We start from the raw sequence: 576716 nt of genomic DNA on the forward strand, positions 1-576716 counted from the left end.
CATCAGAAGCTACTCACTGAGTTTGCAAAGTTTACAGCAGCTCTTCTGGAAATGCACACTGCAGATTGCAAATATCAAGACATACAGAAGATAACTTTGTGTAAGTTGCCTAGCTAGGGACATGGATCTGCAAGGCTGCCCTTTTAAAACTATACTAGCATTTTATAAAAGACTAGTAAAAAAGGCCCGTTTCTCCCTGTGATGAAACGGGAGTCCCTTCCCCTCCCCTTTCGCTAGTCTCCCTGGTGGTCTAGAGGTACCTGTTCGGTCGGGGCAGGAAAGAAAGAGCCCCCTCTTTCCTGCCCGTAGCGGTGCTGCTAGCTGCCTTGTGTGGGAGTCCGGCTCTCGGCGTTTCAAAATGGCCGCCAAGAGTTGAAGTCTCACGAGGCAGCTTCAACTCTCGGCGGCCATTTTGAATCGCCGACAGCCGGACTCAGACACGATGCAGCCGGGTAGCTAGCAGCAGCGCTCCGGCCAGGAAAGCGGGGGTTCCTTTGTTCCTGCCCGAGCGAACAGGTACCGCTAGACCACCAGGGATAGTGGCGTAAGGGTAGGGGAGGTGACAGGGGGGAGGGAAGGTGATGAGGGGAACAGTGTGCTACTGGGGGCGGGGCGGTACCTTGAAAGGGGCGGGGCGATGGTGTTTAAGGGGCTGGGATGATGGGCACGTCGTCGTCGGCTGGGATTTCTTGGAAGGGGAGGAGTAGGACTGCTCCCCGTGCGTTCATGTGCCTTGTTTTCTTGTCCCGCCCTCGACGTCATCACGTGTGACGCGAGGGCAGGGCATGAAGACATGGTGAGTGTTGTGGCTTCACCACCATGAACTTACGAACCGGTGTGTGAGTGCCTGCAGTGACGTCAGTGTCCTCCGAATGTTAAGGGTGTGTTTTATTATAGTAGATGTATTGTGCGCTGAAGCCTTTTGTAAAATATATAGTGCTACCAAAAAAACATGCATATTCGGTGCCACGCAGCAGAAAAGCTCACTTTATGAAAAAGGCATTAAAAAAATGATCATTATTAAGGGGTTTATAAGTACAGACAGCACTATGTTTAATTATAAAACCATGATTTTGTAATTTATATGTGTTAAGTGGTATATTTTGTAAAAATGCACATTCACGAGGAGCTGATTATACAGCCTCCATCTGAAAAGAACTAGTCCAGACCTGTGGGTATATGCCTTCTGTCCAGCAGATGGAGTCTGAGAACTACTGGTTCAATATCTTTGCCCCAACAAGGGGTCCTGTGCGGTCCACAACCAGTTACTATTTCTCCATCTCTAGGACACGGTAGGTGAGGCTCCTGTGCAGTCCAGACTTTCATTCCGTTTCTTTTTTTTTTTTCTTAAGGTGTGCTATGTTTGTTCCCGCACATAAAGAGAAAGAGGTATCTCCTATGAGAATGGCTAGGGTTGGTCTGCAGAGTATGAGGATACAGAAATTGGTGGTCTGGGTCCCCCCACCCCCCTCACCTCAGTTGGGATTTGTGCGCTTTCCTTGTGTGCCTCAGCCTCCTCCCCTCTGTATCTACCAACCTCAGGACTGCAATGAAACACTGGATCCAGCAGGTTTCCTACCATGTCAATTTTGCAAGCTCGTTAAATGCACTTTCGTTCTAATTATTAGAAATCAGCAATGAGGGATTTAAATTTGCTTATAAAGAAGTGTCACAGTAAAACACACAAGGGAAAGTGGACCTCTTTAAATGAAAACATAAAAAAGATAAAAATCAAAACTTTTACATTCTAGCGATAGCCTTGATGGAGACTCAATAGGACATGCTCCAAACAGACTTGGGTTGTCATGCAGGCTCTTGAATGTCTACCAGAGGTCCCAGACTGCATGGGAAATTGCGGTTTGGTTCAGGAAGGAATTATTTCTGGTACTTTGAGGGCTATTCTACCTGGACTATCATGGCAAATGGGCTGTACTAATGCTATTTAAACTTGTTAAAATATAAATGTAATTTTAGAAAGCGAACGTGAAATTTAAAAAGGCAGAGGGAGACCAGGCTGACCTATCATAGTACCACAATGTGGCAAACCTGGATCCCCCAAGGAGGGAGAATCCCGTTTACATGTTTCCACATTCTTCACACCAATTAAACTTTCACCATATATATATATATATATATATGTGTGTGTGTGTGTGTGTATACACACACACACATACAGCAATCTTAACTGAATTGGAGTTGGTCCATAGTCTTCCATGCAGGTGCACAGCTAGACAGAGTCCACATTAGCTCCTGGGGACGATCTGCCTTTAGGAGCAGCAGCACCACCACCAACTTTCCAGATCGCTTACATGCCTTAAGCATAGCATACAATGGAAAAAAAAACCTTTTATGGCTCAAAGGAAAAGTACCTTACCACAAAAAAGCTAAGGAACAATTAAAGATATTTGTTAGTTCACAGGTGCATTAAAAGGCAGATTCTATGATAGAAGAGTTGGAAGTCACCAGTTCTAATGTAGACAATAAATAAAAGAATACAGCAGCTTTAAATACAACTAAACTTTTTTTTTTTTTCTTTAATCCCTCCCCACCCCTAAACCCTGGGTTTCCCAAAGTCTAATTAAAGCTCTCAGCCAAAATCTGCAGTTGGTAACAGTCGTATGGAAAAAAAAAAAGGCAAGGCTAGTCTTATGAAATAGGGAAGAACAGCAAAGGGAGACCATAAAGTCTGCTGTCAGAATTTGCTCTTCAGATGTTTTAACAGTAACAGTCTCAGTAAAGCAGGCTGCCCTTGAGACCTCAAGAGTAACAGCTAAAGGCTCTGTCAGTGCAGTAGCTAAAAACAAAATGCTGGTGATGGAGGTTCTCTACGGTGTATCATGAAGAGACATCACCAGTCATTCCGGATCTTTTGCTGGCTCAGAAAAGCTTTGCATAATATTGCGTTTGTATGCAACGTATTTCTCCAGTTTATTACCAAGATTAGTATGAGAAAACAGGATTCCTATCCTGCAGGAATGATCTGCTCTCTATGTTACATCCTAATCCTTTACAGTGGAGACTGAGGCTTCCAAGTAGAGTTCTACCTAAAGTTAAAGAATTATGTCAATCATTTTTATGCAAATACATCCTCCATCTAACATCTTCCTGTCTAGATGGTATGACAGAGTGACACAACTGAATGGCAGTGCAATCCCCTGAGACTAACCCTCAGTGCTGCAGTACTGGCTGTTGCCTGAATATGTCCACAAGCCCCACTGATTCCATCGGAAGCTGAACCAGGCCTCCTGTGCTGGCCAACACTCAGGGCTACAGTCATGCAATGAAGCGAGTCGCAAATATTTTTCTAAAGTGGAGGACAGAGAAGAAATTCATCTACTAGAAGTTGAACTAAGAAAATTACCAGATGTGAGCATCCCTCAAGAAAGCATTCTCATTGTCAACGTGACTGCAACTTTGCCAGCCTAAAATATCCAAAATGGCCCAAACTGGAAGTATCCGATTTATGTTTCCCTGTAAATTACAAATATTTGGCTTCTTAGAGTCCAGCGAAGCTCGAGTCTCTTAATAAGTAAATGATATGTGAATGGTGCACAGTTGATAGGAAGGCTCTAGCTGGAAAGCTGCAGTGAATGACTGTGGCCAAACCCTGCATCCATGGAAGACAGGGGGAGTTTCCAGCAACCCCCAAAACTTGTGCATTAACAGTTCCTGACTCACTAAGTACCACTAAGAACAGATATGCCAAGGAGCAGCTTTCCCACGCCACTATGGCAGTATTTACAGTTGTCGTACCTCAGCCAAAGAATATTACTCGTACTAAAATCATCGCTTACAAGTTCCCCTTAACCCACTCCCCTTCCAGCCCCATTATTTGTTTAGTCATTATTACTGAAGTCATTTCATGTTGGTCAGTCACCCACACTTCATAGCAGAGATACAATTAAAATTCATTTACATACAGCAGTGATTGACATTAAAAGAAAATAAATTTATGAAAATGTGTAGGTTAAAAACCATCAGGTCTTCAGCCAGGAGACTAGACGTTCACTGAATCGCCTTTCCTGCCATACCCTTTTTTACATTCCTAGCACACAGGTGCAAATCTGAATTCTCTATAGGTGAAGGATCCGTGTCAGCAAAATATTACAATCTACTACACAAATCCCATTATAGTCATAGCTCACACATCTCTGACAATACTGATAACACAGACTTAAGTACACAGCTAATATCCAGAAAGTGCTACTAAATCCCACTGGTAGAGAAGTCATTATTTGCATGAGCACTGACCCCTATAGGACATTCATTTGAACACGGTGGAGGAGGTGAGTAGTGGAATACCAAACATTCATCATTTCATGTAAATCACCCAGCAGATATCCAATTTGCTCTTCCTGATAAGAGAGCGTCAAGGATACAAATACAATGTTATTCTAGGAAGGAAACACACAGCTCTCTCGCTTGGTGTCTAATCTGTGTCTCGAGGGTTCTGATGTCCTTTATACAGTTTACCTTGCGCCTCATTCCCCAAACTCACTCCCATGCTGAAAAGGCTTTTAAAGCAATATGAAAGAAGGGGGGGGGGGGGGGGGGGAGGGCGGATAAAAACCTGAAGGGAGTTTTGAAATGTGGAATAAATGCAAACACAAATCTCAGTGGGTTTTATATTGCTCATCAAAATATAACGTACCGTTTGGTCAAGCTGTAGGCTATTTACCTACCTGTTTCTCACAAGCCAAACAGCCTATTTTTTTTGTCCTTTTTTCAAATCATTTTTATGAATTAGTTTCTTGTTGCACCTCTGAATGTAAAAGTCCACTTTCTGTTTAAAACTGTTCTTTATCCTTGCCTTCTTCTCTCTCTTTGGCTGGGTCCTCAGGGGAGCAGCAGGAGGTGTTTCCAGGGGCCTACTCCTCAAGTCTTGGTCAGGGCCCTTTTTTTCCTACTGTTTGACGGTACAGGACACTGCTGCCGTTCCACCACTTGTCAGATACTCAGCTTCGTGGAGGGAAAACAGAAGGGGGAGGAAAGAAGGGAGGGAGGGGAAAATTATAAACCAAAATATGAGATGAATGTTTTGTATGAATGAATGGAACATAGTTGAGCTAATGAAGGTAAAGGAGAGCAGAGATGAAATGAGGTGAGGTACTGCTGTGTATATAAACTGAGCAGGATTTACCATCCTTTCTGAAGAAAGCAATCGGATTTTACCACAGCATTTCAAGAGAAGCCCTCCCTCCAAAGCACCTGTCCATATGCCAACTTATGGCTAAAATGCCTCTTTTGCACCCCGAGTGTAGTTTTGCCACCCACCTCTCCCACATTAGACCATGTATCATTCCCTGGAGCTCTGGCTAGCAAAACTCACCCTTCTCTTCCCTGGGATTAGCTGGCTGGATAAAGTATCCTGATGTTCACTACACTGTATATGTATCGGATAGCTTTCAATTAGTTTTGTTGTTGTTAATATATGTACATAAAGTGCACAAAGATAAGGTGTCATGTGTCAGTTGGTGATAAGAAATATGGACAAGATTAAAATTTGTCTTCTTGGAAGAAAGGCAGACAGGCTAATAGTCTCACATATAATCAAGAACTTAGCAGCTGAACAGCTAAAGTTTCAGTAAAGTTCTCAGTGACCTATCAGAGACATAGCAGGAATGCTTAACCCCCTCCCCCAAAGTACTAGAGACATCACAAGCTGTTGTCATGCAAACAGTGGCCTGCTGGTGGTCACATGGCCCCAAGTGGTGAAGTGAAGTGAAGTGAGGTGAGACCGTAGGCACAAAAGGAAGGGATTAGGATATCTGGGCATTCAAATCTGGGGGGGGGGGGGGGGGGGGGGTTAATGGCAGATGTAGTCAGAAGTCAAATAAATTGTGGTTTTAGAGAGTATGGCAATAATTAAGAAGGAAACTTGGGAAGATTAGAAAGAAGTGACTTGGCTGAAGATAGATTCAGGAACCTCTTGCAGGATCATTTGGGGGAGGGGAAGTCATCTCACAACCCCCAAAAATGGCACAGCAGGAAAATTCTTGAAGTACACAAAATGACAGGCACATAGCACAATGGAAACAAACTCTGATTCACTTCAGATTTACTCAGTCATACCCTGCAGCACCCCCAGCAAAGCCATCACAATACACCACAATATTGATTTACAACCCCCCCCCCCCCCCCCCCCCCCCCCCCACACACACACTTCTGTTCTATGGCTAGAAATATGAAGCACTGGTATTAAATCTTAGACTGGCCTTACTATTCCAGTAGTGAGATCCTCACACAGCTATAACTGGCCCTCATTGGAGCCTTAAACTTCAGCTTCTTATACCAGCACAGCGAATTCACACGCCGCTCTACCAATGTACCTCAGGCCTGCTGTGAGACCTTCGCACAGCTCTGCCCATGCACCTCATTTCTGCCCCATGGCATTCTTTTCTCACCCTCATACACTGCCAACTTCAAGACTTGAAGTCTTTAAATAGTCCCAGCACATTTAGAAAGGTCAAACTCTTCCAAAAGTGAACAGTACTAACAAATGGCTGAAGAAATTTAGACCATACAAGAGCCCCCCCCCCCCATTCCTCTCTATTTCAGTATTATGGCCTGTGCTCCCTCCCCACACAGCAGTCTCTCCTTCACTTGCAGTTCTCTGTCCTCTTCTCCCAGGTCACTGCAGCACCTTTCAAATTATTATTTCACTGTATAACATGTCAGTAAGAGGTGAGTGACTAATGCAAAATACAGGAACACCCACACTGAAAGTATCATGACTATCGCAATCGTTGCGGTTTTGATAAAAGTTCTCTGACAATACTGTCTAAGTGTTAATTTAACGCTAGAGGACGCACCTTAATCAAGCTGAAGGAGTGTCAAAGAGAACCAAGAACCACATTATGTAAACTCCACTCCCAAACTAGCTTAAAGTGCAACACCCATCTTTGCTGTGCCTCCATGCTCAAGGAAAAGAACAAGCAGAGCTGCTCCTTGGACTTAGTTTATGAAGGATGCAGATTCCAATAATCTAGCAATAGTGAGGAAAAGAACAGGGAGAGTGCTGAAAGTGATCCATGAGTGGAGGAGCGGGGACATCTTATTTAGAGACTATTTCACAGTGGTTAGTATTGAGGTCACCACACGTGTGTCCTTGGAACAGTATAAAGCCGAAGTGCCATATGGAAGCAAGACAGACCCCCAAATGGGGCCAACTTGAAGACATGACATCTTAATAGTCCCAGTAAATTTAAAAAGGTCACAGTCTTCCAAAAGTGAACAGTACTGACGCAAATGACTAAAGAAACAGGGGACCACATCAGAGCCCCCCCCCCCCCCAGTATGTGCCATCTCTTACACCATATTTCAACTAGCCTGCACTCACACTCTCTCGCTGCCACTTTACGCATACCTAATGGGCATTGTCGTCCTGTCTCCCTGGGTTACACACATTTCACAGCGTTGAGTGAAGACCAGGTACAGAGTCAGAGAGGCTGGGATGGTAACAAGCCTTATGGCAGGTTCTGACGCCAGCTGGAGACAGACAGCACGCTGAGAGTGAGGAAGGAGGAAGATGACAGAGAGAAGTCTGACAGGATGGGCACACAGAACGCTAGAAGATAGTGGTCTCATACTTCGTACTTAGGCTCCTTTTAGAATCCTGCTTGGGGTCCACAATCCAGGAAACACTGGCATGCGAGTGAGGGTCCTGCTCCACTTCAGAGGGCTCAGTCTACGAGAAACCAAAATGAACACAGAAGCAGAGAAAGAGGTAGAGAAATGAATGCTCAGCACAGCGCCTTAAGAAAATTTACAACATGATACGTTATTGTGAGGTACTAGTCACAGATTATAGAACCTGGATCTCGGCAGTGAAATTCTACCTATAATCATGAGCATCCACGATTTTCACACATTCCCAGCAAATACTTATTACTGCACTGGGAAATCTTACAATTGTCTATTAACACAATGTGCCAGTAAAGACTGCAGTACACCTGGCTACTATCCAGGGGCAACTCCAGGAATTCAACTGCCTACTGCTGATGTAACACTGCTGCTACCGGGACAGTTCAAAATTTTCAAAACCACAAATTCAGGTCAAACACAAATATCTACTACTGAAAGGCCCGAACACTTTAGTTTGAACCAATTATATTAATACATGAAAATATAAATATATAAAAAATATTTTAAAAAGAGGAAAAAAACCATCTGCTCAAATATCTGCCACTCTAGTCATGTGGCCGTCATTTGCACACGGAAAACACTTCTATAAGTCCTTGCAAATATATCATTTTTAAACGTCTTGATCACAAAAAGTCTAAACTCATCTTCATACTGTAGTGGTACTCCAAACATCAAATTTGCCTCAAGAAATGTCAGCCCAGTAAACAGAAACTACCTACTCCTACATCTATCCAACTGCAAAAACACCATCTACAAAACTATCTACATAGCAGGATTTAGCTATCTGGAGGAGTGGCCTAGTGGTTAGGGTGGTGGACTTTGGTCCTGGGGAACTGAGGAACTGAGTTCAATTCCCACTTCAGGCACAGGCAGCTCCTTGTGACTCTGGGCAAGTCACTTAACCCTCCATTGCCCCATGTAAGCCGCATTGAGCCTGCCATGAGTGGGAAAGCGCAGGGTACAAATGTAACAAAAATAAAATAGATACTATTGGAGATTCTACATGGAATGTTGCTACTATTGGAGATTCTACATGGAATGTTGCTACTATTGGAGATTCTACATGGAATGTTGCTATTCCACTAGCAACATTCCATGTAGAAGCCTGCGCGGCCACATTGGTGATCTGCAAGGGCCGACTTCTACATGGAATGTTGCTAGTGGAATACCTCTTAAAAAAACTATATGAATAAACATCACCAAAAAAGTCTATAACCCAAAAGCTACCACTACTTTCTCCTCTTCAAAAACTCTATGAATAACCACATGAATTATAGATGCCCTCTTCACATTGCAAAACACTATTGTAACTCCACCAAAAAGTAAATTGTAAGCCACTTTGAACCGAAATTTATTTTTGGATACAAGAATGCATAAATAAATGAAATATAAGACATAGTCCAATGCAGCCCTGCTTCTTCAGCAAGTTTTGACCAACTTTAGGCTGAAGAAGCTGGAGCACAGTGCTGGATTGGAGTATGGGGTGTTTGGAGTACCACTACAGTATGAAGACATGTTTTAAAAACTACATATTTGCAAGGACTTATTGATGTGAGAAGTCTTTGTAGGGGAGTTCCCCCCCCCCCCAATATGCAATGATGAAGGTAACATGACTAAGAGTGGTGGATATTTCAGCACTTGATTTTTCTCCTCTTGTTTTATATTTTTATATATTTATATTTTCATGTATTAATAAATTTGGTGCAAACTAAAATGTTCAGGTCTTTGGGTAGTAGACTGAATGTTGGTTTACATCAGCAGCAATCCACTAAGGAAGGAGATACCTGGAACATACCGCAGCGGGACATGTTTATCCACTCCTACCCTAGCTGAGATAATATTTAACCCTCTCTCTGATCTCACATGCAACTTTCTTCAAATCAATCACCTTACTTTCTTACTCATCTATATGTTACAACTTTGCCTTACCCTTCACTACCATTTATAATGTTCTAGTACATATTGAGGCTCATTTTCAAAGCACTTAGCCTCCCAAAGTTCCATAGAAACCTATGGAACTTAGCCTCCCAAAGTGCTTTGAAAATATGCCTGATTGTGTTGTCATTGCAAGTAGTATACCATGACATACATTGTATTGTTGTTCGAATATTTTTACTGCTCTAATTGCCTATTGCTCATGTTTGATCTATTCTTACTGTACACCGCCTTGAGTGAATCCCTTCAAAAAGGCGGTAAATAAATCCTAATAAATAAATAAATAAATAAATAAACAAACAAACATTCATGATATCACCAAAGGTGTCATAGGAAAGGTAAACCCATAGTTGCAAAGCCTGTTTTTTTTTTCCATCAGGGGCTGTAATGTTTATTTTATCACAAAATAGGGTCATTAACAAAGCACACTTGCACTTTTTCTTGTGAGCCCATTGTGCTTTTTTTCTGGATCACAAAATATTCCCCCATTGTACTCCAACTGACAAGATTGAAAATGTTTTCTCTTTTCTGGGTACCCTCATTACTACCAATTCTGAATACTTAATGTCAAGATTAAATTTAGTCGTTAACAGTTCTTTTAGTTTAATTGTAAGGAGTGTGTACCTTTCCTTCATAATAGATGCTGTGAATAAAATGTATAATCCCAGACACATATCTCTCATCTCAAATATCATTCAAAGTAGTGATAACAAACATTATACTCTGAATATTTTCTCGGGGATCTTCAGATATCCAATTCATTTATACCTTATGGGGAATTGTACCCCATTCTTAATGGTATTTTACAGATCTTCATAGATCTACCCGATCTTGTAATATCTTCTAAAAATATCTATTCTATCTTATCCATTAATTAGCATTACTTAACTTCAAATGGCAGCCATTTTCTGGGAACACGGAAGTGAACGTACGATGCAAACCTCTCCCCTGATGAAGTACATACGAAACCTGGCCAAGTCGGCGGAGGTTTGAATAGAAAGAAAATTTGCTGCTCCACTACTACCTATTTGAAGTTAAGTAATGCTAATTAATGGATAAGATAGAATAGATATTTTTAGAAGATATTACAAGATCGGGTAGATCTATGAAGATCTGTAAAATACCATTAAGAATGGGGTACAATTCCCCATAAGGTATAAATGAATTGGATATCTGAAGATCCCCGAGAAAATATTCAGAGTATAATGTTTGTTATCACTACTTTGAATGATATTTGAGATGAGAGATATGTGTCTGGGATTATATATGTATTAATTGATTAGAATCCCCACACTTGTAATTAGGTCTACTTAATAAGAAGTGAATAAAATGTATACATCAGCACGGGACATGTCCAGGCTAAAATCACACTGTCATTGTGGCATCAGGTCATTCAATTTACTAAGTGCATTATTTATGTGGCAGATTAAAAAAAATACATAAAGTAAGAAAAACCTCTCAAATAACCCCAGAAATGTAGAATAATCTTCAGCCAGGAGTGCTGAAGAGCGAGGTGTGGATAAAAATCAAATATAGAACACATCTGTGGATGGAAAGATCCACCAACTGGCATGAAGCTCTTTGTGGCTTTGTAAAACTCTGTTATTCTCCAATACGCTCTTTTAAACAGAAAAGAGCCCCAGCAGCACCAGTGTTCAAACTGAGGCCAGGCACACTGTCCCAGTGGAAGGAAAGAGACAGCGGCAAACAGGAGTAAAACCAAGGGAAATGAATCACAAAAGCAGCAACCAGAAGCCAGGATAGGTGCATGCAGAAGAAAACCAAGAGCATTTAAAAGTATGAAATAGGGTTTCCTACAAATACTTTTAAATGCAAAGGATGGAACACAACTTACTGAAAATGAAGATATGGCAGTGAGGGTAGGAAGGGAAGAGGATGGGGTAAGTGGAATAGCACAATAGGCTCAATTGTGTCAGAAAAGACTGGCAAGAGAGAAACAGTAAAGACCTTGGTTCCTTGACTAAAAGACTGCAGCGGCAGGTAGGAAGGTCGATGGGTGGTGCAGGTATGACAATAACAGCGATTGTCAGGTGGGAGCTACAGTAGGTAAACACAGAAAAAAAAGGATAAATTACAGACAAGAAACAAGAAAACTACAGCTGCCCCACTAACTGAACCTAAAGCATAGCAGATGTTTCACATCCATTTTTTTGTGCAACTTCTTGTGAGTTACTCTCTCTCATAACTTAATACATAGGTGTGGCTAAAGTGGGAGTGAAAATGTGCGCTAAAATTAGCCCTCCGTCCTGCAAATCCCATTTTAATGAAACAATCAGTTATTTCTATGTGATAAGAGAAAATGGTGCACTATAAAAACAAACAACAGGAGGTGTTAAAGTCTGCTGTTATTTTCAATGCTGGAAATTTAATTCTGCGGTCAGAGGCGCAATAAAATTAACTCCTATTCCTGGGATTTGTTTTAGTTTATTGCATCATACCAGTGTGACGTTTAAGATTTGCATGCAACTCCTGGGTGCAGGGGGTGGTGGGCTTAGCACACCTTTTTGTTTCCAGTTTTAATACCATTTATTTATTCAATTTAAAACAACAAAATATCCCCAACTTGCTCTAACTCATGCTCTATTACCTTGGCGCCTTAGGGAAGTAACTACTGGCAGGCCAAAGCTGGAGAGTCCAGCTTTATTATAGCACAGCTACAGAACTGATTATTATGCTAAAACAGTGGATGACCCAGACACCAACAATCAATTACAATCAAACAAGAGGTGTAGTATTTGCTCTACGGAGCTCCTGATGCCCACATCACCATTCCACGCCTTATTCACCCCAACCCTATCCTTTGGGTGCACACAGCCGAACTGTCTTTCACGAATGCTGCAATGAATATGCATGAGAGATTTCCGTGCAGTGGCGTAGCCAAGGGTGGGCATGGGTGGGCCCAGGTCCACCCACTTTGGGCTCAGGCCCACCCAGAAGCAGCATACCTATGATATGGCTGGCAGGGATTCCCAAGCCCCACCAGCTGAAAGCTCCCAACAACTGTCCCTCCTGCATACCTTGTAAATAGCAGATCTTCGCCTGTGCAAGCAGCGACTAATACACATTACTTGCACCAGCCCCACAGCCTTCCCTCTGACCTATTCCCACCTATGCAGAAACAGGAAGTTGCGTTAGTGGGAAGGCTGTGAGGCTAACATGAGCAGTGTTTATTAGTTGCTGCTTGCTGCTGGTGAAAATCTGCTATTTAAAAGGTATACGGGAGAGGGGGATGTTTGAGAGACCATATGGCATGCAGGTGAGAGGAGAGACGAAATCACCTGTGGGACGGGGCGGGGTTCTTTTGCCCACCCAAAATTGGATGTCTGGCTACACCCCTGTTTCCGTGTATGGCCTAATTCTTACGGAAATATTGCGCGCTGATTCATTGCAGCTATTCTGAAAATCCGACTGGGCGTGTCCTGAAGACTGGGTCGAGAACTCCTGTTCCACACTGAAATAAGTACTTGAATGGCTCAAAATTCAACATAGTCTCCTTAGGCTGTTTCCACATGGACCACAGAGTGACAATTTGAATTTCACGATGTGCAATCACTGGCATGGAAAGGGTCGCTCCTACAGGTCTTGCCTGCCTATTGTCCCTATACAGCATACATACTGCAGATTTCCGGACGCTGGCTCGAGGCTTTGGTACTGGTTTGGAAGATTTTGTTTCTGCTGGTTCTGCTGGTCTTGATTTCTGGGCCTGAAGGGCCAACTGATACGCCACTTCGAATGCTTGCCCTAGTGTTAGAATAATCTCGTAGGTCAAGCTCTATAAAAGAAAATCAGATTAAAAATACAGACATCAGTAATAAGTCCAAGATGTCATACCCTCTATTAAATATTTCTGTGTTGTTACAAAAGGCAGCACCAGTGAATAATTTACTAAAGAGCAACTCCTTGTGATCCTGGGCAAGTCACAATCCTCCACTGCCTCAGGTATGAACCTAGATTGTGAACCCTCCAGGGATAGAAAAATATCTGTTCTTGAATGTACACCACTTCAACAACTTTCAAGCTTTCAGGCAATATATAAGAAATTAAAATAAAATACAGAACAAAAAGGGTAATTTTATAAAGGGGACATCTATGTTTTGCCTGTTTTATAAAGTCAAGTACATACCTACTTGACTTTACAAAATACTAGTGTAAGCTCAAAGAAAAGTGCAAACATGTACCAGCTTGAGGGCTGGTATAAATGTTACCATGTACTTTCAGCATGTATACATATAAATTAGGGATTTTATAATTTTTTTTCTTTAACTGGAATAATTACGTTACCGCTTTAAAATTATGTTGTACTAAGTGGTATATCAAGTCAATAAATCAAATCAAATAATCTACACGCATAAGTGCAGGCTCCACCCAAAAATCACTAACCCCACCCCTGTGTAAGCCCACTGTGAAAGAATGTGCCATGAAACACGTGTGCACTTTTACATAGTTGGTGTTCTGCTACAGGTCACATATGTATATAAAACAAAAGTTACTTACCCATAGCAGTTGTTCTGAGGACACAAGGATAATCTTCACATCTGGGTGACATAACTGGAGGAGCATTAATCCAGCAAATATTCCAGAAGCCTTTGGATCATCTCACTGCACATGCATGCCTGTTCCTGCCTGCTGCTGTCACATGGAACCTCCTTAGTCCATCACAAGCGAAACGAATACAACCCCTTGGACAGGCAAGAGAGTTGCGATGATATCCTGCTGTCCTTGGAGAGCACCTGCTACAGGTAAGTAACTTTGTTCTCTCCAAGGACAAGCAGGTCTATAAAACCCTCACATCTGAGACTCCCCAGCTACAGGCTGCCTTCAACAGAAACATGGGACAACCACCACAAGTGGTACCAAAACAGACAACAATATTTTTTGGTGGCAATAGACTATTTTTCATTTTTTTTTTAAAGAGGCAGCCTGAAACTGAAAAAGAAGGCTCGAGGACGAATGGAGTTGGATTATAAACCCCAAATATAAATCCCAAATAGATTCTGGAGCACCTTCTGGCCAAATCTATCGTCACACTGGGAATCTGGTTCTAGACAATAGCGGGATGTGAACATAGCCAGACGTCCAGGTCACAAGCCCAGCAAATCTCTTCTGTGGAGGTTGATCTTAAGTGGGCTGTGGACTCAGCCATGGCTCTGACATTACGAGCTATGACAGGACCTTCCACAGTCAGCCACGCCTGGGCATAAGCAAAGAAAATGAAGTCTGCTAGCCAATTGGAAAGTATGAGTTTGCCTGTGGCAGCCCATATCCCGTTTCGGGTCAAAAGAAACAAAAAGCTGGGTGGACTTTCTAGGGCTTTTGTGCACTCCAGATAGAAAACCAAGGCTCTCTTGCAGTCCCAGGTGTATGATGTGCCTCCAGTTTTGTGGTCAAGAGGATCTGGAAAATCGTTTGGAAGGACTTTTGACGGATGACAGTGGAATTCTGACACAACTTTAGCAAGGCACATTGGACGGGTGTGCAAAACCACTCTATTATTGAAAAACAGTGCAAGGAGGATCAGTTAACTAGGGACTGGAGCTCACTAACCGCCACCTAAAATGAGACCTTCCACGTCAGGCCTTCAAATGGCAGGTTCTAGTGGTTAAAAGGAGCTTCATTAACTGTGTAAGAATGATGTTGAGGTCCCATGACCCTGTGGAAAACCTGATGGGAGGTTTCATATGTAGCAAGCCCCCCCCCCTTAATAAAGTGAACTAAAAGCTGCGTAGAGATGGGTTTATCTTTTATGCAATGATAAACTCTACCTGCACTAAGGTGAACCCTTACAGAGTTGGTCCTGAGCACTGCCTCTGACAAATATAGAAGTTATTCAAGCAGTTTTTGTGTAGGGCGAGTGAATGTATCAACAGCCTTGCCCTTTCGCCAGACGGCAAACCTCTTCCATTTAAAAGTATATGTTCTCTTAGTGGAATCCTTCCTGGAAGCTAGCAAGATCTACGACACATTATCAAGCAAGTTCAAGGAAAACAAAATGTCAATTTCTCAAGGGTTATTAGCTTTATGTTGGGATGCAATGGTGTGCCCTGTTCTTACTGGAAAAGAACAGGGCACACAACAGAAGAGGGACCATACTTGCCTCAGCCAATAAGGGGTTATGAGAATCATGGTATAATGATCTTGCTTGAAATTCAGAACAGTCTTCATTGTGAGGGATCCTGGAAAATACACGTACAGAAAGTTCTCTCTGCAATGCAGAAGGAAGGCATACAAGACTAGTTTGCCATGTGATCGTATCCTGGAGCAAAACTGAGGTAGTGAAGGCCTCTCTGGCCTCAGCTAAGGTCAGTGTTCATGACTCCACAATAAGAAAGACTGGGTAAAAAATGGGATTCACGGGAGAGTAGAAGGTGGAAGCTGCTGTTATCCAAGAATAACATCAATATTCATCTTACATTTGCAAGAACACAACTGGATGATCCCCGAGCCTTATGGGATAACATTCTATGGACAGACATGTCAAAAGTAGAACTTTTTGGACAAAACAGGCCCCATTATGTCTAGCATAAAGCAAATACAGCTTTCTACAATAAGATCATCATGCTAACAGTCAAATATGGCTGTGGCAGAGTGATTGTGTGGGGATGGTTTCCTGCCTCAGGACCTGGAAAACTTGCCATTATTGAGGAAATCAGACTCTTCCAGATATGGTGACCTGGATACTGGGTGCTGGGCTACATGGACCAAAGTACAGCAACTCCTGTGTTATGTTATAATCTTATGCACATGGGAACCAGGGTCTCAGATCTGTGAAGGCTGTCACCTCCTCTCCAAAAACACGAAGGATGAGTGGTCCTCATGTCTAGGTCACTTCAAGGACGCCTGCAATCTTGGTGCCACGCTTCAATGGAGAGCAATAGAGAGTTGTCCTGCATCACATTCCCTTGAGACCAATGAAGACTTTGTTGAATCCTCCCTTTTCTTTGGGTGGGAATCAGACAATAACCACTCCCGTTGGACTCTACTAGTGCTTGATGTCAAAGGCAGCCAAGATACTCTCGATACCAATGTTTTTCATTAGCCTTTATAATCACCCCTACTTCTGGATGCACTGGACACAGGTCTTCACCACAGTTTCCCCTCTTCCCTCTCTTCACTTTAGTTTGTAAGCCACTCAGAAGGGCAGGAAAGAACGTTGAGAATAAACTTGGAAACCTGTGGTTACAATCAAAGTGGTTTACATACTATATACAGATATTTATTTTTTTTATCTGGGGCAATGGAGGGCTAATTGATTTGCCCAGAACCCACAAAGAACTGCAGTGGGAATCAAATCCAGTTCCCCTGGTTCTCAGGCCACTGCATTAACCATTAGGCTACTCCTCCACTCCATCCCCAGCATTCGATATAGCGCCTGGACCCAAGGAAATGGATGTATCTATGTTGATGACTTTTCTCTGCTTTTTTTTTTTTTACCACAAATTCCTTTTTTGACATCTGTGAACAGAGAATAATACATTGAAAGAGATAATGATCAGGTCTCAGGCACTATGGGCACCAGGAATGGTTATAAATAATGGACATGGTCCTTTGAACTGGGAGCATCTCTTGAAGCTGCTGTTGGTCTTCTTTTGGGAAAAAAAACAGCCAAGTAAAATGAAACGACTCGATGTCAAAAATACCCTGGCCAGTAGCTTGAGGCATAAAATGGTCGAAACCGAACAACGTGAAAAAAGATAGGAAACCTGAAAAATTACAAACAACTTGACAAAGTAACCTACACCAAGTGGAAACTCACGCGACAGCAACATGATTTACAGAAAGAACTGAAAAACTTTAGTTCAGGCATTGAGTTGACCATGACAAGAGAGAGGTTCAATCGGTTTCGTGAAAAAGATTAGACAGAAGAGGTCCCGCACAGCAGCAGCAACAACAGGGACACACACACACTGAGGCTACTCAAACACTTCTAGAAAAGTTGCTGGGGTACTGCTTCCCATGCCAGGCTCTGTCACCCAGAAGTGAGGGCTTTATGGCCCTGCTTTTCCCCCTTGGAGAAATGATTAAACAACCTGCATTTATGCACATTCACAATGCCTCAAATTGGGCACTCTCTTTAAATTTACCCTCTTAAGTATCAAATCTGTATTTGGGGAGTCTGAAAACAAATGTTAATGCTTTTTATCTGCTATACAACTTTTATATTTCCCTCTCCTGTTTATGACATTAATGGAATAAAACCACTCTCTCCTAATAAGTGCTCCTAAGATAACTTCTTTTTATGGGAAAGAATTTCAATGTAAGAGTTTAGCTCAAAATATTCTGAAGCAGAAATAACAAACTTGAAAATGCAGACTTATTTTTCCAGACGACCTATCCAAATCGCTACTGCTTCATCGTACTGTCAAGGCTCTAGTTTTTTTTTTTTTTTGTTTAGTTTTGCTATATTACCTCTGTAAGACACCATAAATTGTGCTAAACAGTGTATGAATATATCTAATTGTCATTCCCTCTGTGTGCTGCCAAGCTCATCACATATGGTTCTAGCACATAGCAGATCTGGGATTTAGGGGCACAGAACCTGCAGTTACGCACAGGTCCAGGAACAGAGAATGTAAGAGGTAAGGATTGACACCAGCAGTAGATACAAAACAGAGGATCCACAAATTGTCAACACCAAGGTCAAGGATGAACAGTTGTATTGGTTCACAAAATCACATCACCCCACATGGCAATGTCTTGAAAGAATTGTCAGGGGTAACTATAAAAATCAAAATACAGATATAACAACAAATATACATATATAATCATAAAAGACAAACATCCATAAAAATTAAAAAAAAAAAAAAAAAAAAAAAAAAGCAACAACAACAAATACTGAATAGTAAATAATTACGATTTAAAACTGTAGATCAAATAAAGTCCTAAAATAAGCATATAATCACATTACATAAAATATTTACTACATACAATTTAAAGTGCATGATCACCCACAAGATAAAGCAGCGGTCAGTTTTGAAAAGGCTATGACATCCATCTTGTATAAACCTATAAATTGATAATTCTATTAATAGTGAATATATCATTTAAAGCAGGATTTATCAACCCAATCCTTGGGACACACCTAGCCAGTAAGGTTCTCAGGATACCCATAATGAATATGAAATAAATTTGCATGTATTATCTCCATTCTATGCAAATATAGCTCATGCATATTACTTGTGGGTATCCTGAAAACTCGACTGGCTAGATGTGTCCCGAGAACTGGGCTGAAAACCCCTGGTATACAGATCAATCCAAAATTTATCTATACAGTCCCTACCAACAAAATAAGAGCTGCTTGATTCATACAATCATAAAAATTCTTCCATATGATAAGCTACATACTTTTCATTAAAAAAGTATATTGCATATTAAATGGAAAAAATAAAGAGTGAAAAATGAACAATGTGTAACCACAACCAATGGGATCACTATTGAAGGAATGTGAAACAATACAGTGATGCCAGGAATATTCTGCTTCTTTATTGCTCTTTCCTGTTTATTATTTTATTTATTTAGATTTTTATTTAAATTTTGCTCACACCTTTTTCAGTAGTAGCTTAAGGTGAGTTACATTCAAGTACTCTGGATATTTCTCTGTCCCAGGAGGGCTCACAATCTAAGTTTGTACCTGAGGCAATGGAGGGTTAAGTGACTTGCCCAAGATCACAAGGAGCAGCAGTGGGATTTCAATCGGCCACCTCTGGATTGCAAGACCGGTGCTCTAACCTTCCTGTTCTCCCTTGTTGTCTGACGTTCTGCAGTTCTGTAAACTGCTTTGCTTACCCTGACAAATGAGGCCTTATCTTGACAAATGCGGCATAACAAGTGCCAAGCAAACTTAGGGATCCTTTTACTAAAGCACAGTAACAGATTTAGCGTGAACTAAATAAGACACCCAATGGAATTGTTAGCAGGCTTTAGTAAAAGGACCCCATATTTTGTTAAAAAAAAAAAAAAGCCAGCATTGTTATAATTACTGTGTAAATCCCCAATTTTATTCATAAAAACTTTGGTTTTCATCTATTTATAATAAAATTGGGGATTTACACAGTAGTTATAACAATGTTGCCATTTTGCTTTAAAAAATTATTATAATTAATCAATATGAATATTATTGTATTACTATTTTGCAAATTTTTATTTCACATTCCTTCAAAAGTGATCCCATTGGTTGTGGTTACACAGTACTCATGTTTCATTAATGTTTTAAATTTTATATGCAATATATATATTTTTTAACAAAGTTTTAGCTTATCTTATGCAACAATTTTTCCAATTGTATAAATCAAGCAGCCCTCATTTGTTGGTAGGTATACAGGCTCATTTTCAAAGCACATAGACTTACAAAGTTACGGAGGTTACTATGGGTCTTATTTTCAAAAGAGAAAAACATCCAAAAAGTCATTAAGCAGCATTTGGACAGATTTCTTTACAAAACGTCCAAACCGGTATTTTTGAAACCTGTTTTGCAGATGTTTATTTATGCACTTTGTCTACAATGCATACAAATCACAAGGGGGTGTGTCGGGGCCATTTCAAAGGTGGGATTAGGGCAGGGTAGGGCGTGCCTAACACTTTCATGTTTTACAGCCATAATGGAACAAAAACGAAAATGTCTAGGGGAAAAACTTCAATGTTGTGGTCTAGACCTGTTTTCAGAATGAAAATAAGGCACAAAAGGTTCCCTAAATAACCAGATGACCACTGGAGGGAATCAGGGATGACCCCCCCTCTCTCCCCCAATGATGACTGACCCTCTTCCACCTCCAAAAAATATGAATAAAACTAATAGTCACCAGCCACTATGACAGTCTCAGATGTTATAGCCAGGTCCATTGGAGCAGTATGCAGGTCCCTGGAGAAGTGTAGTGGTAGGTGTAGTGCACTGCAGACAGGTGGACCAAGGGCCATCCCTGCCCCTATCCGTTACACTTGAAGTGGAAACTCACTAAAAAGCCACTGTACCCAGATATACAGGCCCCCTTCACCCATAAGGGCTATTATAGTGGTGTACAATTGCGGTAGTGGGTTCTGGATGGCTTAGCTGACAAGAGAAGGGAGTCCCACTGCTCTCCTGGGATGTCTGGGGGACCAGTCTGCACAAAATGCTGGCCCCTCCTACATCCCAATGGCTCAATTTTCAACATTTTTCACTTGTACTGTTTTTGCTCCTGAAAATGGCCTGAAAAGATAAATACACAGAGCACAAAACTTTGTTACAAATGGTATTTTTGGAAATAATAAAAAAAAAAAAAAAAGGAGAGACATTTTGCTTTTTCAAAAATGGTTACATTTCCTATTCAGATTTTGGAAATTTAGCACAAAATGTCAAAAGTCTGACTTAGACGTCATATCGAAAACACTCCTCCACGTAACTATGTAAGTCTATCTGCTTCCAAAATGAGCACCATAATGTAGTATTATGAACTTTGGATTAATGTCTGTTCTTTAGATAACAGATTCACTACAAACAATTATCAATTTATAGGCCACAGGAGTCAAATCCTTTGCAAAACTATCCACTCCGCTGCTTTATGTCGTGGGTGATCATGCACTTGAAGTTACTGTAGTTATGTTTTATGAAATATGACTTTTGCTTATATGCTTATTTTAAGACCAATTTACATTTGTCATTCATAATTATTTATGGATCAATATTTATTTTGCTTTAAATTTATGGATATTTAAGTATGTTTTTTTTTTTTCTTTACAATTACATATGTATATTTTGTTGATATATTGGTATTTTGATTTTTAGAGTTACTCCAACAAAGATTCTTTCAAAACATGGCCAGACTGAATTATGTGATTGTGTGAATCAATAACATTGTTTTTCTATCCTTGGCTTCAGTGTTGATACCTTTGTTTTATATCCACATAGGTCCAGGAAACAGTTTTCAAGCACTCAGAAAATATTGCTTGGTGTCCATCCCATGCCACATTCTGCAATCTGCCATCTATTACTGATATCAGGGTTCTAAAAGAACAATGCACGAAGCTTCCACAGACACGCACCACATCCACAGTGCTGAAAACATGGCAGTAGTGGTGGCTGGTCTGCAGGTCCTTAGTGATATAGGCAAAGGTGCACAGATCCTCTGGGTCCTGAGCTGCACAAGAGATGTTCCGAATTTCATGCTCGGCGATAATGTTCTGTTTAAACAAAAATAAATAAATAAAATAAGTGTGAGCAGAGGGACATATGGGCCTCATCTCTTTCTTACCAGAGGAGTTGAGGCACATGTCCACGAGTTAGCCATTTTATTACTCTTATCAAGTGAGACAGAAGACGTATCTTTTTATACTTATTGTTTTCTTTAAATTAAATTTGAGAAAACCTTTTTCAGGCAGTTTAACAATGCTGAATGGATATTTCTAAGCAGCTTGTGTTTTGATTTGTCTTTTTATGCTTGCTTTCTTAGACTAAGTTCCTCCTGTGCAATCGAGTAAATAAGGCTAAGGCTCTCCAATGGGTACTGTTGAGTTGCTGTAGATTTCGCCCTCTCCCAGCCTATACAATAATATGGAGGTCAACACCCTGCTTCCTGCTTCTCTTCGGGACACAATCATTGCCAAAGTAGGGGGGGATTAAAAATCACCTGTTATGAAAAGACAGGAGCTGGCAATGTTTTAGTATCACTTGCCTTCTTAGTCACCCCACTTTGGCAATGACTATTATCATTGCGTCTCCAACAGAATCAGGAAGTAGGGTGCTGACCTCAATATTGTACAGGTTCTGAGCGTCAGTGAAAAAAGATGGAGATACTACCATATTAATAACATATGAGCAGTACAAACCTTCAGTGAAAAGCAAACTCTAGAACAGTGCTATCTCTAGAGAGCTGCAACATAATGTAACGTCACAACCAGAAATGCAGAGAATTCCACAGATATTCTATAATAACTAAAAAGAGGGGAAAAAACTGCTAGAGTAGCTATTCTGAAAATATTTGCAAAATACGGTATTTAGAATCACCAAACATCTGGTTAAATGTTGTTTTCTGTATATACTTCCCATGGTGTCGTGGGCTGCAGGTTGCCTACCTCCTCTTTAGAGCAAAGGGTCATGAGACGAAACTCTGAGGGAGCGGACTCAGGAATAATATCTGGAAATTTGATTTTTTTTTTTTTTTGGTGGAAAGAGTGAGAACTATGTAAAATGTCCTTCTGGAGCAGATTAATAAATATTAATAAATGTTAAAATGGCATGGGACAAGCACAGACAATAAGTTTCACAAAGCGAACAGATAGCAGAAACATGACCTAATGACCCAAGTTTAAAGCGCTATACCTGAATGATTAATCAAGCTTTGGGAGCTGTCAGAATAAATGGCAAAGTGGGTAAAATGACTTTACGTAACTGTTCTGAAGACTGCAGGAATTAAATCCTCATATCCAGGTGGTGCCACTGATTGAGCGCCTAAGGCAGGAAACAGACTTCGGCAACTCTTTTCAGAAACACTGTGTAGTCCCCACTATATATATATGGAGCATGCACTCCTCTTTCTGCTTGCTGCTGTAGCACTGGAGTTTCTCATTCCATTATATGTTAAGGAATATAATTCCTTGAGAAGGTGGAAGCATTTCGAGAATTTAATTTCTGCTGTCCTCAGAGGACTATACAATTTTCAAGTATGGGACTCCTGAGCTATAGGCTGCCTTTTGTGTGGTGGCAACAGGCCATATTTATCATTTTTATAGAAGGAAACCTGGAACTAAAAGAGAAGAGCCTTTGGGGGGGGGGGGAGGAGAGCTGATTCTACACCCCAAATACATTCTGGAGGACTGTCTGGCTAAAATTTACTGTCGCACTGTAGTCCTGTTCTAGTAGTGAGATGTGAAGAAGTGGATTACCAATCTAGCCATAGCTGTGACATGACCCTCTAGTCAGCCCAGACTGAGCATAAGTGAAGGAAAATATAGTCAACTAGACAACTGCAAAGTGTGCATATGATGATAAAGCCCCTATTTTGTCTGGGTCACAAGAAACAAAAAGCTGAGTGGACTTTAGTTTGCTCCAGACAGAAGACCAAGGCTCTCTTGCAGCCCAAAGTGTGCCATGCTCCTAGATTTCTATGGGCATACGGTTTAGGAAAAAAGGTTGGAAAGACTACTGACTGGTTAAGGTGGAATTCCAACACAATCTCTGAATGCATGCATAAAGCCAATTTATTACTTAAAAAAAAACTTAGTTACAAGGCAAATCAGTTACTAGGCCCAGGGGCATATTAACCTTGTATGCTGAAGTAACCAGTACCAAAGATACAAACGTTATATCGAGGATTCATTTATTTATCAAGCTCCTCATTTTTGGTGAGCTCTTCCATCAGTTCTGCGTTCTCTGGGTTCTTTTCGTAAAAATTTGAAAACTTATCTGTTTAAGACATTTTTAGGTTAATTCTGCTATATCACATCTTTGAATTGTTCCCCGCTTTGGGAAGGGAAACCAACAATGGGAAAGCTAATTGTCAACTAGAAGTTGGTTACATATTTTTGTTCATGCTGCAACTGGCAATGTGACTATGTGATTCCACTGTATTTTCTTATGTTGACAATAACATATATTTGATATAAATGATATAACAGCATATATTTTCCTTTTTAATTGGAACTTGTTTGCCATTTAAGCTCCACAGACTTGGTGTTCTACATGTTATACAAATGGACACCACACAGACACAGCACTAAAATTTCTCCACCTTACACTTCTCCACCTTACCTTGTTGGAAGCATCTATGAATTTCACTCCTTTGTAGGTGATGGATAATATTATAGTTGGAATTTTCTTCATTTGCTCTGTGGATTTCTTTAAACAAAATAAAAAACCGTCATATATAATTGTGATCAACTCCCCAGGACAACCGAGATCTAAAATATTATGCATTTCCAAGGATCAGAACATCACATAGCTGATCTCATTATCTCATGACTGTCATTTTCACACAAAGGAAAAATTAGGGCTTATTTGTTAATGTTCTTTCCTCGAGTCCCTTCCAGACCAATCCAGATCCTTGGTTTTGCCTTCCCCTGCCAGCACTCCATGTGACTGAGAATCACTGAACCAATGACATTTTAAATATCCTGTGCAGTCAACCCAGCCAGTATTTCGATAACAAAATCAGAAAAGATCAGTAATTCCTCATAAATCCAGAAACAAGAAAACAACCACGTTATAACCAGAACATCCAAAAACAATCAAAACTATAATACCAACAACTAAAACCGAACTTCACGTCAGGACACCCAGCAAAGTACACAGAATATTCTGAAAACCACTTTTCACCAAAACATAAGCAGTTCCTGGACTAATTTGGAGGGACTTAAGGACATTTCTTCTTCCTTATCACCCACCTCAGATCAATCCAGATGGCTTTGACAGTACCAAAGCAGTGCACATCATGGGCAAAAACCAGACAGTCCTGATTTCAAGATCTTTGCTCCAAAGGCTACATCCAGTTTGTAATGAAATGAACTGAGTGGGTGCCTTGCAAATTCCCTGTGGTGGAACGAGGCTACGTTATGTCCAAGAAGATGCTTGCTCCCTGGTAAAGTGCGCCTTCAGCACTGGGGGAGGGGGGGAAGAGACCAGATGTCCTCGCGCTATAGTCAGAAACAACTGCCTCTTTAATCCATCGGGCCACATATGTATTAGACACTGCCTCTCCTTTTCTGGGCTCCCCCAAGCACCATAAACATTCCACTAAAATTCTTCGACATCCCTTCAAATAATATTGCAAAGTCCTTCTGACATCTAATTGATGAAGCTGGTGTCCCTCACCTCCATCACTGTCTTTATCAAAAACTTGGAGAGAAACAGACTTGATTCATGTGAAATGATGATACAACCTTAGGTACAAAGCAAAAACTGCCCTCTGTGCTACTTTCTTTTCTAGACATCACCAGGAAAAGCTTTCAAAAATATAAGGCCTGCTGTTCCAAAATCCTTCTTGCTGAGCAGACAGGCACTGAGAACATTGTCTTCAGCGTGATATTCTTCAACGAGTCTTCCTAACGAGTTTAAAGATGCCTACATTACCACTGATAGCACCAGATTTAGATACCAGGAAGGCACCACTGGGCAGTGAGGATGTGGCAACACTTTAATGCCTTTGAGAAATCTCATTACATTGGAATGAGCCACTAAAGACCGACCACGAACTAAGCTCCTATAGCAAGAAATGAACTCTTAAGAAGGCTAGGGCCAATCCTCTGTCCAAGTTGTCATGCAAATATTCCAAAATCTCAAACAGAAAACTTCAAGGGCACCACCCACCAGTCACTGCATCACTGTTCAAGAATTATCCACACTGTAATATAAGCCAGGGAAGTAGATGTCTCATTGAATGCATCATAGCTATAACCCAGGTGAAATAACTTCTATTTCACAGCCTTGCCCTCTCAAAGACCAAGATATAAGACAGAACTAAGATGCATCCAACATTTGTATCGGCTGCTACACAAACAGGCCCTCCATTGTTGGCAACACTAGAAGATCCCCTATTCAAAAGCCACATGGGATCTCCATACCAGGGCATCCTGGACCAATCTGGTATCACCAATACAATGGGCCCCAAATGGCTCTCTATTACCTGAATGATTTACCCCAGCAGTGGCCATAAGAGGAAAACATGTACAATAACTTCCCTGGAGGCCCCAGCTGAACCAAGTTATCTATTCCAGCTGATTGACATTCTTTTCTTCAACTGAAAAACTTGGGAACCCTTGTATTCTCACTCAATGCTATGAGTTCCATCACCAGTAGCTCACAAAGCTGGTGTATGCTTTATCCACTAGACTCAACTCTCCTAGACCCAGAGTGTCTGCTCAAATAGTCAGCCTGAACATTTCCCACTCTGGCTACATGAGCTGCTAACAAAAGAATTAGGTTCTGCTCCACCCAGGCCATTAGCCACTTTTATCTCCCCTGCTGCTCTTTGGTTCTTGGATCCTCCCTGCCAATTCACATAAGCCACTGCTGTGGCATTACTAATAACAGGCAGATCGCTCTGTCACAATATCAGTAGGAAGGCCCACAGATCTAGCCACTTACCTTTGCCTCCAGATGGTTGACGGATCACAAGACTTCCAACTCCAACCACTGTCCCTGGGCTACTGGACCCCGACAATAGGTCCCCAGCTTTCAAAGGCTAGCATCTGTTATCAGTCAGCATCAGATTAATCACTAGATCCACTCCTTGCCTCAGCTTTGAATCTTGAAGCCACAACAGACTGTCTTTTTCACCTCACAGAAGTAACACTGATTCCCACTCAAGACCACTGGAGGACCAACGGGAAAGCAAGGCTCTCTGCAACAAGCTCATATGAGCCCAGCCCACAGTACTATTGCTACTGATCCCAAGACCTGGAGTAATCCCAGACCTTCAGTCTGTACTTCTTGAGAAGGCTCCTGATCTGCCCTTGTAATATGAGTTCTCATTCCATGGTTAAACACACTTTTTTCTGATGGGTACTGAAAAGGGCCCCCAAATATTCCATTGTTTCTGATGGAACCAATTTAATTTTGGCTTTGTTGATGAACCAACCCAGATTCTTCAGAAATTGAATTACTAAAGCATCAGCCTCCCCTTGCTCTCCATACAATTTTACTCTAATTGGTCAATTACCCAAACAGAGATGCACTAAACACTCCTTGTCACTTCAAGGCCACCACCATGACAACCATCACCTTTGAGATGGTTCTTGGTGCTGTAGCCAGATCAAATACAAGCACACAAAACTAGACAAGTTTACGCTTTGCAATTCTGGGTCACCATCACTAGTGTCCCATCTTAATGGCAATGTGCAAGTAAGCTTCTGTTAAGTCCAACAACATCAGAAACCCCTCATGCCAAACAGCCACAACCATGGCCCTAAGAGTCTACATCTGGAACCTTGGGTTTCTCAATGTCATGTTCTCCCATTTGAGGTGCAAGATGGGTTGAAACACACCTCCTTTTTAGGTACGACAGAGTAAATCGAATAGTGTTCCATACCTTGCTCTTCCAGGGGAACCTCCACCATGGCCTGCAATGGCAGGGCAGATATATGAAAGGCCTATTTTAACAAGGTCACCCTACATTGACTGTACAGGATGCCTCACCTACCAACTACTGGAAACTGAGAAATACTGACTGGTGAGCAATTGCACAGGATACTTAAAGGATGATGTTCAGTGGCTCTCAATATCCATATACTGGAAGAAGGATAAGGAGAAGGCAAACCCAAGTGTCTGGACATCTGGTAGGATGATAAGTAAGTTACATCACTAGAGTGTGTGCAAGAATTCCATTCCTCTTTTAGTCTTGGGTCCTGCATCCTTCCTCAATCACTGGAAGAAGGGGTGGATTGCATTTTGTGGGATAGGTTATTTATTGTTTTTATTTGGTAACGAGTTATGTGTAATGGTATTTTTTATAAAACAGATGTCATATTTTATATTGTAACTCACCTTGAGTTGTTATAAAAGTATGTAATAAATGTAAATAAATGAATCACTCAATTGCTTAAACTACTGCATTAGCAACCTCCTATAGCTATACAGTAAGATTTGCTTATTTAAAACTAGGAAAAAATGCCCATTTCTGAGCGGAATGAAACGGGTGCTAGCAAGGGGCCCCCTCCCTCCGTCCCTCGAAGCTACTTGCCTTGTTTGCCCTCCCTCCGTCCGTCGAAGCTACTTGCCTTGTTCGCTGTGGGCCGTTTCGGCCGTGGAGTGTCAATAGCTCCGCCCTCGACGTCATGACGTTTTGACGTGTCATGACGTTTTGACGCGAGAGCGGTGCAGACACTCCAGGGCACACCGGATATCTCGGGCGCCTCAACTTCCGTGGAGGCTTCAGAACGTTGGGGTTGCCTTTTATATATATAGATATTACTAATTTTCAAGGGAACCAAGCAAGATTCAACAAAATACTTAAGATCAAACAGTAACAGGATAAATAAAATACAATAAAGTGGCCATTTTAGAAGATTTACATGTTATTTACAAGTGTAAATGCTCTTAACATGTAAAAGCAATTTTAGAAAGCCTCTATTCACATGTTTTGATCTGAAGCATACACAGTTTGGAAGGGGAGGTGGTGGTTCAAGGCATGGTTTGGGTATGCTAGCATGTATGAATATCAATTTTACAATGGCAATACATATCTGGACTTCAGCATTTACACTTGCTCTTAGGCAGGTGTGTCAAGAAAGTATGGGAGAAGCACAGAGGATCTCTAAGGGAGAGGAAGGAATTGCCGATCTTGTTCATGGGTAGATGGGCAGACTGCATAGGCTCTATGGTCTTTACTTGCTATAATTTTCTCTGTTTCTATTTCCCTTTACTTGTTTGGACCTGGGTTTATACCGGAGATTGAGCGAGCACTGGTGTTCGGGTATTAAAAAGACTTTAAAATTTCATAAAAGACTTATGCTCTACCTTTCACTTGGCTCTTCCTGGACATCCAGTTTATGAAATTTGCCACTTACACGTGGAGATTGCAAAATTGCCAACATTTATATATACAGAACTCAAGTGATGCCACTTTTTCTTGATAGTGTCTCTTTGTAAAATAACTACTCCCTCTATATGCACTGGCAAATACATGTGTATTTTCCACACCTTACAGGTTTATAAACTGGATCTGTGTTCAGCAAGCTTTCTGTAAAACACATTGCTAACTGTAAATGTTCTGACCTGGACATCGCCCTTTCCTACCTAGATGCCCTATGCAAAATCAGGCTTTAAAATTATTATGTACAGAATACAATAAAAATATATAAAATATAAGAAAATAAAAAAAGCTCTCTCAAAAATAACTATATAAATAAAAACAGCAGCTAAGATAAAATTAATCTGCTCATTTATCTTCCTCTCTAGTTCTTTACGAGTTTGGATGGATGAGCATATAAATCATCATATTTAAACCAGTACCAGCCACTCATATTTCTTTACCTGACCGCTCAACCTCACTCTTACCACTTTTCTCCCTATTTGAATTCCACATGCTTGAATCCATTTTGGCTTCCACTACCTATACTATGCTATCCCACCAAATCCCTTAAAAAAAAAAAAAAAAGTTTGCAAGGTGGGTCACAAAAAGACCTAAGCATAACAATCATACAGGTACCAAAAGAAAAACGTGTAACGTATGTATAACTATACAAATCCATCGCCTAAATTCACAAAACATACTTTGCAAAAAGATAAGTTTTCAGTTTTTTCTGAAACAGATAAGAGGAGGAAGAACAACAAATATCCTCTGGAAGACAGTTCCAAATTGTAATGGCACGGAAAACTAAAGATCGACCATATAGTGATCTGTATTTTACAGCTTTCTTAGATGATAGCTGCAAAATAAGACAATCCACACTTCGACTTTTAAAAGAAATATACGACACAGAAAATCGTCCTGAGCATCACCATATTATGTTTTAAAAACTAAACAACAAAGTTTAAAAACAATTCTTGCTTCTATAGGAAGCCAATGGAGACCACCAAATAACGGAGTCACATGATCAAGTCTACTTTTCCTACAAATCAACCTAGCAGCTGTTTTCTTAGTCAACCTTAGCTGCTTCAGTAATTTCTGTGAAATACCTAGATATAGTGAATTACAATAGTTCAGAGATGACAAAATAACAGCATGAATCAATACTCTGAAATGTTGTGAAAAGCTCTTTCTGACCTACTCAGGTTCTCTCCCAAGTTTTGTGCTTATGCACTATGACAGTGTAAGTGAGGATTGAGTGTGGAACCTTCAAGGACACAGCAACACAAAGGTTTAAAAGTAAAATAAAAATGAAAATGTACTTACATTCTGCAAATTACCATAAGGTTTAGCGCAGATTACGAAAAGAAATCATGTCACAAATTTTGGTTGAAACTGAAAACCCCCTGTTTTTCTCACCCTTTACCTACAACTGACACTACCTCTTCAGCCGTTCTGTACCTGCACTTCCATCCCCTCCCCCTTTCTCATGTCTAATCCTACCCACTCTTCCAGAACAGAGCTGGTAACACTTGGCGCTTACCCTCATCTTTGCGCAGGCATCCTGTGTGGAGTCAGTGCCTCGGAGGTCTTTGATCAGCATGGAGCCTAAATACTGCCAGGGGAAAGAAGGAGATCAGATCCTAAATGCTTGGCCAGTAACACAAGTCCTTTTGTTCTAAACTATGCATCAAAGACAATTCTAGAAATGACAGGATGGAACTGTGCACAAGTTCATCTTGGAGACTGAGAAATCCGGCACTGTTTGGTCAGGCAGTTAATCAGCAGAAATAAATGCGAGCAGGTAACATGAATACCTTCTTTGCTATGGCAGTGTGAGGTGATAAAACAGATTTTTTTTTTGAGTAGCACACACCTAAGGAAAGCAGAATTTGTACTGCTACTACTAATCATTTCTATAGCGCTACTAGACATACGCAGCGCTGTACATTGGACATAAAGAGACAGTTCCTGATCGACAGAGCTTACAATCTAATTAGGACAGACAAGCAGGACACATAAGAGATAAGGGAATTACTAAGGTGGGAATGATAAAACATGGGTACTGAACAAGTGAGTACGAGTTAGGAGTTAAAAGCAACATCAAAACTTTTCTGCAGGGGGCTCAAGCCTCCTCATGCTGGTTTGTGCCAGACTTTTGCAGGGCTCTCTGCAGCACTGGACAAACTATATCAGTCATCTCTGCCAAGAATGTCAGAATGAAACCTGCAACCTCAAAACTCTGTCAATGGAAAAAAAAAAACCATTTGCTATATATGTGTTACCAGTAACATTCATCACTGATGAAAGCCAGCATAACCACAAAAGAGCTTCCCTTCATCTCAGACTGGCTTCCAGGTCCTCCCCTCGTCCATTCACAAATTACGAATATGTGATTGTCTCTGGGAAAAGGTGACTAACGTCTCAGATGCAAAAATATTAGGAGTTATTTACCGCCTTTTTGAAGGAATTCACTCAAGGCGGTGTACAGTAAGAATAGATCAGGCAATTAGAGCTGGTCATCGGAAACACTCGGCATTGAATACCCAGGCTCAGCTAACTCCCACAGTCTGAATATTGGGTTGAGAATGGCCAATTTTTCATGTTGTAGGGTCCATAAGCAGTCTGAAAAATTACACGCTTGAACTTCCGTAACATTTTAATTTTTTCGTGTAAAAGGATGGGGTTTGGACTGTTGTATTACAAATTGTTTGCTATAATAGAATTCATCAAAACCTCATTTTTTTTTTTGTTTCTGTTAACTTCAGTCATTTTCCCAGAGATGATCACACATTTCATGCATATGCTTAATACTCAGTGAGAGAATGAAAGTGATACTCAGGATATTCTTTCATTTTCACTACTACACAACTAACAAGGGTTTTATTTTAACACCTCCATTGGTAACCAATAACCAACTAGGTTTTAAGATGTCCACAATGCATCTGCATAAATAGATCTGCATACACTAGAAGCAACATACACAAATTCATCACCTGTTTTTAGTAGCACATCCTGGCTGTGGAGTCACCTGGACACATTTGGAAAAGCATCCACTTACATATAAACTCCACTGGGAGAAAACTTGCACCTGCAAGATTTGTTCTGGTTTGGTGTGCACTATAAATGCTGACCAGAATAAAGAGCTATCTGTCAACATCAGCTCCAAACAGAACAGACTTGAGCTGTGTGTTTTATTCTCTCTTAGTAACTAAGGGGTCCTTTTACAAAAGGGCAGCAGCAGGGGTGTAACCAGACACCCAATTTTGGGTGGGCCTGGGCCCAAGATGGGTGGGCAGAAGAACCTCGCCCCGTCCCACAGGTGATTTGGTCTCTCCTTCTCTCGCCTGCATGCCATATGGTCTCTCAAACATCCCCCCTCTCCTGTATACCTTTTAAATAGCAGATTTTCACCAGCAGCAACTAATACACACTGCTCATGTTGGCCCCACACCCTTCCCTCTGATGCAACTTCCTGTTTCCGCCTAGGCAGAAATACATCAGAGGGAAGGCTGTGGGGCCGGTGCGAGCAGTATGTATGTCACTGCTCACTGCAGGCAAAGATCTGCTACTTACAAGGTATGCAGGAGGGACACTTGTTGGGAGTTTTCGGCTGGTGGGGCTTGGGGATCCCTGCCAGCTACATCATAGGTATGCTGCTACTGGGTGGGCCTGGGCCCACCCATGGCTACGCCACTGGGCAGCAGGGGTAGCGCTTGCTTGGCACACGGCGATTCACACCAACTGAAGTTCTGACTCCTGCTGTGAACCAATTCTGGTGCTAGAAAATATATTTTTTTAAATTTTCTGCTGCCAGGGGCATGCCTGGTTGGGAACTGGGCAGAACTATGTGCTAACTGGTTATCGCCAGAGCCCCTACTGCCTCCTTAAGGGCTCCCCCAGGAAATGGCTGCAGGGCAAGTGTTTAACTTACTGGTCATTTCCTTATTTAAAAGAAAAAAGGTCTTTTACTGGCAGTGGTAGCAGGGGGCCTTGGCACATGGCAAACCTGCGCACCAACATCACCGCAGGACCCCTCTTACTGCCATTTGGTAAAAGAGGCCCTAATTGTAAAACAGATTTAAGCTGAGAAGATATGTGCTGGGAATTACCGAAGAGTCACCAACGGTTTCACCTCTACCAATGATTTAGTGGAACGAGAGAGTAATTCCTGATAAGGACTTGTTCTTAATTTAGTTAGCATATAGCAAGCTATTTGCATCACAGCCTCTCTGCAGATTTTATAATTTTATAGACCATTAACCAAAGGAAGACAATAAAGAACTTCATTAACGTTGCTTGGTTTTCCTTCTACTTATTCCAAGTTTGTTGCATGCTGATGTGTCTCTGTGCAAACCCCAGTTTCCAAAGATCTGTGCCTCTTCAGCCAGACCACTCACATTTGCTTCATAACCACATGACTCGAAGATGAGTTTCTCAGGTTGGTGCTGCCAGTTCTGGACCGGGGCGTATGGTGCAGCAAGACTTGGGGGTCTCAGAGTCAGTTTTGGCTCCCTGTGATCATCCTGCAAAACAGAGAGGGGAAACTCATAAGCAAGGACCATTCCACAGTATGTCAACATATTAATTGGTTATTTTCCATAGTACGTCAACATATTAATTGGTTATTTTCCATAGTACCATATATATGTGAATAATTGCATATAAATATAATCACACACAGTGTATATAATATATTGCTAAAAAAAGGAAAACTGTACTCATACAGCATATCTATCAAATCACAGACCATTCAGGTTATTATACAAAACATACATAAGAACGATGGCCACAGTGGTATAACACAAGCACTAAACAGCAAACAAGAAATAGGTGAGAGGCAATATACATCCATTAGTAGGTTAACAGTGGGTGTTGACAAGTTGCCTTTTCTGATTATCAAGAATTCTTGGATTCTATAGACTGACTTCTCAAGAAGAACAGCTGAACCAAACTGGTCTTCTACTGGAGTTGCTGCTGGGATTCAGATTAGACTCAAAAAGCAATGTCATCAGTGGTAGAAGGGTCAAGCATCAGCAGAAAGAACGCAGAAGCTTGTTTATGGTTAACAAGACCATTTACATTCCTGACCTTCAAAAGCTGGATAAATTGCCATCTCTACATCACCCTTCTAGAACAGATGTCAGATACTTCTTTGTATCCTAACACTTCAGAAACATGTAGTTGCCTTTTGGGGGGGAGGGGGGAGCAGGGGCAGGCAGTTGCCTCCTGTTCCTTTGGGCTTTCAAGTCCATCAGAACCGATCTCGAGCTATGGCACCATAAGGGAATTCTATATACTAAGTGTAAACATTTACATGCCCGTTGCTCATGTAAAATTTTAGAATACTAGTATATATATGTGTATGTGCACTTCCATATATATATCCCAGCATGCAGCCTAAGTGCTATCTGCAAACATTTGCAAGGTGGTGTATACAGGGTCAGAGCATGGGCAGGACACACTTACACACATAACTTATAGAATACTGTAAGTTACACACATCCCTGCCATATCTCGATACCCCAACTTGTCAGTTCTATGGCTGCTGTAAGTACAGGCACCTAAATATTAGATGTACCAATACCGGATTATAAGTATCCCATAACGGAACCTAATGTTCCATTATAGAACAGACTCCTTACCCCTCTCTTCACTGCCAACACTTGGAGTTGATTCCCCTGCCCCCCACTACTAACCCAGCTATTGGAACAATTCCCGGCTAGGGGCAACAGACCTCATTTACTTCTGAAGCTTGGCACATATATGCCCTGAATTTACCCACTTAAGGTATCACTGTTGTGCAATGCCTGACACTCCCTCTTCCTGCTCCCAGAGGCTATGAATATTGACTTTGCAGCATCTCCAGCCCTGGCCTATCTGCTGCTTACAGGGTGCGAATTCTTGCTTAGAGTTTTGATGCCTGACCCAAATCGCAGCTGTCGAGATGTTGTCACATTATTATGCTTATTGCTTTATGTAGGAGAGCAGAATTTGATTTTACAAGGTCCAGGATTTTCCCCCCTCCAATCTAAATTCAGGTTCAATTAGCTTTACTAATAATCAAAACTCCAGGGTCTCTGCTCAGTTTCTTTCATGCTTTCTCCTGTTCGGTGCTTATGATAATGTAGCTCCAAAATGTGTATAAAGACCCATGAGGATTCACAGATTTATATACTTAGTGCCACTGAAGAGCAATGGTCCCCCATTAAGAAATTAATCCCCCCTCCATGAGGTGTCAGTGGCTTTACAACTGCAGAATACTGAGGACTGAATCGAACCCAGATATTTAGGGCCATGCCTGGGCATTGGCACTGAATATCCAGGTAAGTCGCAGACTTGTAAATTATGTGGGTCATGGCTAATATTCACCAACAAGCAGCCACCTAGCCAATCAGAAGAACAGGACTGCACAAAGAGCTAAGCAGTCGGACAGAACTGCCATGTAGGGACTGGCACTGAATACCACTGGTGATCATATAACGGCCAGCTCCTCTGCGACTGTCCACAGACTGCTCCAAGACTAATTACACAGAACTGCAGTGCTTGGATGGGATATTCAGAAACACAAAGGCAGGGCAGAACCTCAACGTCAGGAGGTGCAAGCAAGCAAGAGTAGAGGCTGACCGAAAGATGAATCCAATGCTAGAGATAATGTGAGAAAATACTTTATTGTTGCTGATACAAAAGGGCCCGACACGGTCCGTGTTTTGGTGTTACAAAACGTCTACATCAGGGGTCTTGTTTGTATTCCTCAGAATGTATTGTGTACTCTTTCACATAATGAGCAGAACCCACTGGGGAAAGCTGTGTTTGTTTTCCATTCGGCAGTTTTGGTTATACTACAGTTCTTTGAGCTCACACCATTGATTAGTTTGGAGTACACAGTACGTTCTGAGCAATACAAACAAGACCCCTGATGTAGGCGTCCTGTAATGATGAAACAGGAACCTTGCCGGGTCCCTTTGTATCAGCGACAATAAAGTATCTCCTCACATTATCCCCAGCGCTGGATGGGATATTCAGCAGCTATGTGTGCTTAAGTGCTGTTGAACATCCAGGGGTGGCCTGCTGAGCAGAGTCTCTCCTGCCTGCTTAACCCCTTGTCAATATCTACCTTAAGATTATTATTTGGGGGCATCTAGAAAAAAAAACAACAAAATCTACAACACTGCAAATCATTATATTCTGTGCACAAAACCAAATTCTTAATGAGAACAAGAGAATGACTGCAGCTGCTATTGGCTCCAATCCTACATCTGAATACCCAACATTTGCTTCTATTATGCATCCAATGCCGTTCTGAAAATGTTATGCACATGACCTACAGGGAACAGTAACCATTTCCTGACTAGACAGTGTATTCAAATTATGCTTCTCACAGACAAAAGGCTACACTGCCTTGACAGGGAGCCCCAGATGGCCTGGAGAATAACTCAGTGAGTACTGCCTAGTTAGCAAGTTGTTTTGTTGTGGAAGATAAATGTCCCACTACAAAAACATGCTTTGCCTTTATTAATCACCATCCACTGTAAAACGGCTCTAACCTGCACTTTATATCTGTCTCCCCTCTGATGCAATGCCAGCTCATGACCACTGTCATGCCGCCTCCTCCCAACATCCTCTGAAGGTAAGAGCATCTCTGTGGACCGGCCTGTGCAGGAGTCGTTCTGGCTGATGGAAGACGAAGTCTGGGATAGCAAATCCTGGCACTGCAGTCAAAGGGAAAGAGAAAGCAAGCTAGCTAATAAATGCCTCAAACCAGTAATAAGCTGGTACCCTGGTAATGTACCCTGTCAGAAAATTGCCTTCTTTTAATCCAGCCACACAGTCTTACATACCACATAGTCTTGTAAATGGGCTGTGAGGAGGCATTCCTAAAGGCATGTTTATTTTATTTTTGTTACATTTGTACCCCGCGCTTTCCCACTCATGGCAGGCTCAATGCGGCTTACATGGGGCAATGCAGGTTTAAGTGACTTGCCCAGAGTCACAAGGAGCTGCTTGTGCCTGAAGTGGGAATCGAACTCAGTTCCTCAGGACCAAAGTCCACCACCCTAACCACTAGGCCACTCCTCCAAGTTGGAGGGAAGAAAAAACAACAATTATCAAATCTATGTGCATTATTTTCCAGTCAAATTTCACTCACACTAAAAGCAGGTGCAAAGACCCTGGCTCTTTTGTACTCCTGGAAATTTTTCAAAAGGGAAGCACTCATACTTTCCTTCTGAAAGCATGTACAAGGTCTATAGGTACAAAGAATCCATGGACTTTGTACATAGGTGGTGACTTTGAAACTTTTCTTAGGTTACAAGACAGAGCTGCAAAACCTGGTGATTCAAGTTCCAATTCCAACTTTACTGCTCACTCCAGAAGTCACAAACTATTTGCACACTGTAAGCTCTCTGGCAATAAGGCTCTCATACCCATTCAATTACCACTGTAGAACACTATGAATTCTGAGTGCACTATATAAAGAACTGTCTGAACTATTTTCCAGATTTTCAGCCTCACAGTTCCTGGATATATAGTGCTACAGAGCACATCTATGCAATGTTAAATTCTCCTCTTGGTGGTTGGCATCTGGCCACCCCTCACTTGCTTGCTGAGTCTATCAGAGAGCTGCAGTAGGCACATGCTGCTTTCAGACCCTGAAGTCCTGCCAAGGACAGAGTCTGACTTCTATTGGCATGCATCAAAGCACAAATCATGGAGAACATAACTTCTAAAATAAAATTCTCTTTTTATAATGGGAGATATTTCAACTTTACTGACATTTGAGTTAGTCACATTAAAATGCCTCTTTAATGGCATACAGTTAAGATTTTCAGCATGCTTCTATGCTTGGCTGATCCAGAGGTTAGGTTAGGTTATCTTTATTTAACATACCGCTCTTCACTGACTCGCAGACCAAAGCGGTTTACAACAATCATGAAATGTTTAACAGAAAAGATGTACAGTATTCCATAGGATACAGAACAAATCACTCAGGCAGAAATGAAAAGAAAAAGAATTCAGTGGTATAATACATTTAACAATAAATAATACGAAATACGAAAGCACCAAACCCCTAAGAGAAAAACTACACTGGCTCCCACTAAAAGTATGAACTGCGTTCAAAGTTTGCACCCTGGTCCACAAAATCGTTCATGGGGAAGCACCGATCTATGTGTCAGACCTCATAGACCTGCCAACTAGGAACACAAAAAGATCAGCACGCACATTCCTCAATCTCCACTACCCCAGCTGTAAAGGACTTAAATATAAATCCACATATGCATGCAACTATGGAACGCCCTACCGAAGGCCATAAAAACAATTCACGACCTAACAATCTTCTAAAAGCTACTGAAAACTGACCTATTCAAGAAGGTATACCATAACGATCCATCCTAAATACTAAACAATTAGACTTTACATGAATTAGACAAAACCGAACTCTCTACACTTGACCGTTAACCTCATTGCTACTAATGAAAGTTACGCAATACGCACTACCACTTTATTTCTCATGTAGGAAATGAACTCTCTATAGTTGATTATCTAATTTATCACTCAGGAACCTCTATGCAATACTATATTGTATTCTACTGGGGAACTGAGTTCGATTCCCACTGCAGCTCCTTGTGACTCTGGGCAAGTCATTTAACCCTCCATTGCCCCTGGTACAAAAATAAGTACCTGAATATATGTAAACCGCTTTGAATGTAGTTGCAAAAAAACCTCAGAAAGGCGGTATATCAAGTCCAATTTCCCTTCCCTTCCCCTTTACCATGTATGCGCCTTAATGCAATACCATTTGTAATTCTCTACCTGGCAATGGCAATCGCCATTACGGCATAATGTAAGCCACATTGAGCCTGCAAATTGGTGGGAAAATGTGGGATACAAATGCTACAAATAAATAAATAATATAGACAGACCTCAGACTCTGCTCAAACCCCCCAAACAGCCACTGAAATTCCATTCTAAAAAAAATGGGCTTTCAAGAGTGATTTGAATCTTGATATGGATTCTTTTGCATGGAGATCCTTGGGAAATGGGTCTAGAAAGAAAAAAGTGATCTGTCTAGTAGTGTCTAGGTGTGCTACAGCTGGAGAAGGAAGTACAAGACAATGTATGCAAAGGTTGATATGGGATAATTAGTGAAGACGACAAATAGCTTGGGGGCCCTTTTACAAAGGTGCGCTGAAAAATGGGCCTGTGGTAATGTAGACGTCCATTTTGGGTCTAAGACCTTAATGCCAGCCATTGACCTAGCGGTAAAGTCTCCCACTGTAACTGGGCGGCAATGACCTATGCGCGTCAAATGTCACGCGCCCAATACGCGTGTCCAAAAATAAAACTTATTTATCGGACGTTACAAGACGTATGAGGAGAGACTTGATGACCTGAACATGTATACTCTAGAAGAAAGGAGAAACAGGGGTGATATGATACAGACGTTCAAATATTTGAAAAGTATTAATCCGCAAACGAACCTTTTCCGGAGGTGCGAAGGCAGTAGAACGAGAGGACATGAAATGAGATTGAAGGGGGGCAGACTCAAGAAAAATGTCAGGAAGTATTTTTTCACGGAGAGAGTAGTGGATGCTTGGAATGCCCTCCCGCGGGAGGTGGTGGAAATGAAAACGGTAACAGAATTCAAACACGCGTGGGATAAACATAAAGGAATCCTATTCAGAAGGAATGGATCCTAAGGAGCTTAGCCGAGATTGGGTGGCAGAGCCAGCTGGTGGTGGGAGGCGAGGATAGTGCTGGGCAGACTTATACGGTCTGTGCCAGAGCCAGTGGTGGGAGGCGGGGCTGGTGGTTGGGAGGCGGGGATAGTGCTGGACAGACTTATACGGTCTGTGCCCTAAAGAGGACAGGTACAAATCAAAGTAGGGTATACACAAAAAGTAGCACATATGAGTTTGTCTTGTTGGGCAGACTGGATGGACCATGCAGGTCTTTTTCTGCCGTCATTTACTATGTTACTATGACGCGTGCCAAAAATGAAATTACCACAAGAGCCACGCGTAGATGCTTAGTAAAAGGGCCCCTTGAAGTATGATGGCATAATGCTCTGAAAGCCACTAATAGGATTTTGGATTGAAATCGATTTAGTACTGGTAACCAGTGTAAAGAAATTGCCTGATCAAAACAGCAAGCTTGGCAAAGGAAGCAGGCTGCTGTATTCTGTGGAGTCTGGAAGCATTTAACCTATAATTTGGGATGCCTGCATAAACTGTATTACAATTGTCTAGTTTTGAGAACAGGAATGCATAGAGCAACATATGCATGGTACCAAAAGTAGCTTTGCCGCACTGCACGTAATTACTGCAGGTAAAATACTGAGCTGTGATAACATTAGAAATATGAGAGACAAACGATAATTCAGAGTCTATGATCATGCCCAAATATTTAAAGGAGTCAACATGAGTCATAATTGAATAAACAGGGTGGCACCTGTCAGCCAACATAAGTACATAAGTAATGCCACACTGGGAAAAGACCAAGGGTCCATCGAGCCCAGCATCCTGTCCATGACAGCGGCCAATCCAGGCCAAGGGCACCGGGCGAGCTTCCCAAACGTACAAACATTCTATACATGTTGTTCCCGGAATTGTGGATTGTTCCCAAGTCCATTTAGTAGCGGTTTATGGACTTGTCCTTTAGGAAACTGTCTAACCCCCTTTAAAACTCTGCCAAGCTAACCGCCTTCACCACGTTCTCCGGCAACGAATTCCAGAGGTTAATTACGCGTTGCGTGAAGAAAAACTTTCTCCGATTTGTTTTAAATTTACTACACTGTAGTTTCATCGCGTGCCCCCAAGTCCTAGTATTTTTGGAAAGAGTGAACAGACGCTTCACATCCACCTATTCCACTCCACTCATTATTTTATATACCTCTATCATGTCTCCCCTCAGCCATCTCTTCTCCAAGCTGAAAAGCCCTAGCCTCCTTAGTCTTTCTTCATAGGGAAGTCGTCCCATCCCCGCTATCATTTTAGTCGCCCTTCGCTGTACCTTACAATTGTCTTAGGATAGTTAAGTTTAAGACAGTGATGTTGAAGCAAGTCTGCAACTGACTTCAAAAAGTGTTAGTTTGGTGTGAGATCAGGAGACATCAAAGCAGGATAGCATACCAATAAAATGTCATCTGCATAAAAATAAAAGCGGATGCCATAATCTTGAATAAGTGTTCCCCGGAGACTCAAAGAGGTTAAACAAAACAGGGGAGAGAATTGATCCCTAAGATACGCCACAAAGTAGTGAAAAGATAAAATATTCATTCCAGATTTTACGCAAAGAAGTGTGATTGTTTAAAAATGAGCAGAATCATTTTTAAATGGTGTCCGATAACGCTATTTCAGACAGATGAAATAGCAATATGGAATGGCCCACTAAATCAAAAGCACATGACATCTAGTGAAATTGCTAGTGCTATGCATCCTCAATCCAACATAACGTGAATCTCATTAAGCAATGATGTTACCACTTTTCACAACTATGATTGTTGCCTTGGATGGAGAGCAGAAACTTTTTTCAATATGATCCATTAATTAGTATAGATGATCTGTACAGTCAGTTTAGAATAAAAAAAATTGATACTGGCCTATAGTTAAGCTGGATCTAATGGATCCAGAGTATCTTTTTCAGGATCAGATGGATTACAGCTGTTTTCCAAGAGGATGAACTTCTCCTGGTGTTAATATTTTACAGTTAAGTATGAGAGCTAAGTCTGAGAGCTAAGGGAAGAAGTTCAGGTCTAGGAATAGCGATCCATGTAGAAGGAATAGGATCCAGTAAACAAGTCATTTTATTAACTGATGTAAGCACCTGAGTCAACTTAGTAAGAGAAGGTAATTGAAAGGATGTCCAGAGCTGTGAAGTTGAAGTAGAAAATGACAAATCAGAGTCTAATGAAGCAGAAGGCTGCAACACCATGAGTGTTTCTGTACTGGGAGATGGAAAAAAAAGACAATCAGTTCTTGCATTGTTGCGCCTCCAATACGTCCAGGCTCAAGTTAATCATCGTCTCAGCCACCTCATGCATTAATCTGCTTCTTACCTTTCTGCCCTATACCTGGCTTCCCCAGCAAGTTTCCTTGAAAAGGGTCACTAAACTTTAGCATTGTTTTTCCACAGGCATTTCCTCCAAGTACTTAATTTACTTGACCTATTGCACTCTTATGCTATCGCAAGGCCTGATGCTTCCCTGGCACAGCACACTCTGAGGTTGATGCAGGAAAGCATGCGGTAGAGCTGCGCACAGATATCTAAGCGTGTGGCTTCTACTGCGAGCCTAATACTGCGGAATGCAGTAAGTTAATTATAGGCAAATTTTATGCATGGAAATCTAGGCCACCTCTTTTGCTTCCCTCTTAAACCCCCAGAGTTCTTTTAATTTTTTTTAATTTTATTGTGAATCATCTAGTTACTTTGTTATAAATGGTACATTAAATAAAACTAAAATGTAAAAAGACGTGAAGCTCACAGATAGCGTTCATCTTCTAGTATGCAGAGACTGAATGAAAAGACACCTGTGTAACTTGGGCAAAAATGTGTATTGTATAGAGGTAAGGTGTGCATGCCTCCTGGTGCTCTCAAAGGCTACGTACTAATGTGCACAATGTGTTTCTGTGGTTTCATTCTCTTCTGACTGGGAACTGTTTGAATTTTTTTCACCTATGTCATGCTGCAAGGAGTTTGGGGTTCCTAAACAGTAAAAGCTAAGCCAGTGATTCTCAAATCTGGTCCTGGAGGCACCCCAGCCAGTCAGGTTTTCAGGATATCCACAATGAATATTCATGAGAGAGATTTGCATGCAGTGGAGGCAGTGTATGCAAATCTCTCTCATGAATATTCATTATGGGCATCCTGAAAACCTGACTGGCTGGGGTGCCTCCAGGACCAGATTTGAGAACCACTGAGCTAAGCAAACAAAACTATAGTACTTGCCATATAAATATATAGCTAGCTAGATTTTATATTTTAAAGAGGAAAAACACAGCATAAAATTTGACACAAGGAGCAGCAGTTGCGGGCTGTGGTCTCACCCTGAGCTGAGAAAAGCGTGGTGGTTTCTGTGGTGGCTCCTCATATGGTCGCTCTGCAAGAGAAGCTATGATTCGCTTCCGGTGGCCAAGCAGATTTACCTTCAGAACCTGCAAAAAGAAATCAAAGACTTGTAGGTGGGTAACAGAAATGGAATCCCAGGTAGACACACCTCTGCTTACACTTACAGATAAGGCAGGTCTTCCTTTCTTATTCTAGAGGTTCTGCAGCCAAGAACTACAGCTGCCAGAGAAACATTACCCAAAGCTTCTTTTCCTTTCAGGCAGCCAAACTTCTATTACAGTGAATTAATACTTACTGGTGCTTCCTCCTCTGAAAACCATAAGCTATATTAAAAGCACCAGGAAGTGCTATCAGAGTTCAAGCACTGCTTCTTCATAGACTGCAATTGGGAGTTGGTTTGTGGGTTGTTTTTTTTCTGTTATTCTGTTTTCCCTTGGTTTATTATTTGCAGTCTGTGTATTTCTGCTAGGGTTGGGTAAGTTTTGAGCGAGGGGGGGGATTTTACTTCCAACGTTATATATTAGTGTTATCTTCAATAACTGCTACTTTGTCAAAGATTGGAGGTACGCATGGGAAAGGAGGGTACTTCACTTGGAAACCGTATGGTGGTTATCATATGTTTTGATGTGGGTTGTTGTTCTAACTCTTTTTCATTATTGCAGTTAGCTCCTGTGATTATGAATATTTGTAATGTTGTTATCACAATAAAAACACCAGGAAGACTCTTTCTTGCTTTGCCCCTTGATTATGGACCACCATTGTACAAATCTTGTCCACTTTAGAAAGTTGTTGAAAGCCAAAGCCATGCTTTTTAGTTGATTGTTATTTTTGATTTTCTTCGCTACGCCTCCGATACGCCCCCTTGAACTTTGGCCGTCCCTGCGACAGAAAGCAGTTGGGGACGTCCAAAATCAGCTTTTGATTATACCGATTTGGACGGCCCTGGGAGAAGGAGGCTCATCTTCCAATTTGTGTCAAAAGATGGGCGCCCTTCTCTTTTGAAAACGAGCCAGATAATGTCCTAGTATGATCTTTATTCCATGATAGATGAACCTAGTCTAATTACTTATTTTGGCATAGACTAGACAGCAAACTGCTTGCATTCAGTACACCTCATGATACAGTATGGCCACTATTCTCTGGTGAATGTGCTCACAGTACAACCAATGACTGCACCTATTATATTCTGCCTAGATAATTTCAAATACAAATAAATAAATTATCAGCTTTGCAGTTATGAAAATACAATGATCAGCGGTTTTTTTAAATAATGGCTCTTGCTGGCACTGAATATCTGGGTCTGAGACAGCCGCTAGGAATTATGTAGGAACCACTGATATACAAAGGCAATACCGAGATAGCTAGCCAGTTAACGTAGGACATCCTTTTTTCTGTCCTAGGTTAACCTGATAGCTATGTGAGTAATGCTGCTGAATACTGGTGGTACCCAGGTAACTCCCGGCTCCATTCTGACACCAACTGGATAGAGTCGTAGCACTCTGCCCAAAGTTTCAGTGGCATTACCCGGGTAAGTGCCGCTGAAAATCTAGGTTGGACCAGGTGAAGTTGGAGTTATCCAATTAGGCATCACTCCTACCTGGATAACTGCTTATGAACATACAGCCCATATGTTTCTCCTGTGCACCTCTAAAGCACAGATGGAGCTCTGCCACCTCCCAGGAATGTTCTGTGCTCAGTTGGTTCTGTCTAATGTTATTTAATAAGCAGGGAGGAGCTGTAAGGGAATTAACAGTTAATGACCATCAGCTCCTCTTCAGTGCATTAGCTTTCTTTTTTTGTTTTATAATCCTCTCATGCCATTCTCCACTCCTGTTTTAAGTGTCACACCACCAAATCTCAGGCTGCAAGTGTGCTGGTTGGGCTCTCAAAGCCAGTCAGCAAAGGGGCAGACAAGGGAGATGCCATCCAGAGCCTGCCCTGAGAGTCTCAACCACAATGCCTCGGCTGTCCCGAGATGCCATCTCTCAAGGCTCCAAACCATACTTTCGGAATAGGACTTCTGCTCACTTAATTGATGGACCGTGGAACTGGACAGCCCTGAAAGTGGATGACTGGCAGGAAAATATTCTGCCTCCCACTGCCGAGAACAACAATCACTCACATTGACTATTTCCAGCTCCCAGAGGTTCTTCACAGTGTCAATTGAGTTGTAGCCGCTAGACAGGAAGGAATGAATATAATGCTGCAGACCCAAGGACTCGAGCCAGGAGGAGACAGAGGGCTGACTGTTGCCATCACAGCCCAAGGGCTTGACCTGCATGACAGAAGAGAAAAAGAATGGTGACAGTTCTCAGAAACACCCACATGTCGATTCTTCTCCTAAATCCGTTTCCTGGATTTATCCAAGACCAAAGCTAGTTCCTTTCCAGTCTATTTTGATTAATTCATGCTACAATTCAAAAAGTATCATATGAATGTGAAATAAAGGGCATTCATATAATCGCATAATATTAAGGCTTGCCTTGCTAGACACATAAAAAAGGACCACTTGGTTCATTCAGTCTGCCCAACTGTACCTGCTCACTGAGCTGCCACAGGTCTCCCTCCCTTTGTGTTTCTCATGCATGTCTGAATTCCACCATTGTTCTGGCTCCTATAACCTCTGCTACGTCTGTTCCAGAAGTCCAGTGTTCTCCATGAAAAGCACTTTCATTATTACATTCTTTTTTTAGTTAACAATTTTACATTCTGTCCTTCAGTAACAGCCAAAGAAGTGATCGTTACCAAAATAAAACACACTGCAGTCAATATTCAAAATATTTATCCGGGCAATTTAGGAAGGAACTTGGACAAACTTTGCCTTTTCAAAATTCCACCTCACAGACTGCATAAATTCTGCTCAGCCAATTTAACAAAAGGCAGACCATACTAGGATGGAAGCACTATCCAGTTAAACTTGACTGGTTAAGTCAGGACACACAAATAACTTTTGGTGCCCGATTATGTTTATCTGTATAGCTTTAACCAGATATTCAATGGGCTGGGTAATGGGCCTCCTTATCTTAAACGTTCAACTGAAAAGAAGATGCTAACAGCTTCATATTATGACTACTTGTCCTTGAGCTTTCATTCTACGGTAAACGTCTTTGCTACTTTCTGGAAGCCTACTAGGTATTTGAAATGCTTATATCATAACACACAACAAAAGAGCAGAAGTATCTCCCCTCATAGCAAACTCCACCACAACAAAAACAAAAGAAGGGGGTAGACCAATGTGGTTCCAAAGCACGTGGCCCACTCAGTGACCAAAATGACTCGACGCAGTCCTGACTTTCAGGCACCAGATTTGTGGCTGAAGTTACTGACTCCTGAGGCAGGTGCATCTGGCGCCGAAACGCAGTCCTGAGTCGACTCATTTTAACCATTGAATAAACCACGTGCTTTGGAACCACACTGGTCTATCCCCTTATTTTGATCCTGTTATATCATAATATACCCCTCCTCATTCTTTCTTCTAGACAGTAGTGGTCCAATATTCAGTGGCTCTTATCCGGAAATGGTAAGTAGTAGTAGTAGGATAACAGCCGCTGACTGTGGTATCCCAGCATTATCCAGGTAATTCCAGGGCAATCAATGGAGTTGGAGCAGAGTTGGACATTATCTAGATAACTCAGGGGAGCAAAAAGGGTGTCTTAAGTTATCCAAACTGTGGTACTGAGTATCCAAATTTTATTTAAACACCAGAGCCAGCTTTAAAAAAAAAAAAAAATCATCAACTGGAGTTTAATCTGGTACAGTCAATGGTATTAAGCCATGCAGATTACTGTAATGGAATCTATGTGGGATGCAAGGATTAAATCATAAAGGAACTTCAGACCACCCAAACGCGTTTTGACAGTGCCAAACCACTCCGAGAAAAATTGCATTGGCTACCAATCAAAGAACGTATCAAAATCTGCATGACTGTCCATAAAATTATTTACGGCGAGGCACTGGGATACATGACAGACCTCATCGACCTGCCAACCAGAAACACCACAAAATCTGCACGATCATACCTAAACCTCCACTACCCAAGAAGCAAAGGACTCAAATACAAATCCACCTATGCATCCAGCTTTTCCTACCTAAGCGCACAACTAAATCTTCACTTCCCAAGCTGTAAAGGTCTAAAATATAGGTTAACACATGCGTCCAGCTTTTCCTTCATGGGTACGCAGTTGTGGAATGCATAGCCACTTGACCTGAAAACTACACACGACCTAATCAAATTCCGAAAATTACTAAAGACTTTTCTATTTAACAAGGCATACCACAATGATCAATAATAGGAATTCTAGCACATCACTTTGTACCTGATATTCTGAATGTTTTCTTATATACCCAATTGCTTATATCTGATTTGTTACACTTGTTCTTTATGTAATACCATTTGTTTCTTTACTCCTGAATGGCGATAGCTATGATGGAATATTGTAAGCCACATTGAGCCTGAAAATAGACAAAATGTGGGCTATAAAAGCAACAAATAAATAAATAAATATGGAACGCATTGCCAAAAGCAGTAAAAACTACGCTTGACCACCTAAATTTTCGGAAAGCACTAAAGACAGACCTGTTCAGAAGAGCATACCCCACTGACCCAACATAAAAATACCTGGACACTTGCGACACAATGTAACCAAAGATCGTAACGGACATTACCTGACTCTTCTTCCCCCCCTTCCCTCTCTAAGTTCCCCCCAATTGTACCTATCATACAGGTACTTCATTCTACCACAATATCACTTTGTATTCATTCATACCATGTATTTGTTCAGACCGGAATCGGCTAACGCCATTAACGGTTATATGTAAGCCACATTGAGCCTGCAAAAAGGTGGGAAAATGTGGGATACAAATGTAACAAATAATAAATAAATTAATAATAATAAATACTGACCAGTAAATCCTTAATCCCTTCATTCGGTGTATGGCTTCTGTTCTTGATGGCCCTACTTTAAACTACCTCTATTTTGTCAATGTCGTTTTGTAGATAAATGGCTTCTCTCTTTCTCCACATTACACTGGGTCTCATGAATACTATTAGGAATGCAAATGACTGTGTTCTGCTGTCCACTGCAAAATTTCAGCAGTGAGCAGTACACTATTTGCTGTAGGGCTCCCTATGAGAAAGACTATATTATTGCAGTAACCCCCTGCCATAGGGATCCCTGAGACACTATTAAAGCAGTGCTGAGTCTCGGAGATGTTATACTAATCGAGATGAAACGGCAGAAAGGTTTCTTATTCCGTTCCAAAGTGAATCCCTTTACCAAAAGGTAAGGCGGGCAGATTTTTAATACAAAGATTTGTACCTTGGGCAACGATCGTGCTGCCTGTAACAGTTTCCTGCGGTGTTGGTAATCAATGATCCCAATCTCCTGAAGGTCCTGATCTTCCATGACATTACTGGCCTGGGAAAACAGCAAGAGACAAGAACAAGGATATGCTGAATGCACATAACATGCAGCTTTTCTTAAAGCTTGTGAGGTTTATGCAGGGATCTCTCTCTAACAATGTCATTAGTCTGCAAAGTTCAACACAGCTGGCTTCCCCTTTCTGTTCATGTTTCTCTTTTAAACTCCCAATATTTCCTGCTGGCTTAGTAGGAAAGAGAACCTACAACAAGGTTTCTAGTACTTCAGTGTCTTTACTTGGCAGTAGGAGCCACCTTCCCCTGTGCAGCATGCAGGTGCTCTTAATATAGCTTTGCACATATTACTTCCATGACATACCCAAATCCTACCAGCCCTGACAGAGCAGAATGCTAGTGCAATCTTGTAAACTATTAGCAGGCCATGGATTAACTTGGCTTCTCCTTCTCTGTTGAAACTGATCCCATTAACAACCACCTAACAGCATATAACATCTGACATCACTGTGTTTAACCTCCAGATTCAATCTTTTCCTTGTGGAGAGGAGTCAGGAAGGAATATCACTATCTTGGAACGAAGTTCTTGAACGATTTTTAATATCACAAATCACTCATATTTTATTCTTCACTTAGATTTATAGGTCTCTGTGTTGATACAGTCAGCAGAAAAATATATGTGAATAATTTTGATTAAGCAGATTTGAGTCACTTATGCTGTTTTATATTTGATTTTGTTACTGTTATACTGATTATTTGACATTATATAACCTGTTCAATCTTTTGGAATGTGAGAATAGAAGAGAACATATTCCTAACATAAGCAGACCTTTAATCCCCTTCTGTGTGTAATATGCACTTACAGCATTTTCTCAGTTCAAACCATAGCAGAGTCACCGAGTACAAACGATTTTAGAGAGCAGAAAAAAAAAAGAAAAGTTACAAGTAAAATAAAGCAAGCAACCTGGATATACACCTTACTAAATACAGAAAACAAATATAAAATGATAGCAAATAAAGACCATCCACATTTACTGCTTAGCTCTTCAATTTCTTTCTTTCTCCTCAAAGATATCTGTGCTTGTCCCAAGCATTCTTGAGAATTCAAACAGTAAGCTCCCAACACAGACTCAAAAAGAAAAGAATGGCACACATCCTTGCAATATATCCAGCTGCAAACTACGCCAAAATATCTCGCAGGACCCCACGGTCATTCACAAAGGAAAAATATTCAACATTAAGGAATTTTTCACATGCACATCTTCCAATGTGGTATATATCATTCAGTGTAAAAAATGCGATGAAGGCTGCTACATTGGAGAAACAAGTCAGATGCTAAAGAAGAGATTTAATTTACATAGACATCATATGAAAAATGCCAGTACCAACAAGGATGTCACGCCTGTGGGACCGCACTTTACAAAGCCAGAACACTGTACCAGTGATTGTATGGTAAGGATCCTGAAAGGGAACTTTAAAACAATACAGGAACGTAAGACCTTTGAAGTCGGAATGATCAAATATTTTGACACCCACCAGACAGGACTTAAAGATCTGGGTTTTCCAGCCCGTTATAAAGCATAAAATTGTATTGCTTTGTAAATTGTATTGCTCTGTCACCTTCCTGTCTCCCTGACTCTCACCTATCCACCCCCATCCTGTTAGACTGTCACTGAAATGCTTTGATGTTTCACTCATATATACTGTCACCTACCAACATTTGCTTATTTCCGATCTGACGAAGAAGGGCAACCTTCGAAAGTGAATCAAGGAATGTATTAAGTTATGTCCAATAAAAAGGTATCATCTTATTTTCTTTCCCAGGTTTTATTTCTATTGAATTCAAACACAATCCTCATCTCCCCATAACATCCACTAGGAGGTTGTTGCACACAGCTATCACCCTTTCTATGTTTATATTTATATACATATGATATGATGCTTAATCTGATATACAAGCAAAAACGATGTACAATTCATAATAAAAAAAAAAGACAAAAAGGAAAAAGAAAGGAACACCAATGTTATGACAGGACAGAAAATATACTCCACAGAAGAAAAACTATACAAATAACCATGACTGTTTTAAGAGGTATTTCCTTAATAACTTCAGTCTATCCCCTTTCACCCTTATTCTATGACCCCTTCTGTTTCATTGCAGTGCTATTCACACCCAGTCATCAAGGGCAGATTTTCAGGATATTCGTAAAATGTTTGACATGGTACACATGCAAATCAATTGTCACTGTATAAAAGTTGCAGGGTGGATAGCTAATTCTTAATAGCCATTTCTGGATGGGTAGTTTGGGGCTGGGAAGATGTTAGTTATGTATCGGGGGAGGGGTGGGAATTGATGAAGGAGGGGCTGGGGTTTAAAAGAAAATTGGTCATTGCTTGTTAATATGATTGATTACATGCGCTTTAGTTGAAATGTTATTGAAGCTGTTTATTTTCAATGACAAAAATATTTAAACATGAAAAGGCCCAGACCCTGTGCATTTATGACTTGGAGGTATTTAAATCTTTGAATATTTTTACTGCTGTAATTGTCTATTTTTCATGTTTGATTTATTCTTACTGTACACCACCTTGAGTGAATTCTTTCAAAAAAGTGGTAAATCCTAATAAAAATAATAAATAAATGTCTCTCTCATATCTTCTCTATCCTGATTCTCTTCCAGTGTATAAGTATTTAGATCTTTAAGTCTGCCATATAAGCTTTATTGTATTCCATTTGTTTTTTTTTTTATATACCACTTCTACCCTAAGAAAGGTCCAGACATGGTTTACATGACCAATAAGAACATATCAAAAATTTATCTAAAGTTCAAGAAAAAAACCCCCCAAAAAACTATTCACTAGAATTAGTGAAAAACGAAGCATCCCTCAAAAGCTTTTCAAAATAAAACGTCTTCAAACGTCTACAAAAAAGAGTAAGAGCCAATATTTCTGATGACATCTGGAAGAACATTCCATGTCAATGACACCATATAAGAAAAAGATAGTCAATTCATTTTAAAAAGATTCTTGAACAAAGATGATTCACATAGCAACTACCAGAATCGACTCTTCCAGTTCATGACATTTTGAAAATGTATTTTTCAGAATTGCACACTGTACTCCAAATGAGGTCTCGATGGAGGCAATATTGCCTCATTTTTCCTGCAACCATTAATTCCCTTATTTACTCAAGCATCTTTCTGTTACCTTATTTAAGATCCTCAGATAAGATCATTCCCCCAGATACGACCCTTCTTTTGTGTACAGAATATCATCCCATGGTACTATACCACTTCCCTTGGGTTTTTACAGCTCAAATACATAACCCTTCTTTTTTTCATCATATAATTTTAGCTACCAAACCCTAGACCAGTCTTCAAGCTTTGCTAGAATCTTCCTTTATTTTCCACAAATTCTAGGGTGTCTACCTTGTTTTAAATTTTTGTTTGGCAAATATTTCCCCAACGGCCCTTTCACATTATTATTTATTTAAAAAACTGAAAAGAATAACACCAAGGGATAACCCCCGTTAAAACCCTTTTCGTCAACATGAAATCCATTTACCACTACTTGGACGCCTCTCATTCAACCAGTTTCTAACCACTCAGTCCCTTTAGGGCCCATACCAAGGATACCCAATTATAAGTCACCTATACAATGGTAGGTCAAAAGCCTTTCTGAAATACTAGTACACCACATCAAGTGCTCTCCTCCAATGTAACATGACCACAGTCTCTCAAATTTATTGCTAATACTCACCACAGTACTTGTATCGTGCCAAGGAGAGCTTCCTTCTTGAGTTCATAACATGTAGTGTATAGCCAGTTTATTAAAGTGTGCTTGAATTTTTTTTAAAAATCAAGTCTGTGGCTTCAATGAGAAGCCTCCATTTTACATTCAAATGTTTTCCATTTCAATTCAGTCTGCTCTTTATTTTATCACTAACTGATGGTGGGAGGTTGGAGAAGAAGTTAACAGGTGGTAATCCTCAAACTCACTTAAAAAAAAAATTGTAATGTCTGTCTTAGCCCAGAGGTTATGGGGAGTGCATTCCACAAAGCTGGGGCTAAATGGAAGGATGCAGATCAGCGAGTGCTCTTCCATCTAGCACTGGGTGGGGCAGAGCACAAGACACCGCTGTACCCCAGCCTTGGGTGAATTTATTCAAAAAGGTGGTAAATAAATCCTACAAAATTAAATAGATACAATTTTGTTCCTGTGATTGCAAAGGTAACATAGAAAGCCACTATGGAATGCTTTATGGACCAAAATAAGTATAGAAAAAACTGGCAGAGCCCAGAGCTCCAGAACTGATGGGGTGGGCAGTGCTTCCAGTATGATCAGGTCAGGAGGTAGAAACAGTGGGCAAAGCCCAATGCTCCAGTGTATTTTACATGTGTATTGTATCAAATTTCTATTTACTATGCACCAGCGGATAAAGATCAAGTTAGCCCAGTGTGTCCATGTTGAGACTCTCTGTCAATATTGTCCCACCTATACTAGCTCTGCTTTGCTTTTCCTTTATTTCACTTTACTATTGCTAGAGGTGTGAAACACATTGGTTGTCATGAAAAGTGGTATAGAAATTTTCTGAACAATTATATGTTTAAAATTTATTTCACTTCTCAAAAATCCTTCTGAAGACTACTAGAAAAGAAACAGCACAGCGTCCAATATTATTCCTAGGCCCACAGTGGCTGCATCTTTCATTCAGCTGAGGCTGAATTTGATGGCAGACTCTCTCTCCGTGTACCTTTGATTTCATATGCTAAGCACAGCCAGCCACTTGGCTCATCTGTGCCCTGTGTGTCTGTCTTCAGTCTGCTTAGTCAGTATGTTAAGATGTTTGTAGACCGCTTAGAACTGAACAGCTGTTAGCGGAATATAAGCCCTAATATAATGTAATGTTTGCTCCAACCTAAAGATCACATTGTATCTCTCCAAAAGGAGACAAGGTGAACAGAAAGCTAAAAGCTTCCTCCTTATATGAGGCCGATAGCATCAAAAGATGCAGCTGTGGCTTTGGACACAGACTGCTACAGCACGTATGATGGGTGTTAGAGTCCCTGTCCTGCAGCATATTCTCATACAGATGCTACTGAAATCCATATACTAGTAGATGCTGTGCATACAGATCTGCCAGAAAAGCTGAAGAAAACAGACACACTTGTCCTTCTCCCTTCCAATAAGGTGCACATACCACCTTAGGTGTCCTGTTATAAAATCAGACCCACAAGTGAGGAGTCCAGCTGCATGGTTATGATCATCCACCTGCTAGATAGAGAGAACACTAAGGGAAGATGTATAACACACCTCAGATGTTCTCTCTATCTCCACCTGCTGGTAGGGGACATAACCCACAAGTCTCTGGATTGATCTGTGAGACGCTATGGAAACACCTTTAAGACTAATTTATAAAGCAACACAAGCTCCCAGAATCAGTCCCAGTAGTATACATGCTCCAAAGCTAGTGTGTGTACTTTACATATGTATATTTAGCTGCATGTGCTTAGAACATGCCATCTTGTCAACATGGGTACTTATACCCATATATACCTCATATAATTTTATACAATGACTTTTCCAAGTGTAAAACAGCCTTTACACACAGAAAAACTCCTTTATAAAAATTACCTCATGTATGCTGCTCTGTCTCTTGTATCTGTCCTACCCTGCCTTCCATATGGATTCCTTTCACTCTTACTTTGATCAGGAAAATGAAGGCTAGGGAAAAAGGGGGGGGGGGGGGGGGGGGGGGGGGGGGGGGGGGGGGCAGACAGTGAGAAGGTGAAATTAGATCTTACCTGCTAATTTTCTTTCCTCTAGACCCTCCAGACCGGTCAAGACGCGTGGGTTATGTCCTCCTACCAGCAGAGGGAGACTGAGAAAACACTAAGCTTTTGAAGCCTGTATATATAACCTGTGCAGAACCTCCACTAGCCAGTATACCCCTGACAAAGCAGAGAAACAAAAAACACTAACAACAACTAGCAACCCTGTACGTGGTCACAGTAAACTGCAAAAACAAGAAACATCTTCCGCTTGCTCTTACGGAAACATGTTCCTTTGCCTTTGATAAAACAGTTGGGCTTCTACAGGTGGACTATCAAAGAAGAGCCCCACCTGTCCCGGACTCCTATCACAAAACAGAAATAAACAGTCTGCAATTAGAGAAACAACAATTTACAGCAGCCAAGAATTATCCAACAAACACACCTCCTGGCCTCCAATACAGACAGGGCGGGCTCTTGACCGGTCTGGAGGGTCTAGAGGAAAGAAAATTAGCAGGTAAGATCTAATTTCACCTTCCTCAGCGACCCTCCAGACCGGTCAAGACGCGTGGGACGTACCAGAGCAGTAACTAACTTATGGGAGGGACCTACTAAGGCCAGAGGTCAAAATTGCTGCCCCAAAGCGCACCTCGTCCTTTGCATGCACAGGAATCCTATAATGCTTCACAAAGGAATGCAACGAAAACCAAACCGCAGCCCGACAAATATCTAACAGAGAAATCATACTATTCTCCGCCACGAGGCTGCCATTCCCCTAGTGGAATGAGCAGACCAGCCCCTAGGCACCACAGGACCCTTCACCAAGTAAGCAGATGCAACCGCCTCCTTCAACCACCGTGCTATGGTCACCTTAGGAGCCGCTGCACCCTTCTTTGGGCCACCATGAAGAACGAACAAACGGTCAGAGGCTCTGAAGTCCTGAGTTCCAGAGAGATAACAACTCAAAACTCTCCTGACATCCAGCTTGGCAATACCACGCTGCTCCGAATCTCCAGCCATATCACCCAACACTGGCAGAGAGATGACCTGATTAACATGGAACTCGGAAACCACCTTGGGCAAAAAAGGAAAGCACCGTCCGCAACGAAACCTTTCCCTCAGAAAGGACAAAAATGGTTCCCTAAAAGACAAAGCCTGAAGCTCTGAAACACTCCGTGCTGAAGTAATCGCCACCAACAAGACCGCCTTTAAAGATAAATCCTTACAAGATGCCGATACCAGAGGCACAAACGGAGGCCTGATCAAAGCATCCAAAACTAGCTTCAAATCCCACGGAGGCACCATCCGTCACTGAGGCGGACGCAGCAACTTAACACCCTTCAAAAAACGCACTACCTCAGGCACAGACGCGAAGGACTTTCACTGAAGCTTCCCACGAAAACATGACAAAGCTGCCACCTGAACCTTCAGTGTAGACAAGGCCAGACCTCTATCAACACCATCGTGCAAAAATTCCAAAACTTCCGCCACCGAAGAGTGAAACGGCCGAACTCGATGGTCTTCACACCAGTGCTCAAAGATTCTCCAAACCCGGACATACGCCAAGGAAGTGGATCGTCTACGGCAACTCAACATCGTAGCAAAGCCACTGGACGAAAGCCCCTTCTTCTTCAACTTGTGCAGCTCAAGAGCCAAGCCATAAGCGAAAACCGAGCCGGATCCGGCATGATTATCGGGCCTTGACACAGAACTGATCCCAACAAAGGCAGGGCCGCCGCCCCTGCCAACCGCACCAAGTCTCCATACCATAGTCGACGCTGCCAATCCGAAGCTACCAGAATCACCCGACCGGAGTGATGTTCGATGCGCTATATTACTCGACCGACTAACAGCCACAGAGGAAACACATACAGTCACTCCCGAAGCCAAGGCAACAGAAGAGTGTCGATTTCCTCCGCTCAAGGGTCTCTTCAGCGACTGAAAAAAAAAATCTCTGAACTTGCGCATAGCGAGCCGTTGCCCTAAGATCACCGAAAGTCCCCAGACCGACACAACTCACTGGAACACTGACCGAAGAAAAGACCACTCTCTGGGATCTAGAGTGTGCCTGCTGAGATAATCTGCATCTATGTGACCTACCCCGGCCACATGCGCTGCCAAGAGAGCCTGAAGATGAGTTCAACTGCGCCGCCAAGGCTCTTTGTTCCCCCCTTGACGGTTGACATATGCTACTGCCATGGCATTGTCACAAAGCACTCGGACTGCCTTGTGGCGAACCACCGACGTCAAGGCCTGGAGCGCCACCCGAATGGCCCGAGTTTCCAGCCGGTTGATGGACCACTCTGCTTCTGCCCGAGACCACCGGCCTTGAGCTACCTGACTGAGACAATGTGCCCCCCAACCTTGCAGACTGGCATCCGTGACCATTACCAGCCCCTGTGGGGACTCCAACGGCATTCCTTTCCCAAATTGCGCGGACTGAGCCACCAGCGGAGACTGAGACGAGGGGCCACCGACAGCGGACAACACATTTCCAAGTCCTGCGACAGAGGGGACCAATGACTGAGCAGAGCTGACTGTACCTGACGCATGTGCGCCCTGGCCCACGGAACTACCTCTATGGTCGCCGCCATCAGGCCCAGGACCTGACGATAAGTACGGGCCGTCGGCGCCTTCTCTGCAAGGAACCGACGAATCGGACCCTGTAACTTGGAACCAAAAGGCTGCACAAAGGAAAGTGAAGATAAGCTTCCGTCAAATCCAGGGAAGTGAGAAACTCTCCTTTCCTGACCGCACCAGTGACCGACCGCAACGTCTCCATCCGGAAAGAGGGCACCTTGAGTGCCGCATTGACCCTTTTGAGATCTAAAATGTGACGAAAAGTGTCCTCTTTCTTGTGGACCACAAAATAGATCAAATAGCACCCTGAGCGTTGCTGATCTGAAGGAACAGGAACCACGGCTCCCAACGCGAGCAGCCACCGCAGAGTGTCCCTCACTGCTGCCCTCTTGCTCCAAGACCGACAGAGGGATTCCAGAAACACTTCGGGAGAACAGCTTTCGAATTCCAGCGCACATCCGCCTCGAAACACCTTGAGAACCCACTGATCTGACCTGATTTGGGCCCAACTCTGGTAAAACAGACTCAGCCGAGCCCCAACATGCACCAGAGCCTGAGCCCGCACACCTTCATTGGGAATTGTGGCCTGAATACTAACCTCCCGCGGAAAAGCCACGCCCTCCGCGACGACTCTCACGAAAGAACTGTGTGCGCTGGAAAAACCGACCCCTAGAGGTCCTACTACTATTAAACATTTCTATAGCACTACTAGACTTATGCAGCGCTGTACAAATTAACATGAAAAGACAGTCCCTGCTCAACAGAGCTTACAATCTAAATTGGACAAACAGACAGCTAGGGGTAGGTCCCACTCGATCTGCCCGGCCTATACCGCTGAGCCTCCCTAAACCGTCCCCGAGAGGAACTAGTTCTGGCCCCTGCCTTGAACCGAAAATCTGGAAGCCATAGAACCTTGGTATCACTAAGACCTCACACTAACTTGTCCAAATCTTCTCCAAAGAGCATAGCTCCCTTAAGTGGCAGAGACCCACAACCATAGCCATATTTTTTGTCTGAAGTAGGCAACAAATCATAAAAGCCTCAGACAAAAAGGATGAACCCATGTCCAAGTCGGCTAACTCCTGACCCCCAGAAGAACCAACATCTACCGAATCATCCAGGAGCTTCTCGGCCCAACGAAAACATGCCCGAGCTACCAGACCCCCACAAACCGAGGCCTGCAGGGCTAGAGCCGACAAAACAAAACTACGCTTGAGAAAAGATCCCAACTTCCTATCCTGAGGATCACGGAGAGCCGTTCCTCCATCAACCGGGATAGCCGTAGCTATAATTACTGCCGTCACTACTGCATCTACCGTGGGAGCCTTAAAGGAATCCCTATCGTCCTGAGGGAGGGGATAAAGCCTCGCCATTGCCTTTGCCACCTTACACGGCAAATCCCATTCCTGACAAATCATCTCCCGGAGATCCTTGTTCATAGGGAAGGATCACGCCTGACGCTGAATGCCCTTCACCAACGGATCCTGGACAGTTTCCCCCAACGCCACCTCAGGACCAAACTGAAGGGTGGACGACACCTGATCTATGAGTTCTGACAGCTCATCTCTATGGAAAATCCGCACTACTGAAGGATCCTCTCCAGGAATCCAACAATCCTGCTCCTGAGAGCCGTCAATTCCATCTGACTCCCCCAGATCACTAAGCGCAGCTTCTGCAGCTACAGGAGAAAAACATTGCCTGTCTTCTGACCACTCTAACCGTGGTCTCTCAGCCAAGATGGAAATAGCCCCCTCTTCCAATTGGGGGGGGGAGGGGGGGTCCCGATCTCCAGGCCTGATACCGCGTCCAGACAAAATCTGGAGGAAAACCCACCATTCCTGGACCGTCATTAGGCCCTTTTGTGCCAAAAACGGAGGCCGCAGGCCCAAAACCAGCCGGCTCCATGGGCCGCGTCAGACTCAAGATGGCGGCTGTTCCCGCCGAAACTGTTCCCGCTGACAGCGGCCCTGCCTACGCTCCCGCTGACCCGGAGACTCCCGACACCATCGATCCCTCCGCGGTCAAGTCGGGGGGTGCCGCAGCCACCTTTATAGGTGCACCGCAAAGCTACACTGAGCGCCCGGCGCCTCTACCCCTCGCCACGAGCATGCGCGACATCGGAGGAGCTGGGCCGCCATAAACCACGAAAGAAGGGAAAAGCTGTTCCGCAAACGCGCCAAACCAAAAACTCACTCACACTGCAAAAGCACTGGAGAAAGCGCTGCTCTCTCGTTCCAGCAAGGAATCAAAACCCCCGTTCGGTCCGCTGAAAATAAAGAAATAAATGCCCTTAAAGGCACAGTACTCCAACTCTGGCAGCTGGAAATTGTAAGGCACTCAAGGCTACAATACTGAGAAAGCAGCCGAGGCACAAAGCTGCCAAGCAAAACGAAATAGAATAACTGACCTTAAAGGCACAGTACTCTAATTCTGGCATCTGGAAATTGTAAGGCACTCAAGGCTACAATACTGAGAAAGCAGCCGAGGCACAAAGCTGGCAAGCAAAATGACATAGAATAACTGACCTTAAAGGCATTGTACTCTAACTCTGGCATCTGGAAATTGTAAGGCACTCAAGGCTACAATACTGAGAAAGCAGCCGAGGCACAAAGCTGCCAAGCCAACAGGGGGAGGGACCCAAACATAGGTGTAACACCCCAGGGGGAAAAACTGGGCCCCACCAGACCCAGGGCCCCAAAGCACTTTTTTTTTTTTTTTTTTTTTTTACACACACGTACAGGGTACTGCAACAGAATAAAGTTTGGAAGGAAAAAATCCTACGACCCAATGACAAACTACCTCACCAGATTATTGGAGACTGCACAGGCTGTCAACTGCTACCTCTGCTGAGACTGAGAAAATACTGGCTAGTGGAGGTTCTGCACAGGTTATATATACAGGCTTCAAAAGCTTAGTGTTTTCTCAGTCTCCCTCTGCTGGTAGGAGGACATAACCCACGCGTCTTGACCGGTCTGGAGGGTCGCTGAGGAATACAGAGTTATGTGCCGAAACAATGTGAATGAAAGTTGGGGGGGGGGGGGGGGTGGAGCAAGGCAGAACGATTAGAGATTAAGCCGTAAGGATAAAAAAATGAAAGGAAGAAAAGATAGAAACAGATACAGGGATCAGAAACATGGAGAAAGGGAGAGTAAGAGAATAGTTGGGAAAAACAAGATGGAAATGGAGAATGAAGAAATATAAGGAGGAAATGGCTGACAAATAAGGAAGAACAGTGACAGAAATGGAGCAAGAGGAGAGAGAGAAAAATACAGAAGTGGCCAATACAACCAGAAATGTGACAAAGGTTATTTTTTTTAAATTCATCTGCATTGCATATTGAGATCTGTGCAGGCTAGTGTGAGATTGGCAGCTGAAGAATACTTCATTTTCAATCATCTACTGTTCAGAGGACTGAAGGATATTAAAAATACCATAAAAGCAGCAGTTAATTTTTTTTTCTCCCCCAGTGAAATTGCCAAGCCTGAATACCAGCCTGCCTTCATTCTGCAATTGCTGGCACGCATTAAGAAAAACTCATTAAGTCAGGAGGAGACCGATGCATGTTAATTTCAGATTTCATGGAGCTGGGGGAGTAATTTTAGAAAGCTATATATCAACCTTGATTTCCTGAGCATACATGCCTACTGTGCTACTCTGGCATTTATAAACATGCTCTTTTTTCTAATTATCAATAAAGTGAAAGTAGGCCAGTAATAACTTTCCTGGAATAAGCAATCCAACCCACTATGTAGAACAAGAGGATAGGGACGGAGTGCTTTCCATGAGCCCCTCTTTCATCTGCCAGTTTTGGCACAGCTTGCAAAGAAGACACTTTATTCAAACTCTTGTGATCAAACTCAGCTGAGGCTAAATCTAGTTTATCTGAGATAGTGTGATGGTAAGATAAGGCAATATAGTGCACTACAGGTATATAAAATCCAGAGCTATGAGGACGTACAAAATCATTTGATACACAGGTCATAAAAAAAAAGAAGAAGAAAAGTCTGGTTCTAATGCCCGAAAGAAATCAGGTGGGCTGAACATTTTGCCCTTCTGACTTATTCAAGTTGCCCGTTCATCTTAATGGTTATATTAAATAAAACACATTGTGCTATGCTGTATTTAAAACAACTATAGATTTGTTCATCTACATCAAAAGCATAAAGAGCATCGAAGCGATATCCTAGAAGATTTATGATCAATTTATTGTGAGTAAGCTTTCAGTAACACATCCTTCTGCAGAGCTCAAAGCAATATGTATCTGTCAGTTCTCATAGCCATTAAACCTTATAAACCTCTTTCATTATTTCTCTGTATGCTGACTGTGCTGCTTTAAAAGTCTGAATCCTGCCATTGTTAAGGGACTGTTATGAAGAAACCAGGATACATCCACCAGCCAATGCTTTCAGACACTGCAACCTAGGACAGGTCATGGCAGGGGCTAGTGAAACAGTGGAGTCCTCCGGTAAAAATCAACATAAATAAGCTGATATGACAGATCTCTCATATGCATCTTTCTCAGCTACTACACAGATGACTTTTTGTGTTTATCCATCTCCATCACCACATATTACCTTGTAATGGCGATGCCATAACAGATCTTTGTAAGCCACATTGAGCCTGCAAATAGTTGGGAAAATGTGGAATACAAGTGCAATAAATAAATAAATAAATATTAGTAAGTGTGAAACTGAAGTTTTCCTTCCCCTCTTTTTGAAGATGAAAGAATGCAGCTGAATTGTTTCTGCAGTACACGGTTGAGCATAAAAGGGTTGTAGGTTCCTCAAGATCGGTTTTTGTATTTAATTCAAACTCCTATTAACCTATAAGTGCATTCTCTGCCGCTCCCCAGTACCTCTCCACTCTTGTCTGCCCCTACGTTCCCCCGAGTACTCCGTTCTGTAGATAAATCTCTCTTATCTGTCCCTTTCTCCTCTACTGCTAATTCAAGACTCCGTTCCTTTTATCTCGCTGCACCTCACGCCTGGAATAGTCTTCCCGAGCCTGTACGTCTAGCCCCGTTCTTTAGCCGTTTTCAAGTCCAAACTCAAAACCCACCTGTTTACCACTGCTTTTGACTCCTAACTCACTTACCCTGTCCTTTATCCTCACCTCTTTATTCCCTTACCCTTAATTGTTCTGTTTACCTATCTTATTTAGATTGAAAGCTCTTTGAGCAGGGACTGTCTTCTGTGTATGGTGTACAGTGCTGCGTATGCCTTGTAGCGCTATAGAAATGATAAGTAGATAGATAGATAGATCACAAACAGGCATATGCAAGAAATAGGCCAATGGCTCCATTTCATCTAATGAATTTGGACAGTTGCCCATGAGAATCTGGAGCCCTTAATGTATGCGGTGTATCAGAGATCATATTGTGATTAGCAAACTGAGCAAGCATGACACAAGACACATGGGAGAATAGATTTCTAAGGTATCATGGTCTCATTTTAGCACTGAGCCAGCCTCAAATACTTTGGGAAGGCTCCACAGAAAAAGCACTCTGGCACAGAGAGTAAGTGGGAACTGCTATGAATAGAGGCCTGTCTCATGTCAGTGTCCACTACAAAGAATGCTCCCTGTAGAAGCAGTTGCTGGAAAGAACAGGAAAGGTGCCCTTAGTAACATATAGCTACAATTATTTAACTAATAATCCACATAGCAGCATTGACTATGACATCAGTGAACATCATCACAGAATCTTGTAATGCACAGAGTTTCGTACCTTCAAACAAAGCACCCTGGAGAGAAAGGTAGATGGACAAACATATTTAGCAAAGAAAACAAGACAGTTCTTTTAGGTTACAGGTCTCCAAGTTCAAATACATTACCACTTTGGGTGAATCTTGTCATAAAGGCAGTTAATAAATCCCAATGAACAAAAACAAAACAACAAAAAAAAAAAAAACCCCACTAAAACATACTTCTAATCCCTTTTCATGAGCAGTATTTTCATCCTCGAGGCACAAGTTGTGGGAGGACTCCAGCAGTATATGCTGCATCCTTCCATGGTCACGGCACATCTGTGATTCATTCAGAGAGGTCACAGTGCAGACAGCTAATTGGACACGACACCACCCTGTGTTTCTCATCAGATTAACGTCAATGGCACGTCTGCAGCTCCAGGCAAATCTCCTGCAATCTACTTCAATTATGTGAAAAAGGGCTGAAAATAAAGCAGAAGAGGAGAAACCTGCCTTGCTATCCATTGACAAGATTCAGCACTCACCCCAGATGCCTGTATGGACTATTTTTTTTTTTTTTTTGAACTGGGAAAGTGGTAGATACTTCAGACTGCACAGAATACAGCAGCCAGACTGATCTTCGGAAAATCAAAATATGAAAGTGCCAAACCCCTTCGTGAAAAAGTGTATTGGCTTCCCACCAAGGAAAGTATTTGCCTTCAAGGTTTGCACCCTGGTCCACAGGATAATTTACGGCAAAGTTCCTGGATACATGTTGAACCTTATAAACCTACCACCCAGAAACAGCACCAGTCTATCCAGAACTTACTTAAATTTGCATTATCCAGACTGCAATGGACTTAGATACAAATCAATTTATGCATCCAGCTTTTCTTGAATAAGTACACAACTATGGAACGCTTTGCCCAAAACCGTGAAATCTATCCACAACCATCTTAACTTCAGGAAGTCACTGATAACCAACTTGTTTAAGAAGGCCTACCCCCCCTCCCCCGACCCAAATTAACTTTCTACTTCCTGCGACACAGCAAAACTATGGACCGTATTGGACTTTTATCACCACCCCCTCTTTATTCTTTGTTGCTTTTATTTATGTTTCTTATATGCCTACTACTATATTGTGTATTTGTATTTTACCGAACCGGAGCCTGCCTCTACGTTATTGTGTAAGCCACATTGAGCCTGCAACTAAGTGGGAAAATGTGGGGTATAAATAAATAAATAAAATACCTGGAATAACCTACTAGAAGTAGAGGTGGAAATACCTATTGTACCCGAATGCAACTTGCCATGAGTTACCAAAAGGTGTTAGCTAAATCCAAATATATATACACAAAGTATAATGGCAGAGCCTGAGACATACGTGGAGGTGCATAATCGAACGGAAACGCCTATCTCCATGGGCGTTTATCTCCGAGAATGGGTCCTTGAAGGGAAGGGAAGGGAAATGAGACTTGATATGCCGCTTTTCTGAGGTTTTTGCAACTACATTTAAAGCGGTTTACATATATTCAGGTACTTATTTTGTACCAGGGGCAATGGAGGGTTAAGTGACTTGCCCAGAGTCACAAGGAGCTGCAGTGGGAATCGAACTCAGTTCCCCAGGATCAAAGTCCACTGCACTAACCACTAGGCTACTCCTCCAAACCGTATTTTCGAAAAAATGGACATTTTTGAGCTGGGCGTTTGTTTTTTTAGCGATAATGGAAACTAAAAACGTCCTAATCTGAGCCATTTGGTTGTGGGAGGGGCCACGATTCGTAGTACACTCGCCCCCCTGATATGCCAGGACACCAACTGGGCACCCTAGGTCAGTGCGGTGGACTTCAGAAAAAGCTCCCACATGCATAGCTCCCTTACCACGGGTGCTGAGCTCCCAACCCCCCTCCCCCAAAACCCACTACCCACAAATGTACAACACTATCATAGCTCTTAGGGGTGAAGGGGCACCTACATGTGGGTACAGTGGGTTTTGGAGGCCTCCCATTTACCAGCACAAGTGTTACAGGTGGGGGGGGGGGATGGGCCTGGGTCCACCTGGCTGAAGTGCACTGCGGTACCCACTAAAAGTGCTTCAGGGACCTGCATACACACAGGCCTCTAGGACTTGTTACTGCTGTATAACATTGGCACATCAGTTGACACCTGAAGACTAATCTCTCCGAAAACGTCCTTTATTGGAATAACCGCGTTTACTCACAGTTAACTGCAGATCAGAGGTTGTGCCCTACCACTGGCAACAAGTCTCCCTGGTAGTGAGATTAGCAGGTCAGAGCTGGCAGATGCCCTCTTTCAGCCACATTCAAGGTAAGAACTAAGTTCTCTAACGTGGCTAACATATGGAAGGGATCTAAAACTGGCTTACAAAAATGGCCACTACCTCATAGACTACCGGAAACACAACAGGTCACACTCTGACCCAGTAGGCAGGGGGAATAGCACCATGGGAGAAGAGCCTACCAACTACCAACATCATGAGACTGTAACAGAAGCTAATGAAATCACGGAGCCCAATACCCTACACCCACCACAATGCAATGCTGATGTGACCCTGTAGTGCACCCGAGAGCCACATCTGACCCAGGGAAAGGCTGTGACAGGATTGAACATATTCTGCTGTCATGGAGGTGGGTATGGCATTTGAGGCTGGCATAGAGGCTGGAAAAAAAGATTTTAAAGAGGGGTTTTTTTTTTTTGGTGTGAGGGGGTTAGTGATCACTGGGGGAGTCCGGGGAGGTCATCCTCGATTCCCTCCAGTGGTCATCTGGGCAGTTCGGGCACATTTTTGGGACTTGTTCGTGAAAAAAAAGGATAAAAAAAAAGTGACCCAAAATCGCGGTAAAAACGCCTTTTTTTTTCCGATCATCAGCTAAAGACGCCCATCTCTCCTTGGCTGATAACCACGCCCCAGTTCCGCCTCCACCACGCCTCTGACACGCCCCCGTCAACTTTATTCGTTTCCGTGACGGAGTGCAGGTGGAAACGCCCAAAATCGGCTTTCGATTATACTGATTTGGGCGCCTTTGCGAGAAAAACGCCCATCTCCCGATTTGGGTCGAAATATAGGCGTTTTTCTCTTTCGAAAATAAGCTGGATAGCGAACAGTATTAGAACAGGACTGGATAAAAAAACATTCACAAAAAGAGAGCTGTGTCTCGGTATTTACCAGAATAGTAGATGATTACAGAAGGAAGACAACAAATCTAGGCATGATATCCTGCAGACGTGCAAGTTGTACTACTTCTGGCAGCTGGAAGATATCCTTAGCTAAAACAACCTAGCCAGGAAAAATTTGATGGGTTTGAAAATCTGGCATACTGATTAGTCCTTTGGTAGCTGAACATTCCAGGTAACACTTGCAGTTCTGTTTCTCTTAATACTTTTCCTTTGTTTTGATATTAGAATTGTAAACTAGTTCTTCTCGACAGTGCACTTACCTTTACTCCTCAGGTATCTTCAGTGATGAGTCATGCTTTCTTTCAACTCAGGCGTTATCAGATCCATTAAACCATTACTTTTTCCTGCTGCCGTGAACACTCGTTTGCTCTTTCATTGTGTCACAACTTGATTACTGTAACTCTCTCTATACGAGTCTTCCATAACATGAACTGTACAGACTGCAACTTATTCAAAACGTTGCTATTAAGCTTATAACAGAACACAGGAAGTGTGACCATGTTACGCCACTTTTGAAAGATGTCCACCTGCTGCGGCTAGGAAAGCGAATAGAATGTTGGGTATTATTAGGAAAGGTATGGAAAACAGGTGTGAGGATGTTATAATGCCGTTGTATCGCTCCATGGTGCGACCGCACCTTGAGTATTGTGTTCAATTCTGGTCGCCGCATCTCAAGAAAGATATAGTAGAATTGGAAAAGGTGCAGCAAAGGGCGACTAAAATGATAGCGGGGATGGGACGACTTCCCTATGAAGAAAGACTAAGGAGGCTAGGGCTATTCAGCTTGGAGAAGAGACGGCTGAGGGGAGACATGATAGAGGTATATAAAATAATGAGTGGAGTGGAACAGGTGGATGTGAAGTGTCTGTTCACGCTTTCCAAAAATACTAGGACTAGGGGGCATGCGATTAAACTATAGTGTAGTAAATTTAAAACAAATCGGAGAAAATTTTTCTTCACCCAACGTGTAATTAAACTCTGGAATTCATTGCCGGAAAATGTGGTTAAGGCGGTTAGCTTAGCAGAGTTTAAAAAGGGGTTGGACGGTTTCCTAAAGGACAAGTCCATAAACCGCTACTAAACGGACTTGGAAAAATCCAAAATCCCAGGAATAACATGTATAGAATGTTTGTACGTTTGGGAAGCTTGCCAGGTGCCCTTGGCCTGGATTAGCCGCTGTCGTGGACAAGATGCTGGGCTCGATGGACCCTTGGTCTTTTCCCAGTATGGCATTACTTATGTACTTATCCCCTATCGTATTATGTATAAACTTCTTTTTCTGGTTTAAAAAATTCGCGCTGAGCCTTCTTTTCTCTCTGCACTCCTTCTTCCTTACAAATCACCCCATCTTCTGTAATCCTCTCAACAGCATCTTCTAGTAGTTCCATCAATTCATGATATCTCTTCGACTGTTACGCACCGCTTTCACTTCTCCGTGCAAGCTCCCCAACTATGGAATCATTTGTCTGAGGACCTGAAAGCCCTGCCATCTCTACCTCAATTTAAAGACTCGTTTCTTCTTTGAGGCTTATGTGCCCTAACCAGGGTCTGCGTGAAACACCTGCAATTATGCTTTCTTAATGTTTTTTTCCTTTTCCCTCTCTCTCTTTCCTATAAGATACTGTAGTTCCTCCCTTGTCCCTTTTGTGTTGATGTCTGCTCTGCGTATTGTGTGTACTTTTTTGGTGCTGTTTAATCTTTTTGGTTTTTTTCTCTCTTTTACTTTTTTCCTATTAGATTGTAAGCTGCCTAGACAAACGTTTGATGGGTGGGATAGAAAGCCTTTAATAAACCTGAAACAAACTTAATACTACACTGCTTTTTGAGGTAAACTAATCCAGACTTGGATAAACAGGATGGGCCAACTGGTCCTTATGTGCCATCATTTACTATGACAACAGATGAACGCTCCAGATTTCATTCAAATTTACATAAATATGCAGAAAAATAGAAACCATCATATTAGAAGAAATTCATATAAACCCAATGACCACACCGGCATCTAATTAATGACTTTCTTTTATGGAATACAGTCTGCATGACTAATCCACATGTGCTCATTTCTAGAATGATCGTTCTCTAATGTAAACCAGCCATAGAGCAGACAATGTTGTAGTGATGACTAGCTACCACTCTATGTGATATCCAGACTTGCCTTTATGTATTTTCTCATTTACAAAAAAAAAAATGTACATACTTCATCCCTAGAAAAGATCCGCCTCTAAGTAATATTTGCCCAACTGTGGCAGAAATCCCTTCTTAAAAAAAAAAATAAAACTCCAAAAGCAAGCAGTTATTTCCCAGTCCCAAAAGGGCTTAAACTTTAAGGGCTAGACTTACTCATATGTGTTAACATGCACTATTGAGATTTAAATTATGTCCATAATTTGTGTTAATATGTTAATAAATCTAGCCCTAATATTGTACCTGAGGCAATGGAGGGAGATGTGACGTGCCCAAAGGTCACAAAGACTGTCACTGGAGAAGTGTCATATTCACTATCCACAGGCCCCAACATGGACCATGTTTCATAATAAGCTTCTTTAGAGAAGCATAATCTGCAGCAATAAAGAGAGAGCCAACTTAAAAAAAAAAAAAAAAAAAACAACCCCTCAGCCTTTCTAAGTACCAGCAAACATGTCATTAAATGTTTCCGAAGTTGGATCTCCTTTTATTGTTGTGGATTAAGCCTCACTGAAAACGTTTATTGTGAAACGTGGCCCATGTTGGAGGCCATCGACAGTAAATATGATTAAGATAGGTAACACAATGTTTGGCGACATTTAAAAGTTTTGTAAAGGCATTTTGGGTTTCTGTTTATGATTGTTTACACACATCAAGTGCGATTACTAAACTTTCCAAGACATCATGGGGTCCCTTTTATTTTTATTTATTTTTTTATTTTAGTTACATTTGTACCCCGCGCTTTTCCCACTCATAGCAGGCTCAATGCGGCTTACATGGGGCAATGGAGGGTTAAGTGACTTGCCCAGAGTCACAAGGAGCTGCCCCAGGTTCTGCTCTTCCTTTGTACATAGAACTTCTTCATCGCCTATACCTTGGGTTTTTGTATGACGTTGCATTTTTTGACATTAAATCTTATGTGCCAAATTCCAGATCTTTCTTCAAGTTTTCACTAGATCCCTTCTTATGTTCTCCACACCTTCAGAGTGTCAACCCTATTGTAGATTTTGAATCATCTGCAAAGGGGCAAACCTGACTGCCAACCCTTCCACAAAATTGCTCACAAAAACACTGAACTGGACCAAGGAAAGATCCCTGCAGCACACCACTGGCACTGCCCTTATCCTCAGAATGAACTCCATTTACAACTACTCTTTGTTGCTTTCCACTTAACCAGTTTCTAAACCAGTCAGTCACTTTAGGGCCCATAGAGAGAGTGCTCAGTTTGTTTATAAGTTGCCTATGTAGAACCATGTCAAATACTTTGCTGAAATCTAAGTACTCCACATCTACAGCTCTCCCTTGGTCCATCTGTCAGGTCACCCAGTCAAAGAAATTAATCAGAATCATCTGACAAGCTCTACCTCTAGTAAAACCATATTGCCTTGTAATCCATTGGATTTCCAGAAACCACACTCTTTTCTGTTTTAGTAGTGTTTAGTATTGATTTATTTACCATAGAGGTCAGACTAACCAGCCTGTAGTTCCCAACCTCCTCCTTCCTTCCTGCTTTTGTGAAGAGGAACTACATCTGCCCTTCTCGTCCTCTGGGACCACTCTTAACTCTAAAGAAGCACTGAAAAGGTCAGACAGTGGCTTTGTTCCAAAGACTGATGGTATAACCTTGGCGATGTTTGATACGATAGTGTGCTGAGAGCTATGTTTCTTTATGTACTGCTCAACATTGTTATTATTTTTTCTTTTCTATAAAATAAAATAATTTAAATAAATGTCAGACTGAGAAGTCACAGGAATTTCTCTAGGCTCATTTAGATGTTTCCCATCCAACCTTACTGCTTTTTCTACTTTTTTTTATCTAGCTCTTCACACACACACAGTCTTCTGAAAATCATTTGAGGTCTACCTCACTTCCATACCTGTATATTTGCTTTCTGAAGTCTTACTCTTTAGGCTTTCATCTGTGTACCCAGAACAGAAATATTTGTTAAGCGAGTCTGCTTTATCCTCAACTTCTACATATTCCTCCTCCCTTTCACCCTTGAATCTGACATCTATCACTACATAACTAAAGTTTTGTCTCTCCACTTTACTGTCTTGGCTAATTTTTCTTCTACTTGCATCTTTGCTTTCCTGACTGCTTTACCAGCTTCCCTTAGCTTTTGCAGATATAGTTGCTTTTCTTCTTTCCGTGATCTCTTGCAGTTTATGAAGGTTAATCTCTGTTTCCCTTCCATTTCAGCTACTTCTTTTGAGAGCCATAGAAGCTTCTTTTATTTTAGTTGATTTTTCTTGCCCTTAAATACCTTCTTCCAGTTTTGCCACTGCTTTTCTGCTTCCTCCTCCTTGGGGTAGTCCCCTACCTTGGCCGTTAGTTTTCTGAAGTCTAGAAACCTCACTTTTGAATGAACATTCTCCATTATGTTCCAATATTGAACCACACCATACAGTGATCGCTGGATACCAGGTGATCACCCACTATACTATATTTAAATGTTTTATCCATTTTTGTGCTATCTTGTAAATTTTGTTTTATTGTAAGCCGCATTGAGCCTGCTAACAAGTGTGAAAGCGCCGGTTATAAATGTTACAATACTATAACATAAGAAACACTCTCTCCATTCATTAATACTAGCTCCAGTATTGCCCCTTCTTGTGTGGATTCCACTACCAGGGGTCAAACAGCTCCCCTGTAGAGAATCCGAGATCTTCCTACTTCTAGACATCAAAACAGGGATGTTTCAATCGACATCTGGCAGACTGAAATCACCTTTCACAGCAATATAGTTAATGGTTTCAATTAAATCTCTTGTCAACAATTTCTGCCTCTGAAGTCTGTTTATAACACCCATGTAAACAGATGCTCCATTCCCTCTTTCCTGATTAACCTACAATGCTTCCTCCTCATCTCGCAAGCCCTAAAATCACATTAATGAGCATTAATGTGCTAACTAGTTAGTAAATGTGGGCCTAAGTCTGTATCTGAGGTAATGGAAGGTGAAATGATTTACCCAGTGTCAGAAGGAGTGTCTTCAGGATTTGAACCTTAGCTTCCCTAGTCAGCTTGCTGCTTTAACTACTAGGCTACTTCTACAGGTCAGAGAAGACTAAGAACCTATTCTGTGCCATCAGGGTATGCTGAAAATGAGGAAGCTGATCTTCAACTGCATGAAACCAAACAGCAGCAGACTATTCTGTCTAATTTTCCACCAATTGTAATTGAGGTAATGAAGGAAGAGCTCAGCATTAGCCATTATGTCAGTGTTAGAGGCCTTTTTTCTTAGCTTTTGGTTTATTTTGCTATATAAAAATGTAATTAGTCTCACACCCCATCTGTCAGTATGCACTTCCTCAAATGCCTTGCCTTATGGTCCAGTGAAATTCCAGCTACTCAGCCTTAGAAAGGCAGTAAAGCAGATATCACAATATTTGAAAAGTCATAGGAAAGGAATGCTTAACACTGTGATCTCTATCAGAGAGTCTGAAAATTAAGAGGAGACCGATAGATTTTAGATGTGACTTCAAAATCTGGAAAGCTTTTGCAGAACATCTCTGGACAATGTACCACTACCTCGTCTCCTTCCATTTAACCAGTTTTTAACCAAGTCAGTCACTTTAGGCCCCATACCGAGGGAACTCAGTTTATCAGTCGTCTGTGCGGAACTGCGTCAAAGACTTTCCTAAATTCCAAGTACACCACATCTAGCACCCCTCCCATGACCAACTGTTTGGTCATCCAGTCAAAGAAATCAATCAGATTTGTCTGACAAGACCTGCCTCTAGCGCAACTATGCTACCTCGGGTCCTGCAGTCCCTTCGATTCGAGAAAACTCACACTCCTCTGCTTTAGAAGGGTTTCCATTAGTTTACTCACCAGTGATGTCATACTAACAGGTCTGTAATGCCTAATCTCCTTTTTACTTCTGCTCTTGTGCAGAGGGACCTCCAGATTCTAAAGAAGCATTGAAGAGGTCAGACAATGGAGCCATCAGAACTTCTCCAATATGGGGCCTAAAGTGACTGACTGGGTTAAAAACTGGTTAAGAGGAAGGAGACAGAGGGTAGTGGTAAACAGAGTTTGCTCCGAGGAAAAGGATGTTATCAGTGGTGTACCACAGGGATTGGTCCCTGGGCCGGCTCTTTTTAACATCTTTGTGAGTGATATAGCGGAAGAACTGTCTGGTAAGGTTTGTATCTTTGTGAATGATACCAAACTCTGTAATAGGGTGGACACCCTGGAAGGTGTGGATAGCATGAGGAGAGATCTAGCGAAGCCTGAAGAATGGTCCAGTAATTGGCAACTAAGATTTAATGCTAAAAAATGCAGGATCATGAACTTGAGTTACAAAAATCCCAAGGGAAGGGTATAGTATAGGGGTGAAGTACTTCTGTGTATGAAAGAAGAGCGGGACTTGGGGTGATCATATCTGATGATCTTAAGGTGGTCAAACAGGTAGAAAAGGCAACGGTCAAAGCCAGAAGGATGCTCAAGTGCACAGGGAGAGGAATGACTATCAGGAAAAAAAAAAAAGGTGATCATGCCCTTGTATAATCTCTGATGAGGCCCCATTTAGAATACTGTGTGCAACTCTGGAGACCGCACCTACAAAAAGATATAAACAGGATGGAGTCCAGTCCAGAGGGCGGCTACAAAATTGGTCAGTGGTCTCTGTCATAAAGGGTATGGGGACAGACTTATAGACCTCAATATATATACTCTGAAAGAAAGGCAGGAGAAAGAGGATAAGATAGAGACGTTTAAATACCTCCGAGGCATTAATGTACAGGAGGTGAGCCTTTTTCAAATGAAGGAAAATGCTGTCATGAAGGCATAGGATGAAGTTAAGCATGAATAGCCTCCCGGTAAAGATTGTGGAGACAAGAACTGTGTGAATTTAAGAAAGCATGGGACAGGCACGTGGGATCTCTTTTAGGGAAAGGAGAAGATAGTGGTTACTGAGGGTGGGCAGACTGGATGGGCCAGTTGGCCCTTATCTGCCATCCCGTTTCCATGTTTCTAATGTGTGTCTTTAAGTCTAAATGCACATTTCTGTTACAGAAATAGTTTGATCTAGGTGTTAGAAAGCCAACTTCTGATTTAGGAGATCTTCTAGGATATTAATTTAATACCTGGTTTTGCAACTTGCACTTTAGGTGGCCTTGGTAAATGTGTTTTGTTTCCTTGCAAACTGAAATGTCAAGAAAGTGAAAGGCAGAGGTAGCTTGTGGGGATACAGAGGGATACAAGGCCATGAGCAGAGACTCACAGTGGGGCCTCATCTGCATAAGTCAGTGAGGGCTGAAACGTAGGGCCACGTGCAAGAAACACAATTACTCAATAGCAGAGCCAGCCCTGGCAGAGAGAGAAACACAAATGACAAACAGGGGGAGGGGAGAGAAGAGAAGATGAAATGAACAGAAAAACTGACTGGTACAGAATGCTCAAAAAAGCTTTCACTTATTTTTTTTCTTTGGAAGGTTACAGGGATCAGAATAACAGCTTATCCTCCAGCTCTCTTTTAATAAGATGTAAGAGATGCTCAAAGGATCAGAGCATAAAACCTCCTGTCCTAAAATGGGAAAGGGTAATTCCTTAGGTGTAAGGACAACTTCTCAAACCCTTCCACCTCATCCAATTCACAGCACTCTCACTTCCTCATTTCATGCACAAGAGATGAATTTTCACACGTGCTGCTGCTAAAGTATTCCTCAAAAACAATATAATAAGATACTGGAGTATGCCAAATAAAGTGACTGTGTCAGGAGTAAAACAGTGGCCCAACAGAAAAAAGGGGTGAGGTATAAACTAGACTGCAGTTCTTGTATCTACAATCTCTTCCTTAGTTCACAACTACCAGTCATTAGACAAACAGGATAAAAACAAAACAAAACAAACCCTGTGTCACTCACCAGAAAACGCACATCATCAAAGCCATTCAGAAGTAATTTTCTCTCGTACTGCTGCAGGCCCAAGGACTCCAACCACTCCCCAACGCTCTGGTCCAACATCCGCGAACCTGATGAGAGAGGAATCGGCAGACGCTTGAAAAGGGAAAAACCGTTAAGGCGGTAGCAGCGGCACTCAGAGGATGACAGGTGGCATTGCCACATCATAGCTATTACCATAAAACACGTTACAATGTCAATGGGGGACAAGGAAGCATTAAGCACAGATCCCTTAAATCATGAATGGGAATTGAAGAGAAGATTTCAAACACAATCCACAACTTGTCTTTATGAATTCATGGCTTAGTAATACTCAAACTTAAGGCAGAAATGTTTTTTTCACTTCTATTTAAGGGACCAAAGTCAAGGGCGCTTATATTCATTAAGCTTCTGGTAAAGGACTCAAATAAGCCCAACCCCCACTAGAAGCCTCCTGACAGATTCATGGTCTCAGAGGAGGGGGGGGGGGGGGGGTAATAACTTTCCACAACCAAGGCATTCAAATCAGCAAGGACAGCAATATGGAAGAGACGCAAAAGGACTGCAGTACAAAAGGGTGAGTACAATCAGCTGATTCCTTTGTCCATGCAAACTCAAGAATGCAGCTCTGACAATGGCTGTGGCGGCAGGAATCCTTCAGAGAGGAAGCAAATCTTCATGCACAGCTTGCAACATTCAAACACAGATAGCAAAATGTTCAGAATGAGACAAGGGTAAAACACAGTCAGGATGAAACAGAGGCCATCCACGGAAAATCCATCATCATCTTACAGGAGAACATGCAAGACACAGTCAACAGTGAACACTAACTTGGCAGAAGAATTAGCTAAAATGTAATTTTCAATAGATTTTTCTCATCTGGTGCTGGAATCCATCACTGTTCTGTTGCTAGTTTGTAAAAGGTTAGCGGATACATTCAAAAAGTACACCAGAGTTCATACATTCCGAGCTGTGTCACGTTTGGAAATAGGACACAGTGCAGTGCCAGTCCAACCCACAGGATGCAAGAAAAGAATTCAGTACCTCCACTGTACTGGGAAAGCTACTTAAAATATGGCATGTTTTCCTCCATCCCCCCTCCACCCCATCTCAGTTCGCACATCCTCTTGTGGGTTTTTTTTTTCTGTGTTCTCTGTTAAAATTCGGGCACTGCTCTATGGCTTTCTAAGTTTGACTGAAAGTGCTCAGTTTCTTGCCATCGCAGCCCACCCCTTTCCCCAAACAACTTCTCAGTTCTTCATGTTGCTACAAGTAGTATACTGTCCTCATGTGCTCTGCAGATTCCAGGTGCAAATTCTCTCTTGTGCATCAGCCACCTCTCCTATACAGCAAGGTTGACAAAACCTATCTGCTACACTCCTTTTACATTTCCAGGACTCAAAACATATGCTATAACAAAAAAAAAAAAATTCTGCTCTTTTTATTCAGTGCACAAAGACTTTCAGCTGGATATATGCAGAGTAAGTCTCATTAGACTCGCAGACATGCTAGTCAGTCTTTCACGGACAGACAAAAGATGATCACACAAGCGTCGTCGCCTTCTTTAAACAATCTGGACACAGGCAGCCCATTTGAGACATATGTTCTTCTCAGAGCTGAGCAGTACACATCCCCAGATAAAGTAACAGAGAAAAGGGTATCCAGTCCTGCCCTCCCTTCTTCTCTCTTCCATTCTGGTCACACAGCGCTGGAGAAGTAATCGGTGTCTGAGAATCTTAGGGGATCTTCTGTGCATTCCTTTCCTGTCAAAAACAGCAGCTAAAAATCAATCTATAGCTAAACAGAGACACACTGTGCTCAGATCAAGGCAGCTGTATGCTTAGAGCACTGCTGGTCCGTCCTAGCACAGAGCTGCAGCAGGGGTGCATTGTCTGTGGCCAGTAACCTCCACGCTTGCTTCTCAGTCTTCGTGGTTTCTCTCATTGCCATAGTCCCTCCCCTCCCAGCAATACAGCAGTGCTCAGACCTCAGCATTGCATGATCAAATGAAAAAAAAAAAAAGAAAAAGCCTGTCAAGGCTGAAATTATAAAACCTCTCTGATAAACTGGAGGACTCAGTTAAGAGGCGGAACTAAGGACAGAAGGTGCTGCAGGTTTCCCTGTTTTGTTTGCACAAGACTTTTAAGGAACACAGTGAGGAAAGTATCATGAACAGTTACAGTGGAAGTGGGGTGATAGGGTTAGCTTAAAAAAAAAAGGAGGTACAGATAAACAGGTATACTGAGGTGAGCACCCAATTTCTCAATGTTAGTGTACCAAACCACAGAAGGGGGATATGCATTGTCATTTTGATTAGGACAAACTGAATATGTGCCGAAATGAAAATAAGTAAATAAATAAATAAAAATGAACGTAAATAACCTCTCTCCCCAGGATACCCCTACGCCATAGCAGAAAAAAAGGGACTATGAATACTAATATCATAGTAAGAAATGATGAATATTTGAAGTAGGTAGAAGGGGGTGCCAAGACAGGTATGTACTTTGGAGCCTATGGGTCTACTGCTATTCTCCAGAAAAATAAAAAAATCAGATACCAAAGGCAACAGTTATTGCAGGGGATGGAATGGTCTGGTCTGACACTCGAAAACAGCAATACATGAGAGCCAGATCTCCTATGAACCAAAACAAGCTGGGGAAATAAGTCCCATGTGCACAATCCAGATTGTCCCATGAACAGCGGTACTACCCAGGATGCCCTGCTTGTCTGGATATCTTTGCTTACGGTTCAACTATCTTACACGTCTATATTTATATACAGTCTGGAATAAATGTGTGTTTTTAGGTGCATTTCGTGGAGTGTCTTATCCATCTGCATCTATATACATATGAAGTTTTAGTCTGAGATGCGTATGTGCTTCTTAAATTAAAGATTCACTCTACTGAGATGAAGCTTGGTGGCAGCGGCTACAAAGAAATGGAGCTGGCAAAGGCAGCTAATCACCATAACACACATCAGGCACAGTGGTGACAGCAAAGGAAGGCAGATATCCTGATCAGGCCACAATGGTGGAGACTGCTACAATGAAAGGCACAACCAATAATGTGTAGGAGTACATGGAGGTGCATTCAGGGTCGGCCACTTTTCTTATTGATCGGTCAACATGCCACTCAAGCAACAAATGACATTACTGAGTGGTAGTCCATGGAGATACAGCTGTTGGATGGTCAATCTGAAATCTCCTCAGCGAGTCTCTCAGTAATAGATAACATGCTCTGTATGGGACAGTAAGGCCATGTAGCCAGTGGGTGTCTTCCACTCCATTTTTGTTTTCTTAAGACTCATACAAATTATACTTTTTGATACCACCATATATTCAGCATCTGCTCATTAGCAATGTATTCAAACGTTAGAAAGACAGGACAGAATTAGATAAAGCAAGGAATCGGTACCTCATGAACATTTAAGCGCTTTAATGTTTCACACAGAGAATTAGTAGCTATACGGGGGGCATACCTGTTTTTCTCAACTATCACATAACCGCTGTTTGGTTAGCTGCATTTTGCCCATGCTACAACACCTATTTTTGAGGGTTTGTCCATCCATCCGAACAAATGAACTTATCTTCTGCAGCATACACACTTTGCATTAGTGCTTCTGAAATGAAAACTTCACTCCACTGAGATGAGCTAGCTGAGGTTACCAGTCCCCTCCAGTAGAAAATTAGGCCTAGTGGTAGCAACTGTGAAGAGACAGAGCCAGTGGAGCTTTTCAAGCCCCTTCTGCAGATACAGTTGACAGGCTACAATGGTCAAAGTTTCTAATCTACAACAGGAGATGATCAGATTTAGCAGCAATGACAGCAAAAAAAGTGAGGTGGAGCCAACAGAGATGCTGAGAACAAAGGGGAGTCATGACATTTTAGCAGCAAGAAAGCCTTCAATGAGACATTCATGTGTTTTTAAATGGAAAAGCTTTCAATAACAGTCCAAGTTCCCTTTCACAGTGTCCTATAAAAACCAATCTGCCTTGGACTACAAACATCTTATCTCAGAGCACACTCAGTCTATCCTCACAGAAAGTCCTGGCCTCCCAGTTGTTTCCATATTCATGAAGGGGCTTCTTTATGAAACTACTATCTGAGTCAATGGGATCATTGTCTCTCACGAATATGACATGGAAGCTATTCTTTTTTGTAGTGGCTACTTTGGCTACAAGAATTATGGAACTTCAAGCCTTAGTAACGTACAAATCTTAACCTGCATTTCATCATAAGAAAGTAGTATTCTGTATTCATCCTAAACATCAGCTGAAGGTGGTCACACCCTTTCAGCTGAAGAAATAATGCTGCCTATATTTTATCAAAACCTAAACACCCACATGAGATCCTTCCAAATGGGCTCTTGCTTAACCCCCCCTAGAATCTATCAGTAATTCTACAGCTGCTTATCTCCTTCAATCCCAGCAAAGCAGGCCCTAACTTATTTTAGTTAACATCTTATGTTGAGTTCTGTTATGATTTGACTGGTACCCCTCTAACCAGTACGTATAAGAATAGCCATACTGGGTCAGACCAATGGTCAATCTAGCCCTGTATCCTGTTTCCAACAGTGGCCAATCCAGGTCACAAGAACCTGGCAGAAACCCAATAAGTAGCAACATTCCATGCTACCAATCCCTGAGCAAGCAGAGGCTTCCCCCATGTCCATTTCAATAAAAGACTATGGAACTGATTGTAAGCTCTTTGAGCAGGGACTGTCTTTCTTCTATGTTTGTGCAGTGCTGCGTAAGCCTTGTAGCGCTACAGAAATGCTAAATAGTAGTAGTAAACCTTTTTTAAACCCAGATACGCTAATCGCTATTACCACATCCTCTGGCAGTGAGTTCCACAGCTTAACTATTTTTTTTTTGAGTGAACAAATATTTCCTCCTATTGGTTTTAAAAGCATTTCCATGTAATTTCATTGAGTGTCTCCTGGTCTTTGTACTTTTTGAAAGAGTGAAAAATCGATTCACTTCTACCCATTCTACACCACTTGGGATATTATAGACTTCAATCATATCCCCCCCCCCCCCCTCAGTCGTCTCTCTTCCATGTTGAAGAACCATAACCTCTTTAGCCTTTCCTCATATAGGAGGCGTTCTATCCCCTTTATCACTTTGGTCATTCTTCTTTGAACCTTTTCTAATCCCGCTATATCTTTTTTAAGATACATCCAGCAGAATTAAAAGAGGTCGCACCATGGAGCAATACAGGCATTATAATATTCTTGGTATTATTTTGCATCCCTTTCCTAATAATTCCTAGCATCCTGTTTGCTTTTTGTGGCCGTCGCTGCACACTGGGCGGAAGATTTCAGCGTATTATCTACAATGGAAAATGTAGGAGGGGAGGGAGGTTCTGGAAGCCAAATTTAGGCTCTTAGGTAGAAAGCAGAAGTCCAGACCCTCCAAGGTAGCAGTTTCAGAAATGCTCCCCATTCCATGAGCAGGACCCAAGAGGCAGGCTCCAAATGCGTGGTTGAGATGATGGTGCAAGGATGAGGGATTATAGTATTTTCGGTCTTATTCACCATCCCTTTCCTAATAATTCCTAGCATCCTGTTTGCTTTTTTGGCCGCCGACACACACTGAGCAGAAGATTTCAGTGTATTATCTACGACACCTAGATCTTTTTCTAGGGTGCTGACCCCCAAGGTGGAACCTAGCATCAGGTAACTATGATTCGGATTATTCTTTCCAATGTGCATCACCTTGCATTTGTCCACATTAAATTTCATCTGCCATCTGGATGCCCATTCTTCCAGTTTCCTAAGGTCTTTCGACAATTTTTCACAATCCACATGTGTTTTGACAACTTTGAATAGTTTTGTGTCATCTGCACATTTAATCACCTCACTCACCATTCTGTTTTCCAGATCATTTATAAATATGTTAAATAGCACTGGTCCTAGTCCACATCCCTGCAGCACTCCACTATTCACCCTCTTCCATTGAGAAAAATGGCCATTTAACCATACTCTCTGTTTTCTGTCCAATAACCAATTCCTAATCCATAGAAGGACATTGCCTGTTATCCCATGACTTTTTAATTTTCTTAGGAGTCTCTCATGAGGAACACTGTCAAAAGCTTTCTGAAAATCCAAACACACTATATCAACCAACTCACCTTTATCAACATGTTTATTTACGTCTTCAAAGAAATGAAGCAAATTGGTGAGGCAAGACTTCCCATGGCTGAATCCATGCTGACTCTTGTCATTAAACCATGTTTGTCTACGTGTTCAGTAATTTTATTCTTTATAATAGTTTCCACTATTTTCCCTGGCACTGAAGTCAGGCTTACCGGTCTGTAATTTCCCAGATCACCCCTGGAACCCTTTTTAAAAATTGGCGTTTCAATCCCTCCAATCTTCAGGTACTATAGATGATTTTAACAGGTTACAAATCACCAACATCAGATCAGCAATTTCATGGTTGAGTTCTTTCAGTACCCTGGTGTGTATGCCATCTGGTCCAGGTGATTAAACTTGTCAATTTGGCTCAGCACATCTTCCAGGTTCACCAAGATTTCTTTCAGTTCCTCTGCATAGTCACCCCTTGAAAACCATTTCCAGTACAAGCAGATCTCTTACATCTTCCTCCATAAAGACTGAAGCAAATAACTCATTCAATCTCTCTGCTATGGCCTTGTTCTCTCTGAGTGACCCTTTTGCTTCTTCATGACCTAATGGTCCCATGGATTCCCTTCATAGGCTTTCTGCTTCTGATGTACCTGGAAAAGGTGTTACTATGAGTTTTTGCCTCCACAGCAAGTTTTTCTTCATATTCTCTCTTAGCCTTCTTTATCAGTGCTTTGCATCTATCTTGACACTGATTATGTTGCTTCTTATTTTCATCATTTGGATCCTTATCCCATTCTTTGAAGGATGCTCTTTTGTTTCTAACAGTCTTTTTCACTTCACCTTTTAACCATGCTGGTTGTTTGCTCTTCTTCCCACCTTTGTTCATACATGGAATATATCTGATTTGGGATTCCACAATGGTATTTTTAACAATGGCCACGTCTGATTTAAAGCCCTAACTTTTGCGGCCGACCCTTTCAGCTTCTTTTTAGGATAGCCAATCCTCATCAAATAAGAGTCAATGCAGCTACCATAACTCTTTTGAAATCTGTGTTGCTGGAAAGCATCCACAAAGCAGCTACTTAGTCCTCATTTGATACCTTCACTTTGCTATATTGCTTGGACCAATCCTCAATCAAAGACAATGCTTCAGTCAATTAGTACTGATCAACCTGTCTTTGTAATCCATGCTACTCCACAACAATGAAGAACCTATTTGTAAAATGGAGCAGTCCTCAGCTTGGGCACCATCCATTTATGTGGCTGATTATATCCTGCTTGTCATGACGTAAACAGTAGGCAGCAGAATTTCAGGCACACAATCCCTTTCACCTCCTGAGAGCTACATTACGTCTTGAGACATGTAACTGAGGAGACTGTGTGCAGGAAGGGCCAAGCTTGCTCAGAAGTCTGCACTAGTTTCAGCTCTGTCCTGGCACTGTATAATGATACCACCCACTTACGTGTCCGATTAATCTTGTTGTCTACAGAGACCACAGTGACAGGTAAACAATTGCTATGTGAGGGAATATAGGGAGGAGTGTGGTCTCCCATGCTAATACTTCTGAAGTAACTTGTACTGTAAGCATAAGATGTGTCAGTTCCACATTCCTCTGTTTCACACACCTAACTAATAGGTGACAGTACTTCAGATCTCACACAAAGTTTCTTGTCTAAAGATAAACTGTAGAGATACTGTGGCCTGGTTTCTGAAGGCAGTATAGTGATCATCCAGCCTAGACAACTTTCCACCTTTACTGCAGGAAATAACATGTAAACGTGCCAACGGAAGAGATACCTTGTCAGTCCTCTTCCAGATAGAGGCCTAACAGACTTGTGCTCATCAGGGTAGAAATAGACAAGAGACTAACAAGAAGAAAATTCATTAAGGGAGACAGGTGCAGAAATAATCCAATAGTAGACTCTCTTAAGATGTGTTCCAGCTCCCTTGCCCTGTACAAACCACAATGATGGCAGGAGGCCAAAAAAAAACGATGTCTCCCTGCAGAACCCTGTATGTGTTTGTGCTGAAATGGCAGGGACAGATGCTGCTGTTTTATGATAATTGGAACTCTGTCCCTCCACAACCCCTGCCAACCTGAGGTGGATTTTGGAACTGAATCTTGGCATCCTATATTGCACTGACCAGATCAGCAGATTGCTCCTTAAGTTTTAAGCGTCAGGCAATGTTATATCTCGATCTCTTAATAGGAGTGGCTCCAAAACACTCTCATAAAACTGAATAGGAGTTGTTTCAAAGCAGAGAGCTACAGCCTAAAGACAAACTGCAGATTCAGCATCATTTCTGTCATGGAACTGTATTCTAGTGTTATGCAAATATATCTCACAGAGTGAATTAGCAGACAAAATGGAAATTTTAATTTGTGATCTAGGTTAGATCCAGCACTGAGTATTGCTCTAGTGACTAATCACAATGTCACCTGAACTCCTTGACGTGATTGCATCCTAGGCAGGTGAGTTTCTGCACTGCCCAGAGTACTGAAACTCTGACCGCTCACCATTACGAGATTCACATTTCCCTGGACCAAAAATCTTCCATTGTCATTGTATCACTCGACCTTTTGTCTGCATTTGACATGATTGATCATGATCACCTTCTACAGACTAGCTGCTATGGGTATCTCTGGTTCCGTTCTATCTTGGTTTACCTTTTTTCTCCATCAATGTTTTTACCGACTTTGATCATTTCTCATCTGCCACATATCCTTGCACTTTGGGTGTCACTCAAGGCTCAATTCTTGTCCCTATTCTATTTGACCTTTTCATTGCTCCACTGATTTTACTTATTCAATCTACTGGATTCATCCCTTACTGATACATAGACGATATTCAAGTTCTTCACTTCTACACCTCTGTTATCACAGATTCTTCAAGGCAGAAGAACTCCCGTTTAAGTAAGGCTGCCACTTGGCTCAGTGAGCACAGACTTTCCATACATGTTTCCAAAATGGAAGCGATTTCCTTCCCATTGTTGTATTCCATCTGCTCCTACTCTTCAGGGTCATACACTCTCTTTCGCTGACAAAGTTTGGATTCTAGGTGTCATTTTTTTTATTCTAAACTCACCTTCAAACATCATATCAACTATTCAGTCTGCCTTTTTCGCCTTACATCAAATTTAATCAGTTAAACCTTATCTGTCATCTTCCATTATTCAGTATTTGTATACTCCTCCTTGCCCTTATTACTACTCATCTGGACTACTGTAACTCCCTCTTCTAAAGCGCTTGCAACTCATACAGTCCACTGCAGTCAAACTTTTATACAATGTTCGAAAATTTGACTATCACTCCTCATTTGCAACAAGAACACTGGCTACCTATATCATTTTGGATTACTACTACTACTACTTAACATTTCTAGAGCGCTACTAGGGTTACGCAGCGCTGTACAAATTAATAACTAAGGACGGTCCCTGCTCAGAAGAGCTTACAATCTAAAGGACGAAATGTCAAGTTGGGGTAGTCTAGATTTCCTGAGTAGAGGTGTTGTGATTAGGTGCCGAAAGCGACATTGAAGAGGTGGGCTTTGAACAATGATTTGAAGATGGGTAGGGAGGGGGCCTGGCGTATGGGCTCAGGGAGTTATTTGTCTTGAGAGCGGAGGTTACGGGTAGGGACATAAGGGGAGATGAGGGTAGAGAGGTAAGGAGGGGCTGCAGATCGAGTGCATTTGTAGGATTACTGGTATATAAAAGTCTTCCCTCTGCCCCGGAATACATCTCAAGACTCCTCATACCTTATCACTCCCCTTCGTATGCTGCACTCCTCCCAATAGCATCTATTACACCTTCCCTTCCCCTCTGTCATACGTCTGGATGTCACATATGCCACCCCTCAACATTGGAATACCCTGCATATCCCACATTTAAGAAACTTCTGAAAACATGGATCTTTTCTCAAACCTTTCCAACATAGTCTTTCCTTTAATCTTTCTTCCTTCCTTCTGCTCCGTCTCCTTACACCCTTTTTAGTTCTCTTTTACTGTTTTTGTGCTCTTAGAACTTTTATTGTATACTGTCCAGATGACACTTGGTGATACGCAGTATATCAAATATGAATAAGTAAATAATTAGATGTTGGACCTTAAAATAGACTGCATTGTATTATAAAGTCCTGAACAAACCCTGCCCACCCCCTCCCAAAAAAAACAAACAAAAAAAAAAACCCACCTCTGAGCAGTGCAAGCCCACCTTAAAATTATATTTGTACAGAATGTTGATGGAAGAAGCAATTGTTTAAACAGATTAATGCTGATCTCCCTAAGATGTCTGTCTCGGTCTCTATCCTTTAATCACCTCCTTCCCCCTCCCCCTACTGTGATCTGCCACTTCATTAATGTTATAATCAATCAAACGCACTGCCATGGTTACACTGCACTTTGCAAAAAAGAAGGGGGGAGCTGGGCACCACTGGTCTTAAGTAAAATGGATACAGCTCAGGCAGCAGAGATTCTTCACCATGATAAGCAGTGCAAGGTGTGCCCTGCAGCCCTGTTACCCTGCAAAGTGCTGCCAGATCAGGGTTATTAATGTTAGTATGTCTAGTACATGTGGTTAATTTTTTGCTGCTTACAGGACTGCAAATGTGGCTCCATCAGAAATAACAGACAAGCATTTACAGTACAATAATTGGGGGAAAAAAGTGATTTAATGGGGGTGCCTGCTTTAGAAAAGCTGCTCCATTCATGCTAAACATAGGATACTGTAACCTTCATCCTTAATCCCATCAACCCCCCCCCCCCCCACCCCTCAAAAGGAAAAATACAATTAGGGCACAAATGAAAGAAGCCTGTAGATATAACAGGTCCATATAGTTTATTCAAGCACAATCTATAAAAGATTAAAGATAGTGTTGTTCTGTGCTCCTCATAAGAGCTGTTGTTTTTGTCCTTACTGCAAAAGGGAAAGGGGGTGTGGGGGGGTACTATTCTCCCGTCTCTATGGACAGGGCTGCATGTAGAAAGGAGTCAAAGCAGAAAATCAGAAAACTCAGAGACAAATAGCAAAAAGGAATTATGGGTGGGAAGCCATTTCTTTTTAGCAAACCCAAACTGTTCTCCAGCACACAATTGGAGCAAAGCAAGTGATCAGTAAACAATCCAGGGACTGGAAATAGTCCCTCAGGTTGGTGGTCCAGATGGACAAGAGATGACATCCAAAAAAAATGCAACCCCAATCTCAAGTCCTTATGTTTCACTAGAGGGGGAGGCCTAGCACTAAATCCAAAGTCAACTTGATTTTCCTAAAAAGCGCCTTATTCCTCCTGTTATACTATTACAGAATTACCTCTACAATGTCCTGCAGCTTTCTAATGTGGAAAATATTTTTGTTTTTAAATTGTATTAAGTAACTGCAGGTGTAAGTGACCACACTAAAGTCTCCCCAGTTGGAAAAGATCCTTCTATTACAAATTTAACAGATTTCCTAGAATGTTTTCAGAATGCGATCTCTACAAGGGCGACCTTGGTTTTCACTTTTACAAAAGAGATAGATAAGGTGACAGTTTCTTAAGGCTTTTTTTTTTTTTTAAGATGCTCTTTATTGTGGTAATAAGACAATGATTTTTCCCAATGTCTCTAACTTGACTCAGCAGAGAACACAATAGTTCCTACAAATGAAACCAAGGGTTTTAGCTGTAGGAACTTCTTTTTTCTACGTTTCCTGTGCACATGTTGTATTTCCTAACAACATTATATTTATGTATTATATTTTCCTTGAATCTACTCACTCAGAAGCTTCTTTTTGTTAGATAAACAAGTAGTTGAGCATTAGATGATTAAGTTAACCTGATGATTTATTTCCCCCCCCCCCCCTTTTTTCTTTTTAATTTAATAGTGATATGTATCTGGATTGATTTGAATATTGTGCCTGGTTCATGTGTGAGTCAGCAATTGTCCATAATTAATTTTGTATAATATCTTATGGAAGACTTCACATATATTCTTTATTTCTTTTTATTACCTTCTTTATTTTAAAAGTTATAATTTAAAAATAAAATAAAAAAAAAGGCAAAATGGCAGAATTGAACAACAAACTCCTGGACGACCAGGCAGCCACATGGTCTGAGGAGGCTTCTAAGGGGAACCAGGACCTACAATCACAAGCTCAAACGGAGCTCAAGAACTGGTTCAGCAAGCTAAATGAGGAGATGGGGAAAATGCAAGGTGAGCTCCAGATAGGGTTTGATGAGATGAAAACAGATATTAAGGAAACTGGAAATAGGCAATGTGAATTAATGCATGGAAGAATTTGGGACTGTGCAGAAGAGGTGGCTGGGTCTAGGGTGTATGGGATTATTGTATATACTCTCATGAAGAGGCAACTGTGGTTTGCGCTTGAAGAGCCATATTGGGTTTGTCTAAGAATCACATCTGCTGCCCAAACACGAGAAACTACTTAGAGGCATATTTTCAAAGCACTTAGCCTTCCAAAGTTCCATAGAAACGTATGGAACTTTGGAAGGCTAAGTGCTTTGAAAATATGCCTCTTAGTATCCCAAATTTCTTCCACCTCTATGTGCTTCTAACTGAACAGAAAAACTTGTGGGGTGGGAATAGCTTCCCCTCCCCCCCAAGACCTGGTGCCAAGTTCGGCGAGTGGTTAAAGATGTAGGAGGAAGGTACGTAATATATACTGAAGGTATGCATATGGGATCAGGTATATATACTCATCAACTGTGTACCCCAAATAAGGAGCAAGGGAAATTCATAGAAGTATTGGCACAGGTGATGAGGGGCAATGTTGAGGTCCAGTTATTAACTGGGCAGGGGGCGGGGGAATTTTAATATGTTCGTTGATCAACTTCTGGATAATAGCATTGGGACTGGGAGGCAATGGAGGGAAAGATAGGTAGGCATGAAGGGAAAGAAGGTGAGCACTTAAAGATTTTGAGTCAGTTTAGGTTGATTGACCTATGGCACCATAGATACAGGGATGTTGGGGATTAGACCTACTTCTCATGTGCATATTGCACCTACTCTAGGATCAATCTTTGACTGAGAGAAGTAGCACTTGAATCAATTACATGGTCTAAACATGCAACCCACTGGGTGAATTTAATAAGCAGGACATGGGAACCCAGTATTGGAGGGTTAATGAAAGCATCATAGCAGACCTACAGGTCCAGCACATCATTGAAGCCGAAACTGATTACTTACATATTAATGAGCATCAAGTTCAAGCCCTGGAGACTGTATGGGATTTTTTAAAAGGTTGCACACAGAGGCAAGTTTATGGCAATTTGCACTGCTAAAGTGAGAGAAAATGGCTAGGTAGCAAGAACTGTGAAAGACCAATATCAGGTCAAAAAAAGGAGCACAAGGCAGCCCTGGGAAAGGGACAAAGCCTAGACAGCAGTTGAATAAGGCAAGGCAGGAACTTGGGACTTGGAATTAGATAAGATTCAATATCAAATGTTGAGATTAAAACAAACTTATTTTGAGTTTGGCAACAAAGCCAGTAGGGACATGGCTAATGGATTAAATGGGTTACAAACTCCAAATGATATATTAAGTGTTAAGACTAACTGGGGGCAAATCGTCTGTAAAAATCAAAGAAATTCAAAAGTGTTTTGTGGAATATTTAACCCATACCATAACACCAATGTATCACAAATATACTTGGATGCAATACCATTACTGTCCCTAACTAACAAATTATTTCTTGACTAAAGCAGATTGCAATTAAAGCTTTGCAGGCAGGTAAACCATTTACAAACTATTTGCTGCACACTACCCCCAATAACCACTATGTTCAACTCTGTAGGGGACAATAAGAGGCTACCACCGTCTCTGTAGATTACAGGAGTCAATCTTACATAAGGCAGGAAAAGGACCCTGTGGAATACAGCTCACATCACCCCATTTCCCCGCTAGGTGTGGATTATACATTTTTTGCCAAAATATCTAGCAGACAGTTATCAGGCAGTTGATTGCTGATGACCAATCAGGCTTTATAATGGGGCAGCTGATATTAGTTCTGGCATGTGGAACAGCAACCACCATCTATGGTAACATCAGCCATCGATTAAAAGAAGGCCTTTGATTGATTATCATCATCGGGCTTTACACCACTTTTATGGAAATTCCATCCAAAGTAGTTTACATTGTAAATAAAATAAGATTGAAAACAAAGGGAAAAAAACAGCCAAAAACAAGTATAATGCATGAATTCACAAAGAATATTACATATTTAAAAAGGAACGTTTTGAAGCCTTTTCTTTGATAGGGTCTATTAGCTGTTTTGTTTTTTTATTTTAAGTGCTGGAGAATGGATTTTACAATTAACCACAAGCTTGTCTTAAAATTAGTGGGAGGTTTTTTGTCTTGAAAGGGGTACGAGACAGCGACACTTCCTCGCTCCACTCATATGCTCTAGTGATGGAGCCTTTAGCCCCAAAAATAAGACATGACAATATACTAGGCTTGACAGTGGGGCTGGGAAGGGAGGGGGAATATAACATTTTGATATTTGCTGATATTTTACTTGCTATTACCCAGCCAAAGAAATCAATTCCAGTGCTTCTTTCAGAGCTTCAGATGTATGGTGGTGTGCCTGGATTTAAGATAAATTGTAATAAATCAGAATGCTTGAGATTTTGGTTCTGCCCGCTGAGGTGTAGGAGCTGCAACAAGTGTTCCCCTTTAAACAGGCTAAGCCTTATATTAAGGATTCGGATGTCAACCTATTTCCCAACTTTCATAAGCTGAATGACTATAATTATACCCCACAACTTCAGGGAATGTTAAAGATATGAGCAGGAGGAAGGGGTTACATTTATCTTGGGTAAGAAGGGTGCAATAAAAATGACCAGTCCTCTGAGTTTCTTATATCTATTTCATACTTTTCCCCACAGAGATTTCAGCATCTTTCCTTAAACATTTCTTAAGCCTTTCCTCATATAAGAAGGATTCCATCCCCTTAATTATTTTGGTCACCTTTCTTTGAACCTTTTCTAATTCCACTATATCTTTTTTGAGATATGGCAATCAGAATTGCACACAATACTCAAGGTAAGGCCACACCATGCAGCGATACAGAAGAGAAATACTTTCTCAACAGCTTTCCATGTTCTGAAGTATGTTAAAATACATTCATGGATGACCATTGTCAAGCGACAGAAACAGACTGAAGTCCAGTTCAACAATTTGAGTGAACTCTGGACAATATATATGTGTTATGAAGGCTAACAGCCAAACTGCATCAACGATTTCATCATTTTGAGAAAGAAAGACTGGAAATCATCACAGAAAAGGACAGGGGCTCGATCCCAAAACTTTATAAAACCTCCTGAGAAGTTAAAATTAGAAACTTAGTTGAGTTTTGTGATAATTAATTCATCACAGAGTTATGGTTTGTGCTTATGGAAAAGAGGGTTGAGGTGAGTGGAGGATTAAGGGAGACTTGGAAATTGAAAATTGGAAAGTACTTTGTTGATATTTGTTACTATCACACTATGTTATGCTTTGTGCCATCTATAAAGATAAGTATTAAAAAAAAAAAAAAGTTTGGCTGATAACATCTTGCCTAGATGTTGACAACAACCAACTATAGAAGCAGAAGACTCCTGTGACTGCATCCTGAGGATGACATGCAAAAGAAAACCCAATTCCTTTTTTTTCTCTCTGTACAATGAAATAAAAGCTGAAATATATTTGCTGGAAATCAGATATATGAATCAGAATCTTTTGAAGCCTGCATTCCATTTCAATGAAACAGAATTTCATATTCTCTCAATTGTAAGAAATGTATCCCATGAAATAACAGAACTAAACACAAAGAGGGCAATAATGAAAGATATTTTCACAGAAATGGGCTTTCTGAAATACACGAGTATATTAACAAGCATAGTTTTAAGGCATTCCCATGAGTGGAGTTAGGTCATACCAACTGAATATGCCTTCAATCCAGCAGGTGGAGAGAGCAAAACTCCTCACCATCCTATACATACTGGTGCAGTGGGAAAGCTAATCAGAATCCATGTCACACCTTCCCGTTTCTGTACCTCAATGATTATAGATCTCTTTTTTTTATTGGCCTAAGTGTGCCACCCTCAGTCCTTTGTGGTTTCTCCTTCACATGGACTCTCTAGGGTGGATTTGGATTTACATATTTCATTTATTACTCGTCTTTCCCAAATTCAAGCTCAAGGCAAGTTATATTTGGGTATATAAGTTAGTTTCCTAAGTGGGCTTACGAGCTAAGTAGTGCATGAAGCAATGGAAGGGTGAAGTGATTTGCCCATGTCCACAATGAATGCTAGTGGGAAAAGCAGGATTTGAACCCTGGCTTCTCTGGTTCTCATCCTGCCGCTCCTATCACTAGGCTACTCTTCCATTCCAGTCTAGTCTAGCATAATTTATTTATTTTCTGCATTTATATCCCACATTTTCCCACCTCTTTGAACTTCAAATCCTTGCCAAACCACTCCAGTTCAATAGGATGTACCAAACTACCCCCTACACTGGGCAGTCAGTCCACTGCAGTTCACAATACTTCTGCTCTAATGGCTGCTTGCTGTCTGGCCAGGAGATCCAATCTAGAGGAGTGCAAAGATGTCCACACAGCTACTCTATCGATATCCTCTCGTAAAATTGAACTTTACACTACCTTTGTTCCTTCGAAAGCAGATAGTCCTCAACTCTACATGCAGCCATCGTTGTTTTCTTAATCCATTTTGCTATTGACACCTTTGTGGTTGCTTCTGCTTTTTTTTGATCCTCCAAAGAAGAACCTATTTGTTCTCCAAAATATTTGTCAGCTTCAATTACCTTCACAATCCTTCTGAAATCAAACAGATGCAAGAATTTGTCCATTCCTTCACAATTATTTTCTGAGAACTTGGCAATTTTAATATGAAATAATCTACTTAAAGAAGCAATGAGGGTATAATGTGTAAGGACACTGTCTCTTTAGACCTGCCTGGCCAAACAAATGGCTACTAGAAACCTGCCTTCTGTGAAACAGCTGAGAGAGATTGATTTGAGGGGTTCAGACAGACTTTCGACCAAGGCATTAACCAGTAGGCAGAGGTTTTACACAGGCACTATTTGTCTTAACGGAGGGCCTAATCTGTGTTGCCATACTGGGACAGATCGAAGGGCCATCAAGTCCAGCATTCTGTTTCCAACAGTGGCCAATCCAGGTTACAAGTACCAGGCAAGAGCTCAAAATAATACAATATATTTTATGTTGCTTACCCTAGAAATAAGCAGTGGATTTTCATCAAGTCCATCTTAATAATAGCTTATGGACTTCTTTTTTTAGGAAAACCTTTTTTAAACCTGCTGTTTTTACTACATTCTCTGGCAACATATTTCAGAGTTTAATTACACGTTGAGTGAAGAAATATTTTCTCCAACTTGTTTTAAATGTACTATTTTATAGCTTTACTGTATGCCCCCTAGTCCTAGTATTTTTGGAAAGAGTAAAAAAAGTGATTCATGTCTACCCATTCCACTCTACTCATTTTATAGACCTCTATCATATCTCCCCTCAGCCGTCTTTTCTCCAAGCTGTAGAGCCGAAGCCATTTTAGCCTTTCCTCATAGCAAAGTCGTCCCATCCCCTTTATCATTATAATGTGCTCATTTTTGTTTTCCATTCTTTTCCTAATGATACCCAACATTTTATTTGCTTTCTTAGCCACTGACGCACACTGAGCAGAGGGTTTTAACGTACCAACGATGACACCCAGATCCCTTTCCAGGTCGGTGACTCCTAATGTGGAACCTTGCATCACGTAAGTATAGTTTGGGTACCTCTTTCCCACATGCATCACTTTGCAGTTGCTCACATTAAACGTCATCTATCATTTGGATGCCCAGCCTCGTAAGGTCCTCTCGTAATTTTTCACAATCCTCTTGTGATTTAACAACTTTGAATAACTTTGTGTCATCAGCAAATTTAAATTACCTCACTAGTTACTCCCATCCCTAGATCATTTATAAATATTTAAAAAGCAGAGGTCCCAGCACAGACCCATGGTGAACCCCACCCCACTATCTACGCTTCTCCATGGAGAATACTGAGCATTTAACCCTACTCTCTGTTTTCTATCATTTAACCAGTTTTTAATCCACAATAGGACTCTACCTCCTATCCCATGACTTTCTGATTTCCTCTGGAGTCTTTCATGAGGTACTTTGTCAAACATCTTTCGAAAATCCAGATACACAATATTGACCGGTTCATCTTTATCCACATGTTTGTTCACTCCGTCAAAGAAACGTAATAGATTCACTAAATCCATGTTGGCTTTGTCTCATTAATCCATGCTTCTGAATATACTCTGTAATTTTTTTCTTTATAATAGTCTCTACCATTTTGCCCGGCACCAACACCAGGCTTGCTGGTGTATTATTTCCTGGATCACCTCTGGAATCTTTTTTAAAAAATAGGCGTTACTTTAGCCAAACTCCAATCTTCCGGTACCCTGCTTCATTTTAAAGATAAATTACATATTACTAACAATAGTTCTGAAAGTTCATTTTTCAATTCTATCAGTATTCTGGGATGAATACCATCCTGTACAGGCAATTTACTGCTCTTCAATTTGTCAAATTGTGCTATTACATCTTCCAAGTTTATAGAGATTTCATTTAGTTTCTCTGACTCTTCAGCTTTAAATACCATTTCTGGCCCTGGTATCTCTCCCAAATCTTCCTCGGTGAACACCGAGGCAAAGAAATAATTTAATCTCTCCCCTATGGCTTTGTGTTCTTGAGTGCCCCTTTTATCCCTCGGTCATCCAGAGGTCCAACTGATTCTTTTGCCGACTTCTTAGTTTTCACTACTTGTTCTTGCCTCTAATGCAATCTTTTTTTCAAAGTCCCTCTTGGCTTTCCTTATCAGCGCTTTGCATTTGACTTGCCATTCCTTATGCTGTTTCTTATTATTTTCAGTTGGACCCTGCTTCCATTTTCTGAAGGATTTTCTTTTAGCTCTAATATGGACTGAAGTCTTCCATTTCTATTAACCCTTGCTGCAATAATCCTTTAAGATGAAGTAGCCTGAAGGGTTACTCCACTACTAGTCTCCTCAGGTTCCTGTACCTTGGATAGACCAGGGCTATTAGGATTACTAAACTGAATGCTTGGCAACATTCTATATTTCCCTGCCTTTCAGTAGCCAGGGTGACTTCTCTTAGGGCTATGTAAGAATCAGCTCATCTATTCCACTCACCCTAAGATAGATCAATACTGATTGGTTTTCCCACTGCAGCAGCATATATATATAGAAGACAAGGAGTTTTGTTCTGTCTACCTGCTGGAGCAAGGCAAAATCCACTGGCCCAGCAAAGATGAGAAGAAAAGCACACACAAATAGGTGGTTACTTCTGAAGGATATGATAATGAAAGCAATGTTACCCACTCAGGATGGGCAACAATCATTAAATCAATCCATAAATAAAAACTACCCACATAATTTTGCTTACATTATTGTAGCAATCCTGCTGTAATACTTCCTATGTGGTTTGTAAAGCCAATAGTACACCTCAAAAGGGCTCGTTTCTGCTCACCAGAACTAAAAGGAAGAGGACACCAGTACCAATCTGATTCATTAATACTCTAAGATCTAACTGTACAGTCATCCCTTATTCATGAAAGCCCAGTTGAACAGTGAGTGGTATTTCCTGGAGTACACGTCTCACATAATGCTTCTATGAGTTAAAAAAAAAAAAAAAGAAGAAAAAAAGATATATTTTGGTCTGACTTCTTGACCCTTGTCAATTCCTCTTTGATAACTGTTACATAACCTTCTTTTTTTTTAAGGAAAGAGGAGAATTAAACTTTGAACAAGAGATTATAGTATCTCACACACAAAAAAAATAAAACAAGTCAACTTTCTGCTTTTAGTCATAAAACTTTGGCTTTCTACAAATCAAAATAATAATATCACAGTGAATCTTTAGTCAACCAAGACAGGGATTCTCTTATGCCCTTCACAAATTAAGGCATCCATCTCCATTTGTACAATCATTCACCTGGCAGAGTCTGAAGCTAAGGAGGTGGAATCTAAGCCAATACATAAGAAGAGAATGTCATTTACACATTTCACCTCCATACATTCATTCCAAGTTAGCTCCATTTGTGCTATCACATAATAACTCTTCCCAGCCTGGAAATCAGTTCTGCATATCTAACAGGAGCAGAAGCGTGAGCAGGGAGGAGAAAGGGGGAGTCCTGTAATCAGTCTGGGAGTTATTTATGTAAAGGGCACACTGTGGAATATTGCCTGCCATAGTTTTTAGCTCTGGAACTCCTAGCAGACAGATTTACTAGGGAGTCTTAGACCAATGAAAAAAACTTCCCTCAACCTTTCACACTTTCATTGTTACCTGAGATTTTTTGCTGTTCCTGAGAAAAGTCAATTCCTTCTCCAATGGAGCTCATAATCTTCTCAATCTAGAAAATAGCAAAAAAGAAAACAAAAAGGAGCAGATGAACAATCACGTCCCTAAAATATGTTCAGAAATTAACATGCAAAGCTTCCTCCACCAGTAGCAATGACCCACCCCTTTCTTCAACTGAAATACAACCTTGTAAGCTCCCTCCTTGCATGCAAGGTCGCAAGCTCACATTTAGTGTTTACGCTCACCATTTAAGTTCACTTCCCTTCTACTGTATTGTGAGAAGCAAATGTTGAGGTGTTTTGTCTCAGTTGCCACAAAGGGATCCCCCACCTCGGCTTAGTTACCTCAAACTCAAGCTCACAGAATGGATAGAGATGCAGAGTCACAAAATGGGTGTGTTTGATGCAGCACGTAAGAAGCCCGAGAAAAACTCAACCAGTTCACATATCTACCCAACAACAGCCAACATCTTCCTCAGAACATAGGGAAACCTGAGTTCAATCAATCACCACTAAGCTCCACAAAAGGAAAGAGAAGAAGCTTTCCGATCAAACATCTGCAATTGGAAAAACACTCATGGAAGTTTGGGAGAAGCAATTTGGAGCCTGTCTGGAGAATAGTCAAATACACAGAAAAGCAAGACTTCTCCGTGCTAAAGGTTTTTTTTTGTTTGTTTGTTTTAACCCCTCAATTTGTCTATCTGGAAAAAGGCTTACTGCATCTTGCCCTAATTGGATAGCTGGATGTCCTTCATTGGAATGGAACTATAATACAAAGGAGTATGAAATGGAATTCACACGGCTGAGTTCAACTCCTTTACCGTGCACAAAGCCAATGAGGGATACACAGGTTATCAATTGCAGTGCATAAGGCCAATGAGTTCAAGAACATGGTCTTGGTTGTGGGTGTATGAGACCAATAATGTGGGGAATGAATGCAACTTATTGTCAAACCACAATCAATCACTACATAAGGTTCGCCAAGAATGCCATATTATACATCTCATATACTGTAGGGATTAACTGGTTCCCAGTAGTATATCTGAGTGGGCATGCAGTATTCTGGCCATTGCAGAATCTCCTAGAAAAACTAGTCACAAAATTTCAAAAAGAAAAGTTACACAATGTAAGTAGTGTGTCACTCTATCAACTTTTTAAATGCTGCCTGCTGCTTGCTAAAATGTTTCTTAAAATCAGTGAAGTCCCAATGAACAGATTCAAAATTCAATCATATAAATGGGGAATTAGCAAAAAGCAGGTGTTTAACCAACTCAGCAGGAAAACACAAGCAGGCAACAGACCTCCACGTTCATGCCATGGCAATAGGGGATCCACATGGAGTGTCTTCGCCTTAGGCTAAAAAATGAGCCCCTCCCCTTAACGATTTGGGAAGAGGTTTGAAGAATTTCTTTAGGCTTATCAGTGCTGCACTTACTGACATCCCACATCATCCATTTGAGTCTGCTACTAGACTCCCCGTCTAAGTTCCATAGCAAGTCCTTTTCTGAACTTGCTAAGACAATGGTTTTGGAACATGGGCTCAGTGAAAATAATAGTCCAGACAATCAAACTATCACCAAAACTGGTTTTCTTTTAACAATTTCAGGTCTAGCAACTTCTGTGTGCAAGTTTCACAACACCTCAAACTTTGCCAATGCATCCCGAGCCAGACCAACAGCACCGTCGTAAAGTCCACTACTATCCTAAAGACCAACGCAGCAGAGGAGGATTAGCAGTCTGAGCTTTTTCATGCAATAGTGCTGCCATGCAGCAAGGAAATTTCTTAATTGCATTTATCCAGCTGTGGACCTCCAGCACAATTAAAGCTCAAGGGCCACTATCAGCAAAAAATGTTATTAGTTTTAAATACTTCTAATTCATTCTTGAGACATCACTAAGCAAGTGAAAATGTTCCAAGTCATCGTGCTCAGATATCTATAACACAATTTCTTCAGTACAGATGATAAAGGAGTATTTAAACATGTTGGGTATAGGAAAGTAATTTTACTCTTAGAAGCAACATTAGTCATTACAAACAACGTAGGAGTACTGTCCTCTATGCAGAGACTGTTATTGCACCAGCCCATGATCCAAACCATGTTTTCTAAAACACAAAGAAATTAAAAAGCCAAATTCATTCAAGCTCCCATAGCAACTCCGCACAGGCCCCCTGACACCACTCTAGAGACAAAGCATAGCGCAGGAGTCTTACGCTGCAAGTTCTGAGGGCAGCAGGTGACAGTGGCGGATTCCATCGCTGCTGGGAAAGGTAAAATTATCAGTACATCATCTTGCCAGTAAGCTCTTGGGCAAGAGACAATAGTAAGCAGTAGTCCAAGTCCACTGACCACACTGTATTCGACACACACCACCATCTTACTCCATGGTCTTTGCTTCTTTTGTCTCATCTCCAACTTACACCCAACTTCACATCCATCTTATGTCTTTCAGTGGCCTCCTCACCACTCACTTTATACTTAAGTGTGTAAAATGAAGGTTTTCTTTTGCTGGCTGTGTGTTTGTGGGATTACTGCACAGGGATATCATAGTAGGTTCAGACAATAGAATGACATAGTACTATAAAAAAAACACCTCAAGCGTAGGTCATACTAACCTAATATATTTTTTTTTTTTGGGGGGGGGGGGGGGGGGTACAGACTTCTGCCTAGTAACCAGGCCCTCTGCCAACTTAACAAATTTACCACTTACGATCTAACAGTTTTGGTAACCCAAACATATTCATAGTGCCTATACTTTTCCCACCCTCCACTTGAGTCTTGCACATCTGTCACTAAAAAGGACCCCAAAAACAACATAGAAGATGATGAAAGATGAAGACCAATTAACTCACCCTCGCTGTACCTTCCAGCATCATTCCCATACTAACATTTTTTTCAACTATGACTTATTTATTTTTCTGATTCTGAAGAAATGTGTATCACAAAAGCACACAAAATAAGCTATAAACTTTAAAAAAATGTAAATTAGGCTAGGCAATCAGCTACAAAAGAAACTGGAGATGTCTCTGGCAAGACACCATTTTTGTTTAATTTTTAAAAAATTAACTATAAATCTTTATAAATAAAATAATTACAAATATAAAAAAATAAGCAATATCTTTTGCCTCCAGAAACAATACTAAGATCTCAGTCCTGGGGCTTGGAAATGGTCTCTTTCCAAAAGGAAAAATGATGAACCAAATTGGGTTTGGATTTAAAGTGAGAATTTCTCTGCTCACAGTTTTTGTCCTTCGTAAGTATGTTGCAGTTAACTGGAGTTTTATTCTATTCCTAATCTATGCTGCTGAAGTCTTCAAGAAGAATAAACCACAACAGCTAAAACCATTCATTCCCATCTAGCTGTCAAGCAGTTATGCTTCATCAGGTGGTCTCCACTCTTGACAAGCCCTTCTTGTATCATGGTGCTCAACAGAAAATGTGGTTAACAGGCAGGATTTCCACAGAACAGAGCTTAGGATGACTGCACAGTGCTGTCTGTGGCATTTTTAATAGCCCTGAACCCTGGGTCAGAGATAGGCGCTTCATTTACTTTGGATTCCTTCATACCTATAAGCCGCAATCTCAGAAATGCTAAAGAGCTCTTCAATCAGAGCTACAAGAAAATAGGCTGAAGCAAACTGAGCTGCCAGGTCAGATTCATTTGTATGCAGCAGAAAATAACAGGACGCTTCATTCTAACAGCAGCTCAGACGTCACCATATAGGATGGAAAATTTAAGCAAGACTATGGAGGGGCCACCTCCCTGCACCCCACTAGGTTAGCTTTAACTACTGTCATTGGCTGATGAGGGATGAAAAAATGATAGTACTTGAAAGTACTCCAGCATGTTAAATATAGACCATGTCTGAGTTTCCTGTCTGTCCTTCACAATACCAGCAATTTGCCCAAGGGTACCTCACAGTTGCTCCTAGAAAAGCTGTACATAGCTGTGATTTGGTTCTTTAAGTAATAAGTAGAAAGCCTGTGAGGGAATTCGTGAGACCATTAGATCATAAAGGAGTAAAAGGGGCACTCAGGGAGGACAAGGCAGCAGAGAGGCAGTATGAATTCTTTGCCCCGGTCTTTACAAAAGATGTAAGGGATCTATCTGGTTTTCAAGGGTGATGATGCAGAAGACCTGAAAAGTCTCAGTGAACCTGGAAGGTGTACCGAGCCAAATCGACTAATTAAAGAGTAGTAAATCACCTGGACTGAATGGTATACACCCCAGGGTACTAAAAGAAGTAAAATATGAAATTGCAGATCTGCTCTTAGTAATCTATAACCTGTCGTTAAAATCATCCATAGTACCTGAAGATTGGAAGGTAGCCAATGTAATGCCTATTTTTAAAAAGGGATTCAGGGGTGATCCTGAAAATTACAAACCGCTTAAAAGTTCTCTTTCCCATGCAATTGTAAACCACTATATGCTGCACCACCCCTTACTGTAGGAATGTGGGCAGAGGACTACCATGCACCTCAGAGGTAGGTGCTGGGGAGGTTTGAAGCCCATCAGCAAATTCCTCCCAGTATCCTCCAGGGTGACTCGCTGGTCTAACCCAACCCACTAAAGCTTCCACTCCTGCTACTCCATGCTTCATCTAGCCACTTGCCAGATGAAAGGGAGGTTTGCAGCCTATCTGCATATTTCTCTCAAACACTGCCAATTCTCTACTTTCATCACTACTCTTGTCATTTCTTGCACTTCAACATTTCCTTCCTTTCATTCGGTCATCTCCATTCACTCTGAGCGTTACTTCAACTTCATCACATCTCCTTTACTCTTCTCTGTACTCTCCTGCTCTTCCTCTTAGCTAGAGAAGTCAATCTAATCTTGGTCCTTCAAGGCAACTCACCCTACCCTCTGCAGATCCAACAACTCGTGCAATCTTAATCCTATTTATCTCCTTTCTCTCTTCTCTCCCATTCTCATATGCCCTGTGGAATATCTGCTTTGTCTCCAACAAGTCTGTCTACATTCACCACTTCTCTCTCTCTCTCTCTCTCTCTCATATTCTGCATCTTCTTACTCTGACATATAGCTTTTCCTGGAGACTGCTTCAGTTGCTGCCTTCTACCATGAAGGTTACCTTTTCTCCCATACACCTCACTGGTTGGCCATGGCAGTGGCATTGGGCTGCTACTCTCCCCTTCTTGTAGTTTCAATCCCTTCTTTCATTGCTGTCAAATTTCTTTTCTTCCTTTGAAGTCTACTATATCCACCTAATCAATCCACACCTCTCTATATAGCTTATTGACCCCGTCTCTTCCTTTACCTCTGACTCCGGGCTTTCCTACTTTCTTGAACCATCTTCTCTTTACTTCAATTTTGGAGGCTTTGACATTCGTATACTAATGACTCCTCTAACTTTTACAACTCAGAGTTTCTTGCTTTAATTTCCTCATTCATTCTTCAGTTATGCTCTACTACCTCTACTCACTTGCAAGGCACCTGCCTCAATATTGTCTTTTTCTTCCACTGCTCACTCTCATACTTCTCCCTTTGACCATATCCACTAACTTTCACACTTAACCTCCCACCACCCCCAGGAATTTTCAAGCTATTGATCCTTGCACTGCCTCATCTCTCCCTTGGTCACTATGTTTTCTTGGATCAAGGTGACTGTGTGGCAGGAACAGGGCCAGGGGCTGATTGGGGCGGCGTAGCATTTTTTTTGTGTGTGTCCTCTTTTTTGTCTCTGCAAATATGGTAACCCTACTTAAAGACAATCATACTAAAGACACTATTATTGAATACAGGACTTATTTTGGGGTGGGGATGAAGTACATTTGTGTTATGTAGAGGAGTTTGAATATAAATGCAAAGGATGGGGAGAGGAATGGAAAGTGAAAATAGTGAGCAACAGAACATATTTCTGCAATACTGAGGAATAAGTTTCTGAATTTAAATTGATCTTACATTGATTTTTTTTAAAATGTACTTTTAGATCTACTGAGGAAACTATTGAAGGAAGAGTCTTATGATGACAGAAGGCTGCAAGAGAGACCATTTAGGAATATTTTAATGAAGTTCCAGAACCTATGGATAAGAAAGGGATGTTTAACAAATGCAAACAGTACAACAAAACAGAAAGAGAGTGGGAAATGGACCAATGACTCCAGGAGAACGGGAGATAAGATTTCAAAGAACCACTTTATTCAATGACTCGACACAGAAAACTGTGTTTCGGCCAAAAGGCCTGCCTCAGGAGTCTTGGTGATTCTTGTATTCCCAAATAAAAAACTTGAGGTCGACTCAAGATGGCGACCAAGCAGGATGTGCGATGAGGACGCTCCTAGAAAAACTTTCTAATAGTGCTATTTCTTATAATAATTATGCCGAAAAGGAAAGGAAAGCCGAGGGGACCACCTCTCCCGAAGCAAATTCCTTCCCTACCTGGGCAGCAGTCCATGTCTGCATATCTGGTTTCAACTCCTATTGCGGACGTATCCGCTAGCGGGGCAGGGAAGAGCCCCGCTCAGGAGAGCGACGTATCACTCAGTCCGCTGGGACCTTTGACCCCTACGCCGCCGCGGACGCCCGGAGGAGCTGTGCCGAGCTCTAAAGGAAACGAGAGCTCGAAGGAGTGGCGCTCTCCGGAGACGCCCGTGCTGCCCGTGGAGACGTTTGGGATGGCGCAGGGAGACCAACGAACACCAGAAGATCTAGTTGGGGCAATTGGCGGGAACTCGCCTGAAACAACTGCGCAGGCAACGGCTTGCGCCTTTGCGATTGAACCGCTGATTAAGCCTCAAGTGGTGTCGCTGGATTCTATCTGGGCAGCCCTGGAATTGCTTCACAAGGTCTGTACCTCATTTATTACGTTATCATTGAATAATTCCTCTCAGATAAACTCTTTAAAAGTTCAAATGGAGGGAATATCACTAAAGCAGACCAGTCTAGAAACACAAGTTGAAAAATTGAATCGGCAACAAGCTCAGATCTCCGGGGATCGTCTATTAATCCATAGAAAAATTGAAAATATGGAAAATTACTCAAGAAATCTGAACTTGCGACTATTAAACTTTCCAAGATCTCAATTTGTGTCTCCTAAAGACATGTTTGCTAAATTCTTGAAGGAAATATATAAATATTCTGAACAAACAATTCCCCCAATTCAAAAAATCTACTACTTGGATGTGAAGACTCCTCCATTACAGGAAAATTCTGCACAGGATATACCATCTGAAACGCTAGACTTGACAAACTTTCTAGAACAATCGAAGGATAATACAGAGACTAGAGCTACCCTGATTGTATCTTTTGTTTTTCTACAAGATAAAGAATCTTTATTGAGACTTTATTTTAAAAACTTGTGTCCTGAATTTAAAGGAAGCAAGGTTTCTGTATTTCCAGACATTGCTCGATGGACTCAACAAAGACGGAAAAAATTCCTGCTTATGAAACAAGAATCATTAAATATTGGAGCAATCTTCCAATTACGTTTTCCATGTAAATGTATATTGATACTTAAAGAGAAGAAATATGTGTTTTTCGAACCAGATCAATTGAGGTCATTCCTTGACATGAAGCGAGACTAGGTCTAAATCCAGATAAATGTGTCCTATATAATTATGGATAACCACTGCTTGTTTTCTTTTAATTTGATAGTTTTTTAGCACCAACTTCCTTTGGTATTATTATATCTTGAATCCCTCAATTTGTGGACTATAATAACCAACTGAATATATATTTCTGTTTGTAAAAATTTATCTATTAAGTTAGAATATTTTTTCCCAGATTGGTTTATCTTATCAAAGAGTTATTCTTTGTGTATTTCATATTAAAATGATAAATAAAGATTTTAAAAAAAACAAAAAAAACTTGAGGTCGCGTGGTCTCTGTCTCCTGAAATCCAAGCGGTGCAAATTTGCACCGCTTGGATTTCAGGAGACAGAGACCACTCAACCTCAAGTTTTTTATTTGGGAATACAAGAATCACCAAGACTCCTGAGGCAGGCCTTTTGGCCAAAACACAGTTTTCTGTGTCGAGTCATTGAATAAAGTGGTTCTTTGAAATCTTATCTCCCGTTCTCCTGGAGTCATTGGTCCATTTCCCACTCTCTTTCTGTGCTGTTATTTTTTACGTGGGAGTTTGTGTTCATCCACTTAGGTGGATTACTCTCTCCAACAGTACAACAAAGAAATACAAAATCTGGTTGCCTGAAGGAAAAGATAAAAACTGCTATATGTTCAAGGGAACTTGTCCAAACATGAAGTATCCTAAGTTTGATAAATATTGCAAGTTATACTAGTTCTATTTTCTTAAGGATATCTGGTCTTTCCTTCCATAGCTTCTGGATGGCTTCTGAAGTTATTACTTGAAGCCTCATGTTACTTTGGAGCTCATTTTCAATACACTTCTTTATATACTATCATTTTTAAAGCTGCTAAAATTGAACAGGAAATACTTATTTTCCAGTTTCAGTTGTAAACTGTGCAGAATCTTCCTAGCTAAGGGCTTAAATCACAAGGAGGGGCATAATCGAACGGGGACGACCATCTCTAAGGGCGTCCATCTCTAAGAACGTTTCCGGTGAAGGGGCGGGAAAAGCTGTATTATCGAAACAAGATGAACGTCAATTTTTCGTTTTGATAATACGGTCGGGGATGCCCAAATCTCAACATTTAGGTCGACCTTAGAGATGGTTGTCCTTAGGTCGTCCTTAGAGATGGTCGTCCCCAGTTTTTGGCGATAATGGAAACCGAGGACGACCATCTCAAAAATGACCAAATCCAAGCCCTTTGGTCGTGGGAGGAGCCAGCATTCGTAGTGCACTGGTCCTCCTCACATGCCGGGACACCAACCGGGCACCCTAGGGGGCACTGCAGTGACTTCACAAATTGCTCCCAGGTGCTGAGCCCCCTAACCCCCCCACCCTAAAACCCACTCCCTACAACTGTATACCACTACCACAGCCCTTAGGGATGAAGGGGGCACCTACATGTGGGTACAGTGGGTTTCAGGTGGGTTTTGGAGGGCTCACATTTACCACCACAAGTGTAACAGGTGGGGGGGAGGATGGGCCTGGATCCGCCTGCCTGAAGTGCACCGCACCCACTAAAAACTGCTCCAGGGACCTGCATACTGCTGTGATGAAGCTGGGTATGACATTTGAGGCTGGCATAGAAGCTGGAAAAATGTTTTTTGATTTTTTTTTTTGAGTGGGAGGGGGTTGGTGACCACTGGGGGAGTAAGGGTAGGTCATCCCTGATTCCCTCCTGTGGTCATCTGGTCAGTTTGGGCACCTTTTTGAGGCTTGGTCATGAAAAAAAAGGGACCAAGTAAAGTCGACCAAATGCTCGTGAGGGACGCCCTTCTTTTTTCCATTATCGTCCGAGGACGCCAATCTCTTAACCACGCCCCGTCCTCGGTACACTGATACGCCCCCGTGAACTTTGGTCATCCCCGCAACAGAAAGCAGTTGAGGACGCAAAAAATTGGCTTTTGATTATGCCAATTTGTGCGACCTCTGGAGAAGGACGCCCATCTCCGGATTTGTGTCGGAAGATGGGAGTCCTTCCCTTTCGAAAATAAGCTAGAAGGCAAGTCAAATCTGACCTGTTTGTAATTTTTACATACAAAACCTTACATTTTCTTGACCATTTCAAAGGGCAAGATAACCACATCAAGGATGGGGGGGTGGGGGGAAGTCACTGAAGGACAAGATGTTTAAAGCTCATATTAAGCAATGGATGACAGTGGCCTTTTTCAAGTTGCTGCTCTAAAGGTGATTACATTCATTCCTTACAGCAGATATTTGTACAGTATTATACCTTTTAACTTTGTCATCAGTTCATTACAATAACACTTTGCGAAACTGTTTCAATGATTATTTTACAACTATTACAAAATTCAGCCTCTCGGCTGACTTTAGGAACTCCACATGGAGAACACATTACACTGATGCTGGTTTTGTTACACTGGGTACCAATGTTAGACCATGTTAAATGTAAGTGCTTTTTTTGTAATTTAAGAAAGAACTTTATTGAATTCAACAAACAAGATAATAAACATATCTCCCCAATACACCTACAAATGGAGTGGCTGCAAGAGATTGCTACAACTGTTACTTAAGAAAACTAGAACTTCAAGATATTTGGGGGAGGGACAGGAGTATACTGACACCTTAACTACATATTTGGACAAGAGGGTCTTCACTGGAAACATATTAGTGATGTCTGTTTCATCTGGTTTCTCATTTTTTTTAATGCCAATTCAAACATTTCAGAAAAATCTGACTATTAAAAAAAACACTTTGTGCTGCTGATTAATAAATATAACCATAGCACTCATGGTATCTATACAATGCTGAAATACAGAAAGTTTAAGACTACCCTGAGGTGTGGTATGCACTGTAATAGCAGTGCCTCCTAGGCAGTTGAAGGAATGAGGTATCTCACAGACCCAAGGTTAAGATATGGAAACGCGACAAGACCAATGTTGAGAGTAAGAACCTTTTTCTTTGCAGTAAAGAGGCTCATTCACAGAACAGATAGCTGTCTGAAAAACAACATGAATCAAATGCCACTACTGATGAAAAAAGCCTCTGTTCAGTATTATATGGTAAACGCCCATTACATCCCCCTTTCTTCATATAGTTACTGCAGGCTCAGCACATCTAGGCACACACAATCTACTGTAGGAACTAGATTATATGTTTCCCTGGATATTCAGTATATCGGCTTCCTCGATGGTCAGTGTTATGTGGTTCAGGCTTTGTTTGTTCATATTGGAAAATTTCTAGGTGTGGATACTGTTTTCCCTGTTTAGTAAAATTGGGTTACTCTTTTACTCTACTTAATCTTTGCTTTCATTGTTATATATTGTTCTTTCATTCTCTGTTTACTGAAATGTATTATGTATTCTGTATGATCTGATTTCACTGTATTGTTAGCCACATTGAACCCAGGAATTCTTCGCCAGTAGAGACTGTTTTCATCAGCATTGAAAATGTCACGAGGTGCAGACTCGTTCAAGATGGTAGGAAGAACTGAAACAACCCAATTTTCAGCACCAAAGTCATCAGCATCTTGTTTTTCACCTTGCTGTTTCTTGAATTTTATGTTGTTCCTCTCCTTCCATCTTTCCAACCATCCAACAGTGGCTTTGAATTCAGTTAGTCCAAGACTTTCAGCTAGCTGTTCTCCATAAGCAGTGGACCACTGACAGGAAACTGTCTGCTCCTGACTTGAGAAAACCACCGAAGAAGAGCATCTTCTACCTCCTCAGCTTTTCCCGCCCGTTTACGTTTCCGGTGTGGATTTGTATTGTTTTGCCAGTCTTCCAGAAGCTGGTTTTTCTGCTTCAAGATACGTGAAATTTGACTGGGATTGACACCATATTCTTTAGCAATAGATGCTTGACTTTGTTTGTTTTCTAATTTTTTAAGAACTTCTATTCGTTCAGCCAGTGTTAAAGTCTTACAGTTGCACGATGACGACAACGACTCCAGTGTACACTCTAACAACTTTCTTTCGCTTATTCTGCCTGTGGCAATTAACCAATGAGATTTCAAATTTATCGCCCCTTTGTCACGGGCCAATCGGCTTCCATATTCCGTGCATGCGCTTATGCGGAGTCTTTCCTGCAGAGGAGCGATTTTAAACCATGCATATAAGTGAATCTTGCACTTATCAGTGGTGCGCTAAACTGGTATGTCCCCATAGAAATTGATGGCACCAAAAACGGGACGAAGTACGGCATGCAGTTAAACAGAGCATGCGCTTATCTGACATGCATTTAAATGGAGTGCACTGTATTGATATTTGCATTTCAGAGTTCATAAAAGTTACTACTAATCTGTACCCAACCCTCTGAAATCAGTTAATATTTCTTAGAATATTTGAGAACCAACCCAATTACATTTCAGTGAAGATCTTTGCTTAATTAATTTATAGCAGCATTTACATTCCATATTTTTCAAACGTGTTTGGGTCAATGTGGCTTACAATGGAAGCTAACAGACGTAGCGAGTTACATAATATAAGCAGTGGTGATAAAGTCACCTTTAAGATGAAACATTATAACACAAGCATTTATAAAAATATAGGGCTTGGAGAGGGAAGTATCTGTTAGACTGAGGATCTGGAGATGATGTATGTGAGATGGACTGCTTGATTCAGGTTGCATGAGCTGCCCTCCCATGGACATCATTCACTGTGCCAGCATCTCTGCATAGGAGCAAGTTCCCACTGTCACTGTTGATGCATAGCCGAAAAGGCAATGTTTACGGGGAATAGCTTGCCCCTTTGCTACCACTAAGTGCCTTTAGGTTTCAGTGGGTGCTACTCTGTCCTTTGTCTGTGCTTGGAGATAGAACTTGAGGAAGGAGAAGATGAAAATCAAGAATGGCCTGTAGCACAAAAACAGACTTATAGACAAGCTCTTGCAGCCACTCTCAGGTACTTCCCCTGCAAGTTGTCATTTTTGACACTTCAGCCCTCCCAACTATCATGGGCATCTTTGACCCATTGCTCAAACTCTACCTCTTCCTTTGAAAAAGACCTGCTTCCTGGAGGAATTAAAATGTTTCAATTGTATCTCTCCTCTGGCACCTTTCTTGTAAAGTACACATATTGAGATCTTAACTCTTTGCCCATATGCTTTTTGACAAAGGCCATCGGCCATTTTAGTAGCTGCCCTCTGAACCAACTCCATCCTGTTTGTATCTTTTTGAACTTGTTATATCCAGAACTGTACACAGTACTCTAAATGGTGCCTCACCAGAGACTTATACATTATCACCATCTTTTTCCTGCTGCCCATTCCTCTCCCTGTACACCCAAACATCCCTCTAGCTTTTGCCGCCAACTTTCCTACCTGTTTGGCCACCTTAACATCAACAGATATGATCACTCTCAAGTCCTGCTATTTTTTTGTGCACAGAAATAATTTACCCCAATACTATACTGCTCCCTCAGGTTTTTGCATGACCCTGCATTTTTTAGCATTAAATATTTGCTGCCAATTTCTAGATCATTTTTCAAACTTCGCTATATCTTTCTTCATGCTATCCACACCATCAGGAGTGTCTACTCTATTGCACATTTTGGTATCATCTATAAAAGAGGTAAACCTTGCCACACAGACCTAGGACTGATTCCTGTGGAACAGAACTGGTAGCATCCCTTTTCTCAGCGTGAACTCCATTTACCACTACCTTTTGTCGACTTTCACTGAACCATTTTGTAACCTAGCCAGTCACTTTAAGACCCACAAAAAGAATGCTCAAATTGTTTATAAGTTGCCTATACAGAACCATATCAAAGACTTTGCTGAAACCTTAATATACCTGTAGTTCCCAAACTCCTCCTAGTTCTGTGGCGAGGGTCCATATCTCCTCTTCTCCAGTCTTCCAGGACAGTTCCCGACTCTAATGAGAAATTAGGTCTACTTGATAAATTTCTTTCCATTAGTCCTTCCCACTATTCCAGAACTTGTGGGATAGTTGTGTTCATGAACCAGCAAGTGGCGATAGAGAACTGAAAACTGAGCTGAGACATCTCTTGGCATCCAGTCCAGCTCCTCCGTATTTATGTAAACAAGCAGTAAGGAGAAACTCAGAATAAACACAACAACCTTAAATGACTTGCTAACCTAACACTAACCTGACGAGCAAACATGTGTGGACCTCTCTCATCTCTGGACAACTTGTAGAAAACAAGAGATATGCAGAAAGCACCATGCAAGCTGAAAATCAATATCTGACTCATTACTTTGCACCAACTAACATCTCAGAAGCCTTAGGTGGGCCTTTGAATTAGTGGGAAGGACTAATGCAAAGAAAATGACAAGTTGACCTAATTTCTACTTCCATTACTTAGCTTCCCACTATTCCAGAACCTGTGGCATGTTCAAAAACAATCCATAGAGTGGGTGGGATCCTGGTGCCACCATCCTGAGGACTGAAGCCCCACAACTGGCTTCTAAGAACTCTGCAACATCCATCCTGGAGTGCTTGGCAAAGGTATGCAACGTTACCAATGTCACCGCCTTGCAAATATATGCTGGAGACAGTAAGATAGCCTCCATCCAAGATGTTACCACTGTTCCCTCCAAGCTAAGCGGGAGTCCTCCAACTGTGTTGCTGCCACTGGGGGGGGGGGGGGGGGGGGGGAGAGGGGAGGGCGTTGCTTCAATACTGTGTTTTCAAGCACTAGGGTAAGGCATATTCCCCGAATCCTACAGAGCATGCCTATCCATCGCTACTGAAAATGTGATAGTGAAGAAACACCCCCACACACACACTGGCAGGACTATAGGTGAAAGACTCCTGCCTCCTAATCAGCTTAGATGGAACAGTGGATGTCACTGTATGCCTCATAGAATGAGCCCACAAGGCCTGAGGAGACTGCTGCCCTGAAAGCAAATAAGCTGATGTGATAGTCTCCTTCAGCTACCTAGTAATCGTGGGCTCGGAAGCCATGAGGACAAGCCTCTGCTTACCAAAAAACACAGTCTGATTTGTGAAACTCATTCGTAACTTCCAGATAAGAGGCCACTACACACACTGAGAAGCTTCAAGGAAGAATACTGAGCCTTGTTGTCCTCTCTGCAAAAGGATGGACACAAATTGGTTGAGATGAAATGCTGATACCACTTTCAAAAGAGAGGAAGGAACCATGCACACAGATAACCCTGCCTTCAACAAGCAAAGAAAGGGATCCCGACAAGAGAGAGCCTGAAGCACTGAAACCCTACATGCCAATACAATAGCCACCAAGAACGCTGTCTTCATAACATCTTTCAAGAAGGCATTCTAGAATGGCTCAAAAGGAGGCTTCTGAAGAGTCCAAAGGATTAAATTAAGGTTCCATTTTAGACATGGCATATGAAAAGAAGGCCACAAGCAGCCCACCCCCTGCAAGAATCGAATGATATCCAAGTGAGTCGCAAGAAGCGTCTTCTATAGTCAGCCCCTGAAACAGGCAAAAGCTGCAACTTGAACTTTTAGAGCAGTGCTTTCCAAGTCCAGTCCTGGAGTATCCCTTACCAGTCAGGTTTTCAGGATAGCTACAATGAATATGCATGAATTTGATTTGCTTACACTGCCTCCACTATATGCAAATCTCTTTCATGCATATTCATGCTGATTTACCAATGTATCTCAGTCTGGGTCCATTTGATGGTGAAGTTTGTTGTTTCACACCAGCTGGTTTTAGTTGCTCCTGATGCAGCCTGTATTGTTGGCAAAACATGGTCATGTTGGGCATTGGATTGTAAACCCTGGGAGCTTTGAAACACCAATAAAGGAACTGTTTTTATTCATACAGTCTGCTTCTTCCTTCTGTTCCATGATGCACGAATTAGCCAGTCGTTGAGATACAGGTGAACTCTGATTCCCGGCACAGAATGAAGGATGCCACCGCCACCATCACCATAACTTTGGTAAATGTTCTTGGAGCCAAGGCAAGACCGAAGAGCAAAGCAATAAACTGGAAGTGACTGCCTAGCGCCGCAAAATGTAGAAAGTGAATGATACATACCTGTAGCAGGTGTTCTCCGAGGACAGCAGGCTGATTGTTCTCACGACTGGGTGACGTCCGCGGCAGCCCCCACCAACCGGAAAGAAGCTTCGCGGGACGGTCGGCACGCAGGGCACGCCCACCGCGCATGCGTGGCCGTCTTCCCGCCCGTGCGCGACCGCTCCCGCCAGTTGAATGACTAGCAAAAGATGAAACACACAACTCCAAAGGGGAGGAGGGAGGGTAGGTGAGAACAATCAGCCTGCTGTCCTCGGAGAACACCTGCTACAGGTATGTATCATTCACTTTCTCCGAGGACAAGCAGGCTGCTTGTTCTCACGACTGGGGTATCCCTAGCTCTCAGGCTCACTCAAAACAAGAACCCAGGTCAATTGAACCTCGCAACGGCGAGGGTACAACAGAAATTGACCTACGAAGAACAACTAACAGAGTGCAGCCTGACCAGAATAAATTCGGGTCCTGGAGGGTGGAGTTGGATTTACACCCCAAACAGATTCTGCAGCACCGACTGCCCGAACCGACTGTCGCGTCGGGTATCCTGCTGGAGGCAGTAATGAGATGTGAATGTGTGGACAGATGACCACGTCGCAGCCTTGCAGATCTCTTCAATAGTGGCTGACTTCAAGTGGGCCACCGACGCTGCCATGGCTCTGACACTATGAGCCGTGACATGACCCTCAAGAGTCAGCCCAGCCTGGGCGTAAGTGAAGGAAATGCAATCTGCTAGCCAATTGGAGATGGTGCGTTTCCCGACAGCGACCCCTAGCCTGTTAGGGTCGAAAGAAATAAACAATTGGGCGGACTGTCTGTTGGGCTGTGTCCGCTCCAAGTAGAAGGCCAATGCTCTCTTGCAGTCCAATGTGTGCAACTGACGTTCAGCAGGGCGGGTATGCGGCCTGGGAAAGAATGTTGGCAAGACAATTGACTGGTTAAGATGGAACTCCGACACCACCTTCGGCAGGAACTTTGGGTGGGTACGGAGCACTACTCTGTTGTGATGAAATTTGGTATATGGAGCATGAGCTACTAGGGCTTGAAGCTCACTGACCCTACGAGCGGAAGTAACTGCCACCAAGAAAATGACCTTCCAGGTCAAGTACTTCAGATGGCAGGTATTCAGTGGCTCAAAAGGAGGTTTCATCAGCTGGGTGAGGACGACGTTGAGATCCCATGACACAGTAGGAGGCTTGATAGGGGGCTTTGACAAAAGCAAGCCTCTCATGAATCGAACGACTAAAGGCTCTCCAGAGATGGCTTTACCTTCCACACGATAATGGTAAGCACTAATCGCACTAAGGTGATTCCTTACTGAGTTGGTCTTGAGGCCAGACTCTGATAAGTGCAGAAGGTATTCAAGCAGGTTCTGTGCAGGGCAAGAACGAGGTTCTAGGGCCTTGCTCTCACACCACACGACAAACCTCCTCCACTTGAAAAAGTAACTCTTTTTAGTGGAATCCTTCCTAGAGGCAAGCAAGACCCGGGAGACACCCTCAGGCAGACCCAACGCAGCGAAGTCTACGCCCTCAACATCCAGGCCGTGAGAGCCAGGGATGGAAGGTTGGGGTGCAGCAACGCTCCGTCGTTCTGCGAGATGAGAGTCGGAAAACACTCCAATCTCCACGGTTCCTCGGAGGACAACTCCAGAAGAAGAGGGAACCAGATCTGACGGGGCCAAAAGGGCGCTATCAGAATCATGGTGCCGCGGTCTTGCTTGAGCTTCAGTAAGGTCTTCCCCACCAAAGGTATGGGAGGATAAGCATACAGGAGGCCGGTCCCCCAATGGAGGAGAAAGGCATCCGACGCTAGTCTGCCGTGTGCCTGAAGTCTGGAACAGAACAGAGGCAGCTTGTGATTGGTCTGAGAGGCGAAAAGGTCCACCGAGGGAGTGCCCCACTCTCGGAAGATCTTGCGTACCACTCTGGCATGGAGCGACCACTCGTGCGGTTGCATGACTCTGCTCAGTCTGTCGGCCAGACTGTTGTTTACGCCTGCCAGGTACGTGGCTTGGAGGAGCATGCCAAACCGGCACGCCCAACGCCACAGCCCGACGGCTTCCTGACACAGGGGGCGAGATCCGGTGCCCCCCTGCTTGTTGACGTAATACATTGCAACCTGATTGTCTGTCCGAATTTGGATAATTTGGCAGGACAGCCGATCTCTGAAAGCCTTCAGTGCGTTCCAGATCGCTCGGAGCTCCAGGAGGTTGATCTGCAGATCCTTTTCCTGGAGGGACCACAGACCCTGGGTGTGAAGCCCATCGACATGAGCTCCCCACCCCAGGCGAGATGCATCCGTCGTCAGCACTTTCGTGGGCTGTGGAATTTGGAATGGACGTCCCAGGGTCAAATTGGTCCGGATGGTCCACCAGAGCAGTGAAGTGCGGCAACTGGTGGAGAGGCGGATGACATCTTCTAGATTCCCGGTGGCTTGGAACCACTGGGAAGCTAGGGTCCATTGAGCAGATCTCATGTGAAGACGAGCCATGGGAGTCACATGAACTGTGGAGGCCATATGACCCAGAAGTCTCAACATCTGCCGAGCTGTGATCCGCTGAGACGCTCTGGTCTGCGAAGCCAGGGCCAGGAGATTGGTGGCCCTCGCTTCGGGAAGGTAGGCCTGAGCCGTCTGGGTATTCAGCAGAGCTCCTATGAATTCCAGAGACTGGGTTGGCTGGAGATGGGACTTTGGGTAATTTATCACAAACCCCAGCAGCTCCAGAAGTTGAATAGTGCACTGCATGGACCGGAGGGCTCCTGCCTCCGAGGTGTTCTTGACCAGCCAATCGTCGAGATATGGGAACACGTGCACTCCCAGCTTGCGTAGGTAGGCCGCTACCACCACGAGGCACTTGGTAAACACTCGTGGGGCAGAGGCGAGCCCAAAGGGCAGCACACAATACTGAAAGTGCCGTGCGCCCAGGCGGAATCGGAGATACTGTCTGTGAGCTGGCAGTATCGGTATGTGAGTATATGCGTCCTTTAAATCCAGGGAACATAGCCAATCGTTTTTCTGAATCATTGGCAGAAGGGTGCCCAAGGAAAGCATCCTGAACTTTTCTTTGACCAGGAATTTGTTCAGGCCTCTCAGGTCTAGGATGGGACGCATCCCCCCTGTTTTCTTTTCCACAAGGAAGTACCTGGAATAGAATCCCTGCCCTTCCTGCCCGGGTGGGACGGGCTCGACCGCATTGGCGCTGAGAAGGGCGGAGAGTTCCTCTGCAAGTACCTGCTTGTGGCGGGAGCTGAAAGACTGAGCTCCCGGAGGGCAATTTGGAGGCAGGGAGGCCAAAATTCAGGGCGTATCCGCACCGCACTATTTGGAGAACCCACTGGTCGGAGGTTATGAGAGGCCACCTTTGGTGAAAGTTTTTTAACCTCCCTCCGACCAGCAGATCGTCCGGTACGGACACTTGTAGGGCGGCTATGTTCCCATGGATCCAGTCAAAAGCCCGTCCCCGGCTTTTGCTGTGGAGGCGCAGGGGGCTGCTTAGGCGCACGCTGTTGACGAGAACGAGCGCGCTGGGGCTGTCCCTGTGCCTGACGAGGCCTTCGGGCCGGCTGGTTGTACCTACGCTTCGCAAAAGAATAGGGTGCAGCCTGCCGGGCCCGGGAAAAACGTCCACCTGTGGAGGTGGATGCTGAAGGCGCCCGGTGGGAGAGCTTGTCGAGAGCGGTTTCCCGCTGATGCAGTTGGTCCACCATCTGCTCGACCTTCTCACCAAAAATGTTATCCCCCCGGCAAGGGACGTCGGCCAGTCTCTGCTGGGTGCGGTTGTCCAGGTCAGAGGCGCGCAGCCATGAGAGCCTGCGCATCACTATACCTTGGGCCGCAGCACGAGATGCCACGTCACAGGTGTCATAAATACCCCTGGACAGGAACTTTCTGCACGCCTTCAGCTGCCTGACCACCTCCTGATAAGGCCTGGACTGCTCCGGCGGGAGCTTCTCGACCAGGTCCGCCAGTTGTTGCACATAGGTCCGCATGTGAATGCTCATATAGAGCAGGTATGATTGGATGCGGGTCACGAGCATGGAGGATTGGTAGGCCTTCCTCCCAAACGAGTCCAGAGTGCGAGACTCCCGCCCCGGGGGCGCCGAGGCGGTATCCCTCGAACTCCGTGCCCTCTTGAGAGCAGAATCCACGACCGCCGAGTCATGGGGCAATTGTGGCCGCATTAGCTCTGGGTCAGAGTGGATCCTGTACTGGGACTCTGCTTTCTTGGGAATGGTGGGGTTAGTTAATGGTCGCACCCAGTTCCGAAGCAGCGTCTCCTTTAGGACATTGTGCAGCGGCACCGTGGAGGACTCTCTAGGTGGTGATGGATAGTCGAGGACCTCGAGCATCTCGGCCCTCGGCTCTTCCACAGAGACCACGGGGAAGGGAATGCTGATAGACATATCCCGCACAAAGGAGGCAAAAGAGAGACTCTCGGGAGGTGAGAGTTTCCTCTCCGGTGAAGGCGTGGGGTCCGAGGGAAGGCCCGTAGACTCCTCTGAGGAGAAATATCTAGGGTCCTCCTCTTCCCCCCACGAGTCCTCATCCTCGGTGTCGGACATAAGCTCATGTAGCTGAGTCCTGAACCGGGCCCGGCTCGACGTCGAGGCACCAGGGTCTCGGTGTCGTCGAGCGGTGGACTCCCGCGCCGGCGGGGACGGAGCTCCCTCCATCGACGTCGACGGGGACTCCACCTGCGTGGCGGTCGAGACCGGCACCGCAAGCGGCGGCGGTGTCGACGGCCCCGGCGCCGGGCTAGAGCTCGCCGGCGCCACAGTCATCGGCGCCGAGGGCGCAAGCACCCCCGGCGCCGGCACAGCCTGGCGCATCAGCCCTTCCAGGATCCCCGGAAGGATGGCTCTGAGGCACTCGTCCAGGCCCGCTGCCGGGAAAGGCGGTGGGGCCGGTAGGGGTGTCGGTGCCAGAAGCTGCTGGGAGCCAGGAGACGGCACCGAGGTGCCGGAACCCCGACGCGTCGGTACCTCCACAACCGACGGAGACCGCTCCTCTCGACGGTGACGCTTTGGCGTCGCCTCCTCTCCGACATCGGGCTGCACCGAGGGCGACCGGTGACGACGCTTCTTGTCTTTTTTCCGATGCCCGTCACCGGCGCCGGAGGGCATGGAGGAGGAGGAGGTCGATCCCCCTCGGTCTCGAGGTACCGGGTCAGACAGGGTTCGGTCCCGTGGCCCACGAGCTGAGGGAGTGACCGGGGCCGACTGCCCACGCGGCCTCTCACCCCCACTCTCACCGGAGGACCGGCGGGCCGACGGGACCTGTTCTCCTGGGGTCGCTGCCATCGGTGCCGATGTCTCGGGCATCGATACCGGTACCGAAGGACCGGGCGTCGATACCGATGCCTTCGAGGTCGACGTCGAGGGGCCGGCGCAAGTTCCAAAAAGACGGTCCCGTAGAACTTGCCTCGCAACCTGAGTCCGTTTCCGGAGACCGAGACACAAAGCACACGACTTGAGATTGTGCTCCGGCCCGAGGCACTGGAGGCACCAAGCGTGGGTGTCGGTCTGCGAGATCGGCCGGCCGCAGCGACCACACTTTTTAAATCCACTCGGGACCTTCGAGGACATCGACGGAAAAATCGCGTCGGCGAAGTCAAAGTCGTCAATGGTGGCTGAAATCACACCACGAAAAAGCAAAACGACCATGCGGCCACTAGGCCGCAACGCGGCGGCCCCGCTGGAAGCGAGGGAAAAAAGGGGAGCGCGTGCCCCACACGCGCAGGGTTTCTTTTTTTTTTTTTTTTTGTAAAAAGAAACCGGGCGGTAACGAAAACCGTTAGAAAAAAGCACGATCAGCGTACACGCGATCGAACAATCCGGCGGCTGAACAGAGAGAGCGGCAAGGCACGACTCTCTCCAGGCGCGGAAAAAAAGGAACTGGCGGGAGCGGTCGCGCACGGGCGGGAAGACGGCCGCGCATGCGCGGTGGGCGTGCCCTGCGTGCCGACCGTCCCGCGAAGCTTCTTTCCGGTTGGTGGGGGCTGCCGCGGACGTCACCCAGTCGTGAGAACAAGCAGCCTGCTTGTCCTCGGAGAAACTCTGATACGGCAGCCATATGGGTATATGCAAATATGCCTCCTTGAGATAGAGGGTGGTGAGAAAATTTCCCTCTTGAACCAAGGCTATGATTGCTCTTAGTGTATCCATGCAAAAACAGGACACTTGGAGGCAGTGGTTTAGCTTTTGAGATCTAAGACTGGAAGAAAGGTGTGTTCCTTCTTTGGGACAATAAAGTAGACAGAGTATCTACCTTGTTCCTTCTTCGGCCTGGAGAACTGAAACAATGGCCCGGAGTGCCAGCAAGGAATCTATGTGGCCTGAACCTCGAACACCTTCGTTCATATATAGCAAGTAGAGAGGAGCTCCTCATAGTCTTCTGAAAATCATTCAAGGTCTACCCCTCACTTCCATTCTTGTTTGTATTTGTCTTCTATGGTCTCACTCCCATCCCTTGCTCTATGAACATGCATATGTGGTTCAAGGCTTTATGAACATATTTCTTCTCTCCTCAAAAGGGGCTGTTGCAAAATTGAGAGAACATATTAGAATTAGTCAAGTGGAAGTTACAATCTCCAAGTTAGAGACCTGACTAGAGTAGCCCGTATAAAGGATACTCTAGCATGTCAACGATAAGCACAGTATATGGAAAATTTGATAAGAGCTAGAAACCTTGTTTCTTAATTTTTCAAAAACTTGCCTTTTGAGACATGAATAGATTTAACATTGGAAAGATTTAATATTTCCAAGTCACATTAATTTATCTTCAAGAAGTGTGTGAGGAATGTGACAGAGAAGAGGCCAGATGGCTTATCAACATTGGACACATTAGATGTATTTGCTTTTTTAGAGTCTTCCTCTGATAATATATCCAATATGGCTATTCTCCTTGTCACATTACTTGCCAAGTCAGATAAAAATGATATGCTTAAGGCTTATTTTCAAAAGAAAAAATGTTTTTTTTTTGTGGACAAAGTATTTATTCCGCGATATATGTAGAGGCACTCAAGTTCAAATGAAAACCTTCTTGCATCAGAGACCTTTCTTGCTAAAACTTAGCAACCTTTCAAGGAATTACGTAAGTTTTTGGACGTGCTAGAATTAGAAGTTTTTCTTAAGAATAAGAATGTTTAAAGTTTTTCAGAAATACCATCTTTGTGTTAGGGCAATAAATGAGTTTTGATATAAAGGTATGAGAAATGCAATTCTCTTTTTTTCTTTTTATGATATTGACCTCCTCTCTCCTTGTTACTTCAGTTGCAGGAAATGTTAATTTTTCTTTCAAGAGTTTCTACTTTTGTGGTGACTGCTCATTTTTGTTGTTTCTCAATTGCTTTACATTTATTTTATGTAAATATTTTTTAAATGTTAAATAAAAAAATTATAGGGCTTATCTGAACCTTTTTACACTAAGCCACTTCCTAGAAAAGCTCAAATACCTTCTACCTGAGCAGAAAGACAGAAATTATTGGCAGTAAAGATGTTGCTCTTAAGCTTTTGATTTTCAGAAAGTACACTTGGCTCTTAATTTACATCATTAGAAGGATAACACAAGGTTACTCTCTATGGAATTGGTAAAAGCCACATGAAAATCTTAGAGAAAGGACACTCAAGTGAGTTACCTACTCTTCCTATATTAAAGATCAACACACTTTTTCCAAAAGTCATAAAGTCAAGAACTATTTATTTTACAACCTATATAATCTAGCCTTCCAAGCCTCCTCTGTAGAAACAACCCATTTTGGTGGCGAAAAACATGTGTTAAATTCAACTAATCAACAACATCATTATGGTTTCTTCCTTCCTCTAGGTAAAAGAAACCATGCTGGCCAAGTGCATCAACAAAGAATTATGACACAAACCCAGTGAAAGTTTGCAGTGATGGCGCCTCTATTCTCAATTTTCTTTACTCCAGGATCAATAGTATGGATGAGTATTGGGTTGTATGCACCCAACATGCACATCATGGTTTATTCACAGCCGTGATATATTTCCTATTTCATGATAATGTCAGTGTGGTGACCCATCTACACGTTGCTAAATATTTATGAGGGGATGTAAAGAGGAGTAAATTACCACAAGCTCAATTTCTAAATGGCTCCTAATAATAAAAGTGTGAATCTTAGGTTGAAACTGTATTTTTTTAGTGAAAAAGAAAATATAGTTTTCCAGTCTGTCCATTTCCTCATTTAAAAAATATATTGTTTTTCCTAATACCATCTTCAATCCTCCTGCACCCTCTGTTTACTTCTTATGTATACCATTTTCACATATTTCCTTCTCCCTTTTTATCATTTTCTACCTGTATCATCTCTTCTACATTTTACACTTTCTACTTTTTTATTTCTTTCTCCATTATCCCTGCCTCTTCACCTCCATACCCTCTTTCCCTATCCTCTCCAGAATTGCAGAATGCAGGACTTCTCAGAAATGCCTTACAGAACTCACAGCCAACTGTTTTTCCTGGATACCTGCAATGAATATACAAGTACTAAATCTGTGGATATCCTAGAAACCTGTTTGGCCGCGAGGACGCAAGGACAAGATAAGGAAATCCTGGAACTGATGTTTCTCAACCTCTTTGTGAAGTTCATACCTGCTAAGAATAATCATGGTATGGATGAATGAGAAGCACAACTAAGAGTCAGTAAGGAAAGTGATGCACATTTTGTTTTTCTGCTCCAAGATCTGTAAAAGGCTTGCAAAACAGTGTAACATGAATCATTCCATGCCTATCCTAATATAGTTGGGAAACCTTCTGCTGTAGATAGCAGGCAAAACTATTTTGATGGAAGAGAGCCTAGGAATTCAAAATTCAGTATGCCTTTTACAAGTCAAAGACAGTGCATGCTAGCACCCACCTCAGCTGATAACTTCTACAGACAGGTTAGGACAAACTATAGCCCCAAGACCTTCAAGGCTGTCACCTCTCTACAATCCTGCCTTTTCTTTTGATTTTGCTGCACTATTGATAATCTCCTTTAGGCTGTGTGAGGAGGACGCAGCATCATTTTCTGTCTGCTTCCTTGTCTTGATGGCTAGTTTAATCTAAACTTTATGTGATAAAAAGCAAAATACCCTTCGAAAAACTGTAAGCAAAGGGAAAACCAAGTTAAACAGAACAGGAAATTGTTTTAACACACTACAATGAGGGCTTTTCAACCCAGTCCTCGGAACACACTGAGCCAGTCAGGTTTTTCAGTATACCCCCAATGAATAAGCATGAGATACATTTGAGTGCGCAAATTCATTTCATGCATATGAACTGTGGGTATCCTGAAAATCTGACTGGCTACGTGTATCCCAAGGGCTGGGTTGAGAACACCTGCACTATATACAGTACTGACCTAAAAATTGATGCTGAAGTAACCAGAAAGTAACAGAAGATGGTAAGCAGGAATTTGACTGCACCATAACCAGCCACACAGACACATGGATATATAGCTACAACAGACTCTCTTAAACAGTAATGACAAATATATTATAATGTATAGTAAAAGTCTTCACACACTTGCACATTTTCACATTTTGCTGGCTTTCATGTTGAAAGGGTTGTATTTGTTGTATAGATCCGTGAAGCAAACTCCTATTTTAATGCATTTTGAATTGTATTTTGTAGACAGCAGGATGCGGAAATTATACAAGGGTGTGAAGACTTTCCCAAGGTAATGCACATATTTTTAAATGTATATATATATGAGACATAATATGTATACATGCGTATGGGGGGGTTATATCTGCACATATATACACCCCCCCTATATGCATGTATATGTACATCAGTTTTTAGAAAAGTAACATTCATATCAAGCATATAAAGAGCATAACCAGCATAACAGTCCTGGATCTTACTCTCTAAGAGGGCAGTTTACATGAGAGCAGCCACATCCTCTGCCTGAAAAAACAGTCACAGCCCCTAACTATGAAGTAAACACAGTGGGGACAGGAGAGCAGCAATTATAGCCTCAGCCTGAGAAAAAAAGTGCAAGGGGTGGGTAGTTCCATGCCTGCTTTTATACATCGCAAACAATTCAAACCCAATGCATATCCTGTAAATAAGACAATTTTCAAGGACCCTTAAAACATAATTCACCTAATATTTAAAAAATCTAATTAATTCAGCCTCTTTATAGATTAGATGGAAGTAACTTTGCATTCATCATGCTCCAAAAGGAATCACCAAATGCACACAAAGTTTAGGCCAACTTCAAGTCTTAATGAATAATCAGCCCTGGGACACACCTAGAACTTTTCTAGTCACATACTTTACTTAGAAGTTTCAAATTGAATCTTACCTCATCCCACTCAGATGTGAAAGAGGGAGATTTCTCGAGTCGCTTCTTGCTAGCACTGCAGTTTGACAGAGACTCGCTCCGACTGCCCATAGCATCATCCTCTGTCGGCGAACAGGTCAGAAGGTCCGAGTCTGATTTTGACAAGCTCCGGCTGAGTTTAAGCTCCATATTGAGCATGCTGCCCTGCCACCCTCTCTCTGAAACGCTGTTCTTGTCCCCATCATCCTCCTCCTCATCCCCTTCATCATGCTGCTGAAGCATCTCGTGTGGTATGTATGTTTCTGGGTCCGACTGGTTGATGGTGGGGTGAAATATGCTTGCGTAGATGTCTCTCTCTTTTTGGTCAGCGGGGCTGGTGGACCTCAAGGCATGTATATCCATATCAGCTGGGTGCCCCGTATTCACTTCTGTACTGCCTTTATTGACAGCGGACAGCAATCGGAAAGGATCTTCCTTTATTTCACACACTGGGGAAGAACCATGAAGGAGTCCTGAAAATTCATCTGGCACCTGGATGTCAGGGCTTTCTGGGGACTCCTGGCTGCGAGTACTGCTGCTTCTCCTCCGCCTCTGGGCTTGAAAAGTGGACGCACACCAAATTAGAGACAGAAATAAACAGAGCTGGATAAAATTGATATACTGTACAGAGGAAAAGAAAGTCTCAGCATGCAGACCGCAAGAGGAGGAGAGAGACACAGCATCACATTGTATTGCTGTGGATGCTCAACTTGCCCCCTCCAAGTAGTGGCATTTATGACATGCTTAGCCCTGACCTGATTTATGTAGTCTGGCGGCTCTTGTTGTTTTACTTCTGTTAACACTAACAATCAGGCCTTGCTATATAAGGCAGAGAGATCTGCTATCTATAACTACTGAGAGAGAGGATGGGGAGGGCAGGCGAGCAGGCTTCTGGAACGCCCATTACAGCCCTGCAAAGGCCAAACAGTTATTTAGAGACATATACTATACACTCCCTTCCTACTCTTGGCAAACATAAAGGAAAAAAAAAAAAGGACTGGGAGCCAAATCCACCTGCAAATTCTGGAACTAGCTATGAGAAAAGAAACATTAATATTCTGCAGGCAGGAGTCTTTCTGAGAAGTTCCTGTCCTGAATGGAGAGGTCACTGTCATATCCCAAGTGCCACTGAAATATGCAACATTACAGTCACATTTTAAACGCGAGGTGTCCTTGCAGTATATAATGATATTTGTCATATCCGGCAGTGACAAGTCTCATGAGCCACTTCATATAACTTTTTTTTTTTTTTTTTAATATATCACCATTAGGGGTTAAACACTAATTATTGAAAGCAGTATACAACTGGCCTAAAATACTCAATATTAAAATCATCACTAAATTTCATACAAAAAAATATTTAATCATACAGTTTCAATGCAATCTGATTGATATTCAGCCTGTGGCACTCTGCACCTTTTTAAAATGCTGACTGCTGTGGGCAGAATTAGCCACAGATATTCAGTGTCAGACCAAGTCCAGATACCAGCACTGAATATCTGGCGATATTTGCAACTGCACTGGTCATTGCACCTTATGCAGGTCTCAGCCGATATTCAGCTGAATATCAGCCAGGAGCCACATAAGTGCTCTGTCCCTCAAATTGCCCCTACCTGGGCCCAATCCCCCTCCTACCCCCCCACCGCTAAAGGGAAAAAAAAATCCAGCCCACAGATCCCTAGGCATTGTTCCCTTTAAGCAGAGCTGGAGTCCTCTACCTACAGTCCTACCAACAGGTGATGCTGTTTCACCATCACATTTTCAATAGTGAAGGACAGGCAAGCTATGCAGGACTCCAGGGAACCTGCCTGTCTCTAAAGACTGACAACATAATATTGAAACACTACCCCCCACTGGCAGCAATTCGTTTCACACCCACCCCACTGTCAAGCCTCCAAAACTCCAAACTGGCCCCCAGGAAGGTATCCAATGGATTGTCTCATTTTAGACAACGAATTCACTGGTTAGAGCAGAAGGCAAATACCATACCAGGTCAGACAAAAGATGCATATAGCTCAGCATCCTATTTCCAACATTGACCAATCCTCTTTTACAAGTACCTGGCAGAATCCCCCCCCCCCCCCCCCCCAAAAAAAAAAAAATAGCAAGATTCCATGGTACTTACCTTGAAGGATAAGTAGTGGTTTTCCCCAGGTCTATCTTAACAGTCTATTTTGACTTTTTCCCCAGGAACTTGTCCAAACCTTTTTTTAAACTTAGCTTCGCTAACTACTTTTACCACATCCTATGGCAACAATTTCCAGAACTTAACACTGAATAAAAAAATCTTCTCTCCGATTTGTTTTTAAACATACTACTTAGTAATTTCATGGAATATCCTCTAGTTTTGTTCTTTTTTAAAAGAAGTAAACAATTGATTCGAATTTACCCCCTTTCCACTCCACTCAGAATTTTATAGACCTCCATCATATATCCCTTCAGCAGACCCAACCTCCCTAACCAATATCTAATCTTCTAGAAATAACCATGTTTTTAGCATAAATGCCCAGTAGCCATGGATGCTGCAACTTAAAATGCTCTACGTCTACAAGGGATTCTATATACTTCCGATATAAAACGCACATTCCCAGGCACCTCCTGACTAATCTTAATGTGCGTAATACCAATTAAGTTTATCTGTCAGGTGGTCTGGCTTCCCATCTGTCACAGGACAACATTTTTGTATTATAACTTTAAATTTAAACTGGAAGCCAATACAGGTTCTTCAAGCAATGGGATGACTCTCTTTTGTGTGACTTACCAGTGATCACCTTGCTGCAGTGTTCTGCACTAGCTGTAGTTTGTCCAATAATATCAAACCAGCAAACAAGGCACCACAGTAATTTGAGATATCCTTGAACCAAATCTCAATTTCAAAAAGCTCTTTACTGTAGCCATAATATGGGATAACAAGCTCAAGTGTCCATCATGATCCTCCATTGGCATTATAGTCACAATGACACGGAGAATGCCCTGTGCTGTGTGATATCAAAGTCACATCCAGCATTAAGAAGCCCTCTAAGTCATATTTTTATTTTATTTTTGTTACATTTGTACCCCGCGCTTTCCCACTCATGGCAGGCTCAATGCGGCTTACATGGGGCAATCCATTTTGATACAGAAAGTGAAAGTGCCTTGGTGCTTTGTAGCTCTTACTACATGAGACGTGGGGTAAGGAATAATATATTGTAGAGGAATATATTCGAGTTATTCCCCAAGTTTTCCACGTCATCACTGTGACCCCTTACGCAGGTGCTAGTCACCGAAACACGGCCCGTGTCGGGTCTTTTTGTCAAGGCTCATTAAAGAACTGTGTTCCATTTTTAAAGGCCCGTGGTGCTGTTTTTTTTGTTTGGACTAGTGGAATAGCAACATTCCATGTAGAATCTCCAATAGTAGCAACATTCCATGTAGAATCTCCAATACTATCTATTTTATTTTTGTTACATTTGTACCCCGCGCTTTCCCACTCATTGCAGGCTCAATGCGGCTTACATGGGGCAATGGAGGGTTAAGTGACTTGCCCAGAGTCACAAGGAGCTGCCTTTGCCTGAAGTGGGAATCAAACTCAGTTCCTCAGTTCCCCAGGACCAAAGTCCACCACCCTAACCACTAGGCCACTCCTCCACTCCATATGATCCTTTTGCCTTATCTGGCACAGAGAAGTCCCTCCCACCTTAATGTGAGATGTTGCATTACGCTACACTTCTGATTTATATCCCGCTAACACCTCACAGTTCTATGCAGATTACAAAGATCAAGAGGCCAGGACAGTCCTTGGGAATTACATAAACCCAATATAAAATACATCAAACCTAAAATAACTAAACTTCCCATAAGACATATTTCTTAAATAAACATGTTTTAAATGTCCCTTCTAAACGTAAGATACTGTTGAGGGAATACATAAAATCTACCAAAATCCCTTCAAAGTCTTGCTGCTTGAAAAGCCATTGATTTCTCAAAAACTGTTAAATTGTTTTTTTCCTTTAACCGAAGGAAAGGGAAACAGCTTAGTTTTTGCTTGCTCTTCTAAGTCTCGAAGTAGCACCAAACCAAAACTGGGACAAAACTACAGAGGGAGTTGAGATTAACAAAATATCTTATCTTCCTTCAAACTGCTAAAGACTTGGCTCTTTGCTCAGACCTTTTCCACGTGATGTCCTTTGATTCTATACAGTGCTTATCTTAGTAAAAGTTTGTTACTCAAAGATCATTGGTTAAATGGAATGTCCATCTGTATCTGGTCTGCCCTTTATTCCAACGCTTGCCATATGCAATTATTTTTGGCTTTATTTCTCTTTTAATTTCTTTGACAATCTCTATACTATTGTTTATGATTTCCTTGGTTTGTTTACGCTTTTCCCATTGACATCGGTCTTTGATGTACAACGTTAATACTTGTGTTATTAAAGTTTATGTGCCGGACTGATGCCTATTTGTACTTGCACCTTACCTTGAGTACTTTTTGCTGATAAGGCACATCTCCCCTGATATTCAGCGCTATTTAACAGGCCAAATATTCAGTGCATTGCCGGTTAAGGTAGGTGGCCATTGAAATAGCAGGGCATATATTTGGCCGGTTTAAACAACTGGTCAGTGCTGAATATCGACTTGACCGGTTATGTTTAAACTGACCAAAAATTAAACCGAATATTCAACGCTGGTCAGCGGAAAAACTCGGCATTGAATACCCAGGCTCAGCGCTGACGTGGGAGGCAGCCCAGCTAACTTCCCCAGTCTGAATATTAGGCCCACAATAAATATTTTCAATGTCACTGCTGTCATATCTTGCACAGGAGTTCACGTTACGCAATATTAGAGTTGCAGCTTATATATAATAATTTTTTCCCAGAAGACCCATACTTTTATGACATGTCATGTATCATGTTCAAACACCCTACTAATTCTGACGACTGCTCCGTATTGCCAATCCCAAAACCAAAAGCCTAGTGCTGCGAAAAGTCATCTTATTGCATGAGAAATAAAATTAAATGCCAGTTACCTTAAACAGTTCATGGAGTGAAACGAACTGTGCTTTTATAATTCTCTGACCCAGCTTAAAAGTCATGTGTGGGTCAGGAGTGCTGTGCTCAACAGGGTATAAAAAATGTCTCCCCCTCACTAGAGAGAATATTTGCTGACTGTCACAGATCAGGAGACAATCTGAAACAAATTACAGAACATCTAGAGTCTGAAAGGACAAGCCTTTGCTACCTATAACAGGAGTTGTATGAACACAGCAGTTCACCAGTAGCACAAACAGGCCATGTGACTATACATGATGCCAAGGGGAGTAACATTTCCAGAGCATATGCTTAAGGACAGATAAATATTGGCCGACTGAAAGGATTTTTTAAGGGCTTGATTACGGAGTGTTGTATATGCTTTTTAAGTATTATTCTTGGTTATGCTGAACTATGATTTAGAAAGAATTGTCATGGTTTAAATAATGAGTTTTTATTTAAGGGCTGCATGTTAATTGCAATTAACACTGCAAATAATGCGTTATTAGTCAGGATTTTAAAAAATTAATTGCGGCTAATAAAATTATCACCCTACCCTGAAATTCCCTCCCTCGCTGGCTCCCCTGTACCTTCCAAGTTGCTTAGAGAACAGCAGCAGCTACACGCTCGTCTCTATGCTGCCTGCTTCGGAGGCTCCCTCTGACCCATCCTGCACCTAGGAAAACAGGAAATTGTGTCAGAGTCTCTGGCGTAGGCAGCATACAGACGCTGCTGTGCTGCCGCTGCTAACAAACTTGGAAGGTCCGGGGGGGGGGGGGGGGGGGGAGGCAAGGGAGCATAATACCCAGGTGTATCTTGTATCTAAAAACGAGTGCTCAGGATTGTGCTTAACTCCAGAAGATCTGTGTAGAGATTTTCCTGGAGGGACTAGGGACTTGAGTGTTAAGCCCTTCTAAGCAAGCTTCGCGCTCCAGGTCTGATGCATCTATAGCAAGAACTGTTTCATGAGGCAAAATTTAGAAGGGAATCCCTTTGTCAAACAGGAGAAGAGAAATAACCAAAAGGCTCCGTAACACAGTCATCCAATTATTCTATGGATGAATCCAACAGCAATGATGCCATCAGAAGAACCCTGAGGTGGCCTCATTTCATAAACAAGATGTTCACCAAAGTTGGGGAGGGGGAAGAGGGAGTAAGGAGGGTTACATCTCTGTCTTTTTCCCCTAACCTTCTCAGAATGATCGCCCATTCAAACCTAATCCTTCTTGATTGTAAGACTGCACTGCAACATCATCTTCAGCGCTACCTAAGCACCCAAACCGATCCTCCACTCTGTCTGAGGTTTGAGCAAAGTATCTCCACAATAAACTTCTCTGGCCCATGGGTAATAAACAGGATAAGGACAATTCAGTTGGCATTTTAGACTCCCATTCTAAAGAATTATGGTGGTTGTGATCCTATTTTCTTAATAGGAAATACAGGACATGCTTGTTAAATGGGTTAACAATGAAAACAAAGCCAAGGTCTAAGACTTACAGTATTATCCACAATGACTGTAGTTTAACTGAAACAGTTGCCAGCTTGGTTATATCCTTACCGTTTGTCTTCTCTGCTATATGGTGCTCAAGCTCTGATTGGCCACTAAAGATATTGGATGAACCACAGCAATCCACTGGGACATCCTGTAAAGGCACTGCTTTTCGTGGTCTGGCCTGTAAATATAATCCTTATTAGATATGCATCGCTGTATTATAGATGTAGTCTTTTCCACTACTAAATCATATTCACATGAATATTTCCCCACAGGGGTTTGATTAAAAACAATCCTTCTCTCTCACCTTTGTTGTGCTCAGGGATGTAGTGTAAATATCTCCTGCCTATATAAAGTACCAGCAATGTTCAGGGTGTGGTATAAATGCAATTATGGTAGGTCCTCTTAAAAATCTGTTTTATACCATGTAATCACAAGGAAACTGTAGTTAAACAGTACAAACTATTACCTATCCCAAAACAGCAAGGAATACCAGGCTCTTACCTGAGGCTGGCCACTGCTTACAGAAATGGAAGCCCCCGCCTCACCTGCAGAAAAACACAAATTATAGAAAAGGTATGAGAAGCTGGATCATACTATTAATTCCACTGACACTGTCAGAGACAGACTGATCAGCCTTAGCAAAAGAAACAGACAACTGGTTTCATTGTACTTACATTTTCATAGCTTCATTCCAGGTTTTGTCATTTGTGGTCTACACAGCTCTCATCAAGAACAAAGTTCAACAAAGGACATTTTAGATTTTGGAAGCCACTGTTGCAGAGGCAGGCAGCTTTGCTAGTGGCACGTGAAAGTGAGACACAGTGTGAGTGTGAAAGAAGGAGAATGCTTGTGCGCAATGTGTGAAAGTCATTTTCAATCTACAAAATTTTCCAAGTATTGTAATGTAGGATGCAACAAGCATCCCATAGGATCTGTATCAGCACACCACATCCTGAGCTTTGGGATGTGTTTTTCCTTTTAGCAGGACTGATTTACATCACTTAGGAAGGAAGATGACCTGCCCTGTAATTACAACTCTATCATCAGTCATTTAAGAACATATTTGAAGCTGTCAGTGGTATATTAAGATACAACATGTTTTCTGTAAAATACACAACAGCCAGCCATTATTCATGGACACAGACATTGGGGAGCAAAACGGGAGCGTCACAAAATAGGAGGTACCAAGGAACAGTAGGAACAATGCAGTAAATATCCCTCTCTCTCACAATGGCTTGTGTCTGATTTGACCCACCATATGACCTTCAACATAATCCTAGGATTTTACTGAGACACAGTAGATTCTATCAGATGCTGCAGCACAGAGCAGGTTTCCTTTCCCCTGCAATGTAGCAGCACGGTCAGAGCTCATTATTTTTCACAGACAGCCCAGCTGCAGAAAGGCTCACACGTTTTCAACTTGTTAATACTGTGTAGCAGGAGAGAATGGATAAACAAACCGCAGGGCAGTTCTCCAAGCATGCCATAGGTATTTCAACTGGAATTATCATACAGATATAAATACATAAGGGACAGCAGGTTATTGCCCTGTGTGTGTGTGGGGGGGGGGGGGGGGGGGGGGGGGGGATTGGTTCTTGAACTAAAGACCCTCAGATCTTGAAATAATTAATTGTAAATGGGACCAAATCAGTGATTTCCCAATATTTCTGTGTATTTAGTCATGACTATCGTCTCACTGCTATTCAACTGATGTGAGTGGTAAAGCAGTGACAAGTCTACCGGCAGTAAGGTTTGGGCAGCTACCATTGTCCATTACTAACTATCCCTTAAGCTTAAAGAACAGTGATTTTAAATGCCCCTGAAAAGATGATATATTATGCTGAAGGAGCAATCACATTAGTATGGGTAGCTATTTAGCTTCGGATGTAGTAAAAATTAAACTAGCAAGGAGAGCCAATGGCTTCTATGCAGAAGGTCCTTAGTTTGACCCGGGACTAGGATCGTCCATCCTCAGGGACTCATGGGCCGATGCTCAGAACCTAACACCTGCGCTAGAGCTGATTAGCGCTACAATAGTGCCAGCATTAATCTGCACAGAATGTTCAGAGGGCTGCAGCTCAGGAAAACAGCCAGCCCAAATAATAGAGCAAATTGTATTTAAAAGCAGTCAAATGGATGTAAATGAGGTCACTTGCAATTCCCTCCCAATGTTCGCAAGACAGCGCACAAACAAAACCTGCCCTTACTGTTGGAAATCTAACACCAGCTCAGAGCTGGAGAGAATTTCTAATTTTTTTCTGCTTAAAATCTGCCGGTTTTGATTTATTTCAAAAGTGGAAGGAAGCCCATGTAAAAGGCTATCTTTGGCCACTTTGGGCAAGGGGGGCGGGGGGGGGGAAGGTGGCGGTAAGGGCTATCGTGCTAACCCAGCCGTAACCTGGCAGCACACTGCGCTGCTCGATTACCGCCGGGTAAGCACTGGCACTACAAAAATACAAATTTTTTGTACTGCCGGAAATGGCGTGCACTGGGGGTGGGAACTACCTCTGGGCTCCTGCGGTACACATAAAGGTATTCTCATTATCCAAGATGCAAAACATGATATGAAAAGAAATTTCAAGTAAGAGACATCTGAAACCAATCCTTCAATTGGAAGCCTACCCGATGCCTCAAGTCCCACACACATACACACGCAAGAAAAATAGTGAGTGGGGTGTGGCAATAACTCACTAGAACATTAAGAAAACAATAATCCCGCTACTGCTCCTTGTGACCTTTGGCAAGTCACTTAATCCTCCATTGCCTCAGGTACAAAGTTAGATTGTGAGTCCTCCTGGGACAGAGAAATATCCAGAGTATCTGAATGTAACTCACCTTGAGCTACTACTGAAAAAGGTGTGAGCAAAATCTAACTAAATAAATAAATAAAACCTAATAAAGAGCTGAAAACCCTGAAAAGAAAAAAATGATTTTTTTTTTTAGCCATGGCTACAAGGAAAACAAATAGCATGAATATAGCAGAAAATCCTGGAGCTTGCTGAAAATATATATAACAAATTTCTTACCCAACTAACTCCACACTCTAAGCAGGATACATTAAAACATCAGAAATCAATCATAAAGATGACACTCTTAACAAACATCACTGGACACAGATAACTGAGCCAGCAAAATAAAATACAAGGAAAACAAAGCAGCTCTGAGGCCACAGCAGTACATGAAGTTTCATACATGTACAATAATGGTTTAAAGGGAGAGCTTACATTTAATATGCATGGTTAGTAACTAGCTCCCTTTGCACGAAATTGGACCTGCAATAAACTGACAGGATCTTAGCATTACAGCACATGTTAGTAACTCTAGCTGTTAGGCTTAACTCGAAATTTCTGGAAAGCTCAAACTGCCTGGTGTTATGTGACTCACTCAAGCACTGATAAAATGTATTCATCTTAACAAAACAATAATATATGCTGAAAGACATGCCAGGAATTCTCTACTTTGGATCATAACATGATCATTAATGAATCTTGGTACTGCAGGTGCTAAAGCTGGAAACTGTGGAATGAACCAGCTTGCTCCGCAGGGCTCTATGCCGCCTTAGTGTTTGATTTGCTGCTTCTCAAAACATTAACAGTCTTCAGCTCTATGAAGTGGCTCTCGGTAAAAACCTTGTCATAACAGAAGGTGGCAAATATGTATTGATTCTGCTACCTTCCTGAGAGAATTACAAACGTATGCTGAGTGGACCATAGCCAAACACATCCTGTACCCCCAAAAAACCCAACATACTGAGTTAAAGCACAGCAAGCGGAAATAGGTTGGTAATTAAACACACAACAAGGGAGAACATGCAACAGCTGGGGCACCTACTATTAATTAAGCCAGTGGTTTCATGCACACCCAGATAAATAGTTTGCCGTGGGATTTGCCACACAAAATTAGTATGTTTCAAAGATTTTAAAATTGGCCACAATCTGCTGCTGGCTAGAAATTAGGGTCACACCTCATTCTTGATCCATCTACTTAAGACTCAGGTCTTTGTTTAATTTCAGTGCATGCTGGCCCTGAAAAAAGATCACAAGCAGAAATGCACTGCTGAAAATACTATACTAGATACTGCGTCTGCGATGGGTGCATATTCACATATCTCATGGTTTTCTCTCAGGCTCAAAACGCAGACCCATTTTTTTTTTCTGGTAAACTGTTCCCAAGTCATTTTTGGAAGATGTATGTATTTATTGTGTGTTTTCCCACTGCACAATAGGTAGATTGAAGCCATTACTTTCCACCGATGACTTATGACACGTGTGCTGCTGATAAAGTGATGGAGTTGGACAGAGAATGAAGAAGGCGGTTGGGATTGTTGACTGGGGAGCTGTTTTAGATATTGGTGACAGCAGATGGGATTTGTAGTTTTGTCTACTGTCCGTGTTGATTGTAAACTACCTAGAACGTGCAGGTAGGCAGAAAAGAAATGAAATATCATCTGTGGTGCTCTTCTGTGTTAATTTCTGTAATCCTTTCTGGGCCTTCCATCATTCTTGTTAAGAGTGCTACAGCTTATTCAAAATGCTGCTGAACCATTGCTCAAGAGGTGTGAACCATATGAGTTTGTTACCCCAAGTCTCTATAATTTGCACTGGCTTCCTATAGTGAAGGGTGCAAAATTTAAGATCGCTCTCCTAGTTTTAGATTTCCGAAGGATACTGTTCAACCCATAAAGCATATTCTTCCAATGGAAAGGGATACCTTTCCTAAAACCTGGGGTGGAGGAGTGGCCTAGTGGTTAGGGTGGCGGACTTTGGTCCTGGGGAACTGAGGAACTGAGTTTGATTCCCACTTCAGGCACAGGCAGCTCCTTGTGACTCTGGGCAAGTCACTTAACCCTCCATTGCCCCATGGAAGCCGCATTGAGCCTGCCATGAGTGGGAAAGCGCGGGGTACAAATGTAACAAAAATAAAATAGATACTATTGGAGATTCTACATGGAATGTTGCTACTATTGGAGATTCTACATGGAATGTTGCTACTATATGAGATTCTGTTGCTACTATTGTAGATTCTACATGGAATGTTGCTACTATTGGAGATTCTGTTGCTACTATTGGAGATTCTACATGGAATGTTGCTATTCCACTAGCAACATTCCATGTAGAAGACTGCGCAGGCTTCTGTTTCTGTGAGTCTGACGTCCTGCACGTACGTGCAGGACGTCAGACTCACAGAAGCAGAAGCCTGCGCAGCCACATTGGTGATCTGCAAGGGCCGACTTCTACATGGAATGTTGCTAGTGGAATAGCAACATTCCATGTAGAATCTCAAATAGTAGCAACAGTGGAGGAGTGGCCTAGTGGTTAGGGTGGTGGACTTTGGTCCTGAGGAACTGAGTTGGATTCCCACTTCAGGCACAGGCAGTTCCTTGTGACTCTGGGCAAGTCACTTAACCCTCCATTGCCCCATGTAAGCCACATTGAGCCTGCCATGAGTGGGAAAGCACGAGGTACAAATGTAACAAAAAATAAAATAGATACTATTGGAGATTCTACATGGAATGTTGCTACTATTGGAGATTCTACATGGAATGTTGCTACTATTGGAGATTCTACATGGAATGTTGCTACTATATGAGATTCTGTTGCTACTATTGTAGATTCTACATGGAATGTTGCTACTATTGGAGATTCTGTTGCTACTATTGGAGATTCTACATGGAATGTTGCTATTCCACTAGCAACATTCCATGTAGAAGACTGCGCAGGCTTCTGTTTCTGTGAGTCTGACGTCCTGCACGTACGTGCAGGACGTCAGACTCACAGAAGCAGAAGCCTGCGCAGCCACATTGGTGATCTGCAAGGGCCGACTTCTACATGGAATTTTGCTAGTGGAATAGCAACATTCCATGTAGAATCTCAAATAGTAGCAACAGTGGAGGAGTGGCCTAGTGGTTAGGGTGGTGGACTTTGGTCCTGGGGAACTGAGTTCGATTCCCACTTCAGGCACAGGCAGCTCCTTGTGACTCTGGGCAAGTCACTTAACCCTCCATTGCCCCATGTAAGCCACATTGAGCCTGCCATGAGTGGGAAAGCACGGGGTACAAATGTAACAAAAAAAAAAAAAAAACATCTGTGAAACTGTTAAAATCTCACTGAAACTTGGGCCTGTGATTTGGAACTCTCTACCAGTGAACAGAAAAACTTAATTCTTATTTTTTATTTCACAGACTTTTGGACAAATTGGAGCTGTGATTAATTGTGCTTTCAGCAATTATTATTGTAACTGACTCATGCCCCTGTAATTTTTATTCCTGTTTCATACACTTGACTGTAAACTGGTAAGTAAAAGTATGTGGCTCAGTGGATTATAATTATTTTAAAATAATAACATTTCAGGTACAGTAGGTATCCCTTGCAACAGAGAGCTTCCCATCTAAGTTTTTAACAGAGATAACGAAGGCTGAAGTGATTTGACCAAGGTCACAATATAGATCCATAGGGAAGCAGGATTAAACCCTGGCTTCCCTCTGTTAGCCTACTGTTCTAACCACTAGGCTACATCAACTAACTATGACTTGGGAGAGGGACTTGCGATAGCATAGTAATCCCTGTGCAGGCTCTGAGAAGTCTAAATAGGGCTCCTCTGGGCTGTATGAGAGCTCTGGCACAACTTCCTCTGTTGGTGACATCACAACACCACGTGCACCTTCAACCCCCTGCAGAGAATGGTGTTTTTTTTCCCCCCAAATGTGCACAAGCCGTGTTTAAAATAGGGGGTAATGTTCAGACAGCAGCAGTCAGCTTTTTAAAATGCTGATCGCCACTGTCAAAATTATGCCCAGATATTCAAAGGAAATATAAATACGTAATAAGACAAGCCAAAAGGTCCTACTATAAAACCAAAATAGGACCAGATCACAAAGACACAAAGAAAATATACCAAATAGTACATAAACTTCTGGACACTACTTCGGTCACCACAACCAATTCTGACATCCCATCTGCAGACAAACTCACCAAATACTTCAATGAAAAAAGTGCAAAATTACGAAAACAACCTTCCTCAGAACACCACCGATTTTGAAAACTTCATTAATGGCCTAGAGCCAATCTCAGGAGGATACCCAGCGGACCGAGTCTGGTCAAAATTTGCCCTCCTCATTACCGAATCAATTACCAATGTGGTTAATAGAGCCTCCAATACTCACTGCAAATTGGACTCCTGTCCCAGCTACCTATTAAAATCCGCCCCTGATTGCTTCATAGCAGATCTCACTTCCCACCTGAACTTTATGCTCCAACAAGGTCTCTTCCCAAAAGAAAATGGCAGCATCCTGCTCACCCCAATACCCAAAGGGTAAAGATACCAAAAAAAACGCAAATGAACTCACCAATTACCACCCAGTAGCATCTATTCCACTAATAGTCAAGCTGATGGAAAGTATGGTAGCCAAACAGCTTAATGATTACATATACAAATTCTCTATACTACATGAATCACAATCAGGATTTCGCCCCCCCCCCCCCCCCCCCCCCCCATAGCACAGAAACAGTGTTAACAACCCTCCAGGCCAGATTCAGGCAGGAAATAGCAATTGGCAACAACATACTTCTTCTCCAATTTGATATGTCTAGTGCATTTGACATGGTTAATCATAATATACTCCTAGATTACTTCGGGATTGGTGGAAATATACTCAATTGGATCACGGGTTTTCTAACCACCAGAACATATCCAGTGAAATCAAATTCAAATTTATCATCCCTCAAGGATCACCATTATCACCAATCCTATTCAACCTAATGACGACTCCATTAGCCAAGGGCTTATCCATTCAGGGCCTCAACCCATTCATCTATGCTGATGACGTTACAATATATACATCTCCTTCAAACATGATTTGTCAGAAATCACCAACGAAATCAACCTCAGCTTGCATACCATGAACTCATGGGCAAATGCATTCCAACTCAATACAGAAAAAACACACTGCCTCATTCCCTCATTCCGCTACAATTCAAACATACCCATAAACTTAATCACTCCAGACTATACCCTTCCTATTTCAGATAATCTGAAAATCGTCAGTGTCACAATTGACAGGAACCTTACACTTGAGAGCCAAGTTAACTCTACAATTAAGAAAATGTTTCACTCAATATGGAAACTTAAACGAGTGAAACCGTTCTTCCCGAGGGCAATATTTTGCAATCTGGTACAATCAATGGTCCTAAGCCATGCCGACTACTGCAACGGAATTTATGCCGAATGCAAAGAGAATCTTATAAAGAAGCTTCAGACCACTCAAAACACGGCAGCCAGGCTTGTATTTGGAAGACCGTGATTCAAAAGCGCCAAACCCCTTCGTGAAAAATTACATTGGCTTCCAATCAAAGAACGTATTACTTTTAAAATCTGCACCTTGGTCCACAAAATTATCTATGGAGATGCCCCTGGATATATGTCTGACCTCATAGACCTGCCAACTAGAAACTCAACCAGATCATCACGTACTTACTTAAATCTTCGCCACCCTAGTTGCAAAGGACTCAAGTACAAATCAATTTATGGATCCAGCTTCTCATATATAAGCACGTCAACTCTGGAATGCACTCCCAAAAGCCATAAAAACTACGTACGACCACCTCAACTTCCGGAAATCACTAAAGATCAACCTGTTCGAAAAGGCATATCCCACTGACCCAACTTAAGTACCTGAACCCAGCAACACAAAGAAACCTAAACTTGTAACTGAACACCATGAACTTTATTTAACTTCCCTCTTTATGATTCCCTAATGTGTTTGTACATATCTATTTCATTGACAATAACATTACTCTGTATTTGTTTCTTCACCGTAGGTGGCTATCGCTTCACGGTACTATGTAAGCCACATTGAGCCTGCAAATAGGTGGGAAAATGTGGGGCACAAATGTAACCAATAAATAAATAAATAAATGCCAGATCATGTCTGGGTACCGGCATTAAATATCCAGATATGTACAGATAAACAGCACTAAACCAGATAAGTGCTGATATTCAGATCTTAACCACATAAGATTAGATTGTCAGCACATTAGGGACAGAAAATACCCGCAAAAACAGTATATTTGTAAAACGCTTTGACTATATCTATAAAAAAGTGTAAAATCAAGTCTGGAATAAACAAATATAAGTTAATCTATCTGTGGCCAGTTTAATTTATCTGGTTAAGTGCTGACTCCCCCTAAACTCTTCCCACCGTTTTGGCTTTAGCTGGTGGAAGGAATATTCAGTGGCGCTATGTGGGTAAGCTCCCTTGGGGCCTGGTCAGCATGAGGTAACCAGACAAAAGCCTCTCTTAACTGGTTAACTCATTGGAATATTGAGCCCATATCTGTTCAGTTCCCAAAAATCAAGAGAGCAAATTTCCCATGTTGTTTCCATCCAAGCCTTCACCCATTCCACAGGATAGCATGGGTTTCTATGCTCTGATCCTCTATGTGGGGGTTCCTGGGGTCCCACCAGCTAGGAAACACTGAACTAAGCTAGACTTAGACAACTAAGTGAAAACAAAACAGCAGTTCTATATTAGGAGCTATCCAAGATCAATAAATGAAAAAGAAAAATGTAAGTGTGCTTGATTGGTCAATAACAACCTAAGAAATATCCACTGGTGTAAACAAATGAGGCTTTCCTTGAAGATCCAACCACATCTCATGATCGTCCATCAAGTAATGCAGAAAAGAGCATGATCAAGACCAAAACCATTCTAATGAATGTTATCTCCAGGTTAACAGTTTCCCTTCAACAGTCCTTTTTGAAACCTCTTCCCTCATGACCTAATCAGACATCATCTTCCTACAGATCTATTTTACAAAAATGTCTTAGCCTGACTTCCTCTCTGCATCTAACCCAGTGTTTTGCTAACCTTCTGCTCCTGGTACCTCTCACATATTTTAATATACAATGCAATTACATGGTTCAAACAGCTCAGTTCAGACTATAAATCACAGAAGTGGTGAAAGAGGCAGGTTAGCCAAGTGCTAGGTTTTCCAGCTGGGGGGGGGGGGGGGGGGGGGGGCAGATTAAGCCATAGGATAGTTAGGTCAGGCTATAGAGCATGTCCATTTTGGATATGCAAAGTTTTTTTCCCCACATAGAGGATCAGAGCATAGAAACCAATTTTTTTCTAGATAATGGGAGTTTTTGATGAATCTTCAGATAAGGTTTAACCATTTACTGAGTACCATTCTTATTTCAGATGCGTTACATGTACATTGAATCTGACGTAATATGCTTTTCTCACCCTTACTTTTGTTTGCATTTTCTCTGCAAGAAAGACTTACCTTTTGTTTTCAACTCCAGTGCCACTGGCTTCTTTGTTTCAGCTGCCTGCAGCAATTCATAAGGATGCTCCTCTTCCTCCTCAGTTACACTGCCCCTGCTCTTCCTCCCCACACCCGGGGTCTAATACAGGATGAAAAAAATTGAAGGATAAAAGACAGACCAGGTAGTTTGCCTAAAAGCTAACTGGTGAGGAGTAACTGACACACTACCTTGCACATACTACTACTACTTATTTCTATAGCGCTACTAGACGTACACAGCGCTGTACACTGAACACATAACAGACAGTCCCTGCTCAACAGAGCTTACAATCTAATCAAGACAGACAAACAGGACAAATAAGGGATAAGGGAATTACTTAAGGTGGGAATTATAAAATAGTCATGGATAGCGAACAAGTGAATAGGAGTTTGCAGTTAAAAGCAGCCTCAAAAAGGTGGGCATTTAGCCTAGATTTGAAGATGGTCAGAGCTGGGGCTTGACATACTGATTCAGGAAGTCTATTCCAGGTGTATGGTGCAGCAAGATAAAAGAAACAGAGTCTGGATTTCGCACTGGAGGAGAAGGGTACAGATAAGAGATTTACCCGATGAAAGGAGTTCATGGGGAGGAGTGTAGGGAGAGATAAGAGTGGAGAGGTACTGAAGAGCTGCAGAGTGAATGCACTTGTAAGTCAATAAGATGAGTTTGAATTGTATGCGGAAACAGATAGGGAGCTAATGAGGTGACTTTAGGAGAGGGCTAACATAAGCATAGTGACACTGGCGGAATATAAGTCGTGCAGCAGAGTTTTGAACAGATTGAAGAGGCGAGAGATGGTTTAGTGGAGACCTGTGAGAATCAAGCAGCATTTTCCAAAGGATTTTCTTTTCACTGTAATAGCTTCCTTCACCTCATTTTTTAACCATACTGGCTGTCATTTGGTCTTCCTTTCTCAATACACCGAATATATTTGGCCTGGGCTTCCAGGATAGTATTTTTGAACAGCATCCACGCCTGATGTAAATTTTTGACCTTTGCAGCTGCTCTAAGTTTTTTTTTCCCACCGTTCTTCTCATTTTATCAGTCTCCTGTTTGAAAGTTAAATGATTACGTATATGTATTTATTCCAAAGCCAGTATCAAATCTGATCATATTATGATCACGGTTATCAAGCGGCACCATCACCATTCACTGAAAGAGGATGCTAAAGAAAAAAACTGAGAGGCATACGAGTCAGAGGGATCATTAACATGAATGTTAAAAACCTCAAGTATGAGGGAAGGAAATGAGAGTTTGAGAAAGAAGGAAAGCCAGGAGTCAAAGTCAGTGAGGAAGGAAGAAAGGGACTTATCAGGGTGTTGATAAATGACTGCTATTCAAAGAGTTAGAAGAGTGAATAGATGGATAAAGTGCACTTCGAAAGAAGGAAAGCAGTGAGACTGAGGGAGGACAAAGAGGTTGAAATCTACAAGAGGGTAAGATTAGTAGCCCAACACCACCTCCAAGGCCAACCTGGTGAGGTGTATAGGAGAAAAGGTGACCTCCATGACACAGGGTAGCAGTTGAAGTAGAGTCTTCAGGGTAAAGCCAAATCTCAGTTAGTGCAAGCAGATGGAGATAGAGAGGTCATGGATGTAGGAAAGTTTGTTGGAGAAAGAATGGGCATTTCACAGGGCACATGAAAGGCAGAGAATGGGAGAAGAAAGGAACAGAAATTAGACTGGAGACATTGTGGCGTGATCTGCACAAGTAAGGTGAGAGATGATTTGGAGGACCAGGATTGGGATTGATATCCCCACCAGAGAGCAGGAGAAGGAGCAAGAGAGTATTGAGTAGGAGAGACACGATGACAGTGATGAAGATGAGATGCACTCAGACAGAATGGAGATGGTTGAATGAAAGGAAAAAAAATGTTGAAGCTTGAGAGCTGAGAAGAAGGGAGAAGACAAAAGAGATGGTGAGGTGATGAAAGCAGAAGGTGGGCAATCTTCAACAATGCCTTAAGTGAATGACTGTCGTGACCGTACAAATTAGTGCTTTTCACCCTTCAGGGCTGCCACAGTGACTATGCAAGAGATATATTTAAATACAATGGCTCGCCAATATTTGCAAATTTACTCCAAGCATATTCATTCCAGTAACCAAAGTGTATGCCTCCAAGAGAGGGTTGAGAAGCACTGGTATAAATTACATAAACTCTTCCAGATCATAATATACCTAAAACCAGCAGTGTGTTTACTTTTTACGCATGCATGGCCATTTTTTATAAAACTGCTCCCATATTGTGTTATGATGCAGGACATAGTTCAATATTAAGAACAAAACGTTGTGGCTTCATTACCTCAGAGGATGCGCTATGGCTGTATTTCTTCTCTAAGAGGTCTTCCTCATCATCAGGTGGTGGTTTTGCAGGGGGTGGTGGACGATCTCGCTACAATTTAAAACACAAGACGTCTGGGTGATGTTTAACTACATAAGAACCTGCTTCTGGGGTAATATAAAGAGTACCGTTCAGCTCACTGTGGATTCTAAGACAGTGTAATACTATTCTACATTTTAAAACTTATCACTTTAAAATTCTATCTTCACTACACTATAAACATTTGGCAGCCATGACAAGCACCTTTCTAACAGTACAAACCATATCATAATTGTGACACAGTGTGGTGAAAAATCTAGGACCGGTAAAAGGAAAGCTAAGAGTATCTTATTTTCTTTTGTCAGCTGGCAACATTGAAGGTAGACATCAGCAAAGGCTAGGGGAGCTTGGACAGGCATATCCTGCGAAGGAGCATGTACTGAACTGGAAACGGGAACCTGGCTGCCCGAAGACTGGCACACCAATATCTCCACCAAGGAGGGGGAGCACTCCTCCCAGTGCCGACACTTCTTGGGTGTAAGTGATGTCGATGCTCCAGCGCACCTGGTAGCGTGCTTCAGAGGACCGATGCTTGTGCTACTTAGGCTTTCCCTGATGCTGGGCATCACGGTCCTTCGGTGCCAACAAGGACTTCGAACCCATATGCATCCTTGGTATCTGGTGTGATGCTGACTGGACCCAGGGCCCGATGTTGACGGGATTTGGAGATCTCGATGTTGGTGCACTCCCAGTGGTAGCTGATGTCTGGCCAGCCATCAAGGTCTATGTTTTGGTGCCAATGTCAGTGGATCTGTAGGAGCAAAAGCCCTACATAGCGCTATATAGCACTACACGGCATAACAATATAACATTATAACAATAAACACAACAAGTCAGAACCTGGCCCATTAAAACTTTATTGCAAAAGACTTGGAGATCAGTATAACTGTGCCAAGGTCTGCAGGAAATTCCCCTGCCCTTGGCTACTGCCATGTCTGGGCAGCTTTGATAATATCTGTATATTGTTTACTGGAACAGTGGCTCATGGTCAAGGTGACCCTCCAGCACGACTTATATGGGACAATGCTGTGATTCCTCAAGTCATAATGTCTGAAACTGGCAAGACTGTTGTGATAAACATTCAGGGCCTGTGATCAACATCAAGGTCAGGTTTCATGTCACTAGACATCTGGTGCCTGCGACCCCTGTATAAAGAGATGCTGGAAGCCGAAACAACGGGCTGCTGGTTTTCCATCTAACCTGAACTGTCATCATTCAGATTCTATGCCAGTCTCTCATCCTGCACTGCTCTGCTGATTCATTTGAGGAACTTCTGCCTACTACTGATCAACTGGTTCCCCATTTATATTCAGGATGTATAACTGCTATGTTGTTGCTAAGGGGTTAAAATAAGAGGCCGTACTAGTAGCCTACCTTAGGGCTAATGTGCATTTGCTCTGAACTACCTTTTGATAGGAACATCTTTTTCATTAGTCTTGTATTTATATTATTTTTCCTGCTGCAATATAAATAAGCTATTTTATAAATACTTGAGCCTCAAGTCAGTTCTGTCAGTATATTTAGGGCTTTGGATTAGAGTCTGTAGATACTACTACTACTACTACTACTACTTAACATTTCTAAAGCGCTACTAGGGTTACGCAGCGCTGTACAGTTTAACATGGAAGGACGGTCCCTGCTCGAAGAGCTTACAATCTAAAAGACAAATGTACAGTTAATCTGAAAGGTCAGACAGATTGGGGCAACCTATATGTTCGAAAGGTTAGGTTCCGAATGCGGCATTGAAGAGGTGAGCTTTAAGCAAGGATTTGAAGATGGGTAGGGAGGGGGCTTGGCGTAGGGATTCAGGAAGACTGTTCCAGGCATAGGGTGAAGCAAGAGAAAATGATAAAGGAATGTCTTATGATATATATATCTGAACGCCAGAATGCTACTTTCTAATCAGTGTTTACGTTCCCTAACTGCACCCTCTGCTGGGGGCGAGTAAATCTGCATTAGGCCTACAGATCAGCCTTTGAGGAGTTAAAAAGTCTCTCCTGCTGGACCTGAAATGCTCTCTGTGTCCTCAACTGCATTTTCAAACAGAGGTTAACGTCATGGTTAGGCCCAAGGTACCTGATACACCAAGTGCAGATCTGTCACCGAAATCACCTGATTACATTGGGCACACCTCTTGAATCCACTGGGAGTCTTCTTTGACATCGCAAAAAGAATCACAACCAAAATAAAATTCCTCAATTTTGGACTACAAAAAAGGGGCAGAGCCCAAATCGAAGTCGGTGCTCAGGCCTATGAGGGCCTACCAAGCTGTGAAAAAGAAAGACAACCTGAAGGGCCTAAAACACTAAGAGCTAAAACAACAAAAAATGTAATTAAAGACAAAAAAGATGAAATGAGAGAAAAATATCCACAAGGGAGAACACTGCAAAAGGAGAAAAAAAGCACTGAGACCCCGCAAAAACGTGTCCTCCTTGCTCTGAGGAAAAATGAAGGATATGGGCTCCAGCATTAAGTGGGACAGCACCTGCTCATGTGTGGTGGGAAACTACTAGAATTTTCTTGAAACATCTGTACACTAGTCAGCGCCTGCACCGGGCTCCATCGGATAATGTCACCCACATGTGAGAATATAACTGGGCCTGCTTGTCCTCAGAGAAGAACTGATGCTGAAGGGAAAAGGGAAAGAGCAAATACAGAGAGGAAAGATACAGGTAAAAGAAAGGAATAGCCTTTCTTTGACCAACTTACTCTGATAGGTTCTTGTTACTAGCAAATCAGTTTAATATGAAGAGGGTTAAATAAGCTGTTTACTGTAACTAAGGGGATGGGGAAGGGACCTGATATACTGCCTTTCTGTGGTACAATCAAAGCAGTTTACAATTATAATACAGGCACTTTTTCTGTTCCTAGTAAGCTCATAATCTAAGATTTTTTGTTTTGTTTTTTTACATTTCCTAAAACCACCTGTCATCTTGACTGGACTGTAAACTACAGAGAGAAACGATGCTCGTTTACATGCCTGCTCAGTGCTGTGTACGTTCAATAGCTCTAAAAAAATTTTAGTTGAAATAGTAGTTTTCCTGGGTCAGTAGAATAACCTTTCTGCCCCTCTCTTTCACAGCATACAGGTTGAGAGAAAGGGGGGGGGGGGGGGGGGGGGGGGGGGGATGGGCAAACTTGTTAACTCAATATGGCAGGAAAACAGGAGACGGTTAAGCTACAGGGAATCACTTCCCCAAATCTGTAGCAGACAAGGAGAGGGCTGAACTTCAGGCACAGTAATCAGCTATTATGTGATGCAGTTAAATACACCCCAAGGAATTAAAAAATGATGTGTGTTGAAAACAAAAATCAAAATTATGCAAAACTGCTTGCATTTTTACACATTAAATAGAATAGTATTTAAACACTGTTAGAACTATATGCAAGTATTTTAGCATATTACAGCAAAGTAAGAATGCCAATATTTCAATAAATGAAGAGTGCTTCTGGAAGTAAACATTTCAGGCCACTTAATTCCTGTTCATCTCACACATATACAAAACATGAGCTTGCTTGCAGATGCTAAGAAAATTCCATCTCTAACATAAATCATAGTAACATATAGTAACATAGCAGATGACGGCAGAAAAAGACCTGCACGGTCCATCCAGTCTGCCCAAGAAATGTGCCACTTTTTTTGTGTATACCTTACCTTGATTTGTACCTGTCTTTTTGGAATAAACATTTTGTCTATACTCTCTCTAGTGCTTTCCTCTATTCTCTGCAGCTGTCACCCCCCCCCCCCCTCCTCATACCTAGTAGTCCCCTTTAAACAACTCCTTTCATGCTCAACTTACCATATAAGATCTCTCACTCCCCAAATGCATCCACAGTATGCCTTCAGCTATGAACCTCTCCCCCCCCTTTCTCACAAAAGGAATCCTATAGAACTCGATTCCTGATGTTTAGAGATGTGGGGCTTTTGCAACCATAAGAATTAGGGATGAGTGACTAACTGGGGTCTACATCTGCAAGTGAACATATTCCATTCGTGGTGTGTGTGAGTGGGTGAGGTTGGTGCCTACAGGAGGATAGGGGGAGTGTGTGGCTCACCTCTCTCCCCTTGCATACTCCACTATCTGATAGTCCCCTCCTCCTACTCTGCCTCACACCTTTCCCTCATCCCTCTCCCCTTCGCTTCTCTTCTTTTCTTCCTCCCTCCCTCCACATCCTACCTTTACTACAAGTCTTCAGCACCACCTCTACTTCAGCTAGCAAGGGACTCAGCTTCCCGCCAACCCACCAGCCATGTTGCACAGGTTCTCCCAGTCACCCTATGAAAGGGTTTTTTTGTTGTTGTTTTTTTGTTTGTTAAAGGGCTGAAAGGGAGAAATCTTTTCAACACAATTTAATTAACCATTAATGGGGTCCAGATTACGAGAAATAGCTGGTGAGTGCCGACAGTCCAGGCCTGAACCCAGAAATGGCAATGTGAGGGGGAGTTAAGAGGGGGAAGGGATGGCCCAAAGGAGCCACACCATCTGAGAATCCAAAAGTGAAGACCAGGCTTTCAGCGGCAGGTGGCAACAGTTCTCTCCTCTCTTCTGTTTGTGGCTACTGCTTTTTTTCTGCACTCAGCCCCTGCTGTTCTCTAGGAATTCTGATTTTTTTTCACAATTACATGCACGCTCATTAATTATATAAAATATTCTGCACATAATACACTAGGGTATAGGTTAGCTGTCTTAAAGAGAAGTTGCTTGATTTTGAATTCATCCCCTATCGACTCCACTCCTCCTTACCAATATTCTGGTCCCGCAAACAGACACTGTCTGCATTTAAGAGTTCTACTTGATTCAACCCTTTCCTTAAAACCCAAATTTCTAAAGTGGTTGCAGCTGCTTTTCAAACTTCAGATGATACGCTTGGTCCGTTTCCTTGATCTTTCCTTCTGCACTTAACATTCTAGTTCACTCGCTTATCATTTCAGTTAGACTACTGCAATCCCTTACACCAGGGTCCAAGAGTTAAAGATCTTTGACGTTTACAACTTATCCAAAATGCTGCTATCCATTTAATTTGCAATGCCAGGAAGTATGATCACATCACTCCCCATCTAAAAGAAGCACACTGGTTACCAATAACCCATGGTATAACATTTAAGCTCTTGCTACTTGTGACACATCTGGTGAACCAGTTTCTCTCTACTGTCTTCTGATTCCTTATAGCTCAGCTCGTGCGCTTAGATCCTGTTCCCAAAATTTGCTTACTACTTATTTATTTTATTTATTTGTTGCATTTGTATCCCACATTATCCCACCTCTTTGCAGGCTCAATGTGGCTTACAATACATCATGAATAGTAGGAATACATGAGGAAGTGTACATTTAGTAATGGCAGAAGTGTTTAGGTACATGATAATGTAGGAGTGGAGGAGTGGCCTAGTGGTTAGGGTGATGGACTTTGGTTCTGGGGAACTGAGGAACTGAGTTCGATTCCCACCTCAGGCACAGGCAGCTCCTTGTGACTCTGGGCAAGTCACTTAACCCTCCATTGCCCCATGTAAGCTGCATTGAGCCTGCCATGAGTGGCAAAGCACAAGGTACAAATGTAACAAAAATAAAATAGATACTATTGGAGATTCTACACGGAATGTTGCTATTCCACTAGCAACATTCCATGTAGAAGCCTGCGTGGCCACATTGGTGATCTGCAAGGGCCGACTTCTACATGGAATGTTGCTAGTGGAATAGCAACATTCCATGTAGAATCTCAAATAGTAGCAACAGTGGAGGAGTGGCCTAGTGGTTAGGGTGGTGGACTTTGGTCCTGAGGAACTGAGTTGGATTCCCACTTCAGGCACAGGCAGCTCCTTGTGACTCTGGGCAAGTCACTTAACCCTCCATTGCCCCATGTAAGCTGCATTGAGCCTGCCATGAGTGGGAAAGTGCAGAGTAGAAATGTAACAAAAATAAATATAACATGGTAGTATCTTAACAAACAACCATAATAAGAGATATATAGGAGAAGTATAAGAATTAAGGAGAATGTACATTTAGTAATAACAAAAGATTTTTTTTTTTTTGGGGTGACATGATACTGAGAAAAAAAAAAAAGATGATAGTAGTTTGACAAGCAAATATGATTGGGGCATTTCTGGATATTTGTATAGAATTCATGTTTGTTGATCATTGTTGTATGACTTGTTGAAGAGGTGGGTCTTCAGTAGACTTCGAAAGTTAACTTGTTCATAGGTCGTTTTTAGGTTTCGCGGCAATGCATTCCAGAATTGTGTGCTCAGGTAGGAAAAGGTTGACGCATGCATTAGTCTGTATTTAAGACCTTTACAATTTGGGAAGTGAAGATTAAGGAATGTACGGGATGATGTTTTAGCATTCCTTCCTACCATCTAATTACCCACGAACATACAAGACATTCACTCTTTTCAGTACAAGGTCCCCATCTTTGGAAAGCCCTGCCTCATTGTCATATGTTCCCAAACCTCTCTTAATACCTTTAAATCTGAGATCAAAACATGGCTTTTTATAGATGCCTACAATAAAGCTCAGTGAGTCCTGATTGCCTTCCGTTCCACTCCACTCATTATTGTATAGACCTCTATCATATCTCCCCTCAGCCGTCTTTTCTCCAAGCTGAAGAGCCCTAGCCGTTTTAGCCTTTCCTCATAGGAAAGTCGTCCCATTCCCTTTATCATTTTCATTGCCCTTCTCTATAACTTTTCTTCCACTATATTTTTGAGATGAGGTGACCAGAATTGCACAGTATTCAAGGTGTGGTTGCACCATGGAACGATACAAAGGCATTATAACGTGCTCATTCTTGTTTTCCATTCCTTTCCTAATAATACCTAATATTCTATTTGCTTTCTCAGCCGCCGCCGCATACTGAGCAAAGGGTTTGAACAAATTATCAACGATGACACCTAGATCCTTTTCCTGGGTGTAAATGTCCAGAATACCAGCATTTAATGCATGTAAGTGTGCACTTAGCCACCAAAGCACCAGTAGGGTTCCCAAGCGCTATTCTGTAATGGAACTCCTAACTTCCACAGAACGTAAATGCAACTGGGGTGTACACATGGAGTTACGCAGGTTTCTGCTGCATTTCAGCACCTGCGGCTTATGCAAGCTCTATGGCTGGTGTAACTGTGGGCGCGTAAACGTTAGGTGCACCAATACTGATTTACACTATATTCTATAATGGTACCTAAGTGAAGGTGTCCAGTTGTAGAATTGCTCCTAAGGCAGCTGATTCATGCCTTGGAATATGAATGAGCTGTGTGCCTGAAGAAGGGCAGTCTTGTGAGTTTTATAAAATAAACTAGTGGAACCAATCCCGTTTTGTCAACAATGAAACGGGCCCTAGGAAGCTCTTGTGTGAGCGTTTTTTTCTCTCTCCCCCTGCCCTCCCCCTCCATGTCCAGCAATTCTTCCCTCCCCTCCCATGCCTTCCATGTCCAGCGATTCTCCTCTTCCCTGCCCTCCCATCCATGTCCACAGATTCTCCTCTGCCCTGCCCTCCCCTCCATGTCCCGCGATTCTCTTCTCCCCTCCATGTCCAGCAATTTGTACCTGAACGTTCTCTGGCTGGCTGGCTTCCGTTCGTAACATCCTGACGTTAGCTCGCCTCTAGCGTTCCCTTCCCTCTCACTGTTCTGCCCTCCTCTGACATAATTACGTCATTACACGAGGGCGGGACAGTGAGAGGAAAGGGAACGCTGGAGGCTTGCTGACGTCAGGAGAGGTTACGAACCCAGACAGCCAGCCAGCCAGCCATCAAATGTTGGAGGTACAAATTATTATATAGAATAATAAATGTCTCTGAGCACTAGCTTTATAGTTGTAAGTATCCATGAAGCTCTGAAGCGGAATTTGAGAGCCACCTTTCTGAATAATCCAAGCCTTGCTTTGTATGAAGTTAAAAAAACCCAGATGATAGATACTGTGAATGAAAGTGAGATGTTAACATCACATGAGTAATACTCTGAGCTATTACTAGCTACATCAGTCAGTAGTCCTGGTCAGAACATACGCTGCAATTGTATTAAACTTACAAATACAGTGAAGACCAAAGTAGAGTGAGTTTCCAATAGAAATCTTAAAAGAAACAGGCCCCAAGAACATGAAGCACATGGTAAATTACTTTCACTTTCTCTTCTCTTCCCATCCTACAGTAAGGAACATTATACTTGGTTAAACTCTTATATCCAGTAAGCCCCCTTATGTGCCGAGCTCAAGTTATAGTAGTACATTATGGCCATTCTGCTTTTCAGGTTCACTAGAAGCAAGCCTGCTAGTGCTAAGCATGCAAGACAACCTTGTTTGCCTGCGAAGGGAACCCATCCACAGTCTGACCCTGGATGTTTAAACAGAAGCGTGTACTTTAGTCATAAAAAATACAACTGGTTAGTTTACAGTGCTCTCCCCGATTATGGATGGGTGAGCATTTTATTCATTTATCAAGCCTCTAGCCTCCCCTACAGGTTTCCACTCTGAATAATCTCACACAAAGGGAGCCAGCTTGCTGTCAATACCAACACTGATCTAAGACAGAAAAGTATTCAGAAATGGACCTGCTATATTATACCCAAAATGATCCGAGCAACCTAATTACCAGAAACCTAATTATCAAGGAAGCTTTTTAAGATAACTTTTATATATAACATTTTATAATATACAGGAAGGGGTAGGTACAGAACACTACAGTTCAAGAGAAAGGCTAAAATCTGATTCTTCCCATAATGATTCTGGGTATCCAATGTTAACATCTGTTATTGCTGTATGGTTAATTGTAATTTTAGTATGCGTTTTATAATCCACTCAAAACCATGAATGGGCAGAATAAAAAAGTGCTTTTAAATCAGGCTTGTCCAACCTTTTTCTATGAGGGCCATATTTTATATTTTGTAACATTTGGAGGGCCAACATTCACACTCTTTTTGAGAATCACATATTCCCATCTCTCTCTCTTTCTCTTTCATGTATCTCCAGTCTGTCTGTCTCTCATGTAACACACACCCCCCCAGCACGTAATTTGCTCAGCTTTGCTTTAGTCTTTGATAGCAGTAAAAAAATAAAAACAAAAAGTAAATTGAGTCAGGGAACCTCAAGCTGTTCTATCACAGGTAGTTGGGCTGTATTACTGAAGAAATCAGTTTAGTCTAGGGTTGGCCATCCTTGTTTTCTCCCAATTTCTCTCTCGCTCTCTCATATATCCCCACTCCAGCCTTCACCCAGCCTCCTTCCCCTCACCTGGCTCCATCAGAAGAAAGAAAGCTAGATTCCTGCTTTCCCCCAACTGCAATGTAGCTGTCTGCAAGTTTAAAGACTTGAAACCACAAGACCAATCCGAACTTCTGGCATCACGTGGCTCAAGGTTGCACATAACCAACCAAGTCACAGTGGGGGAAGCAGGAATCTCAATGAGCTTCTGACAGTTTTGGCCCAGGGGCCGTAGGTTGAACAAACCTTTTTAAACAGTTTTTTGGTTTTTTTTCAAACAGTGGAATAGAAGGATATTGAAAGCCCTCTGGGGACAGAAAAATACCTACTGTACCTTGGCATAACTTGCCTTGAGCTACTACTGAAAAAAGTGTGAGCAAAATCCCTCCCCCCTTCCCCAACAGTTATATTTCTCTTCTGGTTTGCTATTTGGTTTATCTTTGTTTTTATGGTTACTTTTAAATTGTACTTATTGTGTTCCTATTCTTTGCATGATGTACTTTTGCTGTTATTTATATTCTCTTATTCATTAATTTATTTTCAACTAATTCAAAATAATCTGTGCTAGTGCTTCCTGAGATCCCAGCATCATCCTAAAACGTTCTCACCTGAAAATATTCGTAAAATCATACTTCAACGGAAGGCTCTAGGCTATTTGTATAAAGAGTGGAACAGTGGGAAAACAAAATCACTTCAACTCTATGCCTGACACCCAACCACTCAAAACAAATGAAAGGAAAAAAAATTTCCTACACACAGGCTTTACTCCTGCAGACATCTCGGTCTCCTTGCTTATTGATTCTCGGTCTGAGGACCTCCCACTGGTCAGGCTATCCAGAGAGTGGCAGGATGTAGCATTGTACAAAGCTTCATAGGGACATTCCTCCTCTGAATTCTTTTCAAATTCAAGCTGAAGTTCCGTCAAAGCCTTTTCCACTTCCCCTGAAGGAAAACAAAATGTTATCAATTTGCATTAGCAGCAAACTAATATATATGTAGAATAGGAGGAGCATCAATCACTCTATTATCCTTGAACTGACACAGTGACTACATCAAAGGAGACCTGTGGCTGACTCCCCAGTTCAAGTGGGACCAATGAGGTGCTGGTGGAAGATGTTCAATGTACATAAACTCACCTTGGAAGAAACTGAGGTGGTTTAAAGCTTATGTACATTGTTATCTTTGTATAATATTTAGGTTGGTCCAAAGGTATCACAGCCTACAAAGCAGCACAGAAACATAGATCACAGCAGATAAATATGATAAGGTCTACCTTAGTCTGCCTAATTTCAGACCAGGTGAAGTACCATAGACCTCCGATGACCTCTGGCTTTCTTCATTTATTCATCTTGAGTAGAGAGTTGTGGTAGCCGTGTTAGTCCACTTTTAAAGGTAATCAATAGAAATAAAACAAAATAAAACATAGAAAAGAAAATATGATACCTTTTTTATTGGACATAACTTAATACATTTCTTGATTAGCTTTCGAAGGTTGCCCTTCTTCGTCGATGAAGGGCAACCTTCGAAAGCTAATCAAGAAATGTATTAAGTTATGTCCAATAAAAAAGGTATCTTATTTTCTTTTCCATGTTTTATTTTGTTTTATTTCTATTGATTTCATTTATTCACAATTAAAGATCCTCAGTAGTTATCCAAAGCTTTCTTCAATTGCTATAAGTTTCTGTTTTCTTCCACTTCTAATGGGCTTCTAATCTTTCCCCAAGACCAACAGCACTTCTTGAACTCTGTACTACAGTTACTTTTGGAATGAGTAAAAAAAAAAAAATTTAATTCACTTCTACTCGTTCTACACCACTCAAGATTTTGTAGACCTTAATCATATCTCCCCTCATCCGTCTCTCTTCCAAGCTGAAGAGACCTAACCTCTTTAGCCTTTCCTCATATGAGAGGAGTTCCATCCCTTTTATCATTTTAGTAGCTCTTCTTTAAACCTTTTCTAATTCTGCTATATCTTTTTTGAGATATGGTGACCAGAACTGAACGCAATACTCAAGGTGAGGTTGCACCATGGAGCGATACAGAGGCATTATAGTATTTTCGGTCTTATTCACCATTCCTTTCCTAATATAATTCCTAGCATCCTGTTTGCTTTTTTGGCCACCGCACACACTGAGCAGAAGACTTCAGTGTATTATCTACAACACCATCTAGATCTTTTCTTGGGTACTGACCCCCCCCCCCCCCCCAGGTGGACCCTAGCATCAGGTAACTATGATTCGGATTATTCTTTCCAATGTGCATCATCTGTGGCCCAATGACAAAGCCAGAGCCATCTGCTTGCCGTCATGGCAAGCGACATCTCTTCGCCGAAACGTGGAGGTGGTCATACAGCAAGTCAGCAGATAAGCCAAGCTGCACCCCAGTGAGGGTAAGGACTGCACCAGATTCTTGTCCACCAAGGTCTCTTGCACCTAGCTCAAACAAGTGCATGCGACATAAGTGCATGCGCCTGCAAGGAGAGGGCATCATCTCAAAGGACTACTTAAGAGAGGACCCCAGCCTCCTATCCTGTACATCCTTGAGGGCCGTACCACTCTCAACCAAAAAGGTGGTCTTCTTAGACACCACTGTAATTAGGGAATACAACAGGCAACCTCAAGGAATCCAATTCCTCCGCGGGCAGTGGTTACAGCTGAGCCATAGCCCATGCCACTAACAACTCCACCTCAGGGGTATCCCACTGAGCAGAGATGAGAACTCACATAGCCAGATGGATGTGAAACATCTTAGGAGGCCTCTTAACCCCTGACATCCTACGGAGTGCAGTTGCCTCTGATACCAGGGGTTCCGGGAAAGAAATTTTCAGTGCTTCCAGCGCTTTGACAAACAATGTGGAAAGCTCAACTTTCCTGAACAAGCATGCTGCCATGGCATCATCCCCATCCTCAGGGGGCAACTCCCACCTCCTCAAGGGAGCCCTCCGCAAAGCGCACCGAAGCAAGATCGTCCGAGCCATACCCCAAGCCCAGAGAAAGCTCATCCAGCTCCCTAGGGGACTCCAAGCATGTCCCTCTTGGGCCCCAAAGGCCACCGGGATCTCCCCCAAGGGGGAGTCTCCCGGAGGGGTGTGACCAGACTGTGATCTCTTCAACAAAAATGCTTTATGAATAAGGAGAACAAACTCGGGGTGGAAGGCATGGAAGCCTCATCCCCCATACTAGCATGTCCCACAGCACATCCCGAAGCGGTCTCCTCCTCCTCCTCCCACAATAAACACAGATTCAGGCCCAGGAAGGAAGCATATGATGGCACTTCCAAGATGGCAACTACCTAATCACGGGAAACTACCAGTTCAGAGAAGCCTGCCAAACATCCCCCAGCGCCAACTCTGACAGGCGCAAGCAGTCCACTGGAGAAGAAAGAGGGGAGTCATGCTGACAAACACCACAAAACCCTGTACACTGCTCTACAGCTGCCACACAAGGAGCAGCGCTATATAGATTCCGCCAGGGCAAACATGGCAGGCTTTTTTTTTTTTTCAAACACAGAGACAGAAGATCTCCACTAAAACAGAAGAAGGGAGTCACCAGAAGGTGAGAAGGGAAGGGACCTGGAACTACCAGGTGTATCCCTAAATCTGCCTTCACTCAATGTGTAATTAAACTCTGGAATTCATTGCCAGAGAATGTGGTAAAGGCAGTTAGCTTAACAGAGTTTTAAAAATGTTTGGACGGCTTCCTAAAGGAAAAGTCCATAGACCGTTATTGAATGGGCTTGGGGAAAATCCACTATTTCTGGGATAAGCAGTATAAAATGTTTTGTACTTTTTTGGGATCTTGCCAGGTATATTGTGACCTGGATTGGCCACTGTTGGAAACAGGATGCTAGGCTTGATGGACCTTTGGTCTTTCCCAGTATGGCAATACTTATGTACTTATGTAGGTCCACTCAGCCCCAGAGCTCAACTGACCACCAATCTAGAGACGCACAGGGTATGTCTGTCCACCTGCTAGATAAAGAGAATGCTGGAAGTGAGGCTGCTGCACAAAGTACTATACGGCAGAGCTCTGGCGTACTCTTTATTTCCACCTGCTGGTAGACAGACATAACCCATGTCTCTGGATTGATCTATAGAACGCTATGGAATAACAACTGTCAGTCATTGTGGGGCGGTACAGCAAAGTCCTAATATGTTTACATTTATAACATGAATGAATGAATGAAGCACATAAAAAGGATAAAATGTTATTTTTTAGCCCATGTAATAATCCTTATTTTCAAAGATTTCTCTTTGCCAATAAGAACAATGTTTCTCCATTTTTGTAATTTTTTTTCTCAAGTTCATGTATGTTAGAGAGTCACATCTAGAACCCAGCAGACTGAAATAAGCCTCCTCACTATCAGGCCAAGTCCCAGAGGGTTTTGGGCACAGAGGACATTCCAATACAAGTTTAAACAAATCTGAGGCTCCAAACCCAATTCCCAAGATGCTGTGGCACTGTTCCTACCCTGAGGTTTCCGCACCGCTGGTTCCACATTTGGCAGGATGGGGGCTGGAGGAGATGTTACTTTGTCTGCTTCTTTGGCACTTGTTTTCCTTACCGTATGATCTATACAGGGATAGAAGACAGTGAGTCACACAAAACGAACCCCAGGACAATTCAAACACACTAGTGCAGAATACACAACTGGTACAATGCACTAGCCACAGCAGTCTGTTACTAACATGCATATTAATGGCATCCCATCCTAAAAAGGACGCTCTCACTACCCCAGGACTGCTTGGGCTAGCTGTACTACAGATCAATATATCACTGCAATAGTAATATTTATAGAGAGATCACAGTTGGCCACCAGGCCTTTATAGAACCTCATCTGATTCTCCTGAATATGGGAACAGCATCACTTTCATATCAACAGGTTGGGCACATCAGGATAAGGGAAGAAAAGCTGCTCCACTAGACAAAAGTTTCTGAAAATCAAGTACTATTAGATGGTCATTAACAATCATGTTAGCATTTCATCTTCCTCCCATCTTACCAGAAGAAAGAAAATATTCTACTAAAGAAGGCTGGCACAGGATGGGGACAATTAATTCTCTTTTTATACCATATTTTTTCAATAGTAGTAGAACATAAACAATTTATTAATTTACAATGCGAGTCCATAAAGTTGTACAATAAACTTTTAAACATCTAGCATTGTCAAGATAGTTTGAGTTATTTTCGCTGTTTCCCGAGTAGGTGTTCTGTAATATACATTCAGGTCAATATTCAATGGGATTTAACTGGCCAGAAACAGCTCCTGGCTACTTAAATCACTTGTTCGTGGCTAACCGCTAATTTTCAGTGGCACTTAACTGGTTAGTGCCACTGATTATAACCAGTTAGCGCCAAACTAAAAAAATAGCTATTATGGGGACATTCCGGGGGGGGGGGGGGGGGGGGGGGGGGGGGGGGGGGGGGGGGGGGGGGGGGGGGGGGTTTGAGTCGACACTTGGCCAGTTAAGTACTGATATGCAAGATTTAACCGGCCAGGTTAACTGCATAAATAGGATCGCATAAAAGTCAGTCCTTTCTTAATGCAGTAACCCATAGCTGGTTAAGTGCTGAACAATGCACTTAACTGTCTATGTGTCGGCCGGCTTGGCAAATGCAGAAATTCAATGCCGGTGCCCAGACATGGCTCGGAACTGAATTTTCAGATTTAGCGATGCTGGGGGGACAGGAGAACACTGATCGTAGCTGGCTGAATATCGACCCCAGTGATTATACTTCCTCTTTAAAAGTTTAGTGCACAAAGGGATATTCTAAGTTCCTTTTTTAAAGTATGAACGGAGTAACACAAAGGGGCTTCAGAAAACAGAAATGATTCATAAACTTGGTGGCCATTTAGTTGGCTATTGAAAACTGGTGCCCATATCGATTTCATGGTTGCCATTAGCCATAGGATTTCTGTCACTGGTATGTCTGTCTACGAGGCACTGTGTAAAGATGTTTGTAAATGGAGGGGAAATTGACAGTAACTTTCCCAGATAAACTGTTTCTGAGGATGCGCAAGTAGCAATTTATGTAGCTAAGAGACATTCAAGAATGCCCCTATTTCCACACAGCCATTTCCTTTGACTTCACCTCTGGTGTGCAAGGAGGAAAAAAAAAACCTAATCTAGACTCCACTGAACTTGTGTTATGTTCTTACCCTGGATAAGAGCTTCTATTTGCTGGCTTTTCTGTGAGGGCACCTCCTTGACAATCTCCAGGGCAATCCGACCTCGATTATCCTTTATATTCACATCAATCCCTGTTATAAAGAGAGAGAAATAGAGAAGTAGGAGGTAAAGAGCTTGTGAAATCAAGTCACCTGATAATTAAAGCCTTTAGTGAATTATAAGAACTGAACTAACAAACATCCCTATGAAGAGAACCTGCTTGAGTCATCCAGGGGACTTCACATCTCCTGGCTTCACTATAAAACAGCATTTACCCCACTACTCTCCCCCATCACCAAAATCCAGTTCTCAGGCACTCTTCTCACCTGCAGCTAACAGTATCTGAACTACATCCGTCTTGCCAAATAAAGCTGCCTCGTGCAAAGCACTGCCCTTTTCAGTCTGTGAAAGCAAAAGAAGAAAGTAGGTATATAAATGTGTTTGAGATTTTGTACTCATTATGGAAGATCAGAAATTACATTTAAGTATTTGATGATCTCTCTATATATACACTTATAAGTGCACACACATATTAGTTCTTTAATACAAAGAAAAAAAATGATGATTAACCATGTGATGCAATTAATTTTCTTATTATTTTCCATAGTGATCGTTTCACTTCAGTGCTTCAAAGCCTATAGCTGAAACCAGTTATTTCAGAAAAGACGTATTTAGGCATACCTTAAACAAACTATCATCCTGCAATTGTCAAAATGAAATTCAGTTCTTTTGATCTCTCATTTATTCAAATATATGGCCAAATTTAAGGTACTTACTCTCCAGTTATTTTGGTTGGTTGGCGTTTTCCTATAGCTCTGTGGTCTCAGTACCCCACCTACGGCATTTGGCTTTCTTCTTACATGACCTTACATGGTGTTTCTTTTCTTGTACAGTAGATGAAATGAGGAGAGAAAGACCTACTCTCTTAAGGTGGTGATGTCCTTTCCTTGAGTCCTGCTAGACTTGTCCAGACAAGTAGGTTGCACCATCAAACCAGCAGATGGAGGCAGAGAAAACTGACTTCCAGTGATATCACTTGTATAAGGATTGGTGCAGCACTGAACTTGCCAATACACCATGCCAAAGCTGAAGGTAAACATATTAGAAGAACACTCATAACTAACCATCTGAACAAACCAAAACATCCATCCATCCAGGGACCCTGTCTTAACCTCTGTCAAAACAATTATACAACAGTCTCTGAAACGTATGATACTGAAGAAAATAATCAGGAGCCCTACACTTCCTGGGTGGGTCCTGGACTGGTCTAACAAGACTCAAGGAAAGGAAATTAACATGTAGGAACAAATTTCACGATATCATTTTACTAAACCAGAAATGTGAGGTGTACCCAGGTTTCAAGGACCCAGGTGGGTGGAAGACAATGCTCTTCTATGAACAGCCTTCCAAAAGGCATCATCCTCTCTAGCCAGGACACCTACCACAAGAGTGTCTTTTTGACCAATGCCTGAAGAGACAATAGAGTGTTGAACTCCTGAAACCGAGAGGACAACATGGGTAGTAGGACCCTCTAAAGAGAGGTCTCATCTGGGCTCTCACCCAGTGAACCAACTCTCGAGTCACCACCACAGACCCTAGTAACTACAGGTAGTCCCAGGCCCAAAGTGCAGCCTGGGAACAAAAGGAATTGAGCTGCAACTGTAGCCTGTTCATCCTGTCCTGGATCAGGAAAGCCTTTCAAATTGCTGTTTCAAAGCATGCTTGCAGAAACTACAGTGACCTGAAGGGAACTAGATTAATTACTCTTCATGCAGTTCATCATCCAACTGAGGCCTTCCATGACCTGAACCATTCTGCACGTTGTCTCTTTCGCATCCTCCTCTGAATCAGCTTAGATTAACTTACATCCTGGTAGGGATGCAACCCGTTTACTTTCCTATGTAGGAATGCCATCACCATCACCACAATCTTCAAGGTCAAAGCGAATGTCACTGTCCTATTACTTGCTGGAGTTCCTTTCTGCTTTCCTAAGTTTGGTCTATAAATTGCTTGGCAGTATAACAACCTCTGATGTTGCTGAACTGGTATGTGGCGAAAGGACTTGGAAAGGTCCAGAGACAGAAGGTACTTAACCTTCCTGACTACTGCAATTATAAAAGAGATTTCAATATGTCAGATATTGACTGGAGCATTCTGTTGTGAGCTCAACTTGAAGTAGGGAGAGCCTGGATTCTCTACAGGAAGAACTGTTCCAGAAGTTGTCTCTCATTACTGCAAGAGACTGCAGAAAGGAGGAAGATAAGTAACAATATCTATAAAAGCTAAAAACCATTTAGAACCAATGTCTGTGTTCTTCTTTTTTTTTTTTTTAATGGACGTATTTAGAGAAATACAGGAATTTAGGCAAAAAGGGAGTCTGCACAGGCACCTACTCACCCTCTGCTGAGGAGATGGAGAAATATTGAGAAGGTTCAAGGTTGCATGGGGCTATATACAGTGATCTCTCAAGTAAGCTTTCAGACAAGGAAAAAGAGGTTAGATTCATTACTGCAAGAGATTGCAGAAAGAGGAAGCCAAGCAACAATATCTGGAAAAGCTAAGAGAAGCTGGTAAATTAGTCAGGAAAACAAAGATGCATATGGTAAAAAAAAAAAAAAAAAGTCAATATGGTAAAACTGGGCGATATGACTTTTTTTTTTTTTTTTTTTTAGATATGTTAGTGATAGGAGAAAGTGTAAAAGAAGCATTGTGAGATTCAAAGGGTGAAGGGGAGGAATATGTAGAAGCTGATAAGGATAAGGCAAATTTGCTTAATATTTCTGTTCTGTGTTCAGGATTACATTGCTTCAACCAAACTCCCAGATGCCACTAGGGGTGATGTTGCTTCAGGAAAAAAAACCTCCCTCTGAGGCTGACCATGCAAGAAACAGACAGCAGCCAATGTAGCCACAGTTCCCACCAGTGGGAAAACTAAGGAGGCTGTAGGAGCCATAGTACCACCAACATCCAACTGCTACCTAGAGCCTTGTAATGCCAAATTTACTCCCTCAGTCTTCCCCCACCATGGACCCATTACAGGCGGAGCAGAATGCCTCACAAACAGTGCACCTCCTTTCCCCAGCATGAAAATCATGCCTCCTCCCCACGTCCACTCACCCACAGGCCTGCCCAAAACCACCTCCTGCACTTCAAAAAATTCCCCTTCAGGCTGCCAGAGATCAGAGTAATCGTTGCAGCCCTGTTGTCTTTTTTTCCCCCTTTAAACAACTTTATTAAGGCATAGACTATGAGGGCAGCTGGTGCAAAAGGACCATAGACCAGAAGGGAAAAGGGAAGGGCACAAAAAGGGCTGCCACTGGGCCTGACCCCCACCCAGCTTAACTAGGGTAACAGTTCAAAGAAAAACCCTTAAGAGCAGGCTTTACTGTCCTCACACAACTTCCACCCAAGGAGCCAGATCCAAGAAGATCCTTTTGCACCAATTCAGTCTGCAACCATCTAGTTCTTATTCTGAAGAAGACACTGCTGCAAATCAGTTCTCAGCCTCCATCTGCTGGTTTACATTCTCTTGGCTTTAAGGATTCCACTGTGTATATCCCCCCTCTTTTTTGAATTCCAGCACCATATCTTTCAGAAGAGCATTTCAGGTATCCACTACCCTTTCTGTGAAATATATTTCCTGATTATATTGCTTTTGATACTATTTCTTTGTAGGTTCAAATCATATCCTCTAGTTCTCATCATTTGGAAAAGGCAGTAATTGCTTTCAAGTGTTTAAAGGTCGGCTTCATATTTCCTGTATCCCTCCCTATCTTCTTACCATTTTGGTTGTTTTCCTCAGTACCGATTCCAGTCTTTATATCACTGGTTGAGAGATACAACCCAGTTGTGTGGGCTAGTCTAGCAGGATAAGGAATTACTCTGTATTCTCTTATACAAGGAGGAACACTTTACAGTGTAATGTTTCAATAATAGCCACTGTTAAAGTATATTGTGTAGCACTTACTAAGAAATAGTGGAGTGGTGGCCTAATGGTTAGTGCAGTGGGTTGCAGACATGGGGAACTGGGTTCGATTCCTGCTGCTAAAGGTCAATAGTGGTTAAGATCCTGGAGAACCAGGTTCAATTCCCTCTGCAGCTCCATGTGACCCTGGACAAGTCATTTAGCCCCTCATTAACCCAGGTACAATATATAACTTAGATTGTAGCCTATTAGAGACACTGCACAGTACCTGTAATAGAAATTGTAAACCACATAGCCACCTCAGGGATCACTTGCGGTATATGAAGTGCTGAAATAAATATATAGTATTTGTGAAGCATTTAATTCTGCTTCATCTCATCTGCTCACCTACCCTTGGTTAAAACAAAAATCTCTAATGCAGAACTGAATAGCTGTAACCAACTAATCAAACTGGGATTAATGGTGCCTTCCCAGTCCTCCACTGGTTTCTTGCTATGTAGCACTAGGAACTTAGTTCCTTTTCTCTCGCTGCACCTTATGCCTGGAATCGACTTGAACCTATACGTCTAGCTCCATCTCTACCTGTTTTCAAATCCATGCTGAAAACCCACCTTTTCACTGCTGCTTTTGGCTCCTAGCCCTCATTTGTCCTCCCTTGTTCCTTCCTTCCTTCTCACCCAGTACTTCCCTCATCCATAACTGTCTTGTCTGTCTGTGTTATTTAGATTGTAAGCTCTTTTGAGCAGGGACTGTCTCTTTGTGTCAGGTGTTCAGCGCTGCGTGCATCTGGTAGCGCTACACAAATGCTAATAATAATAATAACTTGTTACACACAACATATTACCTCTAGTCCTTTACTACCTGGTAGTTTATGTCCATTCCTGCATCCAACAAAACACGAACCACAGCCTTGTGACCATTGCGTGCTGCCAAGTGTAGAGGGGTGTGTTTCTTAGTGTTGCAACTCAACAAGTTTGGATGGGCATTGAGCAGCATCTTGACCACCTCCAGCCTCCCATAAAGTGCAGCCAGGTCCAGCGGAGTCTCAAATTTGTTATTTCTCATGGTGGGATCAGTCAACTCCTCCAGCAAAACTTTCACCACATCAGTATGGCCGTACTGGGCTGCACAGTGTAATGCTGTCTCATTGTCATTGTTCTAGAGTGAAAAAAAACAAACATCAAAACATTCTTCATACAAGAAAAGTCTTTTTAAAACCAAATGTTTTCTGCTGACCACCAAATGAATGTTCTTTAAAATATACGTCAAAACGTCTAAATTAAGCACAGTAGCTCCATCATAGGCACTGCTCTCTGATAACTCAAATGAAGTTAGTGTAAAAGGTACTAGAATATTTGTAGCACAAGAGGGAACTACTTAAGAGGCACCAATGTACTGATAACACCTTATTATTATTATTATTTCTGACATTTATATCCCGCATTAACCCAGTTTACATAACAATTAGAAAAGCATGAACATGTTCAAAATATACTAACGCAAAGTAATATACATCATATAACGTTAGTCCAGTAAAATGGGAGTTAGAAACAGATGTAATTAAATACTTAGGGCCCTGTTTACTAAGCTGTGCGTTTTTAGTGTGCGCTAAAATTCATCCATATATTCCTAGTGCACCTTAGTAAGCAGGGACCTTAGTGATTTAAGCTAGATAATTGAAATATGGAGGAAAAAGATAAAGGGCTAGGATTAGCTGGGATAGACAGGAGTAGTAGGAGGTGGGATGAGGAATAAATTAACATGAGTTTATTTGAGAAGACTGCTTATTTCCTTAAAGGCTAGACTGAAAAAGTGAATTTTCAATAGACTGTGGAACAACAAATAATCATCGGTGCACTTGATGGTTTTAGGTAAAGAGTTTCAAATTTTAGTGCCTTGATAAGAAAAGTTAGCAGTATGATTTGTTTTGTAGGTAACTTTCTTACAATTCGGGAAATGTAGGATAAGATATTCTCTAGATGATGTAGAGGAATTGCGTGAGGGTAATTCAATAAGCTTGTCCATGTATACTGGAGCAGAACCATACAAAACTTTGTGAATGAAGGTACGTAGCTTCTATCTTTTACTGGCAGCCAATGCAAATCGTACAGAAGAGGGGTTGCTTTGGCGAAGTGTGGTAGTTGGAATATGAGACGTGCAGCAGTGTTTTGAGTGGTCTGTAGTTTTTTTTTTTTTAGGAGATCCCTTTTAAGTCTTGCGTAAATAGAACTGCAGTAATCAAATTTTGTTAGGCTTAGGGATTGAACTAGGGTACAGAAGACTGGTTTTGCGAAGAATGGTCTTAGTCGCCTTAATTTCCGTTATGAATTGAAGACACTTGAGACCATTTGGGAAATTCGGTTATCTAGAGTGAGGAATTCGTCATTTGTGACTCCTAAGATTTTCAAAGTTGAGTCAAGATGTGCGATGTTCTCAATGGTAAATGATTTAAGATTTATAGAGTGATGAGGATTAGTAACTATTAAGAATTTAGTTTTATCGGTGTTGAGTTTTAATTTGAAATTGGATGCCCAAGATTCCATTAGAGAGATACCTAATCTTATATGAGTAATTTCATTTATTTCTTTAGTGAATAAAATATAGAGGGTAACATTGTCTACATAAATGACTGCTGCTGGTGGGGAAAGGTTCCTAGTGGCAGTCCCACAACTATCATTATCAAAGATTCTCCAATGAAGCCAGTTTGGCAAAACAGGTGCCTGTCAGGGTCTTTTGTTTCAGATAAGTGATAAGTTAACTCTATCCTCACAATACTTTTATGATTATATAAAAAAAGAGAGAGAAAAAATAATCTGACAAAGAAGAACTGAACAAGTGAAATTGAAGCTAAAAATAAAGTTGTTTTCTTTTTGTTTTGGGAGTTTTTGGACCAATGATTGAGTTGGCGCTTAAGATGGTGAAAGTAGCCACTAAATGAAGTGTCAGCTATAACATCTAGCGAAATCTGAGGTCCTTTCCCCTCCTCCCGACTATAAAGAGTACAGTGAAGCTCTTTATAAGTTGGGCCTTACCTATATGCCATTAAGAAATAGGAGATAGCAAATTCCATACGTTTTCATAACTTCCCCCATATCCAAAAAGCCTGGCTCCCTTTAGACAATTTCTGCAATACTACAAAGCTGATGAATACTGGTTTGCACATTTGAACTTAATTCCAAGGTTACTATTTGTGTACACAGGGATAACAGTTAAAATTTTATATTACCTTTTTTAATGTTTCTATAACCACAAGTAATTTTTTGTAAGATTAAATATGTTTGAAAAGTCCGAATAAAAATATTCGTGAAAAAAAAAAAAAGGATGATGTGTCCTTTTTGGGTTTCCAGAGACCCATAAAATAAAGAAGAGGTTTTTGCTGCTTAAGCCAGATGTTCTTCAGATGGAAGCCCTCTTCTTTTTAAAATATTCATGCAAATGTATTATAAAGTGGAAGTCAGCTAAATATATCTTTTTTTTCACCCTTTTCAATTGTCTGCTGTTTTGAGCAGTAAGAAAATGAACTCTAGCTCTCCATTTAGAGTAACCACAAACGAACTGAATTGACTGTAGTTTTCTGGAGTGTCCTATGATGTTAGCTAATTTCAAGTATTATATTTTGATAGTTCTAGCTGAAATTTCCTGAGGGTTTTTTTTTTTTAACTTGTTCTCCTTTCCACTGTCGTGGACTTGGATAGATAATCTGTTTCTATAATGATTTATAATGGCTGTTTTTTGGCCTTTATTTTTTTTCCTGATGATTATTTCCGTATTTTGAACACGTGTTTATTATTCCTTGGTTAAATTTTGAAACTGCAAATAAAAAATAATTTTGTTTAAAAAAAAAAAAGGCATCAATGTAACTAAACGATGCAATGTTTCCACTACTGTTGAATAATTTGCTATGTTTGTATGATCAAGTAATGTCCCTAGTTCCCAGACAACCCTTACACATCAAATACAAGCAACCTTCACATAATACTGTCACAACATTTGGCCTCCAGGAACATCCTCCTTCAGATGTTGGGTACTAACAATCTTACAAACTATTCTGTCTTCCAACCATTAAAATACATAATCACCATTAATGCAGGCAAAACATTCTTACTTCCCAATACACTTCCTCCATTACCTTGCACACATTAAATTTCACTGAAGCAGATACACCAAACTTGTTAAACTTTCCCTTTCATCATAAAATTATTTATTTATTGCATTTTTATCCCACATTTTCCCACCTCTTTGCAGGCTCAATGTGGCTTACAATACATAATGATCAGTGGAAAAGTAATAGAGAATAGATATTTAGTGCTATAGAAGGATCTTGGGCAATATGATAAACGGAGAAAAAAACGTAATCGTAGTGTATCAAGAAGGATTTTGGGTAACATGATAATGATGAAACATGATATTAGTATAACAAGCAGATATTATAAGACAGTTCTTCTGTATGTGTGTGGAGGAGCTGTGTATATTCATATTGTTTGATCTTTGTGGTATGCCTTGTTGAAGAGATGGGTCTTCAGTAGTTTGCGGAAGTTCGTTAATTCGTAGATCATTTTTAAGTTGCGCGGCAGTGCATTCCAAAATTGTGTGCTCAGGTAAATAAAGTTTGACGCGTGTATTAATTTGTATTTTAGACCTTTGCAGTTCGGGAAGTGCAGATCAAGGAATTTGCGGGATGATCTTTTGGCATTTCTGGGTGGCAGGTCTATCAGGTCTGACATGTAGGCTGGTGCATCTCCGTGAATGATTTTGTGAACTAGGGAGCAAATTTTGAATGTGATGCGTTCTTTTAGTGGGAGCCAGTGTAGTTTTTCTCGTAGGGGCTTAGCACTTTCATATTTTGTTTTGCCGAATATGAGTCTAGCTGCTGTGTTTTGGGCTGTCTGAAGTTTTTTGATTATCTGCTCTTTACAGCCGGCGTAAAGTGCGTTGCAGTAATCCAGATGACTGAGCACCATTGACTGTACCAGGTTGCGGAAAACAGTTCTTGGAAGAAAGGTCTTACTCTTTTTAATTTCCACATTGAGTGGAACATCTTCTTGGTTGTGTTTTTCGCATGGCTCTCGAGTGTTAGGTTTCGATCGATGGTAACTCCAAGAATTTTCAGGGTGTCTGAAATTGGAAGGTTCAGATTTGGTGTATTAATGGCTGTGAATTTGTTCTTGTTATGTTGAGAGGTAAGTATTAGGCATTGGGTTTTTTCTGCATTAAGTTTCAGCCCAAATGCATCCGCCCATGAATGCATGATGTGGAGACTTTGGTTAATGTCATTGGAAATTTCCTTTAGATCTTGTTTAAATGGGATGTAAATCGTTACGTCGTCTGCATATATGTATGGGTTGAGATTTTGGTTTGATAGTAGTTTGGCCAAGGGTATCATCATTAAATTGAATAAAGTCGGCGAAACAACTTTACGAACATCTAATGTCCGTAACCCATAATATAATCCATATACAATCTAGTCTGCTCATTGTCTGCCAGCTAGATAATGCTCACAAGGATCACCATTACTGTTTGAATCAACTTTCCATTTCCCTTCCCATTTGTCAAGTGAGTCTTGAACCTGTGACCCTAGCCATTCAGGGACCCTGTATGGACAATTCTATAACTGGGTGACTATATTTATGGGCCCCTTGTGCACATACGTGTACAGAGTACTGTCACATGTGCAAGTGCCACCAGGGTGCTTAAGTGCTGTTCTGTAACAGTGCATGTAAGTGGAATAGCATGTAAATGTAAAGGGGCATACAGATAGGTGGGTCATGGACAGAGCTTCCACTTCTGCATATAAAACTTACAGAAAACTGCTGCCATTATGTAACTGCAGTGATCTGGTGTAATTTTGCATTATTTTGATTGGTTATAAGTGTGTTTTGTAATCTCGTTGACCGTTCGGCTTCTTATATTGTTATTGCAGTATATGTGGCTTACAAGACTATATTGTATTCTATTGTGTGTCAATGAAAGGTGCACTGATGGTGCGTTACACTAATATTCTATAGAATAGGCTCCTATCATATTATCGATGCGCCTAAATGGAGGTGTCCTGTTTGCAGAATTATTCCATGTCTGCTGTACTCTGTACAATGTATTTTGAGACACAAGGAGGCATATTTTCAAAGCACTTAGCCTTCCAAAGTTCCAAAGAAACCAATGGAACTTTGGAAGGCTAAGTGCTTTGAAAATGAGCCCCAAGGACTTCCAACTGCCCCAAGAATGAATGATCTGTAACTTCTACACAATCTATTACCATCTTCTACTCATAACTGTCAAAATTCAGCTAAAGGAGGAAGTTTGCAGCCCAACAAGAAACTTCCATAAACTGTCTGGAAAATTAACACAAAGTAGTGGGGTTGCCACTGGGATGCACAGAAACAAAAATCAATGGGGATTTCAGCTTGGAGAAGAGACGGCTGAGGGGAGACATGATAGAGGTATATAAAATAATGAGTGGAGTGGAACAGGTGGATGTGAAGCGTCTGTTCACGCTTTCCAAAAATACTAGGACTAGGGGGCATGCGATGAAACTACAGTGTAGTAAATTTAAAACAAATCAGAGAAAATTTTTCTTCACCCAACGTGTAATTAAACTCTGGAATTCATTGCCGGAGAAAGTGGTGAAGGCAGTTAGCTTAGCAGAGTTTAAAAAGGGGTTGGACGGTTTCCTAAAGGACAAGTCCATAAACCGCTACTAAACGGACTTGGAAAACTCCAAAATTCCAGGAATAACATGTATAGAATATTTGTACGTTTGGGAAGCTTGCCAGGTGCCCTTGGCCTGGATTGGCCGCTGTCATGGACAGGATGCTGGGCTCGATGGACCCTTGGTCTTTTCCCAGTATGGCATTACTTATGTACTTATGTATAGTATAGTTTAAAAAGCCCATACTAGATATAGTCATTGCATCGCTAAAATTTATTTATTTAAAATGCAGTATGAAGGTCTAGTAGCTTTCTTTTGTATGACATCAGCTGTCTCATAACATTTCAGTACATAAGTCATTCTGTTTCCTATTCTGTTTTCACTATTCAGGAACTGAGAGCATAAAGCATATAACCTCATCAAGATAACACAGGTAACTGAAAAGTAAAAACTGACAGAGGATCCCTTTAAAATTTCTCCACCTCACCATCTTAATTTACTACCCTTCAAACTACCAGGTGGTAAAGGGGCGAGATGGAGATTAACTTTACACTGTCAGGCCTTCTCATTCCTTTTGAAGCTCACAGCAAACTTTTGTTTTGTGAAAGGTCATTTTAATGGCTAAAGGGAAAGAGGATACACCAGGGCAGAAGAAACAAGGAAGAACATGCATAAACGTTGTATTTATGGCAGCTAGCGGGGCAAGTTTAACCTATGGACCAGGTGAGACTCTGACCCAGGGTGCTGGAGATAAAGGGCACCAAACGCCTGACCCTGTGATGTCACTGGCCCTATAGGTTAAGCTGGCCCAGAGCTTACCTGGCAGCGTTGCGTGTGCAGGAAAAAATAAGAGCTGGCCACACCCTTCCTCTTTCTGTCTCAGGCCACCTTCCTCCGTCTACCTTTAAGGGCAGCTTTCCCCGCCCAAACACAGACAACATTTCATCTAACAGTTTTCCCCTCCTGAATACTGACAGTGTTTCACCTAATACTATCCACATCACCACTCCAGCATCTTCCTTCTGCCGCAACCTGGCCCCTCCTCTGATATAACTTCCTGTTTTCACTGGGGCGAGGCAGAGGGACCGGTGCAGATAGCATTAGGTGAAACACTGTCAGTATTCAGGAGGGGGGAACTGCCTTTAAAAGGTAGACCATAGGCGTGTCAATGGCGGTGGGTGAACCAAACCACAAGCTGGCTCAGGGCGCCAAGGTCCCTTGAGTTGGCCCTGGCAGCTAGGTATAGAAAATTTCATCAACTTGCATTTTTCAGCTAAACACCTTGCATTAGCAGGAAAAAAAAAGCTGAATAAGATTCAAAATATTCATACTGTGATCAGAATTAAAGCACACAACAAACTGTAAACCGCTATGGCATGTGCTTATTAACAGCAAGTATTTTAATAAACATAAACATGGCGACTAGAAATGCTTTGTTCAGGGGCTTCCCATAGCTGTCCTAGGGATCCCACAACTAGTCAGGTTACAAGATATTCACAATGAATATGGATGAGATTAATATTCAAATTTATCTTATGATATATATTGTGAATAGTTTGAATATCCAACTGGTTATTAGTGTCCCCTGCTTTAGAGAGACTATCTGACCAACTACAGCCTTTGTCTTAGTGCCCTGGCAGTTGTCTTGTACCAAATGCACAGGAAATTAAAAAGAAATAGTGATTGCTATCAGGAAAGTGTACCCTGGACCAATTAAACTCTACAGATGAAGACCGAGACAGACAATATCCTAGAATATAGTAATCTAATCAATCAACTGTAAAGGGGAAGAAAGAAAGAGTGATATAACAATCTCTCAGTGGGACAGATTTGACAGGTCATTTTACATATGTATGTATGGGTAGACAACTATAAATATGTGTTCTTAAAATAAAACAATAGTTTTAAAAATATTTAAAGTTTTGTTAAAATTTGAACCATTGCTAACATTAGCACACAGCCAAAAAAAATAACAGAAAAAGGCCAATTTTACTGCCACAAGAGAAATGGGGTTAAGCGCATGGGAAAGATTCTCATAAGAGCACACTAAGCCCATTTCTCAGCACAGCTTAGTAAAAGGGCCCCCCAAAAAACCAGAAGCAGACTATTTACTTCTCCAAATGACACACAAAAAAAAACATTCAATGTATTAGAATAAAATATGAAACCTAGTTAAGAACCAAAAATATAAAATACAATTAAAACCCCACATTTCAGAATCAACCTGAATTTTTCAATGTTTTTTTCAGTATGAGGAACTGCCTGAAAATTTTGCCTCCTCAACAGGCAATAAAATGCTTTCGGCAATAGTATTCAAGCTTAAGTACAGGCATAGAGTTCTTTCTAACTGAAAAAGTTTGTATAGCCTGAATAATTCATCACTTTTTAGTCATACCTCCTAATGCAGACACATGCCAAAACATAGCCATGTTTGGTTTTTGTGTTTTATACTTTTTGTTAATTATGTTTCATATCTTAACTTAAATAAATTGGATTTTCTCTGTGTAATTTGGAGAAATAGTTTTTATATTTCTAGTTTACTTGTCCTGTATCTAGCTTTGGTTGTTCTTGCACTGAATTGATGCACCGCCAGCCCACTGCACCAAAGTGCATCCACGATACTGCACTTTGCTTTAGAATACTGTGAAAAATTCTAAACACAATAATGTTCTAGGAACTCTGGAAAGCATTCTTAACATAAGAACAGCCATACTGGGTTAGACCAATGATCCATCTAGCCCAGTATCCTGCTTCCAGCAGAGGTTAATCCAGTTCCTTGCAGAAACCCAAATAGTAGCAACATTTCATGCTACCGATCCCAGGACAAGAAGTGATTTCCGCCATGTCTCTATCTCAATAGCAGACTATGGACTTTTCCTCCAGGAACCTGTCCAATTTTTTTTTTTAATCCAGATACACTAACTGCCATTATCACATCCTCTGGCAACGAGTTCCAGAGCTTAACTATTCTTTTCATTCAGTATCACTGAACTCTCATCATTTCTTACACAAAGAAATGCTGTTATTGAAGAATAATCATGGCACAATCTGGCAGAAAGAATGGTTAGGCAATTACCCAGCATGCAATTAAAAAATATTTTTGATCCACTGGACTACAAATTTTCAAATGGGGCTGTACCAAACAAAAGTAATTGTAATATAGCATACCATGCCATACTTTGCATTATTTGAATATTTTACAGCTGCAGTTGCCTATTGCTCATGTTTGACTTATACTTGCTGTACCCTGCATTGATTGAATTCCTTCAAAAAGGGATAAATAAATACTAATAAATAAAAGAACTTTCAACCATTTAGATATTCAGCACACCATGTCTGAGTTTTTCAACCAACAAAGATGAAATGAACCTCCCCAAGGTGGAGACAGCAAGTAGCTTATACCAATAATTCAAGAGAAGGGGAGATATTTTAAAATCTGAAAGCATTTACTGGATACAGAAAAGCTTAAGATCTTGTTCAGCTAAATAAACTGCTCCCTGCATGTCCAAAGTGCCAAAATCATTTTACAAACACACTTACAAGAATTTTATCATCAATACTAAACTCTCTGATCTGAAATTACTTGACTGGATTATGAACCCAAATATCTTATCCCTATTTAAATTACCCTTTTATGATGTGAATAGCAAGCAAAGACCATAATTTTATTAGCACGAAGACCAGAACACATTATGAGATTAAATAATAACAAGTTATGTCTTACCTGATAATTTTCTTTTCTTTAGTCAGCATCACTGTTCTGAACCAGCGGGTGTTATCCCTTCCCACCAGCAGATGGCTGTATAGAAAACTGAATTCTGCCAGTGACATCACCAGTTACAATCTGTGGTCTCTTTGGGACAATCTGCCCAAGCAGCAGAAGGTCCTTTCTTGTAACACACCCAACCCCATCAACCACTGCAGCTGCAATGATAAGCGAGCAAAACACCACACTGGCACTCGCTACCCTGCACATACCAGGGAACAGCCATATCATGGGAACCCCATATGGCTGCCAATTAAAATCAGATCATTTTCTGCTTCAATTACTTCTAGTAAGACAGACAGAGCATAACCAGAACCCTGGGCCAAGGTTTTCCAAGGACAGGATTTCAGAACAGTGATACTGAATAAGGAAAAGAAAATTATCAGGTAAGACAATTTCTTCTTTCTTGGCATCAGCTTTCACTGTTCTGAACCAGCGGGATGTACTCAAGCAGATCTAATGGACGGGGGAAGACAAGGCCCCCAAATGACCGCTCTGCCAAAATCCAAACGAACCCTGGTCAGAACATCTAACCAATACTGTTGAACAAAGAAGTGAAGTGAGGACCATGTTGCCGCCCTGCAAATCTCCTCAGGTGAACAGCCTGGGTCTCTGCCCAGGATGCTGCCTGAGCCCTGGTTGAATGGGCCTTCAGTCCTTGAGGCACCAGATGACCCATACTGATGTAGATGGACTCAATAGCCTCCTACAGAAAAGTGATCAAAGAGACAAAACTTACTCATCTCCTTCAGGTACCGGAGAAGCGCCCTCCAAACATCCAGTTTGTGGAACCTCGGGTCTGCAGGAGAAGAACCTCACACCACGAAGAAGGGTGAACACACCTCCTGATTCACATGAAATGGAGACACCACCTTCGGCAGAAAGGATGGGACCATACACAAGGACAGATACAGTTCCTGGCATGATAGGGCCTGGCTTTCCAAGATCCTCTGAGCAGAGGTGATCATTAACAGAAATACAGTCTTAAAGGTGAGGTCCTTGATGGAAGCCAAGCGCAAGGGCTCGAATGCAGCAGCAGCCCCCCCCCCCCCCCCCCGAAGAAACATGGTGAACAAAACTGAGGTCTCATGAGGGGGGAGGGCATAAGTGTGCTACTCCCTTCAAGAATCGAGCCATCTCCCTGTGCACAGCTAGAGAGGTGCCCTTCACCTTCCCCTAAAAGCTGGAAAGTGCCGCCACCTGGACCGTCAGGGAGCTCAAAGAGAGCCCTTGCTTCTGACCCTGCTGCAGAATCCTTAAGATATCAAGAACCTGAGTGGGATAGGGCCCATTCCCCGAAAAACCCTAATATAAACCAGGAACTTGGAGGTCCTCCTGAACCACAGCAGGGTAGAAATCACTTGGGGGGGAGGGGACCCACACTTCTCTAAGCACCGCCTTTCAATGGCCACACCATAAGGCACCATAATCTACAAACCCACGAACTGCCCTTAACTTTCAAAGCAATATATATGCTCAATGAACCATAGCATTCACCTGGTCTGTAAAGGGTAACTGGGCATCAATCAATACCCCCAGATGTTTAAATGATGGAGCCACAGGTAACATCTGTCCAAATAATTTTCAAAATCATACGATGCTCTAATAACCAATTACCAGTTATATTCAGACTTCCCTGCAAATCAGACAAATCATATTGGTGTGCCCTGATCCCAGTAACAAATACAAAAATCTACGTAAACATAGGGGCTAATTTGACAATCCTGAATCAGTCCTACCAATGGACTCAAAAAACTATTAAACAGAATCAGAAATAATGCTGATCCTTGTGGCACCCCACAGAGAAGCAGTCTTGAAAAAGATCTATTCAGGCCATCAACTACCAAGAACTTCAATCAGCTTAGAAACTCTGAAATCAAACAAGGACCATACCTCTTAAACCAACAGCCTGCAATCTAATAAAAGACTATGGTCTATCACATCAAAAAGCGGATGCCAAGTCTAGAGAGACCAACAACGCTAGATTTCCATGGGTAAGGGGGGGGGGGGGGGGAAGAACACATCAACTTCGGAAGTCGCCCTACACCCAGGCCGCTTCCAACTTCCACTGCACTGAACTGGTAGCGGTACTTAGCTGCCGGCTCCTGCAAACAGAGCAGCGCTTCCCAGAGAACATCCCTGGCCATGTGTCAGGCAGGCACAGGCCTGACATGCTGCCCGAACCTGCCCTGACCTGGGAATCCAGATCCGGCTCCTGCACTGTCCCGGGCTCTCTAGGGGTACAAATTAAAGGAAATCTGTTTAATTACAAGGAAATTCCAAAACACCAGGCAAGTGATTTCCTTGTTCAGGACAACTCACTTTTTTTCTCTTTTCTTTAAGCTACAGGATCAGCAAAAGGCCGTCCAGAGCAATTTGTGAGGAATTTTGGCACCTAGGAGCTGCAGAGGGAGTCCAGGCAAGAGGGTGAATGGGCATCTGTGGGGGCTGTGGAGCCAAGCTCCTAGTTCAACTAGATACCGTTCTGAGATGGTGACCTAGGAACAGCCATTAGGCAGCCAGACGAACGAGGAGGTAGGCTGGGGACAGAGCACCACAGTGCAACCTACCACCTGCTGGAAGGTACAGAAAAATACTGGATTGTTCCAGAGAGCACCAGTATAACCAGTGATGTAACTGGTAGAATTCAGTTTTCTCTACCTCCATCTGGCTAGTGGGAAGGGATAACACTCACTGGCTCAGAACAGTATACGCTGATGCTAAGAAACTAGATTTCAGAAAGATTACAAAATTCTCCAATGGTGTTTGACTGGGGGGCAGTAAGGCTTTCACAATATATCAAAGAACCTACTATAGTGTTACATGTCTGAGGTTTTTCTATAAATAAAAAAAATGTTAACGTGTCTGATGGTTCATAAACTTCCACTCTTCATATATTTGCTTTCCATTCTCCATGATGAGGACAGCTCCAGCTACAGTTTCGCTCAAAACGCTCAGCTCATAGTTTAACACCTGTTTGGCTAATGAAGGTAAAGCAGAAATAAGGGTAGAACACAAAAGGACTAAGCCCAAAAGAGGGTAACAAAGAGATTTGGGCAATGAGACAAAGCAACGTTGACAACATGAAGAAGCAGAAAGTAATTTCCTGGCTTGACCCACCACCACAAGCTTTGGGGGATAAGTTCCAAAAACACAGTCCACGGCCTCCTCTCCCTTCAACAGCTGGGGTGTAAAACAACATGTGAAAAGTGCAATTAACCCTCCTGTTGCACTAGCAGAAATGTCAATTTTTGCTCACACTGAGTGTCAGACCTATTAGCTTTTTAACCGTAGAAAACATAAAACTTGTGAAATATGAATCATTTTATCTTGGCAAAAAGTAACTAGATTCCCTCTTTCAAAATGCAGATCTAAAGATGAGACTGTTTTACAGTAAAATAGTTAACTTTGTATTTAAAAACTTTACAATTGCAGGATGGTGCTGGCAACCTCTGGTTCAAAGTTCCTCTTTTATGAATACGCAAAGAAAACTAAAAAGCTGACATGACGACTGCTAAAATGTGATGGTGAATAGTGAAAACTCTTAATGGATTCCTCAGGTCTACCAACAAAATTATTAGCAAAGGAATACTAAATAAGACCAATCCAAACAAATCAAAGCTTAAAAATGTGGTTTAAAGCAAATAAATGAAAAAAAAATGAATTGAGAATGAATAAATGTACTGCTTCATCAGTGGTCAATATTTCCTCTAATTTTTGATGGGCTGTGTGTGGAACATTTTTCTTTTCTGCAATTTATTTTATAAGCTGAGCTCAAATTTACAAACTATGAGCCAAGTGTCCATAGGCAGGTATAATGCAAATCATAATCAGAACAAAACGGTTAAGTAATTGCTATAATGAGAGTAATTCCACATTAAATTATTTTAGGATGCCATTATTAAAATACTGATAAGAAGTCATCAAATCAGATTTCATATTTTTATAGATAAGCATAAACAACTATATAGAAAAGAAGCAATGCACATTTTATGTGGCTAACCCCAAATACCACAAATAAATGAAAAAACCAAGATAAAATCAAGTAGGTGCAAAAGCTTAGTTTCTCTGTGCTGCTTTATAACACAATTAAAATTTGCTGCAATATTATATTTCATGTGCATAAGATTCACCATCTGGGTGCACACGCACAGCTTACAGGAAATACTGTCTGTGGTACCTTCGCAGTATTCTTCTGCACAGAAACCATATCCAATAAGCCCAAGTGTAGGCACACACAAAGACAGAGAGGTTAGAAAATATTAACAAACGTCACAAAGCATAAAACAGAGGGTTAAAATGTCAAATTCTTACATTTAAGGGCTGAAAGTCAATAGGTTCTGTGATTTTTCTGGAAACTTGAATTTGGTACATACTGTAAAACAGTGTCTGCACATTCTCTATACTATCTGCATATGTGGATTTTTGGTTTTAAGGTTTTGCACTTTTCCCACTTTTCTCAGTGGGCCACAGCTGCCTGTTGAAGATGTGAGAGAGAGGAGAGCGTGGTAGGAAGGGTCAATGCAGTGAAATCCTGAGCAATGAAGTACACACCTTGGCATTCATATAAGGGTCAAAAGGGCCGTACTTTTTGAGTTCTCTGATCTCAAGAGCATTCTACAAAAAGGAGAGGAAAGAAAAACGTGGTGATGAAATGGATGAAATATGGCAACATAAACAATAAGCGGATCAGTTATTATCCAAGACATTGTCCTGCCCACCTCTGAAAAAAAAATAATAAAAACCTTGTCACCTTCTTGTTTACAATTGTACGTATCTATGATGTGCATATAGTTCAAAGGAAAGAACATGAGCAAAGTAGGAAGTAAACATTTCTACTTAGTTACCTACAAGGAAAAAAGGTGATGATGGGCAATTAAGAAGGCTGCACTTGACGGAGCTTTGATTTCTCTAAACGTATCAATGAAGCTACACGAAAACAAACAACAGACATGACTAGCAAGCAGTTCTAGCTACCTTACCTGGACTGCCTTTTTAATAGTACAGGAAATCTAAAATAATTGAAAACACTGTTAGCTTCCCTGCATGGTTAGCCTAGTTAAATCACCATCGTCTTTGACAACCTTCCCAATGAATGTCTAAAAGGACAGAAATGCCTTCTTTAAGCAGCTTTCATAAATGTGGCAACATTAGAAAGAATGTCACAAACCATCACTCACACTGCAGGTACCATCCATCTAGTGAGATTATTTGAGACATTCTTGTTGACATGAACCTTACACACCAAAGGAGCTCTTACCTATATTGCTATAGGCCCTTTGCGAAAGCCAAATTATGCAACAAATGTTTAGTTCTTCCTCGCATGTTTTCAGGTTTACCTGATCTACCTGCTCTTGGAATTCTGCAGGGTCCAATCAGAAAGTATACCTCAGCTGTGTGGCTTGCTAATTGATCCCACAGTGAAACACTGGGTACCTATAAAAGTTTCCTAACCTAGGCAAAAATCCTCCAAATATGACATGTTATTAACATCCTGTTACAAATTATCTACCAATAAATGTATTACTTTGGCAACACATATAAAGTGGTCATGCTAATAAAGTTATCTGAATCATATGCCAAGTGTACTACAGAGATATGCTGTAATATAAATATTTAAGACCTTTAATAAAATCTTCATGTGGTCAAATCTAGAAAGACTCTCCCCATTTAAATGGCTACAACCACCACCACAGCACCTAGAGAGAGATTTCCATTTCTACGATGCTTTCCGAGTCTTACACTGAACCCTTCAGGAGACTGGAAGCAGCTGGGATAAAGATAATCTCAGCAACATGTCACCACCACTCATCTCAAACCTCGCTCCCAGCCGCTGTCAAAGTTCTGAACCATCTGAAAGTACTTTCAAAACTTGTGGGCATGCACACTCTGGGAATGGACGTAAGGGTCAAAGCCTACTGTGACTGTATTGAGACAAATGAGCAAGGCTTCCCGCCCACCTCACCCACCTCCCTCCCCAATTTTCAACCTGGGAGAGAGCACGGTAATATAAGAGAATTCATATAGCCAAAAATCATCATAAGTGTAGTTATTTTAATTCCGTTGGGTTGTTTCCTTGAAAAAAAGGGTGCATGCAACAAAAAAAGTAAGTGAAAACTGTCCAGATCAGCAAAATCTGTTTATCAATTATACCAGTGCTACCCAAGTCAGTCCTGGAGCACCCCCCTTGCCAGTCAGGTTTTCAGGATATCCACAATGAATACACATGAAAGAGATTCGATACAATGGAAGCAGTGTAAGCAAATTTCTTCCAAGCATATTCATTGTGGATATCCTGAAAACTGGCAAGGGGGTACCTTAAGACTGACTTGGGAAATGCTGATTTATACTGTTTAAAACAGGATAATTTTAAAGAAATATATATAAGATTTGGCCAGGAACTTCTGAAGGGATGATGTCCAGCTTAGCATAGTAAATGACGGCAGATAAAGACCTGTACGGTCCATCCAGTCTGCCCAACAAGATAAACTCATTTTACATGATATGCGATACTTTATATGTATATCTGAGTTTGATTTGAACTTGCCATTCTCAGGGCACAGACCGTAAAAGTCTGCCCAACACTGTTCTTGTACTAAAAGTTCTGAAGCCAACATTGAAGCCCCTTAAAAATTACACTTTTAAGGGGCTTCGACGTTAGCTTCAGAACTTAAAAACACACACACAAAGTGCATTAGGAAACCCTGTGCTGAGCTCTAATACCCAGCCCTAGATGCATAGCTTTCCACATCTGCCCCTTTCATAAAGTTTTTTGCCCTCATTTACGCAGATTTAGTGCACTTGGCAACATACAAATGAACTCCTCCAGAAATATGAAATTTTCAATTTGTCATTATTTCTATAGTTTTGAGTCTATGTTTCTTAAACACGGGGTGCATCATTACAAATTATGCAGGTGATTATGAGGCACTTACTTTATATACATTTTCCAAGAGACAAGATCTACTTCCAATGTGAAAAGTAGGTACTAAAAGCATTCACGTACTTTGCATCAGCTATTTTTGTGCGTGAACACATTGTGCATACATCTGAAAACTGAATTCATATATGCTGCTTTCATGCATCAATCTAACCACCTTTTTACTCACAGCTAAAGTATGTTCATAATGGAACTTACGTGCACTTTTAGCTGCATTTGAGGAGGCAATTTTCAATCAGGCCGTCTAGATGAGGGCTTTTGAAAATTACCCACATATAATGGTATTTTCACAAAGGTTTGCTTTCCACTCTCAATAACCCAGCACAGTCCTATCAAGGGACCATATAAATTGTACTACTGCTTTCTGAAATCAATAATATATTTATTCAGATTCATTATTCATCTAATTTTAAAAAAAATCTCCAGGCAGCATATAATAGAATTTATTTTTAAGATAATATAGATCTCATCACACAAACAATCTTTAAGATTCCTCTTTCTGGAGCTCAAAGTTGTTTGCTCTTTATTCAAAGCATTGCTACGCTGATCATCATCAGAAGAAATACCTGTTCATTCACTTTGGTCAGTGATGGTCCCTGGTGAATAAGGAGTTTCACTATGTGGGCATCCCCCTTCCATGCTGCTAGGTGAAGTGGGTAACAGCCTTTACAGTCTGCTACATTGGTTACTGCATCATTCCGTAGCAAGACTTCCACCACATCTCTGTAACACAAAATAACTGCCTTATAAAATCTATCATTCAATTAGCCTCCAAAATCAGAAAGGAGAAAAGCAATGGACATACATCATAATTAGAGTAACTGCAGTATTTTTGCATATATAACCTGCACACATGTACATCCTGCACCCGTGTATACTCTGCAGAAAAAAAAGCCAATTTTGTAAGTAAAATTGTAAATACTCTGCACCCGTGTATACCTGCATCTATTATAAAAAAAAAAAAATTGTACATTACTCTTATTGAAAAGCACTGATTTTGTAAATAAATTCATGTATAACCCACACTTGTGTATACCCTGCACATCTTTAAAAAAAAAAAAAGAAAAGTAAAATCGTGTATAACCCTTTGGATTATATATGTGAAAATACAATAGGTAGTCTCAGATATCTCTGAAACCACTATAAATCAACCACTCTAAGAATTGTGGTATATAGTATTTCATTATTAACTAGTAAAACAGGTCCATTTCTGACACAACTGAAATGGGCACTAGCAAGGTTTTCCTCGGAGTGTTTATGTTTGAGAGAGTATGTGTGAGATTGACTGTGTGTGTGACAGAGAGAGTGAATGTGTGAGTGTGTGTGTGTGACAGAGAGTGAGACTGCTGGGTGCGAGTGTGTCTCCTCTGTCCCCTCCCTCCAGCCACCCAGCGATTCTCCTCTCTCCCCTGCTCCCCCTCCAGCCACCCAGCGATTCTACTTTTTCCCTTGCCCTCCTCCAGCCACCCACCGATGCTCTTCTCTCACCTGCCCCCCTTCTAGTCACCCAGCGAGTCTCCTCTCTCCCCTGCCCCCCTCCAGCCACCCAGTGAGTCTCCTCTGTCCCCTGCTCCCCCTCCAGCCACCCAGCTAGCCTCCTCTGTTCCCTGCCCCCCCTCCAGCCACCCAGTGATTCTCCTTTTTCCCTTGCCCCCCTCCAGCCACCCAGCAATTCTTTTTCCCTTGCCCCCCCCCTCCAGCCACCCAGCGAACCTCCTCTGTCCCCTGCCCCCCCTCCAGCCACCCAGCAATTCTCCTGTGTCCCCTGCCCCCCCTCCAGCCACCCAGCGATTCTCCTATGTCCCCTGTGCCCCCTCCAGCCACCCAGCAATTGTCCTATCTCCCCTGGCCCCCCTCCAGCCACTCCTCCACTTTAATCAGCATATATTAAATTCCCCCCATGTGCTACAGAAAAGCACTGAGCACATCCTATATAATAAAATGCACCTCCAACGTTCTGAAGCCGTAGTTCCGGAACGTTGCAGGAATGCTTCAAGGCTTAAAGGCTTCATTTTCTTGGCTTCAGAACGTTGGAGGTGCGTTTTATGATATAGGATAGTCAATGGTTTGCTTCCAGAAAAAAACACTTTCAGGTAACAACATTAAAATCAATATATATATATATTCACATTATGATCACATTTTTCCTGTCATGAAGTCCCTACAATGGCTTCCTATGAAATACTGTAATGAGTTTAAATTTAAAATTTTGGTCCTGGTGTTGAATAGTTGTGTCTCCCCAATACTCAGCTCCATTCAAAGCTTCTATCAACCCTCACATTCTCCGCGATCTTCACAAAAACAGTTACTTGAGGTGTCATCATTTCGGCAGGTGCACCTAGAAGGAATAGAGGATCTTCCATTTTTTATATTAAAGGCCCAAAGTTGTGGAATGCATTGCCTGCCAAGCTTCGCTCTGCACAGAATGCCGACCTGAAAACCCATATGTTTATTCAAGCATATGGGTCATAAGAATAATGATTGTATGTACTTTTTGTTCCTCGCCTAGAATGTTTAGATAATGTGGGTTAGAAATTATTACTGATCACCCCCATGTATGTTCTCAGTTTCAAATAACCTTACTGGATTCTACTCTTCTCTAAAATCTAATTGGTTCTCAAGGACCACAGACTGGCCTGGTTTTCAGGATACCCTTAATGACTATATAAGATATTTACATGCATTGCTCCAATGTATACAAGTATCTTCCATGCACAATCAACAGCTTCCCCTCTTGTTGGTTTCTGGACCAGTTTTTTCAAGAAGCAGTCATTTATTTCATCCAGGAATTTTACCTCCCTAGTATTTCCTGACATGACATTTATCCAGTCAATACTGGGGTAGTTGAAATCAATCAAAAAGGAAGAAGGTAGCATAAATAGACTATTATAAAAATAATAAATTTTATTCTCAACAATTGGTAGTGGAAACAGTATTTTTCTATTATAACCAAGAAAAACTAAGAAAACCTCAGATGGTGCCTTTTGTCCTTCATGTAACGAGAAATGGCTACCAATATCAATTACTGTTCTAAGTTCCTAGACTTTTTTCCTCCCACTCCATGTAGTGCTATATTCTCTAACTCTCCCATCTTATTTTTTAGGCTTCCAGCATTTGTATGCAGACATTTCAAACTGAGTTTCTGTGTTTGATTCTACAAGCTGCTTACAAGTTGACAGGGATAATCTGAAGTCTTTACTCTGCTCTCCCCTTAAAGGCTCCTGGCTTTCTTTTGTCTTTGTTGCCACCTCTCTATTGGGATGGCCGAACTTCCCTGTTTTGATAGTATTCTTTAAAGATGTCTCACTCTGAACCGTGTGCTCCAGAGCACAGAGCAGCAAAACTAAAATGTCTTCAAGTTTTCTTCATACAAGGTTTATAATACTGCCTTCCCATAAAGCTATTGAAAATCCTGATTTAACTCATTAAGAGGTAAGAAAATTTATTAAGGCACTCTTTTTCAAAAAACAAAAGAAAAGAACCACAAAAGTAGGAAATTGAGAAAAATGCATCTGTTGCTCTTGGTGAAAAATGAATTGAAGCACATCACTCAGCCATGGGAAGGACCTGTGTGTGTTTCTTGGAAAGCTCCAAAGGTGGATTCAGTGTCTGTGCCATCAGATGATATAATCTATCAAAGTATCTAGGCAAGTCACCTTTCTGTCTACTCAGTTCAATCTGATTCAGAACAGTGGTTCCATATTCACTTTCTCATTCTCAGGCAGTCATTTTCTCGTAGTCCTCTTTCGACAAACAGGAAACAGTTACATCTCCTTGGTAGCCCTATCTGTATTGTCAAATCTATTAAAATTTTGCGTGTCACTTTTGATAATTAATGCCACTAAAGCACTTTACAGTTGTCAACACAGTCTTTTAAATCGATCTAATCATCTAGACCTCAGATTTCCGGTGTGTTTATTATACTTCATAAACTACACCTCTCCGCTGTATCGTTATACTAACAGCGGGAATCCTCATTAGTCTTGATTACTGAATTTTTTTACTTTTTTACTTTTTTCACTTAGCACTTATCTTATTTTCCCGGCTTTTTCACTGGTTAGCTGTACAGTGCGCTTCTGTTTCGTAACTTCTTCATCTGGAGCTATAACTTTAATATGCCAGTTCTTGTGCCAGTTATGTCTTTTAGCTACTTAGCTTCTCCGTTTACATGCAAGTAAAAAGACGGAGAAGCTAAGTAGCTAAAAGACATAACTGGCACAAGAACTGGCATATTAAAGTTATAGCTCCAGATGAAGAAGTTACGAAACAGAAGCGCACTGTACAGCTAACCAGTGAAAAAGCCGGGAAAATAAGATAAGTGCTAAGTGAAAAAAGTAAAAAAGTAAAAAATTCAGTAATCAAGACTAATGAGGATTCCCGCTGTTAGTATAACGATACAGCGGAGAGGTGTAGTTTATGAAGTATAATAAACACACCGGAAATCTGAGGTCTAGATGATTAGATCGATTTAAAAGACTGTGTTGACAACTGTAAAGTGCTTTAGTGGCATTAATTGTTATAATTCTAGTGAGCACGAGAGTTGTAGTGTCACTTTTGATGCAGAACTTACATTTGGAACTCCTATTTCTACTGTAGTTTCAAGATCTATGGCACCAGACTATATGACGACCCTAACTGTCCTGTCAGCTAGAAATGCAAAGCCAATGTCAAGAGAATATATACTATTACATCTATCTAGTTATAAAAATGTAACATACAAGACTGTTCATATAGCTGGATTTAGTTATCTAGGACCTAAATAATGGAATCTCATTCCAAAAGAAATCAGAACTATAAAACCCTATCTTCTATTCCAAAAAAGCTTTCAAAACTTACCTGTTTGAAAAATATTTCTATATATAATCATTAATGTAGAAATCTCATTCCAATATTATATGTATACTGTTATATGTTTTATTACAAACTACATTGAACCAAAATTTGCTTTTTGGATAATGTGGGATATAAGAATAAACTAACTAACTAAATAAATAAATCTTTCTATAGACTTGTAATTGCATTGTAATGGGAGATGGTTTCCCTAAGCAGTTAATCATATAAGATAACCTGAATATGAACCTAAACACAAGAAAACTTAGGATAAGGCATAGTGGAAACCCTCTTTATAGTATTATAGCAAACTTAAGAACTATGTCTGCTTTTTAATTCGAAGAAGCTCGTAATAAAGCTTGCTTAGAATCTAAAAAGACTCAACTGCTCAGGAGCAAAAAAACAAATATTTAGACCCAAAATAATAAACACAAGTTGATACTTGTCTACCTAAGTTAATTGCAAACCACATTAAACTTACCACTAGGTTGGAAAACGTGGGGTACAAATGCAGAAAATAAATGAATAAATCAGATAAGATTGCTTTTGACACAAGCATTGGTACTTACGAATACTGACTATTGCAATGCTTTGTTTAATGGGTTACATCAACAGGATCTTTGTCACCTTCAAATACAATACTGATGTTGATTTATGGTAGTCGGAAATATGATTGTCACCCCTCCCCCCCCCCCCATTTACGGCAAAAATATTGGCTTCTAGTAAGCACGAGTATCTGGTATAAAATCTTAGTCTTGATTCATAAAACTCTTACTTTTGGCAAACTACCCATTATGTGCCAATACATACTTTCCTTTTCTCCTTCATGGCCACTACACTCTGCAGATCAGCTTCTCCTTATTGTACCTACCCTTCAAACTGTACCCTTTGCTACCCTTTGGAAAACTATGTTTTCAGTTGCTGGACCAGTCCTCTGGAATGCCCTCCCCATTGAGTTGCAGCAGCTCCAGTCCCATGGGGAATTCAACACTGCCCTCAAAACATTTTTTAGGCAATTGCATGGTTCAATTTTTATTTTTTTTTTATTTTTTTGCCGAATGTCCCCTTTGTTTCCCCTCTGGAACTGTCCTTCTATGCTCCCTTTTGCCCCTTCCCTCGTTTAATTTTTACTCTCCTTTTTTCTTACTTTGGGCTCTTTTGTTTAAGATTATTGTGAACCTCTGATGGCATATGCCCTACTCAGCACCCCAGGGACCTGGATCTGGAAGTATATAATTAAGAAGAAACTATTTATATTGGCTACATTAAGACTTAGGGAATTTTGTTGAAATATTCTCTAGTATATCAAAGGAATATTATAGCAGAGAATGAACCCTATATGACTCTAAACACTCAATGTCATCCTAGTTAAAGATAGCACACTTTCATCCTTCAGTTTCTTAATTGTCTTCCTCCCACTGACAGCAGTTTTCTAGTGTTGAACAGGATGTTGGAAAGGATTCATGACAGTTACTCACTTCAGAATTAAACAGAAAGGAGAATCGATTCACCAAAGGGCATGGGTCACTAGAGGGCCTTATCTCATGGGTAATATTCCTGCAGTGTTGCTAGACAGTTCAGCACTTTTTCACTCAATTGGATTTTTTTGTAATACTCCCTTTACAAAATTGCCATCACTAAGAAAACATTTAGGAAGCCTATAGCAGTAAACTCCTTTTTACCAAGTTTTCTGTCAAATATCTAACAGGATTTGGACTATTCACTTGCCATTTTCCTTAACTTTCTAACCTTTCTTTGATGGCAATATTAATAAAGCATGATTGCTTTATCTTATTCTACTGCCTCAAAGACATTGGGGCTATGATAAGGGCAGAAACCCCAGATCACATTTCAAACATTCAATTTCAAAACACAAACTAGTGAAAAGCAAGCTTCCGATAGAAACTGAAAAACAAGAGAGTGGCACACATCCTTAAAATATATCTAGCTGCAAACTGTGCCAACACATTTCACAGGATCCCACAGTCATTCACAAAGGAAAATCATTCAACATAAAAGAATCCTTCACATGCTCATCTTCAAATGTGGTATATATCATTCAATGTAAAAAGTGTGAAGAAGGGTACTATATTGGAGAAACAAGCCAGATGCTAAAGACAAGATTTAATCTACATAGACATCATATGAAAAATACCAGTGCCAACCAGGATGTCACCTCTGTGGGACAGCACTTTACAAAACCAGAACACTGCATCAATGATTTTATGGTGAGAATACTAAAAGGAAACTTTAAGACAATCCAAGACCTTTGAAGTCAAAATGATTAAATATTTTGACACCCACCAGACAAGACTTAACAAAGATCTGGGTTTTCTAGCCCATAATAAACCATAAAATTCTACTGCTTTGTCACCCTCTTATCTACCATCCATCTCTCACTGTCTCTCCATCAACCCAACTCCCCCTGTTTCTCACCTAACCCACCCCACCCTCTTCTTGTGAGACTGTCATTGAAATGCTTTTGTTTCACTTATATATACACACCAATATTTGCCAACATTTGCTTATTTCTGATCTGAAGAAGGGTTAGCTTAGAAAGCTAATCAAAAATGTACTAATTTGTCTAATAAAAAAAGGCATAGTCATATTTTCTTTTCTCAGTTTTATTTCTATTTATAAACTTTCTTCAGAATTTAATCATTTTTAAAAATTTTGGCCCAGCAGTTATCACCACTAGTTCAACCAGAACCACCATAAACTTCCTTTACAACTATGCAGAGATTATTCCCCGTTCATCTCTTTCCAGTTAAGCTTGGTTATTGCAGCAACAGCCCTCCAGTGGGGCTGTGCACAATGGCTGTGTAACTGTGGGCTGCCAGGTGCAGTAAACGTTGTTTCTACACAGCATCCCCAGCCACAGGAGGGCAAGTCTTGACCTGGTGATCAGGTCCCAGTCCTTCAGGTGACCGTGCACGTTGCTTGCCAGGAAGCAACCAAGACAACTCTAGCACAGTTCTTCGAGATTATGAGCATATTACACAACAAAGCCAAGAACAGTTTCATTCTGCTCTTACTCATGTTTTTAGTGTATAATTCTTCCCCGGTGTGTTTGACAGTTCAGAATAAAAATAAAAGTGAACAAAAAAACAAACAAACTAAGAATATAAAGGTGATACATTTTTGTCTAGCTTTTAAGAGCTAAAAACCCCTTCCTCAAGTTAGGACAAAATGAGCAAAAAATATCAGGTCGACTGAATTTCAGTTTCAGCACAGACACCAGCCTGATATCCAGATTAGCCATGTTTCAGTTTTGGGCAAAAATGCCAGTATATTTTTAGCTGAAACTCCTCCCCCCCCCTCCCCCCAAAAAAAAAAAAAAAACCAAAAGCAAGCTGCACCTCCCCCCAACAGAAAGCCTGCCCCCTCCCCTATGAAAAGCTGTGGGAGTCTCGCAGCCATTTTGACTGAGGAGCTGGCATGGGTAGGAGCGACTGGGGATCGCTCCTGCCCTAATGAGGCCATTAGACCACCAGGGCGTCTAAGGTAGGTTTGGGGAGGGCCTACAGCTTTTGGTGGGGGGAGGGGGCCGTGCCATCCAGTTTCATCTTTGGCCAAAGCCATGTGGCGAATGTCAGCCGCAGATTCCGGCTTTGGTTGCCTTCTATTCTCAAGACAAGGTCCTTTATGACAAGAGAAGAAAATAAGTAACCACAAAATGAAATGACTTACTTGTGGCCGTTTAAAGAAGCATGGTGTAAAGGTGTGTACCCAGTGCTGTCCACACAGTTAACATTTGGTCCCCTCCAGATGCTGGAAAATAAATACATGGAATTAAAAATCCAGGTTCAGGTTAACATTCGATCTCGTTAAAATTCACATACATTTGGGGAGGACAGACAGAAGGTGAGTATTCTTCATTCTGAAAGTCTTACTCCGGTGTCTGCTGTCGTCGGCCCACAGAGCTATTTTTATTTCTTGGGTAAAGCCATGAATAAAGGAAGGCAAAAAATTTCTGTGAACTTCTTTGTGACCAACATGTTGCTTTGCATAAATCAAACTAGGAGAACAAGTGAAGCACAACTTTGATGTGCGATATGGCAGGAAACAAGGTCACAAATGATGACAAGAACACAGTTCACCAGCCCCTTCTCTATCTAATCATTTCACGGTTTTTCATATTATTAATCTGCATGACATTTGTTTTCTACTTTAAAGGCTCAATTATCCTTCTTTTTACTATGCAGGCAAGGGTGTGAGGAGTAAACAGGAGTGGAGGGTCTGAATTAGGAACAGAATAGCTTCCCCTGTTGCTGCATGGAAAGAAACTGAGTGCTCTCAAATTACTAACATGTTTGATTAACTTGTACCCCCTTTAACCCATGGGTGCCAGATAGAGCTCTTACTGAAATTAGTTCTAAAAAATTTAGAGATCCTATTTTTCAACTTCTAAAATTGCAGTATCATTTAAAATTTGGAAAAAAAAAAAGCTTTATAGAGATAGTATGGTCAATTTAAAAGCATCCAGAGAATGCTATAAAGCTGTCCATGGCAATCATAAAAACACAGAGTTCCCATTAAGGCTGAGATTTACTAGCCTGTGTTTAATGCATTAAACTGTGTTGTGCTATTTAATGCAATAGCAAATAGGCCCCACTGACAATAATGGGAAGTGCATTAAAGTGTAACGCATACTAATTCATTCATGCAGGTTAAGTTGGTTTGGGGAACAAATTTAGCACTACATTTACTAACACACACATTATTTCAAGAGTCTAAGATCTTCTTTAAATTCTCTCTTCTCAAATACATACACAACTACAGTCTAAGGTCCTAAGGAGCTTTGCCGAGATTGGGTGGCAGAGCCGGTGGCGGGAGGCGGGGATGGTGCTGGGCAGACTTATACAGTCTGTGCCAGAGCCGGTGGTGGGAGGCGGGACTGGTGGTTGGGAGGCGGGGATAGTGCTGGGCAGACTTATACGGTCTGTGCCAGAGCCGGTGGTGGGAGGCGGGACTGGTTGTTGGGAGGCGGGGATAGTGCTGGGCAGACTTATACGGTCTGTGCCAGAGCCGACGGTGGGAGGAGGGGCTGGTGGTTGGGAGGCGGGGATAGTGCTGGGCAGACTTACGCGGTCTGTGCCCTGAAAAGGACAGGTACAAATCAAGGTAAGGTATACACAAAAAGTAGCACATATAAGTTTATCTTGTTGGGCAGACTGGATGGACCGTGCAGGTCTTTTTCTGCCGTCATCTACTATGTTACTATGTCTTATACTATCTAGGTACGCAAACCCTGTTGTCATCTAAACATCCGAAGATTATACAAGAAAAATACTGTATCTGTGTAACTTCTAAAATTCAAATTACTACCACCAGTGCTTTCTGACCTCAAACTCCCCATTTACTATTTGACATTCTAAGCCCCCTTATTACCCTCAAGATCTTTACACAGCCTCATAATTTCAATAAAAGACCTTATATAAACTCAAACAGGATTGCAGTTCATTCTAAGATAAAAATATTTAGAAGTATGTTCAGAGGCACCTGTGGAGTTACTCAGCACAATGCTCAAACTATAGAAAGCATTCAAAAGGACAGAAGAAAAGGAGCAAGATGAACAACAAGGTAAACAGACAAAAAGGATATAAAATGACAGGTCCTAGATCAATTTTTCAAGCAGAGGCCATGTTGGCAAAGAAATTCTCAATGTGAGAGCCAGAATTATCACCAGACAAGGCAGCTGGAGCCCTAAGCAAGGGAGAGGGATCCTGCTTTAATAACACAGCCAGCCAAAATATACAGGTCAGAACAATTGGGTCCCCACATTCACTCTTCCTTAGCCAGTATACCCCCACTCGCAGCTCATCTCCCTCAGCTCACGTCCCATGATACACACTCACTGCAAATCCTGTTTCCCCCCATGCACATTCAAATCCCCATCTGCCTCTCCTACTGGACAGCCCTCCACCATACTGTCTTCATCCCCATCAAGAAGGGCTCTCCTCCCATTTACAGTAACCCCCTCATTTTCACTGAAAATTTTCTGTCTGTTCAACTTCCAGAAAAAAAAAAAAATCAGTTCTGTTTTCTTGCAACATTGTGCAGTGCCCAAATGCCTACACCATGTTCACAGGATCACGAAAATAAACAAAAGTCAGTCACCAAATGGTCCAAATTTTGCAGTGAGAGAATTTATTTGTGAAAGACAGGAGGGAGCTGCAACTGGCTCCTAGGCTTTAAGCAAAGAACACTGTGCTACGTTTTAAAGTAGGGTTGTCCAACCTCGGTCCTAAATCCAGTCGGGTTTTCAGGATTTCCCCAATGACTATGCATGAAATCTATATACACAAAATGGAGACCATACATAGTAACATAGTAGATGACGGCAGAAAAAGACCTGCATGGTCCATCCAGTCTGCCCAACAAGATAAACTCATGTGTGCTACTTTTTGTGTATACCTTACCTTGATTTGTACCTGTCCTTTTCAGGGCACAGATCGTGTAAGTCTGCCCAGCACTATCCCCGCCTCCCAACCACCAGCCCCTCCTCCCACCACCGGCTCTGGCACAGACCATATAAGTCTGCCCAGCACTATCCCCACCTCCCGCCACCGGCAGATCACAGGCATATTCAGTGGGGAAATTCTGAAAACCCAATGGGCTGTAGCGATTGAGGACACAGCCTGGATACCCCTGGAATACACAGTTACCAAACACCTTTGCTAATGAAAGCAATTCCATACACATCATAAGCAGGAATCCATACCAATTGGGTTAGACATCACTGTGTACTTTGCAGGTTGTGATACCTTCTTATTGGGCCAATGCAAGAATTATCCAAAGCTGACAGTCTGTCCCAGTCCCCATGGGTTCTGTCTCCATCCCCTTCCGTCCCCGCTCCATCCCCATGGGCTCTGTCCTTAAATGTTTTTATTAAAGTATAAAAAGGAACAATATACTGTGCAACTGTTGTTTATAAATCACAAATAGAAAATAACAACAATGAGCAACTATAATAACCCAACCACCACCACCATTATCTACTCTTCCAACCTCAACAATAGCTAACTTCTAATACCCCAAAGAATCCTAATGTAGAAATGTGCATGTACAAAATACAACCCATTCTGTATGCTCTAGCCGGGGAGAAATATGCCCTATGAGGCAGTGTTATGATTTTTTAATCTGTGGATGAATAATCAACAATTTCAGGATTCAGTCTAGCTCTCCTGTCTTCCACAGTCCTTCCCGCAATAGAAAATGTGCTTGTAGCAGGATGTACTGGATCCCCCATGCAAAGCACGTTTGCTTGTTTTTCCAAAAAAAAAAAAAAAAAAAAATCAAAATATCGTCGTCTGCATCATTCAAACAGCCCAGTTCATTAACAGGCTTCAAAATGGAAAATGACACAGGGACAAAGTCATTCTCTATCATGGGCCTGCAAAAAAAAAAAAAACAGCATTTCCAGGATATAAAAACTGAGAAATCCTCAACCCAGTCTTTAGGATGCACTAAGCCAGTTTGATTTTCAAGATATCCACAATGAACTGGCATGCACTGCCTCTATTGTATGTAAATCTCGTACATCTTCATTGTGGGTATCCTGAAAAGCCTGACTGGCTGGGTGTATCCCAAGGGCTTGGTTGAGAACTGCTCTGATTTGTTCCTTTTAAGCTCTTCAAAACCCAGGCACAGTGAATAACAGACCCAAGGACAAGGGAATACATACTATCCACTCTAACGTATTAATATGCAACAGCCCTTTATATTCAGAACGTTCAAACTAAGTTGCTACATTGTTTAAAACCATATGTGACCATCTCTGGGAAAAACTAAAGTTGCAGATCCAAAAAGTCATGAATGGCCAATTTTCACATCATGAGTCCAAAAGCAGTCACATGTTTGAATTTCTGCAACTTGTATTTATTGTTACATTTGTATCCCATATTTCCATACTTATTTGCAGGCTCAATGTGGCTTACATAGTACCGTAAAGACGTTCGCCAAGTCCGGTAGAGAAACAAATACAAGATGAGGGTGTGGTCGAAGAAGGTTCATGAGTTTCAGGAACAATGGGGATAGAAGACAGGAAGGGTTTATTTGGTGTCCATTACGAGCTGTGGTTTTGCTGTGCTGCAGAGTTCAGGCACTTATGTTGGGTCGGTAGGATATGCCTTTTTAAACAGGTAGGTTTTTAGTGTTTTTCAGAAGTTCAGATGGTCGTAGGTTGTTTTCACGGCTTTTGGCAGTGCGTTCCATAGTTGTGTGCTTACATAGGAGAAGCTGGATGCATAAGTTGATTTGTATTTAAAAAAAATTTCACATAAACAGATGGGTTCTGCACTGTTGTATTACAAATTGCATGCTCTAATAGCATTCATTAACATCTCATTTGTGCTCTCAAGTGCGTAACCTGACTGCCCTGCCCATATGCATGTCCCCTTGCACTTACATGCTAAAACACTGAAACACTAGCTTATAGAATAATGCCTAAGTGCAATTATATCCTTAACTGCACTTTACCCACGTTGTGGCGATTAAATTCTGTTTTAGTGACGAAACTTATGTGCCAAATTGACACTTAACTTGTGGTGCACTGTATGGAATTGGAGGAAGGGTGTCTGCAGGTATGGGTAAATTAGACCTTACCTGCTAATTTTCTTTCCTTTAGTCCCTCCGGACCGGCCCAGACTGTAGACTGTAATCTCAGTCTCCACCTGCTGGAAGGCGTACACAACCCATCAGTCACATTCTGGGCCGGTCCGGAGGGATGCTAAGGAAGGCTTCATTACTGAAGGTATAGTATGTAGACCACCTCGGCTCTTGAGTCATTTTTTCTAGCAACAAAGGTGTCGGTACTCAAATGTCAGGCTATCCTTTATGGATGGAGAGATCTCTTGAAGGATTCACCCCAAAATAGCCAGACTTCCTGCAACCAGCCACAGAATCTATGAAAACACAGCATTGGTGTGCAGAGCCTGGGCTCTTTCATTAATACTTGGGGACCATGGATCAATTTTAGCAGGAAATGGAAAAGGTGCCAGTACTCAGTACCCCCGAGTTCCCCTTGAAAAAAAAAGCCCTTAGATGTATCAGCATGCTCGATTGTGCGAGACCCATGAACAGACTAATTTTTTTAGTGGCTACTCCAATTCTATGGAATGTTACCATTAAATTTGCATCAGGTAACTAATTTATTCAAGTTTAGGCAACGCCTCAAAATACATTTGTTCCAGCTTGCCTATAATAAGAAAAATTAGTCGATAATAAAAGTCTGTGATTGTGAGAAAGTTGGATGCTCAATTTTAAAATGTATTGATGTTTTTTTTTATTATGTAGGATTTTGTCTTAATTTTATGTATTATGTCAATTTGTATTTTTTAAATCAATAATGAATGTTACGCTGTAATGTGCCGTGCTAATTAAGATAACAACATACCTTAGCCAAAGGGCTGTAACAACTATACTACTTTGAAGATGAGAAGATACAAGGCTGCTACTGCACTATAGGCGGAAATCAGCTACTTCATTAATTTATCCAAAGTCATAACAAGCATTACTGATTGATCTGGGTCAAAAACCAAGTACCCTGACCAAGGGTATTCAATTTCTGGGGGAATGGCCTGGAATATAGTTCTACCACTGCTTTTCAGATTCCAGAACAGAAGGGACCAGGACACTCTGTTTTAGTGCATCCGTTCCAGGCAACCTGCACAGAAGAGGGTAAGACTAGAGCGGAGAACAGTCTCCCTACTCCAATGGTTCTTAATCGAGTCCTTGTGACACAACAAACACCCATTGGGTTTTCATGATATTCACAATGAATATGCATATTCATTGTGGATATCCTAAAAAACTGACTGGCTAGGTGTGATCTGAGGGCTGGGTTGAGAACCCCGTACTCCCTAATGCAGCCCCACTTCCTGTTGCTTCTTCCCCTGACCTCTCCCCTATCCTCTTCTCCTGCTTCACTTCCTTTTTCTCTACAAATTATGCCCTGCTTATTACTAAATGAGAACCCCCCCCCAAAAAAAACAGTAGGTTCAATCCCTGCTTAATATACATCAAACGCCTGATTATTCTTAGAGAACAGACCATCTGTGTCAAATTTTCAGCTATTCCAAATCATGGAATTATCCAGATGTTTATTTCCTCATCTCTTGGTACAAAGTAGACAACATGTTGTTGGTTTGATTCTAATCTCAACTATTTATTTATTTAGATTTGCTATAACAATAACAGCAGCACTGTGCCCCTGAAAATGCCAAGGCATCAACACTGTTCAAAACCAACAAAAAACCCCTCCTTTGGCACTCTTTGTTCCTTGGGAGTCCAAGTCTGTTGAGCTTCTGAGGTCTCAGAGGTTAGAACAACAAAGAACTGAATGTGTTTGTTTCATGAGTACTGGTCTTTCTGCAGGTCTTTTCTTTGTGATAAGAGCCAGCTGCCATTTGTTTCTGACCCAAGTCTTTTTTTTTTTTTTTTGGCTCAGTAGCACCAATAAGATTTCATTTCCTGTACCAGAAGATATAATTACAGTCACTAACACTTGGTGAAGGCTATCACAACAGCTGGAACTGCTATCTGCATTTTACTAAAATTACAGTCATTACTGCGAATCTCCCTGCCAAAAGCAAACATTATGCAGATTAAAATCAGAAAGACTGTAGAGATGGAAACTATTTGTGACCATCCACAAGAACCAAAACATGAAAGCATGTTCTCTTTGGGTCAGGGAACTCACTCACACCCACTATATGGCATCAAATGTTTGGCCAAGCTGAAGGAGTATGATCAGTCAGTGTCCCAGGACTGATCATAATCTCCCCTTGTGTAAGATGTGCTTTGCAATTCTCTCTTATAGTACCAATTATTTTCCCATTATGCATCAGGCCAGAAAGTTAATGGTTATTCTATTATTTTTCTGGGCTTTTTTTTCTCTCTCTCTCTCTCTGAGACAACTGCACTAACCATCAATCTGCAACTCTTCTCAGAAAATATCTGAAAATTGAACTTAACGTCATCATAAACAGATTTTGAGCAGTTTGAAAGTGAAAAATGTGAGAATTTAAAAGAATAATCATCACTTCTTAAAATCATAAAACTTGCAATTACAGTGCTATTAGCATAACTCGGAACCACTGAGCTGAAAAAAAAAAAAAAAAAAGATGCCAAAATATGCTTGCTTACAGAGAATGGCTAAAACTTGTGCCCAACAAATAAACTTCAGAAGCACAGTGAAACAAATTACAGACCAGCTCATCAGATATCTGTCAAGTAATCATTATGTTGGGATGTAAAAGCTATGTATACACGGTCACCTCTTTGCAACACCTGTCTCCATAGCCGAGACACACATCGTCCTATGTAGGATACCATGTCCCAACATTACTGCGTTTTATAAACAATCCCCTGAGCCTGCCCTCCTCTTCACAACCTGAGTGTCGATTACGATGCCCTCTAACATTCTACACTGTATCTTGGAGCATCAATTCACTTCTCCGTTTTCATGCTTCTGTGAGCAAAGAAAGAAAAACCTCTCTAATGAGCTTCTACCAGTGATGCCAGGAGAAAAGGATGAAAAGGGGGGGGGGGGGGGGTGGTACAGAATATGTTGCTAAAATACCCAAGTACAGGCATAGAGGACTAAAAACACCCAAACATAAGAAAAGGGATATAGAGTTGACCACCTATTTCACATAGCCAATTCAGTCTCCAAGGGTCACAAAAAGGTCAGATTTTTTTTTTTTATTCTAGTTTCCTCCTGCTGCTATGAGCTTCCAACTCAATTGGAACTGGCCATTGCAAAGTCTTCATTTGCAACCATCTGGGATTTTCCCATGTTCTACATTTAGAAACACATCAGGGCAAGTTACATATTCAAGTACATGAGTTATTTCCCAGCCTAAACTGGACTACAATCTGGTTGTATGATGTAATGAGTGAAGTGACTTGACAAAAGTCACAAAGTGTCAGAAGCAGAAGAGAGATCGCCTTGCAACAAACTTAATCCAGCAGAACACTGCATCATGGTTCATTCCAGAAACCTGTCATTATGACTCTAGGTCTCACCAATGCATGATGATTGGTCTCTTTCCCACCAGAGGCTCTGAACACTAAGGATGTGGATTCATTTTGAAATTACACGGGGATAGGTCTACGTAGTGCATCTTTTCTAGCAAAAAAGGTGCCAGTACTCAATTGCTAGGCCACCCTTCAAGGGTGGGGTGATCACTGAGGGATCCACCCCACAATAGTCAGGCCCCCTGCAACCAGTCACAGAATCTATGACAAGGTGTTATGATTCTGCCGGTTTGGCTGAGGGGGAGGGGGGACGTCTCTTCTGATTGGCTGCCAGGGGTTGTGCTGACGTCAGGGGATAGTACTTTAGCCTGCAGCTGAAGAGTTTCTCTGCTTTTGCGTTACTTATCTGGTGGTAACAGGAAAGCCTGATAGGTTTCTCTCAGAACGTGCTCTAGGTTCTGACAGGGATCTGTGTTGATTTAGAGTATTCTTTTCCTTCCCTCTGGGTTAGCTGCTGCTGTGTGTGTGTGTGTGTGTGTGCACAGCTGCTCGTTTGTTTAGTGGGGGCTGGGCATTGCTCAGCCTCCAGGGCTCTGGGCTGAGTGAGAGCGTTCTCCTTTGTTTGTTTGTTTTAAGGATTTCTCTTCCCAGTGTCCTGGCCTGCTGGCTCAGTGAGTTTAACCCTTTGTGTACTGTGTGTATTGTATTCCTGCCTCTGCCAGTGTGTTTGTTTGGATGGGCCCCACTCCCTCTCGGGAGGGGAAGCATTCTCTCTGATTGTTTGTTGATTTATGGCACTCTCTCTCTGCTGGCTCTACAAGCTTAACCCTTTATGTTCTGTGTGCCTCTGTCTACAGTGGGTTTGAGGCAAAGGCTTTCTGCCTTCCTTTGTGTTTGGTTCCTCTGGCTTCTGCCTGGGGCTCCTACCCTGGTGGGGAGGGGGTTGCTGTGTTAGTTCCCCTGTCCTGCGCTAGTCCCCTGCGTGGGCGTGGCCCGCTCTGGTCCTTTGTTTCCCCCTCTGCCCTATTGCTGGTGTTCAGCGCGTGTCTGGCATCTTGGGGCCCTCTGGGTTCTTTCACCCCTCCCTGTGTGTGATTGGGTTCCAGTTCAGCCGTGAGGCTCGCACGAGTGGTTCTGTCTGCGTGGGTTCCGGTTCGGCCGCGAGGCCCGCCTGTATGCCTATTTCCCTTCTTCCTGAGGGACTGGGGGGAGGGGTAGCTTAGGGGGTATTGTGTAGCTGGGGTGTGCGGTGGTGGGTCGGTCTCCCCTTGGCCTCGGCCAGGGCCCAAGGGCTCACGACCAACCCAACGGATTACAGAACGCAAAAGCCATGAGCTCGACCGATCCATCCCCCATGCAGCTGCTCCAGCAATTGCATGCTCAGCTACAACAGGTATCGGGAGTCGTGAACGCACTGTCTCAACGGGTAGACTCGCTGACTGTCACGGGGGCTGCGGAGGTCCCGCCAGCAGCTACTCCGCCTAGTTCCCACGCATGTGGCCGAGGGATTCGGGTAGCTACGCCCCCGAGGTACGAGGGCGACAGTAAGACCTGCCGGGGGTTCCTCAATCAATGCCAAATTGTCTTCGAGTTGCAGGCCCGGGATTTTCCTTCGGATCGGGCGAAGGTGGCTTATATTATCTCTCTACTGGCAGGCCCCGCTCTGGCCTGGGCCTCGCCCTTATGGGAAAAGAAGGATCCCCTCCTGGATAATTTGGCAGAGTTTTTGAAACAATTTCGGCTCATCTTTGAGGAACCCGGGAAGCCCTCCTCGGCGGCGACTCAGCTGTTGAACCTACATCAGGGGCGACTCTCTCTGGGTGAGTACGCCATCCAGTTTCGGACTTTGGCCGCAGAGCTAGGTTGGGATAACCCAAGCCTGACTGCGGTATTTTGGCATGGTGTCTTGGCCAACATTAAGGACGAACTCACAGGCCGGGAGCTGCCCTCAGATCTGAATGACCTCATCCGTCTCTGTACCCAGGTGGACATCCGGTTCAGGGAGCGGGCCTGTGAACGTCGCGCTGGTCAGCAGGTTGCAGGGGCTAACTCGAGGAGCTCGCACAAGAGCCCTGCTTCCCCGTCGCTGGGTGTGCCCGATGGGTCTGAACCTATGCAGGTTGACCGGGCGGCCCAGGAGAGACAGCGGAGACGCTCTAAGGGGCTGTGCCTGCATTGTGGAGTGAAAGGGCACTTTGTCCGTGAGTGCCCGAAGAGAAAGAAGTCGGGAAACCAGCAGCCCTGATACCGGCTAGGGAGACCGGGTCAGGGCCAAAGTCCTTCTCCCCTTGGATGCAAGTTTTGGTGCCAGTTCTACTGGCGATTAAGGATACCCCTTGTTTTGAGGCGCTAGTTGACTCGGGGGCGGGAGGCAACTTTATCAGCGCGGACCTGGTGCGGGTTCATCAAATTCCTACGATGGAGTTACCTCAGCCCATCACCGTCTCAGCGGCTTGGGGACTGGTTCGGGGAGTTCTCCGCTCCAGAACCGTGCCTATGACCATACGGGTAGGAGTCTTACACAAAGAAGTTATCTCCTTCTACGTCCTTCCGTCGGCCACTGAGGCCATAATCCTGGGATTACCCTGGCTTCGCCTGCATAACCCTTGCATTGATTGGGCCCGGGGTGAATTGACGGCGTGGGGCCCGGGCTGCCAGAAGGTCTGTTTGGATAAGGTCTCGCCAGCCCCAGTGACGCTTCCTTTGGATCGAGCCAATGTTATGTTACCGGGGCCCTACAGATCCTTTGGAGATGTTTTTTCCAAACAGCAAGCAGAGATTCTGCCTCCTCATCGCTCCTATGACTGTGCCATAGAGCTACTACCTGGCACTGAACCTCCCCGTGGCCGCGTATACCCCCTATCCCGGCCAGAGACGGAAGCCATGTCCCAGTATATTCGAGAGAACCTAGCTCGAGGCTTCATCCGGCCCTCTAAATCACCCGCGGGGGCTGGATTCTTCTTCGTGGAGAAGGATGGGGGGTTGCGCCCCTGTATTGACTACAGGGGACTCAATGCCATCACGCGGAAGGACAAATACCCCCTTCCCTTGATTTCTGAGATGCTTGACCGCCTCCAGGGGGCCCAGATCTTCTCCAAGCTCGATCTCAGGGGGGCCTACAACCTTGTGCGGATCAAGGAGGGGGATGAGTGGAAGACGGCGTTTAACACCCGCGACGGGCATTACGAATATCTGGTAATGCCCTTTGGACTTGCTAATGCTCCAGCTGTCTTCCAAGCCTTCATGAATGACATCTTCAGGGATCTCCTGTATAAGTTTGTGATGGTCTACTTGGACGATATTTTGATTTTTTCAAGGGCTGAGGAAGAGCACCAGGAGCACCTGAAGACCGTATTGCAGCGGTTGAGGGAGAACCACCTCTATGTGAAATTGGAAAAATGTGAATTCCATCGCTCCGAACTGCTCTTCCTGGGGTACATCATTTCTAACCACGGGCTGCGTATGGACCCCAGTAAGCTGACAGCCATCCTGCACTGGCAGCAACCTACGGGGCGTAAGGCTCTACAGCGCTTCTTAGGTTTTGCCAACTACTATAGGCAGTTTATTTGGAATTACTCGTCCCTGACTGCCCCTCTTACTGCCTTGACTAAGAAGAACGCTGACGCTCGCAACTGGTCGCCTGAGGCGTGTCAGGCCTTTGAGAATCTGAAACAGGCATTTGTTGGAGCTCCAGTGTTGCGCCATCCCAACCCGACAAATAAATTTTTCGTGGAAGTGGATGCATCATCGGTTGGCGTAGGAGCAGTGCTGTCCCAGGCCCACCCCAGTGGGAAACTTCTCCCATGTGCATTCTTCTCTAAAAAGTATACCCCTGCCGAGAAGAATTATGCCATCGGGGATCAGGAGCTATTAGCCATTAAATTGGCCCTGGAAGAATGGCGTCATCTGCTGGAAGGGGCGCAGGAGCCCTTCACGGTGTTCACGGACCATAAAAACCTGACTTATTTACGAGAAGCGAGAAGGCTGAATCCTCGCCAGGCCCGGTGGGCACTATTCTTCTCCCGCTTTGATTTCATTCTGACCTATCGTCCAGCGGAGAAGAACATCAAGGCAGATGCCCTCTCCAGGTCCATGGAGGCTGACCTGGAGGAAGAACCCCTGCAGTATGTAATTAAACCTGATGTCATTGTGCCCGCGATGACGCTAGCAGTACCTGCAGGTATGACCTTTGTGCCACCCTGGCTGAGAGAAAAGACACTCCAATGGGGGCATGCCTCTCGAATGGCAGGACATCCCGGGATCCTGGGAACCAAGCGGTTCATCTCCCAGCAGTATTGGTGGCCTTCACTTGATCGGGATGTGCAGGAGTTTGTGGCTGCGTGTCCTGAGTGCGCCCAGCATAAGGCTGACCGTCGGAGACCCCAGGGGTTGCTGATGCCTTTACCGGTACCTGAGAGACCGTGGACCCACATTGCCATGGACTTTGTTACGGATCTGCCTAACTCTGAAGGGCACACAGTTGTCTTGGTAGTGGTGGACCGGTTTTCTAAAATGGCCCACTTCATACCCATGCCTACCCTTCCTTCGGCGGTGAAGCTGGCACAGTATTTCATCAGCTCTATTTTTCGTCTCCATGGTCTGCCAGAATCTATTACCTCTGATCGAGGAGTACAGTTTGTCTCAAAGTTCTGGAGAGCCCTGAATCGGGCCCTTGAAGTAAAGCTGAACTTTTCGTCGGGATATCACCCACAATCCAATGGCCAAACAGAACGAGTGAACCAATGCTTGAAGCAGTTCCTACGGATGTATGTCAATGAGCACCACAACAACTGGAGTCAGCTGCTGCCTTGGGCAGAATTCGCTCATAACAACCGAGTGAGCTCGGCCACGGGCGCGTCGCCCTTTTACATCGTATATGGACGACACCCGCGGATACCAGCCCCCTTGAAAACCAACTTGGATGTCCCGGCAGCGGTTGATGCGGTGACCTCGCTCCAAGCAATTTGGTCATCAGTTCAGAAAGCGCTGCGAGTGACCTCCACTCGTATGAAACGCCAAGCGGATCGGTCTCGCAGAGTGGAACCGCACTTCCAGCCTGGCGACTTGGTGTGGTTGTCCACGCGTAATCTTCGTCTGAAGATTCCCTCCTCCCTCTTTGCACCTCGATTTGTGGGCCCGTATCCCATTGTGAGGCAAGTGAATCGGGTCTGTTATCAGCTAAAGTTACCACCTACATTACGGGTACATAACACCTTTCATGTGTCCTTGCTGAAGCCTGTGATTCTGAGAAAAGGGGCTTTGCCCGCGTTGCCTGCTAGTCCAGCCATCTCAGCCTCCCAGGGGGAATACGAAGTCCGGGATGTCTTGGATGCAAGGCGCTTCCGGGGACATCTCCAGTATCTCATTGCGTGGATGGGATATGGACCGGCAGACAATTCCTGGGAGGACGCTACTCATGTCCACGCGCCAATCCTAGTCAGACGGTTCCATCGCCTTTTCCCTCACAAACCTAAACCTCGTGGACGGGGTAGGGGGGGCCCTTGAAGGGGGGGTGATGTTATGATTCTGCCGGTTTGGCTGAGGGGGAGGGGGGACGTCTCTTCTGATTGGCTGCCAGGGGTTGTGCTGACATCAGGGGATAGTACTTTAGCCTGCAGCTGAAGAGTTTCTCTGCTTTTGCGTTACTTATCTGGTGGTAACAGGAAAGCCTGATAGGTTTCTCTCAGAACGTGCTCTAGGTTCTGACAGGGATCTGTGTTGATTTAGAGTATTCTTTTCCTTCCCTCTGGGTTAGCTGCTGCTGTGTGTGTGTGCGTAGCTCTGTAATCAGGGTCAGCTGCTCGTTTGTTTAGTGGGGGCTGGGCATTGCTCAGCCTCCAGGGCTCTGGGCTGAGTGAGAGCGTTCTCCTTTGTTTGTTTGTTTTAAGGATTTCTCTTCCCAGTGTCCTGGCCTGCTGGCTCAGTGAGTTTAACCCTTTGTGTACTGTGTGTATTGTATTCCTGCCTCTGCCAGTGTGTTTGTTTGGATGGGCCCCACTCCCTCTCGGGAGGGGAAGCATTCTCTCTGATTGTTTGTTGATTTATGGCACTCTCTCTCTGCTGGCTCTACAAGCTTAACCCTTTATGTTCTGTGTGCCTCTGTCTACAGTGGGTTTGAGGCAAAGGCTTTCTGCCTTCCTTTGTGTTTGGTTCCTCTGGCTTCTGCCTGGGGCTCCTACCCTGGTGGGGAGGGGGTTGCTGTGTTAGTTCCCCTGTCCTGCGCTAGTCCCCTGCGTGGGCGTGGCCCGCTCTGGTCCTTTGTTTCCCCCTCTGCCCTATTGCTGGTGTTCAGCGCGTGTCTGGCATCTTGGGGCCCTCTGGGTTCTTTCACCCCTCCCTGTGTGTGATTGGGTTCCAGTTCAGCCGTGAGGCTCGCACGAGTGGTTCTGTCTGCGTGGGTTCCGGTTCGGCCGCGAGGCCCGCCTGTATGCCTATTTCCCTTCTTCCTGAGGGACTGGGGGGAGGGGTAGCTTAGGGGGTATTGTGTAGCTGGGGTGTGCGGTGGTGGGTCGGTCTCCCCTTGGCCTCGGCCAGGGCCCAAGGGCTCACGACCAACCCAACGGATTACACAAGGCAGAATTGGTGTGTAGAGCCTGAGCTCTTTCATTAAAACTTGGGGTCCTTACCTCAGAGAAATTCTAGAGATAGAAGATAAAGATATGCCACCCTTTTCACAGGTTTTTTTTATATATCTGTGAAGGGTTTGGATCCTTTACAAAGGAATAATATTCAGAATGTGCAGCCATTGGATGTTTCTGTCCTTGAAATGTCGGATTCAGAACAGATAACACCAACTACTATGTTGGCCACAGTAGCGTTACCTTCGGACAAGATCTGGATTTTAAAGAAGTTTTTTCAGAATAAAGAAAAAACCTTTCGTGGTTTGCAAACTCGTGTTTTTCCAGATCTAGCGAGGGAAACGCAAAGGCGACGACAAAAGTTTTTACAGATGAGACAGGAGACACTTCAACTTGGCGCAACTTTTTACCTTAAATATCCTTGCAAATGTTTAATCTCCTATCAAGCCGTGAAATATGTTTATTTTGATCTTGACCAATTGTCATCTTTTTTAACATCTAAGAGAGCTCCTAGTTAAGTAAAGTTGAATAGAAACTCGTCTGTATCTCAAAATTTGATTTATAAAGTTTATTACCTGTTTTCTCCTATTTAGAAATCTTGGACTCCTGTTGTGGACTTTAAATGAAGCTATAATATTTAATTTGTGTTATGAATAATATCTTTAGATTTAATTGTAATAGTGGATTTTTCTTTACAAGTTTATACTTGTTTACTATGTATAAAAACGATAAATAAAATATTTAAAAAAAAAAAAAAAAACTTGGGGTCCTTGGGTCAATTTTAGCAGATAATGGAAAAGGTGCCGGTACTCAGTACCCCTAACAAAAAAAGCCCTGGGTCTACGACATGTTTTCTGCCTGAAAGGACATTAAAAAAAATCCCACAATTTTGGGTTTTATTGTGTATTGCTAATAATGCGCACGCTACCAAAAGAGTACAACTATCAACAATATTGCTCCCATAATGAAATATTTGAAGAAAAACCTAAACAAAACAAACCGTTCCTCTAAATGACATGGAAAACATGAAGAGAGAGTGTGTGTGTATATTATGGCATTTTGCAGGCAGAGAGAGAAAAAACAATCCAACCATTCAACTGAACAACTTTTAAGGTGTGTGAATTCCCCACAGCTTCAAAAACAGCAATACCAAAAGCAAACAGCTGGCAGGATTTCTGTCAATCAGTAACCTTTTCTAGGGTGTAGAAGGAACAAGACGGAAGAAAAGCCTCTTTGAAACAGGCACTAAATTTAGAAATTTAGCTGGTGGGAAGAACTTGGAACACCTTTGAAACCATCACAAGTAATTCTCACATCATAGCAAAAAAAAAGTTGAGTGACCCTAGCTATCTTGCTTGTAAAACTGCCTATGGAATCAAAGACGTGTTTCATTAGCTGTATTTCACCAGGCCTGGATGGGAGGGGAAAAAATAGCAGGGAGTGTGCTGATAAAAATAAACTGGACTGAAGATATAATACATCTTGCAATGAGAAGGCCAAGAGAGGAGTGGAGTCAACGAGTAGTCTAATGGTTACTGTAGCAGGCTCAGATCCTGGGGAACTGGTTGAATTCCTACTGCAGCTACTTGTGACCCTGGGCAAGTCATTTCACCCTCCACTGCCCAGGTACCAAAAAAAAAAAAACCAAAAAAACCCTTAGATTGTGAGCCCACTAGGGATAGAGAAAGTACATGCATATAATATGTACAGCGCTGTGTACATCTAGTACTGTTATAGAAATAAGTACTAGTGGCAGTAGTAGAAATAAGTTTCACAGATGCAACTAAAAAGGCAAAACTTATTCCGGTGCCACTGCCATCAAGGAGCCCACTCTTCTTCCTTTCCAAGCAAAGTGGGCTTTAATGTGCTCCTCTGCCTGATTACAGCCACTTTCAAGATGTATGGGCGCGCTTGCACCAGCACTTGGAGGTCATGTTAAGCATCACAAAGTTAGAATTCTTGCCTGTCCCCTCTTAGTTACAGATCAGTGACTGTTTGGCAAACTTTTCAGCCACATGGTGATGCCATAAGCAAGAAAGGAAAAAGGCAAATGGGACTTGATATACTGCCTTTCTATGGTTTTTGCAACTACATTCAAAGCGGTTTATGTAGTATATACAGGTACTCATTTGTACCTGGGGCAATGGAAGGTTAAGTGACTTGTTCAGAGTCCCAAGGAGCTGCAGCGGAAAAAGCAGCTTGGAGAATGTGAAGGGCACCTCTCTGGCTTTGCACAGGGAGACGGCTTGTGTCCTGAAGGGAGTGGCGCACTTACATCCTCTGCTACGTCCTTCCTTCCCTTCGAAGGGACTGAAATTTGGATCTCTAGGCACTATTGTGGGAGTTGTCTAGCCCTTGCGCTCAGCTTCCATCAAGGACCTCACACTTAAGACAATGCTTCTAGTAGTGATCACCTGTGTTCGGAGAATCTTGGAAATTCAGGCCCTATAGAACCGAGACCGTATCTGTCCTTTGCAGATGATTCAGTGTTCTTGCATACAGTCCCAATCTTTCTGCCAAAGGTGTTGTTTCCATTCTACATGAATCAGGAGTTTCGTATGCTCTCCTTCAAAGTAGGAGGTTCTTCTCCTGCAGACCGGAAGCTCCAAAAACTGGATGTCCGGAAGGCGCTTCTCCAATACCTGGAGGACATGAATGAGTTTCATCTCTTTGATCATCTATGTGTGATTTTTCATGGCCCTCGGAAGTGTCAGGCAGCCTCCAAGGCATCTACTCTTAAGGCAGATTAAGATGGCTATTGAGTCCGGTGCCTCAAGGGCTGAAAGTCCACTCGACCAGGGCTCAAGCAGCATCTTGGGTGGAGCCTCGGCCTGTTTTATTTGGCCACTGCTAGAAATAAGATATTGGGCTAGATGGACCATTGGTCTTACCCAGTATGGCTATTCTTATGTTCTTATGACTTCAGTCCCTAGCTGCTGAGAATTAACTGGGATCTGAGAAAGCACAGCCACTGAGCAGCAGGTTCAGCAGGAACAGTGATGAGAGAATAAAAAAGGGGCAGAGAGCCATGAGGGGTTTGGCAGGAACGTTGAGCTTGAACAACTGGTCCCACAACAATGTTTAAACATAGATGAAGTGGCAACAAGAGACTAGCAGGATCTGCATTGGGGTGGGGTGGAGGAAGGGAAAGGGAAATGGGACTTGATATACCACCTTTCTGTGGTATTTCGCAACTACATTCAAAGCGGTTTACAAATATACAGGTACTTATTTTGTACTTGGGCAATGGAGGGTTAAGTGACTTGCCCATAGTCACAAGGAGCTGCAGTGGGAATCGAACCAGTGGCAGAGGTTAGGAACAAAGGAGCTAAGTATGGAGGAATGGCTGCTTTGGTACCTTTCTCAGTAATGAGCACTCTCCCTTCCACCCCACCCCCTTTCAATATTGTTACTATGTTTCATTGAAAAGTTTTGTTTCATTGTGAATTGATCATTGTTGGTCAATAGCTACCCAAGCCAATTCAGAATGATACAATTTCTGGTGTGAAAACGTGACCTGTAGGACTCTCATCTGGCTGATGGAATTGTAGGCGCTTGTGTGACTGACCACTCTGTTCAGCCGGAGTGGCTGGCCGAGAGGATGGTATACCAACTAGTCATATGGCAGGGCACCTACAAGGTCTTGATGGAGGTTTCCAGCTAAAATCAAGTGGTTTATAGAAAAGGACCATTCAACTAGGAGCTTATTCAATATTATGATATTCCCCTTAGGAAAGGTGGTGGATGACCATGGTTATAAATTTTATTTATGCGGATGACGTAACCATCTACATCCCTTTCAAAGATTATATTTAAGAAGTGGCTATCTATCATCAAATCTGACCTGATGGATTATTGGGCCTCCACCTTTAAACTAAAACTGAAGCGAGAAAACAAAATGTATGTTATTATCTAAGCCTCGTAGTGTCAAACTGTCAAAACTTCACAACTGATAATGTACTACTTAATATTTCTATAATGTAACTTATCCATTGGCGTCCCAACAACAATAGTTGGTATAATCATAACAATTAGAATGGAACTGAGAAACTGGAATAACTGTACAAATAGGGGTTTAAATTATTATTCTTTTTAAATATCTTTATTGAGTCAGAGGTGTAATACCAAAACACCAGCAAACAACCTTCAAACTGCTTATTACAACACTTTTCTTACATCATTATGGTGCAGCCATGCTGCCTCCCTTATGCAACAAGTATGCAGAACCAACATCATCCGTGAGAAATTACTTCAACAGATATTTCCGGAATATTAAATTAGGTTCACATCTGATAAATTTCAGGAGGAATTCCACCATTTGGTAAAGAGGTAAGGGAATCCTGACATGTAGAACGACTTGTAGATCGCATTTTTGCAAATGGGATAGTAGAGGGTTAGATAATCTATTGAATCAGGGAGAACAATGCGAAGGGGTAGATCAATTAAAGATTGCATGCGTTGCGAAGAGGGAGATCAATTAAAGGTTGCATACAATCAGGGGTTAAGCCATATAATCCTTTAGCTTGTAAGCTCCTTTGAGCAGGGACTGTCCCTTCTTCGTTAAATTGTACAGCGCTGCGTAACCCTAGCAGCGCTTTAGAAATGTTAAATAGTAGTAGTAGTATAAGAGTTTTGAAAACAAATGTACATAGTTTGAATGTTATTCTGGCTTTGATTGGGAGCCAGTGTAACTTTATAAGCAAAGAGGCTGCACTTTCCAATCTCGCTTTACAGACTAATCTGACTGCTGCATTTTGTGCTGTCTGCAGTTTTTTCAAGGAAGATTCCTTACAGCCAGCATAAATGGCATTACAATAATCGAAGTGTAATAATATTAATGTTTGTACTAAGGTTCTAAACATATCTTCAGCACGCAATCTCGGAGTCATCTTTGATTCCTCCCTCTCCTTCTCTGCCCATATCCAGCAGACAGCTAAGACCTGTCGCTTCTTCCTCTATAATATTAGCAAACTTCGCCCATTCCTCTCTGAACAGACCACCCGACCCCTCGTCCACTCGCTCGTTGCCTCTCGTCTTGACTATTGCAACCTTCTCCTCGCTGGCCTCCCGCTTAGCCACCTATCCCCCCCTCCAATCTGTCCAAAATTCCGCCGCACGTCTTATCTACCGCGTGAACCGATACTCTCATATCACCCCTCTCCTCAAGTCGCTTCACTGGCTCCCAATCCACTACCGTATACAGTTCAAGCTTCTCCTATTGACCTTCAAGTGCACTCAATCTGCTGCCCCCCATTACCTCTCTACCCTCCTCTCCGCGTATGTTCCCACCCGTAACCTCCGCTCTCAGGACAAATCACTCCTATCTGTACCCTTCTCCATCACCGCTAACTCCAGACTCCGCCCCTTCTGCCTCGCTTCACCTTATGCCTGGAACAGACTTCCTGAGCCCATACGCCGTGCACCCTCCCTGCCCATTTTCAAGTCCTTACTCAAGGCCCATCTCTTCTCCCTTGCTTTCGGCGCCTAACCACCTTCCCCATTCCTGTTACCTACACTGACTACGTAGTCTGTTACCGTTAGATTGTAAGCTCTCTTGAGCAGGGACTGTCCCTCCCCGTGTTTAAACTTGTACAGCGCTGCGTAACCCTGGCAGCGCTATAGAAATGCTAAGTAGTAGTAGATGCCGGATTCTATTTAGTTTCCACATTGCTTTAAAGGTTTTTGTGACGACTTCTTGGACATGGATGCTGAATAACATGTAGGAATCAATTATACATAGATGACTATAAATTGTTACCTTTATGCATCTAGCATTCATTTCCAATATTATATATTGTAATACTCAATCCTCATTTACTTTATTACTATCACACATCACTTTTTGTACTGTTCATTTCAATAAGTTGTTAGCCATATTGAACCTGATCTATTGTGATAATCTGAGATATAAATGAAATAAATATTTGAATGTCAGAGACTTGGATACGTTTGTGGGAATACATCCCACTAAGTTATGTTAATGAAGCTGCAGCCTGCTTAAAATACCATTTTGTGGTGTGACTTAATTCTTTGGGGGGAAGGGGTGGGGGTGGTAATAGGGAACCTTGTATAGTGGGAATGGTATTTTCCCGGTTACAGCCTGATCAGGTTTGACAAAACAGAGTTCTGTTTACCTTTAACAAGTAAATTTGCACATTCATCTAAAATATTCAGGCCCAACATGTTCTATTTCAGCACACATCTTTGTAAAAGCACTAACTGCTGGCCACAATCTATTATGGGGCGCAACAAAAATTGAAGAGGTTTCATCTTTCTGATCCTACTGGAAGAACACGGCCTGTGTAAACCTAACAAGCCTCAGAGAAACAGTTTTCTGCATGCTTACCTCATGGCCCATCCAGTTCTCAGTCAAAACATGCAAAATTCTATTTAGATTTTTAAGCAGAACAGTGCTTCTGATTGTCTAAGCACTTTTTTTTAGTCTATTTGGAGCAACAGCTAATTAACATTTCTCAAAGCTTCAGCAAGTTAGACTCAACAGGACAGATGAAAGTAATGCAAGTTTAGCAACCCTGCAAAAACATCTCTATGTATTGCAATTTAGATGCAAGAAAGGGTTTTCCCCATTTTAAGTCTTTATGATTTTAAAAAAGATACAACAGGCCCTCAAACTAGGTCTTCAAACTTAGACTCCTTGTAAAGAACCCATTTGGGAAAACTGGCTAAAATTGATGGCAATTAGCTGTGTGACGCACAGAGTTAATGTACATTTCCTATCCACAAATTAATCAAAATAGAAAAATGTAAGCACCCAGCATAATAAAAAGCAGACTCATTTCATACTCTCTGTATTCAATATTTCTGCTGATCCCAAGGAGGTTTAATGACAGGAGACAGCCTGAGCCTACCTGGCCCACCATCTGCGCTGAAGCCAGTGGGCTGAGCTTGCCGCCATACTGAGCTATCCAAAACATCAGCAAACTTTATTGAAAATAATAGCAAACTTTTTGGGGTTATAATGTTTTTGAATTTTCTTTCTTTTAAGAGGGGATCAGGGGAGGGGTTGGAACTAGTCTAGCAGGAATCAAGGAAAGAAAATTAACCGGTAAGAATAATTTCAGCATACTAACAGCAAGACAAATCCCCTGTCATGGTTGCTGTGAAGATCATCTAACATGGATACCTATTCCATAAATGGGTCTGAATCCAGATTCAGTTGGCTGTGTTAAAATGATACGTAAAGAGAGAGGCAAAGAAATCTAAACCAGTGATTCTCCACCTAGTCTTTGGGACATACCCAGCCAGTGCAGCTACTCACATCCATTTTGCCAGACTTACCTACAGTCCTGAATAAACTGACTGCCTAACAGCAAATTCAAGAGTGAGCTAAACAACAAATACTGTCCAAATCCAGGTAACACAGACCCTGTGGGTCCCCAACACAAATGGTCACATACCCGACATCAAAAGCTATTTTTGAGAGCCATGAAACAGTTAACACAACCAAAACAAAATCAGCACTCAGGAAACTTGGAGGAGTACAGCTGGGTTCTTCATTAATGCTGATCCCCCAAATCCAAGCAACCCTCAAGGAGCTGCCTCTATTATCTATGACAGCTACACTATCTCTCTCTACACATTGAGAAGGTAAGTTTTGTCACAGGGTTTACATCATTGCATCAATGTTGGACTACTGTAATGCACTCTACACTAGACTGATTACAATGGGTATGCACCAATTCTAACTGATTTAGGATGCTGAAGCATGACTGACAGAAGGTTGTAAGCAACATGATCACCCCACACCTACAAAATTTCACTGGCTACCAGTACAAAACAGGACAAAATTTAAAACTACAGTGGTGGAAATAAGTATTTGATCCCTTGCTGATTTTGTAAGTTTGCCCACTGACAAAGACATGAGCAGCCCATAATTGAAGGGTAGGTTATTAGTAACAGTGAGAGATAGCACATCACAAATTAAATCCGGAAAATCACATTGTGGAAAGTATATGAATTTATTTGCATTCTGCAGAGGGAAATAAGTATTTAATCCCTCTGGCAAACAAGACCTAATACTTGGTGGCAAAACCCTTGTTGGCAAGCACAGCGGTCAGACGTCTTCTGTAGTTGATGATGAGGTTTGCACACATGTCAGGAGGAATTTTGGTCCACTCCTCTTTGCAGATCATCTCTAAATCATTAAGAGTTCTGGGCTGTCGCTTGGCAACTCGCAGCTTCAGCTCCCTCCATAAGTTTTCAATGGGATTAAGGTCTGGTGACTGGCTAGGCCACTCCATGACCCTAATGTGCTTCTTCCTGAGCCACTCCTTTGTTGCCTTGGCTGTATGTTTTGGGTCATTGTCGTGCTGGAAGACCCAGCCACGACCCATTTTTAAGGCCCTGGCGGAGGGAAGGAGGTTGTCACTCAGAATTGTACGGTACATGGCCCCATCCATTCTCCCATTGATGCGGTGAAGTAGTCCTGTGCCCTTAGCAGAGAAACACCCCCAAAACATAACATTTCCACCTCCATGCTTGACAGTGGGGACGGTGTTCTTTGGGTCATAGGCAGCATTTCTCTTCCTCCAAACACGGCGAGTTGAGTTCATGCCAAAGAGCTCAATTTTTGTCTCATCTGACCACAGCACCTTCTCCCAATCACTCTCGGCATCATCCAGGTGTTCACTGGCAAACTTCAGACGGGCCGTCACATGTGCCTTCCGGAGCAGGGGGACCTTGCGGGCACTGCAGGATTGCAATCCGTTATGTCGTAATGTGTTACCAATGGTTTTCGTGGTGACAGTGGTCCCAGCTGCCTTGAGATCATTGACAAGTTCCCCCCTTGTAGTTGTAGGCTGATTTCTAACCTTCCTCATGATCAAGGATACCCCACGAGGTGAGATTTTGCGTGGAGCCCCAGATCTTTGTCGATTGACAGTCATTTTGTACTTCTTCCATTTTCTTACTATGGCACCAACAGTTGTCTCCTTCTCGCCCAGCGTCTTACTGATGGTTTTGTAGCCCATTCCAGCCTTGTGCAGGTGTATGATCTTGTCCCTGACATCCTTAGACAGCTCCTTGCTCTTGGCCATTTTGTAGAGGTTAGAGTCTGACTGATTCACTGAGTCTGTGGACAGGTGTCTTTCATACAGGTGACCATTGCCGACAGCTGTCTGTCATGCAGCTAACGAGTTGATTTGGAGCATCTACCTGGTCTGTAGGGGCCAGATCTCTTACTGGTTGGTGGGGGATCAAATACTTATTTCCCTCTGCAGAATGCAAATAAATTCATATACTTTCCACAATGTGATTTTCCGGATTTAATTTGTGATGTGCTATCTCTCACTGTTACCAATAACCTACCCTTCAATTATGGGCTGCTCATGTCTTTGTCAGTGGGCAAACTTACAAAATCAGCAAGGGATCAAATACTTATTTCCACCACTGTATAAGTCAAAAACAGGCCAGAGAACTTGAACAACTCTGTGCATCTTCAAGGTTGCTAAGTTACTCTCAAGAACTCTCTCAAACTACATGCTCTCCAAAGAGTAATCATATATGACATGACAACTGCCAATGCGCCTTCTCCAGAGAAGCCCTCACACTCTGAAACATTCTTCCAGAAAGTAATCATTTAATACAAAACTCTCTCTTTCAGGAAGCAGGTGAAATCTTGGTCCTTCTCCCAAGTCTTTAATGGAAAAAGCAACTAGCTAGCTTGTCACACACATGCACTCTTATTCTAACCAAGATCATTATCCTGCATCTTTTCCGACTCCATGTGCAATTTTTCCTTACGTTACCCTTATTTCTAACTCATATTAATCTCTTCTCTATGTGTTCCACCTCCACTTACACCCTATGCCAATGCTTCCCAATCTTTTGTGCCTGTGACCCCATGATTGCAGCCATATAAAACTGTGTGACATCCTGGAGGTGCAGAATAATGATGCATTTAGGGAGAGCCCACCTACGTCATGACCCCAAAAGCAGGCTTTGTGACTCCAGGTCTTGACCCACAGTTTGGGAAGCTCTGCTCTATGCTATTAAGACTAAGGTACCATTACTCCCAACAAACCTTTACTTATTCAATGAAACACTATACCTTTGGTCTCCATGCTAAAAATATTAAGTGTCATACTGAATGACACACTCAACTTTCAGGCACAGATCTCATTGGTGAATCAGGACTGCTTCTACAAATTAACACAAATCAAATCTGTGAAACATCTTTCACCAGGCTACCCTTGAAACACTGGTCCATGCCTTAATCATCAGTAATCTCAACCATTGCAGCCCTTTAGCAGAGTCTCAGGGTTTCAGATATCAGATGTCTTCAACTGATCCAAAACACTACTATTAACTCATCAAGGGTGCTAGAAAATATGATCATGCGATACCACTTCTTTGCGAGGCACACTGATTACCACTCATACAATGTATATCCTATAAGATTATTATTTCTGGTCTCCAAAGCTTACAATTCAACCTCCTCCTTTTCTATAATGCATATTAGTCACCCTAATCCCCACAACAAACTCTCAGAGCAAGCCAGCAAAACTTATTATACCCACATTTAGACAAATAAGATATAACATTAGGAAAAAAAAATAATCTTTAGTGTGGTAGGTTCAGGCCTCTGGAATGCTCTCCCTATAATACTACAGGACTCACTAATTCAATTCAAAACTGTATATTAAGACCTTCTTATTGGAAGATGCATTCTTATAAGCTAATAAACCCCTTATTGAATCCAGAGCTGTATCACAGGTGCAGCAGGACGGACTGGGATGCGCCACTCCAAATTTATTCTCAACACTTCTTCCAACTTTCATGTGTTAATGGAATTCCTTTCATCATTTCTATATCATAAATTTTATAAGCATATGTAAACCACCCAGATAGACCCCAACAGGCAGGAGCAGTATTACAAATAACAATTAAAAAAACAAAACAAGAACAAAAAACACCTACTATGCCATATTGTGTGCTGTTGTTTGAATATTTTTAACTGCTGCTGTAATTGTATATTACCTATGTCCAGTTATCCTTTACACTGACTTACGTAAATTTTCTTAAAAAGGTGGTAAACAAACCTTAACAAATGTATGTGGTTTTCTTCCATTTGCTATGAGATTGCAAGCTGACTTTATTAGGAGCACGATTATCATTCTCACAAAGTCACAGTAGGGAAGGCAGAGCATTCAGGGAACATATGTTACTTGAAAAAAATTTAACTTTTTTTTCATAACCTTTTATGATACAACTATGGTGGCTTTTTATATATATATTTTGATATACAAAAGGTTAGATAAGAATCTAGCCAATAATTGTTTTCTTTAATTCATCTTGGAATCTGCGTTTTCCTTGTGCTCTCTCTAGTCTGAGCGCTTAATTTGATTTCCAGATTATATGAATAGGAAATAATCACGGAAGTTAGGACAAAATAATGCATTTCTCATACTAGTTAACTTGAAAGCATAGAAATAAAAGTTAAAAAATGAGATACCATTTTTACTGGATTATGTTAATACACTTTAGCTTTAGGGAGCTAAAACCCCTTTCCTGAGACAGCACAGGTTATAAAAGTAAAGCATATGTACCGTCAGGAGCCAAGGCCAGAATAAAATTCTAGTTTGGGACTCCTTTGCCTTCTAAGGGTTTCAAGATAAGTATGTTAATTCAGAGGTTTTTTTTTATCAATCATAATTTATTCTAAGCTTAGTTCCCATACCAGCAGACTCCTCCCTGCCACAGAGGAGGAAACAGAGCTTCACCTAGTCCACTGAGCAAGTGGGGCATTTCCTTCTATATTTCTCTTAAATACAAATGATACATTATTTATTCTTGGCCATATTTACATTTGAAAAAATAAATTTAAACATTTGAATGTATTAATAGTTATATAATCAATGCCTCAAAATCATAAAGGAGGAACTCAAATACCTACTTTGAAGAGCCACTTGGGTAGAAAACATGAAGGCAATACACACACCCAGGAAGAAAAAAAAAAACCCAAGTCATTTATCACTTCCAAACTGTGGTCCCTTTAGGTCTCAACCTTGAGATTGACTACACTCCCTTTCTTTAAACACATACAGAATATATTCAGATTTTCCTTTATTTCTCACTGTATGATGACTTTGTATTTTCACTGTATGCCTTAAGCCTTATCCTTTTTTAAAGTGCATACTCAATCTTCATGATATTTTAATATAATTTTATGTTCTACTCATGTAAAACAGGATTCTAATTTCATATTTTATCGCAGCTGGATGTAGATTTCAAATCTCATTTTTTGCTCTAAAGGGGAACATTCCTCTCATTTTATGTGCCATAGCATTTCAACAGTTGAATTTAAGTTTAGGGAAAGGGAAATGGGACTTGATATACGGCCTTTCTGAGGTTTTTGCAACTATATTCAAAGCGGTTTACATATATTCAGGTACTTATTTTTGTACCAGGGGCAATAGAGGGTTAAGTGACTTGCCCAGAGTCACAAGGAGCTGCAGTGGGAATTGAACCCAGTTCCCCAGAGTCCGCTGCACTAGCCACTAGGCTACTCCTCCACTAGCAACATTCCATGTAGAAGCCTGCCCTTGCAGATCACCAATGCGGCCACGCAGGATGTCAGACTCACAGAAACAGTAGCCTGCGCGGCCGCATTGCTGATCTGCAAGGGCAGGCTTCTACATGGAATGTTGCTAGTGGAATAGCAACATTCCATGTAGAATCTTAAATAGTAGCAACATTCCATCTATAATCTCCAATAGTAGCAACATTCCATGTAGAATCTCAAATAGTAGCAACATTCAATGTAGAATCTACAAATAGGGAAAGGGAACTGGGACTTGACATACCTCCTTTCTGAGGTTTTTGCAACTACATTCAAAGCGGTTTACATATATTCAGGTACTTATTTTGTACCAGGGGCAATGGAGGGTTAAGTGACTTGACCAGAGTCACAAGGAGCATGCAGTTGATGATTTTATTTATCCTTTTAATGCGCATGTTCTCCCTGTGTGACACACTGGTACATTACGAGATCAAGTTTTACATCAAACCTATAAATGGCAAGTGACAGACTCACCTGCAAATGCGCAGTAGAGACTTCCCTCTCTGTCCCGCCCCCGCGTCAAGACGTGATGACGGGGGGAGGAGGGCGGGACAGAGAGGGAAACTGCGCGGAAGGGGAGGGAGGGAACCGCTGACGTCGCTACCGCCCCCCCCCCCAAGGTAGCCGCTACCCCCCCCCCCCCCCCGGAGTCGCCACCACCCCCCCTTCACCCGGCCTGGGCCCTCTCTTCGTTATTCAACTTACAGCAGCGCCGAAACAGCAGCAAGCAGCTCAGCTTCAGCTCCCGTCGGCCTTCCTTCCCTGCCTGTGCCCCGCCCTCACCGACGTGACGTCACACGAGGGCGAGGCACAGGCAGTGAAGGAAGGCCAACGGGAGCTGCTGCTTGCTGTAAGTTTTGGCGCTGCTGTAAGTTGAATAACGAAGAGAGGGCCCAGGCCGGGTGAAGGGGGGGCGGGGGCGACTCCGGGGTGGGGGGGCGGTAGCGGCTACCTTTGGGGGGGAGGGAACATGGGAGGTCTCAGAAGGAGGGGGGGCCTTGGAGCTGGGAGGGCTGGACTGAAGGGGGCCTTCTAGCTGGCTGGGAAGAAGGCACGGGGGGGGGGGGGCAGGGGGCCTTGCAGCTGGGAAGGGGGGAGGACTGGAGCCTTGGAGCTGGGAGGGAGGGACAGAGGGGTCCTTGGAGCTGGCAGGGAAGGAGGATGGCAGGGGGCCTTGCAGCTGCAACGGGAGGGGGGCCTTGGGAAAAAAAACATTCAAATACGCGCCCGTTTTAACGGGCTTAACGGCTAGTTTGACTATATTGTACAACAGGACTGACACAGGCTTTCACGTTATCATCACCCTTTTCAAATGCACAATACAAACCGACTCAACACATACAATATGTATGTTTGTAACTATAGCACAAATAGTCTTTACATCACTGTTCCCATGTACATACAGACTCTGCATCACCAGTTTTAAACTATGTATATTTATTTTTTTGTTTATTTGCACAGTTCCACTTTTCATAGACTTTGCAGGGACATATGTACTTCGGATTAGCATTCCTTATTTTTCAAGTTATACCTCCGTTAGTGACAATCTACTCATACTTGGTTTTTCCTATTGCTCTGCGAGTTACCCACAACACCGGCACAAAAAATGAAAGCACACAACTAGCAGAAACTGGCACCACAGTATAAATATTACAACCATGAGAGCATCTATCTTACATCTTTTCTACTGAATAGTTCTGCTGCTCGAATATGATGCATATTTCAGTCGTTGAAGGTATGTCTCATAGAACATTGTTAATCAATAATGGTTTGCTCCAATTTAATGATCCTATATAATAAAACGCACCTCCAACGTTCTGAAGCCGAGAAAGTGAAGCCTTCAAGCCTTGAAGCATTTCTGAAACGTTCCGGAACTACGGCTTCAGAACGCTGGAGGTACGTTTTATTATATAGGATGTGCTCGGTGCTTTTCTGTAGCACATGGGGGGAATTTCATATATGCTGATTAAAGTGGAGGCGTGGCTGGAGGGGGGCAGGGGAGATAGGACAATCGTTGGGTGGCTGAAGGGGGAGCAGGGGACAGAGGAGACTCGCTGGGTGGCTGGAGGGGGAGGCAGGGGAGAGAAGAGCATCGGTGGGTGGCTGGAGGGGGGCAAGGGAAAAAGTAGAATCGCTGGGTGGCTGGAGGGGGAGCAGGGGAGAGAGGAGAATCGCTGGGTGGCTGGAGGGGGGACAGAGGAGACACACTCACACCCAGTAGTCTCGCTCTCTCTCTGTCACACACACACACTCGCATATTCACTCTCTCTCTCTCACACACATGGTCAATCTCACACATACTCTCTCATACATACACACTCTGAGGAAAATCTTGCTAGCGCCCATTTCATTTGTGTCAGAAACGGGCCTGTTTTACTAGTATGTTATATTTTCCGTTATGCAGTTTATTCACATCTGTATTTTCACCTGTCATCATCATAGGTAGTAATGCAGGTTTGTTTTTTTCATTATCCACTTCCTCACTCCTTATGCTGTCACCACATCTATTAGATCTTTTTTTCCAACACACAGCATGTTTTTTGATCTGTTTCTCGTTTGTCAAACCTCCACCTAGTTTTCCAGATATTTTTCACCCCCCCCCCCCCTTATGGACTCACTCCTTTTAGGGTGATTTTTTTTCACATATGGCTCTCTTGATTTGCAGCACTGCTCCTTACAGCTTTCACTACGATATCACCTATTCATCTTTTTATGGTATTAGATCATATGCGGAGTGAGGGTGCTATGCACTTTCTGTTGCCTTCCAACCGCCACCTGAAACTGAACATGGCCAAGACCGAGCTTATTGTCTTCCCACCCAAACACACTTCCCCTCTCCCTCCACTCTCTCTCTCAGTTGATAACACCCTCATCGTCCCCGTCTCATCTGCCCGCAACCTCGGAGTCATCTTCGACTCCTCCCTCTCCTTCTCTGCGCATATCCAGCAGATAGCCCAGACCTGTCGCTTCTTCCTCTATAACATTAGCAAAATTCGCCCTTTCCTCTCTGAGCACACCACCAACTCTCGTCCACTCTTTCATTACCTCTCGCCTTGACTACTGCAACCTACTCCTCACTGGCCTCCCACTTAGCCATCTATCCCCCCTTCAGTCCGTTCAGACATCGGCTGCACGTCTTATCTTCCGCCTGGACCAATATACTTATATCACCCCTCTCCTCAAGTCACTTCACTGGCTTCCGATCAGGTACCGCATACAGTTCAAGCTTCTCCTACTAACCTACAAGTGCACTCGATCTGCAGCCCCTCCTTACCTCTCTACCCTCATCTCCCCTTACGTTCCTACCCGTAACCTCCACTCTCAAGACAAATCCCTCCTCTCAGTACCCATCTCCACCAACGCCAACTCCAGGCTCCGCCCTTTCTGCCACGCCTTACCCCATGCTTGGAATAAACTCCCTGAGCCCATACGCCAGGCCCCCTTCCTGCCCATCTTCAAATCCTTGCTCAAAGCCCACCTCTTCAATGTCGCCTTCGGCACCTAACCACTACACCTCTATTCAGGAAATCTTGACTGCCCCAACTTGACATTTCATCCTTTAGATTGTAAGCTCCTTCGAGCAGGGACTGTCCTTCTTTGTTAAACTGTACAGCGCTGCGTAACCCTAGTAGCGCTCTAGAAATGTTAAGTAGTAGTAGTAGTAGTAAGTGGTTAGGGTGGTGGACTTGGGTCCTGGGGAACTGAGGAACTGAGTTCGATTCCCACGTCAGGCACAGGCAGCTCCTTGTGATTCTGGGCAAGTCACTTAACCCTCCATTGCCCCATGTAAGCCACATTGAGCCTGCCATGAGTGGGAAAGTGCAGGGTACAAATGTAACAACAAAATAAAATAAATGTACACACCTTTTTTCTCCGGGTTCCTTTCTTCTCTAGGTTCCGTTTGGGTGTACATTTTCCTATATCGTACATGCCAACACACAGGTAAGTGTGTTTCTAATTGAAATCTCTCCCTTCATTCACTGCATTGCACTTCCTTTTCCACTTTACCATACCAACTGAACATATTTAGATTGCAGGTTATCCTTTAGTACTGCCAAGATGTTCCCCACATCTTAGTTTTCTACTATCCATCAGAATAGGCACATGCGTTTTAACAACACTCAATGATTCTTTATGATATTCCACTTACCGCAATACATTTCTTAAAAGATACTTAATATCTGATTATTGCTCTTCAGGTTTATATACTTTCCATTTAGATTTCAAGTACAATGTAAATGCACAAGACTGTCATTATAACTTTTTATCTTTGTTTGATCTAAATCATATGGAACTTCAAACACTCATTTTTTTATGGCTATCCCTTTTAGCAAATTTTAATTTTAGCTTTTATAAATTATGTTTTCTTGGTGCTTCTGTTTTAGGTGTTTTGCCCTTATGTTTATATTTTGATTGTACTTTTTTGAGAGACTTTTTTTTTTTTTTACAAAACAGTCCTCCTGTATAACAAACTTGATATTTTATGCATTACCAATATATTTTTAATGCATTTGTTAATTTATTATTCATGTATTTTCTTATGCTTCACAATTTTAATGTATTTTTACATGGTATTTTTTAACAAGGGTTTCCACATGTTTTATTGCTATTTTTGATGTTTTCATGTTTTAGACTCCTGAGGTAGGAGCTTTGCACTAAAGCATGGTTCCATTTTGAGTCTATACCGTGTACTCTTCAGAACAAACATTGAGTACAAAGAATCTTTTGACTCCCTCATGTTTTTGGAAGCACTATTTTCCTAGCCTATTCCTTCAGATTGATCCAAATCAAGGCCATCTTACACTGGCTATGGAGGGCTGGGACTTTCCAGTTCTGTTTCTCCTGCCCATTCTGCATAGTACTACCTTTCATACATATACATGCACCACTAGATATTAACTCACAGGAGAAAGCAGCATAAATTTTTGTAAAGGCAAGAAACTGAAATCCAGTTGTTAATTCAAGTTCTGAGGTCTGAATTGAAGCCACATGTATAAAAATTCTCTGCATGCATTTGAAGTTGCCTGATTCTTTCTGCAGCTGCTTGTAATTAAAGAAAGGAAGCCTCACTCCAGTCTAGCGGCTTGAATCTTCTCAATAGGAATCCATTCAGCCCAAGGAAAATTAGTCCAAAGTCTCAGAATCTGCTTTGTTTCCCCGGGACAACCAAACCAGGGAGCCCAAGAAATTTGTGTTAAGTGTTCCCTTACTCAAATCTAGACCCTATTTGCACAGGTTTATCAGAGCACAATACAAGAATCTCACGAGTAGTTAGGGATTAATTTCCTGGTCCTCAATAAATCCAAAGGTATGTCTTATCTTTTAATTTTCTTTCCTTTAGTGCAGTGGATGAATCCAGAAACTGATGGGTTGTGTCCATCAACCAGCAGGTAGAGACAGAGGTCGTTCAACTGAACTCAGCGTTATTTATTACATTTGTATCCCACATTTTCCCACTTATTTGTAGGCTCAATGTGGCTTACATAGTACCGGAGAGGTGTTTGCTGACTCCAGTTATAGGACGGCCAGCTCCTCCCTCAGTCAGTATGTCTCATACCAAAGCAGAAGATAGAACTATGAATCCCTGGCAACCATCCTCACAGATATACTGCAAAATCCAAAGACAATTCAGGAAACCAAAATGCTTGTATTTCCTAGAACAGATACCCCCAAAGGCAAACAGAGCCGTGCTAGGGCAGGATCCTGGATTCATTTGCTGAACTAAAGGAAAGAAAATGATCTGGTAAGACATAATTTTACCTTCCTTAGCATATCAGCAGATGAATCCAGAAACTGATAGGATGTACGGAAGCAATCCTAAAGAGGAAGGGAAACTGCTGCCCCCACAGAAAGGCCAGTCATCTCAAAACTGATGCCCAACTACTCAGCCATGTCCAGAGAAGGAATGCAGACACGCCCAAGTGGCTGCCCTACAGATCTCCACTAGGGAAAAAACCTTGCTGTCCCCAACCAGGAGGAAGGCTTAGGCTTGTCCTCCAGAAGTTGGTGCAACTTGATGGCCCCTCAAGTCCTTCACCAGCTTCTCCAAATCCTCCCCAAATAAGAGCTTGCCCTCAAAAGGCAGCCTGGTAAGTCTTTGCTTAAAGATGGCATCCGCCACCCAGTAGCACAGCCATAAGGATGGGAAGTGACCGTCAACACCATCTGCTTGGCCGAGACATGGACCAAATCGTAAAGTAAGTCAGCCGAATAGCTAGAGCAGATTCCATCTGCAGCAAAGGAGTTAAGGCATGCCCGAGCTGCATAGGAGCCAGCACTGAAGAAGGCCTCCAGCCGTCCCCCGCAAGGACAGCATGTCTGGGATAACGCCAGGATACGAATGGGCCTGCTGTCTACCAACAGTTGACTCCTGCACAGCCAACACACCAGCGAGATCAAAGCTCTCTGACACACTATGCGGTGCACGCAGGAAAGATCCCAGTCAGCGAAGAGAGGCACCTCCACAAGATGTCTCATACTGGAGCACCAGGCTGGGCACAACCCAGACGTAGATCATCACGCCCCACACCACGAACACCGTTTCACAGCCTCTGCGGCCATGAGAAAAACTAGCAGTGCAGAGTGACCCGAGAGCACTTTAAACTTAAAGCAGAACACTCACCAAACTCCCCCACAGTGCTCAGCCACGGGTCTCTATCCCAAAAGGGATCCTGTGCCAGAGAAGCCTCCAAATCTGTCCTCCCAGACCCAGCTGTCCCAACCAATGGGTCAAGCTACTCCAAATGCTCTGTTTTGGTCTCTCCCCCCCCCCCAAAAAAAAAAAAAAAAACAAATCTGAGAGGAAGAATCCAGGAACAAAACAGGCAAAGGGCACTGGACTCACCAGATATACCCCCCAAAGATGGCACTGCTCAGCCAAATCACCCCCAAACTTGACTAAGCCAGCAGAGCTAGCCCAGGAGCAACCACCCCCCCCCCCCCAAGTAGAGGAATCCAGGAGAAGAAGAGGACACAACCCATCAGTTTCTGGATTCATCTGCTGCTATACCAAGGAAACAGTCATCTCCATCCCCCCTATATTTTCCCCTTCACTGTCTAGCATTCTGCTTAATTTGGTATCTGAATTTAAATATCTGGAGATACTATTTGACAACAGACTGACTTTTGAATCTGAGGAAATGCTTCTTTCCATATCATCAAGCTGATCAATCCATAGACTGGTGGGTTGTGTCCATCTACCAGCAGGTGGAGATAGAGAGCAAACTTTTGCCTCCCTATATGTGGTCATGTGCTGCCGGAAACTCCTCAGTATGTTCTCTATCTCAGCAGGTGGTGGTCACACACAGCAGCAGCTCTGGCTAGGCCTCCAAGCCTAATCCTTAGGTTTTGTTGAGGCCTGGGGTTGAGGGCTCTTTTGAGCAAGTGCAAACCTGGTGGTGCCAGGTCCCTCCTTTTCTCCCCCCTCCCGCTGGCTCCGTTTAAAAAAAAAAAAAAAAAAAAATTTAAACGTCTTTAAAGGCGTTTAATTCGACGTTTCTTTAAACGTTCATTGCAGCTACTCACTGGGACACCAGTTCGTTACAGCTCGGAGCGGCAAGCAGGTAATTTTACCTTTTTATAGCGGGCAGGGGGTTCCCCGATTCTTCTCCTCGTGGCATATGGCGTCGGAGGGCGAGGGCGCAAAGGGTCGCTCCCCGGATCGCTGGAGCGCTTCTAGAGGGGATGCGGGGGTTTTACAACCTGATTCGCCCTTGATGGGTGACAGTTTAGTGACCGATGAATGTCCCGGTCGTTCCTCCGGCGTGGCGGTTTTTTCCCGCCATAAACGCCCATCCCCCGCTCCTCGCCTCCGCCATCTTGGCCGGCCACGCGGCTCGGACGGCTTCTTCGTGGGCCGCCCTTGAGGTTGGAGACATTAATGCCATGAACGCCCTTAATTTGGGCGACGGCACAAGCGGCTAAAGTTAAGCGCCGTTCTTCCCGCGCGGCTCCTTCGCGGAGTTTCGCGCCGGACGCCATTTTGGATGCGCAGCATGTCTCTCCCCCGCTATTGCGAGCGCCGGTTGAGAGTGCGTCTAGGGCTGTTGCCCAGGCTGCGGAAGTGCACAGTCTGGGGGGTTTCTCCCCCGAGTTTGTTTTGCTGCTGCATCAGGCTTTCCTCATGCAAAACGCTGCCCCTGCTCCCTCTTCTGATAAAGAGGTTGAGGTTCCCAGAGGTAAACGCCCTCGGGTTGATTTCCAGGCCTTGGAGGACTTTGTCTCCTCCGATGTAGATGAGGGCAGCGTGTCTGAGGTCTCCCAACGGTCCTTTGCGGATTCCTTGGAGGAGATAGATCCCCGCTCGGATGGAGCGGATGACCCCTCTGCAGCGCGGCTTTTTAGCCCAGAGGATTTGTCCAACCTGTTTTTACAGGCCATGGACACTTTGAAGATTTCCTCTCCGGAGGACGTCTCTCCCTCAGCCCCTGTTGGCTCTGCCATTATGCTGGGGACGAAGCGCCCGCCTAGATCCTTCCACGTGCATGATGCCATGCACACCTTAATTGCGGCTCAATGGGATGTCCCGGAAACGAGCCTTAAAGTGGCTAGGGCTATGTCCCGCCTCTATCCTTTGGCTGTGAGTGAACGTGAGGCCTATCTGTGGCCTACCGTGGATTCTTTAATCACTGCGGTGACTAAGAAAACGGCGTTGCCGGTGGAAGGTGGCACGGCCCTAAAGGACGCCCAAGACAGAAGATTGGAGGCGGCCTTAAGGTCGTCCTTTGAGGCAGCTGCTTTAAGTTTGCAGGCCTCAGTTTGCGGCTCCTATGTGGCCAGGGCGTGCCTGACTATGGTGCAGCGGGCTTCCCCCTCGGATCTTTCCTTGAGGGCTGATTGGCCGGCCCTGGAATCGGGCTTAGCCTATTTGGCAGACTTGCTGTATGATGTCTTGAGAGCCTCAGCTAAAGGCATGGCTCAGACAGTCTCTGCGCGGCGGTGGCTTTGGCTGAAACATTGGTCTGCTGACCACGCCTCTAAATCCCGCCTGGCTAGATTATCTTTTAAAGGCAAGCTGCTCTTTGGGGTCGAGCTGGACAAAATCGTGACCGATCTCGGCACGTCTAAGGGCAAGAAATTACCAGAGGTCAGGGCTCGGGCTAGTACTCGTCCCGGTACCTCCAGAGGACGGTTGCTGGAAGCCCGTCGGTACCGCCCGGGCAAGTCGGGTTCCTCTGCCCCCTCTTCCTTCAAGAGGAATTTCTCCCCCAAGCAGCATTCCTTTCGCAGAGACCGCCGTCCCGGAGGTGCTCCCTCCGGTCCTCCCCCAGGGTCTCGTACCCAATGACGGGGCCTTGGTCCACGCCCCAGTGCAGATTGGAGGACGGCTGTCCTCGTTTCTGGGCGAGTGGACCACTATAACTTCAGACGCGTGGGTGCTGGAAGTCATCAGAGACGGCTACAAGCTAGAGTTCTGCCAACCCTTAAGAGACGGGTTTGTACTCTCTCCCTGCAAGTCTCCGGTCAAGCTGTGGCAGTGCAGCAGACCTTGGACAACCTGATCCACCTGGGTGCGGTCGTTCCGGTGCCAAAAAATCAGATTGGCAAGGGACGTTACTCCATTTACTTTGTGGTTCCAAAGAAAGGAGGTTCTGTCCGGCCTATCCTCGACCTCAAAGGGGTCAATCGGGCCTGGAAAGTGAGGCACTTTCGCATGGAGACTCTCCGCTCTGTTATAGCGGCAGTGAAGGCAGGAGAGTTCTTGGCTTCCTTGGACATCAAGGAAGCGTACCTGCATATTCCCATCTGGCCTCCTCTCCAACGCTTTCTGCGTTTTACAGTCCTGAGACGACACTTCCAGTTCAGAGCCCTCCCTTTCGGGTTGGCTACTGCTCCGCGGACCTTTTCCAAAGTAATGGGGGTCATAGCGGCCTTCCTGCTAAAGGAAGGAGTACAAGTCCATCCTTATCTGGACGACTGGTTGATCCGAGCCCCCTCTTATGCAGAGTGCGGCAAAGCTATGGACCGGGTAGTTGCTCTTGTGAGCTCCCTGGGATGGATCATCAACTGGAAGAAGAGCCAGCTGCGCCCGACTCAGTCCCTGGAGTATCTGGGAGTTCGATTCGACACCCAAGTGGGCAGAGTGTTACTGCCAGACAATCCGATTGTCAAGCTTCAGGCTCAGGTGGACTAGTTCCTAGTAGCCTCTCCTATTCGGGCTTGGGACTACGTGCAGCTGTTGGGCTCTATGACGGCCACGATGGAAGTAGTGCCCTGGGCCAGGGCTCATATGAGACCACTACAGCTATCTCTGCTGCTGCGCTGGACTCCGATGTCGGAGGATTATGCTGTGCGCCTTCCCGTGGACCCAGCAGTGCGCAAGGCGCTGAGCTGGTGGACGCAGACAGACAAGTTGTCTGCAGGATTGCCTCTGGTGACCCCGGAGTGGATTGTCGTCACGACAGACGCCTCTTTGATGGGCTGGGGAGCCCACTGCTTGGGAAGGACAGCGCAGGGGCTCTAGTCTCCTGCAGAGGCAAGTGGTCTATCAACCTCCTGGAACTCAGAGCCATTCGGTTGGTGTTATTGGAGTTCATCCCGGTACTGGTGTTGTAGCCTGTACGGGTCCTGTCGGACAATGCCACGGATGTGGCCTATATCAACCGCCAGGGAGGTACCAAGAGCGCCCCTCTAGCCAAGGAGGCTATGAGTCTTTGCCAGTGGGCGGAAGCGAACCTGGAGCAGCTTTCAGCGGCCCACATTGCCGGAGTCATGAATGTCAAGGCGGACTTTCTCAGTCGCCATACCTTGGAGCCCGGAGAGTGGCAACTATCTGCTCAGGCGTTCTTGGACATCACGAAGCACTGGGGCCAGCCGAGTCTAGATCTGATGGCGTCATCGGCCAATTGCCAAGTGCCGCGCTTTTTCAGCAGAGGACGGGACCCTCGATCCCTGGGAGTAGATGCTCTTCTCCAACAGTGGCCGACACAAGAGCTCCTCTATGTGTTCCCGCCCTGGCCCATGTTGGGCAGGGTGCTAGACCGGGTGGCAAAGCATCCCGGCAGGGTAATCCTGGTGGGTCCGGATTGGCCCAGACGTCCCTGGTATGCGGACTTGATCAGGCTCTCAGTCGACGATCCTCTGCGGCTGTCAGTGGAGCAGGGCCGGTTACATCAGGGTCCCGTGGTGATGGAGGATCCCTCTCCCTTTGGTCTTACGGCCTGGCTATTGAGCAGCAGCGTCTGAGGAAGAAGGGCTTCTCAGACAAGGTCATCGCCACTATGCTGAGAGCGAGGAAACGCTCTACTTCTACTGCTTACGCCAGGGTTTGGCGTATCTTTGCAGCATGGTGTGAAGCAGGCTCACTTTCTCCCTTCACTGCTCCAATTTCTTCAGTGTTGGCATTCCTGCAAGAAGGTCTGGAGAAAGGCCTGTCGCTCAGTTCCCCTAAAGTCCAGGTAGCGGCTCTGGCTTGCTTCAGGGGCCGCCTGAAGGGTGCTTCCCTGGCTTCGCAGCCAGATGTGGTGCGCTTTCTCAAGGGAGTTAATCACCTGCGCCCTCCTCTGCACTCAGTGGTGCCTGCGTGGAATCTCAACCTGGTGCTAAGAGCATTGCAGAAGCCGCCTTTTGAACCCTTGTCGAGGGCATCTCTGAAAGACCTGACGTTGAAAGCAGTCTTTTTGGTGGCTATCACTTCAGCCAGAAGAGTTTCCGAGCTCCAGGCGCTCTCATGTCGAGAGCCTTTTCTGCAGTTCACTGAGGCAGGAGTGACTATTCGCACAGTGCCTTCCTTCCTGCCCAAGATTGTTTCTCGCTTCCATGTGAATCAGCAGCTCTGTCTCCCTTCCTTTCGTAGGGAGGACTACCCAGAGGAGTACTCTGCTCTTAAATATCTGGATGTGAGACGAGTCATCTTCAGATACTTGGAAGTGACCAATGATTTCCGGAAATCGGATCATCTGTTTGTCCTGTGTGCAGGTCCTCGTAAGGGTCTGCAGGCTGCTAAGCCTACAGTGGCAAGATGGGTCAAGGAAGCCATTGCAGCGGCTTATGTGGCCGCGGGGAAGGTGCCGCCTATCCAGCTGAAGGCTCACTCCACGAGAGCTCAGGCGGCCTCGATGGCAGAGGCCGGATCCGTCTCCTTGGAAGAGATATGCAAGGCGGCAACTTGGGCTTCGGCTCATACATTCTCCAAGCATTACCGTTTGACTGTGGCTGCACGGGCGGAGGCCCGGTTTGGAGCTTCAGTGTTGAGGTCAGGGATTTCAATGTCCCGCCCTGGGTGAGTACTGCTTCGGTACATCCCACCAGTCTATGGATTGATCAGCTTGATGATATGGAAGGTAAAATTATGTATAATCATACCTGATAATTTTCTTTCCATTAATCATAGCTGATCAATCCATAGCCCCTCCCAGATATCTGTTCTGTTTTTATTCTGGTTGCATTTCAGGTTCAAGTTTAGTCTTCAGTTACTTCAGAAAGACTTCGTGTTCAAGTTCTTTCACTTGGATTCTTCAAGAGTTGAGACGAGTTTGTGTTACAGTGAGCTGCTGCATTCCTCTCCCCTCCGTTTTACGGGGCTGGATTGAGACATAAATTCTGCCGGCACTCCCTCCCGCTTCGTGCGGCTGTAGGGCAGCTTTGTACCCCTCCCGCTTCGGCGGTGTTAGGGTCAGTCAGCTCCTCCCGCGGTTGCGGTTGCAGGATAAGCCAGATCCCCCCGCATCGGCGGGTGTGGTGTCCCTCCCCCGCTCCGCGGGGATGAGCTGGACGGATTCCCCTCCCCCACTTGTGTGGGGATGAGCTGGGTTAATTCCCCTCCCCCGTTTCGGCGGTGGTGAGCTGGGCAGAGTGTCCCTTCGTGGGTGTAATTCTCTAAGTGCTGAGTCCTGCGGATGGAGCTTTGATATCGACATACTGAGGAGTTTCCGGCAGCACATGACCACATATAGGGAGGCAAAAGTTTGCTCTCTATCTCCACCTGCTGGTAGATGGACACAACCCACCAGTCTATGGATTGATCAGCTATGATTAATGGAAAGAAAATTATCAGGTATGATTATACATAATTTTACCATGCATTATGACAATTTCACACTATAAGTAATTTCCACCCAAAATCCACTTGTTACTTTATTTTTTTAATTAGTTATCTACTATAATGTGATCTATGCTGGTCTTCCTCAAAGGGGATCTATTTTAGATCTAGTCTTTAGTAGAATGCAGGGTATAGTTAGAGAGAGAATGGGAAATCGTGATCATAATTTGATCAAATCTGAGCTAATACCTGGTGAAGTTGCAAAGGAAATCTACTGTAGCAGCATTTAATTTTCGAAAGGGTAACTATGATAAAATGAGGGCAGAATCCGTATAATATCAGTAAGTACATGGATTAGGTCTGATTAATATGTTAATTTTTTTTTATCAGGTCACCAAGTGGGATTTGGCTATTTACACTAGGTTTTGGCATTACATTGGAATATAGGGAGCACAGGGTATGCTTGTAATCATATTTGGAGATTTTCAGTGATTGAAAAAAAACTTATGCACCCTCTAGGAAGTGTCTTTGACCTTATAGCGACACTATGCTTGGATGAGTTATTACTCTGAGAATTTCTCCTACTCACAACATTTTTTATTTCAACTTATTTTTCTATTTATTTTCTATGGTTGGCCCTTTTTCATGCCCTTACTGATTTGAAAAAAACAAAACCTTGGCTTTGTTGTTGTTTCATTGTTTGATTATTTACCAGCGGTATTAGTTGAGATTATATGTAATAGTTTGGTTTACTCCTCACCTATCATCATCACTGGCTTCCTGTTTCTCACAGAATCACCTATAGGATCCTACTGTTGGTCTTTAAGACACTCGCTGTATCAGAACCCCCTTACATCCTGCATTATATCACCCCCCTACACCCAAACTAGGATTCCGATTATCTGCCCAACTCAATCTTCTTAATGTTCTCCCTCGAGAAATCATTCATGAGCATAGCTAACACATCGTGTTTTCAGTCCATGGACCCAAACTCTGGAATACCTTGCCTTCTCATCTTAGATAAATTACCTCTTTACCTCTATTTAAAGCTGATCTTAAAACCTTCCATTGTAGGGATGCTTATTCCTAAGACCTGAGGCCTCTGGTGTGACTACCTGGTGGTTCCTTTTCTCCTAATATTCTTCCCTTGTTTCCCCAGCTTTCCTATATGCAATTGTAGTTCTACCCCCTTTCCTGTTGTGTCTTGTCAATGTAGACTGGGTTGGGATTTTTTTTTTTTCAAAACTTTCCTATTTTTCAGATTGTAAGCCACTCAGATGGTTGTCCTATTGGGCAGGATAGAAAGTTTTTAATACATTTGAAACTTAAAAGAAATTTGACAGATGATGAACACCAAGTCCATAAGCTTGATCTGGCTGTCTAAGAGGTTTGATGGTTTATTGTATTAAATTAATTATATTTATAAAAGGGCTATTGATTAGTGCATGAAGTTTGCTTAGGATGTGCGTGAATTAAGATGGTAAAACTGCAATAACTACTACTACTACTTATCATTTCTAAAGCGCTACTAGACGTACGCAGCGCTGTACACTTGAACATAAAGAGACAGTCCCTGCTCGACAGAGCTTACAATCTAATTAGGACAGACAGAACAAACAAGAGATAAGGGAATATTAAAGTGAGGATGATAAAATAAAGGTTCTGAACAAAGTGAATATGGGTTAGGAGTTAAAAGCAGCATCAAAAAGGTGGGCTTTTAGCTTAGATTTGAAGACGGCAAGAGATGGAGCTTGACGTACCGGCTCAGGAAGTCATTCACGAACTGAAGCTTACTTATGCATCTGTAAGGCACTACCTTACACTTCTAGCACTGTACAAACAACAGTAGCCACTGCACCTTAATGGTTTCAGATGCTGCTTCAGAAGTGCCATATTGGCGTGCTCTCTTACAACACGAAAGGAGGAAATCAACAGACCTTTCTAAAACCTAAATCTGGGGTTACATAAACCACAGCTTCAAAAAGTACAGAGCATATCGTCAGGAAATCACAGCTGTAGCACTCCTACTTTCTAACCACATTAATCAAAATACAAATACCACAGATTCACAACAGCTTTGTGCTAAACCTCTACTTAGACATCTCAGACATTCTGAACTTATACACAACAAGAAAAATATCAGTACTATTCACTTGTATCTGACTTTTTTCAATTTATTTTTTGTATATATTTGTATTGGTTTGTAAATGTAAAGTATAACAAAGTAGTAAGAAAGCAAAACATTAGTATTTTAACAATTGTTTACATACTGATGAAAGCTATAGATACTGTATAAGCTAATATACAGCAACAAAAATAAAGTTAACTATATCGCTGGATTTTCTTAGTATTGAGAGAATAAAATGATAAACAAATCGAACGCCAATAAAAGTTACATAGAATGCAGATGGTTATAAGCTGTGGCAATAATTGTCCAAGGGTGTCCATGTTTTCTTGATTTGAGAGAAATTAAGGAGACAAAGCAGTGGCAGTGAATGTGCAAAGTAAGGACCCCCATTCGTAGAAGCTTAATTTAGTATTATCAGTTGAGTCGCTATGGCCATCATGATGTTGATGAGCATGGTATGATTAACAGAAGTGGTAATTTCCGGTTATGAGGCTCTAAGGATAAGCCACAAAGGTATGTCGGGAAGTTCCTGTTGGGCAACCACTTTGATGTTTGTGATATCTGGAATGCAAGGTGATAAGATCTGAAATCCGGTAGGTTGATGCCACCTTTAGATCTGGGAAGTTTTAATTTATACAGTTACTGTCACAATTTTACTTCCCAATTAAATTTCATAGCAGTGTCAATTCTTTTGTATAAATTAGAGGCAAAGTGTGAAGGGACCATGCCAAGTATATAGTATACTTTAGGTGCTGTTCATGAGGAGCTGGCTAAAGGCTGACAAAACGATGGGGCTGGATGGCACACATCTGAGGGTACTGAAGGAACATAACAGTAGCCATACTGGGTCAGACCAATGGTCCATCTAGCCCAGTATCCTGTTTTCCAAATAGTGGCCAAAATCATGGCAATACTACAAATCCCAGGGCAAACAGTTGCTTCCCATATCTGTCTCAACAGGAACTTATGGGAGCTCTAACAGATCTGCTGGCTGACCTTTTCAATGATTTTCTAGAGTTGGGAGTGGTTCCAAGAGATTGGAGATAAGCAGATGTGATTCTGCTCATCTCCAGTCCTTCGGGACCACTCCCAAGCTCTTCTTTACTTCCAAAAAGTGGAAGTAAAGAAGAGACTGAGAACGACAGGCCGGTAAGTCCGACTTCTGTGGTAAGTAAATCAATGGAAACACTTTTAAAACAGAATACCGTGTTTCCCCGAAAATAAGACACTGTCTTATATTAATTTTTGCCCCCAAAAATGCGCTAGGTCTTATTTTCAGGGGCTGTCTTATTTTTCGGGGAAACATTGGGGTTGGCCCACCCGCCCTCCGTCGCTCCCGGAACTAACCTTAAATGCCTCCTTTCACCTTTGCAGCAAGCAGCAGCAGGGCAGGCCACTCCTTCCTTCCGTGTCCCGCCCTCGCCTGACGTAACGTCCGCGAGGGTGGGGCATGGAAGGAAGGAGAGGTCTGCCCTGCTGCTGCTTGCTGCGAAGGTGAAAGGAGGCCTTGCTTTCAAAAAAAAATTTGCTAGGTCTTACTTTCGGGGGAGGCCTTATATCTACCAATTCAGGAAAACCTCTACTAGGTCTTATTTTTGGGGGATGTCTTACTTTCGGGGAAACAGGGTAGTAAGGTTTTTGGAATCCAATGGATTACAGGACCCGAGGCAACATGATTTCACTAGAGGCAGGTCTTGCCAGACAAATCTGATTACATTTTTTTCACTTAGCGACCAGAGAGTTGGATCGAGGGAGAACACTAGATGAGGTATACTTAGATTTTAGAAAAGTCTTTGACACTGTTCCGCATAGATGACTTGAAACTCAGTGCACTTGTTAAGGCCCCTAAAGTAACTGACTGGATTAGGAACAGGTTGAGTGAAAGAAGACAGAGGGGTAGTGATATATGGAGCTCATTCTGAGGAGAAGATTTTACCAGTTGTGTACCACAAGGTTTGATTTTTGGGCAGGTTTTTCTTAACATTTTTGTAAGCGATATTGCTGAAGGGCTGTCTGGTAAGGTTTGCCTCTTTGCAGGTGATGCAAAAATCTGCAATAGGGTAGAAACCCCTGATGGTGTGGATAACATGAGGAAGGACTTAGCAAAACTTGAGGAATGGTCTGGATTTTGGCAGTTTAGATTTACTACTAAAAAAATGCAGGGTCATACATTTGAGCTGCAAAAGACCCAAGGAAACGGTACAGTTTAAGGGGTGAAGAATTTTTTGTGCATGAAACAGGAACAGGATTTGTGTAGGATGATCTTAAAGGTGGCCAAACAGATAGAAAAGGGTTATATATTTGATTTAATTGGATGAATCAGTAAAGCCATATTTCTATAAACTTCATTGGTTACCAGTGATGGCAAGGGTTCATGTACCTTGGCCTTTCAGTCTTTATGTGGAAATGTACCTTTTTATTTGGTTGTTCCCCCCCCCCCCTTGTGGGATAGACAATTAATGCAGAATCAGATTTTATTAAGATTTCCTTCAGCAAGTTCGGTTAGGTTTTTTAGACAATTATCTCCATCTCTCTCTTATCAAGTTGCCTCAATATGGAATTCTCCTCCTATCCTAATACATTCTCAGAGGGAATATTTACGCTTTCATATGCAACTTAAAACTTTTCTATTTAAGAAATATGTGGGTTAACTGTTTGAATGAAATGAATGTCACTTGTTAATCCTGGATAAATTGATCTGGGTTTTTTATTTTTTTTTGCTGTAATCTGCATAGAACTACGAACGTTTTTGCAGAATATAAGACCAAATTGTAATGTAACGTAATGTGTAACCCAAATTTTTTCCATTCCCACATGATGCCGTTATCACTTTAGGCAAATAGCAAATGCAAAATTTCAGTAAGCCACAATGCAACAAAATAAACAACTATCACATACTATACAAGACAAGTGACAATGATCTGGTCTTCTCAGATTCTGAACCAAATAGATTATTGTAATTCCCTCTATTTTGGGTTGAATCAGGTATCTGTTCCTAAATTGCAACTCCTAAAAAATATGGCTGCCAGACACTGTTCAGTCCGACCACATCACTCCCATATTTATAAAGTTTCACTGGCTATCAATAGCCTTTAAGACAGAGTCTTCAAATCCAGTCCTCAAGGTCCACAACCCAGCCTGGTTTTCAGGAGTCCCACAATGATTATGTATGAGATACATTTGCATTCACTGTTTCCACTGCATGCAAATAATTCATACATATTCATTTTGGAAATCCTGCAAACCAGGCTGGGCTGTGGACATCAAGGATCCCTGCTTTAGGATATGTTTTAAAATTCATGAAGTACTTGATGCTGGTATCCCAATTTATCTTTATGATTTACTTACACCTTTATCACTCTCTTCAATTTATACATCCTCAATATATGAAGTCAATTGACTCTTCCACCTCTTTTCTAGCCATTGTCTAGTCAAGTGGCATATTGTCATTTCATTTTATGGCCCTCTAGAATGGAATTTGCTCCTCTACCATTTAAGAGAAGAAGCAAATCACGCCTACTTTCAAGTGGCTCTGAAAGCTCATTTCTTCTCTATGATGTTCTGAGAAGTATGAGGTTGCGGCTCAGGGATTTAGGATAAGTATCAGCATTATTACTTACATAAGTACATAAGTAGTGCCATACTGGGAAAGACCAAAGGTCCATCTAGCCCAGCATCCTGTCACCGACAGTGGCCAATCCAGGTCAAGGGCACCTGGCACGCTCCCCAAACGTAAAAACATTCCAGACAAGTTATACCTAAAAATGCGGTCTATGGACTTGTCCTTTAGGAATCTATCTAACCCCTTTTTAAACTCCGTCAAGCTAACCGCCCGTACCACGTTCTCCGGCAATGAATTCCAGAGTCTAATTACACGTTGGGTGAAGAAAAATTTTCTCCGATTCGTTTTAAATTTACCACACTGTAGCTTCAACTCATGCCCTCTAGTCCTAGTATTTTTGGATAGCGTGAACAGTCGCTTCACATCCACCCGATCCATTCCACTCATTATTTTATACACTTCTATCATATCTCCCCTCAGCCGTCTCTTCTCCAAGCTGAAAAGCCCTAGCCTTCTCAGCCTCTCTTCATAGGAAAGTCGTCCCATCCCCACTATCATTTTCGTCGCCCTTCGCTGTACCTTTTCCAATTCTACTATATCTTTTTTGAGATACGGAGACCAGTACTGAACACAATACTCCAGGTGCGGTCGCACCATGGAGCGATACAACGGCATTATAACATCCGCACACCTGGACTCCATACCCTTCTTAATAACACCCAACATTCTATTCGCTTTCCTAGCCGCAGCAGCACACTGAGCAGAAGGTTTCAGCGTATCATCGACGACGACACCCAGATCCCTTTCTTGATCCGTAACTCCTAACGCGGAACCTTGCAAGACGTAGCTATAATTCGGGTTCCTCTTACCCACATGCATCACTTTGCACTTGTCAACATTGAACTTCATCTGCCACTTGCACGCCCATTCTCCCAGTCTCGCAAGGTCCTCCTGTAATCGTTCACATTCCTCCTGTGACTTGACGACCCTGAATAATTTTGTGTCATCGGCGAATTTAATTACCTCACTAGTTATTCCCATCTCTAGGTCATTTATAAATACATTCTCTCTTTTGTTGACAGACTATTATTTCCTTTCACTTAAATTGTCTTTTCTAAATCGCTTTGCTGTATCCTAATTCAAGGTCGAAAGGTGGTATATTAAGACAACAAAAACTAAACTCTCCTGGATAGGCTCAGTAGGGGGTGGTTATGAATGCATGGTGACCAGGGAAAAATCCTCCTTCTAAAAGAGCACGCTGTGTATATTTCAGCAATCAATGCTAATTATTTTCTCTTTAATTAGCAATGAACATTTTTTTTATTCTAATTCAGCTCAATGTAACAAACTGCTGAATTGTTACGGACCATCATACATTTTATCTTTTGCAATAAAAAAAAATTTTCAATTAAGGGACATGCCTCAAGCACAGAATGCAAGAGTTCCCTTATTAAAGAAAGTTTTATTCCTTTATGTTACTTTAATACAACAAAAGAAGTGTGTCCTAGAGAAAAAAATCTATTTTATTTAGCATTATTAATAAACAACTAAAAAATGAGCACCTTAACACTAGAGGGCCTTTTTAGTAAGCAGCAGTAAGCATTAACATGTGCTTACTGCACGCTGAAAAGGCACAACTGCAGGATGCGCTCAGGCATCCTACAATGGTTCTTAGATCACCATGTGCCAATCTAAAAAATACTGTGTTTTTTTTTAGCAAGGAGGGCACGTATGGAGGTGGAGAGTAGGCATGCCCTGCCCTAATCGGGTGGCGCAGGCAAATTGCCATGTGCTGCCCAATTAACGCAGGGTTAGCGCAGGGATCCTTCACACCCTCAATTTTCTCAGACCCCAGCTTTCTTCCTATTTCTACCCATTTCCCAACAGCAGCAGCAACAGCCCCAGTTCTTTCTCTATCCCTCTCCTTGTCAGACACCATCTTAGCACACACATCCCCACAGCTTTCCCTAGTCTCTTTCTCTCAAGTTTCTCCCTCACCCCATCGCTCTCTCACAACCTCCAAGGCAATGACCACAGCATAGCTGTGTCAGATTCACCCCATCTTCAACACCTCAATAGCTCTCTCTTAATTCCCCATAGTTTTTTCTCCTGAATCCTATTGTGGCACCTACTGTGGGCCTGGCACACATCTACTTTTCAAACCCCCTTATCTCAAATTTGCCCCCACATCAGCACAGCCCCAAGGAGCATATCCCTCTGGCTTGCCCTCCTCCCATTAGACAGCATTCCCACACCAAGGCAATACCCCCTACTCCCCCCTTCAGGCACAGCACCTCCATTCAGCTCCATCCTCTTCTTTGGAATAGACCCCCCCCCCCCCCCCCAAGGCCACAAAGAGAGGAGGGCATGGAGGCAAGATTCCCCAGGCCTGGCCTCCAAGGGGGCCCGGTGCTGCTGCAACGGCAAGGCTTTCGGTGGCAAGCCAAGTAGAAAGCAGCTCAGGCTGCACTGGTCTCCTCTCCTGCTCGTGCGTGACAGCTGGGACCCAGGTTAGCGTGTTAACGTGTTGAGTCTTCTCTGCTGTTGAAGGTCCTTCTTCCTGCTTCATCATGTATCCTCGTGAAGTACTTCCTGTTTCCGCTGCAGGAGGGGTCGCAGCAGGAAGGATCTGAGGAGACACACATGAGCGCAGGACAGAACTGGAAGACAGACAACTGTCAACCATCAACCACAAGACACTGGAGGATTAAGTACTGAAGCAGCCAGGAATTGAGGTGTGCAGGCCAGGCTGACTACTGCACACAGCTAAGAAGTTAATGTGCGGAGGTGACGGGGCCCTTAACATTGCTTGCAGCCCTGCCCCCCCCCCCCCCTCACATATCCCCCAGACCTGGCTTTGTCTCTCAGGAGCCCTGCCCCCACCTTCTCACACATTCCCCAAACAGCCACTCTTCCTACACCCATAAGCATAGTCCCCACTGTGGGACAAATTGCTTCCTAATGTATGCCCCCCCCCCCCCAAAGGAAACAAAGCTGTAAAAGCAGGTTAGGTGAAGTAAAGAGAAGATACATCTTCCTCCACCACTGCTCAAGGTTGAGTTTAGTATTTGAATTGTGAGGCTCTATAGTGTCCCGTGCAGTTCAAATAATAAACTTGATCCTGAATGGTGAAGGAGGAACACATAGCCTGCTATGCAGTTCTCCCTTAACTGGCTTTTACAACTTAGTCTCTGGGGTAAGAAGTATTAAGCAGCAGTTTGTACCGTGGTGGGGTGCAGCAGTAGAGGGAGGGGGACAGTGCCATGGGGGTGGAGAACTCTAGAAAGCACATCATCCTTCTAGACTCTGCAGATTTCTGCATGACAACATAACATAGTAAGAGAATTCCGTGCACCTTCTGCAGTGCTCTGTGGCACAGAATTCCCCCAGGAGTAGCAACCTGGCTTTTGTGTTCTGTCTTTGAGCAGTTACTGTGTACGTGGCAAAACTCAACGGACATTAGCTTGCAACTCAAAGCCAGTGTGCCCTTTCGACACGAGAGTGGAACATGCATGAGAAATTTACATACACTGGAGACTCAGTATATACAAATATATCCAGAATAAATACATCATGAAATCCAAGCTGAACGTAGAGTACCAGATAAGTTTGGGTAGCCCTGCTCTACATCCCTTTTCAACGGATGAAGATAACATACTTCATGAACATACAGCCAAACCCTACATGGAACAACCTGCACTCTGGCTCTCCCTCACTAAACCTCCTTGGTCTGTATGTCACTTTACAGAAAGAACTGATGCACAACCCTAAAGCTGCAGCCTTAGCAAACCACATTGGTATATTTTTGTCTTTTTTTTTTTTTTAAGGCAGTCTGATAAAATATGCAAAGCATTTCCTAATGCAACCACAGTTCTGGGTTTATAGTTCAACTGAATGGCATCATCCAAGAGCATCATATGTCACAACCTTCTGCTTCCTGTTTCATATTTTTGCAGATGATGTAAAAAAAATATATTGATAAAGCAACTTAACAGAAGTCTTTTCAAACTAAGACTCTGGTTGTGTTCTATTCTGAGGATATATTTTTAAACGCCTTTCAATTGCTTTTAATTTTCCACCTAGTAAGGATTGCAAAAGCCATTGTTTTGACATTGCTTAAAAGGGAAAGTCTTCACAAAAGAGCCTCAAACAGCAAGGGGCTATTTTTATAAAAGGATTTTTTTTAATGCATGTAAAAAGGCCTTTATAAAATTACCCAAGCTGTTACACGTATACCCAGTGCTAAGGCAATGTATACTTTTACAAAACCCATGTATGTTTGGGGTAAAGTATGGGTGGAGCACAGCAGAGTCATGAAGTACTCCTAGTTTATAAAACACAAGCTAACATTAATGCCTGTTCCCCGCTGTTCCCTCTAATCTGAGGGACAGTCCTCCACCTACAATCCGACCAGTGGAGGGTGCTGTTTCACTATCACATTTTCAATGGTGAGGGACAGGCAAGCCCTGCAGGACTCCAGGGAACCTGCCTGTCACTAGCAATTGAAAACACGATATTGAAGCACTGCCCCCCACTGGCAGCAGTGCAGCTGGAGGACTCCCGCTTAAACAGTGCTGTTCCTGAACAGTTATAAATGTTCACTGTGTCAATCTAGCCACAATTTCTGCTAGTTTATCCCTAGTATTTTATAAAAACACATAGGCATCTACAAAATAAGCTTAAATAGATGCACTCTTCAACATCACACATAGGCAACCTGTTAAAAATTACCTTCCATCTCTAGCATATCCTGCCTGGGATGGAGGAGCCCTTTTTGGTAGATGGGTGGGGGAAGGAATTTGGCTTCCAAGTCACACATTTAGGATTGTCAAAAGCATCAGAGAACTCATTCACTAAGATAACATTTTCGGCAATATTGATAAGTGCTTAAGAGAAATTAAATGAGGCTACATCTGAATACTGGCAATGGCTTAAATAAGTAATTTATTCCTTGAATTACAAAACCAAATTAAATACTCTACATCCCCACCCCCCACAACCACTGGAATTTTCAGTTTGGCACAAAATTATTTTGTAGGATTTGCTCATCACAGCTATGTCCACCACAAAAAACATAGAAGAAAGCCTGCAAATACATCATCCATGCAGAAATGCTATAGGTCAATAGAATGATAATACACAGAGGTCTTTTTGGTATTTTGTATAATTATATACTTGCAGTGATCTAAAGATAAACTCTCCAGTTTAAGAATGTGTGTATCTGGAAACATCAAACATATAAACGGCAAGTGACCGACTCACCTGCAAATGCGCAGTAGAGTCGGAACGCTGAGAGTGTAGAAGTCCAAGCCCCCCCCCCCCCCCCCGCCTCCACCAGCAGTACAGCCCAATAGGGAGGAATGCTTGGACATGGGCATGGAAATCGGAGGAGGAGGGAGCAGGGAGGGAAGGAGGGGGCGGAACTGAGGGAAAAAGACGCTGGGGGGAGGCCATAGGAAAACAAAAAACTAGCCCATTGTTACGGGCTTAACGGCTAGTTATATAGCATAAAATATAACAGAAACACATTGTACTGACTGTACACGTAGGTTGAGATTCTGCTTTAATATCCTATTATGTAAGGAGGTAGAACAAGAGAACAAATAAAAATCAACCAAAAAACTGTTACATATGTAACCCTTGATACACAAAAACATTATTTAACAGTTGATTCTTTGTTTAAGCTTGTTTCCCTCTCCAAGGACACAGGTTTTGGCTATGAACTAAAAAAAATAAAAATATTCATACATGAACGATGGAAACATTTAGAAAGAAGACTCCCAAAGGAAATTTTCAGTATTGACCGACAAATAAATCAATTAGGGCTGACCTAAGGGGAGGTGGGAGAAGAGAGAGAGACTGGCAACTCTCCATAAAGAGACCAAAAACAAAAATTGTTGCCTAACCCAGGATAGAGGACGAAAATGACTATGAAATGGCTAATGTGCAGTGGCGGCTAAGAAAACAAGTCTTAGGAATTATTAGGAAAAGAATGGAAAACAAAAATGAGAATGTTATAATGCCTTTGTATTGCTTCATGGTGTGACCAAACCTGGAATACTATGTGCAGTTCTGGTCACTGCATCTCAAAAAAGATATAGTGGAATTAGAAAAGTTACAGAGAAGGGCGACAAAAATGATAAAGTGCATGGGATGTCTTCCCTATGAGGCAAGGCTAAAGCAGATACAGTCTTCAGCTTGGAGAAGAGACAGCTGAGGGGAGATATGATAGAGGTTTATAAAATATTGAGTGGAGTAGAACAGGTAGATGTGAATTGCTTGTTTATTCTGACTAGGGAGCATGCAAAGAAGCTACGAAGTAGTAAATTTAAAATGAATCGGAGAAAACATTTGTTCACTCAACAAGTAATTAAACTCTAGAATCCGTTGCCAAAGAATGTGGTAAAAGCAGTTGGCTTAGCAGGGTTTAAAAAAGGTTTGGATAATTTCCTAAAAGAAAAAGTCCAGAAGCCAATATTAAAATGGACTTGGGAAAATCCACTGCATATTCTAGGATAAGCAACATAAAATCTGTTTTGCTATTTTGGGATCTTGAAAAGGTACTTGTGACCTGGACTGGTTACTGTTGGAAACAGGATACAGGGCTTGATGGAACTAAGGTCTGTCCCAGTATGGCAATGCTTATGTTCTTATAAGATTCTTCTATTCAACTTTTATTAGCTCAAGTGTAAATACCTTGTAACTTATATTTCTCTGTGTATCTCAGTTAGATACACAAACTCACCACAGTACCAACGGGTAATCAGGCAGTGAAGCATTTGTGTTTGCAACTAACCACCAGACCTTTGTAAAGAAATTTCAGATCACCACCATTAGGTTCAGGATGACCAATTTCAATCACAGGACTGACCACCTGACCTTATGATCACCATCAGAGACCTGTTATTACAAACAAACAAAGACCTCTTCTTCTCCCTCTCCCCTAAAACACACACACACACACACACACCCAAAGGGATCACAAGGCTATGGATACAGGAGGAGGAGAAATGACATTTCATGAAAATCAAAAGTAGAATATTTTGCAGATGGGATTACTGCACAATAAAACAACAGCATGTAGACCGGACCAAACAGTTCAGAATAGTTTTACTTGGTTGGATTGGCCAGGAAACTGGTAGGTGTCTACAATCTGTGAATATCACTCCTCAGTGCAAATTGCCACAATTTTTTTTCTACATTGTAAAAATCATCACATTTTTCACAAGTTTATAAATTCAGATAATCCTCTCCTCTCCTATACTAATCTAATCTAGAAACAAAGCAGCTACAGATATATATTTCTTCCCTAGGCTGACAGATGAAGAATACACAACAGGAATATGCAGTGCTTTTTTTGTAGAAAAAAAGGTGCCGGTACTCATTATGGGCGGGGTCACCACACATGGCTCCACCCCTATGATAGCCACACCCACATTAACCACACCCCCTATACCAGCCATGGCGCATATAAACAGACATCATTGAAAATATTACAGTACTATAGGAGAAAAAAATAACGTGATTTTTTTTCATTATAAATAATCTCTGTAAGCTCTTACAGCTCCAGTATACCCAGTGCAAAATAAGACAGCCAATGTAAATTCTCAAATTGGACATATTACAAACACTAAAATGAAAATAAAATGATTTTTTTCTACCTTTGTTGTCTGGTGACTGTTTTTCTTTCCATATTGGTCCCAGTCTGTGATTCTCCTTTCTTTGTTTTCGCTTAACTCTTCTGTGCCATTTGTCATTTTTGTCTCCTTTTTCATTGCTTTCTTCAATATTTTTCAGGCTCTCTCTCTGACCAGATTTAATTCATTCTTACTATCCATTCTTTAATTTCCTTCATCTACCTGTGGCTTTTCATCTTTTCCTCACCCTTATTCTCCCCATGCCCCTTCCTCTTATTCTCCAGTCTTTCTCTATTCCCCTTTTCCATCCAGCAGCTCTGCTTTCTCTCCCCATCCTTCCAGTGTCTCCCCTATTTCTTTCTGCATTCTTCCATCCAGCGTCTTCCCTCTTTCTCTCCCTATCCTTCCGTTTTCCCTCTCTCTCTCCCCATCCTTCCATCTGTTTTCCCTCTCTTTCCCCATCCTTCCATCTGTTTTTCCCTCTCTCCCCAATCCTTCCATCTGTGTTTTTCCCTCTCTCTCCCCATCCTTCCATCTGTTTTCCCTCTCTCTTTCCCCATCCTTCCATCTGTTTTCCCCTCTCTCTCCCCAATCCTTACATCTGTGTTTTTCCCTCTCTCTCCCCATCCTTCCATCTGTTTTTCCCCTCTCTCCCCAATCCTTCCATCTGTTTTTCCCTCTCTCTCCCCATCCTTCCCTCTGTTGGTTTCCCTCTCTCTCCCCAATCCTTCCCTCTGTTGGTTTCCCTCTTTCTCTCTCTCCCCAATCCTTCCCTCTGTTGGTTTCCCTCTTTCTCTCTCTCCCCAATCCTTCCCTCTGTTGGATTCCCTCTCCCTGCCAAGTTTCCCGCGAACGGCGCGAAGTCGCGACGCACGCGGCACCAGCCCCTATTTCCGGCCGCTGCTGCTTCTCCTGTTGAGCAGCAGCGGCCGCTACACAAAGAAAAAGAAGATTAAAAAAAAAAATTGAAACCTGGCTGAAACGCGGCACCCCGGCACTGTAGACAGCAATTAGGCATTGGCTGTTGCCCCGCAGCCGCTCCTCCTCTTGCCTCTACGTCACTGCCCCTGGAGGAAAACCCCGGAGGAGCGTAGTGACGTAGAGGCAAGAGGAGGAGCGGCTGCGGGGCAACAGCCAATGCCTAATGGCTGTCTACAGTGCCGGGGTGCCGCGTTTCAGCCAGGTTTGAAGTTTTTTTAAAAAATCTTTTTCTTTGTGTAGCGGCCGCTGCTGCTCAACAGGAGAAGCAGCAGCGGCCGGAAATGGGGGCTGGCACTACGTGGGGGACATGGACGCACGGGGCGGGGGGAGCAAAAAAAAAAGGTGCCGGTACGCCGTACCGTTGCGTACCGGCACAAAAAAAGCACTGGGAATATGTGTCACAACCAAGGTATTTACAGAATGATAATTTTTTTCTAATTTTTGAATAACTGCATTGACTTCCAGGTCACAGATGCTGGCCAAGGAGTTAGAATTTACCTTATTATTGAGGCTGCTACCTTGAAGAAAGAGCTCAAAGGCCAGAAGACATTTGCCTTTAAGCTGCTCACCAATAGTACGCAAACTGATCACGTCAGCGTGCACAACTGTTCAACATCAGCTCATACAAAGTCCACACTGGACTTGACACTTCAATCAGATTTTTGCTGCACAGTTGCCATGTGTGTTCTACGATTTAAGATAACTGAACAACCACAGAAGATCAGAAAGAAGAAATCCGAGTTTCATAAAGTCACAGGTACCCTAATCCTTGTTTTACATAAATATTTAGAATCATTCTAGGACCAAATACAAGCAACTTGTGTGAGCAAAATAATGAAAGCAGGCGCTGTTTAAATAAGAAAACATATCTGCTACCAAAACACAACCCAACTCTGCTTGAATATGGAAATTCATCAAATTACCCAGTTCCAGAAAGGAGATTATAGGTCAGTCTTGGATTTATGACAGCCCCATCCTGGTGCACTATGGGACACACAGCACATTTCAATAGGTAGAATCACCGACTACAATTACCACAGTATTTTAGGATGTAAGATTAAAACCAGGCCTAGCCAACAAGTTAATGTTCCCTACTGGAACTGGGTAACTTGTGCTGTGTCAGAGCTGCCAAGATCTTACTCTTCTCTTTAAAGCCCGCTTATCGTGCTTGAGGACTGCTTTCCTTGTGGGGACAAAAAGGAAATGAGAACCTGAACAGCACTGGAAAGTGTTCAATTTCTGCTATGCAACAATGCTTTTCAGTCTATTGATCCCTGCACATAGGTCACTCAGGTGTGCGAAAGAAAAAAAAAAAAAAAACCTTCCACAACACAGGACAACAAGCTTTCCTGTGACAATATTGTAATTCTTCCCCTTCCCGTTTCCTCTTTTTCACTGACCTTGGTTTTCTGCTGTATTCACTCGTGTTTGGGTGCCCCGCTTTTTTTTATTTTATAACTTTTGTAAACTGCTTAAGCTACCTTGGATATACAGGTGGTATATCAAACAAATTGAACTTGAACAAAACAAAACAAAATAGCAACTTTTCAAGAGACTCTTTGTGGATGTATTTTATATTCTCTTTAAAAAAAGGGGGGGGGGGGGGACAAATGTAATAAGCATTCTTGCAGAAATAATTTCTTAAAACGTCTGAGCAAAGGACTCTATGAAGTATTTGCCCCTAACCCACCACCATCCTCCAACTCAGAAGCAAGCTCATGGGATTTGGATTTCTTTGCTAGCCACTCTTCTGCCATCTTCCATTGCTGCCTTCAACATTCACACTAGTACTTTCCATGCATTTCAGAGCATTCCATTCAAGCCACAAGGTCAGGCTTGATAAAAACTTTTACACCACCAATCCTCCTCCCCAACCCCCATCAGAGGGCAGTGTCATACCCAGCAGGTTGAAAGCACTCTCACAGGCCTGGTGGTGGATCTGCAGGGTTAGAGACCATTCCCTTGCAAAAGGTGAGAGAGCCTTCTGCTGGAAGAAATCGAGGACTGATGTGGAGGATCATAGATGGACCTTTGTTTTCAGATTACTGTTTTGCTCGAGGTCCACTCTTTTGCTTTGGGGCTTTTGCCAAGGGTTTGTGGTCCTACTTTGACCCTGGATTACAGTGTTGCTGTGGAATTCATGGATACTCGGTCCACACCTTTGGGTGGGCGGTGAAGCAAGTCGGATACTCTGCCCACATCTTTGGGTGGGCATAGAAGTGAGTCGGACACTCGGCCCACACCTTCGGGTGGGCAGTGCGTAACAATAACCTTGTAAAATAATTCATAAACTAATTTTTGTAAAGTTTCCCATGGCCGTATATAGAAAATTTATTCAACATTTTTGTTTTATCAGAAGATTTATAACTATGTCTGTACTAAAGTGGAGGAGTAGCCTAGTGGTTAGTGCAGCGGACTTTGATCCTGGGGAACTGGGTTCAATTCCCACTGCCGCTCCTTGTGACTCTGGGCAAGTCACTTAACCCTCCATTGCCCCTGGTACAAAATAAGTACCTGAATATATGTAAACCGCTTTGAATGTAGTCCAATTTCCCTTCCCCTAAATTGTCTTCATTGTAAGCCACATTGAGCCTGAACTGTGTTTGGGATAATGCGGGATACAAATATCATTATAAATAAAGATGGAGGGAAATCTACTTGAAAACATATCAAGAGGCACCACATTAGCATTACTTGTGCTGAGACTTGCAAGTCTCAGCACACCAGTCCCACTATGTACCCAGACACGATGGATCTGAATGTCCTAGACAGGACTGCTGAGGCAGGCATTCAGGTCACAGGACATTCTATGAGATCTTTCAGCTGTTTCACCTCATTCAGATGTCTTCCCTGAGCAGAGGGTTTTTTTCTCCTTGGCTTATGCCTAGTTACAGTTATCAGTGACCCGGGACAAAAATGAGAAAAACTATCTAGAAATGTACAACGTCAAGTCTTTCAACAACATTGGACCTCTCAGTAAGCACACTGCAGGGAAGAAAGGCAAGTTTAAGAGAAATCGGATATAAAACTAAGGTTTAACTTTAAGACTGGCATACAATAATCTGGTGAAATGCTGTTAGAGAAAATTTAAGAGGCAACAGGTAAAAAATGTTTCAACTTTTAAATTAAACTTCCATTTTTAACCATTCATGGCTCTCCTGGGTTATAATACTTCCTTATCTTTCCAACCACTCTCCTCCACAGAGGTTGAGCTCTTGTGATCATTGAGACACCCTGCTGTTGTGGCTTCCTTACAGAGAGAGGAGTGTCAAATTGAGCTAAACAGGAAAGAAAGTACACCAGAGATAGAAACTTTTCTTGGACATAGACAGCAAAGGGAAAACTATGCACAAGGGGCACAAAAAAGAAAAACAGGACCAGTAAAGTGTACACACTGGATTTCATACACAAAGTCAAGTTTTTGGAATTTGTGTGTGTGTGTGTGTGTGCGCGCGCAAACCCCTCACATACGTGTTCATTTATTCATTGTGGTAATTCTGAAAACCTGGCTGGTTAGGTGTGCTTATATTAGATGACAAAACATCCCTTGAAAGAGGACCTAAATCATTTCACAGCTGAATCTAGACAAAAAACTACTGTCCACCCTCAATATATTCAAGAGGATATTACAGTCTCAGACAATACTGCACACTTTAACAGGGGTATCAAAATAATTTTTAGGGTTTCTATATGTATGTTCATATGACTAAACACAAACTGGTATTAGCTACCTGCTTGCTAGAACATGTCATTGACAAGTCCTCCCTGCCTCTAGGACTTGACTCTGAATAAGATGTTGCCATTACCTAGTACAATTCCAACCTGGTGAAATCACTGGTAAAATATACCAGAATGGCAGAAGCAGCTCACAAGATGGTGACTTTAATGTGCCTTGATCTAAGGCAAGAGAGGGCAGCATTGGCCCTACAGGGCCATTACCCAATCAGGTTTTCAGAATTTCCCCAATGAATATGCATGAGATCTATCTGCATACAATGGAGACTGTGCATACAAATAGATCTCATTCATATTCACTGGAGAAATCCTGAAAAACAGACTGGGTTGCGGCCCTCAAGGACTGAGGTTGGCCATCCCTGATCTAAGGGGTCCTTTTTGTAAAAATGTTCACAGTTAGTACAAAATTATGCACTTGGATAGTCTTCCTCTCTCTTCGCTCCACCTAAAGAAATTGTTGGATTGGTTAAGCATCTCCCATACTCTTATTATGTGTATAGGTTATGCTAAGTCTAAGAGCTTTGAAATGAGCCTCATAGTAACCTATCTTTGTAAGTCTATGTGCTTTGAAAATGAGCCTCTATATAACTGAATAGAAAAAAATGAATCAAAATGGCAACTGAGCTTCCAACTTACCGTATCAAGCCCAGAAAAAAAAAAAAAGTTCAAAGAATCACTTTTGACTTTTAAGATTCTGAGAATTGCTGTGTTTTAAAACAGCCTCCAAAATGCTTACAATATGATTATATGTGAAGGCCATTAAGTATGGAAGCTAGTGTGGAGCTTTGAGAGGGAAGGGCAGAGATTTTATAGGCTGGAAGGTGTTACTAGGTGGTTGAGGGAAGCTTTATGGGTGGGGTAATGAAATATGGATTGATGCTTGACCAATAATGTAGATAACCCGCCTTGGGCGCTTTTGAACTGCAGGATATTGGATGCAAATATCTTATTATAAATACAGATATATACAAATTCTTCCATAAATCAAAAGAATGATGACTGAGAAGGAAACTTTGCTTTGGTGCCAATTAAAGTTATCAAAATGCGTCTCATGAGACTCAATAATATAGCCAAAATGTTCAGGTGGTGGATACCGAACCGTACATAACAGACTGAAGAAATCAAATACAATGAGTGAAACACAGATGAAAGGTACAGAAATCATGCTGATTTTTATTCAGCGAAGGTTCCTTGTCACAACATGCCAGAAAGCTCTTACTAAGCAAGGTCTTCCATTACTGATAGCTTTCCCTAGTTAAACACCTTCAACTGTAATCTGAGCTCAAAATGAAAACCTGCTTGAAATACAATGAGTGAAACACAGATGAAAGGTACAGAAATCATGCTGATTTTTATTCAGCGAAGGTTCCTTGTCACAACATGCCAGAAAGCTCTTACTAAGCAAGGTCTTCCATTACTGATAGCTTTCCCTAGTTAAACACCTTCAACTGTAATCTGAGCTCAAAATGAAAACCTGCTTGAACTTCCAGACTGTACCATTCATTTAGACATAAAACATTATCTAATGCCTTGTGAAAAAAGACCCACGTATATCCCAAAGGGTGTTTGCTGTAAGCAGAAAACTGGAAGAAATAAACCTCAGAGGGAGTTTTCAGGTTCAAGCTTCACATTGCTTTTCTGAAAATTAACACTGGAATATGGTTGTGCCATATAAAAATGTAACCAGATTTCACCATTTTGCAGGTCAGGGTAACTGGTGTCTTATTTCATTAATGAGGTTAATCATTTCCAGTATGTAAAACAAGCAGCATTTTCTCAACCAAACAATATCCACCACACATGTACACACACAAAACCCCCACCAATTAGAACATTTCGTGATAATTTTGTCCTGAAATTTGAGAGGTCCACAAGAAGCCAGAAGCAACTTCAGACTGATTCACTGTTCAGAGTCATTTTGGTTATCCATTTTTTAGAAATGCTATACCTGGCAAATATGGTTAAGAACAAATTTACCCATGTGCAGAAACAATGAACAAGCTTGGCAAATAATTCCACACAATTCAAAGGCCAAATTCTACTATTATCCATACAAAGAACAACATTCTATATAAACCTCCCTCAACACAGTGTCAAATGTTTCGCATCCTGGGGAGGAAGAGCTCCTCAAATGGGGTCACAAAACTTGCAACTATGGAGAGCCCGCCTAGGTCATGACACCAAGGGCATCATTACTATGCACTTCCAGGGGATCACACAATTTTATCCGGTTACAATCATGGGGTGACAACCACAAAAAGATTGTGAAGTACTGCTCTAGTGCCAGCAGCTTTGAGGAACAATGGAGACCCCTAAGGGCTGCTAGAATGAAGTATTACCTCTGGATGCTGTGGCTCTGACCCCATCCCTTTTGGATGCCAAAGAGACTGGCAGATACCCCAGAGCAAAAGGTAGCAAAGCTCCAAGATACCCATTTACTAGGAGATATTGCCCTAACATTTCATGGTATTGGAGAACTCCTACATACCGGGGGGGGGGAGGAGGAGGAGGAGGAGAGATTTCCCCTACCCCTAGCATGCTCAAGGTTGCAATGGATATCAGAACAATACCTCCACAAATGAGAACTAACCTGTACCACTCAGAAATAGCAAGGATACTGGACTAATATCCCATCCCAGTCCTCACAGACTGCTAGTGATGCTGAAGCTAAACCTGAAACTTCCAATCCTCTGAGGTGTTAGCACTGTTGGCATGCTCTCCACTACTTCAGCCTACTTATCAGATAAAAGTATATGGGGGGAAGGGGATCCACAGGGCGACAGAGATGCCCTAATGTACTTGAGTGCCTTGGTCTTCATGTCCAGTCCTCAAGGGCTACAAAATGGGCCAGATTTTCTGGATATCTCTAATAAATACCCATGAAAGAGATTTACAAGTTTACTACTCCTATTATATACAAATCTCACAAGCATATTCAATAAGGATATCTTGAAAACCTGACCAGTTGGTGGCTGCTGGCCCTCAAGGACTAGGAGTGAAGACAAAGGCTCTAGGATAACAAAGCCTGTGAGAACATATACGAAGAATACAGTTCAAAATACTAGAGACCATAGGCAACATCTACCAGGGAAAACAACAAAAGCTGCTGGGGGGGGGGGGAATAAAGTAAAGGAAAAACTGTATAATTCTAAAGAATACAGTGGGCTCTGTAGACAGATGTTCTCTCATTAGAGGTCCTACCAATCGTACTGGGAACTCTTAACAAATCCCACTGGAATGATAAAGGTGGTGTTTCTCAGCTCTAGATGTCCTTGGGGGTGACCAGATGGTGACACCAATGCCTTATTTGGAAATCACTGCAAAAGTCCAGCTTTTCTCCCCTCTAGTAATGGAGAATAGAAAGCATCTCTAATTCTCCACCCCAGACAGGCCAGTGGTCCTGGCGCACAGAGCTCGGCTGATCCAAATGGTACAACTAATAGGTGTTGTAGCCCAAGAACTTTGCTGTCAAGGCAGCTGGGAGTCTCCCCTACCCTTAAGTTATTCAGAACAGGGAGGTTCAAACCCAAAGAAGTAACATCAGCAAAACGTGTTGTATGCTCAAGAAATATAACCTGACCGGCAGACAATACAGACCAACTCAAACTTGAAAACTGCCTTTACTATGTGATTCTCTACACTTTATTTTCATTTACTATTTTTATTTTCAACTATTTATGTTATCGTAACCACCTAAAGTATTACTTTGGCAACACATAAAATGGTCATCATGTCAATAAAATGATTTAATCTGAAGAATCCGTTGGGGAACCAGCCATTCAGAAATGGTATGCAAAAGACTTTGGGGAAACATAAGTACATAAGTAGTGCCATACTGGGAAAGACCAAAGGTCCATCTAGCCCAGCATCCTGTCACCGACAGTGGCCAATCCAGGTCAAGGGCACCTGGCACGCTCCCCAAACGTAAAAACATTCCAGACAAGTTATACCTAAAAATGCGGTCTATGGACTTGTCCTTTAGGAATCTATCTAACCCCTTTTTAAACTCCGTCAAGCTAACCGCCCGTACCACGTTCTCCGGCAACGAATTCCAGAGTCTAATTACACGTTGGGTGAAGAAAAATTTTCTCCGATTCGTTTTAAATTTACCACACTGTAGCTTCAACTCATGCCCTCTAGTCCTAGTATTTTTGGATAGCGTGAACAGTCGCTTCACATCCACCCGATCCATTCCACTCATTATTTTATACACTTCTATCATATCTCCCCTCAGCCGTCTCTTCTCCAAGCTGAAAAGCCCTAGCCTTCTCAGCCTCTCTTCATAGGAAAGTCGTCCCATCCCCACTATCATTTTCGTCGCCCTTCGCTGTACCTTTTCCAATTCTACTATATCTTTTTTGAGATACGGAGACCAGTACTGAACACAAACCACAGGCCAAGATACAAGGCAGTGGGAAGCATCTACTGGACCATGAGAAGGGTCCCCAGGGATGAAGTGATGTGTGCAGAGATACCCTTATTCATTTCCCCAGAGGACCAAATTAGCCTATTCAGTACCCGGGGGTGAGGTACAAGGTGCTACTATCATACTTTTTCTTTCTCATTATCCTTCTGTTACACTAAATGCCTATTGTCTAATATATTTGTACCACTCATTGAGCCTGCAAAGAGGTGGGGAAATGTGGGATGTACGAGTCCCCCGGTACGCACCTGAGTAAGCTGGACAGCGGATGACTGGAGCCTCCTCCCCCGGCCCCGCTGCCTCCTCCGCCTCCAGCCCCGGACCCTCCTCCACTCCCACCAAAGCCCGACGACAGTCTCTTTCCAGACAGGAGCTTCTCCACGGCGGGCAGGTTCCCCGTGCGCGCGGCCTCCAGCAGTTCCTGCTCCTTTCCCATTCTGCGGGGCCGGCCCGCGCCTTCGGTTCTGCTCCTCCCGGCCTCGGCCGGGCTCCGACTCTCTCAGCACTAGCAACCCGCCCCTACCCTGTAGTCCAATTGGACAGGGAGTCCCGCTGTGTCGTCACGTCCGGGAGCGCCTGACGTCATCGCGCTGAGGCACACGCGACGGCCCGGGGACGAGGAATTGAATAGGGTGCAAGTTACGTCGCAGATCTGTTTTTGGGTGCGATTTAGTGCATAGATCTCCTCCTTAGGATGAGGGCGGTGGGGAGTAATGCAAGCCACGCTCTTAGCTCAGCTCCGACTTACAGAAAGTACAATTGAGCAGCGAGGTCTGTTTAAGATAAGGCACATGATAATCAGGTCGGCCCCACTTTTACTCGCTGTAGTATATGAACGTTAAATCATTTTATTAAATCAGCTTTTTATTTCCTATAAAATGCTTAAATGCACTGCCGCGCAACTTGAAAACGATCAGCGAACTGATGAACTTCCGCAAACCACTGAAGACATCTCTTCGCCAAGGCTTATCACAAAGATCAACCTGTGTGAATACACAGAACAATATATGCTTGTTATACCACTATCATGTTTTATCATTATCAGGCTGTCCAAGATCATTCTGTAACAATAATTGTCTATTTGTAATGGACTTCCACTACTCAAGATGTATTGTAAGCCACATTGAGCCTGCAAAGAGGTGGGAAAATGTGGGATACAAATGCAATAAATAAATAAATGCTTCTAGTTATCCCTGGAAAACAACTATTTTTTTAAACACATTATGCCAGCCTATTTTTTTGTACTTTTTAAAAGAACTGCACCTCTGATCCGTTTGGTTAAATTTTAAAGATGCAGTGCAAAGTTCAGGGAAAGAAAGGGTAGGTTATCATCACATGAGTCACAGTTAACAGTAATATGTCGGGCATCAAGCAAGTTTTCAGAGAATTGCACAAGAAACGTGTGCTAACCAAATCAGACTGCACTTTCCACATTTTCCAGACCTGTAGGATAGTTCCATCAAGCAGCCGGTGATGATAGAGAACCGAAAACTGAGCATCTACTCCAGCGCCTCCATATTTTCTATCTCCAGCAGGTAGATGAGCACACTTTTGGCTCTGAATGATTTACTCCTAGTCCCCAGTTGATCTTTGCAGGTGCCTGGGTTTACGAAGGCATATCAGTCTTCAATTCCCAGGCGCTGGTGCCTAACAAATTTACTTCACCTCTCCCCTTTACTATGGAACTTACCTTTTTTTCCCCCCCAATACAACCACCTTGTTCAAAGAAAGAGGTCTACTGTTCACCATAGAACAGAGTATGAGTCCTGATCTTTTATCATCTGAGGTAAGACACTGGTGGAGACTGTGAGCTTGGGGGAAGCAGCTGGCAGTGGTAAGTCCAACTAAAGTTTGGCACGGAACCGGTGGGAAGGCTACATTTCATACTTGCTGAAGGGGAAGGAGCCCGACTCATGGCTTAGGACCACATTGTGCTGCACTTGAGCCACTCACAGTGCATAGCAAATCAGAAATGCCACAGGACACGAATGAAATGATCATCACTGGCACATCTCTGGATTTGGCACAGGCATTCCAATTTTCCTTTCATGCAGACGGAAAGCCCTCCTCTCGGTCAGGCCACGGGCAGGAGGGAAAGGATTTGGGAGAGACAAGTACTGCCAGACCCAGGGGTGGAGGAGAAGAAGAGTGAGAAACGATGGGTGGGAAAGGGGGAAATGGAAGGAAGAGATGATTGTGGAACCAGGGGGGTAGGGAAGGAGGAAACAGAGAGGGGGAGATTAAGTGCAGGGAGAAGAAAGGGAAGGAAGAATGATGGAGACATGTTGGATCCAGGGGCATTGAGGAAGGAGGGAGATAGATTTAGAGATGTGGAGTTGGGTAAGGGAAGGAAGAGATGCATAAATATTGGGAACAGGGGCAGTGGGGGGGGAAAGGGTACAGAGAGGAAGAGATGTTATATGCAAGGAGGAATGGAAGGAAGATAGATACATGTTGGACTACAAGGCTGCAGGGCGAGAGGCAATACTGGGAATGTTGGAACCATATGGGAGAGGCCATGGGGGTTGTCAAGGTGATGAGCAGGAGGAGAATAGCGCGTACAAACATTAGAAATGTGGTATTGGGGAGTAGATAAAAGATAGAATAGAATAGGAGGCTGGGTAGGGGGTGAGAACAGAAATGGGAGAGCTATGGGGTGAAAGAAGGAGATGGATAGGTAGGTGAAAGGAAACAGGAGATGGAGAACTGGAAGGTAAGAAAGCGGCTGAAGCCTGAATGGACAGAGGCAGAAAAGAAAAAAGGGGAGGAAATAACAAAGGGAAACGATCAGTGTTTCAAGGATTTTCATGGTTATAATTCAGTATTATACTGACTCCTGCTACATTTTGCCTTTTGTGGTACATTGTCACCTTGTGTACTGCTTCAGTTATATAGATTTTCCTTTTATATATATAATCATCTGTTGTTTGATTATGAACCTCAGAGTCATCCTGTGATTTTGCTACTGACATTAGGGGTTTTCTTTATTGGTGTTTTTGATTATTTTAGAAGAACTTAGAGACCTTTTTACTAAAGCCTAGTGCATGCTAACTGCTGCACATCCTATTTTATACCTATGGGCAATGTCACACTTAGTGCACACTAATGTCCATTAGCATGTACTAAGTTTTAGTAAAAGGGCCCCTTAGTGACTAAGGGTCCTGCAACTGATGAGGTTAAGTACTTAAAAAAAAGAAAATCAGGCAGACCAGAAGTTTGATGTCTTTTTATTAAGGATTCTTTACAAAAACAAGGAATGGTTCACAGAACCAACTGGTAACACACTTGCAGAAATAATATAATTATATCATAGTGTGAAAAATAAATGCAATACTGCAGTGGAGTCTATCTAATTCAAGTCTAAGGCATAGTCCTCAAAAGCTGTTCTCTGTACTAAGATGCCATTTCATTCTGACATCTTCCAGGGTTGCCAGCTCCAGATTTTCACTGATACAGGTCAAGTACTGCAGCCTTACAGAGCCTGAGCCCTCCAGCTCCAGAGACACAGGTCTATGGCTAACATTTTTACCAACATAAAATTCTTTTTATGAACATGTTTCTTTTAGGGCATCTGCTCCAAGAAACTGCAGTAGACGACTGTAATTTGCAAGTAGAGTGTTGCTACATTACCAGCCCCCTGTAACTGTGATTCTGACTTTTTCTTGCATATTACACTATTTGGGTGCATGGCTCGTGCCCTTTAAGGGCATGTTCTAATGATCCTACAAAACACCCCCAGGCTATAACATAACCAGAAGTAGCATTTAGAAAGTACAGCAAGTAAGATACATCCTTAGGTCCTAACCACAGCATGGTCTTAGGTATTCCAACAATTCTGTCAGTTCAGGCTCCCCAAGTCCAGGCTTCTAGTACCATCTATCACTCAGTTTCTAAGTTAGTGTAACCCTGACACGCTCATCCATGTCAAAAGATACCTGTACCTTATCTTCAATGACTGTTCATTACGTCTTCTCACCCACTCTGCCATCTAATTCAAGTATCCCCACTTGTAAAAAGATTAAGTGTGATGTAACAGGACCTCCCAGGCCTAGATTTTGACCCAGTCTGGTGTTAGTACTGTGTTAAGAAAAATGACTAAATACTTGATATGTGGACAGCCATGCTGGCTCCCACTTCTGGGTGGACTTGTAGTTCATGTATAGGAATCAGCTATCTGCCTTGGCTTGTAAGCACCTCCCACCACAGGAAGAGGAGATCCTGTAAGACTGTCTTAATTAGCCTTTGGATTAGCATTAAATACATACATTTCTAATAAATGTCATTTAGACATGACTAGCAGTCCAAAATGTAAGATTAGTTCATCCTGTGAGGTTATGCCATGAAACACTAGGCCATGAAGAGGGAGTACTACATTTACAAAATGACATTTCATTTCTACAGAAAACTGCAGACACACCATTAAAAGTCACAATCTCTGCCCACTTTGGCGTGCAACCCTCTTAGAGAAATAAGACGGTCAGAAGTCCAGAGTCATCTGAAAGGCTGGTGCATTAGAGTAATGTATAATAAAAATCGTGTTTTCCTCTTCTCCCTTCCAGTTAGAAGAACTTGTCAGTATGGTCTTCAGGTAAAGGAAAGCAGTCTCTTCACCTTACAATTACACAAAGAGAGGAACACAACTCTGTCAACTGCCCCAATGGTAAGGAAGGGCCAGTTGAAGATCACTGCTCAGTAACCTTCCTGCCTAAGCCCAATGCGTGTGTTTCTGGAAACAAGACAGCTCCTGATTTGTAAATCCTTTTAAGAGAGTAGTTTATGGAGTCAATATTTGGGGCCTTCTTAAACACAGCAGTTGTCAAAACACCTGGGAACCAAAATCTAGGATACAACACTAATTTTCAGATTGTGATGCTGGAGTTGAAGTGAAGCTGGCCCAAATTTGGCTTAATGTCACTCATTTGAGCTACACAGTCTTATAGAATGGGTTGTTTTCAATAGCTGCTCTGTCCCTTGGTGGAACGTTAGCAATGAGCTGAGCCCAAGACACACGCTTGAAGATGCATTGCTGCTGTGTTGGAGAATTGATTCCTTACATGCATCACGCTCTTACTTTGAAGTGACAGAAGGCAAAAACCTCTGGCAGAAAGTGCAATTTCCAAAGGAAGTACATGTTGCAGTGTGTCTACTGCTTGTTCTGGTGATTCTTATAAATCTTGGTAATTCTCTTCAGGCCGGGCCTGCAGTCCAGACTATGTGCATCAATGTGTCTTTGGACGAGTGGGCAAACTGGTTTCAAAGACACACACCCATACAGCAGTCTTCCCCCATTCCAAAAGTGCAAAATTGTTCTATTAGACATTTTTCCATTTCCTCTAACCCATTACACTTACAGGTTTACTAATTTTCCTCCATAACTGCAAGAGATGATGCTACAGAAGCCTCCATTCCACTAATGGAAGGGATTTACACTGTTCATACTTCTATGTGCTATCACTAGACTTACTGCTCTTTTAGCCACAAATGGTACTTTCGAGCCCAGAGAAGATGTCTGCATATCTTTACCACCTCACACACACTACCTCACACAGAGCGCTCCATCTAAATCATCATAACTCAAGAGCACTACATATTTCCACCAGTAAGGTTTACAGCTCCTACAATACATTCTTGTCTGTCCCTCTGCCACCTGGAAATATACAGCTGCCAAAATCACTTATGCCTGATTGTATCCCATCAGGTGAGGTCATTCAAGATGTATAATATAGGAGGTGAGTATCTGACTGTAAATGTTCCCTCCCAACATGAGGCATTTACATCAGTGATGAAATAAATCACAACCAAAGAGCTAGAGATACTGGTCTGTCCACGCAGATCCTCATTAAAAGCTAATGTCTGTTTTTGTTCTGTGCCAAAAGATAAAAACAGCATTTTCTTCCAGTACCAAGATGTGCACCTTAACAAAAGACACCCCCACCGCCACTAACCTTCCACACTAAAGAAAACCTAATGAAAACTCTGCAGCCTACACTTCTCCCTCTGTTCTCATCCTGCGATGCCATTTCCTACAGCTACTGTCATGATCTCTGCTGCCCTCTGGGCAGCTTGGGCCAGGGCTTCCTGCCACCATCAGAGCTGAAATAAAGGATTGTACTTCCAGATCTCCTCCAGAAGGCGCTCCTTATCCTGATTGACTCGTGCCAGCTCCACCTTCACTGCATTTAGTTCTTGCTGTAATCTTGCATCACCTTCTGCTTCCTAATACATAACATACAGAAGAAAAAATAGCTATCATTAGTATTTAATGCCTTTTATACAAAAATTCCTAAGAGTTAAAGTTTATTCACAACAACATATTACTTAAAGAAACATGTAAAGTTGAAAATACAAATCATTTCTTGGGTTTAGCTACAAGATGATCTTTAGCTTGAATACAAAGGGTGGTAGACTTCCTGCAGCTGTAAAAGGTACAGCAGAAGAACAGAGTCAGTAGGTGTTGGTGGTAAGAGAGTGGGTCAGATGAACATTAGGTCCTTGCGGTGGTGAATACCAGTGTCTTAATTCTAAAGTTTTAGGCTGTATTTAAAAAGCAAGAACTCTGACCAGCTCAGTGACATTGCTGTGTACCACCATACAGAAGGAACTGGGTTTGAAGCCGGGCTCTGATCTGAGCTAGTCAGTCCCCATCATTGTGCAATGGTGACAGTGTGTGGCTAGATTTAAGGTGCCTGATTGCAGTGTTATAGAGGAGACCTGCTATATGGGCCGTGGCTGAGGGCTGTTGCTGTAATGACTGAACTAAATGAGCCTGGAGAGGAGGGGGGGTTAAGAGAGAGAAAATAAGGGAGAAACATTCACCAAAGTAACTGTGAAAGAAGGCTCATGGTGCTTAACCGAGATTGGATAGCAGAGCCGGTAGTGAGAGGCAGGGCTGGAGGTTGGGAGGCGGGGATAGTGCTGGGCAGACTTATACGGTCTGTGCCAGAGCCAGTGGTGGGAGGCAGGGATAGTGCTGGGCAGACTTATACGGTCTGTGCCAGAGCCGGTGGTGGGAGACAGGGATAGTGCTGGGCAGACTTATACGGTCTGTGTCAGAGCCAGTGGTGGGAGGCGGGGATAGTGCTGGGCAGACTGAAGAGCATAGGTACAAATCAAAGTAGGGTATACACAAAAAGTAGCACACATGAGTGGTCTTCTTGGGCAGACTGGATGGACCGTGCAGGTCTTTTTCTGCCGTCATCTACTATGTTACTATGTATGTGCCAGACCCCAGCCCTGGCAGAAACTGCCAAATCAAAAACTAGGAGAGACCACCATGTGATCCTGGACCAGTCACTTCCCTGTCATTTCAATACCAGGATTCAGCTCAAAGGAAGATGCTTATTTCACACACATCACTACTTACTAGAGAATCTGTCTGGGTTTTTTTTTTTTTTTTGATTTATCGAATTAATCAGTCTGTTTTTTTGATTTATTTTGATTATATCCATTGTGTTACACTTGTTCTTAATGTAACCAATTGTTTTATCTACTCTTGATTGACGATGTTAGGATGTATTATTGTAAGCCACATTGAGTCTGCAAATAGGTGGGAAAATGTGGGATACAAATGCAACAAACAAATAAATAAATCTGACTTTAACGCTCTGGTCTTAACAACCAAGTGATCATTACTGATTTTCATCAGATTTCTTGACATTTCAAAAGTGCTTTTTTTTTTTTAATCAGCCAACCAATACACTCGTGGCCCAATATTCAACTGGCAGCAATCAGCCATGTCTGGGCACTAGCAGTGAATTTCTGGGTTTGCGGAGCCAGCTAACACATAGCCAATTAAGTGAAATATTTAGCACTTAACTGGCTATGAGTTACCATATAAAGATAGGACTGACTTTTATGTGGTTAACCTGGCCAGTTAAGTGCTGAATATCAACACTTAACCAGCCAAGTGCTGACTCTGCCCCCAGAACAGCCCTAAAATATCTGGTTTTGAGTTTGGCGTTAATCAGTTATTTTCAGCGCTGCTAACCAGTTAACTGCCGCCGTAAATGGCCCCAAATAGTCGATTTAACTGGCCAGGAGCCATTTCTGGCCAGTTAAATCACGTTGAATACCAACCTCTGAGTCTTCGGTATAATTAGCTTTTAAATATTTATGCACAAAACCTACACCAACTACATACTCTTTGGGGCAAGAACCTCCCTTAATCTCCAGTACCTTTGTGACTTATCTTACTTCCATATAGTAACATAGTAGATGACGACAGAAAAAGACCTGCACAATCCATCCAGTCTGCCCAAGAAATGCTTACATACAGATCAATGGCCAAAAATACCTTCTGTGAAAATGCAGCTGTTCCTGCCTTTTTTGCCACAGCAGTGATTTCTTGTGGGATCTTTTTGTCGTGCACAGCTTGCTCAAACCTTTTGAGTAATGCCTGCTCTCCCCCCTGTACAGCTGAAAGGGAATAAGGATCTAACATGTCAAATCTGCAGATATTTACATCCTTTTGAGGAGTTTTGTAAAAGGCTGTAGAGGAGCTCATAGCCCACTACCGTTAGTGTGTCTGAGGACACAGCAAAGAAAATAAATGGGGTCTTATTTACTGGGAGGACAAAAGGCTCACCTGTGATATAAAAGACCCCATCATCCTTGCGCTGGACTAGAACGTGATCCATAGCTAAGGTTATTGGGATAGGGCCCAGAGATGAAGGATACACCTGGGGGCCGTCATCCTGCAAAGGACAGCAGAGAAAGGTTGGACAGAAGCAGAAAGCTCAGAATATAGACGAAAAAACCATTAACAAATTTAGCACCAGGAAAATCCAGGTAGCAGAGGTTTTACTTTTGCAGTGCCTACAACAGAAATTAAAGGACTTGTCCATATTCTCACCTTTAGGGTGATCTTCGTGTCTACCACTTCTATCTTCATTGGTATCACCTCAGGGAACAGTTCATCTTCTAGGAAGGGCCCCAGGTGGGTGAGGGTTGACATCATCAGTTCTGCGCTATAATTGCTGATCAAGAAGTGAAGGAATCCATTCTGGACAGCTAATGGAGAATGTACTGCGGCACTAGGTCCAGCCTCAAACCGCAAATATACTTCAGGCTGAGTGCGACTGGGCTCTGTTCCTAATTTCTCCATACCTATATCATCTTAGAGAGGAAAACATTTAAGCAAATGGTATGCATTTGAAATCTGTGCATGAAAAGTGTTAAGTGCCCATCTAGTGAGGAATAAGGCCAGGCCATGGACCCCTTGGCTTTAGCCAGATTGTGGCACAGGCCTCTGCCCTACTTCCCTCTGCCAAATCGTGACTTACCCACAGCTGGATCACGATGCAGAAACTGTCGCATGCTGATATTCCCGAACTTCTCAGGAACCACGTCGGCAGCCTGCACAGCAACAGTCAGATCATCACCTCTCGTCTCTATTGCACAGTTGACATTGCCAATTTTCAAGACCAAGACGGACACCTGGAAGAGGAAAACCCCAAATCACTAAATTATTGACACGTCTCTCTGAACTGGAAGAGAACTGGCCCTTACTTCAGGTAACAGAGTACCTGAGCACCCATCTGCATGCTCATGTCTAATTTTTATAAGGTGCTTCGTACCTTGGGACCTACAGCAATTAGTACATAAGTACATAAGTAATGCCACACTGGGAAAAGACCAAGGGTCCATCGAGCCCAGCATCCTGTCCACAATAGCGGCCAATCCAGGCCAAGGGCACCTGGCAAGCTTCCCAAACGTACAAACATTCTATACATGTTATTCCCAGAATTGTGGATTTTTCCCAAGTCCTTTGAGTAGCGGTTTATGGACTTCTCCTTTAGGAAACCATCTAACCCCCTTTTAAACTCTACCAAGCTAACCGCCTTCACCACGTTCTCCGGCAACGAATTCCAGAGTTTAATTACGCGTTGGGTGAAGAAACATTTTCTCCGATTTGTTTTAAATTTACTACACTGTAGTTTCATCGCATGCCCCCTAGTCCTAGTATTTTTGGAAAGCGTGAACAGACGCTTTACATCCACCTGTTCCACTCCAATCATTATTTTATATACCTCTATCATGTCTCCCCTCAGCCGTCTCTTCTCCAAGCTGAAAAGCCCTAGCCTCCTTAGTCTTTCTTCATAGGGAAGTCGTCCCATCCCCGCTATCATTTTAGTCGCCCTTCGCTGCACCTTTTCCAATTCCACTATATCTTTCTTGAGATGCAGCGACCAGAATTGAACACAATACTCAAGGTGCGGTCACACCATGGAGCAATATAACGGCATTGTAACATCCTCACACCTGTTTTCCATACCTTTCCTAACAATACCCAACATTCTATTCGCTTTCCAAGCCGCAGCAGCACACTGAGCAGAAGGTTTCAGTGTATTATCGACAAAAACACCCAGGTCCCTTTCTTGGTCTGTAACTCCTAACATGGAACCTTGCATGACGAAGCTATAATTCAGGTTCTTTTTTTCCCCACATGCATCACTTTGCACTTGCTCACATTAAACGTCATCTGTCATATTGCAGCATGGCTGGGAGTGAAAGAGAGTTTGCAAAGGAGCTTGATGTTTCTAAATGGCGGAACGCCCATACAGCATCCTTATCTGCATCAATGTGACAATCGGCATTCATGATACTGCACAAGGCATACTGGATGCCATACAAACTCTCCTGGTTGAGTACAGCTATTAGTAATTGCTGTTGGTCATGTCAAGCAGCCACTGGAACATATGAACATGTTTTACATTCTTCTCCTCATGTACAGCCCTTCTGGAGGGCTATGTGGAATAAAATCATATAGCTATTGCCCATCACTGAGGATTTCACTTATCGTGTTTTGATTTGGAAATCAGTGGGTCTGGAAAGTTCACTGCCAAAAGATCAGGATCGGCTGTTTGATTTTTTCATGACTGTTGCCTTTCAGCTGGTTGTGACGAACTGGAAGAATAATTCTTTGCTATTAAAGGTTTGTGATGGAATACTGTATGTTTATATTATAGATATAAAAAGAAGGCAGAGGATGGGACTGTTATGAGTAAAAGTAATCACAATAAATGGGAAGTGTTAGATAACCATAAGTCTGGACAATAATACTTTATGAAGACTGTATCACGGTACTTGGCTGTTCTACGAGCTACGAGGATGGTATGGGATTTACGTTCCAAGACATATAAAGAAAGGCTTGCTGACCTGAACATGTACACCCTGGAGGAAAGGAGGAACAGGGGTGATATGATACAGACGTTCAAATATTTGAAAGGTATAAATCCGCAAACGCACCTTTTCCGGAGATGGGAAGGCGGTAGAACGAGAGGGCATGAAATGAGATTGAAGGGGGGCAGACTCAGGAAAGATGCCAGAAAGTATTTTTTCACGGAGAGGGTGGTGGACGCTTGGAATGCCCTCCCGCGGGAGGTGGTGGAGATGAAAACGGTAACGGAGTTCAAACATGCGTGGGATATGCATAGAGGAATCCTGTGCAGAAGGAATGGATCCTCAGAAGCTTAGCTGAAATTGGGTGGCGGAGCAGTTGGGGGGAAGAGGAGGGTGGTGGTTGGGAGGCGAGGATAGGGGAGGGCAGACTTATACGGTCTGTACCAGAGCCGGTGATGGGAGGCGGGACTGGTGGTTGGGAGGCGAGAAATACTGCTGGGCAGACTTATATGGTCTGTGCCCTGAAAAGGACAGGTACAAATTCAAGGTAAGGTATACACATATGAGTTTGTCATGGGCAGACTGGATGGACCATGCAGGTCTTTATCTGCTGTCATCTACTATGTTACTATTGTTGTTTAGGTGGTTTGTAATTTTCTTGAAAATGAATAAAAGTAGATCTCAACTCAAAATCATTAAATATACTAACTCTCAACTTACAATAAATAAAACTATGGGCCAGAGTTTTTTTTTTTTTTTTACTGCAAATATTTGTGTAATGGGGCCTAGTTATTAAATGCGTGTTACACAGTATTGTACTTCAGTAACTCTAGCCCTGTGGAAGCAAATCTATAAAGCGGGCGATAACATTTACAGGCCTATTACACATGTAAATGATTAGAATAGTGGCATATACATGCTTACGAGTGCGCATATACGCATGAATCCCAAAAAGCCACCTAAGTGCTATTCTCTAAATATGTGCAAATTTTACATATAGAATACTATAAGTATGTGTGTATCTTTGGCATTTAGTGCAAACACATCATTCTGGAGCTGGTGTAAGTACTCGTGCCTAAAATACAAGTACGTACTTAAACTAGGCATCTGTAGATAGGCGCCCTTGTTTTATCTCCTTTACGCCTTCCTTCCCAATTAAATCTTAAAGTTCATCTGGATTAAGTGTTCACCATGGGACCCTCAAAAAGGTGCCCACGTTTCACTTCTGTGGTTAAACTGCAGGGAAGTGGTGAAATTTGATACTACCTGATTATTTTTTGTCCTCAATGTCTGCCAGACCAGTCCAGAGTGATGGACTATGTCGCCATACCAGCACACTGATTCAGTGATGTGATATCCATATAGGAAGCAGTCTGGAACATCTCAGTAAGCACAGGCCAGAACCAACCATTAACCAAAGAAACCATATAAAATTGCAAAGACAGATCAGTATCAAGTATGCATATTTATTCGGCCTTGTTGGGCAGACTGGGTGGAACGTTCAGATCTCTATCTGCTGTCATTCACTGTGTTACATATTAAATCCACCACCAACTGCAGACCATCTGCAAAGCAATAAAACCAACTCTGTATGAGGACCTGGAAGAGCAATCAGAGGAGAAGACTACCAAAATGTAGCCTTCATCCCAGGAGGGTTGTGGACTGATCTAATCTGACCAGATGTACAAAAGCTTTATCCCTCAAGGTGTAACACAAGAACCCCTCTCCCCCCCAAAAAAAACCTCTCAGCCAAAGGCATTATTGCCTCTGGCCTGTTGGGAACTGCTTCTTGAAGGAATGCAGCAATAATCATGTTGCCACCCTGCAGATGTCCTCAGGATTGATTGCCTGAGATTTCACTCAGGAAATCACCCGAGATCTTGAAGAATGGGCTCTCAACCCTACTGGGACTACTTTGTGGCTGAGGATATTAGTTGCTTCTATTACTGTTTTAATCCAATGGGCAAGCAAAGACCTCATGGCTGCTTCAACTTTATGAGGCCCCTAAAACAAAACAAAAAGGTTGTTTGACTTCTGAAATGAATTTGCTGTCTTCAAGTAATGCAGGAGCACTCTGTGGACATTCAGCTTATTATAAGTGTGGGCAGATCCCAATTACACTCTCTTTGAATGCCAGGAGCACGACCTCCTGATTCACATGCAAGACAAAAACAACTTTCACAAGGAAGGCAGGCACAGTTCAAATGGAAACAGAATCGGCTGAAAACAACAGATAAAACTCTACGAGAAAGGGCCTGCAGCTTGGAAACCCTCCTTGCCAAACATATAGCAACCAAAAGGGCTGTCTTCAGGGACAGGTCTTTCAGTGTGGCATGGTTCAAAGGCTCAAAGGGCAGACTGGCTAGGGCCCTAAGGACCAAGTTAAGGTCTCAAGGAGGGACTATCTGCAAAAAATTGATTTATAATCAGTCTGTGCTGCCAGGGAGAGGCCACTAATCCTGCCTTCAGAAGCATAACAGGGCTACCACCTAAACCTTCAGAGAATTAAGGACTAAAGCCTTAAGTCAAAACCTTGAGGCAAAAAGGCCAGAACCAAGGGCAAGTATGTGTGTCAGAGAAAACTCCTGCTCTGCACAACTGAGGCAAGTAGCCTCAACATTTCAGGCACCTCTTGAGGGCCAAGCTGTAACTCAGAAAGGATCTGGATCATCCATCAGAACTGGTCTGTGCCTTAGGAGGCCAGACTCCCATGGAAACTGGACTGAGAACCCTGCCTATAAGCAGATCAGATCTGTGTACCACGGGTGCAAAGGCCAGTCCTGGGCCATCAGGATCACCAGAAAGAGAGGTTTTGCCACTTTCTAGAGACCCCAACTGATCAAGTGATTCCTGAAGAGCACCACTCTTTCCTGCAGCTGAAGAATCATGGATACCTTGCATTCCTTCAGGAAGCCATCAGGTTAAAAAGAGGAATCTCACAGCACTCCAGAGCTGAGGGGGCTCAACTCTCATTTGCTGAGATCCAAAGTGTGTCTGCTGAAAAAACATCCACCTGCACCTGTCCATTTCTGCAGTGTTAAACCCACACAATCGGATATTGTTTTTATAGCTAGTTGTTGGATAACAAACAAAAAGTCAAAAATGATTACAGTATATCCAACTATCAACAATTTAGTCCTGAGTTTGAGGACATTTAAAAGCTAAGTTGAAAAAAAAAAAAAAATATATATATATATATATAAAAGTCCTGGAAATAATTTCTAGTTGACCTATGAAGATGATTGATGTTGTTTAACGTCGCCATTACAATAAATATAATGGCAACGGACATCGCTGAGGTCATTTAAATCATGAAGGGATAGTGGTTTGGAAGCTGTATTTTAAAGCTACACACTAAATTGTTGATAGTTGGATATACTGTAATCATTTTTGACATTTCTGCAGTGTGGCATTCAATAGGGTGAGGTGGCAGTTTATGTTTAAGACAATACAAAAAATGGTTTTGGTGACCATTTTACTGGATGAATTCAAGAGATGTGTAAGAGCCATAGGGTTGTTATACAAGTTAATGGAGTGTATTTGGAGCCCTCTGCATTAAGGCACGGAACAAGGCAGGGGTATTCTCCATCTCCATTATTGGTGCTAATGCTGGAGGTCCCGGCTGAAAAAATAAGATAGAGGAGAGACATTAGAGTAGTAGAAGAGGAACTCAAAATAATAATTTATGCAGATGATAGCCCAGCCCAGATTCTCTCGCCCCCTGGTAACGTAAGAAACTGCCAAGAAAAATCCTGAATACAAGGAAACGCTAGAGCACCTTTGTAAAAGGTCCCCTACGTGACTTGCAACACTGATTTCAATGAGCAGGATCAGGCACTACAAATCCCACACTGCTTTTGATGTCAATTCCAAACCTGGACTGGCCAACAAGTCTCCAGCCTGGAACTGGGTAGTTTGGCATCTCTGTTCTTTATAGGCATCATTTAAAATTGGGCAATTTGCAGTCTCTAAGAAGCTGTGCTTTGGGAGAGGGGACTCAAGGTAGCTCAGTCTCTCACAGGGGTGAAGATCTGGGTTAATTTCCTGTCTTTGCGATTTGCATTCCCTCAGTATTAGAAGGCTGGAGCTGCAAAGGTTTGTCAGCTGTCAGTTCTGTGACCACTGTTTGATGATTACTTCAGAGCACTGGGTTTCAACCCGGTTCTCGGGACGCACCTAGCCAGTCAGGTTTTCGGGATGCAACAATTTTTTTATTACATTTGTACCCCGTGCTTTCCCACTCATGGCAGGCTCCATGCGGCTTACATGGGGCAATGGAGAGTAGTTAAGTGACTTGCCCAGAGTCACAAGGAGCTGCCTGTGCCTGAAGTGGGAATCGAACTCAGTTCCTCAGTTCCCCAGGACCAAAGTCCACCACCCTAACCACTAGGCCACTCCTCCACTGTTGCTATTCCACTAGCAACATTCCATGTAGAATCTCCAGTAGTAGCAACATTCCATGGAGAATCTCCAATAGTAGCAACATTCCATGTAGAATCTCCAATAGTATCTATTTTATTTTTGTTACATTTGTACCCCGTGCTTTCCCACTCATGGCAGGCTCCATGCGGCTTACATGGGGCAATGGAGAGTAGTTAAGTGACTTGCCCAGAGTCACAAGGAGCTGCCTGTGCCTGAAGTGGGAATCAAACTCAGTTCCTCAGTTCCCCAGGACCAAAGTCCACCACCCTAACCACTAGGCCACTCCTCCACTGTTGCTATTCCACTAGCAACATTCCATGTAGAAGTCGGCCCTTGCAGATCACCAATGTGGCCGCGCAGGCTTCTGCTTCTGTGAGTCTGACGTCCTGCACGTATGTGCAGGACGTCAGACTCACAGAAACAGAAGCCTGTGCAGCCTTCTACATGGAATGTTGCTAGTGGAATAGCAACATTCCATGTAGAATCTCCAATAGTAGCAACATTCCATCTAGAATCTCCAATAGTATCTATTTTATTTTTGTTACATTTGTACCCCGTGCTTTCCCACTCATGGCAGGCTCCATGCGGCTTACATGGGGCAATGGAGAGTAGTTAAGTGACTTGCCCAGAGTCACAAGGAGCTGCCTGTGCCTGAAGTGGGAATCAAACTCAGTTCCTCAGTTCCCCAGGACCAAAGTCCACCACCCTAACCACTAGGCCACTCCTCCACTGTTGCTATTCCACTAGCAACATTCCATGTAGAAGTCGGCCCTTGCAGATCACCAATGTGGCCGCGCAGGCTTCTGCTTCTGTGAGTCTGACGTCCTGCACGTATGTGCAGGACGTCAGACTCACAGAAACAGAAGCCTGTGCAGCCTTCTACATGGAATGTTGCTAGTGGAATAGCAACATTCCATGTAGAATCTCCAATAGTAGCAACATTCCATCTAGAATCTCCAATAGTATCTATTTTATTTTTGTTACATTTGTACCCCGTGCTTTCCCACTCATGGCAGGCTCCATGCGGCTTACATGGGGCAATGGAGAGTAGTTAAGTGACTTGCCCAGAGTCACAAGGAGCTGCCTGTGCCTGAAGTGGGAATCGAACTCAGTTCCTCAGTTCCCCAGGACCAAAGTCCACCACCCTAACCACTAGGCCACTCCTCCACTGTTGCTATTCCACTAGCAACATTCCATGTAGAAGTCGGCCCTTGCAGATCACCAATGTGGCCGCGCAGGCTTCTGCTTCTGTGAGTCTGACGTCCTGCACGTATGTGCAGGACGTCAGACTCACAGAAACAGAAGCCTGTGCAGCCTTCTACATGGAATGTTGCTAGTGGAATAGCAACATTCCATGTAGAATCTCCAATAGTAGCAACATTCCATCTAGAATCTCCAATAGTATCTATTTTATTTTTGTTACATTTGTACCCCGTGCTTTCCCACTCATGGCAGGCTCCATGCGGCTTACATGGGGCAATGGAGAGTAGTTAAGTGACTTGCCCAGAGTCACAAGGAGCTGCCTGTGCCTGAAGTGGGAATCGAACTCAGTTCCTCAGTTCCCCAGGACCAAAGTCCACCACCCTAACCACTAGGCCACTCCTCCACTGTTGCTATTCCACTAGCAACATTCCATGTAGAAGTCGGCCCTTGCAGATCACCAATGTGGCCGCGCAGGCTTCTGCTTCTGTGAGTCTGACGTCCTGCACGTATGTGCAGGACGTCAGACTCACAGAAACAGAAGCCTGTGCAGCCTTCTACATGGAATGTTGCTAGTGGAATAGCAACATTCCATGTAGAATCTCCAATAGTAGCAACATTCCATCTAGAATCTCCAATAGTATCTATTTTATTTTTGTTACATTTGTACCCCGTGCTTTCCCACTCATGGCAGGCTCCATGCGGCTTACATGGGGCAATGGAGAGTAGTTAAGTGACTTGCCCAGAGTCACAAGGAGCTGCCTGTGCCTGAAGTGGGAATCAAACTCAGTTCCTCAGTTCCCCAGGACCAAAGTCCACCACCCTAACCACTAGGCCACTCCTCCACTGTTGCTATTCCACTAGCAACATTCCATGTAGAAGTCGGCCCTTGCAGATCACCAATGTGGCCGCGCAGGCTTCTGCTTCTGTGAGTCTGATGTCCTGCACGTACGTGCAGGACGTCAGACTCACAGAAACAGAAGCCTGCGCAGCCTTCTACATGGAATGTTGCTACTGGAATAGCAACATTCCATGTAGAATCTCCAGTAGTAGCAACATTCCATGTAGAATCTCCAATAGTAGCAACATTCCATGTAGGATCTCCAATAGTAGCAACATTCCATCTAGAATCTCCAATAGTATCTATTTTATTTTTGTTACATTTGTACCCCGTGCTTTCCCACTCATGGCAGGCTCCATGCGGCTTACATGGGGCAATGGAGAGTAGTTAAGTGACTTGCCCAGAGTCACAAGGAGCTGCCTGTGCCTGAAGTGGGAATCAAACTCAGTTCCTCAGTTCCCCAGGACCAAAGTCCACCACCCTAACCACTAGGCCACTCCTCCACTGTTGCTATTCCACTAGCAACATTCCATGTAGAAGTCGGCCCTTGCAGATCACCAATGTGGCCGCGCAGGCTTCTGCTTCTGTGAGTCTGACGTCCTGCACGTATGTGCAGGACGTCAGACTCACAGAAACAGAAGCCTGTGCAGCCTTCTACATGGAATGTTGCTAGTGGAATAGCAACATTCCATGTAGGATCTCCAATAGTAGCAACATTCCATCTAGAATCTCCAATAGTATCTATTTTATTTTTGTTACATTTGTACCCCGTGCTTTCCCACTCATGGCAGGCTCCATGCGGCTTACATGGGGCAATGGAGAGTAGTTAAGTGACTTGCCCAGAGTCACAAGGAGCTGCCTGTGCCTGAAGTGGGAATCAAACTCAGTTCCTCAGTTCCCCAGGACCAAAGTCCACCACCCTAACCACTAGGCCACTCCTCCACTGTTGCTATTCCACTAGCAACATTCCATGTAGAAGTCGGCCCTTGCAGATCACCAATGTGGCCGCGCAGGCTTCTGCTTCTGTGAGTCTGACGTCCTGCACGTATGTGCAGGACGTCAGACTCACAGAAACAGAAGCCTGTGCAGCCTTCTACATGGAATGTTGCTAGTGGAATAGCAACATTCCATGTAGAATCTCCAATAGTAGCAACATTCCATCTAGAATCTCCAATAGTATCTATTTTATTTTTGTTACATTTGTACCCCGTGCTTTCCCACTCATGGCAGGCTCCATGCGGCTTACATGGGGCAATGGAGAGTAGTTAAGTGACTTGCCCAGAGTCACAAGGAGCTGCCTGTGCCTGAAGTGGGAATCGAACTCAGTTCCTCAGTTCCCCAGGACCAAAGTCCACCACCCTAACCACTAGGCCACTCCTCCACTGTTGCTATTCCACTAGCAACATTCCATGTAGAAGTCGGCCCTTGCAGATCACCAATGTGGCCGCGCAGGCTTCTGCTTCTGTGAGTCTGACGTCCTGCACGTATGTGCAGGACGTCAGACTCACAGAAACAGAAGCCTGTGCAGCCTTCTACATGGAATGTTGCTAGTGGAATAGCAACATTCCATGTAGAATCTCCAATAGTAGCAACATTCCATCTAGAATCTCCAATAGTATCTATTTTATTTTTGTTACATTTGTACCCCGTGCTTTCCCACTCATGGCAGGCTCCATGCGGCTTACATGGGGCAATGGAGAGTAGTTAAGTGACTTGCCCAGAGTCACAAGGAGCTGCCTGTGCCTGAAGTGGGAATCAAACTCAGTTCCTCAGTTCCCCAGGACCAAAGTCCACCACCCTAACCACTAGGCCACTCCTCCACTGTTGCTATTCCACTAGCAACATTCCATGTAGAAGTCGGCCCTTGCAGATCACCAATGTGGCCGCGCAGGCTTCTGCTTCTGTGAGTCTGACGTCCTGCACGTATGTGCAGGACGTCAGACTCACAGAAACAGAAGCCTGCGCAGCCTTCTACATGGAATGTTGCTAGTGGAATAGCAACATTCCATGTAGAATCTCCAATAGTAGCAACATTCCATCTAGAATCTCCAATAGTATCTATTTTATTTTTGTTACATTTGTACCCCGTGCTTTCCCACTCATGGCAGGCTCCATGCGGCTTACATGGGGCAATGGAGAGTAGTTAAGTGACTTGCCCAGAGTCACAAGGAGCTGCCTGTGCCTGAAGTGGGAATCAAACTCAGTTCCTCAGTTCCCCAGGACCAAAGTCCACCACCCTAACCACTAGGCCACTCCTCCACTGTTGCTATTCCACTAGCAACATTCCATGTAGAAGTCGGCCCTTGCAGATCACCAATGTGGCCGCGCAGGCTTCTGCTTCTGTGAGTCTGACGTCCTGCACGTATGTGCAGGACGTCAGACTCACAGAAACAGAAGCCTGTGCAGCCTTCTACATGGAATGTTGCTAGTGGAATAGCAACATTCCATGTAGAATCTCCAATAGTAGCAACATTCCATCTAGAATCTCCAATAGTATCTATTTTATTTTTGTTACATTTGTACCCCGTGCTTTCCCACTCATGGCAGGCTCCATGCGGCTTACATGGGGCAATGGAGAGTAGTTAAGTGACTTGCCCAGAGTCACAAGGAGCTGCCTGTGCCTGAAGTGGGAATCAAACTCAGTTCCTCAGTTCCCCAGGACCAAAGTCCACCACCCTAACCACTAGGCCACTCCTCCACTGTTGCTATTCCACTAGCAACATTCCATGTAGAAGTCGGCCCTTGCAGATCACCAATGTGGCCGCGCAGGCTTCTGCTTCTGTGAGTCTGACGTCCTGCACGTATGTGCAGGACGTCAGACTCACAGAAACAGAAGCCTGTGCAGCCTTCTACATGGAATGTTGCTAGTGGAATAGCAACATTCCATGTAGAATCTCCAATAGTAGCAACATTCCATCTAGAATCTCCAATAGTATCTATTTTATTTTTGTTACATTTGTACCCCGTGCTTTCCCACTCATGGCAGGCTCCATGCGGCTTACATGGGGCAATGGAGAGTAGTTAAGTGACTTGCCCAGAGTCACAAGGAGCTGCCTGTGCCTGAAGTGGGAATCAAACTCAGTTCCTCAGTTCCCCAGGACCAAAGTCCACCACCCTAACCACTAGGCCACTCCACTCCACTTCGGGATGCAACAATGAATAAGCAAGAGAGTTGGTCCATGCAAATGTACCTCATGCATATTCATTGTGGAGATCCTGGAGCTCTGGCTAGCTGGATATGTCCCGAGGACTGGGTTGAGAATCTGTGTTTCAGAGTGATAAAGGCCAAGAGAAGTTACTGGAAGGCACCAAAAGAATAGCTCTGAGATCCGAACTGGTAGATGTGAAGAGCAAAGAAAACAAGGTCTTCTCACTTCGAGGCGGGAAGGCACTTGCGCATGCACAGTGGGAGCATAACTCACACGCAAAAAGCTTGCTACAAGCTCTGGACTGGGCAACACGGACTGCTTTAACCACGTGAGACTTATAGGCCTGTTTATCCTCGAAGAATTGCCGTTATAGAATTCTAGATCCCTAGGAGCAAAACCCATGCTGTATCTCAGCCTCAAGGGCTGCAGGCCATAGACCGCACTCTGGGGAGGCAGGCCTATTTCAGAGAGGCCAATATTGCTGCACCAGTCCAACCTGAACCATTTACTGGAGAAAGAGAAATGTTGAGATGTTCCAGGCTGCACTGCTCCCTATATGAATGATGTCACTGAAACAGTTTCAGATTCTCTGATTCCATCTATTGGTAGGGTGACATAACCCGTCAGTCTGGACTATTCTAGTAGGATGAAAAAGAAAAAGCAAATTGTTGGCTTTCTGCTCAGTACCCAACTGGTCAAAAATCCACAGCGCAAACATTGTAGAAATATATCTTGGTACAATCAATGATGCTGGCTCAGGTGTGCGAGGGTCACGTGAAGATCAAGGGTGATCCTTCATAATCAGGAAAATCCAGTTTGAGATATAAGGGAAAATAATCCTGTCTCCTGCCATAAGTCAAGATGAGGCACTACCTTCAGAGAGAATCTGTTAAAAACATCATGAAAAGAAATACAACCAACCATAGGGAGGTCAACATCATCCACACTCTGAGAAGTTGAGCTGTTCAAATCAGATGAAGCTCTCCTATCATGCTTTGCACCATACATCCCATCAGAGGGACCTGTCGGGCTATCTTTTGTGCCGGTATGATTGGAGACCAACTGTCCAGATACCCCAGGCTCAAAGCTGGACTCTGCAAGGCAAAAAAAAAAAGAAAAAAGTATAACTCATTCCAACATAGCAGCTGATCTTAAGACGACCCTGACCTTGGATTACAGAGGCATGCAGTAATCAAGCTCAAATCTCTTGGGATAAATAAGGATTTTTCGCAAGCTATTGCTAAGGAGATCTCAAAATATCCACAGCAGAAGCTTGCAGTCATGGTGCTGAGATTTCTCATCGCCCACTACAACGGAAGGTTCATGCGCTTCAAAGGTCTAAGGACCCACAACAGAGGCAAGCAGCTGTGATGCTGAGCTACTATGGGATCTGTACAAGGTATAGGATCTAAACACTTAATATTCCTTCCCGCAGACAATCACATCCACCTACAAACCTGACCTGATCTATTGATGTTTAAATTTCCCCAAAAAAACTCCTTAAAGAGTTTGTTGCCTGAAAGCTACTCAGTCATTTCTAATCTAAGCATGAGGTAAGTACAATAAATGTGGAGTACAGTTTCCACGTTAAGTAGAACTTATTTTTAAATATTAGGAATATATATGAAAGACTAGTAGAAAAGGCCCGTTTCAGACACAAATGAAACGGGCGCTAGCAAGGTTTTCCTCGGAGGGTGTAGGAGTGTGAGAATGACTATGACTGAGTGAGACTGTGTGCAAGTGTGTGTCTGTGAGAGAGAGAGTGTGTGGCTGGGGCCCCACCCTCCCACCCACTTCCAGTGTCCCCCCCCCCCTCAACCAGTTCCAGTGTCCCCCCTTCGTCCGTGTTCCAGGGTTGTCGTTGTCCCCCCTCCCTCTGTTCCTTCGAGTTCCAGGGTCGTCCCCCCGTTTTGTTTTAGTTTTAGTACAGGTGGTGCATTCCCCCTCTTGACCCTCCTCCGAATTCTAGAGCCCCTTCACCCCCCCCCCCAGTTCCAGACCCCCCTCCCTCCGAATTCGACCCCCCCCTCCGAATTCCAGACCCCCTCCCTCCATCCGAATTCCAGACCCCCCTCCGAGTTCCAGAGCCCTCCCTTCTGCTCTCCGAGTTCCAGACCCACCTCCCAGCCTCCCTCCCTCCGATTTGCAGGACCCCCCCCCCCCCCCGTCTCCGAGTTCCAGATCCCACCTCCCTGCCTTCCTCCCTCCAATTTCTAGACCCCCCTTGGAGTTTCTGACCCCTGGACCCCCCTGCTGCGACCCTCTCGATCCCCCCTTCCCGCCGCCAACCATCCCCTGCCGTCGCATACCTGTGCTGGCGGGGGACCCCAACCCCCGCCAGCCGAAGTCCTGTTGTCGGCCGTGCAGCGTGGAGCTGTGGACAAATGATTAAGTTGGAATCAGTTTGTATTCGTGCGTCCGACATCAGACGCACGCACACAAACTGATTCCAACTTGATCACGTCATTCATCCACGTCGCGAATCACGGCATAATGGATCCAGTGACGTCAGCTGGGCCTTCGGAGCCCAGCGAAGAAAGTTACGGACACAGGCTGGCTCGTAGAACGTTGGTGGTGAGAATTATATATATAGATGTGCACATGGATAATAACCAGGGTTGAAACCTTGCTGTTCGCAAGTTCCAATTTCCAGCCAACTCAATCCTTTATTTCTTTTCGCTCACAGTTCAAATCAGAGGAGGGGAGAAAATATATCTTTGTGATAACCAAAAGATAAGTGAGGAAAATGACAACTTGATGGTAGCCACTCCTACTACCTGAGTCCATAAGCATCACAAAGCCTTCGCTGCCATCGCTGTCTATGGAAACTCTATCCTCCAGCCCGCTGACGCTTCCATCCAAAGAGGTGCTATCGAAAGACTGCTGGGAAGTGGTTCTTATCATAGAGAAGAACCGAAGTTTGTTGCCGCTGCTAAGTGGAGTTACAACCCCATCTTCCGCTTTAGATGCCGGCTCTCTAAAAGGAAACATTCAAAAGAAAGAAGCAAAAGCAACCATTCCCTAATCAGAGATGCAGAATAACCAAAGAACGGAAAACAACAAATTATCCCCAAAAGATCTCAAATACATTCTGACAAAGATTAGAAACAGGCACTGCCCAGTTTATACAGAGTGAATGACCAAACACCCTTACATTACATTTTATTTCATAAAAATTAAAACTGAAAACAGAACATTCCACTCTCTCTTCTGAGATCCTTGTTTCGGTGAAAAGCCTTCAACAAGGGGAAGTCAGGTCAACACATTTACTTCATTAAACGCATGTCTCAACAAAATCTTAACACAGAGGGGCCAGAGCCTTGATATTCAATGCCAGATCATTTCCGTTGACCAGCATTGAATATCAGATTTATTTTTGGCTGGTTTAAAGATAACTGGCTAAGTCGATATTCAGACTTAGCCGGTTACCTTTAAACTGACCAAGGATATCCTACGTTTTCAAGCGGCGAAATATGGCCACTAATCTGGCTTTAAAAATCAGCAGATAGCCGATTATATCGGGCGATATAACCAGCTAGCTGCTAACTGGGGAAATTTAGTGGGGGATAGCTGGATAAGCCCTATTTAACCAGCCAGCAGCCATTCTGGCCTGTTAAACAGTGCTGAATATCAGAGGGGAGGGAGTCCCATTTACAGTCAAGACTCTGACTGTCTTATATAAATAGGTGAGCTATGTGCTAGACTTTTTGTCTGGAAAATTTTTCTTTTTGTATACTCTTCCTCTGAGTTTGTATGACTATACCTCCCTCTTATAGTGGTCTAAGACAAGGAACTAAATTTATTTCTTACTTAAAAAGGGGAAACCCGATTTCTTCAATTGTATTTTTCTTCCTGATTTTCATGTTCAAGATTGAAAGCTTGTAAAATCTTTAAATAACAATAAATATAATTAAAAAAAAAACTCTGTCAGAGTTTGTAAGGAATAAATACTTGGAGGTCCTTTTACCAACCTGAGTAAAAGTGTAGCACGTCCCACACATTAAAGCCATTTTTACTGCTGCCGGAAAATGGCCCCTTTTTCATTTTTTGAATTAATGGCCATGCGCTAATGCTGCCATTTAGCATGCGGCCGTCAGCAAAAATTAGCATGATAGCCCTTACCGTCACCCATTTTTTAGATGGTAAGGGCTCACGTGCTAATCCCATGCTAATCAGCACACAGCAGTGATTTGCACCGTCACGCCCACTCTCCTCCAGAAACGTTCCCTCCGAGAAAAATTCCAAAAAATTATTTACAGTGCATGGCTTGCTTGCGCATATTCAGAATTTACCACAGGAGGCCTCAGCGTGTTCTGCGGTAAAACGCACACTAGTGTTTACTGCAGCATAGTAAAAGGAGCCCTTAGAGATCTAGCACAAATTCTGCTGTACACTGTACGACACCTCATTACAAATATCTGAAACCTGTTTCAAGAATTTTTTTTTAATGTTTTTTATTCAGTTGTCCATTCTGTATAAGATGGTCATATGTCACAAGATTTTTAAAACATTTTTAAATAAAGAGATTGTATTATTAATTGAGATGCTCAGGATAGTTATTTTCTCCTCTAAATAGAGAAAACATTGAGACAGCTAAACTCTCACCTAGAGATGTAACAACTGCAAAACAAAACAAATATACTTTGACACGGGGCTGCTTCCCTAATCAGCAGCCTGGAATATATCAGAACCTCCCACATCTAGGCCCTGAATGTGGCTGGGCAGACCTCTATGGTCTGTGCCCTCATCGTGGCTGGACACATTTGGATGGGCTGGAGTGGGACTTCGATGACAACTTCAGAAGTTGGAGAACAAGGCCAGTGCTGGGCAGACTTCTACAGACTGTGCCCTGAAAATGGCAAGGACAAATCAAGATCAAGTATGCATATGTAGTACCACATCATACCTTATGCCATGAATTCATCTTGTTAGGCAGACTGGATGGACCATACAGGTCTTTATCTGCTGTCATCTACTATGTTACTATGTCCATGTGTAAATAGCAGCATATACATGAACAGAATACTAATATGTCTAAATAGCAATTCACCACGCAGAGATTTAAAAGGGGTGTGGTGGGAATGGAGTTTGGGTGGGGCTCGGATGGGGCAAAAGTCAACACATATATTCCCCATTTCACAAAGGGAATACAGGTCTTGGGGGACAAAATTCCCTGTTGGGTTTTACACCAACTCAGAGTCATGCACAGATTTTTTCAGTGCTCATTTCAGCCAGGGCTTCATTCAAGGGACTAAGGGAGTCATTCTCCTTAATCTCCCATGGTTTATTTCTGCCTCCAGACAAACTAAATTAAAACCATGACTTCAGTACTTAATTGGCGGTAGATTTGTAAACATACGGAAGCAGGCATCACTTTCACATGGAAGCTGCCGGGTTCATGCCATTCACTTCTAGAATTTTATTTTTATGTACTGATTCTTCAAAAACCCCAACACTATTTACAATAAAGCATAATTCAATACAATTATGAGTAATCAATACAAACCCTATGTATCCCCCCCCCCCCATCTCCAACCTGAGTCCTTGCCAACCACTATAACCCACACACAAACCAAATTACCCATGCCTAAAAAATGGCTACTCCCGTTGTATGTGCCAGCAAACACGTACACACATTTCTGCAGATATTTTTTAAAAAGCAGAGCCTTTTCTAAAACACTGCTGGAATTGAGCACATCCCAACCTGAACATCTTAATTCTGACCTTATGATCTATGTAAAATATAATGTATAGTACCTTCTCTCAGCTCTCTTCTTATGTGTGGTGCATTGTGTGTGCATGTTTGTATTTCAGAAGGTAGACAAATACAACTGGATAGCAAAATATAAAATAATCAAATACAAAACTTTTGCTGCAAGGAAAACACACTAAAAACGCTGCAAAAAAGTCCAATACACGGCAGCAAGACTGATTTTCAAGAAATCGAAATACAAAAGAGCAATCCCACTGCTTGAAATACTACATTGGCTCCCAGTCAAGGCAAGAATATTTTTTTTCAAAGCGAGCACCTTAATCTTCAAGATACTATATGGAATGGCAACCTACCCTTCAAAAAGTATATGAATAAACATCAGCAAAACTCTACTCTACAACTGAACACAAAAGCTACTACTACCGTCTCCTCTTCAAAAGCTCTTTGAAAAACCACACGAACTACAGATGCCCTCTCTACATTCCAGAACTCTATTGTAACTCCAACAAAATGTAAATTGTAAGCTACTTTGAATCGAAATTTGCTTTTGGATTATAGTGGGATACAAGAATGCATAAATCAATCATTTGAACTACCACCAAAAGCCTGGACTTTAAATATATTTAAAGAAATGAAGCCTCAACTGCTCAGGGGAAGTCATCAACTTAAAAAAGCACAGACTTTTAACAAACTCACAAATGAGCTACTATCACTGGCTTCTATTTGGAATGGAAAAGCAGCAATGTAAAAACTAACGGAGAAAAAAACACTTTCTTTAAATTTCTTAAGTAGAGGAGAGTGGTAGCCGTGTTAGTCCACTCTTAAGGTTATCAATAGAAATCAAACAAAATAAAACATGGAAAAGAAAATAAGATGATACCTTTTTTATTGGACATAACTTAATACATTTCTTGATTAGCTTTCGAAGGTTGCCCTTCTTCGTCAGATCGGAAATAAGCAAATGTGCTAGCTGACAGTGTATATAAGTGAAAACATTCAAGCATTACTATGACAGTCTGACAGGGTGGGAAAGATATTCAACATAAAGGGATCTTTCACTTGCTCATCTTCCAATGTGGTATATATCATTCAGTGTAAAAAATGTAACGAAGGATGCTATATTGGAGAAACAGGCCAGATGCTTAAGACAAGATTCAATTTACATAGACATCACATGAACAATGCTGGTGCCAGTAGGGCTCCCACACCTGTTGGTCAACATTTTACAGGACCAGGACACTGTACCAGTGACTTCACAGTGAGAATCCTGAAAGGTAACTTTAAAACCATACAAGAACGTAAGACCTTTGAAGTCAGAATGATTGAATATTTTAACACCCAACAGAAAAGACTTAACAAGGATCTGGGGTTCCTAGCCCATTATAAACCATAAAGCTGTATGTCTCTGTTGATCACCCCACCCCTCACCTATCCACACCCATCCTGTTAGAATATCAATGATATGCTTTGATGTCCCCATGCATACCTCCGACCCACCCCCATCCTCCCACCCTGTCAGACTGTCATAGTAATGCTTGAATGTTTTCACTTATATACACTGTCAGCTAGCAAATTTTGCTTATTTCTGATCTGAGGAAGAAGGGCAACCTTCGAAAGCTAATCAAGAAATGTATTAAGTTATGTCCAATAAAAAAGGTATCATCTTATTTTCTTTTCCATGTTTTATTTTGTTTGATTTCTATAGATTCTACATGGAATGTTGCTATTCCACTAGCAACATTCCATATAGAAGTCGGCCCTTGTAGATCAGCAATGTGGCCGCGCAGGCTTCTGCTTCTGTGAGTCTGACGTCCTGCACGTACGTGCAGGACGTCAGACTCACAGAAACAGAAGCCTGCGCAGCCTTCTACATGGAATGTTGCTAGTGGAATAGCAACATTCCATGTAGAATCTCCAATAGTATCTATTTTACTGTCATAGTAATGCTTGAATGTTTTCACTTATATACACTGTCAGCTAGCACATTTGCTTATTTCCGATCTGAGGAAGAAGGGCAACCTTCGAAAGCTAATCAAGAAATGTATTAAGTTATGTCCAATAAAAAAGGTATCATCTTATTTTCTTTTCCATGTTTTATTTTGTTTAAATTTCTTTAAATATGTTGACTTAAAGTCCAAGTGTTTGGTGGTAGTTCAAATGAATTAGCAGCAAACATTTTGTATTTGATAGTGTATTTCAGAAGGAACAGACTAAAGCTAAGTTTGGGACAGGCCACAGAGAGTACAGAGATTTTCATATCAGTAGAAAATAGATATCTAGAAGCCTGAACTCCAACCAAAATGATCACAGCCATTCAGATTCAAGTGTCACTTGCCTTTTCCAGCCCAAAGTCGAGCACTAAGCTAAGAATGGTAGGTGCCTCTTCAGAGTAAGGAAAGAGCAGCAAAAATGGAGAAGTATGCTTGGATCTGTGTCTCAACATTATAGTGGAAACAGAAGCAAAGGTGTGCACGAAAGAGTTTCTTACTGCTGAAGAGCTGACTTGAGACCTCTTGGGCCTGGTCACTTACTTGACAGGGGGCAGAGCAAGCATTCTCTGCATGGTAGAGGCCATCTTGTCCTTGCTGTGGTTGAAGGCATCTTTAGTGAGGGACACGGCCTCTTTGGTGAGATCCATGGTCATGTGCAATGCATCTCTGGTTGCATCCTTGGTCAAGTGCAGTGCGCTAGTCAGTTCCTCCAGGCTCTTCAGGGGAAGCAGGTCTCCTTGCTCACTGAATAAGGCATCCCCACTGTTGAGTGTCTGTTGAGTTAATGAGGAACTAGAAGGAAGAATGGATGTGAATTTTTGATCTTTGCTATTCAAGGCCTCCACAACTTCATGTGCTTCTTCTAACTGGCCCCTCTCGATGCTGTCACCTGGAAGACTTGCTACCTCTGCCTCATCCAGTGTCCCTTCACTCTGAGATCGCGGCAGAATATCCTCAGACTGCATAGTTCTGTCTGCACTGCCCTCCAGGTTCTTCAGTGGATTGCTGGTTCTCTGATCTGAGCCGATATCCGATTTAAATTCCTTCTCTTCAGTCACCAGAACTTCCCTGCTGCCTGAAGGTGAAAGCTCCGATTCCAGCAAACTGGTGGTGTCCGAATCTATGGCCTGGGGTTCCAAACTGGGATTAGGGACTGGGGGAAACAGCAGGGCTAATTCAGCACTGTTGAACAAAACACCCACGCAGGATGTCTTAGATGGCACTGGGGAACCAGTCAGCTGCTGTGTATCTTCAGTCAGCTGCTCCTGCAACAACTGCAATGTTTCTTTCATCCTCAACAGCACCAGGTACTGATAGTGACTCAATCGCATTTTTACAGGTGCTGTTGAATGCACCAGGACATGAATATCAGCCAGTGCTTCCACCTCCTTATTGTCAGCTTTACCGGCTGCTGAATTATCATCACTCACGCCGGACTCAGGGGTCTTGGAAAACCCTTGAACATTCTGCTCTAATTTTGACTTCTGGCATTCACCATCCATGCCTGGATGCTTGACAAGTCTGCCAAAGCTAGTGGAAGATTTCATTTTTACTTCTGAGGTTGTATTTGGCGAGTGTGCTTTGGAATCCTGGACTTGCTTGAACCTGCTAGGGAGGCAGGCCCAAACAGAGAGTGGAAATGGTTCAATAAAGTTAAGGGGTTTATCTTTAGAGCTTTGTGCACCATAAAAATTCAGAGAGATAAGAGTAAAATAAATAGACCACAGGTCTTCAGATGCGGATGGCTTCAGGACAGCAGGCTTCAAGCTTATTCCATACTCTACCACAGAGTCTACCTTGTACGCATGCTGAAGGAAAAGGGTATGAAGGAGCCCAAAGTTGTCCTTAGACTTTGGGAACTGAGTGTAGCTGGAATGAAAGAACTCAGAGGCTGCAAAAGTTCGGAAGATATTCTGCAGGTCAAGGCACTGGCAGTGTGTAGCATGGCGTGTATTGGTGGCTGTCATGGTAGTCGTGTGTATGGAAAGACCTTGAGGTCGGTCACGGTGTTCCGATACTTTCTTCTCTACGGGGATGCTCAGCTGCAGAAAAATAAGAACATACATCAACAACATCACAACGAAAACTAATCTTTGTGGAGGAGAAGCCTACTGGTTGGAGCAACAGGCTGAGAACCAGGAAAGCCAAGATTCATATCTCACTGCCTTGCTTTGTGATCTTGGGCAAATCATTTAACTCTCCATTGCCTTAGGTTCAATAAGATTGCAAGCCCCTTGAGACAGGAAAATACCTACTGTGCCTGAATTTAACTTGCTTTGAACTATTGAGAAAGGCAAGAGCCAAACCCTCTCTCTTCCCAACTCAAGGCCTCCAATTAGTATTATATTGCTTGCCAGGCAAACCTGACAGATCTGCACACAACACAATGGACAATACTATTTATTTCTACATTATAAGATATTCAGAAAAACAACAAGAAATTCTGGCTGGCAGAATTATGCCAGTTGTCATCAAAATCTAACTGGCAGCATCACTGTCAGAGCAATGCTGACTGAGAAACTGGAAGGAACTAAGGCCATATCCTCCTCTGGGTTTCGCTTAGGGAGTGGATGAAGAGAGAGAATTGTGGAGGGTAGCAGCCTGCTCATCCTACTTTGAAAATTGGGCAGGAGCGATCTTGGGCCCCACCTTGCTCGATTTGTCACTTCAGGTTGAGGGAAAGGAAGGGAGCAGGATGTCTTCCTTCTCTACTCCCTCCCCACTGCTGGACTTGCATTACTTAAACCTCAATACATTTTCATAATGCCAATCAACTCTTTTTATAGGTTTAATTTCATTAAACACCTCAACATAGCAACTACCACTGTCAAGTATTAAAAGGAAAGAGCAGGGGAAATTCCTAGCTTGAGTCTACAAACCAGTAGAAGGGACTGCAGTTGGGGAGGCACCCTAAAAGCATCACTCTTGGCCCTGGTGAAAGAAAACTGCACAAACTAACTGGTCAGCTTAAGGAAGCAAAGACTCAATCTAGAGGGAAGCTGCTCAAGAAACTTAAGCACCAGGCCAAGAAAAGGGGAGGGCAAAAGGTGAAAGGGCTGTGCATGACACTACTGAAAGAGCCCCACTGCCAGATTAATTAAAGGAAAATAAGAAACGAGGCATTAAAAAGGTGCATGAATATAAAATTCAGGCCTCCTAACCGCATACCAGCGGGACACTTCTGGTTACTCCTGGTTTACCTAAGCATTCTGGGAGTTGTAGTTTTCCATGTTCTACTGAAAGAGGCAAGATTAGAAAAAAAAGCTAGAATTAACTCAAGGTTCTCTATATGGCTTGGGATTCTTTAACATTAATCTGATTCTGCTCCTCAACTGAAATCAAAAGAAGTGAAATACAAAACTGGTGTCTCAAATAGCCAGGGATAGAGACAGGAAGAGGTCCTACCTTAAGCCCAAAGCTGTCCAGTCTCACATCGACATGTTCATCCCGCTTGGAGTCCTCCAACTTGTAGATGGCTTTGAATTGTTGCAGGCTACGATACAGATCTAGGCAAAAGACATTGATCCAAAGCAGGCTAATGGGGTCCAGCATGAGACTCAGGTCATGTAGTTGCAGGTAGAGATTGGAGCTTGGAACTAGATGATATGAAACAGAACAGAGGCAACTAAGCAAGAGGAAAGACGGCAAGTCCTTAAGCCATAAATCTGTTTCTCTCTCCAGGCAGAAGATTGACACAGGACAGCATAATCAGACAGGAAATTATTGCCAATAGTCTGGAACATTATGGGCCAAAATTGAGAACTAACAGAAGAATGAAGAACTTGATAGCATGAGATAAGACAACTCAGTTACAGGGTCCTCTATTTAGCTACAGTGAAAACAAATAACCCTATGGAATCCAGAACTGTGCAAATAAAAAAAAAATAAAATCTATGATTGTATTGCAAATTTTCTAGTATGTGCAAGTCCAGAAAAGCTCCAGTTTCACCCAAACCATAAATTAAACATCGGGCAAAATTCTGTGCAAAAGAGTTTTTGAAAATTGTGAAAGTGTGGAGGATCTGGGTTTGATTCCTGGGTTAGGTCTTCCTCTGCTCAGGCCAACTTGGGCTAGGGATGCTGCAAACAATTATAACCCCTCAGGGGAGAGAGTCACAGATTTTGCACAATGGTGACATCCAGTGGCCAGATTAAGGGCCCAGAAGTCCTGGTCTGTGGCCTCTGAGGATTGTATTTTCTTTTTATTTATTTATTTGTAGCATTTGTATCCCACATTTCCCCACCAATTTGCTCAAGAGGAGGGTTAATTTTATAAAGGTTTTTCCAGGTGTAAACGAAAAACCTTTATAAAATTAACAGACAAGGCCTTTAATAAAATTGTGTGGCTGTGTACACCCATACCAAAGCGATCATGCAAAGGCGTTCACGGGAGCATAGTTTGGGAGGAGCTGTGACGTACATGCCAATACCCATGTAGAGTTCATGCACACATTGACACCATTTCAGCATATCAATTTGCATGCTGTTGGGACTGGTTTTGGGAGCCTATTTTATAAATGCACATAGGTGAAAAGTTTGAGAAGTTTTGATACACTTATTTGCTGAGACAGTATTATTTCTCATTCTGGACTTTTACCTTTATAAAATAGGTAAAAAAAAAAAAAAGAGTTTCCTTCTTACACTTTCAAGGGGATCCAGAAAGTCGAGGATCATGAGACACTACAATCACAAAACCAACAAGAGAAGTAGTGTAGCCAACACGACGCTTCCAAAGCAAAACAGGAGAACGATGTAGTTGCAAAAGGAGTCTTTATTCTATAAAACTCAACGTGACGCTGTGATTGTTAGATCAGTTTATGAGCATTTTATTGTATATTTATGCTAAATTTATTGATAAAGACTCCTGAGGCAGCCTCCATGGCCAAAATACGGTGCGTGTCAAGTATTCTATAAAATAAAGTCTCCGTTTACTTTTACGCTGTTCTCCGGTTTTGCTTTTGGAAGTGTCGTGTTGGCTACATTACTCGTCTTGCTGGCTTCTTAGACTTTCAACACAAGTGTCTTGTTATAAAACAGTGCTGCTCAAACGTTTGCTAGCTGCCACCCCACAACCCTGCCAAGATGCACCATGATGCTCCTATGTAGTGCCTGCCCAGGTCACAACCCCAGATGTGTTGTGCCCAACTCCACTTGGGTTCATGACCCACAGTTTAAGAAGCACTGTTATAAAATTACCCTTTTTTAAGGCCAATGAATATAAATCATCACAACAAGTTGGCTAAGTCATCTTAGGTCTTTTTTCCTTGATCATATAAAGGTTATATCTGCAATAAATGTGTTTAATATTTATTTCTGCATATTATTATTTGGTGACTGTCCATGTACCATTACCTTCTTAGAAGATCACTATTTCATTCATTTTTAAAGAAGTTCAGCTATATGCCACAATATATTTGTTTGCTTATGTATCGGTCCACTGATACATTTTTCATACACGTATATATTTTATTTGTGTGCGTTGTACAAATGAGCATCATTCTTACTGGAACGTGTGTGTTTTAGGTTCTGCCCTGTCATAAATGGAGTTCCTACTGAATCAACATTGTTATTAGATTTTTAAATCATGAACCACTGTGATCTGCTAAAGTCTAGCAGTATAGAAAATTTTAATAAACCATAAATCAATCATAAACACTTCAGTTCTAGTAATGTGGAAAGTTGCACTGCAGCTAACCAACATAAGGTTTTACCTGGGAACTCAGGGCTGTCAGGGAAGTAATACTCTGTGAACTCGATATGAATAGCAGAAGGTCTCTCAGGAAGACTGCAGGACTTTTTGATACTGGAAAGCAGGGTTGAGGGCTTCTTGCTGCTCTTACTAGCTGTAGAAACCTGAAGGACAAGAAGGGAGTCAGGAATCAACTCACCCAGCCACACACCTCTACCTTTAAGTGAAAACGCATTCTGTGAACACACTTTATCCATGTATGTAAACGCACATAGGTGTGTGTGTGTGTTCAAGTACTCTAAAGCCTTTCTTGTATTTTACTGTCCAATTCCATGAGGAGCTTCACTATTATGTCAGAAACATATGTATCCTGTCAAATGGAACTGGAAGCCACATAAAGCGAAGATACATACCTGTAGCAGGTATTCTTCAAAGACAGCAGGCTGATTGTTCTCAAATGTGGGTCGGCGTCCACGGCAGCACAGGAAACAGCAAATTTTTCAACAGCAAAATTTAAAAAGTTTTGCAAGAGCCTTCTAGCGCACGAACCGCGTGCACCATGCATGCGCGGACAACTTCCCGCCCGTCACGTGAGCGTTCCCGCTCAGTTTAATCAAAAAGCAAATAATAAACAAACAACAACTCCAAAGGGGAGGTGGGCGGGTTTGTGAGATCAGCCTGCTGTCCTCGGAGAATACCTGCTACAGGTATGTATCTTTGCTTTCTCCGAGGACAAGCAGGCTGCTTGTTCTCACATGTGGGGTATCCCTAGCAACCAGGCTCACTCAAAATAATGAACATTGGTCAATTGGGCCTCGCAACGGCAAGGACATAACATAGATTGACCTGAAACCATAAACAAACTGTGAGTGCAGCCTGGAACAGAACAAAAATGGGCCTAGGGGGGTGGAGTTGGATTCTAAACCCCGAACAAATTCTGCAGCACTGACTGCCCAGACTGACTGTTGCATCGGGTATCCTGCTGGAGGCAGTAGTGAGATGTGAATATGTGGACTGATGACCACGTTGCAGCCTTGCAAATCTCCTCAATGGAGGCTAAGTGAGCCACTGATGCAGCCATGGCTCTAACATTGTGAGCCGTGACATGGCCCTCCAGAGTCAGCCCAGCCTGGGCGTAAGTGAAGGATATGCAATCTGCTAGCCAATTGGAGATTGTGCGTTTTCCGATGGCGACTCCCCTCCTGTTGGGATCAAAAGAAACAAACAACTGGGCGGACTGTCTAAAGGGCTTTGTTTGCTCCACGTAAAAGGCCAATGCTCTCTTGCAGTCCAAGGTGTGCAAACTGCTTTCGCCAGGGCGGGGTATGAAGATGGGGAAAGAATGTTGGCAAGACAATTGACTGGTTCAGATGGAACTCAGACACCACCTTTGGCAGGAAATTAGGGTGCGTGCGGAGAACTACCCTGTTGTGATGAAATTTGATATAAGGTGCATGCACTACCAAGGCTTGAAGCTCACTGACTCTACGAGCTGAACAGCCACCAAGAAAACGACCTTCCAGGTCAAGTACTTCAGATGGCAGGAATTCAGTGGCTCAAAAGGAGCTTTCATCAGCTGGGTGAGAATGACGTTGAGATCCCCTGACACCGGTGGAGGTTTGACAGGCGGCTTTGACAAAAGCAAACCTCTCATGAAACGAACAACTGAGGAGGAGTGGCCTAGTGGTTTGGATGGTGGACTTTGGTCCTGGGGAACTGAGGAACTGAGTTCAATTCCCACTTCAGGCACAGGCAGCTCCTTGTGACTCTGGGCGAGTCACTTAACCCTCCATTGCCCTAGGTACAAATACGTACCTGTATACAATATGTAAGCCGCATTGAGCCTGCCATGAGTGGAAAAGCGCGGGGTACAAATGTAACAAAAAAAACCTAAAGGCTGTCCAGAGATAGGCTTACCCTCTACACGGCGATAAGCACTAATCGCACTAAGGTGAACTCTTACGGAGTTGGTCTTGAGACCAGACTCTGACAAATGTAGAAGGCATTCAAGCTGGGTCTGTGTAGGACAAGAAAGAGGATCTAGGGCCTTGCTGTCACACCAGACGGCAAACCTCCTCCATTTGAAAAAGTAACACCTTCGTGGAATCTTTTCTGGAAGCAAGCAAGACTCGGGAGACACCCTCCGAAAGACCCAAAGAGGCGAATTCTAAGCTCTCAACATCCAGGCTGTGAGAGCCAAAGACTGGAGGTTGGGATGTAGAAGCGACCCCTCGTTCTGAGAGATGAGGGTTGGGAAACAGTCCAATCTCCATGGTTCTTCGGAGGACAACTCCAGAAGAAGAGGGAACCAGATCTGATGCGGCCAGAAGGATGCAATCAGGATCACGGTTCCGCAGTCTTGCTTGAGTTTCAGCAAAGTCTTCCCTACTAGAGGTATGGGAAGATACGCATACAGAAGGCCTGTCCCCCAATGTAGGAGAAAGGCATCTGACGCTAGTCTGTCGTGGGCCTGACATCTGGAACAGAACTGAGGGACCTTGTGATTGATTTGAGTGACAAAACGATCCACCGAGGGGGTGCCCCACGCTTAGAAGATCTTGCGGACTACGCCCATGTTCAGCGACCACTCGTGAGGTTGCATTATTCTGCTCAACCTGTCAGCCATACTGTTGTTTATGCCTGCCAGATAAGTGGCTTGGAGAAACATGCCGTGACGGCAAGCCCAAAGCCACATCTGGACGGCTTCCTGATACAGAGGGCGAGATCCGGTGCCCCGCTGCTTGTTGGTGTAGTACATGGCAACCTGATTGTCTGTCTGAATTAAGATTACTTGGTTGGACAGCCGATCTCTAAAAGCCTTTAGAGCGTTCCAGATCGATCTTAATTCCAGGAGGTTGATCTGCGGACCTCTTTCCTGAAAGGACCAGGCTCCCTGAGTGTGGAGCCCATCTACATGAGCTCCCCACCCCAGGACAGATGCATCCGTCATCATTTCGTGGCTGAGGAACTTGGAATGGTCGTCCCACGGTTAAATTGTATCGAATCGTCCACCAATGAAGAGAATTTCGAAAGCCAGTGGACAGTTGGATTACATCCTCTAGATCCCCCGCAGCTTGAAACCACTGGGAAGCTAGGGTCCATTGAGCTGATCTCATATGTAGACATGCCATGGGCATGACATGAACTGTGGAGGCCATATGCCCCAGAAGTCTCAACATCTGCCGAGCTGTGACCTGGTGAGAAGCTCGAACTATGGACACCAGGGACAGAAGGTTGTCTGCCCTCGTCTCAGGAAGATAAGCTCGAGCTGTCTGAGTGTTCAACAGGGCTCCAATGAATTCCAAAGTTTGGACTGGGGTGAGATGGGACGGGATAATTTATGATGAACCCTAGTAGCTCTAGCACCTGAATAGTCATTTGCATGGACTCCAGAGCACACTCCTTCGAGGTGCTCTTCAACAGCCAATCGTAGAGATAAGGAAAGACATGCGTAGTGATGCTGCGACTACAGCTAGACATTTGGTAAACATTCTGGGCGCAGACGCCAGGCCAAAAGGAAGTACACGGTACTGAAAGTGCTATGTTCCCAGCCGAAATCGAAGATACTTCCTGTGAGCTGGAAGTACCAAGATGTGTGTGTAAGCATCCTTTAAGTCAGGAGAGCATAGCCTCTCGTTTTCCTGAATCATGGGAAGAAGGGTGCCTAGGGAAACCATCCTGAACTTTTCTCGGACAAGAAATTTGTTCAGGGCCCTTAGGTCTAGGATGGGACGCATCCCCCCTGTTTTCTTTTGCACAAGGAATTACCTGGAATAGAATCCCAGCCCTTCTTCCCCTGGTGGAACGGGTTCGACCGCTTGGGCCTTCAGAAGGGCGGAGAGTTCCTCTGCAAGTACCTGTTTGTGCTGTGAACTGTAAGAATGAGCTCCCGGTGGACAATTTGGAGGTTTGGATTCTAGATTGAGGGTGTATTCTGACCGAACTATTTGAAGAACCCACCGGTTGGAGGTTATGAGAGGCCACCTTTGGTGAAAAAATATCAACTTCCCTCCAACCGGCAAGTCGTCTGGCACGGACACTTTTACTGAGGCTATGCTGAACTGGAGCCAGTCAAAAGTCCGTCCCCTGCTTTTGCTGGGGAGCCGCAGAGGCCTTAGGTGCACGCTGTTGACGAGAACGAGCGAGCTGGGACTGAGCCTGGACAGGCTGCCGAGAAGCAGAAGTGTACACACGCCTAGCATAGGAATAGGGAGCACTCCTCTTCCCTCCAAAAAACGTCCTGGATGAGGAGGTAGTAGCAGAAGATGCCCGGCAGGAGAGAGAATCCATAGCATCATTGTGCTTCTGGAGCTGGTCAACTAGAGCCTCAACTTTCTCGCCAAAAAGGTTATCCCCCCCACAAGGAACATCCGCCATCCACTGCTGGACCGAATGATCCATGTCAGAGACATGCAGCCATGAGAGTCTGCGCATCACTATACCTTGGACAGCGATCCTGGATGCTACATCGAAAGTGTCGAACGTACCCCTGGCCAGGAATTTTCGACACGCCTTCTGCTGCCTGACCACCGGGCGAAAAGGCTCGGCCTGCTCCAGAGGGAGTGCATCAACCAAGCTAGACAGTTGCCTCACTGAGCTCCGCAAGTGGATGCTTGTGAAGAGCTGGTATGTTTGGATTTTGACAGCGAGTATAGCGGCCTGATAAGCCTTCCTCCCAAAAGAGTCCAAGGTTCTAGATTCTCTGCCTGGGGGCACCGAGGCATAGCCCCTATTACTCTTGGCTCTTTTGAGAGCAGAGTCCACCACCATGGAATTGTGAGGTAGCTGAGACCTCATCAATCCAGGCTCCCCATGGATCCGATATTAGGATTCAGTCTTTTTCGGGATCACGGGATTAGACAGAGGAACGACAAGTTTCGCATAAGGACTTCCTTCAGTACATTATGCAAAGAAGCCGTTGAAGCCTCTCTAGGCGGAAAAGGATAATCCAGGACCTCAAGCATCTCAGCCTTGGGCTCATCCTCAACCTCCATAGGGAAGGGAATAGCCGCAGCCATTTCCCGGACAAAGGAGGTAAAGGTTAGACTCTCCGGTGCAGAAAGTCTCCTTTCAAGTGGAGGGGAAGGTTCAGAAGGAATCCCATAGGACTCATCAGAAGAAAAGTACCTGGGATCCTCCTCTTCCTCCCACGAACGCTCATCTTCAGTATCGGACAAGACATCCCTCAGAGCAGTCTGAAACTGAGCCTGCCTCGATGCCGAGGAACAACATCCTTGATGGCGGTGCCGAGAAGTCGACACCCGACTGGATTCCGGTGAAGCTTCCTCCACCGACGTCGAAGAGGAGTCGACCTGGGTGGCAGCCGGCACCGAGGTCGGGGATCTCACCACAGGCGAAGGGCCAGATGCCACTGCAACAGGCAGTACGGAAGGCACAAGCACCCCCGACACCGCAGACTGGCGCAGCAACCCTTCCAGAAGCTCTGGAAGCAGGGCCCTGATGCGCTCGTCGAGAGTCGCCGTCAGACAAGGCTGCGGGGTCGGTAAAGGAACTGGTGGCGGAATCTGTCGAGGCACGGGAGCAGGTACCAGGCTGCTAGACCAACGCATCAGCACCTCCTGAATAGAGGAAGAGCGATCCTCTCGGAGCCAACGCTTCTCGGGTGCCGAATCCCTCGACGCCCCGGAGCTCCCAGCACAGTGTGTTGAAGGAGAACGATGATGGTGCTTCTCCTTCACTCAACGCCAGTCATCAAGACTCCTCGGTATCGATGAGGAAGACGTGGAATCCTCATGTCTCCTTGGGGTGAGGTCCGACGAAGGTTGGTCCCGGGGGGCCTGCATAACAGGAGGCCTTGAGACAGGTGGCGACCCACTTGATGCCTCACTGCTCCCAGCACGAGCTGGTTGTTCTGCAGCTATTACCTTCGCTCCTGACGTCGATGCATCCCTCGGTGTCGATGCCGCCGACCTCGGTGTTGATGTCGACATCGAAGGACCGGACCGAGCCCCAAAAAGCTTCTCTCGTTGGGCTTCTCGAGATGCTTGGGTCCCTTTCTTCAAGACACAGACTGCGTGGCTGGGCTGTGGTCGGGCCCAAGGAACTGGATACACCAAGTGTGGGTATCGGTACCCGAGGTGGTCCGGCTGCACCGAGTAAAACGTTTGAAGCCGCTGGGTGTCTTCGATGACATGGAAGGAAAAATGGCTTCGGCGAAATTAAACGACGCGATTGTGCCAAAAAAGTAAAGGGCACAAAAGGGGGAAAACCCAGCTGCGTCGAAAATAAAGAGAACTTACAAAATGCGAAAAAACAGAGAAAAATACCGGGGTTTTTTTTTTTTTTTTAAAGAAGAACGAATAACGAAATAAAAAAAGAAAAAATATAAAACAATCGTCAAGACTCTCTTTCCTGGGCCAGCGAAGCAAACAGGGAAAAACCTCTTCACCTCACCGCGGACAAGAAAAATCTGAGCGGGAACGCTCACACGACAGGCGGGAAGTCGTCCGCGCATGCGCGGTGCGCGCGGTTCAAATGCTAGAAGGCTCTGGCAAAACTTTTTAAATTTTGCTGTAGAAAAATTTGCAGTTTCCTGGGCCACCGTGGACGTTGACCCACATGTGAGAACAAGCAGCCTGCTTGTCTTCAGAGAAACTACCATGTTTCTGGAAGCAGTGCCATGGTATTTTATCTGAACTTGCTACGTAGAATCTATGAATAGTGCACTGCTGTTTTTGCAGTGCTTTGTTTATTAATTGTGGCAAATTATTTTGATCACATAACTCCAATACTCAGAGAATTTCACTGATTGCCATTATCATGCAGACAGCACAGTTAAAGCAATAGCACAGTGTATTTCTAAAAAAAAACCTGCCTCACCTCCCATCTACTCTCTCTCTTGGTGCCGGCATTGAAAGGCCCATTGTTCTCCAAGGCTACACAGCACCGAGCAACGTGAAGACTGTGGGATCAGTTTTTTGTACGCACTGTCGCTAACACACCTTCTTTGCCAGTCGGAAGGGTGTGACTGGCAGAGCTAGTAACGATGCGTGCAGGAAACTGGTCTCACTGTCTTCACATCAGCCGACGGTTCTTGCCTGCTGCCAATCAGGGAAACTTGCATAGGGTGAGCAGGAGGGGGGGGGGGGGGGGGGGGGGGGGGAGGAAGCAGAGAGAAAGCCACAGGTGATGCTGGTTTGGGAGAGGAGCAGAGAAACATAGCCAGAAAGAAAGAGATGGGGGTAATGAAGGAGGAGAGAGAGAACTGAGTAATGCTGGATGAGGGAGAAGAAACAGAGCAGGGGAAAAGTTGAAGAAAGAGAAAAAGGAGTAACGGAGGAGTGGCCTAGTGGTGGCCGGTTCAAATCCCACTGCTGCTCCTTGTGATCTTGGGCAAGTCACTTAACCCTCCATTGCCTCAGGTACAAACTTAGATTGTGAGCCCTTGAATGTATTTGAATATAACTCACCTTGAGGTACTACTGAAAAAGGTGTGAGCAAAATGGAAATTAAAAAAAAAATGCTCAATGGGGTTAATGGTGGGGGCTTACGCTAGATGAAAGGGGGAGCAAGAGAGAAGACAGAGGCTGGATGAAAGTAGGAAGAGAGGGAGGGCAGAGGCTGGATGGAAGAAGGAGAGACGGGCAGACACTGGATTGAAAAGGGGAAGAGGAGGAGGGCATGCATGGGATTGCAGGTGTTGCTGGATGAAGCATGCCACCAATCTGCTTGCTGCACAAGCAGCATGGACCTCGGGCAGTGGAAAATTCAGCTGGCGGGGCTTAAGCATCTTCATCAGCAAAGGCAGGACTCAATGCTGTTGGGGATGGGGGACAAGAGGAACTGTGTAGCCTAGGGGTGCCGTGACCCCAGAAAGTTTGGAAACCACTGTGTTACACAAATTAAAAAGATGATTGCTCCTCACTTTGAGCTATAGTTTTAGATGCCTGTAGTAGGAGGCTTGAAGTAGTCCTAACACAGAGATGCTGCAAAACTTTGAAGTCATTGTATTTCCCTTTGTTTTAGTCCAGCTAACTGTAATAGGATGTGAAAAGTATATACTTAGACTGCAAGCTCTTTCAAACACACCAAGTTAATATTATTGTAAGGTGCCACGTGCACTAATGCCTGTTATGTGTACTAATCTTCAACTGCATGCACAGAAATAAGCATTCTACATGAATTAGATTTTCAAAGTAGCTGGAATATTCTCCAAGTGTTTATGATTTCCTGATTAAACATGGAAGTGTGGTAGCCGTGTTAGTCCACTCTTAAGGTTATCAATAGAAATCAAACAAAATAAAACATGGAAAAGAAAATAAGATGATACCTTTTTTATTGGACATAACTTAATACATTTCTTGATTAGCTTTCGAAGGTTGCCCTTCTTCCTCAGATCGGAAATAAGCAAATGTGCTAGCTGACAGTGTATATAAGTGAAAACATTCAAGCGTTACTATGACAGTCTGACAGGGTGGGAGGATGGGGGTGGGTCGGAGGTATGCATGGGGACATCAAAGCATATCATTGATATTCTAACAGGATGGGTGTGGTGCCAGTAGGGCTCCCACCCCTGTTGGTCAGCATTTTACAGGACCAGGACACTGTACCAGTGATTTCACAGTGAGAATTCTGAAAGGTAACTTTAAAACCATACAAGAACGTAAGACCTTTGAAGTCAGAATGATTGAATATTTTAACACCCAACAGAAAGGACTTAACAAGGATCTGGGGTTCCTAGCCCATTATAAACCATAAAGCTGTATGTCTCTGTTGATCACCCTCCCCTCACCTATCCACACCCATCCTGTTAGAATATCAATGATATGCTTTGATGTCCCCATGCATACCTCCTATCCACCCCCATCCTCCCACCCTGTCAGACTGTCATAGTAATGCTCGAATGTTTTCACTTATATACACTGTCAGCTAGCACATTTGCTTATTTCCGATCTGACGAAGAAGGGAGACCTTCGAAAGCTAATCAAGAAATGTATTAAGTTATGTCCAATAAAAAAGGTATCATCTTATTTTCTTTTCCATGTTTTATTTTGTTTGATTTCTATTGATAACCTGATTAAACATGAAGCTGATAATTGAGTTTTCTTCAGGATTTTCCTGTCCACTTGTCTTGAAGAATAAAGTAATCACCATCAAAGAATGCTCATCCATGGCAGAAGCTGTTGAGATTTCTGTTCATATCTCATTTGTTCTAATAGGCTCTTGTTTTATAAATATGTTAACTTTCAATAAAAAGATTTAAACACAGAGAAGTGTACCTCAAATTCAGAACACAGAAACAGTTATGAGAAAAAATCTCTCGCCCTCACCTGATGAATATCAAGATCATCAACTCTGACCACCACGCAGCTGGACCGCAGTCTGTTCCATGCCGGACGCCGTGGTTGCATAAAGTGAAGGGGATCAGTGTGCCCACCAAGTTGGCCCTTTTCAGGAGTGAAAAGTGTTTCTTAAGAGAGAATATGAAGCACGATATAAGTTTTCCAGGTCAGTCATATAGAAGAACACAGCTACCTTCATAGATAAAGAAAATGGAAAGCAGAGCATGCAAAAGACCAAAGCTGAAAAATGTTAAGTTGCCAAACAGAGACTCAGCCTGCAAGCTCTACCGGGTGGCTGAAAATTGGCCTCTATCATGATCCATAAATTGTGCAGTAGGTCTTTTAATTTACATGCATCTGAATGAGCAGAGACCTGGTGGTTAGAGCTGTGGGCTGAGAACAATGGAAAAAGAAAAATTAGGTCTTACCTTGGGATAGTTGTGTCTATCAATCATCAGGTGGATATAGAGAACTGAAAACTGAGCCAAGACATCTCTCTTAGCATCCAGTCCAGCTCCTCAGTATTTATGTAGATAAGCAGTAAGGAAAAACTCAGAATAAGCACAACCACCTTCAACCATTCGCTAGCCTAACACTAACCGGACAAACAAACAGGTGTAGACCTCTCAAGTCTGGACAACTTCTAGAGAATGAGAGATATGCAGGAAGCACCATGCAAGACGAGTTATTTGACCCATAACTTCGCACGGACTACACATCTCAGAAACCTCGGGTGGACCTCTGGAATCGTGGGAAGGACTAACGGAAAGAAAATTATCATCAGGTAACATCTAATTTCTCCTTTCATTACATAGCTTCCCACTATTCCAGAACCTGTGAGATATTCAAAAGCAATCCCTAGAGTGGGTGAGATCCTGGCACCGCCACCCCAAGGACCAAAGCCCCCAAACTAGCTTTCAAGCGTGCCACAACGTCCATCCTGTAGTGCTTGGTAAAGGTATTCAGCATTGACAATGTCGCCACCTTGCAAATATCTGGAGACATTAAAGTAGTCTCCACCCAGGATGTCATGCTATACACCTCGTAGAATGAGCTCACAATGCCTGAGGGACCGGCTTCCACCGCAAGCAAATAAGCTGACACGATAGTCTCCTTCAGCCATCTAGCAACTGTGGCTTGAAAGCCATGAGGCCAAGCTTCTGTTTACCAAAGAGTAGTCAGTCCAATTTGCGAAACTCATTTATAACTTCCAGATAACTAATGAGCACTCTATGCACATCGAGAAGCTTCAAGGAAGAATACTGAGCCTCTTCGTCTTCTCTGCAAAAGGACAGAAGCTCCACAAATTGGTTGAGATAAAATGCCAATACCACTTTCAGAAAAAAAGAAAGTAACCGTGTGCAGGGAAACTCCCACTTCTGAAAAGTTTCAAGTTTATTAAAGACTTCCTATCCTGCCTATCAGGCATATATCTAGGCGGCTTACAATTTAATAGGGAGAAAATGAAAACATGTCCTTAATAAACTGATAAAAGACATGCTGAAACAAAAGTAATAAGGGAAGAACTACATTATCTTATAGGAAAGAAAGAAGGGGGGGGGGAATAGGAAGATAGGACTGTTAGTGATCCACGCAATTCCGGCTAGTACCCATAAGCCCCGCAAAAAAAGTAGGTCTTTAACTCAGTTTAAATTGAGAAAGTGGGAAGGATCTTCAACTCTTCTAGCAAACAATTCCAAAGCTGAGGAGTTTGCACTGAAAAAATGGACTGGCATGCAGTGATAGAAGGAATATCATACAATGATAGTACAACTAAATGATCCCATTGAGAGGATCGCAAAAGAAGAGATGGGTTGTTAAGGAATAAGAAGTGTGGAGAGAAAAGAAAGCATCTCAGTGGCATGAATTTTGTAACTAGAAAAAGCAACTTTTACTTGACCCGGTAAGAAACAGGCAGCCAATGAGCATCTTTCAAAAGTGGTGTAACATGGTCATACTCTCTGTGTCCTGTAATCAGTTTAAAAGCAGTATTTTAAATAAATTGTAATCTCCTAAATTCACACTGGGTAAGACCCAAATAAAGGGAATAGCAATAATCAAGCTGCGACACAACAAAGAATGAAAAGTGAAGAAAGGGCTCCTGACAAGAGAATCTGAAACTCTCCACCAAGAACGCTGTCTTTAGCATAAGATCTTTCAAGAGGCATCTGAAAGCCCTAAGGACTAAATTAAGGTTCCAGTCTGGGAAACAGCATACAAATGAGAGGCCACAAATAGCAGGAGAATCAAATCAGTCCACTATCAGCTGAAAATCCTGGCTAGATAATTCCCATTCTCCCCAGGTCCAAGAGTGCCTGCTCGAGAAAGTCCCGCCTCCACATTCAAGGGGTTAGCAATGTGAGCTGCTGAGAAGCAGAGAAGATTTTTTTCCTCTACCCAACCTCATGTGGGAAGCCACCTCCACCGCACTGAACTGCTGCAGGTCCCGTCTTGCTGGCTGATATAAGCCACCACTGTCACACTGTCGGAGAAAACTATGACTGGGGCCCCCGCCAGAAAGGGAGCAAAGTCACAATAAGCCACTCTGCACTGTTCTGAGCTCCAAGCGATTTATTGACCGCTGAGACTCCTGTCCAGGTCCCCTGTGTCAGATGGAACCTGTAATGTGCTCCCCAACCCAACTTGCTGGCGTGCGTTGTCACCACCTCCCATGGAGTCCAAGTCTGAAACAATTTTGAGTAGTCGGAGTTGGAGTTGGTGGTTAAATTTATCATTTTATACTTACATATCTTTTTCCTGTTAAAGCCTCATATCAATTCACTTTTTCCAGAGCCATTAACCAACAGGAATTCACCAACCCGATGTAACACACTCTGATTGATTGATTGATTGTTGGTATTTAAGACCATCACCTACTTCAGTTAGTCATTAGCTACTTCAGTTTTTTTAATACATAAATTCATAATGTCAAAGAAGCTTTCCATGAAGTCAGCTGTATTTGACCATTTCACCATAATTCAAGATGGAAAATATTTTCTGTGTCAGTGTATGACACAGAACCCAGATGCTGTGAGGCCAAGATCAGCACATATTCTGGCAGTGATAAAAATGCTTCTAAAAGAGCTTCCTTCCAATCTCAAAAAGAAATTTACAACACTTTCATGCCAAAGTATTCCACGTTTTAACGTGGAGATGTATTTTCAGAGCGTTTAGACTTACAAAGTTACATTATATAGTAACCTATACAACTTTGTAAGTCTAAGTGCTTTCAAAATAAGCCCCATAGTAACATAGTAGATGATGGCAGATAAAGACCTGTACGTTTCATCCAGTCTGCCCAAGATACAGTCACAGAATAAGGTATGATGTGATAATACACATGTATACTTGACCGTGCAGACAGAAAGATGACGGCAAAAGCAAGGAACCAATGCCCAATACTTCCAGCCAGTCAAGGGACCAGAACACTTCACAGACATCACATACACTGTGTTGTACACACTCTGCAGCTGGAAGTAAGAGATAGTCTGCAAGAAGGACATTCTGCTGCTCTGACTGACAAGGTGAGGAATGTAATTACTGCTGCCAGAACATCTAAAGTTGTTTCCGTTTTGAAGAGATGTGCTTGAAAAGTGGCAAGTATTGCACATGCCGGGGCAATATCTACTTAACATCAACTGAGGATGAATTTGATTTTGAAGGATATCTGGATCAGGAGTGTGTAAAGTATCCCTGCACAGAAAAGGATTCCACTGAACCCACACAGAACAAACTGAGTACATTTCAACAAACGTTTCTCACTTTTCCTAGAAGTCTCACTCATTTCTTCATAATTTCTTTCCTCCATGTGTGTTTGTTTGTTCTTACTCTGTCTCCCTGCAGCTTCTCTCACCCTTTCTCACCTTTATACCTTTTCTCTCTACCATGAATCTCCACCCCCCCCCCCCCCCCCCCCCCCCCAACACACACAGGGGCTCATTTTCAAAGCACTTAGCCTTCCAAAGTTCCACAGAAACCTATGGAACTTTGGAAGGCTAAGTGCTTTGAAAATATGCCTCACAGTCTCTCAGTCCCTCTTTACCCAATCTCACCTACGTTCTCGCCATATCTTTCAGCATCTCTTCCCTCTGCAGCTTGTGCTCCCCTTCTGCCTGCTCCCTTCCCCCATTTACAACCCATGCTCCCTTTTCAAGTTTCTCACGGACTATTTCTATTCCTCTCGCGCAGCTCCACTCCCAGCCCCTGTCCCCATAACCCTCCCCTCTCTCCCCTTACAGACCCTTTCTACCTCTTTTAGCCCTTCACAGCAGCATCTTTTTCACCTGCTTGTCGATGGACACAACTATCCCACAAGTTTTGGAATAGTGGGAAACTACGTACGGGGAAACAGGATTTGAAACCTATTTGTAAATCCTCTGAGCAAGGAACCTACCCTGAGAGCATGGGTTTGCATTTTCTGCTCCTCAGTTAGCAAATGCAATTTCTCAAATTATATTTCATTTCACCTCTTTCTTATATACCATAATTTCAGGTAAACAAAACTACCCAATGCCAAATTTTATACCATAAAATAGCAATATAAAAATCATAACGATACCACCATCCATAACCAGTGATACGACTTTCACAGAGATCTACCCCAAGACCTTCATTCAATTCATCTGAGGGTTATAATGGGCCATTTACCGTTCAGTACCACTCCTGAACCATCCTTCCTTCCCTTCTCCAAGGCCTGACGGAATCACCTCCATGATGCATCTGCATCCTGTTAGCCCCGATGAACAGACTTTGAACGCAGGTTACCTTAGCCAACAACACTAAAAGATGGCACTTTTCTTTATTCTTAATAGAGAGTGCACATGGGAATAAACTGTTGCTGGAAGAATGGCAGGGAAAGGTCCTTTAATGGAAGCAAAACCACCATGATTAAGGTTAGGGGGGGTACAGGGTTGGGAGAAACCACAAAGATAACTAGAGGGCTAGAAACATCATAGCCGTTGTGTAGCTACATGGCTGCACACCTGGAAAATATTATCGAAGGTCTGGAGTAGCAACAAGTACTGAAAGAGAATAACATAGTAGATGACGGCAGAAAAAGATCTGCACGGTCCACCCAGTCTGCCCAACAAGACAACTCATATTTGCTGCTTTCCGTGTATACCCTACCTTGATTTGTACCTGTGCTCTTCAGGGCACAGACCGCATAAGTCTGCCCCGCACTATCCCCGCCTCCCAACCACCAGCCCCACCTCCCAATCACCGGCTCTGGCACAGGCACAGACCGTATAAGTCTGCCCAGCACTATCCTCACCTCCCCACCACCAGCCCTGCCTCCCAACCACCGGCTCTGGCACAGACCGTACAAGTCTGTCCAGCACTATCCCCGCCTCCCAACCACCAGTCCCGCTTCCCACCACCGGCTCTGGTACAGACCGTATAAGTCTGCCCAGCCCTATCCCCGCCTCCCAACCACCAGCCCCGCCTCCCGATCTTGACTAAGCTCCTGAGGATCCATTCCTTCGGCACAGGATTCCTTTATGCTTATCCCACGCATGTTTGAATTCCGTTACCGTTTTTATTTCCATACCATTTCTAGCATACCAACTGTTCCATCCTATCTCTTCCAAAGTTAAACTTGATGTATAAAGGAAAGAAAAAGGTTAAGAAAGGTGAAAAAAAATAGCAAGAAACATCCTGGTTGAGTGACTGAATATAATCTTACTTCCCTAACAGCCTGTCTTCAATACCTGGCCTCTTTTTCAGTGTGGATTCCCTCGCTGGGGTCTTTGAGGCAGATCCCATTGCTTCCAACAAATTCTCTATTTTGTTCTGAAATTCATTCATCAACTCAGTGGCCCAATGTGCCCGGGTCTCCATGGCCTGGCAGTGTCGCACCCAGTGCTTACAGTTGTCTCCTGTAACACACAGAAGGAAACAGTCACTTATTATCCTGCAAACCATCCAGTCTATCTGCTGGCCTTGCTAAACTTCTCGCTCCTGATAGTTTCTCTGTTAGTAAATCCAAGGAGCCTCCACGGAAAGTCAAAGCAAAACAGCAAAAGTAGAGGCTGACAAATGCGCAAACCAATAGGGAGATAATCTCAAAAACCAGTTTATTCAGAATATTCACATCAATATCAAGGACCCGACACGGTCCGTGTTTCGGCGCCAAAGCACCTGCCTCAGGGTTCACAATCAACTTTCTCTGAGAAGAAGCTGATAGGCTTGAATTCCTTTATGTATGCAAGTTAATCCACAGAGAGAACAAAAGAACAGCCAACCGATCAGCAAACACCATGTTCTCTCTGTGGATTAACTTGCACACATTAAGGAATTCAAGCCTATCAGCTTCTTCTCAGAGAAAGTTGATTGTGACCCCTGAGGCAGGCGCTTTGGCGCCGAAACACGGACCGTGTCGGGTCCTTGATATTGATATGAATATTCTGAATAAACTGGTTTTTGAGATTATCTCCCTATTGGTTTGCGCATTTGTCAGCCTCTACTTTTGCTGTTTTGCAGTTTCTCAGTACCATAACAGAGCATTTAACAGTGCCAGTATCTTAGCAGCAAAAACACATCTGCAATGCTCATCCAGCAATGCAAACAAGATGTATATACTAGGGGTGATATTATAAAGCATACTTTACCTGTAGAAAATGGCAGTTATGAAACTGCAAAAATACGCACTCATGTAAGTACGAATGCAGATGACAGCCTGTGTACCATCACACAATCTGCATATTGACATTTGGGGGTGGAGCTGAGGCACAGCTGTAATGCATGCACACACTTACATCTTCTTCAGAGCAGGTATAAATTTGTGCATAAGAATCTGGGAAGCTACTTGGGGGTCATTGTAAGATCCTATTTTATAAAAGGCACATGCCTTTAAAAAAAAAGAGACACCTTTTTTTGACATGTCAGTTATCCTGCTAGGATATTTCTCTTAACGTGTTCTGCGACTGTACCAAGACCACCACTCACTGTAGAAACAGGCATACTTCCTTTGGGTAGGGAGATGGGTGTAGGCTCTCTTACGCATGAATAGTTAGTTACGCCATAATGTTTGTTTTTAATGGGAAAATCAAAGTATTTCATTCTACTACTCTGACACATACATTATTTTCTGGCACTGAGCTTATTAGCTGCTTTAGATGTACCAAGTTGATTCTGCTTAAATGTCTGGCCAGTACAGTATTTCTTGCTTTGTGCTCATTAAATATCTTGATAACGGCACTTGGGACCGCTCTCGCAGAAGTGCTGTGCCACCTCTGTTCGGGTTTCACCTGCTCTAGACCTTTCCCTCCTTCCATCGCTAATCTCCAAACCCCCTTTCACCTCCAATGTTTCTCATTCTTATCCAAATAACTAAGAGCGATCCCCATACCTGCCCAGTGAAAAGGATAATAATCAAATGCTATCTTCCTAAAAGTTAACTGCATGGCTCCTCCAGTCACCCCATGTCGTGCAGCACCTAAAAGAGAAAGAACAAAAATAACAGCAGCTGGTTTGCCACTTGAAACAAAAACACATCAGCAGAAGAAGGAATATACCTACAGCAGCATACCACAGGTCTTTGATACACACAAAGGAGCTACAGGATGAGGAACTTGTAAGGAATATGAGGAGGCGAGGGAGAGAGGGAGAATGAAAGCGCAAGGGGGAAGGAGGAGGCTGGAGAGAGAAAGAGAGGGGGTTCTTTTTCCCCTGAAGAATGGAGGAAAGGGAAAAACTACAACTCCCAACGGCCCCTGAGTAGGACATACCATAGAAACAGGGCCTTCCATTCCCAACAGCCCCAGAGGTTGCTAGGAGAAGGACAAGAGGGGGGAATTGGGAAAACCTGTCACAGAGAACTAGGCTAAGGGAAGAGGTTCTGAGCCTACCCAATCAGGGAGATGAGGAGCACCTGAGCGGTGGGTGTGGTGAAGAACCCATGGACTGGCAAGGGGAAGAAAAGCGACACTATATCACTTCTTTACCGGGAGATCCTCTGAGAACTCGGTTGGGGGAAAGGGTACGAGAAGTTTTTCACTCTTTTGGCGAGGGCGAGCTCACAATATCCCTGCTTCATAAAACAATATCAGGATGGCGGCCCCCCAGGGACTACAGGCAGCTGAGGAGTGCTTGGGAAAAGGAATTGGGAGTTGTAGTGTCATCATGGGACATCACTAAATCAATTGCACGAATACCCCTGTTAGTATCAGATGCTCGTTTGAGAGAATGTGCCTATCGGTGTATTCATAGGGGATATGTAACTACGGCTCAACTAGCACATATGGGAGGAACTCGCAGCCCCGACTGTCTTAAATGTGGAAGATATCCTGGCACAATGCTGCATATGTTTTGGAGTTGCCCAATATTGAAAAGGTTCTGGACACAAGTTCGAGGTTTTTGGGAGGTGCGGTTGGGGCTGCGAATCCTGGGGACAGCTGAACAATTGATTTTAGACATTCCGGGGTCCTTTAGAGGGCGGAATCGCTTTGAAACATTAATGCTTCGTAAGATGAGCTTACTGGCCAGGAAATGTATCTTACAGTACTGGACAGTCAAGGATCCTCCGGCATACTGGCACTGGAGAAACCAGTTACATCAGCTAGTGTCTTGGGAGGCGGGAGAATCTAGGTTCTTGCAGAAAAAGAGGGTCACATTTTTGGCTGTTTGGGGCCCTTATTTGCAAAGTCTAAGTCATAGAGGCCGTAGTTTACTTTTAAATACAGGGTGAACTCCACGGGCTGTTACTCAATGGTTTTTGCAGGTCTGGGGTAAAAAGGGGGGTTAAGGGAGTGTATAATGGGAGAGGGCGGGGGGAGGATAGGTACATTTGATGGGGGAATAAATGTTGGCATTAAATTCATAAATGCTGTATGTTAGTTAGCAATTGCTGTATATTTAGATTGAGGTTGGATGGACGTTATATGCAGAACCTGTATGACAATGTTTGTGTTACTGCAATGCCAATAAAAACGTTTAAACATAAAACTGAAATTTCAAAACTGGGTGGCAGTTCGTCTGGTTCCATTTGCATTCCATCCTGTGAATGCTCAGAAGCTTTTTCTAGAAAGCTCTTTAGACCCAAAAAAGTGCTCACACTGAGACTGCTTTTATTCAGAGAAAAGAACTGATCCAAAATATCTTTCACAGATTCATATTTTCCATCTTCTATTAATGGTTAGGAAGTCCTCCTCCCCAAGTCGTGGTTACAAATCTCCACCACCTTATCCCATATACCTGACTCCCGGGTCTGGCTGTCATCACATATGTGCAAATCCAGCCGTGAGATGAGCAGGTGGTAGGATGGCTCCTTCATGTCATACTTCTCAAAGTACTGGCCAATGGTACTGGTGCTCTGGCTGCCTGAGAACGCCTGGGACCAGGACTGCTGGGCACTGGATGCAGATGGGGTAATCTACAAAAAGACAGACCAGGAGAGAATTTCTGCAGATCTATCAGCACAGAAAATAAGTTTGAGAATTATTTGCACACCCTTTAGATCATCAATTTAAGGTTCTGCTTATCCTCAAAACAGAAACTTAACCTTAACAATCTCCCCTTTTACCCCTTTCTTTTTTTTTTTTTTACAATTTTTCATTTTTATTGATCGATTAATCAACATACACACATAGATATGGCAACAAAATCCTTAGAAACACACCTACAATATTATAGAACTCATCCCACACCATCCCTGTCCCTTCCCCAGCCCCCATCTCATCACTGAAAAATCTCACAAAACTACTGATACAGCTAATCTGGGCACCTCCTTAACCAAGTCTTCTGCCACTTTTCTCAACATAGCAGTGTTTGCCATCAAAACTGGGTCTTCTGTTGGGATGGGAAACTCCTCAGAACATCAACTGCCGACTGCCTCCTCCAAATGTGGGCCTACCTTAGCAGATGCATCAGCTCTGCTGACCATGAGAATCACTCTGACACGGCCTTCCACAGGTTCCTCCTGTGGTCAGCACCATCTGGTAGTGTCCCAACACCGAGTAATTCCAGCCACGCTCATTCTGTTCTGGCAGCCTGACAACTTGCTACAGGCCTGAAGGTTGAAAGCTTTCCATCCTCCTCTGCTCCCTCCTGCACTCAAGAGTGAACTGCCCTGGCTGCTGCAGCTCACAAACTTAAGGCAGGAAGATTTAGTTCAGTGCTCTATTTTTATTATTATTAATATTTTAAAACCAGCCAGCTGCCCCTGGTGTGACAGGAGTAGGAGATGGGGACTGAGGCAAAACACACCCAGAGCCCATGAATGAAGATCGTATCTTGAGGTTGGGACCAGGACAGCTGGGTTTAAACACCCCAAGGATCTTCTACAGCAGCCCAGTCAATCCTGACTTCTAACACTACAGCCCCCCCTCCTTTTTCTGGCTCTTAGAGGGCCCTCTAGACCTGGCCTAAAAGACCAAGCATCCAGGTTACATAGGATGCTACTCACCATCTGCTGGAGACTGAGAATTACTGTCTACTGGTTGAACAGGATACTTACGAAGTCATCCAGTCACTCATTCTCCATCTGATGGCAGGAGAGCATAAAACCCATGCATTGGACTGGCCTGGAGGGATGCTAAGGAAATTCAATTTTCAAACGTATGTGTGGCTATTCTGCTCTTCTACTTGACTGCTTACATACATAGCATGTGCAAAGAATATAGGCAACTTTCACACACATATTTTGTGGCTGTTAATTTTTAAATGTATTTCCTTTTAAAAACTGGCAAAGCACACAAAGTATATGTTGAAAACAGGCTATTCAAAATTGCTCATCCCAACCCCTATGTATAATGAAAACAAACCACAGAGTGTTGTGTTGTCAACAAAATTTAGATACCAACGTGGCTTGTTAAATAGGGGAATTAAATGTAATTGATGAAATCATTATCTACAGCCAGAAATACTATCACCTGCCATTTACCTGCACAGGTTCAGGTGCCATGCTCTTCCTTTGCTGTGCTGATTTCTCCATGACTTCACTTAGGGACTTGGCATATTTCATCATGGCTTTGAGCTGCAAATCAGTCAGGACCCACAGCAGGTCATCAAGGAGAAACATCAGCTTTGTTGCCACCACGTCGCAGTCCTTCATCTAAAATAACAAACAAAAACAAACCCCTCCAAAATAATGCAACTTGCCATGAGAAATGTTTCATTCCATTTCAGCATAATTTGCTGTTACTTGATTATTTTTCTTGTTATCAGTGAATGTTTGCCACTTAGAAGTGGAATGATAAGCAAACTAACAATATTAAATGAAGATGTGAATAGCTGAAAATCAAAAGACTGGAAAAACTATAGCATCACAAGATGTATATAGAGGCTTGAGAGTGGAGAATAAAAAAAGCCGGGGAGGAAGATAAAATCAAGGAGTGAAGCGAGCCTGGAGAGACTTTGTGGATACAGGGAAAAGGTAAGGACCATGATCCTCCATTATATCACTCGATCAGCAGCTAGTGAGCAATTCATTCAAACCCACAGGCAGTGGAAGATCTCTCAAACAAATTCACCAAGACCTACAGGCAGTAAGATATCCCTCAGTATGGATTCCCCCATACAGCTAGTGGAAAATACCTCAAGTACTGTTTTCCTCGAGGCTATAGCTCAGTGATGGCGAACCTTTTAGAGACCGAGTGCCCAAACAGCAACCCAAAACCGAATTATTTATCGTAAAGTGCCGGTACTCATTATGGGCGGGGTCACCACATATGACTCCACCCCTACGATAGCCACACCCCTTACACCAGCCATGGCGCATATAAACAGACATCATTGAAAATATTATGCTAGTGTAGGAGAAAAAAATAACATGATTTTCTTCCATTATAAATCATTTCTGTAAACTGTTACAGCTCCAGTATGCCCAGTGCAAAATAAGACAGCAGATGTAAATTCTCCAGTTCGACATATTCCAAACACTAAAATGAAAATAAAATGATTTTTCCTATCTTTGTTGTCTGGTGATTTTGTTTTTCTATCCATATCAGTTCTAGTCGCTGATTCTGCTGCTCTCTATCTGTTCTCTTAACTCCGTTTCCAGGGCTTCCTTTCCATTGATTTCTTTACTTTCCTCCTTTCTTCTTCATTTCTTGCCCTCCATCCATGTCCAGCAACCATCCTCTCCCCTCCAGCCACAAATGTCCAGCAGCCCTCCTCACCCACCTGTCCTACCTCCCAGCACCAGGCAGCACCCAGCACCAGGCCTCCCTCCCACCCAGCACCCATCATCAGGCTTCCCTCCTACCCAGCACGCAGCAGGCCTCCCTTCCACCCAGCACCCACCATCAGTTCTCCCTCCCACCCAGCACGCAGCAGCAGGCCTCCCTCCCACCCAGCACCCACCATCAGGTCTCCCTCCCATCCAGCAGCACACAGACAGCACCAGGCCGGCCTCCCGCCCTCCCTCCAACCCAACGAGCATTAGGCCGCCCGCCCGCCCGTCCTCCCTCCCAGCACCAGGAACCCCCCTCCTCCTAAAATTTAAAAAGCGTACCTCCTCAGTTGGGGTTAAGGCGGCGTGCGTCGGCAGCGAAGCGCCTGTGTTTCGCTCGACACACCTTCGGCCTTCCCTGTCTCTCAAGCTCTGGTCCCGCCCATAGGCAGGACCAGAGCTTGAGAGACAGGGAAGGCCGAAGGCGCGTCGAGCGAAGCACAGGCGCTTCGCTGCCGCTGCCGACGCACGCCGCCTTAACCCCGACTGAGGAGGTACGCTTTTTAAATTTTAGGAGGAGGGGGGTTCCTGGTGCTGGGAGGGAGGGAAGGAAGGAGGGAGGACGGGCGGGCGGGCTGTTGCTCGTTGGGTTGGAGGGAGGGCGGGAGGAAGGCCGAACTGGGAGGGAGAGTGGGCGGACCAGCGATGGCGACGGCGCGCGTGCCAAGGGAGAGGGCTTTGCGTGCCCTCTCTGGCATGCGTGCCATAGGTTCGCCATCACTGCTATAGCTATTGGAATATCACTTGGGAGATTAGCCCTTTTCACTAATGTGTGGAGGTTAATTTGTGCAACCAACTCCATGATTCAACACCACAATGCAGCAAAACTGCCTGTAAAACCACTCCTTCAGTTAGAAAGGAAAATCACAGTTCAGAAGTTCTGGTTGGCATCAATGGTACCAGGCTGCAAAGAAAGCTATTGCTCCTATTGACAGATCCAGAAAGGTAGGAGACACTTACCCTCCTTTTTAAAGTGATCTGGATCCTGCCCTGATTGGTGATTAGTCTCAGAGGAGTGCTTATTGCATCCTGATCTCCGCTGTCTGTGGCATCAGCCTCAATACGAAGGGTCTGCCAAGTCAACTCCTTGAATGTCAAAACCTTCCAAGGGGAAAAAAAAACAAAGAAGGGACTTCAGTGAAAGGGAATTCATTAGGCACTACACCACTTCAAAAACGATGCCACAGTGGCTGGTGGAGACTGCACACCCTGGGCACTGAATTGAGGACCACAGAACTGTGGAGTTCAGCAGTTTTTCAGATTTACTAGAAGGTTTTTGTGAATTTTCAAGGCACTGAAGTAATAAAATGGATATTTTTAGACAGAGTATAAGTGGCTTTCTTTGTGTTTATACATCGTGGCCAAGCAGCTTGCCATAGCCACTTTTGTCTGTGTACATAAATAGTAATGCAGGTACATACCTCACCTCTCTGACGGTCTGTTATACGGGTGAACCTCAGGTCACTCTGCTGCCAGTTGGGGTTCACACTGTATCCCTGAAGCTGCCACAACTCAAAGGAGGCATGGAAGGCCCTGGCATGGACCTTTATTGTGATAGAATTCACAACTATAAACATTCCCTCCACCACCTTCTCTGCAAAGCCGTACTCACTGTAAATACAGAGGAACCAGGATTAAAATGAGGGGGAAAACCTATAGTGTACCTGAATGTAACTCACTTTGAGTTACTACTAAATATTGAAAACCTAAGAATGCTACAATATTTTTAGCCAACAAAAAAAAAAATAGTGGAAGCAAGACTGTATTCTAAATTCTGCCCAAAATGGAGTGTAATTTATCATAAACCAATACTGAATATAATGAGAAGAATATCAGAGGTACTGAATAAGGACTTATTATGGGTTATTAGGTCTCTTATGAGCCATTCCATTTCAGGCCTCAACCCTAAGTCACCATTTCTTTACTTGTCTATTCCTCTCAAGCTAATTTTATACATCACAATCTTTTAATAAAACTGTCCTTGTAAAAATACTTTAAGTGATAAAAAAAAACAGCACTTAGCTTAATACATGTGAACAGCCGTCCAAACATGCAGTATCTCGAATTGAAGCTCACAGTTAGCAGGCACTCCGCCATAACGGTTGTCCAAACAACATTTCTGCATGTCATGTGTATTTTTGAGTCAAGTCTATGTGAGATTGGTGTTAAGCAACGGTATTTTGAATGCTTTAAGATTCCAGAAGCAGGCAGGAGTGTCCTGCCAAAATGCTGTTTGGACAACCGTTATGGCCGAGTGCCTGCAATAACTATTAACTGTGAGAATCAAGTCAAGATACCGCATGTTTGGAGACTCAAAAAAAGCGCAATGTTTGTTATTAAAACCAGGTGTGCTCCAGCTGGGAGCTACAGTGGTGGAAATAAGTATTTGATCCCTTGCTGATTTTGTAAGTTTGCCCACTGACAAAGACATGAGCAGCCCATAATTGAAGGGTAGGTTATTGGTAACAGTGAGAGATAGCACATCACAAATTAAATCCGGAAATCACATTGTGGAAAGTATATGAATTTATTTGCATTCTGCAGAGGGAAATAAGTATTTGATCCCCCACCAACCAGTAAGAGATCTGGCCCCTACAGACCAGGTAGATGCTCCAAATCAACTCGTTACCTGCATGACAGACAGCTGTCGGCAATGGTCACCTGTATGAAAGACACCTGTCCACAGACTCAGTGAATCAGTCAGACTCTAACCTCTACAAAATGGCCAAGAGCAAGGAGCTGTCTAAGGATGTCAGGGACAAGATCATACACCTGCACAAGGCTGGAATGGGCTACAAAACCATCAGTAAGACGCTGGGCGAGAAGGAGACAACTGTTGGTGCCATAGTAAGAAAATGGAAGAAGTACAAAATGACTGTCAATCGACAAAGATCTGGGGCTCCACGCAAAATCTCACCTCGTGGGGTATCCTTGATCATGAGGAAGGTTAGAAATCAGCCTACAACTACAAGGGGGGAACTTGTCAATGATCTCAAGGCAGCTGGGACCACTGTCACCACGAAAACCATTGGTAACACATTACGACATAACGGATTGCAATCCTGCAGTGCCCGCAAGGTCCCCCTGCTCCGGAAGGCACATGTGACGGCCCGTCTGAAGTTTGCCAGTGAACACCTGGATGATGCCGAGAGTGATTGGGAGAAGGTGCTGTGGTCAGATGAGACAAAAATTGAGCTCTTTGGCATGAACTCAACTCGCCGTGTTTGGAGGAAGAGAAATGCTGCCTATGACCCAAAGAACACCGTCCCCACTGTCAAGCATGGAGGTGGAAATGTTATGTTTTGGGGGTGTTTCTCTGCTAAGGGCACAGGACTACTTCACCGCATCAATGGGAGAATGGATGGGGCCATGTACCGTACAATTCTGAGTGACAACCTCCTTCCCTCCGCCAGGGCCTTAAAAATGGGTCGTGGATGGGTCTTCCAGCACGACAATGACCCAAAACATACAGCCAAGGCAACAAAGGAGTGGCTCAGGAAGAAGCACATTAGGGTCATGGAGTGGCCTAGCCAGTCACCAGACCTTAATCCCATTGAAAACTTATGGAGGGAGCTGAAGCTGCGAGTTGCCAAGCGACAGCCCAGAACTCTTAATGATTTAGAGATGATCTGCAAAGAGGAGTGGACCAAAATTCCTCCTGACATGTGTGCAAACCTCATCATCAACTACAGAAGACGTCTGACCGCTGTGCTTGCCAACAAGGGTTTTGCCACCAAGTATTAGGTCTTGTTTGCCAGAGGGATTAAATACTTATTTCCCTCTGCAGAATGCAAATAAATTCATATACTTTCCACAATGTGATTTTCCGGATTTAATTGTGATGTGCTATCTCTCACTGTTACCAATAACCTACCCTTCAATTATGGGCTGCTCATGTCTTTGTCAGTGGGGCAAACTTACAAAATCAGCAAGGGATCAAATACTTATTTCCACCACTGTACCTTCTATTTACGCTACCCTTGTAAATGTATTATCTGTTACCAGTTGGTCAAGTATGTGTTTTCGAATCTTCACAACTTACAGATTTCTGTAACCAAAGGATCTATAGGATGATATAAGTTAAGATTGATATTAACATATAGGAGCTTAATATGAGTAATGGCACTTTTGTGTAGACAAGCTCAATAATTTCCTTAAATTTCTTTTGTTGTATTACTCCACATTGTTAATCTTGGATCACCAATTGAGGACTTGAGTATACCTATTCTGATTTCGACTACCCCCAATTTCTTTTTTTTGTAAAAAGAATTCTCTTAAAACTTTGCATAAATACTTCTAACCAGGAAACGGCTGAACAATTTAAGGCTGTTAGAGATGATATTTCTCAGTTGCAAGGAGTATCAGCCTCGGTAATTAAGGATAATAATATAATCCACCGTCGACTTGAACAAATAGAAAACTATAACCGTAGGTTGAATTTACGTTTCTTGAATTTTCCTCAGGAGTTTGGAATCAATCCACAGGAAGCCTTTAAAACATATCTTTCAGAAGTATTAAATTTTACCCCAGACTCTTTTCCACCATTGAACAAAATATATTATATATATACAAAAAAAATTTGTGGATAATACCCTTCAAGCCGTACCATCAGAGGCACCAGAGGAACAATTAAATATATCTGAGATACTAGAAACATCTTTAACAGCTGATTCAGCAAGAACTACTTTAATAGTGTCCTTTGTGTTTCAACAAGACCTAGACGCAGTAAAACGTATGTACTTTAAAAAGATGCATGTTATGTTCCGGGGGAAAATGGTATGGATGTACCCAGATATAACCAAACAAACACAAGAAAGAAGGAAACTTTTTCTTTCTATGAGATCTGAAGTGTTACAACTGGGAGCCTCCTTTTATTTGAACTACCCATGTAAATGTGTCATTAAATATACTGGTTTGAAATATATCTTTTTTCAACCGGAACAATTGAAAGAATTTATAACCATAAAGAAAGTTGGTTAATGTCATTTTCCACTATGATGGTATAATATGTTTTGATGAGACCGAGAAAGTGTGTTAAGCAAATTTCCTCAGGAACCGATACTTTTGATTTAAGAAGTCTTCTTTTTTCTTTACGCCCACCTCCTGAGTTAGTGGTCTAAAGAAGAAATTGTTATGTTTGCTTTTAAACTGCTGTTATTGTAATTTTTTCTTTTCTGAATTTCCTGTCAAGTGTAATAGCTTGTTATTTAATGAAAATGAATAAATATAAATAAAAAAAAAAAAATTCTAGATGTGGTACCTTTTCTGTTCAAGTGTAATACTGGGTAATAATTTGAATAAATAAATAAATAAAAAGATACCGCATGTATAGAATGTTTGTACGTTTGGGCAGCTCACCAGGTGCCCTTGGCCTGGATTGGCCGCTGTCGTGGACAGGATGCTGGGCTCGATGGACCCTTGGTCTTTTCCCAGTGTGGCATTACTTATGTACTTATGTTTGGACAGCTGTTCACATGTATTAAGCTAAGTGCTGTTTTTTGATCACTTACAGTATTTTTACAAGAACAGTTTCACTAAAAGATTGTGATATATAAAATTAGTTTATGAGAGGAATAGACGATTGAAGAAATGGTGAATTAAGGTTGAGACATGAGATAGCCCAAAAGAGACCTAGAGGCATATTTTCAAAGCACTTTGGGAGGCTAAGTTCCATAGGTTTCTATGGAACTTTGGGAGGCTAAGTGCTTTGAAAATGAGCTTGCTAATAACTCATAATAAAGTCCTTATTCAGTACTTCTGAAATTCCTCTCACGATAGTCGGTATTGGTTTTATCATAAATTACACTCCATTATGGGCAGGTTTTGGAATAGTCTTGCTTTCACTATTTTTTTTGTTTTGTTGGTATTATATTTAATAGTGTTTCTTAAAACTCCTTTTTTTTTTTTAAAGTTGTGCTTTACAATATATTTAGCAGCAGAATAAAATGATGTGAAGATTAAAACAGCAATCACACATCATGGGGCTGTATAATGCCGAAACTCAGAGGAAGAGAAGAAAAGAATAACAAATGACCTCTGCCCTGCAGCAAGGGCTATGGGAGACTGCCCATTGGGTGGCCGGGGCTCCTCGCATGTTCTCATCTCTACCTCCACCTTATCCAGGTACTGTGAATACAAAGAAAGAACAGAGAGCCAGGCATTTATGAATGCATATACCATCTTTCTATGACAATTCTGTTCTATAGCCCCTCATGCCCCAATTACAATCTCAGGGCTGAAATCAACTATTTGTGAGCATGGACATATCACTTTAATTATCTATGACCCAGCTTACCCACTAGCAACTGGCTAACATTGTGTTCTCTCTTATCCCTCTGTGGTCATGTAGATTAGGCATCAAAACTGATAACTATGCTTTTCCTCCATAAAAATAGCTACGTCTATGCTTGCGAAGAAATATCCGTAAAGCGTTACAAGTTTCAAATTTGCCATTGATAGCAAAATCTTGACGTACTGCAAGGCCTGGATGAGGCAAAAATCTGGTTTCTATACTGGGTTTAGTACAGAGAGTGGTTGCGCATTGTTGGATAAGAGTGCTCAATTGAGGAGAGACAGTTCTTCTGGTACTCAATCTGCCATCCTGCATTTGATAAAATCTGCCATATCTTGCTGCATAAGGTGTGTTAAACAGGAGTTTAAGAACCTACTTTACTGCGGTGGTTAGTGCTGGGCAGACTTATACGGTCTGTGCCAGAGCCGGTGGTGGGAGGTAGGGATAGTGCTGGGCAGACTTATACGGTCTGTGCCAGAGCTGGTGGTGGGAGGCGGGACTGGTGGTTGGGAGGCGGGGATAGTGCTGGGCAGACTTATACGGTCTGTGCCAGAGCCGGTGGTGGGAGACGGGGCTGGTGGTTGGGGGGGGCGGGGATAGTGCTGGGCAGACTTGTACGGTCTGTGCCCTGAGAAAGACAGGTACAGTGTCAAGGTAAGGTATACACAAAAAGTGGCACATATGAGATATCTTGTTGGGCAGACTGGATGGACCGTGCAGGTCTTTTTCTGCTGTCATCTACTATGTTACTATGCTCATCTTTGGTGGAAAGATTTTTTTTTTTGTGGTGGAGGACAATTTTTGGTGTTCAGATGCTCAGGAACATGTGTCGGGGGGGGGGGGGGGGGGGGGGGGCAGAGGTCCACAGTGCTCAGCACTGTATTTATGCAGGCAATATTCAGATGTTTATTCTAGGAAAAAAAATCTAAGGATATAAGTTGAGCAGTTTAAACATCCATTGAAAGGAAGGACATGGGAGGCTAGAAATGAACTATCTACAACTAACAATCAAAAAACAGAGAAATCCTTTGGGTGAGCCTGGACTTGATGCCAGTTTTGGGGGCTGAACTGAGCCTTGATGGGGTGAGAATTCCTTTTGTGGAGCAGGTGAAGAGTTCATGTATTACTTTAAATTCAGCCTTAACATTAGAAGTACTGATTGGGGAGGAAACTAGGGTTACAGTTGTGTATGGTGCAGCACGTGAGGTCATTTTTAAGGCAGCAAGATTTTAGGACATTACAATCAGCAGTTTTAAGTCACTTGATTGATGCAACACTAGATATGTGGAGCTCTGAAAATATCTATTGAACAGGCTACAGAGAAAACAGGAAAGCAGTTACTAGGTGCTTTACACTGCTCCCTGGTTCCTACGAATAAAGTTTAAAATTTAAGTACAACATTTCAGGTATTTCATGCAATTGGCCCAGTTTATTTCCTAGATAAAATACAATGTGAAATTTGACATCAAGTCAGGCACTTAATATGGCACGTACAGGACCCTGAGGACTTAAAACAGACCATGTTCAGGAGTAGTTCCTGCCTGGAAGAATAGTTTGTCCTAGGAATTTAAAAAAAAAAATTGGCAACTAAGTGCGATTCTGGAAAATACTGAATATGAGATTTCTTTTTCTTTTTTGAAAAATGAGAGGGAATTTAAGGGAGTGGATAAGAGATGCTGAGATATGTATGTTCATGAATGGGGAGAGGATGTTGGGGTGGGATTAACATTTAAGCTGATTACCCATTTTGGTTTTATGCTTTGAAACTTGTACTGTAATTCACCTTGTATGCTTTGTGGAGCAAAAGGCAGAAATCTTAAATCAAATCAAATATGGCTTAGCTGAAAGGTGTTATATGGAGTGGAGGAGTGGCCTAATGGTTAAAGCACTGGTCTTGACATCCAGAGGTGGCCAGTTCAAATCCCACCACTGCTCCTTATCTTGGGCAAGTCACTTAACCCTCCATTGCCTCAGGTACAGACTTAGATTGTGAGCCCTCCTGGGACAGAGAAATATCCAGAGTACCTGAATGTAACTCACCTTGAGCTAATACTGAAAAAGGTGTGAGCAAAATCTAAATAAATATTTGAGATTCTACATGGAATGTTCCTGTTGCTACTATTGGAGATTCTGGAATGTTGCTACTAGTTGAGATTCTACATGGAATGAATGTTGCTATTCCACTAGCAACATTCCATGTAGAAGCCTGCCCTTGCAGATCAGTGCACAGCTGCGCAGGCTTCTGTTTCTGTGAGTCTGACGTACGTCAGACTCACAGAAACAGAAGCCTGCGCGGCCGCATTGCTGATCTGCAAGGGCAGGCTTCTACATGGAATGTTGCTAGTGGAGGAGTAGCCTATTGGTTAGAGCACCAGTCTTGCAATCCAGAGGTGGCCAGTTCAAATCCCACTGCTGCTCCTTGTGATCTTGGGCACTTAACCCTCCATTGCCTCAGGTACAAACTTAGATTGTGAGCCCTCCTGGGACTGAGAAATATCCAGAGTACCTGAATGTAACTCACCTTGAGCTAATACTGAAAAAGGTGTGAGCAAAAATCCAAATAAATAAATAAATACATGAAAATGACAGTTGCTACTATTATTACCCTCTTCTCCAGCCTTCACTGCCAACAACTTCTGAATCCTGCAACGCTCAAAGAAAGATACAGAGAAGAAACCTCAATGCCTGGCAGCCCCTTATTACAGACAAACAAGATCCAGTAAAGGAAAGGTTTGCAAAACCTCTGCAAAGTAAACTTGTTGTTCGGTACTCTCCCACTCTGCTAACAAAATGTTCTTTTGATGCAAAACAATCACCCCCTCCCTCGGGGACCAAGTACAGCCCCTCAGGAGTACTGAAAGCAGTAGAAAAACAATAAAGGCAGAAAACTTTGGAGAGGACTTTTAAAAAATAAAAGGATTGTGTAAGGCAGAAAAAAAAAAATCAAAATGGGCAAAAGGAAACATTACCAAGCAAATGGGATGAGTCTTCAACTTTGTCCACTGAATCTGAAAACAGAAGCGAACACATTTGAGATATTAAAGAAACAATAATCAAATTATCTGCATTGCTGCAAATCCCACATTAGCACATTTTATTCACAAGGTTTGCACCAAGCAGAACTAGGTGGGTGGGTTTGCCTTGATTATTGATCCCTAAGAAATTATGGGGGTCTTTCAACTAAGGTGCGCTAGCGTTTGTAGCGTGTGCTAATGATTAGGATTCGCTAGATGCTAGAGACACCCATATATTCCTATGGGCATCTCTAGCGTTTAGCACATCCTAATCATTAGCGTGCGCTAAAAACGCTAGCGCACCTTAACAAAAGACCCCCTTATCTGCAGAGAACTATGCTAGCTTTTGCTGCAGGTAATTTTTCTGAGAGAAACCAAGGCTATGCGTCCTCTCCTTCTCCTCCTCCACTCTGGAACATATCTTAATAATACCAGTAAAATGAACTGCACAGTGCACAACAAAGGATTTTCATGACACTAAGGATGGAGAAAAACAAAGCAAAAAGCTTCCATTGCCCTCTAAATGAAGAGTTATTTTACATAACCTTCTTCCCCACCCCCCCAATCACTGTTTGAGACCAAAGAAACACTGTAGATGTGAGGAACAGTAAGCTAGCTAAGTAAATTTCCATCTTTTCTTGAGGTGCAGTGTAAGTGACACCCTCTTCAGTCAATCCCAAGGGTTGCTGCATTTTTAATGCTTGGATCTGTAAAAACCCTTTGGATCAGATCATGTACGGATAGGAAAGAGCTGTACATATGCAAATTTTACTGTGGCTGAGGACAGTCACTGCCTGAAGCTGTTAACTGATTGACTGCCACTGTTATTTTGATTATGAAATACCTTTTTTCCAATCCCCACCCAAGAAACAACCATGAGCCAGCAAGTTTTAATGTCTTAATTTCTGCTTTGTAAATAAAGGCAATAAGACAGGTGTTTTTAAATGATTCATTTAATCACTTCTCAGGTAGCTCAAACTATTTGGCTGCTGAGCCTCTCTGTCTTTTTTCCTTTTATCCTTCAGTTCTCTGAAGTATGTCCTGGAAGCTACATCATACCACAGTACCAGTGAAGATCCATCCAATAGCTGGAAGAAAAGGACCAGCTTCCATAACAGGGTTTAAATTGCATCCCTGCAGCAGATGATGTAACTTCTTAAGACTTAGGCCCAGATGCATCAACCAAACGTAAAAAAAAGCAAAATCGTTAAAGCCATTACCGAATTTTAAAAAACGACCAATGCTCCAAAAAAACAAGTCGCACAAGTTCGGTGCGGTATTGTAAAGAATGATGCACTAATCCCCGTCGGTAATCGGCTCGTAAAGCATGTGCAGAGCAGCCAAGCGTTATGCTGGCAGCTCTGCGCATGCCAGAAACGTAAGAAAAAAAAGAAAACACAAACAGGAAGGGAGGGGGAGCCCAGCAACTGCAAAGGTTTCATTTTTAAAAGCTTTTATTTCACAAACGGAGCAGCGGGGAGCAGCGGGGACTTCGGGGGGGGGGGGGGGCAAGGCAAGGCCGTCCATACAGGACGCTGCTGATGAGCGCCTTTGCCCCTCCCGATCCTTTTTTTATTTAGTTTCCTTTTTTATTTTAGGCACAGGGAAGCAGGGAGCCACTTTTCTTTTAAAACATGCCAGCAATTTGGTTTTTCATCGTGCAGGGGGCAGTGGGGAGATGACAGCTCAGGCTTTAACGACAGGTCTGAGCTGACGTTAAATTTCTGGCGGTAAGTGAATCGTTGCTATGTCAGTATGGTTAGTGCATTCCGAATTGTCTACATTTCAATGGTAGTTTCTCATTTGCATTCCAGTTTCGTTAGCTGCTACTGTCGTCGAAAAATAGGCTTTAGTGCATGGAAAGGATAGGAAATTCTTCCTTAAGGGCTCATTTAACGATGAAAAACGTTTAGTGCATCTGGGCCTTAAAGCTTTCTTTTTCATTCTTTTTGGATTTGCTTCTGCTTCCCTGACCCCTCTTAGCTTCCTCCCCCTGCCCCCATTGCGCTTACACGAATAGCAGCCTTGTTGCAAAAGACCCGCGTGATGGCCAACCAGGTGGGCAGGTCCAGCACATTCTGTAGCACCTCCTCATCCAGCTCTAGGTTGGTTAGCTGGCCTTCGCCTTTCAGAGTACTCAGATTGATCTTGTCTGGGGAAAGGTTCTTGGTAAACCTGTTAAAGTGAAAGCAAAAAGAAAGATATAAATACAAAACACAGTCATGAGAGAAGTCCCTGGTTTTCTGTGATTCTTTTACTATAGAAATTACATAGTAGCATAGTAAATGACGGCAGATAAAGACCCGTACGGTCCATCCAGTCTGTCCAACAAGATAAACTCATTTACATGGTATGTGATACTTTTATATGATTTGTCCCTGCCTTTCTCAGGGCACAGACCGTAAAAGTCTGCCTAGCACTCTTTTTGTACTAAAAGTTCTGAAGATTCTGGAATCCTAAAGTTACAAGATTCCAGAATCCCAATTAGTAGCAACATTCCATGTAGAACCCCATAGTAAATGACGGCAGATAAAGATCTGAACGGTCCATCCAGTCTGCCCAACGAGATAAACTCATTTTACATGGTATGTGATACTTTTATATGATTTGTCCCTGCCTTTCTCAGGGCACAGACCGTAAAAGTCTGCCCAGCACTCTTTTTGTACTAAAAGTTCTGAAGATTCTGGAATCCTAAAGAGTTACAAGATTCCGGAATCCCAATTAGTAGCAACATTCCATGTAGAACCCCATAGTAAATGACAACAGATAAAGACCTGAATGGTCCACCCAGTCTGCTCAACAAGATAAACTCATTTTACATGGTATGTGATACTTTATATGTATACCCGAGTTTGATTTGTCCTTGCCTTTCTCAGGGCACAGACCGTAGAACTATGCCCAGTACTGTTCTTGTACTAAGTTCTGAATCTAACATCGAAGCCCCTTAAAATTTACACTCCAGCTCATCCCTATCCAGACACGATCAGGATGTAGACCGTAGAAGTCTGCCCATCACTGTTCTTGTACTAAAAGTTCTGAAGATTCTGGAATCCTAAAGAGTTACAAGATTCCAGAATCCCAATGAGTAGCAAAACCCATGTAGAACCCCAAAGAGTAACATAGTAACATAGTAAATGACGGCAGATAAAGACCTATATGGTCCATCCAGTCTGCCCAACAAGATAAACTCATTTTACATGGTATGTGATACTTTTATATGTATACCTGAGTTTGATTTGTCCTTGCCTTTCTCAGGGCACAGACCGTAGAAGTCTGCCCAGCACTCTTCCTGTACTAAGTTCTGAAGTTAACGTCGAAGCCCTTTAAAATTTACACTCAAGTCCATCCCTATATCTATTCAGTCACGATCAGGGCATAGACCGTAGAAGTCTGCCCAGCTCCCATTTTGTTTCCCAAATACCGGCGTCGCCACCCAATCTCCAAAAAGATTCCACGGAACCATTCCTTCTAAACAGGATTCCTTTGTGTTCATCCCATGCATGTTTGAATTCCATTACCGTTTTCATCTACACCACCTCCCGTGGGAGGGCATTCCACATATCCACCACCCTCTCCTGTGAAAAAATACTTCCTGACAAATACTTTCAAATATTTTATAAAACCTTCTATGGGGCCCCTTTTACTAAGCTGTGCTAGTGAATGGGTTTAGCTAAGCCTATTTCTTCCATGACAAAGCAAATTTACTCCAACAGGAAAATATTGATTATTGAAGGTGTCTCATATCATCATGTAGGCATATTAATGCCAAATTGCTCTTAAGCTTGCAAGCTTATGGCTTGGTATAATCACAGACCACCTCCAGCCAACCAATAGTGCACGTTAGCTGACAATTGTGAATACCTCAATGTCCAAGTGTTTACTCCATTAAATATGTTATTTCAGCAAAACTTTTTTATAAGTGCACTACTGTTCAAAATGTACATACTGTTGCAATAAATATACTACTGATACAAAAATCAACTTAACTTGATCGCTCCGGGCATTGCACGCCATTTTCTTAAGCTGGAGCTTATCATGTTGCCAGAGTTCAATGTCTCCGACATCGCTGAAATAACATATTTAATGGAGTAAACACTTGGACACTTGGACATTTAGGTATTCACAATTGTCAGCTAACGTGCACTATTGGTTGGCTGGAGGTGGTCTGTGATTATACCAAGCCATAAGCTTGCGAGCTTAAGAGCAATTTGGCATTAATATGCCTACATGATGATATGAGACACCTTCAATAATCAATATTTTCCTGTTGGAGTAAATTTGCTTTGTCTGCTCTAGGTTGCGTATGTGTGCAAAGATAAAATTAGACAAAGCAAAGCCATTTTGTGGGTTACATTTTTTGTATTTCTTGCATGGCCATAAAATAGGAATTTTTCTATTAGCTGAATTCCTGGTCATGAACTAATGTTAGCATTAGCATGCAGACATTTAAAAACAAACAAACAAAACAAAAAAACTACATGGGAGCACTTAACATCTCGAACTTAGAAGGCGTTAAGGGCTCCTGAGTTTTGGACACACTAACCTGCTAGCACGGCGATATCAGCGTGCTAGCTGAATGACACTTCCATGCCCATTCTCCACATCTGACACACACCCTCCCAAATAATTGTTTTTTTTAAATACCGCAAGCTTTGCACAGGCGAATGACAAAACTAACGCAGAATGCATTAGCACATCCCGCGTTAGGCCATTTTTCTGGCATTAAGCCCGAGTTGGGGGCTTAACACATCTTTGTAAAAGAGCCCCTGTGTAAACTAAGTGAAAATAAAGTGTTCACAAACTTGTTTGTCAGAAAAACAATTATACGGGTTGCCTCAAATATTAACACAAAGGTCAGGAAGCCCAATCCTGGTCATCTCAATATCTGAAACTCCTTGTTTGCTATATTAAAAAAAAAAAAAAAAAACTACTGAATGGAACAATTACAGCACTTAAATGCCCAACACACTTAGGGGCTCATTTTCAAAGCACTTGGACTTACAAAGTTCCAAAGGTTACTATGTAACTCTAAGTGCTTTGAAAATACATCTCTTATTGAACCTTTAAACCTGAATGAATGAGAGGACAAACCCATCTCTCAGTACGATCCATTCTGTTGCTATCTCCTGGTCTGGTCTATAAAATGTGGTCCCTTCTCATCCTATCACTTAGAAATTTAGGAATACTGCCAGCTTAAGCCTTGATTGCTTCATATACCATCAAGACCCTTTCCCTAAGAATTATGACTCCCTCCCTTTTGTCTTCTCAGGTGGATATCTGGCAATTTGCATTAGACAGGTTTGTCCCAATCTAGAAACTCACTCTATGCTGCAAGGAGTCCTATCCTTGGTTCCGCTAAGGTCTATGCTTAATGAACAGCCAGCTCCATTAGCTTGAATATCATTAGGGTGAGTCCCAACATACTATTCTCCTGGCTAAATTCAAAGCCCTAGCAAGCTCTTACTGACAGAGTATTGCACAAGTAATAGCAAAAAACAATTACTTTCTTTCTCTACTGAACCAAGGCCCTAATATTTCTTGCCTTTTCTAGTTAGTCAGTAAACTCAGCACCCCCCACCCCTTGTCTGTATCATCAGTCACTACTACCAAACTGCTAACTGGTTATTTTGTGAAGAAAATGCTACAACTAAACAATCTTTGGTCTTCTCTGAGTCCATTTGTAAGTGTCTCCACTCCCATTTCTTCTGACTTGGAATCATCCACGGCAGTATTCTACTATAACCATGGTGGACTTTCCTCTTTCAATTCTCCCACTTCCATGAATACTGGGAATGTGGTTTCTGGGATGCAGTTTTCCATTGCCATCACGGATCCCCCTTCCTACCCATCTATTAAAGAACTTTCTTCTTGCTTTTCTCCCATACCTCCACTCCACTGTCACCACATGTCTTGGGACTGGTCACTTCCCTTCTGCTTGGAAACAGGCTGTCATTTAAACCCATCTAAAGGGCTCAAAAGCTGACCCAACTCTCTCTTCTAAACATCACCCAATTTATATCCAAAGTCACTAAGAAGTTTGTAGCTAAAGAACTGACACTGCACCTAGAAAGTAAACGTCCTACACCCAAAGAAAACAGGTTTCTTCCCTCACTACAGCACTGAGGCCCAGATGCACAAAACATAAGCCAGCAATGTGGTTTTTAAACTGGTTCCAGCTGGTTTAGTGAGCAAGGAGTACAGCCAGACAAGCACAAAAGGGTTCTCCGAGCTCTTTTCCTGTCGTGGTAGCAGCTAACGAAAACGGAATGCAAAGGTATTATAATAAGCTAATTAATATATAAATGTGCCTGCAAAGCAATGCACAGCCATTTTCCAAACGATGCGCACAAGCAGCCCCTGCCTTTACCGTGGAAATTTTAACAGGAGGTCTGGAGCTGTCGGTCCTGATAGTTCTTTATTGCAAGTACTCCACAGCCACCTCCTCTGCCACTCCTGCAAGGGGAGAAGGACCCACTGCAGAGCTCCTGCTTGGGCAATGCCCTCCAGAAGCTGGGCTGAGGCTCCCCTCGCCAGAAGCTCTGGCAGTAATATGAATTCCAGAGTGAGGGAGAGCTGCAGAAGGAGTTTTTGTGCTTTCGCTGCCCTGTCCTGCCCCCTGGCAAGGAAGCAGGGATGGCAGAGGAGAAAAGAGAGCTCTGGAGCATGAGTGAGAACCCAAGGGTGTGGGGATTTCAGTCTCTTGAAAGAAACAAAAGGTTTCTTTGTTTGCTCTGTGGAGTTTCAGGATCTGCCACCTCCCCCCCAGGCAGGAGAATGCAGGCTCCTGGCATCAATGGACCGCGGCCCCCCACAGGGGAGTGCAGGCTCCCAGCATCAGCAGACTGCGGTGGTATTTTTTTTTTTTTGGGGGGGGAAGCTAAGCTGGCTCTCATACATGCAGCTTGTATGCATGTATGAGAACTGTCTGTACCATGCGCAGAGCAGCCATGCTTAGTGACTGGCTGTTCTGCGCATGCTCAGCTCGCTAACTGGCTTCCTCCATATCACATGCAAATGAGCTGGGTAGCAAAAGCAATGAGAGGCTCATTTGCATACGATTCTCTTTGTGAATCCCTTTGTGTTTCCAAATTAGTAATTTTTACCAATTTGGAAATACAAACAGATTCTTAACAGGGACCTTTGTGCATCTGGGTCTGAGTGGGCGCTGCTTGCACTACTGGATTATACATCAGGAAGTTCTCCTTCTGACACGTGATCTCTCAGTTGCTTTGGATCTTGTTAATCATTCTCTTCTACTTGAGAGACTCTCTGACCTCTAACTCTCAAAGTACAGTCTTCACCTGGTTTCAAATTCTATTTGGAGAATATGACATTTAGCTTTTCCTGGTCTGGCATCTTCTCTGCCCCCACGAACTTCCTTGTGAGGTCCCTCAAGGCTCCATTCTTGGCCCTTTCCTTTTCAAAGTCTTTGTATCTCCTCCTGCCCTTCTCATTCAGTCCTTAGGGATCACATTTCTTCATATATGCAGATGGCATTCAGTTTTTTTTTTTTTTTATCCCTTGGGACACTTCTTCCCCTGGGCTTTCCCCCCCCCCCCCCCCCTTTGAAAAGTTCCATAAGCTGGATAAACTTGATGGGCTAGCTGCAATGGCCTAAAGCTGAGTCCCTCAAAGACATATTCTGGGGAATTCTGTAAGTCGCGCAAAGCTGGATGCCAGGATCATCCGCACTAAAAGTGAATTCTATATAGGCCGTTCTATGCAGAACTGCCTTCATAGAATACTAGCTTAGCACGCATTTCATACCTAACTTTGAGCGCCAGTATAAATGCTCATGCCCAACTAATGGCAGTTAGGTACAGAAATGCAGGTATTCTATAACACCATGCCAAAAATTCTGGAAATGCCCCCAACCTGCCCATGACCCTCCTGTGGTCATGCCCCCCTTTGGAAATTAAGCACAAATGTTGTAGAATGGGGCATAGGGCAGATGAGTGTATAATTCATAATGATTACCAATTAAATGCTTGTTAACACCATTTATTGATTACTATCATCAATTTAGCCAATTACTTTGCACGCAGATCTTTGATCTGTATGTAAAATTGAGTGTCTAACTTTGGGCGACCTATACAAAATCCCCCCTATGCTGTCCTGTTCTCCTAACGTGTGCCTTTTACCGTTCCCCAATTGCCTATAATTCAAGATGCACAAATTCCACACACTAGTCCATACATTGATGCCTCAGGGCTGTCAATTGAAATATCAGGAACATTATCCAGTGTCTCTTCAACAGGATCTCTCATGACAGCATCCGAGACTGCTTCCATGCTACTGCCAGTGCTTGCCTGATAGCAGTAATACAATACCTCACCAATGCCTGTTTATGGTGGTCAGTTCCCTGGTCCCCCCCCCTCATAATCAAGCCAGCCACCTCTTTGATCAGACTGTTGCTCTCACTATTCTTGTGCAGCTCCATCAAACGTAGGAGAGAGTACCTTTTCCCCCACAATTCTGCCAGCCAACATCGCTATTCAATGGGTACATGTGGTGCAGTTTATCAGGTATAAAGTACCACCTAAACAGAAATTTAGAGCCATGCAACAATGTTTTTAATATCTAATTAGTACAAGGAATAGGTGCAGACAACACATAAAACTATTATGCACTACACTTGCTGCAAAGTCGAAAAAATGATACCCTTTCCCACAAACATGGCCTGCAAAGCACGCCCTCGAACTTTCAAAGCGAACTCAGGGGCCTGGGTTATTGCCATTTCCCAGGTTTTGGCTGCACAATGAAGCCCCTACAGTCCCCGCTCCTCCCCTCGAGCTTTCAATACAATATTTAGATTAGCAGACAAAGGGGTCATTGGGGGCCTTCCACAGAGAGGGTTCTAGGGGCATACTGGACCAGAGAAAACCTAGCTGTGCTATCACCTGTGGGACCAGCAGGAAAATTATACAGTGATAGTACTCTATATAAGCTTTCAAAAACATGTGAAGGGGATCCATGCACTCTCAGAAGTTCCATATACTTTACCATCCCTACACAATTTTACTGTGAATCAATTAAAAAGCCAGTGGAATCTAGTTACCAGAACACATTCTATTCAAAGAAAAAGTTCCTGTGCAACATGGAAAGCAAAGAAATTGTGACCAGCTGTGATGTTCCTATTCCAGTCAATAAGAAGCTTGATATAAGAAAACTGCTCACAGTTTCTAAATGTATGTGATCTGAACTTGTCTCTCCTCCCCACCCAACACGTCCTGAACAGTTGATGTGGCTCTGCTGCTTTAGCCCCATTAGAGTAGGTATATTAGTTTTGTAGAGATGGGCTTTATGGATTCTTTCTTCATGGCACTGGGTGGGTAGGGTAGACTCTTTGACCTGATGTAATCTGGGTCTTTTATTAAGATTTTGTTAGGATGTAAGTCTACCTTTTTTTCTAGAGTAGGAATAGAATTCAGGCCATCCTTGGCCACCTTTAAATCTAGATTGAAAGCCCACCTGTTTAACATTGCTTTTGACTCCACCTACCCTCCTCTCCTCCTTCCTGTACACATTAATTGATTTGATTTGCTTACTTTATTTTTTGTCTATTAGATTGTAAGCTCTTTGAGCAGGGACTGTCTTTCTTCTATGTTTGTGCAGCGCTGCGTATGCCTTGTAGCACTATAGAAATGCTAAATAGTAGTAGTAGTAGTCTCTTGTAACCAGAGCTAATATTGTGATGTCATAATGCCTCAGTCCACCAATAAGAGCCAACCTCATCAGTGATGTCACAATAGCTTGATTGTCCTATACTTGTCTTACTTTTATTACATAGCTCTTTGAGCAGGGACTGTCTTTCTTCTATGTTTGTGCAGCGCTGCGTACGCCTTGTAGCGCTATAAAAATGCTAAATAGTAGTAGTAGTAGTAATATGTTAAAGAGCAATTCATGCTACTATATTTTATACCCTGTATACGTTGCAAACCACTTTGGGTTCATGCTTTATGAAGGAGATTGATATATATTTTTAACAATTATGTTATTCTATGTTATAAACAAAACGTCATTAGGAGGTCACACAGAGTCAGTCAGTCAGGGTCAAGGTCTTTCTGAGGGTACAACCAAAGCGGCTTACATATATTATATGCAGGTACTTTCTCTGACCCTAGTGGGCTCACAATCTAAGTTCTTTTTTGTACCTGGGGCAATGGAGGGTTAAATGACTTGCCCAGGGTCACAAGACGCTTCAGTGGGAATTGAACCCAGTTTTCCACGTTCTCATGCCACTGCACTAACCATTAGGCTACTCCTCCACAGGCACAGCAATCTCATTCTGACTGGGAAGTTGGTTAAATACATCAGGGTTTTAATAAAAAGGCAAGACCTAGGAAGGAGGCCGACACAAGACATGACATCTTGAAGCATCTAGTAATACTACTTTACAACAAATGAGTTAAAAACCTAGCAGCAGCATGATGGGAAGATGGGAAACCTCAGATCTAATCAGACAAGTTATTTTCTAACCTAGGCCATCTTCTTTTATTGGGAAAGAATGGTGCTACAAAATGCATCCATTTAGGACAGTCTAAAACGGGTAATGTAATTTATGATGTAATATGTGTAAATAAGTTAATAATAATCATCCCTTTCCCCAAGAAATTATCAACATTTTAGAACATCAAATCCAGGTGAAGTTCTATCCAAGCACTTGACCCGGATGTTTAAATGATTCATGTTGCTATTGCACCTTCCTCAATATGAGAATACTCAGCTGGAAGTAAAAAGTTAGAGTAATAAATTGATTTAAACATCTGAGGAGGTAGATCCTGGTCCTTGAAAGCTCATACCTCAATAAACTGGTTAGTCTATAAGGTGCCACCTGCCTCTGTTAAAATTGCTTCATGGTATCTTTAAGTGCTTGGCACACTATTAAAAATGTGGCATTCCTGTTTATTTTATATAGTTTCCCCTAAGTTGCAGAGATATTGAACTGGCAAAATCGAGAGTGGCATGTCATTTGTGCACCTCAATAACAAGGAGTCTGTATGTGCCTTGTTATCTATTTTAAAAAATGTACTATTATCTACCTCTGGACTACATTCTTCATTTAGTTGGCCAACATCTCCTCCCTACTTCTTTGGTTGTCTCTCATGTCTACATTTGCACCAGTGGTGAGAGTGAATTGAAAGCCTTTGGAAGGACTATAGGCAAATGTTATGTGAAGAGTGTGAAAACACATTAATAATGTTAAGAGATTGATGCTATGATGCCTACCCACAGGAATGTGCTTTAGATTAGTTCAGTGCTTCCATTCAACCATTAGATGTTGACGTCTGTACTGTCAGGTGAAAATCAGCAGAAAGTCAATAAGAACATTCTAAAAGTCTAAGCTTGATATGGCTTTCCTGTAACCACATAGATCCTCTGAGTAGATACTGCTGCAGTCATAGTGTAACAGAAGCGTTTATGGACAAATTTCCAGTTCAGCTCCTTTCCCAGATACCTATTAAGTAATGGTACAAGCTGAAGGCAAACCAAAAGAACCTATTCAGAATGCACTGGCTTGTGAAATGTCTTCGGTTTGATCCTGGAGTTCTGCCCCCCCCCCCCCCCTTAGGTCAACTGGGGCCAAGGTTGCACAGAGGCAGCATTCACATACCTGGGGTGGGAGTTGTGAGCATTGCTTAAGGGTGACACCTAGTGGCTGGATTCAGGGCCTATGATTGTAACATTGTAGAAAATGCCTTAATGCATTGCCCCTGGTTCAGGACCATCCTGCGAAGACCAGACCGAGTATGATGGAAGGTAGAGGCGCATGGAATGTAAAACAGGGGGGAAAAAAATCTCTGGGTAGTTGCGATTGAAAACTCATGGCCCTGTTCTTATTAAGCTGAAAGTACAATGAACAGGAGGAAACGCCAAGTCACAAAATAAAAAAACATACAGGCCATCCTTTAACAGGTGGCCTACTATTATATATGGAAGATACTCTGCAGAGAATGAAAAAAAATCTTATTTTGGAAAAGGCTTGGTGAATAATAACTACAGCACTGCCAAACAATCATATGTATTTGGTGGGATGCATATCAGAACAAGCCAATTCACAAAATATAAATGTTAAAAAAAAAAACAACGAACAGTATCTCTTGGAGTTGTCAAAAAACTGCTCTCTCCCGATGAGAGAAGCGTGTGGTATGGTGCTGAGAGTACAGACATGAGATCTGTAACTTGCATTTCAATTCTCCTGTTCATCAGTCACTCCATACCCTCCAGTTTAAGGATGTTTGCCTTCTGGAGCAGAGATGTAAGAATCACATGGTGTACCAAACTGTGCAAACTGACAGTACAACACAACTATTTAAAATCTGCTCTGGTGATCTTAAAGTGGCCAAACAGGTAGAAAGGCGATAGCAAAGGTCAGAAGGATGCTTGGGTGAATAAGGAGAGGAATGGCCAGCAGGAAAAAATAAAAGAAAAGAAAAAGAGGTGATAGTTCATCTGTATAAGTCTCTGGTAAGATCTCATTTACAATTCTGTGTACAGTTCTGAAGACCACACATTCAAAAAGATATACATTGGAGTGGAGTGGAGGAGTGGCCTAGTGGTTGGGGTGGTGGACTTTGGTCCTGGGGAACTGAGGACCTGAGTTCGATTCCCACTTCAGGCACAGGCAGCATCTTGTGACTCTGGGCAAGTCAATTAACCCTCCATTGCCCCATGTAAGCCGCATTGAGCCTGCCATGAGTGGGAAAGCGCAGGGTACAAATGTAACAAAAAATAAAATAGATACTATTGGAGATTCTACATGGAATGTTGCTATTCCACTAGCAACATTCCATGTAGAAGGCTGCGCAGGCTTCTGTTTCTGTGAATCTGACTACGTGCAGGACGTCAGACTCACAGAAGCAGAAGCCTGCGCGGCCACATTGGTGATGTGCAAGGGCCGACTTCTACATGGAATGTTGCTAGTGGAATAGCAACATTCCATGTAGAATCTCCAATAGTAGCAACAGTGGCCTAGTGGTTAGGGTGGCGGACGTTGGTCCTGGGGAACTGAGGACCTGAGTTCGATTCCCACTTCAGGCACAGGCAGCTCCTTGTGACTCTGGGCAAGTCAATTAACCCTCCATTGCCCCATGTAAGCCGCATTGAGCCTGCCATGAGTGGGAAAGCGCGGGGTACAAATGTAACAAAATATAAATATACATAATTCCATACTTAATATACCACCTTTCATAGCGTGAATCAAAGTAGTATACTTCCCCCCCCCCCCCCCCCCCCCAAAAAAAAAGAAAAAAAAACGAACAGGAAAGGAACTACAAACTAATGACAGAAGAATGAGAGAAAACATAGAAAAGTATAAAAAAGCAGATACCCATCAGGACTGCACTTAAGCACCTTCAACAAAGGCCATGGAAAATAAATGGGCCTTGATGCAGGCTCTGAAATGGGCGTAGGATAATTTAGTCTTATTATCAGGTAGTCATGAACTGAGCGACACATAGATTCTAACCTTGAGCACAATATTGGTGGGATGGTAAGATGAGGCTCTGAAGCAAAGTGTTCGGGATGGTCTGTAAGGGGTGATTAGAAAGAAAAGGTAGGAGGGAATCCCTCGCTGAAGAACTTTGGAGGTTAAAGTCATTATCTTATGAAGACTAGTAAAAAAGGCCCGTTTCTGTAAGAAATGAAACGGGCGCTAGCAAGGTTGTCCTCTAATGGCAATTATGTTTTTAAGGGAACTGTTAGGAGAGAGTGTGTGTGAGAGAGAGAGAGTGAATGAGTATGTGTGAGAGAGAAAGAATGTGTGATTGAGAGACAGTGTGTGACAGAGACAGAATGTGTGTGTCTGTCTGAGTGAGAGAGTATAGTGTGTGTCCCGTGTGCACCAATTATGCTGTTTCCCCTGCATTCATCCATATGCAGGATCTCTCCCCTGCCCCCTCCATCCATGTGGTGCAGCAATTCTCACACACCTCCCCCCTCCGAGTTCCAGGCCCCCCTTCCACTTCCATTCCCTCCCAGTTCCAGGGCATCCTCCCTCCCTCTCCTTTCCCTCCCTCCCTCCGAGTTCCAGGGTCCCTCCCCACCCTCCTTCCGAGTTCCAGGGTCCTTTCCCCCCCTCCTTCCGAGTTCCAGGGTCCTCCCCCCCCACCTCCCTCCCAGTTCCAGGGTCCTTCCCCCCTCCCTCCCTCCCTCCCAGTTCCAGGGTCCTTTCTCTCCCTCCCTCCCAGTTCCAGGGTCCTTTCCCTCCCTCCCAGTTCCAGGCCTTCCCCCCCCCCCCCCCAGTTCCAGGGTCATTTCCCCCTCCCTCCCAGTTCCAGAGTCCTTTCTCTCCCTCCCTCCCAGTTCCAGGGTCTTTGAGGATAATTCTTTGTACAGTTCACAATATTATCAATATATCTGGAATGGAGACGATATGTTGGTGTTATTTTTTTTCATATGGGCAGGATCTTTGGCAGTGGTTAAATCAGTGTAATAAGAATTTAAAATTTACATCAACTACTGATTACTTTCAACTTTCTTATCCGCTTCACTGACAGTTCCCGTTCCAGGCTCCCTCCCTCCCTCCGATTTTTAAAACTGATCTTCACTTACCACGTCGGCGTTACGGCAGCAGCGGTACAACGCACGCAGGCTCGGCCCGTCTCTCTGTCTTAGCTCTTGTCCTGCCCTTGCAGAAACAGGAAATGAGGGCGGGACCAGAGCCAAGACAGAGAGACGGGCCGAGCCTGCGTGCGTTGTACCCCTGCTGCCGTAACACCGACGTGGTGAGTGAAGATCAGTTTTAAAAATCGGAGGGAGGGAGGGAGGGAGCTTGGAACGGGAACTGTCAGTGAAGCGGCTCCCGCTCTTCTTTTCTTCCGGTGCGGTTGTGTGTGGAACATCTCTGCCCGCTCCCGCTGTTCTTCAACTGACAGTGAAGTGGCTCCCGCTCTTCTTTTTTTCCGGTGTTGTTCTGTGAGCAACGTCCCTGGCCGCTCTTCTTTTTGCCGGTCGCGCCCTTCCCGCGTCTCTCACTGGGATCGTAACCACCTCCTGACGTCAGGCAAGCAGCGTTCTAGTGCTGGCCAGTGACGTCAGCAGGTGGTTACGATCCCAGTGAAACACATTTGAACGTTCAAGTAGCAAATTATTATATTAGATATGGTATTTAATTTGAATGGAGTCAGTTCAGAGGGCAGCTACTACAATGATCAGTAGTTATTAAAACGTATAGGGACAGACTTATAGATCTTAATATGTATAGAAAGACAGGAGGTATTGAGACATTTTAAATACCTCCATAGAATAAATGCAAGGGAGGCAAATTTCTTTCAATTAAAAAGGAAGCTCTACAATGAGGGGGGCATAGGATGAAGGTGAAAGGGGACAGACTCAGAAATAATCTAGGGAAATGCTACTTTAAAGAAAGGATGGTAGATGCTTGGAACAGCCTCCTTGTGTCTGTGGTACAGACCAGAACAGTAAATGAACTTAAGCCAGCATGGGACAACCACATGGGATCTCTAAGGGAAAGGAAGGGATAGTAGCTGGTATGGATGGGCAGACTGGCTAGGCCATATGGTTTTCATCTGCAATCATTTTCTAAGTTTATTTTTTTTTTCAGTCCAAAATCTAGCACTTCAGACTACTGGAGGAATAGCCTAATGATTAAAGCAGCAGACTGAGAACCAGGGAAGCCACATTCAAATCCTACTGTGAACATAAGAGTAGCCATACTGGGACAGACCAATGGTCCATCTATGGTCCAACAGTGAACAAGCCAGAGGTCACAAGTACCTGGCAGAAACCCAAATCATGGCAATATTCCATGCTATAAATCCAGGGCAAGCAGTTGCTTCCCCGTGTCTTTCTCAATAGCAAACTATGGATTTTTCTTCCAGAACTTGTCCAAACCTTTTTCAAACCCAGATACGCTAACCGCTGTTACCACATCCTCCAGCAGAGAGTTCCAGCGCGTAATTATTCATTGAGTAAAAAAAATATTGCCTCCTCTTTGTTTTAAAAGTATTTCATGTAACTTCCTTGAGTGTCCCCTAGTCTTTGTACTTTTAGAATGAGTAAAAACTCGATTTACTTCTACACGTTCTACACAACTTAGGATTTTGCAGACCTCAATCATATCTCCCCTCATCCATCTCTTTTCCAAGCTGAAGAGGCCTAACTTCTTTAGCCTTTCCTCATAAGAGAGGAGTTCCATCCCCTTTAGCATTTTGGTCACTCCTCTGCTATATCTCTTTTGAGATACGGTGACCAGAACTGAACGCAATACCGAAGGTGCGGTCGCACCATAAAGCAATACAAAGGCATAGCATTTTCGGTCCTATTCACCATCCCTTTCCTAATTCCTAGCATCCTGTCTGTTTTTTGGTCGCTCCCCTAAAAACCAGCCTGAAAATTGGTTAAGTGGCAGGACACTGAGTGGTATAGAGTCCATGAATTGGATGAAGGCAAATTAATCAGTAGTGTACCCCAGGGCTAACTACAAGGAACCCTTCTTTTCAGTTCTTTATTAGCAACACTACTGAAGAATTTGGGTGGAAATTTACTTGTCTGCAAAGGATACAGCACACATATTCTGGAAGAGTAGTCAAATGTTTGGAAAATAAGACTCACACAAATTCATTAGCAGCTTAAGAACAGAAAGCACAAGAATTGGAAATGTCAATGGAGAATGAGAACGGCAGCTTTACCTCTCCACAGTAAGCCTCATGAACTGGAGAGAACTTACAATGTTTCCTTTATTTATTTTTTTTGTTTGTTTTCTCCCTCTCTCTAAAAACCCTGGGTTGGCTTTTGTAAAAAGCACACAATGGACTGGGCCAAGATCAACACGTCTCCCGAACTGCAGGTAGGAAGGAAGCACAAGACTCTGCAATAACATGGCAAGTCCAGGCCAATGAAGCGCTCTGTAAACTCCAGCAAATTAACATTTTTCTATGCATGTGTGCAGGGCAAACAATCTTACTGGCACTTTTTAAGCACCCAACTGAAGCTGCTAGAATCAAGCTTGCACTTGAGATGACTAGACAGGAGATGAGGGTAATATGTGGGTACTTACCCACTGATACCACCATTCCTGAATAATGAAGTACAAGTTATGCACAGTTCTAAAACATCAACTACTTGAAGGTGGGAGCTCTTCCAGTGATCAGCTGAGCCACACGCAATGAAACATGCGACAAGGCACAAAATTTAGAGCCATCTTGGTGCTGGACTGCTGACAGCATCTTATTATTGGAAAAGGTGCAGCGAAGGGCGACTAAAATGATAGCAGGGATGGGACGACTTCCCTATGAAGAAAGATTAAGGAGGCTAGGGCTATTCAGCTTGGAGAAGAGACGGCTGAGGGGAGACACGATAGAGGTATATAAAATAATGAGTGGAGTGGAACAGGTGGATGTGAAGCGTCTGTTCACGCTTTCCAAAAATACTAGGACTAGGGGGCATGCGAAGAAACTACAGTGTAGTAAATTTAAAACAAATCGGCGAAAATATTTCTTCACCCAACGTATAATTAAACTCTGGAATTCGTTGCCGGAGAAAGTGGTGAAGGCGGTTAGTTTAGCAGAGTTTAAAAAGGGGTTGGACGGTTTCCTAAAGGACAAGTCCATAAACCGCTACTAAATGGACTTGGGAAAAATCCACAATTCCAGGAATAAAATGTATAGAATGTTTGTACGTTTAGGAAGCTTGCCAGGTGCCCTTGGCCTGGATTGGCCGCTGTCGTGGACAGGATGCTGGGCTCGATGGACCCTTGGTCTTTTCCCAGTATGGCATTACTTATATACTTATGTACTTATATTATTGGTGATTTCTTAAATAAGTTGCTAATGGAGTAAAGTATCTAGGGGATGGGAGGAACAGCGACGTTTTCTCCCCAAGTCTTGCTGAGTACCTTCATGTGGTGACCTTGTTGTACAACATCTACACCAAATGTCAGTAGGGTGACTCTGCTGTATAAATATGGTAGAAAGGAAAAAGAAGAATACATACTGGCCGCACGTTGCCCAGGATAGAAAGGTGCCCACCTCTGGCTTATACATTAGAGCTAGTGATGGTGTAAAATCTTCAGGAGAAGAACGCATACCTGATGCAGCCATAGGCCATGTTGAACTTGTTTGTGAACCCACAGTGGCAGGAGATAACTTTTTCATTAGTTTCTGTGGTTTAAGAGGATTAAAAACTGTTAGGTGGCCTCTTAGAGATAAAAAAGAAACAATGTCAGAAACTATTACCTCTGTTAAAATGGTTATGCTGTACAAGAGTGTATCTTGATTCATTAATTGAAACTTAAAACAAATATTTTTAAAAGGAGATAATGTACTGCTAATATTACACTATAAACCCTGTATTTGATAACAAAGAGAGCTTGACATATGTTCATTATATGATAGGCTATGCTAATACAGTGCACTCCATTTAAGTGCATGTCAGATTAGCGCGTGCTCTGTTTAACTGCATGCCGTACTCGGTCCCATTTCTGGACACTGGAGTCGTCGTCATCATCGCGCAACTGTAAGACTTTAACACTGGCTGAACAAATAGAAGTTCTTAAAAAATTAGAAAACAAACAAAGTCAAGCATCTATTGCTAAAGAATATGGTGTCAATCCCAGTCAAATTTCACGTGTCTTGAAGCAGAAAGATCAGCTTCTGGAGACTGGCAAAACAATACAAATCCACACAGGAAACGGGCGGGAAAAGCTGAGGAGGTAGAAGATGCTCTTCTTCGGTGGTTTTCTCAAGTCAGGAGCAGACAGTTTCCTGTCAGTGGTCCACTGCTTATGGAGAAAGCTAATCAGCTAGCTGAAAGTCTTTGACTAACTGAATTCAAAGCCACTGTTTTATTTATTTATTTAGATTTTGCTCACACCTTTGAAGTAGTAGCTCATGCTGCTTATCCCAGAAATAAGCAGTGGATTCCCCCCCCCCCCCCCCCCCAAGTCCATTTTAATAATGGCTTATACACTTTTCTTTTAGGAAGCTATCCAAACCTTTTTTAAACCCTGTTAAGCTAACTGTGTTTACCATATTCTCTGGCAACAAATTCCTCAGCCATCTTTTCTCCAAGCTGAAGAGCCCTAGCCGCTTTAGCCTTTCCTCATAGGGCAGTCGTCCCATCCCCTTTATCATTTTCGTCACCCTTTTCTGTACTTTTTCTAATTACATTATAGCTTTTTTGAGATGCGGTGACCAGAATTGTACACAATCTTTGAGGTGCGGTCGCACCATGGAGCAATACAAAGGCATTATAACATCCTCATTTTTGTTTTCCATTGCTTTCCTAATAATACCTAACATTCTATATGCTTTCTTAGCTGCTGCCGAACACTGAGCAGAGGGTTTCAACGTATCAATGATGACACCTAGATCCCTTTTCCTGGTCGGTGACTCCTAATGGGGAACCATGCGTCACTTAGCTGTAGTTCGGGGTCCTCTTTCCCACACGCATCACTTTGCACTTGCTCACATTAAACATCATCTGCCATTTGGATGCCCAATCTCCCAATCTCGTAAGGTCCTCTTGTAATTTTTCACAAGCTTCTTGCGATTTAAGAACTTTGAATAACTTTGTGTCATCAGCAAGTTTAATTACCTCACTAGTTACTCCCATCTCTAGATCATTATTTACAAATATGTTAAAAAGCACCTTCTTGCCCTCACATTCACCTAGGCACTGCTCCTGTTCTCAGTGAACTTCGCCCAATCACCTGGCCACTGCTACCCTGCAGATCTGTACAATACTCTGCACAAAGAACTGAAACAATGCCTGCCTGCCTCTCTCTCACTATTCTGGCTTTCACGCTCATTTCATATATACTGGCCCCAACAATACCTCACACATGCAACTACTCAAGGTAGTCACTCATCTCGCTGACTCATTCTCTCAAACATACACACACACTCAACTAGACACAGTAGTTCACATATGTTAGGGAGGTATAATGCACTGGAGAACAGCTTTTGTCATTTTTGATGAGCGTTTTCACTAGATCGCTTTCATGACCACAAAAAACATATGCTGATGCCAAAAAAATAATGTGTCACGAGGCTGGCCTGATGTAGCTCAGAGATAGATCAGGCCACTGCAGTCATGTGATCCGAGGTTTAACTCCCACCTCTGATCTTCCTCTCCTCTAACCAGAGCCAGGGATGCGTCACAGGCAAAGTTCACACAGAGCAAAGGATGAGGAAGGGAGTCTCGGTCACCATGCAACGGTGGCCTTTGGTCACTGGCTTTAGTGTCCTTGATTCTGCTGCAGGGCCCTAGCTGTGGATGTCACTGCAACGACCAGAAAATAAGATATAAGATAAGGGGAAAGAAATTCCTGAGTAGTTGCACCTAAGGGCTCATGGACTTCTGTAGAGTTTTTCAGTAAAAAAAAAAAAATGATGGTTTTCAGATGTACCCTTTTGCCTTTCAGTTCAAGAAGGGTTGGGGGCGATCAGCACAGGAAATGGTTGAAAAACTCTAAAGCTGAGAGACACATGTGGTCTGGTTTTAGCAGTAAAAACAAGTGAGGGGAGGGGGAAGACCCGAAGTGGCAAGTGTTTCTACAAACAGAATTATCAGTTGTGAAGCTGTGTTAGCAGAGCAGTTATGTCTGATTTTTTTTTCCCTGCTAATCCTACTCTCTGATGCAGGAAGAAAGATTAGTGTGGGAAAATCAGTGCAAAACTATAATGCTAAAGGGTGGCACAGGGGGCATGCAAATTGTTCAATTAAGATTGGTTCCCTGATGCAAGTTCTAGCAGTTTTTTTTCTAGTGTTGAATCTTTACATCAGCTCAAAGCTGGTGTTTAACATGAAGTTCTGTACTTCACTTCAGATCATGAAGTGGCATCCACGCCCCACCACCCTGATCCAGCAAGGGTGAGGCACAACTTGACCCCCCAACCCCCACAAATAACACTGGTGGTCTAGCGGGTCCCCCTCCCTGCACACCATTAAAATGGGAGGCAGGAAAGATGCTCCCTTGTTCCTGCCTCCATGAGACCATCTTGAAAAACAGAGGCACCTGACCTTCTATAATGCATCCCAGGACACATAATGTGGGAGTCTGTCTGCTAAATAAGATTATTGCCTTATTTGGCAAAGGTCACCAAATATAGCAATAATTTCCTTGTTTGGCAAACTAACCCCATACGGGGTCAGGTGCCACCATTTTTCAATATGGTAACATGAGGGAAGGAGCAAGTGGGCATCGTTCCTTCCTCACATCTTAAAAGGAACACAGAAAAGTGACTACTAGATCACCAGGACCATATGCAAAACTCAGGGGGTGTCGCCATCATCTGTGACCCTAGGGACAATTTGGTGCATTGGGAAAGGAAGAGAGGGGACAAGAAGTCTGGCAGGTTTTTATTTTTTTAATTTCTCCCTTACTCTCAATGCTTGAGTCAATTCCGCTCACACACTGACAAGAAGGGAGACATCTTACTATTCAACGCAGCAAACAGTCTCATATCACTGTAGCAATATGCTTTGTTTTTCTTAGCACAGACTTTATAATGCAGCAGAAATCTGCATTCTGTTTGCTGGGGAGCTAAAATTTGGTGTTGGTGCATGGCTCTAATGCAAGCTTGTCTTCTCTCAGAAATTTCTGCTTGATAGTTATTCCTTCCCCAACTCTTATATTTATTTACACCTTCCTGTTCAAGTTCCTTTTATCTCAAAGTCAGCCAAAGAGATGTTTTCAGTTTTGCCCAACCTTCCCCTAAGGAAAAAGTCACCTCAGCACATTCGCCCAGATCAAAAATCATCTTGATGTCATCTGAAAAGCTTTTCATTACTCGAAATTGTTCCACTAATTGCTGGTCACTGAACTGTACAGCTTCAAGTCATCTACAAACAGTAAGTGTGATGTAACCTCTGGATTGTTGGCATCTTTAGGAGTAAGGCTAAACCCATAGCCCAAGGAGTTGAGTACTCACTGGATTAAGTACCAAACAATATAGAAGTGGGGACAGGGAGTCTCCCTGAAATATGCCTCGCTGGATCTTGATGTTACGATTGACAAACTGTTCATTTGCATATTGAGGGGGAGGAATAGTTTGCCATATGTTCATGATGGACTTGATGTATTCAATCAATTCAGTGCTTGGCCAATTTATTATCCAGGTATATGGGATGCTATCAAAGGCTTTTTTATAGTCAACCCATGCTGTACTAAAGTTTCTGCTTGCCTTAGCACTGGCCATGACGGTTTTTATCCAACATGAACTGGTCTTTTATTCTATACTAGGAAAAAATGCCCGTTTCTGAGCGGAATGAAACGGGCGCTAGCAAGGGGCCCCCTCCCTCCGTCCCTCGAAGCTACTTGCCTTGTTCGCTGTGGGCCGTTTCGGCCCTCGAGTGTCAATAGCTCCGCCCTCGACGTCATGACGTTTTGACGCGAGGGCGGTGCAGACACTCCAGGGCACACCGGATATCTCGGGCGCCTCAACTTCCGTGGAGGCTTCAGAACGTTGGGGTTGCCTTTTATTGACGCGAGGGCGGCGCAGACACTCCAGGGCACACCGGATATCTCGGGCGCCTCAACTTCCGTGGAGGCTTCAGAACGTTGGGGTTGCCTTTTATTGACGCGAGGGCGGCGCAGACACTCCAGGGCACACCGGATATCTCGGGCGCCTCAACTTCCGTGGAGGCTTCAGAACGTTGGGGTTGCCTTTTATTGACGCGAGGGCGGTGCAGACACTCCAGGGCACACCAGATATCTCGGGCGCCTCAACTTCCGTGGAGGCTTCAGAACGTTGGGGTTGCCTTTTATATAGAGAGATGTTCCTCTCTTATTGCCCTTCTGCTCTACTGCCATGATTTTATTCGAGTCTATATGATTATATATTCTACCAGCATCTATGAACAGCTTATAGACTGTAGACAGATGAGTTTATTGGCCTATACTTTTTAGGAAAGTTACTTAGACCCCCCCCCCCCCCCCTTTTGGAAAAAGTGTTCTACCTGTTATTAGCCTATGTGGTGTCAAATCTAGCTGCCTGATCAATTGATCTTTGCAGTTTGCCATGTCTTGGTGGAGGGATGATAAATGTTTGAGCCAAATAATTGGTCACTCTATCTGGGCTAGGACTCTTCCAATTTGGGACTCTTTTTAATGTTTCCAAACTCTTCTCATTACTTCAGGCCATTCCACAGCTGTAATGTTTACCTGTTCCAAATTCTCATTCTACATTTTGGTTATGTTTCTGTCTCAGCTTAAACTAGGGGTGTTTTCACTGTACTAAAGTTCTTTCCCAGTTTCCTATAGAATTGTTTGGGGTTTCCTCTAAATAATTTATTTTAATTTCTCTCCTTTCTGTTTTCTTCGTATCTCCGCAATTTTTGTGCTTCAGCTGTTACTTTCAATTTATTATGGAGCATATGAACTTAAGATGTTCTTCCGTCGATGCCTGTTTCAGTTTGTTATTTTGGATCTTCTTCAGTATCTTTGGTGATCATGATCCTTTTAGGTGTCTGTCTATTCGCAAAGATTTTATTTTTCCCCTCAATGCAAGTTTTCCAAGGAAGAAGAGGAGGAGTTTTTCCTCTTTCTTTCGGCTCAGAATCCCCAATGGTAAAACCCTCTCCGTAATAATTTTGGCTGCACAGTAGTGTATTTGGTGAATTTCCATAATATCCAACGGTTGTCTTTCTATACAAAGTATGACCTTATTCATCACCCCTGGCTGCTAAATTCAACTTGGGTAACCTTTCTATCTGCTGACGCCCAGCATATTTATCTATATAAGCCAGCAGTTCAACTGTTAATTCCTCCACCTCTGGGTTCTTTTCCTAAAATTCTTCTTCCTCTTCAGTTGACTTCTATTCCTGTCCCTGATTCATCCTATCGTGTTTCTGGAGCTCCTCTCCCCATCTCCAACTCAACTAATCACAAAAACCTTCCCTTTGCTGCCTCCAAATGTGGCTGCCGTGGTACCTCGCCACCTGCACTCAAGAGGTGGGCACCTTTTTATCCTGGGCGACGTGCAGCCAGTGTACATTCTTTTTCCTTTCTACCATACTTATACAGCGGTGTCACTCTACTGAAATTTGGAACAGACGTTATACAACAGGGTCACCATGTGAAGGTACTCAGCAAGACATGGGAGAACCCCCCCCCCCCCCAGAGATATATAGTTTACCTGCTCAATTGTTTTGTTGTGATCCCCTAATGTGTGTTTACAGCTGTGGCTCAGCATCACACAAATGCAAACTGAAGCAATGTTTGCTGACACAGTGGCAGTGATAGTCAGAATTTACCAACACAGCATTCGTATTACAATATATGGTGTCATGCATTACTCCAACGGTCTCTAATTGCTCTCATACTTCACACTAACATTATCTGCTTTTCTCTCACCTAGAATGTAAACTGCACTGAATTCTGGAAAGGGGATATTAGTGGTATACAAGAATCGATTTGATATTATCTGCCACAGGACCCATTTCATTCCTAGGCCCCAGAGGCAGTTAACACGCACTAATCATTAATTTAAAAAAAACCTCCTTTAGTGTTATGCTCATATGGTGTCTTTGTCCAAAATGCTTTAGAGATATACTGAGTTATTCTGTTCTCTTTAATACACAGATGTTCATTAAATCTGTATTACCCTAGGATGCATTTTTGTATGTTAATACTACTACTACTTATTTCTAAAGCGCTACTAGACGTACGCAGCGCTGTACACTTGTTTTTCAGTATGCATTCTATTGAGTAAAATATAATAAAAATGTGAAAAAATTGTTAACTATTACTCAGCCGAGTCCATTTTCATCGTACTAAGCATGGTAACCACGCCCTGCTGAGATTTTCTCTGCAAGGAAACTAAAGGCAATAGCTAAGACCACAAGGAGTTTCTGCAGGTCAAAACCATCTTGGACTAACTGGAAGATAAGGCATGTGATAACAGGGAAGTAAACTAGTGACTGACCTAAACAGAAAAACCAGAACACTAGAAAACAGAGGTTACTGGCGATCAGTTTTGTGGCATTACAATCTAATGTGCTTTATTGGGTGTTGCTACTTCAAAAATCAGCAGCAAAAATGATTGGGAGGGGAAGGGGTCTACATTGGTTATCAGTTGCTTGTAGAATATGGTATAAGAGTTTATCACTTATTCAAACAACATATGCAATTGCTCCCTGGTATGTGCCTCAGATGCTCAGTTAAGATCAGAGCGTGCAAAGCAATTATCAGTGTAGATGCTGAAAAATGTACATCATGTTGCAACTATGGAGACTGCTTTTTAGTTGCTGGTCCTTTATTTGGGTATTTACGATTGTCTGACATCTCTTTTTGCAAGCTTTTCATTGTGATTAGATGAGGACCACACTGTTTTAGCGTTTAGGAGCCAGCATGTATACGTATCCTTATGTCTGATTTTTATACAGGTTTTATTGTAATCTGCTTAGGTATAAGTAGAATATAAATTCTAAAAATAAATAAATTAGAAATACTGATGTGGACACCCAACCAGAGAAGGAAAGCGTGGTTGCAATGTTTCAAGAAGAAAATGGAAAGATTTAGAGAATGGTTGTGAATTCTGGACAGAGAAATAAACTCCTCTGTAACTCAACTCCTCGTGTTAATCCATGCTTAGATCTGCCCTCTGTGGGAAAAGTGATACGCCACTTGCGTTTCAACAAATACAGCAGCTACTCAACGTGATTAGTACACACTGTACTTAAAGAGGAAACATGCCCTTCTCTTGCAAAACATTTAAAAAAGAAAATTCTATAAAATTGTATAGCTGCACCACGTGACATGGCTCTGTTCGAGTCTCCTGTTCGAAGAGGCTGGCAGGGTGAGTTTGGGAGCCTAACTCCAGAAACCTTACTAGCCAAAGGAGTGACACTGAAGACAAGCCTTGGGAGAGGTGCCTCTCGAGTTCAGTATTGTTCAAGCGTATATCTAGGTGAGGGAGAAAGGGGAGAAAAATAAGGAAAAAAATGTATAACCCCCTCCCCCACCACCACCACCCCTCCTGATGCAACTGACGAATACAGATGTTAAAGGGAACATTTCTCAAACAGAAGAGAGAATAAAATGACTTTTGTTCTATGGCATGTCCACTCTCATCATTAAATAATAAGAATACGCCTTGCAACTGGTTCCAGGCTTGACTCACATCCATTCTCAAAACAGATTAGTGCTCTCAGGTCTAGCAAACCTTTTGCATAGTGTGTTTCAGCCTGAGAGGTAAAATAAGATTATGTATTCCAAAATGGAAGGTAAATATGTTAGAGAGAAATGTTTCAGAAGAAAAAAAAAATGTCAAGTCAGATAAGCGCTACAATATCTGAAGAAGTCAAAATGAAAGTTTGATTTCTCATTTCCCAGCACATATTAAAAGGAAGCGCAACGATGATTATTACGCAACTGACTGGTGATATCGATCACAGAAATGACGCATCCTGAACACAAATGCTGTATGTTCTTACTCTACAGGGACTGATGAGCAAAAATGTGATTATGGACAACAATTCAAAGTCACAAAAGATTGACTGAGCTCTAGACAGTGCTTTTAAATTCAGTTTTCCTACTCAGCCTGCAGGTTCCACCCGGTGTCCTTCTAGAATCACTACTGGAAGCATTCATTTTGTCCTGCAGCAGAGCAGCCAGCAAGGTCAGCATCCCCCCCCTCCCTCCCCCCCCCCCCCCCCCCCCCGCTTCCATTTGACAGTAATTTGGAGGTTCTTGGTGCAAACTGCCTGCACCCGGCCTGCCTCTCTTGCCACCTGCAGTGGGCCGTCATAAAATCTCCGTACAAATACAGCTCCCCTCTCCCGTCGTACACAAGGGGGGGGGACCCTAAGCAGCACTTCTTTGGGGAACCAACAGTTTCCTCCTGCTCCTTGGGCTCATAGTTCAGTAGGAACCAATCTGTATGCAATTCTGGAGACAGCAAATTCAAAAAGATAAAAATCAGATGGTCAATGGTCTGTCTTAAAATATATGTGAAAGACAAAGACCTAAAACATGCATACCTGGAACATAGAAGACATATGATAAAGACAAATGCACAGGAAAGGGCCTCTTTCAATGAAAAGGAGACTGCGGAAGAAGGCATCATAGGATGAGAGCAAAAGGGGTCGTTTCAGGGTACTCTGATTAAATATTTCTTTATAGGAAGGGTGGCAGATATGGTCAGCCTCCCAGTGAGGTGGTAAAACCAAGCGCAGTATCTGAATTCAAGAAAGCATATTTAGAAGATCTTTGCAGACAGAAAACAGATTGTAGAGCCAAGCAATTGGTGTAGATGGACAGACTAGATAGTCCATATGGTCTCAGCTGCTGTCATATTTTCTGTTTCTACTTTTTGCCCAGTGAGCCGAAGTCAGGTCTGGGAATCAAACTAAGGCCTTTTCCGTAACAGTACACAATATTTGCCACTGAGCCTACGGACAGGCCCCAAATCACTACATTTCATATAATGCACTCAGGAGGTCTTTTACAAAGCCACGCTAGCGCTTTTAGCGCACACTAATCATCAGTGCACGCTAAACAGTAGAGGTGCCCATAGGAATATGTGTCTCTAGCATTTACCGCATGCTTATTTTTAGCATGTGCGAAAAACGCTAGCACACCTTTGTAAAAGGACCCCTCAGACAATATTTCAACCAGTCTAAGTTTCTCATTTTTAATTCATGCCATTTCTTAAATAAATGCTTTCCCGGCTAAAAGAAAGTCAACCTGTGATTCAGTAAATCAGGGAGCTGCTGTCCTTTTCATCATCATAAACTTATACTACGGTTACTTCAATAATATTCAATAAATTAATTCACATCAAACAGCCGAAGAATGGCCTCAGGAGAGAAGCTTTAAAAAAAATGTTTGGGTGGAAGCATAGAGGGAAGCACCATAATCACAGTCACCTTCACACCCAAGAGTACATTAAAAGTTTGGGAAACACAGAGAGAATAAATAATAAAAAGAAAAAACAAAGACATAACAAAATAGTTTACAGAGAGTGTAACAATAAGGAGCACGAAGTCTGCCACCACCATAAGGAAAAGGAAGGTCAGTAGTGATTCCATGTTTAGTTTATTTGGGCTTTCGATATCCTGTCTGTGCACATCTGTCAATAAATTCCAAAGCAGTTTACAATTAATAACTAGTTGGAAAAGGAACAGAAATTGGAATACATGAAAAAGTAGAGAAGGGAGCAGAGCTGTTGGTGTAATCCCGCTGCCCCCTCCCGGGTCAATTCCCTAGGCACTGGCTGATCCCACCAACCTACTGCAGTAGTTCATATGGTCTGTGCACACCAAAAGATTAGCAGGAACATTAACAGCCCTCAGGCAGTTCCATCAAACACAATAAGTAGCACTTTTCATTAAAATAAACCACACTGTCCACTAAACAGAAAACCAGAGGAGCACTCAGAGAAATTTCCAATGACCAACAATTAGCAGAACAACCCCGTGTAGTGAGAAGCTTCACAGATGACAGAAAGATGACTTCTGGCATGGATAAATGTGCTTCCTCCTCAGAAGAAAATTGAGCAAAAAGAAAAACATGCCTCTGACTGATGACTGTGAAATATAGGAACTTGAACATGAAGGCATATATAAATATATATAGTGGAGGAGAAAGCAAAATCAATCAAATTACAGAGAAAAGGTCAGTAAAGACTATTACAGGAGACTAAAATTGATAGTGAAAGTGCATTAACATCACAGAGTAAAATAGAAACCATTAATAATATTCAACTAGCACTTTCCATGCTCTTGCATAGCTTTGGAATTATAGACTGACCTCAAAGATCTTGAAAAATGGATGTATGAACAAGGAAACTTCTCCATGCCCATGAGGTAATTTATAAGAATCAGTGTATGCTGAGACTGCATGTTCCTTGAGCCAAAGAAGGAATGGGCCTCAGATTATACATACATAACTATCACAGGCCTCCATCAGATCCAAATACACAGAAAGCGTGGACAAATGAAAGTAAACACTAGAAACTATCTCCATCATTAAACTAAGATAAGCACTCTGACAAGTAGAAGGAATGAATGAGAATCCACAAATATACACAGGGGAGAAAACAACTAAATTTGTGAACCAAGAGAAAGAAATTATTTAAAGAATTAGATCAGCATTAAAGAGGGGGGGGAGGGTGGGGAGGTAGGGTGGGTATAGATGATCAGTTAATTAAGTAGATAGCAAAGATAACGTCAATATATAATCTTACACGGATGTTGGGTTGCCTTTTTGAGTAATGCAATTGGAATTTATGTATGTCGAATGAAAATGTTGCTGTTATATTTTTGTCCTCAGTAAGAAGGGTCTGATTAAAGAATCAGCGGCTCTGAGAAACAATGGCTTTAGTAGGAACTCACATATATGATTGAAAGTACTTTGGATACTCCCTGACAGATGTGGGCACCTTAATGTATGCTTTTCGTTATCAGACCATAGGAGTGTCTGGACAAATTGCATATATTGTATGTGTGGTGACAGTAATAAATCAATCCTGATGTTTAGAAGTTTGGGAAGTGGGTGGGTTTAAGGAATAGCTAAGGTGGGAAGGTATGTGTTAAAATGTTGATGATATGAGTTTTGTGTTATGCTTATGTGGATGGTTCAGATTTGTACAATGAAAAACCTGGAATATGTACAACTAGTAAAAGAGGCCCATTTCTGGAGCAAATGAAACGGGCGCTAGCAAGGTTTTCCTCCCCAACACCCCCCCTTCTCCATATCTACCTACCGACCCCTTCGTCGTTCTGACGCCATTGCTCCGCCCTCGACATCATCACGTGTGACGCGAGGGCGGGGCCCCGAGACTTGGTGATTTCGGTGGCTTCACCACCACGAACCCTTCGAACCCGTCTTGAAGGAAGCGACGGAAGTGGCGTCAGTGTCTTCAGAACGTTGAGGGTGAGTTTTATTATATAAGATATATTTGGATTTATCATCAATAAAAAAAAAAAAGTTAAAAATTAAAGAATTAGATCAGCAAACAAGGAAAAACAAAGTGGTAAATGCACAAATACTGTGGGAACACAATGTGCTACTCCAGGAACCATGCAGCCATCAAACTCAAACACAAAAATAGTTACAGAGACGTGAACTGAAACCAAAGAATAAGAGATTTATGATAAGTGTAGCCCAGGACAGTAGTTTACAGAAGATTACAGATGAGAGGGTTCACAGCAAGCATAGAAAAACTGGGGAAACCATAGATGTAGATTTTGTAAGGAAGAGCTGGAAATGGATATGCCTCTTGTTTCAACATTCGGATGGGAGATTTACATATGGAAAGACACAATAAGGTTGCACTTCTGATCCATTGGAAACTTTGTAAACGGTATAATATTGTTGTATCAGAAAAGCATTTGGATCATGTCTTTAATAGAATTATGGAAACTGAAAAGGTTACGATCACTTGGAACCTTCCCACTACAACTAATAAAAAGTTGATGCAAGAAAACTGAACATTATGGTAACGGAGAAAAACACAAGAGTAGCATTAATAATAGAGGTGCTAGTGCTAAGTGATTATTCTGTGCATTGAATGGAGAAAGAGAAGATATTCAAGTATAAGGCACTGCAGTCAGAGACCAAGAAAATGTGGCAGAAAGATACAGAAATAATTCCCATTGTATTTGGTTGTGACAGCTTGACTAAAAGGACTATGTCCTTAGTGAGATATGACCAGCTAAAAACTCCTGTACAGGTTGTTAATGAGGCCCCACTTGGAGTACTGTGTTTGGTTTGGAGGCCGTATCTCACTAATAAAAGGCTAGATTCTATATATCACGTCTAAAAAAAAAATCGGCACTGAAAACAAATATGCCTAGGCGTATTCTATAAAGTACGCCTAAATTTAGACACGGTTTATAGAATACTCCTAGAGCCTGTCCACATGACTAAATTTAGTCATGGGCAGTTACACCCAAGTAAAACTTAGTGTAAATGCCTACGTCTAAATTAGGCACAGACTTGGTGTATTCTAGAACAATGCGCATAATTTTTAGAAACGCCCATGACCCACCCATTCCACATCCATAGCCGCGCCTTTTTCAGCTATGCACCTTAGAATTTACGTGCATTACTTTACAGAATATGCTTAGACAGTTACATAAGTAATGCCATACTGGGACAAGACCAAAGGCCCATCAAGCCCAGCATCCTGTCCCCGACAGCGGCCAATCCAGGTCAAGGGCACCTGGCAGCTTCCCAAACGTACAAACATTCTATACATGTTACTCCCGAAATTGTGGATTTTTCCCAAGTCCATTTAGTAGCAGTCTATGGACTTGTCCTTTAGGAAACCGTCCAAATCCTTTTTAAACTCTGCCAAGCTAACCACCTTCACCATGTTCTCCGACAACGAATTTCAGAGTTTAATTATGCGTTGGGTGAAGAAACATTTTCTCCGATTTGTTTTAAATTTACTACACTGTAGTTTCATCACATGCCCCCTAGTCCTAGTATTTTTGGAAAGCGTGGACGCTTCACATCCACCTGTTCCACTCCACTCATTTTTTTATATACCTCTATCATGTCTCCCCTCAGCCGTCTCTTCTCCAAGCTGAAAAGCCCTAGCCTCCTTCATCTTTCTTCATAGGGAAGTCGTACCATCCCCGCTGTCATTTTTGTCGCCCTTCGCTGCACCTTTTCCAATTCCACTATATCTTTCTTGAGATGCGGCGACCAGTTGTGCGCATAAATTCTCATTAATGCCAATAATTGTTTGTTAACTGGCAATTATTGGCACTGATCTGCTTGTTAATTAAGTTTATTTTCAGCATTTTTTCTCAAATGAGTTAAAAATGCCTTCATGTTTTACATCTTTTGTTCTTTCAGTCTCAGCAGAATGTCAATGTACTGCAAGAGATCTCTGAGGCAACCATGCAGTTTACAATGCTCTGTTCTATTACAAGTACTTTGCACTATCCCTAATGTTCTCACAATCTAAGTTATATATTGTACCTGGAGCAACGGAGGGCTAAGTGACTTGCCCAGGGTCATATGGAGCTGCAGAGGGAACTGAACCTGGTGCTCCAGGATCTCAACCCACTGCTGACTGTCAGGCAGTGCAGGAATTAAACCCGGTTCCCCCGGCCTGCAACCCAGTGCGCTAACCATTACGTCACTTCTCCATGTGCAAATATGACTAGATTTGCATGCTCAACTTAAAGTCACACTATATAGAATTGTGGGGGGGGGGGGGGGGGAGAGACTTGAAGCTGCTTAGATGAAGCCGACAAAAATGGTAAGCGGTTTGTGCCAAACGATGAAAAAAAAAAAAAAAAAAACAAATACCTGAACATGTATATTCTAGAGGAAAGGAGGGACAAAGGAGATACGAGGCAGATGTTTAAATGCTTGAAAGGTACTAATATACAAACAAATCTTTTGAAGAGACAAGGAAGCGGTAAAACTTGAAGACATAAATTGAGGTTGCAGGAAAGTAAACCTAGGAGAAACATCAGGAAATACTTTTTAAAGAGAGGGTGAGGAAACCTGGAATAACCTCCCAGTAGAGGTGGTAGGTTCAAAAACAGTGACAGAATTCAAAATTGCATGGCATAAACGCAAAGAATTCCTATACACAAAAGGGATGGAATCAAAGCACACAAATAACTTTCACACTTTAAACAGGGGATTAGAGGGGTGTAAACTGCATGGAGCAACAGGTACAACTCTAAGCATCTTACCGGGCAGACTAGATGGACCATTCAGGTCTTTATCTGTCATCATTTACTATGCTATGGGGCTCATTTTCAAAGCACTTAGAGCCAGATGCACAAAACTTAACGAGCCCACAACTTGCGTTTTAAACTGGTTCCAGGCAGTTTAAAACGCAAGTAGTTTACCGGGGCATGCACCAAGGGCATTTTTCCTGTCACGGTAGCAGGCAACGAAAACGGAATGCAAATTATCCAAAGGCTATTATAATGAAATGCACTACCGTTTTTCCGATTCCCTTACCGTGGAAACCCTAACGTGAGGTCTGCACCTCTCGTTAGGGCTCCTGTGAGGGAATCGGAAAGGAAAAGAGCCCAAAAATAGGTAAAAAAAGGAAAAAAAAAAAAAAGCAGTGAGCGCACGTGAGGGGCGTCCTTTATGGACGTACTCTGCCTGCGCTTGTGAGGGACGTCTTTTCGCCGTTTTTTTTATTTTTTTAGTTTTGTCTCCCCTGCGCTGCTCACCTTCTGTAGCAGCGAGAAGGGATTAGGGAATCGTGGACCTATGAGTCGATCCGGAGTTCGGGACGTCCCTTTCCATTATGCTCCTCTTCCAGGTCTCTTCAGCCAATCAGAGTGAGTGTAGCTGACACCAGCAAGCTAGATGCGCTTTGATTGGCTGAAGAGACTCAAGAAGAGGAGCATAACCGAATGGGACGTCCCGATTCTCCGACTGGCTACCGAGGTAATGGTGAATGCAATGGAGCTACAACGAGTGGCTCATTTGCACTCCCTTTCCTTAGTGAATTCCCGTTCCCTACCGATTCGCTATGGAATCGGTAGGGAACGGGAATTACCGACGACTTTAGTGCATCTTCCTCTTAGACTTATAAAGTTCCATAGGTAAGTCTTGAGTACTTTGAAAATACGCCTCTGTAAGTTGGTAAACGTTACATCTTATGAACTCCAGAAGAAAGCTCTTTTTGGCAAGATGCAAACTACTACAGTGAGCATTAGAAGTATATCTGAGAGACTGAGATCATATTTCACAAACCCTAGCCTGGTAATATAACTCACTACTATCATGGTATGCACAAAACTAACTGGCAAAGCTAAATATAAACTGTTGTTAATAGAGCTACCACATGCTGCGCTATCGGCTCACACTATAAAAATCAAAGGTGGAGAAAAAAAGCCTCAGACTTGCACGACAGTGACTTAGAGAATCATAGTCCCACTTCTGTCATAAGCATAAATCATCGGCATAAAAAATCTCCACCCCCCCTCATATGTAATTTCTCAGCGTGAGCAAAATAGTCAAACCGTGTTACGCACATATACAATCGAATTCAGTCACTTATCTGTATTAACTCGGTCCCATCTTCATAATACAATCCATATGATACAGATAAGTGACTGATTTCAACTGTATATGTGCATAACCACTGTTATTTGGCTATTTTGTTCACGCTGAGAAATTACATATGAGGGGGTGGAGGTTTTTTATACTGACAATTTTTTTTTTCATTTATTTATTTATTTAAACATTTTACAAGCATCAACATCTTGTATAAGGAAAAACAGAGATAGAAATACACACAAATGGAAATAAGAGTGGATATATTTTCCCACTCTGTAAAATTATAAATCAAATTATGCTACTCTTCCTTAGACCACAAATATGGGGGGGGGTTAGTCGTTTAATTAGAGAGATCTAAAAGGAAAATTAAAATAAAAGGAAAGGGCCTGACTCTTATACTGACAATTTATGCTTATGACAGAAGTGGGACTATGATTCTCTAAGTTACCGTCACATACGTCGGAGGCTTTTTTCTCCACCTTTGATGTTTATAGTGTGAACAGATAGAAATACCAGCTCTACTACTACTACTTATCACTTCTATAGCGCTACAAGGCATACGCAGCGCTGTACACCATACATGAAAAGACAGTCCCTGCTCAAAGAGCTCACAATCTAAATATGGAATGTTGCTAGTGGAATAGCAACATTCCATGTAGAATCTCAAATAGTAGCAACATTCCATGTAGAATCTCAATAGCAACATTCCAGAATCTCAAATAGTAACAACATTCAATGTTCCACTGCACTAACCACTAGGCTACTCCTCAACTACCAACATTCCATGTAGAAGCCTGCCCGATCTGCAAGGGCAGGCTTCTACATTACTACTACTACTTATCACTTCTATAGCGCTACAAGGCATACGCAGCGCTGTACACCATACATGAAAAGACAGTCCCTGCTCAAAGAGCTCACAATCTAAATAGGACAGACAAGCAGACAGAAGAACTAAGAGGTAAGGGAATTAAAGAGGTGGGGATAAAAGGGTACAGGGCAAGTGAGTAGTGGTTAGCTCTATTGATAACAGTTTATATTTAGCTTTGTCAGTTATTTCCTTTTGGATTTTGTGTGATGCACAAAACTAACCCATTTGTAGACACTGCCCCCACAGAACCTTCATGGAGAATATGGTTTCAGTCTAGTGTGTGGGATAAGAACATAAGAAGTTCAGCCATACTGGGTCAGACTAATGGTCCATCTAAGACCTGTATCCCGCTTCCAACAGTGGCCAAAACAGGTCACAAGTACCTGGCAGAATCCCAAATAGCAGAAACATTCCATGCTACCAATCCCAGGGCAAGCAGTGGCTTCCCCCGTGTGTACCTCAACAACAGACTAAGGACTTTTCCTCCAGGAACTTGTCCATACCTTTTCTAAAACCAGATATGCTAACCACTGTTATCACATCCTCTGGAAACGAGTTCCAGAGCTTAACTATTCTTTGAGTGAAAAAAATAATAATTCATCCTATATGTTTTAAAAGTATTTCCATGTAAATTCATCAAGTGTCCCCTGGTCTTTGCAGCTTTTGAAAGTCAGATTTGGGTTGTTATCCACAGGGCATGGTCAGTGTTCACAGAACAACTTAAGAACCTGTATGCAATAACTTTTTATCATTTGAGCTATACGATCAGTTGCTATTAAATTCTGCTACAGGACGCGGCCAATTCTGGGAAACTGCAAAGCGAACTACACCAAGGCAACTTGGGATGCACTAGAATGGTTGCCAATTTTTGCAGCCTCTTCAAATTTTTTTTAAGTTTTAACTGTCTCAGAAGATATCAGTACTGAGTCACTTTAAACAGAGCTGTTTCCCCATGACAACATAAATCTCATTAATAAAGAAGATTAGCTGAACCACTTCTGCTCTCAGTCCATGAATTCTACAAGTTCTAATTGGCTAAATTATCCACACATCCTAATCACTCTGACTTATATGGCTTGAAAGCTGTTCCACTTGAGGTCTGTGATTCTCTAGACATGCTCACCCTGATACTGCATAAGAGTGTGAAGCAACACACATCAATACCTGATAATGCTTCCGCAGTTCTGAAATGGTTGGGGTAAGAATAGACTGAACCAGCCTCTACAGTATATTTGACCCACGGGCAGGGATCTTAACTGGCTGAGACAAAGTTCTTTCTCCACTGTATAATCTCCAACCCAGGATGTCACACATTTTGCTGCTGTAAGCATAGGGCGGGGAACTCAAAGATATGAGATTTGCAGTGTAATCAGCCTTTCTCAATTCTTAGACACTGGTCAATAGATCTTTCTTATTCAACATGTATAACACGACATAACCTCAACAGTAGAATGTCCACTGACCATACCCAGTATACAGGACATCCCTTGGTAAAATTTGTGCCAATAATTACTTCTAAAATGCTAACCTACCTCTGCAGATCAAGCAGCAGTAATGGCAGGTTGGCAACAGAGAGAGTATGCATGCACTTCCAGAGAATCCAAAGGTAGGGGTATATTAGCAATACCCTAGTATGGGAAGCAGGAGATGAAGATGGAAAGGACCCTGAAAGGATGAAGAGGACACCTTGGAGAGTGGAAGCCTGGAAATTAACTTAATGGAGATATACAGAGATTAATTTAAAGGATAAGGAAAAATAACGAGGGAGAGAAGGGAGTCAAAGAGAAGAACTGGGGAGGGGGGGGGGGGGGGGGGGGGAATGAGAGATACAGAAAAGGAAGGTGATAGGTGGCCAGAAATCTGAATGAGATAATTTTGAATGCACTACCTCCATTGCATGTAAATCTGTGTCATGCATATTCATTGCGGGTGTCTTTAAAACCTGACTAGCTAGGTGTGTCCCAAAGACTGGATTAAGAACCACTGCTTTAGGTACAGCATATGGCTCTCCTTATCCGGTCCCAACACAAGGTATCACTTCAGCAGCACTTGAAGACTAAACAGAGACAAACAATTTTTATTTCTGAAAGTGCAAAGTGCTAGCCATCAAATTTCTAGGAAGGCTCACGACTATTCTTGAAAATATATGTACCTGATCCTTGTCTAATGCTACCACTGCTGTAAGAGTTCATCAGAAACCACAAAGTTCACCTCACATAACCTTTTGATCAATTAATCATCAAAAACAGCAAACAAGTTGCACAGACCTGCAGCAAAAAAACTCATTCTACTCATACAAACCAGAGTACGCAAAAAAAAAAAAAAGCATGACAGAATAAGCTAACAATGCTTTTCAAGGCTAATTCTGCAACTGCAAGTCCTTTGTTAACTGAAAAGGTCATGCAACCACCTCACTGCAACAAATGCATTACCACAAAGCCCTTCATATCTCTAGAAATATTTACTGGTACTGTGCAGAGGGGCTGAAAGAGCATTTTACTATAATGATTTTATTGTAAACAATTTTGACAGCATTTTTTTTTTCAGGAATCCCTATCAAGACTTGTAATAGCCAGGCAAGTCATTCCTGTATACCTTCCCTCAGCCTCCACTATTCTCCAAGTGTGAAAGGATGAAGATCACTGCCAACTAAAGCTATTTCCAATTATGTTCATGTCTCTGGGTCCAGAAGTTCTGAATGTTAAAGCTGTGATACTTCAAGGGGGAAAGACAGGTGCTTGGATGAAAACAACTATTCTGGAAAGAATTATTACTTTATTTTAAATATACTGTAGAACCCCGATATAACACTATCCCGTCATGGCTCCCCCTATCTATCTATCTATATACACACACATACACGCAGAGAGAGAGAGCGCTCCTCTGTCAACACTTCGCTTCGGTCTCCTGCACCTGCATGAAAAATAAGCTCTATTGGTTCTCCCCCCACCCCCTGTATAGACCCTAATCATCGCATTATAGCAGGGTCTCACTGTACAAGATCAGAAGAGAGCTCACACCTCACTCCCTTCATTCACTGCCGAGGAGGAGGTTCATTTATCTGTCAGGACCGGAACAGTTTCTTCCGTATCGTTCCAGACACTTCATTAGCGTCTGCAGCATAGTCTCTGGGGGGGACTTTCCAGCCATTTCTACAGGATCTGTCTGACAAAGACAACCACTTCTTTACTCTTAAGCCTTTCCACGTTGCTGGCTACAGGACCGGTCTGGGAAATTGAAGGGAGGGGCTGAGGAATTCTGTCTTTCCTCTTACTGCTAGTTAACATTTCCAAAGCGCTACTAGGGTTACGCAGCGCTGTACAGTTTAACAAAGAAGGACAATCCCTGCTCAAAGGAGCTTACAATCTAAAGGACGAAATGTCAAGTTTGGGTAGTCTAGATTTCCTGAATACTACTACTACTTAACATTTCTAGAGCGCTACTAGGGTTACGCAGCGCTGTGCAAATTAATAATTAAGGACGGTCCCTGCTCAGAAGAGCTTACAATCTAAAGGACGAAATGTCAAGTTGGGGTAGTCTCGATTTCCTGAGCAGAGGTGTTGTGATTAGGTATAGAATAGAGGTATAATGGAATGGTTAGGTGCCTCTTGCTCTGTATTTCTCTCCCCCCCCCCCCCCACCCCCACCTTCCGAGGTTTTTTTTTGGGGGGGGGGGAGGAGGGGGTCAGTTTCCTCGTCCCCACCCCCAGAACTGTGCGAATCTGCAGGAGCAAATTAATAAGTAGTGCAATGGGGCTGAGGTTCAAATCCCACTGCGGCTCCTTGGTACAAACTGTAAGTTCTCCAGAGACAGGAAAAGACCACCTACCACGCCTGAATGTAACCGGCCTTGAACTACCGAAGAAAAAGATTTGAGTTAACCCCAAGCACCTGATATTCCCCTCCTCTCCCCTGTTCACGGTCGGTGGGCGCTGCGGAGTCGCCGGTTCCCAGCGCATTTGAGGGTCAGCCTCCCTCCCTCCCTCGTCTCTCACCTGGACAGGTGCTTCAGGATCTGTTTCTTGATGAGACCCGCCATAGCGGGAGCCGATGCCGGGTTCCCTGCTCCCCGTCGGCCGCCTCATTGACCCCGTAAAGCCGAAGCTGCGACGAGCGTCCACGTCCTCCCGACCACGGCAACCCGGACCTCCACCTTCCCGGCACCCAGCGCGAACGAAGGGGGCAGGACCAGCAGGCACGCACCGCGTCTCCTGGCAACCTCGCCGAGTATGGAGAGAAGAGCACGGTGGCAACGGCGCCACCTTCCGGCAGGGAGGATACCCCAGCGTTGCCTGCGGAGTCTAATCGGCTTTGCTGGTGTTAAAAGCGGGTGAGGGGGACGGTGTAAACGCCCGATCTGCGGGATTCTTCTAAAAACATTTAGTTTGGAGGATATATGTATAAAAATGTCCATGTGTAAACGACTGGGCAAAGAAAAAAAATTAACTTTTAAAGGGTTTTAAATCGAATCCGGGAGGATCCCGAGGATCCTGCTGTATCCGTCTTTTGCCGCGGGTGAGGTTTATTTATTTATTATGGAATCCATAATAAACAGGTTAAACGTATGCTCTGAAATAATACTGCTACTAATGATGACGATGACGAGTATTATTATAGTGGAATACATTTCTTGATGCTACTTTATGGCATGCCTTATCCACTTTGTTTATAATGTGTAGAAATTTGAAATAGAAAAACTAATAAATATTATTAATAGTTCTATGCAATATGCAGCCACGTATTGCTAGCACTGGTGAATTTCTAACAGGAGATTGTCAACCTGGGAATCTTTTCTGTTTGCTTCCTTTTCACTATTGTGTCTTGAGTGGAAGGTGGAGGCCACTGGTGGCCCCTGAAATGGTACTAGGGTTACCATATGTCCTCTTTTTGGACATCTTCAGATATGTCCTCCAGGATTTTTAATTTTTAGGGAAATGTCCTCTTTTTCTTTTATGTACCTATGACCAACACACCATCTCTAGATTCATTAGTCAGTCGAGACACATGGGGGTGCTAAAGAGAGAGAAATGCAGTGCTGATCCCCTCTCTGTTCCCCTGCTGGTTGAATATCTGTCAAAGGAATTTTGTTCATGCAGCACAGCTTTAAACATATATCATGCAAAGGCTTTCACTTGTATTTCAGAAGCCAGCCAAAATTGTTGAGGGATTTGTGCTGTTCTGCTAAATATGCTTGGAGTCACACTCAGTTAAACTCAAATCTGGAAGTTTTTGAATATTAATTTGTCTATGTACTGTAAGTCATTACTTGATGTGTGTTCATTAACAACGATTAAATATTTCCTTAGCAAAGATAGCAACCATTTTTATTTTTTCTGTCCTCTTTATTTTGTCTCTGCAAATATGGTAACCCTAATTGGTACCCATTTTTATTCATCATCACTAGTGCTAAGGGCCATTTTACTAAGGTGTGTTAAGCACTTACAGCCTGTTTTATCAAGCTGCACTAGCGATCCCAGAACAGCAACCACAAGCGCAGTTTGGTTAAAAAAAAAGGCCCTTAATGCACAGTTAGCACGTGGAAACAGGCTACCCATGCAACCTCTTTAAGGGTTTTTGTGGTAGTGTACCTGCTTCCGCAAGTAGCACTGTACATTACATTATGTGTTACTTTTTTCTGCCAGGGGGCTTAACATGGGCAGAGAGTGGGCACTGAAGCGTTTGCTGCCAAGCATGTTACACTTACTGAGCTAATGCACAATCTAATCTAATCTGAGATTTGTACACTGCACTACTCCCATCTTGAGAATTACGTGAAATCAAAAAAGATAATTAAAGAACAACTTAATATTTATCAAATAAAAAAAGTTTTCAACCATCTGCACAAATGCATATAGTTTACCTCAAAGTGAATACATGATGCCAATGCATTCCAAATAGATCCGCACGAAAAGAGAACATAGCATCAAACTGGCGCTTAAACCGTACACCATTAAATGCTGGAAATTTTAATAAAAAGCATCCACACACCCGAGAAGTAAAACAAGAATCCAAAAAAACTGAATGAACTGTTCTAAAGTGTTACCATACAAAACATGAAATATCATACAAACAGTTTTAAACACAATATGCAACTTAATAAACAGCCAATTACGTTTCCTCATATTTCTTCAAGCGAAAAACCAATCACACAGCAGTGTTCTGTATCATTTGTAATTTGTGTAAAAATTTGGCATTCATTCCAACATAAAGGGAGTTACAATAATCCAGATGGGATAACATCAACAGCTGAACCAGCACTGCAAAATGTGATTGAAAAAAATAAGACCTAATCAAAAGTAGTTGACACTTTTCAAAATATGTGTTAGTCCATTGGCTCTTTTTGTACAGTCATCTGGGATCAGCTTCTATTCGTACACTGTAGATTTTCTTCTAGTTTTGTATACAGGTGTAATTTCGAGGGATTTATAACCTCTTCAAACTTGTCTGCATCATGTATCAGATCGGCTACGTGATCATTTGGTTCTGAATCCTGAAAAAACTGGTTTGTTGGGTTACTCAGTCTCTTTCTGCACCATCTGTTAATCCATTTCTCTTTGGTAGGCACGTTGGCCCTGTATTTTTTTTCCCTTATCTTGGGGTTGTTCTCAATTCCGCACTGTCATTTGGCCCACAAATTTCTCCGGTTGTTAAGACTGTTTTTTTTTCTTCTTTTTTTTTGCGTAAACTGAGGTCTATTTGTAATCTATTGGATTTTGATGCACTTTGCTCTCTGTTTTATGCGTTTCTTCACTCTAGATAGGACTATTTTAATGTTGTGTATGCTGGGTCTCCAAGCAGAATCTGAAGAGATTGCAGACCTTACAAAATACTGCTGTACGTGTACTCTGCCAAGCTTCCCGTTTTGATCATGTGTCACCTCTTCTCCGACAGCTTCACTGGTTACCCACTGAGTTTAGGATCAAGTTCAAAATTCTTACACTAACCCACAAAGTTCTTTACAGTGGTTCTCCAGCTTATCTTGCTTCCTTTGTAATCCTTTATACACTTTACGCTCTTTAAATGATAAAAGACTGGATCTTCCCCACCCCTCTAAAGCGAGATGGGAATCTACTAGATCGAGTGTGTTTAACTTTTTGTCCCTAACACATGGCCTAAATGTGAAAATTCTTGGAAAGGCCTCTTCTTGATGCAATGTTAGTTTTGGCTTGTGGCACTTGAAAATCCTGTTATAGCACATTAAACCCCAAACTTAACACACTTTAGTAAAAGGGCCCCTTAATTTGTAGATAAATAGAAAAGGAACTGTGGAGTTGAAAGATGCTAGGCGGGCCAGGGTCAGGAGCAACAGGAAGAAAGGGACTGCAATAGGCAGCAAAGTGACTGTTCTATATTCTGCTCTAGCCTCACCCTCTTGGGCCTCTCCTCTCCTCTTTCTTGCAGGCTTCCTGAATGGAATGGCATGGAGTAAAATACCCCTAATAATACTACTACAAATAATGATGATGATGAGTATTATTATGGTGAAATAAATTTTCTTGATGCTACTTTATGGCATGCCTTATCCACTTCATTTAGGCCGTTTAGAAATTTGAAATAGAAAAACTAAAAAATATCTACTATAATAAAACTCACCCTCAACATTCTGAGGACACTGACCTCAGTGAAGCCAAGCTCTGACTTCCTTCAAAAAGGTTCGAAGGTTCGTGGTGGTGAAGCCACCAAAATCGCTCCGGGCCCCGCCCTCGAGGGCGGAGCAATGGCAGAACAACGAAGGGGTTGGCAGGCGGGGGGGTGGGAAATCGCTCTGGGCCCCGCCCTCCAGGGCGGAGCAATGCCAGAACAATGAAGGGGAAGGCAGGGAGGGGGAATAGCTCCGGGCCCCGCCCTCGCGTCATGACATTGGGGGCGGAGCAATGTCAGAACAACGAAGGGGTTGGCCAGGGAGGGAGGGGGGTGTTGGTGATGAAAACCTTGCTAGCGCCCATTTCATTTGCTCTGAAATGGACTTCTTTTACTAGTTATTAATAGTTTCAATGCAATATACAGCCACATATTGCTAGCACTGGTGAATTTCTAACAGGCAATTGTCAACCTGGGAATCTTTTGTGTTTGCTTCCTTTTCACTATTGTATCTTGAGTGAAAGGTGGAGGCCACTGGTGGTCCTTGAATTGGTACCCATTTTTATTAATCACCACCAGTGCTAAGGACCCTTTTACTAAGGTGTGTTAAGCACTTAAGGCTTGTTTTACCAAACAGATTAACACAGATTGCTATAGCACAAAACATTGAATTTCTCAATGTGTATATCAGTCATCAGATGTACAGTGGGAAACTTTATTCTTTGGAGCCTTGATACAAGTTACCTGGTTCCAAGAGGGAGATTGTTGACCAGTCCTGGATTTCTGCCAACTTCATTCTGATTCATCAGGGACTACACATCCCACACTGCTTTGGGGTGCAAGTGTAGCCAGGCGGTATTGCCAATTTGGCACATGCTGGATGTGTGTAGGCCCTTATGCACTTTTGTAAAAGTGTCCCTATAGTTGTACCCTGTGCGACTCATCCATTGATGCCCCTCACCCTGCCACTGCTAATGAGAGCAGACATGGGCTGGGAGCAAGTTTTGTACCCCGCCATATTTGCACTATGTGCGGCTTTACCACTGACACTGTCTTTTGTATGGTGCTCAACATATGTGCTATATACATATAATGTAGATTTCACAATTCATTTTTTAATGCATATGGTGCATGCAGAAATGTATCACAGCAGTTGCATAAAAATAGAAACTTAAAAAGGTCAACAATTAAGATGTAGGTATTACCTTTTTGCTTACATTTTATTGAATTATGAAATTGCAATAAATTGTAAAAATGTACTAATTTGCAAGTTTTGTGTGTTTTTTTTCCACACAGAGACCTATGTATAGTAAAACTTTTGTTTGAGGAACATGTAAAACAGATAATTATTCTGAAGTTCAGAAAAAACACAGTGAACACAGATGACTTTACAGGCCTGTGTTTACAGAAAAAAAGTGACCTAAAGTAGAATCCCAGCTACCTTGCTGGTGTACTTTGACCTTTATCTGCTGTCATTCACTGTTCTTAATGATGTTTAATTACCTTTCTTTCATGACATATTAACCTGCATGGTTTTCTACATGTTCAGGGTTCAATGGTATCAAATGTCCTAAGCTGATCTTTGTGTGCCACCCCCCCAAAAAAGTTGGGCCTCATCCACTCAGGAACCACACAACACTCAGAGGATTAAATGAACTGGCACAATTTATTAACTCTTAATTGATGGTTTCCACTGCCATACAGTTCAATCATAACTCATATTGCTTTTCAGATGATCATGCGCAATAATACAATTCTGGGTTAATACACATGTGTAACCCTCTTGCCTGTCCTGCAGCTTATTTCAGACCCAGCGCGGATTTCATTCTCCCAATATAATTCAATACCATCCAGTCCAGTAATTTCATACTCCCCCTGGGCTGCCACCCCGAAGGTCTCATCAGCCAGGGGTAGACTACAACTCCACCGCAGTCCTGGTTACGGTCAGACTCCCCAATCCACCAAATTTCTGACTCCTCTGACAGCTGATCAATATAGCAACTTACTGTTGAGGTAATCTATCCACTGGTTGCAGGGGCGTAGCTAGACCTCAGCAGGGGGGGGGTGGGGTGGGGGGGCACATTTTAGCCTGCCAACCCTCCCCCGCCACTTTCGAACCCCCACAGCTGCCGCCGCAAGGTACCTTACGGTGGCGGCGGGGGTTCAAAAGTGGAGGGGACCAGGACTAAATCTGTGGGGGCCCATGCCCCCCTGGCCCCACCTAGCTGCGCCCCTGACTGGTTGCAACACTACAGGCCTCCCCCTTCTCTTGCTATGGGTCAACTGGCAGGAGGGGGGGGGGACTATCAGTAACACACAGCTAGTTACTGTATCAAGAGGCAGAACTAGAGACAGGGTCCCTCCTTCAGGGCCTCCCCTTTAAACCCTTCTGAGCTCCTCCCAGGTACTCCTCCGACTTACCACCTAGGACTCACTCTATCATTTCTTAAACAGCCATGGGTTAAAACTGGCTGGGTATATGACCGACGACGTGGGGGAACACGCAGCAAACTAGCACCTCCTTCAGGGCGGCTGCAATGACGCAATAAAATCATGCCTGCGAGCTGCGCAGCACATTCTTTCTGCCGAGTTCTGGTCGGCCATTTTTGTTGTGGTCAGGGGGCGGGGCTGTCGCGCTGGTGACGTCAGGTCGCTCTGGAAAGTGGAATCTTCTCCGGCAGAGGTGCTGCTGCCGGTTTCGGCTAGTCGCAGCAGTGGTGGGTGCGGTGATGGCGTGTTCGGAAGAGCTTAGCCGGCTGCGGTTGCATTCGGAGCTGGCGATTGACGTGGCCTCGGCCTCCAGCTACCGGCAGTTCAAGCTCACACATTTCCACCTGGAGCTGGAGGTGGACTTCGAGCAGCGGCGGCTGCGGGGTACGGAGACGCTGGAGCTGCGCTGCTTGCAGGAAGCCGCCCGCCTGGTACTGGACGTGCACCCGAGCCTCTGCTTCCAGGGTATCAGTTACAGAGCGGGCGAGGGCTCCGAGCTGGTGCACGTTCCGTACGAGACGCAGCCCTTCGCCCACTATGGTTCAGCTCTGGTCCTTTCCTTCCCTGAGCCTTGGAAAGTGGGCACCGACTTCCAGGTGCAGATCGAGTTTGAGACAGGGGAGGGCCCCGGGGTAAGTGCTCAGCCGCCGTCCCCAGACATCTTACACAAGTCTGTAACTCTGTATCTTAACCTGTTGTATTGATTGTGTCGTGGTTCCTCTTTCACTTCCACTCCCTAGGTCTGAGAAGCTACTTTGGGGGTAAGGCTAAGTTATGTAAACCGCCGCTTTGGTTGTACCACCGAAAGGCGGTATACGAAATCCATGACCCTTTACCCTTTAAGAGATATGGGAGAGTTGGGATCTCTATCCGGAATCGCTATTAAACTTGGGAGGCTATTTTAAGACCGTCTGCACTGGGACAAAGACCAAGCATAGTTTTTAACCTATGGGGTTTGCACGCATTCAAAACCAAAACCGAAACGAATAACGGCAAAAAAAAAAAAAAAACACACACACACACAACTTCATGCGTACCTTTGCCTTAAAACTCGTTAAGTAATTGAAGGAAGTGAATTTTCAGGCTGATTACTATAGGTAACGTGCTTTGAAAGTTGTCCTCTACTGGTGCAATTTGTTAGAAAAAAACTGGTTTGCAAATGCACTTTTAAAGGGAAAGGCCTACCCAGTTTCCCTTTGAAAGTTTAAGGCTGGTAGGTGCTGCAGGAGTATTAGTAGCTGGAAATGCTGTAGCAGATACAAAGTGTAAGCTCAGGGTAACGCACAGAAATTCCATACTAAAATCCCTGTGGATTGTTGGCTAATGCTATATGCGCTTTTATTTGTAGGGGAGTGTGATTTTTTAAAATTGCTTTCTAAATTATCTGGAAGGTGTTTGAAGGCTCCTTTGAGAAGCCACATTTGGGCTGTCGGGGGGGGGGGGGGGGGGGGGGGGGGGGGGGGGGGGGGGCTAAAACTGAACCGAAGGATCTGACATGCCCTTTCTAAAGAGCCCCAACGTAGCTAACGGATCTGGGAAGAGGGAGGAATTTGTCCAGGATTCAGAGCATAGAGATCGTTGAGAAATGAGAGCTGGGACATCTGAGTTGCTAAGAATGCCAGGACCCCACCTCCCCGGGCCTGACCACGTTTTGCTTCAGGAGCCAAATAAAAGATGGTTACTAACATCTGGGGTTTATCGATGAACACTTCATTGCCGTTCAGCACCAGGATCTGGACAGCTCCCGTGACCGACGGACGTTCACTTTAAACCCAGAATAAATACCTTTTTGAAAATTTGAAGCGTTAAGAGAACTAACTTCAAGTTCATTATATGCCTTTAAGGACAGAAAGATCTGTTAATGTTGCCGAGTAGAGAGGAGTCTGAATGGAGGCACATGAAGCCAGGAGGAGGAGCTGAGACTGGAAGGAACAGCAGAGGAGGAGGGGAAAAAGAGATCAAAAGTCAATCGAAATATAAACATTAGATAAAAAGGGTAAAAATAGTTACTAACAATAAATTGTAAAGGCGTTTCTTCCCTGGCTCCTACCAAAATGTTCCTAGCCCTTATAATCATTCTTTCCTCAATATCTTTATGGACGGTTCTTGTGTTCTCAACTTTTAAATCACGTGGATTCACCTGGATATATCTTTCTATAAGCCTGTTTTATGCACCTGAATAATAACTAATACAAGTATGCTTTTTACTATATTATTCTTATGTGTTGTGACACTTTAAGTTGGACTATACATAAAGTGATTATAGAAAAATAACATACATGGTTTGAAGTGCTGCTTGATTTTGTGGTTTATATATTCATTTATATATTTTTATGACTAATCTTTCAAAATGATTTACACACTAGATATTTAAAAGTACAGAAAAAAAGGGCCAGACAAAATCTGAAACAGCATAAAGTAATCAATTCTAATCAGTCGTATCTTTTGGGGTGGGGGAGTTTTCACGCTCTTACAAAAGGATAGTAGAGTTGAAATTTGTGTTAATTCAGCAAGAAGTGTATTTTTCATTTTCATTCCCCCTCCCCCTTTTTCAAATGGCCATTGTTTTCTTCTCCATGGCTGCTGCTACAGATGCCCTGGCTTGAGCCTTGTCAAACAGTCCAAAAGAAGAGGCCACTCCTTTATACTTCTGCTTTTCCCTCTTCTTAACAGATCCTTCTTCCAGGGTTTCCACACTCCTTTGATCAGTACATTCTCTGCTGGAGTGCAGCTAAACTATGTTCACTGATGCTATCACACTGTCTGCCATTAGGTGTCCTGGCTGAATCCAGAACAGACAGCAGGGAAGCGGAAGCCCTATCTCTACACTCAAGGCCAAGCTGTGCTCAATAGGTCCATTTTCCCCTGCTTTGACACTCCTGCCGTTAAGAGCAAATATTCAGCCACAATTAAGGTGAGATTAATTTTAGAAAGCATTATAACATGATGTACTGTATAAGTTAGCTGATTTTATAAGAAACCTAGTTTATCACAAAAACTTGTTGACAAGGTCCTGTTTTTAAAAGGGCAGTAGTTGCATCCTTAAAGGGAATGTTCATCTTTCAAAGTCATGGTGTCTTTATTGCTCAGCCAGGTTAAAATATTAAATCCTAGAACTGTGTAAGCTAGACTGCACTGAAGAGAATGCTTTGTGTTGCAGCAGACATCACTTTCTCATAATGGTTTTTGTTGTTGTTGTTGTTTGCTGGGATCAAGGTGGCATAAACTGGAGGCTTCAGGTTTCAGTAGGTACCGCTCTTCTGGGCCTTCATATACTTAACTGTAAACAATATTGCCCTGCTGGAGTGCTTTCCTTCCATCCCCAAGGATAGGCATTCTCCAGCTGTTCCACATTTCTTGTAATTATTTTCCTCTTGTAAAAATTCAGGGGTCCTTTTAGTAAGCTATGCAGTTTAAAATGGTGTATCGCAGGTTGTACTTAGGTGTGCTGCAGTAAGTGCCATTTTAGTGCATGCCAATCCATGTGTTAAAAATGTTTTTTCTTTTGAAATCAGTGCCAACTAAGCGTATTCTATAATCGGTGCGTAGATTTAGGCGCCGATTATAGAATACGCTTATAGTGATTTCAGTGCCTAAATCTATGTGCATCCATCTATACTAGTGAAAACTTGGTGTAAATCCCTGCGTGCAGATTTAGGTGCACTAGGCCATATTCTGTAACTAGGCGCCTAAATTTCAGAACGCCCACACAACACCCATTTCCCCGCCCACAACCACATCCGGTTTTTGCCTGTGTGCATTAGAAATTTGGCACACATTGCAGAATCTGCTTAGTGAGTTGTGTGCCTAAATTCAAACTGGTGCCAATTAGGGCTCATTATTGCTTAAGTGCTGATAGCACTCATTAGCTTGTTAGGGAAAGGGAAATGGGACTTGATATACCGCCTTTCTGAGGTTTTTGCAACTACATTCAAAGTGATTTACATATATTCAGGTACTTATTTGTACCTGGGGCAATGGAGGGTTAAGTGACTTGCCCAGAGTCACAAGGAGCTGCAGTGGGAATCGAACTCAGTTCCCCAGGATCAAAGTCTCCCGCACTAACCACTAAGCTACTCCTGCACTAGCAACATTCCATGTAGAAGCCTGCCCTTGCAGATAGCAACGCGGCCGCACGGGCTTCTGTTTCTGTGAGTCTGACATCCTGCACATACATATCTTTGATATCAAAGCAGTTTACAAACAGGATAGAAAATCATCAAACAGCATCTAAGATCAATGGGTAAGGGATATTTGGTGTGGGAGGGGGGGCAATAAAATAAAACAAGGCTAAGCAGTGGGAGTCATGAGTGGTAGCAATCTCATAGTATTAATCTTACAGTGAAATGTGACCACTTTTTGGCCCAGAAGGGTACCTACTTTTGTATATGTATATCCAGGAGTGGAGGAGTAGCCTAGTGGTTAGTGCAGCGGACCTTGATCCTGGGGGAACTGGGTTCAGTTCCCACTAGCTCCTTGTGACTATGGGCAAGTCACCTAACCCTCCGTTGCTCCACGTACAAATAAGTACCTGTATATACTATGCAAAGTGCTTTGAAAGTGGTTGCAAAAACCACAGAAAGGCGGTATATCAAGTCCCATTTCCCTTTCCCTATTTGAGATTCTACATGGAATGTTGCTAGTGGAGGAGTAGCCTAGTGGTTAGTGTAGCAGACTTTGATTCTGATTCCTGGGGAAGTGGGTTTGATTCCCACTGCAGCTCCTTGTCACTCTGCACAAGTCACTTAACCTTCCATTGCCCCAGGTACAAATAGGTACCTGTATATACTATGTAAACTGCTTTGAATGTAGTTGCAAAAAATATAGAAAGGTAGTATATTGTCCCATTTTCCTTTCCCATTCACAGTTTTGTAAAAGCCATGTGTTACCTGTGCAAAAACATTTTTTTTTATAAAATTTCCTCAAATTTTAAAAGGTAGCTTTGCAAGTAAAGCAGTATTTGGTGCACAGTTAACATTGCACAAAACTTTACCCAGTCTAAGCTTAGGCTTTCCTGGAAACAAAGTGGGGACGGAGTTTGCATTTATGTGCATAAATTAATGCAGAAAAATTGTTGCATAAATTCTATGGGGTAATTGTTAAATAAGACATACATTCAGTAGCGTACCAAGGGGGGCAGTGGGGGCGGTCCGCCCCGGGTGCACGCCGCTTGGGGGTGCTGCGGCGCGCACCTGTGGGCTCCGACTTTGCTAACTTCACTCGTTCGCTGCAGCTCCCTCTGCCCCGGAACAGGTTACTTCCTGTTCCGGGGCAGGGGGAGCTGCAGCGAACGAGCGAAGTTAGCGAAGTTGGAGCCCACAGGCATGCGCCGCGGCACCCCCCCCCCCCCCCCCCCCAGCGGCGTGCACCCAGGGGGGTGTCATTTTGCTGGGGGGGAGGTGTAATTTCACAGGCGGGGGGAGGGGGGCGCTGCACCCGGGGGGGGGGGGGGGGGGGGGCGCATCGGCGATCCGCCCCGGGTGCAATCCAAGCTAGGAACGCCACTGCATACATTCATACTTTTGTTTTGAAAATTCACTGGTATCGGCATGGGAGAGTAAGGAGAAGTACCATGGGCTAGAATAGATTCTGTATATAGTGCCGAAAAAAGTAGTATTCTATAAGTGCAGTTTATAGTTTAGCACTTACGGCAAAAAAATAGTACCTAATGTTAGGGGCGCCCATTTGCACCAACTAAAATGTAATGCAAATATACACACCTCCATTAGGTGCATATCCCCGTTATTCTGTAACAATGATCCTGGGCAAGTCACCTAACCCTCCATTGCCTCAGGTACAAACTTAGATTGTGAGCCCTCCTGGGACAGAGAAATATCCAGAGTACCTGAATGGAACTCACCTTGAGCCACTACTGAAAAAGGTGTGAGCAAACTCTAAATAAATATTGACGATTCTGCATGGAATGTTGCTACTATTTGAGATTCTACATGGAATGTTGCTGAGTGGAGGAGTGGCCTAGTGGTTAGAGCACCGGTCTTGCAATCCAGAGGTGGGCAGTTCAAATCCCACTGCTGTTCCTTGTGATCTTGGGCAAGTCACCTAACCCTCCATTGCCTCAGGTACAAACTTAGATTGTGAGCCCTCCTGGGACAGAGAAATATCCAGAGTACCTGAATGTAACTCACCTTGAGCTACTACTGAAAAAGGTGTGAGCAAAATCTAAATCAATAAATAAAATGTGCGTTAATTTGTAGGAATGCCTTGCTTTGCCCATGACCCTCCCATTTCCGCGCTCCCTAAGATCATGCATAAATTTTAGGAGCAGATCCTGAGCCTAAACACCAATTAAGTCTAGTGCCAAGAATTGCTTGTTAAAACTAATTGGTGTTAATTAGCTTGTTGATTATCGCCTAGATTTATTTATTTGCTGCATTTGTATCCCATATTATCCCAGCTATTTGCAGATGAGATCAACAGTTTTAAATGCAACCTCCTGCAGTTTTACAGGGTTTTAGGTTTGGAGAAGGTGGAAATTCTTTGGGGAAACTTTAAGAAATTGGTTCTTCTTTTTTCCAAGTTGATCAATAATTTTCATGTAGGGTAAAATGTCATTACTTTGTCTAGTGTAGGTTCATTTTTCTTTTTAAAATTTAGGTTTAACTTGTTCTGTAGTCTTAAAGAGTCATATTCTTGTGCATTGCGATGAGAACGCTTATGCCTCACTAGAAGCTTCCTGCAATGTTTCTTCCTTATTTTAGGTACCTGAAGGCTTCACAGCAGTGATGAGTGCCACCATATGGGAAAAACGAGAACAAGAGAACACATTTATCTTCAAAATGTGTCAACCCATCCCAGTCTACCTGGTTGCTTTGGCTGTTGGAGACATTGTTTCTGCTAAAGTCGGACCTAGGTAACAGATGGTGCTTCTTATTTTATAAAAGCTTGTATACTGCATCCCCAATCCACAGCCTGTCCAAAGCCGTTCAAAATGAAAGCGCATAAAGCACATAATTCCATAACACCAGCAAACATCAAGAATATTTCCTATACACACATTTCTAACGCAAAACTTCCATGCCAGACCCAAAGTCTTTACTTCTTCCCAAAACACTAGGAGATCACACATCCTGGTGTTCATCAAGAGGCAGTCTATTGAAAAGGCTGAACCACTATGAAGGCATTTTCCAAAAAGCAACCTTAAGTGGAACATAGCTCCCACATCAGCTAATCTACCAAACAAGGTGGTTTGTTAGACCTTAGACTCTATAAAGAATAAGATGAATACCAGTAATGTGATCTTTATTCACTCATCCACTAATAAGATGGGATACAAATGTAACAAATAAATAACCACTATAACTTCAACAACCAAGAAAAGCACTCGCCTGTCTTACTCCCAAATACCACCCAGACTGCAACACCTTACAATATTTGCAGCCTCTTTAACACTGCCCAAAAGACTACCGCAAAGGGCATTGCAATGATCAACACAGATGATTATTTCAGATATGCATCATAATTCAAATAATCCATTGATCCAATGTGGCGTTTGTTACTTAATATACTGCATTTCAGATATGCATCAAAATTCAAATAATCCATTGATCCAATGTGGCGTTTGTTACTTAATATACTGCCTTTATTGTGAGAAGTACAAAAGAATTCCATCAAAATGTCAGGATAGAATGTGCAATATCGGCAAAACAGTACATGGGAACAGAAGAGTACTACAGTAAAGATCTGTAGGTAGTGGAGCTCTACAAACAGAGGCATATGCAACGATTCTGGGACTGCACCTGCCCAACCACCTAGGACCCACCAAAGGCTGGGATGAAATCTGTAACTTTGGCGTGCATGCTTTTTCTTATTGAACTAGTAGCTTGAGTACAATCCCTTCATTAAATCATCCAGGAAGTTTTTAACTACTTTTTCTGTCTGCATGATGGCTTTGGCTGTTATATGGTAGCACAGTAAGTGAAACTGAGATGCTTATTAATAGTAGCACACACCAGTAGGATTGATCAGGCTTATGGGCACTGACAGCAAAACACGCCACCTGAAATTTATGTATTTGGATATATTTACTGCCTTTTTGAAGAAATTCACCCAAGGTGGTGTACAGTAAGAACCCCAGGACCTTCTATACTCAACCTGAAAAGTAAACGGTACTTAACTACAGGTTGTGATGGGTGCTGAGGAGATGAGGCTGATAACGGCTTCATTGGAGAGGCGAACCGGAAATCGTTCTTTACTTCTTGGCTACAGCCTACAACGCAATCTACACCCTTCAAAGTTGGTTGCGTTGTAGGCTGTAGCCAAGAAGTAAAGAACGATTTCCAGTTCGCCTCTCCAATTAAGCCATTATCAGCCTCATCTCCTCAGCACCCATCACAACCTGTCGTTAAGTACTGTTTACTTTTCAGGTTGGGTGTGTACAGTAAGAACAATTTGGACAAAGGCATTAGATTTCAGTAGGAAAAAATATTCAAATAAGAGCACATATGGCATAGTATGCTACTTAAAAGGCAAAACGGGGTCCATAGAACTTCCACAAAAAACAAAGGTACCAAATCAAAGGCGAAAGGAAAAAAAAAAGTGCCAAAAAGACACAGGCAAAAACTGAAGTGCCTAAAAAGTTTATTTTCAAAACTCACAAGCAGTAGTCCACAAAGCAGTGAAAGGATAAACCAAGTGACCCTACACGGACCGTGTTTCAGCTCAAAGCCTTCATCAGAGGTCACTGAAGATAGATCAAAATGCTTCACGGCGTGTAGATAAATGTGAACCAAATTAATTGGGAAAACTCCAAACTAGAAAGAAAGCATCTACCTAGCGTCACGAGCCAATTACTAGGCACTTTTTTTTTTTCCTTCCACCTTTTTGTTTTGGTACCTATAGTATGCTACTTAAAATTTTGACACAATAAAATATTTTTTATAGTAGTACTAGTAAAAGAAGCCTGTTTCAGAGCAAATGAAACGGGCGCTAGCAAGGTTTTCGTCGCCAACACCCCCCCCCCCCCCTCCCTGGCCAACCCCTTCGTTGTTCTGTCATTGCTCCGCCCCCAACATCATGACGTTTGACGCGAGGGCGGGGCCGGAGTGATTTCCCACCCCTGCCTCCCTCCCTGCCAACCCCTTCGTTGTTCTGCCATTGCTCCGCCCTTGAGCGCGGGGCCCGGAGCGATTTCCCACTCCCTGCCTCCCTCCCTGCCAACCCCTTCGTTGTTCTGCCATTGCTCCACCCTCGAGGGCGGGGCCCGGAGTGATTTTGGCAGCTTCACCACCACGAACCTTCGAACCTTTTGAAGGAAGTCAGAGCTTGGCTTCACTGATGTCAGTGTCCTCGGAACGTTGAGGGTGAGTTTTATTATAGTAGATGAGGTGTAAGCAGAGGTGGAACATATAGGGGGTTGTCCTTTTACTAAGGTGTGCTAACAGATTTAGCACACGCTAAGTAAGATGCCCATAGAAATATAGCGGGCATCTTATTTAATGCACGCTAATCGTTTGCATGCCTTAGTAAAAGGACCTCATAGGCAGATAAAGGGACTAGCTTCTGTTACTCTACCTTGTTTTCTAACTTAAAGAAAATTGTACATGATGTCAAAGGTGCAGGAAAATGATCTCCATCTAGGTTAGGACTGGATAAAGCAAGTCCTGCTATTAGCAAGTTACTACTTACATTAAAAGCTTGGGAGAAGAACAAGCCTCCACCTATTTCCTGAAGTAGAGAGAGTGTATATATGGAGTCACAAATGGATTTCAAGGTTTGTTTGTTTTTTGTGTGGTCTTAGTGTTATCAGAGTATTTTATGAGTGAGGTGTAAAGTGCTCCGAGGTCGGTGGGTTATTTATATAACTGCAGATTCTCTTCAGGCTTAATATGGGATGTGAAAGTGTGGAGTTGGGCTTAATCTTTTTGGTATAACTTGTTTATTCTGCAGAATTCAGATAGTAGAAGAGTGCGAGCAAGGGCTGTCGAGCCTTCAAAATATATTATAGTCCTACAGGCTACATTATTGAAAAGCATTAGAATTTTAACACACTTGTGTGGTTGTCTCTTCCTTTGACACTTAGGTGTTCTTTTACTAAGGAGTGCTAACAGATGTAGCACACGCTAAATGATAAGATCCCATAGGAGTATAATGGGCAAATTATTTAGTGTGCACGAAATCTGTTGGCACACCTTAGTTTCTGTCCTAATTAGATTGTAAGCTCTGTCGAGCAGGGACTGTCTCTTCATGTTCAAGTGTACAGCGCTGCGTACGTCTAGTAGCGCTATAGAAATAAGTAGTAGAAGTAGTAGTCTTTGGGATTCTTGAATCTGGCTACTCTTTGGGATTCCAGAATCTTGCTAATCACTGGGATTCCGGAATCTTGCTACTCTTTGTCCTTATCCCTGTTTGTCCTGATTAGATTGTAGCTCTGTCGCGCAGGGACTGTCTCTTCATGTTCAAGTGTACAGCGCTGCGTACGTCTAGTAGCACTTTAGAAATAAGTAATAGTAGTAAATGGACCTGTTAGGCCTAACAATTTAAAATGTCTCTAAAGGTCTGTCAGTTGAATTACAAAAAAAAAAAAAAAGAGTTAGACATACTGTAGCAAAATTAGCAGATGACTATAGCTGTTGGGTATAGTAAGAAATAGATGAAGTCCGGACCAACACTGTTGTGTTACCACATTGCTCTCATTGGTTCACCAGATTTTGAAATACACAAACTTAAGTTTCCTCCAGCCCAAGTTTTAGGTTGAATGAGTCTCCAGCTGTATTCCAGGATAGGAGCGTAGCCATTCTGGAAAGGACTGGAACAGGATGTTCTCAGTTTTAAGGTGCTGCTCATCGGTGGAGTCCCATGTCAGCAGCTGTTCATTCAGATCTCTTTCTGTGCCCAGTGAAAATTCATTACTGCTTAGGCCGTACTGTTAACCCTTTATCTTCCAGTGAACCACATTCCAATGCTGCATTTTTCAGCAACAGACATTTTTAAAACATGGCTAACTCACTAAGCTCTCTTGAATTACAGGGACACAAGTTCTGCTGAGGGTTTTTAAGAATCTTCTTAATTAAAAAAAAATAATTCTGGGTGGATGCAGTATAAGGCAAATATTTGCTGTAGTTCATTTCTCAGTTTTTAGGTGTGGCTAATCAAACTCCGAGTAGGAGCTAGAATGGGGGGAGTCAATATTTTCCTGTCCATTAATAAGAAGGTTTCTTTGCAAGGTGTCTGAACTTAAATTTCTTGACGTTGTATTTTATAAAGGCCAGGCAGCATGAGTGTTTCTTTTCTGATTACTGTTTCAGTTTCTAATCTTTTTGATGAGTCTTTAATGCCCTTTGCCTTTTTTTTCCAGACGTAAGCACTGATAAAGTAATTTCGCAATGTAGCAGACTAAGAGCTTAGAGTTTCCCCTTTAACGTGATAAAATAGTAGCTAGGGTTAAGCTCTGGCACCATGAAACGTCATTCACAATTGTCCAGGAGTTTTCCCCCATGTTTTTAAAGGTTTCTCTTCCCCCCCCCCCCCCCCCCCCCAAAAAAAAAACAACCTACTTGGTCTGTTCAATACTTTGACAGTCCTGGGCTAGTGGCCATGCACTTGAGCTTTTTCCAGAACCCTGTAATCATGGGGTCTAATTGTGGCCAATAGATGGCACTCTTAAGCAATGACACCCTCAGCACCCTAAGCCCTAGCCAACCATGGGAATGTAAAGCATGATTCAGGGATCAAAGTGGGGACTTTCCACAATGGCAGTGCAATGTGCTTGTCACATGGCCAGCAACATACAAAAAAAAAATCAACATTGATGAACCAGTAATCATGCTAGAAATCGTTCCATCTTGCTGCAAGGTAATGACATTATTATTTTATATTTATTTATTTTTTGGGCAACGTGTTCTGGGATTCCATGGTACCTAGGGGATTGAACCTTGACTTTTGGAGACTTTTCTCTAATTCTGGAAATACAAAATTGAAGCTGGGTTGAGAGCTCTGTAGCAGCTGTTTTGGGAAAGTTACCGAAAAGAGATCAGAATGGTTTTTAATGCATTTCACTCCTGCATTAAAGAGCCCAATAGTTGAAACCACAATAGGTGATAGCTCCATGCCGAGCATCCTCCTTATTAATCTAAACTAATCCCCAAATTTTCTGGACCTCTAGATCCTTCCGGTCCTAAGTGGTTTACAATAAACAAGACTTAGTAGGTTAAGTACAACGTAATAATGAAGAAAACTAAAAATACAATTTAAATCAATAATGGCTAAAAAAAAAAATAGTTTGCATACTAGTTCATTATAGTTAAAGATAACGTTTAAAAAAAATTTCCTGCAAGTAAGATATAAAACTGGATCATCTCTGTATTTTTCAGGAGCCATGTGTGGGCTGAGCCTTGTCTCATTCAGGCTGCAAAGCAGGAGTTTGATGGTGTGATTGAGGAGTACCTAAGCACTGGAGAGAAACTCTTCGGCCCATATGTCTGGGAAAGGTACAGTCTTCCACTCATTAGCATCTGTAGATTCCTAAGGACTGTAATGTTAAAAAAAAAAAAATTCAATACAGTAAGTAAGGAAAAACAAACCCTGCCCCCCCCCTTTCCAAAATAAGTGAAGAATAATTTTCAAGCTGTTTCACCTCTAACAATTCTTCTTTCCCAGATATGATGTGCTGTTCATGCCACCATCCTTTCCCTTTGGTGGTATGGAGAACCCTTGCATCACGTTTGTGACGCCGTGCCTCTTGGCTGGTGACCGCTCTCTGGCTGATGTCATCATTCATGAGATCTCTCATAGCTGGTTCGGCAATTTGATCACTAATGCCAACTGGGGGGAGTTCTGGCTAAATGAAGGCTTCACCATGTATGCCCAGCGAAGAATTACCACCACACTCTACGGTGAGGTTTATTTTATCTTTTGGCACTTAAGCGGTCAGGTGAAAATGTGGAGCTAGAGGGAATGTGGCTTTTCCCTGTTGCAGTGGGCCTTGGGACATAAGGGATAAAACCAGAGAGAGGTGCAGTTTGGGTGGAGCTGGGGATCCTTTTTCTGCTGACATCTACATTTCTACATAGCTAGAGCATATTGAAATGGTAGTTACAATAGGGAAAGAGGCAGCTATGAATTAATATTCAATTTGTCCTCGTAGTCTTGATTTGCTTGAGCTTACCAAAGATGAGCTGTGATGTCAAGTATAGTTAAAGCTGCATTGCCATTGGTCTTCGTGGTGATGTACATCAGTGGCGGCCCTACCATTAGGCCAACTGAGGTGGGGGCCTCAGGCGGCACTCTTCATGGCACGCACACACACCGGCTGCAGTCTGGCTTCCCCCTTCCTTCCTTCCTTCCTCCCTCAACCCTCTTCCCCAAGTTTATCTTTCTTTTTTTGTTTTTGTTTTACAAAAGTCAGTGGCAGCGATTCCCGTACGCTGCCCTTCTGCCGGCACCGGCTCATCTGTACTGCAGTTGCCTCTCTGATGTAACTTCCTGTTTTCTTCAGAGGCGGGCTACAGTACAGGGAAGCTGTTGCTAGTGTATGGAAATCACTGCTGCTGCCAACTTTTGGAAAAGAAAAAAAGGAAGGTAGAGTGGGGGAGGAGATTTAGGAAGGAAGTGGGGGGGGGGGGGGGGACATCTGATTGCCTTGGGCCGCCCCTGGTGTACATACATCTCCAAGCTGCCACAGAGTATATGATGACCAATAAGAAGCTGGAAATTAAAAAAAAACCTACTGCTAGTGTCATCGTTGGCTATAGATTGATGATTTGCCACAACAGTTGCTTTGGACATGACAGACCTCATCCTTGAACACGTTACTTATGCCATAAAATTTGAATGGGACCTAAATGGGAAAAGTGTACTGTATACAAAATATTTTTACAGAATTTTATAATGTTATCCTCTGCATATTCAAAGATGGCTAGAAGAAGGCTATCTGCTCCTGTATATCATACTGAGTTTGAATTCTCCTGTATATCCTGTATTCGTTGCCAGAGAATGTGGTAAAGGTGGTTAGCTGAGCGGGGTTTAAAAAGGGTCTGGACAGCTTCCTTAAAGGAAAAGTCCATAGACCATTATTAAATTGACTTGGGAAAATCCACTGCTTATTTCTGGGATAAGCATCATAAAATGTATTGAGCTTTTCTGGGATCTTGCCCGGTATGTGTGACCTGGATTGGCCACTGTTGGAAACAGGATACTGGGCTTGATGGACCTTTAGTCTGTCCCAGTGTGGCAATACTTATGTACTTATCATACTGAGTTTGAAATGTGCACATAGCAAGCAGAAATACTTTGCTATCAGTTTTAAAAAATTATCGATAGCTCATTGTGTTTGAAATTCTTCAAGATGAAGTGCTTGCTTATGTCACAAGTTATCTATTTGGAAAGATTTCTCATAATTTCATATGTGTATGTACCTGACATATCAGTTTTGATAACACAGAGGGTGGCTTTAACTTCTGGGATATTTTTACTTTGCTATCAGTTTTAAAAAATTATCGATAGCTCATTGTGTTTGAAATTCTTCAAGATGAAGTGCTTCCTTATGCCACAAGTTATCTATTTGGAAAGATTTCTCATAATTTCATATGTGTATGTACCTGACATATCAGTTTTGATAACACAGAGGGTGGCTTTAACTTCTGGGATATTTTTATATCATCTGATACTATAAAAAGTCTGTCTTGTCACCCTCTAGGCAGCTCCAAGTGGTGATTCCAATGCATTAGCTGTTGCTGGGCAAATGCAGTCTGTTCAGGTTTTCTGTGCAGTACCAGTTCCATTTACAAGCCAGGAGAGGCAGACGGGCAGTACTATAGTAACATAGTAGATGACGGCAGAAAAAGACCTGCACGGTCCATCCAGTCTGCCCAACAAGATAAACTCATATGTGCTACTTTTTGTGTGTACCTTACCTTGATTTGTATCTGCCGTTTTCAGGGCACAGACTGTAGAAGTTTGCCCAGCACTAGCCCCACTTCCTAATCACCAGCCCCGCCTCCCATCACCGGCTCTGCTAATCTCTTCTAAGCTTCTGAGGATCCATTCCTTCTCAACAGGATTCCTTTGTTTATCCCACACGGGTTTGAATTCCGTTACCGTTTTCATCTCCACCACCTCCTGCGGGAGGGCATTCCAAGTATCCACCACTCTCTCTATGAAAGAATACTTCCTGACATTTTTCTTGAGTCTGCCCCCCTTCAATCTCATTTCATGTCCTCTAGTTCTACCATTTTCCCATCTACGGAAAAGGTTTGTTTGCGGATTAATACCTCTCAAATATTTGAACGTCTGTATCATATCACCCCTGTTTCTCCTTTCCTCCAGGGTATACATGTTCAGGTCAGCAAGTCTCTCCTCATACGTCTTGTAACGCAAATCCCATACCATTCTCGTAGCTTTTCTTTGCACCGCTTCAATTCTTTTTACATCCTTAGCAAGATACGGCCTCCAAAACCGAACACAATACTCTAGGTGGGTACTATGTTTCCTGTTGCCATGGAATACTGGTGTGCACAGCTCAATTTTGCAGTGGCAGAGTTGAAGTTCAGGGGCATACTAAGTAGCTTGGAGGTGGCTCAGGCAGATCTCAAGATCAGCAGCAGTCCTGGGTAGCAAGTATAGAACTGCAGCGGGGGCAGGAGCAGCAGTCTGCACAGTAAAAGGGATCACTAGAAGGTGAGGGGAGACACACGGACAAAGAATGGCGAGGACCATTAGAAGCAGAATGAGGGAGAGAGAGGAACTGGTGGGGATGCAGTGCAGGACCGTGAATGATGAGAAGAGGTTAGAGGCAAAGTAGTTGAACAAGGCTGGAGTGGAGTGTGGCAGAACTATGTAGCTGAGCGGCAAAGAGAATGATGGGTTGTAGCTGGGAGTAGGAGAGAGACAGGTGGGGGAGGGGGGTTAGAGACAAGACATGCAAGGAGAGGTAAGGTTTGGTAAGGTCCATCTTAAAGGGAAGGGAAAGTATGTGGGGGAGGGAGGGGCTCAAGTTAGATGAGTAGTGGCCTGTTAATGTATGTGTTGGGGGGAACGCAAGTGACCGTTGCTCGGTGTTGGTATCTTTAGTGATAATGACTGGATAGTAGAAGTTTGATGTGATAGTGGGTGAGTAGTACTATGGGACAGGGCAGAGTAGAACCTTTAGAAATATGGTACTGTAGGTGTGGCTGAAATATATCCCTGCATATTCCTATTCTTGTCGGTCCCACACTGCAGCAGCCATCATTAGAATAATTCTTTTATAAGATGTTTGCATTGTAAAAAGACTGCCACGTTCTATCCCCCTTCCCCACCCCCCTAATAATTTTTTGTAACCCCATCATTGAGCTGAATATAAGTCATTGACTTCCATATTTGCTCGAGCATGGGCATTTAAGGGGCAGTTCAATAAGCAGGTGCCTCGTTTTAGGCATCCTGAGGATACGTGACGCCCAGATTGAGTTATAGAATTACTTGTGTAACCTCGTAGTGGTGCTGTAGGCCTTACATACTTGCAGTCATAGAAGTGCGACAGGGACGCTTGTAATCACCTGAGGCAACATGGCTTTACCAAAGGAAACTCCTGCCAAATGAAACTTATTGACTTTTTTTGACTGGGTGACCAAAGAACTGGATGAGGGACGTGCGCTAGATGTAATCTACTTGGACTTCAGCAAAGCCTTTGATACGGTCCCCCACAGAAGACTCATGAATAAGCTGAAAGGGTTGAACTTAGGACCGAAAGTGGTGAACTGGATAAGAAACTGGTTGACCGACAGGTGGCAGAGGTTGGTGGTAAATGGAATCCGCTCGGAGGAAAGGAAGGTGAGCAGTGGAGTTCCTCAGGGGTCGGTGCTGGGGCCTACTCTGTTTAATATATTTGTGGGAGATATTGCTGAAGGAAAGGTGTGCCTTTTTGTGGATGACACAAAAATAGCCAATAGAGTGGATACCCTGGAGGGAGTAGAAACGATGAGAAGGGATCGCCGAACATTAGAAGAATGGTCATGGGTCTGGCAGTTAAAATTGAATTCTACAAATACTAACTATTTGGGTGCTAAGTTGCTATAGACTGGTATGCAGTATGTACTAGTGTAATTCACTGTTACTACCAGAATTACTAATGTATCGCATCAAGAAGCTTTTAATATATATATTTTTTAATATATTATTTTTATATTGCAGTGCTCAGTATGTGTGGCTGTGCCTTGTACCATTATCACGGTAACTTTTAATAGTGCACCAACTTCAAACATCACCGCACTGGGCCTGCCTATCCTCCTTAGTACATAGTAATGTCACTTCAGTTCTTAAAGTAAATGTACAAATATTAAAGATATAGAACGTATCTTTCCACTTATCTGATATGATGTTTGTTAAAGGCAAGTCCCTTGTGGTGCTATGTTGTCTGCAGCCGTGACTCTCTTCCACCAGTGTTAGTGCTCTATTGTGATTTAAAAACAATTCTGAAGGTGAGATCTTTCCCAACGTGAGACCATGTTTCACCATTACGGTGTCTTCAGGGGATTGTGTTCCAGTCTCTAAATTCAAAAAACCAACATTTTGAGTTCAAAAATCATATAAATGAATATTGTTAAAAGCTATTATATGTGCATTTTTTTATTTTATTTTTGTTACATTTGTACCCTGCGCTTTCCCACTCATGGCAGGCTCAATGCGGCGGGCAATGGAGGGTTAAGTGACTTGCCCAGAGTCACAAGGAGCTGCCTGTGCCGGGAATCAAACTCGGTTCCTCAGTTCCCCAGGACCAAAGTCCACCACCCTAACCACTAGGCCACTCCTCCACTCCATTACCTTCTAAACTGTTCTCTCTAGATTCAATTGTAGGCTTGCTAGGAGGTTGAATTGCTGCTGCTCTTAAAGCAACCGCTATTTCTTTATTGAGACCTTGGGGCTGACCTGTGCCCCACTGAAAAATGAATCTCTGTTCGATGTTTGCTAAAACAGCCGATATGTCACCCGCCCCCCCCCCCCCCCCCCCCCCCAACGGAGGTTCACCCGAGTCAAAACCACATATTTTAAATCTGCTATTGAGTGCCGTTGTTGTCCCCAATGTTCTACCAGCGGAGCTTCTCTCTTGTTGACCCGTAGATTGCTAATGTGTTCCCCTATGCGTTGCTTAACTTTGCGCTTAGTTTGGCCGATGTACCATTTATAACAGGGGCATTGTATCCCATATATAACTTGGGCCGAATTACAATCTGTGTGGCCCCGTAAGTAATATCGCTTGTCGGTTTTAGGATTGACAACGTTATTTCTCTCCATAGCATAAGGGCAATAGATACAATTCAAACACCGTTTGTGCCCTTCATCACTGGCCGCAACTGCGGATCCTGTATCTCGAAAAACCGATAGCAGTTCACCCATGTTTTTGGCTCTTTTAAATGATATCTGCGGTTTATTCATGAGTTGAGGATGTAAACGCAGTGTGGGCCAGTGTTTATAAATGATCTTTGTTACTTCTTGTCCAGAATTGGAATAAGGCAGAACACATGGAATATTGCTTTGGGGGTACTTGTCTTTTGATCGAGGAGCTAGCAACCACTGTCTATGTGCATAAACGCTTGACTCGCAGGAATTGTCCAACGGGGATCCCATTTTTTAAAGCCATGGGGTGATAGTGCAACAAGGTGTTCCTGTCAGTGGGTTTTTTAAAAAGTGAAGTAGTGAACTGTCTTTGCTGCATACTGATGTACTGGGCAAACTTCTTCGGTCTGTACTCTGAGAAAGGCAAGGACAAATCAAACTCGGGTATACATATGAAATATCACATACCATGTAAAATGAGTTTATCTTGTTGGGCAGACTGGATGGACCGTACAGGTCTTTATCTGCCATCATTTACTATGTTACTCTTTGGAGTTGTACATGGAATGTTGCTACTAACTGGGATTCCAGAATCTTGTAACTCTTTAGGATTCCAGAATCTTCAGACCTTTTAGTACAAGAAGAGTGCTGGGCAGACTTCTATGGTCTGTGCCCTGAGGACAAATTAAACTCGGGTATACATATAAAGTATCACATACCATGTAAAATGAGTTTATCTTGTTGGGCAGACTGGATGGACCATACAGGTCTTTATCTGCCGTCATTTACTATGCTACTATGTAATGTACAGCATTCTGTAAGTTAAGGTGAAAATGGCAGCCCTGCACATGATCCACCCATATGTACCCCCACCCCTTGCATTTACACAACTCTCCCACTTATGCATCCTTGCAGAATAGCGCTTAAGTGCCTTGCTAGCTTAATTGCTAATATTCTATAATATTACGCACACAAGGGGCGTGGAAATGTGGTGTCCACTTACAGAATTTCCCCTTTTACTATCTTATGTGCCAGATGGTTATGTGTGTGAAACTCCTTTATGTTTTAGGAGGCACCTTCACAAAGTCTCTCTGATCTGAGCCTGTACGTCTAGTCCCGTCCTTAGCCGTTTAAGTCCAAACTCAAAACCCACCTGTTTACCACTGCTTTTGACTCCTAACTCACTTGCCCTGTCCTTTATCCTTACCTCTTTATTCCCCTACCCTTAATTGATCTATCTGTTTACCTGTCTTATCTAGATTGTAAGCTCTTTGAGCAGGGACTGTCTTTTGTGTATGGTATACAGCGCTGTGTATGCCTTGTAGCGCTATAGAAATAAGTAGTAGTAGAGTATTGGATCCATCCAAAGTGTAACTTTGCTGCTTCTTCAGGTCCTGCCTTCACTTGCCTTGAAGCTGCCACCGGGAGGGCTCTGCTACGCCAGCACATGGACACAACGGGGGAGGATCACCCGCTAAACAAACTGAGAGTGAAAATCGAGCCAGGTGTGTACTAACTTCTTTCATTACAGCACTGCTTAACTTTACCTCCTAGGAGAAGGCCACCAAGAAGCTAATAAGCTGGTCTATTTGGGAGCACAGCCCTAGCTGCTTTCTAAACCCCAGTGAGCTGTTTACAGACCCATAGCTTAAGCACAAAGTTTACATTAATGAGGGTGCTGAAGTCCTTCCAGGGAGGCAGAAAATTCCCCAGGTGTGCTCCCAAATTGCAGAATAATTTCCTATTAGAATGGGCAGTTTTGCACCTTTTCGGTGTTTGTCTATTAGCAGCCAAACAGAGCGAACAGTGGATCCAAAAAAATTCCTCTCTCAGATGGTGTTTCTTGAACAAAGTCTTTAATCAAATCAGTAAAAAAGCGACCCGACCCGAGTCGTGTTTCGGCCTTAAAGGCCTGCGTCAGGGGTCTGTTGATTTTTGGTACTCGTGTCGGGTCGCTTTTTACTGATTTGAATAAAGACTTTGTTCAAGAAACACCATCTGAGAGAGGAATTTTTTGGGATCCACTGTTCGCTTCATTTGGTTTTCGTTTCTCTTGTGGAGAGGTCACCTTCTGTAGGTGTTGTCTATTAGCAGCACCATGGGGACGATTTTCCAACTTACCGCCAGCTTGTACTTTTTTCAAAGGAAATGTATGCGCATTCCTTCCTTCCTTTTAAAAATTGTCCTTGGATACAGAGGATCTGCAGACTTTTTTGTTTTTGTGCTTATGCTGTTTCGACAGAAGATAATGTATGTAGCTGTGAAAGTACAATTTTACGCTCGTTGTCCTGTCTTGAGCTATGGGAACATCTTGTGTCAATCTGACTAAAAGTGTATAAGAGAGGGTAGTTTACCTGCCTAAATAACTCCGTGCGCCCATAAATGGCTTGAAAATTACCCTCCTCTTCTTAAAGGTGCAGGTTAGCTTGTCAAGATTTAAAAAAAAATCTGTGGTCAGCTTAAATTGGAAACAAATATGCAAATGAAATCAGTCTTGGGTTATGAGCGCTAACGTATTACAAATGGTCATTAAGAAGTGGCATTACTGGAAGCTGTCGGTTGTGTTTTTAAAAGCTTGACCTGTTTGTTTTTCTCTCCTCAGGAATTGATCCTGATGACACATACAATGAAACACCTTATGAGAAGGGATATTCCTTTGTATCCTACCTCGCCCACCTTGTAGGAGATGAGAATAAATTTGATGCTTTCTTGCAGGTACAGTGGTTTGGTTTTTTTTTTTTTTTTTTTTGCCTTTTTTTAATCCATAATTATTTCAGAAACACTGTGTGCACAGAGCTGTACAAAAGAAAAGTCATTTGGGGCCACTGTTCTTGCAGAAGTTGGACATTAGACTTTCTTGAAGAGCTTTGTGGTCATAGTTCTAAGCGTAATGGTGTTAAGTGGTTTTATTAAGGGTACGCAGCAAATTTGTGGATAGGGGATTGGGACAAAAGGCTCCAAGCTTGAGGCAATTCTTTAACCCCTAATGCACACCAACCTCTCTTATTTAGAGCTCTCCTCTGGAAGGCCTCGTATTATTTCTTCAACTTGCTTTTACAAGTCAAACTTAATTATTCCTCCACTAATTTCCCTGATCGCACCTGCATGCTTTCTTTGATATAGAAGTACACTGGAGTAACCAGCCTAATGGTTATGTAGGGGAATGGCCTGAACTGTCTTTTTGTTCATATGAGGCCAGAACCAACTTAACATGGATTCCACTGCAAAGCACTGTGGATCTGCAATACTACATTTTTGCCTGCTTCCTATTTGTGTGAAGAATAAAGGACAGCATTTGGGTGATACCACAACCTGATGGAGTCAAGCTGTTCCCCTCTCCCAGAGCTTAGAAACCTCTGGATTAGGTTCTGAGCCAGTACTGCAGCTCCCATGCAGTCCCTCTCAGTCCTTTAGTTCTTTCAGGATGTGCTTCAACCTTGAGATGGGAGGGCAAGATTGTGTGGTTGGATCTTGCTGTACATGAGTGATGTAGCCATGGGGGGAGCTGGGTTTGCCCCCCCCCCCCCCCCCCAGGTCTGCTGATTTGGCTGGTGATGGTCCCCAAGCCCACCAGTAGAAGCCTTCCTCCAATGCTGTTTGCTGCCACACTGCCTGCCCTGCTTCTCCACCCCCATGCTCAGTTTTAGTGAAATGGAACATGCACTGTTGATGTCACTTTGGCTCTTAGCTGGTGTGGTGTGACTCGAAAAGATGTTCATCCTACAGTAGCAGAATGAATGCATTACAAAATCACATATGGACAGAGTTGTTTTCTGCATTGGGGCACCTCATTTTTTTTGATAGTAGGAAAGAGCTAGGAGGGTTTTGTTGTGTGATTCTGTTCTCCATAAGTAGACTTGAATTACTTGTTGACAGTCTAGTGTATGGAGCTTTTTGCTGTTGAACTTTGATGTGTTGGTGGGAAGAAGCTTGGCAGTACAGTTGACTGATATGAAAACCAGAGAGTACCCTTGGCAGAAATTTTGGATGAGTTCTTGACCATTAGTGTACTAGTACCTGAAATCCACTAATGCATCATATTGATACAATAGGTACAAAGAATAAAGTCTTCCAAGAGATAAATTTCACATCCACTGAGCCTAGTGGTTCAAATGGCAGCTTCTCTAAGTGGCAAAAGCACTAAGTTAAGGTCCCTGTTATTCAGGAGGCTTTTTGAAAGATGGTCTAAGTTCATGAGATCTTTCTAGACGTGAGTGTCTGTCTAGAAATGGGTGGTATGTCTATATAAGCGTGATATGTTGCTTTGACACTAAGGTATACTCTTAGGGCTAGATTTTATATATGGTGCCTGAAAAATCTGCATGGTAAAAAATACACAGGCGTATTCTGTAAAGTACGCCTACATTTTATAGAATAGGCTTAAATTTCCATGTGATATATAGAATACGCTGAGCTGAATACTTATGAAAGGCTTTGAAACATGAGATTTCAGCCTTCTGTGTTAATTCCATCGTAGACCGTTCACACTTGTTAATACCATTCTTTTGGTAAAATGCTTTAGTACACCCAAAAGTTTGACCTCTGAGCTGGTTTGTCAAGTGTAGTCAGAGCAAGTTCTTGTAGTTTGAGAAGAAACTTTGGATAAGATGTAGCCTGTGGCTAAGAATTATTTTTCAGGTCGTGGAGGGGGAAGGATCAAATGATAATCCTGGAGACGAAGCACAGTAATATGGACATGGTAGACTTAAGCTTTATGTCCAATTTCCAATCCGGTGATGTGGAGCTGATATTATCCTCCTCCTGAAGTTATAAATGGAGAAGGTATTGGAAAAAGAATTCTCTGGAATAATATTCATTTGGTCTCCTTTGGTACATTTAGATTAAACACCTGTTGGAGATGATGGTCTTCACCTCTCTGTTCATATTTCTCCTTCAGGAACTCCCATGATCCCTGGATTTTGTTGAGATGGTGACTTTTTTCCCCTTTACTTTCGAAGCCTGCAGATTTTTGGAATGCAAGGCTGAGAGATGGTGAAAAACTGTTAGGTATCCTTTTTCTTTTAGTGATGTTTGTAAGGTGAGTGTTACTTCAGCACTTCTTGGGACTATGCAATCTTAACTGATTTGTCAAATCCCTCATTAGATGGCTCCAGCTATTTTTTAGCACTGAAGAATCACTTTGCTGTGTGTCCGGAGGAACTTCTCTAGATAAGCTCTGGGATGGCCGAAGGTGAACTTGAAGGAGCTTCAAGTACATCAAGCCAGTGTAGAGGAATCCCAGGATCTCCCGCACCACCCTGAGAGAAAGGAGCCCTTGGCACCGAGGGAGGAGTGCTTTGAAGGGAAAGCACTAGAGGTTGGCAACGTCAGGTCTGAGGAGGAGGAGCTTCAATGCCATGTACATAAGTAACGCCATACTGGGAAAAGACCAAAGGTCCATCGAGTCCAGCATCCTGTCCTCCGACAGCGGCCAATCCAGGTCAAGGGCACCTGGCAAGCTACCCAAACGTACAAACATTTTATACATGTTATTCCTGAAATTATGGATTTTTCCCAAGTCCATTTAGTCGCGGTCTATGGACTTGTCCTTTAGGAAACCGTCCAACCCCGTTTTAAACTCTGCCAAGCTAACCGCCTTCACTACGTTCTCCGGCAACGAATTCCAGAGTTTAATTATGCGTTGGGTGAAGAAACTTTTTCTCCTATTTGTTTTAAATTTATTACACTGTAGTTTCATTGCAAACCCCCTAGTCCTAGTATTTTTGGAAAGCGTGAACAAACGCTTCACATCCACTCCACTCATTATTTTATATACCTCTATCATGTGTCCCCTCAGCTGAAAAGCCCTAGTCTTTCTTCATAGGGAAGTCGTCCCATCCCCGCTATCATTTTTGTCACCCTTCGCTGCACCTTTTCCAGTTCTATTATATCTTTCTTGAGATGCGGCGACCAGAATTGAACACATGAAGTGATACAATGGCATTATAACATCCTCACACCTGTTCTCCATACCTTTCCTAATAATACCCAACATTCTATTCGCTTTCCTAGCCGCAGCAGCACACTGAGCAGAAGGTTGCAGTGTATTATCGACAACGACACCCAGATCCCTTTCTTGGTCCGTAACTCCTAACGTGGAACCTTGCATGACGTAGCTATAATTCAGGTTCTTTTTTCCCATATGCATCACCTTGCACTTGTTCACATTAAACATCATTTGCCATTTAGCCGCCCAGTCTCATAAGGTCCTTCTGTAATTTTTCACAATCCTCTTGCGAGTTAACGACTTTGAATAACTTTGTGTCATCAGCAAATTTATATTACCTCGCTGGTTACTCCCATCTCTAAATCATTTATAAATATACTAGTAAAAGAGGCCCATTTCAGAGCAAATGAAATGGGCGCTAGCAAGGTTTTTGTCGCCATTGCTCCGCCCCCAACGTCATGACGTATGATGCGAGGGTGGGGCCCAGAGCGATTTCCCCCCCCCCCCCGCCTCCCTGCCTCAATCCCTGCCAACCCCTTCGTTGTTCTGCCATTGCTCCGCCCTCGAGGGCGGGGCCCGGAGCGATTTTGGTGGCTTCACCACCACGAACCTTCGAACCTTTTTGAAGGAAGTCAGGGCTTGGCTTCACTGACGTCAGTGTCCTCAGAACGTTGAGGGTGAGTTTTATTATAGTAGATTAAAAACAGCGGTCCTATTCCTTCAACCCTGAACCGCCCACCTTGAGGTATCGGAGGATGATTTATTGGTGCCTTCAGGATAGCCGCTATCACCATTAACAACCAAATCACTTTTTTTTTTCTTACTGACCTTTTATTATTTTTTTTAATCTTGGCATTGTTTTAAGAGTGAGTAAGCACTATTTCAATCCCTATTTATTAGTCTAAATGAGCCTAATCTCTATTTTCAAGTCTGATCTGACAGATTGATTTCCATTAGAGGCCTTTTGAGCTAGCATCTGAGAATCTTTGAGTGCAGTCTACAAATTTTAGTTTCTAGCTCCTTGATTTTTGCAGTCTTCGGTGACATCTGGGCACGTTTTTCAGTTTCCCACATCATGAGACAGGCCCATATAGTGACTACACAGATCATGTGTGGCTATTACATTTTGCTTTTTACAAGCTGGACATCCTTAAATCCCAGTTTCGTCTTCATAACGAATACTGTGTCGGTTAAATTGAGCTCCGTTTTCTGATGTTGAAAGTTGTGATCGAAAAACTTGACTCTGAGAGGGACTGCTCTGAGGAGCTCCAGTGCAGGCTCAAATGTTTTTCCAGAAAGTTCTGACCTGTGGGATAGGGGTCCGGCTTGGTTCCATCAAGTGTTGACATCACCCACGTGTGGCTGTTGAGATCCTGCTTGTCTATGGAGAAACCTCCTGTACTTGAATGTAACTCGCTTAGATCTCCTACTGAAAAGATGTGAGCTAAATCCATAAATTCCATACCCCCTCACCCCCCCCCCCCCCCCCCCAAAAAAAAAAGCTGTGTCTTTTTCTTGTGGCTAAAAGCCACATTACTACCTCACATTGGCCTGTTTGGGCCCCTCCTTCATGACTGCCAAAACTGCCTTGCAACACAATTTTAATTAGTATATCAAAACTTGCAAACATTTTCATGTTTTGTTTTTGTCAAAATATTGCCTCATTCAAATTTCAAGGTAAAAACTTGTGAAAAGCTTTGAAACGTGATTTCAGCCTACTGTGTTAATTCCATCGCAAACTGTTTATGCTTGTTAATATCATTCTTTTGGTAAAAGTCTTTAGAAAAGTGAAACCCTTCCATTACAGGCTTATGTGAACCGATTTAAGTTTGAAAGTATAATGGCAGAGGACTTACTGGAATTTTACTTGGATTATTTCACGGAGCTGAGGAAGGAAGGTGTGGAAAGCAAACCAGGTCAGTATTTTGTTTACTGAATTTCAGGATCCCCAGGGTAGTGATGTTGAGATAATAAATGACAAAAGGTAGGTGTTCAGCCTTCAAATTTCCAAGTTTATTCGGGGCTTCTACTTTGCCCATCAAACGTGTTATCTAAGCGGCTTACATAGTGTGGGCAACGGGAGAAATGGGGAAGACACAGAAAATTATAGGGTAGAGCAGAGAGGGGAAGGAGGTTGACTATCAATCATTGTATTTCTAAGACCAACACGCTATATACAGTCACATCTAGCACATGTTACAGTGTGGTTGTAGCTTCTAGAAATGTTTCAGAGTTCATTTGACAGTAGGTTCTAGCAGAACCACTGACCTCAACCATCCCTCTTTGTGCCTTTTTGGGCTCTAGTTCAAACAGCCTATATTGGGCTAGGATACCATGAATAGTATATTTTATCCATTGTTTGCCAGACTTACAGAAGAAAAGGCAGTTACCTATCTGTACCTATAATTCTCTTGTCAAAGAACCTTCCCATTAGATCATTCAATTTGCGTGCTGTCAGAGGGTGGAACTTATGGTCACATTATTGCACCACACTTGTAGATACCCTAAGGCAGGGGTAGGCAACTCCGGTCCTCGAGAGCCGCAGGCAGGTCAGGTTTTCAGGATATCCACAATGAATATGCGGGAGATAGATTTGCAAGCACTGCCTCCATGGTATGCAAATCTATCTCCTGCATATTCATTGTGAATATCCTGAAAACCTGACCTGCCTGCGGCTCTCAAGGACTGGAATTGCCTACCTCTGTGCTAGGCTACTCCTCCACTGGCAACATTCCATGTGGAGGCAATGCGGCCGCGCAGGCTTCTGTTTCTGCGAGTCTGACGTCCTGCACATATGTGCAGGACGTCAGACTCACAGAAACAGAAGCCTGCGCGGCCGCATTGCTGATCTGCAAGGGCCGACTTCTACATGGAATGTTGCTAGTGGAATAGCAACATTAACATTCCATGTAGAATCTCAAATAGTAGCAACAGAATCTCCAACAGTAGCCAACATTCCATGTTCCACTGCACTAACCACTAGGCCAGGGGTAGGCAACTCCGGTCCTCAAAAACCGCAGGCAGGTCAGGTTTTCAGGATATCCACAATGATGCAGGAGATAGATTTGCAAGCACTGCCTCCATGGTATGCAAATCTATCTCCTGCATATTCATTGTGGATATCCTGAAAACCTGACCTGCCTGCAGCTCTTGAGGACCGGAGTTGCCTACCCCTGCCCTAAGGTATGCAGGAGCCCCCTTGGGGCTCTGACAAGGTACAGTGGTCAGCAGGATCACTTACATGTGTTGCGGACCTGCCTGAGGATAGTACCCTTGTGGAGACTGGTGAGCGCAGAGATCAAAGGGAGACTGGCAGGTCACTGTTACCCCTCCTTTTCTTTTCTTTGGAGTATTGGCAGGATATGGATCTGCCCAGAGAAGATTGGGAGCTGATGGTACAGTTGGTGCATACTGCCAGATTAATGTCTACTTTCTGGAAGAAGACATCTAAACTAGCCCATTATTAGTTCAACAAAGTGGCGGAGATTGCTTACAGTTGAGAAATTGATTTTCATATGACAAAAACTGGGGCAAGTATTGGAGGAGAGGGGGGGAAGAGAGGTATTGCTGTGTAGAAGTCCTCTCAGTTGGAGATGTCTTGTCTACGTTGTAAATGGAAGATTCGTGCTGCCTGTCCAGTTGGAAAAAAATCTTTCCCACTTCGTTTTTTTGGCGCTTGTCCATCCTGTATCAGTATCAAAAGAAAGGCCTCGCAACTGATTGGGTAAAAATGCTACAAATAGCACAGATAATTGTGATCTCCTAAACCGCAATCCTTAGGTGAATTTTTTTTTTTTTGGGGGGGGGGGAGGGTTTCCACCTCTACTTCTCTTTTATATACAGGAGACCTGTCCTGACTTTCTTCTCTAATAGAGGTATAGGAAGAGGCTGTACAGATGGGAATATTTAGTGGCATAATGTATGTATTGTTGCATACATCAGAAAATGCCTAGAAAATGGATAACTTGAGATTGAACTGTTTTGTTTTGGTTTTTCTTCTGTAGGTTTTGAATTTGACAGATGGCTGAATACACCTGGGTGGCCCCCATATCTCCCTGACCTTTCTCCTGGAGACTCCCTCATGAAACCAGCTGATGAGCTGGCTGAACTTTGGGCGGCAGGCAGCCTGAATATGGAGGCAATCAAAGCTGTTGATATCTCTACATGGAAAACCTATCAACTGGTCTACTTCCTTGACAGAATCCTGGTGAAATCACCTTTACCTGATGGTATGTTGCTGACAGTAATCAATGCTTTTCCTCTTTCCTCAGCAGAAGTATAACAAGTTGAAGCATATTTGGGAGGGTAATATAGGTGTCTGCCATAGTGAGTAGTTCATCTTTTCTGGGCTATCAAAGAACATCTTTCTGTGCTGCTCGCTTAAATGGGTGTTCTCTACAGCTCTTCCAATAGAGTAAAGAAATACTGGGGTAGACATTCAGTCGGCAGTGGTGAGCTTTTTTTTTTTTAGTTGCCTCCGGCGTTATTCCCATATATTCAGTGTCGGGCCATGTTCGGGCACCAGCATTGAATATGCAGCTGACTATCTCTTATGTGATTGTACGATATTCAGCACTTCACCGGCTTGGCGACACTTCGTAAAGATAGGACTATGTTTTAGGCAGTCTGATTTGGCAACTTAAGTGGGTTAAGTGCTGAATATTGGCACTTATAAGTACATAAGTATTGCCATACTGGGAAAGACCAAAGGTCCAACAAGCCCAGCATCCTGTTTCCAACACTGGCCAATCCAGGTCACAAATACCTGGCAAGATCCCCAAAAAGTACAAAACATTTTATACTGCTTATCCCAGTGGATTTTCTATGGTCTATGGACTTTTCCTTTAGGAAGCCGTCCAAACCTTTTTTTAAACTCCGCTAAGCTAACCGCCTTTACCACATTCTCTGGCAATGAATTCCAGAGTTGAATTACACGTTGACTGAAGAAAACTTTTCTCCAATTCGTTTTAAATTTGCTACATTTTGGCTTCATCGCATGCCTCCTAGTCCTGGTATTTTTGGAAAGCATAAACAGACGCTTCACATCTACCCGTTCCACTCCACTCATTATTTTATAGACCTCTATCATATCTCCCCTCAGCTGCCTTTTCTCCAAGCTGAAGAGCCTAGCTGCTTTAGCCTTTCCTCATAGGGAAGTCGTCCCATCCCCTTTAACATTTTCATCGCCCTTCTCTGTACCTTTTCTAATTCCACTGTATCTTTTTTTGAGATACGGCGACCACAATTGAACACAATATTCTAGGTGCAGTCGCACCATGGAGCATTACAAAGGCATTATAACGTCTTCATTTTTGTTTGCTATTCCTTTCCTAATAATACCTAACATTCTATTTGCTTTCTTAGCTGCAGCAGCACACTAGGCAGAAGGTTTCAATGAATTGTCAACGACAGCACCTAGATCCCTTTCTTGGTCTGTGACTCCTAACGTGGAACCTTGCATGACATAGCTATAATTCAGGTTCCTCTTTCCCACATGCATCACTTTGCACTTGCTCACATTAAATGTCATCTGCCATTTAGACGCCCAGTCTCCCAGTCTCGTAAGGCCGTCTTGTAATTTTTCACAATCCTCCTGTGATTTAACGACTTTGAATAACTTTGTGTCATCAGCAAATTTAATTACCTCACTAGTTACTCCCATCTCTAGGTCATTTATAAAAATGTTAAAAAGCAGCGGTCCCAGCACAGACCCCTGGGGGACCCCACTAACTACCCTTCTCCATTGAGAATACTGACCATGTAACCCTACTCTTTGTTTCCTATCTTTTAACCAGTTTTTAATCCACAATAGAACACTACCTCCTTTCCCATGACTCTCCAATTTCCTCTGGAGTCTTTCATGAGGTACTTTGCCAAACGCCTTTGTCATTTAGACCTATGTAGATTCAGCTGAAGATGGTCTAACAGCCCCAATGCTATAGAGTGGAAGCCCATATTAAAGGGTGATGAATCAGGTTTTGGATCAGCAGATATAATCAACTGAATGTCATCAGCAGCACTGGTGGTTAGGAGGTGGGGCTAGTGGTTGGGAGGCGGGGCTAGTGCTGGGCAGACTTCTACGGTCTGTGCCCTGAAAATGGCAGATACAAATCAAGGTCAGGTACACACATAAAGTAGCACATATGAGTTTATCTTGTTGGACAGACTGGATGGACCGTACAGGTCTTTTTCTGCCGTCACTTACTATGTTACAAGATATGCAGAAATACTAAGGGAGGAGTCATTAATGTAGGTTACCGTTAAGAGATTATTTTACCACAAGCCATGCTATTTTAGCACAGGGTGTCATTTTTAATCCATCATACCGGTAGCTCATGTTGATAACCTTCTCCCTTAGTATCTGAGCCAAAAGTGCTTGTGGACTCGGGAATAAGTTAAATTGTAAGGGAGACCGTAATGCTGAATGAGGAGTGCCACTCTATTCACTAGCACAGCTCAGTGGCATTTATAGTGACTGGAGAGACTTCACCAGGATCTTGTTTAGTTTACACGATTCTGTGACTAGGGCTGGATTTACATGTAAGCTAGACCAGCTTCAGTTAGGGCCTCAAATTGCAAGGGGGTCTCATCATTATTTGTATTGCTTTAATACTTAATGAAAATGCTTGTATGTAACATAGCATTTTATGCATACTCTTTCAGGAACATGGAAAACTAAAATTAACTTCCTGCTTAATTAAGGGGGAGCCTCTTAAAGCTTAAGGGCACAATACGCATAAATCCAGCCCTGTCCGTATCCAATCCATCCTTGCATTTAGGGTTTTATTTATTTATTTACTTGCTGCACTTGTATCCCACATTTTCCCACCTCTTTGCAGGCTCAATGTGGCTCACAAAATGTTATAGCAACATGTACACATTATAGGATAAGAATTTCAATTTTGTTTTCTGTTAAAGGAAACCTGGAGAAGATGAGCAACATGTACCCAAAGATATCCAAAGCCAGCAACGCTGAACTGAAACTCCGTTGGTCTCAGCTTGTCATAAAAAACAACCATGAGACAGACTTTTGCAAAGTGAAACAGTTCCTTCATAGCCAGGTTTGTACTTGCTCCAGAGCACATTACAGTACAAGGACTACTTGAATGGGATGGGACACAAGCTGCAGGGTTGGTTTCGGAGAGATTTCTGTAAATACCGCTGCTTTAGAAAGATGTATCATACTACTACTACTTAACATTTCTAGAGCACTACTAGGGTTACACAGCGCTGTACAATTTAACAAAGAGAGACAGTCCCTGCTCAAAGAGCTTACAATCTAATAGATAAGAGTGAGACAAATATAGGACAATCAAGCCATTGTGACATCACTGATGAGGTTGGCTCTTAGGCATTGGTGGAATGAGGCATTATGACATCACAATCTCAGCTCTGGATACCAGAGACTGAAACTCTTCACACTAAGGGGGGAAGTGGGCCAAGTATAGGACAGTCGAGCCATTGTGACATCACTGATGAGGTTGGCTCTTAGGCATTGGTGGAATGAGGCATTATGACATCACAATCTCAGCTCTGGTTAAATCACTGCTATATGTAATACTACTACTACTACTTAACATTTCTAGAGCGCTACTAGGGTTACGCAGCGCTGTACAATTTAACAAAGAGAGACAGTCCCTGCTCAAAGAGCTTACAATCTAATAGATAAGAGTGAGACAAATATAGGACAATCAAGCCATTGTGACATCACTGATGAGGTTGGCTCTTAGGCATTGGTGGAATGAGGCATTATGACATCACAATCTCAGCTCTGGTTAAATCACTGCTATATGTAATACTACTACTACTACTTAACATTTCTAGAGTGCTACTAGGGTTACGCAGCGCTGTACAAATTAACAATTAAGGACGGTCCCTGCTCGGAAGAGCTTACAATCTAAAGGACGAAATGTCAAGTTGGGGTAGATACGTTTTCTGAGAAGAGGTGTAGTGATTAGGAGCAGAAGGCGACATTGAAGAGGTGGGCTTTGAGCATTGATTTGAAGATGGGTAGGGAGGGGGCACGGCGTATGGGCTCAGGGAGTGTGTTCCAGGCATGGGGTGAGGCGAGATAGAAGGGACGGAGCCTGGAGTTGGAGGTGGTGGAGAAGGGTACTGAAAGGAGGGATTTGTCTTGAGAGCGGAGGTTACGGATAGGGACGTAAGGGGAGATGAGGGTAGAGAGGTACGGAGGGGCCGCAGATCGAGTGCATTTGTAGGTGAGTAAGAGAAGCTTGAACTGTATGCGGTATCTGATTGGGAGCCAGTGAAGTGACTTGAGGAGAGGGGTGATATGAGTGTATCGGTTAAGGCGGAAGATAAGACGTGCGGCAGAGTTCTGGATGGACTGAAGGGGGAGTAGATGGCTACGTGGGAGGCCGGTCAGGAGTAGGTTGCAGTAGTCAAGGCGAGAGGTAATGAGAGAGTGGATGAGAGTTCGGGTGGTGTGCTCGGAGAGGAAGGGGCGAATTTTGCTGATGTTATAGAGAAAGAAGCGACAGGTCTTGGCTATCTGCTGGATGTGCGCAGAAAAGGAGAGGGAGGAGTCGAAGATGACACCGAGGTTGCGGGCAGATGAGACGGGGACGATGAGGGTGTTCTCAACTGAGATAGAGAGTGAAGGGAGAGGGGAAGTGGGTTTGGGTGGGAAGACAATAAGTTCAGTCATATTTATAACCAAAGCATATAGCGGAAAATGCAAACTAAAACATTTGGGGCCCGATATTCGGACCGTGGAAGGTAGCCAGTGCAGAGTCCGGGTATTCAATGCCAAGCTGTTTCCGGTGACCGGCATTGAATATCTGGTTTATTTCTGGCCGCTAAGTAGCTGGCCAGCTAAGTTCATAGCAGCCAAAGATAGACCTACTATTGCTACCTGAAAAATTGGCAGATAGCCGGGTATATCGCGCGATATAACCGGCTAACTGTGAATATTCCATGGGAGACAAACGGCTGTCTCCCACAGAATATCAGCGGATAGCCGGCTAGTATCATTTAACAGGCCAGCTGCCGTTCCTGGCTGGTTAAATGGTGCTGAACATTGGCTAGTCGGCTTCTAAGCTGGTCACATCGACCTGTGTTCAATTCCCAGCTCAGGCCTTCTGGGGATGGGCAGCATTCGCAGCCTCTTGAGGGGAAGAAATTATAATCATTGATGTCTAGCAGCCCTATTCAGAGTCTCGCAAGGAGCCTTGGTACCACTGCAGTTGAACTGAAGTACTAGTTATGGGGTTTATTTTATCCACATTTCCAGCAAGTGATCAAAGTATAGAGAATAGAGAGTGACAAACATATCAAGTAACAATGCATATTGAACAGTATGTGATTATTAGGTCCCCTCCAGAGACCCAAGGGCACAATCAGGTGAAACTGTTGAAGAGGGGAGACTGCTGTCCATTTGAGTTCCCCTTTATGCTGAATTGATGTCCTGCTGGGTCCCAAGTGCTGTTCTGGCATCCCTCCTTACACACCCACTTCAGGTGTCCTCTTCAGCCCTGAATGATTGAAACTTGAAATTTGCAGTCTGGGATTGGTCTCTCTTGGGCTTGTCGCCCCCTTGGGCTACTTCTTAGGGAATGACTAGATAGGGGTAAGTTTGAATATTTTTATTTTATTTTTGTTACATTTGTACCCGCGCTTTCCCACTCATGGCAGGCTCAATGCGGCTTACATGGGGCAGTGGAGGGTTAAGTGACTTTCCCAGAGTCACAAGGAGCTGCCTGTGCCTGAAGTGGGAATCGAACTCAGTTCCTCAGTTTCCCGCACATTCCGTGTAGAAGTCGGCCCTTGCAGATCACCAATGTGGCTGCACAGGCTTCTGTTTCTGTGAGTCTGACGTCCTGCTGCACGTACGTGCAGGACGTCAGACTCACAGAAACAGAAGCCTGCGCAGCCTTCTACATGGAATGTTGCTAGTGGAATAGCAACATTCCATGTAGAATCTCCAATAGTAGCAACATTCCATGTAGAATGTCCAATAGTATCTATTTTATTTTTGTTACATTTGTACCCTGCGCTTTCCCACTCATGGCAGGCTCAATGCGGCTTACATGGGGCAATGGAGGGTTAAGTGAATAGGTATTAGTGCCCATCAAAGCCGCTCTATTGAATTTAAATTGTATTGCTTTTATATTTGTATGTGTGAACTCTGTGGGTGCTGAACATCCACAATATTGAGCAAGTGCCTTCATTGTTCTCCAAGGGGGTAATTTACATTGTTTGGCATCCTTAATTATTTTGAAAAGTTGGCGCCAATCTGGGTACAATTTATTACTTCATCTCACTCAGTTGCTTCCTCTCATGGGATAGGAAGAGAGGTGTAGACGAATGATGATTTGTTTATTTGAGGTCTTATTCTACCACCTTTCCAGAGATAGGTTAAGGCTACAAAAGAATGAAGAGTGCCAATAAAAATAGGACAGATAAATCTCATACATTTAAAAGGTAATAAGTTTCCATTGTGTAGCTTCCCACTGTTCCAGAACCTGTGGGATAGTCGTGTCCAACCAGCAGGTGGAGATAGAGAGCTGAAAATTGAGCTGAGACATTTCCAGCTCCTCGGTATTTTCTGTCTTCCAGCAGGACACACGTTTCAGCCTCTGGTTCTGAGTGATTTGCTCCTGGACCAGTTGGTCAACTGGTCCCCAGTTCAGCTTCAGATCAGTGCCGTAGCGAGGGCAGCTGACACCCGGGGTGGTTCGCCGCTGCACACCCCCCTGGAGCGCATTCTTACCAAAGGGGGCGGGTGGGAGGGCCGCTCCACCCCGAATGCACGTCGCTGGGAGCTGAGTCGGCTCCGCTGGTTCCCTGCTCTCTCTGCCTCGGAACAGGAAGTAACCTGTTCCGGGGCAGAGAGAGCAGTGAACCAGCGAAGCCGACACCCCCCAGCGGCATGCACCCGGGGCGGACCGCCCCCGCCCTTCCTACGCCACTGCTTCAGATCCCTGTCTCTGACGCCCTGTAAATTTTAGTTCTTCCCTCCCTTTGCCTGTCCCCTGTTTCCTGTGGAGCTGGCCTTTTTTTTTTTTTTTCCAGCAGAACCTTTAAAAAAGGAAAGAGGTTTACTGGAGAGCTTGGGACAGTCCTGATCCTTTCTCGTCTGGGGTCAGAACCGTTTGGAAGGCTGCAAGTTCTACTCGGTGCAGGGGAGAGATCCTGACTCACTGCTTGGAACTGTGTTGTGTTGCACTTGTGACAGTTGGGGGTGAAAGGTGACTCCCACGGAGGCAGTTAAGCAGTGTTTCCGCTATGGGACCTGCTGGCTGGCTTCAGGCACGTTGCAGTGCGCGCAAGCCAGGAATCCCACGGGATGCTAACGTAAGGGTCAGCGGCAGCATGTATTCAGACTTGGCGCAGCATCCAAATATAATGGTAACTTGGGGCTGTCCGGCAGGGCCAGTGTGCAGTTTGATGCAGGAGAGCGTGGGAACGGGTGTCATTTTGTCAGGGCTGACTGGCAGTGAGGAGAAACCTCTGTCTGATCATGTGCAGAGCACAGCCTCAGTTTTACAGCCATGTGGCCCGACAGGGCATTCAGCTGCATTGGGATCTTTTGTTTTCTTGGAGTTTATTGCTCTTACACCAGGCCTATTTACTGAAATAGGGACAGTCAGTTGGTTCAAGGTGCTTCAGTTTCTTGCTTCCCTGCCTCTCTGGTTCCTAAGAGATCTCGTTTAGACCTCCAGGAGTGGGCAGATGAATCTCTCTGCTTCTCCCACCTTATCTGATGCGGCCTCGGTCTGCTGCAGGGATCAGTACTGGGACCGGTGCTGTTTAACGTATTTTGTGAATTATATGGAAATCGGAACAACAAATGAGGTGATAAAATTTGCAGATGACACTAAACTATTCAAGGTTGTTAACATGTGCGGACTGTGAAATATTGCAGGAAGACCTTAAGAAATTGGAAGACTGGGCATTCAGATGGCAGATGAAATTTATTCTGGGCAAATGCAAGGCGATGCACATTGGAAAGAATAATAAGAATCATAGTTGCCTGATGCTAGGGTCCACCTTGGGGGTCAGTACTCAAGACAAAGATCTGAGTGTCGTCGTAGATAATAACCTGAAATCTTCTGCTCAGTGTGTGGTGGGGGCCAAAAAAGCACAGGATGCTAGGAATTATTAGGAAAGGAATGGTGAATAAGACCGAAAATACTATAATGCCTCTGTATTGCTCCATGGTATGACTGCACTTAGAGTATTATGTTTTGGTCGCCGTATAGCGGAATTAGAAAACGTTCAACGAAGAGCGACCAAAAGAGGATGGGAATGCCTGTCGTATGAGGAAAGGCTAAAGAAGTTAGGTCTCTTCAGCTTGGAAAAGAGACGGATGAGGGCAGATATGATTGAGGTCGACAAAATCCTGAGTGGTGTAGAACGAGTAGAAGTAAATCGATTTTTTTACTCATTTCAAAAGTACAATGACTAGGGGACACTCAATGAAGTTCCGGAGATGGGAGGGCGGTAGAACGAGAGGACATGATATGAGAGTGAAGGGGGGCAGACTCAAGAAAAATGTCAGGAAGTATTTTTTCACGGAGAGAGTGGTAGATACTTGGAATGCCCTCCCTCGGGAGGTGGTGGAGATGAAAATGGTAGCGGAATTCAAGCATGCGTGGGATAAACATAAAGGAATCCTGTGCAAAAGGAATGGATCCTCAGAAGCTTAGCCGAGATTGGGAGGCGGGGCTGGTGTTTGGGTGGTGGGGCTAGTTCTGGGCAAGACGTCTACGGTCTGTGTCCTGAAAATGGGGCTAGTTCTGGACAAGAATTCTACGGTCTGTGTCCTGAAAATGGCAGATACAAATCAAGGTAAGGTATACACAAGTAGCAGCACATATGAGTTTATCTTGTTGGGCAGACTAGATGGACCGGTCAGGTCTTTTTCTGCCGTCATCTACTATGTTACATGGAAATACTTTTAAAACAAATAGGAGGAAATAATTTTTTCACTCAGTGAACAGTTAAGCTCTGGAACTCTTTGCCAGAGGTTGTGATAATCGTATCTAGGTTTAAAGAAGGTTTGGACAAGTTTCTGGAGGAAACGTTCATAGTCCTGCTATTGAGACAGACATGGGGAAGCAACTGCTTGCCCTGGGATTTGTACCATGCAATGCTGCCATGCTACAAATTTCTGGGTTTCTGCCAGGTACTTGTGGAAACAGGATACTGGGCTAGAGGAACCGTTGATCTGACCCAGTATGGCTACTTTTATGTTCTTATGCTCGGTATTCTTCCTTCAAGCTTCTCACTATCTCGAATTCACAAATGAGTTTCCCAAATCGGACAGACTTGGTTCTTTTTGGTAAACAGAGGCTTGGCCTCATGGCTTCCAAGGCCACATTTGCTAGAAGGCTGAAGGACAGTATCCTGTCAGCTTATTTTTTTGCAGGGAAGCAGGCTCCTCAGGCCTTGCGGGCTCCTTCTGTGAGGTGTCGAGCGACATTCTGAGTGGAGACCACCTTACTGTCTGGCAGATATTTGCAAGGCAGCGATGTGGTCAACGCTAGTTACCTATGCCAAGCACTACAGGGTGGATGTTGCGGAATGCTTGGAAGCTAGTTTTGGGGCTTTGGCCCTCAGGACAGCTACACCAGGATCCTTCCAAAGTTGCAATGCGTATGCTCCATTATTACATTCCTTAACGACACCTCAATTGTTTTGCTTAACCCTGCACAATGTAATCCATAACTATCTGTAACAAATTGTATTTCCAACATTCAACTCCTATTGTAAGCCACACTGAACCCGCAAAAAGGTGGGAAAATGTGGGATACAAATGCAATAAATAAATAAATAAAATCCTACCCACTCTAGCGATTGCTTTTAAACATCCCACAGGTTCTAGAAAAGTGGGAAGCTATGTAACGGAAAGATAAATTAGGTCTTGCCGGAATTTTCTTTCCATCAGTCCTTCCCACTGTTCCAGGGGTTCCCTCCCCCCCCCCCCCCCCCCCCCCCCCCCAAGGTTTCTGAGATGTTTAGTCAGTGTGCTGCTGCGGCTAGGAAAGCGAATAGAATGTTGGGTGTTATTAAGAAGGGTATGGAGTCCAGGTGTGCGGATGTTATAATGCCGTTGTATCGCTCCATGGTGCGACCGCACCTGGAGTATTGTGTTCAGTACTAGTCTCCGTATCTCAAAAAAGATATAGTAGAATTGGAAAAGGTACAGCGAAGGGCGACGAAAATGATAGTGGGGATGGGACGACTTTCCTATGAAGAGAGGCTGAGAAGGCTAGGGCTTTTCAGCTTGGAGAAGAGACTGGCTGAGGGGAGATATGATAGAAGTGTATAAATAATGAGTGGAATGGATCGGGTGGATGTGAAGCGACTGTTCACGCTATCCAAAAATACTAGGACTAGAGGGCATGAGTTGAAGCTACAGTGTGGTAAATTTAAAACGAATCGGAGAAAATTTTTCTTCACCCAACGTGTAATTAGACTCTGGAATTCGTTGCCGGAGAACGTGGTACGGGCGGTTAGCTTGACGGAGTTTAAAAAGGGGTTAGATAGATTCCTAAAGGACAAGTCCATAGACCGCTATTAAATGGACTTGGAAAAATTCCGCATTTTTAGGTATAACTTGTCTGGAATGTTTTTACGTTTGGGGAGCGTGCCAGGTGCCCTTGACCTGGATTGGCCACTGTCGGTGACAGGATGCTGGGCTAGATGGACCTTTGGTCTTTCCCAGTATGGCACTACTTATGTACTTATGTACTTATGTGAAGTCGTGGGACAAATGATGACGCTTCCTTCATATATCTTGTTCTCTACAAGTTGTCCAGATATGAGAGGTCCATACATTTTTGCTTGTCTGGTTAGTGTTAGGTTAGCAAGTTGTTGAACGTTGCGTTTATTCTCAGTTTCTCCTGCTTGTCTACGTAAATATTGAGGTGCTGGACTGCATGCTAAGAAATGTCTCGGCTCAGTTTTCAGTTCTGTATCTCCACCTGCCGGTTGATGGGTACAACTATCCACCAGGTTTTGGAATAGTGGGAAGGATGAATGTACTTCGGATGTATTTTTATTATGCTTTGGATCCTTTTGTGGGGGGAAGAAAAGCAGTATTGCAATCCTAAAACAGAAACAACCAGCGAAAGTTGAAAAATGTGATTTAAAAAAATACAAGGTGAAAGGTTGTATAACATAAAGGAATATATCTCCATGTAGTTGTGAATGGAAATTCATGGGTACTAGATTCAGTTCCAGGGGCAGGAGGAAACTGCAGGGTCAATCCTGACTGACCAACTGCCCCTCCCCCCCCTGAAAAAAATTCCTCTTGTGCGTACAGTTGGGGACAAACGCTGGTACACAATTTAACCTTCCTGTGCTGCTGGTTTTCTGGTGATGTGTCCTTGTTTTGAAGCGATTTACAAACGTTGAGAGTTCAGAATGGATAATCATACTTTCAGCACTGCAGCTTGTGTACTTGATTTTGCAGTGAAATCACATTTTTGTATGGGAAGGTGGGCAGTATCCCATATTTGTGAAATTTAACCTGGAGCTTGCTAATAAAATAGTTTGAGACTGTGGTGAGGGAAGTACATGTGTAGACATATACAGAGTCAGGTTACACTCCTGTCAAAGCACCTAACTGGGTGCTTTATGTTAAAGTCTGATACTATTTTTCACAGCCAGAATATCTTTTTAGGTGGCAGAGCTCAGTCAGTAGCTCCTTCCACAAAAGAAGTAGTAACTGGTCACCCCAGTATGTAGAGTTGAGGTAAATATAGGAATATGTAAGCATACAGCTGGGGGGGGGGGGTCTTTTATTTTTCCAGGTTGAGTTAAAGCGCCAGCCACACACAGTTGAGGGATGGATAGCAAATGAGAGAAGTAGAAAAAGATGAAGGGGAACAAGGGCATCGGCCTCGGGCTGCTCCTTCCACACTTCCTGGCCATGGGAGTTCGGTTCGTTTGGCAAATGGAGCTGGAGGGGGGGGGGGGGGGTGAAGTTAGGGGTGACAAGCATGTGGCCTAGTGCCTAATTGTGTTTTTAAAACTTTATTTTTTTTATGCAGGGAAAACAGAAGTACACACTTCCAATCTATCGTGCCTTGTACAGCGGTAGTGAAGCAGCCAAAACCCTGGCAATGGAAACCTTTGCAGAAACTGCACCTCGGCTCCACGTTAATGTGCAGAAATATGTGAAGAAGATTCTGACTGCAAAGGCTGCCACTGCTTAAAACGCACAGGGAGACGCAGGGCCTAAGAGTAATCAGATATCTAACTTTTATTTTTACTGTCTCTCAAAATGATTTCATGGTGGACATCTTAAAACAAACGGACTATCAATCAAATAGGTTTTACTGACCTTCCTGTCTTTGTCCTTAAAGAAGGCAGTGCTGATCTTTCTATTTTTGTCTAATGTAATAAAACATGTCTCAGTTCAGAGACCTGTGAATTGATTATTTTATATGTTGTTTGTAATAAACCAACTTCTTCTTTTCTCATATTGGTGTATAAAGCAGTTGCCTAGTGCCTAGTTCAGTAGTAAATCTGTCTAGGAGTGAATTGAATTGTGTTCCCCCCCCCCCCCCCCCAATCTAAAATTAAGTAGAGCAAATAATTCTGCTTGACACAGCTGGATTTCTCTGTGCTTACGTCACACGTTGAATACAGATTTTGCAGTTGACTGTACCAGGGGCGTAGCCAGACACCCAGTTTTGGGTGGGCCTGGGCCCAAGATGGGTGGGCAGAACTGCGTCTTGTCCTACAATTTGGTCTCTCCCTCTCTCACCTGCATACCATATGGTCTCTCAAACAACACCCCCCCCCCCCCCCCCACATACCTTTTAAATAGCAGATTTTCACCAGCAGCAACCAATACACACTGCTCACGTTGGCCCACAGCATGTATCAGTTGCTGCTCGCTGCAGGCAAAGATCTTCTATTTACAAAGTATGCAGGAGGGACAGTTGTTGGGAGTTTTCAACTGGTGGGGCTTGGGAATTCCTGCCAGCCACATCATAGGTGTGCTGCTACTGGGTGGGCCTGGGGCCCACTCAGGCCCACCCTTGGCTACGCTACTGGACTGTACAGCATGAACACATACATATTTTACTTACTGTGTGAGACCCTTTCCATTTCCAGTAATGACTCTGTTCTTTAGAGGTCCAGAAGGGGCTCAGCTACATTGTTGTCAGACTGATGCGGTTGATACTGTTTTACAGATGTATATTGAAAAGGTTCCAGAGAGTTGTTTAAGTAGCTAAATCCACCCTGGGTATGTTGCTGAATGAGCATGAAGTGAAGCAGCCAACACTTCGGCATGCTTGGAAGAGGCACGGGCCACTTGCCGTTGCCTTTCAGCAGATGGCAAAAGCACAATAACATGGGAATTAAAACCTCAAAACACTAATTCCAAACCAAGTGGTGAAAAGCTGGAGTTCTCGTGATAGTGATTTGTTTTGTACACTTATTTTGAGTAGGTTAAGTATAATTTAAGTCTTTTTATCCAGCCAGCCTTTGGGCCCTAGGATATCTCTTGGATTGGGGGGGGGGGGGGGGGGTGGGGTGTCTAACACGCAATATGATCCATAACAAGGTAGTCAGATCTGTTAGGAATTGTAGCTTTTTTTCCCAGGACCCTATTTATATTGTATTCTGGCTTGTTTATATTCAGATTTTGTGTTTTCCATAATTGTTAAATCTTTGAAAGCCAAGTTTCTTGGTCAGCAGAAAATTATTTATGTACTAGTGAAACAGGCCTGTTTCTGAAGGCAAGGAAACGAGCCCTAGGCAGGCAATTTCTCCCCCTCCCCCGCGCTACGGCCCTCTCAACCCCCTCCGCCCCCCCCCCCCCCCCCCGACACACGCAGAGGAACTTGCAGAGAAGATGATTGAGGAAGCAATGCGAAGGGCACAACAGCACTTCGGCTGTCGGGCGTTTGGGTCCCCCATCAGCACAGGTAGTCCACAACGGCGGCGGGGGTGGTTTTTGGTGGGCTGTGGGGGGGGGGGGGGGGGGGTGACAGATTTTCCCTACTCCTCCCCTGGCCTTGGAATCAGCTGTCATGACAGACCAGTTTGGGAAGTCTGGATCCAGGAAATTCCTCATACATAGTCTCTGATCTGTACATAACGATGCAGAAACAGCACCTGCTCAGGTGACTGGTAGCAAAGCTATTCCTCCTGCTCGCTGGTCCTTGAACGACCTGCAGCTGTGGTCAGGCATGTGGCTGAATGATAGTGCTGCTTGCCAGTGTTCTCAGAGGTTTGGTGTGCCCTGGGTCAGTCGGACCTGGGAACTCTATGTAATGATGATACCGCCCCCCCCCCCCCCCCCCCCCCCCCAGATTTGATATAGGTTGCCAAAATTTTGATCCCAGATGTAGCCGTAAACTAATTGGACAACAAGTGTGCTAACAATTGGAGAAGATTGGCAGTAATTTGTACACATCTGCCCTACACCCCCTTCCATAACATGCCTAAATTTCATAGTGTGCAACTCCAAGGGGGGGGGGGGGGGGGGGGGGTGTGAGCATGGGAAGAGCATTCTCAGAAATTAGGTGCGATGTTTATAGAATATTTGGATTTACCGGCTCAACTGCATCAGTGGGGTGGGAGGATTTACACCAGGTTTCAGTAGGTGTAAGTGCGTAAATCTGCGCTAAGGGCCTGATGATCAGAAGCAAATGCGGGCACTAGAAGCGATTAGCACCCACGTTTGCTACTTCCCCATGATCAGAGCCCACGAGCGTGTGAAACAACGTGCTCGTGGGCTGTGACCACAAGTAGCATACAAATGCATACGAAACAGGAATTTTATTATTCCTCCCCAATGATCAGCAGACAGCGTGCCAAACGTTGACCTTTTGCCTGTGGCAAACCCTAAACCAGCTTGGAGCTGGCATTAGGGTTTGCAGAACAGTGTGGAGGAATGGGGAGCCCTATCCAGCATGCAGTTGCATGCTAGCAGGCCCCCCCATCCCCCCCCCCCCAATGGAACCCCTCCTGCAGGAGCCCTAAGCCCCCACCCTAAGCTAGCGACATGGGGGCTTTAAGTCCAGCGGACCAAGTTTCCCCTGACCCCCCCCATACAATTTCGCAGGAGATCTGGTGGATCTCCAGCCCCTGTTACACCCCTTGTACCTCCCTAAAAAGGCCTGGTGGACCACAAATGTAAGCCCCCACCCCCAACCTGGTGGTCTAGTGGTCTCCATCCCTGCCCCCCGTACCTTAGTGGTGGAGGAGGGACTAGTACACTCCCTCATCTTCCAGCACTGCCTTCAAAATGGCAGCGCACAGCTCTGCCCAATGCATCCTGGGATGTGCTGGGTGGGGCTTCACCAGCCTATAAGAGACCTTCCCCATAGTTGGTACTTTGCCAGAGACTGACTTGATGCCTCAATTGCTATCGGCTAAACAATGCTTGAGCCAGTTGCAAATCCCCTCTGTCACCTGGTACAATTGACATACATAGTTTCTAAATGTCCTTCATAAGCCCAGTGTACACAGGTACTGTATTTATAGAGGATTTAATTTTACCAAGTACAACATCTTTTTCAAGATTCATTCATGGTTGGCTGTGTCAGCCACAAAGTCAAAATATTAAACACAAGGTGAGGAGTTTAGGAGCGATGTGATGTTTCTGAATTGCTTTGGATTGAGCTGGAAGAGGTGCTACCTTGCCAGAGGGTTGCCACCTAAGAGACAAGTTGACCCAATTCTGGGTTTGCTCCATTGTATCTGTGAACTGGTAGTGTCTTTCCTAGAGACATCAAAACTACAAATCCATAACTGAAAAGATGGCCAAGAAACAGAACTTAATTGCATTTCTACCATACACACAGATGTTTTACAGACATTATGGATGTTAGGTGGTGTGAAGTGGACTTGCAATAACACAAATGAAGAGTGACAAGCTAGGTTGTATAATACATGAATTCAGTTGATTAGCAAACTCTTGCTGAGTAATTCTATTTGGAGAGTCACGTGTGACAAGTTGCTCACAGTTACAGATCTAAATTTAGAGGGAATTTCCTGGTGACGTTTTACTAACAACTGTAACAGAACTGAGTGCCGGAAGTCGGGATACAATTTTTTTTTATCCCTCATTCTTTTCTAAGGGCCTAATTGGTCAGAGCTCTGTTCCTAGTCCAGTAGCTCTCTATACTTCCCTTGGGAACACTCCAGTCACTCTAATTTTAAGGACATAAGAATAGCTATACTGGGTCAGGCCAGTGGTCCATCTAGCCCAGTATCTTGTTTTCAACAGTGGCCAATCCAGGTCACAAGTACCTGGAAGAAACCCAATTTGGTAGCATGGACTGTTGCTACAATCTCGGAGCAAGAAGTAGCTTCCCCCATGTCTATCTCAATAACAGGCTATGAACCTTTCCTCCAGGAACTTGTCCAAACCTTTTTTAAACCCAGATATGCTAACCGCTATTACCACATCCTCCGGCAGCGAGTTCCAGAGCTTAACTATTCTTTGAGTGAGAAAATATTTCCTCCTATTTGTTTTAAAAGTATTTCAATGTAATTTCATTGAGTGTTCCCTGGTCTTTCATATTTTTGAAAGATTAACAAATCAATTTGCCCATTCTACACCACTTAGGATTTTATAGACCTCAGTCATATCCTCCATCAGCTGTCTCTTTTCCAAGCTGAAGAGCTGTAATCTCTTTAGCTTTTCCTCTTATAGGAGGAGTTCCATCCCCTTTATCATTTTGGTTGCTCTTCTTTGAACCTTTTCTAATTCTGCTATATCTTTTTTGAGATACGGTGTCCAGAACTGAACAAAATATTCAAGGTGAGGTTGCACCATGGAGCGATACAGAGGCATTATAATATTTTTGATCTAATTTACCATCCCTTTTCTAATAATTCCTAGCATCCTATTTGCTTGTTTGGCCACAGCGCTGCGTACGTCTAGTAGCGCTATAGAAATGATAAGTAGTAGTAGCACTGCAAACTGGGTAGAAGATTTCAGGGTATTGTCTATAATGACACCTAGATCTTTTTCTTGAGTGCTGACTCCTAAGGTGGACCCCTAGTATCAGGTAACTATGATTTGGATTATTCTTCCCAATGTGCATCACTTTTCATTTGTCCACATTAAATTTCATCTGCCATTTGGATACTCAGTGTGCCCAATTTATGCATGCATTTTACTTGAATAATGAACTAATTAGCACCAATAATTGGCTTTTTAATTGGCACTAATTAGATTTAATTAGAACTTACATGTGTAAATTTAGGTTCAGGATCTGCGTGGAAATTTTACATGCAAGTAAAAAAAAAAGGGGGGGTATAGAAATGGGAGAGTCATGGGTGGAGCGAGTGCATTCCTAGCATTTACGCACATTGTTATAGAATAATTTCAGATACGCACCTGACATAGGTGCGTACTTTTGCTGTTTCAGTTGGTGCAAATTGAAGAGTTATGCTAGCCCTTGCTCTCAGTAAAATACAGGCCAATAGCTCATAATAAGAGCTAGGCTTCTTAAAATCAAAATCATCTCTGATACAAAAGAGAGCTAGCTTGTAGAAATCAGAGATCACCTTTGACACAGTTACATTTTACGGTAGCAAATGCTAAAGTAAGTGCTCAGAGAGCTGACAGAGGGTGGAGGGAATCTACTCTGTAGATAATGAGGAGACTGGCATCTACAAGACGTCATGAGCTAGAGTTGCTATGGTTGTGTAGAGATAGTACTGGGTCAGCTGCACCCCGGGTGAAAACATCCAAAGGAGGGGGCTAGGGGAGAGTTTGGGGAACATGCAAAGTCCTCTAATAAGATGCGCTCTGAACTTATCTTGTTTATACATAGAGTTTGAGAATATGTGAAGTCATTTTGATCAACTGATAAGGTCCAAGAACCCTGGTGACAAAGCTAGGGTCCATTGACATGAATAGGGTGAAAATAGTATAAAAATGGGAGTCAGAAGGGTATTAGAACAGAAGGAAGGCTACAAGAGAAGGATGGTGACAGACGTGCCGTGAACTGCTGTTCAAACCATACGAATACCTGATTTGCCTGTACTGCTATTGGTAAGATTGAAATAAACTATCTTCTTATATCCCAGCGAGTCCTACTGATTATGGAGTTCATTAATTCCTGGACTGTGTAAGAGCAGTCTGGGGGAGTATGAGGTCAGAGTAATTGGTGGGAACACGCAAATTATTTACTAGAGAGAGCCCCTGGCTTCCGCTGCCCAAACGGGAGGGGCAGATCTAATTATTTACATTTTCTAAGGTCTTCCTGCAATTTTTCTCAATCCGCAAGCGTTTTTTTTTTTGACAGCTTTGAATAGTGTCATCTGCAAAAATTAATCACCTCACTCGTCATTCCGATTTCCAGATCATTTATAAATATGTTAAATAGCACTGGTCCCAGTACAGATCCCTTTAGCACTCCCCTATATAGTACCTGATGGCAGATTCATTTGGGCCCATCCAAACTGTCCAGTTATTCTGGTGCACACTGTCAGCATTAGGAGCTTAACTGCTTGCAGAATTATTGCTTCTGTCATTTGGCCTTTTATCTGTCGCCGTGTTTCTCTGTATATTCATATAACCAGAATAGCGGGGAACTAAGTTATACTTAATCCCCAGCCCCCTGTGTCTTAATCTAAACAACCATGAAAACCAGTGAGGCTGTTGCTTGAAAACTAGTGAGGTTAATTCTGGTTATCCCTAGATGAATTTAGACAAGAGATATTTACATATATCAAGTTTAAGAACCAGGTAAATAAATACGAATGTCTCTCATATTCATTAGGAATAGTCTTGATATCATAGCCAGCAAAGGTGCTACCATGAACTGGATTGAAAAGCACTGTTGTATTGTCTGCTTGTGGGGAAAAAAACCCACTGAAAAATCATGCCTTAATTCTTACAATAGCACACATCTTAACCTTCACCCCATTCCCTCTTAGTTTTCTTCTATTCCTCCTTCATTTTATTTTTTTTTGTTACATTTGTACCTCGCACTTTCCCACTCATGGCAGGCTCAATGCAGCTTACATATTGTATACAGGTACTTAATTGTACCTTGGGCAAGTCACTTAACCCTCCATTGCCCCGAGTCACTAGGAGCTGCCTGTGCCTAAGTTAACTCAAGTCCACATTAATGGATCCAACACTATTGATAGTGGAACAATGTTACAAGGAAACTAAATTAAAAAGGAAATATATACCCAGCTTAACAGGATTCCAATAAATTCAGAATAGAGCAGCTAGTCACAAGAGTAACATGTAAGCCGCATTGAGCCTGCCATGAGTGGGAAAGCGCGGGGTACAAATGTAACAAAAAATTAAAATAAAAAAAATAAAAAAATAATACTGTCAAAGGCTCCCTACTGTCTTTTAGCTATGACCAGGCAAAAGTCAGTCTGAGATTCATAGAGCCAGGCAGCAGAAAGGAAGACTGGAAGTTGGAACATTCACAGAAGCACACAGTCAGACTGGAGGCAAGCGAGACGGAGAAGGAAAGCCAATTTATTTATTTATTTTGTTACATTTGTACCCCGCCCTTTCCCACTCATGGGGGGCTCAATGCGGCTTACATGGGGCAATGGAGGGTTAAGTGACTTGCCCAGAGTCACAAGGAGCTGCCTGTGCCTGAAGTGGGAATCGAACTCAGTTCCTCAGGACCAAAGTCCACCACCCTAACCACTAGGCCACTCCTCCACTATTAGAGATTCTACATGGAATGTTGCTATTCCACTAGCAACATTCCATGTAGAAGTCGGACCTTGCAGATCACCAATGTGGCCGCACAGGCTTCTGCTTCTGTGAGTCTGACGTCCTGCACGTACGTGCAGGTCAGTCTCACAGAAACAGAAGCCTGCGCAGCCTTCTACATGGAATGTTGCTAGTGGAATAGCAACATTCCATGTAGAATCTCCAATAGTAGCAACATTCCATGTAGAATCTCCAATAGTATCTATTTTATTTTTGTTACATTTGTACCCTGCGCTTTCCCACTCATGGCAGGCTCAATGCGGCTTACATGGGGCAATGGAAGGTTAAGTGACTTGCCCAGAGTCACAAGGAGCTGCCTGTGCCTGAAGTGGGAGTCGAACTCAGTTTCTCAGTTCCCCAGGACCAAAGTCCACCACCCTAACCACTAGGCCACTCCTCCACTTTAAAGCTGTGTGGCCAATTTTTCATCTTATAGATCTACTTTGGTGTTGGGCAGTGCTCAGGGCTGCACAGTAGTTGAGCTTTGAAGATAATTAACATATGCAAATTTACCTAGCTCGAAGATGAAATATGTCTCATGATTAATCATTGCAGCGTTTCTGAAAACCAGACATATAGACTGACCTCAAAGACCAGAGTTGTCTACCACTGTTTTAGTCCTTTATTTATACCAAACATCCCTGAGTTCACACTGTCAAATGGTCTTTCTCTGCATTACCCAGATAGTTCGTTTTCCTGGTTAATGTCCAAAATAGTTTCAGATCAGTGATAGTCTGCAAACTGCAAACCAGGCCCCATGAATCTCAGTTACCATTTAATCCTTCATTCACATTTCTACTGAGTTCAGATTGAAGTAGGAATGAGCTCTGGTTAACACAAAGGGGCCTCTTTTACCAAGCTGTGGCAAAAGGGGGCCTGTGCTGGCATTGGTGCACGTTTTTCACATGTGTCAAGACCCCCTTTTACCCGTAGCGGGTATAGTAACATAGTAACATAGTAGATGACGGCAGAAAAAGACCTGCATGGTCCATCCAGTCTGCCCAACAAGATAAATTCATATGTGCTACTTTTTATTTGTACCTGTCCTCTTCAGGGCACAGACCGTATAAGTCTGCCCAGCACTATCTCCGCCTCCCAACCACCAGCCCTGCCTCCCACCACCGGCTCTGGCACAGACCGTATAAGTCTGCCCAGCACTATCCCCGCCTGTCAACTACCAGTCCCGCCTCCCACCACCAGCTCTAGCACAGACCGTATAAGTCGGCCCAGCACTATCCCCGCCCCTCAACTACCAGTCCCGCCTCCCACCACCAGCTCTAGCACAGACTGTATAAGTCGGCCCAGCACTATCTCCGCCTCCCAACCACTAGCCCTGCCTCCCACCACCGGCTCTGCCACCTAAACTCAGCTAAGCTCCCAAGGGTAAAAGGGAAGTCTCTCTTTCCTTGAGGAAATGGCCATGCAGCAAGTAAAGCACTTGCCGTGCGGCCATTTCAAGGGGGGGGGGGAGCCCTTACCGCCGCCCATTGAGGTGGCGGTAAGGGCTCCTGCACTAACCCAGTACTAACCAGGCACCCAAATTTGTGCACACAGTTTTTGGCTTCTTTTACAGAATTAGGGGAAAAATGTATGGGAGCAGACTTACAGATTTCAATATGTACTTTGGAAGAAAGGTGGGAGAGGGGAAGCTATACTAGAGACTTTTAAATATCTCTATGGTCAATGCACAGGAGTTAGACCTCTCTCAACTGAAAAAAAAGTTCTGGAATGAGGAGATATAGGATGAAACTGAAAAGGGATAGACTCAGGAGTAATCTATCTATCTACTGATTTCTTATATATTGGAACGAAATGTTGGAACTCTATTCCCAGTTCTGTTAGATCTCATCCTGATTACCTGCAGTTCCGAAAACGATTGAAGTCCCATTTCTTTCAAACTCATTTCAAAATCCATCCCACTAGTCCTGACAACAATTAAATAGCTGACAATTCCATTTTTATGGTCCCTCAATGCCCCTCTTCATTCACAAAATTAACAATTCTCTTACACATCCTTCAATATTTTCAATACTCTGAAATTCTTAGCCAACATAAAATGTTATTTCGTTAGTATTTTATTACAGTGTATCTTTAATACAATCTGTAAGCCACATTGAACTCGAAACATTTCCGGGATAATGTGGGATATAAATGTCATAATAATAATAATCTATTTCTTTATGGAAAGGGTGATGGATGCATGGAACCGCCTCCCAGAGAAGGGGGTGGAAACAAAGACGGTATCTGAATTAAAGGGGGCATGGGATGAGTAGAGACCACCTAATTCTAGAAACTTGCATACCCAGTTTTATCTGTTAGTGTGCAAAGTTGATTTCTCAAGTTACAGAATATTGTCAGTTGTGTGCATAGCTTAATTTAATAATTGGATGCTAATTGCTGTTAACCAATTGTTGGTGCTAATTGGCATTAATTAGCAGTTATGCATGTAACTGCCCTAAGTTGGTATTCTATAAACTGTGTGCGGAAAATACAAAGTAGGAAAAAGAGAGGGTCTAAAAATGCAGACAAACACAACACAGAAAAAAAAGCAAAAAAGGGCCTTCAGGAATGGAACAACCAAGAGTCCTTTAATCAAAAGACCCAACACAGGCTGTATTTCAGCACTGATGCGCCTGCGTCGGGGGTCAAACTGAGATAGACTCTCTTAAACTGAACTATACATTGACTACTGAAGACGCGTTTGATTGAGACGCATTTTTTTATTTCTTCTTGATAGCATCTAAGTTATTATATTTACACTTCAGTTTGAGAGAGTGTCGGCATGAGTGCCGAAACATGGCCCATGTCGGGTCTTTGGATTAAAGGACTCTTGATTGTTCCATTCCTGAAGGCTGTTTTCTGCTTTTTTTTTCTGTTGCGTAAAATACAAAGCATGTAATGGCAAGGGTGCATGGATCTAGGAGGGGTGCCCAGCACTCGCAGCGGTTACAGAATATTAGCTTTTACGCACCTAACTGCCTACATTTAGGTTTGATCAATCTATTTTGAGGGACCATCTCTTCCTGATGTGGGGACTTAAATGTAACAATCATTCAATACTGTCCCAACTATCACAATACTTATCATATACACAGTCCAGACACAGATAACTTATAAATCTTCACATTGACTTAATTTCTTTCCTAACGGGGATCTTCAGAGTAACTGACAGCATAACCATTTGGGAACAACATCCCATATATTCATGGCGCTGTACAAATCTTCATTGATCTACTCGTGGCTGTCAAATAATTTTTCTTTATAGTTTTTTTCTTCTTTTTCTTATATAAAACTAATCCTTAAAGATCACACTCTGAAAACATTAGCTTATTGCTATAACTTTTGAGATGCATAATGAGGCTACTTAACTTTGGCAGCGATTTTTCAACCAGGTCAAACCTCCGCCGACATGGCCAGGTTTCGTAGTCCTTCAGGGAAGAGGTTTGCATCTCATAGTATACTCCTGCATTTGTCAAAAATTGGCCGCAACCTCACTCTCGAGAGCCAAGTAAAAATCGTAATAAAGAAAATGTTTTACTCAATGTGGAAACTCAAACGAATAAAACCTTGCTTCCTGAGGGATACCTTTCGTAAACTAATACAATCAATGGCCCTAAGTCATGCAGATTACTGCAATGGAATCTATGCGGGATGTAAAGAACAGCTCACACAAAAAAAACTCCAGACCGCCCAAAATACAGCAGCCAGACTGATATATGGTAAAACACGATTCGAAAGCGCTAAACCCCTTCAAGAAAAGCTGCACTGGCTCCCAATCAAAGAACGGATCATCTTCAAAATCTGCACTTTAGTCCATAAAATCATTTACGGCATAGTCCCAGGATACATGGCGAACCTCATAGATCTACCAACCAGAAACAGACTCAGATCAGCACGAGCATAACTAAACCTACATTACCCAAACTGTAAAGGGCTAAAATACAAAACAACTTATGCATCCAGCTTCTCCTACATACTGTAAGTGCACAACTATGAAATGGACTCCTGTATGCAGTGAAAACAATACATGACCACCTAAACTTCAGGAAATCATTGAAAGCCCACCTCTTCAAAAAAGCTTATCCCACCGATCCAACATAAATCCCCACACCCAGCAGCACAATATAATCAAAGATCGGACTGGACAATTTACTTCCTCTTCCCCCTCGACCCCATGACGCCTGATATACTTCTACCTCATGTGACCACAACACAATCTTGTATTTGTTATCAACCATAATGGCAAACGCCTTTATGATACTTTGAGGGGCATAATCGAACGAAAACATCTATCTCCATGGGCGTTTATCTCCAAGAACGGGTCCGTGAAGGGGCGGACCGAACCGTATTTTCGCAAAAAAAAGACGTCCATGTTTTATTCGACAATTTGTGAGCTGGGCGTTTTCGTTATTCAGCGATAATGGAAAATGAAAGCGCCCAGCTCAAAAATGAATAAATGCAAGGCATTTGTTCGTGGGAGGGGCCAGGAGTCGTAGTGCACTGGTCCCCCTCACATGCCAGGACACCAACCGGGCACCCTAGGGGGCACTTTTACAAAAAAAAAAAAAAAGGTCAAAGAGCTCCCAGGTGCATAGCACCCTTCCCTTGTGTGTTGAGCCCCCCAAATCCCCCTCAAAACCCACTGCCCACAAGTCTACACCATTACTATAGCCCTAAGGGGTGAAGGGGGGCACCTACATGTGGGTACAGTGGGTTTGGGGGGCGGTTTGGAGGGCTCCCATTTACCAGCACAAGTGTAACAGGTGGGGGTGGGGATGGGCCTGGGTCCACCTGCCTGAAGTCCACTGCACCCCCTAACAACTGCTCCAGGGACCTGCATACTGCTGCCAGGGAGGTGGGTATGACATTTGATAGTGAAAATAAAAAGTTGTGAAACATCATTTTTTTGTGGTGGGAGGGGGTTAGTGACCACTGGGGGAGTCAGGGGAGGTCATCCCCGATTCCCTCCAATGGTCATCTGGTCATTTAGAGCACTTTTTTGGGACCTGTTCGTGTGAAAAAAGGGTCCAACAAAAGTGTCCTAAATGTTCGCTAAAAGCGCCTTTATTTTTTCGATTATCGCCCTAATGCGTACATCTCGGCCGATAACCACGCCCCAGTTCCACCTTCGCCACACCTCTGACACGCCCCCATCAACTTTGTCCGCATCTGCGATGGAGTGCAGTTGAAAATGTCCAAAATCGGCTTTCGATTATACCGATTTATTCGTTTTTGTGAGATAAACGTCTATCTCCCAATTTGGGTCGAAATCTAGGCGTTTTTCTCTTTCAATTATAAGGTGGATAGTAAGCCACATTGAGCCTGCAAATAGGTGGGGAAATGTGGGGTATAAATGTAACAAATAAATATGAATAGACACTGGGAGTTACTGGAGTATAGTGACAGTCCACAGACCAGGAGATAGAACGGAGTATTTGGGGGCTGAGAGGAGAAGCAGAAGCTGACTTAGGGAAAGGAACGCTAGAAACACAATCCTCTTCCGATATACGTTTTTAAATAATTGGCTAATTTGGTTTATGATTTTATCTTGCCCTAGATGGACTAAGTGCAGCACGTGGAAAACTAGAGCAACTGCTCAAACCCTGCTGCTATTCTAGAAGCCACTCTTTAAGGGGTCTTTAACGAAGTGGCGGTAATCCCAACATGGGCTTACCACTCACTAATCCAGAACTACCACCGGCCTACAGCAGCAGCCCAGCAGTAGTTCCCACCCCCAGCATGCGCCACTTCCGGCGCTACTAAACTTTTTTTTGGTAGCACCGGTGTTTACCCGGCGGTAATCGGGTTAGCATAGGAGCCCTTACTCCCCACCTCAATGGGTAATGGTAAGTGCTCCCCCTGAAATGCAGTGGCGTAGCCACAGGTGGGCCTGGGTGAGCTAGGGCCCACCCACTTAGGGCTCAGGCCCACCCAACAGTAGCACACATTTAGCGGTAGCTGGTGGGGATCCCAAGCTCCGCCAGCTGAAGACTTACCCCCTGATGGTAATGAAAATGCTACTCTCCACGATACCGGCACCTGCATATGCTCAGTTTTCAGACTGCCAAGGTGGAAAGAAGCGTTTTTTCCACCAGCTGAGATATTTTTTTGGTGGGGGGGGGGGGGGGGGGGGGGGGAGGGGGAGAACACTTGGTGCTCACCTTGCCTAGGCCCACCCAAAATCTGTTGTCTGGTTACACCCCTGCTGAAATGGCCACACAGCAAGTGATTCACTTGCTGCTTGGCCATTTCTTTTTTTAAAAAGACAGCCTTTTTACCCACTGCGGTAAAAGGGGGCCTCAGTGTGCACCAAAAACACGTGATGATGCCAGCACAGGCCCCCTTTTACCGCAGCTTGGTAAAAGGACCCCTAAGTTAGGTGTGGTTAAGTACATAAGTAATGCCATACTGGGAAAAGACCAAAGGTCCATCCAGCCCAGCATCCTGTCCCCGACAGCGGCCAATCCAGGCCAGGTAAGTTTCCCAAACGTACAAACATTCTATACATGTTATTCCTGGAATTGTGGATTTTTCCCAAGTCCACTTAGTAGTGGTTTATGGACTTGTCCTTTAGGAAACCGTCTAACCCCTTTTTAAACTCTGCCAAGCTAACCGCCTTCACCCCGTTCTCCGGCAATGAACTCCAGAGTTTAATTACGCATTGGGTGAAGAAAGATTTTCTCCGATTTGTTTTAAATTTACTACACTGTAATTTCATCGCATGCCCCCTAGTCCTAGTATTTTTGGAAAGCGCGAACAGACGCTTCACATCCACCTGTTCCACTCCACTCATTATTTTATATACCTCTATCATGTCTCCCCTCAGCCGTCTCTTCTCCAGAATATCACTTACACCGGGGAACTGGGCCTAACTTTAGGCGCAGCCGTTTGCACCAACTGAAATGTGGTGTAAATATTTGTGCCTATATTAGGCGTGTATCCCTGTAATTCTATAACAATGCACATTCATTTTAAGGAATGCCCCTGTTTTGCCCATTACCCATCCATTTCTGCACCCTCATTTTCAAATTGTGTGTAAAATTTAGGCGCAGGCCCAGGGCCTAAATAAAGTTCAATTAAATTTAACTAATGCCTATAACTACTTGTTAAAAAGCCAATTATTGGTGCTAATTAGCTTGTTATTTAATTAAATTGCATGTGCAAATTTGCACACACAATTTTTATTTCTCTCTGCTGTGCTTCTCAATTTGACCACCAGGGGGCTGCAAGAGCCAATGTTTTTTTTCAAAGTAGGTAGCGAACTGATGAAATGAGGGCCAGAAATTCACAGCAACTCTGCACTGCACGTTCAGCAAATGAATGTAATATTGTTGACAGTTTAACAAAATCATTGACTCACCTCTACCCCATTTTAGTCTTTTTCCCTCTTCTAAACTTTTAAAGGTTTTTTTTGTTTTGTTTTTTACTCTCTCCATTAGAAATTTGAGTGCAAGGAAAATTGTATTTTGCGTATCATCATCTGTATTTGTAACACCTGTTCGTGGGAAACTGACTGCAAGTTGTAATCCAGACCAGAATGGGACTATAGGGCTCATTTTCAAAGCACTTAGACTTGCAAAGTTCCATAGGTTACTAATGTAACTTTGTAAGTCTAGTTGCTTTGAAACAGTGGCGTAGCCACAGGTGGGCTTGGGTGGGCCAGGGCCCACCCATTTATGGCTCAGGCCCACCCAACAGTAGCACATGTTTAGTGGTAACTGGTGGCAATGCCAAGCTCCGCCAGCTGAAGATTTTCCCCTGATGGTAACGAAAACGCTACACTCCATGACACCGGCACCTGCGCATGCTCAGTTTTCAGTGCATTCCTGCTGCCAAGGTGTAAAGAAGCATTTTCCCACCAGCTGAGATAATTTTTTTATTTTATTTTTTATTTTTTTGGCCAGGGGGTGGGGGGGGGGGGGTAGAACACTTGGTGCCCACCCAATTCTTGCCTAGGCCCACCCAAAATCTGTTGTCTGGCTATGCCCCTGCTTTGAAAATACAAGTGATGCATTAGCATCAGTTTTAAATATGCCACTTTTTCTGATGAAGGTTTATCCTCCCAGTTTGGTCAGAGGCCAAAACGTTGCGTGTTAACTGGCAAAACATGCCTCTACCCTTACAGTTTAATACATAATTTTCATGCCCACACAGCTGAATGATGTTTCTTGAGTTTTATGTGAAACTCACCCCCCTATGACTCAGGGATGATACCTAAGACAAGGAGTAAATTAGCACATATAGGGCTGCACATGATAAGGCACAAACTTGAACCTCCCCCGCCCCTTCCCATAAATATCCACAATTGTGCCTCTTTCCACAACAGACGCTCAAAAGGAGTCCCTTCCCACTGCAAATAGACAAATGGAGTCCCACCCTGTCCTAAACACACAAACCTTGAGCCCCTTCCCACCACAAACACACAAGCTTTGATTTCCCTTCCTAGGACATTTACACAAAACCTGACACCTCCCACACACTTTTGTAAGAAAAAACATTCTTTATCCAAAGGCAAAAAAGATAATACATAGTAACATAGTAACATAGTAGATGACGGCAGAAAAAGACCTGCACGGTCCATCTAGTCTGCCCACGATAAACTCATATGTGTATACCTTATCTTGATTTGTACCTGTCTTTTTCAGGGCACAGACCGTATAAGTCTGTGCAGCAGTATTTCCCGCCTCCAAACCACCAGTCCCGCCTCCCATCACCGGCTCCGGCACAGACCCAGTATAAGTCTGCCCTCCCCATCCTAGCCTCTCAACCACCAACCCCTCTTCCCCCCGCCACCCAATTTCAGCTAAGCTTCTGTGGATCCATTCCTTCTGCACAGGATTCCTTTATGCCTGTCCCACGCATGCTTGAATTCTGTTACCGTTTTTATCTCCACCACCTCCCACGGGAGGGCATTCCAAGCGTTCACCACCCTCTCCGTGAAGAAATACTTCCTGACATCTTTCCTGAGTCTGCCCCCCTTCAATCTCATTTCATGTCCTCTCGTTCTACCGCCTTCCCATCTCCGGAAAAGATTCGTTTGCGGATTAATACCTTTCAAATATTTGAACGTCTGTATCATATCACCCCTGTTCCTCCTTTCCTCCAGGGTATACATGTTCAGGTCAGCAAGTCTCTCTTCATACGTCTTGGAACGCAACTTCCATACCATCCTCGTAGCTTTTCTTTGCACCGCTTCCATTTTTTTTTTAACATCCTTCGCAAGGTACGGCCTCCAAAACTGAACACAATACGCCAGGTGGGGCCTCACCAACGTCTTATACAGGGGCATTAAAACCTCCTTTCTTTTACTGCACCCGGGGGGCGTTTCAAGATGGCGGCACGCCGCAAACTCGGATGAGACCTTTAGACGACGGCAGCGAAATAAATCTTTTTCTACTTTACCATTATGCCGCACACGAAGCGCAAAGGAGCGGTTAAGACTGGACCCTCGGCGGTCAGGACCTCCTCCCCTTCGCAGCCGTCAATCGAAAGGTTCACCGTGAGGACTCCAGAAGTTATTACCGGGAGCCGCCCTGCAGTCTCGTTGCTGGGAGAGCTACGAGACTTGGGGCTTGATGTTACTCTTTCGCCCCGGGAGCCCAACATACCGCCTGTGCCCGAAGGTCCTCCCTCTCCTATTGGGATCCCAGAAACGGAAGTCGTCGAAGGGGTTTCCCAAGCAAGAGGTCAGGAAGGGAGTTTAACCGACGGAGGCTTGAAGCCGGTAGGCTATCAAGCTTACAGAGTTTCTCTGATTAAACCTCAGACGGTAACTTTAGAGAGCATATGGGATGCTCTCCAACAACTTGATACCAAACTTACTGACTCAACGGAAGGTATGGCAGCACTTGTGAGTACTGTTGACAATCTTTCTAAGTCTATAGAAACAATTAAAACTGACTCTAAAACCCAAATGGTTCAGTTTAAAACTGAAGTGGAAAAGATTCAAGGAACTTCTATCATGTTAATAAAGGATAATGCTGCTATACATAGGAAGCTTGAACAACTGGAGAATTATAATCGTAGATTAAATTTGCGATTTCTAAATTTTCCACAAGCTGCTGGGATTTCTCCTTTAGAAGCTTTTAAAAAATATTTGATAGAGGTCTTGAAATATTCCCCAGAACATATTCCTCCATTTAATCGAATTTATTATATTCCACAAAAGAAGAAAAGTGAACCAGGAATGGACATAGAGTCACAAAAAAAAAAAAAATGGACAAAACTTGAACCTAATGGAACTTTTAGAGTGCTCATTAAATGAGGATTCTGGAAGAAATACTTTAATTGTTTCCTTTATCTTTGAACAAGATTTGGAAGCAGTCAAAAGACTATTCTTTAGACATATACAGTCCCTATTTTGTGGGGCGAAAATATGGATGTACTCCGATGTTGCCAAGCATACACAGGAAAGAAGAAGGGCATTTCTAGCAATTAGAAAGGAGGCCCTAGAAATAGGAGCCTCCTTTTATTTGAACTATCCCTGTAGATGTGTGATAAAATATCTAGGGCTTAAATATATCTTCTTCAATCCTGAACATTTGAAAGCATTTATAGATTTTAAAAAAATATGTCAGTAACTTGGTATCTGATATTGGGCTGATTTAAGTTGATGTCTGGATAGGCGTGTTAAGCTATATATATGTTTAATTTGTGTTATGTGGTTTTCCTTTCCTTCTAGAAGAATTGCTTAAACTACCCCCCTCTTTATATTGTGGTCTAAAGAAGATTATATACAAAAAAATTTTGGTTGTATCTATCTGCATTACTTATGCCTATCTGTATTTCTTTACAAGTGTTATCACTTGAAATGTAAGTTTTAAAAAGCAAATAAAAAAAAAATAAAAAAAAAAACCTCCTTTCTTCTGCTGGTCACACCTCTCTCTATACAGCCTAGCAACCTTCTCGCTACGGCCACCGCCTTGTTTCATCGCCTTCAGGTCCTCAGATACTATCACCCCAAGATCCCTCTCCCCGTCCGTGCCTATCAGTCTCTCCCCACCTAACACATACGTCTCCCTTGGATTTCTACTCCCTAAGTGCATCACTTTGCATTTCTTCGCATTGAATTTTAATGAAATAGGTAGTTGTAAGAAACACATTTTATTCAGAAGAAAACTAAAATTTTTAGAAAGCTTTCCTTTTCTTACTCCCACTGTTTGAATCGAAGTAAGGGAAAGTATTGATATGAAGGTCAATACGACCCCATTGCAGATGTCAGGTTGGATAGCTGATGAGTGGATCTTCATCAGAGGCCCATACTGGTATATGTAAACCATGAATACAGCACAAAGAGCAGATCTCCATCAGAACCTCACACAGGTGTTGCACTGATATACATCAAGTATGAAATATAGTACAGACAACTACAGAACTGGATCTTCATCAGAACTGTAGATATGCATCACAATGGTGCAGATCAAGCGAATGGATCTTAATCAGAACCTTAGGTACAGGGCCAGCCCAACCATTAAGCAAGACTAGGTGGTTGTCCAGGGTGACAGCTGCAATCAAAGCAAAGCAATAGTCCTGAGAGCCAGAAAAACTCAAGGAACCATCAGCTTGGATTTTTAGGCACAAGGAGAACGGAAATTTCCAAATAGTTTACCCAGGTTAATGGCTTGTGGAAATTGCCCTCATTAGGTATATGCTAATTATAGCTTAATAATGAAAAACATAGGGTCACAAATTTGTGCTTGTGCCCAATTTGTGCATGCAATTTAATTGGTTAACGAGCTAATTGGTGCTAATTGGTCCCTAACAACCAATTATTGGTGTTAATTGGCAAAAAATTGGATTTACTAGTTATCTTGCTGAGTGCCATTCTATAAAGATGTGCGTGTAAATCCTTTAGCGTGCAATTGGGAAAGGGTGTGGCCACGGGAGGGGCATGAGCGGGTCCAGGGCATTCATTAGGGATCTGCGCCTAACTTACATGCCAGGATTTACACCAGCTTTCAGTTGGTGTAAATGATCATGGCTAAAAGTTGGGTGCATATCTCAGAGGTATTCGCAATTCTATAATGACACCCAACTCGGCACACCATTTATAGAATAGTGCTGAGCGCAGTTTTTGTTTGGCGCCATTTATAGAACCCCCCCCCCCCCACATAGGGCTAGATTATATGGTGCCTAATAAATCAGCGCTGAAACCCCCCTCCCTCCCACTTAAGTGGTATTCTATAAGCCACACCTAAAATTCAGGGCGGTTTATGTAATTAACGCTTAAGCGAAGAGGTCACGTGTAAATTTAGGTGCCCCCATTTGCACTAATGAAAATGTGCTGCTAAGACCCTTGCCTAAATCTATGCACAGAGCACTGTTATTCTACAATTATGCACGCAATTCAAAACTACGCCCACTCTCTGTCCCAAAATGCCCATGACCCTCCCATTTCTGTGCCCCTTTTTCAGGCAATGCGAAAATTTTAGGCATGAATTCTTCTACCTTTACGTGCACAAGTCCCAATTAAATCTAATTAGTGTCAATAATTGCTTGTTAAAAAGCCAATTATTGGCACTAATTGGCTCATTATTGTATTAAATTGCGCTCACAAATTGGGGCCACACCTAAATTTGCATGTGCAATTTTTGGCAACCTTTATAGAATCAGGGGGATAAGGTCCAATTATTGAGGTGATCATGATTATTAAATTTATCAAAACCTCCAGGGGCGGGGGTGAAGTGCCTAGCAGCCTTGAAGTTAATTTGGGGGGGAGCAAGGCTGAAGATTCATGCAGGGCATCTGATCACACTATCATGTATCTAATGTCTATGGCTTTAACACTATCATGTATTTCACCATCATGTACCCAAAACTTCTGCAAAACCAAATGTACATTCTTTTCTATTTCCAGTATCCACGATGAATTGTAAGCCACATTGAGCCTGCAAAAAGGTGGGATAATGTGGGATACAAATGTAATAATAATAATAATAATACCCTTGAACCAGCCTTGCACAGGTACAGATCAAACATAGATAAAGCCCAGGTAGCAGACAGCTCTTTATCAGAACCCTAGGTATGCATTACAATGACACTGACTAAGCATAGACAGTATATGGCAGCTGAGGCACCCTGGCCCCTCCCCAGCACCCCTATCCACAAAATAACAAAGAACACTCTACACATGGGTTTAAAAAAATAACAACAACTTGATTGCAGTTATTGATTACACATTCTTTAGCAGATCATATTAGTATTGTACCCAATACTCTTAATATTTTAGAGAAGTTCCTCCAGCCCACAAAGCTGTTTGGCACTCATGGGCATTACCCCTGGATGCCCCATCCTCCAGCAAGGGGTCCAATCCTGGTGTAATTGTTTCCACTGCATCACATGTCCAAATTAATGCCAGCAGTACCTTTTTGCCCAGGCTTGAGTACTCCAGCCACTCCCAAAGCTATAGCAAAAGCATAACCCTAATACTGAGTTAAGGGTGGATGGGTGGGTGGGTGAGGGTTCAAATGCTGTGCTGCCCTGTCAGTGACATGGCTGCCCAAAGCACTCTGGGGGCTTTAAACCCTTGCCCTGATGCACTGCCCTCCCAGCAGGGGCCAGGTTGTGACAAGAAAAGTTTCTCTGCCCTGACCCAGACCAGCCACTGGCAACTGCCCACCAGGGATCTCCAGACCTCCCTGATCCTGTGGGGGCGATCGTTGGGGGGGGACCGCCAGACCTCCAGTCCCCTGTCGTTTGGGGGGTCTTTGGGTTTGCTTTATTGGGGGGAATGGGGGCCTGCTAGCATGCAAATGTATGCTGGACAGGGCTCACCATTCCTCCCCAATGGTCTGCAAACCCTAACGCCAGCTCGGAGCTGGCGTAGGGTTTGCCACAGCCAGCGACCCAATCTTTGGCGCACTGGCCGCTGATCATTGGGGATGAATATGTTTAGCCCTGTTTTGCATGCATTTGCATGCTAGTTGCGTTCAGAGCCCTCGAGCGCATTGTTTCACGCGCTCGAAGGCTCTGATCATGGGGCGGTAGCAAATGCCGGCGCTAGTATGGCACTAACAGCCTCTAGTACCGGTGTTTGCTTCTGATCATCCCCCTGTCAGTTAAGTTTTTAGTATAATTGCTTTATTCTCCTTGGGATCAAACATCATTCACAGACCCCTGAGGTGCAGGCATTTATTGCCGAAACAGGGACAGTGTCGGGTCTGATTAATAAAGTGAAGTTGAGAAGCAATCTATTCTGGAGACTCCATGTGCTGTTTTGGCTTTTTGCCTCTGCTTCTGTGCCCTCTACTCTCTGGCTCTGCCATTACTTTCCGGCCCTATAGATTCTCTGGGCTTCTCCAGAGCTTCCTTGGATACTTATACCTTTCAGCTGGGGGGGAGGGGAGAGGTGGAAAGGAGAAACAGCAACCCAGGGAGAACTTGAGAAAATAAAAGACCTGGAAAGGGACTGAGCAAATCACCTAGAAATAAAAGAGACAGAAAGCATGGAAAAACAGAAAGAGAACGGTATAGTAAAACAGAGAGAGAAAAAACGTGCACAAAAGGAATTAAAAATGGATTAAGTCAGCCCAATAAAAAAAGATAACTTATTTTCTTTTCTCTGTTTTCTTTACCTACAAAAAGAAGAGAGAAAGTGAGCTGGGAAGAGATAGGAAACGGATTAACAGAGGCTGAAAATAAACTCCAACTGAAATAACCAAGGTGACAGAAATTGTTGTATAATGCTGGTTACATTTTGGCAGGAGTCTAACAATAATTAAACAGGCAGGTCCTCATTTCCCGGCAAGAGCTGGGAGGTTCGGACTTAATAGCAGAGTTTATGCAAATAATGTGGGCTTGGAGCTTGGTTGAGGCAGGGAGGAATTTCCCTTCCCAGATGGGAGCTCCAGACAGGTCAAGTTACCGAAAAAGAAACCTATATAAGGGAGTGCAGCAGGGGAGGAGCTCACAGCAAGCTTTACTTCATAACCAGGTGAGCAGGAGTTGACCCAGCACCCGACTGCTCTCCATCTCTGCAAGGAGCAGGCAGAGACACACCAGACTTATTTATACCTTAACTCTGTGGATTATCTCTGGGGGATTTTGTTCTGCTGGATATCCAAAGGTACGTAAACCGTACACCTCACGGAATTGTCTTAAAGCTGGTTAGGCGCCCAAAATAGATCAGCGCGCTTTTTTTTTTTTTAAACTGCCGTGTAAACCCAATTTTCACATATGGAGTTTTCTTGGTTAAAAGTGGTTGATAATGAATTGTGTTACTACCACAGCATGGCTCAGATTTGATCGCACAAAAAAGACCGGTGTGCAACGGAGTGCTTTTTCTTTGGATGAGGAATAGGGAAATCGCTCGTTGTCCATGCAGATACCTTATGGGTTTTAACGCGCTTCCCAACCAAGGCAACGTGCGATGTTCAGAAAAAGGTTGATAGCCCATGGATAAAGGCTTAGCCGTAGACAACCTGCCGGAACAGAAAGGGATGCTGTGTGTGGGACGTCGTTCATAGGTGAAATATTGATGAAAGGCAGCCTGATCGTTCCCAGGGAATCTTGTGATCAATACTTTTAACGGAGGCGATAAAGATCAACACACGTTATACCACCCAGTAAAAGTAAAGTAACACATACGTTCGTTTCGTTCCCCCCCTTCCGCCGTCTCAAAAAAACCCCAAAACAAAACCAACAACGTATTCTGGGATAAATAGTTCTTTGATGCCTTGTTGATATCTGGAAATTGTTTTACCTGTTTTATGACTACAATTTGTTTGACAATAGATGATTTGGGTATTGTTTGGTATCCTTTAAAAAACAAACACACGCGGCATATTTCCTGATTTGTTTTCCCTTGCAAACTTTTGAGAAATTTGGTTTGGGTAAAGAAGAAAGCAGATGTTCTGTGTGTTTGGTTGCCGATCGGGGTTGTTTTGCCTATAAGGCGGGGAACTTGCACGCGCACACACACGCACGCTCTTCTGGATTATTATTTAATGTGATTGCCCCCCCCCCCCACACACACCCACACACACACTCTCTCTCTCTCTCTCTCTCTCTCTCTCTCTATCTGAACAGCCTGGAGAATGCGCCAGTATAAATCTCTCTAGGCAGCGCCTAACACCAAGCGGTTCTTGAGTAACCTGGGTGTAGCAGAAGTTGGATTATTGTTCGTGGCTTGATCGAATCTTGGAGGACACCCGATGTTTCCCCATATGGCAAATCACCATGAAAACCAATTGGCCAAGAAAAGTGTGTGTTAAAATCGCAACAACTTGGGATCCTAAAAATATAACTGTCGCAACCTACAAAGGAGTCAGTTTTCTCCAGGACCATACGGAGGAAAACGGAATATGACGGTGGTGGTAGGCAAAGACAACGGGACTCATTACCTGGTACCAAGCACAGGGGTACTTTTCACATCTTTGTTTCCACGTTTTATACAGGGAGGCTGTTAGCTATCTCTTAGGTTGTATTAACTGCTTAGCACGTTGACCTTTCTACTGTTACATAGTAGCGTATAGCAAAATTCATGGACCATTACTGTACTTTTTTACTGCATCTGTTGCTTTATATTCAAGTTACTTACAAGATTGCTATTATATTGTCTATTTGCATTTTGATTTTTCGACATTGTGTAAGCCACATTGAGCCTGCAACTAAGTGGGAAAATGTGGGGTATAGATGTGTTAAATAACAAACATAGTAGATGACGGCAGAGAAAGACCTGTACGGTCCATCCAGTCTGCCCAACAAGATAAACTCATATGTGCTACTTTTATGTGTATACCTGACTTTGATTTGTATCTGTGGTATCCCCCAGGCTGTTTTGATAGTGAACGGTTTTTGTTTTGTTTTTTTTGCTGTTGTTGCATTTATTTTTAATCACATTAAAAATAATCCAAAGGAGCCCAAGCATAATGCGCTGCGTTTCTGTGGATGCACAACAAAAAAAAAACGCTTTCATCTATGTCACTGCTCAAGATGTTCTATCTGACATTATTTTCCCTTGAAAGAAACGGCGCTTTATCTGACTTCTAGGACGCATTAACTGGTGAACGTGACCAGCGCTAAATTTCATTTCCCACGACATCCGCATATAATTATGTCAGGATCTCTGAATTTAGACACAACTGGACAGGTTTCACTTCTATGCAAAGCGCTTTGCTTTGGGGGGAAAGGCGGCTAAATGCTTCCCTTAATATTAAAAAAGTATTTGCTTGCAGCCCAGAACCTTGGAGAGCGGTCCAGCACCAGCTGTTCACTTTGAAAGGGAACGAAGCCTGTATTACATTGGGCAGGTTGCGTAAGGACCTTGCAACCAGCTGAATTTTTTTTTTTTTAATTACATTTGTACCCCGCACTTTCCCACTCATAGCAGGTTCAATGCGGCTTGCATATTATATACAGGTACTTATTTGTACTTGGGGCAATGGAGGGTTAAGTGACTTGCCCAGAGTCACAAGGAGCTGCCTGTGCCTGAAGTGGGAATTGAACTCAGTTCCTCAGGACCAAAGTCCACCACCCTAACCACTAGGCCACTCCTCCACTAGCAACATTCCATGTAGAAGCCTGCCCTTGCAGATCAGCAACGCGGCCGCGCAGGCTTCTGTTTCTGTGAGTCTGACGTCCTGCACGTGCATGCAGGACGTCAGACTCACAGAAACAGAAGCCTGCGCGGCCGCATTGCTGATCTGCAAGGGCAGGCTTCTACATGGAATGATGCTAGTGGAATAGCAACATTCCATGTAGAATGTCAAATAGTAGCAACATTCCATCTAGAATCTCCAATATTTATTTTTCTTACATTTGTGCCCCGTGCTTTCCCACTCATAGCGGGTTCAATGCGGCTTACATATTATATACAGGTACTTATTTGTACCTGGGGCAATGGAGGGTTAAGTGACTTGCCCACAGTCACAAGGAGCTGCCTGTGCTTGCAGTGGGAATTGAACCCAGTTCCCCAGGACCAAAGTCCACCACCACTAGGCCACTCCTTCTATGTACTGATAAATTTGTCATACAGAACTATGTTGTATGAGCAATTCTAATATTACTAAATTATATGCAACCTACATCCTAATTGGGGGGGGGGGGATTATTAAGGTGCGTATTTACCCTACCTACCTTTTATTCTTGTGCATTAATTGTAACAATATGCTGAACCTCTTGCTCTGTTAATGGTGATGCTGTTGCTATATAATGTAAGCCACATTGAGCCTGCAAATAGGTGGGAAAATGTGGGATACAAATGCAGCAAATAAATAAATAAAAATTAGTGCCCAGTGTTCCCATAATAAGCCATATGGGAACATCAGGCACTAATGGATTAATTTCCTGCAGGAATTACTAACTTGTGGTATTTCACTATCACAGGTTAGGCACTCCCGTGGCACAAGAATAAGGCTGTATGGGATTAACCTCACAAGTAGCATTTGGAGTGCATCAGGAAGTATTTCCTCCCCCCCCCCCCCCCCCACCAAAGCCATCCTCCAATGGCTCTCCAAGTTTGATCCCTCTAAATACCTCTTCTCCCACCTCAGACCTGCCTTTCAAAACCTGGAGGGGGGGGAGGGGTTGTGTCAGGGTTAGGGCAGGAGCATCCCCAGTTGCTTGTGCCCTTTTTTAGTGCTGGATTCAAATAGCACCAGTAACCCCTAGTAGATGGTCTTCTGGCGTAACTGTTAGGGGGTCAAGCTGCTGTGCAAGGGTCTTTTACACTTCCAGGGGTTGCCGGAGCCATTTTGAGCTAGGCTTCCAAAGAGACAGAAATGACTTGAGATCACTCCTGCCCTGACCCTGATACACTCCTTGGGGTTTGAAAGGTAGGCTGGGGGGGGGGGGGCTATGAGGATGGGGTGGGGGAAGAGGTAGCATTCAAGGTGGATAAGTTGGGAGGGCCATTGCCATCTTTTTGCTGGTAGTATTTTCTAAGGAATAATATACCTTGTGATGGTCACCGCAAGCCATGTTCGATTTACATAGTAGAGGAGTGTGGTAGCCGTGTTAGTCCACTCTTAAGGTTATGAATAGAAATCAAACAAAATAAAACATGGAAAAGAAAATAAGATGATACCTTTTTTATTGATATTCTAACAGGACTTAACAAGGATCTGGGGTTCCTAGCCCATTATAAACCATAAAGCTGTATTTCTCTGTTGATCACCCTCCCCTCACCTATCCACACCCATCCTGTTAGAATATCAATGAAATGCTTTGATGTCCCCATGCATACCCCCTACCCACCCCCACCCTCCCTCTCTGTCAGACTGTCAAAGTAATGCTTTGATGTTTCTCTTATATATACTATCTGCTAACACGTTTGCTTATTTCCGATCTGACGAAGAAGGGCAACCTTCGAAAGCTAATCAAGAAATGTATTAAGTTATGTCCAATAAAAAAGGTATCATCTTATTTTCTTTTCCATGTTTTATTTTGTTTGATTTCTATCGATTTACATAGCAATGTACTGTTTTACATGCATTCACATATTTTGTATCTTTTTCTAACTGTCCTGTGGTACCTAATATTAACATTGGTTGTTAATATAACACACACTGTTGCTCTCTTATAAGTGTGAAAGGGCCGTAATGCACTTTAATAACTATCACCGTAATTTTACCTTTGATCCTCTTTAACGTAAGGATTAGAAAGCTGGTAACTGAGTCCTACCAGGAAAGCTATTATCCAAAAAATGTGGTAGCTGTGTTAGTCCACTCTTAAAGGTAATCAATAGAAATAAAACATGGAAAAGAAAATAAGGTTATTTTCTTTTCCGTGTTTTATTTTGTTTTATTTCTATAGTGGAGGAGTGGCCTAGTGGTTAGGGTGGTGGACTTTGGTCCTGAGCAACTGAGTTCCATTCCCACTTCAGGCACAGGCAGCTCCTTGTGACTCTGGGCAAGTCACTTAACCCTCCATTGCCCCATGTAAGCCGCATTGAGCCTGCCATGAGTGGGAAAGCGCAGGGTACAAATGTAACAAAAATAAAATAGATACTATTGGAGATTCTATATGGAATGTTGCTACTATTGGAGATTCTACATGGAATGTTGCTATTCTACTAGCAACATTCCATGTAGAAGCCTGTGCGGCCACATTGGTGATCTGCAAGGGCCGACTTCTACATGGAATGTTGCTAGTGGAATAGCAACATTCCATGTAGAATCTCAAACAGTAGCAACAGTGGAGGAGTGGCCTAGTGGTTAGGGTGGTGGACTTTGGTCCTGAGGAACTGAGTTTGATTCCTGGCCCAGGCAGCTCCTTGTGACTCTGGGCAAGTCACTTAACCCTCCATTGCCTGCCACATTGAGCCTGCCATGAGTGGGAAAAAGTGTGGGGTACAAATGTAATTAAAAAAAAAAATTCTAGACAATATTAAGCAGACCTATAAAAATTATTTTCTGTAGACTTAGGCAACCACTTTTTGAATCTGGATGTCCTGAAAAGGACTGAGTTTGAACCTTGACTGGCGTGCTGGAGCTTGCTGTGATCATCTGCAGTCCAAGTGAATCATTCTGACCTGAAAAATCTTGTTCACAGCCAGATGGCAGGAGCCTGTGAGATCAGCAACATCTTCACCAACTACTGGAATGCCGTGTACCAGCCTGAACCGGCTCTGGCAGCTCTCCAGCCCCCCAGTGAGGGAGACAGCCTACTGTCCTTCCTAGCATCTGAGATGGCAGCTGAAACAGCAGGTAAGAATGAGGCAGGAGTCCACTGCCCAAGGGTAGATAGTGGGGTTGTGGATAGAAGGTGGGACTGCAAGAAAGAGTTATTGTCCTTATTTTTTGGTGTTTATGGGAGGGAGAGGAGGGGAATTTGTAGGCGGTGATGGAATTTACTTTGATTCTTCCACTACTCCTTTCATCCTTGTTTCTCAAGCCAGTCCTTCAGTACGCCTGGCCAGTCAAGTTTTCAGGATACCCACAACGAATGTACATTAGATTTGCATGCAGTAGAGGTAGGGCTATATTTAAGGCTAGTACACCCACAGGCAAAAGCCAGAATGGGGTATGTCACTCTTCCCCCTCCCAGAAATCAGAGAACAGCAGGGGGTATCCCAGTTTTTAGGCACTCTAGGCATACGGCAATCTTGCCTATGCCTTCTAAATATGAACCACATTGGCGGTAGTGCATGCAAATCTATGTCATGCATATTCATTGTGGATATCCTGAAAACCAAGCTTGCTAGGTGATATTCCAGGATTGGCTTGAGAAGCACTGTTATGTTCCAGAGTGCCCCAATGCCTCCCCATCTCCTCTCCCCTGTTTTGTAAGTTCTCCTAAACTCAGGTACTGCAGCCACAGTTTTTGGATGGGGAGCCACAGATCAGAGCCTGGTGTACCCGCAACAGCAGGTGTTTCATTGTAGGATTCCTAGCGATGTCATTTCCTGTTGTTTTTTTGCTCTCCCTGAAACAAGGGGGGACAAAAAATCAGGTTTTCTCATGTGTCTTTATTAATGTGCTCTCTGTTGAGAGTGTGTGCTTTTTCGTAAGTATATGCGCTCTTAACAACTCTGCCCTTGTAATGAAAACTTTTTTTAAAAGCCCTCAAACAAAATGAAAATTCCCATAAATGATACAGGAAATGATAATGAAATGAATTTTTTTTTGGGCTGCACACCTCTAAAGGATTCACCCTTTAAGAGGAAAATAGTTGTGGGGAAGGAGGAGGGGGGCAGCTGTGATTCCTGCCCTTGCAGTGCTTCCTACTCCACCAGTAGGACTGGATCTGGGATTTGAGCTTGAGCCTCTGGGATGCTTTGCGAAAAGCTGCCACCATGTGCCATCTCCTTTCCCGTGTGCACAGCCCTGCATTCCAGAGATGGCTGCATACAAGACAAGTTGAGACATGTTTAAGCAAATTGTATTGCATGTTGTGAAAAGCTGAAAGAGAAATAAACTATATAATCTATACCATAATGGATATTTTGCATTACTTTAAAATAACATTGAACTTGCTTATCATTTGACATTGCACTCTTAGCTGTCAACATAATTACTTCTAAGGCTTATTGCAAGAATGACATCTGTAAAACAATTAACTCCCACATACCCCCAAAGAGCTTCCCTTTATCTTTGCTTGTATGAAACTTGGACAACTTTCCAGTTGACTGGGTCACTGTATTTCCAATGCTGTAGTATTTATATTAGTCACTAATGGAGAGCTTCAGTTTTGCAGTGTCTAGAATTACTGCTGGTAAACTGTAGTAAGTGAAATTAGAAAAATTATGGAAATCAGGGAGATGAGCATCTTAAGGATGTGTGTTCTTCAGCATGCCTTAAAAATATAGTGCATGTAATATTGATTTAACATGTATTAACCCATGAATTAATACATGTTAAATTGATGTGCGCTTGTTATTAAAATGGCACAAATTAAAAGTCTAGAAGTCAAGGAAAAAACCCAAATAAACTAAAAATGAAAACTACAATGTTTGCCCTGTGCACATTCCTAGTGGAGAATAATATTAAGAAGCGTTAGAAAGGTCTTCAATTAGCTCAATATAATGTTTGGGAGACCAACGGTTTAGGATTAAGAGAGGTTTAGGAAACTTACTGGTGTCTACAAAGTAACTTGAGTATTGCATTCAATTCTGTAGTGGCGTTCCTAGGGCGGCTGACACCCAGGGCGGATCGCTGATGCGCCTCTCCCCGGGTGCAGCCCCCCCCTGGCGAAACAACATCTTCTCCCACCCCCCCCCCAGCGAAATGACACTGCCCCCCCGGTGAAGCGACATCCCTCCCAGGTGCATTTTTACCTGCTGGGGGGGGGGGGGGTGCTGCGCGCCTGTCAGCGTCGCTCGTTCCATGCTCCCTCTGCCCCGGAACAGGAAGTAACCTCTTCTTTGAACCTTTTATAATTCTGCTGTATCTTTTTTGAGACACGGTGACAGAATTGCAGTGGCGTTCCTGGGGGGGGGGGCGGTGGGTGCGGTCCGCCCCGGGTGCACGCCACTGGGGGGGGTGCCACGCGCTTGTCGGCGCCGCTCGTTCCGTGCTCCCTCTGCCCCGGGGCGGTGTCGTTTCGCTGGGGGGGGGAGAAGGTGTTGTTTCGCCGGGGGGTGGGCGCTGCACCCGGGGGGGGGGCACATCAGCGATCCACCCCGGGTGTCAGCCGCCCTAGGAACGCCACTACAGAATTGAATGCAGTACTCAAGTTACTTTGTAGACACCAGTAAGTTTCCTAAACCTCTCTTAATCCTAAACCATTGGTTCAAAGAAGAGTGACCAAAAGGATAAAGGGGATGGAACTCTTCTCATATAAGGATAGGCTAAAGAGATTAGGGCTCTTCAGCTTGGACAAGAGACGGCCGAGGGGAGATATGATTGAGGTCTACAAAATCCCGAGTGGTTTTAAACAGGTAGAAATGAATTGATTTTTCACTCTTTCAAAAAGTACAAAGACCAGAGGACACTCAATGAAGTTACATGGAAATACTTTTACAACAAATAGGAGGTAACATTTTTCACTCAATGAACAGTAAAGCTCTGGAACTCGTTGCAGGAGGATGTAACAATGCTTAGTGTACTGGGTTTAAAAAGGTTTGGACAAGCTCCTGGAGGAAAAGTCCATAGTCTGCTATGGAGCCAGACACGGGGAAGCCACTGCTTGCCCTGGGATTGGTAGCATGGAATGTTGCTACTAATTGGGTTTCTGCCAGGTATTTGTGACATGGATTGGCCACAGTTGGAAATAGGATGCTGGGCTAGATGGACCATTGGTCTGACCCAGTATGACTATTCTTATGTTCTTATGTATGTGTACATGTAGCAGTGAGATCACTGAATTAGAGCTGTGTCTTGGTGTGTTGGGAGGGGCATCTAGCAGTTTGCCTCATCTCTATATTTTTATATTTCAAAAAGAAATATAAACTGAGAAAGGTGAAGCGAAGGCCAGAGAATGTAGTTCCCCTTAACAACTCCAAACTTACGTTGCTCTTTAGAGGCATCTTAATGTGTTTAAAAGGCTGTTTGGAAGATATTACTTTGGCCGTGACCTGCAGTGCTTCCCAAGGAAGTGTCTGTCTGAGGAGTAAGGTTATGCTCTGCTGCTGTGTCATGTGGATGGGTTAAGCCATAGCTTTGCTCAGTGTGTGGAACTGAAGGTAGAATTTTGCCACAAAAAGCAGGGAGCAACAAGCTCTTATATACACTGACTGTCTGCCCACATGGAATCATTTGATAATTTTGTCCTTCAGTGCTCTGGTAAAGCATTTTCTCTTTCCCAGTTATGGCAGATCAGCTTAGGTGATTAAGATACTGAATACCTATGCAAGCTAAACTTATAAAAAAAAACTTTAGAGACACAGGTGTCTGTAAGAAGTGTATCACAATCTCTAGTCTTATCGCATGAAAATCAAGAATCACATTGCTTAGATTAGAACTAGCTTTTTGTAGCTAGAATGCAGAGTTGAGTTTTTTTTTCCAAACATCCCCTACAGCCCAATGCCTGGCTTGAGAACAGCAACAGGGTTGTATATTTTTGTGACTTAATATGAAGCATGCCAGAAATAAGGAAGCAACAGCACTTACAAAATTATTATCAGAGACTATATCTTCTATTGTTAGAAGAGTAAATATAGCAAATATAAGCTGCTTATATAATTGCTGAATAATGCATCGCTGGAGTATTGAAAATGTGCAGTCATGTTCTTATTCATATAGATGGCTTCCACTGTGCTTTGCATAACAGATGACATCACAATAGTAACCCTCTGCTGACCCGCCTACTGTCTGCTTCTGACCCGCCTCCTGTCTGTCAGAAGTAGAAGGTCTCCAGAAAGCAGAGCAGAACTTAGGAACGTAGGAGATGAGAATAGATAAGGAGCAATTGGTTGAAGGGCTGCCGAGAGACATGACCATGACTGGGCCTGGGGCAGAACCGGAATGCCACAAGACCCCCCCCCCACATGCGCCGCCCCCCCCCCCCACTTGCACTGCTGCTCCCGCACCTTTTTGTCTTTGCCTTCAAGGGGGGCCCGGCACTGCCAAGCCACTCACACTGCCCCTCCCCCCTTGCACCTCTGCTCCCGCACCTTTTTGTTTTTGCCTCCAAGGGGGAGGAGCCCAGGCCCGGTGCTGGCAAACTGCTTCATGCGTGCCTGTTCCCACAGTCTGTCCTCTCCTGCTCCTCTCTGTGCTGGAAGTCAGGACCCAGATGATTGCATTAATGCGATATCGAGCTAATGCAATCATCCGGGTCCTGGGCGGCAAGCAGGAGCAGGGGAGGACAGACCTGGAAGCAGGCAACAAGAAGAAGCTTGCCAGCACTAGCCCCCTCCCCCCCTTGGAGTCTGGACCAGGGGAATTTTGCCTCCCCTGCCCCCCCCCCTCTTGGCGGCTCTGATTGGTTCACCCAGTCTGCCCAGTTATCTTCCTCTTTGGTTCTCTGCCATTTTGGGTAGATGAGCTTATAGATTTCCTATACTTAAATCACCACCAGCTCCCCTCATATTTTTTACTCAGCCTTTCAGCCTTGTTCCTCCCTTTGCTCTTTATAACTGTTCCAAGCATGTATAATGTAGGGTATAGTGCTGGCCATTCCAGCAGGGCCGGGTTTCCCATTAGCCAGAGTAGGTAGTTGTCTAAAAGTACCCTATATCTGGAGGTTGCTGTGCACCAGTGGCGTACCAAGGGGGGGGGGGGGGCGGTGGGGGCGGTCCGCCCCGGGTGCACGCCGCTGGGGGGGGGGGGTGCTGCGTGCCGGTCAGCGTCGTTGGTTTCCATGCTCCCTCTGCCCCGGAACAGGAAGTAACCTGTTCCGGGGCAGAGGGAGCATGGAAACCAGCGACACTGACCGGCGCGTGGCACCCCCCCAGCGGCGTGCACCCGGGGGGGTTCTTTCACTGGGGTGGGGGGATGTCCCTTCGCCGGGGGTGCGCTGCACCCGGGGGGCGGGGCGCATCGGCAATCGGCCCCTGGTGTCAGCGCCCCTCGGAACGCCACTGCTGTGCACCTTTAAGGGGAAAGAGTTAAGGTGAAAGAGGGCCATCCAGAGGAAGGAGGAGGTTGTGCCTATTGGTCATTGATTGCAATGCATCTTTGGAAGGGATCTACCCTTTTTCCAATGGCACAGCTTTATAGGCGACCCCCTTGCTCTTGCATCTGTGCCTAGAAGCTTGCCAGAGATAAATCCAGTCCTAATTCCAGGTGTTATCCTCCTCTCTGGTACTTACACATTCCATATGTAACCCAATACTAAGCTCTCTGGCATATCCTTTGACCAAGTGAGTGCTCTTTAATCCCCTAATACACTAATATGAAATGCCTAGCTCTGGAGGCCACTAGAGATTCTAAGCTAAAATAAAGATATACAAAATATTATTCTAGGTTTTAGACTGTTTCAACACTCATACTGACTGTTGTGTTCATGGATCTTTCACCAGTGAGACTAGGATCCTCTTTAGGACACTCCCGCGTGATTTATACTTTTGTGTCACATGGCAATAACATTTGTAGCATACACAAACATTGATACTAAACATGTACCTATTCTTTCATCAGACAAGGCCCACTGGTCCCGTGAATTGCCTAACTTATGGTCCAAACAGCAGGTTCTGGAATGGATCAGCTATTATGTGGAGAAGAATAAATATGATGCCAACAATATCGACTTCTCCTGCTGTAACATGGACGGGAATATGTTGTGTCGTTGCAGCCGTGAGGATCTGGTAGCCATGTTTGGACCCCTTGGTGAAAAAATGTTTGGTCAGCTCCATGAACTTAGCGGCTACAGCGAGCTTAGTGCCTGTAAGTACTTCATTGGTGGCAGGGGTGGAAGTCATTTTAAATTAACACTAACCTTTGTAGGCATGAAGCACAAGTAATTGACCCAAAAACATGGAGATACACTTAAAAGATGCTCACTAAAAATGTTCAGGACTGTGCTAGCTCAGAGTGACCACCTGCCTCCATCTATTGAATAACTTGGTAGTCCTGGTGTCCATTGAGCACAAAGTCGTACAACAGACGGAAGCAGAGAATGGGCATGGCAAATCAAAATTGGCCACTTTAAGGAGCCAATTTTATAAGTGGGCACCTCCTTTTAGCCAACCAAATGCAGGACCACTGAGAGACACAGCTGGCCTGCTGCTGCACTGTGCTCCCCCCCACACACACTCGGGCCGCCCTCCACACTCGGGTCCCTGCCTCCACCCCGCCCCTTTACCTTCCTGTGTCTGCTCCTCCCTCGGTCTGTTGTCTCTTGCTCCTTTGTGCTGGGACCCGGGTTATCGTGTTAACCTAATCATCCGGGTCCAGGCACACAGGAGCAGGAGAGTGACAAACCCAGAAGCAGGCAGGAAGAAACTTCTGCTCCCTCAAAACCTTACTGGCACTGGGCCCCACCTGGGAGGGTGGGCCCAGGGAATCTTGCCCCCTCTGTCCCCTCCTCTCAGCAGCCCTACCCCAATGCCACATGATGACATCCTATTGAATAATGACATCTTTACTACCACTTATGTATGTAAAAATACACTTAGTTGTAAAAGGGCTGGTGTTCTGTACAATCAAGTGTGTAAGAGGGGTGTGAATGGAGGGTGTCCAGTTGTAGAACTGCACTTTACATGTGCACTCATGCAGGTGCTATAGATTCAGTTGTGTCCACACCGAATCAAACAGTAGAAATTCACATAGCACGACAACTGCACTGTCTATGCATTCATGTCAGGACTTTCGATGGCCATCTGAACTGTAAGGCTATTGGAATGGAGCAGAGTGATGAGATTACTGTAGCTGGTTGTGTTATACTGTTCACTGCTAAGACCTCTTCTCAGTGGCGTAGCAAGGGTGGGGCGGTGGGGGCGGTCCGCCCCGGGTGTCAACGGGTGGGGGGGGTGCATCCGTCCACACACCCCCCCCGGCGCAGCGCCTCCCCCTGACACATTCCCCACCTGCCTACGAGCTCCATCCATCTGCAGCGCTGCTGTAAAGAAGAAATCGCTTCGTCGGCCCTTCCCTCACTCACTGTGTCCCGCCCTCTGACGTAACTTCCTATTTCCTCAAGGGCGGGACACAGTGAGCGAGGCAAGGGCCGACGAAGCGATTTCTTCTTTACAGCAGCGCTGCAGATGGATGGAGCTCGTCGGCAGGTGGGGACCGTGTCGGGGTGATGCTATGCTGGTGGGGGGGGGGGGGTCCACGCCGGTGGGGGGGGTGTCGTGTTGGTCTGCACCCGGGGGGGGGGGTGCAGCGGTGATCCGCCCCGGGTGGCAGCCGCCCCTGCTACGCCACTGCCTCTTCTGTTGAAAGCCGACATCAGGATAGAGCAAACCTGGTCCTGTTCGAAAGGGAAAATCATTTTCCACACTTTGCCTTATCCAGAATAGGTAGCTGCTCGAAAGCATCTTATAACTACAAAATAATAAAATAATGGAATATAAAAAGACTCATCCAGCCAATATAAAGTTGTAGCTATTTCCTGCTTATATTCATTTGCAGAATCAATATGGAAGCATACACACCTCTTTTATTCATCAATACGTTCTATATAGCTTATTTTTCATTGATATATTTTTATTGTATCGGCTGCTAAATAATCCAACACCATCTCTTGCTCTGTACCAGTCTCCATCCCAGACGAATTGTCCTGGATCTATGAGTATGACATAATTCCTACAGAGGATCCCTCTCATCAGCAACAGAATAATCTGGCTTATGATGCCTATGGCAGCAATTCAGGTAAATTAAGCTATGCAAACCTTCATTGCTCTTTAGGTTACTGCAAGGAAATGGAAAGTCACTGTGATCCTGTACTCTGATTGGTCAATTCTGTTCCATTTCGGCAGCTCTCTCATCCAAACTGCACAGAATGTGCCCTTTAGACCACAATAGACTCAATCTTGAGGGGAAAAAAAGTATTTAATTCCAACAACGTACTATCCACCACTGTTAGATTTGTTGGATTTTAGAAAAGAAACAGAACCACTTTATAGATTTAAGAAGACCTCAGTCGTGCAACTCAATGAATCAGACTCATACCATCAAGAATTAAGCACTAACATTGTCATTGGTCTTTTTTTATATTGATTTTATGTTAGTTGCTATTCCCCCCCCCCCCACCAAATCTTTAATTATTTATAAAGCACTTATCTTTGTAGGCTCAGGGGTACATAGTCCGACATGACTCTGGGTGGAGTAATACATGTCGGCAAGATGTGTCTGGCTCAATGGGAGAGGGTTTGTCCTTGATAAAGCAGTTTGCGAAGCATGAGTCACATCGGACTATATACCCCTGAGCCAACAAAGATAAGTGCTTTACTCTTTATAAATAATTAAAGATTTATTTTGGGATTACAAGTAGCAACTAACATAGAATCATCAGTACATAAGTATTTCCATACTGGGACAGACTGAAGGTCCATCAAGCCCAGCATCCTTTTTCCAACAATGGTCAATCCAGGTCACAAGTACCTGGCAAGATCCCAAAACAGTACAATACATTTTATGTTGCTTATCCTAAAAATAAGCAGTGGATTTTCCCCAAGTCCATTTTAATAATGGCTTATGGACTTTTCTTTTAGGAAGTTATCCAAACCTTTTTTTAAACCCCACTAAGCTAACAACGAATGCCAGAGTTTAATTACATATTGAGTGAAGAAATATTTTCTCCGATTCGTTTTAAATTTACTACTTTGCGTGCCCCCTAGTCCTAGTATTTTTGGAAAGAGTAAACAAGTGATTCACATCTACCCATTCCACTCCACTCATTATTTTATAGACCTCTATCATATCTCCCCTCAGCTGTATTTTTTCCAAGCTGAAGAGCCCAAGCCGTTTTAGCCTTTCCTCATAGGGAAGTCATTCCATTCCCTTTATCGTTTTCATTGCCCTTCTCTGTACCTTTTCTAATTCCACTATATCTTTTCTGAGATGCGGTGACCAGAATTGCACACAGTATTCAAGGTGTGGTTGAACCATGGAGCGATACAAAAGCATTATAACCCACTCGTTTTTCCATTCATTTCCTAATAATACCTAACATTTCTAGTCGCTTTCTTTGTCGCCACATCACACTAAGCACAGGGTTTCAAAGTATCATCAACAATGACTCCTAGATCCTTTTCCTGGTTGGTGACTCCTAACGCGGAACCTTCCATCACGCAGCCATAGTTTGGGTTCCTCTTTTCCACATGCATCACTTTGCACTTGCTCACATTAAATGTTGCCATTTGGATGCCCAGTCTCTCAGTCTCATAAGGTCATCTTGCAATTTTTCACAATCCTTTTGCGATTTAACAACTGTGAATAACTTTGTGTATTCGGCAAATTGAATTACCTCACTAGTTATTCCCATATCTAGATCATTTATAAATATGTTAAAAAGCAGCGGTCCCAACACAGACCCCTGCGGAACCCCACTAACTACCCTTCTCCATTGAGAATACTGACCATTTAACCCTACTCTCTGTTTTCTATCCTTTAACCAGTTTTTAATCCATAATAGAACACTACCTCCTATCCCATATCCCTATCAATACAGAAAAAGATCAACGACAATGTTAGTGCTTAATTCTTGATGGTATGAGTCTGATCGATCGAGTTGCATGACTGAGATCTTGTTAAATCTATAGAGTGGTTATATTACTTTTCTAAAATCCAAGAAATCTAACATTGGTACTTTATACTATAATAGACATCCTTCACCAGGGTATACTATCTTGGTGTCTGAGATTGACATAGCAATATGAGAACATATAGCTGTGACTGCTTAAGAAAGAGGGCATACAGGTTAGGATCAGGAAACGATGTGGAATAAGAAAGACAAAGAACATGAAAAAAATAGGAATGAAAGATGGCCTCCTCCCATTTTCCAGCAGTAGCTCCACTACAGGTATGAAGAACACGGGGATGCTTATGTCTGACTAGCCTGACATCAGCATTAAACAAAATTAAACTGGGTTAGTTCAAAGAGATCCAAGTTTCTAATTGCACGGAAGCCAATGAGCATAACCACTAAGCAGACAGAAGAGGAAATTGAACATTCCATTCTTTTTATTTCATCTGTAGATCTGAACACAAACGGGGAAAATTCCACTGAGGATCCAGCGTTCTCCTTGTCTCCATACTTGTCAGATGGATATGATTCTACCATGTCTCCAGCCAGCTCCGAAGTCTCCAGTTTAAGTAAATATCACTATTTTTCTTGCTGTCCCTTGTGTAGTCTGAGCACAGGCTTGGGAAAAGAGTTCAAGACGGTCCTCCACTATGGATTCTCTGAAATCACTTTACCTCCCTGGGCCTCTGTGACTTAGCCGAAAACAACTTTCCTGGCTATATTCTATTATTTTCATTCCTGGGGTACAGATCAAACATGACATGTTGTAAAGCTTTCTAAAACTTGTAATGTAATGTGTTGTGGGGTTTGTGTTTAGGAAAAGATGACGGTTGACTTCAGGATGATTTGCAAAGCGAACTAATGAAAACCAGGCATGGGCTTTAGATTGACAGTGGTTCACAAAACAGACCATTATACTAATGCTTCCATGAAATACTACCCTTCAAAAACATACCTGGGCAGCTGAAGTAATGGCTGAAGCAGTGTGACTAGGGGCAATTAGTTCCCTTCTTTGGGAAGTAAAGAGTTGAGTCCTAGTCAGGTGTCATTAGTGGCAGATGTGGTGAACTTGAATTTAAGATTCTATCAAATGCTTTAAGGATGCAGGTCAGCAATAACTCAGATCTATGATATATCTTCAGTTCACCAAGCGTAACTATTACTGTTGTTTTTTTTTTTAATTTTCCTCATTTAAAATGCAGAAAACTAATAACAAATTTGTCTGCCTGTTTTACAGGGATGAAAGCCCATAGCCCCAATTCTCTGTTGTCTAGTGGGAGTGATGGGGAACTAGATTCTGCGGACACCAAGTTTACCCTTCCCAATGGTGAGTAATGGAATTCATTCAAGAAACGTCAGAGAGAAGATCTAGACGTACCCAAGAGCCATGTTGTATAACACCAAAATGACAATTTGACCATCTAAATATAAACAGGGAATGGAGGCCATTTTACTAAAGGCATGTGAGCACAACTGTAATGATTTGTTCATATTGTCAAACCATCCCTTAGGAAAAGAGTTTTCAAACGTTAGTACAGTTCAGATGAAGATTCACGTTTTGGCCCTCCACGTGGTGACTTTGTAAGACATACTCTGATTTGATGTATTCAGGGGACTTATCCAAAAAGGGCAGAAAAAAAACCAGCTTTACTTGACTTTGCTTTGATTTTGGCTTTAGAGTCACTATGCCTCAGGTACAAACTTAGACTGTGAGCCCTCCTGGGACAGAGACATATCCAGAGTACCTGAATGTAACTCACCTTGAGCTACTACTGAAAAAGGTGTGAGCAAATCTAAATACATAAATATGTGGAATGTTGCCACTTTTTGAGAATCTGGAATGTTGCTACTATTTGAGATTCTACATGGAATGTTGCTGAGTGGAGAAGTGGCCTAGTGGTTAGAGCACTGGTCTTGCAATCCAGAGGTTTCTGGTTCAAATCCCACAGCTGCACCTTGTGATCTTGGGCAAGTCACTTAACCCTCCATTGCCTCAGGTACAACATTAGATTGTGAGCCCTCCTGGGACAGGGAAATATCCAGAGTACCTGAATGTAACTCACCTTGAGCTACTACTGAAAAAGGTGTGAGCAAAATCTAAATAAATAAATGTTGTGATAGCTCTTATTGAACCAACATGAGAAAGATGTTACAATGAATCAATAAGTGTACAAGCTCCTTCCTGGTCTCTTAAGAACAGATCTATTTGACCTGTACAGCTCATGCCCTAAAATATCTTTTTATATTGGTCTGTAAGAACTGTCACAGCCTACAAGGATTCCAATTTTCTTCAGGACCAATCTGGCTGCTGGTGTAGCACCTCAGATGCTAATTCACAAATGCTAAGGTGCCAAATTAGCCTGTTCCAGGAGAAAGATTGTAGACTAGTCATAAGACATAAGACATAAGCATCGCCACACTGGGTCAGACCAAAGGTCCATCTAGACCAGCTCCCTGTCTCCGACAGTGGCCAATCCAGGTCACAATCACCCGACAAGATCCACGGAGCAAAGCATTTTGGACTGCTTGTCCCAGGAATAGTGGATTTTTCCCTACGTCCACTTAATAACATTCTATGGCCTTTTCCTTCAGGAAGCCGTCTAAACCTTTCTTAAACTCTGCTAAGCTAACCGCCTTAACCACATTCTCCGGCGTCGAATTACGTGCTGAGTAAAGAAAAATTTTCTCTTACTTGTTTTAAGCTTACTGCACTCCAGCTTCATCGCATGCCCCCTTGTCCTAGTATTTTTGGAAAGCATAAACAGACGCTCCATATCTATCTTTTCCACTCCACTCATTATTTTATATCTCTATCATATCACACCTCAGCCGCCTTTTCTCCAAGCTGAAGAGCCCCAGCCGCTTTAGCCTTTCCTCATAGGAAAGTCGTCCCATCTCCTTAAGTCCTGCACTTCTGACCCCCCCATCCTGATATGTTATAGCACATGCAGCACTAATTTCAGTGGATAGAACTAAGAACTACAAATACCCAATGGTGTACCTACCTTAGTTGCCACTTTGGGGCGGAGCACCTATTTCCTCTGAGCAAAGGGGTGTGCCAAGCAAGCATGCAGCTGTAGTCTGTGTTGGTCCCCTGCCCCAGAACAGAAAGTTGATGTCAGAGGGGGCAGGAGACTGGCAGAGCCAAGAGCCGCACCCTGCTTGGTGCATCCCCTCACTGCCTGTACCTGGGGTAGGCCGCCCCCACCGCCCCACCCTTGGTATGCTAGAGCAAATACCACACTGCTTGGTGAATGTAAGCTGAAAATCAGGACTAGCCTAAAAGTCTCCCTCCTGGAAGTGGGTAAATTGGTAATTCTATCCTTTACGTTCCCTATGGGGTGTTGACACTTTAGTCTCAATATTCTTGGCCTCTGCACAGTTCTTCAATACAACAGTTTTATGACAATCCTCTACTCCCATTCCTCTACCACCAGATCATGCTTGGATGGTGGTAGCCTTGATATCTGCATGCTGTCCAGAAATAACGTATCTTATAAACATACTTGAAAATGTCCAAATAAAGAAAAGGAGTATGCTACAATCAGGAAAACCATATGTGATTCAATACAGGTGGAAGAAGAGTGGAAGTAATTGGTCTTTTCTGTTTCTCTCAGCAAACAGATTGATAAATGAAACAAGTGACTTGAAGCATGGGAAACGGCGAAGGGGAAGACCCAGGAAGTTCAACAAGGACACCAGAGAGTGCCAGGAGACCAAGAAAAGCAAGCACTGTAAGTCCATCATTGGGACCAAGTTATTTTCTACAGCTCAGACATGCAGAACTTTGCAGGGGCACATGGCAATGCTGAAAACACAACACGGCATCAGCAATTACAGAGGTTTGGGCATGGCCAAAGGTTGGTTTGTTTGGCTTCCCCTACCAACAAGATGCTATATTATATGCTGTTCCTGGCTCTCTCTCTTTATATATATGGTTGACTTGGCAGATTCAGAATTGAGAGAGACAATGTTGTTGCCAGGGCTCCCATTCTTGTTTACAGTTCCATTTACAAGCCTCTCGTAAGCTTCATGTGCAGACATGAGAATAGGGGCAGTAGAGAAAATAAAGGAAGCATTATAAAGCCATTTCTTTGAATGCTGGCCCATATCCGAGAACTGGCACTGAATATTCAGCTACTCTATGTTCTGTCGGAAGTTACCGTGGTATCACCGATGTTCAGCGATGGTACCCTGATAGCTGCTCGATTGACTTAGGACTGCCTAAAGTTAGCTGAATAGATATCGAGATACTACCATTGGATATTGGTGGTGCCTAGGTAATTCCCAGCTCTGCCCCGACTCTGCCTCTAGACAACCTCAACACTATCTGGATAGTGTCGCAGCAGACAGATAGGATATTCAGTGGCACTATCCGGCCACGTGCCACTGAGTATCCTGTGGGGACATAGCCGGCTCTAGTTAACTGGATAGGAGCATAGACTGTTACCCAATTAACTAGCACTGAATATCGACCCCAAAGCCTTTACAATGACATTGCTGCACATGGGTTTCAGGTTTGCTCCAATTCAACCATCTCTCTCTGTACCAGGTGATGTTAGCAGACAAGAGGAGACCAACAACAATTGGAAATTCTACTAATGGTGCCTGTTTTCTAGGATCATCTATGTGGACAGAGCTAGAGTTAGATGCAGAGGTGCTCATGGTAGAAACTGAAGAATAGGTCCAGCCAGTGCCAGACACCCTGAAGCTCTGTCTTCACTTGATGCTGAGACTTTGGGCAATTGCTCTGCTTACCTCTTTCTCCCCCCAAACCAGTCTGGCATGCACATGAATGAATCCAAATAGAAATACCCCTATCAGGATTCTCCCATACCCCCAGACCTGGACAGATGTTTTGTCCCTCATGACCTCACAGGCAGTGAAAATGTTTTGAAAGAAATAATGAGCTTCCCCATTTTGCTTTGTAATAGAATCCTCAGAAACAGACAATGATGTCACAGTCAGGCATATCATACTTAACTATGACATCACTTTTGCTTTTCAAGATTCCATAAAGTTATTTACTTTTGTATGTCAGTCTACAGCAGACTTTTTGTGGAAATCTTCAGACAGTTTCTGAAAACCTTGGCTCTTTTTGGTTTCAGCTGCAAGAGGCACCCACCTATGGGAGTTCATCCGGGACATTCTCATACATCCAGAGCTGAATGAGGGGCTCATGAAGTGGGAAGACCGGAGTGAGGGTGTCTTTAGGTTCCTCAAGTCTGAGGCCGTGGCTCAGCTGTGGGGACAGAGGAAAAAGAACAGCAGCATGACCTATGAGAAGCTCAGCCGAGCAATGAGGTGAGTGAGCTAAAGACTGAGGGACCAGCATTCAAATGCAAATAACCAGATATCTTCAGGAATTATACCTACACTTGTGCTGTCTGGGACTGTCTTTAGATAGTCAGCATATTGCTGCTAAGTATTTTCACAGACATCCTCAGCACTATCCAGATGGAGCTGAGGTGGTCTAAGAGTGGGGCTTGGACAGGAGTCCGCTAACCAGATAACAGGAGCTTAGCCGAGATTGAATAACAGAGCCGCGGAGCTGGTGGTTGGGAGGCGGGGATAGTGCCGGGCAGACTTATACGGTCTGTGCCAGAGCCAATGGTGGTAGGCGGGGATAGTGCTGGGCAGACTTGTACGGTCTGTGCCCTGAAAAAGACAAGTACAAATCAAGGTAAGGTATACACAAAAAAGTGGCACATTTCTTGGGCAGACTGGATGGACCGTGCAAGTCTTTTTCTGCCGTCATCTACTATGCTACTATGTTAACTATCCGGATAAAGAAAGGACAGCAAAAGTGCCAGAAACTATCCAGAGACTGGTGCTGAATATCTGGATTTATTTCAGCCATGGTAGCTGGTGTTTAAAAACATTTCAACCACCGAGGCTGAATATCAGCCAATCTGTTTCTTTATGTCAACATATAACAGCTCACTTACTACATACAGTTTTGTGATAGATGTACTGCAGGAAGACTCAATGTTTTATATACAGTTTTTTATATACTCAGTGTTTTATATACAGTTCCTGCTGCTTCAAGGCAGATAACAATAACTATATTGTTATTGCTCCTCTGGATATTCACAGCTCTAGACAATTGCGTTAAGTATTCAAATTCCAAAAGTGCTTACAACTTAAGTACGTGAAGTAATGGGGCATAATGGGGGAAATTCAATAAATGGTACCCAAAGATAGGCAGCAGGATGACCCACACTAAGTATTCTGTAAAGGACACTCGGCACAGAACGACCTTTATAGAATACTAGTTTATCATTCATTTCATACCTAACTTTAGGTGCATGCATTTAAGCCTGACAAAAGCTGGTGTAAAAGCTTGCACTCCACTGATGGTAGTTAAGGTGCACAAATGTAGATATTTTATAGAATAGTGCTTAGTGGCAGGATCCACGGCTAAGTTTTAGGTGTAGGGGTTTACATCAACTGAAACCTGGTGTAAATCTTTGTGCCTAAATTAGGCGCGAATCAGGCATGTTCTGTAAATATGCAAATCAGTGCCTGCAAATCATTGGAACACCCACGACTCATGCCCCTCCCATGGTCACGCCCCCCTTCACGTGCACATCTTTATAGAATATGCCTAACAAGATGCACACAGAAATTGTGATTTATTGCCAATTAGTGCCAATAATTGTTAGCGCCCAATTTTTGGCACTAATTGGTTGATTATTAAATTAAAGTGTGTGCTCACATTTGTACACACATTTCTGTGCACCATATATAGAATCCAGGGGATTGGTTTAATAAAAGGGTCTCTATCCAGCTTATAATTGAAAGACAAAAACGCCTATATTGCGACCTAAATCGGGAGATAGGCGTTTATCTCCCAAAAACGAATAACGCGGTATAATCGAAAGCCGAACTTGGACGTTTTCAACTGCACTCCATCGCGGAAGCGTACAAAGTTGACGAGGGCGTGTCGGAGGCGTGGTGAAGGCGGGACTGGGGCGTGGTTATCACCCAAACAGAGATGGGCGCCTTTCGCCGATAATGGAAAAAAAGTATGCGTTTGTAGCTAGAATTTAGGGCACTTTTCCTGGACCCTGTTTTTTCACGAATAAGGCCCCAAAAAGTGCCCTAAATGACCAGATTATCACCAGAGGGAATCGAGGATGACCTCCCCTGACTCCCCCAGTGGTCACTAACCCCCTCCCACCACAAAAAATGATGTTTCACAACTTTTTATTTTTACCCTCAAATGTCATACCCACCTCCCTGGCAGCAGTATGCAGGTCCCTGGAGCAGTTGTTAGGGGGTGCAGTGGACTTCAGGCAGGTGGACCCAGGCCCATCCCCCCCACCTGTTACAATTGTGCTGATTAATGCTTAGTCGTCCAACCCCCCCAAACCCACTGTACCCACATGTAGGTGCCCCCCTTCACCCCTTAGGGCTATAGTAATGGTGTAGACTTGTGGGCAGTGGGTTTTGAGGGGGATTTGGGGGGCTCAACACACAAGGGAAGGGTGCTATGCACCTGGGAGCTCTTTTACCTTTTTTTTGTTTTTGTAAAAGTGCCCCCTAGGGTGCCCGGTTGGTGTCCTGGCATGTGAGGGGGACCAGTGCACTACGAATCCTGGCCCCTCCCACGAACAAATGCCTTGGATTTATTCGTTTTTGAGCTGGGCACTTTCATTTTCCATTATCACTGAGAAACAAAAACGCCCAGCTCACAAATTGTCGAATAAAACATGGACGTCTATTTTTTGCAAAAATACGGTTCGGTCCGCCCCTTCACGGACCCGTTCTCGGAGATAAACGCCTATGGAGATAGATGTTTTCGTTCGATTATGCCCCTCCACGTCTCTTAAGCATCTTAGGCTATTTGTAGTCTGCAGGAAATGAACGTTTTCTGACTTTTCCTTGGATTTGACTGCTAGTCGTCCCTCCCTTGCCCCTTAAGGGGAATTAGCCTTGGGGAAAACCACCAAGAATGCTTGAAAAGAACTGTCTCTGATGGAAGTCACTTTGATTGGGTGTCAGATGGTCAATCACCTTAATGCTGACGTTTTTTTTTTTTTTTTTTAAACATACAGGTATTACTACAAGCGGGAAATTCTGGAAAGGGTTGACGGGAGAAGGCTGGTATACAAGTTTGGGAAGAACTCCAGTGGATGGCGGGAGGAGCAAACTTTGAACAGAAGCTGAGAGGGAAACAGCCTGTAAAGGTTAAAAGACTGCACTGGTGACATCCAGATTACTCAGGAAGAAAGCCCAAGGCATGACTTACTGAAGCCGACTTCTCGGAAAAAGTCATTTTGAAAGAAAAATGTTGAATAGGAGAGGCTCAGCCTAACTCCTATGCAAAGTTTGTCAGACTCTGGCCTTTTCATAAGGGCAACACTATGTGTGCGCCATTTCTTGAGGCGTAGATACTTTCAGCTGATATTTTGGCTCAAGTAGGTTCTTGTAAACCACTATTATAATTATTATAATTATTATTTTTATTGTTTTGTTTTTTTAAATATGTGAATGTTTGATTGTGTTTTATGTGACTCAGCATGGGATCCAGTGCTTTGCCTGTACAGGGAACTTTGAAAAGCAACAACAATTTTCAGACTTCTCTTTGGTTCACCAAAATGACCGTAATTCCTACTATCTGAGACTTGAGGAGAAGGACAATAAGAGAATATGGGAGGTCTATGTAAGATCAATGAAGATAGATACCAGGTGTATTCTATGGTCTTTTCCTCATCATTTCCAGGATAATTCACACGGTAACTGATGTCAGTGGCTTCAGCAGAGCAATACTTACACCATCAGAGAGCGTGCAGTGACATCGTAAATAGTAGTGTATCCCCAGATATCTGAGCGAGCACTTCCGGGTTCCTCCGAGTAAGCAAACCTTCAGGCACAGATTGAACCGATACCACCCCCACCCCAACAGCTATGACAAACTATTTGGTAGGGATGAGCAATACCATACACTTTTTGTTATGCTTTCTGATTTTTCTGAAAATGTTCTTGATTTTTGGGTGTCTTTTTTTTTGGTTTGTTTCACACATTCATTTTAATAACTTTTTTTTTTTGAATGTGCGTTAAACTTTTTTTATGGGCCCAAACTGATTATACACACATTAATTCACAATGTATGCACACACGATCACGTTTCATACATAAAACGTTTAAGGCATCCACACAAACTGAATGAATGATAGTGAACGCACATCCCTTCTATTTGGGAGATTTTTGGATTGCTTTCTTAGCTAGCCAGAAAGTACACTTTTTAAAGTGACTCCAAGGCCATTCTTGGAGAAAGTATGCTCAAGACCACTCCAGAAGAGGAAATCAGTGTATCTGAGGTTTCTGTCTCTCCAATGATATTTCTAAAGCCTTGTTAGCTATTAAAGACCAAGCCCACAGTCTAGTACAAAAATAGCAGATTTTATGTGTAGATATATTTATTTTTGTTATAAAGATTTAGAGGGTAAGTTATCAATAAGGGGCTGCTGTTAAGATGTGCTATTGCACTGTAAAATAACACGAGTTAGTGGTAAAATAACACATCTTAATGGTAGCCCATGTTGATAACTATGCCCCAAATACAGTTTGTTTATATATAGAAAGCTCTCTTTAAACTTTGCCAATGAAAGAGAGAGAGAGAGAGACAGACAGACAGACAGACAGACAGACAAGCAGGCACATCAAAACACATAGGGGGCTTTAACAAAGCCGCGCTACTGATTCTTGGAACGGCAAATGAGAGGAAGCCCATTCAATTCCTATGGGCTTCCTCTCATTTGTCGCGCAGGAATCACTGGCGCACCTTTGTAAAAGAAGCCCATGGCCTTTTAAAAAGTAAAATCTGTGCTGGCTAGTAAAATGAAACATAAAAGATGAAGGTCATACTAAACGAACCAATATTGTAGTCCCCAGTTAATCTCTAGCTTTACCAACAAAATAAAAATAATAGAGGAGACTGACAGAGTGACAACTATAGAATCTTGTTGTACTAAGGTGGGAACGTGTACAAAAGGATGTAATTTAATTGAACTGGACAACTGGGGTACTTCAAGCAGTGGAGGTTTTCAAACAGTGGCACAACCATAACTTGGTGCTGGGTTTTTTCAACCCAGTTGCATTCAGGTCGGTATAACCTTTCTTTTCCCACCGACAGGTGCAATACCAGCATGTAGTGGGGGTGCATAAGTAAAGAAAACCCAAGGATGTGCTGTTTTGTCATTTAGGGGAGAAGTTATCAGCATTAATAACCCATTAAGATGGGTTATTTTACCATTAATGTGCTATTTTAGCACAGGTCCCATTTTATATAATGAAATCTTGTTGCTAACACATCTTAATGGGGAGCCCACGTTGACAACTCTCCCCTTAAAGAAAAAAGAAATGTCTCTAGCAATCATAATCACTGCTGTATGTAATAAAAATGAGTCAAGTATAGGGCAATCAAGCCATTGTGACATCACTGATGAGGTTGGCTCTTAGGCATTGGTGGAATGTGGCATTATGACATCACAATCTCAGCTCTGGTTACCAGACTGAAACTCTGGGGAAGTTAATTGTTAAGATGGGTTATTGTACTACTAACTTGTGCTATTTGCTCACAGGTTCCATTTTATACAATAAGACTTAATTACTAATAACCCAGGTTAAGTGTAAAATAACTGTAGCCCCCCTTAATGGCACGTTCTGACCATGTGGAAGAATTATATTCAGCACAGTCTGTTTAATGTATCTTTAGTAAACTGGACCACTAAGAATATTGTTCTTTATTCCCAATTTTATTCCTGCAAAAATAATTTGCTACCAGATATTTTTCAGTTCCATCAAATAGTGGGTCTTCTGAATCTTACTGTACAAGAAGTATCTGTGTGCACCCAATTTCTGTAATATAAATACCTGTAAATATATATTTTTTTCACTGGTATGTTTAATTGTAATGAAATGGAAGCACTTGTCCCTTTTCAAAATTATTTTTTTCAGCTGGACTGGTATAATTTCCTTTTATATATTTACAATTATGAAGACCTTTTTGTACATTATGCATTGTAAATATGTTTTAATATGTTTAAGTAAATATGAGAATTCTTATATAGTTCTCCTACATTTATTGAAATGAATATATTTTACAATTAAATTGCTAAAAATACAATTATGTCTATTGTGCTTGTTTTTGATGATTCTTGTCTATCGCCTTTTAAAAGGCATAATTGTGAGCACATGTGCTTTGGCAGAAATTATTTTGTTTATATAAGCCAACATGAGATTTAATAATGGCAACTGAACTGAACTATTGGTTGGTGTGTAAGCAAGTCAGAACACATTAGCTGCTGGGTTCCGCTTGGTGGAATTCCTTATCTTGAACTGTGAACAATTTGATCATCAGATGGGGCCAAAGCCATGCCAAATTAGGGCCCTATGATATAGGACCGAGGGGCCCTTTTACTAAGCTGCATTAGATGCTAATGTATGCCTAATGTAATTAAATAAAAACCTAAAAGGGAAACGTTGATGTGTTCTGTATTAGTTTGGGGATGTGCGCGCGCTAACAGCATGCTCATTTTTTTTTTTAGGCGGCATGTCATGGGCAGAGAGTGAGCTTCCCTATGTTATGCAGATAATGTGTCAACATTACCATACCTTAATAGGTGACAGTAAGTGCTCACAGAAAGTAATGATAACAGTCCATGGCTATTTATTTATTTATACCCCACATTTTCCCACCTATTTGCAGGCTCAATGTGGCTTACAAAGTATCGTAGTGGCGATTGCCATTACGGTTGATAACAAATACAAAGTTGTGTTATAGTCAAAGGAAGAAGTGTTTCAGGCATCAAGGGGTGGAGGATAATAAATAGAAAATAGATAATAAATAGAAAATAGTTTTTTTTACAGCTATGGCAAATTATAAAGGGTCATGGATTTCATATATCATCGTTCTGTGGGTACAACCAAAAGAACATAAGAACATAAGTATTGCCATACTGGGACAGACCGAAGGTCCATCAAGTCCAGCATCCTGTTTCCAACAGTGGCCAATCCAGGTTACCTGGCAAGATCCCAAAACAGTACAACACATTTTATGCTTCTTATACTAGAAATAAGTAGTGGATTTTCCCCAAATCCATCTTAATAATGGCTTATGGACTTTTCTTTTAGGAAGCGATCCAAACCTTTTTTAAACCCCGCTAAGCTAATCCCAGAGTTCAATTACTTGTTGAGTGAAGAAATATTTTCTCCAATTCATTTTAAGTTTACTACTTTGTAGTTTCATTGTGTTCTCCCTAGTCCTAGTATTTTTGAAAAGAGTAAAGCGATTCATGTCTACCCGTTCCACTCCACTCATTATTTTATAGACCTCTATCATATCTCCCCTCAACTGTCTTTTCTCCAAGCTGAAGAGCCCTAGCCGCTTTAGCCTTTCCTCATAGGGAAGTCATTCCATCCCCTTTATCATTTTCATCGGTCTTCCCTACCTTTTCTAATTCCACTATGGGTGGCAGTAAGGGCTCCCCCCAGAAATGGCCGTGTGGCAAATGCTTTACTTGCCGCACAGCCATTTCCTGCAGGAAGGTACAACTTCCCTTTTACCAGCTGCAGTAAAAGGGGGCCTGGCTGCACGTGTAAAACACATGCCAGCGCCGGCCCCCTTTTGCCACAGCTTGGTAACAGGGGCCCTATAGCACTTAGGCATTACCGTACAGAATAGCATCTAGCCCATGTAGGGAAAGGGAAATGGGACTTGATATAACGCCTTTCTGTGGTATTTTGCAACTACATTTAAAGCGGTTTACATATATTCAGGTACTTATTTTGTACCAGGGGCAATGGAGGGTTAAGTGACTTGCCCAGAGTCACAAGGAACTGCAGTGCAGTGGGAATTGAAGTCAGTTCCCCAGGATCAAAGTCCACTGCACTAACCACTAGGCTACTATGTAGAACTAACAATTTGATGGCACCTTTGTCAGGCATTTCATAACTAGAGAGCTTTTCCGTACCCTTGTTCATTGGCTGGTCCTATCCCATGTAGACTACTGTAGCGGGATCTATGCTGGTTGTCGGGACTATGTTCTGAAAAGGCTTCAGACAGTTCAAAACACGGCTGCTAGGCTAATCCTGGGGCAATCGCGCTTTGTCCCTGCTCAACCTCTACATTTTCAACTTCACTGGCTCCCAGTAAAGGACCGTATCACATTTAAGAGCTGCTCACTAACACACAAGATCATATATGGGGAAGCCCCTGAATACATGCTTCATTTAATCAATCTCCCATCTAGGAATGCCCTAGCATCTGCAAGGACCTACCTCACTTTACATCACCCCACCTGCAGGAATGTTAAATACAAGACCCGCTTCGTCCTTCCCCTACATCAGTCCAAAATCCTGGAACGTCCTGCCAAAACAGCTCAAACAGCTTGTCGACCATCAACTGTTCAAGAACTCCTTAAAAACATTCTTATTCGACAAGGCATATTCCACTGACTAATCCAATCAGGGCTGTGCCTAGGGTCTCTGGCGCCCCCCTGCAGACTATCAGTTGGCGGCGGCCCTCCCCCCCCCCCCCCCACCCCCGTGAAAATGATCACTCACCACTTGCCACACTGACAGGAATTGTCAGCAATATTCTTAGAAACAAAATGCTATACATTGCAAAATAAGATAGCAGATGTAAATTCTCAAAGTGGACATATTCCAAACACTAAAATGAAAATAAAATGATTTTTTTCTACCTTTGTTGTCTGGTGACTTTCTTTTTCTGATTATGCTGGCCCAGTATCTGATTCTGCTGCTATCTGTCCTCTTAACCCCGTTTCCAGGGCTTCCTTTCCATTTATTTCTTTCCTTTCCTCCTTTCTTCTTTATTTCTGGTCCTCAGCTTCTGCCTATTTTCTTCATCCATGTGCAGTTTTTCTCCTCTCTTCCTTTTCCCTCATTTCATCTCCTTCATCTCTCTTCCCTCCCCTCTATGTCCAGCAATTTCTCCTCTCTCCCTGAGCCCTGCCCTCCCATCCATGCTCCTCTGTCCCTGTCCCCTCCATTCATCCCTATCCAGCAATTCCCCTCTCTCCCTGAGCCCTGCCCTCCCAATCCATGCCCATCCATGCTCCTCTGTCCCCTGCCCCCTCCATTCATCCCTTTCCAGCAATTCCCCTCTCTCCCTGAGCCCTGCCCTCCCAATCCATGCCCGTCCATGCTCCTCTGTCAGCTGCCCCCTCCATTCATCCCTATCCAGCAATTCCCCTCTCTCCCTGAGCCCTGCCCTCCCAATCCATGCCCATCCATGCTCCTCTGTTCCCTGCCCCCTCCATTCATCCCTTTCCAGCAATTCCCCTCTCTCCCTGAGCCCTGCCCTCCCAATCCATGCCCATCCATGCTCCCCTGCCCCCTTCATTCATCCTTTTCCAGCAATTCCCCTCGCTCCCTGAGCCCTGCCCCTCCCATCCATGCTCCTCTGTCACCCTCCATTATTCCCTATCCAGCAATTCCCCTCTCTCCCTTCCATGACCCCCCCCCTCGCATCCATGCTCCTCTCTCTCCTCTCGCTCCCATGTCCCATCATGTCCCAATTGGCCTGGCCTGGCCCGCCCTCTTCTCCCCTCCCCCTTCGCACCCATGCTCTCGTCTCTCCCCTGCCCTCCCACTCCCATTGTTCAACTGCCCGCCCTCTTCTCTCCCCCCAACATCCCTTTTCTTTTTTTCTTTTTAAATTTACCTCCGTGGCGGTCCAGCAGCGCAGCGTCAGTGAAGGAGGCGGCACTCCCGACGTCTCTAGCCTTCCCTTCGCTGTGTTCCGCCTTCTTCTGACGTCAGAAGAAGGCGGAACACAGCGAAGGGAAGGCTAGAGACATCGGGAGCGCCACCTCCTTCACTGACGCTGCGCTGCTGGACCGCCACAGAGGTAAATTTAAAAAGAAAAAAAAAGAAAAGGGATGTTGGGGGGGGGGGGAGAAGAGGGCGGGAAGTTGAACAATGGGAGCGGGAGGGCAAGCGAGGTGAGCATGGTGCGGCGGCACCCCCCAGAGGGAAGTGCCCCCCTGCCATGCTTACCTCGCTTACCGTGTTGGCACGGCCCTGAATCCAATGTTTAGCCTGTGCCATCCCATGTTCCTTCTCCTCCTGTCACACTCCAAATCTGTGCCTTCTTTGTATTGTATTGTATCCTCTTGAATTTGTGTAAGCCACATTGTGCCTGCTTATGTGGAAAAATGTGGGGGTAAAAATGCGTCCAAAATAAATAAATAAATAAATCTATTTCTAGGTATCACTTTATAGAATTCCTCCATTCTGTTATAGAGATGGTCGTCCCCGTTCGATTATGCCCCACGTTTTCCCAAAGATGCTAAATGGGAGAATCCCAAAGTTACTGGCCCAGGCTCTGAGACAGAGTCAGTAGCACAGAGGACTCCTGACCCCATGGCCCTATGACTTCTCCTGAATCTTAATTACTACATCACCTTCCATTATTCTACATTGAGTAATAAAATATCTTGGGATTTTTTTTTCTAGAAAAATGCCAGAGCAAATCGGTGATGAATTCATCCTTAAAAGCTGAGCTCGCTCCCTCTGTGGTGTTTGATTTTGGGCCAGTAATAACAGTTGAGGTGTTTATTCTTGGTAGGCAGATAACCCTGCTGGGTCGGCAGCGGTGACACGCAGGTGAATATTAGCCCAGCTTGTCACGAACCTGACGGTGCTGCCATGGGAAAACAGAGGGCCTGTTTACCATACTTGGTTTCATTTTCCCACTGCAGATAGCATCATTCTTCTCAAAGGAAGGCAATGATTAACTAGGCTCCTTCCCTCTCCTACCCCCAACCTCATCCAAAACATTTCCATTACGAAATCAATTGTTAACTGCCAGTTCAGTTCTTCATGCTGCGAATGGATGTGGGAAGCTCCCTGACTGTTCAGACCAAATGCAACAAAGTGCTCTAGGCATTAGCGCACAATTTTGTGGTCATCCTATGAAAGAAATGGGTTTTGCGCACAACAGGGGCGTAGCCAGACTTCGGTGGGAGGGAGGTCCAGAGCCAGAGGTGAGGGGGCACATTTTAGCCCCCCCCCCCCCGGTGCTGCCGACCCCCCCCCCCCCCGCCATTGCCGACCCCCCCCCCCCGCACCGCTGCTACCAGCTTTGACGACCCCCCTCCCGTCGCCAGCCCTCCCCCGCCATTGCTGTGGGCTACCCCAATTGCTGTGGGGACCCCAATCCCCGCCAGCCGAGGAGGTCCTCTTCTTCCCACGAAGGTTTCATTCTGTTTCTGACGTGGACGTCAGAGTCACAGAAACAGAACGAAGCCTTGCAGATCAGCCAGCAACAAGGCTTCGTTCTGTTTCTGTGAGTCTGACGTCCTGCATGTACAACGTGCAGGATGTCAGAAACACTGGCTGATCTGCAAGGCTTCGTTCTGTTTCTTTTTTTTTTTTTTTTTTTTTTTAATCATTTATTTATAATTTTTTCATTTTACAAGGATCACTTGCAAAACAGTAAAACAGAGATGATTGTACATTAAAACAATATTAGAAGAAAACAATCTCAACAAGATAAATGGATTTTATACAATCTTTCTCTTTCTTAGACCACAAAATAAATAGGGAGAGTGAAACAAGACAAGGAGATCAATTTAAGCAACAGCAAACAAAGAAAACGTGGTATTAACCCGATTATGCCCAGTTATTATTTATCTAAATCATTATTCCACATTGATCATCTGGTTGGTTTCTTCAAGACCATAACGGTGCATAGTCCATCAATTTCATTGTCCAATATTAGTGAAAGTAATACACCCGATTTCATCTTTTTTCCCCTCCAAAACCAGAAATTCTTTAACAACACAAACCCTTGAATCTCCAATCCAATTCCCGCTGATTAAAGCAATCCCAGTCTCACAGGCTTCACTCCCCCTGAATCAACATATTAAGAGGAATCATTTCAGAGGAAAAAAAAAACACTAGGAGTCATACCCGGAACTCTGGGAAAACAACAATCTCGATATTAATCATCTATAACAATATTCACCCTGTTCAAATCCCTCTGGTCTTTTATCATTTTCAAATCCCAACCGTTTCCTACTTCAGTAGAACCTCATTTGCTGTATATTCTCAAAGGATTCGATTAGACCATCCATGTGGCTCATTAACAAGACTATATCTGAAGCAAAGTCATTCTCTACCACCGTCAGGTCCTGGAGCACCCTCCAGATGACATTCAATGCAACCTCCACGGGAGCCAAAAACTCCAAGCTGATAACTCTTAAGGGTTTAGGAGTAGCACCGCCGACACGGGTTCAGCTGTAAACGACTTCCGTTTCAGCATACACTCCTGACTCACTCCTCCACTCCTTTGGGCATGGTGGTTAAATGAGTTTTGAGCGATGAAGTTGTTTCTAGGTCCAAGAGCATCGACGCTCCTTCGTCGGCGCTAATCAAAGGACTCATCAACCCAGTCATCTATGGGCAGCTCGTCACACAGCGGTCCCACACTTGCTGCACAGGGGACAAAACGCTGGTCATCGGCGGCTGACCCCCCATTGTCCCCTTCCTCTGTTAAGACAACTGCAATGCAGAGAGGAAATTTCAAGTGAACAAAAACAGAACTTCAGAGGACAGCTGGGCAGTTGAGTGTACGAGCTTCAGGTCACCATCTTTCCTCTCTCCCTAATTTGGGACACTCTTTGTCTGGTTTCTCCTCAGAGGCCTGTCTGATATGGGTAACCCTTCAGCATAGCCCTCTGAGTCATTGAAACACGGAAGCCCCTCCACCACTTACAAGGTGGTGTCCCTTCGGAGGGGCGTTCTGTTTCTGTGAGTCTGACGTCCTGCACAATGTCAGAAACGCTGGCTGATCTGCAAGGCTTCATTCTGTTTCTGTGATTCTGACGTCCTGCACGATGTCAGAAACGCTGGCTGATATGCAAGGCTTCGTTCTGTTTCTGTGAGTCTGACGTCCTGCACGATGTCAGAAACGCTGGCTGATCTGCAAGGCTTCGTTCTGTTTCTGTGAGTCTGACATCCTGCACGTATGTGCAGGACGTCAAACTCACAGAAACAGAACGAAGCCTTGCGCCGGAAGAAGAGGACCTCGCTGGCTAAGCTGCAAGGCTTCGTTCTGTTTCTGTGAGTCTGACATCCTGCACGTATGTGCAGGATGTCAAACTCACAGAAACAGAACGAAGCCTTGCGCCAGAAGAAAAGGACCTTGCTGGCTGATCTGCAAGGCTTCGTTCTGTTTCTGTCGTGCAGGACATCGGAAACAGAATGAAGCGTTCGCGGGAAGAAGAGGACCTTCTCGGCTGGCAGGGATTGGGATCCCCTGCCAGCAAAGGTAGCCCACGGCGACGGCGGGTTGGTGGTGGGAGGGGGTCGAGAGGGTCATCGACAGGGGGTCCAGGGCCAAATCTATGGGGCCCCAGGCCCCACATAGCTACGCCAAAGGCGCACAAGCTCACTGTGCGCAAAGTCTCGCATAGACAACACCAGTGCACAGCACATTCAAATCCATAGTAAAGCATTAGTATCGTAGCTGTGTTATTTGAATGTTCTAATGTGTGCTTAGTAGATATGTCATTAGTATTATGCTGACATCGTATTATGTCTCTGTTATCAGTGCTGTTAAAGGTGTGTATTTTTGATCCTGTTTCATGGTAGTCCTATTATTAGGTTTCAATTTACTGTTTTCAGGTTTACCTCATTTATTGTATTTATGTTTATATTTGGTCATTTTACTATTGTTATGTTGCTAACAAAATTGTACGTTTTATGTTAAACTCTACTTGCTGTATGGCACCTTGGGTGAATCTCTTCATAAAGGCAGATAATAACTACTCCCAATAAATAAAATAAAAAGAAATAAATAAATGAGGGGCCCTTTTACAAAGGCGTAGTAGGATCTATGCATGTGCAGTGTACGCCAAAATGAGACTACCGCCAGGCTAGCACGCCCCCCCCCCCCCCCCCGATGGTAATTTCAAATTTGGCACCTGTCCATACCGCCGGGACAAATTATTTTTTTTATTTGCTACTGTGCGCGGCGTTTCCGGCGTTAATCGGCGCATGCCAACTGGTCACCATGTGTGTAGTGCGGGAGCCCTTACTGCTAGATCAATGGGTGGCATTAAGGGCTCAGGATGTAAATAGGCATGCGCTGCTTTCAATTTTACCACAGGCCCTTTTCCCAAAAGGCCCATTGATAAAAAGGTCTTTTTCTCTGTCGCAGTAAAAACTAGCCCAGTGCATGCCAAAAACACCCGCCCACACTACCACAGGCCACTTTTTGCCACGGCTTAGTAAAAGGACCCCTTAATGAAGTTATTAGCTACTCTGTGTTCAGATGCGGAGAATTGTGCAGAAGATCCAAAAGGCTACTAGCTACTACTACTACTACTTATCATTTCTATAGTGCTACTAGACGTACGCAGCGCTGTACACTTGAACATGAAGAGACAGTCCCTGCTCGACAGAGTTTACAATCTAATTAGGACAGACAAACAGGACAAATAAGAGATATGGGAATATTAAAGTGAGGATGATAAACTTTTCTAGACTTTTATCATATCGCCTCTCAGCCATCTCTCTTCCAGGCTAGAGTCCTAACCTCTTAAGCCCCTTCTCATGAAAGGAGTTCCATCCCCCTTAATCATGGGCCGGATTCAGTAAATGGTCCTCAAAATTTAGCGCTGAAAAAAAATCAGCGCCAGGGCTGGCTTAACCTATGGATCAGGTGAGGCTCTGGTCCAGGGTGCCAGAGATGCTTGAGCCTGTGATGTCACTGGTGGCATTGCGTGTGCAGGGGAAAAAGAAGAGCCGGCGACCTACTTTCTCTTTCTATCTCAGGCCACCTTCCCCCCCCCCCCCCCCCCCCCGTCTACCTTTAAAGGCAGTTTCCTCCTCCCAAACACAGACAGTGTTTCACCTAAAGCTATCCACATCAGCACCCCGGCGGCGTCTTCCTTCTGCTAGGTCCTGGCTCCTCCTCTGACATGGAAGACACAGGGGCCAACGTGGATAACGTTAGGTGAAACGCTGTCGCTATTCAGGAGAGGTAAACTGCTTTTAAAGGTAATCCGGGGGAAGGGGAAGGATGGATTGCAGGGCTGGGGGTGGGGGTGGGGTGGGTTTGTGCACCAATCAGAGGGTGCCAAACCAAAAGTTGGCTCAGGGCGTCACGGTCCCTTGAGCTGGCCCTGCTCAGCGCTGAATGGCATTCTATAATGGGCATTCCGAGACTGGTGTCCTTTATAGAATAGCGCATTGCACTGTGATCTGTACCCAATGTTCAGCGCAAGGAGTTACACCAACTGAAACTAGGCACACGGGATCTGCACTGTTCGATAAACCTCCATACATATTAGGGGAACATCCCTGAACTGCCCATGCGCCTCCCATGGCCACGCCCCCTTTGCAGAGCTGCACGGCAACACTTCGGTGCTATTCTAGAAATGGGCACCACATAGAGATCTGCCATTTCTGCCCCGTTTTGGCACATTGCGCCCATTAGAATGATTCGGCATCATATATAGAATTTCCCCCTAAGCATTAGCACAAACTCTAATGTAAGGTTTCTGCATCGACTCCTGTGAGTCACTCAGGATATTAGTCAGAGCTACAGCAAAAAGGCTCTGCTTCTGCCTGGACCGATATACTGATATCACCCCTCTCCTCAAGTCACTTCACTGGCTTCCGATCAGGTACCGCATACAGTTCAAGCTTCTCCTACTAACCTACAAATGCACTCGATCTGCAGCCCCTCCTTACCTCTCTACCCTCATCTCCCCTTACGTTCCTACACGTAACCTCCACTCTCAAGACAAATCCCTCCTCTCAGTACCCTTTTCCACCACCGCCAACTCCAGGCTCCGCCCTTTCTGCCTCGCCTCACCCCATGTTTGGAATAAACTCCCTGAACCCATACGCCAGGCCCCCTCCCTGCCCATCTTCAAATCCTTACTCAAAGCCCACCTCTTCAATGTCTCCTTTGGCACCTAATCACTTTACTTCTATTCAGGAAATCTAGACTGCCCCAACTTGACATTTCGTCCTTTAGATTGTAAGCTCCTTCGAGCAGAGACTGTCCTTCTTTGTTAAACTGTACAGCGCTGCGTAACCCTAGTAGCGCTCTAGAAATGTTAAGTAGTAGTAGTAGTGATATCCCCAATGCACTAGTTAACACACACACATGCACGCACGCACACATATTTAGGAGCTGCCAAAAACAATATGTCGCCTGAGGCGAGCAATGAGCTGCTGCTGCTCCGGCTCCTCCACCGCCACCTTCTGCCACGGTCTGTCATCTCCACATAGGCTGCCCTGCCGCTGGTCCCGGCCCCATCTCTCTACTGCAGTCTGCCTGCAAGGAAACAGGAAGTTACATCAGAAAGGTGGGCTGCAGTAGAAAGAAGGGGCCGGGACCAGCGGCAGGGCAGCCTATGGGAACCACTGCCACCTTTTGTAAATCAAGAAAATAAAAGATAAATTCGGGGAAGGGGGGTGGGGAAATGGGCGAGGGGGTGGCGATGCTGCCTCAGAAGAGTGCCACCTGAGGCTCCTGCCTCAGTTGGCCTTATGGTAGGGCTGCCACTGTATATATCTCTATATAAAACAAATAATACAGAGGTTAAATTGTACAGCGCTGCGTAACCCTAGCAGCGCTTTAAAAAATGTCAAATAGTTAGAACAAGTAAAAGGCAAGAAAAAACAAAGGGACCCATTTACTAAGCACTAACACATGCTTAATGCAGGAAAAAATGGCGCTGAGGTGTCCCATATAATTTTATTTATTTATTTCCAGGGGAGGAAACAGGAGGAAGGGATAAGTACATAAGTAATGCCATACTGGGAAAAGACCAAGGGTCCATCGAGCCCAGCTAGGATGGACAGCAGAATGCAGATTACCCAAAGGCTTCAGTGAATAGAAAGGTCTTGAGTAGGTTTTTAAACCTGGGATAAGGGATCTTTGAGCGAAGGAGTGGGGGAAGTGAATTCCAAAGTGAAGGACCTAAGAAACTAAAAGAAGCAGGGCTTCTTTTGAGGAGGTACTTGGGGGTACCGAGTACCGGCACCTTTTCCATTGTCTGCTAAAATTGACCCATGGATCCTAAGTTTTAATGAAAGAGCTCAGGCTCTACACACCAATTCTGCCTTGTCATAGATTCTGTGATTGGTTGCAGGGAGTCTGGCTATTGTGGGGTGGGTAGTGATCACCCCACCCCTGAAGAGTGGCCTAGCATTTGAGTACTGGCACCTTTTTTGCTAGAAAAAATGCACTGGAAAGAAGACTCATGGGAGATAGTCAAGCGAAATGCTGGAAGGAAAGACACAACAAGAAGATTAGCACCGGAAGATCGAAGAGAGCGAGATGGGGTGTATGGAAGAAGAACTGAATGGAGGTAGGCGGGGACCGAGGAAAGACGTGTCTTGAAAACTAAACAAAGGATTTAGGGGCTCTTTTGCTAAACTGTGTAGGCGCCTACATGCGCCCAACACATGCCAATTCGGAACTACTGCCCGGCTACCACGTGGCCCGGGTAGTAATTTAATTTTTTATGAGCGCCCACTACTCGCGCCAGAAAAGTTCCAGCACGTGGCACTAATCAGGCGGTAATCGCCATTGTATGCACGCTGATGATTACCGTTCAGTTAATGCATGAGACCTTACCACTAAGTGTATGGGTGGCGGTAAGGTCTCAGGTCCAAAATGGACGCGTGCCAATCTTCATTTTGCCGCATGTCCATTTTCGGGCAAAAACAAGGCCTTTCTTGCAGGTGCGCTGAAAAATGGATGTGCACGCACCCAATACAAGCGTCTACACCAGCGCAGGCCACTTTTCGGCGCACCTTAGTAAAAGGATCCCTTACAATTTATGCATGCAGAGATAGGGATCCGGTGTTCAGTACTACACAGAATAGGAGTAACATGATCAAAGCGATGAGAGGAGTGAAGAAATTTAATGGCTGTTGAATGTATGAGTTGGAGATGTTTTATGGAGTACTATTCATGCGCTATCGCCACTCCCCCTTTTGGAGATGCACGCTATGGGAGTTAGGCGCACTGCCTTATCGATTAGCATGCAGCCAGATGCGTATGCAGATTCTAATGTGTGCCATTTAACTTCAATAATTAGTTGTTAGTATCCAATTACTGACGGCAAAGTTTGTTAGGAGAAACAAAACCACCAGAGGTGGAAAAGAATGACGGTGTCCCACGTAAAGTCTCGGGAGCAGGTACAGAAGTGGGAACAGAACCCGGCTCTTCAAAAAGCAGACCGAAGGCGTCCAACGTTGGACGCCTTTGGTCTGCTTTTTATTTATTTATTTGTTGCATTTGTACCCCACATTTTCCCACCTATTTGCAGGCTCAATGTGGCTTACATAGTACCGTCAAAGGCGTTTGCCCAGTCGGTGGATAACAAATACAAAGTTGTATAGTGATCGTATGAGGTATAAGTGGAGGGTCGGAATGGATGAAGATTGTGTGATGTCCTGTTCGATCATAGTCATGCTGTGTTGGTAGGTGAAGAGGGTTACGTGGGGTCGTTGGGGTAGACCTTTTTGAAGAGGTTGGTTTTTTTAGTGATTTCCTGAAGTTCAAGTGGTCGTGGACTGTTTTCACAGCTTTTGGGAGCCCATTTTGAAGAGCCGGTTTCTGTTCCCACTCCTGTACCTGCTCCTGAAACAGTTTGTTAGCCAAGTAATTTGTGTGTGCATCTCAGGAGTGCGCCCAAATTTGGGTACGCAAAACTGGGCACCATATACAGAATCCAGGGGTTAGTGAGCGGTAGTCATCAAGCCTTGTAGTGACCAGCTCATGCATCACAGCAGCCAGGTCATCTCTAAGTATTGTTCTGATGTTGTGCAAGTGTACGAAAGATGCTCTAACAATTGCACAGTCGGTCACACCTAGGATTTTGGTTTCTTTATTGTGTTGGCAGGACTTTGTTTTCAAAAACTGGCTCAGGAGGAGGAAGTTCAAGGACAGGTTTAGTTATGTAGAACAGGTTCGTTTTAGACGGGTTGAAGGACAACTTGTTACCTTTTGTCCACACATGGCCCTCACGTAGGCTGTAGTTAAGTTTTTAAAATACATTTAAAAATAATCACAGCAAGAAAAGCAGTCATATAACTGAAATTCAACAAAAAAGGAAACCAACAAAGAAGAAAAAAAGGATATCAAATCCACCAATACACAACACAATTGCTTTAGCCCACAATAAAGGGAAAAAAATGGAAAATGAAGAGAACCCCCCCCCCCCCAAATAAATAAGAAATGAAGGGGTCCTTTTACTAAGCTGTGGTATAAAGTGGCCCTTACGTGGGTTTTCCTTGCGTGCTAAGCCAATTTTTACCACAGCAGTAAAATGGCTGAGTTTCCTTTTCTTGAATTAATGTTTTTTTGCAGCTCGCCGTTCCAGTGTTACACGCTGACCATTCGTCTTTTTTTGGATCGAGTCTTTATCAATACAGTTATCCAGAGATTCCTATATCCTTCAGTGATCTTATGTACAGACCCCTGATGTAGGCTTCATGTCGAAACACAGTGCCATGTCGGGTCCTGAAGAATAAAAGGTTTTGTTTATTAGATTCCTCATCCTTCTGTTTTTTTTAGGGGAGAGCCTTGCTGAACACACTACTCCTTTGTTGGTATTTGCTGACGTAGTGGGATATGGCCATCCGTTCTCGCGGTGTCCTTCCGTGTTCTGTCACCACTAGCATGTGGCCATTAAAATAATTACTGCCTTAGTACATAATGACAACTATTGTGGAGATAGTAAAGGCTCATGTAGTAATCTTGTGCTAGTCAGTTAGGCCCCGATGATCAGAAGCAAATGCGGGGGCTAGAGGCCATTAGCGCTGGACTAGCGCCCCTCATTTGCTTGTGCAGAAAGCTGAGAGCCGGCGAGCGCATGAATCAACGAGCTCGCTGGCTCCCAGCACAATGAGCATGCAAATGCATGCTAATCAGATCACTCCCTATTCCTCCGCAATGCTTAGCGGACAGCACGCGAAACAAGGAGGCTCTTGTCGCTGTCAACCCTACGCCAGCTTGGAGCTGGTGTTAGGGTTGTGCCAAACCGCGGAGAGGAACGGGGAGACCAGTGTTACTGGCGGCAAAGTCGGGCTCTCTTTGGGCTGAGCAGTTTCCTGCATGGAAGGGTGGTGAGGGAGGCAAGGCAGGGGAGGGGGGAGGGCACTGGTGCCTGGGAAGAGCTCTGCCTGCTGGGTTCTGTCTGTGGCTCTAATCAGGAATTGTGGACTGTACAAATCGACTTTTTAAATTTCACTTTCTGATATATATATATATATTTTAAATGTACAGTTATTTCATGACATTGCCCTCCCATCCTTTCCTTAACGCATGGGATGCCTCCCCCTCTGGCATCCTGGGCATTTGCTTATGAGCTGTTCTTAATGCACAACTCTTGAGCCCATGTGTCAGGCACCATCCTCCTGTCAAACTCCCTAATGCCTAAATTTGCATCTCATTAGGACTGAGCACTAGGGAGTTCCGAACAGCGCTGGAGTTTTGAGCATCTGCCACTTAATGTGGAGTGATGTAGCTGCGCTATCTGATTAGCACAGAAATGCACACTTTGTATTTGTGATCTAGATTGGCCACTGTTGGAAACAGGATGCTGGGCTTGATGGACCTTTGGTCTTTCCCAGTACGGCATGTACTTATGTACTTACCCCCAGACATGCTCCCTCCATGCAAAAATTTAAAATGGGGCTGATATTCAAAGTGATTTAGCTGGTTACTGACTGGTTAAATTGCTTGGTCGGGGCTAGCCGTTAATTTTCAGTGCTGCTGAAATTCACGGTTAGTGCCGAACTCGAAGCTGGCTATGTTGGGGGCAGAGTCAGTTCTTGGCCGCTATTGACGCTTGCTGTTTGATGTAGTCAATAGTGCAACAACAATAGGTCATCCTAAAGATTGGCAAGGTCTCCGGAAGAAGCCTTTGAGAAACAGGTCCCCGTCAGGACCTTTGCCCAGTACTTAAAAGGATTATTTTTAAAAATATTTGCAGTGACGATCTTGCAGAGTTTTGAGTTGATAGAATAACATGAATCTATCAAAGTGAAGTCACCTTGCTGTGCAACTTAAGTCAAGTAACAATTTTTGTATTGTTTAGTTGTTGGTAGACATTTGACTGAGAATTAAAGTTTTGAAATTTTGGTCTACTTAACAACTTCTTCTAGGAGGTTTTTCCAGTCCAATGATGACTTGTTTGACCAATCACATATAAAGGTTGCTATAAGCCCCACTATTGTAGATTAAGGTCCTAATGAGGTCTTTTCCTCCTTATTTTTGAAGAATATGAATATTGTTTTTTTTGTTACATTTGTACCCTGCGCTTTCCCACTCATGGCAGGCTCAATGCAGCTTACATGGGGCAATGGAGGGTTAAGTGACTTACCCAGAGTGGAGGAGTGGCCTAGTGGTTAAGGTGGTGGACTTTGGTCCTGGGGAACTGAGTTTGATTCCCACTTCAGGCACAGGCAGCTCCTTGTGACTCTGGGCAAGTCACTTAACCCTCCATTGCCCCATGTAAGCTGCATTGAGCCTGCCATGAGTGGGAAAGTGCGGGGTACAAATGTAACAAAACAAACAAGGAGCTGCCTGTGCCTGAAGTGGGAATCAAACTCAAACTCAGTTCATCAGGACCAAAGTCCACCACCCTAACCACTAGGCCATTCCTCCACTGTTGCTACTATTTGAGATTCTACATGGAATGTTGCTATTCCACTAGCAACATAGAAGTCCACCCTTGCAGATCACCAATGTGGCCACGCAGGCTTCTGCGAGTCTGATGTCCTGCACGTACGTCAGACTCACAGAAACAGAAGCCTGCGCAGCCTTCTACATGGAATGCTAGTGGAATAGCAACATTCCATGTAGAATCTCCAATAGTATTTATTTTATTTTTGTTAAATTTGTACCCCGTGCTTTCCCACTCATGGCAGGCTCAATGCAGCTTACATGTGGCAATGAAGGGTTAAGTGACTTGCCCAGAGTCACAAGGAGCTGTCTGTGCCTGAAGTGGGAATCAAACTCAGTTCCTCAGGACCAAAGTCCACCACCCTAACCACTAGGCCACTCCTCCACTCCACTCCTGTGTGTGTACCATATTTTGTGTTTAGAACCGTAGTTAATATGAAATCAAGTGGAGTGATCTGGGTTTTTTCCAAGATGAGTCCTATCTGCTCCTAGCAATTTGCCTGTTATAACAATTGTATAGCAGTTCAACAAAATATCAGACACAAACGCCATTCAGTGAAGCCATGGTTACTACACACTGGAGTTCAAAAGGCACCCACCAGCAATGTTTGCTGATAGGCAGTAATGAATAACCCTGTGTTGCCTGGAGCTGGGTTTGCCTGGTGCACACCCCTTGTTGCAAGACAAATACACAACAAGACTAGTATGTCAGGTCCAGGGCAAAGCTGTGGCTCAGGCAGGGCAAACAGTATTGCAGGGGGTAAAATTAATGATTCTGGCAATCATTATCTGTTTTCCTGCTCTCTGTTCCTATGATTATCAGTTAAACAAGTTCATTTTAGTCCTAATCAGGACCTGAGAAATTTCTCAGGCAAAAGTGATGTCCACAGCTTGTAGCCCAAGTTCAAAGGGTTTTTTTTTTGTTTTATTTTTGTTTTTGTCTTTCAGGTTGTTTGTTCTGATTTGTTTATGTTTATTCAGTTTCTTGATTAATCTCTGATTCATGGCAGAGCCAAATCTCAGTGATTTACAAAGTTTAAAAACACAAATGAGAAAGGAACTCAATTTCAGATAGTACAGAAAAGAGTCAAATACATAGTAACATAGTAGATGACGGCAGAAAAAAAACCTGCACGGTCCATCCTGTCTGCCCAAGAAATGTGCCACTTTTTTGTGTATACCTTACCTTGATTTGTATCTGTCTTTTTCAGGGCACAGACCGTACACGTCTGCCCAGCACTATCCCCGCCTCCCAACCACCAGCCCCGCCTCCCACTACCGGCTCTGTTATCCAATCTCCGCTAAGCTCCCAAGGATCCATTTCTTCTGAACAGGATTCCTTTATGTTTATCCCACGCGTGTTTGAATTCCGTTACCGTTTTCATTTCCACCACCTCCCGCGGGAGGACATTACAAGCATCCACCACTCTCTCCGTGAAAAAATACTTCCTGACATTTTTCTTGAGTCTGCCCCCCTTCAATCTCATTTCATGTCCTCTTGTTCTACCGCCTTCGTATCTCCGGAAAAGGTTCGTTTGCGGATTAATACCTTTCAAATATTTGAACGTCTGTATCATATCACCCCTGTTTCTCCTTTCCTCCAGGGTATACATGTTCAGGTCAGCAAGTCTCTCCTCGTACGTCTTGTAACGCAAATCCCATACCATACGATATCTACAAGCATTCAGCAATGAAACACTGAATCTGAACCTGACCACTGCTGCTGCTGCTGCTATAAAAGGCAGCGTAACTCATGTCAAAAGCCAGAGTAAAAAGATACGTTTTCAAATTAGTATTGAACTGCTTTAGGGAGGGCTCTGAGCATAGATTTAAGGTTAGTTATTCCAAAAATAGGGTGCAAGAAAATAAAAAGCTGAAGAATGTGTGATCTCCCAGTGCACTGGAGAAGGTGAAGAGAGTACAAGTCATTACATACAGAATGGTACATCTAGAAATATAATTACTATAAGTGTCAAATGGGCATGGCAAATACTTTCTAGCCAACTTCGGCAGCTGGAACCTAAGGATACGGCCGGGCAGACTTCTATGGTCTGTGTCCCAGAAATGCCAAAGAGAGACAATGATCAAGTATTTTACATCACATTCATTGAGGGTATAATCATGACCTGATAATGAGTGTGACTGTTGGGCAGACTGGATGGCCCATTCAGGTCTTTAATCTGTCGTCATTTACTGTGTTACTATGTAATCAGGGATCCTATCCCGAAGGTTTCCATGTCGGGCTATTTGCAAATAACACCCACAGTTGCCGATATTCAGCCCATGGCAGTCAGAATTAACCGTGGATATTTAGTAATGGGCAGTGTGTTTTTTCTAGCAATAAAAGGTGCCGGTACTCAAATGCTAGGCCACCCTTCAGGGGTGAGGTGATCACTGAGGGACCCACCCCATAATGGCCAGGCCCCCTGCAACCAGTCACAGAATCTATGACAAGGCAGAATTGGTGTGTAGAGCCTGAGCTCTTTCATTAAAACTTGGGGTCCATAGGTCAATAGATTTTAGCAGACAATAGATTTTAGCAGACAATAGAAAGGTGCCGGTACTCAGTATAGGGTTACCATATGCGGACATGTCCTCTTTTTGAGGACATGTCCGTGCAACCGGGCAGGTTTTGCCAATCTGCCCATTTGTCCGGATTTCTGGATGCGCAGGGATGCGGGAAGAGAGAGGGGCCTAGGAAGCTGAAGGACGATTCACATGATATAGTTAAGACAGAATGCTAGAAGAGAAGGCAGGGGCGTAGCCGGACTACAGATTTTGGGTGGGCCTAGGCAAGAAGTAGGTGGGCAGCAAGTGCTCTCTCCACCCCCCCCCCCCCCCCCAAAAAAAAAATATCTCAGCAGGTGAGAAAATGCTAATTTTGACCTTTTCAGTCTGCAGCCGGCATGTGCAGAAAACTGAACATGAGCAGGTGCCGGTATCGTGGCGAGTACTGTTTTCGTTACCATCAAGGGGAAGTCTTCAGCTGGCTGAGCTTGGGATCCCCACCAGCTACCACCAAACGTGTGCTACTGTTGGGTGGGCCCTGGCCCACCTAGGCCCACCTGAGGCTACACCACTGAGAGAAGGTACAACAAGAAGATTAGTACCAGAGGAGCGAAGTGAGTGGGCTGACAAATGGGAGATCCCCAAATCTGTGAACTTTAACTGCCCCATTAATTATCTAGAGCCATTTTTAGCAAGTGGTGATGCTTTGTGACACCTGCAGAACAAACAATCGAGGGCAGCAGTCTCTCCCTAGGGATTAAAAAACCAGCATCACTTGATTGTGCCAGCAACTCTATGCCACCTGTCAGACAGGTGTGTCTGGCCTGATACCAGGATTACCCACGTCATTTACGGTCAGAAAGGATGTCTCAATAGTAAATATAGGAGAATGGGCAGGGCTCCTATTACAGGTTTACAGAGAAAGAATTTGGCCTACAGGTGCATTGCATGCTCCTCCCTTGTCCCCAGCTCTCTTGTGGCAGAAATCAAAAAGCATGCACTGGCACCTGATGGCTGCATTGTTCCCCGTGACAGTAATACAATTTGTGTTTTGTATGCACTGTGCATATATGTGTATGTTGATGTCTTGCCAGTCCAGGGCTGCCAAGTGACCCAGTTTTGGGAGGCAGAGTTTAAAGCACCTCCTGCATTTCTGATACCTGGATGCAATGAATCTGGTACCAGTAAAAGTTGGATGTTGAATTTTATTTATTTGATTTATTTGTTACATTTGTATCCCACATTTTCCCCACCTATTTGCAGGCTCAATGTGGCTTACATAGTACCCTAGAGGCATTCGCCAGTCCGGTAAAGAAACAAATACAGGTGGTATTATGGTTGAGTAAGGAACATATGTTTCAGTTACAATGGGAATCAAGGAGAGGAAAGACTGTTTAGTGTCCGGTACAAGCTTTGATTATGATGTGTTGCAGAGTGCAGGCATTTATGTTGGGTCGGCGGGCTATGCTTTTTTGAACAGATAAGTCTTTAATGATTTCCTAAAGTTTAGGTGGTCGTAGGTTGTCTTCACAGCGTTAGGCAGTGCGTTCCATAATTGTGTGCTTGTATAGGAGAAGCTGGACGCATAGGAGGGAAGCAAAACTATTTTATTGAATGGAGGAAGGACTGCAAATCCCATGAAGCACTGGGATGCACGACTGACCGAAAGTTTCCCTCCAAAGAATGGCTCATTTAGCAATTCTGTACTTTGCTTGGGTGTCCAAATAAATTTATAAGGAAAGATAAGAGCCAGGGGGACTGGTATTAGATTGTAAGCTCTTAATTAGATTGTAAGCTTTGCCGAGCAGGGGCTATCTCTTCATGTTCAAGTGTACAGCGCTGCGTACGTCTAGTAGTGCTATAGAAATGATAAGTAGTAGTAGTATGTCCTAGGTCTCTTGGCTGGTGATCACTGATTTGCTTGAATGACTGAAGTCACTTGAGAAGAAGAAAATCCACCAAGGTGGAAGAATGCTGAAATCACACATGAGGTACACAGAGAGTGATGAACAGAGACAAGGACATTGTAGTGCCTAGTGGTTAGCATGGTGGACTTTGGTCCTGGGGAACTGGGTTCAATTCCCACTGCAGGCACAGGCAGCTCCTTGTGACTCTGGGCAAGTCACTTAACCCTCCTTTGCCCCAGGTACAAATAAGTACCTTTATATAATATGTAAGCCGCATTGAACCTGCTATGAGTGGGAAAGCGTGGGGTACAAATGTAACAAAAACAAAACTTGTCTTGAGATTATTATATGGTTAGTGTGCTCCAGTGGTTTTTCTTGAGTCATGTTTATACGCTAAGGTCTTTTTTCTTCAATATCTTGTTAAGGAGTTAAGACTAGTGTTTAGTCTTCTGTCAGGATAAATGAAGCTGTGTGTGCTTTTGAAAACAGAAATTTTCCGCTGTGAGTTTCATATGTGAATTTCTGGCCCGTGTGCTTTTTGACTATTCGGATAATTTCACTGCATATCCGTAGACAGGCCCAACCAAGTCATTTAGCCAGATAACAGTGGCTGATTTGAAAGAAACTATAAACTTGACTATTCTTGAAGGCATGTGCTTAGGAAGGTTTTTAAAAATATTTTTTTGCCCTTTTTGAATATGTTGTTTACTGTCTGTGGATGTTTGTTGATATATGTGGTATTACTACAGTATTTTCTCCTGGTTTTTGTTTGCGATCTACAATACCATGCTTCGCAGCTATCAGACTGGCGGAATAGAAATTATAATCTATTACAAAGCTGCTCAGACTTCCCTCTCTCCTCTGGATTGCCAGACACTCCTGCTAGAAAAGAATAACCAAGCTTAGCGAATTCTCTCTCCATTCTCTTCCACTGTGTCAAGTACAAACTTAAGGGGTCAATCAAACATATAAATGGCAAGTGACCGACTCAAATGCGCAGTAGAGACTTCCCTCTCTGTCTCGCCCTCGCGTCAAGACATAATGACATCAGAGGGCGGAACGGAGAGGGAAACGGAGTCGGACTGTCGGACGCTGCCGCTGGAGCCTGGAAACGAACATCACGCGCACCAACCTCCATGTGGAAGCACTACAGGCAGCAACAAAGCGATCTGCTGCTGCCTGCAGCGCTTTCACACGGAGGTGAGAGGCACTGTCAGGTCAGTGCAGGGGGCCCGGCACGGAGGGAGCGGCGGCGAGGAGGGTAGCTGGAAATCTCGCCTGTTTTAACGGGCTTAACGGCTAGTATTCACAGAAACAGAGAAAAATGTAGGCAGATAAAGACCACGCAGAAGAGGCTGACCGGGCCAAAAGTGACACATACCTGGATAGTGCTGCTAAATCAGGGCTGGGCAATTTCCCTGGTTTTCAGGATTTCCACAATGAATATGCATGATATTTATTTGCATGTGATGGAGGCAGTGCATGCAAACAGATCTCATGCATAGTTATTGGGGAAATCCTGAAAACCCGACTGAGTTGTGGTTCTCGAGGACCGAGGTTGCCCACTCCTGTACTAAATATTTAGGCACATCATCATGACACTATTCAGTTAGTATAGGAGAAGAGTTCGGAAAGAGCCAGGCAGTGGCATAACCAGAGGACTGATATAGGGTGGGCTTGAAAGTTGGTGGGCCCAAAATTCCTTCACTGCCACCTCCTCCCTGGCACCCCCCCCCCCCGACTCATAGAAATACCTGAGCAGGTAGGGATCTGCAAGCCCCGTCAACTGAAGACCTCCTTCTCGCTGAACGGACTCTTAAAACTTGGTCTGTCTTCAGTACTGTCTCCCTGTGTTGTTGCTGCCGCTGCTGGCCTCCACGCATGCTCAGTTTTGCTCATGTGCAGAAACTGAGCATGCGCGGCGGATGGGGGTTAGCAGCGGCAGCACAAGGATTCTACTGCTGGCAGCTCAAGTTTTAAGAATCCATTGAGTGAGGAGGTCCTTGGTTAGTGGAGCTTGTGACTCCCTGCCAGCCACACTAAAGAAATACAAATTTTGGGTGGGCTTGAGCCCAAAGTGGATGGGCCCTAGCCCACCCAGGCCAGCCTTTGGCTACGCCACTGGAGCTAGGAACTGACATTGAATATTCAGATCTAATTCAGCCAGCTAAATATTGCCCCCTTAGACTGTAAAATTCCATCTGAACATTCCTTGTGTAACCTGGGACTCACCTGGGTTAGCTCCAGCCCTGGGCCAAAAAGGAGAGTGTTTAGTTTCTCACTGCTTCAGCTCCACAGTCTCATCTCACTCTCAGGCCATCTGCATCCACACTTCCAATCTCCTTTCAGTCGGGCTGGAGTGGGCAGTGGTACAGAATATGTTTGGGGTTTGAGAGACATTTATCCAAATCCGGGTTCCCTTCAGCTCGCCATTGCAGGAATCATGTGACAATCCAGGAGGATTAAAAACAAACTCAATTTTGATTATACACCAGGGGATCCAAGATGGTGGTCGGGAAGGATGTGTGAGCAGCAGCTCCCGACCAGCTACTGTTCTCTGCGAGTGAGAAACTTCTCCATTTTATTATGGGGAAGCGAAAAGGGAAGCCTAATTTGCCTACCTCCACAGGCAAGGTAAATCCCTCTTCCACCCGACAGTTGACTTTAGTAGAGTCGGATATGCTGCCTCCGGGGATTCGAGTTGACGCTTCGAGGGGTCCTCTGGGAACATCGGACCTCAGCGTAGAGGGGGTGACATTGAGTATTGAGTCCCCCTCCGATGACAACACCTCCAAGGCCGGGAGGAGATACGATGGCTCGGGGGGAGCAGCCGGTTGTGAAGCCCGGAAGTGGAGCCCCAGCGGCTGTGCGTGGAGACCCTGTAGCTACATCGTCGCCTATAGAAACATCGAACCGGGCAGGTATGGTGATACCATCTCCCCTACCCGTGGGAAGTCGGGGCGAACCTTCTGTGAGTCTTGGAGAAATTTTAAGACCACCTGTTGTCACTATGGAAAGCATTTGGGACGCGATCCAGGGTTTAAATGCCACGCTACAACAAGTTGCAGGTTCTTTGCGTGGAGAAGTGGTTGAGCTAACACAGGCTCACAATGCCTTATCGGGAAAAGTGACGGAGCAGATTACCAGGATGGACTCCATAGAACACGAGGTACTATCTGCTAAAACTTCTGTGATTGCTGTTATTAAGGATAATAACTTCCAAAAAAGAAAAATGGAGTACATGGAGAATCAAATAAGAAGGTGTAATTTATGTTTTTTGAACTTTCCCAAATCTCCTCTTGTTCCAGCCAGAGAAATGTTAAAGAAATAGTTTGTTGAAATTCTGGGGTTACCCTCAGATAGTTTTCCTCCATTAACTAAAGTGTTGTATATTTCAAGAGCAGGAACGGGAAGAACAGCTCAAACAACTCAACCTGATTTAAATTTAACACAATTCCTTGAGAGTTCATTGGAAGTTATTACCGAAAGGACAACATTGCTGGTATCTTTTGCTCTAGAGCTGGACAGAAATAATACATTCAGACTTTTTTTCCGCCATATTAATACCCCTTTCCTTGGATCTAAAATTAAAATACAAGTTTTTCCTGATCTCTCCAGAGATACTCAAAAACGAAGAAAAGATTTCTTAGCCTTGAAAGGAAGGGTCCTCCATTTGGGAGGGACCTTTATACTTAAGTTCCCCTGTAAATGTTATATCTCTTTGGAATCTAATAATTATTTATTTTTTGATCCAGGAAAGTTGCTTGAACTTATTGTTAGTAAAGAGTAACTGGGCATTAACCCTGGTTTATACGCTATATCGGCTGCGTTAACCCTAATTCCTTCCATCCCTTAGCATAAATTTTTTTTTCTACACAAATGTAATTGTTTTATAAATACTTTAAATTCCTAGTTCTTGGATCTTTTATAATGTGGACTAACTGAAATTATACAAATTGCCTAGTTAAATATATTGTTATTATTTTATTATATTTTTTCTGTAAATTCCATGATTTATGTATTTTGCATAAATGTAAATTTAAAATCTATAAATAAAAAAAAAACAAAAAAAAAACTTTGATTATACCTTTGGCAACTGGTAATTCTTGCTGCAATGGTCTTTAACACAATCAATGATGTAACTCCAGTTATACTTCTCAAGGGTAATTACAAGTAGCAGTTCCTTTACAGGGCAATACACATGTCCTGCGGCCAGATGTAATCCCAGACTAGTTTCATTCAACTCCTCCTGACTTGCTCCGTCCCATCAGGCAGGGATTCATGAAGGACAGCGTTCTTCATGGTGAACCTCGGAGGGCAACACCCCGGGTTTGGGCAGTCTCGCCACTGCCCCAAAATCCCGCTACAGGCCAGACTCCCCAATTCCACCCGAAGCTCTGGCTCCCTTCGCCAGCTGTTGTAAACCGACAACAACTGTTCCTTGACTCTAGTCAACTAGGGTGACACCACAGGATCCCCCTTCTTTCCTTCGGGTCACTTAAACCATAAGGCAACCAAGGACAACTTTCCCGCTTTAGGTTTCCCCTTTTACATCCTCTTAAACTCCTCCCAGGGACCTCCCGGTTGCTCCACCCAGTAACTCTCTACCCGGGCTCATTCTATCAGCAAATCCCAATCTAACCAGGAGTTACACTTGCCTTGGGCAAAATCCCTTCCCTTCCTTTCACACACAGGTCATGATGAGCAGTAGACATAGGAGTCCTTTTACTACAGCGGGCTAATGGATTTAGGTCATGCTAAATGCTGCACAGCCCACTGTATATCTATGGGCTGGATGGCACTTCATGCATACTAGCTCACCTTCACAAGACCAGAACACTGCACCAGTGATTTCACAGTAAGAATACTGAAAGGTAATTTTAAAACAATACAGGAACGTAAGACCTTTGAAATAAGAATGTTTGAATATTTTGACACCGAACAAACAGGACTTAATAAGGATCTGGGTTTTCTAACCCATTATAAACCATAAGCTGTATTTCTCTGTTTATTTCTCTGTTTATTACCCTCCTCTCACCTACCAACACCCATCCTGTTAGAATATCAATGAAATGCTTTGATGTTTCTCTTATATATACTATCTGCTAGCACATTTGCTTATTTCCGATCTGAGGAAGAAGGGCAACCTTCGAAAGCTAATCAAGAAATGTATTAAGTTATGTCCAATAAAAAAGGTATCATCTTATTTTCTTTTCCATGTTTTATTTTGTTTGATTTCTATTGATAACCTTTAAGAGTGAACTAACACGGCTACCACACCTCTCTACTTTAGCTCACCTAGGAAAAGGTCCCCAGTTACAAAACAGCTTGCAGCATAGCATAATTCCTCAACAGAGTCTGCTGATCATCTGTGACCTCCTTGTCCTTTTTCCCCCAGCTTTTCTCTCTCTCTCTCCCTCCTTTTATCTCCTTATCACTTTCCTCTGGAATTTATCTTGCCTAACGTAGCATAGCTGGTGACCAAGATGGTGGGCTTCAGTGGTGGAGATGTGTCATGACGTGCACTTGTTTGATTTACTGTTAATTGTGGAGCTGTTAAATTTCTGTTTTTATTGTAAGGCATTTTATATGGGTTTTTTTGTTTGTTTGTTTTTAGCATTGTAAACTGCCTTTGTATTTGAACTGGACATTAAAGTAAAGTAATTTCACACAGCTTAGTAAAGCTTTTTCTTTAGATTCTTCTTTAATCTTTCCTTAGGAGGTGTTGATGCCCCTGTACAAGTCGTTGGTGAGGCCCCACCTGGAGTTTTGTGTTCAGTTTTGGAGGCCGTATCTTGCTAAGGATGTAAAAAGAATCGAAGCGGTGCAAAGAAAAGCTACAAGAATGGTATGGGATTTGCGTTACAAGACGTATGAGGAGAGACTTGCTGACCTGAACATGTAGACCCTGGAGGAAAGGAGAAACAGGGGTGATATCATACAGACGTTCAAATATTTGAAAGGTATTAATCCGCAAACGAACCTTTTCCGGAGATGGGAAGGTGGTAGAACTAGAGGACATGAAATGAGATTGAAGGGGGGCAGACTCAAGAAAAATGTCAGGAAGTATTTCTTCACGGAGAGAGTGGTGGATGCTTGGAATGCCCTCCCGCGGGAGGTGGTGGAGATGAAAACGGTAACGGAATTCAAAAATGCGTGGGATAAACATAAAGGAATCCTGCTGGGAAGGAATGGATCCTTAGAAGCTTAGCGGAGATTGGGTGGCAGAGCCGGTGGGGGGAGCTGGGGCTAGTGGTTGGGAGGTGGGACTTCTACGGTCTGTGCCCTGCAAATGGAAGATACAAATCAAGGTCAGGTATACACATAAAGTAGCACATATGAGTTTGTCTTGTTGGGCAGACTGGATGGACCAAACTACTACTACTACTACTACTTAGCATTTCTATAGCGCTGCCAGGGTTACGCAGCGCTGTACAAGTTTAGACAAGGGGAAGGACAGTCCCTGCTCAAGAGAGCATACAATCTAAAGGTAATAAGCTATGTAGTCAGTGTAGGTATCAGGAATGGGGAAGATGGTTAGGCGCCAAAAGCAAGGGAGAAGAGATGGGCCTTGAGTAAGGACTTGAAAATGGGCAGGGAGGGTGCACGGCGTATGGGCTCAGGAAGTCTGTTCCAGGCATAAGGTGAAGCGAGGCAGAAGGGGCGGAGTCTGGAGTTAGCGGTGGTGGAGAAGGGTACAGATAGGAGTGATTTGTCCTGAGAGCGGAGGTTACGGGTGGGAACATATGGGGAGAGGAGGGTAGAGAGGTAATGGGGGGCTGCAGATTGAGTGCACTTGAAGGTCAATAGGAGAAGCTTGAATTGTATACGGTAGCGGATCGGGAGCCAGTGAAGCGACTTGAGGAGAGGGGTTGTATGAGAGTATCGGTTCACGCGGTAGATAAGACGTGCGGCGGAGTTTTGGACAGATTGAAGGGGGGATAGGTGGCTAAGCGGGAGGCCAGCGAGGAGAAGGTTGCAATAGTCAAGACGAGAGGTAACGAGTGAGTGGACGAGGGTTCGGGTGGTCTGTTCAGAAAGGAATGGGCAAATTTTGCTAATATTATAGAGGAAGAAGCGACAGGTCTTAGCTGTCTGCTGGATATGGGCAGAGAAGGAGAGGGAGGAGTCAAAAATGATTCCGAGATTGCGGGCTGAAGAGACGGGGAGGATGAGGGCGTTGTCAACAGAGACGGAAAGTGGGGGAAGAGGAGAAGAGGGTTTGGGTGGAAAGACAAGGAGCTCAGTCTTAGCCATGTTCAGTTTCAGATGCCGGTTGGACATCCAGGCAGCGATGTCGGAAAGGCAGGCTGAAACTTTGGCCTGGGTTTCGACTGTGATGTCGGGAGTGGAGAGGTAAAGCTGGGTGTCATCAGCATAGAGATTGTACTGGAATCCATGTGATGAGATCAACGAGCCCAGGGAAGAGGTGTATATCGAGAAAAGAAGCGGTCCAAGGACAGATCCTTGAGGGACCCCGACAGAGAGCGGGACGGGGGTGGAAGAAGAGCCATTAGAAAATACTCTGAAGGTGCGTTGGGAAAGATACGAGGAGAACCTGGAAAGGACGGAGCCCTGGAATCCAAATGAGGACAGTGTGTCAAGAAGTAACTTATGATTGACGGTGTCAAAGGCGGCAGATAGGTCGAGGAGGATGAGGATGGAATAGTGACCTTTGGATTTGGCAAGGAACAGGTCATTGCAGACTTTAGAGAGTGCTGTTTCTGTTGAGTGTAGTGGGCGAAAGCTGGATTGAAGCGGGTCGAGGACGGCCTGAGAGGAGAGGAAGTCAAGGCAGTGGCTGTGGACAGCACGTTCAAGTAATTTGGAGAGGAAGAGTAGAAGAGAGATGGGGCGGTAGTTGGAGGGACAGGTGGGGTCAAGTGATGGTTTTTTGAGAAGTGGTGTGACTACAGCGTGCTTGAAGGTGTCAGGGACAGTAGCAGTGGAGAGAGAGAGGTTGAGGATGTGACAGATTGAGGGGTTAACTGTAGGAGAAATGTTGGTAAGCAGGTTGGTGGGAATGGGATCAGAGGAACAGGTGGTGCACTTAGAGGAAGAAAGAAGGCGAGCAGTTTCCTCTTCGGTGATCTGAGGGAAGGAGGAGAAGGAGGCCAGGTTAGGTTGGTTGAGGGAGTGGATTAAGAAGCCACAGGGAGGAGAAGGCTTGGAAGTGAATTCAAGGTTTATCTTCTGTACTTTATCGCGGAAGTAGTCAGCTAGTGTTTGAGGAGAGAGTGAGGGGGGGGGGGGGGTGGGAGCGGAAGGTACTTTAAGTAGGGAGTTGAGGGTGGCGAAGAGGCGACGAGGGTTGGAGCCAAGAAAATTGGTTAATTGAGAATAATATTCCTGTTTGGCAAACAGGTCTTTCTCTGCCATCATCTACCATGTTACTTAGCTTCTTCTATATCTCTCCCTAGCACCTCCTCCCAGACTTCTCTCAGTCTCTTAGTACACAATAAATACTATGGGCAGTGGTAAGCCAGCAGGATAGGGACACAGTATCCATGTGCTCCCTGAACCCATGGTGTCTGTCCTTTGGAAACAGAATACATGGGGGAGGAGGAGCCACAGAGAAGGGGAGTGGCTGCATGTTTGTTGTTTCTCCCTGCTGCTAGTCTGGATTGATCTGATGCCAAGGAACAGGGAAAGCACAGCCACATCTGCTTTTTTAAAAATGGGAATGTTTGGTATGGATTTTGCCTATGGGCTGTTCTGCATTGTGTGAATAAATCGGTTGCTGCTGTAGTCTGGTGGCGGGAGGCGGGGCTGGTGGTTGGGAGGCGGGGATAGTGCTGGGCAGACTTATACGGTCTGTGCCAGAGCCGGTGGTGGGAGGTGGGACTGGTGGTTGGGAGGCGGGGATAGTGCTGGGCAGACTTATACGGTCTGTGCCAGAGCCGGTGGTGGGAAGCGGGACTGGTGGTTGGGAGGCAGGGATAGTGCTGGGCAGACTTATACGGTCTGTGCCAGAGCCGGTGGTGGGAGGCAGGGATAGTGCTGGGCAGACTTATACGGTCTGTGCCAGAGCCGGTGGTGGGAGGCGGGGCTGGTGGTTGGGAGGCGGGAATAGTGCTGGGCAGACTTATACGGTCTGTGCCAGAGCCGGTGGTGGGAGGCAGGGATAGTGCTGGGCAGACTTATATGGTCTGTGCCAGAGCCGGTGGTGGGAGGCGGGCCTGGTGGTGGGAGGCAGGGATAGTGCTGGGCAGACTTATACAGTCTGTGCCAGAGCCGGTGGTGGGAGGCAGGGATAGTGCTGGGCAGACTTATACGGTCTGTGCCAGAGCCGGTGGTGGGAGGCGGGGCTGGTGGTTGGGAGGCGGGAATAGTGCTGGGCAGACTTATACGGTCTGTGCCAGAGCCGGTGGTGGGAGGCAGGGATAGTGCTGGGCAGACTTATACGGTCTGTGCCAGAGCCGGTGGTGGGAGGCGGGGCTGGTGGTTGGGAGGCGGGGATAGTGCTGGGCAGACTTATACGGTCTGTGCCCTGAAGAGGACAGGTACAAATCAAAGTAGGGTATACACAAAAAGCAGCACATATGAGTTTATCTTGTTGGGCAGACTAGATGGACCGTGCAGGTCTTTTTCTGCCGTCATCTACTATGTTACTATGTCTGCTCCCGCTAACCACTCTCACACAGAAATTTAGAAGCTGTTTTTGAAAATAAGTTTGCAAACAACGTTAACGTTTGGTAAATGCATAAGAATGCACAGGTAAGTTTCTGCAAACTGAACACAAGCTTTGGAGAAAATCATGTTCATGCATTGTCTTTTTTCATTCAGTCATCATCCCTTCTTCCTAAGAAGTAATCTGATCAATTTTATCAGCCCAAGGCTTGGAGAATTACTAAACAAATATTTGCAATTATAAACATAGTTTCTGAAAAATAGCATTAAACATGACTGGACACACACCTCATTTACTCGGTTTACTGTAGAATTCTTCTTCCTTCACTATTATGAGATGAGATGTGATTTCCTGTTAAGTAAAAAACAAGGAGGAAGAGGAGGGTCTTACATCCCGTGGTTAATAACACAGGGTTATCCAGTTCCAGGTAGGAGATTTTAGGACAACCCTGGGTTCCTGACCTCCACATCCTGGTGCATTATGGGACTTGCACACTGATTTCAATGGGCAGGATTAGGCACTTCAAAAACCACACTGTTTTTTTGTTTTGTTACATTTGTACCCTGCGCTTTCCCACTCATGGCAGGCTCAATGCGGCTTACATGGGGCAATGGAGGGTTAAGTGACTTGCCCAGAGTCACAAGGAGCTGCCTGTGCCTGAAGTGGGAATCGAACTCAGTTCCTCAGGACCAAAGTCCACCACCCTAACCACTAGGCCACTCCTCCACTGTTGCTACTATTTGAGATTCTACATGGAATGTTGCTATTCCACTAGCAACATTCCATGTAGAAGTCGGCCCTTGCAGATCACCAATGTGGCCGCGCAGGCTTCTGCTTCTGTGAGTCTGATGTCCTGCAGGACGTCAGACTCACAGAAACAGAAGTCTGCGCAGCCTTCTACATGGAATGTTGCTAGTGGAATAGCAACATTCCATGTAGAATCTCCAATAGTATCTATTTTATTTTTGTTACATTTGTACCCTGCGCTTTCCCACTCATGGCAGGCTCAATGCGGCTTACATGGGGCAATGGAGGGTGAAGTGACTTGCCCAGAGTCACAAGGAGCTGCCTGTGCCTGAAGTGGGAATCGAACTCAGCTCCTCAGTTCCCCAGGTCCAAAGTTCACCACCCTAACCACTAGGCCACTCCTCTAAGTTCAAACCCAGGACTGGCTAACAAGTCTCCAGCCTGGAAATGGGTAACTTGGCATCACTGCTAACCAGAGGAAGAGTGATGGCAAGCTTTTTCCTAGCCAGACTCAGCAGGAAAGTTCAATAAAGCACAGAGCTACTAATGACTTACTTCCTGGAGGGAGATTTTTTGCCTGTTCCTTGGTTTTGATAAGAGTCTATCTAAACTCCTAACAGCTTTATCTCTTTCTTTATTGGTACTGTGTTTCCCACAAGCTTGGGCAGCATCTTAGGCAGGGGCATAGCCAGCCTTCATGGTGAGAGGGGGCCAGAGCCTGAGGTTGGGGGCACATTTTGAGTGCCGCCCTGCCCCCCCCCCACCGCCACGCCTCACCTCCTCGCCCCCCCCCCACTGCCTCGCCTCGCCTTGCCCCCTCACAAACAAATACCTTTGCTGGCAGGGGTCCCCAACCCCCGCCAGCCAAAGCCTTCTTCAGCGTCAGCGTGCAAAGGAGGAGCAAGAAGAAAGAAGAGCAGGGGGCAGGCAGCGAAAATGCGGCTGTGCCGAAGACGCTGAGCATCAGCGTGCACAAGAGGAGCAAGAAGAAAGAAGAGCAGGGGCAGGCAGCGAACGCGGCTGCGCCGGAGACCGCTGAGCATCAGTGTACACGAGGAACACGAAGAAAGGAGAGCAGGGGGCAGGCAGCAAACATGGCTGTGCCGGAGACTGTGCTGAAGAAGGCTTCGGCTGTCGGGGGTTGGGGACCCCCGCCAGCCAAACCAGGGGCCCGGACGAAATTTGTGGGGGCCCAGCCCCCCCCCCCATAGCTACGCCCCTGATCTTAAGTGGGTTTAATGAGTCTTTCCCATTCATGGTTTGATTTTTAATTTCAGGGAACAGAACTAGACGTAGAGAGTGTCAAAGACCTTTTGCATCAGTGAGAAAACTGAGGGTAGGTCCTGACATGGAAGAGGAGAAAGATATCGTCCAGGTAGGAGAAATATTTGATCCCACATGGTTTTAGCAGTTCTCCCACGCCTCTGAGGTGGAAATTGAAGAGAATTGGGGAAAGCAGCGAGCCCTGTGGTACCCCACATCTCATAGCCCAGTAGCAGGATAAGGTCTGTTGCCATTTGACTTGAATTGACCTATGTTCCAGAAAGCCTGTGACCCCCAGCCAGCATTTAGCAGCTAATCAGTTACATCACGCCATATAACTGGCTATCCTTTAATATTCAGCACATTGCTAGCTAAATTTGGTGCTATAAACTTAACTGGCCAGTGCTGAATATTGGCTTGACCGGTTAAGTTTAAACCAGCCAAAAATAAACTGGATATTCAATGCCAGTCACCGGAAATGGCCCAGCATTGAAAATCTGGTCTCACTGCTAACCGCTGGAGTTAGCCAAGCTGCCTCCCAGTCTGAATATTGGCCCCTAAGGGTTTAATGCCCTTTAGTAAAATGGCCCTGAATAAAGCTAATGAGAAATGTATTGTTTGTTGTATAAATAGGCTTCACCTTTAACTTGCTAGCTTACCTTTATTTCAAGGACTTTTCTGTTAAATGACCTTTCCTGGTCCCCTTTGAAGCTAGAATAATATTTAAAATGGCTTATTTTAGGTTTAAAATACTTTCTGGTCAGGTACTTGTGCTTTTAACTAATTTTGATTATAGTTCCTTGTTTTAGGAGAAACTTTCGTAGATAGATCAATTTTTATTGCACTTTCTACCTTTTAAAGGAGTTCATTTTAAAAAGTTTTAGACAGTTCTTTTTTGTGTCAAGCTGTTCGGATTTGGAATAATCTTCCATTATCTGTTAAAAAACAACAAACTTAAAAAAACACCCCTCAACAATCATACATTTTCACAAACACTTGAAAATGCATCTATTTGAGATGCATTTTGCTCATATCCAGCAGATCGCCAAGACCTGTCGTTTCTTTCTTTACAACATCCGTAAAATCCGCCCCTTTCTTTCCGAGCACTCTACCAGAACCCTCATCCACACCCTTGTCACCTCTCGTTTAGACTACTGCAATCTGCTTCTTGCTGGCCTCCCACTTAGTCACCTCTCCCCTCTTCAGTCGGTTCAAAACTCTGCTGCCCGTCTCGTCTTCCGCCAGGGTCGCTTTACTCATACTACCCCTCTCCTCAGGTCGCTTCACTGGCTCCGTATCCGTTTTTGCATCCTATTCAAACTTCTTCTACTAACCTATAAATGTACTCACTCTGCTGCTCCCCAGTATCTCTCCACACTTGTCCTTCCCTACACCCTTTCCCGTGCACTCCGTTACCTGGATAAATCCTTCTTATCTGTTCCCTTCTCCGCTACTGCCAACTCCAGACTTCGCTCCTTCTGTCTTGCTGCACCCTACGCCTGGAATAGACTTCCTGAGCCCCTACGTCTTGCCTCATCCTTGACCATCTTTAAATCTAGATTGAAAGCCCACCTCTTTAACATTGCTTTTGACTTGTAACCACTTGTAACCACTCACCTCCACCTACCCTCCTCTCCTCTTTCCTCTACACATTAATTGATCTGCTTGCTTTATTTTTTGTTTACTAGATTGTAAGCTCTTTGAGCAGGGACTGTCTTTCTTCTATGTTTGTGCAGCGCTGCGTACACTTTGTAGCGCTATAGAAGTGATAAATAGTAATAGTAGTAGTCTCTTGTAACCAGAGCTAATATTGTGATGTCATAATGCCTCAGGTCACCAATAAGAGCCAACCTCATCAGTGATGTCACAATGGCTTGATTGTCCTATACTTGGCTTACTTTTATTATATAGCTCTTTGAGCAGGGACCGTCTTTCTTCTATGTTTGTGCAACGCTGCGTACGCTTTGTAGTGCTATAGAAATGCTAAATAGTAGTAGTAGTAGTATTTTTCAAAATTTGTCATACTTATTTGTATATATTGCTTTTATGATTGTGGTCATGCAGTTATATGGAAAACTATTGTTTACGGCTTTGAACCTTTTTGGGATTTAGTGGTCTATAAATACTGGGGAACAAAATAGAACAGGAGTCTGTTTCGAGTACAATGAAAGCTCTTCACTGGTTGCCAGTTGCCAATAGAGTTTGTTTTAAATGGTTAATATTGGTTTTTAAGACTATGTATGATTCAGGTCCTGTATATTTTAGGAAGGTGTTGCAGTGCTATGAGCCTGTGCGAGTATTACGTTCCAAAAATACACAGCGCTTGACTGTTCCTTCATTTAAGTGCCTGCTCTCTTCTATGATGGCAAAGACAGCGTTATTCTATGCAGGCTCCACTGGGTGGAATGAATTACCGTTGAAACTTTTGTCTACTGCAGAAGTTTGACACTTAAGAAACAGCTTATGGCATTTCTGTTTGCGCAGGCATATTTAGGTTTTTAACTTAGTGTTTCTGTATTTTATGACGATGAAAGAGTAATATATATATATATATATATGTATATGCTGATCGCGTTACAATGGACCGTAACTTAACACCAGAGAGCCAAGTGACATCCACAACAAAGAAAATGTTCCACTCAATGTGGAAACTCAAACCCGTGAAACAATTCTTCCCGAGGGGAACATTTTGCAACCTGATACAATCAATGGTACTAAGCCATGTAGACTACTGCAATGGAATTTATGCAGGATGCAAAGAACAAACCTTAAAGAAACTTCAGACCGATCAAAACATGGCAGCTAGGCTTATCTTCGGAAAAACACGATTTGAAAGTGCAAAACCCCTTCACGAAAAACTACACTGGCTCCCAATCAAAGAACGCATTGCTTTCAAAATCTGCACTCTGGTTCACAAAATTATCTACGGTGAAGCTCTACATGACAGACTTGATCAACCTACGAACTAGAAACACATCCGAATCAACACGAACGTACCTAAATCTGCACTACCCAAGCTGCAAAGGACTCAAATACAAATCAACTTACGCGTCCAGTTTTTCCTACATAAGCACACAACTGTGGAACACATTACCAAAAGCCTTGAAAACTACGAACGACCACCTAAACTTACGGAAAACACTAAAAACTAACCTGTTAAAAAAGGCATACCCTACCGATCCAACATAAATGCCTGATCTCTGCAACACAACAAAACTAAAGAATGTAATGGACATAACACAACTCTTCCGTTGTACGATTCCCTAGGGTGGCTGTGCCACATGAACTTTATCTTACCACAACATCACTTTGTATTTGTTTACACCGGAGTCGGTAATGCCTCTCCGGTTCTATGTAAGCCACATTGAGCCTACAAATAGGTGGGAAAATGTGGGATATAAATGTAACAAATAAATAAAATAAATAAATGTCTTTTGTACGTCATTTTGTCACATTGCTGTTTGTTTCTTTGTAACCCGCCTAGTTAATAGGCGGGCTATAATTTAAATAAATAAATCCCCCAGATTCCATATATGGCACCCAAAGTTATGCACCCAACAGTGGGTGTGCTTTCGAGATGCATAGACAAATACATTGGATAATGAGCTCTGAACCATCATTAATTGGGTAGCAACCCATTATCGATGTTAATTGGCACTCATGAAAATTTGTGCGTATATCTGGATATGCACTATTCTATAAGGCATGGTGTCTAACTCACATAGCGTGCATCTCAACAGGGGGCATGGCCATGGGCATCGGGGCATTCTGAAAAGTTGTGCATGGAATTACAGAATACTGCCTAACCATGCCTAACTTGGGTGCCGGCATTTACATAAGTACATAAGTATTGCCATATTGGGAAAGACCAAAGGTCCTTTGAGCCCAGCATCCTGTTTCCAACAGTGGCCAATCCAGGTCACAAATACCCGGCAAGATCCCCAAAATGTACAAAACATTTTATACTGCTTATCCCAGAAATAGTGGATTTTCCCCAAGTCCATTTAATAACGGTCTATGGACTTTTTCTTTAGGAAGATGTCCAAACCTTTTTTAAACTCCGCTAAGCTAACCGCCTTTACCACATTCTCTGGCAACGAATTCCAGAGTTTAATTACACGTTGAGTGAAGAAACATTTTCTCAGATTCGTTTTAAATTTACTACATTGTAGCTTCATCGCATGCCCTCTAGTCCTAGTATTTTGGAAAGCGTAAACAGACACTTCACATCTACCCATTCAACTCCATTCATTATTTTATAGACCTCTATCATATCTCCCCTCAGTAGCCTTTTCTCCAAGCTGAAGAGCCCTAGCCACTTTAGCCTTTCCTCATAGGGAAGTCGTCCCATCCCCTTTATCATTTTCGTCGCCCTTCTCTGCACCTTTTCTAATTTCACTATATCTTTTTTTGAGATGCGGCAACCAGGTGAATCAGAATGGAAGGGACATATATTGAAAATGGCAATTCTGCTCTTGCAATATTTTTGATGAGTTTATAAGCAACTAATGCATGCTTTGGATCAGATGCGAGAAATTTTCCACTCAGTGTTAACCCAATGACAGACACTACTGACTACAGTTTCAAGAGGCCAACTGCTGGAACACCAGGTTTCAGCAGGCATAATCTGGCGTCCAAAGGTTAGGCGCAGAATCCACGCTAAACGCTATTCTATATGAAACGCACACCCTTGATAGAATAGTGGCTAAGTTTCAGCACTGTTTATTGAATTCCCTTCTATGAATCTAAGGCAGAAATCCTAGCTAGTCTCTTCAGAATATCAACTTTTCTCTTTCTTAGATCTACTGGTTCTTCTTTTGGTCTTGTTCCTTGATGCCTGCGCAGGGCTTTGATAAAGTGCATACATCTGTTGCAGCTAGGTGATCCATTCACAATTGCCTGTATTATGCCATTCTATCTTCTCTGTAATCTATTTTCCGCTTTGCAAAATCTGTAGTACAAAAAGAATCAGGGTAAAGGCCAAGATGCAACACATGAGAATCTCCCAGGCAATAGTGATTGTCTAAGAAAAAGGTACCAGGTTGGGGACTGCCCAGCTGCAGTGGGGGAAAGGACGAAATTTCAGAAAAGTTCCAGGTTGGGGACCTTCTCAGAAGATGTCCACTTCTTAAAGGTCGACTGGCTCAGCAGTATTCTGAGGCTGGACTGGGAAAACAATACAGACATTCAAATATTTGAAAGGTATTAATCTATAAACAAACCTTTTCCGGAGACGGGATGGCAGTAGAGCATGAATTGAGGTTGAAGGGGGGCAGACTCGGGAGTAATGTCAGGAAGAATTTTTTCACGGAGAGAGTGGTGGATACTAGGAATGCTCTCCCGCGGGAGATGGTGGAGATGAAAACAGTAACAGAATTCAAAAATGCATGGGATAAACACAAAGGAATCCTGTTCAGAAGGAATGAATCCGCAGAAGCTTAGCAGAGATTGGGAAGCAAAGCTAGTGCTAGGCAGACTTCTACGGTCTGTATCCTGAAAATGACAAGGACATGTCAAGTATACATATTTATTTGTTGCATTTGTATCCCACATTTTCCCGCCTATTTGCAGGCTCAATGTGGCTTACCATACATATAAAGTGGCACATACGAGTTTATCTTGTTGGGCAGACTGGATGGACTGTACAGGTCTTTATCTGCTGTCATCTACTATGTTACTATGTTGGTTGGTTAGATCATCTGATTGGAAGATTGTTTGGTCTTGGCAGTCCTGGATTAACCATTAAGCAAAATAAGCATGTGCTTAGGGCATCAAGAAAGGGATGCACCACAGAGTGTTTCCCCCTAGCTATCATGCCCTTAACTCTTTCACTGCTGACTGCCACACCCATTATCCAACTTGAATTTCAGTGTTTTTCTAATCATTATAAATATATATGATTTTTTTTGTTTCTTACAATAACGATATTTCTCAGCACTTACTGAGGTAATGTTTTAGCAGTTAAGCAATGGAAGGACTGACAGGCACCATTGTTGAGCTGTGCTTTGGGCATCAGCAGGCCTTAATCCGGCCTGGGTCTTGGCAAATGTGTAAAAGCACAGCAACAACTAGGCCTGTCTGCACCGGGCCTGTTCCTTGGGTTTGACACAGAGACACTGTGAAAACAAATGACATCACCTTGACACAATATTTGTCCTTAAAGCCACAGAGGATTATGTTTCCATAGAAATATGCACTTTTAATTTGACTTTTTATTTATTTTTCCCATTAATCAAGTTAGGGCTTTGTGATTTTATTTTCAGTTTAATATCTGTCCAAAAGTAAAGTTAGAAGCACATACTGTTCACACACCACCCCAGATATTGACGCTTCACTTCTAAGTTCACTACTTTTAACAAGGTGTGGAGGAGTGGCCTAGTGGTTAGGGTGGTGGTGGACTTTGGTCCTGGGGAACTGAGGAACTGAGTTTGATTCCTGCTTCAGGCACAGGCAGCTCCTTGTGACTCTGGGCGTCACTTAACCCTCCATTGCCCCACGTAAGCCGCATTGAGCCTGCCATGAGTGGGAAAGCGCAGGGTTCAAATGTAACAAAAATAAAATAGATACTATTGGAGATTCTACATGGAATGTTGCTATTCCACTAGCAACATTCCATGTAGAAGGCTGCGCAGGCTTCTGTTTCTGTGAGTCTGACGTCCTGCACGTACGTGCAGGACGTCAGACTCGCAGAAGCCTGCGCAGCCACATTGGTGATCTGCAAGGGCCGACTTCTACATGGAATGTTGCTAGTGGAATAGCAACATTCCATATAAAATCTCAAATAGTAGCAACAGTGGAGGAGTGGCCTAGTGGTTAGGGTGGTGGACTTTGGTCCTGAGGAACTGAGTTCAATTCCCACTTCAGGCACAGGCAGCTCCTTGTGACTCTGGGCAAGTCACTTAACCCTCCATTACCCCATGTAAGCCACATTGAGCCTGCCATGAGTGGGAAAGCATGGGGTACAAATGTAACAACAAAAAAAAGACCCTTTACAGAAATGTCACACAGAATAGGCTTTTAAAACATGAGGGTTTGTTTTCATTACTTTGTAACTGTCAATACTGGGGGTACTGAGTACCGGCACCTTTTCCATTGTCTGCTAAACTTGACCCATGGACCCCAAGTTTTAATGAAACCCCAAGGTTGTAATGAAAGAGCTCAAGCTCTACACACCAATTCTGCCTTTGTCATAGATTCTGTGACTGGTTGCAGGGGACCTGGCTGTTGTGGGGTGGGTCCCTCAGTGATCACCCCACCCCTGAAGGGTGGCCTAGCATTTGAATACTGGCACCTTTTTCACTAGAAAAAACACACTGCTCTTTAGGATTCCAGAATCTTGCTATTCCTTGGGGTTCTACATGGAATGTTGCTACTATCTGAGATTCTGCATGGAATCTTGTCACTCTTTAGGATTCCAGAATCTTGCTATTCTTTGGGCTTCTACATGGAATCTTGCCACTCTTTAGAAGGGTTTTTTTTGAGGGGGTACTTGGGGGTACTGAGTACCGGCACCTTTTCCATTGTCTGCTAAACTTGACCCATGGACCCCAAGTTTTAATGAAAGAGCTCAGGCTCTACACACCAATTCTGCCTTGTCATAGATCCTGTGACTGGTTACAGGGGGCCTGGCTGTTGTGGGGTGGGTCCCTGAGAGATCACCCCACCCCTGAAGGGTGGCTTGGCATTAGAGTACCGGCACCTTTTTTGCTAGAATAAACGCACTGCTTTTACAACATTTTCTAATAAAAGATCTACAGTTGAACAGAATGTTTAAAACAAAATAATTTTCTTTCTGTTTTCTGGAAAATAGAGTATAATAATTAGAGGCTAATAATTTTTGTTTTGCAAAGAACTGCGTTTTGTAATGTGGATAGTGAGGAGCGCTGCACTGGAGTGCCTGTTCCTTTTAATCACCAGTGGAATCTTTTTTCAGAGTTCATTCCATGGAAGTAAAATGAGCTAGTCCAGGTTTTCCAGTTAAAAAAACAAATGCTTTTTAATTATTTTCCCCCCAAACATAAGGCCCTGTTTACTAAGCAGCATTATAGGGGCGTTAATGTTTTTAATGCGCATTAACCATGTACGTGCCTACAATATCCCTATAGGCGCCTTCATGGTTAGCGCGTGCGTTAAGTGTGGGTGCACTAAAAACACTAACGCACCTTAATAAACAGGGCCCAAGGACTTCAGTGTCAGAAATGAAACGTTTTCAGGCAAAAATAACACCCCCAGTCTCATAACCAAACAAAATACATGCTTCTTAGTAACAAAATTCAAGAGTCTTCCTTTCTTTTCTCTAACTGGGGTTCAAGCTTAACTCCTAAGAAAGGCCCTACCCTTATGCTTAATTTGACCAGCAGTCCCAAACAGAGCAAGTTCTCAGCACAGCACACTGGGCAAGATTTCAAGGGGGCTCATCCTAGTGCCAGCTCTTAGCTTCCATAGCTTAAGTCCCGAAGCCTCCCAAGAGATGTCTCTCCCTTCTTTTCTGGTTTCCTTTTCCTTTGAGGACCCCCCCCCCCCCTTTGAATCTCTGCCCAAGACCTGCTTCTGGAATGTAGGGAACAGGATTCTCTAACCCAAGCTGTCCATTCCTGCTGCTGCCTTCCTTCTGTAAGGAAGAGGGTTTTTTTTTTTTTAAATAAACCCAGCATGGCTCCTAAGCTCCCAGAGCCCCACCCTAGCCTGACTCTGATTGGCTTAGCCGTTCTGCTCCTGCGTTGGAGGACAGGCTGTGCACTCCAACTCCCAGGATTCTTGGGCACTCTACTTCCTGAAGTTGTAATGCAACTGCCCTCCCCCAAGGATCACTGCAGCTCCTCTCCCAATCCTGTCTGTTGCATGGGAGTTCTGTAAGTTGCCACATTATCAGGTAAGAGGATTTATTTTCCCTTTCTATTGTCTGGTCCTGGTTCCCCTGATAAGATGGTGTCCTCCCCATTATTCTTTCCCCTGTTCACTATCAGGCTTATTTTTGAAAGAGGATGCCCGTCTTTTGACGCAAATCGGAAGATGGGCGTCCTTCTCACAGGGTCACCCAAATCGGCGTAATCGAAAGCCGATTTTGGGCGTCCCCACCTGCTTTCCATTGTGGGGACGACCAAAGTTCATGGGGGCATGCCGGAGGTGTAGCAAAGGCAGGAATTGGGCATGCCAAACACATGCGCGTCCTCGACCCATAATGGAAAAAAAGGGCGTCCTTGACGAGCACTTGGACGACTTTACCTGGTCCTGATTTTCTTACGACCAAGCCACAAAAAGGTGCCTGAACTGACCAGATGACCACCGGAGAGAATCGAGGATGACCTCCCCTTGCTCTCCCAGTGGTCACTAACTCCCTCCCACCCTCAAAAAAGCATCTTTAAAAATATTTTATGGCAGCCTCTATGCCAGCCTCAAATGTCATACTCAGCTCCATCACAGCAGTATGCAGGTCCCTGGAGCAGTTTTAGTGGGTGCAGTGCACTTCAGGCAGACGGACCCAGGCCCCCCCCCTACCTGTTACACTTGTGGTGGTAAATGTGAGCCCTACAAAACCCACCAGAAACCCACTGTACCCACATCTAGGTGCCTCCCTTCACCCGTAAGGGCTATAGTAGTGGTGTACAGTGGTGGGTAGTGGGTTTTGGGGGGCTCAGCACACAAGGTAAGGGAGCTATGATCCTTTGGAGCAATTTCTGAAGTCCACTGCAGTGGCCCCTAGGGTGCCCGGTTGGTGTCCTGGCATGTCAGGGGGACCAGTGCACTAGAAATGCTGGCTCCTCCCATGACCAAAGGGCTTGCATTTGGTCGTTTCTGAGATGGACGTCCTTGGTTTCCATTATTGCCGAAAATCAGAAACGACCAAGTCTAGGGACGACCATCTCTAAGGACAACCTAAATTTCAAGATTTGGGTGTCCCCGATCGTATTATCGAAACGAAAGATGGACGTCCACCTTGTTTCGATAATACGGGTTTCCCCGCCCCTCCACCGGGACGTTTTGGGAGGATGTCCTCAGCAAAACTTGGGTGTCCCTTTCGATTATGCCCCTCCACGTGTCATCAGACCCTATCGAGTGTTACAATCCTCTCCCTTGCTGAGGCTGGTCCAGGTTTCTCCTCTGACCCTGGCGTTCCAAACCTGTGTTACTATTACCCTGGGGATAATTCTGTAGTGTGAAGGCAATGGGGAAACAATGACATGGTCTTATCTATCACAGTGTGCAAACTGGATTCCAGAATGCTTTATGGTCCAGGCCTTCCTTCATTAGATCTGTTGGTTCTTGATTCCTGCCTGGGGCTCCAATGAAGTGTGCACATATCTTGCAACCAGGTGGCCTACTCAGTATTACCCATAATCCTCATTCTGAGGTCCTTTTACAAAAGTGCGGGAAAAAGAGGCCTTAGTGTGCCCTGGTTCCATGCTCTAAAGCCACTTTCTAGTGCAGCAGTAAAATGACCAATTTCCCATTTTTAAAATTAATGGCCATGCACTAATGTTAGAGATAAACTAAAGTGATATCAGGGAACTAGTTTCCTCATATAAGAGAATCCTTTTAGTAAAAAACTTGGAAACAAGTAATATAGTAAGCAAATATATAAGGAGGAAAAACCTCTAGAAGCACCTTTAACCCACTGACAGGGCGGGTAAAGGGCTAGGGCTTCTTCATCATCTGAAAAACCTCCTGGTGTTCTTAGCTTGCCTTCTTCTCCAAACATCAGAAAATATACACGCTACTGTACTGGGCCCTTCATGCATCCGTCGGCAGACTGAACGGAGTAATACTTGACCGGAGGTTCTGAAGCAGCAGTGGCGAAACGGAGGCCAACGTTGACCACGGTCTTAGTAACGGAGGAGCCCCAGAGAAGATTAAAGTCTCTTAAGCTAAGTTAAGTACCTCCTCTATTTTTTCAACATCTGAAAAAGCCCAGTAAAGTAGCGTGTATATTTTCTGATGTTTGGAGAAGAAGGCAAGCTAAGAACACCAGGAGGTTTTTCCGACGATGAAGAAGCCCTAGCCCTTTACCCGCCCTGTCAGTGGGTTAAAGGTGCTTCTAGAGGTTTTTCCTCCTTATATATTTGCTTACTATATGACTTGTTTCCAAGTTTTTTACTAAAAGCATGCGCTAATGTTGCCATTAGCATGAGGCCATTAAAACCAATTAGTGTGTGAGCATTTACTGACACCTGTTTTGTAGGCAGTAAGGGCTCATGCACTAATCACACACTAATGAGCATGCAGTGCGCAAACTGATCATTGCTGGCACGCCCATTCTCTGCCCCCGACATGCCCCCTCTGCCATAAAAATGAAAAAAAAATTTTTATCGTGCAGTTTGCACGTGCAAATCTCAGACTTAACACAGGACCTCTTACAGTAAGCCCTTTTAAGCTGTGGTAAGTGTGCACTAGTGCTTACCGCAGCTTAGTACAAGGACCCCTCTGTAACTTTATGTTTATTAGTTAATTAGATATCCTGCCAGCTCTAAAACAGGTCTCAGCGGCTTAAAAAATAATGAAAATTAAAAATGTAAAATAAACAAAACAAACATGTAAAACAAAGAACGCCTTAATTAGTCAGGAAAGAAAAACAAACATACTACACTCATCAGAGGATAACATCAGAAAAATTGTACTCAACACCTAATCATAGAGGTGTCACAGACTCACTGGGATAAATCATACTAGAAGGGAGCAGAATGGAAAGGCTTGCTAAAAAAAAATAGGCTTTTAAGAGGGCCTTCAATTTATGAAAAGAAAGTTCACCACAAAGGTATGGGGCAGATTGTTCCATAAACAAGGTGACAAAAAGAAGTAAGTTGAATTTTGAGTTGACTCATAGTGAGCGAATCTGAAAGAAGGAAGAACCAAATGGTGAGAATCTAAGGAACGAAGTGCTCGAGATGCGGTATAAAAATCGTGACTGAGGAAAGATAAAGAGAAGAACCCAAGTGAAGAGCCCTGTGTGAATGAGACACAGAGGGGCATAATCGAACGGGGATGGCCATCTCTAAGGGCGCCCATCTCTGAGGACATCCCTGCGAAGGGGCGGGGCATCCCGTATTATCGAAACAAGATGGGCGTCCATCTTTCGTTTCGATAATACGGTCTGAGATGCCCAAATCTCAACATTTAGGTCGACCTAAGAGATGGGCGACCTTGATTTTTGTTGATAATGGAAACTGAGGATGCCCATCTCAAAAACGACCAAATCCAAGCCATTTGGTCATGGGAGGAGCCAGTATTCGTACTGCACTGGTCCCCCTCACATGCCAGGACACCAACTGGACACCCTAGGGGGCACTGCAGTGGACTTCACAAATTGCTCCCAGGTGCATAGCTCCCTTACCTTGTGTACTGAGCCCCCCAGACCCCCCAAAAAAAACCCACTCCCCACAACTGTACAACACTACCATAGCCCTTATGGGTGAAGGGGACACCTACATGTGGGCACAGTGGGTTTCAGGTGGGTTTTGAATGGCTCACATTTACCACCACAAGTAACAGGTAGGAGGGGATGGGCCTGGGTCTGCCTGCCTGAAGTACACTGCACCCACTAAAAACTGCTCCAGGGACCTGCATACTGCTGTGATGGAGCTGGGTATGACATTTGAGGCTGGAAAAAAAATGTTTAAAAAATTTTTGTTTGGGTGGGAGGGGTTTGGTGACCACTGGGGAAGTAAGGGGAGGTCATCCCCAATTCCCTCCGGTGGTCATCTGGTCAGTTGGGGCCCCTTTTTGAAGCTTGGGCGTGAAAAAAAAGGGACCAAGTCGGCCAAATGCTCATCAGGGACGCCCTTCTTTTTTCCATTATCGGCCGAGGACGTCCATCTCTTAAGCACGCCCCCATCCCGCCTTTGGTACACGGCCGGCACGCCCCCGTGAACTTTGGTCGTCCCCGTGACGGAAAGCAGTTGAGGACGCCCAAAATCGGCTTTTGATTATGCTGATTTGGGCGACCCTGAGAGAAGTACGCCCATCTCCCGATTTGTGTCTGAAGATGGGCACCCTTCTCTTTCGAAAATACCCCTGACAGTATCTTAAACCAACACCGGAAATGAACAGGCAACCAGGTGCAATTGTATAAGTAATGGAGAGGCATGATCCCACTGCTTGGCTTTACATAAGAAATGGGCAGCAGAGTTGTGAAGAGTTTGAAGGTGGCGGAGAAGATAGCAGTGAATACCACAGTAGACCGTGTTGCAGTAATCAATAAGGGTGATAACAAAGGCATGAGTAAGTGTATGAAGTGAAGTCAAGAAAGTGTCTAATAGACCGGATCTGACTCAATCAATAGACACCCTTTTTGATAACTTGGGAAACCCGACGCTCAAAGGCTAGCTTGAAGTCAAAAATCACTCCAAGGTAGCGGAATGAGGAAACCAGTGAAATAGATACATTAAACAAATTCAATGGAATGGACAGAACAGAAAGAGAACCCAACAACCAACAAGCGATAGTTTTTGAGGGATTGAGGACCATCTTATGTTGAGAAAGCCATGAGCTGCAAATCTTCTCCATACCCTTCACTGCATCACTACCAAGTGCTATCCTGCAACGTACCTCTTGGTTACTGGAGTCTTTGTTATTAATGATTGATCTTAAACATGGATTTAGCCAAGGGAAATCATCTCAGCAATCTGCTACTGTACAGTGGTGAAAATAATCAATAGGATTATGGCCTTATGGAGACTGGCTGTAGGTAGAAATGACTCTCATGCAGCATTAGAGTGAGTGAGTTTAGGGGAAAATGATCCATGATGCGCTTGGGAAGAATCAATCACTGGCACAGCAATGAAGTGAGTGGCTCTGGGGAAAATGATCCCCAGGATGCATCATTCCAGTGAGTGATGGGAAACATAAAGCTCATAATACATCCTTAAAGTGATAGACCATGAGAAAAGTGAACCCCAGAGTGCATTGTTAGAACATGAGGTCAATGACTCCCATGACAGAACATCATAGAGGCGCACATTTCACCTGTTACGAATTTATGAACCTTGTTCTTCTGACCCTTCCCTCGCTTAATAAGCTAAGCAAGAAGTGATGCCAAAAATCAGAGGTCTACACTGCTAACAATAATAAATCCTCTGCCAGAAACTCACTCAGATCCTTGCAGAAATTTAGCACAAAAGTAATTTCTATGCCTCTCGATACTCAATTCCTGCCCAGGTTCACACAATAGCAGGGTACATGAGTTACTTGTTAAACCAGGCTTATGAGACACTCAGGGATGGTGTTGTGTTACCTGGATTGAGCTGTTCAGCAGCAGCAATACCCATCCTGATGCCAAGCTATATGAATGCTGGCATGGCAACCTTGGCTGCCCTTTGCTTCAGTTATCACTTTCTAAACATCCAACTAACAAAACAGAAATAGCAGCCAGTACAAGCTGGAATGCAGTGTTCTCTCGCTGTCACAGATCATCAGACAAACTGAAAAGGAAGACTATTAGTGGAAAAAGTATCTGGCTGGCGTTGACCGATGAATAAAGTGTGCAGATTCATGTCACCTTTTGTCAAAAGCAAGAGTTCTTCACAGTCCTGGCCATTGTGGCCTTGTGATGATTGATTAGTCATTGTCACGAACACACGGTGAACCGAAAGGGCCATACGGTGGCTTTTCCTAGGGTAGACACTGGCAATAAATGAGCAAAGGGCTGATTTGTGTATCCAGATATTGTTCTGGTTCCAGCACTTGGATTTGGGTTTTAGAAGGGATTTTGGATTTAGCTCAGGCCTTTTTTCTGTAGTAGAACATAAGAATAGTTATACTGGGTCAGACCAATGGTCCATCTAGCCCAGTATCCTGCTTCCAACAGTGGCCAATCCAGGTCATAAGTACCTGGCAGAAACCCAAATGGTAGCACTATTCCATGTGATCAATCCCAGGGCAAGCAGCGGCTTCCCCCATGTCTATCTCAATAGTAGACTATGGACTTTTCCTCCAGGAACTTGGCCAAACCTTATTTAAATCCAGATATGCTAGCCGCTGTTACCACATCCTCCGGCAGTGAGTTCCATTGCTTAACTATTCATTGAGTGAAAAAATATTTCCTCCTATTTGTTGTAAAGGTATTTCCATGCAACTTCATTGAGTGTTCCCTAGTCTTTGTACTATTTGAAAGAGTAAAATCGATTTCAGTTTTGTAGACCTCAATCATATCTTCCCTCACTCGTCTCTTTTCCAAGCTGAAGAGCCCTAACTTCTTTAACCTTTCCTCATATGGGAGGAGTTCCATCCCCTTTATCATTTTGGTCGCTCTTCTTTGAAACTTTTCTAATTCCACTATATCTTTTTTGAGGTACGGCGACTAGAATTGAATGCAGTACTCGAGGTCGCACCATGGAGCGATACAGAGACATTATAATATTCTTGGTCTTATTTATCATTACTTTTAAAAATAATTCCCAGCATTCCTGTTTGCTTTTTTGGCCCCCACCACACACTGGGCAGCAGGGGCGTAGCCAGATGGCCAATTTTGGGTGGGCCTGAGCCCAAGGTGGGTGGGCATGGAATTTGCTCCTTCCCCCTCCCGGTCCTCCCTTTGGTTTGCTCCTCTCTCCACCCCTCTCTACCTCTCTACCCACAAACCCCAAATATTAAATACTGAAGATTTCCTCCTCCTCCTTCTCCAGCAGCCAGCACTCTTCCAAACGGCAGCTGGTAGCACTTGCCTCAAACTGAGGCTGCTGCCAGCAGGCCGTGCATGCTCAGTGCTTTTGCATGTGCGAAAACTGAGCATGTGCAGAAGGGCTGGTCTCAGCATCAGCTTAAGGCAAATGCTTCTGGCTGACATTTGGAAGAGTGCTGGCTGCCCAAGGAGAGAAAATCTTCAGCTGGCAAGGTTTGGGGATCCCCACCAGCCACAGCAAGATTGTCACAGTTTTGGGTGGGCCCCGGCCCACCCAGGCCCACCTGTGGCTACGCCACTGCTGGGCAGAAGATTTCAGCGTATTGTTGACAAATAGATCTTTTTCTTGGGAGCTAACTCCTAGCATCAGGTAAATATGAATCAGATAGTAATGCAAGGTGAGTTACATTCAGTGGCGTAGCCAGAAGTCAATTTTTGGGTGGGCCAACAGGTTGGATGGGTGGGCACCATCCATCCATACCCAACAATTCTCATCTCTGCCCTGCCCCTATCCATTCATACCCAGCAATTCTGTTCTTGCCCCTGCCCCCCTCTATCCATCCATACCCAGCAATTCTATTTTCTCCCCTGTCCCCTCCCTCCAGCCATCAGCGATTCTCCTCTCTCCCCTGCAATTCCCTCCTGCCCCCATCCTTCCCTCCCATTCAATTCCACCTGCCCACCCTCTTCTCCCCCCAAAAATTTACAGTGGAAGCAGGCTGAGCTCCGTTCCTGCATCTGCCTCCCTCTCCCAGATGCTGTCTACCACCGCCATGATCGCAGGATCTACCTCCCTCCGTCTCTCAGCACTCATCAGCAGCAGCGCCGGTAGCGAATCATACATGCTGCCTCCTTCTAACCCGGGAAGCGTCTTCTCTGCCGTGTCCAGCCCCAGCAGAAACAGGAAGTTCTGATAATGGGGGCGGAACGCGGCAGAGAAGACGGAGGGAGGTAGATCATGGCAGTGGTAGGCAGTGTATGGGAAAGGGAGGCAGATGCAGAAACGGAGCTCAGCCTGCTCCCTCCGCTCCGCTGCCTCCACTGCTGGGTGGGCCTGAACCCAAACTGGGTGGGCCTAGGCCCACCCAGGCCCACCCGTGGCTACGCCCCTGGTTCCATTCAGGCATTTTCCTGTGCCTGGAGGGCTTACAATCTAAAAAGGCAATTCTATAACAGAGTGTGTGCAGTTATGCTCACCCTGCACAGGTATGTGCATACAAAAGTGTTATTTATCTGCTGTTCTATAAGGGCACATATAAGTGGTACAGAACATATCTGCAGAGGGTGGGGGCATGGACAGGGCTGCCACCACTGTTCCCTCTAAGCCGAGAGGGAGTCCTCCACCTACAGTCCTGCCAGTGGGGGGTGCTTTTTCACTGTCACATGAGGGACAGGCAAGCTCTGCAGGAGTTCAGGGATTCTGCCTGCCCCTAGCAATTGAAAACACAATATTGAAGCACTACCCCCTACTGGCAGCAATGAAGTTGGAGGACTCCTGCTCAGCTTAGAGGGAACAGTGGGCCGCCTACCACTTATGCACACAACTTACAGAATGCTGTAAGGTACACATGCCACACCTAATTATACCTACCTTTGTGGAATAGGCCCTTCCCATACCACACTGGAGCACCTAGTTATAGGACGGCCACCTAAATTTTCACCTAGGTATAGAAGTTCCTCCAAAAACATTAACTCAGAGACTGATCTGGTCCTCCAGCTCTATTTACTAAACTCAAGTGCAAAATAGCTGTGTGGTCTTTCAGTCCTAAATCTGGTACAGTTCTGAGTTCTGGAGCAACCCAACTCTCTCCAGAATATAGTCTTTCAGAGTTAGAGGTCTCCCTGGGTCTGAGGTTAATCTATTCCCTTCTCCTTCCACATACAACCTCTCCTTCCTTGGATCTAGTTACATATAGTGATGCTTCCAATTAAGATCAATCTCATACACTGTACCCCCTTTGCAGTCCAACTTCAGGGTGGGGCTTCTCAGTCCTGGTCCTATCCAGTGCCAGCCTTTCCACTAGGGAGACTAGTTGGCTGCCTAGTGCAACACAATTTTGGGGGTGGCATTGGCACTTGGTCTCCAGGTTCCCTCTCCTTCCTTTCTTCCCTCCACCCCAAGGTGTTCAGGTCTTACCTTTCTTCTTCAGGGGCAGCAACATGGCAGTTGGTAGCATGGTGGCCAGCCGAGACTGCAAAACCAGGTGAATGGAAAGGCACGGATCATGCAAGGAGTGGAGAGTAAAATCTGGAACATGAAGAGAAAGAAACCAGGCACTTTACTGTGCACTTCTATGGTCTATGTCCTGTATATGGCAAGACAGTTTTAGGATGAACTGGACAGGGCTTGGATTGCAACTCCAGTAACTGAACATGAGGACAGTGTCAGTTAGACTTCTATGGTCTGTATCCCATATATGCCAAGACAGATCAGGATGGGCTGGAGTGGGCTTTGATGACAACTCCAGTAGTTGGAACATAAGGACAGTGCCGGGTAGACTGCTAGTCTGTGTCGCAGAAATGGTAAAGAAAACCAGGATCAAGTCTTTTATCTGCTGTCATCTACTATGTTACTAAGTATTTGGGGAGACCATGCACCGAGCCTTATGTGAATATGAGAAACTGAGTTTGTTTCCTAATCCCAACTCCTTTAGTGGAGGAGTAGCCTAGTGGTTAGTGCAGTGGACTTTGATCCTGGGGAACTGAGTTCAACTCCCACTGCAGCTCCTTGTGTCTCTGGGCAAGTCACTTAACCCTCCATTGCCCCTGGTACAAAATAAGTACCCGAATATATGTAAACCGCTTTGAATGTAGTTGCAAAAACCTCAGAAAGGCGGTATATCAAGTCCCATTTCCCCTTTCCCTTATGACATCACAATATCAGAAGTGAGCCAAGTATCGGGCAATCAAGCCATTGTGACATCACTGATGAGGTTAGCTCTTATTGGTGGAATGAGTGGAGGAGTAGCCTAGTGGTTAGTGCAGTGGACTTTGATCCTGGGGAACTGAGTTCAACTCCCACTGCAGCTCCTTGTGACTCTGGGCAAGTCACTTAACCCTCCATTGCCCCTGGTACAAAATAAGTACCTGAATATATGTAAACCGCTTTGAATGTAGTTGCAAAAACCTCAAATGGTATATCAAGTCCCATTTCCCTTTCCCTTTCCTTGAGTCATCTAGAGCTGGTGGATGCTGCAGAGGTAACAGTCACATCCCCTAGATGTGTGGAGAACATCTCAACCAATTCATGGTGTCACCACATTTATCATGACTTTTGTGAATGTATTTTAACTGATTGTTTAATCCTGCAGTCTTTTTATTGTTTTATTATTATAATATATTTTTTGATGTATACTGAATATGTCTACTCTTGTTTATGTTCTGATGTGTACTCAAGATGTGCATCTTTATCTGTATTTGTGCAGACTCCTGAAGAGGCACTTTCAGTACTGAAACATAGTACCGTGTTGAGTCATCCTTTAAGAAATTTTATATCTACGTTGGATGCCTTTGGTCTGTTTTTTGAAGAGCCTGATTCTGTTCCTACCCTTCTCCTTTTCTTGGGACACTGTTGTTCTTTCCACTTCTGGGGTTTGGTTGCTTGGGCTAGGTGGAAGAACAGAAAGAAGGTTAAACAAATAAAAATTCTCACGTAGTGTAAACAAATAATTAAAACCTTGCCAGTGCTCTAGCCCCATAAGAATCTGGTTTGATTGAGCTGGAAGCCCTAAAATCCACAAAGAAACTGCAGATAATGAAAAAAAAAAAAGAAAACACAATTCAATGCAGATCTCTTTTCTAGAGAAAAACATAGGGGCGGCGAAATTTAAGGATTTGGACGTCCCCGGCAATATTTTCGAAATGAAAGATGGACGTCCATCTTGTTTCAAAAATACGGGTTTCCCCGCCCGTGGATCGGGACATTTTGCAAGGACGTCCAAATCAAAATTTGGACGTCCCTTTCGAAAATGCCCCTCCCCGTCTTCTGACTTTTTGTGATCCAGCAACACAGACATGTCCAAGAAACTGCATTTCAGTCCTCAGCATTTTCAGGTCAGTTTCCAATGGGTGCCTAATTGGTAAAACATACTGGTTCAAGAGGAAAATGCATTAAAAAAATTATCCCCAGAATGGGTATTTTTGAAAATGCAGACTGATGCATGTTGATGTCTCTCCTAGCCTATGCCTGCCCTGGGAGTGCCCCCATGAGGTGCCTATCCTGATATTTTAAAGGAGATAAATGCCCAGGTAAAACCTTAAACTGGAGCTCAGTTTTGCAACATTAGCCCCAGTTAGGACATGGTTTCTTCTGCCAGCAAAACACTGAACTAACCTGATAACCTGAGCAATTTTCTGTTACTTGAAGTCCCCTTCCCCCTTTAAACTTTCCTCAACTTTATAGTGATCTACCACTACCACTTATCATTTCTATAGCGCTACTAGACGTACGCAGCGCTGTACACTTGAACATGAAAAGACAGTCCCTGCTCAACAGAGCTTACAATCTAATTAGGACAGACAAACAGAACAAATAAGGGATAAGGAGAAAGAGTAGCAACATTCCGTGCAGAATCCTAAAGAGTAGCAAGATTCCATGCAGAATCCTAAAGAGTAGCAAGATTCCGGAATCCCAAGACTACTACTACTACTTATCATTTCTATAGCGCTACTAGACGTACGCAGCGCTGTACACTTGAACATGAAGAGACAGTCCCTGCTCGACAGAGTTTACAATCTAATTAGGACAGACAAACAGAACAAATAAGGGATAAGGACAAAGAGTAGCAAGATTCTGTTGCAGAATCCTAAAGAGTAGCAAGATTCCGGAATCCCAAGACTACTACTACTACTTATCATTTCTATAGCGCTACTAGACGTACACAGCGTTGTACACTTGAACATGAAAAGACAGTCCCTGCTCAACAGAGCTTACAATCTAATTAGGACAGACAAACTAGAACAAATAAGGGATAAGGAGAAAGAGTAGCAAGATTCCGTGCAGAATCCTAAAGAGTAGCAAGATTCCGGAATCCCAAGACTACTACTACTACTTATCATTTCTATAGCGCTACTAGACGTACGCAGCGCTGTACACTTGAACATGAAAAGACAGTCCCTGCTCAACAGAGCTTACAATCTAATTAGGACAGACGAAGACAAATAAGAGATAAGGGAATTACTAAGGTGTGATCTCTGACCCTACCTGCCAGTATCGGATCCCATAAACTTCCCGAGCCTGTACGTCTAGCCCCCTCTTTGGCTGTTTTCAAGTCCAAACTTAAAGCCCACCTCTTTACCACTGCTTTTGACTCCTAACCACTGCTCACTTGCCCTGTCCTTTTTTATCCTCACCTCTTTATTCCCTTACCCTTAATTGTTCTGCCTGTCTTATCTAGATTGTAAGCTCTTTGAGCAGGGACTGTCTTTTTTGTGTATGGTGTACAGCGCTGCATATACCTTGTAGCGCTATAGAAATGATAAGTAGTAGTAGTAAATGATACAGAGCACTCAAGTGATGCAGACTCCCATTGGAGGAAATAATTAATTTTTACACTGAACTGTCAGCCACCAATGATCCACAGTTGCCTATGGACTGGCCACAGGTTGCTGAAATTTCCCAGTGGTCAGTATGACTTCTACACAATACTACCCTCTTAAAAACCAGAGATGTCAGCGATCACTATAGTCAGCCCATTAAAAGCAACGAGAAGCCCCATCCACTGGTGTTCTGAGAGGATGATATTACTGCCTTAAACCTATTTACCACCCAGCTGTGATCTCACGACACAAGTTGTAGATTACGATTTATTTGGAAATGGAAGTTTGCTGTTTCCTAAAATGAATAATTAAACTTCAGATTATAGTGGTGAAACACAAAGAACAAAACAGTGTGCCCTAATTTTGGCTTTGATTGGAACGGTCAAATTCCTTAATATGATATGAATCACGTGCTGATGCACTTGAAAAGACAGGTTGCGGTAACACGCCTAGGAAGTTTCAGTGTAAGCTGGAAGGGTAAAGGTACTAGCCTTAAAGGAATGAGGGCTGTAACTTGAGTTCTGTTTACAGTGAAACATATTTGCGTAGGAGTACGTGCCAGGTGAAGTACACAGCATGGAGGTGAGAGTCAGATCATCTGAAGGCTGCTTGAAAACTTTTATTGTGCAGGTTATTATTGTCTGTTTGGTGAGTGACATCAGGTGAGGCACTCAATAAAATGAAGCGGTGCGATACTGCCCACTTTTGTCTGAGCGAATAATAACTGTTCAGAAGGGCATACCCCACCGACCCAACGTAAAAAACCTGGACATTTGCGACACAACGTAACCAAAGATCGTAACGGACATATCCTAACTCTTCCTTTCCCTCACTAAGTTCTCCCCAATTGTCTTTACCATACATGTATCTCACTCTACCATAATATCACCTTGATATTAATCGCAACTTGTATTTGTTCATACCGAAATCGGTTAACGCCGATTACGGGACCATGTAAGCCACATTGAGCCTGCAAAGAGGTGGGGAAAATGTGGGATACAAATGCAATAAATAAATAAAGTGAATGACTTAGAATTAAACATGAAGGTTCTCAGTGCAGTCCAGTTGCACCTACTTACAATGGACCCTTTTATTAAGCAGTGGTAGGGCTAACACGCGGGTAGCACGCAGGGCTGCAGAAAAACTGGGCTGGGCCCAGGGCAAGGCCGCCCCCGGGGCCCCGCCACTCCCCCCCACCCCACAAGATCACCGCCTCCGCTCCCCCCTCCACCCCCCCCGAGGTCACCGCCGCTCCCCCCATCACCCACCCCCCTCCGTCACACGGAGGTGAGAGGCGCTGTGATTTCAATGCAAGGGGCCCGGCCCGGTAGCAGATGGTCGATGACGGAGGGCGGGTGGGACTGCGGCGCCGGGCCCCCCTTGGAGGCCCGGGCCCGGGGAATTTTGTCCCCCTTGCCCCCCCCCCTCTCGGCGTCTATGGTAACGTGTAGCAAATTAGCACTACCGTGGGGGTAGCACAAGCACCCAGTGGTGATTTTGAAGTTGCCACGCTGTGTCCCGCAGTAGAAAATAATTTTCTATTTTCGACAATGGGGTGCGCTCCCGGCAGTAATCGGCAGCTCGGCAACATTGGCGCTTGCTGCCTGATCACCGCACGAGTGACGCATGAGCCCTTACCGCTAGGTCAGCGGGTGGTGGTAAGGGCTCAGGCAGTAAATAGTCACAACCTACTTTTGATTTTACCACACGGTCATTTACTGCCCCCATTTAAAAAAGCCCTTTCCCCCATCCGCAGTAAAGAATGTCCCAGCGTGCGCCAATTTCACACGTCCACACTACTGCAGGCCACTTTTTACCACAGCTTAGGAAAAGGACCCTTAAGGACCTCTTTTACAAAGCCATGCTAGTGATTCCCGGTGCAGCAAATGAGAGGAAGCCCATTCAGTTCCTATTTTGAGTTTACATCCTATGACATTGTGCTTTCTGTAGCTGATTTAATTTCATTTCTAATTCGCTCTACGCTCAGTTCTGGGCAGAGGGCATGTCTACATACATAATCATAAAACAATTAGATACAACAAAGTACAATTCATTATAAAAGTAAATACAGAGAGCATAAGAACATAAGAATAGCCATACTGGGTCAGAGCAATGGTCCATCCAGCCCAGTAGCCAATTCAGGTCACAAGTGCCTGACAGAATCCCAAATAGTAGTAAGATTCACGTTACTGATCCTAGGGACAAGCAGTGGCTTCCCCATGTTTATCTCAATAGCAGACTACGGACGTTTCCTCCAGGAACTTGTTCAAATCGTTTAAAAACCCAGATATGCTAACCGCTGTTACCACGTGCTCCAGCAACGAGTTTCAGATCTTAACTATTCATTGAGTGAAAAAATGTTTCCTTCTGTTCCTTTCCATGTAACTTCCTTGAGTGTCCTCTGGTCTTTGTACTTTTTGAAAGAATAAAAAAATAGATTCATTTTTCCCCTGTTCTAAACCACTCAGCATTTCGTAGACCCCTCTCCTCAAGTCACTTCACTGGCTTCCGATCAGGTACCGCATACAATTCAAGCTTCTCCTACTAACCTACAAATGCACTCAATTTGCAGCCCCCCATTGCCTCTCTACCCTCATCTCCCCCTACCCGTAACCTCCGCTCACAGGACAAATCCCTCCTCTCAGCACCCTTCTCCACCACCGCCAACTCCAGGCTCCGCCCTTTCTGCCTCTCCTCACCCTATGCTTGGAATAAACTCCCTGAGCCCATACGCCAAGCCCCCACCCTGCCCATCTTCAAATCCTTGCTTAAAGCCCACCTCTTCAATGTCGCTTTCGGCACCTAACCATTGGACCTCTATCCAGGAAATCCAGATTGCCCCAATTTGATTGACTGCATTTTTTGTCCTTTAGATTGTAAGCTCCTTCGAGCAGGGACTGTCCTTCTTTGTTAAATTGTACAGTGCTGCGTAACCCTTGCGGCGCTTTAGAAATGTTAAATAGTAGTAGTAGTAGTATCATACCCCCCCCCCCCCACCTCAGCCTTCTCTTTTCCAAGCTGAAGAGCCCTAACCTCTTTAGCCTTCCCTCATATGAGAGGAGTTCCATCCCCTTAACCATTTTGGTTGCTCATCTATCATTAGCTAAAAACACATAAACATAACAACAACTCTGCCACCACCATCTTAATTGAAATACCTGACTTTTGTCTTTCCCCATAATTTTGCAAATTCTCACATCCTACTTTTCCCAAGTCTCCTAATTTTTGTTACTTCTCCTTCATTATTGTTTGTTCGGTATTGTAACCGTTCCTTTTCCTGTTTTCCTTATGTGTCTTGTGTTGTTTTTAGTTACGTAGTAGATGACGGCAGAAAAAGACCTGCACGGTCCATCCACTCTGCCCAACAAGATAAACTCATATGTGTATACCTTACCTTGATTTGTACCTGCCTAATTCAGGGCACAGACCGTACAAGTCTGCCCAGCAGTACTTCCCGCCTCCCAACCACCAGTCCCGCCTCCCATCACCGGCTCTGGCACAGACCGTATAAGTCTGCCCTCCACTATCCTCGCCTCCCAACCACCAATCCCTTTCCCCCCCCACCTGCTCCACCACCCAATTTCGGCTAAGCTTCTGAGGATCCATTCCTTCTGCACAGGATTCCTTTATGCATATCCCACGCGTGTTTGAATTCCGTTACCGTTTTCATCTCCACCACCTCCCGCGGGAGGGCATTCCAAGCATCCATCACCCTCTCCGTGAAAAAATACTTCCTGACATCTTTCCTGAGTAGTTCATTGTGTTTCCTCTCCCTATTATTTTAGAGATTGTAAATCGCTTAGGCTTCTTTGGAAAATTTGCGGTATAGCAAATAAATTGACCCTTGAACCTTGAGGTTTGCTTCTTTACATCAGTCAACCTGGTACACCATTTAATTATGCCTCAAAAGTATAGCCAAACAGGAAGTGCCCTCAGATTCTTTCGGAAACATATGTGAGCCATAGCTCACTGTTCAATATGTAGAAGTGGAGGGGGTGGGGGTGGGGGTGGGGGTGGGTGGGGGGGGGGAGGGAAAGGAAAGAGTAAACTAAATGGACCTAAAGGATATTAGCACATTTACTAAATTCCTTCTTACTAGTAGGAGAATAAGCAAACAATTTGTATTTCCATTCTCCACAGGAAATGATTTTCAAACTGAGCTCCTGAGAAGTTAAGTCTTAATTATCAAGTTACAACTTGTTCTATATCATCATGAGCTGATGGGTTTATGGACAAATAAAGTAATTTCGTTATTTGCTTTGGTAGACAAACAATCTCATAAAAATGAAGGCATGTTGAAAATTAAGAAATATTGTTGCAGTGCTAACAGAGGCGACTCCATATAAATTCAAATGATTAAAAGTAGTGCCAGGGTACCCGACTGCCTTTTATTAAAGGAAAGAAGAGAAAGGTCAGCGTGTACCTCTGCAGACTCTGGAAGAGTATACACAGCGCTGTAATGGGTTTTGGCTGGAAGGCAAGAGATTTGGGATTTTGCTTATAACCTTTTTCTTTTGTAGCTCAAGGTGAGTTACATTAGGTATATTCCTGTCCCCAGAGGGCTTACGGTCTAAAAATCCAAATTCTCTTATTCTGTGTTTGTAGTTAAACATGCCATGCTCACATTAGTGCTGAAATAATAGGTATTACATGTGTATGCGTATTATGTGCTATTCTACAATGTAGCATGTAACTGCATTAGCATGTAACTGCACCCGGGAGGGCATACATGAGGGTGGAGCTTGGGTGAGACATAGGCGTGTGTCCCAATTGTGCACAAGGGGGCCGGATCCTATATATGGCCACTAAAATCTAGGTGTCAGACTTGTGAGTTCTTCTACCAAGTAGAGCGCTGCTGAACCCGGTACTCAGACCAGGTTCTGCTTGGCGGACGGACAACCCCGGGTTTCACCTGTGCTGACCGCCATTACCCAGAGGTTGAGCCCCTAGGTGCGGGTGGCCTGCAGGTCTTACGAGATGGAGCAGGAAGTGAGGTGGTGAACGCAACGGCCAGACAGGCAGCAGGCAAGAGAGTGATCCAGGTACAGGCAAAGTCAATAGGCAGGCAGCAGGCAAGGGAGGAATCTAGGAACAGGCAATGTTAACAGGCAGGCGAGTAATCCAGGTATAGGCAATGTCAATAGGCAAACAACAGGCAAGAGAGTAATCCAGGCACAGGTAGAGTCAATAGGCAGGCAGCAGGTCAAGAGAGTAATCCAGGTACAGGCAAAGTCAGTAGGCAGGCAGCAGGCAAGAGAGTATTCCAGGTACAGGCAATGTCAGTAGGCAGGCAGCAGGCAAGAGAGTAATCCAGGTACAGGCAAAGTCAGTAGGCAGGCAGCAGGCAAGATAGTAATCCAGGTACAGGCAAAGTCAGTAGGCAGGCAGCAGGCAAGAGAGTAATCCAGGCACAGGCAAAGTCAGCAACAAGGGACAAAGTAGAGAAGAAGCACACTACTGAGCAAGTAACACCTACCAAAGTAGAAGCCAAAGCATGGAGTCCAGGAAGAGCTCAGCTGATAAAGTGCTGGCGTCTGACATCAGCAGGGACCATCAGGGAGAAGGAGCACAGCCATAGGACAAGAGCAGGGGAAGGAGGAACCAGAAGACCAATAGGAGAGAAGCAAGGGAAGCCAGGCAGAGAGAGAGCAGAGCCAGGTGCATGGAAGCAAAGCAATCAAGGAGCCTGCAGCCAGAGAAGAACTACACACACATGACTCAGGGCTGTGCCAGTCAAGTGTGCGTGTCGATGGGACCCCACACAGCCCGAGGACGCTGCTTGCATTGAGGTAGGGGACATGACACTAGGCTTGTCTGATTTACGCGCCTAGCGGTATTCTATAAGTCATGTCTGCATTCTGACGCTGTTTACAGAATAGTGTATATTTATTTATTTATTTATTATATTTGTACCCCGTGCTTTCCCCCATACAGCAGGCTCAGTGCGGCTTACATTGTAAAAGAAAGCATCTTACATGGTAGAAAATAAAGCAAAACAAGAAAATGCAGGAAGAGTATTATAAACTGTGATGATCATAACTACTTACATAGTGAAAAAGCATTACAAAGGACACGTGAAAAGAATATTAAGAACTGAGAAAAAACACAGTGGCAACAGTGCCCAGGAATATATGAGTTGAATAGGGAAGGTAGACAAGGATAGGATAGGTAAAAGGGAAGGAAATTGGGAGGGAAATGGTAAAAGGATGGAGGGGAGAAGATAAGGGATTGAGTATAAGGGGATTTGAGAATAAGGTCAAATGTGTCATTGGGGTCAAAGTTAGTGTCGACGTCGTAGCAGGAGTATCGTAGGTGGGCTGGTAGAATTAAGTTGGTCCATTAGGGTAAGCTTGCTTGAAAAAAATGGGACTTTAACATTTTCCTGAAAGGTAAATAGTTGTTAATTGCTCGGATGGGTCTTGGGAGAGCATTCCAAAGTTGACTACCCAGGAAGGAGAAACTAGATACGTAGTATGTTTTGTATTTGATACTTTTGCAGTTGGGGAGGTGTATAGGCTGGGTGGAAGCTCCTAAATTTAGACACAGCCATTTACGCCCTGATGTAACTGCCTTTGCCTAAATCTAGATGCACTCTCACGAATTCTATAACCGTGCACGTAGATTTGATTGATCACCCTGACACGCCCACACTCCTCCCATTGCTGCGCCCCCTTTTTGGCTATACAAGCTGGAATTTAGGTGCACCTCTTTTTAGAATACGCCTAAATAGATGTGTGCATAAAATTAAGGACTGTAGCTCCCACGAAACCAGGCATGGGAGGAGAACCCTAGGTGATGTCATCACTGATAAAAGCAAAGGATGTTTGTGTCTTAGCATATCTATAAGGAAGGTTCCTGGATTCAGAGAAGGGATTTCCATCTACTTACCTGTGCAAGAAACTAGTAATTCAAAGAAAGTCAGATAAACTAAATTTAAATTTATTGAAAAGGCAATGTTATACACATTGAGATTGATATTCAAAGCAATTTAACTCGGCAGGAGAGGTTCCTGACTGGTTAAATCATCTGGCATCCAGTGGGTGATCAATAGATGCCAAATGATCACCCACAGTAAATACAGAAACATTTTCCCCGTTCATAAGCTCTAAGTCCAGTATGGCCTTATCTCATGTAGGTTCCATTACAGATTACTGGAATAATTCTTCCTCTAGACAACCCTGCAAAGTGGATACCCCAATCAACATCTGGCATATTAAAATCACCTATTAATAGTACTTCCCCTTTCATAATTATAATTTGAATGTCTTCAATTAAATCCCTGTTCACTTCTTCTGCCTGTGAAGGAGGCCTGAATATATCACATCACTGTAAATAGAATTTCCATTCCATCTTTCTAGATTAACCCACTGTGCCTCTTCCTTACCTTGTAAGCAGGGGTGTAGCTATGTGGGGCCACGGGGGCATGGGTCCCCCCAGATTTGGCCCTGGCACCCCCCGCCGCCGACCCTTTCGACCCCCCTTCCAACCGCCGCCAAACTTCCCCCGCCGCCGCCGTCAGGTACCTGTGCTGGTGGGTGTCCCTAACCACCGCCAGCCAAAGTCCTCTTCAGCGCCGGTCTCCGGGCCGGCGCATTGCTGCAGCTGATCTGGATGGAAGGATTCTGTTTCTGTGTGAGTCGTCCGGACATCCTGCACGTTCCTACGTGCACGTATGGAAGTCAGGACGACTCACACAGAAATAGAATCCTTCCATCCAGATCAGCTGCAGCAACGCGCTAGCCAGAGGACTTTGGCTGGCGGGAGTTGGGGACCCCTGCCAATACAGATACCTGACGACTGTGGTGGTGGCGGCGGCAGGGGAGGGTTGGCGGCGGGGAGGGGGGTCAAAAGGGGAGAGGCACTGGGGAAAGGGTCAAAAGTGGCAGGGGGGGTCGGCGGCATCGTGGGGGGGGGGGGGGCTAAAATGTGCCCACTCACCTCGGGCTCTGGACCCCCCCTCCCGCCGGTCTGGCTAAGCCCCTGCTTACAAGTCCTGCAATTCTGTCACTTTAATAATATCTTTAACATATATCGCCAATCCTCCTCCCTTTCTTCCTACCTTGCGCTTCCTGAACAGATTATAGCCTGGTATAACGATATCCCAGTCATGGTTCTCCGTGAACCACATCTCCGTGACCGCCACACCAAAGAAGTAGAAAGAGCTGCATTTCCTCCTATACTGTGCAAAATAAAAAATCACACATGCCAAGTACGGTGTTAGGGGAGTGCAACTAGGACAACTGCCCCCTGGTCAGAGAGAGCCCTAAGCCTGCTGGCAACTGAAGAAGGCATGGCCTGGTAGGCTTTGGGGTCCCCTCCCAAGTCTGCCCTGGGCCCCAGTCATGTCTAACACCAGCTCTTGCAGGATACCCATTTCAAATCTGACTTATTGTAATCACAAAATAGAAAATGATTTTTTTTCTACCTTTAGTTGTCTGGTCGTTTTATTTTTCAAATCATATTGGTCCCAGACTCTGGTTTTCTGTTTCCCTCTGTCTTCTCGTCACTTGCCAGGGTCTCCTGCCCATTTGACATTTCTTCTTTCTCCATGCTCACCATCCATATTCCATCTCTGTGTACCTATCTTTCCCTGTGTTCAGCATCTGTGTCCCCTATACTTCCCTGCCCAGCATCTCCCCTGTGTCCATCTCCCTGCATTCATCATCAGAAGGCAGGAGCCGGCGGAAGGCCTTGGAGCAGGCCAATGGGGGATCTTCTTCATGGCTCAATAAGGTAGGAAGACAGCGGGGCAGGCAGGAGAGGAAGGGAAGAAAGAAGGAATGAGGGAAGAAGGAGATGCTGAACCCATGGTAATTGCGGGGTTTTTTTGTTTGTTTGTTTTTTACCATGGGAGCAAGGCTTTTTACTGATCCCAAAGGGTGGTAAAAAGCTTTGCTCCCGCACCCACGGTAAATGCGATAAATGTTTTTTTTTTACCACAGGTCCCCATCACTGTTTCATTCGCTAATCACAGTCTCTAGATTCAGAACCCTATTTTCTCTATGCCTGTAAATCTGGGCAGTCCACTCTGGCATCTCTGGTTTGTATCAGAGGGAATGGAGGGAGAAAATAGTAACATAGTAGATGACGGCGGAAAAAAGACCTGCACGGTCCATCCAGTCTGCCCAACAAGACAACTCACGTGTGCTACTTTTTGTGTATACCCTATTTTGATTTGTACCTGTGCTCGTCAGGGCACAGACCGTATAAGTCTGCCCAGCACTATCTCCGCCTCCCAACCACCAGCCCCGCCTCCCAACCACCGGCTCTGGCACAGACCCTATAAGTCTGCCCAGCACTATCCCCGCCTCTCACCACGACTTGCCCAATTTCCCTGGTTCTCAGCCTATTGCTGCAGAGTTGCCAGGTTACCATGTTCTGGGAGGGAGGCTTTTTGTAAACCAAGAACAGCAAAGGCGAGGAGCACACAGCGACTATCAGAGCTATTATTCAGTGTTATTGTGAGCAGCGCAGTGCGTGATTTCATGTATTATCTCCTCATGGATTATTTGTTACAGTTGTTCCCGTACAAATTGTGACGCTAATCCAGTGGCGAAGGAAGGGGGGGCGGTGGGGCGGTCCGCCCCGGGTGCACGCCGCTGGGGGGTGTCGTCTCCTTTGGTTCCTTGCTCCCTCTGCCCCGGAACAGGTTACTTCCTGTTCCAGGGCAGAGAGAGCAAGGAACCAATGGAGCCGACGCAGCTCCCAGCGACGTGGGCTCAGGGGCGGATCGGCCCTCCCGCCCGCCCCTCGCTGCCAAAGTAAGGTACAATGTGCTTCGGGGGGGAGGATGCGTGCCGAGGGGGGGCACCGCGCTGCACCTGGGGGGGGGGCTGCACGGCGGTGACCCGCCCCGGGTGCCAGCCGCCCCCGCTACAGCACTGCGCTAATCTCACCACATCAGAGGTCTATTCAGTGGTGCTGTCGCTGCATGTTTGAAAGCTTACCCTAATGACCCAACTTAACTTTTTAAGCCCACCCACATGATTCCTGCCCCGACGATTATTATACCTTTGACCATGTCTCACAATCTCCTTATGCTCATTCCTCAATCTCTTCCTCTCCATCCTTCCTACTCCTTACCCCTCCCAATCTCTTCTCCTTTTGCTCATCCTATCTTTGTTTACCTCTCCATGATCAATTTACATATCCTCAAAACCCCACTACTACTATGTTTACTACAAGTTGTAACATTCTCCTTCAAGACTTTTGTAATTCTATTTACTATGTAAGCCGCATTGAACCTGCTATGTGTGGGAAAGCGCGGGGTACAAATGTAATTAATAATAATAATAATAGGTTAGACTAAGATTCCTCATGAAGGCCTAGGTGCCGAAACACGAGTCATGTCAAGTCTTGTTTGACCAACCAATAAAATTTCTACAGCTACAGTTTGATTTCTATTGATAACCTTTAAGAGTGGACTAACACGGCTACCACACCTCTCTACAGCTACACCTTGATTCTCCAGTCATTGTGTGCTCATCTCCTTCGCTGTTCTTGGTTTACATCTGTATAGTGCGAAGCAGTGGCGTAGGAGGGGGGGTGGGGGGGGCAGGCTCAATGTGGCTTACATATTGTATACAGGTACTTATTTGTACCTGGGGCAATGGAGGGTTAAGTGACTTGCCCAGAGTCACAAGGAGCTGCCTGTGCCTGAAGTGGGAATCAAACTCAGTTCCCCAGGACCAAAGTCCATCACCCTAACCACTAGGCCACTCCTCCACTGTTGCTACTATTTGAGATTCTACATGGAATGTTGCTATTCCACTAGCAACATTCCATGTAGAAGTCGGCCCTTGCAGATCACCAATGTGGCCGCACAGGCTTCTGCTTCTGTGAGTCTGACGTCCTGCACTTACGTGCAGGACGTCAGACTCACAGAAACAGAAGCCTGCGCAGCCTTCTACATGGAATGTTGCTAGTGGAATAGCAACATTCCATGTAGAATCTCCAATAGTATCTATTTTATTTTTGTTACATTTGTACCCTGCGCTTTCCCACTCATGGCAGGCTCAATGCGGCTTACATGGGGGCAATGGAGGGTTAAGTGACTTGCCCAGAGTCACAAGGAGCTGCCTGTGCCTGAAGTGGGAATCAAACTCAGTTCCTCAGTTCCCCAGGACCAGAGTCCACCACCCTAACCACTAGGCCACTCCACTCAAATAAAAATGTATCTGGATAGCGAATGCTACATACCTGTAGAAGGTATTCTCCGAGGACAGCAGGCTGATTGTTCTCACGGATGGGTGACGTCCACGGCAGCCCCTCCAATCAGAAACCCCACCAGCAAAGGCCCTAGCTAGTCCCCGCGCGCCCATGCTCACCGCGCATGCGCGGCCGTCCTCCTGCCCAAACCGGCTCGGGGGAGAGCAGTGAACCAGCGTGGAGCCGACACACCCCAGCAATGTGCAGTCGGGGCGGATCGGCCCTCCCGCCCATCCCTCGCCACAGGTATGCGCTCCGGGGGGGGGTATGTGCTCCGGGGGGGGGGGGGTGCGCTCCAGCGGGAGGAGGGTGCACCGTTCTGTACCCGGGGGGGGGGGGGGGTGCGCATCGGCGACCCGCCCCGGGTGTCAGCTCCCCTCGCTACGGCTCTGGTGCGAAGGATCGTTCTTCTCCAGGGAGACCTTTTGGTTAGTCCTGCCTTTAAACATACATCTTAATTTCACTCTTTGAAATCAGTGCTTCAGAGCCCACAACACATCAGGAAATCCAGGAATGGCCTAAAATCCCCTCTTCTGAAACTGGGTAACTTGGCAGCTCTCCGGCTCTAACCACTAAGCCTCTCCATTCTAAGCATATGCTTCGAGAGTTCCCACGCTATTTCTCAAACTATTACTGCTGTCACGCCTGTATCTATATTAGGTAAAATGTTGGTGGGGTGAAGAGGACGATCTTAGATGGGGGTGGGGGGCAGTGGTGAGAAAAGAAGTAAATGGAAGGGGGGGGGTCCCATGGTAGGGGGTCCACAAATGTATCTTTGTTTAGGACCAAATATAGGTTTAATGCGGCTCTGCTGGCAGCACCTCTTCAGTCAGCAGATAAAAGTATGAACATTATCAAACCATACTGATACTTTTATCTCACGGACAGTTTCAGCAATAAATTTGCAAGTAAAATGCTCTTACTCTCTGGAAAGGCTCTGACTACTGTTGTCTGAGAACAGGGGATGGAATTCTAAAGGCAATTTAAGTGATATTTCAGAGTTGTTTGCTTGTTTGATGGCCTAAGATGAATGAAAATAAATCACAATCTATTCATTTTTAAAGATTTTATAGTCTGTATGTGAAGGGCGTGATTTAACCGGCCGGAAATGGCTCCTGGTTGGTTAAATGGCCTGTTAAGGGCTATCTGCTCATTTTCAGCAGCACTTAACTGGTTGGCGCCGAACTGAAAAATGGCTGTTTCGGGGGCATTGCGGAGGCAAGAGTCAGCACTTGGCTGGTTAAGTGCCGATGTTCAGCATTTAACTGGCCATGTTAAGTGTAAAAAGAGGACCACAGAAAAGTCAGTACTATCTTGGGCCCCCTTTATGATGCTGTGGCCAAAGGGGGCCTGCGCTGGCATCGACATGTGGGTAAAAGGCAGGTCTTTGTGATTTTCGGAAAATGGCTGTGCGTGCGGCAAGTGAAGCATTTGCCTTGCGGCCATTTCGGGGGGGGGGGGGGGGGAGCATGTACTGCCACCCATTGAGGTGGCGGTAATGGCTCCCGTGCTAACCCAGCGGTAACCGGGCAGCACGCGGCACTGCCCGATTACCACCGGGTACAAACCGACGCTACAAAAAAAGTATTTGGGTTTACTGCCACTTTGTAAAAGGACCCCCTTTATGTGATAATTCATAACCAGTTAAGTGCTGAATACATCACACTTAACCAGCTATGCACGAGCCAGCTCCGCAAACCTGGAAATTCAATGCCAGTGCCCGAACGTAGCCCGATATGAATTTCCAGGTTTGTCTGCAAAACACTGATCACCACCAGCTGAATATCGGCCCCTTAGCTTTTGTTATACTGTATATTGCTCTAGTAGCCAATAAGCTGGGTCTGTGCAAGTGTACTAGAAGCTAACTCATTAGCTTTCTCATTTTCCTATAATCCCTTATCATTATGTGGTATCTTTAGTGGCATGAATAATTATAGAGTGCTCTTTATTATAAGTCTCTATCAATGGGCCTTTAATCCTCAAAAACAAGTGCTCTTTGATCTCTGTCTTTGAAATTCTCCTGATTTGGTTATCTAGGTACATCACTTGTTGTCTAATATATATATACATTTGCATATACATGTCATGAGAAAGAGTGAGAACCATTACCGGCTCAGTCTGAACAATGTGTTCTTTATGTGAGAGTACTATACTAAATTCCTGGTGCTATCATCAGTTCACATCAAGGGCTTAAGGTCAACACTAGCACTGAACATTTTATAAAAGCAGCCGTTCTTGGCACAGGCCATGGTTCCAAGAGTTAAGGTGCACTTAGACAATCTTGATTAATGGGCATTTGAAAACAGAAGCTGGCTTGTACAGGTTTTACCACCCTGGTTAGTAGAGATGGCAGGTAAAAAACAATATATCAAACTTATATTTATGGAAATTATTGCATGCCTTGTGCGATATGAGCCTGACCAACTGATTAATGTAACAATCTACAAATGCCTGTCATCTTGGGGTGGCTCAATGCAAGCAAACAAGCTTGGAAATCTACAAAATCAATTTATTGGATATCCTTGATATTCCACTTTGATCAATGGCCAATCAGATTGATTTCTTTGTAACCCAGACTTAGATAGTAAAAGTCAACACTGGCAGAAAAAGATTTGAGTGGCTTATCCTAACTGTCCAATTGAAATTTTTCTACGTGCAAAGCCATGCGCCCCCCCTACTGAAAAAGACCAGGACAAGCTTCTACTCACAGCTCTGAGTAAACTGCCTGCCTGCCTAACTGCAACTCAGAAATGAGCAAACAATAACAAACTTTGCCTGAACCCAAATAAAATAGAGATTCTTTGGATACCAAACACAAGTGGACAAATACCCAACTTCAAAATACCTTTTGGAAAGTACGAACTCCACCTAAAATCACAGGTCAGGAATCTTGGGCTACTGCTAGACTCATCACTCATTCTGACCCCACAAATTCAAACAATTCAAAAATTGTCTCTATCACCTACAGCAACTATGAAACCTCTCTCCATATATTGAAAAGATGAGTCTGACCACAGTAGTCCATGCCATGATAACATCACGACTAGACTACTGGAATGCCCTGTACACTGGCCAAACCAAAAAGACTGTATAAGCTCCAAACTAATTCAGAATGCTGTAGCATGATTGATAGAAGGCTGCAAGTGGCGTGACCACATCACACCCTTCCTGAGAAAGGTACACTGGCTACCAGTACCTTACAGGGCTAAATTTAAAAATCTATGTTTGATTTCCAAGGCCCTCAGACAAAATGGGCCAGTGTACTTTAAATTAACCCTTTATACACTTTTAAGACCTCTAAGGTCCTATCAAGGATCATCACTATCTGTGCCCTCATCAAAACAATCTGTACGATGTGATACTTGCCAGCGAGCCTTCTCAGGAGTAGCCCCCACGCTCTGGTATTACTCCCAGAGGGGTTACGTATAACTCAAGACTATCTCTACTTCAGTACATAGGGTGACTAACTGTATACCCATTTTGCACCTGGACTAGCTTGCTACACATACTGTAACTTAGATCAGTTCCTTATCTCTTGCTTAACTATACAAAGAATTTGTCTTGATTTTAGCTAACCATCAAATTATTCCAACTGACTCTGTACCTCGCATCTTGTTCCCATCATATATCTGCTCTTGGTCCCTCAGCTATATGGTAAGCCGTATTGTAGAAAATCTTTAGCATCATATCTATGTTAGTTGTATGTTTTAATGCATGCTTATTAGGTGTATCATTAGTATTATCACTTCTTCCCTTGGTTCATTAATCTCATCCCATGGCTTTTCCTACCATCTCTATGCTGATGACTCCCAAATCTACCTTTCTACCCCTGATATCTCACCTTGCATCCAAACCAAAGTTTCAGCGTGCTTGTCTGACATTGCTGTCTGGATGTCTCAACGCCACCTGAAATTAAATATGACCAAAACCGAGCTTCTCATTTTCCCCCCCCAAACCCACCTCCCCGCTCCCCCCGTTTTCTATTTCGGTTGATGGCTCTCTCATTCTCCCTGTCTCCTCAGCACAAAACCTTGGGGTCATCTTTGACTCTTCTCTCTCCTTCTCTGCTCATATCCAGCAGATTGCCAAGACCTGTCGTTTCTTTCTTTACAACATCCGTAAAATCCGCCCCTTTCTTTCCGAGCACTCTACCAAAACCCTCATCCACACCCTTGTCACCTCTCGTTTAGACTACTTCAATCTGCTTCTTGCTGGCCTCCCACTTAGTCACCTCTCCCCTCTCCAGTCGGTTCAAAACTCTGCTGCCCGTCTTGTCTTCCGCCAGGGTCGCTTTACTCATACTACCCCTCTCCTCAAGTCGCTTCACTGGCTCCCTATCCGTTTTCGTATCCTGTTCAAACTTCTTCTACTAACCTATAAATGTACTCACTCTGCTGCTCCCCAGTATCTCTCCACACTCGTCCTTCCCTACACCCCTTCCCGTGCACTCCGCTCCATGGATAAATCCTTCTTATCTGTTCCCTTCTCCACTACTGCCAACTCCAGACTTCGCGCCTTCTGTCTCGCTGCACCCTACGCCTGGAATAAACTTCCTGAGCCCTACGTCTTGCCCCATCCTTGGCCACCTTTAAATCTAGACTGAAAGCCCACCTCTTTAACATTGCTTTTGACTCGTAACCACTTGTAACCACTCGCCTCCACCTACCCTCCTTTCTTCCTTCCCGTTCACATTAGTTGATTTGATTTGCTTACTTTATTTATTTTTTGTCTATTAGATTGTAAGCTCTTTGAGCAGGGACTGTCTTTCTTCTATGTTTGTGCAGCGCTGCGTACGCCTTGTAGCGCTATAGAAATGCTAAATAGTAGTATTATGCTAACATTGTATTATATCTCTGGTATTTGAATTCCAGTGCAGTTAAATGTGTATATTTTTGATACTGTTTCATGGTTGTTCTATTATTAGGTTTCAATTTACTGTTTTCAAGTTTACCTTATTTATTTATTTATTTAGGTGCATTTGTACCCCACATTTTCCCACAGGAGCAGGCGCAATGTGGCTTACAATAATTCAAGAGGAAAAAATACAATGCAAAGATGACTCAGTTTCAGATTGAGACAGGCAGGGAATGAAACAGTGGAAAACACGGGGTGAAAGACAGGGGCAAAGCAACCGGCAGATAACCATGTACAGTCAGGAAGGGAGAGAGGTTAAACATAGGAGTTGCCAGTGGAATAGGCTTTGGTGAATAAGAATGTTTCTAAAGACTTTTTGAACAGGTGGTGGTCGACTAGTTCTTTTAGTTGTCTCGGCAGAACATTCCAGGATTTTGGACTAATGTAGGGGAAGGACGAAGCAAAAAGGGTCTTGTATTTAACATTCCTGCAGTTGGGATAATGTAGAATTTATTGTATTTATGTTTATTCTTGGTTATTTTACTATTGTTATGCTGTTAACAAAATTGTAAATTTTATGTTAAACTGTACCTGCTGTACACCGCCTTGGGTGAATCTCTTCATAAAGGCAGTTAATCCCAATAAATAAATAAATTTAATAATAGAAGCTGTTAAGGGCACATTTTAAATGTTATTTAATGTCACTACCGATGTTTCCAATCTGAATTTATAAGAGGGCTATATGCATTTCTGAAGTAACAGAAGCCTTTGATCTCGCCTCTTAACATCATTTAAGTGTGCAGTAATTGTTATTATAACATGGTTGATAATAATCTGGAATTGTGATTTGTCAGACCATGGTTAGAAAGTATTCAGTGCAAAGTCAACAAATCACAATGAACTAACCAATGGTAATGCCACTTTTACAATGCATGATGACATCACTTGATGTGGTCTACCTACAGTCAAGTCAATACTATTAATAGGATTAAAAGTTCATCTTGAAATGCAGAAGATAATCCTGAGTTCTTTTGAATCCTAGGATATTCTGTAAATGTAATAATATGCTCCAGGGGGTTGCTTAAAGGATCTACATACACTTCTCAGGTGCTGAGAACTTGGCCTCTTGTTTTGTACTTCACAATACACCCAGATGATGCGCCCATAGTTCTTAAATCTGCAACATGCCAAATGTAATCACTCACACCAAAGCAGACCTTTAAGCAGAATTCTGTAGCAAGAACTGAGGGAGATTTTCATATGTATTAACTGTAAAAGTATATACTTTGGAATATTTTGTACCATAACAGTGGTTCCATTGTTTACACAATAAGTATTACATTATTTCTCTTTCTTACACATATGCATTTTTTCGTTGTTCCACACCATTAGAAGTACATGTATATTACCTACAGTGGATAATGTATTGTACTATTTTCTCGCTTCCTTTTTTTCACAAATGTGTTAACCATGTCACTGTGTTAATTTATAGTTCCCCCGCTTTTTTAAAAAAATTCTTTGTTTAGAGTTTATATGTGATATTGATGTGTCATCAACCCTTATCTCTCTGCGTATTTTAAGATTTCAAGTTTTCATCTGCAACTTATTTGGTTTTATTTTATCTATGTTCTTAATTTTGCTAATTTGTATTTCCTTTTGTGAAAACATTCCATGCACTTTTGTATTTATAACTCTATTTGATGTTTTTTTTTCTCGATTATAATCAGTTTTTAGAGATGTCTTTTATGTTAATTTATTTATAATATTCTCTTACAATGAGTGTTGTTCACAATTTACAGTTATATTTATTTATGTTTTATATTTGGTTTTGTAGACTCCTGAGGAAGGCGCTACGGCGCTGAAACACGGCTGTGTTGAGTCAACCTGTTATAATAAATATTGATGTTTTAAATATTTAGAAACCTACCAAACTATAAAACACATATACAGTGTAATTTATATTGTCAAAATAATGTGCAGCATTGAATTATTGTACTCAATTTGCCATGCATGTAATTCAGCCATAAAATAGCTTATATCATGCCTCTGGGTATCTCCATCATAGCACAACCCTCCCTACCTACCAATTGGTAAAAAATACGGAAATCAGGTAAAATACACGTTAATACTTAGCTCCTATTTTAATGGAGGGTACCCTAGTCCAATGCCTCTCAATCCTTTCATGGGGGTTGATCTAGCCAGTCAGGTTTTCAGGATTCCCACAGTGAATATGCATTAATTAGCATATGGAAGAGACCCATAGAATGTAAATCTAACTCATGCATATTTATTTTGGTAATCCTGAAACCCCAGCTGGCTAGTATGCCTACAGGAGAGTGTTGAGCAGAACTATTGTAGTCCACGTATTGTTTCAACAGGTAAATAACCATTTCTATTTCTGCTATTTATCAAATCAAATCAATTCTTATATACCACTAATATCCTCTTTCCAGAGTTCAGTGCAGTTTACATTCTAGGTGAGACAAAAGCTGAAACTTTTTTTCACGTTCCATGCTGCGCTCCTAGGACAAAGATATTGATGATGAGACCTCAACTCCCTGATTTTGGAACCACAGAACCTTGGTTTTTTGCGCATTCAATTTCAGTTTATTGGTCAGAGCCCAGGTGCTAACAGCAGTCATGCCATTCGCTACAGACTGAGTCGTGTCTTTGTTTTATACTGTCACTGGCAAGAGAAGCAGGATGTCATCTGTGTAGGATAATAGTAGTTCATTATGACCCAGGTATATTGAGGCAAGGGATGACATAAAGAGATCGAAAGGGATAGGTGAGAGGGGAGATCCCTTCGGGACCCGCAGTTAAGAGACCAGTAGTTGGAAAGTTGGTTTTTTTGCTTTTCAGAATAGCATCAATGTGAAAGGAATTCACTGAACCATTTGATCACAGTCCCTGTTATTCTTATCTTATCTAGGCGTTCGAGTAGCAATGTGTAGTCAACTGCATTGAACGCTGCCGATATATCGAATTGGAGAAGAATTACTTGGTCGCCTTTGCATAGGTGTTGTTTGACATATGTAGTTAGAATTAGCAGCAATGATTCCGTACTATGTGACGATCTGAAGCCAAATTGTGACCAGTGTAATATAGAAACTTTTTCCAGATATAAAGAGAATTGTTTACTGATGTTGGTTTCTAATACTTAAGTAAAAAATGGGTATGCTTGCCACTGGATGGTAGTTTGCAGGTGATGTTATGTCTAGCCCAGATCTCTTCAACAGCAGAGTGAGAACAATTTTGCCCATATCAGGAGGAAGAGAGCCAGTTAACAGCTCATTGAGATCATCGAGTAACCAGTTTACTGCTTCTATAGGGATGGATTTGAGTAGGTATTTTGGGCATTGATCCAGGGAGCAATTGGCTCGAAAGCACAGCAGTGATTTACATCCCCAACTGTTAGTGGTTGAAAAGATTCACAGTTTTGGTCAATTTTGAGTCCTTGGATTTTAGGATCTCCGGCAATTGAGGCTGAACTACAGGTTGGAATATTTTCCTCTGTTGGAGTAGCTTTAGATAGTTCAGACCTAATTTGGAGGATCTTATTGGTGAAATGATCAGTTACGTCTTGGACGGTGAGACATGTTTTCTGTGAATGTTCATCATCATTAGAGGAAGCTAGTTTTTTAACTAAGGAAAAAGGTTTTTTTTTTCAAGATCATCTTGACCTATAGTGCTGCTATAGTACTGACGTTTTGAATCAGCTACCTTCTTTTTGTAGTGTTGGAAGGCTGACTTCCATTTGGATTTATCAGTAGTATCTTTCTTCTTTCTCCATTGCTTTTCAAGGTGTCGACTTTCCCTTTTTAGGATGGATAGTTCCTCTGTTAACCATGGTGAATTTCTGGACATCTTGACCTTTTTAGTGGTAAATGGAGCAGTTGTGTCTAGTATGACTTTCACCTTGGTATTCCAGTGGTATTTGATCGAACCATGTGTAGGAGATGAGGTAGTGAGAGAATCTGTTAGCTCAGACCAGAAAGTGACCTCGTTGATTTTACCTCTGCTGGAGATAAGTCTGGATGACTTGTACCTAGTTAAGCTTGACATACTGATATCAATGGTGAAATTCAGTTGGAAGTGGTCAGACCATGGTATTGGCTTTCATTTGAATGAACTGATCAAGCTATTATGATAGAAAGTCATGAAGTCTAACATATGGCCTTTTTCATGAGTTGCACCCTTGGAGAATGTAGTTAGTTCGCAGTTCTTCAGGAATGATTTGAAGTTGTGGACATCAGTGTCTTCATCATTTTCCAAGTGTAGGTTTAAGTCTCCCAGGAAGATAATCCTAGAAAATTGGGACATGGCAGAGGAAATAATCTCTACAAGTTGAGGTTCTGCCTTGGACCAAGCTCCCGGAGGACGGTAAATGAGGAGTAGGACGATTTGATTTGCCTTTTTTGAATCATCACAGAATTTGCTCAGCAGATATTCCAGTTCAGGGAAAACCCCAGAACTAACTAAAGACACGTGGAAAAAAACTCTTAAATATAAGAGCAAGTCCACCGCCTTTTTTACTCTATCTTGGAGAGTGAAGAACCATTACCGGGTGGATAGATGTGAGGCAATATCGGACTATCAGCTTCTGTGAGCCATGTTTCTAAGATAAACAGAAAGTCCAGCTCTGAAGATTCTAGCAGATCCCTGAGTAAGAGAGCCTTGTTCCCCACAGACCTGGTGTTCATATAAATGGTGGGGACAGGAGAAAATTGAGACTTGTGTTCCAAAGGGGAGACTTGTTTGGGTAATTTCAAAAGGTAACGAGCTTTATTAGGCCGTCAAATGTTAGTCATTTGGTTCTGGTCTATAACCATAGTAGTGTTCCGATGGTATATATTGGCATTGTCTAGCAGGTATCTGATATTACAGTTAGGGTGTTTCTTAGTAATGTTTTCTAGACAGATTATAGATTACAGGAATAGGATTAAGCACTAAGTTATCTGGTAGATTGCTGCCGCTTTATTAGGCCGTCAAATGTTAGTCATTTGGTTCTGGTCTATAACCATAGTAGTGTTCCGATGGTATATATTGGCATTGTCTAGCAGGTATCTGATATTACAGTTAGGGTGTTTCTTAGTAATGTTTTCTAGACAGATTATAGATTACAGGAATAGGATTAGGCACTAAGTTATCTGGTAGATTGCTGCCGCTTTATTAGGCCGTCAAATGTTAGTCATTTGGTTCTGGTCTATAACCATAGTAGTGTTCCGATGGTATATATTGGCATTGTCTAGCAGGTATCTGATATTACAGTTAGGGTGTTTCTTAGTAATGTTTTCTAGACAGATTATAGATTACAGGAATAGGATTAGGCACTAAGTTATCTGGTAGATTGCTGCCGCTTTATTAGGCCGTCAAATGTTAGTCATTTGGTTCTGGTCTATAACCATAGTAGTGTTCCGATGGTATATATTGGCATTGTCTAGCAGGTATCTGATATTACAGTTAGGGTGTTTCTTAGTAATGTTTTCTAGACAGATTATAGATTACAGGAATAGGATTAGGCACTAAATTATCTGGTAGGTTGCTGCCTGACATGCTCAAAAGGGCTAAGCAAATCCATGTGAGCCACTTCATAGTGATAGTGTTTGGAGCTAATTTAAGTCAGTCAGGTTTAGCGCTCTTTATCAGTCCTAAACATGTGCTGTTAAAGACTTCAGAACAGAGTCCTCCCTGAGGGTAGATGCCACCTATGGTGAGGAGAGGTCATGGTGTCTCAGGAGCTCATAAGGTGGGGAGGTGTGGATGTGCCATTCTGGCAGACTCCAAAATGATGCTATGACTCGCTGTTATTAGGTAGGGTTCCTCTTTCAAGCTGCCATTCTTCCATAGTCAAGTCGTGCAGCAATAAGGAAGAGTTTAGAGCCTGCGAGAGGCCACAGTGTAGCTCTCATGTTATAGAATTGTCAATTTCCTTTGTTTGCTGTTTGAATTATGGTTACTAGTACAGAGAAGAGCAGGACAGGTATTTGAATGACAAATGAGAGTAATTGACCTTAAGCACTCCTTGGGTCAGTTGTTCATTCTCTACTCATAGCTAGCATGTAACTGTGTTAAATTAGGTTTTCAACCCATTGAATTTAATGGGGATATCTTGAAACCCCCAGCTAGTCGGTTGTGCCTTGAGGACTGGGTTGACCTCCCCCCCCCCAAATTAGAAGAATGCACCATAATCCTCAAGTAGCCCATTTCTCTTAGAACAGGGCTTGCAAAACCTGTCTGGGGATCCTATACCTTGTTGAGTTTTCAGGATAGCCATAATGAATATGCATAAGATGAATTTGCATTCACTGAAGAGTCAGGATATGTGCAAACTGATCTCATACATATTCATAGTGGGTATCCTGAAAACCTGGGTGGGTGGTGGGGGGTCTCTAGGACCTGTTGGGAAACCATAGCTTAGATGTTGTATTAATAAAGTTTTGTCTTTCCACAGACTCTCTTGCCTCTATTAGTGTGCTCGTTGTTTGTTTGTTATTCCCAGTATGTCTATAGCGTCTGTATTTGCATTTTTGGTTACCTTTTTGCTCACTTGTATGACTAGGATCTACTTCATTTATTTAAAGTCGTATGTGATCTTGGAAACATTGCCTACCTTTGTACAACAAACATCACAAGATCAGCTATAATTTATTACTGTTTTATTGTCGTCTATTGTTTTTTTATTATCTTTCCTCATTCTTAGAATGCTTTAAATTATGTAAACACCATTTGTATATATATTTTTTAATATAATTGTTTAGAAATGTTTTTCTATTATTATTATTATTATTATCTCTATTGTTTTTACTATGATCTTGCATTTTACTTTTATCACCTTTTTACTTGTTTATCTTTTAACTCACACCTTATGTTTTGAAGGTTTTTGTCTTTATGATTTACATCTTTATACAAGTGTTGTATATGTAGACTCCTGAAGCAGGCGTTTTGATGCCGAAACACAGCAGCTGTGACGAGTCATTTGAGTTGTTTCAATAAAGATCACCTTTTTTAAACTAGCATCTCCCTTGGTCTTTTGGAAGAGCCTATCTACCCTACTCTCTTGAAAGGTGAACAATCCCATCTTCTTGCAAGATTCTTCTTAAAGTGTAAAATTTACTTTTCATGCATCCATAGGTCAAGGTTATTTGTTTTAGTGTGTGACAATAAGAGGGAATTTTCATTTCCGTAACCATTACCAGTCAGGCTATCTGCAATGAATATTCATAACACAGATTTGCATGCACTGTCTCCTTGGTATGAAAATCTAGCTCTTGCATATTCATTGTGGATATCCTGAAAACCTGACTGGCTGGGTGTGCCCCAAGGACTGGGTTGAGAAGCACTGCAGTAAGGTAATGTGCAGGAAGGGTGGCGTGAACATGAACCCTCTGTTCAGTTATTTTGTGAAGCAAAGTATATTTTGGTGAATGGTGATGAAGCCCTGGATACACTAGTCGCACAATCACTGGTATTGAGAAGAGTGAAGCCTCCTGGAAGTAGCCGCGTAAGCTGGAAATTCCCATTATCGCCATTGTCAATGCCATGCCATGCTTCCTTGTTATTTACAAGGAGATTTGCTGCTTTTTAACTTTCAATTTGACTGATTACATCTCCCAGTTCTGCTGCCCTTAAATACCATTTCTGCTCCCTTACATCTTCCTCCATAGGAGCCAACTTTTCAAAATGATTGGGGATGCTAAGCCCAATGGAAATAGCCCCTCCCTGGACACATACAAGGACTTTTCTCAATATTGGGGGTGCTCAAGCACCCACAGCGTCGGCTCCAATGTCTTCCTCAATAAAGACTGAAGCAAAGAATCCATTTAGTCTCTCCACTATGGCCTTGTCCTCCCTGATGAGTGTTTATCCAGTCAGTTCTGTCTCTGTGTTGTTTGTCTTTGCTCCACCACTCAGTCTGATGGAGAACTGAGGCCCAGAAGACCTCCTCAGGTTTTGCAAAGCAAATAAGGTCGGACTTGATTGTCAGGGAGAACAATGGCCTCCACAGTATGGAGGAGAAAAGGATCCTCTGAGCTGCCTTTTCTTTTTTTGCCAGTCAAATGTTGTTAGCCAACACAGGTGCAGGTGGAAGCTAAAACAAACACCACATTTTGGGTGACTAACTGGAAAACTGTCCAAAGGACAGCAGGCACAGAAATGTTTGTTTGTTGAAATTGCAGAATTGATTTGAGTCTGTGCGGGGAGAATGTAATTTATCTTCATCGTGGGGTGCCTCAGGGTTCCCCCGCTTTCTCCCATTCTGTTTAACATAATGATTGCTCCCCCCCCCCCCAGGTAGATTTCTAGATTCATGTTGCTTTAATACCTTTGTTTGTGCTGATGATGTTACACTTTACTTACCATTTTATGGAGAACTTAAATGAAGTCCTGCCTAGAATTAAATCTGGCTTAGATTTGATGGAATCTTGGGCTGCTGTTTTCAAATTGAAGCGAATCTTAATCCTAAAGATGTTCTTAAACTTCTATGCCCATGTCAATGAAGTGTTTACTGCAACATCTTTATAATCAAACTATTGTAAACCGCACTGAACCCTGTTTAGGGGATTTTAGAGGTATATACGCCCTAATTTGATTTGATTTGATTGAAAGAGTCACATAGCCAACTGCTATGTCTAGAAACAGGAAGGGAGTTAAGTCGTTCTGCTGCTGTAGAACTACTTACAGATGCACAGACATCAGGAAAAGGTTGAACTCAATGGACTTCCATATCCTAACAGGAAAAATATCTGTTTTGGGCTTTGAATTAGCCAGAAAATTCCCCAGAAATTCCCATGCTACATTTGTGCCCTTGGTCACTGTCATTAAGGCTGGAGTCATAGATAGGTAAGAGTGGCAATGTGTTTGTGTCTTTTCCAAGATTTCCCAGCAGAGATCTGTCAAGTGCCTCTTGGTTTAGTACAATGGTCCAAAAAAAAAAATAGTCAATCCCTCAAAGAAAATAATAATAGGAAGTCCACATGTGAACCAACAGTGAAACAGTGACGATTTTTTCATTCAGATAAGTCTGTTCCTGTTGACTTCCAAGAACGGTTTTTTGTTCCATCAAGCAGTTTAACAGAGTGATGTTATTGGCGGGAGTGAAAACGTGAAAAAGTTTTCTCCCCCCGTTTCAACAGTGGATCCTAGCTGTATTTGGAGATCCATCAGAAAGATATGTATGTTCACTAAATTTTAAAAAACTCTTACTTTAAAAAAAACAAAAAACTTTTATTCACATAGTATTTAGAAGGGTGTTTTCACGAAGAAAATTAAGGCCTACGTTTAAAGGAGTAAAACATGATATAGAGAGCTTTGAAGTGAGCCGCCTTGCGGCCAGACTCACTTAAATCTAAGCTCAGCTGGAGGATCAGCCTATACTGAACTCCTTGTATGCCCTTTTCAAAATTATATAGATTTTAAGTTAATCTCTTTTGGTGGACTTCCTAATATTATTTTCTTTGAGGGATTGACTTTTTTTTGCACATTGATTTAGTAAGTGTCTCTCCCAGGGAAGATTATCTTGCTTTAGTACAACATGCTGGTCTCACTGCTCTCCATGTCGCTATCATTCACGTCAGTGTAGTATCACTTATATATGTTAGAACTGACTCAGTTATAGATCCATCGGAACAGAGATGATGAAGGTAGAGAAGAACTGTAAAGCCTTTTTAGTGTGCCCAGTATACTGTCCTGCTTATAATCGAACGAGAAAAACGCCCAAGTTCCGACCTAAATCGGGAGATGGGCGTTTTTCTCACAAAAACAAATAAAGCGGTATAATCGAAAGCCGAACTTTGGACGCTTTCAACTGCACTCCGTCGCGGATGCGGACAAAGTTGACGGGGGCGTGTCGGAGGCGTGGTGAAGGCGGAACTGGGGCGTGGTTATCACCCGAACAGAGATGGGCGCCTTTCGCCGATAATGGATACGTTTGTAGCTAGAATTTAGGGCACTTTTCCTGGACCCTGTTTTTTCACGAATAAGGCCCCAAAAAGTGCCCTAAATGACCAGATGACCCCCAGAGGGAGTCGGGGATGACCTCCCCTGACTCCCCCAGTGGTCACTAACCCCCTCCCACCACAAAAAAATGATGTTTCACAACTTTTTACTTTCACCCTCAAATGTCATACCCTCCTCCCAAGCAGCAGTATGCAGGTCCCTGGAGCAGTTGTTAGGGGGTGCAGTGGACGTCAGGCAGGTGGACCCAGGCCCATCCCCCCCCCCTACCTGTTACAATTGTGCTGCTTAATGCTTAGTCGTCCAACCCCCCCAAACCCACTGTACCCACATGTAGGTGCCCCCCTTCACCTCTTAGGGCTATAGTAATGGTGTAGACTTGTGGGCAGTGGGTTTTGAGGGGGATTTGGGGGGGCTCAACACACAAGGGAAGGGTGCTATGCACCTGGGAGCTCTTTTACCTTTTTTTTTTGTTTTTGTAAAAGTGCCCCCTAGGGTGCCCGGTTGGTGTCCTGGCATGTGAGGGGGACCAGTGAACTATGAATCCTGGCCCCTCCCACGAACAAATGCCTTGGATTTATTCATTTTTGAGCTGGGCGCTTTCATTTTCCATTATCGGTGAAAAGCAAAAACGCCCAGCTCACACCTTGGCGAATAAAACATGGGCGTCTATTTTTTTTGGAACATACGGTTCACTCCGCCCCTTCACGGACCCGTTCTCGGAGATAAACGCCCATGGAGATAGGCGTTTCTGTTCGATTATGCCCCTCTGTGTCATCTGTGCCATATAGGCCAAGTGATGTAGGCTTTTAGTTAAGAAATTACTCATTATTGCCTTTGCTATTTTAATTCAATGACTAAAAGTTATAGGTGATGTTCTATTCACCTAGCCTGCTTCTGCCTCCCTGTAGAGGGTACTGCTCCTCCTCCAATTCCTCCTCCATTAACCTTGCAATTAGGTGGAGGAATCACCTAGCAATGCAAAAACAAAAATTCCAGACAAAGGTTTTTGTTCTCAGCTACATCACCTATAAAAATGTCATTGGGACTACGCATCCTATGAAACTCTTAATAAACGTATCATGTCATTTACAATAATAACAATGATCACACCAGTTCAGCTGGTTGATGGGACTCGGGAGTGGCTCTTTTGACTGCCAAAGGAAATATGTTGCTTACTGTACTTATCATATAGCATATTTGTGGAGGAGTAGCCTAGTGCTTAGAGTACTGTGTTGATAACCAGGGAAACCCAATTCTAATCCCATTACTACTCCTTGAAATCTTGGGCAACTCACTCAATCCTCCATTGCCTCAAGTACAAATTTCAATTGTAAGCCCTCCAGGGACAAGGAAAAACCTACTAGATCTCCATGTAACTCACATAAGAACATAAGAGTAGCCACCCAGTATCCTGTTTCCAACGGTGGCCAAACCAGGTCACAAGTACCTGGCAGAAACCCAAATTGTGGCAACATTCTGTGCTACAAATCCCAGGGCAAGCAGTTGCTTCCCCATGTCTGTTTCAATAGCAGACTATGGACTTTTCCTCCAGGAACTTGTCCAAACCTTTTTTTATACCCAGCTATGCTAACCGCTGTTACCACATCCTTCAGCAAAGAGTTCCAGAGCTTAACTATTCGCTTATCTGAAAGTTAACTGGGCACCGGTTGATACTCAGACCAGTGCCTGGTTAACTAGCTGCATAAAATCAGGACAGCTGTTTTGCTGTCCTAAGTTTGGACCTCTATTATCAAGCTCTGATAGTGGTTCCTGCGTGGTAATGCCGATGAAGCCCAGCCTTCTCAGGAGTAGCCCACATGCTCTGGAATTTACTCCCAGAGGGGCTACTTGTAACTCAAGACTGCCTCTATTTCAGGAAGCAGGTGAAGGCTTGGCTCTCCTCCCAAGCCTTTAATACAAAGGGTGACTGACTATACACTTATTCTCCACATGGACTAGCTTGCTACATACACGGTAACTTAGATCAGTTCCTTATATCTTGTTTAACCGTACAAAGAACTTGCCTTGAGTTTAGCCACTCATTTATTTATCCCAACTGACTCTGTACCACACATCTTGTCCCTAGCTATATATCTGCACTTGGTCCTTCAGCTACTGTATATTGTGTTGTAGAAAATCATTAGTATCATATCTATGTTATTTGCATGTTCTGATATGTGGTTATTAGATGTTTCATTAGTATTATGCCTACATCGTATTATATCTCTGTTATTTGAATTTCAATACTGTTAAATGTGTATATTTTTGATCTTGTTTCATGGTAGTTCTATTATTAGGTTTCAATTTACTGTTTTCAAGTTTATATTTATTGCATTTATGTTTATATTTGGTCATTTGACTATTGTTATGCTTTTAACAAAATTGTAAGTTTTATGTTAAACTGTACCTGTTGTACAATGCCTTGGGTGAATCTATTCATAAAGGTGGTTAATAAATCCCAATAAACAAATAAATATTCTAAGGCAGAACTGGGCAGAAAGAAGGCCCCAGAGCAGTCCTGTGGAGATTGCCCGCAGCTTTATTTTTTTTTTCTCCGCAGGAACAAAGCTTTTTACCATTCCCGTGGGATGGTAAAAGGTTTTGCTCCCACACCCGCGGTAAACAGGCCGATTATTTTTCCTTTTACCACAGAGTTACCGCAGATTACCGTGGTTTATTGCGGCTCCCCGTCCCCATGCCATTTTCTAGCTTGTACCCCATGTACTTTTAGGCATGACCTAATTTGTAAGAGTCTATTTACACATGAAAATGGTTTGCAAAATTACCCTTCATGGGCCTCATTCACTAAACTTTTTTCCAATCTACAAAGAATGAGATAAAAACCCTTAGAAAATGACGTCCTAAGAGGATAATTTTCTAAACTAGTTTCTGCACCTAAAACACACTTTTGTGTAAATAGCATCTTATACAATTTGGTCATTACTACAAGTATGTGCAGTGAAGCTAGCGTGTACTTTCTAGTAGGTGTGCTTGGGGGAGGGGAGGGGGCGGACTTAGAGCAGAGCATGGTCCACCTGTCCCCACCTAAACTCCTCCCCTAAACACACCTATACTAAAGTTGTTAACTAACTAGTTACGCGACTCCCGGCTTAATATTTCCTTATCTCTTGTTTGTCCTGTTTGTCTGTCCTAATTAGATTGTAAACTCTGTCGAGCAGGGACTGTCTCTTCATGTTCAAGTATACAGCGCTGTGTACGTCTAGTAGCACTATAGAAACGATAAGTAGTAGTAGTAGTCTTTGGGATTCCGGAATCTTGCTACTCTTTGGGATTCCGGAATCTTGCTACTCTTTGTCCTTATCCCTGTTTGTCCTGATTAGATTGTAGCTCTGTCGAGCAGGGACTGTCTCTTCATGTTCAAGTATACAGCGCTGTGTACGTCTAGTAGCACTATAGAAACGATAAGTAGTAGTAGTAGTCTTTGGGATTCCGGAATCTTGCTACTCTTTGGGATTCCGGAATCTTGCTACTCTTTGTCCTTATCCCTGTTTGTCCTGATTAGATTGTAGCTCTGTCGAGCAGGGACTGTCTCTTCATGTTCAAGTATACAGCGCTGTGTACGTCTAGTAGCACTATAGAAACGATAAGTAGTAGTAGTAGTCTTTGGGATTCCGGAATCTTGCTACTCTTTGGGATTCCGGAATCTTGCTACTCTTTGTCCTTATCCCTGTTTGTCCTGATTAGATTGTAGCTCTGTCAAGCAGGGACTGTCTCTTCATGTTCAAGTATACAGCGCTGTGTACGTCTAGTAGCACTATAGAAACGATAAGTAGTAGTAGTAGTCTTTGGGATTCCGGAATCTTGCTACTCTTTGGGATTCCGGAATCTTGCTACTCTTTGTCCTTATCCCTGTTTGTCCTGATTAGATTGTAGCTCTGTCGAGCAGGGACTGTCTCTTCATGTTCAAGTGTACAGCGCTGCGTACGTCTAGTAGCGCTTTAGAAATGATAAGTAGTAGTAGTAGTAGTAGCATGGCAGGATTCATAATGTATAGATACTAACAACACAGTGAAGGTGACTAACTCACACCAGATGATACTCTATGTGCTTTATAAAAGTTCTTTTTATTGTCAACATCCAAGACCCAACACAGGTCAAGCATGTTTCAGCCACTGGGCCGACGAAAACGGAAGATGCACAGGAAGACCAAACTAAAATCACAAATGTAAAAAAGCCAATATCATTTATTAAGACCCTACACAGTCCATGTTTCGGCCAGAGAGGCCTTCTTCAGGGGTCTATAAATTGGCATATATAGATATTCTTCCAGAAGTTCACTCAAATCAAGACAGATCTGCTAATGCTGTCCGAACAATGCATGAACCGTTTTCGTTGTGTTTTTTTGGTGCTTTTTACGGGAGATTTGGACTCTCTTTGTCGTTGTCAGCCACTGGGCCTGTAGCATGAATCTGAATTAGTTGTATATAGAAACAGATATCGCACCTCAACAAATGAATACTCCCAGCTAAGGTTAACACTCCAATGGTGAGCATTAAACCACCGACCCAGCAACAGTGAACTTGTAGCAAAGCCAAATTCCTCGCATTCAACTAATGGTGTAGCTCCTTGCCAAAGCATGAGTCAGCTTTGCTACAAGTTCACTGTCGTTGGATTGGTGGTTTATTGCACATCATTTGATCGTTAGCTTTAGCCAGGAGCAATCTTAGGTTGAGGTGCGATATCTGTCTCTATATACATCTAACTCAGACTGCTGATGCAGGTCTAGTGGCCGAAAAATGGCCTGTGTGGAGTCTTGGATGTTGAGAATGAACTGCTATGGATTTACAGCCTGTCTCACTGACACAGACTACTGTGGATTCTTTTGGATTCGTAATAAGTAAATGAAAACCTTTATTAGAGGAGCTAAATTCTACAATGATTAGGATATATACATTGATTAGCACATATACAATGATTAGCCCTATACACACAATGATTAGCTAAACAATCATTACATCACTGGTCTCTACATCTAAGCAATGCAAAGAGTTCTTAGACCAGGAAAAGAAGCAATAATACACTATACATACAACATCACTGGTCTCCATCATCCAGGCTCGTAACATCAGCTGGGGGGGGCCCGGTTTACAGCGAGAACCAGGAGCTTTAGACCAGGAACAAATCCTCTGCGCAGTCCGTACGTTACTGACAGATGAGCTCCCACTCTGCTGTGACAAGCCCTCCCTTTTTATTAGGCTCTGAGCTCATGTCCAGAGCTAAGGAACGTTACAGAATGCTTCTCTGCTTAGGTCTGTGGGAACGTGGTCACATGATTTCCAACTCCAGGTGGCCAGGCTGGACCTGGAAACAAGAACCATCCTCCCCTTTACATACCAAATTAGTTAGAGCTGCGTCTTATCCTCTGCATTCCAACTTGTTTTTTCGTATTTACAAGAAAAGTTACTTTTGGTCAAAGACAAAGTTGAAAAACAATCTTTTAAAATTCACTTCCATTACAGAGAAGAAAAAAAACTTTAAAAATACTTAGAGCATCGTCTAGTGTGAGGTGGAGGGGCATTTTCGATATGACGTCTAAGTCCGACTTTGGACGTTTTGCTCAAAACGTCCAGAATCCGAATGGCAAATACAGCCATTTTCAAAACAGCAAAATGTCTATCATTTATTATTGAAAATGGCCACATGCTAGATGTTTTTGTGCTCTGTACATTTATCCTTTTTGGTCTATTTTTGAAAAAAAAAAAAAAGTCCAAGTGAAAAATGCACAAAATCAAGCCATTGGGTTGCAGTAGGAGCTAGCATTCTTAGTAGACTGGCCATACAGACATCCTGGCAGAGCAGTGGGGCACCCTAGGGGGCACTGTAGTGGACTTCACCTAAAACTCCCATGTACACATCTCACCGTTGCTCCCCTGTATTGTATAGTGAGCCCTCCAAAACAAGTTTCAGGGTTTATTCAGATTTACTATCCCGCCCATCAAAACATAGCTAGGTGGCTTACAATCTAAAATCAGAGTAGAGGGAGAGGAAACTTAGAGGAAGGGGTGGGGAAGGAGAACTACAATTTTCTATAGGAGAGAGAAGAAGATGAAAGAGAAGAGAGAGATTTTCTGGTCTGTTCAGTCTGACAAGCTCATCCCTATAGACTACAACAGGGGATTAGGAGTAGGCATCAGAGAAGAGAAACGGATATGCCTTTTTGGTGATTGCTTCTTTTTTTTATCCCGTGCTGGATTTTGAGTCGCCTGCCTACCTGTTTTCATAAAACATATAGGGACAGGTTTATGAACCTTAACATATATACATTGGAAGAGAGGGGATATGATAGATGTTTAATACCTTGGTGGCATTAATGTACAGGAGATGTGCCTTTTTTTTCCAAATGAAGGAAAACTCTAGAATAAAAAGTTAAGAGGAAATAGGCTCAGGGGGAATCTAAGAAAATATTCTTTCATGGAAAGGGTGGTGGATGCGTGGAATGGCCTCCCGGTGGAGGCTGTGGAGACAAGGACTGTTAGAATTTAAGAAAAGCGTGGGACAGACTCATGGGATCTCTTAGAAAAAGGAGGAGTTAGGGGTTACTGAGGATGGGCAGACTGGATGGGCCATTTGGCCCTTATCTGCCATCATGTTTCTATGTTTTTAGGTCTGTTTTTCCAATCGTCGAGAGATGTGTGGTGTCGGAAGTGTTGTGGTCATTTGTTCCAGTGTTCTGGACCTTGAACCGAGAAAAATGCCTTTCTGGTATGTTGGTGGATTATTTCTCTGCAGGATGGGTATAACCAAGAGGTTTTGGAAGGATGACCGAAGAGTTCTTGAGGTCGAGTAGGGAGTTAGTGGACAAGAGAGATATGGTGGTTCCCCCGACTGACTGATTTTGTAAACTAATAGTAGTATTTTGTAAATGATACGGTGAGATATGGGAAGCCAGTGGGTTGTTTTTAGGAGTGGGGTAACATGGTCAAATTTCTTTTTTTCGGTTGATAAGTTTAATGGCAGTATTTTGTACTATTCATAGACCCACCAAAAACCTACTGTACTCAACTACGCACCACTACAATAGCCCTTATGGCTGCAGGTGTCACCTATATGTGGGTATAGTAGGTGTTTGGTGGGTTTAGGAGGGCTGACACTTTTCACCACAAGTGTAACAGTTAGAGTGGATTATGGGTCTGGGTCTGGGTCTGGGTCCACTTCTCCATAGTGCACTACACCGATCACTGGGCTACTCCAGGGAGTTTCTTGCTGCTCTCATTATAGGACTGGCTATAACATCTGAGGCTGTCATAGAGGCTGGCATGTACTGTTTCTTTTACATCTTTTGGAGGTGGGAGAGGGTCAGTGACCACTAGAGGAGTAAGAGGGGGTGTCATTTATTTATTCCTCCAGTGGTCATCTGGTTATTTAGGGCACTTTTTGTGGTTTAGTCATTGCTAAAACGGGTCTACCTCAAAACGTCTTAGCTTTAGTCCTGAACATTTTGGTTTTGTTGCATTGTGACTGAAAACCATCCAAGTCTTAGGAGTGTCCAAATCCTGCCCTTAACAACCCCCCCCCCCCCCCCCCCCACCACCACCACCACCCGACATGCCCCTTGAGATTTGCATGCACTGCACGAACTGCATAGAAGACATCTGGAAAATGGGTTTCGAAAATACCGATTTGGACGTTTTGGTGAGAAAAATGTCCAAATGCTGCTTTATGCCACTTTTTAGACGCTTTTCTCTTTTGAAACTGAGCCCCTTAGTCACCTTCGCTCTGTTGCTGGCATCTTTGGAGAACTGTGAGGGCTTGTTTGTCCTTCTCTGCTTCCATCTGAGGAGTCACAATGCACTGGCGTAGCCACAGGTGGGCCAGGGCCCACCCACTTTGGACTCAGGCCCATCCAAAACTGTGACACTCTTGCTGTGGCTGGTTGGGATCCCCAAACCTTGCCAGCTGAACATTTTCTCTTCTTGGGCAGCCAGCAGCACTTTCCTTGAGCTGACGCTGAGACCAGCCCTTCTGCACATCCTCAGTTTTCACACACGTAAAAGCACTGAGCGTGCACGACCTGTTGGCATCAGCGTCAGTTTGAGGCAAGTGCTGCCGGCTGCCATTTGGAAGAGTTATGGCTGCTCGAGGAGGAGGAAATCTTCAGCTGGCAGGGTTTGGGGATCCCCACCAGCTCAAGTATTTAATATTTGGAGTTTGTGGGCAAGGAGGAGTGGGGAGAGGAGCAAACCAAAAAGGGGGGGCAAATTCCATGCCCATCCACCTTAGGCCCATCTGGCTACGCCCCTGTAGGCACAGATTTTACACATGCTGACATTTATGCCTGCTCTTGAGCAGGTGTAATGTCTGCGCCTTCAATCTAGGTGCGATTTTCTGCAGGATTTGCATTAGTATGTTAGAACAACACATAAAAGTCCGTTTTACCTAGAACATTGAGACTGGAATTCAGATGTCCAGATCAGGATGTGGTCAGTTCTGGAAGTATTATACAAAAGTCTCTACAGAGTGTAGATTCCTTAGTAAAATACCTATCTGGACATGCAAATCCTTTAGTTTCTACGCCCCAAAGGTGATTGATCTGACTCTGTCTTCCTTAACTATTCACAATGTAACCCATAATCGTAATGTAACAAACTGTATTTCCATCATTTACAATGTATTGTAAGCCACACTGAGCCCGCAAATAGGTGGGAAAATGTGGGATACAAATGCAATTAAATAAATAAATAAAATAAATGAGCACGTGTATTTGCCGCCATACACAATAGGAACAACCATTCGGCAAATATACACAAGGAAAAAATAAGCAGCATGACCCTGGTATATTCCAGGTAGAAATGCCATAGCAGTCAGAGGGAATATTCAGTGGCACTGTGCAGTTAAATGCCACTGAAGATCTGGGTACAGCCCACTGAGCAGGGTTTAAGGAGGCGGGAGCTTCTCTTGCCTGCTGAAACCCATCAAATATCTACCTAGTAGAATTTATCCTGCTCCAGGCATCCTAATGTACATGACCCCTCCCATTCCCCTTGAAATCACTGTGTGGTCTGGTTCTCTGCATATCAATAGCCCCTTTAATAGAATTATCTTCCTCTTTACAATGGCTGTCCTCCTTCCTCTGGTGGCCCCATCTCAAAAAAGATATAGTGGAATTAGAAAAGGTACAGAGAAGGACAACGAAAATGATAAAGGGGATGGCAAGATTTCCTTATGAGGAAAGGCTGAGGCGGCTAGGGCTCTTCAGCTTGGAGAAAAGATGGCTGAGGGGAGATATGATAGAGGTTTATGAGTGGAGTAGAATGGGTAGATGTGAATCGCTTGTTTACTCTTTCCAAAAATACTGGGACTAGGGGGCATGCAATGAAGCTACAAAAGTAGTAAATTTAAAATGAATCAGAGAAAAGGTTTCTTCACTCAACGTGTAATTAAACTCTGGAATTCGTTGCCAGAGAATATAGTAAAAGCAGTTAGCTTAGCGGGGTTTATAAAAGGTTTGGATGGCTTCCTAAAGGAAAAGTCCATAGACCATTATTAAAATGGACTTGGGGAAAATCCACTTCTTATTTCTAGGATAAGCAGCATAAAATGTATTGTACTTTTTTGGGATCTTGCCAGGTACTTGTGACCTGGATTGGACACTGTTAGAAACAGGATGCTGGGCTTGATGGACCTTCAGCCTGTCCCAGTATGGCAATACTTATGCACTTATGAGGATGAGCTCTGAACTCTGTTCCAAATCCTCATCCATACTATCTGCAATGGTAGAACAGCCAATTCATGTCCACGACTTGTTCCGATTTTTGAGGTCAGATAGAAGCTTACAACAGTTCTGGTGGCAAGTCATTAAAATCTCAAAGTCTTTACCATTTTCGTCAATTTTGTAACCCAGTTTTCCCCGAAAGCTGCATCACTTATACCTCTGCTTGGGCTGTTCCTGCTGAGGATTACATGGGTTTCATGTTGCTGCAGTTTTCCCAAGTGTCATTCAGTCTAGTTGAAAAATCATCACAGACACTATGGCCTGAAATTTCCAGCCATCCCAACTGCAACAATGCAGTGAGGTTTTGCACCAATTAATGCTCTGCTCAGCAACTTCATGAGTTAAGCTGGGCACCTAGATTACAACACATGGAGGCGTGGCCTAGTGGTTAGGGTGGTGGACTTTGGTCCTGGGGAACTGAGTTCAATTCCCACTTCAGGCACAGGCAGCTCCTTGTGACTCTGGGCAAGTCACTTAACCCTCCATTGCCCCATGTAAGCCGCATTGAGCCTGCCATGAGTTGGAAAGCGCAGGGTACAAATGTAACAAAAATAAAATAGATACTATTGGAGATTCTACGTGGAATGTTGCTACTATTGGAGATTCTACATAGAATGTTGCTATTCCACTAGCAACATTCCATGTAGAAGCCTGCGTGGCCACAATGGTGATCTGCAAGGGCCGACTTCTACATGGAATGTTGCTAGTGGAATAGCAACATTCCACGTAGAATCTCAAATAGTAGCAACAGTGGAGGAGTGGCCTAGTGGTTAAGGTGGTGGACTTTGGTCTTGAGGAACTGAGTTTGATTCCCACTTCAGGCACAGGCAGCTCCTTGTGACTCTGGGCAAGTCACTTAACCCTCCATTGCCCCATGTAAGCTGCATTGAGCCTGCCATGAGTGGGAAAGCGCAGGGTACAAATGCAACAAAAATAAATAAAAAATTGCTAAGCCATCTGTTCCTCTGCAGCAGGGGCTCTGTTCATTCTCAGACTTGGGCACATAAAAACATTGTCTGATGGATTTAGAGAATGGATAGGAGGGCAGGGTTAAGCCAGGCTGGAAGAAAATGTTGCAAATGCCTTTTTTTTTTTTTTTTTTTTTGTAGAGATAAGATATATGGGAACAGTTTAGTAGTTTCTAGCAGCAGAAGCAGGCAATGTACTATCTTGGTTCCGTGCCCATATATAGACTTCCTGATTTGTCTCTTCCCTTCTGTACTAGCAGAACCAGCTTTGTCTCATTCACTCATATTCCAAGATATGAAATTAACATTTCGTAGACTGAAAATTTCAAGCTGAAATATTGGACTGTAGTGAAAAAAAAACACAAAAAAAATAAAACATTCACTGGTCCTTTCCATAAAACCAAGTAGTGAAGCAATATTGTTTCCATCAAAATTTCTCAGCTGAATTTTTGCTCTTGGGAAAGGTCAGGGGTCGACAGCCTTGGCATGTGAAGACCTTCAGAGTGAATATTCATGGAACATGCACAGCACAAAGAGGGTCATTCCATTAAATAGGCACAAACATTTATGCACTCATATAAATGATTAGAGATGGACATACACATAGGTGGAGTCTGGGCAGGGAGTAGGTGGGGCTCACCATACATAGGTGGAGCCTAGGCAGAGAATGGGTAGGACTCACACACATAACTTATAGAAAACTGTAAGCTACGCACCTATCTTTGGCATTTAGAGGTGTGGGTATCTCCTTTTTGGGTGTTCCAACATGGGCTACTGTTAAGACATATTATTTAACCAGTAACTTGAGCTATTTTAGCACAGGTCTCAGTTTATGCAATGAGGCCTAGTTACTAATAACTGGGGTTAACAGTAAAATAGCACAGCTTAATAGTAGCCCACATTGATAATTACCCCCCCCCCCCCTTAGGCAATAGCTCTTAAACCAGAGTCCTACTGTCTAAATTCTTTGTTGAATGTAGATCACAAGATACAAACATTAGAGCAGAAAGGTTGGCACTGGTACTGCCCAGCTTAGTGCATGACTCACAAGTGGGTTTTGAGAGGGGTGCTAAATCGCCTCGATGCTGAATTGTGATATGGAATTGCATCCCTTCTCTGCTTTTTACTTTTGATGTACAGAAGGCCTTTGATAGGGTCAATTGGCAGAATAATATGGGTTGCAGGGTTATTTGTTAAAGGCAATGATACAGCTCTACTCAAAGCCAATGGAGTCAGTCCTCATTAATGGAGCTTTCACGGAGGCTTTTTTGTTGCAGCTAGAGAGTTGTGCAGGGACAGACATTTCACCCATCCCTACCCAAACCCACTGGAATCTAACCCATATTCTAAGCCCCTATGATTCATTCAATTTCAACCCATCCCCACAATTAATGTCCTCCATCCTACTACTACTACTACTACTTAACATTTCTAAAGCGCTACTAGGGTTACGCAGCGCTGTACAATTTAACATAGAAGGACAGTCCCTGCTCAACGAGCTTACAATCTAAAAGACAAGTGTACAGACAAAGTGGGGCAGTCTAGATTTCCAAAAGGTTAGGTGCCGAAGGCAGCATTGAAGAGGTGAGCTTTGAGCAAAGATTTGAAGATGTGTAGGGAGGGGGCTTGGCGTAGGGGCTTGGCGTACATCCCCACCTGTACCCTACTACTACTACTACTTAACATTTCTAAAGCGCTACTAGGGTTACGCAGCGCTGTACAGTTTAACAAAGAAGGACATTCCCTGCTCAAAGGAGCTTACAATCTAAAGGACGAAATGTCAAGTTGGGGCAGTCTAGATTTCCTGAATAGAGGTATAATGGTTATGTGCCCACAGGTACATCCTTCAATACCCCTCCCAAACTTTCCTTTACCCTGTTTCCTTCTGACTTCAACAGCCTCACTCCTCCTTTTTGGGTGTTCCACACTTCGGTCTGGTGTTCCAGCTGCCTCTTTGGGCATTCCAAGCCTCATTTTGGCACTCCAATAGCCTCTCTCAGTGCATTCCAAGCCTCACTCTGGCATCGCAAGATATTTTGACTAGACTCCTGCGGGGAAATCCATAGCAACTTCTTTCATCCCTGTGAGAATTCTGCAGCCTTGGAAATCGGACCTGCAAGATTCATGTGATCCCCATTCCCGTGCAGGCTCTCTAGTTGCAGCATAGCAGCCTGCTCTGCTGCTTTTGTTGTTAATGCTGGAACCATTGTTGTATAGGATATGGGTGAAAAAGTGCATCCAAGGGTCTGAATTCAGGATTGCTTTTGTAGATGCTTTACTGGTTTCGTAGCTAATAAAGTCAGTCAATAGAAATAGAATAAAATAAAACAGAAAAGAAACTAAGATGAGAGGAGTAGCCTAGTGGTTAGTGCAGCGGACTTTGATCCTGGGTTTGATTCCCACTGCAGCTCCTTGTGACTGTGGGCAAGTCACTTAACCCTCCATTGCCCCTGGTACAAAATAAGTACCTGAATATATGTAAACCAGTCCCCTTTCCCTTTATTGGACTAACTTAATACATTTTTTTTTTATTAGCTTTCGAAGGTAGTCCTTCTTCGTCAGATCAGAAATAAGCAAATTTTGATAAGCAACAGCATATATAAGTGAAACATCAAAGTATTTCAGTGAAAGGATGAGGGAGGGGTGGGCTAGGTAAGAAACAGAGAGGGCTGAGAGGATGGGGGACAGGGAGATATGCATGGTGGTCAGAGGGTGATAAAGCAATGAAATTTCATGGTTTGTAATGGGCTAGAAAACCCAGATCTTTGTTTAGTCCTGTGTAACTATTAAAGGTATCCCGTCCTCAATACTGTTCCACATTCTGGAGATAACTGTAAATCTGCAACAGAAAGTAGGGCCCACGCAGACCTATTATACTTTAGGGAAAACTCATTTCAAGAGTTTCAGCTGTTTAAAAGGAGAGAAAAGTCTATCAGGTGATTCAGTACCCACTGCCTGGGTTTGTTCATTAATTAAAACTACAAAGTATAAAGGAATTATTGCCAGCTACCCTATACCCCAGAGCAGTGTAATGAGGGCCTTTCTCCCACTCATCCGAAATTTCAAGTTTTTGGTTTTTTTTCTGTCAGAAACAGTGCTCACTCTTTGCAAAAAAAAGTGAGCATTCTTTCTACGTTGCCACCGAAACAAAACCCCAAACAAAACAAAATGAAAATTCCCATGACTGACCCGGGAAACTAAACAAAACAAAAGTTTGGAGACTGAACACCCCTGTGTAAAATTGCACTTGGATGATTCCGAGTTTGTGCAACGCTCACGATCTGTTATTTTGCATTGGATGCAACGGCTCTTCCCCCCCCCCCCCTCCGAAAGCTGCAACCCAAGGTGACAATTTAGTAATCCTAATGGTTAAGCCAATCTGATTCTGAGCGCTGTACGAAAAGTGGGAACTACGTATCCATGCATGCATTGGGGCAAAACCAGCACTGGATCAGCCTCTTTGGGCTCACTTATGCGAGGTGGCAACCTTACACATCAGTGGATCACGATTTAGAACTGAGAGACTCTCCGCTGTGTTAACAAGCCCTTGCCATTCTCTTTATATATTTCAGCTCAAGGACAGTTTCTATCGAATGAAGCAACACCACATTTACTTCCACGCCCAAGGCCTGCAACTGTCTTCTGCTTGTGAAATCTGCAACTGTGCCAGATGTTGAAATATCTTATTGTTAATGGTGAGATACTCCTGAGTTTGCTGTGGATTATCAGTTCCCTTCACCTGTTTGCACATGACAGGAGGTGATTGGGTGTCTATGCTTGCAAGCAATTAGATATATATCTGCCTGCATCACGCATAGGGAAGTGAAAACAATTTCTTCTAATTATCAGAAGGAGAACACGGAGGAGGAGGAGCCTAATGGTTACTGCAGTGGGCAGAGAAACAGGGGAACTGGGTTCCATTCAGCTCCTTATGACTTTGGGTAAGTTCAGAGCTGCCAAGTTACCCATTACATGATGAGGGAGACTTTTTGACCAGTGCTGGTTTTAAACTTGCATCCCAAAAGCAGTGTAGTATTTGTAGTCCATGATTCTATCCATTGAAAGCAGTGCTGCAGGTCCCATAATGCACCAGGATGAATGAGGTTGGAAGAAATCCAGAACTGGCCATAAGGTCTCCCTCCTAGAATGGGTAACTTGGCAGTTCTGTAAGATATTTAACCCTCCATTGCCCCAGGTACAAAACACAGAAAGGCAGAATATCAAATCCCATCCCCTTCCTATCATTGTAATGTCAGTGAATATTGTCGTGTGTGCCAGGTTTCTCATGTTCTTTCCTATCCACCACTGTAGTTCCTTTCTTTACAGTTTGACTACTGTTTTTTTTTTTTTGAGTATTGTACACCGCTTTGAACTGCTCGTTGGCAAAGGCGGGTATAGCAAGTATGAATAAATAAATAAATAAATATCTATCTATCCTCCTGTGCAAAATGAAATTGGCAACTCACACAATGCTAGTATTCAGCTGATTAAGGAAAGTGAAACAAGTCAGCTGAAATTCACAGCACTGGTCCAGACAGAAAAAAAAAAATTCACAACAGTAAATATATTTAGGGAAGTATGTTTAGAATATTGAATAATTGTCTTCCAAAATGGCTGCTGTACAGTAGGACAGATAGATAGGAAAAGAGGCAAATGTGGCACATTATGTGAAGGACAGCATACAAGAGAAGCGGAGAAGGACTGAGGTAGAGACACTGGAGGAGACGGGCAGAATGGAACAACTACTAGGGCTGCATCGGGGGGGGGGGCACTTGTCATTTGAGGAAGAAAGAAACTGTCTTTATCTTAGTGGTGAATCTGTTTTCAACAGGGCTGCCAAGAGACACAGCCTGGCCTGGGGCAGTACCGTCCCCCCCCCCCCCCTCCAACTGGGCCGCTGTTGCTGCAACACCATGCGCCCCCTCCCCCAAGGGCTGCTGCCTCCCACACTCGAACCGCCGCTCCCTTACCTTCCTGTATCTGACTCCTCCTCCTCCCTCGGTTTGTCGTCTCCTGCTCCTGTGTGCCGGGACTCATATGTGTCATTGTGAGTAAGAGAAGAAGAGTGTGAGCGTGAGAGAGCCTTCAAATGAGTGTGACATGCACCTCATGAATGTGAGAAGAGACTCAAAGAGTGTGAGTGTGCCTTCAAATGAGTGTGAGACACTCCTAATGAGTGAGAAGGGGCTCGGAGAGTGTGAGAGAGCCTTCAAATGAGTGTGACACACTCCTGAGTGAAAGAAGAGGCTCAGAAAGTGTGAAAATGCATTCAAATGACACACTTCTAATGAGTGCGAGAAGGGACTCAGTGAGTGTGAGAGAAACTTCCAGACGAATTTGACACACTCCTCATGAATGAGAAAAGAGGCTCAAAGAGTGTGAGAGAGCCTTCAAATGAGTGCGAGACACTCCTAATGAGTGAGAGAAGGGACTCAGAGAGTGTGAAAATGCATTCAAATGACACACTCCTAATGAGTGAGAGAAGGGGCTCAGAGAGTGCGAGACTGAGAGAGTCTTGAGTGTGACACACTTAATCAGTAAGAGGAGGGAAGGGGCTCAAGGTTGTGAGAGTGCGAGAGACAGCCTTCTGAGTGTGACACTCTCCTAATGAGTGAAACGTTGCATATCTGTAATTTTCAAAGGGAAAATACACGTATAGATCAGGGGCGTAGCCAAATGCCCAATTTTGGGTGGGCCTGAGCTCAAAGTGGGTGGGCATGACAACCTTGCCCGGCATCTCTCCCTCCCCGATCAGGTCTTTGAACTCCACCCCCCAACCCCAGTACCTTTTAAAGCCTTCAGTTCTTCTCTGGCAGTGAGCAGCAACTCTTACCTACTGCTCGTGCCAACATGAGCCTCTCTCTGACCTGGTCCCACCTGTGCAGAAACAGAAGTTTGTCCGAGGGAGACTCGAGGCTGGCGTGAGCAGTGGGTATGAGTCACTGCCAGGGTTGATGTTAGATAAGCAGGAGCCCTAGGTAGAAACTGGGAAGGGGGCCCCAGAGCCCTCCTTCAAATTATGCCTCCTTCTGCTTCAGGCCCAGGCAGGGCAACTGCCCCATTTGCCACCCCCTAATGTTGGCCCTGGTCACTGCTTGCTGCCAGCGAAGAACTGATGGCTTCAAAAGGTACCTTGGGAGGGGTATTGGGGGTATGGAATAGAAAACCCCAATTGCTTGCAGGAGAGGGGAGGGAGAGATGCCAGGAGTCTTCTGCTGGCAGGGCTTGGGGATCCCTGCCAGCCACATTACAGCTGTGCTGTTGTTGGGCGGGCCTGAGCCTAAAGTGGGTGGGCCTATGCCCACCTGGGCCCACCTGTGGCTATGCCACTGGTGTAGATTTCATCTGAAAACTGCCATGAAGTGCCTACAGACTTTTGTATCTGTTTTTTCTGTGGGGTAAAATTTCTATGGAAGATAATATATGTATATTTACACATTCGTTCTTTTCTGATTCTACCTCTAAGACCCGCTCTGCTTAGTTTGGCTGATAGTGCTTGTGCTGTGGAACTTCGCACGCGCTTTTAACTGGGTTGAGTGAAGGTAAATGAATTTGAAAATGTTGCTCCTAATTTATATCATCTTCCTAGGCAGTGACTGAGCTTGTTTTGAGTTCCTGCTGTGTGCAATGCTCTGTTGTGTAAGCCAGCGGCTCAGCCCCTGTAAGTTCTTGCTATACAACTTGTGGATATTGCCAGAGGTCCTGTTGACTGTAGAGGATCTTCATTTGCAAGTTTCAGCTTACTCCTGCCATGCTTGCAAGTCTAGTGAAACCGAGTCTGTGATAAACTGCTTCTGCTGACTAATTTTGCCACTAGGAAAAGAATCATTACCCATCTCATGACGACAGTGCCTGGATGAAGGTCCCACCCTTCTCTCATAGCTCCAGGGTATCAGTTTTATGGTGCTTATCCTATGTTGAGAGAGAGAGAGAGAGAGAGAGAACTTGTAATCCTAGTTCTAAGGGTCCCACCAAACCTCTCAAGTAGTAGCTAACAGTGACTATTGAAATGGTAGGCAGGTCTGTCCTCAGGGGTCATAAGTGAGTTACTGCCAGTGTGTTTTTTTTCTAGCAAAAAAGGTGCCGGTACACAAATGCTAGACCACCCTTGAGGAGTAGGGTGATCACTGAGGGACCCACACCATAATAACCAGGCCTCTTACAACCAGTCACAAAATCTAAGACAAGACAGAATTGGTGTGTAGAGCCTGAGCTCTTATTAAAACTTGGGGTCCATGGGTCAATTTTAGCAGACAATGGAAAAGGTGCCGGTACTTGGTACCCCCTCAAAAAAAGCCCTTCTAAAGAGTGCCAAGAGTCCATACAGAATTTCAAAGAGTAGCAACATTCCATGTAGAACCCCAAAGAATAGCAAGATTTTGGAATCCTAAAGAGCAGTGTGTTTTTTCTAGTGAAAAAAGTGCCAGTATTCAAATGCTAGACGACCCTGGAGGAGTAGGGTGATCACTGAGGGACCCACACCATAATAACCAGGCCCCTTACAACCAGTCACAAAATCTAAGACGACAGAATTGGTGTGTAGAGCCTGAGCTCTTATTAAAACTTGGGGTCCATGGGTCAATTTTAGCAGACAATGGAAAAGGTGCCGGTACTCGGTACCCCCAAGTACTCCGTCAAAAAAAAAAAAAAAACGTGGTTACTGCACACTTCAGAGTTACTCCAATTACTGCACTCCTCCTGGTGTCTCTATATTTATAGTTACAGTTGTAGCATGAAAAGAGAAAACAGCCAGTTTCTGTACCATGAACACTGGCTAAAGCAATAATCTAATGGCTTATGACGGCATATTGTCACAGTGGGTGACACATTGAAGAGATGGAAATCGTCAACCAGTCTAAAGAGGAACCAGCTAAGGTAGCTATTACTTTACCATGATGGTTGTGTCCTGAGTTTGGAGTCTGTGAAATCCTACTAATTTGGTATCCTGAATTCAAACATGCGTGGGATAAACACAAAAGAAATCCTGTTTAGAAGGAATGGATCCACGGAATCTTAGCGGAGATTGAACAACCCTTGGGCATTGTGATAAATATAGGTCATGCCTTGTCCCAGAGAGGCCACTAGAGGGAGCCATGCCAGTAAAGGGCCTGCTTAGCCAGGGAAGGACCACTAGAGGGAGCTCTGCCTCACTGATGATAGCCTAAAATCAAGACGGCCGTAGGAAGTGATCTTGCCCGTTTGAGATTGATTGGTAAGAGGGGCCCTGCCAGGGAGTTTAAGAGGGCCTTTCCCTTTTAAGAAGAGGGCCCAGATAGAAAAGTTCTGGTCCCATCTTGAAGGAAGCAAAGTGTTCCAGAAGGGGTGGGGTTTTGCTTCTAATAACCTCATAAAAGCTCTCCTCAAAAAGTAGAGGAAGACACTTGGAAGGAAGCTCGTTATGCTCATATTAGCCTTCTCCTCAAGTCACTTCACAGGCTTCCTATCCGTTTCCGCATACAGTTCAAACTCCTCTTATTGACCTATAAGTGCATTCACTCTGCAGCTCCTCAGTACCTCTCCACTCTCACCTCTCCCTACATTCCTCCCCGGGAACTTTGTTCACTGGGTAAATCTTTCTTATCTGCACCCTTCTCCACCACTTCTAACTCCAGACTCCGTTCCTTTTATCTTGCTGCACCATATGCCTGGAATAGACTTCCTAAGCTGGTACGTCAAGCTCCATCTCTGGCCGTCTTCAAATCTAAGCTAAAAGCCCACCTTGTTGATGCAGCTTTTAACTCCTAACCCTTATTTTATCATCCTCACTTTAATATTCCCTTATCTCTTGTTTGTCCTAATTAGATTGTAAGCTCTGTCGAGCAGGGACTCTCTCTTCATGTTCAAGTGTACAGCGCTACGTACGTCTAGTAGTGCTTTAGAAATGATAAGTAGTAGTAGTGGAAAGGAGCAGGCTAGGAATCCCGGGACCCGGACCCTTACGGCGGAGAGCCAGAGAAGCTGGATGGAGAAGAGCTGGCATTCCCAGAGACTGGACTTTTAACAAGAAAGAGGTACCTACCTTACTGAGCTTATTGAAGAGGAGCTGTAGAATGTGGTTGTGGGGGCTTCAGTGTGAAGAAAACCCTGTTGTATTTTAAAATTTATGACTAAGAGCCATGGGGAGGAGGACAAAATCGCAAGGTCACAGTGAGGTAAAGTCCTGGCCAAGGGATGGAGAATGTTAAACTGAGATCCCAATATGCCAGTGAAAGAGGCTCATTTCAACTGTGCTATGTGACAGAGGACTGGGTCACCCCCACACCAGCTCACCTTTATCCACATGTTTGTTCACCCCTTCAAAGAAATGCAATAGATTGGTCTTTTTTGCAGCTGGCTGCCCTGCTCTTAAGTTAACAATGACATCACAACCAGTAATCAGCAGTCCTTGTGAAGCCTGGTGTGACACAGCTTGGTATATGGTGCTGTTATCTGAAGGTTGTTTAGACAAGAGAAAATGTTCACACACAGCATCCTGACTATAAATTTACGATGACACCAATTCAGAGGCAGGCCACGAACAAAGCAAGTTAAGATCATAGATTATGCTGTTAGGTAGCGCTGACCAACCCTTAGTAAACTTACTAACAGTTAGTACAAATGGTCTCTTTGCGCCTTCCCTCTCACTTGGTTGGTGACCAAGAAAAGACTTGGTAGCATGTCACTAATATTATCAGATGACAAACAATTTAATCTTGTAAATCAGTATAAGGTAAATTCCAAGCTACAGAGGTTTCTATATATACAGTGGGGGAAATAAGTATTTGATCCCTTGCTGATTTTGTAAGTTTGCCCACTGACAAAGACATGAGCAGCCCATAATTGAAGGGTAGGTTATTGGTAACAGTGAGAGATAGCACATCACAAATTAAATCCGGAAAATCACATTGTGGAAAGTATATGAATTTATTTGCATTCTGCAGAGGGAAATAAGTATTTGATCCCTCTGGCAAACAAGACCTAATACTTGGTGGCAAAACCCTTGTTGGCAAGCACAGCGGTCAGACGTCTTCTGTAGTTGATGATGAGGTTTGCACACATGTCAGGAGGAATTTTGGTCCACTCCTCTTTGCAGATCATCTCTAAATCATTAAGAGTTCTGGGCTGTCGCTTGGCAACTCGCAGCTTCAGCTCCCTCCATAAGTTTTCAATGGGATTAAGGTCTGGTGACTGGCTAGGCCACTCCATGACCCTAATGTGCTTCTTCCTGAGCCACTCCTTTGTTGCCTTGGCTGTATGTTTTGGGTCATTGTCGTGCTGGAAGACCCAGCCACGACCCATTTTTAAGGCCCTGGCGGAGGGAAGGAGGTTGTCACTCAGAATTGTACGGTACATGGCCCCATCCATTCTCCCATTGATGCGGTGAAGTAGTCCTGTGCCCTTAGCAGAGAAACACCCCCAAAACATAACATTTCCACCTCCATGCTTGACAGTGGGGACGGTGTTCTTTGGGTCATAGGCAGCATTTCTCTTCCTCCAAACACGGCGAGTTGAGTTCATGCCAAAGAGCTCAATTTTTGTCTCATCTGACCACAGCACCTTCTCCCAATCACTCTCGGCATCATCCAGGTGTTCACTGGCAAACTTCAGACGGGCCGTCACATGTGCCTTCCGGAGCAGGGGGACCTTGCGGGCACTGCAGGATTGCAATCCGTTATGTCGTAATGTGTTACCAATGGTTTTCGTGGTGACAGTGGTCCCAGCTGCCTTGAGATCATTGACAAGTTCCCCCCTTGTAGTTGTAGGCTGATTTCTAACCTTCCTCATGATCAAGGATACCCCACGAGGTGAGATTTTGCGTGGAGCCCCAGATCTTTGTCGATTGACAGTCATTTTGTACTTCTTCCATTTTCTTACTATGGCACCAACAGTTGTCTCCTTCTCGCCCAGCGTCTTACTGATGGTTTTGTAGCCCATTCCAGCCTTGTGCAGGTGTATGATCTTGTCCCTGACATCCTTAGACAGCTCCTTGCTCTTGGCCATTTTGTAGAGGTTAGAGTCTGACTGATTCACTGAGTCTGTGGACAGGTGTCTTTCATACAGGTGACCATTGCCGACAGCTGTCTGTCATGCAGGTAACGAGTTGATTTGGAGCATCTACCTGGTCTGTAGGGGCCAGATCTCTTACTGGTTGGTGGGGGATCAAATACTTATTTCCCTCTGCAGAATGCAAATAAATTCATATACTTTCCACAATGTGATTTTCCAGATTTAATTTGTGATGTGCTATCTCTCACTGTTACCAATAACCTACCCTTCAATTATGGGCTGCTCATGTCTTTGTCAGTGGGCAAACTTACAAAATCAGCAAGGGATCAAATACTTATTTCCCCCACTGTACATTATATAGAGCAATCTTTGGTTGTAGTAATCTGCCTATAAGGGCAGAGGCACTTTTCACTGTGATTACACAAACATGTAAGAATTTATATCTTTACCAGGCCCAACAATGAATGGACTCGAATTCTCCAAAGTTGGTCATGGGATAGTGATTGCAATAATATCTACAACTAGTTTCACTTAAAGGAGCGTGCAGGACGTGAGGAGGAAGAGAGAGCAGGGCAGGGAACGTGGCAGCGCCGGAGACCGGCGCTGGAGAAGGCTTCAGCTGGCGGGGGTTGAGGACCCCTGCCAGCCAAGGTATTTGCTGCTGCTGGGTGCAGCAGGGCGGGGGGGAGAGTGGCGAGGCGGGTGGGGGTGGCGGCGGGGCGGCAGACTAAAATGTGCCCCCCCACCTTGGGCTCTGATCCCCTCCCACAGCGAGGTCTGGCTACGCCCCTGTTTTTAAGCTGTGGCCACTTAAGACTCTAATGAAGGAGAGCCACCAAATATCTTCCCACGTAGGGCCACAACACTTTTGAGCATCCTCACCAGCCTACCTTCAGACTTCACTGGAGTGTATCCTCAAGGTTGTGAGCATTTCCAATTGCATTCTCTTTTAACTATTGAGAAATGCCTTGTCCATCAAGCATGCAGCTCTTCCCCCCCCCCCCCCCCCCATCCCCATCCACTTTCCTTTTTCTGTCCTGAGCCTGGGTAGAGAGGCAAAGTAGCAGAAAATAAACAGGAAGACAATGGGGGCCACCTCAAACGTCTCCCCCAGGCCTTGCTTTGAAGAACATTATTATAGAGGTATGTAGGTACATATATTACCCTTATAGAAGAGGAGCAATGTATGTGCCTTTCTTGGGGAAAAGCAAGCAGAACCTAGTTTAGTATTAAGGGGGGAATAAAAAGAGAGAAAGAGAGAAAAGCAAGCATTATTAACTAGTTGCCGTGGAGGGGCATAATTGAACGCGAACACCTATGTGTAAGAACGTCCATCTCCGAGAACGGGTCCGTGAAGGGGCGGGCCAAACCGTATTTTCGAAAAAAATGGACGTCTATCTTTTTTTGCGAAAATACGGTTTGTGCCAGGCAAATGCATTGGATTTGGTCGTTTTTTGAGCTGGGCGTTTTTGTTTTTTAGCGATAATCGAAACCGAAGCGGCCCAGCTCAAAAATGACCAAATCCAAGGCATTTGTTCGTGGGAGGGGCCAGGATTCATAGTGCACTGGACCCCCTCACATGCCAGGACACCAACCGGGCACCCTAGGGGGCACTTTTACAAAAACAAAAAAAAAGGTAAAAGAGCTCCCAGGTGCATAGCACCCTTCCCTTGTGTGTTGAGCCCCCCAAATCCCCCTCAAAACCCACTGCCCACAAGTCTACACTATTACCATAGCCCTAAGGGGTGAAGAGGGTCACCTACATGTGGGTACAGTGGGTTTGGGGGGGGGGGTGGAGGACTCAGCATTAAGCAGCACAAGTGTAACAAGTAGGGGGGATGGGCCTGGGTCCACCTGCCTGAAGTCCACTGCACCCCCTAACAACTGCTCCAGTGACCTGCATACTGCTGTCAGGGAGCTGGGTATGACATTTGAGGGTGAAAATAAAAAGTTGTGAAACTTCATTTTTTGTGTTGGGAGGGGGTTAGTGACCACTGGGGGAGTCAGGGGAGGTCATCCCCGATTCCCTCCGGTGGTCATCTGGTCATTTAGGGCACTTTTTGGGGCCTTATTAGTGAAAAAACAGGGTCCAGGAAAAGTGTCCTAAATTCTAGCTAAAAACACATACTTTTTTCCCATTATCGGTGAAATGCGCCCATTTCTGTTTGGCCGATAACCACGCCCCAGTTCCGCCTTCGCCACATCTCTGACACGCCCCCAGCAACTTTGTCCGTATCCGCGACGGAGTGCAATTGAAAACGTCCAAAATCGGCTTTCGATTATACCGATTTACTCGTTTTTGGGAGATAAACGTCTATCTCCCGATTTGGGTTGCAATATAGGCGTTTTTCTCTTTCGATTATAAGCAGGATAGTGTACAACCCTTTTCCCATAGTTTTAAACTGAAATTTTCTCTAGAAATAGGCATTTCTCCCATAGTTTTAAACTGAAACCTTTTCTATAGGTAGACACTTAACAACCAAAATCTCTTTTGTTCTAAAAGACAGTTATTTTCTGTTCTTTGGTTGCTGGAGAGGTAGCACGTCCAGTGACCTCAAGTAGGTGTTAATTAAGGTGTGGGGAAGTAGATTATTTTGCATAGGTTGCTGATTTATCTTGAAAGAACCTGTTTGAAAAAGGCACCTTAGATTCAAAACTATATAAAGAGGAAAGATCCCACTGAACTTTCTTTCTGAGAAGTTCTGAGATAAGAAGACATTTCTCTGGTAAGAGAACACTATTTTGCTTTGTGCTTTGGGAACTTAAAGATCGGGGTTTAAAGGAGGAATTGTAGGTTAGTGATAGGCAGAATAAAAATATAAAAAAGCAAATTTTATCAACTAATCTCCATAGTCTTTTCCCTTTAGTTTTAAAACTTGAACTTTCTACCATAGCATTAACAGATAGCCTCTAGCAGGCACTGCAGGATCTAGTTTAGAAAAATTCTAGACCTAGTCCTTAGTGGAGTGCATGAACTGGTGCTGGAGATAATGATGCTGGGGCCGCTTGAAAACAGTGATCATAACATGATCGGATTTGATGTTAGCTTTGAAGAAAGTATACATAGGAAATCAAGTATGTTAGTGTTTAACTTTAAAAAAGTAGACTGTGACAAAATTAGAAGAACGGGTCAAAAATTTACAACGGGCATGGATGCTGTTCAAAAACACCATCCTGGAAGCCCAGGCCAAATATTTCGCGTATTAAAAAAGGAGGACGGAAGACCAAATGGCAGCTGGCATGGTTAAAAAGTGAGGTGAAGGAAGCTATTAGAGCTAATAGAAAATCCTTCAGCAAATGGAAGAAGGAACCGACTGAAAATAATAAGAAACGGCATAAGGAATGGCAAGTCAAATGCAAAGCGCTGATAAGGAAGGCTAAGAGGGACTTCGAAAAAAGATTGCATTGGAGGCAAAAACATATAGTAAAAGTTTTTTTAGGTATATTAAAAGCAGGAAACCAGCAAAAGAATCGGTTGGACCACTAGGTGACTGAGGGGTAAAAGGGGCAATCAGGGAAGACAAAGCCTTAGCGGAGAGATTAAATGAATTCTTTGCATCAGTCTTCACCGAGGAAGATTTGGGAGAGATACAGGTGCCAGAAATGGTATTCGAAGCTGACGAGTCGGAGAAACTGAATGAAATCTCTATAAATCTGGAGGATGTAATGGGACAGTTCTACAAATTGAAGAGTAGCAAATCTCCTGGACTGGATGGTATTCATTGCAGAGTACTGATAGAACTGAAAAATGAACTTGTGGAGCTATTCTTAGTAATATGTAATTTATTCTTAAAATTGAGCATGGTACCGGAAGATTGGAGGGTGGCCATTGTAATGCCGATTTTTTTTAAAAAGCTTCCTGAGGAGATCCAGGAAATTATAGACTGGTGAATCTGACGTTGGTGCTGGACAAAATGGTAGAGACTAGTATAAAGAACAAAATTAGAGAGCATATTCAAAAGTATGAATTAATGAGACGTGGCCAACATGGATGTAGTGAAGGGAAATCTTGCCTCACCAATCTATTACATTTCTTTGAAGGGGTGAACAAACATGTGGATAAAGGTGAGTCGATTGACATTTTGTATCTGGATTTTCAGAAGGGGTCTGACAAAGTACCTCATGAAAGACTCCAGTGGAAATTGGAGAGTCATGGGATAGGAGGTAGTGTCCCATTGTGGATTAAAAACTGGTTAAAAGATAGAAAACAGAGAGTAGGGTTAAATGGTCAGTATTCTCTATGGAGAAGGGTAGTTAGTGGGGTTCCCCAGGGGTCTGTGCTGGGACCGCTGCTTTTTAACATATTTATAAATGACCTAGAGATGGGAGTAACTAGTGAGGTAATTACATTTGCTGACAACACAAAGTTATTCAAAGTCGTTAAATCACGGGAGGATTGTGAAAAATTAAAAGAGAACCTTATGAGACTAGGAGACTGGGTGTCTAAATGGCAGATGAAGTGCAAAGTGATGCATGTGGGAAACAGGAACCTGAATTATAGCTACATCATGCAAGATTCCATGTTAGGAGTCACTGGCCAAGAAAGGGATCTAGGTGTCGTCATTGATGATACGTTGAAACCTTCTGCTCAGTGTGCTGCTGCGGCTAAGAAAGCAAATAGAATGTTAGGTATTATTAGGAAAGGATGGAAAGGAATGGAAAACAAAAATGAGGATGTTATAATGCCTTTGTTTTGCTCCATGGTGCGACCGCACCTCGAATATTGTGTTCAATTCTGGTCACCGCATCTCAAAAAAGATATAGTGGAATTAGAAAAAGTGCAGAGAAGGGTGACAAAAATGATAAAGGAGATGGGACAACTTCCCTATGAGGAAAGGCTAAAGTGGATAGGGCTCTACAGCTTAGAGAAAAGGCGGCTGAGGGGAGATATGATAGAGGTCTATAAAATAATGAGTGGAGTTGAACGGGTAGACGTGAAGCATCTGTTTACACTTTCCCAAAATACCAGGACTAGGGGGCATGCGATAAAGCTACAAAGTAGTAAATTTAAAACGAATCTGAGAAAATGTTTCTTCACTCAACGTGTAATTAAACTCTGGAATTTGTTGCCAGAGAATTTGGTAAAGGCGGTTAGCTTAGCAGAGTTTTAAAAATGTTTGGACAGCTTCCTAAAGGAAAAGTGCAAAGACCATTATTAAATTGGACTTGGGGAAAATCCACTATTTCTGGGATAAGCAGTGTAAAATGTTTTGTACTTTTTTGAGATCTTGCCAGGTATTTGTGACCTGGATTGGCCACTGTTGGAAACAGGATGCTGGGCTTGATGGACTTATGCACCCCATTATAAAATTATCCCTGTAGAGCCTAGTGGTTAGGAAACTGGCTTTAACATCCAGGAGTGTCTTGGTTCAAATCTCACTGCTGCTTCTTGTGATCTTGAGAAAGTTGCTTAACTTCCATTGCCTCAGGTACAAAATTAGATTGTGAGCCCTCCAGGGTCAGGGAAATCCCTAGTATTCCTGAACAATAACCCACCTTGAGCTACTGCTGAAAAAGGTGTGAGCAACTCCAAAATAAAAGGCATACCCCTAGGACTGAACTGAGACCACTGTCTCATTTCACATTGGTCACCTATAGTGAGATTTGAACTAGTGGCGAAAGGTTCAATAATGCTATGACTATTTCCCCAAGTCATCCTATCCCCATGACACTACTGCTAAAACTACTCTGACCAGGCAATTATAGCAAAGACCTCTTGCCTGACCAGGCATGGATGACTACTACTAATCATTTCTATAGTGCTACTAGACGTAGTCAGTGCTGTACACATTATATGCAGGTACATTTCTCTGTCCCTAGAGGGCTCACAATCTAAGTTTTTGTACCTTGGGCAATGGAGGGTTAAGTGACGTGCCCAAGATCACAAAAGCGATGCAGTGGGAATTGAACCCAGGTTGCCAGGATCAAAGCCTGCTGCGCTAACCATTAGCAAAAACAAGCACAAAAGTGGAGAAACTGGATCCGCTACGAGGGGAAGCACAGAAACAGAGAATTAGCGTGATCAACAGGATGCTTCAAAAAAAAAAAAAACAATGAGACAAAGAGTAAATAGTAAAAATGTCCTTTAATAGTAGAATATAAGATTCGATACGGCACCGTGTTTCGGCAAAAAACGCCTGCCTCGGGAGTCTACAATTTAAAAAATGTACTCATATTTATATATTTATTTTTTTAAATTGTAGACTCCCGAGGCAGGCGTTTTTCGCCGAAACACGGTGCCGTGTCAAGTCTTATTTTTTATTTATTTTTATTTATTGCATTTGTATCCCACATTTTCCCACCTATTTGCAGGCTCAATGTGGCTTACATAGTAATGATACTGTCATTCCAGGATATCAGATACAATTAGTAATAAGTAGAGATTAAGTAAGGGGAAGAAGAAGGAAGTGATTGAGCGGGTAAGTTTAGAAGGTGGACTTTCATAACTGGATGGATTGGTGAGGTGGATTGTTGGGGCTATAGGTTCTCTTTGTAGGCCTTGTTGAAGAAATATGTCTTCAGAGATTTGCGAAAGTTAGTTATTTCCTTAATTGTTTTCAGGTCTGTGGGTAATGCATTCCATAACTGCGTGCTCATGTAAGAGAAGGTTCTGGCATACATCAGCTTGTATTTTAGACCTTTACACTATTTTAGACCTTTCTACTATTAAAGGACATTTTTACTACTTATTCTTCAACTGCTTGGTTTTTTTTTGGAAGCGTCCTGTTGATCGCGCTACTTCTCTGTTTCTGCACTAACCATTAGGCCGCTCCTCCATCCTCCATCAATTACAGCTTTGGATCTACCTCCAGTCTCAGAACACCCCTTCCTCACCACACAGGAACAGTATACTACAAAACCATGTACCTTATATAGCACAGTAGTGTTTCTTTAAAGGGACACAGAGAATTGCTCATTCTTCCTGAGTCAACGTATCCTTTAACTAGATTGCAAGGCTGAAAAACATGACGCTTGCGCCCCTCTGCTTGGCATTCCACCTGCTCACTCTACCAGTTATGGATTTTTAGGTGAATATGTTACTTAAAGCTTTCTTTATTAATCTTAGGTGCTTCCAGTAAACACATGAGTCAGGTTTCAAGAATGTAATCTGGTGGCCTGGGGCAGTGTAGCGGGAGAGCAAGAGCTGGCAGGAGATAGCAGGAGGCAGCTGGAGATGTTTACTTGAAGGTGATGTATTCTTGCTGGTATCAAGTTAGAGGTGAAGTTTGTTTTCCAGAGCTGCAAACTCATTATTCCACCAGTCGCTCTGCCAAGCCCAAGAAGTGGAGGGGGGAGGAGGTTGAGAGGGCACACAGTGACCTCATTATCAGCTGACTCCAGGTCACAGGCAACAGATGAGTCAGTAGTCAAGGCTTTTCAATTCCTGTTGCTATTTTTGCACATTGGGAATAGCCCAGAATGCTCCTAGTTAACTGAAGTCACGTTAGTCATCTAAGGTCTACCACATAAAGCATAGATCTGTTGAAGAGTGGTAAATCTTCCTCCAAGGGGAAAGAGCTGGCTCCATTCTGACAGGACAGGCTGACGCAATCTAGGTTTTACCCCATCGCATACTGTACATGAACCTTCCATTCCAATTGCCCTAATAAAAGAAAAATACATGAGCCTCAATGACTCCTTGGGGAAAAGGTCTTTTCCTGGCCCCTCGGAGGCTACAGAGTCTACATTTTTGTGTGCTGTTTTCAGCACCTGACTCTTGACCACTCGTGAGATCAAGGACTAGAAATGGAATCCAACTGCTGGGCCCTGGAACTTATTCAGAGACTTCCATTGATATTAGTCTCCTTGAGCCCGCTTAATTTGCAGTGTGTGGGTTTCCTGCTTGGCTGCCTGTGCAGGCTCTAAAGCCTTCATATACCCTAAGCTTCTCTGGATGGCTCCTGCCATAGCTCCTCTCTCTTCTCCTTTCACAAATCTTCTGGAGCAAAGAGCAGTGAAAGATGGCATCCTTACTGTGATGGTCCTTCTAGGGTCACAAGTAGGCTAGTTTTGAGGCAGTCAGTAGGAGGGAATTACAGATACATAAGTACTGCCATACTGGGAAAGACCAAAGGTCCATCGAACCCAGCATCCTGTTTCCAACACTGGCCAATCCAGGTCACAAATACCCGGCAAGATCCCAAAAATGTACAAAACATTTTATACTGCTTATCCCAAAAATAGTGGATTTTCCCCAAGTCCATTTAATAATGGTCTATGGACTTTTCCTTTAGGAAGCCGTCCAAACCTTTTTAAAACTCCGCTAAGCTAACCGCCTTTACCACATTCTCTGGCAACGAATTCCAGAGTTTAATTACACGTTGAGTGAAGAAACATTTTTTCCGATTCGTTTTAAATTTACTACATTGTAGCTTCATCGCATGCCCCCTAGTCCTAGTATTTTTGGAAAGCGTGAACAGACGTTTCACATCTACCCGTTCAACTCCACTCATTATTTTATAGACCTCTATCATATCTCCCCTCAGCCGCCTTTTCTCCAAGCTGAAGAACCCTAGCCGTTTTAGCCTTTCCTCATAGGGAAGTCGTCCCATCCCCTTTATCATTTTCGTCGCCCTTCTCTGCACCTTTTCTAATTCCACTATATCTTTTTTGAGATGTGGTGACCAGTATTGAACACAATATTCGAGGTGCGGTCGCACCATGGAGCGATACAAAGGCATAATAACATCCTCATTTTTGTTTTCCATTCCTTTCCTAATAATACCTAACATTCTATTTGCTTTCTTAGCTGCAGCAGCACACTGAGCAGAAGGTTTCAACGTATCATCAATGACGACACTTAGATCCCTTTCTTGGTCTGTGACTCCTAACGTGGAACCTTGCATGACATAGCTATAATTCGGGTTCCTCTTTCCCACATGCATCACTTTGCACTTGCTCACATTAAACGTCATCTGCCATTTAGACGCCCAGTCTCGTAAGGTCCGCTTGTAATTTTTCACAATCCTCCCGCGATTTAACGACTTTGAATAACTTTGTGTCATCAGCAAATTTAATTACCTCACTAGTTACTCCCATCTCTAGGTCATTTATAAATATGTTAAAAAGCAGCGGTCCCAGCACAGAGCCCTGGGGAACCCCACTAGCTACTCTTCTTCATTGAGAATCCTGACCATTTAACCCTACTCTCTGTTTTCTTTTAACCAGTTTTTAATCCACAATAGAACACTACTTCCTATCCCAGGACTCTCCAATTTCCACTGGAGTCTTTCATGAGGTACTTTGTCAAACGCCTTCTGAAAATCCAGATACACAATATCAACCAGCTCCCCTTTATCCATGTGTTTGTTCACCCCTTCAAAGAAATAGTACCATCTAACTCCTTTTAGGAAAAAAGAGAGACCTGTCATCCAGAGAAAGAACAGTAAATCATCTACCTGGGAGAGACTCACGTTGAAAAGAACATAAACTTAAACACTTGTGTGTGTGTGGGGGGGGGGGGGGGGGGGGAGTTACAGCAGATCTTCTTCCCCAGCAAATGAAATGGAAGATATTGGGAGTCATGACCTTGAGAAGAAGGACACCAAGCAATCCTGTCTCATTCAGAAAACAGACCATGGGTCTTGCAGGCCTGATTTATTAGAACTCATTGTTTTTAGTATGGGAGGTCTGTAGGCAGGGATACAAGTCTTTCAGGGTTCCCTGCATCCTTTAACTCAAGAGTCCCGACCTTAGAAACTGTATACAGTTGAAAGGAAGGGCTTTTGCCACACTGTGAGCTGTTTGGATATAAGTCTGGCCTGTGTATTTGTTACGGGCAGATTAAACAAATGGGCTGAAATCCTGGCCCACCACTTCTACATGTCTGGCTTCAGTCTCCATGGATCTTGTATTATTATTATTATTATTATTACATTTGTACCCCGCGCTTTCCCACATAATGCAGGCTCAATGCGGCTTACATAGTAGTTTGAAATACAAAGTTAATAGAATTTTAATAAAACAGTAGTAAAACAATGTAAAGTTGGGCTTAGTAGTGTATAAGTTGAGCTAGATAATATATGACTAGGATAAAAGAGGGTAGACAGGATAGGATAGTGTAATTTGGGAGAAAGGGTAAGGAGAGATGGAAAGGGAAGGATGGGAGGTTGGTATTTAAGTCAGAACAGAATTGGGGGTGGAAGTTGGCGAGATTAGGTTGGGGCATTTGGGTAGGCTTGCTTAAAGAGAGGTATTAATCCGCAAACGAACCTTTTCCAGAGAGGGGAAAGCGGTAGAACGAGAGGACATGAAATGAGATTGAAGGGGGGCAGACTCAAGAAAAATGTCAGGAAGTATTTCTTCACGGAGAGAGTAGTGGATGCTTGGAATGCCCTTCCGCGGGAGGTGGTGGAAATGAAAACGGTAATGGAATTCAAACATGCGTGGGATAAACATAAAGGAATCCTATGTACACCATAGGGGTTATTTTAATTGGGGCACACTATCTTTTTAAAAAAAGATTATTGCAACTAATCTCATTTCTCTTTTTTTTATTCTTTTGACCCCAATATAGAAATGTTTGGCTGTCAGTTTGCTTTGTGGCCCTGACTGATTCTGCTTCTAGATCATGTGCTTGTTAGGAAATTGAGGATGGAGTATAACAAAGTGCCAAAATGGCCTCGATCATGAACCCACCCGATTTCGGTTTCAACAACTTTTGAAAACAGAAACCTGTGAGATTAGCAGAAGCTTTGCATTTTGTTCTGTGTGTTAAGCTCTGTTTTGTGCGTTTGGGCATACTGCCATCATATGACATGGAGACCTGGCTGATCCTGCAGCTGAACTTAGCATTATAATAGCTACAAGAGAAACCTTGTAAGTTTATTTACATATTTATCCATTTTTTAAAAATCCTGCACCATCCACAGTTCTGAGCAGGTTACAACAAAACATACACAAATTCACACAAAAATTACAACAACAAGTCCCCCCCATAAATACACAGGCCCCAATATTCAGACCACGGGAGATAGCCAGGTTGTCCCCTGCAGTCCGCACTGAACCCAGATTTTCAGTGACAGGCATTGAATATCCGGATGTTTTTCGGCTGGTTTGAAAACAACTGGCTATGTTGAAATTCAGACATAACCGGTTATCTTTAAACCGGCCAAAGATATACCAGGGTTTGATTTGGCCAAATTTGACTGTCAAACCCAGTTAAAAAATCGACAGCTGGTTAAGTTGCATGATATGACTGGTTATCCACCAGCCGCTAACCGCAGATATTCAGCAGAAGACAGCTGGTTATCCCCCTGCTGGATATCGGTGAATAGCTGGTTAAGTGCTGTTTAACTGGTCAGCATCCATTCTGACCAGTTAAATAGCGCTAAACATCAGGGGGACAGAGTTCTGACAAGGTTATTACTTTACAGAAGATGGTAATGGGTTTGTTAGCCTTAAGCTTGCTTGAAAAATAAGGCCTTTGGATATTTAGTGAAGGTCTCGGTGTCTGTCATTAATCTTAATTCAACTGGCAATGTATTCCATTCAGTTAAGGACTGCTGGGAACAAGCCCAAACTCACGTCTCAGCAAAATAAATCTGTCCAACAGCCAGAATCTGGGGCAGCTTTGTGTCCATAGATTTTAAAAGCGCGACAAACACAGAAGAAAATAAACCTCCGCACTGGAAAATCCAAAGAACAACGTCACAGCGGAGGAGACAAGATGGATGATGTCAAAAAACTTCTACTGGACTCAAAAAAAGTTCACAGCAAAAGTTTATTGAAACAATCTGGATTCGACACGAATCGTGTGTTGGCCACTCTGGCCTGCCTCAAGAGTCCCTAAAACATACATAACATGCACATAGTAAAATATAAAAATATATAAAAAATTTTAAAATATATATAAAATGTATATGTCATGTATTGTTTTAAAACTTTTTAAAAAATATTTTACTATGTACATGTTATGTATGTTTTAGGGACTCCTGAGGCAGGCCAGAGTGGCCAACACACGATTGATGTCGAGTCCAGATTGTTTCAATAAACTTTTGCTGTGAATATTTTTGAGTCCAGTAGAAGTTTTTTGACATCATCCATCTTGTCTCCTCCGCTGTGACATTGTTCTTTAGATTTTAAGATCCATATGGCCTTAAAATTATACAGATGCTCTAAGGGACATCCCCATTTACCCTGGATCCTATATATGGTGCTTTCAGTTGCGCATGTAAATTCGGACTCATGTGCGTGTAACTTAATTGAATAACAAGCCACTCAGTGCCGATAATTGGGCAATAACAATCAATTATCAGCACTAATTGACAATAATTAGAATTTATGCGCACATCTTTTTAGGTATATTCTATAAAGCGATGCAAGTAAATTCTAGTGTGCGGACCTGAAAAGGGTGTGGCCATGGGAAGAGCATGGGCAAGTCAGGGGATTTCTGCAATTTATGTGCATTGTTATAGAATTAGGGGGATTAGCGCCTAATTTACATGCGGGGATTTACACTAGGTTTTCATTGGTATAAATAGTCACCCCTAAATGTAGTCAAGGTTCCTGGGACTAAGCACTACTCTATAAACCATGTCTAACTTTAAGCGCGGTTTATAGAATAGCGCTAAGCACTATTTTTTTTGGAGCTATTTATAGAATCTAGTCCTTAACACACAATGGACTGATATTAACAATTCAATTCTAATTCTCTAACCCACTGGAAGCCAATGTAATGATGACAAAGAAGATGAGATATGAGTGTATAACTGCTTCTGAGGCTAACATCCCTCATTCAGCTATGGGGATCTTTCCGATGTTGGTCTATCAGTCATAGGCAGTGGAATGGGGTGGTTCCATTGAGGCCATGGCCCGACCAATAGTTTGCCTAACGCAGCATCAACAACTAGAGCATTAGCAACAGGACTTATTAAAAGAGACTTGCCTGCTTATTGTCGAAGGAGATGGCCAGCCATCTTCCGACACAAATCGGGAGATGGCCAGCCATCTCCTGAACACGGCCAAATCGGTATAATCGAAAGCCGATTTTGGCCGGCTCCAACTGTTTTCCGTCGCAGAGCAGGCCAAAATTAAAGGGGACGTTTCCGCAGGGTATGGAAGGCAGGACGTGGGCGTTGTTAAGACATGGCCGGCTTCAGCCAATAATGGAAAAAAGAAGGCAGGCTTTGAGGAGCACTTCGCTGGCTTCACTTGGTCCATTTATTTTTAGGACCAAGCCTCAAAAAAGTGCCCCAACTGAGCAGATGACCACTGGAGGGAATCGGGGATCACCTCCCCTTACTCCCCCAGTGGTCACCAACCCCCTCCCACCCAAAACAAAATTAAAAATCATTTTTTTGCCAGCCTCAAATGTCATACACAGCTCCATCGCAGCAGTATGCAGGTCCCTGGAGCAGTTTTTAGTGGGTGCAGTGCACTTCAGGCAGGTGGACCCAGGCCCATCCCCCCCCTACCTGTTACACTTGTGGTGGTAAATGGGAGCCCTCCAACCCCTCCCCCCCCAAAAAAATCCCACTGTACCTACATGTAGGTGCCCCCCTTCACCCCTTAGGGCTATGGTAGTGTTGTACAGTTGTGGGTAGTGGGTTTTGTGGGGGATTTGGGGGGGCTCAGCATACAAGGTAAGGGAGGTATGCACCTGGGAGCAATTTTTGAAGTCCACTGCAGTGCCCCCTAGGGTGCCCGGTTGGTGTCCTGGCACGTGAGGGGGACCAGTGCACTACAAATGCTGGCTCCTCCCATGACCAAATGCTTTGGATTTGGCCCGGTTTGAGATCGCCGGCATCGGTTTCCATTATCGGCGAAAACCGATGCCGGCTATCTCAAACCCGGCCATCTCTGACATTTGGCCGGCTCCAACTGTATTATTGAAACGAAAGAAGGCCGGCCATTTTTCGATAATACGGTTCTGGACTGCTCTTTGCAGTGCCGGCCATATAGATGGCTGGTGCCGTTCGATTATGCCCCTCCACCTGACCTCAATATGTGTACCCAAGAGAAAAGGAGGGATAGGAGTGATATGATACAGCCATTTAAATACTGGAACGGTATTAATATCTAAACAAACCTGTTCCAGAGACGGGAAAGCGGTAGAACTAGAGGATATAGGCTGGAGGGAGGTCGATTTAGGATTAGTGTCAGGAAGTACTTTTTCATGGAGAGAGATGTAGATGCCTGGAATGTCCTCCTGCAGTAGATGCTGGAGATGAAAATGCTAACGGAATTCAAAAATGTGTGGGATAAACACAAAGGCCCCGATATTCAGACCGCGGAAGATAGCTGGGCTGTCTCCCACGGTTGGCGCTAAACCCGGATATTCAATATTCACAGGACTAGATCTGGTAGTGTATCCCCATTTCATTATGCTAGCTCCAGCTCCTGACCTACTATCGGGTATGGAGGCGATATGTGATCTTCTAGGTGGTCCAACCTTCCTCCACCCCTACAGGGAGATGCTCAATCACTCTGATCCCCATCTTAACCTCAAAATGATCCAAAAATGATTCAAGTTCTAAAATTATCCTGGGCAATTTGTATGAGATTTGTCCATAGCCAAGAAAGGACCTCGGTGGTCTCAAAAGCTTATATACTACATCTGTGTTTATTTCTTTAGTCTACTTTAGAACAAATTCCATCCAGACCCCAAAGTTAATCTATGCATCTTCTCCAGACAGCATCATTTCCTCTAAGCCACTGTAGGATACCCTGGATTTTTGTCTTCTAGCCCACTGCTAAGAACACTTGGCTATTCCTTGTCCTCCCGACAGAACTATAGAAAAGATATAACGCAGAGAAGGGGCAGGGGAGTGCCAAGCCTTGAGAGAGTGGCAGCAACATTGGAAAGAAGGCAGAAGCATATGGACAGCCAGCAGGGAGCCTCAAGGAGGGAGGATGTGAAGACAGATTTATGAAGCTCATTAAACACATTTGTTTGCAATCAGACAACACTTTAACAGGTTTTGCCCAGGCTTTGCAGATGTTACCTGTCTTGTTGCTATAGCTTCCATTCTGAAAAGCTAACAGGAACAAAATGGGTGTCAGGTCTTATTATCAAGTGATTGAGAAAACCAAGACTGGTTGGTGATCTGTCAGTTGCATCATGAAAGCCCATCATGAAATACTATCAAAGATCTTTCCGCCCGATTTTCAGACTGCAGGAGATAATACCAGGCCATTTCCGGTGACCGACACTGAATATCCGGTTTAAATTCGGCCGGTCCGACTTTAACCAGCCAAGCTGATATTCAGCACTGGCTGATTAAAGCAGGGCCGCTGAGAGGGGGGGACAGGGGGGACAAAATTCCCCGGGCCCGGGCCTCCAGGGGGGGCGGCGCCACCGCCGCAGTCTGGCCTGCCCGCCCTCCGTCGCTCCCTGGCATTGAATTTAAGTGCCTCACCTTCGAAAGCGCAGCAAGAAGCAGCAGACCACTCCTTCCTTCCGTGTCTCACCCTCGCCTGACATAACTTCCGCGAGGGCGGGAAACAGAAGGAAGGAGTGGTCTGCCGCTGCTTGCTGTGCTTTCGAAGGTGAGGCGCTTAAGGTCAGTGCAGAGGGCCCGGGGGTGGAGAGAGGGCCCAGTGGCGGGTGGGGGGGGGGGGCAGCAACCTCAGGTTGGGGGGGGGGGGCCCGGGGGCGGCCTTGTCCTGGGCCTGGCCCCGTCTGTCGGCGGCTCTGGATTAAAGTTAGACCGGCCAATGTTATTCCACCTTGGCCGATTTGACTTTTAAAATTGATGATAGCCCGTTATATCGCACAATATAACTGGCTGTCTTTAAGCTGCTAACCGGTGATATTCAGTGCCAGAGAGCCACCTAAGTGCCGTTTTAGCGGCCATATCCTTCTGAATAACGGCCTCTTTATCTTTATTTGAAACTTGACATGCCGTACACCTTTTCAGATCTGAGTGGTTTACAAATTCAAATATTCAGTTAAAACAAAACAAAGAATTAAATTAAAAATAAAAAAAGAACTCCCTGTGAGGAAAGGCTAAAGTGGCTAGGGCTCTTCAGCCTGGAGAAAAGGTGGCTGAGGGGAGATATGATAGAGGTCTATGAAATAATGAGTGGAGTGGAATGGGTAGACGTAAAGCGTCTGTTTACACTTTCCAAAAATACTAGGACTAGGGGGCATGCGATGAAGCTACAATGTAGTAAATTTAACACGAATTGGAGAAAATTTTTCTTCATTCAATGTGTAATTAAACTCTGGAATTCGTTGCCAGAGAATGTGGTAAAGGCGATTAGCTTAGCGGAGTTTTAAAAAGGTTTGGACGACTTCCTAAAGGAAAAGTCCATAGACCATTATGAAATGGACTTGGGGAAAATCCACTATTTCTGGGATAAGCAGTATAAAATGTTTTGTACATTTTTGGGATCTTGCCAGGTATTTGTGACCTGGATTGGTCACTGTTGGAAGCAGGATGCTGGGCTTGATGGACCTTTAGTCTTTCCCAGTATGGCAATACTTATGTACTTATGTACAGGAAAGATCTGTACATCGAAGAATCATTCATTCTGTCAGATGGCTTTAATAAGTCTTGAAACTTAAATGGGCCCGCCATATACATATATATATATGTTTGTTAATATTGTTACAATAAATGAACGCTGCAATTAGTTATCAATAGGCAGGTGTGATTTTGAAAATTATGATTTTTTTAAAAAGTATGTTTTCATAGAAAACTCAAAATAAGGTTGTTTGGAGAACTTTGTTGACTATTGAGGTTTTAATGATGGATATATTGGCAGCTAGAAACTATTTTGCTGTGGTAGTTTATTGTTTTTGTATAATTTTAGTATAGGTGTAATCCACCCTGATCTAGATTGGTTGAAAGTTATAAATCCCAATATTAAATGAAAAATAAAGACGGATTTCTTACTGGGCCTCTGATGTCACTGCAGGAATGCAGGTCTATATATGGAAATGTGGTGATGTCACTGCAAAAATCTCGTGTCTGCGGTAACTGTCAGAAGCCAAGTTCCGTAATATGCAAGTTTGATAGCTCTGTGCTTTGTTCGAATAGACATCTCAGTTGAAACTTAGCTTTAAAAAAAAACCCACACAGACACCCATCAACTAGTGTAGTTGATGAGCGTTTTAATTAAAGAATAAGAGACTACTATTTCCCAGATCTCAACCTCTTGAGGCATAGTAACATAGTAAATGACGACAGATAAAAGACCTGTACGGTCCATCCAGTCTGCCCAACAGGAAAAACTCATTTACAAGGCAACTGCTTGCTGGATTATTTCATTCATTGGTAACACCCTGTAATTATTCTGTACTCCAGAGAATCTGAGTCAGTTCAACATAAGGGGAAAAGAGTTGTATGCAAATAACGTGCACACCTAGTCTCAAGGTTGTGGCCATCTGTATGTCCGTTCGGTCCAACAGAAAATTACAAATCGGCATAGGTATAAAAATATAATTTACAAAAACATCACAAAAGTAAAATCAAGCTACCCACACGTTAGCCCTCCCATAGCTTTGTAAAAGGACCCTAATTTTTGTCAGTGATTTGGATATCAATGAGAAAAGTTTAGAGCATATAGATGTTGCTCCCAAGTTGTCCTAGCCACGGCAGGGGCGTATCTGGACTTCGCCGTTAGGGGGGTCCAGAGCCGAGGTGAGGGGGCACATTTTAGCCCCCACCCCGGCACTGACGACGACCTCCACCGCCGCCATTGCCGACACCACCCACTCGCCATTGCCGACACCCTCGCCGCTGCCAGAACCACCAACAACTGTGGCCCGCCCGACCCCAACCCCCGCCAGCCGAAGTCTTCTTGCTTCGTTTGGTTTCTGAGTCTGTCTGACGTCCTGCACGTTCAGACTCACAGAAACAGAACGAAGCCCTGCAGATCGCAAGGCTTCGTTCTGTTTCTGTGAGTCTGACGTCCTGCACGTTGTGTACGTGCAGCAGGACATCAGACAGACTCAGAAACCAAACGAAGCAAGAAGACTTCAGCTGGCGGGGGTTGGGGTCCCCCGCTAGCAAAGGCAGCAGACGGCGACGGCAGGTTGAAGGTGGGTTGGCGGCGGGAGGGAGGGGTTGAGAGGGTCGTTGGCAGGGGGGTCCAGGGCCAAATCTAAGGGGGCCCTGGCCCCCATAGCCCCATAGCAGCTACGCCCCTGAGCCACAGTTCTCTCCTTAAAGCAACAGCACAGGCCAAACAAGACGCTTTAGAAATGTTTGGTATCATGATAAGTAGTTCCTTTGAAAATCTTCGTTTTGTTTTAGTTTTAATAATTCTAATAATAATATGCATTCTTTTATACACCACTCAACCAAGAGTTCAAGGCACTTCACAACAAGAAACAGAAAACAATAACAAAAAGCGAAATCAAAATCAAGCACATAATCAAAATTTTAAAAAATAATACACAAAGGGGGCCCTTTTGCTAAGCTGCGTAAGCGTCTACGTGCGCCCAATGAGTGCCAAAATGGAGTTACCACCCGGTTACCGTGTGGCTCTTGTGGTAATTTCATTTTTGGCGCCCGTCCGATACGCGCGGCTGAAAAATCATTTTTGTTTTCGGACGCGCACCAAATGGCATTTGACGCACCTAGGTCGTTACCAGCCGGTTACCACGTGAGACTTTACCGCTAGGTCTGTGGCTGGCGGAAAGATCGCAGACCCAAAATGTTTTTAAAAAAGGCACGCTGAAAAATGGTTTGGCGTGCACCCAAACCCTGTGCCTACATTTTCAGCGCACCTTAGTAAAAGGACCCCAAAGAAACTAAAAGCTGAGTATACAATAATGCATTATCCCTCTATATAAAAGGCAACACCAACGTTCTATGAAGCCTCCAGCCGGAAGTGTGAAGGGGGAGAGATATCCGGTTTCCCCATGAGTGTCTGCCCCGCCCTCTCTGTAACACAAACAGTCAGTGAAGGAAAACACAGCAAAGCAGTGAAGGACTCAGAGGGGGGAGGGGAGAGAGGGCAGGGACACACACACTCCCACATGCACACAGAAGAAAACCTTGCTAGCCCCCGTTTCATTTGCATCAGAAACGGGGCTTTTTTACTAGTATGAAATAAATATGGAGTTATTAATACAACTTATTAAAGAGTCAAGTTTTTAACAGTTTTCAAAATCTTTGATAATCATCTTCCAAGTGCAATTCAAGTGGAAGGGAGTTCCAACGTCCTCATGTACTTTCCAAGCATAATCTTTTTTGAGAACCTTCTTCCTGACATTTAGGGCCTCTCTTACTAAACTGCGCTAGCGATTCCCAGCACGGCAAATGTGACACAGTCCATTCAATTCGAAAGGGCTGCATTGCATTTTCCGCGCTGGAATCGCTAGCATGGTTTAGTAAGAGAGGTCCTTAAAGAGGAAGGTAATTGAACTTGTTTTTTCTAAGATAAAAGAGAAGAATGAATTTAGAACTAATCCTAGTCTGAAGTGATAAAAGGACTGAGACCATATCAAATTTTAAAAGGTAGACAAAGAGGGGCATAATCGAAAGGGACGTCTAAGTTTTGATGAAGACGTCCTCGCAAAACATCCCCATCCAGGGGTGAGGAAACCCGTATTTTCGAAACAAGATGGACGTCCAGCTTTCATTTCGATAATACGTTCAGGGATGCCCAAATCCTGAAATTTGGTCATCCTTAGACATGGTCGTCCCTAGACTTGGGTGTTTCTGATTTTCAGCGATAATGGAAACCAAGGATGTCCAGCTCTGCCCCCGTCCCCATCCCCATGGTTACTGCGGGTCCCCGTCCCCGTGTCATTCTCTAGTAGGAGACTCATTCTTTACAAGAAAAGTTTTGATACACTTACTCCATTTCTGAAAATGCTACATTGAGCTTCTGCTGCTGCAAGGATTGAATTTAAATTACTTTTGGGCTCATTTTTGAAAGAGAAGCACATCCATCTTTCAACATAAATCGGAAGATGGCCGTCCTTCTCCCAGGGACGTCCAAATCGGTATAATCGAAACCCGATTTAGGATGTCTGCAACTGCACTCTGTCGCAAGGATGGCCAAAGTTCAAGGGGGCGTGTCGGAGGCGTAGCAAAAGTGGGACTTGGGCGTGCCTAGCACTTGGACATCCTTGATCCATAATCGAAAAAAACAAGGACGTCCCTGATGAACATTTGGACGTTTTCACCCGGACCTGTTTTTCTTACGACTAAGGCACAAAAAGGTGCCCGAAATGACCACATGACCACTGTAGAGAATCGGGGATGACCTCCCGTTACTCCCCCAGTGATCACTAACCTCCTCCCACCCTAAAAAAAATCTTTAAAAATATGTCGTGCCAGCCTCTATGCCAACCTCAGATGTCATACTGAGGTCCATGACAGTGAATGCAGGTCCCAGGAACAGTTTTAGTGGGTACTGCAGTGCCCTTCAGACAGGCGGACCCAGGCCCATACCCCCCCCCCACCTGTTACATTTGTGGAGGAAACAGCGAGCCCTCCAAAGCCCACCACAAACCCACTGTACCCACATCTAGGTACCCCCTACACCCCTAAGGGCTATGGTAGTGGTGTACAGTTGTGGGTAGTGGGTTTTGGGGGGGCTCAGCACACAAGGTAAGGGAGCAATGTACCTGGGAACAATTTATGAAGTCCACTGCAGTGCCCCCTAGGGTACCCAGTTGGTGTCCTGGTATGTCAGGGGGACCAGTGCACTACAAATGTTGGCTCCTCCCACGCCCAACTGGCTTGCATTAGGACGTTTTTGACATGTACGTCTTTGGTTTCGAAAATTGCCGAAAATCAGAAACATCCATGTCTAGGGACAAGCAAATCTAGGGATGTCTCTGACGGTATTTTCGAAACGAAAGATGGATGTCCATCTTGTTTCGAAAATACGGGTTTCCCCGCCCCTGGATGTTGCCGTTTTGCAAGGATGTCCAACTCGCAACTTGGACGTCCGTTTTGAAAATGCCCCTCTTTGTTTTTCAACTAGACTTCTCTACCTATTGGATGCATTTCTGTGGATGTTTTAAAGTTGTGTTGGACATTTTATTCAACTTTATTGGTTCAGTTCTCTTTTTTTTTTTTGGTTCTTATCCCACTTTTTTTTTTTGTTGGCTATCTTTGGATTTTTGTGTGTTTTTTGTTCTTTTTTTTTCTGATTGAAGTATATTCACTGTGCATATCTGAAAGCCTTATAGTGAGGACACCAAGACAGGTTCAACAAGTCCTCCACTAAGGACTTCAACTTTTGTAAAACATTGCTTTCTTGTTTATACAGAGCAGCTGACCACCGGGCATCATGAGAAATATAGTTCAGAAGGAACATTTGAAATCTATCTGGAAAGCTCATATTCAGTAGAGGTGGACAGCTTTGTTGTGTTTTATTTTGGTTAGTATTTATTTTTGTTTTGAGAGCAGTTTTGTTAAGAATGCAAGCTCTTTGCAGCAATGGTGCACATGGATGCACTATTTGCAAACATTATGCATCTTTTCCCAATGTGTCTTCATTGCAAACAGTATGCACTGTTATCGGCGAATGGAAAAAAAATGCAAAATGTATGTGGGAGGGGGGGGGGGGGTGAGGGGTTCTGTTCACCTTCATTTGTTAACAACACGCACTGACATGAGATAGTTTGTTGACACTTCCTATGTTGTTGCAAATAATAGCTGATCTCTAATATTCAGCAGTGTATTTTTAATAATTGTCATGAGAATCCATCAACAGGTTTGGCATCTTGCAAAGAATCCTGACCTCCATGAAGGAGTAAATAGATTCACTTTAAGAGTTAAATGGTCGAGATGTTGCTTTCAGAGAACAAGGTTTCCAGCTGTAGTGGTGCCTGCCTACCACACATTTTCTCACAACAGGTATCACTAGGACACTTTTTTCACGTAACAGGAAAAAAGGCCGAACGGGGACAGATATAAGGGCACTGAGCCATACTGTTACATTGTGTAAGGCATTATTTTGGTCTTAGCCAGTCATCAGACTTGAAGCAGCGCTGTTCCAAGGGCATTCTCGTACCCACTATCCCACTGGGCTAACCCATCTTCCGTGCTGTGGAGAATCAGGATAATGAGTTAGAAGGGATATGAAACTTTCAAACAGCTCTCTACAGATTAGCATGGAATACGCAGTGAGAGATTAGCGTGGCTGGGCCTGTCCACATCACAGTCATGCTCATTCGAAGTATTTTTTTCTCTTTCTTCCAACCATATTAAAAATAAAGAAAAAACTTGGCACAACAGGATATTATATATTCTTGTACCTCGGGAATCACTAACCTGCAATACTAAGATACCGTAGGGTAGTGACACCCATGGTAAACTAAGGTGGAGTAAAAGGAACAACTTTTACCCCACCTTAGTGACGTAGTAAATCACGACTGATAAAAGAGCAGCATTGCACAGTTAGTTTGCCCTGTAAGGTGGCTCGAGTTGAACCTGCCACTCCTTGCAGGTTACCTTGGCACTTGGAGCCTGGACATCGGTTCCAAGTCTATTACTTAAAAAGCATTTTGAAATTGAGGTTCCAGAGAAAACTATAGGTATGTCCTCTTGGCTTGCAAAGATCGCAAACAGCACAGATAAATTATGGTTTTGCTTTTAGAGCAGAGGGAGCCAAATTCATCAAGAATCATTCTACTTTTTCTTAGAACTTAAAAGAAAGGCCTTTTGTCGTTACTCTGCGCTCTTATGTTATTAACCACACTTAGAAACAAAAAAAAAAAAGCACCGCCCTTTGCCACCTGATCAAGAGAGTCTGCCTTCACTCTGGTCTGCCCTTGAACGCTGGCCTCATTTGCATAGGAGCTGAGAAGGGATTTTCCCACACTTTTCCACAGACTGCAGTTCAATAACCTTCGCTCTACTAGGACAGCCACTCAACCACCTGTTAGGTTTAGCTATCAGTCTCATGTGTGTTTGCACTGCAGATATTCTAAAGGGAGAGGCACGAACGTGACAGAGTGACATGCACAATGTAACCTGCGGAACCCTGCAACCTTGTCTGTATGGAGGTTGAGATGTCCGCTAAGGATTATTAAATTGTTGCTTTTGAGTGAATGACAGAATATAGTAACACATCTTAAGCTGTCAGCATAGTTCAAAGAAGGTGCCCATCTGGCTCTATTTTTTCATCAATTGATCCAGTCCTGGCTTTTACCCTATCGTAGGTCAGAGCTGCAAATGTAATCAGGCAGTGGCTTGCAACCAAGAGTGGATCGGTCTATCCTAAAAAGATGGGGCTACCCTAGTTTTGATAAACTGCAAAAAGCATCATTTTGGGTAGAAATGGAAGCTCTTGAATTACAATCCAAGTGCGGGGTGAGGGTCACAAAATATTGGTTGGATTGATAAGTTAAAATATCTCAAGCTGAAAAAGATACTACCTCATTCCATGCTAATGTATAAATGAAGAAATCCTTTTAGGAAATATAGGGTTAGATATCCAAAACACTATATAGGGTGCAATTCTATAACTGAGTGCCAAAAGGAGTAAAAAAAAAAGTAGGTAGAGAACCCAGTCTACTATGCAGTGATTCCCTGTCATGGGGAACTAAGTCTGATACTGCCGCCTACTTGAAGGTGTAGGCTGAGTATCCTGTAAACTTCTGCTGTCTTCCCAAAGTTATAGGCTGAGTATCCTCTACAGTCTGTCTACAGCTAATAGTCCAACACAAAAATTAGTCCGCAACAATCCTTAGCAAAGGGCCCATGCTCACCACTCTTATCTCCTAAAAGGGAAAAATCAGTCTCTAATCTCCTGGGCCTCACCTGTTGTCGGGTCCTGATCAGAGACCCACTCTTTGCTCACAGTGAGGCCAAGACCATCCAAAGGCTCAGTGCAGTCTGATGGGCACCAATACTCCTACCCTTGCCCCTCTAGGGCTAACATGGTCCTGTTCCACTTCTTCTAAGACTTGTGGACGTCAAAATTCTTGGTTAGTCCACCTATGCAAATCATATGCTAATTAGGTTACAATTCAGTTTCTGAGTGCTCTGTCACTCTCAACACCAATTAGTGGCAATTAGTTATGTTGTACTTAGTAACTGGCCTTATTCTATAAGTGCACACTCAATTTTGAGCCTAACTTTGGGTGCCGCTTATACAACTTGGGGGGGAAATAATTACAATAAACAAAAGACAGAAACCTATTATATATCTAAACCAGTATTATCTTTAAAAACACAATGTGAATGGTGGTGAGCAATGACGCTAACTATATATTGAATGAACAGTGCTCAGAACTGGATGCTTGAGTTAAGCTATAGAGCAATTTGTAATCATAACACCACAACCCGCATCATAGCACCACATGCCCTCCCTCAACTCAGTTCACTATTAGGTTTTTCTTTTTTTTCTGCTAGTGTTGAAGTGCAAAGTGATGATAAATCACTCTCATCTCTCCCTACATTCCTTCCCGTGAACTCTGCTCTCTGGACAAATCTCTCTTGCCGTCCCCCTTCTTCTCCACCGCTAACTCCAGGCTTCATCCCTTTTCCCTCGCAGCACCTTATGCCTGGAATAGACTTCCTGAGCCTGTACGTCTAGCTCCATCTCTACCAGTTTTCAAATCTATGCTGAAAACACACCTTTTCACCACTGCTTTTGGCTCCTAGCCACTACTCAATTGTCCTCCCCTTGTTCCTTTCTCACCCAGTACTTCCCTCACCATTAATTGTCTTGTCTGTCTGTATTTTTAGATTGTAAGCTCTATTGAGCAGGGACTGTCTCTCTGTGTCAGGTGTTCAGCGCTGTGTGCGTCTGGTAGCGCTATACAAATGCTAATAATAATAATAATAATGTTGTGCATGAGCCCTTACTGCTAGGTCAATGGGTGGCAATAAGGGCTCAGGCAGTAAATACCCCCCACGCTACTGTTAATTCAGACACATGGCCATTTACTGACCCCACAGTAAAAAATGGCCCAGCACACCAAAAACACTCTCCCACACTACCACAGGCCACTTTTTACCAGTGGCGATCCTAGGTCAGCTGACACCTGGGGCGGATCGCCACTGCGCACCCCCCCCCTTGGGTGCAGCACGACACCCCCCTCCGGCGCATCAACTCCCCCCTCGGCGCATCAAACACCCCCCCAGCGCATCAAACCCCCCCCTTCCAGTGCATCAACTCCCCCCCTCGGCGCATCAACACCCCCTCACCCGGGTGCCTTTTTGGCTGCTGGGAGCAGCCGCGCGCCTGTCGGCTCCGCTGGCCCTGCTCCCTCTGCCCCGGAACAGAAGGTAACCTGTTCCGGGGCAGAGAGAGCAGGGAACCAGCGGAGCCGACAGGCACATGGCACCCCCCCCCCTCCCCAGCAGCGTGCACCCGGGGCGGACCGCACCCCCTGCACCCCCCTTGGTATGCCACTGCTTTTTACCACAGCTTAGTAAAAGGACCCCTATGTTTGTTATAGGCACTGGGTATAGCGGTTAGGGATTAACTAACTTCTTTTCTTTAATATGATTTAGGACTAATTGGCTGACTTCCTCCATAGACGTGGGCTAGATGGATTCTTCTCTTTCTTTCTTTTGGTTTGGTTTTCTTGTAATTCCATGAGGTATGTTCTTTTATGGATATGTAAACCTTAAAAAAGTCAATAAAAATGTGTTTCAAAAATAGCGATTTGGACGTTCTTGCAAGAAAAACATCCATCTGCTGCTTTTTGGTCGTTTTTCTCTTTCGAAAATAAGCCCGTCAGTATTCCCCATATAGAGTCCGCATTCCATGTGCTCTTTTCCATTTTATTTCCCTGTCAAAGTTCAGCATTGATGATGGTTGTAGTGGTTTCCTCCTTCGTTAGCATATTTCACAAGCGGATCTAACTAATCTGGTTGTCAGTCAACATGAGGCAGATTTGCACACACTAGGTTTTGCCAGTGTATACAAATATGTCCCACGCACATTCATTATGGATATCCAGAAAACCAGATTGGCTAGAATGTGCCAGTCTGGTTTCAGAATACATATGGCAGTGTTGTTAGCAGAGAACAAGAGAAATACTGTCCTGTGTTTTGAAAGCTGTTTTGGCTGTGAGGTCCCCGAGATCTCCTGCCATATCTCACTCTTTGAATCTCATTGCCTAAGGGCAGTTGGGAACATTCTCCCCATCCTTTGAAGACTGAAATTATATGATGTAGAGACAGACATGAGGAGCCTGATAAGACTGAGGGGATATAATATTTTGCCGGCGGCAGTCAGCGTTTTATTAAACACTAGTAAAAAAGGCCCGTTTCTATCTGAGTGTGTATGTTTGAGAGAGTGACTGTGTGAGAGGGGCCAGGGTTGCCAGGTGGAAAATTTTTTCCCCACCCAAACCAGCCCAAAACCCGCCCAAAGTCAAACCCCGCCCCTGACACCCCCACCCCCGTGTCATCACCCCCACTGTCATCAACCCCGCCTCCCCCGTCATCGGACCCGCCCAGAACGTCACTAACCCCGCCCAAAACGTCACTAACCCCGCCCCCCGCGGCCGAAAAAAACGCTTAAAAAAACGCCCAAAAGACCCAAAACAAGCCCAAAAAACCGCAACCCGCCGTGGGCAAAACTTTCCTGCGGCGGGTCGCGGAAAACCGCCCACCTGGCAACACTGAGAGAGGCTTCTGTTCCTGCTGCTGTGCATTCCCAGTGTTTTGCTGATTCGCTGCTCCCTGTATCGTGGCTCCGCCCCTCTCCCTTCTACTGGCCAATCTGGTGTGGGTTGTGTGACGTCACTATTATCTACTACATGAGGGACACCACCTCCAGCGGAAACAATGGTTCCAGGCAGCCTCAGAATGTTGGAGGTGAGAATTATTATATAGGAAGATTGGCTGCTAGTGTCTAAATTGTGCCTAGATATTTTGCTGGCGCTTCTCACTGAAAATCCAGGCTCAAGGAGGCCTGCTACAAGTTACCCGGCCACCTCCAAGATTCAGTGGCGGTACCCAGATAACTACCTGGTTAACTTAGGACAGTTATCCAGGTACCACCCCTGAATATCAGCAGTATTTTTTTATTACATTGAATATACCGCCAATCGGCAAATGGAAGCTCTGGCCAGACTCCACTCCCTGACCGCCCCACCCAGGCACTAACCACCCTAATTCTATATATGACACTCAAATTTGTGGGTGAAAATTTGGGTGCACGCCCAATTTGTGCGTGCAATCTAATTTGCTTAATGAGCAATTAGCACCAATAATTGGACGCTAACGTAAGTACATAAGTAATGCCATACTGGGAAAAGACCAAAGGTCCATCGAGCCCAGCATCCCGTCCCCGACAGCGGCCAATCCAGGTCAAGGGCACCTGGCAAGCTACCCAAACGTACAAACATTTTATACAAGGTTATTCCCGAAATTGTGGATTTTTCCCCAAGTCCATTTAGTAGCAGTCTATGGACTTGTCCAATCGGTTACTGGTGTTAACTGGCAATAATTTGAATTTCTGCACACATCTTTACAGTCGGTAATCTCTAAAGAGGCGGGCATAAAGGTCTACACACGAATCCAAAAAGGGGGCGTGGCCATGGGAGGGGGCGTGGGCGGCTCAGGGGCATTCCTAGAGTTTGCACCCAGTTTTACAGAATAAGGCAGATCTGCATCTAATTTAGACATGAGGATTTTCACCGGTTGGTGTAAATCCTCACGCCCAAAATTGGGCACAGATCCCAGCACTCAGCGCTATTCTGTAAACGATACCCAACTCAAAGCGCCGTTTATAGAACAGCACTTAGCACTTTATTTATTTGCTGCGTTTATATCCCACTTTTTCCCACCTATTTGCAGGCTCAATATGGCTTACAATATAATACAACAACAATCACGTTGATGGAATAAGAAAATCAGAATATAGATAACAGATAAGGTGCAAAAATATATCATGGCAACCATATTAACGGAGTGAGAATTTCAGCATTACTACTACTACTACTACTACTATTTAGCATTTCTATAGCGCTACAAGGCGTGCGCAGCGCTGCACAAACATAGAAGAAAGACAGTCCCTGCTCAAAGAGCTTACAATCTAATAGGCAAAAAATAAAGTAAGCAAATCAAATCAATTAATGTGTACAGGAAGGAGGAGAGGAGGGTAGGTGGAGGCGAGTGGTTACAAGTGGTTACGAGTCAAAAGCAATGTTAAAGAGGTGGGCTTTCAGTCTAGATTTAAAGGTGGCCAAGGATGGGGCAAGACGTAGGGGCTCAGGAAGTTTATTCCAGGCGTAGGGTGCGGCGAGACAGAAGGGGCGAAGTCTGGAGTTGGCAGTAGAGAAGAAGGGAACAGATAAGAAGGATTTATCCATGGAGTGGAGTGCACGGGAAGGGGTGTAGGGAAGCATTGTTGCAGATAAGGTGCAAGGAAATTTATGTATAATAAGAAGTGGAGAATAGATAAAACATGACATAATGATATCAGGACAAGATATAATAATCAGTAATTAGGGTGTAAATTAAAGTAAACAAATTAGAAAAGGTCCATTATAAATGTATCTGGTGAAGTTTAGGTGTCAGTTTCTTCTTCTTATTATTAGCATTTGCTTTAGCACTACCAGGCGCATGTAGCACTGAACACCTGACACAGAGAGACAGTCCCTGCTCAATAGAGCTTACAATCTAAAACTACAGACAGACAAGACAATTAATGGTGAGGGAAGTACTGGGTGAGAAAGGAACAAGGGGAGGGCAATTGAGTAGAGGCTAGGAGCCAAAAGTTTCTTATGGGGGATCTTTTTTTGTACGTCTTTTTGAACAAGCAAGTCGTTAGTAACTTCCGGAAGGTCATTTTGGCACCAAAATATACATAATCTACCCCTAAACTTGCTAGTGCCACATCAGTCTGTGCGGATTCAGTGACACTATCCAGTTATGTGCCACTGAAAATGTAGGCATGACCCATTCAGTGCCTGCGTACCCAGGCGGGTGCTTCTCCTTCCCGGTTACATGGTACTGGATATCGGGCCCAGAGTAGCTTCCACAGCAAAAGTTTAAACAAGGTGGGAGACAGGACCCTCAGTAATTGATCCTGCTTGAATCCAGACACTTTACACCCAGGCTGTAAATATGTCAGTAAATGTCTGATGTGTTTTAGCTAAGGTAACAGGATAATAGTTACCGGTGCTTGGCAGTCGGAAGGGGTTGAGATGTACTTGTTGAGTAGGGCAAGACCTCTGTCCTCAGCTATCCTCTCGGTGTGAGGGGCAACATGACTGGCAGTCTTAGCTGGTAAGTGTGTAAAGGGCTCTGATCAATTTAATTTGAAATCAAAACCCAATTTACTTCTGTGTGAAAAAAAGTTCTCTCTTCTGCTTCCGGCTGCAGTCTGACTGGAAACAGCTACCAGTTAGAAATATGCTCAAATAGGTTCTCTGGTCTGTTGTTATTTATGTTCTGAGAAGCACAGGACAAGAGGTAACAATTATGCATAATTTTAGTTTTTCCACTTATACCCTATGTTTTGTATTTGATTATTTTCTGAGCCGGTACGTCAAGCTCCATCTCTGGCCATCTTCAAATCTAAGCTAAAAGCTCACCTTTTTGATGCAGCTTTTAACTCCTAACCCTTATTCACTTGTTCAGGACCCTTATTTTATCATCCTCACTTTAATATTCCCTTATCTCTTGTTTGTCCTGTTTGTCTGGCCTAATTAGGTTGTAAGCTCTGTCGGGCAGGGACTGTCTCTTC

The 576716-nt window shown here is 43.5% G+C and overlaps 4 protein-coding genes across 16 annotated transcripts; 2 read left to right on the forward strand and 2 right to left on the reverse strand.

The window, feature by feature from the left end:
* Positions 1–887: 887 nt before the first annotated feature.
* ANKS1A (ankyrin repeat and sterile alpha motif domain containing 1A) lies at positions 888–247806 on the reverse strand. 13 transcript variants are annotated; one of them, XM_030220436.1, is made up of 29 exons: positions 247564–247806; positions 184421–184501; positions 176467–176623; positions 173515–173577; positions 159410–159706; positions 154950–155025; positions 154614–154715; positions 152924–153025; positions 149212–149396; positions 139192–139281; positions 136868–136988; positions 127086–127129; positions 126648–126762; positions 120066–120640; positions 96486–96530; positions 94260–94326; positions 73799–73905; positions 48458–48556; positions 45262–45414; positions 43118–43225; positions 36620–36784; positions 33473–33598; positions 30616–30687; positions 24320–24406; positions 21616–21753; positions 13217–13372; positions 11548–11637; positions 7597–7687; positions 888–4959 (listed from the first exon to the last, which is right to left on the reverse strand). In XM_030220436.1, the coding sequence occupies exons 1-29, from the start codon at positions 247749–247751 to the stop codon at positions 4904–4906; spliced, it is 3756 nt and encodes a 1251-aa protein (XP_030076296.1). In that variant the 5' UTR covers positions 247752–247806; the 3' UTR covers positions 888–4903. The 13 variants fall into 13 exon arrangements, 8 of the variants coding, with proteins under 8 accessions (XP_030076296.1, XP_030076297.1, XP_030076299.1 ...); XM_030220437.1 differs by having other exon boundaries at positions 7590–7687; XR_003943953.1 differs by having other exon boundaries at positions 4878–4959; positions 7367–7687.
* A 2720-nt stretch (positions 247807–250526) lies between these two features.
* On the reverse strand, positions 250527–351198 carry UHRF1BP1 (UHRF1 binding protein 1). Its single transcript, XM_030220453.1, has 21 exons — positions 351040–351198; positions 314231–314393; positions 312174–312212; positions 308947–309038; positions 304334–304523; positions 303873–304013; positions 301623–301793; positions 299936–300113; positions 298092–298178; positions 296452–296619; positions 290732–290871; positions 281464–281605; positions 279158–279348; positions 276293–277794; positions 270826–271025; positions 268970–269142; positions 256597–256750; positions 256167–256429; positions 255900–256008; positions 255609–255730; positions 250527–253531 (listed from the first exon to the last, which is right to left on the reverse strand). Exons 1-21 carry the CDS (start codon positions 351081–351083, stop codon positions 253403–253405), a joined length of 4398 nt encoding a protein of 1465 aa, XP_030076313.1. The 5' UTR covers positions 351084–351198; the 3' UTR covers positions 250527–253402.
* A 6026-nt stretch (positions 351199–357224) lies between these two features.
* Positions 357225–397738, forward strand: RNPEP (arginyl aminopeptidase). Its single transcript, XM_030220989.1, has 11 exons — positions 357225–357747; positions 359889–360029; positions 363835–363986; positions 369445–369561; positions 369731–369966; positions 376774–376887; positions 377985–378097; positions 383137–383245; positions 385334–385558; positions 388248–388390; positions 397352–397738. The coding sequence occupies exons 1-11, from the start codon at positions 357355–357357 to the stop codon at positions 397514–397516; spliced, it is 1908 nt and encodes a 635-aa protein (XP_030076849.1). The 5' UTR covers positions 357225–357354; the 3' UTR covers positions 397517–397738.
* Positions 397739–419945: 22207 nt separating this feature from the next.
* Positions 419946–446607, forward strand: ELF3 (E74 like ETS transcription factor 3). The gene is made up of 9 exons (XM_030220939.1): positions 419946–420088; positions 425515–425669; positions 431484–431729; positions 433545–433658; positions 435987–436103; positions 436772–436861; positions 439152–439268; positions 440643–440838; positions 443595–446607. The coding sequence occupies exons 2-9, from the start codon at positions 425519–425521 to the stop codon at positions 443704–443706; spliced, it is 1143 nt and encodes a 380-aa protein (XP_030076799.1). The 5' UTR covers positions 419946–420088; positions 425515–425518; the 3' UTR covers positions 443707–446607.
* Positions 446608–576716: the final 130109 nt, after the last annotated feature.

Source organism: Microcaecilia unicolor, chromosome 12 (genome assembly GCF_901765095.1).
Source record: "Microcaecilia unicolor chromosome 12, aMicUni1.1, whole genome shotgun sequence".
Classification (NCBI taxonomy): domain Eukaryota; kingdom Metazoa; phylum Chordata; class Amphibia; order Gymnophiona; family Siphonopidae; genus Microcaecilia; species Microcaecilia unicolor.

Coding starts and splice junctions, on each gene's coding strand:
- ANKS1A (XM_030220436.1), bottom strand. CDS start 247,751: ATGGGAAAGGAGCAGGAACTGCTGGAGGCCGCGCGCACGGGGAACCTG. Junction 154,716..154,949: donor TCAGATACTGTTAGCTGCAG/GTGAGAAGAGTG, acceptor TCTTTATAACAG/GGATTGATGTGAATATAAAG. Junction 13,373..21,615: donor TTTTCAGCACTGTGGATGTG/GTGCGTGTCTGT, acceptor TTTCTTTTATAG/AGCTTGACCTACGAGATTAT.
- ELF3 (XM_030220939.1), top strand. CDS start 425,519: ATGGCAGGAGCCTGTGAGATCAGCAACATCTTCACCAACTACTGGAAT. Junction 439,269..440,642: donor GACCAAGAAAAGCAAGCACT/GTAAGTCCATCA, acceptor TTTTGGTTTCAG/CTGCAAGAGGCACCCACCTA. Junction 440,839..443,594: donor AAGCTCAGCCGAGCAATGAG/GTGAGTGAGCTA, acceptor TTAAACATACAG/GTATTACTACAAGCGGGAAA.
- UHRF1BP1 (XM_030220453.1), bottom strand. CDS start 351,083: ATGGCGGGTCTCATCAAGAAACAGATCCTGAAGCACCTGTCCAG. Junction 279,349..281,463: donor TGACAGCCCTGAGTTCCCAG/GTAAAACCTTAT, acceptor CATATCATCTAG/TTCCAAGCTCCAATCTCTAC. Junction 255,731..255,899: donor TGGGGTCTTTTATATCACAG/GTGAGCCTTTTG, acceptor ATTCCCTTTCAG/CTGTACAGGGGGGAGAGCAG.
- RNPEP (XM_030220989.1), top strand. CDS start 357,355: ATGGCGTGTTCGGAAGAGCTTAGCCGGCTGCGGTTGCATTCGGAGCTG. Junction 376,888..377,984: donor GAGAGTGAAAATCGAGCCAG/GTGTGTACTAAC, acceptor TTCTCTCCTCAG/GAATTGATCCTGATGACACA. Junction 383,246..385,333: donor AGGTGTGGAAAGCAAACCAG/GTCAGTATTTTG, acceptor TTTCTTCTGTAG/GTTTTGAATTTGACAGATGG.